At 40.7% G+C, this 576716-nt stretch overlaps 2 protein-coding genes, 1 long non-coding RNA gene, 1 other non-coding gene and 2 pseudogenes across 6 annotated transcripts; 1 reads left to right on the forward strand and 5 right to left on the reverse strand.

Annotated features, from left to right (window-relative positions):
• Window positions 1-3295: 3295 nt before the first annotated feature.
• Window positions 3296-465020, reverse strand: KCNAB1 (potassium voltage-gated channel subfamily A regulatory beta subunit 1). 3 transcript variants are annotated; one of them, XM_025289395.3, is made up of 14 exons: window positions 464731-465020; window positions 133133-133176; window positions 95298-95335; window positions 90265-90344; window positions 88018-88062; window positions 84269-84313; window positions 82414-82457; window positions 69867-69953; window positions 26920-27005; window positions 26126-26246; window positions 24939-25033; window positions 15459-15579; window positions 10684-10772; window positions 3296-5010 (listed from the first exon to the last, which is right to left on the reverse strand). In XM_025289395.3, the coding sequence occupies exons 1-14, from the start codon at window positions 465003-465005 to the stop codon at window positions 4921-4923; spliced, it is 1260 nt and encodes a 419-aa protein (XP_025145180.1). In that variant the 5' UTR covers window positions 465006-465020; the 3' UTR covers window positions 3296-4920. The 3 variants fall into 3 exon arrangements, with proteins under 3 accessions (XP_025145180.1, XP_025145185.1, XP_025145191.1); XM_025289400.3 differs by lacking the exon at window positions 464731-465020 and adding an exon at window positions 439838-440289; XM_025289406.3 differs by lacking the exon at window positions 464731-465020 and adding an exon at window positions 291529-295036.
• On the reverse strand, window positions 21777-22878 carry LOC112585802 (annotated as a pseudogene).
• On the reverse strand, window positions 47127-47199 carry TRNAE-UUC. Its single transcript has one exon. It is a non-coding gene; the product is annotated as a tRNA-Glu (tRNA).
• LOC123334371 lies at window positions 341646-348349 on the reverse strand. The gene is made up of 2 exons (XR_006552111.2): window positions 346756-348349; window positions 341646-341831 (listed from the first exon to the last, which is right to left on the reverse strand). It is a non-coding gene; the product is annotated as an uncharacterized LOC123334371 (long non-coding RNA).
• On the forward strand, window positions 401415-401541 carry LOC112587435 (annotated as a pseudogene).
• Window positions 465021-522259: 57239 nt separating the features above from the next.
• LOC112580255 (vomeronasal type-2 receptor 1-like) lies at window positions 522260-523489 on the reverse strand. Its single transcript, XM_025268931.3, is given in 3 exon segments — window positions 522260-522429; window positions 522432-522508; window positions 522511-523489. Coding segments are annotated over 3 exon segments (1071 nt in total). The 5' UTR covers window positions 523451-523489; the 3' UTR covers window positions 522260-522375.
• Between the last annotated feature and the right edge of the window lie 53227 nt (window positions 523490-576716).

The following is a 576716-nucleotide window of genomic DNA, read 5'->3' on the forward strand; positions in this document are numbered from 1 at the left end:
TCAGCATTTTTCCATGAGGACTTTCATAAATTTGACCTTTAGTCCACAAGTTCCCATGAGTTGTAAAACAAAATACCTCTCTCTTCAGTCCTGGTGAAGAGCAGTCGCCCATTTTTTAACCAAGGTGTTTATAGCTAATTGTTTTTGTGTGATTTGAAAAAGTTTGAGCTTTTCTTGAACTTTCATCACTTAAAAGGTCATGGACTCACAGGTGGTACTAGCTTTTGACCACATTCAGTAGCTTTTGACCACATTCAGTACCTTTCTGTAAGCAGTTTGTTCTTATTGTTGTTCAGTCGCTAAATTGTATCCAACTCTTTGTGACCCTATGGACTGTAGCTCACCAGGCTCCTCTGTCCATGGATTTTCCAGGCAAGAATACTAGAGTGGGTTGCTGTTTCCTTCTCCAGGGGATCTTCCCGACTCAGGGATCGAACTTTACCATTTGGGTATCCCATTCTCCAAGCAATACCCCAAAGGAAATATGTTCCCAGTTTGTAATCTTAACTTTAATATTTGTTTGCCACTTCTAAATTTAAGGTAAATGTTGCATTCACTGTTTATAGAAAGATATTCACCAGGAGTTCATCTTCAGTTTCCATCTGTTGGAAGTTTTGGGAGGTCACCTAAGAACCTGGAAGGAAAATGAGCTAGGAGGACATTTGCCTAGTGACCCAGATCATCATTGTTTTCGGTTGAGGATTATAGTTCATCATGACTTCTAGAAGTTTGCAGATCTTTACTTTGCTCTGGTATCTTGTTACCCGTGCCATCACTGAATAATATGGAGTGAATGGGGGAAAAGTCAGAAGTACCCTGCAAAAGTGTTAGTATAGCACATAGAATTAATTATGTTTTAACTTTTTTTCCCTGTTGATTAATGAGTCAGTAGTTTGACTGGTGGCCTGCTGTTTATACCAAATGTGTCTGCTTATTTGACAAAATGACTGTTTAACAAGCCACCAATATTTACTATTTGTTATCAAAGTTGGGCCAATTTTTTACCTGTTATTTTTAACGTGCAGGTAAAAAATTGCCACTAGATGGCAGTGCCTGTACAAATGGGAAAAAATTAGTGTTATAATACAGTATACCTGAGATGGGGTGTCGAAGTAGGGGCATCAGTGTTACATTCTTAGTAAAGTGTCTCTTGAATTAATAAACTGAATAATTTGTAGGAAAGTGAGGAAGCAAAATTTGATTTTGTTCCTGAATTGTTCCTATGGCACTGTTTGTTTTTAATCATAGTAATAGTTTCTATACTGTTAGATAAATTCCTGTGTATCAGTTTCTGATGGTTCCACAGTTTCTATTAAGGACTTAACCATGCAGTGCTTTCCTGTTGGGAGCTGCAAAACCTTTCCCCCAGTCCTCTCCGCGTCATCTGGAAAGACTAGTGCACAGAATTACGATGTACTGGATCTGGCTTAGTAAAAATCAGCTGTAGAATTTTTATCTTAAAAATACCCCATGTCCAACACCAGGGGAATTAAAGAGGTTTTACTCTAATTGGGATTCAGAGTGATTTAATTCCAGTTTTGACACCCCTTGTGATAAGTGCTGGAACATTTTACATTTCCCTGTTTTTAGTTTATTCATTTATTATAACCTAATACAAACTTGGGTTGAAATAATTTTTAGCCAGTAAAAATTTACTGCCTGACCTGTTTGGTATATTATTTTAACTTGGCTAGAATAATTTGAAACAATTTTGAAGTTAACAAATACGGAGGTTGGATTTATACTCAAAATTCTTGTGAAAGGTCTTGCTCTTTCTTCTTTTTTTTTTGGCTGCACCGCAAGCCTTGAAGGATCTTAGTTCACCAACCACGGATCAAACCCAAGCCCTCTACATTGTAAGCGAGGAGTTTCAGCCACTGGACCGCCAGGGAAGTCCCCATAGCCAAGCTTTTTTAACTTAAAAAGTCACACACTGTTAGTTTAAAGCTAAAAAAAAAAATCACCCCTGAAAGACCTCTAGATGGGAGCACAACATACTGGATTCTAGGCCTGGTTCTGCCATCAGCTTGCGTATGAGTTGGGGCGAGTCCTTTAATGTCATCAGGTTTGGGTTCCTCATTTGCAAGGAGAGGGATGGGCCCAAGGATGGCGAAGGCCGGTCAAAGCCCTGACATCTCTCCGGTGACCCCTGGTGCACACTATGGATGAAGATGAAGTGGCAGTTCTTAAAGTGGGAAGCCAGACACAGGGCTTCTAGTTTTTATTTCCCTTGGCTGAAGTTTCGGTATGTGGCTGGCTGCCACCCAGGTTACCCTTTGGAATGGTATGTTCTCTGCCAAGGAAGTCTTTCCAGAAAACAGCAGAAAATGAGAGTGCATGTGGAAATTTTTCTTAAGGATAAAATTGTGAAATGTATTTATCTAGTATATTCACCAGAGAAGGCAATGGCACCCCACTCCAGTACTCTTGCCTAGAAAATCCCATGGATGGAGGAGCCTGGAAGGCTGCAGTCCATGGGGTCGCTAAGAGTTGGACACGACTGAGCGACTTCACTTTCACTTTTCACTTTCATGCATTGGAGAAGGAAATGGCAACCCACTCCAGTGTTCTTGCCTGGAGTATCCCAGGGACTGGAGGGAGCCTAGTGGGCTGCTGTCTGTGGGGTTGCACAGAGTAGGACACGACTGAAGCAACTTAGCAGCAGCAGCAGTATATTCACCATGGCAGATGATTTGAATAAAAAATGAGATGTTCCCATGTTCAAGCAGTAATGTTTGTTTGATTTAATTTGCAGTTTGTTTTTTTTTGTTTTTTAATAATTACATCTCTTTATTTTTGGCTGTGCTGGGTCTGCATTGCTGCATGCAGGCTTTCTCCAGTTGCAGAGAGCAGTGGCTTCTCATTGTGGAGCATGGGCTGTAGAGCGCGAGGCCTCAGCCGTGGTGCAGGGGCTTAGCTGCTCCGCGTCATGGGGGATCTTAGTTCCTGGACCAGGGATTGAATCCATGTTCACTGCATTGGCAGGCAGATTCTTAATCACTGGACCACCAGGGACGTTCCTACAGGTTCTTTTAAATGAGTTTGAGAACCTTTAACCTTAGTACTAAATATTTCTAAAATCCAAGGAGAAATATCTTTAGTAGCTAATCACTTTCTACATTAAGAGAAGAAAAGTTTGGGTTACAATTTAAATCTTTTTGTAAAGCTATTTCTGTTAGGTATCATTCAGTGAGGCTTACCTGCCAGCATTATTTTTATTTAGATTCTTACTGCCTGTTTTATAAATATGGAGCTATATATATAGCCTTCTAGTGATAGACCAGATAAAAACTAATTGTGAGATTAAATGCATGTATGCTTTTATTACTCAAAGCAAATAAACTGCAATTCTAATTAGATGACTTCAGCTCATTTATGCATATAGTAGTTCTCTGGATTGATTGAACACACAATGAACAACTGAAAAATGATCCATTTCCATTATTAATCTGATACTTTTGGACAGAAAACCCCAAAATTGGTTGGTATTTCATACTAACATTTAAGATTTAGAAAACCATGAAGTACATATTTGGAAATGATGGCAGAAAATAGCATTTTAAGTTGATAGTATACTTCTTCTGTAAGTCTCAATGATTTCTCCTTGGGTGGACCTGTTGGCCAGTAAATTAAATTAGAATTTTGTACATGCTCAGGTGTCCAAATAGAGATATAATGGACCTTCCCCCTTGACATACACCTTCAAACTGGAAAAAAAGTTTTCTCCTCACAGGTACACACACAGTATACTTAGGTTTTCTCGTGGTATATGCAGGCAGCCAATAGTGGCAGGGCTGGGTATACCTCAACTGAGTGCCACAAGGCTAGGCCCCATTAATCCATGCAAAGAGGTTTCATGCATATAGTTTAATGCACATAGTGTGATTATGGAGTCGGGAAGTTCTTTAACAGTTGCTTTTCTTTGGGTGTGTTACTTTACCCAGCATATGTTGAGTAGTGACAGCATTTTCACCAAGCCCATGATTTACTTTCATGTCAAAAACACCAAGCATTATGCTGTAAAATCCCAGTGCTAATTAAACAGCAAACATTTGCCCTGCTGGGTGTTTTTACAGGTTTACTTACAAAAGTGAGCATGTGTATATTTATTTTTAAAGCTCAAATATTTAAACTTGCAGAAGCTGTGCCTACAAGCAGTCAGAAAGTATAAAGCGGGTTTTAGTAAAATGTAGAAAAAAATGAATACTTCATTGCAGGTACATTTTATTCAAAGCAAGGCTTCTGTAGCAGTATAATTCTCGCTTTCGTAAATTAACCAAACTGTCTGTAGTTAAAGATGGGGGTCTTCATCCTCTTATCATCTCTCCATGTAAATGAACATATTATTATTAGAATCCTAACAGACACTTTGGAGAAACTGCTATACAGGGCCATTTTTGAGACCAAGCAACGCTAAAAGATAATGAAAGCAGATAGTAATTTATGAAACGTGAATGTGAAAATAGAAAAAAAAAAATTCAGTAAAATTGTTTGATTCTCTCAAGCAAGACTTCTGAGTGAACATAGCCTCCTCTTTCTGATGCAATCCATGCTGAATCTGTGGATTTTGTAATATATTCGTCCAACCTTTTTTAAGTTACTAAGTGCCTGAAGGTAATATGTCTTTTCCCTGCCATATACTTAACTTTGCCTAAACATGAGGTGTACAGAGCAATGTAAGAATAGGTGACTCCAGTCCAAGGTAAGAAAATAGAATGGATTTTCCTGTTTGTGAGTTTTTAGGTATGTTCATAATTTCAGGTGCACAGTGGTAGCGATAGCAGACACCTCAGAATCCAGGGACACTAGAGGTTGAGCAGTGGGCTGCTAAGTGATTCAAAACACTGGCTAGTAACACCATCCTGTACCTGTATAGACCGCTGTTTTACCCATGCAGCTCCTTGTGGCCCATGCATTGCCTTAAGATCTATAGTCCTTTTTGCTGTAGGGCTTGTTGCGCAATATGTTATCAATCTCGTTTACCACGTGTGATGTCATCTTTGGGAGAACCTGAGAGCCCAAGAAGAACAAAGGACGTAGTCAGTACTTGATTTTTGTACTAAATGTTACGTGACGTCATCTAGATTTGGATATGTTTACAAATCACCACTAAATGCTGCCTCCCCAGCAGACAGGAAGCTCCGTAAGGCCAGGGGCCTTGTCTGTTCACACTGCAGCTCTAGAGCCTGTGAGGGTGCTTGGCCCTTAGCAGGTGCTCATAATTATTGGTTGTCATAGAAATATAGAATACCTAGAGCAGCTCTGTCCAATAGAAATGAGAGTCATATGTGTAATTTTAGATTTTCTAGTGGTCACAGTCATAAAAGTGGAAAGAAGGTGAAATTAATACACATTTTACTCCATTAGAGTTGAAATACCATTTGAACTTGTAGTCAGTATAGAATGTAATTAAGATGTTTTGCATGTTTTTAAGTCTCTCAGACCCAGGGTACGTTTTACACTTTTAATTCCATTTGGATTAGCTGCCTTACACACTCAGTAGCCACGTGTGGCTGGAGGCTACAGTAGTGGACAGCATGGGTCTAGAAACTGAGGTTCTAGCTGGTGGGCAGAACCCTGGTGAAGGATAGCCGCAGGTTATCGAACTGGCATCCTAGGTTGATGGAAGAGCATGAAGGGAGAAGTCTGTGAATGGGCTGATACAAGTCGGGGGAGAGTATGGGAGGTGTGGAGATGATGGGAAGAGGGAAGTTGTAAAGAATGGAAGGCCCTGAATGCCGTTTTTTGGAGTTGGAACTTTATGCTGTAGGTGGTGGGGAACATCTCAGGACTTCTTAGCTGTGAAAGACCCCATCAGACACTGGACATATTCTGAAGGATGATTTGGAAGGAGATTGAAAGGGGATACAGATGTTAGAAATACTCCAATCAGAGCCAGACACTAAGAGCCTTAACTAGACCGTAGTGTGTGCGTACTCAGTCATGTTCGACTCTGTGACCCCCGGGACTGTAGCCTACCAGGCTCCTCCGTGAGATTTCCCAGGTGAGTTTCCCATGTGGGTTGCCATTTCCTACTCAATGGGAGTTTCCCCACCCAGAGATGGAACCCGCGTGTCTTGCATCTCCTGCACCGGCAGGCAGATTCTTTACCGTGGCATCACCTGGCAAGACAGTGGTGGGGGAGGAGAAAAGGAGTGACTCAGATTTTGGAGGCTGATGGTAATCTCAAGACTGGGTGACTAGGAAGATACTGGTGTAGCTAGCTGTAGAGAGACCACAGGAGGAGAAGTTAGGAGCATAAGAAGTTGGGGGTGGGGGGGTGGATATGCTGAGGTGAAGGTGCCTGCAGGATCCCATGGAGAAGAGACTTGCGGGCAACCAGAAGTGCAGCTGTGGAGCTTCGTGGTAGTGGGAGGACTGGAGTTGAGCATTTGCGAGTTATTTGCACAGTCATGCTCACTGAAGCCCTGGGAAAGGATGAGCTCATCTAGGGCCGGCTAGTGTTTATTGCACGAAGTGGGCCAAGGGCATGCATTACACCACAAGACGAGACAAAGGCAGACTTTCTTGCAAGAATAGTCTGACCCTGTGTGGAGGCCGTGGTGAAATACATTCACAATGACCGACTGTGCGGTTTCAGCCTCGCCCTTCCTGCACTGCAGTCATGTTGGCCAGGGTGACCTTGTCTCCACTCGGTGCTCGCCTCAGCACCCTCAGGGCTTGGTTGGATGGCAGAGCTCTTTCCTCACTGGTCTGTAACATTTTCCTCTCTGAAGCTAAAGGAGTTTGGTTTCCCACCAGCTCTGAAGCCTCAGAGAATCTAAACTATTGTGCTGTTTAGAGTGAGACACAACAGTGAAACTCAGATCTAGAAACTGGACTTGTCAGAAGTTTTGTGTCTAAAATATAGTGGGTTAGCCATATGCGGAAAAGGATTCTTCATTCATTATACCAGTAAGAGATCTAAACATTAGAAAAGTGAAATCATAAGTACTTGAATAAAACATGAAATATATATATATGTATACATATGTATGTATGTGTGTATATATGCTTGTGTGTATGTGTATATATACGTGTGTGTGTGTATACATATACACACAAGACCTAAATATTCAAGAGAAGTCACACATTCAGCATTTTATGTCAAGTTGCCCCATTTTTTAATGTTGGCAACTATTTGAAAACATTTTCATCTACAGATCACACAATCATCCCACGAGCTAGCAGTTTTGCAGGCATAGTGTTGTGACTGCAGCTATTAGGCAGTGAGGAAGGGTCTGGGTGGCACTGCGGGGCTGGCAGGTATTAGGGAAGTCCTCCCGGAACTGGGTCACTGTCGAGCTGGACCTGGGGGATGGAGCAGGATTTGGCAGTCTGGGGTGGTGGACACTAGGTGGAGGACCACTATTCTGGGATTAGGATATCCTGGGGGAGGTAAGCGAGGGGGTGGGGGTCGGGCCTGAAGGGGAAGGCCCGACTGCTGAGAAGCCTGGACTTCTCTGAGTAGGCGGTGGGGAACCTCAGAGGGGCTTTAAGGCTGGAGGATGGGGACCTGTGCAGGAGGGCTGCCTGCAGCTGCAGCTTCTCTCCAGTCTGATCTGTTGAGGCTCTGATTGATAAATGCCCCTCCAGTTTATGCTCACCTTAGGCACATTCATTCCTTGGAGCAGCTGCCTTCCTTTGCCCATTACAAACTTCCTTCTTTATAGCCCCGGACACTGCACTCTTTTATTCAATCTCACCTACTGCTGCTGGGAGCCCCCAGCCACCCAATCTACTCTCACTGTATGGAGGGGCCCAGTCACAGCTTGCCAAGGGCGGAATCTCTGGTGCTGGGCTCACAGGAGGTGGGGTAGGAAGGGAGAGGGGACAGTAAGCCCTCCAGGTAACAGCTTCCTGCTTGACAACACCCCCTTTCTCTTACCCTTAGAGCACAGAAACCCCATCCCGCTACCAGCCAGAGTTAGGGAGGAAATGCTTTGGGAAGATTACGGACTCAGTTCTCTGAAATATATCTTTGGCTATCTGGAGAACTCCCACAGCGAGGAGTTACCTCTTTATTTTTTCGTAGGTACCATCTCAAGCAGTACTAGCCTCCCCTTGGAATGGCAGTGATCACTCCATTAGCATGATAGGAATCTTCAACTCCTTCCTCTTCTTGCCAAGCCATCCACAAGCCATGTCTCACCAAAACCTTGCTAGTCCAAGCTACCATCACCTGTCACCTGGATAACCCATCCTTGCCTTTCTTCATTTTGCATTTCACACAGCAGCCAAAGCAATCTTTAAAAATTCAAATAACAGTGTATCCCTTCTTTGAAAACCCTCCAAAGGGTTTGCTATGAGGAGTACAAAACTCTGACTGCTCTAGTGTTCTGTTTTGTGTGACCTGTCCCCTGCCTGTGCTCACCACCCTTTACGCTCACTGCATGTTGACCACATAAGCCTCAGCCTTGTGCTCCCTGGAGAAAAGCCAAGTGCCTTTCCATCCCAGGTTTCCCAGATGGCCTAGTGGCAAAGAACCCGCCTGCCACTGCAGGAGATGCAGGCGACACGAGTTCAATCCCTGGTTTAGGAAGATCCCCCAGAGAAGGGCATGGCAACCCACTCCAGTATTCTTACCTGGAGAATCCCATGGACAGAAGAGCCTGGTGGGCCACAGTCCCAGGCGTCACAGTCAGAAGCGACTGAGCACATGTGCGCGCGCACGCACACACACACACACACACACTCCCCATCTCAGGGCCTCTGCACTCCTCTTCCCTGTGTCTGCTTTTTGCAGGGCTTTTCACATGCTGTGTCCTCCACTTCCAGGTTTCAGAATATACATATTCCAGAGGGGCCTTTGGCAAGGACATTATCTATAAAGTGGGCTCACTTGTTTCCCAGTTGGTCTCTATTAAAACACCATCTTTATTTATTTATCCCTTCTCACTTGAAATTATACATCTATTATGTGCCTCTTCCACTGGAATGTCAGCTCCTTGAAGGTTGGGTGATACACGTCTGCTTTCCTGTGGTGTACCCAGTGCCGGCTACAGAGCAAGCTTGCTTAATTCACTGTTTCTCAGGCAGCCCATGAACTCTTGAGGGCAGTGACCTGTACTTAGATCGCTCTCTGCCTAACATGGTGCCAGACACAGAATAAGCACTCAATATGTATTGTTGATCAGTTGCTCCATCGTGTCTGACTCTGCAACCCCATGAACTGCAGCACGCCAGGCCTCCCAGTCCTTCACTATGTCTCAGAGTTTGCTCAATATATATTAGTGGAATTGAAATCACTGGATTGTATTTCAATTCCTTTGTGTATAGACTGTTCCTGTTTCCTTCTCCTCATTGTGTAGCCTTTATCTGTTCCCAAAGCATAAGTGAAAATAAGAAGATGGAGGTGGCTTTCATAAGAGGAGCATTCCCCAGGCAGAGATGGGGAACCCCACAATCCAGGAAGGGTTGTGGGGCTGGGGGTTTCTCAGAACCAGAGAGGCAGAGGTGTATCCAGCTGCACAGCCCTAAGAAAGGGGATGACGGGTAGGAGGTCTGCACCTTTATGTCCAGCATATTCAGGGCTGTTTTTCAAAAGAATTTGAAAACATTTTACGTTTAGTTTGTCCGCATCTCCATCTCCTTCCCTCTGAGAGAGGTAACAGGGCTAAGTGCTGGTTTCAGGGGAAGATGGACAGATGAGAAGCTGTTAAGACAGTTCTGTTACCCAATGAGCAGACTACCCTAGCTGTTAGGGCAGGTGACAGCTGTGGGAAGAGTTGTGGGTGTGCTCGCTCCTGTGGCCCCGGCTGGGCTGAGCAGGAGGCAGGCTCAGGACTGAAATGTGGCCATTAGGGATGGGATGGTCACCACAGCCACCAACCCCACCCCTCTCCAGGACTCCCAGAACTTCACTCTCTTCCCCTCCTGCTGCCCTTACAGGCTTCCTGGGTACTTTAGGCACCATCCAGGCCTGGCAATCCCTGCAGGGGAGGAAGTAGGGGTGGATGCTCCTGAAACTGCTATTAGGGAGAGGTGATCCTGGAATTCTGAGCCTATTTGTCTTCAGTGTGGCAAACATTCATTCATTCAATAGGCATTTCTTGAGTTGAGTTGACTAAGGGCCGTGGAGTCCTAGGATCTGGAAAATCAATGGAGAAGCAAGAAAGACACAGGTCTTTGACCTCAGGGGAGACAAGCAATTATACTACAGAAGTGCTGTGATGGAGAGAGGAATATAGGATACTAGGAGAGCAGAAAGGAGGGGCTTGGCATACTGCAGACTGATAATAAATATTTGTAGGGAAAAAATGTGAATACATGATTAATCATATTGTCCTATGGCTGCTCCATTTCAAGCCAGTTATAGGGAAGGCTTTCATGCTTAGACCTGGGAACCCAGTTGCCAAGTGTAAGTAACACTGCTTGGGTCTTAAAACACACTGTCCACAGACACAAACTGTCCATGAAATAAGCCTGGAGGAGACTGACTGTTAGTAAGAAGAGGACATCCCTGGATCCACGTACTGTGAAAGTTCTGTGGCTTCTTTTGCCTTTGTCCCCATTTCTCCTCTCCTCCCTTACCTGTATCGGGGCTGTCATGCAACTCAGCCGTGAGGTGATGAAGGACAGAGGTGGGGGAGGAGGGGGCGGGTAGCCAGGACACTGCCTGGGGCATCCTCAAAGGCACCAGGAGACTACCTGGAGTTGGGTGGCAGGGGCTGCAGTACTTGCCTGAATGGCACCGAGGTTTTCAATGAGCTGCTCAGGAGTGGATGATCCCAGGAGAACGGAACTCACACCCTCGTTTCTCAGGCACCACGCTGGAAGAGAGAGCACCGGGTCAGGAAGCCAAAGCACTTCTGACTGTTGATGAGTTTGCAAACACCATCTGCAGTTCCTCTGTCTCAACCAAAACGTGTTAACTTTGTGGGAGGATGGAGGTGCACTCCGGGATTAAGAGCCTCAGCAGCGCCCCTGTCATGTGGAGGACTTGGAAGAATCCGTGCATGTGAACTGTGGCCTTAGGCCTCCTCTGCCCCACAAGTGGGGCATCCAGTCTAGGAACACAGCCTTGTTCCTGAAGACACCTGACACAGCTCATGGATGGACATCTGGATTCCTGTTTCCATCTGTCTTTCCATCATTCATGCTCTCACTTTCTCCTCATCTGTTATGTGGAGTCCTTGTAGACTCTGGGTATCTGATCTGGATCCTTTGTTTCCACTGACCTGTCAGCCCTGTCTGGACTCCCTCTCTTCCTGACATGAGATTCATGGAGATCATCTCTCTTGCTAACCGTCTAACCCCTCACTCCACCTTTACCTGTAGCAGCCTCTACCCTTAAACCCCTATTCAGTCTTGGCCCTGTTGCCGTCAGCAGATGACCCGGCCTCCTACTTAGTGCAGAAACTTGAATCCCTCAGGTAGGATATCCCTTAATTCCCCATTCGCCTACAGACCCAAGTATACACACACACACACACACACACACACACACACACATCCTCCAGTTTCAGAGGCTATGGGGTCATGTCTGTTCAAAGCCAAACTCTGTGCTGATCCCACTCCTTTTGCCTTTCCTTGGACTTGATTAGAGTCACTATTCTCTTCCTCTCTTGTTCTCCTGAATTTTTTATTTCTTACTGTTCTCTTTATCAGAAAACATAATCAAATTTCTCTCATTCTAAAATAAGCCTCTGGACTTGCCTGGTGGTCCAGTGGTTAAGAATCTGCCTGCCAACACAGGGGACATGGGTTCGATCCCTGGTCTAGCTTCCTGTCTCCTCACTCTCTGCCTTGACATTTGTGTGTCAGCTGCAGTGTTTGTGAATCCTCTCCATCCCCAAATATCATGCTCTGTTTCTCCTCCTCCAGCCCTTGGCTTAAGTGGTCCCCTTGGTCTGGAATGGGCCTTTGCCTCATTAATATCTACTCATCATTTGGAATTCCTCATGGGCACAGCCTTCTCCCAAAGTCCTTCCCTGAGTCCCAGGCTGGGTTTGGCACTCCTACGTGTTACTTCCCTCCTCCCACCTCCACAATGCCCTTCTCAATTGGGCTTCTCAGGTAGCTCAAATGGTAAAGAATACGCCTGCAATGCAGGAGACATGGGTTCAATCCCTGGGTTGGGAAGATCCCCTGGAGAAGGGAATGGCAACCCACTCCAGTATTCTTGCCTGGAGAATTCCGTAGACAGAGGAGACTGGCGGGCTACACAGTCCATGGGGTCACAGAGTCAGATAGAACTGAGTGACTAACACATTTTATCATCACACTGTATTAAAATTATCCATTAATTTCTTGACTTGTCCACCAGAGTGTGAGATGTGTGTTATTTGCAGTTGGATGCTCAGCACCCAGCCCAGCACCTGCACACAGTAGGTGCTTATTAGATGTTGGTTGAGTAAATGGGGGTGTGAATAATTGATGGGCATCCCTTAAGACCTCTCCTGCCCCTATTTGCTCAGGCTGTGCTACCAACTGATGCTGTCAAGCTGTTACCGTGCTCAGACCTTTTAAGGCAATCATAAATCCTTCCACATGAGCAAAATAATGTCTGATGAAAGCAACAAGCCAAGTGATCCCAGGCTTTTTTTTGGCTGCTTTATTTCCTGCTTTGCACTTAGAACTCTTTTCTGGCACTTGTAGAAGTTCTGAGCAGGGCACTGGGAAAATTATTGCCCATAAACTACTTGATGTCAGCAACAGCTGATTCCCCCATGGGCAGCCAGGCGTAGGAGAACTCACTGGGCAGGGCTGGCCAACATCAGGGGAAACATGATTCTGGATAATCAGCATCTAATCAGGGGTCACCTACAGGCAGATCCAGAGTGCCTCTTTATGAACAAGGTGTGTGTGCTGGCTCCTGTGCAGATGGGAGACGTGGGAACCAGCCCACAGTTGGGCTCAAGTAGCTTGTTTTCTCGGAGAAGGCAATGGCACCCCACTCCAGTACTCTTGCCTGGAAAATCCCATGGACAGAGGAGCCTGGTAGGCTGCAGTCCATGGGGTCGCTAAGAGTCGGACACAACTGAGCAACTTCACTTTGACTTTTCACTTTCGTGCATTGGAGGAGGAAATGGCAACCCACTCCAGTGTTCTTGCCTGGAGAATCCCATGGACAGAGGAGCCTGGTGGGCTGCCGTCTCTGGGGTCGCACAGAGTCGGACACGACTGAAGCGACTTAGCAGTAGCAGCAGCAGCTTGTTTTCTGCCAGAGTTTCTCCCCTTCCCCCATACTTCTACTAGATCAAAAGTAATATGTCTGGAAATAATTTCCATCTCAGTTTGAGAGTTCTGTGGTTAAAAACAAAACTACTTGTTTACAAAGAAAAGAAAAAAAATGACAGGCAAGAAAGACACCTGGGGACACAGAGGGAGGAAAAGGAAAAAAAAGTTTGTTTTAACTTAAACTTGGACTCTATAAAGAGTCATGTACATCTGACATTTAGTGAAAGTCTAAATGTTGTAAAGATTTTCTCTTTAGAAAGACAGTATTCTTCTGTCTCTTTCAGAGCTGTATTCAATACTCACTTTCATGTTACCACCTAACAATCATATTTATGGCTATGGTTTAAGAACAGATGTTTTTCTTTGTGCCTATACCTCTGACCATATATGATGGCTAGGAGTGGACAGAGTTTCAGCACAGGATGTCTGATTCTTTGCAAAACCATCATCATCTTCACTCTCATCTTCACTAGTTACTTACTGAGCCTACTCTGCTTTACATATATAATTTCCTTTTACTCAACACATTTGCAAGATATATACTATTATACCCATTTTGCAGATGATAAAACTGATAGCAAGTTAAATAACTTGCTGATGTCAATAGCTAATACGTTTTACTGCATTCATTAAAGCTCTAGGGATGCTACTGCTACTGCTAAGTCACTTCAGTCGTGTCCGACTTGGTGCGACCCCAGAGACAGCAGCCCACCAGGCTCCCCCATCCCTGGGATTCTCCAGGCAAGAACACTGGAGTGGGTTGCCATTTCCTTCTCCAATGCATGAAAGTGAAAAGTGAAAGGGGAAGTCACTCAGTAGTGTCCGACTCCTAGCGAGCCCATGGACTGCAGCCTACCAGGCTCCTGTCCATGGGATTTTCCAGGCAAGAGTACTGGAGTGGGTTGCCATTGCCTTATCACATTCAATATAATCTTTGTTTTTTAGAAGAGAGGGTTAAAGCAATAGTCAAACATATACTTAGGTAAATGGTATTCCCTCCCTACAGCCTCCTTCCATTTCCATCTTTTTGCGACTATTTACTGCCAACTATGATCTTCCTGTCTTCTAACATCAGAAGGGTCAAGCATGTAACAAATATTCTGTTATTTTATTTGCACAAAACTAACCTTGAGCTTTTTATCTCATTGGTTCACTGTATATGATTTATCCCAATTCCTGCTATTTCTTAGTCCTTGGGAATTTTGTCTAGAATCTATACCCATTTTATTCTCTTCTCACAGCTACCGCATGAATTCTTTTCAGCCTCTTCTCCATTTGTAAAGTGGTGATAACAGTAGGGAAACTCCATTAACGTCTGTGATGGAGGACTAGGTCTAAGACCAGTATATACTTTGTGGGATTGTTCTGACAATTACAGAGAGATGATGATGAGCATAAAGAGCTTATCACAGAGCCTGGCAGATACTCCTCAGCAAGGGAACTGAAAATCTAGCTTTTCTGTTTAATCCCCAGTCTCTCACCACTTGTGGCTATTGAACATCAGAAATGTGTTTAGCCTGAATTGACATGTGCTATAGGTACAAAATGCACTCTGGATTTTATAGGAAAGTGTGTGAAATATTATTATATAAAAATATAATAAGCTTTTTATATTTATTACAGGTTAAAAATGACAGTATTTTGGCCATATTGGATTAAATGTGGTCCATTTAAAAATTAATTTCATCTATTTCTCTTTTACTTTTTTAACATGGCTCCTGGAAATTTAAAAGTTAAACAAATGATGTACATTGTATTTCTCTGGGACTGTTCTGATGCAATGTGGTCTTCAATTGTCACCAGTGACCGTGACCTTTCATTGACTCCACAGTGTCAGAAGAATCATCTTCATGGCACTCAGAAGTTTGAGACGCTGCTCCCCTAAGATAGGCTTTCCATGTGGCAGTGGCTTGGCCTCAGTCACAGCCCTGCGCCTCAGCCTCTCACCAGCCCTGCCTTAGCTTCAATAGGGAAGGAAACTTGAGCCAGAAGCAGTGGATGTCTCCACAGAGTTCAGGGACACTCACCCTTGACACTGTGAGGGTGTGTGCGTTTTCACTGACATGTTGTTTAAACTGTATAAGGCAAAGGAGAGGAAGTGAGAACAGTGTTTCAGCATGTGGAACACTCTGAGGAACTCTAAACAAAACCTCATTTTCAATAGGATTAACCGGGAGTGTTTGCTTCAGAGATTGTCTGCCCCTACACCAGGTAGTTTATCAGGTGAGAGATGTGAATCAATAATAGAGAGGGCCTCCCTCCCCAGTGACTCTCACCCACGGCTAGCTGAGGTAGCGTGCATCCCAGACGCTCCGCGATCGGGGAAAGATCTTTGAGCTTGTTTTGCTGTTTTCTCCCTTCTTCACTCACAATTCTTTCCTTCAACCACTGGTAGCACTAGAGATAAGAAGAACATTTCAGTGTTAATGTCTGGTAAGGGTTTGATGCAAAGACTGTTAACTCTATTAAATATAAGAGCCTTGTGGTGAATTCCTGAGTCTTCTTGGCCCTGACCTTTCTGTTTGCAAACAAGGATGCTTATGTCTTCATGCAAAGAAATGTTCCCCGTGGTCTCGCACCTTATTTATTGGTTCAAGACAGATTGATTTTGTCTAAAGCTCACCATTCAAATCCATCGACATGTACAAAAGTTGTTAAAATCCTGACATATAATCAATTACATACCGTCTGGAAAAGATGATGCTTATTGCGAGAGCCCTTAGAATGTAGGTGGGTGGGGGAGGGGGAGGCTATTTACATTTCACCAAGGGCTGTTCTGTTTCTTTTTTTGTGCAGAAAATTGGGTGCCAAGCTTTCTGCTCAAAGGAAGTCATTATGTTACATTCTTGCTGTAGCTGTCTTTCTCCCTCTTGCCTTCAATTTACCCCTAGTCTCTCCTGTATTCTTTTAATGTGGTTTTATCATAAGCTTTCTCTGCTCTTTCTAGAAGATGTGGATAGGTACCAGTACATTTTTAAAGTGGATAAAGACTTTCCCAAATGTGTATTACATGTTTGTATAGTGTTTGAAACTTAAAAAGGCAAGGATGCTTATAAAGGTAAATGGGAAACTAATCTTTAAAACCTATAAGACGAGGCTGACTCGGATGTAGCCTATAAAGTGTGCCTAATTTCCTAAATGTAAGGAAAGAAATCTTTTACCCTATTTTTTAGAAGGTTGTGCTCTTACTATGAAACAAGGAGCAACAGACTCTTATGTACAAAACTAGCAGGGTACAGCAACACCCAAAGGAAAAGAATATTTGTAAGAATGTTAGTCTGTTTCAGTGGCAATAATAAGCACCGTTCTGTGTGGCGAAGTTGACTTCCTCCACTGTGTGTGTGTTGTGACACGGTTGCCAGCACAGACCTTTTCCGTCTCAAAGGCAGCAGAAAGCTGGGCAGTCATCACCAAATCTCCACCCACGTGATTTCAGTAGGCTGCTGGCTTTCAAGTATTTTTTTCATCATTACAAGACAGTATTTCCAAAGAAAAAGGCAACCACATTGTTTTGTTATGATTTCTGGAATGATTTTGCAGATATGAAAAGAAGAAAGAATAAGCACACCCAGTTTTGTTCTCCTCCTAGATCTCAGGGGCTTATGGTCTGGCTCCTTTCGTGAAGTTTACTTAGCAAAATGGCCAAGAGTTTTCCCAGTCTCAGCTCCAGAGACCTCAGCTTCTTCCAGGAGGAAGCACAGCCTGGGGCATCTCTCTGGAGGTGATGGCTGGTGCCAGCAGTGATGAGGTGGACAGTTAAGGGCAATCAACACTTCCCGGGCAGCATGCTGGGTACATCAGAAAGTCCCTGAACTTACTTTTACAGTCCTCAAGGGGAAAAATATCACCCATCCTCATTTCAATCTATTAACATCTTTCAAGGGACCAGTATGTCTGTTATTCAAATGAAAAGAAAAAAAAAGCTTGAAAACCAATAGCCAAAACTCTCTTGAGTTACTGCTTTTTACTACTAGGAGAGTTCCTCGGGTTTCAGTATATACCACACACATAAAGAATAATTGACTTATCAATCTTATGAAATGCCAGTTTTTGAAATCTTATTATCTGCAACACATTTTTATTCTTAAGATTGAGTTACAAGTTGGATATGTGTGTTGAGTGTGTGTGCATGTGTGAATGTAATGTCTGCATTACATACACACTCCATAATGAGAGGAAGATTTCTTTTTTAATTTCTTTCTTTTATTTTTGGCTGTGCTAGGTCTTCGTTGCTGTGTGCAGGCTTCTCATTGTGGTGGCTTCTCTTATCGCGAAGCACGGGCTCTAGGATGTGGGACGTCAGTAGCTGTGGCATGTGGACTCAGTAATTTCAGCTCCTGGGCTCTGGAGCACAGGTTCAGTAGTTACGGCCCATGGGCTTAGTTGCCATGTGGCATGTAGGATCTTCCTGGACCAGGGATCGAACCTGTGTCTCCTGCAATGGCAGGCAGATTCTTTGCCACTGAGCCACCATGGAAGCTCTGAGAGGAAGATTTCTAAAAATAACAAATACCAAACATCCATTTATTGAGTACTTTTCTCTCTACCCTCAACAAAAATCTTGCTCTAATCACTGGGAAACATAAGCAGGTTAGGGTTTTGTAAAAGTAGATGCATAGTATTTACACTGCTTTCTGCAAACCAAAGGAAACAAATGTGTTTTGGAAATAAATAGCTTTAATGGTTTTAGAAATGGGAAAATGTTTGCATAGGGAGGAGATGAAGCTTAACTAAAATTTCAATTAAATATGAAAGTGAACCAGTGTTCTTGGTAAGAAGATTGACCATAGGTGTGGTTGTATGCAATAATAAACCCAGCTTGTGGACTGCAGGCAGTAGTCCATGAATCAAAAGATGAAATTTCGTCTTCCACTCCTATTGTATTGCTTAATCGTATTCCTCCAGTGATTTGATGACATGCTGATTGTTCTTTCTAACCAAGTGGAAGGCAGGGATGGCTTCTTGTTCGTGTCAGCATCTCCAGTCTTGACACAGTGGTTGACACAGAGGAGGGGCTCAGCCAATATGGCGATGAGGAAAGGATCTGAGAAACCAGGATTCCACACAGTAAAGATAGTTGTCTTCAGTTTTTCAGATTGAACGCAGACACTTCCTCCTTAATGCAGTATGACTCGACTGGCAGCCCCATGTGTGTCACATAGGGCTTGTGGATTCCACATAGTTTCATAATTCACCCCTTCTCATGTCTGTCTCCAGCAAGTCCCTGAGTTACTCCTTAGGGTTGAGACTGTCTCATTCATCTGTCTCCTCAGTCCTCAGCACAGGGCTCAGCACTGACTAGACACTCAGTAAATATTTGCCAAAGGAACAACTGAATGAACCGCCTTCTCAATAGATTACTGAGCTATTATTACTTTTATACATAAGTCGCAAAATTCTTTAAAATTTCCTAAAGCCTGTTTCTTTGCCATCTTCTAATGCTGTGGCCATTACCTCTGTGACTGCCATTTTATAGGTCACCGTAACAGGATGGGACAGTCTGTGATGCGCCCCAAATGCCTCGGTTGGCTGTCAGTTAATCCCAGCCTGGAACTTGGGCAGCAACTGTAAAGTCATGGACAGAATCAGTCACATTTCATTAGTGGGCCTAATTTAGCATTCAAGATCATTGACTGTTTCTAGCTGAACAATTGAAGTCTTTGGCTCAAAAGAGCAGCAAAGTCTTCATTATTGAAGTAAAAATCTCTAGATAAAATGCTGGCGCTAAAATGTTTCCTTCTGAAATTGTACCGTAATGTGGAAATATCCTTAGTTTCTTAATGTGAACACCTGGAGTTCTTGGACTGTCCCTCTCCCCATTCCTTTGCTCCACCTATGTTTGCATGTTTCTTCTTTCCCTTTGACAAAAAGGTATATATTTTTCTGTTTTTCTTCTATAATGTATTTTCCTAATAATAGGGAAGAACTGTCCATAAATCTTATTGCACTTTTCATTTATATTTAAACTTTTTATTTAAAAGCTGCTCACTTGGTCTCTGATAGTTCAGTAGGTAAAGAATCCGCCTGCAATGCAGGAGTCCCTGGTTCCATTCCTGGGTTGGGAAGATCCACTGGAGAAGGGACAGGCTACCCACTCCAGTATTCTTGGGCTTCCCTTGTGGCTCAGCTGGTAAAGAATCCGCCTGCAATGAGGGAGACCTGGGTTTGATCCCTGGGTTGGGAAGATCTCCTGGAGAAGGGAAAGGCTACCCACTCCAGTATTCTGGCCTGGAGAATTCCATGGACTATACAGTCCATGGAGTTGCAGAGAGTCGGACACGACTGAGTGACTTTCACTTCACTTCACTTCACTTCACCTGGTCTCTTGATCAGACATTGTTGATCCTTGGTTATGGCTTATTGTATTCATTTAGGAAACAATTGTTGAGTACCTATCATGTGCCAGGCTCTGTGGTGAGTTATGTGAGTAAGTTTCAGTTTCTATCCCAAAGGTATTCATGAATCATTGTCTGATAACTGGAGAAGTGTTTTGTAATTGGGGTGCCCCCTCAGTGATTTCCTCAGAAGCTATGTTTGCACTGCTTCTTTATGGGAAATACCCCACCATCAGTGCAAGACACGAACTAGGCACAGCACCTTCTCCTTTGCCCCTGTCATTGGTCTACTAGCTTGGCATATGACCCAAGCTTGGCCAGTCTTCTCTGTACCGAAGCTGTTAAAGAAAATTCTCTTTTCTCTCAGGTTATATGCCTTTAAGGATGTAAGCCTGGCAGTCGCTAGCATTCTTGTTCCTGGGCTTGTGAGGAAGACCCATTTGTAGTCGCAGAAATTGACACGTGTGGAGAGAAACAGAGGAGATGGAGAGTCCTGAAAATGGGTAGATCTATGGATAGAGTCACCCCTGAGGCCATCCCACTCCATCTTTCCCAGGGAGTGTCTGTCTATGTGCTCCCTTCTTTGATTAAATAAAGTTGAATTGCATTTTGTTGCTTGCAATCTGAGGATTCTAAGACTGTAAGAAGTGTTTGTGGAATGTTAGAGGAAGGTACCAATAACTGAAGTTTTGCAAAGTAAAGACAGGCTTCACAGAGTGAAGACAACCAAGCTTTGTCTTTAGAGATGGCTTTCCACAGCCAGCGAAAAGAAGGGCGTTTCTGGGAGGCAAAAACAAGTATACTGCATTTGGGTGAAAAAATGAACTAATACGATTTGGGGAGAGGTAAGAATGGAAAAATGGGCTCAATTAAGACCCCAAGAGTATTTCCTTGAACACTCTTCTGTGGGTTTTTAGGTTTTATCACATAATCAATATTGGGAAGTCATTAAGGATTTAGGGCAGGGTTATGATATAGTCAGATTAATCTTTTAGAAAGATATTTGGTCACATAATTAATATGGATAGTAGATAATTGGTGGGCAGTTGAAAAAGAGGGGTGATTCAGAGAGTCTAGATGGGAGGTTATTGTGGCAAACCAGGAAAGAAATGATGATGATCTAAACAAGGGCGGTGCAAGGGAAGGACCACTGAGGTCAGGATGTGGACTGGAGGAGTTGGTGTCCTGCTGGATAAGACTTAGGGAGGAGGAGAGGCAGACTGAGATAAGCCTTGGCTTCAGGCTGGGGTAACCAAGGGACGGGTGGAGGCACTGTTAACTGAGGATTCTGGGCAGGTTTTGGGGAGTGTGGATAGATTCCATTAGGCATGTCAGATGCCCGTAGGATAGCCATGTGGAGGTGTCTAATAGACACGAAGAAGTAGTGGTGTTCAGCGCAGCAGTCAAGTCAGTGCCGATGACACTGATTTAGAAGTCTTTGTAACAGTGGTGGGCCACATGCAGCCCCCCAGAAAGCCACATGGGTAGTATTACTTTCTAAGAGATAGGATAAATAAACTGAGTATTAAATACCTAACAGTTCAGTGTTTACAACCGAAATAAAATATTAGCGTCTTTACTTTATTGGTGTAACTTAAAATGGCCATTGTGAAATACCAACCATTCTATTTTGGGGGAAGGTCAAAGTTGCCATTTTATTTATCTATTTGCCTAGCTCTTCTTTTTTTTTTTTAAGATAATCATACTATATTTGTGAACTGCAAATAACAAAACAAAACAGAGGTCCAAGGGGGCTAAAGTCCAAGCTGTAATTTACACACAAAGTGTACGGTGAAAGCAGTTACAATGTACAAAAATGTAACAAGTTATCCAGATGTATTAAACAAACAGAGCCTGTCCAAAGAACATCCAGTCTTATCCTGTAGGTTTCTGAGGAGCCTGTTACATAAGGTGAATTCCCCTCCTGCTGCTAAGAAGCAACTTGCCTACGACACCCATATATTATATTTCTTACCGGGAGAGTCTACTTTGCATTACCGATAATCCAAGAGCTCCCTATTACATTCACTGGTCTGAAAACAACTCATAACCCAACTGTTCTTCCAAGTCCTTTACCAGTTTTTCAAGCTTTCTATCAAAGGAAAGTTGGAATATATTGCTTCTTGTCATCAACAGAAATTTCAAAAGGAGGGTAATTAACCAAAATCAAGAGTTCTTTGGTGGAGTTAGTAACAGGCTTCTCCTTTGTTGTAAATCCCTTCATAATCCCTTTTCCCCCCAATTTTTCCAGTATGGCCTGGATTTTACAAACCACCTCTTTAGTGGCCTGCCGGACGGAGTCCTGGCCCCAAGTTTCAACTGAATCCAGTTCCAGAAGTTCCTTGATTAGCATCTCTTCCAGAAGCCAATAGGCTTTGTCTGTCTTTTTTCCTATGAACTCTTATACTTACCTCTTGCTCAAGATACTGGACCTTCTCCAGCGCATGTATGATTTTTTTAATGCTTGGGGGAGTCCCTTCATCTGAAGATAAAAACTCTTCAGCAAGATGATTACCCTCGTCTTGAGTGCTGGGATGTTCGTGGGTGGCATTACCGTACAGATGAGGCTCAGCACTATACTGGACCTGGGAATCCAAAAGCTCCGAACTGTCGTTGTTCACTGATCCCGAGGACTGCCGTACTGATGGACACTGCAAGGAGAGTTGCGCTGGCTCATGTCTTGATCTGGTTGGCTGTAGGTGTAGGAGGAGTCCTTAGGCTGTGGGGATGGCGGTCCTGCTGGGGGTACATCCAACCGGAGACTGGGGTTGGGCTGTTGCCAGGTGAACGGTAAGTGCTCCGAACCTCTGTGGAGTAATTGGTCTGAGCATACCCAGGTGTGTAACAGGCTCCAGGGTATGAGGCAGTATTTGTCCCGGGGCCAGTGGGGTATGGTGGGCCATATCCCCTATTTGTATAAGAATTCAAACTCTGGCTTTGCATTTCCGATCTTCCAGGGTATGTACTTGGGTAAGGAGCCTGAGGTCGGGCAGCAGCATTCCAATAGTTAGAATTGTAACTAGGATATGGTGGCTACTCCTGGTGGCCTCCGCCAGCAGGACCGGGCTCTGACCAGGCGCCTCCAGACGCTTAGTAGCCATCGCCTCCTCCGCCTTCCCCCGGCCAGGTGGTCTCCGCCGGGCCGCCCCGGCGCCCCCGCCAGGAAATGGGAGGCTGGGGAGGCTCGGGGCACGGGGAGTAGATGAGCGGAAGCGGGGGGCACCGGCACATCTCCACCCCCAGGCCCGTAGTAGCGGCCATAAGATGCGCCGTCACTGGGGCAGTAGCCTGAGTGCCTCAAGGCCGACATGCTTCATTTTTTTAAAAAATGTTTTTACTATTAGAATTCTTGCTCACTCTTAAGGTTGATATATATATATATATACACACACACACACATATATATACACACATATATGTATATACACACACATACATATACACACACATATAACATTATTAGTGGCATTAATTTTTGCTTTACTCAAGTGGCTTTTCTAAGTGTACATATATTTGTCAAGAAAGCACTTAGGCTGATTTATTAAGAAGTGTGCTTTGGGACTGGCTTCCTTTTACCTTTGGAGACTCTTTAATGCTTATTGTTAAGGATGCTTCAATAAATGCTGAAAAGTCAACAACAAGAAGTATTTTTTGAGTTGCTTTTGGGCTTAGCTACCTTCAAATATTCTGCATCTCCCTCCCCCCCCTTTAGTTCGTGCATTTTAAGCAAGTTTTCAGCTATTTGTAGGCTTTTCTTAAACAGTGATGGGGATCAGTCAATCATATACTCAAAATACAGCGCTGCTACTTCTTCCTCATTTAAAAACATTAATTTGAAGGGAAACAAAAATGCCTTTAGGGAGAAGAACTGAGAGCCAGGAGACCTGGGTTCTACTGCTAACTTTATTATGAGTTTATGCCCTTGGATTGTTATCTAATATCTTTGTTCTCAGTTTCTGCATCTGGAAAAGGTTTACCCTCTTATAAGGATAGTCTGAGAACAAACACCCCTCGTATATGGAAACACTTTGAGTTTTTCAGATAGTCTCTGAAACAATGTAAGAAACTTACATCCTTAGCTACAACTGACTAAAAGCCATCTGTATCCATTTATCTTTGTAAGGATAAAAGGAGGTAAAAAACAAACACACACTTATCCCAGTGCTTGGAAAGCAGTAGGTGCTCAGCTAAAATCACAATTTCAGTGCTTTTCTTGCCATCCTCCTTTTATCCCTTCTTTCCTAAAATGCTTTTTGTTTTTCTTTGCTAACTTATTCAAAACTTTTGACTTTTTCAGACACAAGACCATATTTAATATTCTAGGATAATCAGTGTAATAATACAAAGCTAGAAGCAGGACCATGTCACCATGTTTTAGGAAATATATATATATATATTATCTTAGAGAACAAACACACTAATAGGTCAACTGTTAGAGCAGAAAGAAAAGTGATAGACCTAGAGCCTGGAGAAGGTCCTCATTGGGGAAGCACACAGTGGTTCCAGCCACACTGATTAAAGGGTTGGTAGTTCAGGCTTAACTTGAGTTGTCCTTGTGCTGACTTTGTGCTGATGGAAGCAAGAGGCTGTGTCAGATTTCTGCTTCCTTTTGGGGGCGTTTGGCAAGTGTGAATTTAAAAAATGCCAATATTCTCTCTCCCTTGACATTACAGAGTAATTTGTGATTCTAATGTTATTACACATTCTCTCAAGTTTTTAAAAACAGACATGTTGTTATTAACAAGGAGAGATGTTTGGAGTACTCTCCAATAAATTAATCATCAAGATGTTCTGAATGGAGGTTAATTTTATGTCAGTGATCTTGAATATCTTTATTCTTCAGAGAATTTAAGCAGCAAGACTCAGCAGCTGGAGTTGATTTCTGCGAACGCCAGCCCTGAGCCTCAGTGAGGGATGCTTGGCTCTGTATCTGCCCCAAACCTTCCCTCCTTAACCCCCACCTTCACATATTAAGAAGTGTCAACCAACCTCAAACCTACTCAGTACAACCAGTTTGCCCCATATGGATTAAACCTCCAGGCCTTAAATTTTGTTAAGAAAAGTAAAATGAGATCCTCTTATATAGAAGATGGATTTTACATTTCCGTCTGTGTCAAAGGAGGAATGAAATGCCTTCTTTAATATAAGAATAAATAAGTGTAGGAAATTGAGTCCTACGAATCCAACCAGGTCACTGGGCATCTCTCCTGGTCCGCAGAGGAGGGGAGCTTTCTGCATTGATGCCTGACCAGAAGCAGGGCCCTCCAGAGGGCTGGGGGACTGCCAGGGGATGCCTGCCAGGCTGAGGCCACACTCGGCCTGAGCCAGGAAGCCTCAGGCTGCTGCTGGGCTCTTCTGTTCAGTTTCCTTTTCTCCCTCATTCCCATGCCCAGACTCTTTCCTAGAGGTGGAGGAAAATACCTTCAGCGAAGCCCTAGAACTTTCAGGCACCCCGTTTCCATATTTTCCTGAGATGATGCCACAAGCCAGTGGAGACCATGTCATTGCTCCAACTCCTATAGAAGAAAAAAAACCTTAAAAAGTTACTTCTGCACACTGGGATCAAAAGTGAGTGGGTATTCAGAAAGAACCTGGTTAATTATGGGGAAAAGCTGGCCAGATATATGAGTTAATATCAGCATAAATCATTCCATTAAAGTTTAGGCATTTTCAAACTGTGTGCTTCATTTTTATTAATACAAGCCCATCAACTGTGCACTGTTGGTGATGGGGAGCAGGGCATATAATCAAGCCTGAAAATGTGGCTTATCCAGAGTTTCCTGATGCCCCAAATTTACATTTCTTTTTACACTCAGCGATAAGCACTTTTGCTTGCACAAAAATTCAGTGCTTCTCTTGTTCACGCAGTGCCTCAAAAGTGCCTGGTCGAAGGAGGAGCACAGTGCCTGGTGCACAGAGAACACACAATGAGCACACAGTGATAGCCATAACAACCACTGTTCTGTTGTCGAACTTTTCTTATCCTTTTTTTCTTACCCAGCACTATCCCCACTCACGTAAACCCCCATTTCTTATGAAAAAGTTTCTCTGGAACCTGTTTCGATAAATATGCCTGAAAATGTGGCTTAAGTTTTCTGATATCTGAAATTCTTGTGTACATGTTGTATATATATATTTTCCCTCCCTTTGGCATCATGTGTACCTACACAAACATGTGTCCCTGGCTTGTCTGCCATTCTTGAGTTCCCCTTCTGACTCAGTTCCAGGCAGAGTAGGAGATACAGATAGATGTATAAATCCATAATTTTGGGGAAACCCACTCACAGATACATTCTTGGCTAGAGCAACTACCCTATGAAAAACAGGTTTATTCATTATTTCTTCCTTTCATTCTACATGCATTTTTTTTGAACACCTACTGAGAACAGCTTGTCTGCCAGCTCGGCTTGGCTTTCATGAGTGATACTCCAGAGATTGCATACAAGTCCTTTTGATTTCTTCTAGTTTCTGGAATGCATAGTGCTGACGATCCGTACATTAATTAGGAACATTTAGGAAAGCATTTCAGTCACACCTTTTTTTTTTTTTTTCCTGGATCCCTGATCCTCTTATTAAAGATAATGAGTCAATTTGACTGTGAAGATTACCTATTTTATGGTAGAGCTCTGGTAGCTGAACCTCTACTTTCTCTCTCTGGAAAAGGTGGTATTCAGCTTGTTCACAGACTGGTGGGATCATGTTGAATTGTCTTGCTACAGAGTAGGCTTCCTAAGGGGAAATACAATTGCAACTGAATTTATTTCTGATGAGAAATAAGTCTGTATGCATGAAAAAAATTCATTTTAGTGAAATCAATACAAACCAAGAAAATCTAGATTGTCAAATAATAAGCAAAGTTATGACCATCAATTTCACTAATACCAAATCAGGAAATTATTTTTTGGGAGGTTTTGGAATGAGTAAAGTCCAGGGAAAATTAGTCAAAGTGTGAATTATGAACTATTACAAAGAAAACATAGTTTAACTATTTCTAGGTTCCTAAAGAAATAAAACTTAACTAATATATAATATAAAAATGATCTATAATTAGCATGTTATGAACAGTACCATTATTTAATACGTCAAAAAAAAAAAAAACCTGGAATATTGTGTCATATGTCTCATTAGCTGAGAATTGTACTCTCTTACTACCAAACTACTACCAAAGAACATGCTAAAACATGATTCCTGTTAGAGACCTGCACCCTCCATGTTGTATTCTGAGCTGATAAGATCCACCGCCCGCCCCCATATACATCTCTACAATGATGAAATTGATCATAGAATTCTGGTGCCATTGTGATTGTGAAGAAAGTTCGCAAAAGGTCTTACAACTTATACATGATGTCTGACAAATAAAAATAGGTACTCAATGGTCATTTAAAAATGGAAATGGAATTACCATGATCTCCATGGCACTCCAGCGAGAAGTTCCCCAGTACATGGCCATTCCTTGGTTTATCACATGTGTCATGGCACGAACAATTTCTATGGAAAGCCAAAGAGATAGCATTACACATATTTTTCAAAGTTATATAGTATTTTTTTTCTTTTCCTGCCCAAAGCTTAGATGTTTAATGCAATTATTTGTTGGATTAGTATAATTACCTTGACACTGGTGATAGCATAATAGTCTAACATAAAATATTGATGGTTTGGAGGTGGATGGTACTTTTGGGTAAATTGACTTTCCATTTTCAGTTTGCAGCAACAATATGAAATGATATTAAAAAAAGAGTGACCACCTTAAGTTCTTCCTTTACTTTTATTGCTTCAAAAATAAAAAAAATTTTATCGGTTCCTGGCCAGATAAAAGAACACATGATTCACCTCTTTCAGAACCTGGGTACCTTGCTCACTAAAGTGAGAAGTAAGAGAAAGCATTTGTTCTGACTTTGTAGAATGGAAGGTCATTGAGGATAGAAGTCCTGCCTTTGTATGTTGGATTTACAGAGCTAAGCCTCACGCAGGGTTGTTGTTTAATAGAGATGACTCAATAACAATGTGTTTAGCAGAAATATAAACATACTAAATGCTGAACAAACAGCTGAAGCCCCAACAGCTCCCAGCCCACACTGGCACACCCTGTCCTTGACTACTTTGGACCAAACTTCATTCTAAGACACCCATGTCATGCATTTCACCTGGACCTCCATGTGGCCCCACCCTGCTTGCTCATCAGCCTCTTTCAGCTTGACATCACATTTCCTAAACAGGAAAATGAATCTCTTCCCAGAGGGGTGGAGTTGAGCTAATCCTCTTGGAACCAGCCAATATTTTACAGAACCAGAGAGCATGGAGAGCCTCAAGTTCAATTGAGTGAAAAGTCACAGACATGGTTGGGTTTCTTCTACAAACCAGGTCAGCCAAACACCCAGGATGCCAGGTCATTTCACATTTTCAAGGGGTTGCAGGTCATGGGCTTTTCTTACCCTACTGATAATACCTGGTAGGTTACATGTCCTTCAGCAGAATCAAATCCTTGTCTCAAACTTTAATTGAGTAGATGTGTTATTTTATTTCTCACCAGCAAGCACTGTCTTAATTGATCAGGGACAGGATTTGGAATGAGACAGTGAGGGTTAGGGTCCTAGCTTCCTTGCTTGTTTGACTTACATAAAGCATTTTAAATTGCCCTTGGTCTTTGTTTGGAAGATCGGAATGCTTTTACTCACCAGAGTCTACCCAACAGAGGTAGAATTCGGCATGTAAAGAAAATATTTTTCCTTCTTGGAGAAAGACTCCTAAATATCAATTTATTACTCAACAACCAAATCTATGAAGATAGTTCTTCCTTTACAAGCAAACAAGACACAAAAAGTTACATGAAACATTTTTCTTGTCTTTAAATAGAAATGAATACGTGTGCTAACATTTCTGGAAATTCAAAGCCATTCCTTAAATATCTGCCCCTAAGTATGCTCTCTTTGGAACTCTCCATCGTTGTACTACTTCCCTTTCCTTTCACATCCCGTTTCATTCAGAGCTGAGATATTCATTCAACCAACAGGATTTATGAGGAGTCTGCTGTACTGGGTGCTGGAGATATTGTGGCGAATCAAACATGTTGGTAAACACTGACAGGTTAACAGGGAATAAATGAACCCAAGATGCTCCCCTGTCTCTACTCCATAATCAAGTAAGATGAGCACAGGACGTGGTCCAGTGGCTTGGCCATGTGGGAGTCACCGAGGTCTTGACAACAGCAGGTAGGGTGCAGTGGAGGTTGTGACGCTTCCCATTCCTTCATTCCCTTATTTCCTGTAATGTACTAACAGCCTAATATTTGCCAGGCACTAGGTTCATTTGTGAGTAAGACAGATACAAAGCTCCTGGACTCAGGGAGTTTAGAGTTGAGTGGGGAAGATGGAGATGTAAACAAGTAGATAACCACAAAATGTAATGTGTTATGAAGAAAGCAAATAGGGGGCTGAGATCAGGAATGAGAAGGAAGACATATATAGTTGGTCAAGGAAGAAGTAATGTCTAGGCATACAAAATAAAAAGGCACCAGTCAGGTGACGAACAAGGGAAGAACATTCTAGGCAGCATGTGTCAAGGCCCTGGGGCCGGACAGATCTTGGTGAACCTCACAGTCAGTAAGCCATGGTGGAGAAAGCTGAGTCAGGAAGGAAGGCAGGGCTACATGATGAAGCTGGCAGAGGGCAAACAGTGTTTGTTATTCAGGGCTTGATGGGAAGTCACTAATATGTCTAAGTAAGGGAATGATGATGCAGTATATATTTCAGAACACCATCTGACCATGTTGTGAGGTGAGGGCTGGAGGAAGCAGGAAGATCATTAGGAGGTTTACTGTAGCATTCCTGGAAGGAGATAAGGGGCTTGAAATCGGGAGGTGGTAGCAAAGACAGACATTGAACGGATCAAAATCTGTTTTGTGGATAGAATCCCCAAGGACTGTATATGGCAAGTGAGGCAAAGGAGGAATCAAGGAAACTTGAGGGAAGAACAGGTTTGGGAGGAAGAGTCAGGGTCCTTCATCAGTTCAGTTCAGTTCAGTCGCTCAGTCGTGTCCTACTCTTTGAGACCCCATGAATCGCAGCACGCCAGGCCTCCCTGTCCGTCACCAACTCCTGGAGTTTACCCAAACTCATATCCATCGAGTCAGTGATGCCATCCAGTCATCTAGGACATGCCAAAAATAGAGATGCCTGTGAGAGACAGAGGGGTGATGTCAAGTAGCGATAACTGGATAATAATAAGTGCACAACCTGGGCTGAAGGTGAGCTATTTGTTCATCAACAGTCTATTAATTGTATTTAAATCCATGAGTGAATGAGACTATGTAAGGCAAGTCTGCCCAGAGAAAACAAAAAGAGTTTCGAAGAGCCAGAGCAGGAGTTGGGAAGAGTACACTGTGGGGTTCTGGGTCACTGGCAGCCAGAGGAGTAGGAAGGAAGCCAGAGTGGGGACGTTTGGAATCAAGAATGGAGAGGGCTTGCAGGAGGACCTGTGCCCAAAGATTGGAACGTGAGCATTTGAATCAGAAAGGCACAGAACGCTGGAGGTCAATGAAGACCCTGAAAAGAGTGTTGTCAGTGTCCTTGGTGCGTTTGGACCAAGGCCAGGCTGGAGCTGACTGAAGATTGGGCATGAGGAAGGAAAGGTATTAGAGACAACCTGGGTGCACTCAAGTTAGGAAATGAATGGAGCAGAGAAAGAGGGCAGCAGCTAAAGTGGGTATTTAGGATAAAGGAGATTTTTATTTTAAAACTGAAAGATGCAAGAGAAAGCCTATATGCCATTGAGAGTAATCTAGATGGAGGATTTAACTGAGGATGTGGGCTAGGAGATTGGGGAGAATGGAGAGGGAGAGACTGGACAGAGTAAGACGGAGGACAAAACCCCTGGAGTGGAAAGGATGCTTCAAGCAAGATGGCGCGACCCTGGGAGGTTTGGAGAAGTCATCATAGGAAGACAGGGGAGACCCTGTTTGATGACTGGTGGTGCTGGTGGTAAAGAAGCTGCCTGTCAATGCAGGAAATGTAAGAGACATGGGTTTGATCTCTGGATCAAGAAGAGCCTCTGAAGGAGGGCATGGCAACCCACTCCAGTATTCTTGCCTGGAGAATCTCATGGACAGAGGAGCCTGGCAGGCTACAGTCCATAGTGTTGCAAAGAGCTGGACACGACTGAGCAACTAAGCACAGCACAGCATAGCACTCAATAAACTCTCAATCAAGTGAAAACAAGGTACGAAGTGAGGAAAAGGCGAGAAAGAACAGTTCTGAGTGTGGAAGAGCCTATGCAAGATGCCCCCATGCCCCAGGCATTTTAGTTGAGGGCGATTTCTTTGCTCCCTGATAAGTCTGGCTGCTGACTCTGCAGGGAAGGGCTGGTGGAATGCAGAGAACTCTGGGAGGAGGAGGCTGCTGCACAGAATCCAGGGAGGAATGCAGAGAATGGAGAGCCAGCAGATGGAGATCCATGTGGCCACAAAGTAAAATTTAGTTTAATGCATATTAAATTTGTTCAATTTTTTTTAAAGTTAGAGAAAAATCCCCCAAGTTATTTAGCTCTCTAACAGAAAGTCACTGTACTGATAGATGAGGTGGGTTTTTAACACGAGTCTACTAAAGGACACTAGAGGGCAGCATTGTTAAGAAAAAAAATCAATGGGTGTCTAGAAGCTTTTACTTGATAACCAGGGAAATGCATTTTTAAAGCATCCCAGTCAGAGCACCAATTCTGAGTGGGGAAAATGACGTTAGGAAGCTCATCTAGTGCATTGCTTCCACCCGCCTCTGGGAAAGGACATGCAGACAAACAAACGGATTCAGTCTGGCAGTTCGGGACTGAATGTGGCTCCCTCTGCCCTGACTCCCCGCTTTTCCAGGAAGCTTCAGCACGAGTGGCTCTCAACTCTGACTGCACACGAAAGGACCTGGGGAGCTTGGAAAATGACACTACCCGGGCTCCACAGAAGGTCTATTGTATCAGAATCTCTGGGGGTGAAGCCAGGCATCAAGATTTTAAAAACTCAACCCAGGTGATTGCATGCGCAGCCTGGGTTTAGGGTCGCTGTGCTTGTCTACACTGCTAGTGCTCAAGTGTGGCCTCTGGACCACTAGCAGCAGCCCCTGGGAACCTGTTAGAAATGCAGGTCCTAGGGCCTCACCCCAGATGCTGTGCTGTGCTGTGCTGTGCTGTGTGCTGAGTCGCTCAGTCCTGTCCGACTCTTAGCGACCCCATGGACTGCAGCCTACCAGGCTCATCCGTTCATGGGATTTTCCAGGCAAGAGTGCTGGAAAATGATGGTTTCCATGTTGAAACCATCATTATTATTTAGCCCACAGTACACAGACAGCTCTCTCTCTCTTATTTCCTGGATCCTTGGCACAGAACTGACTATGAAAGTTACAGGTCGAGTTTGTTTCCCTGAATATCCCATTCTCTATCTGTGAAGTGAGGATGTATTGATCCTGTGGAATTCTTCCAAAGCTTGACATGAGATAATGTATGTAGGCCAACTGGTGGGTGACTCTAAAAGAATAACACAAACTGAGTAACAGGTAAGCAGGATGTGGTCCTGGTTGTTTCTTCTCAAATAAGCTCAGATTTTAACATTTTATTTTTTAAAGTTGTTATTCTTCATTCAGTAACATAGGTCATCTCTGTTTAAAAATATGTATTTTATGTGAAATGACTAAGTGAAACTACTTATTTTGAGTGAAAGAAATTTGCTGATAAATATATTTACTTTTCTAATTGGCCCCCATGACTGAGTAACTGAAACATGCAGAAAATAGCTGTTCACGTTAAACCTTTTTCATGTGAAATTTTCCCTAGAACTTTGAAAGTTTTATGCAAGTTGTTATACTGCATAAACAATAAACCGTAGGGACTAAAGATACAAATAGGCACAAATTAGTTTTTTGATTAAATAAAATGTACTAAATCTGGCCATACAGACACATAATGATAAAAACAATAGAAACCTTAGAGATAATCCAGGGCAGCTTCTTCTTACTCTAGATGAGGAAACAGGCTAGGAGTTCATTGTTTTAAGGCATAATTGAAAGCTCAAATGTTATTAACAATTATAAATAGTTCAGTTATGCTTAGAAAATGCTGAGAGTAAATACACAAAATAATAATGGTAACATATAGAGGAACTATATGTAACTTTTTTATTTCCAAGTCGCCTGTAAATGTGTTATCATAATTTAATGATTTAAAAAATAGAAAAGAAAGAAGAGTCCCTAATAAGCAAAGCACCACTTTAAAATACTAACATGCTATAGGTTAATTCACAAATATTAGGTTTAACCAAACACAATTTCCATTTTTAGAGGCCAAAAATGGTTGCGCTCTTTCAAGGGGAGTGGACTGCAGTGGAGGCTGGGGCACTGGTAGAATGTAGGGGCTTGGTTTCATCAGAGGAGAAAAAATAGTTTTTACTCCAGACTAGCTATTTGTTTGTTGTTTACCTAACTTCAGTTGTTTATTTACTTATTTAACTTCAAAAGCTTGTGGTGGTGGTTTATATTCATGGTCTGTGACTTCGAGGTTTCCTCCTGGATCTCTGTCAGTCATTTACCATCTTGGCTATGGAGAAACCTCTCCCAGTGCTCAGCTGAGCATCAGCACATAGAGGACCATCTTTCATCACTGGAATGGAAACCTGTATCCATAAATGGAGTGATGCCATGTTTAGCCTTAAAGGTTTGCCTACTGTCTGAGGACAGGCCTGGCTCCATCTGCCTTCCAGAGCACACAGGAGACTCTGGGTTCTGGGTTTTGTCTCATCACTGTCACGAAGTTGGACATGTTCTCCAACCTTGCTGAATCTCAGTTTCTTCAACACAAATGACCAGACTGATATTAACTGAGCATATAATAACTTATATTAACTTATGTCCTTATAATAACTGTTTAGGTGGGTAATGTTTTCATCTTTATTTTATTGATGACAAATCTGAGACTCAGAAAGGTAATTGCTTGGGCAGGTTCTCAGTAGGTAGTATGTAAGGCCACTTTTAGCTTTAAAGTTCTGTGATTAGTTATCCTGCAAGGCTTTGTGCATAGTACATTGTGGGAGAAGGTAGGCTGGGGACAAAAAAATAACAGGGCATTCACTTAATTGACTGCCTTGTATGTTTGTGAATGTATGATGCCATGTGTGTGGGTCTGTTCATACCTTTGCATTTAATACATTGATGACTATAATTTATGATGTGTATGAATGACTTGACTATATAGAGCTTCTCCATCTTTGGCTGCAAAGAAGATAATCAATCTGATTTTGGTATTGACCATCTGGTGATGTTCATGTGTATAGTCTTCTCTTGTATTATTGGAAGAGGGTGTTTGCTATGACCAGTGTGTTCTCTTGGCAAAACTCTGTTAGCCTTTTCCCTGCTTCATTTTGTTCACCAAGACTAAATTTGCCTGTTACTCCAGGTATCTCTTGACTTTCTACTTTTGCATTCAATCCCCTATGATGAAAAGGACATCTTTTTTGGGAGTTAGTGCTAGAAGGTCTTGTATCAGCTTTTTGAGCATTACTAGTTGGGGCATAGAGTTGGATTATTGTGATATTGAATGGTTTGCCTTGGAAACGAACAGAGATCTATACAGTCAGCAAAAAACAAGACAGGGAGCTGACTGTGTCTCAGATCATGAACTTCTTACTGCCAAATTCAGATTTAAACTGAAAAAAGTAGGGAAAACCACTAGACCATTCAGGTATGACCTAAATCAAATCCCTTATGATTATATAGTAGAAATGACAAAAGATTCAAGGGATTAGATCTGATAGACAGAGTGCCTAAAGAACTATGGATGGAAGTTTGTGACCTTGTACTGGAGGCAATGATCAAGACCATCCCCAAGAAAAAGAATTGCAAAAAGGCAAAATGGTTCTCTGAGGAGGCCTTACAAATGGCTGAGAAAAGAAGAGAAGCTAAAGGCAAACAAGCAAAGGAAAGATACCCATTTGAATGCTTAATTCTAAAGATCAGCAAGGAAAGATAAGAAAGCCTTCCTCAGTGATCAATGCAAAGAAATAGAGGAAAACAATAGAATAGGAAAGACTAGAAATCTCTTCAAGACAATTAGAGATACCAAGAGGACATTTCATGCAAAAATGGGCACAATAAAGGATAGAAATGGTATGGACCTAACAGATGCATAAGATATTAAGAAGAGGTGGCAAGAATACACAGAAGAACTGTACAAAAAGGGTCTTCATGACCCAGATAATCACAATGAAGTGATTACTTACCTAGAGCCAGACATGCTGGAGTGCAAAGTCAAGTGGGCCTTAGGAAACATCACTATGAACAAAACTAGTGGAGGTGATGGAATTCCAGTTGAGTTATTTCAAATCCTGAAAGATGATGCTGTCAAAGTGCTGCACTCAATATGCCAGCAAATCTGGAAAACTCAGCAGTGGCCACGGGACTGGAAAGGGTCAGTTTTCATTCCAATCCCAAAGAAGGGCAATGCCAAAGAATGTTCAAACTACTGCACAACTGCACTCATCTCACACAATTGCAAAGTAATGCTCAAAATTCTCCAAGCCAGGCTTCAGCAATATGGGAACCGTGAACTTCCAGATGTTCAAGCTGGATTTAGAAAAGGCAGAGGAATCAGAGATCAAATTATCAACATCTGCAAAATCATAGAAAAAGCAAGAGAATTTCAGAAAAACATCTACTTCTGCCTTATTGGCGACACAAAAACTTTTGACTGTGTAGATCACAGCAAACTGGAAAATTCTTAAAGAGAAGGGAATACCAGACCACCTGACCTGCTTCTTGAGAAATCTGTATGCAGGTCAGGAAACAACAGTTAGAACTGGACATGGCACAACAGACTGGTTCCAAATGGGAAAAGGAGTACGTCAAGGCTGTATACTGTCACTCTGCTTATTTAACTTATATGCAGAGTATATCATGAGAAATGCTGGGCTGGATGAAGCACAAGCTGGAATCAAGATCGCCAGGAAAAATATCAATAACCTCAGATATGCAGATGACACCAACATTATGGCCAAAAGCGAAGAACTAAAGAGCCCCTTGATGAAAGTGAAAGAGAAGAGTAAAAAAGTTGGCTTAAAGCTCAACATTCAGAAAACTAAGATCATGGCATCTGATCCCATCACTTCATGGCAAATAGATGGGAAAATGGTGGAAACAGTGGCAGACTTTATTTTGGGGGGCTCCAAAATCACTGCAGGTGGTGACTGCAGCCATGAAATTAAAGACGCTTGCTCCTTAGAAGAAAAACTTATGACCAACCTAGACAGAATATTAAAAAGCAGAGACATTACTTTGCCGACAAAGATCTGTCTAGTCACATCTATGGTTTTTCAAGTAGTCATGTATGGATGTGAGAGTTGGACTGTGAAGAAAGCTGAGCGCTGAAGAATTGATGCTTTTGAACTGTGGTGTTGGAGAAGACTCTTGAGAGTCCCTTGGACTGCAAGGAGATCCAACCAGTCCATCCTAAAGGAGATCAGTCCTGGGTGTTCACTGGAAGGACTGATGCTGAAGCTGAAACTCCAATACTTTGGCCACCTGATGGGAAGAACTGACTCCTTGGAAAAGACACTGATGCTGGGAAAGACTGAAGGCGGGAGAAGAAGGGGATGACAGAGGATGAGATGGTTGGATGGCATCAATGACTCGATGGACATGAGTTTGGGCAAGATTCGGGAGTTGGTTATGGACAGGGAAGCCTGGCGTGCTGCAGTCCATGAGGTTGCAAAGTGTCTGACATGACTGAATAACTGAACTGAACTGAAGTACCCCTAAGTTCCGAAGTGAGGTACTAGGTTACTTTTGTAGGACTAGTTAAAAAAAAGGTGTGGCCATCCTTAGGTCAATCCCTACCTTAAAAGAATCAGTGGGTGGAGGCGGGGGTTGAGAGACACTTTATTTGGACTTATTTGAGTTCTGTGGCATTTTCCGACCTTCCTCTGTGATGCCACTCCCCTCGTCCATCTTTTGCCTTGTCTCAAACTGAATAAGCTCCAAAACCACAAAATCCTATTTGCAGAACTTGCAAATTAAGACAGCTTCCTGCTGTAAGGATTGAATGCTGTGATTTTGTCCCCAACAGGCACTCCTGGAGATTCTGCTCATTCCTTGTTCAGCTCCCTGATACAGAGGAGGAGACTGCCTGGTGCTGAGTACTTCTAATATTATTTCTTCCTGCATCAGACATGTGCTCTTTAATCCTGGCAAAAAAGCAAATGTTCATTTTATATTTAGATAAGGATGGCCAAGTGACTTGCTTAAGGCAATGACTTAGCTTTCTTATCTTTCAATATGTCTCTATCCTCATTATTTCTCTGCAATCCTCTTATCACTATGTCCAGTCTTTCCAGCTTCTCACCTGGAATCGCTCCTGCCTGCTGACATGCCAAGAAATAATGGAGAGTATGGATCATAAAATTACACCTCTTCCTTCAACATAATCTAGCATGGTGCCTACTATTTCCTATTAAAACTAGGTGTTTTCAAACTTTTGGAATCCTTCTGTTTGGGTAATAACTAACTGGTGGTAATTTAAGAGGTGATTTCTGTCCTGATGAAAGGGAGGCAGCATTCACAAGGAGTAGAGAGTACAGTGCTTTCTTGCACAGATCAAATTGTATAGGATTTGTGAACAGTGGAATGCATTCTAATTCATTTAAAAACATTTGAGAACTTCCCTGGTGATACAGTGGGTAAGAATCTGCCTGTCAATGCAGGGGACATGGGTTCAGTCCCTGGTCCAGGAAGATTCCAAATGCCTCAGAGCAATTAAGACTGCACCACAACTACTGAGCCTGTGTGCCCTAGAGCCTGAACTCTGCAACAAGAGAAGCGACCGCAAGAGAAGCCCTCATTCCACGACGAAGAGTAGCCCCGACTCGCTGCAACTAGAGAAAGCCCACAAGCAGCAAGCCAGACTCAGTGCAGCCAAAAATTAAATAAATAAATAAAATTATTAAAAAAAATGAAAACATTTGAAAGGAGAACAATTAAACTCATTGCCTTAAAGTTTGTCTAGAGTAAGGCAACAAATAAACAGATTTAAAGAAACAAACAAAAAAACTAAGTGAACTGAAACTTTGGGGTTAAATTTATTTCCTAGATACCTGACTTGTATCTTCATCTGTGAAGCTAAAAGTTATATGCATTAGTGGATTATTTCCTGAGATTTCTTTTGACAGTGTTACTAGTCAATCTTTAAAAAAGCATGTTTAATAGTTTGAATATGTATATTCTCCTCATGTGGAGATCTCTCTGATAAATTTAAAAAATTAAAATTTGGGAAAAGATCTCTTTTCTTCTAAAATATTAAAAGTTTTGCTCTCATCAATTAAGCCCCACAAATTTTATCATAGAATTCAGCTGTCTTGGTCCATTTGGGCTGCTATAACATATATGTGTTGTTGTGTTCAGCTGTTCAGCTGTGTTTGACTCTTTGCAACCCCATGGACTATAGCCACCAGGCTCCTCTGTCCATGGCATTTTCCGGGCAAGAATACTGGAACAGGTTGCCATTTCCTATTCCAGGGAATCTTCCTCACCCAGGGATCTAGCCTGAGTCTCTTATGTCTCCCACCATGACAGGCAGATTCTTTATCACTGAGCCACCTGGGAACCCCTATAACAAATATACTATACATACATGCATACACACACACACACACACACACACACACATATATATACACATATGACAAAATATCACAGATGGCTTAAACAGCAAACATTCATTTCTCACAGTCTGGAGCATGGGAAGTCTAAGGTCAAGGCACTGGCAGATTTGTTATCTGGTGAGAGTTGTCTTCCTGGTTCATAGACAGCCACCTTCTCACTGTATTGTCACATGTGGAAGGGGTAAGGCAGCTCTATGTGGTCTCTTTTATAAGGGCACTAATCACTTTCATGAGGGCTGCACCCTCCTGGGCTAGTCACTTACTAAGGCCCTCTTACTAGCATCACTTTGGCGGTTAGGTTTCAACATATGGATTATGCAGGGACACAAACACTCTGGCTATAGCAACAGCCTAGAAAATTCTCAAAGCAAGGGTTACCAGCTGCTTATCTCTTCTACAGATGACATTCCCATGAACACCTGATTGTGAATAACCAGATTTTTTTTCTAGTGAATGTACCAGGATGAATGATCTACAAAATGTATGCAGAAATAAATAAGGAAATTAATCTGCCATGTACATGTATTTGATAGAACCAATTCTAATTTTAGAATAGCTAGGTAAAACAGTCCTTATATACTAGGAACAGTTACAGTAGAAATTTCTGATATATGACTATAACATGTATCAGCAACAAATAGAAAGACATGATAGAAGTTATAGATACTTTCAATCAGCTATAATGCATAAAATATCTGAAAATTTGAGAATTATTAGCTTTTTACTTTGTGATCCTCTTGAGTTGTGGGTTGTAGTTCTTCTCACTGAGAAATGAGGATGTTTCAAACTTCCTGGTTTGAAACAATTAGGTTTCAGGGCTTTTTTTTTTTTAATGGGAGAAGTTATTGAAAACTCAATAGAAAGTTTTTAAATTGTAAAAGAAATTTATTGGCTCTTGTCACTGGAAATACAGAGGTCAAACAAAGTTCAGAATTGGTAGTTGCAACAACCAAGTTGTTGAGAATCAACTTTTCTAACTCTCTGCTATCCTCGGGTTGGTTTCCCTCATGACATTAGGGTGGCTCTTGGTAGTATTTACGGCATTGTGGGTTTTTTTATCCATACTCAGCAGGGCCCTTTTGCCTCAGTATTCCAACATTCCTGAGATTCATTCTAATTAGGTTGCTTCAGTCACATGAGCCAGTGACTCTAGTCGGGCTGATTGTGTTAACACAATCCAGAGCTCACCTCAGAACTGAGGTCTGGCCAAAAGAAAGGAAGCAGCCTTCCTCCGGGTCAACTGGCAGTCTGGGAAGGGTCATCGCCCACGTGAAAATGTGGATACCTGAGGAGTAATGTCTACTGGGCAGACAATTAACTATTTTCACCATGCTCAGAAAGGGTCTTTCTGGGCACACCACCAAGAAAGGGCCCAGGGATAGTGCAAGTCTGTTGAGTGCCTACTATGTGCTGGGCACATTACCAGCATTATTGCATTTGAATTTTACTATAGCCCTGTGAGGTGGTGTCATTACACTTCCATTTCACATTTGAAGCAATTGAAGCTCAAAGAGAGATGAAAAAGTTGATGAAGCCAGATTTGTACATTTCCTCTAAAACTAGCCCCCTGCTCAAACCAAATGAAGCAGAATATGTTTTCCCCTTCCTTTTCGTCTATATTTGTATGTTTTAAAACATGTGTTACAGTTCAAGAAACTTTTGTTTTTTATTATTTATTTATTTTGACCACACCGCATGGCATGTGGGATCTTAGTTCCCAGACCAGGAATTGAACCTGTGCCCCTGCACTGGAAGCAGAGTCTTAACCACTAGACCACATGGGAAGTCCCCTATATTTGTATATTTTATTCCCACTCTTTTGATTATGCTATTTGAAACATGTAGAGGCTTAAAGTATCTCTGTCAACTGAGGAAAAAGCCTTTAGGCATATCAAAAGGAAATGCAAAACAAATAAAGAATAGTTTTCTAAATGTTCACTGAGATACTAAAAAATAAATTTAACAAAAATCCACCCATTCTACATGGTGCCTAATATTTCTGTATCCATTATCAGTGGTTATTTTTATACTTGGGAGTACCTGTCATTGCCTTGTAGATTACCTGACTCAAGTCTCAAATTCCTGATCTTTTAAATTGTGTGACTGTCAACCTCATCAGTCAGACAGTCAGATGTGGGAAGCTGACATTAGCTTCTTATTCTATTATCCTGTCTGGAGCTTTTATTTATACAACTGTCTGTGTATCAGCTTCTTGGGACAGGCTTTAAACTTTACTTTAAAAGGAATTTTATCTTCTGGAGGAAAGAATAAAGCAAGCCAACTTGGCAGAGGATTGATAAGAGTAAAAAATGTTTACCCTAATGAGATTTTCTACTGGCAAATCCAGTTTCATGCTGTAACAGGAGGCAATCTTTATTGCTTCTTTAAAAGCGTAGAGCTGGATTTACTTCCTGATTCTACCATGGGAGACGTCTGGAAGGAGATGCTGTCTTAATGATATTAAAACCTCTATGCCTACAGCAGATGCAACTCCCTGGCAGCCCCAAATCCATTTTGGCTCTGTAGTGCTTATCTATATTTGTCAGGTATCTGGTAATTAAACAAAAGGCGACTTTTAAACTTGACATGGAGCGGAATGATTTTCTCAGCTTTTCGGTGAACTACCTGGTAAAAAGAGGAGCTACTCACTCTGTGAATATTTCCAAATGAGGCACCTGCTGTTCTCTATGTTCGAATGTAAGCCAGGCCCAGAAGGAGCTGGGCAACATTCACCGCAAGGGCCATTGCAGAGGAGGCTGGCTTGTCCCCAGGCACGCCCACTTCTCTTCCTTGTACCTACTTCACTTTTCTACATTTGTTTGCTTGTCTAGGACCCTTAATCTCTCTTTTTAGGTGGCCTTTCTTTCCCATTTCTGAGTTTTTCCACCTCCCACTCAAAGATGGCTGTTTCCCCTTATTTTCTTCACTAGAACTATTTCATAGATGGTGCTTCTTAAATATTCTGACCACATGACCCACTAAGGTGGGCACAGAAGCAAACACTATTAGAAGGCCTTGGCTTTAGCACAGAAATTTATGCAAATCTCTCTTCTATACCATAGTAAAACATTCACTTTAAAGCAATATGTTCTTATTTCTAAATCTTTGACTTTATAAAACTTTATCACGGAAGGAAAAGGTCTCAAGTCTACTCTGGCTTTTGTCCAGCTCCTCTCAGCCACCCAAAGCCACCTCATCCATGTCCAGCATACTTCCTGTGCCTCAGGGGAAAGGCATGCCTGCCTGTGAGGCAAAGAGCAATGAGAGGGAGTCAGTGACTGAAAAGGTAGAATGAATTGTCCCTCTTGGGGGACTGGTCTTTAGACACATAGCCCTAGTTTGACCTAATCCTTTATGCCCTGAACTTTTATATATTTCTATGCCATGTTTTATGAGGCTCCCTCACATAGATATACAGATCTTCAGTCTTCTGGAGTAATAATGATAATTGTTTACACTAATTTAGCACATATAATGTACTTGGCTTATTCTAAACACTTTATGTATATTAACTCATTTTATTGGCACTACAGTCTTAGAGAGTAGGTCTGTTGTTCTTATTATCTTGTTTTGCATGTGAAGAAACTGAGGCACAATAAGGGGAGTAAGTCACTCAAAATCACCCAGCTAATCTGTGTATTGGGGCCAGGATTTGAAAGTAAGCAGTCTGGCTCCTGTCTGCTTTTAACCACAAATAACACTTCAGCAAGTTAGAAATGACAGACTTGTGTCCAGCAAAGAGAACCCAGAGGCCCTGATAGAGCATTATGGTTACATTTAAGGAGTGAAATGTTGATTGCAGAGCTCTTTTGGGAACCACAAGAATCTTTCTCTGTTTCCCGAGAGCAGCATGTTATATAGGGGCTGCCCAGTGTGCGTGTGACCACATAGTGCTTCTCTGGGACATGGCAACACTCCCTGTTTGGCCTTCACTGCCATGCAGCGTGTATACATGAACCTCTTTCAATGCAGGAAAAGTTGAAGGACAGACAGACTTGACAGAGAGAATTTCTGTCTATGACATACGGCAGGAAAAGGTAAGTGCCAGAGAAAGGGGCATCATGCTGTACAAGTGAGCAAGAGCTATTAATCCCATCATGGCTTCCATGGCTTCTGTTTTTTAAACAAAGATCAATGTTTTGCAAAAAATAATTTATTGTGCTTCTCAATCAATTAAAAATACATGGTTAATATATGAAATAAGTACCTGTACTACCAAGCTCATATATTATAAAATATATATAATGGTATCCACATCTTGGCTTCAATATACTATTCTCCATTGAAAGAAACCAAGACTCCTTAGAGAAATGGCTGATTACAGGGCTGGGGAAAGCACAGGTGAGCTTGGAACACTTTGTGCTGGGAAGCCAAAAAAGTCCTTAAAAAAAGATGCAGACATGTCAAAAAAACACAAAAGACGTGTCAAAGATCCTTCAAATGGCCATATCTGGGATAATTGCAGCAACAAATTAATGATGGTAATGAATCATAAATTAAGGAAAAAATCGTCCATGAGTTCATACTGATAAAAATAACTGAATAAAACTATTCAATAATTGAATAATGGAGGAGAAGGGGAAGCTCTTCCTTGCAGTAGAATGCCAACTAAAAAATTTAGAACGTATGATGGAAATAGAAAAATCACCCTTTAGCCAACACCACAGTACTAGTTCAGACATCAGTGAAGAGTACTAAAATCAAGTAGGCAAAATTGTAATGAGAAACAAGATATTTGAATAGCTTCAAAGTGTCTCTCTCAAAAATACTCATTGGGGATATAAATATAAACACACACACACACACACAAACACAAACACATACACCTAATATATACTAAAGGAAAAGGTACAAACTAGGAGAAACCTGGTAAGCATCACCTTAACCAAGAGAGTAAAGCATCATCAGGAATGGGAAAATGTGACAGTATGTACCCCCTGCTATATTACACAGCATCATTTCTGTGGTACTCTTGCCAAAAATGCCTAACCTGAATTTAATCACTAATGGACAAACTCCAGTCATGGGACATTCTGAAAAATAACTGGCTAATAGTCTTCTAAAGTGTCAAAATTACAAAAGACAGAGTTGAGGAACTGATGCAGCTTAAAGGAGACCAAAGACACATTACAATGAACAGCAACATGTAAATTTTGAGTTGATTTGGACCAGAAAAGAATATTAGTGGGGCAGTTAGAGAAATATGAATATGATCCATAGATTAAACAGTATTATTGTATCAATGTTAATTTCCAGATTTTGATACTTACACAATGGTTATATAGAGCTTCCCTGGTGGCTCAGATGGTAAAGAATCTGCCTGCAATGCAGAAGACCTGGATTCAATCCCTGGGTTGGGAAGAGCTCCCTGAGAAGGAAATAGCAACCCACTCCAGTATTCTTGCCTGGGAAATCCCATGGACACAGAAGCCTCTTGGGCTACAGTCCATGAGATCACAAAGAGGCAGGCATGACTAAGTTATTAACACAGCGGTTATATAAAATGCTAACACTTAAAGACAGTTAGAACTGGACATGGAACAACAGACTGGTTCCAAATAGGAAAAGGGGTACGTCAAGGCTGTATATTGTCATCCTGCTTATTTAACTTCTGTACAGAGTACATCATGAGAAATGCTGGGCTAGATGAAGCACAAGCTGGAGTCAAGATTTCTGGGAGAAATATCAATAACCTCGGATATGCAGATGATACCACCCTTATGGCAGAAAGCAAAGAAGAACTAAAGAGCCTCTTGATAAAAGTGAAAGAGGAGAGTGAAAAAGTTGGCTTAAAGCTCAACATTCAGAAAACTAAGATCATGGCATCGGGTCCCATCGCTTCATGGCAAATAGATGGGGAAACAGTGGTAACAGTGGCTAACTTTATTTTTTTGGGCTCCAAAATCACTGCAGATGGTGACTGCAGCCATGAAATTAAAAGACGCTTGCTCCTTCAAAGAATACTTATGACCAACCTGCTGCTGCTGCTAAGTCACTTCAGTCGTATCCGACTCTGTGTGATCCCATAGACGGCAGCCCACTAGGCTCCCCCGTCCCTGGGATTCTCCAGGAAAGAACAACCGAGTGGGTTGCCATTTCCTTCTCCAATGCAGGAAAGTGAAAAGTGAAAGTGAAGTCACTCAGTTGTGTCCGACTCTTAGCGACCCCCTGGACTGCAGCCTGCCAGGATCCTCCGTCCATGGGATTTTCCAGGCACCACCACTGGAGTGGGGTGCCATTGCCTTCTCCGACCTAGACAGCATATTAAAAAGCAGAGACATTACTTTGCCAATAAAGGTCAGTCTAGTCAAGGCTATGGTTTTCCCAGTAGTCATGTATGGATGTGAGAGTTGGACTATAAAGAAAGCTGAGCGCTGAAGACTTGATGCTTTTGAACTGTGGTGTTAAAGACTCTTGAGAGTCCAACCAGTCCATCCTAAAGGAGATCAGTCCCGAGTGTTCATTGGAAGGACTGACGTTGAAGCTGAAACTCCATTACTTTGGCCACCTGATGCGAAGAGCTGACTCATTGAAAAAGACCCTGATGCTGGGAAAGATTGAGGGCAGGAGGAGAAGGGGATGACAGAGGAGGAGAAGGGGATGACAGAGGATGAGATGGTTGGATGGCATCACCGACTCGATGGACATGAGTTTGGGTAAACTCCAGGAGTTGGTGATGGACAGGGAGGCCTAGCATGCTACAGTCCATGGGGTTACACAGAGTTGGACAGAACTGAGCAACTGAACTGAAACTGAAAACACTTAAGGAATCTGAGTATGGGGTAGATAGGAATCTTCTATATATTTTTACTGCTTTTTAATGTCTGAAATTAAACCAGTGGATAGCTTAAAAACAGAAAAAATAAAATATACACAATAAATAGAAACTTTAAAAATAATGATATATAAAATAAATGGAAATTATGTTTTCTTTTCATCTTACAATTGGTTATCTGGCACAGCCTGCTTTGGAGGCCACCAAGGGAAGGAGTCTGGCATGGCTCGTTTAGGAAGTGGTGGGTGGGTCTCTGGTGCTGGCATATTTCTGGAGGGATGTGATGAGAAATGGGTTGGCTTCTCATCATGGAATCTGGGTAGGAAAATTGGCACTGAATGTGTATTTCTAACCTCCCAGCACTGTGCCTGGACTTGACAGCCACAGTATCATAATTAATATTGACAACTCAATACCACTGGCATTTTTATCTCACTTCTGTGTATGTGTGTGGGTATTGTTTTAATCTCGAGCTTTATCAAAGTAACACACACAGAATGTTTAAAGAGTCGATGCCAAAAGGCTCGTAAACAAAGCAGCATTCTTTCAACTGTGCCTGCACCCCAGAGGAGAAAACCACGTCCAGCATATATGTAGCTGTTTATTCTGATATTAATCTCTATGTTTCTCAACAATATCTACACAGTATTCTCTTGGCCCAGCTTTTTAAAGACATTATCCACTGACTTCTTGTGGAGGTGAGCTCCTACCATACACCTGTCTATCCTATCTTCCCAATATATTCACATCTCAGTTTAGGGTTCACGTCATGGATTCTGTGTTCATTTCAATGCCTGATGCTTAATGTCCACTGCTGAGCAGAGTAGTTTACAATGATTACATTTCCTGTCTTCTATACCTTTTCATTTTCCTTTAGTTGACAATTACTTCATTATACTTCCCATAGTTTGTGCAAGTATCATGGCAACCCACTCCAGTATTCTTGCCTGGAGAATTTCGTAGACAGAGGAGCCTGGTGGGCTATGGTCCATGGGATTGCAAAGAGTTAGACATCACTGAGCAACTAACACTTTCTCTAAAGATACAGCTTTCTGTTTTGGTTAAGTCTGTGGGAAATTCAGTTTCCCGTTTTTCCTGGCAACATCCCATCTAAGGCCCCCATCCTTCCACTACAGCCTGCGCTCGTGCGCTCTGTGCCTGCCGCACATCACCTTTAGCTATGTTTCATATGTTTCATCCTGAAAATTCCCTTTTTCTCTTGAATGAGTTGGATCCACGGCTTCCTCTTCGTTGCTCTCTTTCTCCTCTTTTTTTTTTTTTTTTTAATGGTGGAGCCCATTTTCCAGTAGCTTTTGAGGAATTATATTTGGGAGATAACAAAGTCAAAAAGCTATTTTTTTCCTCACTCCTGGTTGACAGTTTGCCTTCCATTTTTTTTGCTTAGAACTTTGAAACCTTGTTGCATGATGTTTTGGATCTCAATTTTGCTGTTGAGAACCCCTGCTGCTGCTGCTAAGTCGCTTCAGTCGTGTCCAACTCTGTGCGACCCCATAGACAGCAGCCCAACAGGCGCCTCCATCCCTGGGATTCTCCAGGCAAGAGTACTGGAGTGAGAACCCCTAGACAATCCTTATTCTCAATCCTTTCTGTGTACATGCTATGAATGCTATGGACTATTTTAGGATGCTTTTCCTTATCTTTTCACTTGTGAAATTTCATTATAACATTACTTTGTGTGGGACTTGATCTATTTATTATCCTGGGTACTTGGTGGGCACTATTGATCTAGAAATTCATGTTCTTTAAATTTGGAAGTTTTCTTTTTTTTTTTCCTTTTGATAACTACCTTACTTCCGTTTAGGGATTCCCTGGTGGCTCAGACGGTAAAGAGTCTGCCTGCAAGGAGGGAGACCCGAGTTTGATTCCTGAGTCGGGAAGATCCCCTGGAGAAGGAAAGGGCAACCCACTCCAGTATTCTTGCCTGGAAAACTCCATGGCCAGAGAAGCCTTGCGGCCTACAGTCCATGGGGTAGCAAAGAGTCAGACATGACTGAGCAACTTCACTTTCACTTTCTCTTCCATTTTATCTATTTTCTCTCTAAAGATCTTTTAGTTAAATAAATGTTGGACTTCCTGGATATAATAATAATAATATTATTATTATTATTTGGCTACATAGCTTGTGGGATCTTACTTCCCCAATCAGGGATTGAACCTGGGCCCTCTGCAGTGAAAGCCCAGAATCCTAACCACTGGACCACCAGGGAATTCCCAAGAATCTTAATTTTCTTATCTTTTCACTTCTATTATCCATTTTTTCCCCTACTGTCTGGAGTATTTCCTCAAATTTAATGTCCACATCTTTACCTAAGATGTTTCCTACTTCTGTTGTTTTTGTTCTCTTTGATCCTGTTCTTGTTTAATTGATATAATACCTTCTCTTGTCTCACCAAGTATATTAATTATAGTTTCTTTGAACATTTATATATCTCTCTGCATTACTCTGTTTTCTTTTCTTCTATTTACTTGAGCTCTTTTTTTTTTTTTTTTCTCCTTCACATCAGCAGCTTTCTTTGAATGTCAGGTGATTCTTGGACTTCTGTTCACATTTAAGAATAAAGCACTAAAATTGTGTGTGGATAGCATTTGTCACTGTGGGAGCAATTAAGGCACCTGCCACTTTTTCCCAATGGGATTTTCTTCCACAAAAATGTCAAGATCTTTAAGATATTTTTTCTGGGGTAGTTAATTTTCTCCAGAGTAATATTCCATTATTTTCTGTTTGGGAAAGTGTATCTTGGTTGTTAGCGACCTGGAGGTAAATGAGAAGAGAGGTCTAGGAATCTCATAATTTATAATTTTTTTTCAGCTTGGCTTCACCTTCCTCTGTGTCTGGTACCCCTCAGACTACAGCATCTCAACTCAGTTTCTTGATGTAATGTATCTCTTGCCTCCTTCATTGGAGGGGAAAGGCAGGACCCTGCCTCCAGACCTGGGGACCTAGAGCTCTAATGGTTCTATACGGTTTTTTGAACAACTGCCTTGTTTCTAGTTCACACCTAACTTTCATCTTCAGTGGCATTTGTGCCTCTAATGCTTTAACCATTCTGAGGTTTTCTGAGGTTGCACCATACAAATTAACTTGCTTCTTACCTATAGGTACACTTTGAATAAATATTTCCTCAGTTTTACTAAGTCATTTACAATTCCTCCATCCCTATTCCATTTTCATAAATATTGGTCCAGGTTTCCAGTTGTCTGCTACTTTCATCATAAAGAAAATTTTTGCTCCTTGTATGTTATTTCAGTTCAGTTCAGTAGTTCAGTTGTGTCCGACTCTTTGCAAACCTATGGACTGCAGCAAGCCAGGCCTCCCTGTCCATCACCAGCTCCTGGAGTTTACTCAAACTCATGTCCATTGAATCAGTGATGCTATCCAACCATGTCATCCTCTGTCAACCCCTTCTCTACCCACCTTCAATCTTTCCCAGCATCAGGGTCTTTTCCAGTGCATCGGTTCTTCCCATCAGGTGGTCAAAGTATCAGAGTTTCAGCTTCAGCATCAGTCCTTCTAATGAACATTCAGGACTGATTTCCTTTAGGATTGACTGGTTTATCTCCTTGCAGTCCAAGGGACTCTCAAGAGTCTTCTCCAACACCACAGTTCAAAAGCATCAATTCTTTAGCACTCAGCTTTCTTTATACTGCAACTCTCAAATCCATACACGACTACTGAAAAAACTATAGCTTTGACTAGACGGACCTTTGTTGATAAAATAATGTCTCTGCTTTTAAATGTGCTGTGTAGGTTGGTCATAGCTTTTCTTTGAAGGAGCAAGCGTCTTTAATTTCATGGCTGCAGTCACCATCTGCAGTGATTTTGGAGCCCCCCAAATTAAGTCTTTCACTGATTCCATTGTTTCCCCATCTATTTGCCATGAAGTGATGGAACCGGATGCCATGATCTTAGTTTTCTGAATGCTGAGCTTTAAGCCAACTTTTTCACTCTCCTCTTTCACTTTCATCAAGGGGTTCTTTAGTTTTTCCTTGCTTACTGCCATAAGGGTGGTGTCATCTGCATATCTGACATTATTGATTTTTCTCCCAGAAATCTTGATTTCAGCTTATGCTTCATCCAGCCCGGCATTTCTCATGATGTCCTCTGCATATATGTTAAATTAGCAGGGTAACAGTATATAGCCTTGAGGTACTCCTTTCCCAATTTGGAACCAGCCTAATGTTCTATGCCTGGTTCTAACTGTAGCTTCCTGACCTGCATTCGGATCTCTCAGGAAGCAGGTCAGATGGTCTGGTATTCCCATCTCTTGAAGAATTTTCCACAGTTTGTTGTGATCCACACAGTCAAAGGCTTTGGCATAGTCAATAAAGCAGAAGTAGATGTTTTTCTGGAATTCTCTGGCTTTTTTGATGATCCAACAGATGTTGGCAATTTGATCTCTGATTCCTCTGCCTTTTCTAAATCTAGCTGGAACATCTGGAAGTTCACAGTTAATGTACTGTTGAAGCCTGGCTTGGAGAATTTTGAGCATTACTTTGCTAACGTACGAGATGAGTGCAACTGTGTGGTAGTCTGAACATTCTTTGGCATTGCCCTTCTTTGGTATTGGAATGAAAACTGACCTTTTCTAGTCCTGTGGCCACTGCTGTTTTCCAGATTTTCTGGCATATTGAGTCAGCACTTTCACAGCATCATCTTTACGATTTGAAATAGCTCAACTGGAATTCCATCTCCTCCACTAGCTTTGTTCATAGTGTTGCTTCTTAAGGCCCACTTGACTTTGTACTCCAGCAGGTTTGGCTCTAGGCAAGTGATCACACCATTGTGATTATCTGGGTCATGAAGATCTTTTTTGTACAGTTCTTGTGTGTATTCTTGCCACCTCTTCTTAATATCTTCTGCTTCTGTTAGGTCCATACCATTTCTGTCCTTTATTGTGCCCATCTTTGCATGAAATGTTCCCTTGGTATCTCTAATTTTCTTGAAGAGATCTCTAGTCTTTCCCATTCTATTGTTTTCCTCTGTTTCTTTGGACTGATCACTGAGGAAGGCATTCTTATCTTTCCTTGCTGATCTTTGGATCTCTGCATTCAAATGGGTACATCTTTCCTTTTCTCCTTTGCCTTTTGCTTCTCTTCCTTTCTCAGTTATTTGTAAGGCCTCCTCAGACAACCATTTTGCCTTTTGACTTCTTTTTCTTGGGGATGGTCTTGATCACTGCCTCCTGTACAATGTCATGAACCTTCGTCCATAGTTCTTTAGGCACTCTGTCTATCAGATCTAATCCCTTGAATCTGTTTGTCATTTCCACTGTATAATCATAAAGGATTTGATTTAGGTCATACCTGAATGGTCTAGTGGTTTTCCCTACTTTCTTCAATTTAAGTTTCAATTTGGCAATAAAGAGTTCATGATCTGAGCCACAGTCAGCCCCTGGTCTTGTTTTTGCTGACTGTATGGAGCCTCTCCATCTTTGGCTGCAAAGAATATAATCAATCTGATTTTGGTATTGACTATCTGGTGATGTCCATGTGTAGAGTCTTCTCTTGTGTTGTTGGAAGACCACTTGTTGTGTTTGTTGTGACCAGTACAGTCTCTTGGCAAAACTTTGTTAGCCTTTGCTCTGCTTCATTTTGTACTCCAAGGCCAAATTTACCTGTTACTTCCTACTTTTGCATTCCAGTCCCCTATAATGAAGAGGACATCTTTTTTGGGTATTAGTGCTATTTATTGGGTGGTTTTTTGCAAAGAGGCTTTTTTTTTTTTTTTTTGTAAAGAGGGCAGAAATATTACTTGGTCTTCCTAAATCAAGAGGTTTCCTCACAGTTTTCCAGGTGAGGAAACCGAGACTCAGAGATCAGATGGCTTTCACTTCCTCATCCACTCCCTATTTCACCCAAACTGATCTTTGTCAAAGTTATTGGTGATCTCCACACTATAGACACCAATGAACAATTTTCAGTTCTCACCTTACTTGACCTATCAGTAGCATCTGATACAGTTGATTACTTCCTCCCTCTTGATGTATTTTCTTTACCTTCTCCTTGAGCAGCACACTCTTCTCCCCATGCCCACAACTTCCTAATACTGGAATCTCCAGGTCTTAGTCCTTTGTCCTTTCTTTCTATATTCTTTTTCATATTTTTAAAATCTTTCTATTTTTACTCCCTGTGTGATTTTATCAATTCTCAAAGCTTTAATACCATTTACATGCAGACAACCTCCAAATCTGCATCTCCATGCCAAGGCTATCTCCTGAGTTTCAGATTCAGTGTCCAACAGCCTACTCAACATCTTCACTTGGATGTCTCATGAACATCTCAACCTCAAGATGACTAAGCCCAGACTCCTGATCTTCCCCAACAAGTCTCCATCACCTGTGGTATTCCCCATATCAGTTGATGGCAACTCCATTCTTCTGCTTACTCAGGTCAAAAACCTTGGCATCATTCTTCACTCCTTTCTTTCTGTTACACCCATATCTAGTTCACCAGGAACTTCTGACTCTACATTCAATACTTCTTAAAATTAGACCACTTTACACTTCCACAGTGAGCACCTTCTTCTGAGCCACCATCGTCTCTCACCTGTGTGCCTGTGTGCTTAGGTGCTTAGTTGCATCTCTTGGCGACCTCATGGACTGTAGCCCACCAGACTCCTCTGTCCATGGGATTTTCTAGACAAAAATCCTGGAGTGGGTTGCCATTTCCTACTCCAAAGAATCTTCCCTACCCAGGGATCAAACCTATGTCTCCTGCCCTGGATCTCCTGCACTGGCAGATGGATTCTTTACCACTATGCCATGGGAAGCCCCATCTCTCTTCTAGATTGTTAAAATTATTTCTGAACATATCTCCTTGCTCCTACATTGCTCCTGTATAACTTATTTTAATTCCAGGCCAAAGAGATTCTTTAGAAACGTAAGTCAAATCACATCACTTCTTTGTCCAAACTTCAGTGAGTTCCCAAAGATCTGGGCCCTGTAATCTCTCTAAACTCAACTTTTCCTGTACTCCTTCCTCACTCTGAAGCCACATTGGTATGCTTGATGTTCCCCAAACACAGTGGGCTTCTCCTATCTTAGTGTCTCTGTACTCTTTCTCTAGCCAGAAACACTGTCCTTACCTACCTTCCAATTACTCATGTTACTCCTTCAAGTCTCTTCTCAGTGACTCCTGACTCCAAACATCCCCATTCATGCTACCCTGTTCTACTTTTTCTTTATTCCATAACACTTAGCACTTTCTAATATTATATATGGGGTTCCCTGGTGGCTCAGATGGTAAAGAATCTGCCTGCAATGCAGGAGACCCAGCTTCAAACCCTGGTTTGGGAAGATCCCCTGGAGAAGGAAATGGCAACCCACTTCAGTATTCTTACCTGGAGGATTCCATGGATAGAGGAGCCTGGCTGGCTAAAGTCCAGGGGGTAGCAGAGTTGGACACAACTGAGCAACTAACACATACACACACACACATACACACACATACACACAATAGTCTATGTAAGTTCATTTTTATTGTTTTCCAGTTTATTTCCTGTCTCTCCTGCTAGAATGAATGTGTCCCTCAAGGATGGCTATCTTTGTCTATTTTTTTGTCTTGTCTGTCCCATGCATCAAGGACAATGTCCAGTGCAGCAAGCACTCAAAAATATTAGCTGAATATGAATAAAGGAATGAGACATGTTTTAGACCTGAGTATTTTTTTTTATTGTATCAAGCTCTTCTCTGGGCCATCCTGAATATGGCACAATGACATTAAAATGTATTCTGTAGGTGTTCTGAGGAAGGAGTTTGCAAGATTGACACTGTGCCTGAGAAGGGAGTAGGAGAAATGGATGGGAGAAATAAAATTTCATCCTTTTTCCTTCCCAGTTTTTCTTTTCGTTCCCCATGTCTCCATTTTTTGCTTCCTGTTAAGTTTTGTGTGAATTCTCATGTCATTTTGTCTTTTTCTTCTTGTTTTACTAGATAAAAACACTCATTTCTAGGGATAATTAGGTTCATTCTATCACCAAACATACTTCTAGTTTTCATGTTAGTGATACATTTTCCTTTTTTTGTCCAAGTGAAAGAGAATATTGATAATTCTAAACTTTCCTTTCCTTTCTATTGTTTCCCTGTACCCACACAGTCTTATCTACTGGCCCTTAAAAAAAAAACAACAAAAATGAATTTTATTGTATAAGTAAATTCTGAGTTGACTCTACTAGGATTTTAGAAAATTGTCTAAAGGGATCTCAGTTAGTTATTAGTATGGTAAAATTGGTTTCACTGAAGTTAGTCACACTGGTCATCTTTCAGAATTAAAAAAAAATAAAATCTAATATAAAAATTTCCAGTTTATTGTGATCCACACAGTCAAAGGCTTTGGCATAGTCAATAAAGCAGAAATAGATGTTTTTTTTGGACTCTCTTGCTTTTTCCATGATCCAGTGGATGTTGGCAATTTGATCTCTGGTTCCTCTGCCTTTTCTAAAACCAGCTTGAACATCAGGAAGTTCATGGTTCACGTATTGCTGAAGCCTGGCTTGGGGAATTTTGAGCATGACTTTACTAGCGTGTGAGATGAGTGCAATTGTGCGGTAGTTTGAGCATTCTTTGGCATTGCCTTTCTTTGGGATTGGAATGAAAACTGACCTTTTCCAGTCCTGTGGCCACTGCTGAGTTTTCCAAATTTGCTGGCATATTGAGTGCAGCACTTTCACAGCATCATCTTTCAGGATTTGGAATAGCTCAACTGGAATTCCATCACCTCCACTAGCTTTGTTCGTAGTGATGCTTTCTAAGGCCCACTTGACCTCACATTCCAGGATGTCTGGCTCTAGGTCAGTGATCACACCATCGTGATTATCTGGATCATGAAGATCGTTTTTGTACAGTTCTTCTGTGTATTCTTGCCACCTCTTCTTAATATCTTCTGCTTCTGTTAGGTCCATACCATTTCTGTCCTTTATCGAGCCCATCTTGGCATGAAATGTTCCCTTGGTATCTCTAATTTTCTTGAGGAGATCTCTAGTCTTTCCCATTCTGTTGTTTTCCTCTATTTCTTTGCATTGATCGCTGAGGAAGGCTTTCTTATCTCTTCTTGCTATTCTTTGGAACTCTGCATTCAGATGCTTATATCTTTCCTTTTCTCCTTTGCTTTTCACTTCTCTTCTTTTCACAGCTATTTGTAAGGCCTCCCCAGACAGCCATTTTGCTTTTTTGCATTTCTTTTCTATGGGGATGGTCTTGATCCCTGTCTCCTGTACAATGTCACGCACCTCATTCCATAGTTCATCAGGCGCTCTATCTATCAGATCCAGGCTCTTAAATCTATTTCTCACTTCCACTGTATAATCATAAGGGATTTGATTTAGGTCATACCTGAATGGTCTAGTGGTTTTCCCTACTTTCTTCAATTTAAGTCTGAATTTGGTAATAAGGAGTTCATGATCTGAGCCACAGTCAGCTCCTGGTCTTGTTTTTGCTGACTGTATAGAGCTTCTCCATCTTTGGCTGCAAAGAATATAATCAATCTGATTTCAGTGTTGACCATCTGGTGATGTCCATGTGTAGAGTCTTCTCTTGTGCTGTTGGAAGAGGGTGTTTGCTATGACCAGTGCATTCTCTTGGCAAAACTCTATTAGCCTTTGCCCTGCTTCATTCCATATTCCAAGGCCAAATTGCCTGTTACTCAAGGTGTTTCTTGACTTCCTACTTTTGCATTCCAGTCCCCTATGATGAAAAGGACATCTTTTTTGGGTGTTAGTTCTAAAAGGTCTTGTAGGTCTTCATAGAACTGTTCAACTTCAGCTTCTTCAGCGTTACTGGTTGGGGCATAGACTTGGATTTCTGTGATATTGAATGGTTTGCCTTGGAAACGAACAGAGATCATTCTGTCGTTTTTGTGATTGCATCCAAGTACTGCATTTCGGACTCTTTTGTTGACCATGATGGCCACTCCATTTTTTCTGAGGGATTCCTGCCTGCAGTAGTAGCTATAATGTTCATCTGAGTTAAATTCACCCATTCCAGTCCATTTCAGTTCTCTGATTCCTAGAATGTCCACATTCACTCTTGCCATCTCTTGTTTGACCACTTCCAATTTGCCTTGATTCATGGACCTGACATTCCAGGTTCCTATGCAATATTGCTCTTTACAGCATCAGACCTTGCTTCTATCACCAGTCACATCCACAGCTGGGTATTCTTTTTGCTTTGGCTCCAAGCAAAAGAGTTCCAGAAAAACATCTATTTCTGCTTTATTGACTATGCCAAAGCCTTTGACTGTGTGGATCTCAAGAAACTGTGGAAAATTCTGAAAGAGATGGGAATACCAGACCACCTGACCTGCCTATTGAGAAATCTGTATTCAGGTCAGGAAGCAATAGTTAGAACTGGACATGGAACAACAGACTGGTTCCAAATAGGAAAAGGAGTACGTCAAGGCTGTATATTGTCATCCTACTTTTTTAACTTATATGCAGAGTACATCATGAGAAACACTGGACTGGAAGAAGCACAAGCTGGAATCAAGATTGCTGGGAGAAATATTAATAACCTCAGATATGCAGATGACACCACCCTTATGGAAGAAAGTGAAGAGGAACTAAAAAGCGTCTTGATGAAAGTGAAAGAGGAGAGTGAAAATGTTGGCTTAAAGCTCAACATTCAGAAAACAAAGATCATGGCATCTGGTCCCATCATTTCATGGGAAATAGATGGGGAAACGGTGGAAACAGTGTCAGACTTTATTTTTTTGGGCTCCAAAATCACTGCAGATGGTGACTGCAGCCATGAAATTAAAAGATTCTTACTCCTTGGAACGAAAGTTATGACCAACCTAGATAGCATATTCAAAAGCAGAGACATTACTTTGCCAACAAAGGTCAGTCTAGTCAAGGCTATGGTTTTTCCTGTGGTCATGTATGGATGTGAGAGTTGGACTGTGAAGAAGGCTGAGCACTGAAGAATTGATGTTTTTGAACTGTGGAGTTGGAGAAGACTCTTGAGAGTCCCTTGGACTGCAAGGAAATCCAACCAGTCCATTCTGAAGGAGATCAGCCCTGGGTGTTCTTTGGAGGGGATGATGCTGAAGCTGAAACTCCAGTACTTTGGCCACCTCATGCGAAGAATTGACTCATTGGAAAAGACTCTGATGCTGGGAGGGATTGGGGGCAGGAAGAGAAGGGGACGACAGAGGATGAGATGGCTGGATGGCATCAGTGACTCGATGAACGTGAGTCTGAGTGAACTCCGGGAGTTGGTGATGCACAGGGAGACCTGGCGTGCTGTGATTCATGGGGTCACGAAGAGTCGGACATCACTGAACGACTGAACTGAACTGAATATAAAAATGGATGGATCAAGTTCAAACTGCAGAAGCTGAGGTTTTGTGGGCTTATAATCTTTTTTAGTATTTGAATACTGACAAACACTCCCCAAAATAGTGACACTTTCAAAAGTCCTCAGATGCCTGGGCAGTGTTCATGAGGTACAAGGATATCTGTGTTCAATGTACACATTTTAAACAAGTGGTCAAGGGCCTTATTTTATAATTTGTGGGGACTTAAATCTTTAGCACAGAAGATTTTCCTGAATTTCCAATTATATTGGACATGATATTTTCTGATAAAGCAAACAAATTTGTTTTCTGAAACTAATAGAATAAGTTAATTTTTTAATGTGTAATTTAAGTCATATCAATTTAAAATTAGGTATTTAAACATATATAACTAGTATGTAGAATGAGCATGACTCGTGATAAGTAATTATGACTCTGTTTTATTCTTTAATCTCCCACTGCCCCTTTACATTCAGTGGGAACAATGAAACCTTGACCCTGATGAAAACTCAGGCTGTCTCACAGTTTTTCTGCCTACTCTTGGGTAATGAACAGTCCTGACATCCTTTTAGATCATAAACACAGCCTTTGCAGATATCAATCAAAACTACAAACTCAAATCCTTTCCCTGTCCCAACTGGGACCTGCTTAGACCAACGCCTGCAGCAGAGGGTAATGAGAGGCGGCATGGCTGGCTTCGCTATTTCTCTACTTTCTGCCTCTCCCGTGAACCCTTCTCCTACTGGCTCTGGGTGTCCAGCTCCAGCCCCCACTATCCTCCTGGAGGACAGACCCAAGATGACCCCACACAGGAAATATTCAAAGTTGCCCTCCTGGACACCTCCAGGGAGGGTACACTCTCCGGCTGTACCATAAAGTAGAGACTCAGCCCGCTTCTCCATCTCTAGATTTGCCAGGCATGAGTCAGCTCCCAAGCCTCTTTTCTCCCTGACCATGATGGTCACGCTCTCCAGCCCCAACTAGGTATCACAGTGTAGTTTTTCCAGCTATACCCTTCTCACTAGATCCTCTCTTTCAACCTTTATTTTCCTGAAGCAAGTTGAGGGGAGAGGCACAGAACTCGGAGTGAGGGAAAATTTCCTCTTTGTGGCAGGATGCCTCAGTCGTGTCTGACTCTTTGTGAACCTTTGGACTGTAGCCTGCCAGGCTCCTCTGTCCATGGGATTTCCCAGGCAAGAATACTCTAGTGGGTTGCCATTTTCCTCCTCCAGGCGATCTTCCTGACCAAGGGATCAAACCTGCATCTCCTGTGTCTCCTGCAATGCAGGCAGATTCTTTACCAGCTGGGTCATCAGGGAAGCCCATAAATGGGGAAGGGTAATTGTAATAACTTTCTACTGTTAATAACTGCTGCAGGCAGAGATCGGCAGTGGATGCCAACTTCAGGTGGTGAGGAACCAGGCTATTCACACAGTCTCAAAGAATCACACCCCAACTTATTTATTCATTACCAAGTCTTAAAAGTACCATCATGGTGGAGAAAACTGAGACATCATCTTAACCAAGTGATCAACTTTAACATGGCCAATAATGGAAAGTGACCCTCCAAGTCCCCCTGAGAAACACACTGAGATGGACCCAACATGATCTGTGTAATCTTCTTGCCAAAGATGCTTGATCTTAATCTAATCATGGTAAAACAATCAGACAAATCCAGACTGAAGAGACATTCTCGAAAACAACTGGCTTACATTTTTCTTAAAAAGGTCATTGTCATCAAAGAGAAAACAAGGTGGAGGAAACATTTTAGACGAAAAAAGATTAAAAAGCCATGACAACTTAATGTAATGTGGGATTCTTAATCAAATCACAGCCTCACCTCCCTCTCAAACAACAACAACAAAATCCTTAAAGGAAAGTTTAGGAAATTTGAGTATGGTTTGTATAGGTAACAGCAGTGTACTAGTGTTAACGTTCTTGAGTGTGATGAGTGCATGATGCTTGTGTGGAAGAATGCCAAGTCTCAGGAGAGAGAAGAAAGTATTTATGGGTGGAAGGTCATACTGCAAGAGCACAGAGAGAGCAAAATAGAGGCAAAATATAGCACAGTTAGTAAATCGAGGTGAAGACTTGGCTGTTTATTTTTTCAACCTTTCTGTAGGTTTCTAATTTCTTAAAACATCAGGGAAAGAAAAAGTTGTGGAGTCAGCTCTTGTCTTTTTCCTTTGCAAGTACAGAAATGGAGATTTGAATCTCTCTTTGAAATTTTGTTGTGTCTCCATGTCTGGTTGAAACTTCAGGTATGACATCTTACTACGTGTGTACACACACATGTAACAGTGATAATCTCAAAATATTTGTACAGATGTTACAAATTACAATTGATCAAACATTTCCACTTATATTATCATCACAACAAACTTGGAAATAGCTAGACAAGGTACTGTTTTTATTCTTCCCATTTTCCAAATGAAAAACTGAGCAACAGAAACTCTGAGCAGCTCAAGCAAGTTCACACACCTAAGACTAGTATCCTCATCCTCTGATTGCAGATCCCGTATGTTTTCGCTACACGTATTCAACACCCAGGAGGGCTTTAAAAAAAGCCATTGAGTCTCTCGTTACTTCATTTTTACGGAAAGTAAGAGAGAGACTTAAGGGGATTTGTTTATCCCCATTGTCTGAGAATTCCAGATGAGCAATGACACAGGAGCTCATTCAGCTCACTGAATCCGCATGCTAGTAAACCCTGATCAAGACTCTGTTTTGACAGGAAGCTTAAACCCACAGCCCCACCTATCTGGGCTGAAGAGTTGGACAATGCTAGCCTCAGAGTCCTATACCCATGTGACTGCAGATCAGCTCCAGCACCATGAGGAGCTTGTAGAGATGAATGCCCCTGAGACTGAGGCCACATCCCCTCAGAATGTGGAGGTGACTCTTGTCACAACTCCAGCAACTTTCAGGGAGATGACAGCTCACACAGAAGGAAGCTCACATGAGTCACAAACCCACAGCCCCAGCATACTAAGCAGTTCTCTTTCCACCTGACAGCTGGGGTGAGCAGAAGCTGTCTCCACTCTCTATTTTTTCTTAACTAAAAACAACTTAAGGGGGAAAACAAAAACCAAAAGATCACCCTTTCTGAGCTTGGTGGAGACCACATATTTGTGGTGAGGAGGTAGAATGGGCCTCCAGACACCTGGCCCACACTGTTTCTCCTTTGTGTCTTACTAATGAGAGCAGTTGTATCTGCCTTCACTGTCGACTGAAGATGTGAGGAAAGGGGGAAAAGGGAAAGAGAATAGAGGAAGTAGGTAAACTGCATAGAATATCACCAGGATCCTCCTTTGCAACAGGACTTTATTAAATGTGGTTGGGAGTATCTGGCTTCCCAAGAAAGCACAAGATAACACCCTTCAGTTCAGTTCGGTTCAGTCACTCAGTCGTGTCCGACTCTTTGCGACCCCATGAACGGCAGCACGCCAGGCCTCCCTGTCCATCACCGACTCCAGGAGTTCACTCAAACTCACGTCCATCGAGTCGGTGATGCTATCCAGCCATCTCATCCTCTGTTGTCCCCTTTTCCTCCTGCCCCCCAATCCCTCCCGGCATCAGAGTCTTTTCCAATGAGTCAACTCTTCGCATGAGGTGGCCAAAGTACTGGAGTTTCAGCTTTAGCATCATTCCTTCCAAAGAACACCCAGGGCTGATCTCCTTCAGAATGGACTGGTTGGATCTCCTTGCAGTCCAAGGGACTCTCAAGAGTCTTCTCCAACACCACAGTTCAAAAGCATCAATTCTTCAGTGCTCAGCTTTCTTCACATTCCAACTCTCACATCCATACATGGACTGGAATGGGTGAATTTAACTCAGATGACCATTGTATCTACTACTGTGGGCAGGAATCCCTCAGAAGAAATGGAGTAGCCATCATGGTCAACAAAAGAGTCTGAAATGCAGTACTTGGATGCAATCTCAAAAACGACAGAATGATCTCTGTTCATTTCCAAGGCAAACCATTCAGTATCACAGTAATCCAAGTCTATGCCCCAACCAGTAATGCTGAAGAAGCTGAAGTTGAATGGTTCTATGAAGACCTACAAGAACCTTTTAGAACTAACACCCAAAAAAGATGTCCTTTTCATTATAGGGGACTGGAATGCAAAAGTAGGAAGTCAAGAAACACCTGGAGTAACAGGCAAATTTGGCCTTGGAATATGGAATGAAGCAGGGCAAAGGCTAATAGAGTTTTGTCAAGAGAATGCACTGGTCATAGCAAACACCCTCTTCCAACAACACAAGAGAAGACTCTACACATGGACATCACCAGATGGTCAACACTGAAATTAGATTGATTATATTCTTTGCAGCCAAAGATGGAGAAGCTCTATAGAGTCAGCAAAAATAAGACCGGGAGCTGACTGTGGCTCCAATCATGAGTTCCTTATTGCCAAATTCAGACTTAAATTGAAGAAAGTAGGGAAAACCACTAGACCATTCAGGTATGACCTAAATCAAATCCCTTATGATTATACAGTGAAAGTGAGAAATAGATTTAAGGGCCTGGATCTGATAGATAGAGTGCCTGATGAACTATGGACGGAGGTTCATGACATTGTGCAGGAGACAGGGATCAAGACCATCCCCATGGGAAAAGATACACCCTTAAATGATTACAAATTATTATTGGGAATACAGTTTCCTTTAAAGCCAGCTTGTCACGTCTTTTCTGCAGCCTTGGCAATCTTAACTTCTCATTATCAGTATGTTCTATAACTCCTGCTCTCTCTATGGGATCTATTTGGAAAATGAAAACTTGTTAACCAGGGCTCTGCTCTTGATAGATGGATACCACAGTGATCCATGGTCCAAACTCTGGAAATTTTTCCAGTTGCCCTAGAAATTTGCTCTGCAAATCTGAGACATCATGCCAACAACTAAGGGTGGTGAACTCTATCATGTCTGTAATGTGCCTTTTCTGTGTTACTTAAGATTATTCAGTTCTGCTCAAGAAAGTAAGAAATGTAAAGAAGATAAATGATACTGGGTAGAGAAACAAGGAGCTTGTGAGACAGGCAGAATTAACATCATGTTTATAGTAAGACGAAGTGGATTAATAATCTCTGAGTCATGAGGGCCATGGACATAGGGGGCAATGTGTGTACTGAGCATTGAGGAAAGGATTATATTCACAATACATCCATTTGCCTATGGCATGAAACGGTCAAGATACACTAAATATACGTGAACCGTATGAGGACTTAAAAGTATTTTTTGGTATGATTTTTATTGTTAAATGTATTCTCAAATCAGTCACTCACTGGTGATCCCATTCTGGCCTCAAATATCCTCAAAAATGCAGAGTCCACAGCTGCACATCAAGCTAACTAGTGAGCTTCAGTTCATGGTCAGGCAGATTTGTGCTTGAGTCTTCCCAATAGAGCAAGTGTGATATTGACCCAGGCACCTTCTGTCTGCTAGTGCAGATATTCAAAAACTGTCAACTGAACAAATGAGTGGATCCTATTATTGAGTTTTTTTCTAGATACACTTTTGAAAATAAAACCACAGGCTCAAGATGACCTTTGGACTGAATAAATTAACCCTGGAAAATCTATAATTGAATAATTTTAAAGGGCCTGGAGGATCTCAGAACAAAATTTCAAGGAGAAAAAATGAGCTAGAAGAAGATTCCATTGCTAACCGTGTACCTTGTTTCTACATGGCCTCACCACAGACCCTGGTTGATGTTGCATCGTGGCCATCTTCATTGGATTTTCATCACATTGTAATTTTAGGGTCTTAGTCGTCTCCTATGCTCACCTCTGAGAGAGATCCAGAGAAAGGGGAGTTTTATATGTATGTGTGTTGTATGGGGCATTCTAGAAATGGGGCTTATGTTTCTTTCCCCTACTGTTGAGTGAGGTGCTGTATCCACGCTGTTAACTCCTTCAGAAATCACTGTATGTGTTACCTGCATTTTCAGATGAAGAGACTGAGCTTCAGTGAGGGTAGTAACTTGTCCTAGGTATACATAAGTAGCAAAGCCAGAATTTAATGCTGTGTCCATCTGATGTCCCCCAGATCATTTTACAGAAATATTGTCCTAATGAGAAGGAAGCTTACAATGGTAGAAACATGAGATTTTTCTAAAACAACAACAACAAAAAAAAAAACACAGGCAAACACCAGACACTGGAAGAACATTGCAACCATTTCTGAATGTTATTTCTTAGAATGACTGAAAATAATTTCTTTTTTAATGACATGACTTGGTATTCTGTAAAGGATAAAACATCAGATGAATATGTCTAAAGTAGCAGTAAAATGTTTGGTGAATTCACAGTTAAAATGGAAATAAAACTGATTTAGTAAACTTGGAACACTTTTTTTTTTTTAAATCATGGGCTTGGTAGGGTTTGGCTCATCTTCTTGGATAGGAAAATCATTTTATCCAAATTAATTTCTTGAAAATTCAGCTGCCCCAGCCTTTCAAGCCACGAGGTTATATTGATCTGATCAACACCAGAGGCCTCAGAGTATCCTGGCCAGGGTCATAAATGAAATGGGTTAGATAATTTTCATATCTGATATAGTAATCCTCAGGGGCAACTGAACTGCCCAAGATTCATCCCTCCATTCATTTCTGCTCATTTAGGCATCAAGCAGATTTCTGGAGAGAGATCTGGCATCTGGATGCTGCCGTTAAGGCAGATGAGGAGAAATGGAATGTAACAGCGTCCTGGGACTCTCTGCCAGCAATCTATCCTTAATATCACTCTGAAATATGCTGAACCAGATCAAGTACCAGAATATTCACAGATGTTAGGAAACCAAAATAGGTTTTCAAGCAGAAAAATGAAAATGTATCTATTTAACTTTAGTTTCATTCTGCTTCATTCATTCACTAAAATGACTTGTTCACTCATCCATCTAATTGTCCATCCATGCACCCATCCATACAACAAATATTTATTGAACACTTATTATGTGTCTGGTGTTCTGCTAGACTTGAACTAGAGTTTAAAGACCTGTGTGGTGAAATAGTAGCCACTAGCCACACGTGGTTATTGAGTACTTGAAATGTGGCTGGCCCAAATTAAGATGTGCTATAAGCGGGCATGGAACAATGGACTGATTCAAAATCCAGAAAGGAGTATTTCAAGGCTGTATATTGTCACCCTGCTTATTTAACTTAAATGCAGAACACATCATGTGAAATGCTGGGCTGGATGAAGCACAAGCTGGATTCAAGTTTGCCGGGAGAAATATCAATAACCTCAGATATGCAGATGATACCACTCTAATGGAAGAAAGCAAAGATGAATTAAAGAGCCTCTTGATGAAGGTGAGAGAGTAGAAAAGTTGGCTTAAAACTCAACATTCAAAAAACGAAGATCATGGCATCTGGTCCCATCACTTCATGGCAAACAGATGGGGAAAAAATGGAAACAGTGACAGACTTTATTTTCTTGGGCTCCAAAATCAGTGCAGATGGTGACTGCAGCCATGAAATTAAAAGATGTTTGCTCCTTGAAAGAAAAGCTATGACCAACCTAGACGGCGTATTCAAAAGCGGAGACATTTCTTTGCTGACAAAGGTCTGTCTAGTCAAAGCTATGGTTTTTCCAATAGTCATGTATGAATGTGAGAGTTGGACCATAAAGAAGGCTCAGCACTGAAGAATTGATGCTTTGAACTGTGGTGTTGGAGAAGATTCTTGAGAGTCCCTTGGACAGCAAGGAAATCAAACCAGTTAATCTTAAAGGAAATCAACCCTAAACATTCACTGGAAGGACTGATGCTGAAGCTCTAATACTTTGACCACCTGATGTGAAGAGCCAACTCATTGGAAAAGACCCTGATGCTGGGAAAGACTGAGGGCAGGAGGAGAAGGGGGTGACAGAGGATGAGATGGTTGGATGGAATCACTGACTCAGTGGACATGAGTTTGAGCAAACTCTAGGAGACAGTGGAGGATAGGGAAGCCTGGCATGCTGCAGTCCATGGGGCTTTGAAGAGTCAGGCATGACTTAGTGACTGAACAACAAAATAAATATGAAGTACATAACAGATTTCAAAGACTTATTATGAAAAAAAAGGAAAATATCCCCTCAAAAATTTTATATTGATTATATGTTAAAAAACTTTAATATATTGGCTTAAATTAAAATATATTTTATAATTAATCTCATCTGTTTCTTTTTACCTTTAAAATGTAAGTAATAGAAAATTGAAAGTACATATATGGCTTTCAAAATATGTCTATGGAACAGCAGTCTTATAGAATATTTGCAGAAGATTTCTTCCTGCTATTATGCTTTTGGGGGGACACATATAGGGTGTTTTTCAGGGAAGACAGTAAAATATAAAGGCAGAAGGTATGATCCATGGTGGTTAGATAATGCTTATAGGTCTGTATGTGTGTGCTCAGTTGCTCAGTCATGTCTGACTCTTCGAGACCCCATAGACGGTAGCCCACCAGACTCCTCTGTCTATGTAATTTTCCAGGCAAGAATCCTAGAGTGGGTTGCCATCTCCTACCTTAGGGGATCTTCCCAACCCAGGGATCAAACCCGCATCTCTTGTGTCTCCTTCATTGGCAGGCAAAATCTTTACCACTGTGCCACTTGAGAAGCCCCATTTCTAGGCTTGGTGAGGGGAGTTATTAAATTTTTGTTCTGAAAACTTTACTTTGGATGCTAAAAATCCAGGTCCAGTGTTCTGGAACTGAAAAAGTATAGACAATTTGGGGTGCTGAAATGTTTGCAGCTCTGGTATTTCCTGTGCTGTCATTGGATGGATGTCCTAGTTCCCTGAATAGCAATAGATTCCTGCTGGCACATGGGGACGGTAAAAAAGATGGTATTGAAAGAAGCAAATTCTTATGGGATAGATTGTTTGACATGATGATGTTATGGGAAATTTAGCAATGCTAACTTTGATCTTGTCCCTCTTTTTTGAAACAAGACATCTGGGTTGTTTTATGTCTACGTTGACCTACTAGCAGGAAGACAAATAAATAACTTGAACTGTAATTAGGTTGGGAATAACATCTAATGACTTAGGGAGTTTGTAAGATTAACTAGTTTTGGCAAAAAATTCTAAATAAATAAAAGTTAGAGGGCTCAATTCCAAGCATTTTTAAAAATAAAAATTTAATTAAAATGTAATTTAATTTAAAACATCATAATAGTCTCAGACCAATGAATTTAGTGGCTTTTCTTCTTTCAAAAAGCTATGTAAACTAAAATGGGTCCCTTCTTTTTTCTATTATTCACAAGTGGTACATGGTTTATAAGTTCCTTTCATGACCACAATCATGCTCAGTCACCTCATCCCTAGAGCAATAGGAAGAGTATGGATGAGTAGTCTGGCTGTTAGGAATGACTGAAAACCACACTGAAAAACTCCTCGTGCAGGTCCTCAGGCACACAAGTGCTCTGTGTCCATCCATGTCCAACATGATTCATGATGGAATTAACTTTCTCTTGCCTAATGAGCTTAAGAGAAGATTTTGAAATATACTTGGGGGATTTACAGAAGTGAGAGACTTAAAAATATGAATATCATGACACTCAATGACCTGTCAGTGACTACTGGGAAGAACACAGCAGTAAAAGAAAGAAGAAATGGGACATGGGGGTGATTTTTTCTGGTATTGGAAAATATGCTATCAACACCAGATATTATAAGAGACAGATGGCATGGCAGATGCTCTGGAAAAAAAAAATGACTTACTACTAGGTGAACCAGAAAAAAATAAACAAGAAGGACAGAGGGAAAAGTACACAAGTTCCCCTCTGTTGTCAAGAACATCTTCCCATAGTTGTAAAATGTTTAATTGCATTCCACAGGGTTGCACATTACAAAGGCAATCTCACCCCCTATCTCCTCTGATTGCACTTTTGGAGTTTATGGCCATTCTTTTGAGAGGACTCATTTTTGTCTACTGGATTTCTAAGGAAGAAAGGGAGGCAACATCTAATTTGATCCATAATGCTAAAATATTATGAGAATGCTACTGCTAATTTTTCTCTGGCTCAGTTGCTTGCATCTGATATGCAGAACCTAGATGAAACTCACATAGGTTTATTCTAGAAATGTTCCCACTTAATATCCTTTCATAGTTGCAAGCCAGGTGAATGGGGTTGGCACTTTAATAAATTTAAATCAAAGTTGTTTAAAATGAGTCTTAGAAAGCTGGTATGTGTTCTCTTGTTGGTTCCCCAGAATTTAATATAGGTTCCTTGGCAAAATGATAAGTTAGGGTGTGTTATGGGTCTATGAAATTGACAAGGAATGGTTGAAACCAATAAAGATTATCTACAAATGCTAAGGGTTTACTGTGAAGCACACATATAGAGAATAGTGCCAACATATATAGATTTAATATACAAAAATTCAGCAATATGCACTTGGAAACCACTGTTCTGTCACTTATATTAGACAGAAATGGATGCAACTGAGCCTAAAATTGCCAATGTGAGTTGCTAAAATAAGAAAAGTATGTGTATAATATTAAAGCCATTGCCAAAAGGAAAAAAAAATGTCTGGGAAAGTATCTAGTGATGATTTTGTCACTATATTTGGAGATGAAACTGAATAACTAAAGGCTATCGAGTAACACTGACTAACAAATAACTACTATAGCTACTATAGGGTTTTCAAGGGTAATTTTGATTATGTGTAACATTTACTTTTCTGTATTGTTTTCAGAAACCCTAATAGGCTTCCTTAGGTAGACTGCATTGTACACATACAATTTTCACTAATACACATACACTTATGATTTACAAAATCATTGCAAAAATGAAACTTAATAACAACATGGAGTTCAGACATAGCTTAGACATCTTTTTTTTTTTTTTCCATTTTAGAGGAGAAAATGCACCCAAGATCACCTGGCAATCCCTGTCTCTTCTATTCCTTATTTTCTTCTTTTTATTCTATTTCTTCTCTCAGTTGCCCAGATCAGTCCTTTCCTCTGTTACAGTTAAGTAGGAAAGGTTAAATGTGGAGAATGAGTTTCTAGAGACTAATATCAAACTAGCCCTTCCATCTGGCTCACCTTGGAACAAATAAGTATACTGTTTAAGGATACACACTTTCTACAAAGCTAGGGAGACATCACAGGGAAGCTATTTCAATCTGGAACGAGTCCTACGTGGAGACTTGCCCACAGCGTGTCCCTGCTAAGTCCTCCCAGAGGAATAAGCCCTGGGTCTGATGCACCAGCCAGGAGTGGATCTCCCTTTGGTGGGGGTGGGGAGAGCAGGCTATATTCCAGCATAAAGTGGCTGGTTGCCACAGAGCTATGAAATGCCATGTTCCTTGACCCTATCAACAAGCGCAAAACTCTATTTGACGCCCTTTGTTAGACTTCCAAACTTGGACAATAACTCATGATAAAACAGCTTCCTATTCTGCTGTGTGGAATTTTCTGTAAGAAACTCAGAGAAAATATAAATATTTCCTGATTCCAGCAGAGGCTGGATAATGCTGCAGTTATACATTCTATCAGGCAGCAATCTGTTTTTGTTTTTTTTTTAATGTTTTGAAGCTCCCTTCTAATAATGTCAACACATAATCTGTGTTTATACAAGAGACACCGTTATCTTATTAGTATCACATAGTTTGTCTCCTAATTGAGAATATCCTCCTTCTGTAGGTATATAATGCAGATTATAATGTTTTCTGTTTCAGAGACTTGTACTTTATATCCCTCAGATTAAAGATTTATACTTTATATCCCTCATTTGGCAGTACTAATACAATTATGTAAAGTTTAAAAATAAAATAAAATTAAAAAAAATTAAGTTCTGTTTAGTAAAATAAAAAAAAAAAAAATAAAGATAATGGTAGAATGGGCAGAATGAGCCAAAAAAATAAATGCTAAAAAAATCCCAGATGTTCCTCTATCCTGTACATAGCATAATTGCAAAGGACATTTTTCCTAAGAAGAAAATAGTTCACTAGGCACTTAAAATGGGAAGTAACTTCAGTCTTTAAGAGCTGCCACTAAATGGCATCTTACTTGACAATTGTGCTCGCACAATAGCATCAGTGCTGTGTTTTAATGTAGCATTAAGAATACTGTGACATCATACTATCCTTGCAATACCTACTTCTTACATAAATAAAATGCTTATGATTCACTTTATCAAACACCTATTCTTGGCTTTGACAAAAATATGCATTTTATGTCATTTCCATGGATAATTTCTCATTATGAATTTCCAACACTGATCTTGCTTTATATAAAACTTCTAATTTACTCAAATCACAAGAGCAGAAAACTCTAGCAAAAAATAAGATATATAAATATATATTTTAACCATTTACCTGTGGTTGAGAAAGAGATAAATGATAAGGAAAAAAAGTTTCCATAACTTTTTTTTTTCATAAATTCAACCTATAGAAACATTTATATATACTTCAATCATTTACAGCTTCCATAACTTCTATGATCCTCTAGCAAGAACAAACTTTTACAGAACCTGACTTATTATAAGATCCAGAACTACTTTTTGAATCATCAAAATTAAATTTACCTTTAATGTAATTTTACGTTATGTTCTAATTCATTAAAAATGTATAAATCCATGTCATATAGTAAGCCTTGAATAATCAAAGTATTATTTTTCCCCTTCTTTTCCCCAAATATCTTCATTCTCATTTACCTCAGGTATGTGAAAATTCATGTGAGCATAAATCTCAATTAACTAGAACCGTCTTTTAAATTTTTCCTTCCAAACTCTCTTCTTTTCTCAATTGGTTCCATAAATAAACACAAATTGAAGAAAACCTGGTTTTAGGAACATTCTGAAAGCGTTCACAGGGAGATGCTTAAATTGTCTTCAAACAGTTGTAACAGAAAGGGGATAAAATACTGCAGCTCCTTGAGACTCAAAAACCAGATTGCAACGAAGAGTCTCATTTTGAAATAGTCACTCCTATAAAGTCTCTGCTCACAGTAGCACTTAGCACTTATCATCACAGATTGGAAACTAATCAGACCTAGAGTCATTATAAAATAAGAAGAGCCTCAGAGAACTCCAAAATAATGATGGCTGGGTTATAAACTCCCCTTCCAATTATGTTTATTGTTTTAGTTGATAGAATCACACAAGTGAAACAAACCTGGAGAAAATGAGCACCATAATGGCAGGAGCCACACTCCAGGGAGGGCTTCCCTGGTGGCTCAGATGGTAAAGAGTCTGCCTGCAATGCAGGAGACCTGGGTTCTATCCCTGGGTTAGAAAGATCCCCTGGATAAGGGAATGGCAACCACTCCAGTATTCTTGCCTAGAGAGTTTCACGGAGAGAAGAGCCTGGTGAGCTACAGTCCGTGGGGGTCACAAACAGTCAGACATAACTCAGCTACTAACACACACACACGCTCCCAGTGTCTGCAGATGCTTAAAAATTAATCAAGACACAGGATACAGAGCACTAACTTTGCGGGTAAATATGAAACTGAAAGATCGACTGGAAAGGTTTTTATTTTTCACATTCGATCAAATAAGTCTGAATATATTTCATTTCCTACCGTGAGTGGAATAAGTCATCAAGCTAGAATCAATAGCTCTAGGGTCTTTTATTAAATTTCTTTACTCACCTTCCATGGGGGTGTTACTGTCTGGTCGATTTGCAAAAACTACATCCACATACTCGAGCTGCAGCCTCTGGAGAGAGCCCTTAAGTCCTGGGAACAGAAGCAGGAAAAATCTCAGAAAGTCTAAACATGAGCACTATTACAAATTGCTGAAGTTTTTGCTTTCCTTCAATAATTTACTTTAAAAAAAGCATTGGATTAGTTTCAAAAAGACATTGAATACAGTGATGTGTTCATTGGGCCCTAGAACTCTTTAAAAATATATCAAGGATTGACATTGTCCCCAGCAAAGAAAAGCCTTAGAACTTTCTCAGCAGTACTAGTGCTCACTGGAAACCCACACTTGGTAATGACCTTTCACAGTGGCTCTTGTGTGGCTGAACCTAGAAGCAAAGTTTAGGACAAAAAGCAGCCTAAAAGTTTAACTTCTTTCTTTTTTTTTTTTTTTTTTTTTTTTTATCTTCTTTTTTTTTTATGCTTTTATTTTTTTTTTTTAATTTTATTTTATTTTTAAACTTTACATAACTGTATTAGATTTGCCAAATATCAAAATGAATCCGCCACAGGTATACATGTGTTCCCCATCCTGAACCCTCCTCCCTCCTCCCTCCCCATTCCATCCCTCTGGGTCGTCCCAGTGCACCAGCCCCAAGCATCCAGTATCGTGCATCGAACCTGGACTGGCATCTCATTTCATACATGATATTTTACATGTTTCAATGCCATTCTCCCAAATCTTCCCACCCTCTCCCTCTCCCACAGAGTCCATAAGGCTGTTCTATACATCAGTGTCTCTTTTGCTGTCTCGTACACAGGGTTATTGTTACCATCTTTCTAAATTCCATATATATGCGTTAGTATACTGTATTGGTGTTTTTCTTTCTGGCTTACTTCACTCTGTATAATAGGCTCCAGTTTCATCCACCTCATTAGAACTGATTCAAATGTATTCTTTTTAATGGCTGAATAATACTCCATTGTGTATATGTACCACAGCTTTCTTATCCATTCATCTGCTGATGGACATCTAGGTTGCTTCCAGGTCCTGGCTATTATAAACAGTGCTGCGATGAACATTGGGGTACTCGTGTCTCTTTCCCTTCTGGTTTTCTCAGTGTGTATGCCCAGCAGTGGGATTGCTGGATCATAAGGCATGTCTATTTCCAGTTTTTTAAGGAATCTCCACACTGTTCTCCATAGTGGCTGTACTAGTTTGCATTCCCACCAACAGTGTAAGAGGGTTCCCTTTTCTCCACACCCTCTCCAGCATTTATTACTTGTAGACTTTTGGATCGCAGCCATTCTGACTGGTGTGAAATGGTACCTCATAGTGGTTTTGATTTGCATTTCTCTGATAATGAGTGATGTTGAGCATCTTTTCATGTGTTTGTTAGCCATCTGTATGTCTTCTTTGGAGAAATGTCTATTTAGTTCTTTGGCCCATTTTTTGATTGGGTCATTTATTTTTCTGGAGTTGAGCTGTAGGAGTTGCTTGTATATTCTCGAGATTAGTTGTTTGTCAGTTGCTTCATTTGCTATTATCTTCTCCCATTCTGAAGGCTGTCTTTTCACCTTGCTAATAGTTTCCTTTGATGTGCAGAAGCTTTTAAGGTTAATTAGGTCCCATTTGTTTATTTTTGCTTTTATTTCCAATATTCTGGGAGGTGGGTCATAGAGGATCCTGCTGTGATGTATGTCAGAGAGTGTTTTGCCTATGTTCTCCTCTAGGAGTTTTATAGTTTCTGGTCTTACATTTAGATCTTTAATCCATTTTGAGTTTATTTTTGTGTATGGTGTTAGAAAGTGTTCTAGTTTCATTCTTTTACACGTGGTTGACCAGAGTTCCCAGCACCACTTGTTAAAGAGATTGTCTTTAATCCATTGTATATTCTTGCCTCCTTTGTCGAAGATAAGGTGTCCATATGTGCGTGGATTTATCTCTGGGCTTTCTATTTTGTTCCATTGATCTATATTTCTGTCTTTGTGCCAGTACCATACTGTCTTGATAACTGCGGCTTTGTAGTAGAGCCTGAAGTCAGGTAGGTTGATTCCTCCAGTTCCATTCTTCTTTCTCAAGATCGCTTTGGCTATTCGAGGTTTTTTGTTTTTCCATACAAATTGTGAAATTATTTGTTCTAGCTCTGTGAAGAATGCTGTTGGTAGCTTGATAGGGATTGCATTGAATCTATAGATTGCTTTGGGTAGTATACTCATTTTCACTATATTGATTCTTCCAATCCATGAACATGGTATATTTCTCCATCTGTTAGTGTCCTCTTTGATTTCTTTCACCAGTGTTTTATAGTTTTCTATATATAGGTCTTTAGATTCTTTAGGTAGATATATTCCTAAGTATTTTATTCTTTCCGTTGCAATGGTGAATGGAATTGTTTCCTTAATTTCTCTTTCTGTTTTCTCATTATTAGTGTATAGGAATGCACGGGATTTCTGTGTGTTGATTTTATATCCTGCAACTTTACTATAGTCATTGATTAGTTCTAGTAATTTTCTGGTGGAGTCTTTAGGGTTTTCTATGTAGAGGATCATGTCATCTGCAAACAGTGAGAGCTTTACTTCTTCTTTTCCAATTTGGATTCCTTTTATTTCTTTTTCTGCTCTGATTGCTGTGGCCAAAACTTCCAAAACTATGTTGAATAGTAATGGTGAAAGTGGGCACCCTTGTCTTGTTCCTGACTTTAGAGGAAATGCTTTCAATTTTTCACCATTGAGGATAATGTTTGCTGTGGGTTTGTCATATATAGCTTTGATTATGTTGAGGTATGTTCCTTCTATTCCTGCTTTCTGGAGAGTTTTGATCATAAATGGATGTTGAATTTTGTCAAAGGCTTTCTCTGCATCTATTGAGATAATCATATGGTTTTTATTTTTCAATTTGTTGATGTGGTGTATTACATTGATTGATTTGCGGATATTGAAGAATCCTTGCATCCCTGGGATAAAGCCCACTTGGTCATGGTGTATGATCTTTTTAATGTGTTGTTGGATTCTGATTGCTAGAATTTTGTTAAGGATTTTTGCATCTATGTTCATCAGTGATATTGGCCTGTAGTTTTCTTTTTTTGTGGGATCTTTGTCAGGTTTTGGTATTAGGGTGATGGTGGCCTCATAGAATGAGTTTGGAAGTTTACCATCCTCTGCAATTTTCTGGAAGAGTTTGAGCAGGATAGGTGTTAGCTCTTCTCTAAATTTTTGGTAGAATTCAGGTGTGAAGCCGTCTGGACCTGGGCTTTTGTTTGCTGGAAGATTTTGATTACAGTTTCAATTTCCGTGCTTGTGATGGGTCTGTTAAGATTTTCTATTTCTTCCTGATCGAGTTTTGGAAAGTTGTACTTTTCTAAGAATTTGTCCATTTCTTCCTCGTTGTCCATTTTATTGGCATATAATTGTTGATAGTAGTCTCTTATGATCCTTTGTATTTCTGTGTTGTCTGTTGTGATCTCTCCATTTTCATTTCTAATTTTATTGATTTGATTTTTCTCCCTTTGTTTCTTGATGAGTCTGGCTAATAGTTTGTCAATTTTATTTATCCTTTCAAAGAACCAGCTTTTGGTTTTGTTGATTTTTGCTATGGTCTCTTTTGTTTCTTTTGCATTTATTTCTGCTCTAATTTTTAAGATTTCTTTCCTTCTACTAACCCTGGGGTTCTTCATTTCTTCCTTTTCTAGTTGCTTTAGGTGTAGAGTTAGGTTATTTATTTGACTTTTTTCTTGTTTCTTGAGGTGTGCCTGTATTGCTATGAACTTTCCCCTTAGGACTGCTTTTACCGTGTCCCACAGGTTTTGGGTTGTTGTGTTTTCATTTTCATTCATTTCTATGCAAATTTTGATTTCTTTTTTGATTTCTTCTGTGATTTGTTGGTTATTCAGCAGTGTGTTGTTCAGCCTCCATATGTTGGATTTTTTAATAGTTTTTCTCCTGTAATTGAGATCTAATCTTACTGCATTGTGGTCAGAAAGATGCTTGGAATGATTTCTTCTTTCTTTTTGAAAAATGCAAGTTAATGTCACATTTTGAATTACTTAATGGGCTTATAGTGTGATGGAGATATATTTATTGCACATCCAAAACATAAAAATTGTGTAAATCACAAATAAATGATTGACAGTCTCATCTTAATGTACACATGGGTTTTAACAGGATTAAAAGGGTTGGCAAATGAAGGTTTCACTCAACATTTTACTAATTGAAACAAAGTTTGGAGACCCTTAAATATAGCTGAGTCCTACCATTTCTATTTTGAGAAGGAACAAAACCACTGGAAGCTCTAAAGATTTAAGGGGTAATATAAAGGAAAGAGAGAGAATTTTAAAACAAGTCAAACCAATAATCTATGTCTCAACTCTAACCACTGAGTCACATTACTATGATTACTCAGAAAAAAAAATTAATTTCAGTAAAATTAATACTTCCCTGAAATAGGATGTATTGTATACAATATTATGCAACCAAAAGGATGACAGTGTTCAAGAATTACTTTATCTCATTACTAAGGCACAGCACTTCCTTATCAGCCTATTTAATTCCACAGGAAGACTGGAGGTTTTTCTCTTTTTATTATAGGCATAAAATTAATTGCATGTTAAATGAGGCTCTTATAAATTTAAATCTGGTTCATTTAAATTTGATTTTTCAAACTGGTTTATTGGCCAGCCACAATTACTTTTCTGACAAGAAAATGGAGTGCTTGAATCCAGTTCCGGAAATATTTTTTCATTCATTGAGAAAGGATTGATTGTCTGTGATGGTAGCTTGTTAAGAGAAGCACTGATGAAGAGATAGGGACAGACAGGTATTGTAAGGTAAGGTCTAATGCCTATCCTTAAAAACTATGGTGACCTTCATGCTCGGGGTATTACCAGCTATCTCAATGGGTATCTTGAATTAAATTTACCTTAAAAAGCATTATGATATGAACCCCCTCTGGAACCAGTTGTACGTATGGAGGAAGTAAGGAAAGGAAAAGATAACCAAGCAAACAACCCACCAAGCAAACAACCCACCATGTTCCTCTGTCCATGAGATTCTCCAAGCAAAAATACTGGAGTGGGTTGCCATGCCCTCCTCCAGGGGATCTTCCAACCCAGGGATCGAACCCAGGTCTCTTACGTTTCCTGCATTGGCAGGCAGGTTCTTTACCACTAGTGCCACCTGGGAAGCCCAAGTAACAGGGTATCCCAAGGTCTGAAAGGTTGGAAATCTGTACTCTAGCATGTGATCCCACTTGCCATCCCACAGAGTTATTTGGCTTTTTTGGTGTGACTCGGTTCTCTAATCTGTAGTGGAGATAACAATGCTTATAACTTTCAGAATCACCGCTCCAGAGAGCAAATAAAATCAGTTGGCAAGCACTTGGTAGGTGTAACAGTCTATAGAAGTGAGGTAAGTATAACAGCGGTGCTCACATCTGGAAAGGTTCAGGATAAGCAGTGCCAAAGACTAAATGCCAATTTTCACTGGACCTCCTTGTTTGAAAAGGAAGTCATTAGTGACAGTTCTGGTCCATGCCTGGCACTGGAAACAAAGTTCTCCTTTAAGATGATGGTCTTCTACCTCTGTGTCTCTTCTTAATAGCTTGGCCAGGACTAAGAGTAACTAGGAGAAAAAGCTATGACTAACTTGACCCTGTTGAAATGAGGTGTGATCAGTGATGATGTAAGTTTTTTTCTTCAGTGTCCTAAACATGTACTGAGTTTCAATTTGATTCTGAAACTGTGACAGGTTTTGGGTGTTTAAAGATGCATGGATGTAGTATTTATACTTACGGAGCAAACAGTACATATTGAAAGCATTTGTTGGTATAGGTTCATTGTTCGAGGTAATAATGTGTATCCATAAATAATGATATGAAACTTGATATAATGACAATATTCTCTGTATTCAGTCTTTCCTCATTTCTCAGTTCTTTCTCTGGAAAGCCTTTTTTTCTTATTTTTTTTAATATTTAGGCCAAGAGTCAAGAGTATTCATCTAAGAATATGAGAAATGATGGGTTGCATCCTATCAGTGATCCACCTAGTCCCTACTCTGACCTTGAATTGAAGTAAAAAGAGGTTGTGTTCCTAAGAGGCACTGTCCACTCACTTTGAAAATCTTAACCACATAAAGCCTTGTAATCCATGGTATGAATTTCGGATTTTACTCCACGTGAGATAGCAGAGTCGGACACGACTGAGCAACTTCACTTTCATGCATTGGAGAAAGAAATGGCAACCCATTCCAGTGTTCTTGCCTGGAGAATCCCAGGGATGGGGGAGCCTGGAGGGCTGGCGTCTGTGGAGTTGCACAGAGTCGGACACAACTGAAGCGACTTGGCAGCAGCAGTAGCAGAGATAGCAGAATGTTGGTGAGGGGTAAGGAAATGAGAGTTAAGCCAGGAAAAGGATGTTATCATATTTGTGTTCTAAGCTGATACCCAGCTGCTCAGAGTGACCTGTGAGGGGCCAGAGAGAAAGCAGGGAAGGAGACCAGAAGGAGGTCACTGCAGCAGACCACGCATGGACCAAGTTGGTGAGAAGTGTTCATGTTCAGGATAAGTTGTATTGGTAGAAATAAGAAGACTCTAGGTGTGCTGAATACGGAGTGTGGAGCTGGAGGTATCAAGGACTCTTAGATTTTTGGCCTGGGAATGATGTGACTGTTAGTAAATGAAGTCACAGGAGAAACAGATGGGTGGTGGGAGCCATGTTGGGTCTGAGTAGCGCATCAGTCAACCCCACGGCGCTCTTGGCAGGTGGAAGGGCCAGTGTGGCATTCAGAGGAGAGGTGCGCGTGCAGGTGAGACACAGAGCTCGGGACCCAGCTCTGGATGGGTCTGAATGACCCTGCCAATGTCTTTTAGCCCCTTTGGGCTTTAGTATTCTCATCTTTCCAAACACAAAATAGAGCTAGATGATCTTTCTGTTTTGAGCCTTCATGTGACTGCAAAACAAATCAGATAGTCCTGCCTTTTTCTATTTGGATGCTTTAATCTTGTAGCTAAATTGTAGCAACATAAAGGCTTGCTAACAAGTGTCTTCTTGAGAGCCATTTAGAGTTTATCTCCAATAAACAAATAGTCATGTTCTATTTCCACTGAGCAAAAGTTTGTTGAGCTCTGACTTGGGGCCAAGTATTATTTTAAGTAGGTGTGTGAAGATGCATTAACCTTGGCTCCAGAGGGGCATCCAAACGGCTAATCATAACATAAGGACATAAGTGCGCTCATGCACTGAATGTACTTGCTGAGGTGCAATTTTGTTTTCGTTTTTAAATTTTTATTTGTTTATTTCTTTTTGGCCATTCTGGGTCTTCATTGCTTCAGCCTTTCTCTGGTTGTGGCAAGCAGGTGTTACTCTCTAGTACAGGCTTCTCTTTGCAGTGGTTTCGCTTGTTGAGTACGGGCTTCAGAGCATGGGCTGAGTAATTGTGGTACATGGCCCAGTTGTCCCATGGCATGTGGAATCTTCCCAGACCAGGGATCAAACCCATGTTCCCCAAATTGGCAGGTGGATCCTTAGCCACTAGGCGAGCAGGGAAGTCTGAGAAGGCACTTTTGACATTAGCCTGTCTCTTGGCACTAACACAGTGTCTGTGGGAGTGAAAATAGGAGGAACAGGAAAAACGCTTCCTGCTCTCAGGGAAATGTCTAGAAGTTAACTGGAAATTCCTCAAAAGTCCACAGGAGGATAAATTATGTTATGTAAAGAAAATAGCTTTCAAGTGACTATAGTAAAAAGAAATCGAAGTTAATCTCCCTTTTAGGTTCTGAAGTTTAATAGGAACTGCATTGTTCATAAGGTGAAACAATTCAATTAAACCTATTTCACAGGCATCTATAGAAATATGCTCATTTCAGACATTAAGCAGGTTGTCAGGGTTAGAAGTGGGTCATGTGTTCACTGTGGCAAGTTTAACTTTGTAGAAATAAGGCCGTGAGTGGTTTGGAAATTCTGCAAGGCTTCTATTCAAATATGCTGCGTCATCATCTTCTACGCCTCTGGCATATTTGTTTTCCTGTCAGGCTTGAAAAAAGATGTTGCCTTAAATAATGTACACTGCTTCTCCATTTAATTTTCCAGCTTCTTCTCATCAGACCTTCGGTCATGATTTGAGACATGCTTCTTAAAGAGGACTGTCCTGTACTAGAATAAGTGGCTACACCTCCCATTATGAAACATGATTATTTGGGGTGGGTGATTTCAATTTACCATGAACATGGCACATCAGAAAGGAATCCTGTAGTGAATCCATTTGTTAAGAAATTTATTCTTTAATTGAAAATTATCAATCGTCTCTTTCTTAAAAAGTTCAGATTGTAGGGTTTGACATTTGCCCTTCATTAAAAAGTCTTAAGCGGAGCTTTTTAAAATATTTTTCCCCTCCTACTCCTAAAATAGTGCCAATGGGTTTGTGTTTTGAATCACATAACAAAACTCTTGCTTACCTTAAAGGCAAATACAGACAGACACAGCTTTTGCTTATAAAAGCAAATAAACACTTTACTTATGATTACAATTTGACTTACCAAATTATTTCCATTTTTTCATGTTAGACACTATAGAGCTTTGATCTGCTAAATTTTAACACTGGCACAAATTTGAGTTTAATGAATGTTTGTGGAACAACTAAATTAATAAATAGACTTTCAGAGCCTGAGTGGATCTTGTGATTCCAAATGAATATAGTATAGAATATTCCAAATGAATATAGAAGTATAGAATACATTCACTCCTTCCTTGTGAATCTAAGGAGAATGTTGTTTCTAACTGTATCTAAGTCAAGGACTTAGGGCTTGTTGAAAAGGTCTTTCATAGATTTTTTTAAAAAACTGCATTATACCCAAATTAAGCTAATTTTATACTCTAAAAAATAACTTAGGTAGCCGAGGTCATCCAGCACACAGGTGGCCTGAGCTCTACAAGAATTGGACTTCTGTCTCATTCTTCAAAAGTACTTCTCAAATTTAATGTGCATATGAAACTCCCATCTTGAATAAGGTCACCTCCATCACAGGACAAGTCTCAGTGAATCCCGAGGATAACAATTTGTAAACCTCTTCAAAATTTATTTTGGGTCTAGAAATCTCATGTCTCTTCTTTTTTTTCTTGTAAAATTCACTCAATTCCCTAATTTCAGTCTGCCTAGAAATATCCTTTGAGCTGACTCTCCTGCACTCAAGAGTATTTTCGTCTTTGGCTGACACTGTAAACTGCAAAATAAAACCAACAGTAAGAACATTATAATGCTGCTACTGCTAAGTCACTTCAGTCGTGTCCGACTCTGTGCAACCCCATAGACAGCAGCCCACCAGACTCCCCCGTCCCTGGGATTCTCCAGGCAAGAACACTGGAGTGGGTTGCCATTTCTTTCTCCAATGCATGAAAGTGAAGTCTATTCATCATCAACCCTATTGGACTCTCTGAGCTCAGTCTCCATAGTCTCATTTGTCATTGTGCAGTCACTCAGTCATGCCTAGCTCTTTGGGATCCCATGAACTGCAGCACACCAGGCTTCCCTGTCCTTCACTATCTCTTGGAGTTTGCTTACTCATGGCCATTGAGTCAGTGATACCAACCAACCATCTCATCCTCTGTCACCCCCTTCTCCTCCTGCCCTCAACCTTTCCCAGCATCAGGGTCTTTTCCAATGAGTCAGCTCTTCACATCAAGTGGCCAAAGTACTGGGGCTTCAGCTTCAGCATCAGTTATTCCAATAGATATTCAGGGTTGATTTCCCTATTCTAACAGGGACCAGAAAGCCAGCCTGATGGATGATACATAACCAATGCTCTTAATCATGAAATCACCCCTCCAGCTTCTAGTTAGAATAGTACCAACAGGATTTACCTATCTCAGAATTAGATAAAAGAGGACTGTATTTCTCCATATAGGGTGAGCTTATACCTTAGGGTGAGCTCAGAAATCTTCCTTAATGGTTCTCCTTCATCCCTGCATGAACGGACCAGAAGTGAAGAACTATATGACCTTCTTCTCCCTTCTCTGTGAAGGATGGACCTTGGTCCTCATCTATACTCCTGAGCAAATAGAACCTTTCATTTTCTTCTCATAAATTTCTTTATCAACTTTCTCTTCCCTCATTTGAACATTATAATAATTAATCCCAATTGTTCTTCAATCTGAAAATTTGAAATTTTTTTATTATTTTGAATCTGGGTCAGCTTGAATTTCAGTTGAACTGGTTTATCCATCTTGAGAGATTAGTTCTTTAAGAGAATTCCCAATGTATTTAAAGGGGGAGAAATTTTAAGGTATTTCTGTTAAATTGTATGAGGCTTGAAGAAATCTGACTTAAAAAGGAGAGAAAAAGAGTTCTGAAATTATTCATACACACTGGTACATATTAAAGCAATGGAGATTGAGTGAAAAGACAGTAGCACAACTTCTCTATTCTTTTTCTCATCGATTTTCTATTTCTTTGTTGATTGCTATTGTAAACCACTTTCTGAATCTCTTTTGGAATCAATTAGATCAGAAAGAAAAGAAAAACAAGAACTTTCTAGGCAGCACACTGCCACCATATCTGTTCAGCTTGGTACACAAGCTGAAGACTTGGATTTTTTCTTGTTGACAATCTTTGTGGTAGATGACATACATCATTGGGGCAAATACTAGAGCAGGAATGGTGACAGTTTGGGGTGGAAGGCTGGGTTTGACTGTATAATGTCAAACTGGACATGTGACCTGAGAAGGGATTTTGTTTGGGTGAGGAATTTGGAAGCTTTCTCAAGAGCTAGAAAGTGGTCATTCATTGTGGCAGTTTCAGAATATTACTTACTGAGTGTCCTTATCCATAGAAGGAACACTAGTAGGTGCATTATTAAGAATGATGGTGATGATGATGACAAAAATAACATTTCCTAAGTGCATATTATACGACAGACACTGTGTGTGCTCTATGTGAATAATCTAAGTTCAATCCCTAAATAGTAACCTTGTGAAGCAGGATATTTATAGCCCATTTTATAGTCCAAGAGATGAGCCTAAGTGAGATTTTGTAACTTGTACAAAGTACCCCAGCTCATAAATGACAAGAGTTGGAACTTGAACCAATGTTCATCTGATTTCAAAACCCAGATGCCTACAAATATACTAAAACCAGTTAGTGATCGATACATATATTTTTGTGCTTATAAGTAAGTGTGTACAGGTAGACAGAGAAGTCAGTATAACTACACGGAAAAGTAAGGAAGGATATGCACTGGATTGTCAAACTATGGAATGGGATGAGGTGAGCAAAGGGAGGAATTTATTTATTTATTTTTTATTTTTAAAGTAGTGGGATTAGAGTACATCTTATGTTTTTTGGGGTGATTTTAGTATTTCATAAGTGAGATTAGTTTTAAAAAGGAGAAAAATCATTTGTCTCAATGATTAATTATGAATATAAAGGTATAAAAATCTTGAATTTTTATGAAATAGTTCATGAACTAGTGTAAAGATATTAGAAACATATGGCAGCCCCTTTGAACATTTTTTTCATTTATACTGATACATACCACAACTTGATGAACTTTATGCTAAGTGAAAGAGGCCAGTCACAAAATATTATATATTATATGACCTCATTTATATGAAATGTCCAGAATTGATAAATTCATGGAGACAAGAGTAGTTTGGTGGCTGCCTGGCCTGTGGGAGAGCGTAAGGAGGGGATAAGAAGTGACTGTAAGTAGGTATCAGGTTTCTTTGGGGGGATATGAAGGTGTTTTAAAATGGAAGTGTCAGGGGAGTGTAATCTCCTCGGTTTTGTCTCCTCTCAACAAAAATTTGAAGCAACGGACAGTAAAGTCCTTGGCGCATCACAGCTCTCGGACAGTGTTATAGCTCCCTCAGTTTTATTTAGAAAATAAAGGAAAATACATCCTCGAGGTGTGGGGGCGTGCCAACCCAAAAGATGCGAAGAGAGAGAAAGAGAGAGAATGTGCACGAGCGCGGGAGAGAGAGAGACCCCCGGCCCTTTGGCTCCTCTTTTTATATGTTTCTTCCTCCCCTCTGGGCCTGCCCTGTGTAATTGGGCTAGCCAGGAGTGCTGTTTGTCCCGCCTGAGGTCCTCACTCTGGTCCTCGACCTTCCTTTGTTCTATTTTCGCGGGCTTTTCCCTTCCTTGTCTTTTAGCCACCGCCATTCTGGACTCCTGTTTCCTATTCTAACTACCTACCAGAAGCATGGTGATGACCGCATGCTCTGTAAATATTCTCAGAGCCAATGAATTGTACGTTTGAAATGGGTAAACTTTTATGGTATATAAATTATAGCTCAATAAAGCACCGTAAGAAACCTCATGGAAGTGCTTTATTAATGTTAGCATAGTTGTAAAGAAGAATGCCAGAACATCCCGTCATTTGCTTTTGCGTTTTCACTCTCCCCTGTACATTATTACTTCACCTCTCAGGAAGAAACATATGGTTGATTGTTGTTCTTCTCATAGAGAAACTTTTTCCCCTTCCAATGTGTTTTGAACTTATTTGGTTGATACCTTTCTTGAATTGGCAACCCACAAATGAAAATAAAATGGAAGCAGCAGTACTCACCTTCAATAATATGTTTTCTTGACAACCCTCTTTCTGTTTCAGCTCTGAGAAGAAAAAGAAGCAAATGACTTTGAGTGGGGTGTGCTTTTTTAAAAAATGCTCTTTCAAAAGTGCAAAAGAAGAATCATTCTTGACTGAATTGTTAATGCTATTCCCTTTTCTTGGCAAGTCTGTACCACGGCAGGCTGGGGAGAGAAGACTGGTGGGCAGTACATCAAGAGGCTTTTCTTTGGAGACCTCCAGAGATGAATTAACCATCACTGTCGTCATACCATGTAAAAATAACAAGTCAGCCATGTATGCCTGTCCATATATAATTTGATACTTGACAAATGGCTCAACCTTCCCACTGTGTTCTTAACCAATCCTAAACCAAACAAAAACAAAAAATATGACATCAATTTGTGAGCTTACTATAAGACTCTTAGGTTACTCATAGTACTGACTTTTCTGAAAAGGGAAGTAAATTTGAAAGTGCCTTTTGCCTTTCAAAAGAAAACGAACAGCTATTTTCTTTTAAAATGTGATGTACCAAGTCTTCTTTAAATTAGTTTCCTAACAAGAAAAAAACCTTTAAGACTTTTTCCTGCCAAGACCATGTTCAAACTCTAGACAATTAGAAAGAAATGTGATCCTTGAGTTTTAAAGTATTGATGAATTATTTCTTTAACATCAATACCTTTGGCAACCCCTTTTTAAAACACAGTGGTCTATCATTCACTTTTGGTGATTGTATATCTTTTAAGTATATTAGATAATATTGCATGTAGTACTCCACTACATACTGGTTCTTGCAGATTGTCATATTTCCTGTTTATTTCTAAATTATAGGCAAGGTTTTCAGTTCCACTGCAAAAGCACCAAGCAATGGCATCATGAATCAGAGTACGCACAATGCAAACCTACATTTCTTATAGGTACCGTTGGTTTTATTTTTTAATAGACTACAATAGGAATAAAAATCTAAAATCCATGTTTCTATCTTCATATTCATCATACACAAGCTCAAAAACAACAATAAAATATGAGTGTGTGTTTTCATTAGAAGATTCCCCCTCAATTTTATCTTTAACTGTTCCTTATGAATTATAGGGAAGTAAATAAGGTTTTCTTTGTTTGTACTTGTCTTCTTCTTTTGCTGAGACCCCATGAAAATCTTAGGGATTTCCATGAAAAGTATATGAAATAGCCTGCTATTTTCTCACGTTTGTCAAAGAGGCCAGTCTTCTAAGACCTGCTGAATAATGTAAGCACCAGTTCAAACACCGGTAGGCCCATCAGAAGCCAATTCAACTTGTGAAATTTGTTCTGTATCCCACAACAGGGAGAGGACCACTCTTTCATTTAACCTGACAGAAAGTGATACAGGCAGCTTCCTGTTATTCTTCGATGAGATAGTCCTTTTGATCAGCATTTTCAGAGCCCTCTGCAGAAATGATCAGAGACTTACACGTGGGGCCAGGAAAGATATTTTTATCACTGCTTTCTGTAGAAGTCTGAGTTTTGGCAGATTTAAGTAGCTTTTCTTCTGTGATGCTATGTGCTTATTTTCTTTGCCTGAAATTTGAACTCTATTTTGGAAATGGTTCTAAGTATGAGGTTGGTATTTGAAAATCTCCATGAATCACTTAGTAACAAGTGACCACATGCTTTGCACTAAACTACTTTGAGGGTATCTTGCTAAAAATTGAATCCTAGGCTAATTGCAATTTCCTTCAAGTAAGACAAAAAAAAATCTTTCTTTCTAAACCAATTAATTTTAGTATGTTAGATGTAAAATGGTTGCCTAAAATAATCAGAGCATGAACTACTAGTTGTTCCCTGTTGAGTAGAGAAGGAAAGACATTTGACTTACTTTCCACCCCAGTAGAGTTTGGTTGTTATGACCAGGCTGGACCTCCTATATGTTGAACAAACACAGAAAGAAATATTTAAAAAATTGCTGGTTATACCATTGAGTCATATTATTATTATAGCAGTAGACATAATTTAGTTTGCCTCACATTTTAAAACTGGTGAAAGGATAAATTTGTTCATTCATGTCATTGAAATGTAAGGGCAAAGGGAAGCTGATGACTGGGGACTTGAAGTCAGATCCTAGAGAAAGAGGTCTGAAGGGAAGGAAGCTTTATCTGGAAGACCTGGGAGAGGAAAGACTATGACAACACACAGGTGACTGGGTGGTGGCAAAGCAAAGGTGAGTGGTAGGCATGGAGAGTCAGGATGGAAAGTGAGAGAGTAAGTAAAAAAAGCCTAAAGGATGGACTGCTTTCAGAACTCAAATAGACAGTCACTAATACGCAGCCCTGGGATTTCTTTGGAAGGAATGATGCTAAAACTGAAACTCCAGTACTTTGGCCACCTCATGCGAAGAGTTGACTCATTGGAAAAGACTCTGATGGTGGGAGGGATTGGGGGCAGGAGAAGGGGATGAAAGAGGATGAGATGGCTGGATGGCATCACTGACTCGATGGACGTGAGTCTCAGTGAACTCCAGGAGTTGGTGTTGGACAGGGAGGCCTGGCATGCTGCGATTCATGGGGTCGCAAAGAGTCGGACACGACTGAGCGCCTGATCTGATCTGAATACTCACCAAGCATCTGACATAGTGTTGATTGATCATGAACTTTCCATATACCCCCTGCCAAAGACCATGGACCCTAGTGTCTCTGAATTATGACTCTTTCCAACCAATTGGAAAGAGTCATACAACCAATTGCCTTCACAGGAAAGTACCAACTACATGGAAATAGAATACATTTAATCAATAAATATGAGTAAATTTTCTTCCCATTCAACTTCTTATTAATTGAAAATGTTATTTTAGGAAAACAACCCTAAAATCCTTAACTCAAACTTCCACCACTTTATTCCTAAGGGAATGAGATGTGGAAATCTTGTCAGCAAATTCATTACCTCCTCAAAACCACACCCAAGGGCAGGAAATGAAATTGCACTATTGTGATTGTGGAATATGAAATATGTCTTAAGAACTATAGTTATATAAATTAAAATTTGGAGGTAGAGCTCAATACAATTTAATTTCTCCAGGTATATAATTCAACTGAACTGGCTGAGGGAAAAAAAGGCATTTGAGATTCAAAGGTTAAGACCAAACTTCGAGAGTATTTGAAATAAGGCGTTTATTAATTCCGTCAGCTGTAGAGTCAATGCCTGAAGCCCTGACACATAAAAGACTAGTATGATTAATGATAAGCAATGGGGAATGATGGTGACAACTCAGATAACTTGGCTGCAACAAGAAAAATGTGTCGAAAATGTCAGTAACCCCGTCCTACTGAAGTCAATTCCCTGAAAAGTAATTCGAATCACTAACAGAAGGTCTACAGAGATATACATCTGGAAATTACATACCCCAAAAGGGCTGATGCACTTTCCAAGTTAATCCATCAACCTCGTAATACCTAGTATAATAGCAATCTGCCACAGGGAAGTTGGGTCTCCTTCAGCAAGTGTTCTCAGAATTTCAACAAAAAGCTCTGGATGGAATCTTATTAAAAAATGAGTGCAGCCTTCTGGATTATTCAGAGCAGTTGGCCCTGCCAAAGCCATGCATTCTACCCTTAGACCACCATAGACTTATTTTTCCCAAATTAGGCTTTCTGTAAAATGTTTGGCCTCCATGGGTGTGCATACCAATATTTATGTTCAAATACAAGAGTAGACAACAACCTGATGAATTACCATGGACTTCAGGGGGGCATCTAGAGCAGCTGTTCTGAGTAGGTGAAGAATGATATTATGAGGATTTCACATTGATAAAGCACAGCTTTCAAAATTCTTTTGTTCACCTTATCTCACTTTATCAGCACAATGCTCCGTGAACAGTTATGCCATCCATTTTACAGGTGGGTAAATTGAGGCGCAGCAAAGAGAAGTAACTTGCCCTGGACAAAACAGCTAGCAAGTGGTGGTCTTGGGACAAAAAGCGAAGGATGCTAGTTGAAACCTGCTTTTGTAGCCTTCATGCTATGATGTTATGGTCTATCTTTTCAACAGCCTCAGGTGGGTGGCTGTGAATTTTTATGACCTGATATCAATATCTATATCTTGGGGATAGCCTGAGTGTTTATTGGCAAGATTGAAAAGCATTTTGCGAAAGATGCATGTTAATCTATTTTCTACAAAAGGTATGTAAGAAATTTTGCAAAGTATGATGAGTGATGACCAAGTGTTCTGTGGATGCAGAGGGGAAGAGAGTTACTGCACCAAAGCTTCCCCTTCATCCTCAGGAGTACTCTGGCAGCCTGCACCTTGCTGTTGATTTCACTGGACATTATTGGACTCATCTCCAAAGTGTTTGTTATAGGTTGAATTTTGTTCTCCACAAAAGATATGCTAAAGCCCTGTCCCCCGGTACCTCAGAATGTGAGCTTATTTGGAAACAAGGCTACTGCAAATGTAATTAGTTAAATTAAGATGAGGTCATGCTGGAGTAAAGTGGGCCCTTTATCCAATATGACGAATGTTTTTATAAGACACACAAACACACAAAGGGAGAATATCATATAATGACAGAGGCAGCATTAAACAGTTGCAGCTATAATTCACAAAGGGATACAGTCCTATTTGGGCAGTGATGGATGGGTCGACATTCTGAGTGAAATGGTAACTCAGGCAAGGTGGAGGACTGGGTGGGGATGTGAATCTTTTTCCGTATTTAAGGTTGAATATAATTTTCTCTTCACACTCTTACAGTCCCTGGAGTGGGTAAAGAGAGGAAGGGAAAGGGAGCAAGTAGGTCACCAAAGTTCATTTGTTCATATTTCCAGGAACTTCCGAGTTTCCATTTCCACTTGTATTATAGAACTGTTATCTGTCATTTATTTGGCCATCGGCAGATCTTATACAAGAGCAAAAGTGAATTCCAACTCAACCAGTGGTCTTTGTTGGTCTTTGCCTGAGTCTGTACTCATGCTGGGAAAGAAGTGGCTACTGGGGCTGACATGTGCAGTGAAACAGAGGGGGTTTGCTGCTCCCCCCAACAGTATAGCATCCCTCATTACTACTAGCTCTGCCTCTACAAAGTGATAGGATGCACTGTAACCCCTCAAGCACAGCAGAGGAAGCACTTTCTTGAATGTCCAGGTAATATGGCTCCCGGCACACAGGAGAGATGCTGGCTAATTGTGCTCAAACAAGAAAGCTTTGGGATATTTATCCCAAGGGTTTCTTGGGTCATCATTTCTTTGCATCCAGAGTTGTTAATAAAATGAACAATGCACATAAATACATGTATGGATATAATTAGCATTCTGTGGCTCCCTTCCTTCACCAGATCACCACACAGGGCAGTCAAAAACCATGAAATGCCACTTTATTTTATGCACAATTATCTCATGAACATCCTCTGCTCAACCCATGGTAATTCATTGTGATCGACGACAAGTTAATTTTTGAAGTGCAAGTAGTGAGCTCGCTAATAATTACTTTCAAAGCACTGTAAATTATTTCTTTACTAAGAATTGGATTTTCTGACAGTCTTTCTGGTCACTTGTAATGCAACTTTATTTTCTCTTCTCTGGTACAAAATAGTAACAGTCTTTTTAAAAGGCTATTAAATGACTATGGTGAACACTTTACCTCCAGCCTTTCTTCTTGATGATGCTCCCCAGAATCACTTCAGCCCTGGAGGGGAAACAGATAATGTCTCAGGATACAGTATCCTGGAAACGCAAGAGTCAATCCAAACCACCAGATCCCTTCCTTGTTTGAACTGTCAGTGCCTACATGTCCCCAAAATAGAAGCCACTCTCGGCTGGTAGCACAGTTTCTGCTGTTTCTGCTTGTGCCTGCAGAATCCTGCTCCCGGAGCATTCCAGAAGCACCTGCCAAATCCTGACACTCTGGCAGGAGACTGCCTGTGGTCCTGATACTAGGAAGCAGTGGAGTCATTTGGCAGTTTGGCGTTTTTGAACCACTGATACTATATATAACTGTCTAGCTTGGTGGTATTCAAAGGGAGTCAAGGGTTTCTTTCTAATGGCCCTATCTCCGATTGTGACCAGAGAAGACAGTGAGACCTCATGCTTTTCAGACAGAAAATACTGACTCCCAGGCGATCCTGCAGGGTTAAAGAACCCATGTGTGGCTTTAGATGTCCCAAAGCCAGGGCTGCAGGTACAGTGGCCTACAGAGAGAATGTCCTGGGTTCCAGTGACAAGCGTTGTCAGAAGAGCAGGATATACGAAGTCATAGGGGCGTGTCCTTCCTGCCACTGACGCTGGTCGTGGAGTGTTATAATCAAGACTCTCCATCCTCTCCCCCTCCACCTACCCCAGCTGGGACCCAAGCTTAAGGATACTAAAACTTTCTTCTAGGTTCCTCCCAGTCAGACCAACACTGTGAGAAGCAGGTGGGCTCTCAGAGGCTTTGTGAATGGAGACCTCAATGTAATCAGTGTATTGTCCATTAGCATTCTATAGAGCAAGTCATCTCTAATTGTGATTTGCCTTAGCTGAAAAGTCCTGTCTTTGTTGGAGTGTAGAGCCTGGCAATAAACCCCGAGGTGAGTTAGCCAGGGTGCATGAACCAAGGAGACACACACTGACTGTTAGCTCAGGGCTCTTTCCCCCTGTCTCTCCTGCAACCTTGCATCTCACAGTGGGAACCTATTTCATTACACACTGACAAACAATCAATAATTAATCAGGACCGATTATCCTTCACAACAGGAATACAAACAGAACTCTAACAGACTTGTTAATCACTCCCTCTTTTTCAGCTTTAGCAATAAGCAGGATTCAACAGAAGAAGAAAACGCTGAGATAAAGTAGGATGTGGAAAGAAACAAATCCTCATCAGTTGTATTTTCTCTCCTTGGACACAACAGAAAACATCAAGGATGTGGGCTCTGAACCTGCCTGATAGTCCTTGAACATAGCCCTGCCCTTGAAAAGGAGGAAACCCAGGCTAGGAAAATGCACTTTTATCAGGCAGTGATGAACTTGATTCAGCAGTTTGTTAGTCTCACCCAGAAGGGGAGAAATTAAGCCTGCAGGTGATTATGTTCCTCAGCCCTGTTAGAGAATTGCAGAGCTGCTCCAGTAGCAGTTTGGATGTTTAGTTTCTTTTCTGCATCCGTGTTCAGGATGGCCAAGGAGGCCAAGGCGGCCACTTCTGTTGAATGTGCTTATTGTGTGGGACCAGAGGGGTGGACACTGAAGACATAGTACCCATGTGCTTTGACTTATCACTGAGCCCTGTCCTGGAGCTCCAAACCTGCTCTAGGGTCCAGAAGAAGGTTGTAGCCAGCTGTGACTTCTCCAGAAAAAGAAGTGAGGCCTCTTTGCAGCCCTGTCTGTCCTCAGTGTAGAGCCTGAAATGCCCTCTTATAAAAGATATTCGGTTTCTTGGCATCTTTGGGAATCCCTCCTTTAATCTCTACTTCCCTGCAGAGAGGATGTGCCTGTTCTCCTCAAGGTTGAGGAACTACGTGGGGTGGTTATAAAATGAAAGACTAGCTTTGGAGAAACCACGCTGGAATCTGCTCACTTATATTAATTACATTCAGCTAATATTTATGCATCTCCACTGTCATCACTCTGGTCACAACCACTTCCGCCCCTCAAGTATTGACAGACTTTGGCAATCGCTTCCAGTCCTTTCTTCATACAGGGACCAGGGGTGGGAAGATCTGGGTGGGCAGAGGGGTTCAGAGATGGTCAATAGCCCCAGTTCTGGTGGAGGTAGCTAAAGGAAGGAAGAAAAGCAAGGGCATCAGCATGCGTGGGAAAGACAGACCCTTCTCACCGATGTGTCAGCAATGGTCTGGGGGAGTCTCTTGGGCCCAGAACTGAGACATGAGAGACGCATCAGGCACTGACTTACTTTCCAGCGGCATAGACCTCGGCTGTATCAAAGAGATTCACTCCGCTCTCATATGCGATTGTCATCAGCCGTTCAGCAACCTGCAAGAGGATGTGAAGGTCAGTCGGAAAAGCCAAATGCTTTACAAGCCTGGGAAGCAACTTGGAATCCTCTGGTGGTCTTTAAGAACATGGAAGTCTCACCGACCAGTCTTATTTTTCTCAGTTGTATTAAAGAAAGAAAGAAAAAAAGAAGATTCAACCAGCCTGAAGATGGTACAATTACCCCTTCCCTCAGACCTATACTGGGCACTCAGGGATTTCCTTCAGTGCTGAGAATACCCAGCCACCAGGAGCACAGTGAGGTGGAGGGACTTGGGTTTCTCACTCTGCTTGGAACACCTGGTTTGACGACATTCTCTGTGGCACTGGAAGCTCTCTGACCAAGACGGTCGTTTGTACCCCTGGTGACTTCATTTCTCGTCTTTCTCTTTTTCCCAAGCTGATAGGTTCTGGCAGTTGGGTAACTCTTGACCTAAAAGCTTGTGCCTTTTTTTCCCCTGGAGGCTTAGCAGACTGTGCTGATGAACCAAAAGTTAGACAGAGCTGGGACTGCTGGAAGTTCCTGTCAGCTCAGCACAGCCCCAGGCACGGTCACAGAGTGACCACCAGCCACACTGACACTACATGGAGAGGAAAGAGTGAGCGCACCAGCTCCTCACAGGTCAGCCTGAGACTGCCAAGCTCCTCACTCCTTCCTTTGTGCTGCTCAACATGAGTGGCAAGTGTGACAAAAGAGCATGGGGAGCAGCTATTAACTACACCTTGAGGGATGGTTCTGGAGGGACAGCAATAAACAGTGCTGGAGAAAGGACATTTTTTCATTTTGTTGATAGACTTATTAGTCAACTGAAAAATTACACACCTCACAAATAGTTGAAATTGATTTTTACATTATGTTTTTCATTGTGGGCTAAGGGTACTTCATCAGTATTTCCAAGATACTCTCTTTTCCTATTTTTTTTTTAAAGTGATATACCAAGAAAACTGTCAGGCTAGCACAATGCAAATCCTTTAGAATAGCAGCTAAAATGATATCGTGTGTGTACTTAATCTTGTCCAAATCTTTGTGACCCCATGGACTGTAGCCCACCAGGCTCCTCTGTCCATGGAATTTCCCAGGCAAGAATACTGGAGTGGCTTGCCATTTTTTCCTCCAGGGGATCTACCTGGAGACCCAGAATTGAACCCGTGTCTCTTGCATCTCCTGCTCTGGCAGGCAGATTCTTTACCACTGAGCCACCTGGGAAGCCTATTATTACTGCTTCTAATTTGGCACCATTATGACATTTCTCCTAAGTATAAATTAAAATTTAAGACAGTATAGCTTTTCATACCATAATTGCCATATATATATATACACAAAATACGTAATATTGTGTGTGTATATATATATACACACACACACACACACACACACACATTTCTTTTTTTCCCAGCTGGATAGTACAGGATGCAGGATGCTAGTTCCCCAACTAGGGATCAAACCCAAGCCCCTGCAGTTGAAGCATGGAATCTTAACCACTGGACCGCCAGGGAAGTCTCATGCCCTATACTTTAGAGATTATTACGGGTGTATTGTATATCATCCCTGTGTTATGTCATATGTCATACTAATGGATTACTATTAGGAAATGTGCATAATAAATCTCATCTAGTGAGAAATTTTAATATGTAGGATCCTGGATGGAGAGCTGAACTAAATGATAAGACATTTCCCAATCATGAGATCTGAAGATCTGAACATGGACTAAAGGAAATCACAGGACTAAGTCAGAGGACCAGTGTCTGAGGTCGACGGTACCACTTACTAGATAAATGCATGCATGCTCAGTAGCTTCAGTCATGGCCAACTCTTTGTGACCCCAAGGACTGTAGCCCACCAAGCCGTCCATGGGATTTCCCAGGCAAGAATACTGGAGTGGGTTGCTATGCTCTCCTCCAGGGAATCTTCCTAACCCAGGGATCAAACCTGCATCTCCTTCATCTCCTGCATTGCAGGAGGATTCTTTATCATTGAGCCATCAGGGAAGCCCCTATTAGATAAATACATGTTGGCAAATCATTTGACCTCTCTATGTTTCAGTTTCATCATCTGCAAAATGCGGATGCTTCTGTCCTGCCCCCTAGGGAAGCTGCAGCTCTCAGAGGAAGCTGACCTTACCTCCCTCCAAGAAGGGCCTGGTGGGCCTAACGTGGTTCAGGGAAGGTCATGTGACACATTTGGGCCAATAAAATGTGAGAGGAGATTGATTGAGGACGTATGGGGACATTTTTCCTTGTTCTTCTTGCAGTGTTTCTATAAGCAACACTTTCCCTGGAGTTACTTTTCTAACTGAGATCTAGAATGCCTGCTGCTACCTTACTATTTTGTATGGACAAAATTGACATACAAAGGAACAGAGGGTCAGGAGAATCACTAGGAAATCCAACGGAGGCTCTGATTGAGTCAACCTGGAAGCTTGCTCTAACTCTGCATTTCTAATTTGAAAGTAAAAATAGTTTTTTCCCTTATTTGTTTAGCCAGTTTGAATTGGATTTACTGTTACCTGCAACTGAAAGAAGGCTAAAAGCATTCCTGCCAAGTGGCTATTCAATAAATGGCTGAACTCACACAGTAATGGGGACATCACCACCTCCCAAGGTGGCAGTGATAATTATGTCACTCAGCATATTAGGGTTAGTATCGGCTTGGTGCCTCCACTGCCACATGGAAATAGTTTAACTTGACCAGTTCAGCCATGGGTGTGACTGTGGTCTGGCTGTGTCTCCTATCTTCCTTGCTGGCAATCTCTCTGTTGCGCCCTGGGGAAGAGCCACAGCTGCTTTCCAGAAGGACAATAGCTATTTGTCTGGTCTGCATTGAGGTGAAAGTCTCTCCAGTCATTCACAACAGCTTTATTGTAGAATTTTTAGAATCATAATTTTAAAATGATTTGTTTCAGAGGCTGGCCCTGCATACTCTGACCTGGGCAAGCTGGGCTCATTGCAGCAGAGAGAAGACACTGTTAAGGGCAGAGCAAAGATGAAGAGGAGAATAATATGCTTACAGTTGACTCCTCTGCTCTGAAAGGGAAGGTGTATTTGTTTTTTTCCGTTCCAAGTACCATACCAGCCAGTAAGAGGTTATGCACATGCTAGATACAGTGGATTATTAACTTTAGACCTCTCTCCTTCCTTATCACTTATTTTGCATCTGATTGAAGTCTGCATCCATTGCTTTGATATCTGTGCACTTGTCTCTGTGCTGCCTCAATTCTCCTTTCCTGAAAGGGCCCTGGCGTGGACCTGGTGATGACCACCCTGGTCCTCCTTTAGAACTCAAGGAATTATTTCCCCAGCTCTTAGGAACGCTGTCATCAGAAAGCGCTTGGCTAAAGTGAGTCACCTAGCCCAGGGACAGACCTGCCTCCCAGGGCAGCCTCCGTCCAATGACTGGTCACACAAGGGATATAAATACTCCTCTTGCCCCAACTTGGGACAACTCTGCAGGGCCATCTGAGCTTCAGAGATCTCCATGGGGTCAGCTGAGTTCACTGCTGAGACTGCATCACAGCCCAGCTTCCTAATAACTGTTCTGCAGGCGAATTTCCACCTCAGGTCTGCTTCCCAAGTACTCTCCACTGTAACAAGCCCTTTGTGATGACCTGCTGCTGCTAAGTCGCTTCAGTCGTGTCCGATTCTGTGCGACCCCATAGATGGCAGCCCACCAGGCCCCCCCACCCAGTCTCTGGGATTCTCCAGGCAAGAACACTGGAGTGGGTTGCTATTTCCTTCTCCAATGCATGAAAGTGAAAGTGAAGTTGCTCAGTCGTGTCCGACTCTTACCGACCCAATGGACTGCAGCCCACCAGGCTCCTCCGTCCATGGGATTTTCCAGGCAAGAGCACTGGAGTGGGGTGCCATGCTACCTATGCCCAATACTGGGAACATGCATTCAGATAGATAAAAATAAGAAGATAAGACCCCTCCCTATGGATCTATTAAATAACAGTGTGACTTTGTGAGCTGTGGAAAAGACCCTTTATCACCCTAAGTGTCTCCTTAGGAATGGTAGTAAGAACTACCTTTAAAAGAGCTTGTCTTGTGTCAGGCACCGGGCTGAGCCCTTCATTAATCTTAGGGGCCATCATCTGCATTTTACTGATGTGGCAACTGTTGGTGAAAGTAAATGTTAACAAATCCAGTTAATGCAGAGTGAGTTGAAGCCCAGTGAGTATATCCACTTAGGTGCACTATCCCTGACTCCTCAGTGGTATCAAGGAAGTGAAGGAAGGCTTGGAGGGACCTGAGGGGTTTCTTCAGGGAAGCTGTTGGTACTCAATGCCTCCATAGCTCTTTTATGCCGGGAAAGTAATCGTTAAAGGCAATGGTCAGAATTATCATTTTGATAAGCACCATTCTGAATGTGTAAATGAAGGTGTAAAGGAGTTCTGTAGTAAATACGATTGTTAGAGGTCCCATTTATCTGTAACTTACTAGTCAGAGGGCTATATAAATGTCTGACATGCATAGCATGGTTAATATTTTCAACAGAACTTCCCGTTTTGCATATGAAAAAATGAGGAACAGAGGTTGAATTAACTTGCCCAAGTCTGGGTGACCCAGTTTTCCTAAGACTGAGAAATACTAAAATGGGAACAGTGCAAACTGGGACCAGTTGGTCTAGGTGAAGCTAAAACACATACGTATACACATGCCAGCAATAACATCTCTTCGTAAAGTTACTAAATACTAATTCCAAAATTGATTGTCCTCTAATTATTGAGCCTGCTCATTTAGTAGATTGACAGCTTCAAGAGCTATTAATAGTCTAAATGTGAAAAATACAGGAAGCAAGATAAAGTGGAAAATAATCTCTGAGTCAATCTTAGCCATTTCCGGTGATTAAAATATTATCCTTTTAAAATACTAGAATCCCAGAAACTGTATTGTAAAATACAGTTTGCTCTGCATTTTCTATGATCAGCATAATTGGAGACAAAAGTAACTCACCTCATCTGAAATTTGACCTCCAAATGTCACCCATGTTCCTGGAAAAGAATAAATATTTGCATGTTATTCATAATCCGTTTTCTAATGTTGTGCACTAAGGAAAACACTTTTCTTACATCAGGGCTACTTCAGTAGGTTGCTCATGAAGGTACCTGGACAGGAAGTCTGCCCATCCTCCTTCTATCACTAAGTTCCCCAGCAGGGATCTGCATCCCTTTGCTTGTCTTTTCTTCATTTAAAGGCCCAGTATATGCTAGTATTAGCCCTGTCTACTGATACTATTATTAGTATTATGTCTAAAAAGTATTAGCTTTTTCTTCTGACTTAGGACCGTATATGCTGCTGTGTAAGAAGGCAGTGCCCCAAGCCTGCATCCACTGCACACTCATTTTCATTCCACTTGGCTAAGAAGTTAGTTCTGAAAGGGAAGGGAAGACCTTTGGTCAAATTTTCCCTTCCTTTGTCTCCAGTGAGGGACCCTATTTTGTGTTCTCTATTCCCTTTCAAAAGGAACCCTCTCAGAGGTTCTTCCAGTCCCCACTTCCAAGCTGCAAGGGGGGACAGTTAAGCTTTTTCCTCTCTTATGACCTGCCACTCCAGAATGGAAATTGCCATTCGGTTTTGGGGTGGGATAGAGGCAGTAGCTGCTGAGTGAGGTTCGGGAAGGCAAGCAGGAGAGGCATAACCAGTTGCCAAAGATCTGCATGTGTAAAGCAAGAGAGAATCAGGCACTGAGTGGGCTATTGCCTCTCAGGTCTATAGTCAACTCACTCATTCATAATTCTCCCCTTGATCCTTTTTTTTTTTTTTTTTTGAGCTCTAACTACCTGCCAGGCAAAGGCATTGGACCCACGTGCTCAGCATAGTGAGGTGATTGCCCTAGCTCCTCTGTTCCAAGAGCTCACTATTGACAACTGCTGTTATTTAGTCGCTAAGTCGTTGTCTGACTCTTTGTGACCCTGTGGACTGCAGCCCACTAGGCTCCTCTGTCCATGGGGTTTTCCAGGCAAGAATACTGGAGTGGGTTACCCTTTCCTTCTCCAGGGGATCTTCCTGACTCAGGGATCAAACTCACATCTCCTGCATTGGCAGGAGGATTCTTTACCACTGAGTCACCTGGGAGGCCCTCACAGTTGACAATACTAGTTGACAAATGATATGATGAAGGCAAATACGAGGCAGGAGGGGAAGGAGTGCTCTACTCTGACTGGAGGGAGGTGGCCCTCAAGAAAGACTTCTGAGAAGAGGTTAAGTCTCAAAGGAAGTAGATGAACGAAGAAGGGAGGAACAGGCATTCCAGGTACAGGTAAGAGTGCAGGCAAGGCAGGTGAGTAAAACACTTGAGTGGGCTGAGGAGCTGTGGCATGGGCTTCTGCGCCAGGTGAGGGAACACGACGTGGAGAGGGAGGGGTGACAGGAGGTGACTGGGCGCAGCTCATATTTGTGGGGGCAACAAAGAAATGTGGTTGGAAACTTACGTTTTGCAATAACAGGATAGCTACCATTTATGAGACATCTTCCAAATGCCAGTAGTACACTGAGAAACATGTATACGTTCATCACTATGAATTTTAACAAACTTACAAGGTAATTTTATTATCCCAATTTCCAGATGACGACTCTGGCATCAACCAAACTAATACGTGATACACTCAGGATTCCCCACACGTGCTGGGCTTCGAGGAGGATATCTTTCTCACTGCATTTTGCCACCTCATCAGTAAATTTCCAAAATTAATTGTGGTCTTTGGATTCATACCCCCATAGAAGCATGTTGATGTGACTGTACCTTTTTTCTTCTTAAATCTCAGGGACTACACAAAGGGAGGATATATATTATTTTACTGGTACTCTCTCCATCCCCAGAGGTTGTAAATGGGAGGTTTACAGATTGCACTCGGTTTGCAAACTTGTTGTGCCTGGCAAGAACAATGTCCCACTTGGAATTTTAATAAAAGTTACCAACATTTTGATAATTTAGGAGATTAATCTGCTTAATCTTGGGAGATTTTTCTCTTAAATATCTGATTTCTAGCTTCTCTTAATGACAGAGGGTCAGTGTCCCCACATAGCCAACATGCCCTGAATCTGAGGGGCGATGTCCTCCCTGTTTATTCGAAGGTCATACACCTTTCTTTGTATTTTCAACACTGAGATCAAATGGCAGTTGTTATTTACTCCCACGTGTTTACTGCTATTTTTTAATTGTAAAATTTAGAGAAAAAGAGACTTGTGCATCTCCTAAAAAACAGAGTTCAGTATTTCAAGAAAAAATAAGGGTCACTTTTTTGGTAGATGTGAAGAATTTCCAAGAAAATTCTTTGTTGTAAACAAAAAAATGTTTACAACAGAAAAATTACAACTTAAGGCACCATAATAAAATAAGCCATGACTGGTATTATACAGAAAAGATGGGAAGTTGGAAACTTGATGGACTGAAGAAATGGCAGTGTTTGTTTTGAATGAGAATAAAATAAAAGATCTGCTGTGAAGTGCAGTTCTCTATTAAGTGGAAAAATTGCCTGAGCAACGAAACCTTTTTACAGACAACACTTTTACAAAAGAGTTTCTTTTGAATGTAGCAGAAATTATGTGTCCAGAGCATAAACAAGCACTTGCAAATGTTCCTATAATCAGAAACATTTCTGCTCAGCATGTTGAAAATCTGGCTGAGAACTTTCAGGATAAGTTAAATTATTGGTGGCATTTTCTATTGCAGTAAATGAGCTCATATGTATAAATAATAGCACACTATTAGCTATATTTATTTTGTGATGCTCTGAGAATTTTGGAAGGGTTAAAGAATTTTTGAACAAGGAGGCTCTGCAGGGCAAAACATCAGAATTACTTGGTGATGAGAAGGGTCTCAGACCATTGGATATAGAAGGCAGTGTTCCAAATTGTGTTACTACAGATCGGGTTCTCACAGAGGGCAGGGCTAAGCTTGGACTCGTCAAGCAACAGATCTGAGGTGGCAGTATTTCGAAGGGGCACTAAGCATAAGTCCATTAATTTCCTCATTTATCATGAATGGCTTTGGGCTAAAAAGCTAAAAGGAAATAAGCCATGGATTTGGTAATTAATATCATGAATCAGCTATTCTTCTATATCTTGGAGAAAAATCAGGTCAGTGTTTGCTTAATGAATTTGCTGGCTTGTGCTATGATCTTGGAGAGCATTTATTTTTTAACTGTTCATATCATCAAAGGAAGTAGTCCCATATCCATTTAGCAGCAAAGATTGGCTCAAAGTTCCAAGCTTCTTGCTGACATTACATGTCTTCGACACCTTGTGGATAGTTTTCTATTGGGACATTCAGAATAATTTACACGAATACCTCATTTGCTTTTCTCAGTCCTGACAACATAGTCTTTGGAAAATTCATTTGTTAAAGAATAATTTGGTTTACTCTTTCAACATTGCAGTCAGTTCCCAGGTATGAAAATGGTGACCTGAAATTTAATTTCCAAAATGGGACCTTTGAATACTGGATTTCATGCTTTAAGAAAACAAACCAGCATTATTTAGCTTGTTGTTGCTCAGTTGCTGTGTTGTGTCCAACTTTTTGTGACCCTGTAGGACTGCAGCATGCCGGGCTTCCTGGTCCTTCACTACCTCCTGGAGTTTGCTCAGATTCATGTGCATTGAGTCCACAATGCCATCCAACCATCTCATCCTCGGTCGCCCCCTTCTCCTTTGCCTTCAATCTTTCCCAGCATCAGGGTCTTTTCCAATGAGTCGGCTCTTTGCATCAGGTGGCCAAAGTATTAGAGCTTCAGCTTTAGCATGAGTCCTTCCAATTCAAGGTTGATTTCCTTTATTATCAACAGATTTGACCTCCCTGCAGTCCAACGGACTCTCAAGAGTCTTCTCCAGGACCAGAATTCGAAAGCATCAATTCTTCAGCTTATTCAGCTTCTATCAGTTCAGTTCAGTCACTCAGTCATGTCTGACTCTTTGCGACCCCATGAATTGCAGCATGCCAGGCCTCCCTGTCCATCACCAACTCCCGGAGTTCACCCAAACTCTTGTGCATTGAGTCAGTGATGCCATCCAGCCATCTCATCCTCTGTCGTCCCCTTCTCCTCCTGCCCCCAATCCCTCCCAGCATAAGGGTCTTTTCCAATGAGTCAACTCTTGTCATCAGGTGGCCAAAATATTGGAGTTTCAGCCTCAGCATCAGTCCTTCCAATGAGCACCCAGGACTGGTCTCCTTTAGGATAGATTGGTTGGATCTCCTTGCTGTCCAAGAGACTCTCAAGAGTCTTCTCCAGCACCACAGTTCAAAAGCATCAATTCTTCGGCGCTCAGTTTTCTTCACAGTCCAACTCTCACATCCATACATGACCACTGGAAAAACCATAGCCTTGACTAGATGGACCTTTGGTGGCAAAGTAATATCTCTTCTTTTTAATATGCTATCTAGGTTGGACATAACTTTCCTTCCAAGGAGTAAGTGTCTTTTAATTTCATGGCTGCAATCACAATCTGCAGTGATTTTGGAGCCCCCAAAAATAAAGTCTGACACTGTTTCCACTGTTTCCCCATCTATTTCCCATGAAGTGATGGGACCAGATGCCATGATTGTAGTTTTTTGAATGTTGAACTTTAAGTCAACTTTTTCACTCTCCACTTTCACTTTCATCAAGAGGCTTTTGAGTTCCTCTTCACTTTCTGCCATACCTTTCTTAATTTTTGATAGTATAAATGAAGGGCTATGAAGTTACCAAACTGTACTACAAAATGGCATTGAATACTATGGCAACATTGAAAGCTAGAATAGTATTTCCATCTTGGAGGATATAACCCTCCTTATAAGAACCTAGCCATGTTAGGAAAAGCTTATGTTTGCTGCTGCTAAGTCACTTCAGTCGTGTCTGACCCTGTGTGATCCCATAGACGGCAGCCCACCAGGCTCCCCCGTCCCTGGGATTCTCCAGGCAAGAACACTGGAGTGGGTTGCCATTTCCTTCTCCAATGCATGAATGTGAAAAGTGAAAGTGAAGTCGCTCAGTCATGTCCAACCCTCAGGGACCCCCTTGGACTGCAGCCTTCCAGGCTCCTCCATCCATGGGATTTTCCAGGCAAGAGTACTGGAGTGGGGTGCCATAGCAGTTTTATTCCAAAATTAATCTGAAAAAAATTACCAACCCTAGTTTACATATTTAAGGCTTTGTACCATACATTACAGTAAATAGACCTGGCTGACATTTTAGTACAGAAGAAAAGGCATCTGAATCCAAGACAGAGCAGTAATGAATTATAAGATAACAATAATAATAAATGTTTTTTCTTTTTCAGTTTTAGTTTAAATTTTTAAATATAAAATAAAATATAGATATTATACACACACACACACACACACACACACACACACACATATAGCCACACCATAATGTAGTAAAAATGAAGAATCTGGTTCCATTTTGGGGATTCTGTCGTTCCTCCATTCAGCTTATTTGATTTAGGTAGGCTACCTCCCTGATCTTTTAGACATTTGCTATTTATTTCTTTTATAGTTATTTGTTTACAAACTTTAAATCTCTTACTAGAGAGTAAGCTATTTGAGGTATAGGGCTTTATTTTATTTATCTTCTTATCTCTACAGTCCTGGAATAAAACAGTCCTTGGAAAATGGTTGATAATTATCTGGTTAAATTGAATTGAATTGGCTTTTTGGCTATCATCAATGTACAAAGTACTGGGATAGTTTCCCACCAAATAAACATGTATATTTTGATTTATAGAAACATGAAAAATGCTCATCAACAGTCTTCAGTTCTTTTTTTTTTTTTTTTCAAGATAAATTTTTTTTTTTTTTTACTTTACTTTACAATATTGTATTGGTTTTGCCATACATCAACATGAATCCGCCATGGGTTCATGTTGTTCCCCATCCTGAACCCCCCTCCCACCTCCCTCCCGTACTATCCTTCTGGGTCATCCCAGTGCACCAGCCCCAAGCATCCTGTGTCATGCATCAAACCTGGACTGGCGATTCGTTTCATATATGATATTATACATGTTTCAATGCCATTCTCCCAAATCATCACACCCTCTCCCTCTCCCACAGAGTCCAAAAGACTGTTCTATACATCTGTGTCTCTTTTGCTATCTCGCATACAGGGTTATCATTACCATCTTTCTAAATTCCATATATATGCATTAGTATACTGTATTGGTGTTTTTCTTTCTGGCTTACTTCACTCTGTATAATAGGCTCCAGTTTCATCCACCTCATTAGAACTGATTCAAATGTATTCTTTTTAATGACTGAGTAATACCCCATTGTGTGTATGTACCACAGCTTTCTTATCCATTCATCTGCTGATGGACATCTAGGTTGCTTCCATGTCCTGGCTATTATAAACAGTGCTGCGATGAACATTGGGGTACACGTGTCTCTTTCAATTCTGGTTTCCTTGGTGTGTCAGTCTTCAGTTCTAACCCCTGTGTGACTGATGTGTTTCTCCTCACCCCTGAACCTACACAGCTGTGCCCTCTCCTGGAGAAGGGCAAGGGAAAGTCCTTGTTCCTGGCTGCAAGGCTTCCTGTGGATTGGAGGGGCACAGTATAGTCAGGGTCCACCACCAACCACGAGGAAGAGCTGACACTTACAAATAGGATGTATTCCCCCAAGATGGAGAAGGACTGAGTGGCAGTTTTTCAGACAGGAAAACTCTACTTGTGTGATTTTATTTCTACTACCCCTCTTCACAAGATCTAAGGTGGTTTATTACTTAATGCTAAGTCACTTCAGTCGTTTCTGACTCTGTGCGACCCCATAGATGGCAGCCCACCAGGCTCCCCCGTCCCTGGGATTCTCCAGTCAAGAACACTGGAGTGGGTTGCCATTTCCTTCTCCAATAAATGAAAGTGAAAAGTGAAAGTGGAGTCGCTCAGTCATGTCCGACTCTTAGCAACCCCATGGATTGCAGCCTAACAGGCTCCCCCATCCATGGGATTTTCCAAGCAAGAGGTACTGGAGTGGGGTGCCATTGCCTTCTCCGTTATTACTTAATACAATTCTCAAAAAACTTCTGTGGCAGTTTCCTTGATCATTTTTATGCCTCTAATGAAAACATGCCTTCTTGAGACCTAGGATGGCATATGATTATTTCACTGTGATGTTTCAAATTAGTGAGATGCTATTTAGATCATTTTACTTAACTGACACTTGTTGTTTCTAACTTTCTTAAAGCAGAGGGAGTATAAAGAGAACTTTGAACTGTTATTGTGTCTTCAGATGAAATTCCTTCGTGTACAAAGGAATATATGCTTTGAAAACCTCTATTTGAGGCCCTTGGCATATACCTACCAGAGCATAGAAAATGATCAGTGAAATGTAAAAGACAATGAAAACTGGCTTTATACACACATGCAGGCACACACACACACACCCCTCTATCTTTGGTTACTTAATTACCTTGTTGGTGGTTTACTGGGTAATTGCTAAGCATAAGGAAACATGCTTATCATTTAAATGATCTCCTTGCTTATATGAAGAAATATTTATTCAGAAGTAGTAACATTTGGGTCTTTTTTCAAAAGCCACTTTCTTTGTGAACCTTATCTGGTCATCCATGTAGAATCTCAACACCCACCCCCTGACAGTTTAACTGCCATATCCCTACAGGTAGGCTACCTCCTTGGCCCTTTAACATCTCACATCACTTGGGTGCAATTATCATAACTGGCAAACTAACACTGGTACAGTACTAGTAACTAAACTACAGACCTTTGAATTTAATTGTCCTTTCTGTTCCAGGATCCTATACAGGACACAACATTGCATTAAGTTTTCATGTCTTCTTAGTGTCCTCTGTTGTGTCTTTCCTTGTCTGTCTTTCATAATCCTGACATTGATCAAGTATTTGATAGAATGTCCCTCAATTTGGGTTTAGATCATCCATTGGATCATAGAAAAAGCAAGAGAATTCCAGAAAAACATCTACTTCTGCTTCATTGACTACACTAAAGCCTTTGACTGTGTGGATCACAACAAACTGTGGAAAACTCTTAAAGAGAAGGGAATACCAGACCACCTGACCTGCCTCCTGAGAAATCTGTATGTAGGTCAAGAAGCAACAGTTAGAACCGGGAATGGAACAACTGACTGGTTCCAAATTGGGAAAGGAGAACATTAAAGCTGTATATTGTCACCCTGCTTATGTAACTTATATGCAGAGTAAATCATGCAAAATTCCAGGCTAGAGGAAGGACAAGCTGGAGTCAAGACAGCCAGGAAAAATATCAATAACCTCAGATATGCAGATGACACCATCCTTATGGCAGAAAGCGAAGAGGAGCTAAAGAGCCTCCTGATGAAAGTGAAAGAGTAGAGTGAAAAAAGCTGGCTTTAAGATCAACATTAAAAAAAAATGGAGATCATGGCATCCAGTCCCATCACTGCATGCCAAATAGAGGGGGAAGCAGTGGAAACAGTAAGAGACTTTATTTTCTTGGGCTCCAAAATCACTGCAGATGGTTACTGCAGCCATGAGATTAAAAGATGCTTACTCCTTGGAAGAAAAGCTATGACCAACCTAGACAGCATATTAAAAAGCAGAGACATTACTTTGCTGACAAAGGTCCATATAGTCAAAGCTATGGTTTTTCTAGTAGTCATGTATGGATGTGAGAGTTGAGCTGTGAAGAAAGCTGAGTGCCGAGGAATTGATGCTTTTGAACTGTGGTGTTGGAGAAGAGCCTTGAGAGTCCCTTGGACTGCAAGGAGATTCAACCTGTCCATCCTAAAGGAAGTCAACCCTGAATATTCATTGGAAGGACTGATGCTGAAGCTGAAGCGCCAATACTTTGGCCACCTGCTGTGAAGAACTGACTCATTGGAAAACTCCCTGATGCTGGGAAAGATTGATGGTGGGAGGGGAAGGGGACGACAGAGGATGAGATGGTTGGATTGCATCACTGACTTGATGGACATGAGTTTAAGCAGGCTCCGGGAGTTGGTGATGGACAGGGAAGCCTGGCATGCTGCATTCCATGGGGTCACAAAGAGTCAGACATGACTGAGCGACTGAACTGAACTGAACTGAGGGTTATAGATTTGGTGGCTTCTATTTCTATACTGCAGTTTGACTTGCTTATGTTTTGGATATATTCAAGAAGGCAATATAAAAATGCAATTATAATATTTATTATATCACAACTAACTTTTCTTCATTCTTTTATTCAACAAGTCCACTATTTGAGTCTACTCTGTGCCAGGCATTGTACTTAAATTATAAGGATACAGCAGTGAGAATATTATTTCTCCCATAATGGAGCAGCAGATTTAAGAGGCAAGACAAAATAATGAGAAAAACAAGCTAAATATATGGTGTTTATTTATGAATGTTAATTTCATAAATAAAATATGAAATGTGTAAGTTGACTGATGAGTGTTAAAGACAGTCATGTTTATAAGGTGGGATTTGGTAGCTAAAATGTCAGGGGGTGGGTGTTGAGATTCTACATGGGGTGACCAGATAATGCTCACAAAGACAGTGGCTTTTGAAAAAAGACCCAAAGAAAGTTAAGGAGCTAGTTAGGAAGCTACCCTGAGGAAGAACATTCCAGCAGTGGGGAACAATGTGGAGGGGGCTTACTTGGCATGTTCAAGGTCAATGAGGAGACCAATGGCCAGAAAAGAGAAGATGAGGTCTGTGGGGTCATGGGGAACAGATTGCATGGAGTGATCTTAATCATAAGAAGGACTTTGGAGAGGAGTTTTGAATAGAGAAGTGACACAGTCTGATTCTATGAAAAGGAACCTGTGCTGTGGTGTTGAGAGCTCACCTCTGAGGTTGAGACACCAGCACCAGTGAGGAGGCTATCATGATCAATCTAGGTGAGACGTGAAGGTGGTTTGGTCTGAGTGCTGGAAATGAGGATGGTCAGAAGTGCTTGAGTTTTTGATAGATTTTGAAGGAGAGGTGATAGGACTTGCTGATTAAAGGGATGTAGTGTGAGAGAAGGTGAGACTTCAAGGACAACATCAAGGTCAGAACCAGGGGAGAATGCAGAGCCAATTCAATGCACTGCATTCTGGATTTAACAGTTTTTAAGTCTGGCAAATACAGCGCACATTGATTCCAGGTTAATGCAGTGAAAGCTGACCAAATGGTTGCCAGGTATTTAATCTGGAGGTGTTTAGAGTTATTCGTCTGTTACATCACTGAAGGATTCATGGTTGGCAATGCAAACTGCAGCTGTCACTGAACTTAGACTTACATGCTGCACAAAATTAATGTGTTCACTGTCTCATTCGAATAGAATTATTTCCAGAGAGAGGTAGAACTGGGGGTGGGAGTGTCCCCCAAATTTCATGGAAAGCAGGAAGCAGAATCTAAGTCCAAGCCAGGGCTGATTTGGAGGATGAGATGACAAGCTGTCGGCCTCCTATACCAGGGCCAGGGCATTTCCTGTGTGCATTTCCCCTCTGAGCGATGGGCAGAGTCTTCTGAGAATGGAACCCTTCCCCATGTCTTTAGATCCAAATTCTATTTATTCTTCAGGACCCAGAATTTCAGCTTCAGAGTCCAGTGCTGCTAGACTTCCTTAACACCTCCTCTCCTCTAGATCTCTGTTGCATTAACTCCGTGACCCCAGGAAAGTCCCAACCTCTGGATTTCAAGTTTCATCACACACAAAATTTGGGGCCTTAACCTTTCTTCATTACTATTATTTCGTGATTCTGTGTCTGGGCTTTGAAGGGAGAAGAACTCATCCCATTCAACTACTCTGAACAAAGTATTATTACCACACCAACCATATCACATTGTAACTACATGTTTTTTTTTGTTTTTTTTTTTTTCACATATGACACCCCCACCAGATTGCAGCTGTCCTGAGGGCAGTGACCAAGTTTAATCTAAGTGTTTAATTCTAGCCACTAAAGTGAAGACTGACACATAGTAGGTACTTAATAATCATTCACTGAATCAGTAAACAAATACTTTAAAAACTCAGGCATCCAGCCCTGAAAGAAATGTCTCGAACACGAGAACATGTGCAGCATGTTGGTTCTTTCCCTGATTCACCATCTTGGATCAGAGGTTTTCAAGCCTGGCTGCATATTTGAACATCCTGGGGGAGCTTTCAGTGGTTCTACTGACCTAGTCCCTCGACAGACCAGTTCATCAGAATCTCTGGGAACAGGACCCCAGCATCAGAATTTTTAAAAGATCCTCAGATAATCCTAATTGCATCCAGGGTTGAAGACCATCATTTAATTTTTTTAAAATTTATTCATGTATAGTTAACTTACAATGCTGTGTTAATTTCTGCTGTACAGCAAGGTGACTCAGTTATATACAGAAATATTTTTTCATATTCTTTTCCATTATGGTTTATCATAGGATATTGAATGTAGTTCCCTGTGCTATTTGGTAGGATCTTGTTACTTATCCATCCCATATATAATGGTTTGTATCTGCTAATCCCAAACTCCCAAACCTTCTCTCCCCAACCCTCACTCCAAACTGGCAGCCACAAATCTGGTCTCTATGTTTCTGAGTCTGTTTCTGTTTTATAGATATGTTCATTTGTGTCATATTTCAGATTCCACATATAAGTGAAATCATACAGTATTTGTCTTTCTCTTTTTAACTTACTTTGCTTAGTATGATCATCTCTAGGTTTATCAATGTTGCTGTAAATGGTGTTATTTATTATTTTAAATGGCTGCATAATATTCCATTCCAGTCCATTCCATTCCACACACACACACACACACACGTGCACATGTGCGCATATATATATTATACCACACTTTCTTTATCCATTCATCTGTTGATGGACATTTAGTTTGTTTTAATGTCTTGGTTATTGTAAATAGTACTGCTATGAACATAAGGGTGCATGTATCTTTTTGAATTATAGTTTTGTCTGGATATATGTCCAGGAGTGGGATTGCTGGATCATTTGGCAGCTCTATTTTTAGTTTTTTGATGAACCTCCATACTGTTTTCCATAGTGGCTGCACCAACTTACATTCCCACCAACAGTATAAGAGGGTTCCCTTTTCTCCACACCCTCTCCAGCATTTACTATTTGTAGATTTTTAAATGATAGCCATTCAGACCAGTGTGAGGTGGTAACTCATTGTAGATTTGATTTGCATTTCTCTGATAATTAGTGATGATGAGAATCTTTTCACATGCTTATTGGCCATCTGTATGTCTTTGAAGAAATATCTATTTAGGTCTTCAACTCATTTTTCAATTGGATTTTTTTTTATTGAATTATAGGTGTTGTTTATATGTTTTGGAAATTAAGCCCTTGTTGGTCGTTTCATTTGCAAATATTTTCTCCCAGTCCAAAATGAAAATGTCTTTTCATTTTGTTTATGGTTTCCTTTGCTGTGCAAAAACTTTGCACAAAACCTAACTTTGATTAGGTCCCATTTGTTTATTTTTGCCTTTATTTCTATTGCCTTGGGTGACTGACCTAAGGAAACACTGGTGCAATTTAAGTCAGAGAATGTCTTGCCTATGGTCTCTTCTAGGTTAAGTTACTTGCCCAAAGTCCATAAATCAGTAATTGGTGGAGTTGGAGCCAGGATTTAACCAACTTCCCACTGTTAATCACAATACGGTATGGAAAGAGTGCTGCTCTTTTAATAAGCTGGGTGAAGTGAGTTCATATTGATGGAGGATCAAAACAAACAGAAAGCAGATACCCTAGAAATCTGGCCTGAGAGAAAGTCTCAGAAAATGGGCCTGAGATGTACAGAGAGGTAACAGAGGTGAAGAATTGGCTTTTGCCTTTGGTGTCCTCTTAAAGGGCATGGAATACAGCTGTCTTCCTACTGGTGAGGCAGCAGAGTGAATGGCTAAGTAGCAAAGCAATGTTCTGAGCAGCCCCGTTGTGGTCATGGTAGATAAACTGGATGAAGACCTATGTCTGGGCATGTGGAACACAGCTCAAGGCCCTATCTTTTTCAAATGGTACAGACAAAGCATTCTTTGTTGTTCTGGTTTGCATCTGCAGATGTTCTCTACCAAGCCTGGCCTTTATTTTTGGATCCAAGCTGCAGCCTGGTCTCTCATTTTTGGCCTTCAGTGTATTGCTAATGAGCCTCTGGCCTGAGATAACAGAAGTGATGACAGCCTAGCCTTTACATTTTTACTCTGGTTACCTTTTCTTGCAAGAGCCAATAATACTATTTAAGGTCTGAGCAGGGAGGGGGGAGATGAAGGGCTGCTTTCACATCTGTACTTTATAAAAAAGCTTGAAATAGCAAGGCAACTAGGCAAGGAAGTGGTAATGTCCACACAGAACAAAAGTGGGCTCTCAAGGCAGGGGACACGTACTTTAAGAAGTATTCTCATTCACAGGCAGCTCTGCAAGATCTGAAGAACTCCACATATAGACAGATGAGGAAGTCAAGTGGTAGAAAAATGACTTTCCACGGTTGGTTAGTGGTGGGGTATCCAAGGGCATGGTTTTTCCCCAGCCTCATGCTATCTTCTGGTGATGACTTCCCCATTTCCCCCGTGTGTCCTGTTCCAGCCAAATGGTATGGTCTAGTGTTTGCTCCGAATGTTCTAAAACCAAACTATGTCTTGCTTTCATGAATCTTCCAACATTCCTCTCTCTGCCAAATGCTTCCTTACTGAACCTTTCTTATGGTAAGCTTTACATCTATTTCTGCCCCCAAACTTCCTCTAATGGATGAAGAACAGGCCACTCCCTTGGGCCATCTCCCTGCTCCCAGATTCTCCCAACTCCATCTGAGGACAGTTTTAATCTTGTCTACCCATGAGACCTCATGCATAGAGCCATTCTGGACTTTAAGCTCTCAAACACTTAAGAACTTCAGAGCCAGGGCTGAGAGCTGAACCATAAGGAGCTGTAGTTGTCAATGAAGGAATTCTTGGGTGTATCCTTGGGAGTATGAGTGTACCATACAGAGTACACAGGGGCAGAATGTACCAGTGGACAAGGCAGAGGGGAGCCTAATCTTAGCTTAGGCATGGTTGGGATAAGGCTGGGTCTTCTAGAAAGGTCTGTGGACCTTCTAATATGTGTCTGAAGGCTGGAGGTTTTGAGGGTTAAATGGCTAGGATTGACATTACATCCTTCATGATCCTTATAGAGAATGTACAAATATTTGATGTTTTCCTTCTTTCTTTGATTTGAAGTACTTTTAAGTGCCAAGGGATGCTGCTAGCTCCATTTTAAGATTTGTTTCAGAGCAAATCTGCCTGGAACCATTTTGGGCAGTTTCTCCATTAATCTGACCAGTAAAGTTTAAAGACAAGGCAGTAGCGACGGGAGTAGGATGAAGGATGGTGGCGCAAGAAGTTTAGAAGAGGCGGTTTTGTTCTATAAAGCAGGAGCTGCTGTGCACACAGCATAGGAACGAAATTTCAGTGCCTTAAACTTTCCCCCAGAAAACAGTGACCCACTCCCCGCATTAAGATGTTAGAATTAATGATACATAATAATGTAAATCCATGGCTAAAGCTCCTTACATTTTCTCATGTGGGTGTGACTCCCGAATGAATTGATTTAGCACCTTGAGCCTGTTAGGAAATTCTTAAATAAAATAAAACCAAAAGTTCTTTGATGAGTTTTTCTTCCTAGGGAGTTTTACTCTTCTGTCCACACTATTGAAATGAATATTATTACTTTTATAATAAGAAGCAAAAGTTTTTAAAAAAAACCTCATTGCTTTATTGGGAAATCTATTCATAAAGATTCTAACAAATTATAGCTCTTCCTATTTCCTGAACATGGAAAAGAGGCAGTGTTTATATTTTGTTAGTATATTGCCCAGGGTTCCTTGGTCAATTTCTCATATCTTTTTGTTCTAATATTTACATGTTGAAAATTATTTCTTACAACAAAGTTTCCAGGGTACTTATAACCAGCACACATCATTAATGTGCCTTGTTCATTCTGTTCTTTTGGAAGCACTTGTATAAGAAACGAGTGGTGCTGGGAAAACTGGACAGCTGGACATGTAAAAGAACAAAATTAGAACATATTCTCACACCATATACAAAAATAAACTCGAAATGGGCGAAGGACCTAAATGTAAGACCAGAAACCATAAAACTCCTAGAGGAAAACATAGGCAGAACACTCTTTGACATAAGTTGTAGCAATATTTTTTTGGATCTGTCTCTTCAGGCAAAGAAAGGAAACAAAAGCAAAAATAAACAAGGGAACCTAACTAAACTTAAAAGCATTTGCACAGCAAAGGGAACCATCAACAAAATGAAAAGACAATACACAGAATGGGAGAAAATATCTGCAAATGATATGACAGATAAGGGGTTAATATCCAAAATATAGAAACAGTTTATACAACTCAATAAAAAAAAAAAAACACACAAAAAAACAAATAACCTGACTAAAAAATGGGCAGAAAACCCAAACAGATATTTTCCCAAATAAGACATACAGATGACCAATAGGCACGTGAAAAGATGCTCAGCATCACTAATCATCAGGGAAATACAAATTGAAACCACAATGAGATATCACTTCATACCTTTCAGAAAGACTGTGTCTGTATACCTAGTCACTCTACTGAGTCTGACTCTTTGTGACCCCATGGACTGTAACCCGCCAGGCTCCTCTGTCCATGGGGATTCTCCAGGCAAGAATATTGGAGTGGGGTACCATATTCTTCTCCGGGGGATCTTCCCAACCCAGGATCAAACCCAGGTATCGCAAATTGTAGGCAGATTCTTTATCAGCTGGGCTACCAGAGAAGCCCCCCTCAGAATGACATCACCAAATAAATAATAAATGTTGGCAAGGGTGTGGAAAAAAGAGAACCCTAGTACATGGTTGGTGAAAATGTAAATTGGTATATCCACTGTGGAAAACAGAACATAGGTTCCTCAAAAACCTAAAAATAGAACTAGCATATTATCCGGCAATTCCACTCCTGAGTATATATCCAGAGTAAATGAAAACAATAATTCAGAAAGATATATGCACCCCAATGTTATGAGCAGCATTATTTATAAGAGCCAAGATATGGAAGCAAAGTAAGTGTTCATCAACAAATGAATGGACAAAGATGTAGTATATATACGTGTGTATACACACACACACACATACACACACACTGGAATACTATTCAGCCATAAAAAAGAATGAAATTTTGCCATTTGCAGCAACACAGATAGACTTGGAGGGCATTATGCTGAGTTGAATAAGTTAGACAGAGAAAGACAAATACTGTATGCTATCACTTATATGTGGAACCTAAAAAATAAGATAAACAAATGAATATAACAAAACAGAAACAGACTTACAGATACAGAGAATGAACTAGTGGTTACCAGTGGGGAGGGAGAAAAAGAGAGGAGAGCAAGATAGGGGTAGGGGATCAAAGTACAAACCATTATGTGTAAAATAAATAAGCTAAAGGATATATTTTATACAGCAGGGAATATAGTCAATATTTTATAATGATTTTAAATGGAGTATAGTCTAGAAAAATATTGAATCACTATGCTATATACCTGAAACCAATATAATATAATAAATCAAATATAATTAAAGAAAGAAATGTACAGAATAACACAGGTGAAATAACACAGTGTTGAAATAAAATTAGACACTACAGGACACTAGGGCTAAATGGTAATTTCTGTTTTTTTAAACAAATTGAAATAGTTTCAATGTTTTATTCTGAAGTGGGATCTATCATTAAGGTTGAAAGCATATATATACATTTATATATTTTTCTTTTTCTGTGAACTCCTAGCATGGGACCTGGAATACAGCAATGCATATTTTTATTCTTGGCTTTATACCTTGCCTTTCCATAGTAAGTTACTATGAATAAGAACTCTCTGGAAAAATGCTGCTGTCAAGGTTTGAAAGTCAAGGTGACCTCCTTTACACTTACTTTTATCTCTAAAAAGTTCATGGCAAATTTTTATCTTTGTGCAGGGACACATTTCTTTGATAGTTCAGTGAGTTATTCTCCCCCAAACAGTAATAATTTTGAGTTACTCTGGTGTTCATTAAAAAATGTGTGTTCATAGGACTATCAGGATATGTTAGGAAATACATTTTAATTCCATAGCGAGGCAAAGAAACTCTCTTAGTGAAAACAAGATAGGGATAATATACTGTGAAACAGAATGAAAAATTTTTTTATAACAGTCCTTTCAAATTCTCCCTCTTGTGTTGTAAGTTTCATGATGTTCACAGTATTAAGTATCACTAACAAAAACTCCAAGTTGGACTATAATACAAAGTGTTCATAAACTTTTTGACTAAGAAGTTTTTGAAATGTAGAGAAATTAAAACTGAGGAAATAAATAAGGGATAATTTAGCAAAATCCTAAAGATTTTTCAAAAAGTTCTCAAACCTATTACATTCAAATTAACCCAGTTCCCATGCTTCCCTGTAGGTTTATGAATTTACATATAAAGATTAGCTTATTTTATGCATACTTGATGGTTTCCAGTTGTTCATTAACAACCTCTTCGTTTAAATTTCAGCTTCTTCGTTTAAATCTATAATGTCATTTTCCTAATGAAAAATGTATAGCCGTATCAAGCAGATGAAGTATTTTAGCATTTTCCATGGAACTATGCATGAAAATTTTTATGCAGTGACTCTCTATTTCTAACTAAGCTACAGAGATCTTCCTTTTTCAGTAATTGTATGTAGAAATTTATCACGTTAAATAAGAAAATGGACAAGCAATACTAAATCATGAAACCATGTTGGTATATCTTAAGTTTTAGGAGACCCCATTTAATCCAAACTCTACATAGAGTCGCTTACCTTTGAAAGGATATTCTGCACTATACTGAGAGTATAATAGTATACTGAGGGTATACTACTGACGGTATAGTACCATCCTGAGAGTATACGATCCTGTGGTACGGAAGAAGCCCAGAAGAGCTCCTGGCAGTATCCCCTGGACACTGGTGCTCCCATCCAGGCTCTGGCATTGAGGAAATGGCAGTATTATAACCACACAGTCCCAACTTTACAGGTATGGAATGAAATTTCCTAATGTACTGTACAGAAAGCTATCTAGAGATTTAGGTAATCAGAAGCATCAAGGAATATAAAAATTACATTTCTGCATCAACAATACTTAATGAGAACAATCTAGTTCTCAAACACAGAGGACAAGCTACCCTGAGACATTTTCAAAACAATTAACATCTTAGGATAATCTTTGTATCCTTAGAAACTACATCAAGCCTGGTACATGAGAGGGGTTTATTAAGTATTTCATGAATGAATGAATTCAAGAACAGCAGAGAAGTGATCATACTAGTAGTAATGTTTGATGAACTCTTTTACTGCCTGATGATTTTCTTTACATTTATTCATTGCTTGGAAATGAGTAAATCTGAATAAATTTATGTGTGGTCCTTACATGAGTGTGTGGCTTGGGTATCCATCAGCTACCACATGGGTATACACAATGACAGAATATTCTGAAGGGTGACTGGCACATTAGCCTGGGTCTCAGGAGTCATTAGGGTAGAAGACCACTTGCATTTTCCATCTTAAAGAAGTGCTGGTATTTATTTCTCCTTCTGCCAGCACCAGGAGTCCTGGTTTTAGGAAGCTAGGGTGGCTGTGTCCAGAAGAAACTCCTGGGGCAGCAAAGATAACCTCCTGAAGACTCTCCATCTTCGACCATTTTGTGATTAGTCAAGAACTTTAGGGATCACCCACCACGAAGAATTAGAACTCTCTATTAACTAGGTAAGAAAAAGAGTACCTAACTGAGGAGAAGAATGTGGTACCCAGTGGTCTGGTGTGTCCAACCCCTCATGATTTATGAAGGCTGGGTAGAGAGCTCAGCCTGCCTTCCACAAGCACAGGGTGTTTCTCTGTCCAGCTCATCACAGCCTCTCCAACACCTCAGACAGGTTTGAGTTGTGCAGATCAACTCTCTCGCATGTCTTACTCACTGCCTTCTAAAATTATTTCTCTTTTTTAAAAAAAAAATCATAAAGGATAGGCATTTTCATTTTCTTTCAGATACACATGAGGTTGAATATGTCTGTGGCTAAATAGATTTGCCTTTGAGACTTGACTCATCTCTAAAATAGATACTGATACCTACTCCAGTGTTGTTGTGAGAACAAAATAAGATGATGATGGAATACTTTTTATATAACTTACATTGTTCCAGGCACTGTGCTACATACTTTATAGACACAATCTCATTTGGAACTCACAACCATTCTGATTTGAGTTTATTTACTGGTGGTGGGGGTACGAGGGAGGTGACAGCTGAGATATAAGCCCAGGCAGACAAACTTCACAGTCCATGCTCGTAATGATTTCAATAGCATATACCAAGTGTCTAGAACAGTACTGCACATACAATAGGTGCTCACTAAATGTTACTTTCCTTCTTATCTTCTAAAGAGATACTATTTGAAGCAAAAGAAGTTCCATAGGAAAATAAATGACCTTTCCAGAGGTGGTAGTGAAAGCCAAAGTCAACATTGGAATGTATGAATTCTTAGTCTACCCATCTCAACAAATCTCAAAAACTTTACTATTTATTATATTATGGATCATTTGAAATGATACCTGGAGAGTGATGAGTAGCCTAAAACATTGAAAATGCTGTGAAATTCTGAATTTTAATAGACTAAAGCTAAATGAAACATAAACACCTTTCTGGTTGTGCGTCCTGCATGCTGCCTGGGAATCAAAATCTCTTAGGTGCTCAAAGTTTCCAAGGTGGACTTGGCCATCTGATGAGCAAGTAACTTGGGTGGGGAGCCAGGAAGCAGAGTCTGTCGATGCCAGCTATCCTCAACTCTGGCCCAGTTAGTAGGACCACCTGGGAGCTGATGCCATGCTCCCCCTGAAGATTCTAGTCTGGTTGATCGGAGGAAGGGCCCAGACAAGTATTTTTAAAAGCTCCCAGCTGACTTTATAATGATGGCCAGAGTTGTGACCTGGTCATTGAAATGGACTCAATCCCTCTGCAAGCTCCCAGTTCGATGCGAAACCGAGTGGTAGGAAAAGAGACATTAAGACTGACCCTGCAGAGGGTAAAAAAGAATTTAGTAAAGGAGGTGGAAGTTGGTCTTGACCTCAAACTGGAGATGGTAATGCCTTGCAGAGTCTTCAGCCTTGACCACACAAATGATTACAGACTTTCAAGATGCGCTCTTGGTGCTTTGCCTTTTTTTTTTTATTAGCACTATTAACCTTCTGCAAAAATCCCAGTGGAAGTAAATGACTGCAACAAAAATAGCTTAGTGGCAACAAAAAAGAGCATCAGCAGTCTTGTTTTCTGGGACAAGATTACAAGGGCCACCAATCCTGAAAGAATAAGGTGCCAGTGAGACACATCGGTTTGGTGGGGTCAGGGCAGAATTTCTCCCACTAGTGCTATATAGAATGATTAATTCATTATAGAAAGTCAAAAGCTTAACTAAAGCCTAGTCAGAGATGGGCTATGAGATCATTATACTGTTCCTTCAAATTTTATTACCTCTAGACAACTCTTGATTTTTCAAGACTATGGCACCCATATCCAAAAGAAATACAAAGCTCATTCCAAAGAAAAACATAAATGCATTTCCAGTGTCCCTGTTCCCCTCTTTTATCAGAGTGAGTTGAGAGTCCACTGTCTTTTCCCTGTGTCTCCAGTAGGTCAATTGGAAGATCAACACAGAAGCCACCAAGTGCCTGAATAGAGTGCCCAGACTTCTTAAAATCACACTGGTATAGAAATTACAGACATTTAGCACACCCTGGATATTGTAAGCTCTCAAGTATAAAACTCAGAAAATGTAGGCAATGACTATTAGAAGAAATGGTATATGGTTGATGAAGTGGAAATAGAAGACCACAAAGGTGCCATGAAATACAGAACTGAAACTCGCACACAAGAGAACTTGGGTAGAAGTGTGCCTCATTTGTATTCCAAATATATGCATTAAAAGCCAGGTCACAAGTCCTCACATGCTACAAGCTCTCACTCTTGCAGATTTTGTTTAGTGACATCCTTACACATTCTGTCCTCAGACTCTACGTTCTTCCAGTCCATCTATTCTATCTTCAATTTCATCCTTAACCAGGGAGATTAGGATGGCTACCTGACATGTTTCATCATTTAGAAGATTCTTTTGCCCTATTCTCAGCTCCATTACTTCACTATTCCTTTATTTCACCTGCCTGGCAAAAATTTACATTAGATGAATCTGACTGTCCAGCTACTCATCACCTATAACCGAGATGCTAAGCTGTGCTGAAGAACATCACAAACTGCAGCCATGCATTGTAAACTCTTGGTCTACAGTAACTATACATACAGTCCACCAATCCTCTGGCTCTTAACTCTGCCCATTTAGTTTTCAAACCTGCCCTGTTTGTCTCAACCTCAGTCCTACCTCCTCTTCCCTTAATGTCACCAGATAAACCTACCTCCTGCTTCACAGAGAACATAAAAGAACTGAACTGTAAACCCCTCCACTTCCTGCTACCAAATTTGCCAAACTACCCATAGCAGATGGGACTGGGGTCTCGCCCATTTTCCTGTGGGCTTCCAGCTGCTTCTGGTATTTGAATGGCCTACCTTCCTCACCCTCAGGTGGGTGTGCACTCCACACTGGTACCAAGTTAAGGGAACATAAACTAAGACAACACCCGTCCTTTCCTCCCTCTTCCTGTCCCTGTGGAAGAGGGTCCCTTCATCTTCCCAAGCCTGTTTCTTGCAGGCCCATCCCTGGCTCCTTCTCAGGGCCCCCACGCCACTGATTACATCTCTCATTGCTGCGTCTTATCTTTGCTTGAATTCTACTTTGTTTCATTAATTTACACCCACATTTCACTTCTTTTTTCTTCATATCTGTCTGATTTTTATTTTCCCATTTAAAAATTTCCATGTATCTCTGTTATTTTCCTTAAAGAAGGTATCTAGGAAAATTTTTTACCCAATCTTTGAAACTTACTACCCCTACACCTATGTTAGTTCTTTTCTTCAGATACTTTATTTTATACTTAAAAAAAAAAACACTTCCTTATACATTTTCTTTACCAGTTTTTGCTAATTTGGTCAAGCCTCATCTACTTCACAGCCCCCCTAGGTGTTCTGCACAGGCTCTGTAGAAGCCCACAGTGATGAACTGGGCTCACAGTTAGTGGGCAATTAACTGACTGTTACAGTTAATCTTCTGTAAAAGTGAGAATATCTGAGTCATTTGCAGCTTGCCTCCTTGCCTCTATTCCCAGGCCTCTCTAAATCCCTGTCTGCAGTGTAACCACAGCAACTAGAATGGGCTTCTTACGATGCATCTGGCCAAACAACACCTTGAAATATTTCAGTGACTTCTCAACACAAAACAAATAAATTCCAAGCTTCATGGCATGGTTTCCAATATTATTCATAATCTTCCCAAAGTCATCTCTCATCACTTTCTCTCCCATGTAGTTCTTTCTCCAGGCCATGCTGGTTTAGACTCCAAGGCTTCTCTTCCTGAAATTTATCAATTCATGTAGAAAATACTTGTTTTTCAGTCGCTAAGTTGTGTGCTACTCTTTGCAACCCCATGGACTGCAGCAAGCCAGGCTTCCCTATTCTTCACTATCTCCCAGACTTGTACTCTGTAATTTTTCAGATGGTGGGGTCAAAGAGGCAAATACGTAATAATAATGGTTTCTCTTTCCTGGAGCTCTCAGTCAGTGGGGAAGACAGAAAAATACCACATTCTGGTAAGAGAGGTTCTGGTGAGAACTAACAGGAAGCCTCTAGCTAGATATGGATGGTCAGGAAAGCAATCATCAAGTCTAGGTCTGAGAGAAGGGTCAAGTGGATATTTTTTTTTTTTAAGGAATGCCGGTGGCTTTTTTTCCTCTTATTCACCTGACAGGATCCTATTCATCCTTCAACATCCAACTACCCCTATCCGCACCTTCTCCATTCCCCAGAAGATGTCACTTCATCATAGGTGTCATTTCAGTGTCTTCTACCACAGAGTGTAAGAGAGAGTCTTATACCTCTTTCTCTTTCTACCTTTGTCATCGCTAGACTGCTTTTTCCCTTATTTTCTCTTTGACCTGGCTCTATTCTACCCTAACTCATCCTCTCATAGGCTCAGATATCTCTTTCTCCAGGGAGCCTTCCATGATCTCCTCTTAGGCAGCCCTCATATGAGTTAACACAGACCTTCATATTTCTCTCAGAGCACTGGTCACACTATGATTCATTCATTCATTCCATAAGTAAGTATATATGAGCATCATAAATGAGTACTTTCTCTGATCTAAGCATGTATTCTGAACTGATAATCCAGCAGGAAATAAGTCAGACTAAAAAAAGCTATCACCAGCAAGTATAAATTCACGGTGTCCTCTGGGGACACAGCCCAAGGAGCTCATCCTGCCTGGGAATCAGGTCGTCACTCCTCCCTCACTCCCTGCAGTGTGAGGGCAGCCATTGGTGCTCTGGTGTATTTCTTGTTTCCCCAGCATGGTGTCTGGCACCTCTCATGCAGTCCTTGGACACACAAATGAAGGACAGGAGCGCAGATCCCATGCTTTCCAGGGATGATGGAATCAGCTGCAGTTTCTGCCCTCTAAGAGCTCAAGCTGAGACACTGGTGACATCTGAGGCAGCCCATCCATCAGCAGGACCCAGGCAGCCAGCCAGCCCTCCCAGAAAGGTGCTGGAAGGGAAGGCGACTGGAATGGTGTGACAGGTAACAAAGTCGGGCAGAGGATCACTTCCAAAAATGAGTCTCAGGGTCAGTCTTGCCTCCTCTCTTCAGCCAGCAGCACTTCAAGTATCACTGCTGAGTGATACTTGAAGCAGGTCGGCTGAGTTGGGCTAGTTTCTGCTCAGAATGGAGCAAAGGAAAGGGTGGCTAGAGCAGAGGGCAGAGAAATGGGAAGTGAGACAGAGTCAGAGACTAAGAAGAAACTTGTTTCCAGTAAAAATTGCAAGTAGACCCAAGCCAGGACTTTTCATCTCCGGTTTCCTTCTCTTCAACCTGAAGAAACCCCCATGGTTAGACTGTCAGCTCTACTGCAGCTACTGCTCATTACTTCAGGCATTTTCTGTAATTGAATGCTGGGAAGCCTCTTCCTCCTCTCATTTTAATTAGTTGTCAGATGTAAAGTGAGCGTTGATGGCATTTTCTGTTGCGCCCTCCCGGAGGTCCTCCTTTGCATAGTGTCATCACTCAGGTATTAGGATGAAGTTTTTATTTGTAAATGAGGTCTCACTGATCCTTCAACACGATAGGGGAGGTATTAAAAAGGCCAAGCTAGGTATTGTATTTACCCTGCCGAGAAAAGTTTTGTCCATTAGGCAAACAGAGGTGGCGGACCAGCAGAGCTGACCCAGCAGACTGAGCATACCTCAAGTTGCTGGGAGAATTCTGATTTCCAACCTTGGCTACCAACAACATAGAAGAAGCTCAGATAAGCTAAAATAAGTGCGGGGAGGAATTTTAGGATCCAAAGGTCTCTTTTCTTAACTCAAGAGCAGAGGAACTCAGAGCACTTTAAGCAAGAGCCCATTAGATTTCCTTTAGGAATCTCAGTCTGTGGTTGGGGGTGGATTTAAACTCTTCCCGTGCTTCAGGGGTGATTCTTGATTGCCGGCAGTTCTTCAATGACTGATTCAGAAATAGATACATAAGCTGGTCAGAGCCAGTGGGATATGACACTTGGAGTGTGTGCAGCCATCTTGTCACTCTGAGGGCAGTCTGAGAATGGAACCCACCTTCAGCTTGCAGAGCTCACAATCTGATCCCTGGATCAAGTCATTTGGGCTCACTGTCCCTATGAGCCTAAAAATTTCTGGTTTTGGCTAAGCTGACGGTTTTGCTTTGCTTTGAGCTGGATTTTCTGTTCACTTACTCAAGAAGGCTCCTGACTAATTTACATGCAATAGTTCTAAAAAGAACTGAGATTTTATTCCTAACTTCATCCAGTTGAGGCCTCTGAGGCCTCTGAGGTCTATATACAAATCTCCACGCATTTCCCCTCAGTGTGCTGACCCACAGCAGCCCACACCTCAGGCGTTAATGCTGCCGTACCCGTGGTCCTGCCTTGATGAATCCAAGCACACCAGAAGCACAGCCCCACCTGCACAAGAGGACAGCACCCCAACTGATTCCCTCATTTTTTAGCCTCATATTAGAGTAGCTCAGTTGCATGTTTGACTGAAATTGAAACTTTCATTTGTGTTCTTACATTGCAAAGAGTATAGGAGGGACTTCCCTTGCGGTCCAGTGGTTAAGACTTTGTCCTACCAGTACAGGGGGTGTGGGTTCTATCCCTAGTTAGAGAACCAAGATCCCATATGCTGTGCAGCACTGCCAGAAAAAAATTTTTTTAAAAAGAGTATAGGTTCCATGTATATGGCTTAATATATGATAATTGTCTTTCTTTTTCTGATTTACTTCACTTTGTATAATAGGCTGTAGGTTCATCCTCCTCATTAGAACTGACTCAAATGTGTTCCTTTTTATAGCTGAGCAATATTCCATTGTGTATATGTACCACAACTTCCTTATCTGTTCATAAGGAAGGAGGGGACACATGTATGCCTATGGCTGATTCATGTTGATGTACAGCAAAAACCACCACAATATTGTAAAGTAATTATCCTCCAATTAAAATTTTTAAAAAGTATAGGAAAATAATCTTACAAATGTACTCTTTATAAATGTAGACTGTACGGGGAAAACTCTGGGTGAATAATATGAACAGATGGGCATGTACACAACTGTGTTTCTTGAAGACAGGAGCTGTGGCAGGACTTCATTAGGTCTCTAGGGCTGCATGTATGGGAGGGAAAGTCATTCAGGGCATCCACACAAAAACAAAATGTTTGCACTCAGCTGCCTTCTCACTTTGAAGTCTTTTGATCACCTGGTCACGGACCACGGATTCTGACCCCCATTCTGACTGTGGAGCTTTGACGCAACTCTGTCTGCCTACTCGGCAGAGTGATGCGAGGAGTTGTTTAGGCTCTGAAATTTTCTAGTTCCAAAGTAGAGTAAACGCACTATCCCCCAGCTGCCACCCTGGAGTCACAGCGAACTTGATTGTTGCTCATATCACGACTGTTAGAGCTGGCAGGGGCCTTACATGCCTGGCTCAGCTGCTCTCTTTTCAAGGAAGAGAGATGTGGAGATGGCACTCACTATAAGCATGTGGAGATTGGAGGCAGGTGAAGTGATGGCTGGTGGAGGGGCCAGGGGCAGGAAATGAGGGCTCTGTCATCTCTATTACTGACCTTGAACAGGACATTTCCCCTCTTCCTGATTCTTTCTCATCTGTAAAGTGGGTGATGACTGCAAAAACTAATTCTCCCTCTCACAGCTGTGAGGCCATGTTTACAAATTGTTATCAGTTTCAACAAAGCCCATATCTGAGTCTGGAGAAAACGTAGCCTCTCCTAGTATCTGATGGCTTTGCAATTACTTGTTTCATTTTTGGATCATAGGTTAACAAATGAGGGCTACTCATCCTTTTACAACTGCACTGAGGGAGATGAGGGTGTGTGTGTGTGCGCGTGCGTGTGTGCATGTATGTGAACTTAGGGTTCTGTCGACTCTTCTCCTTTTTCTTCTCCAGTTCCTCCCGGAACCTAACGCTGACAGTGTGTGGAGCATCAGGCTGCCCATCTGTCACCCAGCTGGGTCTCAGCTTCTGACACCCTCTATGAGGGAAGCAATACCACATGAATGGCAGCCCCTGGTAATTCAGAAGGCGACCAACTTGTCAACAATTCTGAAGAAGGATTTTATCTATCAAAGTATAAAACCTAAAAGAAATATTCTAAAACACTTTTTAAAAAAATATAAATGCCTCTTCATTTTTAATGTGTATACACCATGGCATTTATTCAAGGTAGACATTCCCGGAGAAGTGACAAGCCTAAAATTCACTTGTTTTATGTTTAATATTCATGCATCATTTAAATTCTGTGGGTATCATGGTCTTAAGATAGTTTACTCTGTGCTATGCAGAAAAATTGGTAAACTCTCTGACAGAAGAAATTGCCCTTTAAATTGGCTTCTCGTTTCTTGGAGGCACTTTATAAATACTTAATGTTGTTGCTGTTATGTTATTATAATATGAGAAGTGGCTAGTTTATATTGGCCTTAACAGCAAGAATGAAAATCATGAAGGGTGTCACAAAAATTAAATCACCCATGTTAAACATTTCATCTCATGTTTTCCTAGTGGTCAAAATACTTAGTGCACTGAGAGCATCCCTAAGGCAGAGGGAGACAGCTAGGAGCACATTCTGCACATAGCGACACATTAAGAAGAAGCCCACATGGCTTGGGCTTAATATTCACTGCTTTGGCTCTGGAAGGTTCCCTTAGTTGGGGCAGGGCACAAAGTAGATGGGCCCAGGTGTCAGGTGCTAAGTGGAAGGGGAGGTGAGCTCGACCTGCCTACTCCAGGAGCCTCCCCAGGACACAGGCTCCAGAGAACCCCAAGGCCAGCCCTGGGCTGGGCAGGTTTTCCTCTTGGCGACTGCAGTTCAGGTGGAGAGGCCTCAGCCAGCTCCAAGGCCTGGGCCTGAGTACAGCAGCCAGCTAGGCAGATAGAAAGTGTAGCCACCGCCTGGTCAACAGCCACCAGTCCATGCATGTCACTATCGCCTTCTATCTGGTGAGGACAATGAGTTCCGATCCTACCACTGCCTCAGAATCGTCGGAACAGTCTTTTAAAAACACCTGTGCCTTGGGAGACTCTTAATCAAAAGGTCTGGGTGGAGATTGGTTATCTGCATTGTAAAAAGCACCACAGGTAACTCTGCTGTGCAGCCAGAGTTGAGAAGACACACCTCCTGAGAGACTCAGTGTCTCCAAGATGTCAAATATTTTACTTTATGACTCTGTCCCTTCAAGGATGAAGCGTGAAAGGGCTCATGGAGTCAGTTTGCGCTGCCTGGGAATTAACGGCCTTGAGGTTTGTAGAAATCAGGGCCCTGAAGGCATAGGTGTTCCTTCTTTTCTTCACTGTTTAGATCCAGGCCCAGCTCAGTCTGGCAAGAATGCATAAAATGCCTCCTGACCAGGGAACAGCCCAGGAGGACTCCTTAGAGGATAATGGTATCCTGCATGAAGTTCCAAATGTGCTCAGCTGAAAACTGAGCAAGTGATCACATACCCACCATCTGTGCTCTTCCCACCTTCCCATAACCTTGATCACTTCCTAGAAATACCTGACTATTTGCCTTGCCACAAGCACCTGGGTGATATTTTTACAAAACTAGCAAAATGCTTTTATTAGTTAGAGTTCTCCAGAGAAATAGAATCTTAGAATTTCTTATAAAATTCCTTGCTATATATCTTTTTATATGTAATATTTGTATATTTTATATATAATTATAATATATAATGGGTTTTCTTGGTGGCTCAGATGGTAAAGAATCTGTCTGCAATGCAGGACATCCAGGTTTGATCCCTGGGTTGGGAAGATTCCCCTGGAGAAAGGAATGGCTACCCACTCCAGTATTCTTGCCTGGTGAATTCCATGGACAGAGGATCCTGGTGAACTATAGTCCAGGGGGTCACAAAGATTTGAACAAGACTAAGTGAGACCAGTTCTAGGTGTTCATTGGAAGGACTGATGTTGAGGCTGAAACTCCAGTACTTTGGCCACCTTGTGCGAAGAGTTGACTCATTGGAAAAGACCCTGATGCTGGGAGGGGTTGGGGGCAGGAGGAGAAGGGGATGACAGAGGATGAGATGGCTGGATGGCATCACCGACTCGATGCACATGAGTTTGGGTGAACTCCAGGAGTTGGTGATAGACAGGGAGGCTTGGTGTATTGCGGTTCATGGGGTGGCAAAGAGTTGGACACAACTGAGTGACTGAACTGAACTGAAGTGACTAGCACACATAATATATAATAAAATATAGAAATATATTTTTATATATAGAAATTATATATGCACACACACACCCATATATGTATATACACACACATATATATATATATATATATATATATATATACATGTACACATAGAGAGAGATTGATTTCTTATAAGGAATTGGGTCCTAGTTGCGAAGGCTGGGAAGTCCCAAGATCTATCATCTGCAGCTCAAGACCCATGATAACCCATGTATAGGTTCAGGACAAGTCTGAAGGCCTGAGGATTAAAAGAGCTGATGGTGTAAATTCTAGTCCAAAAGCTTCAGGACCCAAGAGAAGACAATGTTTCATTTTGAATTCAAAGGCCAGAAAAATCTGATGTTCCAGCTTGAAGCAGTCAGGCTGGAGGAGTCCCCTCTTGTTCGAGGGGGCTCAGCCTTTTTGTTGTATTTAAGCCTTCAGCTAACTGAAGGAGGGGCATCCATCTACATTAGGGAGGCAATCTGCTTTATGTAGTCTACAAATTCAAATATTCATCACATCCAAAATCACCCTCATGACACACCCAGAATAATGTTTGACCAATCCAGGTACCCTGTGGCCCAGGTAAGTTGACAAATAAAATTAACCATCACATGCCTTTTCTCTTGCCAGCCTCTCAAGTGGATAGAGGCATGTATATCTCAGAATGAGTGGCACAGGATGAAGTCTACCCCTTTCCAGCACCTGTAGGAACAGCTGCCCACTGTGGGGTATGACCTCCTGTGGCATGAATCAGAAGGACTTCCTGCTCCTAATGTGTGTGGGCAGATGCCCTTTCTATCTGCAGGAGTGAGGGCTCTGAGCCCCAACCCAATCTGGACTCGTGTTCACTATGCATACACTAGATCCCCTGATCCCTGGCATGTGTTGGGTTTCTCTCTATGCCCTCTCCCCACCTCCCAGCTCCACTTGGCCTTCTTTGTTTCTGTGTTGATACGCTGCTGGAGAGAGCCGAAGAACTGGGCTGGCTGGACCCCGACAATTCATCATTTCTGACTTTCTCTGGATCTTCACTATTACCCACTGTGCCTTTTGTCATTCCTTAGCAATTGACCCACTTACCCAGTCTTCTATTCAATAACTATTTTTGAGCATCTACTACTTGCCAGATACCATGATCTGTTAACAGGGATGTAGAAAAAACAAAACAAAACAGAGGTGATCTCTGCTCTCAGGGAGCATACAGCCTGAGAGACTCCAAGAGGCAGGTGTCCTAAACCTGCCTAAATACCTCAGTCCTCTGTATTTGCAGGTGACTTCAGTGACAACCATGGGTTCACCCCGTTAGAAGCTCCTGGGTCTTTACTGTTGGTTGGCACTCTCTCCAGCATTCCCTGTGCCCCCTGGATAGCTGAAGCTGATGCTGGCAGGCTCTTGGGTCTCCTCTAGCCAATGGTGCTCCTGCTTCTCCTCTTCCTTTTTCTTACTGCTCCCTCCTACATTTCCTCCTGCTGAGATTTCAGCCTGTCCTCCCACATGTCCAATCTGGAACTCTGTTCATGGAGACCTCTCATTCTGAACCCCAAGGTCACTAAGTCCTGTTTATTCTTCCTCCTAAAAAAAAAAAATCACCTTCTTTCTGTCCATCTTTATTAGCACTGCCTCATCATCTGCCCCCAGGCTCAACTCTTTCCCCCTCTAATCTAGCTTTCACATCATTTCCAGAAAACAATTCAAATACATCTTATCATGTCCTACTCCTGATTCAAGTTTTTCAATGGCTTTTCACAAGCTGGAGCAGGGCTTTAGCACACTTTTTTTTTTTTTGGAAGAAGCATGCTGTTTTTCCTTCAAAATGTAATATGAAGCACTAAAAAGAAATGAGCTATCAAACCATAAAAAAACATGGAAGAAACTTAAATGCATATTACTAAGTAAAAGAAGCCAATATGAAAAGACTGCATACTATAGGATGTGCATACTACATGAAACTCTGGAAAATGCAAAGCTATGGAAAAAGTAAAAGGGTCAGTGGATGCCAGGGGTTAGAGGTCAGGAAGAAATAGGCAGAGCACAGAGGATTTTAAGGGCAGTGAACTACTCTGTATAATACTATGATGGCGAATATCTATTATGACATTTGTCCAAACCCACAGAATGTAAAACACCAAAGTTATACATACAAGTGTAATCTTTGGGAGATAACAGTAGGTCAATGTAATAATACATTTACGATATATATGAATAATACAGTCGGTATGTAATAATAATACATTCATTACAGTAAGACTGTAATGAATGTACTACTTTGATGTGGGATGTGGATAGTGGGGGAAGCTGTGTGTATATGATGTAAGGGGAAATTTCTGTACTTTCTGCTCAGTTTTGCTGTGAACCTACTCCTGTTCCAAAAAACAAAGTCATTTACGACATACTTAAAAATTTTTAATTTAAAGTACTATATTTAAATTTACCTTTAAAATCTTATATTCATATTCACATTTAGAAAAGTAGAGCTACTTAGCTGAAGTGGTGGCAATGGAAGGAGGAGGGCTGGGAAATGTGTCTCCTGTCTGTACTTCATCTCTCAGTTGTTCCCCGAGACCTTGGGGCTGTAGGACTTGGAGGAACCCCAGAGACCTGGAGGACTAGAGCTCAATGCCTTAATGAGGCAAATGATGGCCTTCCTAATCAGGCCTAGCTTTCTTTCCAGGCTCAGCCCTTGTGGTTCCCAATACCCCGCCTTCCCAATGTTCTATACAGACACTAGTATTCCCTCTAGTATCTCCCACTCCATGGGTCTCCCTCCAGGCCATTGCTTACATTGCTCCTTCTGTCTTTCATCCTTCCCCCTTTTTCTCTACTTGATGACCCCCTTCAAGTCTCAGCTCGAACAGCACCTCCCCTGTGGAGCTGCTCCAGATTCCCCAGGAGACCTTCTTTATGCTTGGTTCATCCTGTACCCTCCATTATGGCATCCGTCCAATGCACTGTCTGTTTTTGCATGCCTGACTCCAATTACACTATGAGCAATTTGAGAGCAGTTTTCATCTTGATAACCTCTGTAGCTAGCATGATACCTGGTTTCCTGAATGTTTGCTGAAAATGAACGAGTGGAAGAATGAATGAATACATAAATTCTCCTCTTTCTCTCTCAGAAGATGATCCCACTTCCCACTAGACTGAGATGATGCTCAGTCACTCTTTGGTGGCTTTCCTACATTCCCATCAATTTCTTTGATTTTGGGTCAGTGTATTTACAAACCAATCTAGCCACAGCAGCTCACAGCTGGGTCTCCACTTGACTCCCACCCCCCATTCTTTTGTTGACAGAGCTGTGTTCCTTTAGATGTATCTTCAGTTCATCCTTGAGTTATTTCACCTTTCTGCTTCCATTTGCATATGCTCTTGGTTTAGCAAAAGGAATCTTGGCAGGAAGAGAAATTCCCAGCCTATCCTTCTCCAAAGTACTTCAGTAAAAGACATCTGTAATCCTATGATTGCTTGGAATATTTAATACTTAATTTTCAAAGCCTCAGTTCAACACATGTTATAACTGAGCTGATACCCCAAGTCCACAACAGTAAATCCAGCTGCACCTGGATTTGACAGCTGAGGTATGCAGAGCCTGAAAAATTATCTAAAGTTGGTGCGTTATTCCTTCCTATGAATTTTTTTGTCTCCTATGTTTTACAGAAGTAGGTAGCTCAGAAAAGTTCTTAAAGAATATTTATTCAAGCCTTGTTTACCTGTTTTTAATGAAGCCAGTCAATCCCATGAACTTTCTTGTTTCCTTCTATTTTTTCATGCCATGTCTTATCATAAGCGTTCAAGCTCTTAGAAAAAACCCTAAAGCTCAAATCTGGACTTGCTCCTGAATCAGGTCTGTTTCAAAATTCACCAAAATACCTACAGCTCATATACAGTTTTAAAAAACTAGTCTGCCCCCTGGAGACTCACTTATATGTGGCACTTTATAGGCACCTGAAATTTTTATAGTCTTAAGGGCTTTTGGTTGAGTTTTCTAGGTACTTTTGATGAAATATTTTCCATTATAGATATTGATTCTATGAGACAATTGTCTAAGACTGTTCACTATATTTCTTTTTTTTTAAACTTTTTTGTGTTGGGGTATAGCTGATTAACAATGTTGGGATCATTTCAGGTGAACAGCGAAGGGACTCAGGTATACATATACATGTATCCAATCTCCCCTAAACGCCCCTCTCATGCAGGCTGCCACATAACATGGAACAGAGTTCCATGTGCTGTACGGTTATCCATTTTAAATATAGTAGTATGTGCATGTCCATCCCAAACTCGCTAACTATCCCTTCCCCCTCATCCTTCCTGCCTCTGGCAACCATAAATTCATTCTCTAAGTCTGGATTGTTCACTACATTTCTTAATCCATATTTTCTTAAATTGCTATAGTCCTTAACTTCTTTCAGTAATAAGTAGTGAATAGCTCTTTATCATTTGTTGCTGTTGTTGCTGTTATTGTTTAGTTGCTAAGTCATGTCCATTAACCAGTCTCAAAAAAAGGTTAGAATATCCCTGGTAATGAATCTACAGGGTCTTTCTAATACAAGTAAACATTAACAAAATAAGAGCCATTAACTGAGCAAAAGTCAAATTGCGTTAGTCTTATGGTGAACAAAGACCACCTTCACTTCCCAAACCATATTATAATAATTTAAGGAGAATCAGAAAAATTCAGGCATCATTAGCCTTCAATATTTTTGCTATACTGTGAAAGGGGGCAGGATCAGTTGCCACTATCTTTTATTCATTCACTATCATCGCTTCATCCAGCCTCCACACTCACAAAGTTCAAGAAACCTTCCTCCCAATTCCTCCTCCCAACCCGCATTGCCTTTTTCATACTGTTCATGGGGTTCTCAAGGCAAGAATACTGAAGTGGTTTGCCATTCCCTTCTTCAGTGGACCACGTTTTGTCAGAACTCTCTGCCATGACCCGTCCATCTTGGGTGGCCCTACATGGCATGCATGGCTCATAGTTTCATTGAGCTAAACAAAGCTATGGTCCATGTGATCAGTTTGGTTAGTTTACTGTCATTGTGGTTTTCATTCTGTCTGGATAAGGATAAGAGGCTTATGGAAGCTTCCTGTTGGGAGAGACTGATTGAGGGGGAAACCGGGTCTTGTTCTGATGGGCAGGGCCATGTTCATTAAATCTATAATCCAATTTTCTCTTGATGGGTGGGGCTGTGTTCCCCTCCTGTTGCTTGACCTGAGGTCAAACTATGGTGGAGGCAATGAAGATAATCTCCTTAGAAAAAAAGTTATGACCAACCTAGACAGCATATTAAAAAGCCGAGACATTGCTTTGCCAACAAAGGTCCATCTAGTCAAAGCTATGGTTTTTCCAGTAGTCATGTATGGATGTGAGAGGTGGACTATAAAGAAAGCTAAGCGCTGAAGAATTGATGCTTTTGAACTGTGGTGTTGGACAAAACTCTTGAGAGTCTCTTGGACTGCAAGGAGACCCAACCAGTCCATCCTAAAGAAAATCAGTCCTGAATGTTCATTGGAAGGACTAATGCTGAAGCTGAAACTCCAATATTTTGGCCACCTGATATGAACAATCGACTCATTGGAAAAGACCCCGATGCTGGGAAGGATTGAAGGCAGGAGGAGAAGGAGACAATAGAGGATGAGATGGTTGGATGGCATCACCAATGCAATGGACATGAGTTTGAGTAGGCTCCGGGAGTTGGTGATGGACAGGGAAGCCTGGCGTGCTGCAGTCCATGGGGTCGCAAAGAGCTGGACATGACTGTGCTTCTGAACTGAACTGAACTGAATGAAACCCATTTTGAATCTCACATCATCAGTCCCCCCATGTTACTTACTCATTCCTAGTCAGTCCTTCTCATAGGAAAATTTTAGCTCTGGTTCACCGTCACTCTCTCCCATATTAGTTTTGCCATACATTTCAGTGATTTCAGTGACCCCAAAGGTAATCAATCCTTCCCTACACCTTTATCTTTCAGCTTCTTGACCTCTTCTGGTCTACTTATCTTCCATTCAGCACAACCTCAGTCACTCTTTCCCAAGGGCCATGCTTTAGACTTTAACAAGGGCAGAAACCCCATAATCTCAATTTCAAGAATCTTTCTTTCCAACTACCACTTTCTTTTTTTTTTTTCACTAAGAGATTTAGTTGTATTTTTATTACTCTTTATTTATTTAATTTAATTAATTTATTATTATTATTTTACTTTACAGTATTGTATTGGTTTTGCCATACAGTGACATGAATCTGCCACAGGTGTACATCTGTTCCCCATCCTGAACCCCGCTCCCACCTCCCTCCCCATACCACCTTCTATTCTTCTCTTCTACTGTCTCTACGGATCTTACTCCAACAATCCCTTGGTCCTCTGGATGTACAATTCACTGATCCTTCCCACTTTTCACTGTCCTTCTGCCTCCTCCTTTTCCTGGCTTTAGTCCTCAATTTCCTACCTGCTCAGCTTCAACCCCAAAGTCCACCATTACAATCACCCCTTTGCATAAACCCTCAGCATTATTGCCTCTCTTTTTTATCTTATGCCCTTGTAAAACCCCACCTGGACTTGCATGGCTGAACACGACTGGAAGAAAAACACCCAATCATAGAGATGGTCTCTTCAAATTTATTAGCACAAATCTCAAGCAGATCCTTAATGCTGTCTAGCCACTCTGATGCAGTCCCTTGGTCCATTCACTCTTCTTTTTCTGCTGCTGCTGCTAAGTCACTTCAGTTGTGTCCGACTCTGTGCAATCCCATAGATGGCTGCCCACCAGGCTCCCCCGTCCCTGGGATTCTCCAGGCAAGAACACTGGAGTGGGTTGCCATTTCCTTTTCCAATGCATGAAAGTGAAAATTGAAAGTGAAGTTGCTCAGATGTGTCCGACTTTGTGCGACCCCATGGACTGCAGCCCACCAGGGTCCTCTGTCCATGGGATTTTCCAGGCAAGAGTACTGGAGTGGGTTGCCATTGCCTTCTCTGATTCACTCTTCTACTCTCCTAGAAATTCTCTCTCTCTTCAAACTTTCAACACCACTCTTCCATCCTCGCTAATAGCTGATATGACCTTGCTTCTGATTTCACTGAGAATACAGAAGCAGTAGAAAACAACTTCTACAAGATACTGCTTCTGTCACCCTGTCAACCCACCTACCAGCCTCAAAGCCCATGTACTCTGCCTTCTTTCATGTTACTCTCCTCTTGTGTCTTCCAGAAGCCATTCCAGGTATTTTTTTCTCTAGTTATCTTAACCATTGTTTTCCCTTCTCAAATGAATTTCTCCATCGGCATATGCATGTGCTGTCATTTCTTCCATGTGTTAGGGCACCCCCTCTGACCACACCTACCTGTCCAGCTTCCATTCCATTTCTCTGCTTCTCTTTATAGAAATAGTCATCAAAAGAGCAGCTGCCAGTCCTTTATAAGCTCTCTTGAACATATTCCAATCATGTGTCAGTGAACCCCTCACTCCTTCAAAATGGATCTTTTCAAAGTCATTAGTGACTTGCATGTAGCTAAACTGAATGATCAATTCTTGACCCTCATCTTGCTTGACTCATGAGCAGCATTGACAGAGTTTGTCTCTATCCCCCTTGAAATGTTGGATTCTAGGATTCCCTATTCTCCTGGTTTTCCTCATCTGTTTTTTTTGAAAAAAACAAAAACAAAAACAAAAACAAAAGCCCACTGCTTGTTTTCAATGTTCTTTGTTGGTTCTTCCTCATTTTCTCAACTTAATGGACTTCCCAGGTCACAGACCATGTTCTTCTGTTTTCCGTACTATTTATGCTCACTCCTTTAATGTTCTTATCCAGTTTCATGGCTTATACAATAGTTACATGTTGATGACTCCTACAGCATTCTACATCCAGCTCAGATCTCACTTCTAGACTCAAGATTTGTATATCCTTTTGCCTATATACATATATGTCTTTTCTTGGATGTCTAATAGGTATCTCAAACTTAATACGTCCCAAATCAATCAGCTCTCTTCTCTCCTAAGTCTCTCTTCTTTCATTCTTCCACATCTCACTTACTGGCAATTCCATCTTTTTCTGCTGCTCAGGCAAAAAACCTTAGAGTCATCTTTGACTCTTCTCTTGCAACTGAAATAGAATCCAACAGAAGATCTGCCAGGCTCAACCTTCAGAACACAGCTATAATCTGACCACCTCTCACTATGTCCTCAGCTACCATCCTGGTCTAGACTCTCTTAGGTTACAGAAACAGTTCTGATGATGTTGAATTGCCTCAACAGCAAAGTGGCCTTTCCCTTATCTGGGGAATGTCTAAAAGCTGTATGACGACCCAAGCCTCTCATTCAGATTTTATAATTTCAGATTTATTCTTATGATGTTAAAATCGCCATCTCTTCTTAGTTGTCTTTAAATATTTATCTTGTCCCTAAAGCATTTAAGGTACATTAGAAAAGTATATGTGTGAATGTGTGTGTGTGTTAGTTGCTCAGTTGTGTCCGACTCTTTGTGACCCCATGGGCTGTAGCCCACCAAGCTCCTCAGTCCATGGAATTCGCCAGGCAAGAATAGTGGAGTATATAAAGACATTAAAATAGAAAAATATGAGAAAATTAGGGAAAGGGAAGATAAGGATAGAAAAAAATTCATATGATGTCACAGGTGAATTGTGCATACACCCACATGCCATGAGGTTTTGTACCCTTGCTAGAAAGGGAATAATAACAGAGGAGTCTCTTCCTCTAAGGTGTGCTTTAATATCAGATCTCTTTTTGCTTAACAGGCCCCCAGAAGACATCATGATCACAGTGGCCCCTTGGGCCTGAGTGGCAGAGGGCTGTGTGGGGCAGGAAAGGAGAAGGGTTGTATGCTCAGAAGAAGTGAGGCAACGTTGGTCAGGAGGACCCTTCTCTCCCAAGACTGGGTCCTGACCTACACCTCAATCATTCCCTGGTATTCCCTCCAATCTCCCACCTCCCAGCTCACCCCTATGTGTTACCCTGAGTACTTACCAAGACCCAAGCAAGAAACTCTGAGTCCTGATTTTCCAAGATTCCTAAAATAAAAATAAAGCAACACATGGTCATCGTTTCCTCAGGTAGAATTTTATCTGTGAGTATTAAATCTCACTTAAAAAATTTTTAATTGAAATATAGTTGATTAACAGCATTGTGTTAGTTGCAGGTATATAAACTTAACTTTTTATGACACTGTTCTTGACTAGAGCCGTGGTGGGGGCAGAGCTCCAGATGCAGGCCTGTGGTTTGGGGAAGAGTCTCTTTCATCCCTATTTGGGTGCTTTAAAGTCCAAAATGTCCTTAGGCTCAGCACAACAACAAAGGGTGCCCACAAAACACAGCTTTTCAGCCCTATTGGTCTTCTTTATCAGTTTTCTTACAAATGTAATATCTCTCTTCTTGAGGGCAAGATTTGTAGATTATTTACCCATCAGTCATTCTTCATTGATCAATCGATTCTGACCCATAGTGGACCCTTAATAAGCATTTGTTGGCTGAGTAACAGATGAACTGACCTTTAAAACAAAGTATTACTACAGATGGATAGGGAATATTTAAAGAACAAATACAAAATAATCCTTTAGGCTATTTAAACTAAATTAGATTACTTTTATTAAAAAACTACACAAAATTCCTACAAAAAGGTCAGACAGTCCTTAAATGATTCTTCCTTTCCTCAACATTTTTGCTTTTCATCCTTAAAAGTTGATCCAGGGAGAGGAAATATATTTTCATTCTTTAAGTAGAAAAAGAACTAGGTGCTCTAATCTTAACTGTAAGGTATTTGTGGAGACCCAGACCCAACCCATCTTCCTGTCATCTGCCTAATGCCATCAGAGAGGAAATCGAATTCTCAGAGAAAGGATATCTCATAGAATTTTGTAGGGATCCACTGTGAAGAGATGAAGCTGACGTTATTGAAACACGGTAGAAAAGTGTATTCCTTACTTTCTGATCAGATGCTTTTATGAAAATATAGCTTTTCTCCCTGCTTCTATCCAAACAAAACAGAACCAACTTTTCTAAAAAGTTTTCTACAGCTCAGTTCTTCCGGATTCTCTCTTGATTATCCCACAGTTTGATTTCTTTAGAGCTAGTACTCAGTGCTCTTATTTTTGCATCTATTTCTTTTCCTTGCTTGCTACTGTCTATAAAATTCCACCTAAGCAACACAGTTCCTTTCCTAGCCTGGTTCAAAGGATATTACACTGAGAAGAGTTGAAAGATCCAGATTTTTGTGACTTTGTTGCAACCAGCTAGGTGACCTTGGAGATATCACTTCCTTCCTTGGACTTCCTTGGAGATATCACTTCCTTCCTAACCCTAATTTCTTCATTGTAAAATGGGGTAGCAATGTCTATGCCATTCTTCCAGCATCGCTGTTGTGGGACTGGAACATGATAATGTATGCTAATGTGTTCACAGTAAACAAATGCAAAAGCATAATTATTTTTGGTGCTTCCTGACTCTTCTTATGCTGTCACAGACATAGTGCTAAATTTCCCATATGAATTGGATATGTCTACCTGGCAGGAAACTATTGCATAAAGGTGTGTGTGAAAAATATTTTGAACTGCTAAGTAGGAGAAAAATACTTGGACCTCTCCCATGAAATTAATTTGCATAAGGAATTGTTCTTTTAGTAGTTTCTCAGAAAACCACAGGCTGTACAGCCAGAAGATTTGCTTTGTGGTCTAAAAGTCTACTGATTTTGAAGGGTAGGAATCTAGAGTGAAAGCTATATGGTGGGGAGTATAAAAAAGACTTACACCAGAGCAAAAAAATCAAAGAAAATATATAAGTGAATAACAGTCTTCCAGGTAGAGATATTTGACATTGATGAATTACTGATTTATTGACAGATTACCATGTTCAAAGCAATGTGTTAGGTCATGAAGATACAGAGAGGAACAAGGCACAGTTCTCTACCCTTAAGGAGTTCTCTATCCTTTTCTGAGGGATGCAGAAGAGCAACTGTGCAATCATGATACAGTGGGGGATGTCCTCCCGTGGAGGCTCTTGACAGCACATGGAGGAGCTGTCTCAGGTTTGCACTTGCATAACTATGTGGGTGTCATGGGGGAAAAGATCCAGGTAAGAAATTTCATGTAATTTTAATATCTTTCAGTGACTTAGAGCACAATAGGGAACAGGAACTTGGTACAGAAAATTATGCAGAGGAAGAAATTTTTCTAACAAACTCAAATAGGGCGAGATTATGACACTGGGCACTTACTGAGCAGCATCTCAGCACCCAAGGTAGGGAGACCTGCTCTAAGTTCCCTTATGCCAGTGATTTAGGGAGACAGTGATCACTCTGATACGGGTATGTAGGGCCAAACTTGAGAAACTTGGGAACTGCCAGCCAATACAAACTGCAAAGTAGCAAGTACTCAACCTGGCCCATGTTATTGCCACTGGTGTTTGAACACCCAGGACAGCTTTTCTGGAATGAAAGCCTTAGAAGATTCTGCACTATAAGAAAAGGTCAATTACAGACAAATATTTATACAGTGGTGATAGGTCTCACATTGAGCCTTGGTGTTTTTATTTTATTTAACTTTTTCACAGATTATTATTTTTTTCTCTGTAAGTGGAAGGATTGGGCTTCGCTGTTGGCTCAGTGGTAAAGAATCTGCCCACCAATGCAGGAGACACAGGTTTGATCCCAGGGTTGGAAAGATCCCTGGAGAAGGAAATGGCAACCCACTCCTGTATTCTTGCCTGGGAAATCCCATAGTCAGAGGAGTCTGGCAGGCTACAGTTCATGGAATCACAAAAAAGTCAGACACAACAACTAAACAACAACAAGAACAAATGGAATGATTACCAAATTCAGTTAGCTGTTTTTTTAAAGTGAGAGGTATTTTCTGTGCATAAGCCCTACCTGGTCTCTAAGTCCATTGCCCTTACTTTTTGCAGGGATAAGTTTCATTGTGAGACTCCTACCCAGTAAAGCACTCTTGCCGCTCACTTAGCAGATGGAGAAGACAGGAGGAAATAACTTCCTCCAGTTCATGTGGATTTCCAACACAATTTCCGTGATTCCAAATGGCATATCTCCATCCAGCCCACGTTCCTGTCTGCACAATACTAAGCGGAGGTGGGGTGATTATTTAGCCACTTTGATCCATTTAAGCTCTGCTGGGTAATGGAAGCCCAAATACTTGACACATTTGATCTAATGAGTCCAAAATACATCATCCAAAAGCTTGTTTGCATGGCTAGAGCACCAAATAATGGCCAACTTTACACATCACACTGGGCTGTGACAGGTGTCCTGGAACCTCCTCTATCCAACTCAATGGGATTTTCATGCTCACTTCATGACCTTGTGTGACATTGTGCATTGAAACAACTTAATGTGATGGCATTTTATCTCTTAATTCCTCAGCATTAGCACAGGTGAGGCTACCAAAAATTCTGGAAGCACATCAAATGTCCAAATAGATAGAATTTCTTTTCCATTTAATTCAAAGCAGTTGCACTGCACCAGTTTCCCTATTTTATCTGTGTCAGACATACCAGAAGAAAGTCTCACTGTGTTCATTTTTAGTATGTGCTCCCGTTCAACTCAAAATAAAAGCTCCTCTTTCCCAAGTGAACCTGGGCTGCTCAGCTGCTAATATTAGAAATGAATGACATCAATATGGGGGCACGGTACACTTAGCTTTGTCAGTCAAATTTTGGAAATCCTAAACCTTAAGTCAAAGCTTTGGGAAAGTTACTGGAGAAAGGATATAGCTTCTTGAGAAGCCAAAGGTTGCATTTCTTCTTTCTAAAGACAGAATTGTCCTCTCGGTGGCGGAACTTGTTTTAAGACAATGGTTAGTCCCATGACAGATACATTAAATATAATTTCTAGTGTTGTTTTCTGGAGCATCCATCATGCACTTTTTATTTTAAGACAATAATAGAATTGTAAGAACTGAAATCAAGTGTCACTTAGGCACAGTATCAAATGCCATTTGATGTTTACAGGTCCTTTACAAATCAAAGATGCTAAAAGCAGAAGATTAGCAGCCTAAATGTGTTGTTTTAAATTGCTTGCTTCCTCATATGTGTATCTTAGACACTGTTTACAGTAAACTGCTTGGAAGAAAGGAACAGTTGGCTAAAATAGGTACCTTGCATTTGACCAAGAAAGATGCATGTTGCACAGGAGAAAAATCCCTTATTTAGAGGCTGACACAACAGAGACAAATTGAAGGCACATGTAAAGGGCTCCAGTGGCCTTGTCAAACTGGCAGAAACAAATTTGGTTTGACCTGGTTTTCACGGGCTCAGATCATTACATCATCTGCTGTTTTAGTCTAGCTGAACATCTTTCTGATCCTTCTAAACCACATTCTGCTGTGTGGGGAGCCTTACCTGGAAGCTACTAGTCAAACGTGGGGTGTGAAATGGAAAAAAAAAGAAATGTACAGTTAACCTGTTTTGAAAAATACAGAGCAGAAGGTATGTTCATTTGTCAGCCAGCTTGTTTTTATAGTTGTATGAGAACATACATTTTTACAGCCATGAAGGTGACTACAAATGGTGATAATGTTTTCTTCTGAGGGTACCGTTTATCACTGTTGACGGTGATTAATGATTCATTTGGAAACCAGCAGGCATATAAATGATTTAGCCACGCATTTTGATGACAGACATTGATAAGTAGCACAAGGAAACTTTGTTTCATTCCTTCCTTTATCTAAGTAGCAGCAAAGTAGAATGGGATTCTTTCAAATTCTTTGATTTAAAGGTTCAAGCTATTTATCTGTTGTAAATTCCAACTAGATTCTTATTCATTTTCTTTGGACATATAAAAAATCACCTGTTGATCTGTGCACTCTAAAAAAGTCTGCAGAAGTATAGCAAAAAGAGATTTCCCTATAGTTAATTAATCAGTTCAATAGAACTGTGTATGACATTGGGCAGGTTACTTAAACTTTTCAAGCTTCTTTCCTCATTCATAAATGGGGATATTAATAGCTCCCTGATTTTTCTTTCTTTAGGAGATTGAGAAAATATAAATGCAGCACCATTCACAGGAAACTTAAGTGTTCAAAAAATGATATTTACTTTCTTTCTTTCTTATTTTCTAGGAAAAGTGGCATCTTAAACACTGACGCTGGTGGGGTTCCGATTCGGGACTAAAGCTGTTAGAAGGTTGCTTCTGTGGCTTTCAAGACCTATTTCTGTGACCATATCCTCTTACTTCATGGATTTGTGCTTAGACATTGCAAACATCCTAAATCTATTATATGTGAATTGTGAGTCATTTTGCTAGGACCATTAAGACAGTGGGAAACAGGGGCTAAAGATAGATAATGGAGGTGAAGGAGAAGGTGGTATTCTGTTGGGAAAGGCAGTTTGGAGAATTCATGTGGGTCTGAGAAATTTAGAACCTTTCTTCTGTGACCGCCAGGAGGAGGGACATGGAGTTGGAACACAAGGTTGTGCATAAGAGCAGAACTTGGATGATCTGCACGGTGGAGATGGTGATATGGGTTGTGAAATTCTCATCAAAGTCTACTTATCACTTAAATAAAAGTTACTCACTGCTTTTTCTGTCCCAAGGATCTAAGGCATCAGAATAGCTGGAAATAATTCAGTCTGAAGTCAAGAGAATCTAGAACCTTTTTATCTAAGGGCATATCATTTGGGGTTCATGAACATGCATGAGAAAAATACATTTTTATTTTTCACCAACTTCTAACTGAAATTTAGCTCCTCCTTCAAGTATAAATGTTGGCAAGAAACCACAGAAGTACCCACATTAACTGTTATTTTGCCATCAAAAGAAATTACAGGTATTTTTCTACCACATCACAGTTACCTCAGAGATTTAAAAAAATAATTTGCACTGGCTATTTATACCTATCACCTTTTGGAAATTTGGCACTCAGCCTACTCCTAGAGCTTGTTATTTAATATATTGAGAAAGAAGTGCATGTCTTATTAGGTCACAAATTTGGATTTTAAATATTTTGAACTGTTTATCTAGTTAATCAGATTCTTGTATATTTTATGTTATGTGTTTAAAAGCACTTTTTCTAAGGAGTCCGTAAACTTCACCAGACTGCCAGAGGGGTCCATACATCAAGCATCTTGAATGTAGCTAAAAGAAATATGTCGTTTTAAAAATGCCTCTTCGTGCATCCATCTGCCACACACTAACATGGGTTTACAAGCATCTTTTTCAAACTATGAGGGTAGGCAATCCTGAAAAGTTTTGAAAGTGAAATATGCCATACCCTATAGCTACTCTTTAAAATGTGTATAATAAAGTTGATAGTGTTGGTGTTTAGTATACCTTTGTTTAATTTTAGTAAGTTACAAAAAATTTTTAGGCCCTTGCTGAATTTACTTCCAATTCAGGCTTGCTGCTTGAATTACCTCTACTGCTGCTGCTACTGTTAAGTCGCTTCAGTCGTGTCCGACTCTGTGTGACCCCACAGACAGCAGCCCACCAGGCTCCCCTGTCCCTGGGATTCTCCAGGCAAGAACACTGGAGTGGGTTGCCATTTCCTTCTCCAATGCATGAAAGTGAAAAGTGAAAGTGAAGTCGCTCACTCGTGTCCGACTCCTAGCGACCCCATGGACCACAGCCTACCAGGCTCCTCCATCCATGGGATTTTCCAGGCAGGAGTACTGGAGTGGAGTCTTGACCCTAAGGTCTCCCATTACGGGGCTCTTCAAGAGCCTCATCCATCCGTCTATAGCTGGAGTCTGCTGGGCTTACCCACTAGGGCAGAGGAGACAGAAGAGGATTTGCCATCCCCAGGGCTCTGGGGTTTCAGCCTCATGCATGGTATTTTGTAACAATTTACTTTAGTGTGATTCATTCATTCAATCATTTCGCATGTCATTCCATATTATATTTGTGTTTGTTTTAACATAAAATAATGTTTCCTTACTAATTCTTCAAGTAAGTTTGTTGTCTCAGAGATGTGCCATGTTGGTTCCAAAGCTTTACCAGGTGCCCCTTGGCACCTTCTGCTGCCCCAGTTTGAGAGACTTGGTTATAAACTATTATCAGCCATTTATACCTTAGTGTGAAGAAGTTTCAGACTTTTTCTTATGTCAGCTTGGAGGGATTAGATGAAACAGTCAAGAAATAAAGCACTCAAGTTCTGAAAGAATTGGAAGAGGGAATAAAAGTAGGGTGGCAGGACTTCTCAGGTTGTTCTAGTGGTAAAGAACCTGTCTGCCAATGCAGAAGACTTAAGTGCCGCAGGTTCAATCCTTGTGTTGGGAAGATCCCCTGGAGCGGGGCATGGCAACCCACTCCAGTATTCTCTCCTGGAGAATCCCATGGACAGGGGAGCCTGAAGGGCTATGTCCATAGGGTTGCAAAGAATCAGACATGACTGAAATGACTTAGCACGCACACATGGCAGGAAGATGAAAGAACTGGCCCCACAGGGGAAAATAAACTTTGCCGCCTTCTAAATTTTGTCCAATATCACATCTCTCTTAACAACCAAATGATCACACTTTCTTGTGTGAATATCACACATATACTTGCATTTTCAACACTAAGAAGAAAGAATCAAAAGCTTTCAAAGTTTTCTTCACCCTGGGGTGATGATTTGTTTTCAAAGAAGTTCCACAAGATGAAGCAAAGGTAAAGCCTTCTGTATCATCCACTTTGTAATGAGATTTGTGTTAGTTTCCACTGTAATGAGATGTGTAGTTTTCAAAGGCAAAATAAACAAAAAAGCATCTAAGACAGATTTCATGCTCCAAATCTTCCCAATTCCATTTCTTACTTTCCCTTTAGAAAGTAAAAGCAGCCACGTGACGGAGACTGAGGCATGAGCTTGACTGAGGGGTGGGGTGATATTTAAATATGCACTTAATCAAAAGCAAATGCTTCCAGTCATCATGTATTCGTTTGCCATTCACTTTCTTTGACAGAGGAAGGTAAAACTAATGCCTGTTTTCTCTGTGGGCTCAGTCCTCTACATCTGCTTTCAGAGTGCCATACATCATGGTGCATGTTGTTTTTGGGTTTTAGTTGCTCAGTCGTGTCTGACTCTTTGCAACCCCATGGACTGTAGCCCACCAGGATCCTCTGTCCATGGGATTTTCCAGGCAAGAATACTAGAGTGGGTTGGCATTCCCTTCTCCAGGGGCTCTTCCAGATCCAGAGATTGAACCCAGTTTTCCTGCGCTGCAGGCAGATTCTTTACTGCCTGAGCCACCAGGAAAGTCCATATTATATGTAATATGAGTTTCTCCTTCCAGACTGAGATCTGTGAGGGCAGGAACTGTGTCTAAAGTACCTGCTTATTCCCAACATAGAGCAAAGTCCTGGGCACGTAGCAGTTGTTTGATGATGCTGACAGGGATGCTTTTATATTATTCTTTTGCTGTGGATAAAGACTGTTGTCACTCACTTGTTTCACTCCTGTTGGCTAGGGAGACTCTGTGGTTTACTGCCAACTCATGCCTCTGCTGAAGACTCCTGGACAAAAGAGTCCAAAATGCAGTACTTGGGTACAATCTCAAAAACAATGGAATGATCTCTGTTCATTTCCAAGGCAAACCATTCAATATCACAGTAATCCAAGTCTATGCCCTGACCAGTAATGCTGAAGAAGCTGAAGTTGAATGGTTCTATGAAGACCTACAAGACCTTCTAGAATTAACACTCAAAAAAAAATAAAAAACGAACAAAAAAAAAGATATCCTTTTCATTATAGGGGACTTGAATGTAAAAATAGTAAGTCAAGAAATACCTGGAATAACAGGCAAATTTGGCCTTTGAGTACAAAACAAAGCAGGTCAAAGGATAACAGAGCTTTGCCAAGAGAATGCACTGGTCATAGCAAACACCTTCTTCCAACAACACAAGAGAAGACTATACGGGGACATTACCAGATGGTCAACACCGAAATCAGATTGATTATATTCTTTGCAGTCAAAGATGGAGAAGCTCTATATAGTCACCAAAAACAAGACCAGGAACTGACTGTGGCTCAGATCATGAACTCCTTATTGCCAAATTCAGACTTAAAGAAAGTAGGGAAAACCACTAGATCATTCAAGTATGACCTAAATCAAATACCTTATGATTATACAGTGGAAATGACAAATAGATTCAAAGGATTAGATCTGATAGACAGAGTGCCTGAAGAACTATGCACAGAGGTTCGTGACACTGTACAGGAGACAGTGATCAAGACCATCCCCAAGAAAAAGAAAAGCAAAAAGGCAAAATGGTTGTCCGAGGAGGCTTTAAAAATAGCTGAGAAAAGAAGAGAAGCTAAAGGCATAGGAGAAAAGGAAAGATATACATCCATTTGAATGCAGAGTTCCAAAGAATAGCAAGGAGAGATAAGAAAGCCTTCTTCAGCGATCAATGCAAAGAAATAGAGGAAAACAACAGAATGGGAAAGACTAGAGATCTCTTCAAGAAAATTAGAGATACTAAGGGAACATTTCATGCAAAGATGGGCACAATAAAGGACAGAAATGGTAGGGACCTAACAGGAACAGAAGATATTAAGAAGAGGTAGCAAGAATACACTGAAGAACTATACAAAAAAGATCTTCACACCCCAGATAATCATGATAGTGTGCTCACTGACCTAGAGCCAGACATCCTGGAATGTGAAGTCAAGTGGGCCTTAGGAAGCATCACTGTGAACAAAGCTAGTGGAGGTGATGGAATTCGAATTGAGCTATTTCAAATAGTAAAAGATGATGCTGTGAAAGTGCTGCACTCAATATGCCAGAAAATCTGGAAAACTCAGCAGTGACCACAGGACTGGAAAGGTCAGTTTTCATTCCAATCCCAAAGAAGGGCAATGCCAAAGAATGTTCAGACTACCACACAGTTGCACTCATCTCACACGTTAGCAAAGTAATGCTCAAAATTCTCCAAGCCAGGCTTCAACAGTACATTAACTGTGAACTTCCAGATGTTCAAGCTGGATTTAGAAAAGGCAGAGGAACCAGAGATCAAATTGCAAACATCCATTGGATCATTAAAAAAGCAAGAGAGTTCCAGAAAAATATCTACTTCTGCTTTATTGACTATACCAAAGCCTTCGACTGTATGGATCACAACAAACTGTGGAAAATTCTTCAAGAGATGGGAATACCAGACCACCTGACCTGCCTCCTGAGAAACCTGCATGCAGGTCAGGAAGCAACAGTTAGAACTGGATGTGGTAACAACAGACTGGTGCCAAATCAGGAAAGGAGTACATCAAGGCTGTATATTGTCACCCTGCTTATTTAACTTAGATGCAGAGTACATCATGCAAAATGCTGGGCTGGATAAAGCACAAGCTGGAATCAAGATTGCTGGGAGAAATATCAGTAACCTCACATACACAGATGACACCACCCTTATGGCAGAAAGCAAAGAACTAAAGAGCCTCTTGATGAAAGTGAAAGAGGAGAGTGAAAAAGTTGGCTTAAAACTCAACATTCAGAAAACTAAGATCATGGCATCCGATCCCATCACTTCATGGCAAATAGATGGGGAAACAGTGGAAACAGTGATGACTTTATTTTTTGGGGCTCCAAAATCACTGTAGATGGTGACTGCAGCCATGAAATTAAAGACACTTGCTCCTTGGAAAAAAAAAGCTGTGACTAACCTAGACAGCGTATTAAAAAGCAGAGACATTACTTTGCCAAAACATGTCCATCTAGTCAAAGCTATGATTTTTCCAGTAGTCATGTATGGATGTGAGAGTTGGACTATAAAGAAAGCTGAGCATTGAAGAATTGATGCTGTTGAATTGTGGTGTTGGAGAAGACTCTTGAGAGTCCCTTGGACTGCAAGGAGATCCAACCAGTCCATTCTAAAGGAAATCAGTCCTGAGTGTTCACTGGAAGGACTGATGCTGAAGCTGAAACTCCAATACTTTGGCCACCTGATTGGAAGAACCAAATCATTTGGAAAGACCCTGATTCTGGGAAAGATTGAAGGCATGAGGAGAAGGCAACAACAGAGGATGAGATTGTTGGATGGCATCACTGACGCAATGGACATGAGTTTGAGTAGGCTCCGGGAGTTGGTGAGGGACAGGGAAGCATGCCGTGCTGCAGCCCTTGGGGTCACAAAGAGTCGGACATTCTGAGCAACTGAACTGAACTGAACTTAAATAACTCTGGAAAAGAATCTTTTGACTGGATATTGTAAGGCTAAGAACAAAAAGAACTGAACAAAAACACTATTATCTAGTTGCCAAATTTTTTTCTTACAGGGGTATGAGTTAGTAATTTTGAAACTAAGGTTGAATACTAATGTTGACAAATAAGAAATGCAGTGAGTGAACACTAGACCCAGAAATTAATCAAAAACAGAACAAAATTGAGGGCCCCTTGAAGCCAACATCCCTTTATCATTTCATTTCATTTTTTATATAAACAGTCTCACATTGACAGAACATTGTGTTTGTTTCTTCTTTCCTTTTTGTTTTTCTAATCTGGCAGATGTTTACTCAGCAGCTACTAAGATGCATCCAGAGCTTGTAACTGATTTTGAGGTTAATGAACGCTCCTTCTCTCCAGCAGAATAATACATCAAACTGATCTGTGAGATCAGTGAGATCTGAATGCAGTGAGAACTGAATGCCATTGGCCTGTGACTTTATTTGGAGCCCTATTATAAATGACTAATGATTGGTCAGGTTAGAGTGCTGAATTTAGTTTATTTTCATTCTTCAGCCTCTACATCGGTCTTTTTAATTGGTCTTTACATTGGTCTTTTTACCTGATATCTTAGTTTGCAATGTCTCAAAAGTAGGGAAATTGCATCTTGTTCTGTGGTGACGATGAAGTGGCGCTCGCTGGAGGGCATAAAACCGCATCTTCTCATGGTGACTAGGAGAATACACACCCACAGCCATAAGAACAGCTCTCCTAGATACAGAGCTCTCTCTATGCCAATCCTTTCTGATTGTATTTGACACAAAAGTAAAGCTCTTCTGATAGACTCATGAAAGGGAGGAAGGGAGAGAAGACCACCCCTTTTATGAAACAGCAAGGCATTGGAGGCATTGGAAGAATATATTCTTCAGGACCCTAAGATCTTTTGAAATTCTTTTGAAGTTTGAAAATGAAATCAAATTTCTCTCTTTAGGCTTGGGTAAATTTTTATTAAAATATACAATTAAAAAAATGGACTCTAAGCATTTTAAGATAATTACCACAGGGCAACTATAAAATCCTGTGAAATAACCTGGCTTTATGCTTTTGTGAATCAGTCCATTGTAAGAAATTAGTTAATTTCAGTTGGTTAAAATCAGTAGCAGTACTTCATTCAAGTTGACTGACTTCACTAGTTCTAAGCAAGATTTAGATGGCAAGAATTCGTGGGATAGGGCCCAATGTTGATGGCAGAATAGCGGGGGACCTGACAGTTCTTGGATGTGGCCCCAAAGAAGTCAATTTCCAACTCTGGTGTCATCATTATATGATGAGAAAGAAGACCCTGGCAGGAAATCCATACTTTCCATACAGTGGCAGCCGAATAGCTGGTTATTTTAGTAAAAACTCTGATGAAGCCTAATTTTTGACAGTATGATGCCAAAGTGGATGATTCAGTAAAAGTTTTGAATCCATTTTGAATCTACTAGGCTGTTTAACATCTGTAACATATCTTTGACTTTTAAAATGGAGAAGCAGGCAATCATAAACCTATTTTTTGTTTGTTCCTCACTAACTGAGTAAACATAAGCACACTTTATTTTCCCTGTGGCTGAACTCAGCTTTTTGATAATAGCAACAATTTATAGAGCACCTACCACATGCCAGCATCATTCTAGGTGCTTTTACACACAATTCATGCATATAAAGGTATGCAGTCTTTCCAAGTAAACACTCCTGTGCCCATTTTATCCATGAGGAAGTGGAAGCTGAGAGAGCTTAAGGGTCACACACACGTAGCACGCATAACAGAGTCAGGAGCAGAGCTCGGCTGTTGGTCTGTGTTGCTTCCCCTGTTCCACTCTGCCTTCAGGGGGCCTGCCCATCTGAAATGACCCAACTGTTAGCAATTCCCTAGAGAGACAGGCAGTGATGGGGTCCCTGCCTGGGGCAGGCCATTTTGGGAGGCCTAGAGAAAAAAGAAAATGAGTTTCTGCAACTCTTTTGCTAGGCATCCACACCCCCTCCTGGCACCTCCTCATCTGCTTTAGGCCCCCCAACCTCCCACCCCTGACTGAAGCTTTCCACAGTTTCTGTGATTGATGCCACAGCGGTGGTGGGAGTTGGTGAACTGCCACTCATCTCACTCCTCTGCCGATCAGCCTTCAGACTGAAACAACAGGAGAGGAAAATAGGCAAAAAAAAAAAAAAAAGTGTACCACTCCTACTGGTTCAAAATTCAACAGAACTGATTTCATCCTGTTCTTCACTTTTTTGAAAAGAGAAAAAAATGAAGTCACTAGCATGCTTTGCTGATTGGAGATGGGATGACCAATGGGACCGAAACAGACCACTTCTCAACTTGTGGGGTGTGGAATTAAGGGCATGGAAAGGGGAATGAGAAGGAAAGTTGTGAAAGGCTGAGTTAGCCTTGCCTGAAAAAGAAAGTTGGATAAAGAATGATTTTTAGTACAAGGCATCCAATGAACACTTTGGAGCTACCGTGGGATCTAAGGCCATCAGTTCAGTACAGTTCAGTTCAGTTGCTCAGTCATGTCCAACTCTTTGCAACCCATAATTCACACTTTAAAGCTGATGTTATTCATACACTCAGGATGTGTTTATTGAGCACCTACTGTTAAGGCAGGTTCCAGGTTCCAGGGCTGTGACAGTGAACAAAACAAATAAAATTCCTGACCTCATGAGGCTTACATTTTAGTGGAGTGGCCAAATAAACAAGTAGGCACAGTAATAAGTTCAGTGACTGAGAGGTGCTCTGCAAACATAGACGCTGGCTGATGGCGAAGGCAAGGTGGTCAGGGGCAGCCCCTCGGAGGAGGTGACACCCGAGCAGGGGCACACAAGATAAAAATGAGTTATGTCAGCCCCCAAGAAGGCCTTGGGGAAGAGAGTAGCCAGACAGAGAGATAAGCAAGGCCCCGAGGTGGGACAAGCCTGAGGAGCAGAAGGAGGTGGATGTGGCGGAGGTCAGTGTGTGAGGTGGGAGCAGTTCAAGATGAGGTTAGAGAAAGAGTCGGGAGCCAGGACTTAATAAGGCTGCTGGCAACCAGCTTAACTCTCTATCCAGGCAGAGAAGACAGAAAAGGTCCCCAGGTTGCTATGGACTGTATACTAAGAACTAATTTATTTAAACAGAACTGTAAACAGAGAGGAGATGAATCTTTGCTGGAGAAGTTTTAGAAGAGAACTAAGACTTTGTGGATCAGATTAAGGGAGCTTCCTTTGGGGCCAGGTCCTGCCTTCCTAGATGGGTTACGGTTGTGGTATTGGGACCTAGGGTTACACAACTCTGGGGCCCCATTGTATTCTTACGTGCATAACCTCCCTTTCCCAACTGTATGGCTCAGGGGTCCTGTCTCAGGCTGATTCCCCTTTCTGTACCTTTTCTTTATTCTCTCTTGCCCCTTCTGGTCTCAAGTATCACCAGTTCCCAGGCTCTGTCTCTCTTCTCTTTATGAATTTCTCTCTCAGGAAAGGCAGAACAACTTATTCTCACTAAGGTGTAAATGACTGATATGAACAAAGTACTGCCTGGAGGGGCAAGAGGAAATTAGCACCCTATGATTCTCAGGGATCAGGAAGAAGGGCTCTTTGCACATGCATTTGTTTGGAATGCTTTTCTCACATATTCTCACTCAAGACTCAGCCCCAGTGTCCCCTTCCCAAGGCTTCTTGACGAGGTGCTATTCTTCCACTGAGTTGGCCTCTCACTTCTGCCCGTCTTTGTTACTTTGTGCATGGTCTGGTTGATCTGTCCCTCCACAAGCTCATAGGCTTCTTGAGGACAGGTATCATGTCTCATTTACCTGTTTCTCAGGCCCTGACACAATGCCAGGCTCATGTTGATCATCTGAGCAAGGAGCTGGGCAGAGTCATAAGAGCTGTGTTTACTTTGATCATAGTAAGCTATGGTCTTCATGGGCCCGAGTTTAATTAATGACAGTTCTACATTCATTACAATTTTGATTTCCTCAACATTACAAATATTGCTGCCTAAATTCCTACCAATTTAAGATGCACTAATTGACAAGTTTCCTCTTTTAACATGCAAATACTCATAAAGGGGTTAAGTCCTTTCATTCACACAAAAGACATTTATTGTGTCTCTGCTCTGTGCAACACATTATCCCGTCACTCACACCAAAATGCTAAGGAGTTTACAAGGAATTGCTTTTTTCCCCTGATGCAGTGTATCAAGAGTCCCAAGTCACAGCCTGCTAATTCTACTTTTAAGAATCTACCTAAAAGAAAAATTTAAGGATTTGCAATTAGTTTAATGCACAAAAAATAAGGATTGTAGTCATTTATAATGATTAAAGGAAGAAAAACATCCAATAATGGGAGGAGAATCAAATTAAGTTTCATCAGTATTATGGATTATTATGTAACTATTTAAAATTTATTAAATAGAATGCTTTACTTACAAAAGAAAATGCCTGGATTACCATGGTAAGTGAGAAAAGCAGGACATAAAGTTTGTTGCAGTATGATCTATTATAATGCACAGCAGAAATCCTGTGAGGAAATTCACTAAAAATGTAAATCTTGGTAGTTCTTCTAAGTGGTAAGATATGGTTGACTTTTAGTTTCCATATATTTATATTTTATAAACCTTTTGTATTTAGTAGGTATTGCTCTTGGAGAAAAGAACATTTACTGCATTGGAAAACCAGAACCACATCCCTCTCGTTGCTAAGATCAATTGCAGAAAAGGGCTGGGATGGAGGGGATGGGGACAACCTTCTGGGCAAGATGAGCCTGCACCTGAGTGAGAGCAGCATGGAGGGCCCAGCTGACAGTCGGGGTGCTGCCCCCTGCAGGTGGAATTGGGAAGAGCACATACCAGGAGACGGGAAGGCACAGATGCCTTCTGGGGTAGCTCCACCTTGCCTAGCCTTAGCCTGGGATGGAACTGGGACTCCTCCAGGTTTGAACAAGAGGAACAAAGGCTCTGGCTCCAGACTAGCTGCACAGCTGAACAAGAACCATCTTTCTGGGTATGTTTTCCCATAGCTATAATGAGCTTATCATCTCAGCCAGGATCACTTTCTTTTGGCATTTTGCAGCTTAAGTTGGTGTAGTTTATCACCATCTAGCAATGTTAACTAACTGTTAGCAGGAGCTGGACTTCTAGGTTGAACCCACAGGAACAAAACACCCACATACAGCTCCAGACCCCAGTGAGCTCTCTTAAGTTTTGCCTCTGAATCTTAAGCTCATCTCTCTAATGGCTAATACCTTCTTTTTCTCCTTCTCCCCAAATAGACACATTCAGCAGCAATCCATCAAATTGTTTTGCAGAAGTCATCTCTGACTACTCTTCCCATAATACCTGTAGCCCCCTAAAAAAAAAAAAAAAAAAAGACTTCAAGTGAAACTGGAGACAAGGAGGTATAGTGTTGAGAAGCAGGAATCAGCAGCAAAGACATTTGATTTTAAAGCTTAGTTCCATTCATCACTCACACCAGGATTATGGGCTAGTCACTTAACCTCCCCAAGTTTCAGTATCTCCGCCGGTGAAATATTCATAAACACAGTGCCCACCTAACCTGCTCACAGGTGGTTCTGAGAGTCAAATGCGATAAAGCATGTGAAAGGGCTAGAGAGTTTTAGAGTTCTTTACAAATGTTAGGTATTGTCCTGATAATAACTAATGGGATTGATCATTTCAGGAGCTGTTGCATAAGGTGAAGTGGTGGTGAAAAGGCAATCTATCATTTGTGTGCTTTCACAGGGAACAATAATAACCTTATTAGACTGGTGGACAGACTTGGTAGTGAATCAAATCATTCACACTGTTAAGAACCTCACTGAAATGTTCTGTGTAGCCAGTTATGCAGCAAAAAGAAAAATAATGATCAATAACTATTCTGAATAGAAGTGAAGACAAATATTTTGTGAAAAAGAAAGTTTGAATTCCCTCTTTGCTCATCAAGACCTGCACTCAAATTCAGGGCAAGGAAAGAAATTAGGAAGTGAATTGACTTAAATTATCAAGGTAATAAGTACTGTGTGTGTGTGTGTGTGTGTGTATGTATGTGTGCATGTGTGTGTGTGTGTGTGCTTGTATGTGTGCATGCACACGTGCTTTGGGGTTGGAAAGGAATAGAAACATAATTGAGGGGAAAAATAGGAAGAAAAAATAAAATATCATGTTCTGACTAAACTGAGGTTCATTTGTGGAATTTCAAAATTATTTTATAAATAGTTCTCAGTCTCCTATTTCATTCATTTATTCAAGAAATATGTGTTAAGTATCCACTGTATGCAAGAGCTGACAAGGCAGTAAAAAATATAAACACACCTTGCCCTCATGGCCTGTAAAGTCTAGTTGGGGAAATAAACATTACAAAAATAATTATGTTATTGCATTATCTGGTAGCTCAGTTGGTAAAGAATCCGCCTGCCAGTGCAGGAGATCCAGCTTCGATCGCTGGGTGGGGAAGATCTCCTGGAGAAGGAAATGGCAACACACTCCAGGTTTCTTGCCTGGAAAATCCCATGGACAGAGGAGCCTGGCAGGCTTCAGTCCATGGGTCGCAGAGAATTGGACACGGCTTAGTGACTAAACTACCATTACATTATTTTAGTGTTACAAAGGAGAAGCATCGGGTACAATGAGTATGTCTCCCATATCATCAAAGGCTTAGGAAATCGCAGCCTAAGGCATCTTTATTGTAAACCATCCCCAAGAAGCAGTGGTTATTGTGAAATCTAGAACCAAAAAGGAGTGAATTTTTTTTTTTTAACATTTAAGGTAGAGAACAAAGTCTCTCAAGGTCAGTTCCTCCATCTGATTCTGGCTATTTTACCTATTCTCTTTAAGACTTTATTTCCACATCTATAAAATGGATATTTCTTAGTTTTTATCTCTTAGGAATACTGCAGGGACTTAAAAAATTATTCATGTGCACAGCCTAGCTCAGTACCCACCATACAGAATGAACTCAGTAAGTGCTAACTGTTCTAGTTATTGTTACCTTATTAGCTACTATGCAGAATACATCATGAGAAACACTGGGCTGGAAGAAGCACAAGCTGGAATCAAGATTGCCAGGAGAAATATCAATAACCTCAGATATGCAGATGACACCACCCTTATGGCAGAAAGTGAAGAGGAACTAAAAAGCCTCTTGATGAAAGTGAAAGAGGAGAGTGAAAAAATTGGCTTAAAGCTCAACATTTAGAAAACTAAGATCATGGCATCTGGTCCCATCACTTCATGGCAAATAGATGGGGAAACAGTGGAAATAGTGTCAGACTTTATTTTGGGGGGGCTCCAAAATCACTGCAGATGGTGATTGCAGCCATGAAATTAAAAGACGCTTACTCCTTGGAAGGAAAGTTATGACCAACCTAGATAGCATATTCAAAAGCAGAGACATTACTTTGCCAACAAAGGTCCATCTAGTCAAGGTTATGGTTTTTCCAGTAGTCATGTATGGATCTGAGAGTTGGACTATGAAGAAAGCTGAGAGCTGAAGAATTGATGCTTTTGAACTGTGGCATTGGAGAAGACTCTTGAGAGTCCCTTGGACTGCAAGGAGCTCCAACCAGTCCATTCTAAAGGAGATCAGTCTTGGGTGTTCTTTGGAAGCAATGATGCTAAAGCTGCAATCCCAGTACTTTGGCCACCTCATGCAAAGTGTTGTCTCATTGGAAACGACTCTGATGCTGGGAGGGATTGGGGGCAGGAGGAAAAGGGGACGACAGAGGATGAGATGGCTGGATGGCATCACCAAATCGATAGACGTGAGTCTGAGTGAACTCTGGGAGTTGGTGATGGACAGGGAGGCCTGGGGTGCTTCAATTCATGGGGTCACAAAGAGTCGGACACGACTGAGCAACTGAACTGGACTGAACTGAACTGAGTGGACATTAAGTTGTGAAACTTGCAAGAGATTTTTGATTGGCTTCTAGAAAGCTTAGAATGAAATTTGTGAACCACAGGACATCAGTTTTAAATTGTTAGAATTTGCATATTTAATCTCATTGGCTCCATTTTTGGCTCCACTTTGTTTTTCTTCACTAGACCAATACACAGTATGAACGAATGGATGGATGGAAGGACAGCATGATGGATGGATACATGAATAACCTCTCAACTAAATCAGGAATAGTTCTTTCAGAGAGACAAATAGTGCTCAGGAGTTGGACATTCTCTCTACAATGTCACAGAAGAGAACTCTGACTCATAGTAACTCATTCCTTGACTTTTATATCTATTCAGACATGAGTGAATATATTGCTTCCTGGAGTTAACACTGAATGTATCTAAATGCTACAAAACAACCACCACAAGAATCAATTGAGTAACCAATTCATAAGGTATACTTAGAAAATGTTTTACAGGTCAAAATTCATCTGCTACTTGCTAATGTTCATGTCTTTCTTTCTGTGGTTATAATACAAAAGAAGCTGTCAAGATGATTCTATTACTGGATTCAGCCAATGGCCACTTATGTTTCCAGACTCTTGGATACACACATACACAGGTAAACTTTCCTTTCAGAACTCCAGTACATACAAAGATTTTACTGGAGGACTTCTTGCTATATCACTATGCACTGTTATTTAGGAAGAATAATAGAAACAAGAGGCAAAGAATCCTAAATCTGAAAGTGGGATATATGAATTTAAAATGGCAATCCACTCCCCATATTCCTGCCTGGAAAATCCCATGGACTGAGGAGCCTGGTAGGCTACAGTCCATGGGGTCGCAAAGAGTCGGACACGGCTGAGCGACTTCACTTCATTTTAACTAGAGAACATACATCTTGGTTAACCCAGGCCAGCCTCTGATTACACCTGTTTCTTGGTGCACAATTATTCTTGGGACAACCCATCCTGTTACTTTCCAAAGCATACTACTTTGAATAATAAATTACATGTTCACCTACTCTAATCTAGTTGCTAACTCTGACCTTGAGTCTCAGACTGGAAGGAAAATAGAGCCTCCTTCTGCTAGAGAGGGGAAGAGAGGAAAACAAATATCAGAAGTGAGTGATGACTAGGTTCACGCCTTCTCACTAACCCCCCACCCCCCCACCCCAATCTAGCTACTATGATTAAGGCTCTCCAGAGTAAGAAGGGATTAGAAATAGCCAGAGAGGTTCATGGGAATCTCTGACCAAGTACATGCTCCTTGGGCCCCAGGGTGCCCAGGAGAATTCTGAGTCATAGCAGGAAGCTTCACACTAATCTCAGGTGACCGACAGATCAGGACAGCATGGTGGCCTGGAAGCTTCCTATGCTTTCTCCTACTCATTGACACCATTTGGAGAAGAAGGAAGGAGAAGGGAAGAGAGATTCCTAATGGAGAGTTTAACCCTTGAAATCAGAAGAGACAGAATTATCTTTAAATGGAATATTTTAAATGCCCTCTTGTCTGCCTTAGCAAGAATGGGAACATTAGAGAAAAATAAGACCAGTTGTAAGAATCAAAGAAATGTCTTTCTTCCTTCACATGTAAGTAGTTAGGGGAAAATATCATCCAGTCTACACTTACGTCCTCAGATCTCAGCTCAGGGCCAGGGGCAGGGCAGACACTCAACAAATGTTCATTGAATGGAGATTCTAACTTCAAATCATGTCAAAAAAGACAAAACAGCTCTGGACTATTCAAGTATAATCCTGCAGAAATATTAAAGTGCTTCCTTGAACTAATATTCATGACTGTAGTTACCATAATAGGGAAAGAAAAAAACAACCAAGGAATTTAGAGGATCATCTTTGTGAACTGCTGAGCCTTAAACTGAGCTATGTCTCCCCATGGTACCATATTACAAGCTAGTCAAATATTACAAGGATTTAACCTTCCTTTATGGCATTTCCTTTATAGTCTCTGCCAGAGGCAAGCTAGTAGATTATAGTCTCTATTGATCTTACTTAGATAAGGAAATCCCAGTATCCCAATTTCTACCAGTTAGACAAAATACATTTTGAATAATTACATATCATTGCCTCTTCGGTTCTGCAAAGGGAGAAAAAATATATATATACTCGAGATTTATCATTAAAGTAGCAGGTACTGGAGGAATGTGGATTAAATTATTGAGAATTTATTTATATGACTCTGGGCTGTTTGATAACAGAATTATTTCTTTCAGTGAACAAAAAGAATGTATCTCTTAGATTAACTGGTAAATATAACTATATTTAGGCATATTAGATCCCAGTAGTACTTATTATTGGTCTCAAGGGTTATAGAACACTATGATTATTGCAAATCTTAACATGTTCCCACCCACAACACTTTTTTCTTTTCTTTAAGTCAAATTGCAATTTTCTTTTCCAGTTTTCTAACTAGGGTAAAAAAATAAAGTTGAAAAATCTTTGGGAGACTCTGCCCTTTTCTCTTATTAGAGCCTTGCTAAGCAGTCATTCTTTTATAAATGTAGAGAGAAGCATGTTCTGGAATGAGCTTTAAGTTTAATTTGGCTCACTTTGGGAAATTGGCTGTAAGCCTTTGTTGCTGTTCTGTAAAATATTAAGATTCCACTGGGGGGATGGAGCCTTGGTGTGGTAAATTGTTAGCTGAAAGGAAAGTGGGTTCTAATCCTTAGACCAAGAGAAAGGAAATCTGGACTCAGACCTTCCTGGCATCTTTTCTATGGATTAAATGAATGAACTTGGTCATTGATGGGTCAAAGCAGCCTCATTTCATTGCCAAGATGCATCGACTAGCCAGCACCATAACTTGGAATTCACTGCTTCTCTATAAAATTGGCAGGAAAAAAGACAATCAAGATCCAATTCAGTGACTCATTAAGTACATCTTCAATGTCGAGGGCTAGTCCAATCACAGAACATCAGATGCAGAGCTGCTGATGAAATCCAATATGCAGCTGGCTCACCCCAGGATTCATGCAGTTTGCCCATACATGTATGCATAAAGCAGCACTAACATCTAAAAAGTGGCCAATATCTGTGGGAGGAAGAATTATCATTGAAGGACACTTTCTGAATAATGTGGCTGTTTATAGTCTATTTCAGTTTGAGGTTTTACAGAAAACCCTATAATTTGATTCAAGGTGTTTATAGAGAAGTGGTGGCTGAGTCTGAATTCCTGCATGTCCAGACCTGGGGACTGGGCCATCTACAAACAATGATTATATAAACCCCCAGGAAGGAAATGTCCTTACGGGGAAACCTTAAAATCATTAAGTACCTTTACTGTAGTCACTCATGGAGGATTTATTGAGTAGCCACTGTGCCAGGTTCTGGGGGTATAGAGGCAAAAATGATGATATGTAGGCCAGCATTAGTATATGCCAATGGTAAGCTGCACAGCGGGGCTAACTGGGAGGTGGGGTAGGAGCAGAAAAGTGGGTGAGGACGACCAGCTTGGTGGTATTTGGATGAGGTTTCGGGAAGGAAGACTCTGAGTTAAGAATTGAGGAGAGAGGAGGTGTTCACAGGTAGAGAAGTGGAAGAAGGTGCCCAACGCAGAGGAGCCAGTTTGAGTAGAGAGATGCACCTAAACAAGATGGGATGTTTGATGGATAAACAGTGGGGGTCTTGAAACAGAGCTAAACAGGTCAATGGCAACTAGAGTAAGAAGGGCTTGAATGCCACGCTTAGCTAGTTTGAAATGTAACCTGTAGGTGCTATACAGCTATCAGAGTATTTAAGCAAAGATAAAATATCATCCAATTTACACTGCAAAAAGATACTGACGGCAGTGTGGAGGATGGCTTGGAGGCGGCAGTGATTGGCGGGAGGGAGATCAATTAGGAGGTGATTTTGGTAGTCTACAGAAGAAAGTCTTAGAATATAAACAAGGCAGCTGCCTCTGATTGACAAGAGGTCTGTAAGGGATCTAGGGTACAGCAGCTGTTGTCTTTGCAGACTGAAGAGTTTTACAGGCTCTAAAAACATTGCATGTGTGTGCCTGATGAATGAAGGGAGACCAACTGAGGAATCATCCTCAGGAAATGTAGACATCTTTTTTTGCAATAACCTCAGACCTTTGCAATCTTTTCTCCTCCACTCTACGTCAGTGATGGATAACTTCTTTTCTTCCCTAGGAATCATGGAAAGCAAATGGAAAACTCACACAGGGAAATCCTGCAAAGAATTAATTATAGATTTGTCTTGATTCTCAGGTGCTTAGAACCACAGAGGGGGTCCCCCTTCTGAAGTAGGTGAATGAGGAGCACAGTGTTACCTCTCTGGGATGTGGAGAAGAACAGACAGTGCTGGGATCTGAGGGCTTCCCAGGTGGCTCAATGGTAAAGATTCACCTGCCAAGCAGGAGATGCGGGTTTTATCCCTGAGTTAGGAAGATCCCCTGGAGAAGGAAATAACAACCTGCTCTAGTATTCTTGCCTGGAAAATCCCATGGACAGAGGAGCCTGGAGGGCTATGGTCTATAGGGTTGCAAAGAGTCAGATGTGACTTAGCGACTGGACAACAGTTGGGATCTGAGCTGGAGAAATGGATGCCAAAAACCAGAGGGAAGAATGATGGTTGAAAAGGTGAGGCAGTGATGTGAGATTGCTTCTGAAGTGGATGACTGCAGACTGTTTCACGATTGAATGAATTTTATTTTTCTGCTTTTAGTGATGGAAAATTTTCCCGGCAACGAGACTTGCCTACCTCTTAAATTTTGCTTTCAGGTCTGCTTCTTCAAGGCTGATCCTACTCATCAAGAATGGCTTCTGGAACCACTGCAATGGCTATGGTCAGGACCCTGTTCAGTATGACTTTCCATCTCTGGCCAATTTGGGCATCTCTTTGGGAAGTCATGGTCTCACAAGCTGTGTTGGCGGGACTCAAATAGGACATCAACATCTTCCCCTGGATGAGTCTGCCACATCCTGTCAATACCAGCTGCTTGGCGTGTGACTTACTTTCTCCAGTCCCCACTTTGTCTTCACAGGAAGACTGAAAACTCCCTGAAAGGAACAACCCTGTCTTGGAGTTCTCAGCCTGTAATAGGACCTCAGTACATGTTTGGTGAGAGAGCTATTGTGTGGGCTTCCTAAAAACCTACAAGATGGCCCAGGTTCTACTGTCACACATGCCCCAGCCAACCCCACCACCTCTTTACCACACCATCATTTGCACCCTGGAATGAAAAGCCAGATTGTTTCTGCAAAGAACTTTCCCCACAATTTTTGTGGGCGGTCATTCCATACAGCACACTTAACGTGACTGAATAACTGGGCAGACTGTGGGATCCTCCAGTCTGAACCGTAGCCTCCAGGGGCTTCTTGTATTTATTAGAAGGAAGGGGAAATGCAGGCTGCTGGTGCACCTTTTACATCCATTGTGAAAAGCATGAGTGTAAGTTAAGTAAGAAATTAGTCACCTAGATGTTCCCCTAAATCCCTGAGAGTCAGTGTGTATGCAGGAGGGAGATGCTGAAGAAAGAGAGCATGGTGGGCAGGGAAAAGCTACTAGGAGTCGAGTCTGGGTCCTGGGTGGCCGGTGTGACTACTCAGTCCTAAAATAAACTGGACCCATTCCTCAGTGCTGGGGGCAGAGTCTCCAAATGTGCCCTGCAAGACAGCTCACTGTGGAGTGGGGAGAAACGTTACAAGTGCTCGTGTTTGCTGTAATCCCTTCTTTTTACAATGCCTACTTTAAAATATACTTTATAATTACTATAATATTGGCATAGTAATACATGAACATATTTTAAAAATAAATATTTGTTTATTGGAAGTGCTCAGTTTTCCCAATTAAGACACACAATGAAGGCAGCGTGGAGATAAATGATATGATACAAATAAGCCATCCATCAAAAGCCCTGTTTTCTAAGAGTTTACATTCTAGTTAGGGAGCTGAAAATACACATACACATCACGTACGCTCAGTAGCTGTTGTTTCCCCAGACACACAAACACAGTGAGTGCAGTAATGATTCTCGAAGATCAGGACAGACATAACAAAAAGACTGAGCAGAATGGAGATGAAGAACAAAGAGCATACATTTTACCAGTAATAGGATGGGTCCCTGGGGGTTGATGTTATTATTGTTGTGTGTATGGGATTCTTAATACACCAAAGGAAAAGAGTTTTTAATGCCCTATAAAAGAAAATAGAAAGGAAGCAAAGACATCTTCACATAGGCTGTTGGGAGCCAAGCCATTCCAGTTCCCCAGGAGGCTGCGCACGTCATTACAAAGCAGAAGAGAAAGGCACGGAAAATTTTGATAATTCCATTCTTCACAAATGCAGCTTGACTTCCCATGTGAACTGTTCTAGAGATCTTTCTTCAAGTTAGTGTAAACTAAAAACATACAGGAAATTCAGAAGTTTTCAAAGAGATTCAGGTCTGCAGTAGGTCCCCAGTATTGGTAGTAATGTTCTCTTTACAGAGAATTTGTGCCCCGCTCTTTACATATGTTTCGTCATCTATGCCTTATTAATAACAACTGAGAGTTGATAGCTCTCCCATTTTTCAGAGGAGAACACTGAATCACAGAGAATTTTAGTGACTGATACAAGTGTTATGCTAGCAAGTGTTATGAGAATTCCACTCAACGTGCCTGACTCTGCCATGTCACATAACTCTTGAATGCTTTGTAAAAGGATTCCTGGCTTCTGATGACCTGGTAAGGTTTCCGGTAGCCAGAGTGTGTTGTTTCTCTTGCATAAGGCACAGTGGCGATACCTACTCCTTGGCCCAATATTTTTACATGTACACATCAATGTATTCTAGTAAATACCACCGGATCAGCAGCCAGCAGTCTTCCCAAATGTTTTATAATTCTACCATATGTGTTTGATTGTGTCATTACGTCGCTTGTCCTAATTAAGATGAAAGGAATCTGAATTGGAATAACTGGTTCTGTGAATGCCAGAGCCACCCAAATAAAATCCCTTGAACCTCAGGCTTTCCAGCCCCAGTGCTGCTTGTGTAGACTTTCTGAGTGATTACACATCTGCTGTCCACCCCCGTTTTTAGGATAATTAATTATCACTGAAAGTGTTGGGAAAAAATTAATGTTTCTGTCACATTCATACCCAGACAGATAAGGCTTACTCAGAAAACTTAGGGTGGTGAAAATCATATGTTTTATTAAATTGTGTGTTTTCCAGGAAGCTTTAGACTCCTATACAATGTTCTTTTGGTCCTAAAATTGGTGGGAGGGCTTAGAGTCACAGGAGGCAGAGAGGAACAAGTTGAAATATTGAGGATTCTATTTGGTTGATTGGTTCTGTGTTGTGATTGAACTCTTTGGTAAATGACGCTAATCTAAGCAAAACTTGGTGAGAATTCTTTGCCTCATTGTGGTAGAAAAGCTGCATTTTAAGTGTAGGAGAATGAAAGTAGCTGCCATGTTCAATAATTATATTTTTAATTTTAATTTTACAGTTTTGGTGGTTAAAATTCAAACAATTAAAAAATTATACAAAAGACAGTTTCTGACTTATTTTTAGAATTTGCATAATTTAACAGGTTGAAATAGGTCCTTCTGAGTCAGCTTTACCTACCTGCAAACAGCAAAGTTAGTGCTTGAAAAACCAGCAAGGGCCAATAAATGCGTTGGAATGACTAGAGCTCACTTTTGAGAAGAAAACAAACAAGCCCTTTCCAAATGGCGATGTCTTTAGTCTTTCAAAGTCATCTAAAAACAAAGCTTACATAGCCAGATTGTTCCGCCAGAAACTTCAGAGTTCACAGTACTATTTAAATTTTTTTTTGCTAGTCCCTGACACATGGTCCCTAACCTTCAGAATAATTATCATCTAGTTAGTCTGACTGTCCTTTGAAACTACCAAACCTGGGCAGGGCTGAGGAGGTATTTCCCACACTGGCTGTAAGGTGTGAAGGAGGAGAGAAGGCGGCTGCTTTTCCTGAGTTTTTGAGGCTTTTTATGGTCCTGAGTAAAGGCCCAAACCCCCGTACCCCCTGCTCTCGTAGGGGTTCGTGCACACTATTAACAGTGTACATATTCAAACCTGGAACGAGAATGCCTCCTCAAATGGAACATTCTGTTTTGGGGATGTTTACCTTAAATCCACAATCTATTGTTCGGAGAAAAAGAAAACAATAAAAATGTTAACACCAGCTTCCTTTTGAAAACAGTCTGCTGGGACTGATAATGACCTTTATAAACCAAAACTCCTGGTGTTGAGGCTGCAAGTACTACGTGGCTGAAAGTTTATTGATTAAGTACACACAGCATTTGTCTTGATAAATGAAAATTGGACCATGCATGGTAAGCAATTATACTGGAAAGAGTGATGACAGCATTCTTAGGATTAAAGAGCACAAGTTTGTTACTTCAATATTGTGAACAAAGAAGGACAAGAAAACTAATTTAGAGAAGTTCTACTTTATATCTGAAACTTACATGAAATAGAATGGCAAAATAGGAACAAGAGCTTGCATTTAAAATAATCCAGAAATTTCTGTCTTTGATTGTAAGAATATGTCCATTTTTGCAATGAACAGCTTTCAGTAACCCTGGATGGCTGACATAGAATTATTATGTTCATTTATATCCTGAGACATTTCCAAGTTTCATAGAATGGAAAATAGGAAACTCCTACCAAATTCTTTCTTAGACTTGAGGTGAATAGAATAAAGCTCGTAAACAAAACCACGCAAAACTTGGAAATTAATTGGTAGTTACAAATATTAGTATGGTAACTGTGTTTGGGGTGCTGGGTTTGGGGGTGACACGGGGGCTAAACAGCCTGACATTATCGACCTGAGGCAAACATGTTGAATTCCTCTAAGAGATTTGGCCTCAAACATTCTTTCTTTCTGGCCTCACCATGTTCAGTAGCGGGAAGAAGCTAACTAACATGTGGGGGCACCTCTTCCCTTGCAAAGTGAGCTGAGGAGGAAGTTACTCTTCCCCTCTCCTTTGCCCAGAATCAGCACTGTGTGACATCCCCGAGGGCTAAAACACCTCTGAAGCTTTTCGTTCTTATCTTAGCCTAACTTCCCCCAACACTTCTGTTCCCTACCTTTGAAAATAGGCTTCACTCCTGCAGGCTCAGTTTTAAAATATGGCAGAATCAGCACTGTCTTATTCCAGGTCCTGAACTACTGCTGAGCCCCACTCTACAGGGGATTCCAGTAGAGGTGGTGAGGCTAATAAAGACAGAGTGTTTATTACCAGGGTTTTTTGTTTTATTTTTTTCTTCTGAAAGTGAAGTCGCTCAGTCGTGTCCGACTCTGCGACCCGTGGACTGTAGCCCACCAAGCTCCTCTGTCCATGGGATTCTCCAGGCAAGAATACTGGAGTGGGTTGCCATTTTTTCCCTGAGCATGAGCCAAATCCTGCCTCTGTGAAAGAGCCACTGTGTATCCATGTAGAGCTTTCTCTTTGAACCCACTAGACTCATTATTCTGATTCAAAGTGGGCAGGGTAGGTCCTGCTCTTGCCTCATGGATGTCTAATGGATACTCCACGGGTTAACTGACTTTGCAGAGAAGACATGGCAGGATAGAGGCTGACCTCAAACCCAAGTCATCTGATTTCTTGGCTGGTGTTCTTTCCTTAAGCCACTGTGCTGCTCTCATCAGGTGAAGAGAAGGTTTTAAAGATAAGAAAAAGTCTTTCTCCTTAGCATCTTCTTCCTGGCACTGCTGCACTAACCATTTTCAGCTTGGCAACTTAACACAAGTTCCAATTTGCGCAAATGAATAGATTAATCACGTATTTCTTAACTAGATCAAGCTATTTTCTTTAGAACATCCTGTCTTCAACCCTCCCCAGAATGACTGTATGGAGGGAGAAATAAGACCTCACTACTTATTCTGTCACTCACTGGCTGTTATTTTTTAATTCAAGAGCATTTATAGAGAAGGGGGTATGTATCCTCTGCTGTACCACGTGAGGTGGAGAGGCTTGATCCATTCACTGAAGCAGGCTGCCATAGGGGTTGACAGACATGAATGGTGACTTGGAAGAATAATTACAGAAAAGCAAAGTGGGAAGGAGCAAAATGCTTAGGTGTGCAGTGCGGTTGCTGGGGCTGTGAGAAGATAGTGGAGCCTGGATAAGTAAAAGGAGGGGCCACAGAAGAGGTGGGGCCTGGCAATAAGGTGGGATTTGAACGGCCACGGGCTGGGGGCCAGGGGAGACATTCCACCAGGGGTGGAAGTGGAGAGGAACACACTCTCCACTGGGGCTGCTGAGGAAAGGGATGTGCCTAGAGGACAAACACATCAGAGAGACGACCTACTCTGAAGTAACTGTAGAGCTCCGGTGGGAACCACCACTGACCATCTCCAAGCTAGCAATGGTAACACTGGCAGAAAGATGCTATAAAGTTGTTCTACAGAATATTATTCACAGCACAAGCTTACACTTGCACCATCATTCTAGCTTAAAAATAAGGCAACAGCATGGCTTTAAATCAGTTAATTGGAAAACAGGTGATAAGAAGCCTAGATATCATCAAGACCTGTGAAATCCAATATGATACAAACCAGCCATGTGTGGCTATTGACCTCTTGAAATATGACTACTCCAAAATGATAAATATATATCAAATTGCAAAGAGTATAAAAGGTATACACAGTATGCCCTTAATAATGTATATATTATTTACATGTTAAAATAATACTTTTGATATATTGAGTTACATAAAATATTCAGTACAAATGTATAAATAAATAAATTTAGCCTCATTCACCCAGATAAATGCCATCTTCATCAGAGAGTGTCCTTGGGAATCTAAACACTAATTCCTATAATCCTGCCTCCAGCAAGCTGGTCCTTGAGCTCTTTGTGGGGGATCCTCTAACTCCTTTCCATGTTTTCCCAGCCTTAATATAAGACTAAATATTCCCAGTAGTGTTTTCTTGTCTTTAATAGCTGCTGAAATTAATGAGAATAAAGTCTGTTTTTCCTGTCTCTTACCATTTAGTTCTCCTATATCATATGCTATAATAATCAACGAATGTTTGTTAAGTACTAAGTATTGTTTTCTGCCTTTTATAAGTGACAGCTCATTTAATTAAGCTGTAAAGGTAGAAACAATCATTGTCCCTATTTTACAGTGAGGCCTAGAAGCTCAAGTAGCATGACCAGGGAAGTGCTATCAGAGCCAGCCTTCTCATACAGGGTGTCACTCTCTTCACGGGGGTGCCTGATGGCCTCTCAGCTTGCTCCTGCTTCCTCTTTGCACTCTTTGTCCTCTCCCTGGAGTGACAATTCCTCCTCTTGTCTGCTGTTAAACTTCTGCTCCTCCTTTAAAGCTTAGACTAGAATATAACCTATTAACTAGCTCCTCAGGCAGAATCAGTACGCTGTCTGTCCTCTCTATGTAGATAACCTCACTTTCTGTCTGTGTAATGGAGCCTGCATTTTACTCAGTTTCTGTCCTGATGCTTGTCTCTGCAGTAGACTGTGACTCTTGTTATTCAATTCTGTATTCTTAGTATCTTACACAGGGCATCCAGTACCAGTAGGAATTCAGGAATACTTTTTGAATTGATTTTCACAACACAGCATGGATCAAGCCTGATTCTGAAGATGATGCTAATAAGGATAGCCAAAGAGTTTTTTGACAAACGTATTTGAAACAGGTATGTGGACCACCAGGACCACCACAAGTTATTACTTCGGAAGACTTCACTTAAAGACTTCACTTAGGTGTCCAGATTCTAGTTTGCTTTTTCATTTGAGGAAGGAAAAACCAAACTATCTGGTAATAGTGGACTAAGTAGTTCAGAAAAGCTATCCAATTGAAGAAAATAAGAAAGCTGGTCAGAATAAAAACATGTAGCTTTGAAGACATCAGAACAGTCATAGGTCGAGTGGAGCATCACTGGACCAAGATCTAGAAGAAGCTGGAAACCCAGAGCATTAATCTTGGCTTCAGGGGCTGCCTTGCCCCCAGTTTCTTCTGCTGGTTACCAAAGGAAAAGGCTGATGAGCTGAACAGCACTTTGGACATCCTTCCTGGGCCAGGATGGTGATAGGGGGCTTGGTAAACTCCCTAGGCTTTAGTCTGGGACCCTGAACAGCTAAACTCCCAGAAGTTAGAGTGAATTGGAAGTAGTCTTTGAAAGGATTACAGTCCAGCTTTGCATCCTCTCAAGCTCTAAAACTGGATTAATAAGATCTACTGCTTTCCTGACACCTGAGAAGCACAGGAAAATTCAAGGCCTAGATGACTTTACTAGTGAATTCTATCAAATGATGCAGAGAGAAATAACATGCACTCTACACAAACTTCCAGAAATTAGAAAAAGAAGGAATAGTCTTACTTTATCTATGCAGCCAACATAACCTTGATATCCATACTGGCTAAGGACATTATGAGAAAGAAAAATTACTGGTCAATCCCACTCACAGATGCCAAGACACTAAGCAAAATATTAGCAAATTAATCCTAGCAAAATATGGAAAAGATAATATATCATGACCCAGTTGAATTCATATCAGAAAGGTAAGGATGGCTTAACATTTGATAATATAAGAGAAAAATCCTATAATCATTCTAATAGGTACAGGAAAAATATTTGTTTATTATCTATACATAATTTAAAAATAACTTAGCAAACTAGGAATAGAAGAGAATTTTCCAAATTTGACAAAGAGAATCCTATAGCAAATATCATACTTACTGGGAAATATTGAAAGCTTTCCAGTTGAGATCAGAAATAAGAAAAAGATGCCTATTACTAAGATTATATTCAATATTGTGCTGACTGAACCAGTACAGTAAGCCTAGAAATAAAAGGCATAAGGATTAGAAATGAGTGAATGAATGATGACCACCAACCCAACAATAGAAGAAATTCTTTCTAAAAGGAGAGACTACATCATTTAGGTTTTAAAGTTCCCTTTTTACAGTGGAACTCAAATTCTAACCAGATTTTTTTTTCTCTAACCAGAGTTTTAAAAATCATTTTGGGAGGAAATCAAGTCTCTCATCAAATACTTGCTTATTGAGTACAACTCTGAGTCGTGAAGATTCTACAATGAATAAGGCCAAGGAGTTTTTCATTCTGGTTGGAGAGACCAAAAAGAAAGAATCAGATAAATAAATGATATCATTGCAAGTAATGATACAGTAATGTGACTGGGGTAAGAGCATGATGGTTGGAGAGAGGTTACTTCAGACTGGTAAATGGGAAGTCCTCTTGGAAGTGAATGTGAGCTTTGCCTGAATGAGAATTCATGTTGAATAGCAAGAATGCAGCAGTTCTTTTCTCTAAACTAATTAACCTATTAAATTAATGTGTGCTTAGTCACTCAGTCGTATCTGACTCTGCATCTCCATGGACTGTAGCCCGTCTGGCTCCTCTGTCCATGGGGATTCTCCAGGCAAGAATATTGGAGTGGGTTGCCATGCCCCCCTCCAGGGGATGTTCCCAATCTAGGGATCGAACTCAGGTCTCGTGCATTGCAGGTGGATTCTTTACCATCTGAGCCACCAGGAATTTAATGAATTTAGCTTAATAACTCACAGAGCCTTTAATAACCAAGCACCTACCGACAAGGTATTTTTATTTCTGGCGATCACAAAGATTCTCCTCTTTAATGGATGGGTATCAGAAAACTACAGAGGCTGAGATATTAGTTAATAATTATTACCTTTATGGAGCTGTTAGATCTTATCTTTGATAATTCTGTTAGAATCATCTCTACATGTAGTCCCCCACACCCACACACAGGTGTTAGGATGTGCCTTGAATCCTTGCCTTCAGCCAGGAATTTCTCCTTTAGCATCTTATAAGGATGTTTAATATAGGACCAAGCAATTTCAAAGGCAGCCACCCAGGAGAAGTTAATAAAGGGCTCATTTCCCTCATACTAGGAACGTTCTTTCAGCTCTCCTGAAGCAGCACAATTTGTTCCCAAAGAACCACACCTTTCTTTTCTCAGTTCTAAATTTTCTGAAATTACAAAACAAAGAAATCCTAAAACAGAAAAGGAAGAAGTTCTATCAACAGATCAGAGGAACAAATGAAGATAACATTTATTGAGTGTCCCCATACCACATTAGGGCTTCCCTTGTGGCTCAAGATTAAGAATCCGCCTGCAATGCGGGAGACCTGGGTTTGATCCCTGGGTTGGGAAGATCCCCTGGAGAAGGGAAATGCTACCCACTCCAGTATTCTGGCCCAGAGAATTCCATGGACTGTATAGTCCATGTGGTCACAAAGATGTGGACACAACTAAGTGATTTTCACTTCCCTAATGCCACATTAAGTTTATCTTTGATTTAGATATGATTATCCTTATTTTATGGATAAGGAGAAGACGATGGCACCCCACTCCAGTACTCTTGCCTGGAAACTCCCATGGATGGAGGAGCCTGGAAGGCTGCAGTCCATGGGGTCGCTAGGAGTCGGACACGACTGAGCAACTTCACTTTCACTTTTCACTTTCATGCATTGGAGAAGGAAATGGCAACCCACTCCAGTGTTCTTGCCTGGAGAATCCCAGGGATGGGGGGCCTCGTGGGCTGCCATCAATGGGGTCGCACAGAGTCGGACACGACTGATATGACTTAGCGGTAGCAGCATCCTTATTTTATAGATGAGGAAACAGGTTCAGAGAGGCAATAAGCAACTTGTCCAAAGTCACAGCAGTAGAAAAATACAGGACTGAGATTTCAATCTGGGTATTCAAAAATTCTAGCCAAATTCCAGCAGCTATTTCTTGCTACTCTACCAGATTGCCTTCTTGACCTTCAGAGTTTGCTGTCTCAGAATGGCTATTCCCATTTCCTGTATTTCTTAAGGTAAAATGAAAATATCCCTGTTCAAGGCATATCCTCCCTCTCCATGAATTTCAGGGACAGAAGCACACATCTAAACTGGAAGCCTGACCTAATGATACTCTGCAGCTTTAGACATTTACAGACTGCTCTTGTTCTAGACAAGCTTGCAACTAGGATGTATGGGAAAGCATTTTTAATCCCTGTAGACAGAGTCAACAGAGAAAAAAATGGGATTTCTTAGTTGCTAAAGGGAAAGAATTCAATTATCCCTCTTAAAAAAGAGTCCAAACTAATCAAATATGCTTTTACTTTAAATTCTTTTGTTTTTTGGACATGTTGATCTGAAAGAGCAATGCATATGCTGCCTTAAAAAATCTGTAGAGTTGCTTTTTTTTTTTAAGTCAAGAAATGCTTATACCACTAAAAATTAGCCTCTTCTGTACATAACTGACAACCCAGCATTTCTGATTATCCATTTTTGTGCACCTGCAAATTCTGCCACCAGGCTAGGCCCCAGTGCTGGGGTAGCCCTAGCCACACAGCCAGTGATAGCCTCTACCAGAGACTTCTGGTCTCAGCTAGAGCTGCACTCATGGTTTGAAGAAAGCCCTTTCAATTCTGGACAGAAGCAATAAGCGAGTGTCCAGTTCTCCACTGTGTTATTATTGTTATTGTCTTTGTCTAAACTCCCATTTGGCAAGGGGCCACATAGTCTGTGCCAGAGGATATGTCTGCATAGAGCAGGGGTCAACCACATTTATCTATAAATATTTTCAGCTTTTCAGGCTGTATCATCTTTGTTGTAACTATTCAACTCTGCCACTGTAGTATGAGAACATCTATAGTCAATATGTAAATCAATGGGTGTGGCCACATTCCAATAAAACTTTATTTACAAACAGTGGGCCAGATTCGGAGCACAGCTGTCCTTTGGCAAACCCTGGTAGAAAATCATAAACAGTGGTGCTCAGGGTGGCCTTCAAATCAGCAGCATCAGCACTACCTGGAAAATTGTTAGAAATGCAAAATTTCAAATTTTGACCTATATCAAAGTCATCTGGTAGTCTTGCTAGATATAGAATGCTGGGCTCCAATCCCAGTATTTCTCATTTGGGAGGTCTGGCTTGGAGAATTTATTTTTCTCAGAAGTTCCCAGATGATACAGATGTTACAGGCGAGAGACTACACTTTGAGAACCACTGCAACAGATGTCTTCCTGTACATAGGATCTGGGGAGAGGGGCATGCAGTCATAAGATGGTCATGGTAGCAGGGGCTGTAAGGGAAGGAATGGCTAGGAGATTCAGAACTTGCCTGTTACTATAATGGACTCTTTGGTGAGTGAGGGTAGGATGGCCAAGGAGCCAAGGTCACGGCAAGATGATGAGCTTCTAATTGTGGTGTATATATAACGGAATATTACTCTGCTATTAAAAAACACATTTGAGTCAGTCCTAATAAGGTGGATGAACCTAGAGCCTATTATACAAAGTGAAGTAAGAAAGAGAAAGACAAATATTGTATATTAACGTATGCATATGGAATCTCGAAAGATGGTACTGATGAACCTATTCACAGGGCAGCAACAGAGACGCAGATATAGAGAACAGACTTGTGGGTACAGTGGAGGAAGGAGAGATTGGGACAGATTGAGAGAATAGCATGGAAACATACTCATTACCATATGTAAAATAGATAGTGAGTGAGAATTTTCTGTGTGACACAGGAGCTCAGCCCAGTGCTCTGTGACAACCTAGAAGGGTGGGATGGGACAGGAGATGGGAGGAGGAGGGTTCAGGAGGAAGGGGACATGTGTATACCTATGGCTGATTCATGTTGATGTGTGGCAGAGGCCAACACAATATTGTAGAGCACCTGTCCCCCAATAGTTGTATTTTGTTCAATGCTTCTCAAAAAAAAAAAAAAAAAAAAAAAAAAAGAGGAGCTTCCGGAGCTAGTGCAACCAGCAAGCTCTGCAGAAAGAAAAGCTTTGAGAGGGTTGAACTGTCCCCTCTCCAGACTAGCTTGCCTGACTGTAGATGCTTGTGTCTGGGTGCAGGAGAGAACACGGGAACTTTCTGAGCCAACTGAATGGTGCTCAGGGGGAATTCACAAGGACCTAGCTCACTCCGAGTGGGCTGCAGCACAATCAGGCCCCTGGTACTTTGCTGCAGTATCAGTTCACATACCTTCAGATGTGATTTACTAGAATTGTCATTGTTGAACTGCAGGCTGCAGTGAAACATCTAGGGGGCCAGCAGAGGGACCCTGCCAGAATACCCAGATAATTCCCAGTCTCTCTCACCTGCCAAGTAGAGTGAAGATTCTTTGATCATCATATGCCCCTGATGTGAGAGGACAGACTTGTCAAAGCGAGAGGCTGGTGTACAATGACCTTGGATACTAAGCCCTAGATACTTGTGAACTTGTCAAGGGATTTGCAGGCCAGCTGGTGAGCAGATGTTGCAGATGATGGGAGCAGCAAGAGGAGCTGCCCACAGGATTCCAGATATTCCAGCATGTCCTAGGCTTCTACTGGGAAGAATGTGAATGATATCTTGATTAGGGGCCCTACAAGGGCCACCTAAGAGGGCAGACTAAAGAGAATCAGCTCAAAGCCACACAGCACTGGAAACCATAGAGTTGGACTATTATTAGGATGTCTAAGGCATGATATCAGAACCAGACTGGGAGAAGCAGGATGTCATGGCCATGCTGCTCTTCACCCTGTGAAAGGGTTCTCACAGCCCCAGTACTGAACTTCTCTGCATCCTCCCAAACTTCTAGGATCTCTGAACCAGTTCCCCTCCTGGTTTTTGTTAAAGACCTTGTTCAAGTATTACTTCAGAAGCAAAAATATTTTTAGGTGCGACTGACTCCAGGTACAAGGTCCATCTTCTTGCCTTTTACTGGCTTGCAGGGAGGGTCCTAGCCCTGGTTACCATATCTGCCTTTCAATCAGCATTTACCAGGTGATGGGTGATGCTGCCTTGGGCTTCATGACCGAATTGATTGGCCTTCCCGATGGACAGACAGCAGAGAGTATTCCTGTGGCCATAAATCACATATTCCTTGTCTACAAGACAAAAACTCAGTACAAATAGCCTCAAAGGTTTTTAAAATTAACAAATGGCCCTTGAATTTAGAGCAAGTTTTTTAAAAATACGATAACAATCTGAGGTGAATCTTCTTCACCATCTAATTTAGCCCTGACTTTATTTATTTCTCATTAAAAAATAAAATCTCGAACTTCTTTCCATCTACAACGTTTTGTATTAAGAAAAAAGTACATATCTTGCATATGTCTCCAAGATGTTGCCTATTCATTCACTACTTTTTTCAGGATTCAGAGTTACTTGGTGCCTAAAACACTGATCACCCTTATGGCTTTCAGATTTCCCCTACCTTTTAAATGTATTTATATTGTTAATGGTGATCATCTATATTTTTCTTCCTAAATTGGCAAATTTAGATCTATTTAGCAATATTCCTTTTTAAATGAATGAAAAATAAGAATCGATCTTAAAAACCACTGTAATCTCATGATAGGAAAATGACCGAGGGTCTTATACTACAGCCGTATGATGGAATATACAGTCATCAAGAATCCTTCAAGATACTGGATCATGTAAACACACCATGGACTGGATCAAAAGGCAGGAGTCTAAATTTTCAACTAAGAACATGGAGTCCTCTTGAATCCCCTGCCTTTCTCACTGCTTGGTCTTCATTCCATCTCCAGTCTATCTGTTTTCTAACTTTTAGGCTTGTCTCTTATCCTAGCTCTGTGCTCATTTCCTACGATTTGATCCCAGCGTTCATCTTTCCCAGCCTGGCCTTGGGCAATCCCTAGATTTTTACCCCTGGCTTTTCCTGCCCTGGGCTACTGCAATATTCACTCAGCTTCATCAGCTTCGGTCACAGGGGACCTCAGCCCTGCACCAATCACCCACATGCCCAGTACCCTGACCACATTAGAGGATTTCAATTTTAGGAAGACTTTGTAATTTCATGGAAATTGTAGAGCAGCATGCTGACTCTCTTAAAAAACAACAAAAAAAGTCAGGCTCCTCAGATCCTCCAAGATCAGCAAAATGTGGAAACTTGATATGGAGGGGAAGCAGAGCTTTTGTGCCCTGCTTCTTGCTCACCAAGGTTCATCCTTTCTTTGGGATCTCTCTCATTTGCTCTAAGTATGATGGTGGCCACTATACTTTAAGAGACTCTTAAAGGAACTTGGCTCAATTTGGTAAAGGAGTTAGACTTTCTCACAGAATTGAGACGACTTTAACCAATACTTGGTGTCTAATGCATACATTGAGTCCAAATTGACATTGATATCAACAATGATAGTTGAATCATTTGAACTACCCACTGCTTGAAAGCTTGGAGGCAGTAAAAAGGATCATATCATCTCTTTAGATTCCTTCTTAGAGGCCTAAAGAGGTGATGAAATCTTTAATAATTTTACAACCAGAAAAACTACCTAAAAAAATTCAAATCCAATTTGCAGAATGAAACAAATACACAAAAGTGCTCCCTTTTATATATCCCTAGATATACTTATTTGGCTAGTCATTATATGGAAATCTGGAGAAGGAAATGGCAACCCACTCCAGTACTCTTGCTTGGAGAATTCCATGGACAGAGGAGCGGGATAGGCTGCAGTCCATGGAATCGTAGAGTAAGACATTATTGTGCGACTAACTTTCACTTTGAAGCTTCCCTCGTAGCTCAGTTGGTAAAGAATCTGCCTGCAATGCAGGAGACCTGGGTTCCATTCCTGGGTTGGGAAGATCCACTGGAGAAGGGATAGGCTACCCACTCCAGTATTCTTGCACTTCCCTTGTGACTCAGCTGGTAAAGAATCCGCCCGCAATATGGGAGATCTGGGATCGATCCCTGGATTGGGAAGATCCCCTGGAAAAGGGAAAGGCTACCCACTCCAGTATTCTGGCCTGAAGAATTCCACAGACTGTATAGTCCATGGAGTCACAAAGAGTCAGATACGACTGAGTGACTTTCACTTCACTTCACTATATGGAAATCATTATTTATGAGAATGAATACACTTCTGAAAGATTCTAATATTCTGAAAAACTTCAGTTATTAACTCTGCTACTAAAATTCTTATATAAATTAAATTTGATTTGCTTGTCTTATTTGAAGTAATAGTCTGTAAAAATTTCCTTTACCATAATCTGTTTTGCCTTTGTTTATCTTACATTAGGTAGTTGTTCCATATCTGACTTTTTAATCTAACTTTGAATCAATATTTAAAACATGTTCTTTTGAGGACTTCCCTGTTGGTGCAATGGCTATGAATCCGACTGCCAATGCAGAGGACACAAGTTCAATCCCTAGTCTGGGAAGATTCCACATGCCTTGGAGCAACTAAGCCTGTGTGTCACAACTACTGAGCCCTGTGCCACAACTACTGAAGACCATACGCTTAAGAGCCCATGCTCTGCAAGAAGAAAAGCCACCGGAATGAGAAGTCCCCACACCACAAGGAAGAGAAGCCCCCACTTGCCACAACTAGAGAAAGCCTGCACACAGCAATGAAGAGACAGTGCAGACAAAAAAAAAGAAAGAAAGAAAAAATAAAAATTGATTAATTTTTAAAAATATGCTCTTTTGAAAAATGCATTAAAATAATCAATATTTATTTTAGGCAATATCTACATCTTCAATTTAAAAGTTTTTCTTTTTCCTCCATTCAATGAGATCTTTATTTTTTCTAAAGGAAAATGCAAACTTGTTCTTTTTCTGATAAGCTCCTCTTTCTAGAACCACAGACTTAAGGATCTCAAAGATGTTGGAATCCTAGTGTTCTGAGTGAATGATGTGGCCTGTCAGAGACAGATGAGATTCCCAGGATAGCTTCCTCTAAGAATTCCTCAAACATTGGTGTCTCCCTCAAAGCCCATGACTTAGAAAGCTATGAAGGAGACTGACTGGCTCCTTGGAGTTTAAAGGAAGGTGAGATCTGCTTCCACAAATCCTACCAAGGTTAAGTTCACCAGGAGGCTGGTGAGGAAAAAGCCCAGTCCAAACAATTTTTGGCTATTGGAGAAGTGTTGAAGCAGGGCAAGTACTGTTTGTTGCATTTCACAACATTTGTTCCTATACCTTTTGGCCTTCTGGTTTCCCTGCCCCTCACAGGCCATGCTCAACTGCCAGCAGAATAAAACCTATGTGATCAATCCACTCATATACACACGTTATCCTACTCCAAGGGACAGTTGAATATAATACAAGTGCTCCGAGGAGGACTGAACTTAATCTAAAAGAATAAAGGGTAGAATTTTTCCAGAGTGAATGTCTGAAACAAGAAGCCTGTTTTAACATTTCACAAATTGCGTTTCCTAGGAACCCAGTGCCTCTGCCTCCCAGTGACTCTGGGTCTTCCCTGACTCGAGAATGCCCTCACTTTTCCTCCTTATCTTTCCATCGTTGTGACTGACATCTCACGCTCTCACATTTCTTCCTAATTTTGTCTCCCTGGAAGCAGATAATTCCTTTGGCACTCTATTTCCCTTTGTGCATCATTCCAGGGGCAAACTGTGTCTACAACAACCTCTAGTCTGGGACTCAATACCTCTGAGAATTAAAAGGAGGAGAAGGGTAATAAAACTAGAGACAATCTGGCCTGTCCTCGCATCCCTCTCTTTTCTATCAGGCTGCAGAGTTGAAGGATGTCTGGGCAAATAGTTCACTTCTGAGTTATCTTCTTAAAGCTCAGTACAAGAAGCTTATATAAGCCAGAGGTGAAACATACGGTGTATCAGCTTTAATCATTCAGGGTTTCAGTCATTTCCCACAACTCTCCTTCAGTTCTTCAAAACCATGTTCAGCAAAAGGTCGGTGCATTGATTTAATTGCAGAATGAAAAGTATTTAACCATGTAACTAACTATTTAAGCAGACTCTTTAAGTAGTATACAGACCAGTCTCCAACATTTAATATTTTCTGAAGCAACTCTACTTTGGGGCTCATTTATCTTGAAAACAAACCATCCAAGCACTAAACACCCTTCAAAAGACATCTTGTCTAGTTGTCAGATGAGGAAAATTCATAGCAGCCCTCATGGTGACAGACTGTGGCATCCCATGCCAGCGTCTGGAAACCTGGATGCCGTCAAGTGGCAGAGCCGTGAGGTTCAAAACCAGATCAGGGCAAAAATCTCCCACTGGAAACCACCCATCACTGCCGTTGCCTATTAGGCTGGCACAAGACTCAAGCTGAGAATATTTTCTTCTTTTTGGCTGGCATATTGAAATCTGTAAACCTCTTTCTGTAGAACAGAAGCTGTTGAGGGTTTATTTTTCCTGACTTGAGCTAGAGCACATGGAAAGATCTTGAAATCTAACTTAGCCAGCAACCAGAGATCAGAGTGGGTTGGAGGGGGGGTGGTGGGAGTTCACCTTTATAGTGATGTAACTGGAAAGAAACAATGAAGCCTGTATAGTGACCAGCAGTCCCAGTTTGCCCAGAAGTGAGGATTTCTCTGGACACAGGACTTCCAGTGCTAAAACCAGGACAGTTTTGAGAACACCAGGATGATGGTTCACCCTAAAAGTGGGTTGTTAGCTGCTCAGTCATGTCCGACTCTTTGCAACTCCATGGACTGTAGCCCACCAGGCTCCTCTCTCTGTCCATGGAATTCTCTAGACAAGAATACTGGAGTGGGTTGCCATTCCCTTCCCCAGGGAATCTTTCCAACCCAAGAATCGAACCCAGATCTCTTGCATATAGGCAGATTCTCTACCATCTGAGCCACCAGGGCAGCCCAAAAGTGGGTTGAGGTGACCTGAATTCTGATACTAAGGAGATTAGTCCTCACACTCACAAAAGAGTTTCTGGGCAAGTGAATGTCAGAGGACTGTCTTTACTCATGATGAATCTCTAACCCCCTCTCCCTATCCCAAGGCAGATCTATCCACCCATTCTAAAATTTCTAGCGCCAGGAAATGTTGAAATGGTAAATGCAGGAATTCTGGCTGCCCAGTTGGCGTTTGGCCCAGTAGTGATCTGAGTCTTGGGAATGTGTCTCCTTGCTCCTAGAGTTGCTCTCTGAGAGTTCTGCTCTGCTCTAGATATCCCCCTTCATCAGCCATTATGCAGCAGAAATACCTCAGAAGGGCTTCACCAATCTGATGGCCAGTTAGCATCTTATCAGCAGTTAATACCTGCTTCCAGAACCAAAAACGTTTAGATGTGGAAGGCACCTGAAGGTCACCTAGCCAGAGGTTCTTAGCCAGCATCAGGTTAACTGTATAAGAATCACTGCAAGATAAGTATCAGTTGATCTGAACCAGGCTATGCTGTGCTAAGCAGCAAGCTCCCCATCCAAGTAGCTTATCTTGACAAGAGTTACTTTTCCCTCAGGCTCTGTATCTATTGCAGGTAGACAGTGTGCTCTGCTCCTTGTGTTAACTCAGAAACCCCCAAGTGGCTGATCCCAGTGCCAGAGGGAGAAGGCAATGGAGGACTCTGTCCATCCAGTGCTCAGCCAGGAGCAGACACTGGCCCTTTCCACTCACAACTCAGTGGCCAGAATCAGTCACACAGCCCCACACAACCACAGGAGGGCTAAGGAATGCAAACTCCTCCTGGTTCCCAGAAGTGAGCCGGACAAGAAATAGCCAGTGAATAGCATCGAGTACCACAAAAAGCCTGTACAATGCAGGTAGTGAATTCAGCTTCTGGAGCTTCTGATTCAGTGAGTCTGAGTAGAACCTGGAAACCAAGGTAGATTTAAAGACTCTCTAGGGTTTTGGAAGGGGGCAGTCTGTTGAGAAACTACAGATGAGGTGATCTGCTTCGGTTAAGAGTCAAATGAGGTCAGGCTTTTGGACTCTTGATCCAGTGTTCTTTCAAGCTACCCTGCTTCCTCAAAAGAGTTTGCATTTTATCTTTTTTTTTTTTCCAGCCAAAAGATTAAGCTTTTCATGAAATATTGAGTATCTGTGTGAGACTAATGGGGCAGTTTTGGAAATCTTGGGGACTTCCTCACCTGTCAGATGAGTGGATGGGCCTTCTCAGTTTTACCCAGGCCCCACCTTTTCCAGAGGCAAGAGGAAATTGGGGTGAGCAGGGAGGAACGAGGTAGAAGAGTCTGTTCGGTCCACTTCTCTGTGTGTGTCCGGCTGAAGCTGCTCCCCTTCCCCAAACCAGCTTCTTTCTTTACTTTGTGTTTCCGGCCTAGCTCGTAATTGCCTTCTCTCTCTATGAGCACTGACTTTCCATACGTTTCCCTGAAAAGCCCAGGAAGGAGCCCTGCCACGAGCCTCTCCCTGCTCGTGTGTCTCTTAGGAGGGCACCACGTAAGAAAGCCACCTGTAAGAACTGCACCCTCCCTACCCCCCAACACACACACACACATTTTTAGCAGTGAGTGAATATGCTTGCTCTCTCCACAGGGATGTTTCACTCCCTTTTCTGACCCATCTTGTTATCTCCTCCAGGGCTGTTCTCTAAAACTGCCATATGCTTTCCATTCTTTAACTAACCACCCTAATACTGCCCCCTCTCTGCAAAGTACCCTAGTCCCCAAACTCAGTATTAAATACTCATTTCTCAAGATAAATGCACCCAGTGTTCATAGCAACATTATTTACAGCAGCCAAGACATGGAAGCTACCCAAGTACCCATCAATAGATGAATGGTAAAGAAGATGTGGTATACATAATGGAATACTATTCAGCCATAAAAAAGAATAATATGCTGCCATTTTCAGCAACATGGATGGATCTAGAGGATATCATAGTGAAGTGAGTCACATAGAAAAAGTCAAATACTGTATGATATCACTTATATGTGAAAAATAATACAAATGAATCTATATACAAAACAGAAATAGACTCAGAGACACAGAAAACTTACAGTTACCAAAGGGGAGATGGGCGGTGGGGGAGGGACAGATCAGGAGTATGGCATTATCAGATACACAATATTATACATGAAACAGATAAGCGACAAGGATTTACTGTATAGCATAGGGAATTATACCCAGTATCTTGCAATAACCTATAATAAAATACAATTTGCAAAAAATCAAATCATTATGCTATATACCTGAAACTAACACAATGTATTGTGTTGTAAATCAATAAAAATACTCCTTGTTTCTAGAGTCTAATGGCTCTTTGTTTATGGTTTTCTTCTAAAGCTGACTTTTTTCCATTCCCTTTTGTAAGTTCACCTGAAGGCCAATGTCTCCCTCAGCAGAGTGCCCTTCAAGAGCAGGGACTAGCTCTGTTTTTTGTGCTTGTATTAATATCTCTGGCATCTTGCATGATTCCTGTAATGTTTGACATTGAATACATCTTTCTGGAAGGAAGGAAGAAAGAAAAAGAGGAAGGTTATTCCAACTTTCTCCCTAGATTCCAATCTAAGGTTGTATGTTATTCATCTTTGAATATATATCTCATCATCAATCAATCAATTTAGCAATGATTTCATATGGGAAATTTCTTAGGACTTTTTTTTTTTAAATTTGGAGACTGGGATCTAATCCTGCTTTTCTATTAACTAACTGTGTTGTTTTGAGAGCTCAGACCTTAGTTTTCTCAAATCTAAATCAAAAGGATTCAAAATACCCTCCATGGCTTCTCAGATGAATCCTCAGTATCAAAAAGGAATGCATATTACTTCCAAAAATAAATAATGGCCAAGAACAGAATACACAGTTCACAAGCCAAGTCAAGTCACTCTGAAGGAGAATGTTGGTGAGTATTTCTCTATAATCCAAGGCAGCCAAGAAAACAAAGTTGCTCCATATTGGTCACCTTGGCTTTTGTTCTCTTCCCTGGCAACGAAGGGTAGAGAGGAAGGTGCTGGAGGAGGACCAGTTGTGGTTAGAGACCTCAGCTGATGGGAAGGTGTCAGGAAGCAGAAAGTCACCTATCCAGTGACTGACATGCTTTCAAAGGCAATTCCCATATCTAGAAACAAAAGCTATAGAAAGTGGAACTTGCTGGAAAGATTTGGAGCAACCGTATCTTCTAGTCTCTCAGGCTAAAACCTTAGCATGTCATGATCTGAATGTTTTTGCCCCACTCAAACTCCAACCCCCAAATTCATATTTTGAAATCCTAATGCCCAAAGTGATGGTGTTTGGAGGTGGGGCCTTTGGGAGGTCATTAGGTCATGAAGGCTGTCATGACCTAATAAGACTCATATCCTTATTTAAAAAACAAAAAGAACTCTAGAGAGTTTCCTTGCCCCCTTCCACCATGTGAGGACACATGAACAGTCTGTGACTCAAAAGGGAACCATCACCTGATTATGCAGGCTGAGGATTTTAGACTTCAGCCTCCAGAACTAAGAGAAATAAATTCTGTTTATAAGTCACCCAGGCTGTGGCATTTTGTTATAGCAGCTTGAATAGACTAAGACGGCATCAGTCCTCATTCCTCTCTTCATCTCACACCCACACCCAACCCGTTGGGAATTAAATTCTGCCTTTTCTTCCTTCAAAATATGTCTGTGCCTGAGTCATTTCTCACCACCTCCATTGACACCATCTCTCTTCTAGATCTTTGCGATTGCCTCACAATAGTCTCCTTGCCTCTAACCTTTCTCTTACTCGGTGGCCAGAAGAATATTGTTAAAACACAAGTCAGAACTCACTGCTGCTGTGCTCAGAAACTTCTGGGGAATTCACATCTCCCACCATGGAAAATAGAGCTCTCCAGGACCTGGCCTCTTAGCTGCCTCTCTGATCTCCTCAGTAATCTCCCCAGGTCCCTCTGTGGTCTACACCCTAACCCCTCATCATTTTCCAGGACACATTCCTGCTCTGGACATTTGTCCAGACTATCACAGGGCTGACTTCCCCACCTCAGCTCAATGTCACTTTCCCATGGATGACTTCCCCAACCACTTTGTTAAAAAAAAAATACAGTTCTCACACGAATGCTCTCATCTACCTTCCTTCCTTTTATTTTTATGCACTTTACCTGTATCTAATAATACACATTTCTCATCTTCTTTATAATCTTTTTCTTTCAACTAAAATGTAAACCATTCAAGGGCAAGGAGTTTTGCTGGATTTTGCTTTTGCTCTATCCCCAGTGTCCAGAACAGATGTAACAGGGGCCCAGGAAATATTTGTCAAACGAATGAATGACTGGCTGGAGGTAGCTCATAGAACTGATGAGGGGAACTCTAGAACCCAGCTCAGAAGTAAACAAGAACCTGGACTCTGCCAGAAAGGAGTGTCACCTGCCTTCACAGTGCTGCCATGAAATCCTCACACATAATAATTTTCAGAGGGGTTAAAGCAAATGAATCAGTAAGCCCTGCCCTGCTCACTGCCCCAAGCCTTCCTAGCAGGTGGTTGGCTGGAAATCCCACAGGAAGCATGATTCCTGCAGTCAAGGACCTCCCACAGGTCTAGAGAGTTTCTGGGATGGCTCCACAGAAGCTGCTGTGGGTATTTCTCTCTCCTACGTCCTCCTCCTCTTGTCCTTGGTCAAGACTCCTGGCTTCATTTGGGGCTGGTTTGGCTTTGGGTCCTCCTGGTTCCTGAGCTCAGAGCCACCTTAAAGCAAGGGAGCATCCAACCAATAAACATGTTCTGAGCATCAGCTACCTGCCAGGCACTGTGCTAGGCTCTAGGGACCCCAAAAGAACCAGTCAAGGACCCTGCCCTCTAGGATTCTGCAGCCCTGCTGGGGAGATGAGGCAAATGCCCATAGAAGGGAAAGCAGTGAAGAAGGACTCAATTTAAGTGTTAAATGAAGGATCCACCGTTGGAATTCTGAGAAGGGACAAGGGAGCCCTGGAACATGGATGCCCAGAGAAGGGTCCAGAGTCAGGGGAGAGGGAGGGTTGAAATTGGCTTAGAAGGGCGGAGAAGAGACAGGCCAATGGAAGGATCAGGTTTACTGAAGACATTTAAACATCCATAGTTCAGTGCCCAAAATCTAGGGGCAAAATTCTGGGGTGAGGAAGGTCAGGGGCCCACCTCCAATTCAGGTCTGGAGGCACCCGTCTGCCTTCTTTCTGTGTGGACTCGAAGGGTGGGGCAGCTCCTTGGAACAATGGCTTCTGTTATTACTTCCTCCCAATTTGTTCCAGGACCATGGAGGTGCCCTGGTTGACAGACCCAAACACGCACCATCTCCACTTCTGAGCTCTGCAGCATTCAGATTCTGGAGAGCTTGTAACCTTTATTTCTGCCCCTGGGTCTGTTCCTACAATTTGGTCCTGGCAGATCCATTTTCCTCATAATCAGCTTTGTTTGCTTTTCCATTCCTGAAATATGTTCTGAAGATAATGCCTCTCTGCATGTCCACAGGCACATTAATGCTCCTTGTTCAGAAAACCAGGCTGGCTAATTATCCACATTTACCAGCACCTTCCATAGGTCCTCCCTGAAGGCTTTCTTGTAAATATTTACACTGACAATGTCCCTCGCCACCCAGCATTACTGAGAAAGAGGAACAGTTGAGGTAAGTTATAAAAATAGGGAGACACACTGAGAATAAACCAGCTATTCTCAGCACCTTCCATGAGCTTAGCTTGTTCTTCTGGAATTTTTACTAGGCTTCCCCCCCCCCACCCCCACCCCATAGGTAGTGAACTTGAAAAGCTATTTCCCCTGATTGGTATGGCTTGCTTTTCTTTGTACCTCCCTAACCCACTCCCATCCCACTCACAGGCATTCCCACCTCTGTATGAGACTTTTTTTCCATCTTACAGTAGGCATTTCTTTCATTCAGAGTCAATTCATCTTGTCAACTTTTGTTCCCCCTCACTCCTGAGGAAAGGGGGTGAGGGAGCTCTGGGTGGGAGGATGGAATCTGTGGAGGTTGCTGCAAAGCTTGCACAGCACTATGAGTCAGGTATCCCACTTCACACACAAAACAGAGGCCATTAGCCCAGACCTCCTTAGTGTCCTCTCCTCCAAAGTATCCTCATCTCCTGGTCACAAGTGGTAGCAGACACCTACTTTCTTGGGCTTTTGGTTTTTTACAAATATTTATTTATTTTTCTGACCCGACAGCACCCTGGTTTTCCTCAAGAACTTCACCCTCAGATCATGTGTCTTAGGAGGGGCTCCACTCACTTCTAACTCAAGACACAAGCACAGGACCCCTGCCCAGCCCACTCAGCTCTTCCATCCCCCTAACTGGGATCATTGCTCAGAAACAGGCATGTGATCCAAATTGAACTGAATCCAAATAATTGGTTCTGATAATGTTATTTAGATGGAAGAGAAGGCCTCTTGACAGCTTCCATGCCTGAGAATGAAGACAAACATTGAAATACAGAGTTAAGAAACAAAGGGAGATTAAGTCCTAATCCCCTTGATCCAGTTGCTCTTAAAACTAGATCCAACTTTGGACTTTTCAGTTATAGAGCCTATTAATTTCTTTTGTTTTGTTTAAGCAGGTGGCTTCATTCGGCACAGCAGTGATTAATTTCTGTTTTTGTTGTTATTTGCAACAAAACAAGAGATCTACCCCTATCTTGGGAGAAAGTTTCCTTACTTCTATCCACCAACGTGCTTGATCATATCTCCTGCTATCTCCTTGGATCCTTATTCTATCGTTATCTCCTCTCTCATCTTCAATGCCTTATGTTTTCTTCAAGCCTCTTACACGCTTATAAAATACAAAAATCTAAAAAAAACCTTCCCTCGGTTGTGTCCTGAGCTCTCCCATTCCATTGACTACCTTAGAGCTTCCCCTTTCTTCCCAGCTAGCTTACTGAAGTCATCTACCCCTCAATACTCATCAGCCAATAACTGTTCTAGGTTCTTCCCAGTATATCATTAAAACTGTGCTCATTAAAACCAGAGACGAGCTCCCAACAGTCCTTTCCTGTGATCGCCTTTCAGTCCTCACCTTCTTTAACTCCTCTAGAGGATGTTGTAGTGTCGACTTCATCTGCACTTTTCATCCTGTCCTTCCTGATTGTCCTCTGCAGTCTTTGACCTTTGTTTTCGAATCTTTGCTACCTTTCATCTTCTGCCCCCTGCTTCATGTTGGACTCTAGGGCTGGTCCTTATCCCTCCCCGATTCTCTCACTGCTCTCTCCTCTTGGGTGTGATTTCATCCACTCCAGTGTTTTCTGCTAGTGCTCACATGATGCCTGAGTTTCATGTAGACATTTCCAATTGCCTGTGGATACCCTGCTAAACAGGTTACAGGTACCTCAAGCTTACAGAGCCCCACACATAATAGATGCTCAATAAAGAACTGTTAAAAGCATAAATGAAAGCATCCTCAATGTGTAAGATACTGAACACAGGGCAAAAAAAATTTCTTGCCATTATGGCAAAATTAGTTTGAACTTAAGTCCCTTTGCATGTGGTTTTCCCACTACTTCCTTTTCCTTCAAGTGCCTACTTTGTTGCCTATTCTTCCTTCAAATATCAATCCAAGCACTACTTCTTCTGGGAATCCTTTCTTGGATGACACATACCTGCACATGTACTGCACATATAATTATTTTCTTTTGCCTCTGGGATCCCATAATGCCTTATAATTCACTTAAATAAGAGTTATAACACAGTAAATTGTCTTGAGTTGCTTATTTATGTTTCAATTTATGTCACTAGACAATGATCAAGTTCTGGTCTTATCTCTACCTCTCACTAGCCATGGGACATTCACAAAGTCATTGAATGTGAATGTCAATGCACTCACCTAACAAACAGAGGGAAAAACACAGCCCAGCTTCCATCACAGAGTGGCTGGGAATGAGAGGCTGCATGTGGTAGGCCTTGTAAGCTCAACAAAAGAGACCTGTGGCTTCTGCAAGTAACAGAGAGCTAGGCAAACAGCATTTTATTTCCCATTCTGCCATTCATCAGCCTTATGAAGCTAGAGTTAATTTTCATGTTTGAAGAAATCTGGGTTGTGGAATATGGCGGATAATGCATGTAATATTGCTTGGTAAAACATGTCCAATGCAAGACATTGTTGGGGGAAAAAAAAGGGAAAGTGATGGTCACTCAGTTGTGTCCGACTCTTTGCAACCCCATGGACTGTAGACCGCCAGGTTCCTCTGTCCATGGAATTCTCCAGGTAAGAATACTAGAATGGGGTGCCATTCCCTTCTCCAGGGGATCTTCCCAACCCAGAGATCGAACAGGAGTCTCTTGCATTGCAGGCAGATTCTTTATGACTGAGCCACCAGGGACAAGACATTGTTACTTTACTATTTTATCTTAACCTATTCTAAACACAAAAGTAAATTAAACTGTATCAGTGCAACCCAATAAACAAAGGAAGAAGCAAGGGAGACTTACATGTTGAATATGCCCTTGTATATTTATATCACAGGAATGACATTGGTTTAACATTTTAAATTTACATTGCCTATTGTGAGAGCTCACTTTTATTGAGCACTCACTTTGAACATCATGCTAAGCACTTAACCTACATTAAAAAAAATCTAACTTTTACAACAACTTTTTGAAGTAGGCATTGTTAATACTCCCACTTTGTATACAAGGAAAGTGAAGTGTAGGAAAGCTGAGTAACTTGGCCAAGGCCAAACAGGTGTTAGTCGCCAAGCCGAGTGTGGCCCCCACATCTGTCTCAGTGTGGCTGAAGTCTGTGCCACTCTCCACTGCATTCTGCCCCTCATCTCTCGTGGGAAAGGCAGAGGGATTGGTTTCCAGGACTCAAGAGATGCCAAAAGCTTGCAGCCAGTGGAGTCCTGCTCTAAGTTCTCTACCCAGTGGACCATAAAGGCTGACGTTTCTGCTGTAATTTTCCCACATAAAGCTTTTTGGACTGGAACTCTCTAGTGCTGGAACTAAACCTCCTTATTAGTCTATCTTCTAAAAAATGATGTTTGACAAATAAATACTTGCTGTTTACAAACTTTCATGAATAAATCAAGCTTCCAGAGACAAGTAAAATGTCCTCAGAATGATATTCAAACGCTGAAGTAACTCAGGAGTTCGTGCCAACATAAGTGAGAACAGAAAACAGAAGTTAGCCTTTCACTCCTCTCCACCCCTTTATTTCTCTTTCTACTTTAAGAACAGGAAGGTTCTCGGAGATAGACTCTTCCAACTGCCTTCTTTGAGAAACTGAAGCCCAAAGAGGTTAAGTGAGTTTCCTAAGGCCACACCGCTTGTAGGCATCTGGTTTCTGCCTATTGTTGAGTAATATTTAAGACTTAAGTCATTCAGTGTTCACACAGCTCAATAAGGAAGGTACCTCACCCTCATTTTATAGATGAAGATGCTGAAGTATAGAGAGGTTGGGTGACTTGCCCAGTGAAGGCAGAGCCGTCTACCCAAAGGTTGCTTCTTTCTCCTGGATCTTCAGTGACACGCCCTTTTTCATATAGGAGAGATACAGCTGGGGAGCCTGTTCCTTGTCTAGCCTGTACAGATCAGACAGAAACCTTTAAGAGCCCTCCCTGATCAATATATGAGGTAAGGTCAATCTCTTTTGTTTCTTGCTTACCAAGGCCTATCCCAGTGGAGGCAAGAAAGGCCATTTGCTCCAGGCCTGCTGACCATGAAGGGCCTCATATTGAGCTCTTTAACATCCCTCTTACTGTGGCCATACCCACAGTCTCAGAGAGATACAAACAAGGTGGAAATAGATTATCTCTATCACACAGTCCAACAAGAGGGCTTGTCTGTAACACAGAGTGTTTCTTTTGGTAGACAGAATTTTTTTGTTGTTATTCTGTAACTGACAACTACATTTCATGTTAAAAGGGTGGATTTATAAGATGTAAAGATTTAAAAGCACTTCAGCTTTTGTAACCTTCATTTTCCATTTCTTCTTTCTTTCACCCTTGAACTGCCAAGGTCTCCCTTAAACTGGAAAGGGTTTGCCTCTTACTGCCGGAAGCCTCTCTAAGTTATTCTTCATGAAAAATAAAAATGAGATTAAGTCCTCTGTTTAAGGATGGGTTGCAACAGGGTGATTAAATCTGCCTAGGTTTCATATACCCTGGCTCTCAGGAAATTTCCAAGGCTTTTGTGACACTCTTCCCTTACCCAGATGTAATTGTTTTTCAGTAGATAAAGTTGCTTTGTAGATTTGCCTTGTTCTGTTGGGCTGAAATAACAAAAAGAGGCAGTTTCAGCTACCCACTTGCCCTGAAATCTTGTGTTTAGTCTAGAAGTTCAGAGCTGCCTGTATTTTTCAAATTAGGAATTTGCTAATTGGTCAGCTGCAGCCTTTTATAATTTTTATAATAAAAAATGTGTTACCCTTTCTAAGCTAATATGCAGTCAGCCACAAGCATTTATTAAACACTTATGATGTATCTGGCATGTGCTGCCCTCCGGTAGCTGAAGACTTGCAAGGGAGGTAAAACTTGAGAGAGATACAACATACAATTGTATGGTGTATCCAATCCATAATCTCTCTTTTCATATTTTATTATTATAATAAATAACTGTAAGTCTCTTGTTTTCCAGAGACAAATGAAGTCCTCCAGGACAGAGACACTGCAAGTAATTCAACTTAAACCCTGCTTCTCATCTGCCATAGACAGTCGATGAACATTTGATTAATGAATGAAAAAATGAAACAATCACAGGGTTTTATCAACACTTTGCTGCAAAAAAAAATCAGTTTGAAACCATTTTGAGTATTCTCTAAGAGGCAAAGATTTAAAAATTCACCATTCTTTTGTTTGCTTCATTGCCTTTTGGTTATTAAGAATAGTTTTTGTAAGGAAAATGGGTCTGGGCTCTGCTTTTGTTGCATACAGAGTTAGAATGATGGTTATAATTTGTTTCAACACCTATTGGTTATACTGAGTATTTATCATAGGCAAAATACTGTGAAAACTGAAGGGCAGATTTAATTGGGTTTTACTAACATTGATTAACATAGCAATTAATTTAAATGCTAGTTCCCCTGGTTTCTTTTTCTCATGGGAAAAATCTATCCTGAATACCCTGTTTCAAATTGCATTTCTGTAATTTTCCAAAGTTATTGTAGACTCTAGTCTGAAGTATCCTATTTTTCTCTAAATAGAATCACGTCTTAGGAAGTGAAACAACAGTGTCCGCAGGCAAGATGATCACCAGTGAAAGAAAGGGAGTACTGACCTGCTCAGGGTATTTGAGCAGAGAAACGGAATGGGGAAGGGGAGGAGGGAGGGAGAAGGAACTAACATTGGCTGAATGAACTTCTCTATTGGACTTAATGCTCTCGGTTATCCTATGGTGGCCACTGTGGACCCCACCTTTATTTCAGATGAGGAAACTGGAGCTCAACAGGTTAATCTTTGCAAAGTCATAGACTGGTAAGGGGCAAAGCTGACATTTGAACCTGGTCTGCTACTTCCCAGGGCCATGATGACTTTAACCAATTTCCTTAACTCCTTGAGGAAGACCGTGGGAGAGGCACATTCAGGGAGGGCTTTAATTCCTCAATCCTGGAGGTCAGAGACCAATTCTCAGCTTTTCTTGTCTCTGGTCTTCCTCCCTGTCCACTGGCCTGGTTTAGTCCTGTACACCAGTTCCTGTTAGATGGGTTTTGAAAGAACAGATATCATGCCAGAACCCTCATCCCTCTTAGTGTCCTGGGACATTAAAACATGTCCTTGGAGTGCTTAATCTTATAATCCTGGCACTGGGTTTTTGGTATTACTGATTATTTCTGTGTTAAAAAAAAATGAGAGAGACAAATATTGTATGGTAGCACTTATATGTAGAATTGGAAAAATAGTACAAAGGAACTTATTTACAAAACAGAAACAGACTCCCATACATAGGAAACAAACTTATGGTTACCAAAGGGGAAAGGGAGGGAGGGATAAATAAGGAATATGGGCTTAACAGATACACACGATCATATATAAAATAGATAAACAACAAGGTTTTACTATAAAGCACAGGGAACTATAGTCAGTATCTTGTAATAACCTACAAGGGAAAAGAATCTGAAAAAGAATAAATAAATATATTTTTATATACATTTTACATGTATCCTATGTATATACGGAGAAGGCAATGGCACCCCACTCCAGTACTCCTGCCTGGAAAATCCCATGGACGGAGGAGCCTGGAAGGCTGCAGTCCATGGGGTCGCTAAGGGTCGGAGATGACTGAGTGACTTCACTTTCACTTTTCACTTTCATGCATTGGAGAAGGAAATGGCAACCCACTCCAGTGTTCTTGCCTGGAGAATCCCAGGGATGGGGGAGCCTGGTGGGCTGCTGTCTATGGGGTCACACAGAGTCGGACGCGACTTAAGTGACTTAGCAGCAACAGCAGCAGCTATGTATACAACTGAATCACTCTGTTGCATACCTGAAACTAACACAATATTATAAATCAATATACTTCAAAAATAAATTGAAAACCATAAATCTAAAGAGATATTTTTTAAGCAGAATAATACATTTCACAATAGTTTATAAATTATTTAACTTTACAACTCCATTCTTAACTTTTTAGAGTTTTATTGGCAAGACCTCTTCTTTTGGTCTTTGCTTCTCCCTGAGCTTGTTCTACAAGCCTCCCTCCCTGAATAGCTCCCACAGCCCAGTCCTGTGTGGATTAGTACTGGTCTCAGAAGAGGATGAGTGTAGGCAGTGGTTCAGCTCAAAGTCAACTCCTCCTCCCTCCTAGTGCCCAAATGCAGCACTCACTATCCTAACAGGAGGGAGAATTTTACCCCTAAACCGAGAAATTATAGTAAGAGGCACAAACTGCCCGAGGAAATTCAAAGTGAACTCATTCTCCTGTCTCTGTTTGTGAAAACTTTGTTTTGCACGAAATTCAGTATATTTTATTTCTTTCCAAAGTGGAAACAAAGAGTATCTTTGACCTTTAAAGCCTTGTCTGTAAAATGACTAAGTGTATAAGGCCAAAGACTCTCTGTGGATTCTATTTTCTGAACTGTGTCAAAGAAATTCTCCCTGTAAATCCAGGGGCTTCTCCTACAATGAAATGTGAGTTTAAAGCATGCACCTTCATATGGAGAGGTCTGATGAAGGAGCTAAGTTAACATTTCCTTCCGTTTTTCCTTATTTAATTCTTCCCTACCTCCATCTCTTTTTAAAAAGACATTTGAAACTTCACAGGGCAAGCTGTGCACGTCTGTTCCACCTGGATTTGGAAGGAGTGAGCACATAGATATGCCCCAGCTATTCCACTCCTTTGCATCTTAGAGAAATGAATGCATTTGCCCAAAAAATACATGAACGAGAATGTTCAGGCAGGTGGATTTATTAATAATAACTCAATGGGAATAACCCTAATGCCCATCAACAATAAAATGGATATGTAAACCGTGGTATATTCAAATAATGGAATGCCACTCTGAAATGAAAAAGATGAAGTCACTGATAAACACAAGAGCATGGATGAATCTCAGACATGTAATATTATGAGAAAGAAGCCAGATCCAGAAGGAATACATTCTGTTTGATTTCATTTACTGTAAACTTTCAGAACAGGGGAAACTAATCTATGGTAGAAGTCAGAATAGAAGTCCCCTCTGGGGAGGTGGTATTGACTGGGAAGAGGTATTAGGGAAGCTTCTGGGGAGATAGAAATATTGTTAGATCTTGATCTGCCCGCACTCCAGGAAAAAATCTATCAAGTTGTGCATTGAATACTTGTGCACTTTACCACATATAAATTATACAGCAATAGAAATATTAAAGAAAGAAACAAAGAAAGAGCTGTAGCAGGAAAAAGCTACCCATCAATGCTTTACCAAGAAGTTTGGAGATGTAATAATTCCTACATTTTCTTTGCTAAAGGGCAGATCGTGAATCGTTTTGAATACTAAGCATTGTCTCAGTAACTTTATTTTCCCTTTGAATTCTCAGTCCCACCTGGGAGGTGTGCAGAACAGGTATTTATCATCCCTAGGTTAATTAGTTTGAGGTGCAAATAGATGTCAGAGTGGGAACTATATCTAGAACATGTTGTTGCCAAGATGAGTGCCCTTCCATTCTATTGAGCTGCTTTCTAAGGCAAACTTTATTTGCAAATAAAGATAAAAAAGCAAAGGATGATGCTCTCTTCAAACAACAAAGAGTAGTAGAAGGCAATTCATCGGAAGATACTCTGGCCCTTCAAGGGTGGTTGACCAGGTCTGTTTATGTTCAGATGGACTTTGAGATTTCAGAGGTACAGGCACTGCTACGCCCAGGGGTTGCCAGATAAAATAGATGATGCCTGGTTACATTTTAATTTCAGATAAATGATGGATAATTTTTTTTATAAGTACGTCCAAAGTATTACATGTAGAATACTTATACTGAAAAATTATTAATGACTTATCTCAGACCCAAAATTAACTAGGCAATTATGTTTTCATCTGCTAAATTTGGCAACTTACCTTGCTCCCATCCATCTTTTTTCAGGATACCCATAAGTCTGAGAGCCTTTCATTTCATGGTTAGAGCTTAGGTGCAACTAACCAATCACATATACAAAAAAAAAAAATTTTTTTTTTTAACTTTTGGTGAGGAAAGACTTGTTGAGCTCTGGGGTTCAGCGTAGGGAAAGGGCAATTTTACCACCAAAATTTTTGTCTTGTTCATACTTTGCTAAAAGATCTTTAGACTTCAGAAAAAGGAGTGGGAGATCTCCTAGCTTTGTAGATGAATTATGACAGAGTTCCTTCACATTTCTGGTTTATTTGTCCATGGTGCTGGAAGCTGGGAGGTGGAGGGGTTAAACACTGGGCTTCTCTTATGCCTTCATGGTGCTGTGCTATAGCAATTTCCATTTGGCAATTTGTTAAGGAAAATGAAATGTCTCCTCAAAATCACCAACTAAAACAGCACCTGCTTTCATTTTAAAATTATTGATTTTTTGAGGGGGGATTGATTTTTCATATTCTCCAAAGAGCTTCTTTTATAAATAGCTGATTTTCGTTAAGGTGGTCAGATGCCTCTGAGATGCTACTTACTAGGGAGGGGAACTGTTAAGGGTACTAACCATTCATGCAAAGGACTTTTGTGAACTACAGAAATCTTGGGAAATTTTCCATTTAAATTCAAGAATCTAATCAACCTGCCCAGATATCAAATTAGCCTGAATGACACAACTATGACTTTCTGCTTCTCTTGCAGGTTTCTCGAAATACTCCAGGGACCAGGTCCTTTTCTTCTGCTAACTGTATGCTTATTCTCAGTAGTTAAATAATATTATTCTTGAGAGTCACGTGGTTTAAATGTAAATGCAGCTAAGACTTTAAAAGGAGGCACACACAACCTACATGCTGCCTGAGAGGTCACAGTGAGCAAAGTGGTTTTCTATTTGAATGTTAATAAAACAAAATTAAGATGCAGAGATACCAGATCCTCCTCCTAACTAGGCAATGATTCCAAATAATAGTGCTAAGTGTGGGCTCAGATGGCAGTGCAACATTCTTTGCTGCTGACTCTGGAGTGTACCTCCTGTTAATTTAAGGAACAAGAGACTGGGAATTCTCAAATCCTGATTTGGAGTTCTCCCTCAAATATTTTCAAAGAGAAAATATTACGGCAGCTGAAAGCCACATGTTCCATTGCTATACATTCCATTCCAGTGGGAGGGGCTATTATGCCCAACTTCATCAAAGCCACAATCTCAGGAAGTCAAAATTCTGCTGTCCATTTTCTTATTCTTTAATAGCTGTCTATTGAGCACCTACTATGGGCCAGCCCTCTTCGAGGTGGAGGGAACTTGAACGTGGTTGCCAGTATCCTTACTGTTAAGGAGTTCCTATTTCAGCAGAGGAGACAAACCACAAACCAGTGACTAATCATGATCCCACATTTTATCTCTCTACCATCCTCTAGCATTGTCCTTCTACACTTTCCATTTCTGCTCAGTTATTCAAAATCCACCCTCTTCTCATCCTGTCATTTATTTTAAAGATGATAGGAGAAAAGGAGGGAACATACATTCTCAAAAGAGAAACTGTATAATATGAATGTTTGCTATTTTCCATCCTCAGTATTCATGAAAATGCCATATTGCATACATGTTCTTGAGGGCCAAGAACTTCTTTCATTAACTTTTATTTCAGAGGCCAAGTATAGAACAAAATACAAAATGCTAAGTGTTCAACAGAGAGAAAGAAAAAAGCTTGGAAGAGGAGCATTTTGCCCTCCTGCCCCGGCCTTTCTGAACAGTGAGTGCACTCTGCCGAGCTGGAATTGTGTTCACCCTTTGTGCTTTCTCAGTCTGCACACACAATTTAATTTCTGCAATTTTTCAAAACTTGTTTGTCTGGGTCATGTCTGATCTGCATCCATTTGGATTGTACAAGATTGTAAACTCTTGGAGGTTGGGACCTTGTCTATTTTAATTCACTCTGCGAATGGTAAGGCTTGGGCTAAATGTTTTGCAAGATCATGAGCAATCAGGAACTGAAATTCAAGATGAAAAGGCTGAAGCTCTTCCTGACTAAATAGCTTGCTTTGTCCTGGGCCACCAGCCATTCCCCAAATCACTGCAAACAAAAGTGCACACACCATGGCCCAGCAGGAGCCTAGACTCAAAGAAAAATAAAAAGGAAATACTCAATACAAAAGTCACTATGACAATAATTATGAAAAAATATGGATGCATAATAGCAAACAGTGGGAAAGGGTACAAAGGGAGAAGTTTTAAAGTGACTTAATAATGATGCTGACATTCTGTGGAGCTAAGGGAAGTTTAATGGAAATTACCACCTTCCTGAGGTCAGGAGAAAGTTGAGCCTCTTACACTCATTTGTCTCCTATTCTACTCTATACAGAGAAGAGAAACCAATGGTTATTGATACTATTTATATACTAGGCATCTTATACATTTTCTATCATTAAGCACCCCAGCCACCTATGAAGTACTTACCCTTGTTACCACTAATTCCATTTTTCCCATTTAATAAATGGGAAACCAAGAGCTTTGACAAACTGACTGGGGCCACCTGGTAATAACTTTAGAGGCAGAGTATGAACACAGGCCCTATTAGTCCACAGCTCTGCTTTTAACTCTTTCCCAGCCTACACTGGGAAAGAAGTACATCAAAGCTGTATATTGTCACCCTGCTTATTTAACTTATGCAGAATACATGAGAAATGCTGGGCTAGACGAAGAACAAACTGGAATCAAGATTTCTGGGAGAAATATCAATAACCTGATACACAGATGACACCACCCTTATGGCAGAAAGCGAAGAAGAACTAAAGAGCCTCTTGATGAAAGTGAAAGAGGAGAGTGAAAAAGTTGGCTTAAAACTCAACATTCAGAAAACTAAGATCATGGCATCTGTTCCCATCACTTCATGGCAAATAGATGGGGAAACAGTGGAAATGGTGGCTAACTTAATTTTGGGGGGCTCAAAAATCACTGCAGATGGTGACTGCAGCTTTGAAATTAAAAGACACTTGCTCCTTAGAAGAAAGGTTATGACCAACCTAGACAGTATATTAAAAAGCAGAGACATTACTTTACCAACAAAAGTCCATCTAGTCAAAGCTATGGTTTTTCCAGTAGTCATGTATGGATGTAAGTGTTGGACTATAAAGAAAGCTGAGCACCAAAGAAGTGATGCCATTGAACTGTGGTGTTGGAGAAGACTCTTGAGAGTCTCTTGGACTGTAAGGAGATCCAATCAGTCAATCCTAAAGGAAATCTGTCCTGAATATTCACTGGAAGGACTGATGCTGAAGCTTAAACTCCAATACTTTGACCATATGATGCAAAGAACTGACTCATTGGAAAAGACCCTGATGCTGGGGAAGATCGAAGGCAGGAGAAGGGGACGACAGATGAGATGGTTGGATGGCATCGCTGATGTGATGGACATGAGTTTGAGTAGGCTCTGGGAGTTGGTAATGGTCATGGAAGCCTGGGGTGCTGCAGTCCATGTGGTCACAAAGAATCAGACATGACTGAGCAACTGAACTGAACTGAACTATATTTGGGCAAGTTTTTGATTTCTGGAACAACAAACACTAGAAAAAACCTAAACTTCCTCTTCCTTTCCCAGCTCAGGTCTAAGTAACTATTATATTTCATTTCAGGAGAAGATAATCCACATCCTTACCAGCAACATATTGTGTTTGATATTTAGCTTTGATTCTATTAATACCTCCTTCTTGGATGTCATGTTTCTCATGATCTCTCCTTGGACACCCCGTCTCTGATAGTTAAGCACAAAGGTACTTTTAATGAAACAGACTTTTGAACAATGCTACTTTTCCCCACTCAGATGGCTATGTTTATTTGTGTCACAGCTTTAAACCCCTAGATGCATCCTCGATTCTGTGCTAAGAGGAGCCTGCTGCAGCTGCTAAGTCGCTTCAGTCGTGTTCGACTCTGTGCGACCCCATAGACGGCAGCCCACCAGGCTCCCCTGTCCCTGGGATTCTCCAGGCAAGAATACTGGAGTGGGTTGCCATTTCCTTCTCCAATGCATGAAAGTGAAAAGTGAAAGTCAAGTCGCTCAGTTGTGCCCAACTCTAGGTTAATTCCTAATACATGCTGTCTTGAGCTGATGATCATTTGATATTCATCAAAGGATTTGGTTTCATGCTCAGCTGAGGTCTGAGGGGAGAACTGCTGACATGAAAAATGGACTGAGCTTAACTAGAACTAAGCATTCTACCCAGGTGTTCAAATACACCTCATTTATCACACAAACATCTCAATTGCTTGGAAGAGGATAAAAGACTATGCAAGACTCTTAATTGTCCAACCCAGCCTGAGGCCAGAGGAATGGAACAGATTGCCTCTGATACTTCCTTCAGATTGATAATTCTGTACCCTTTATGACATACTACCCTGGCATTGCTCTTAAAATTACAAGAATTGAGCAGGTAGTGACAGAGAGTTCTAAGTATTGTGTGGAACAAAGAAAAAAATAGCATTCAAATGTCAAGTATATAAGCAAAGCACCTAGGCTATTGAAATGGGCTTACAGCTTGTTTAATGACTGAAATGGAAATGGAGTTGCAGGCTCTTGCTTTGGAGCATCCTAGTCTTGGGGCACATGGGTTAATGTGGTACCATGCTATGTGGTTGCCTTGCAAAGGGGAGCAGCATATGCCATCCCTAAATGTGGCTCTTTGGCATATGGATTATTTTGAGCTGAAGGTAATCAAGACCCGGCAGACACGGAAAAACTCTTCTCTCTTACCTATCTAAAAAAACTTAGATGGGGGCCTGGCCCAGAAAAAGAGTTAGTACCAGAGATATTTTTTTACCTGGAAGACTTACCTGCATGACAGGACAAACATTTGCTTTTCTTATCTTCCTTTGAATTACTCTCCTCCCTCTTGAAGCCCAAGCCCCTATCTATACCTTTCCTTAGTTCAGGATGGTGTATAAGCCTTAATTGCTGAATTGTCCTTAGTCTCATATTTTTATAGGCTCCTTTAAATACCAAACTAAGTTTATTTTTCTCCTGTGGTCCATCTTAAGTCAATTTTTATTGTTAGAACAGTCACAGAACCTAAAAGGGTAGGAGAAAAAATTTTTCCTCCCCTATACTTGTAAACACCCCTAACTGTAATAAAAATGACTGCTGAAGTATAGAATTCACTGATGTCTTTACACTTATTCCTGTAATAAGCACTATGCTTGATCAGATTTAATTGGATTATTTGTAAATGAGTATAACAAAATGCTAAATGAAAACATTTTCAAGTAATAATGTAATTGGTTTGGGGTAGACATACAATCAAAGAGGCAAAAACAAATGAACAAATAAATGATTACCAAAGTACTAAAACCTTCAAGGTTGAACTTGATAAGGTATAACCACTTGTCAAACTATGGGGCATTTGAATGAGTTTCTCAAAGAGTTACCTATATTTACCTGATTCACAGTAATGTTGTAAATTGTACATGTGCTGCTGCTGCTGCTGCTGCTAAGTCGCTTCAGTCGTGTTCGACTCTGCGACCCCATAGACGGCAGCCCATTAGGCTCCTCTGTCCCTGGGATTCTCCAGGCAAGAATACTGGAGTGGGTTGCCATTTCCTTCTCCAATGCATGAAAGTTTTACATGTGATCTGGGGTTAAATATTTTTTCTGAGATGACATAATGATTTCTCTAGTTAATACAACTACCTTCCTATCAGGCATCCAGGCATTCACACTGAAGTACCAGTGACACAAATTCATTGTCACTGCTCCTTCTACGGCAGCTCAGGAAGCAATATCCTGACTCCCTACTCATGACCAGAGAATTGTCTTATGAGAACTGAACTGGACTTCTCAAGGTGGACTGTGCCTATTCTAAGAGCTGTTCTTTGATGAATTCACCATCAGAAGACATTACTATGAAGAAGTTGTTCAGATTTTTGAGTGAGAATAAAATTCTAAACAGTATTTTTTCTAGTAACCAATGGATTCATAATTAAATGGAATGGTCTGGAGAATAAATATCCCCCCCTTTATTCAATAATAATAAAGATAACTATAATGCCTACAAAAACAATTACAGTGTGTACCACTGATTGAGTATTAGTTCTGTGCCCTGTACTTTTCTAAATACATGTATTACCTCAATCCTCATATCAACCTATGAAGTAGATACTATTATTATTTCTAATTTCAGATGAGGAAACTGAAGTACAGACAGCATTTAATTAAGGTCATATAACTAGTAAGCACTAAAACCCACACAATTTGTCCCCAGCAATCTTGCTCTTAATTTCAACACCACAACTGCTTCAAAAATAACAGGAGGAAGTTCCCTGGTGATCTAGTGGTTAGGATTCTGGGCTTTCACTGCTGCACCCTGGGTTCAAACCCTGGTCGGGGAACTGAAATCCTGCAAGCTGTGCAGCCAAAAAAAAAAAAAAAAACCAAACCAAAAGAAACAAAAAACAGGAATAGGAAGGCTTGATACTTCATCAGATGTTTGAAGAGCACAGGATAGATGTTAAGAGTTTTCTTCTGCATTGAACTGTTCCTTCACGCCTCTTTCCTATCTACACAGTTGTTTCTGATTACAACAGCAACCACCCAACAATTGAGAACACTAAGAAAGTACAGAAGAGCACAAATATGGAAAATCACCCATAATCCCATCACTATACACTTTCCAATGTTTGATAAGTAGACAGATATATGTAAATATAGATTTACATACAAATGTAGATATATAAACACAAGTACAGGTAGAGATAAATGATAGAAAGATAGATTGACAGTCTCCAGAAGAACAGTATCTTTATCCATTTTATGTACTGTTATATTTGAACCTCCTGAACAATGCATGGCACAGGGTGGGGGTTCAAAGGCATTTCTTTAATGAATATAGATAAGTAATTAACTTATTTTAAAAAATTCATTCAGAGCCTTTTCTATGCCAGACACCATTCTGAGTAGTGTGGCTACAGCAGTAATAAATGGAGATCCCTGCCCTCATGGAGCTTATATGCTAGTGGAGACGGGCGGACAATGAACAAGTAGACAAATTACATATATGCTTGTGTGTGTGTATGTATACATATATGCACATACATAGACACATATACACACACCAAGTGTTAGTAATGTCAAATGGTGGTAAATTTCATGAAGAAAATGAAGCAGGGAGGGGGCATGAGGAGTATAGGGTAGGGGTGGGATGGCTATATGAAATAGGGAGCTGTGAAGACCTCACTGAGAGGATGACCTTTGAGAGACGAGATCTGAAAGTGGTGAGGGGGTAGCCACGTGATCGGCTGAGGAAAAGCAGGCAGGTACACAGGTAGAAGGCTCTGGAGCATGAGTGGACTTGTCTGTGTCAGGAACAGCTAGGAAACCCATGTGGCAGGAGCATAGTGAGCAGAGGCAGGAAGAATGAAGAGGGCCAGGAAGCACTGAGGAGTTCGGAATGTCAGATCAAGTCGGGCTTTGGTAGACCACTGTAAGGGCTTTGCTGTTAACTCTGAGTAGATGAAGAGGCACTGAAGGATTCTACACAGAACAGTGACATGAAATGTCTTGGCGTTTAAAAGCGTCCTTCTGACTTGTGGGTTACAAGTAGGTTGTGTAAGGGCAGCAGCATTAGGACCAGTTAGGAAGCCATGGCTGTAACCCAGGGGAGGGATGGGAGCTTGAGTCAAATGGTAGCAGTGGAGAAACTGAGGAATGGCTGGGATTTGGATGTAGTTTGAAAGAAGAGTATGTGAGATTTGCTGACAGATTAGATATAGGGCAAAATAGCAAAAGAAGAGCCAAGAATGAGTCTCAAGTTTTGGCTTCTGCAACTGGAAGGATGGAGGTAGAAGGATAGAGGAAATAAATTGTCATTAATTGAGATGGAGAATGTTGGAGGAAAGGCAGATTGGATGGGGGCTGGGGAGATCAGGAGTTTGGGTTTGGACACGGAAAGTCTAAGATCCAAGCAGAGATGTCAAGTGGGCAGTTGCAGGTACAAATACAGAGCCTGAGGGAGAAATTCAAGCTAATTACCATGATGTGAATATCTAATTACAAAATTTGAATTATCTTATGAATAATATGGTAATCTACTATTTTCATTTAACAATATACTATGACATTTTCTCACGTGGTTAAATAAAACCATATATGTTTAAAATGAATATCAACCAAACACTTGAGGTTAAGAATAGCCCTGAAAAACCTCCTCATTTGTTATCTTGTTTAATCCTTACACAAACCCCACAGTGTAGTTACTTTGACGCTCATTTACAGATGAGAAAACTGAAGCTTCAATGAAGTAAAATGACTTGCTTAAGGTCACCACTGGTACATGCGGATATAGGATACAAACTTATATTTTCCAAGGCTTTTTCTACACCACATTTGCCTAAGGTAACAATCCTAGATTCACTTTTCTCAAACTATGACAAATCTATAGAATGTTTTGGGCTTCCCTTGTGGCTCAGTTGGTAAAGAATCCACCTGCAATGCGGGAGACCTGAGTTCGATCCCTGTGTTGGGAAGATTCCCTGGAGAAGGGAACAGCTGCCCACTCCAGTATTCTGGCCTGGAGTATTCCATGGACTGTATAGTCTATGGGGTCACAAAGAGTCGGACACAACTGAGTGACTTTCACTTTCACTTTCATAGAATGCTTATTGCAGCTAAATATCTGTTAAGCGTCTCAGGATGTTGCTCAAAAATAGATTCTATAATGACACACTTTATGTATTGCATAAGATGGTGATGTGCAATTTTAATCTGATTATTTGCAGATGGCATAAATTTGCAAAGTGGTACACACACACCAGGGCCATCATTTCCTCAATGTTACATAAGCAAATCATTTGTTGCTTTCTTAGTGTTCTTGTTCATTTTTGTCCTTCCTGATCTTGGTTGAAGGTCACTGACCTTTCTAATCTCAAGGCAGTAAGAGCCCATTGATCCGAGCTTATAAATTAGAGGAAATCATTGCTTATTCACAGGGTCTCTCCTTTTGAAGTCCCTTTAAAAACCAGTGCCACTGTGTTATGGGAGAGGAGGGACAAGGTGTAAGGTCATCACAAATTCTCTAAGAGACACAGAAGCTTGGCCTCTTATGTCTCTTCTGAGACAGACCTAAAGCCTGTGATACTGAAGGGTGCTGACAAGGAAGCTTAGGAGAGGAGAAATTAACAAAAAAAGGAAAAAGTCATGAGTTCATATAGAAAAGCAGATGAGTGACCACTGACAGAATTTTTATTTTCCTGCAGTATACGGAGTTGCATTCATTTTTAATGCACACCAACAGAACAACTCAATCCAATTTGAAAGAAGGTCTGTAGGTAATATACAGTCTTCAGAATGGAATTGGAATGGTGTTACTGCTAGGTACATTCACATGAAATAAGCCCAAGATCTATTTTTTGTCTTTGCCACATCATACAAGACATTTTCTCTTTTGACTACTATAGGATGTACTGCCCTTACTCATATTTTGTGCATCAGTTCAGTTCAGTTCAGTCGTACAGTTGTGTCCGACTCTTTGCGACCCCATGAATCACAGCAGGCCAGGCCTCCCTGTCCATCAACAACTCCCGGAGTTCACCCAGACTCACGTCCATCGAGTCAGTGATGCCATCCAGCCATCTCATCCTCTGTCGTCCCCTTCTCCTCCTGCCTTCAATTTTTCCCAGTATCAGGGTCTTTTCCAATGAGTCAACTCTTCGCATGAGGTGGCCAAAGTACTGGGGTTTCAGCTTTAGCATCATTCCTTCCAAAGAAATCCCAGGGCTGATCTCCTTCAGAATGGACTAGTTGGATCTCCTTGCAGTCCAAGGGACTCTCAAGAGTCTTCTCCAACACCACAGTTCAAAAGCATCAGTTCTTCGGCACTCAGCCTTCTTCACAGTCCAACTCTCACATCCATACATGACCACAGGAAAAACCATAGCCTTGACTAGACAGAGCTTTTTTGGCAAAGTAATGTCTTTGCTTTTGAATATGCTATCTAGGTTGGTCATAACTTTCCTTCCAAGGAGGAAGTGTCTTTTAATTTCATGGCTGCAGTCACCATCTGCAGTGATTTTGGAGCCCCCAAAAATAAAGTCTGACACTGTTTCTGCTGTTTCCCCATCTATTTCCCATGAAGTGATGGAACCGGATGTCATGATCTTCGTTTTCTGAATGTTGAGCTTTAAGCCAACTTTTTAAGTCTCCACTTTCATTTTCATCAAGAGGCTTTTGTGTTCCTCTTCACTTTCTGCCATAAGGGTGGTTTCATCTGCATATCTGAGGTTATTGACATTTCTCCCGGCAATCTTGATTCCAGCTTGTGCTTCTTCCAGCCCAGCGTTTCTCATGATGTACTCTGCATAGAAGTTAAATAAGCAGGGTGACAATATACAGCCTTGACGTACTCCTTTTCCTATTTGGAACCAGTCTGTTGTTCCATGTCCAGTTCTAACTGTTGCTTCCTGACCTGCATACAAATTTCTCAAGAGGCAGATCAGGTGGTCTGGTATTCCCATCTCTTTCAGAATTTCCCACAGTTTATTGTGATCCACACAGTCAAAGGCTTTGGCATAGTCAATAAAGCAGAAATAGATGTTTTTCTGGAACTCTCTTGCTTTTTCCATGATCCAGCGGATGTTGGCAATTTGATCTCTGGTTCCTCTGCCTTCTCTAAAACCAGCTTGAACATGAGGAAGTTCACGGTTCACATATTGCTGAAGCCTGGCTTGGAGAATTTTGAGCATTACTTTACTAGCGTGTGAGATGAGCGCAATTGTGTGGTGGTTTGAGCATTCTTTGGCATTGCCTTTCTTTGGGATTGGAATGAAAACTGACCTTTTCCAGTCCTGTGGCCACTGCTGAGTTTTCCAAATTTGCTGGCATATTGAGTGCAGCACTTTCACAACATCATCTTTCAGGATTTGGAATAGCTCAACTGGAATTCCATCACCTCCACTACCTTTGTTCACAGTGATGCTTTCTAAGGCCCACTTGACTTCACATTCCAGGATGTCTGGCTCTAGGTCAGTGATCACACCATCGTGATTACCTGGGTCATGAAGATCTTTTTTGTACAGTTCTTCTGTGTATTCTTGCCATCTCTTCTTAATATCTTCTGCTTCTGTTAGGTCCCTACCATTTCTGTCCTTTATCGAGCCCATCTTTGCATGAAATGTCCCCTTGGTATCTCTAATTTTCTTGAAGAGATCTCTAGTCTTTCCCATTCTATTGTTTTCCTCTATTTCTTTGCATTGATCGCTGAAGAAGGCTTTCTTATCTCTTCTTGCTATTCTTTGGAACTCTGCATTCAGATGCTTATATCTTTCCTTTCCTCCTTTGCTTTTTTTTTCCTCCTTCTTTTCTTTTCACAGCTATTTTGTGCATAGTGTTTATATATTTCTTTTCTGACAAACTTTGTAAGCATCTGTAGTCTGTAGTCTACAGCAATAATGATAAGCTCTCTTGTTTCTTAAGGACTTTCCCATCCATCAGATCTCCTGAGAAGTGCTTTAAATATCGACTCACTTTATTCTCATCGAAACCACGTTTTACTGATGGGAAAACTGAGCCATCTTTTCTCATGGGAGGCCACATAAGTGGAATGAGGTGGGGTGGAAGTCTGACCCAAAGTCTGGCTCAGGCTCTTTCTCCAAAAAAAGCAGAGGGGAATGAGGATAATCAATTGTAGTCATTTCTACTGGTATATGCAGTAGTGTGAAAACCTTCTCATTTGTGTGAAAACCTCTAGCCCTTCCCAAGGGACTTCCAAGAAAATTTCAGAGACCCAAGTTTTTATTATCTGGTTTGCAGTGACAGACAGGTGATGAGAAGGAAGGAAACGGCAGAAGGTGAGAACACAGTGTGGTGGGTAGGGCCTCGGCTTCCTCTGTGCTCCTTCTCTGGCTTTTCTGCTATCCTGGGCAGGGCCCAGAGCATGGTTGCCTTTCTCCCTATTGCTTTCCCTCCCCTAACATGCAGATCTCATAGGAGAAATGGAGTTTATCTGACTCTGGAGACCTGTTAACTGCTAGAGAGACAGAAATGACCAATCAAAATTATGTCATGACCTTTGGTTTGGGGTTTTTTATTTATCATTGGTATTGATTTGATTTAAGTGAAGGGATAATATGGAATAATCAGGAAAAATTCTTAAGCCTCATTTTGCTGAAAGTTCTAATCCTTTAAAATAAATCCATTCACTGGGAAATTCATGACTGCTCAAAGGATGAAAAGATTCTTTGTTCTAAACCTGTGCTGTTTAATAGCGTGGCTTCCAGCCACATGTGGCTATTATTCGCTTGAAATGTAACTAATGCAACTGAGAAATTAAATTTTTATAATACTTAATTTTCCAATCCTTATTAAAATGCAAGTGGTATTTTTCACAGAACTAGAGCAAATAATTTTAAAATATGTATTGAAACACAAAAGAACCAGAATAGCCAAAACAGTCTTAAGAAAAAAGAACAAGTTGGAGGTATTGATAACCCTGGTTTCAAACAGTACTACAAAGTTACAGTCATAAAAACAGGATGGTACTGGCCCCAAAACACACACATAGATCAATGGAACAGAATAGACAGCCCAGAAATAAACTCACACTTACATGGGCAATTAATCTACAACAAAGGAGGCAAGAATATACAATGGAGAGAAGAGAGCCTCTTCAATAAATACTGTTGGGAAAATCGGACAGCTACCCACAAAGGAATGAGATTGGACTACTTTTGCACACCATGCACAGAAATAAATTAAAAATAGATTAAAGACCTGAAGCCATAAAACTCCTGGAAGAAAACATAGGCAGTATGCTCTCTGACATTGGTCCTAGCAATATATACATTTTTTTTATCTGCCTCCTCAGGCAAGGGAAACAAAAGCAAAAATAAACAAATGGGGCTATATCCAATTAAGAAGTCTTTGTACAGCAAAGGAAACTACCCACAAAATTAAAAGGCTGTCTACTGAATGAGAGAAGATATTTGCAAAGAACTCATACACGTCAACATCAGAAAAACCATAATTTTAATTAAAAAATGGGCAGAGGATCTGAAAAGACATTTTTTTCAAAGAAGACAAACTGATGGCCAATGGGCACATGAAAATATGCTCAACATCACTAATCATAAGAGAAGTGCAAATCAAAACCTCACACCTATCAGAACAGCTATCATCAAAAAGAGAACAAATAACAAGTATCGGCAAGGATATGGAGAAAAAGGAGCCCTCATGAACTGTTGGTAGGAATGTAAGTTGGTGCAGATGCTATAGAAAATAGTGCGGAGATTCTTCCAAAAGTAAAAATAGAACTACCATATGATCCAGCATAGGTATTTATCAAAAAAAGAAAAGGAAAATACTAATTAGAAAAGATATACATACTCTCAGAACTTTCCTGGTGGGTCCAATGGCTAAGACTTTATGCTCCCAATGTAGGGAGCCCAGGTTTGAACTCGGGTCAAAGAACTAGATCCCACTTACCACAACTAAGAGTTCACCTGCCTCAACTAAAATAGTCCATACGCCACAATGAAGATCAAAACTTGTAAAATATCATGTATGAAACGAGTTGCCAGTCCAGGTTCGATGCACGATACTGGATGCTTGGGGCTGGTGCACTGGGACGACCCAGAGGGATGGAATGGGGAGGGAGGAGGGAGGAGGGTTCAGGATGGGGAACACATGTATACCTGTGGTGGATTCATTTTGATATTTGGCAAAACTAATACAATTATGTAAAGTTTAAAAATAAAATAAAATTAAAAAAAAAAAAGATCCCATGTGTCAAAATTAAGACCCAGTACAGCAAACCAAATAAATAAATATTAAAAAAGAAAAGATATATATACTCATATTCATTATTGCACTATTTACAATAGCCAAGATATGGAAGCACTCTAAATGCTCATCAATAGATGAATGGATAAAAAAGATATACATATAGCATATCTTTTTTATGGCTGAGATATGGGTATATATATACATGTATGTGTATATATATATATGTACATACACACACATATATACATCAGTCGTTCACTCAGTCATGTCCAACTCTTTGCAACCCCATGAACTGTAGCCTGCCAGGTTCCTCTGTCCATGGAATTTTCCAGGCAGGAATACTGGAATGGGTTGCCATTTCCTTCTCCAGGGGATCTTCCCAACCCAGGGATCAAATCTGTGTCTCTTGTGTCTCCTGCATTGGCAGACAAGTTCTTTACCACTGAGCCATCTGTATATACATACACAAACACACACATGTTGTTGTTTAGTCACTAAATAATGTTTGACTCTTGTGACCCCATGGACTGTAACCCACCAGGCTTCTCTGTCTATGGGATTTCCCTGGCAAGAATACTGAAGTGAGTTTTCATTTCCTTCTCTAGGGATCTATACATCTCTCTCTCTATATATATATATAGAGAGAGAGAGAGAGAGCTTCCCTGGTGGCTCAATGGTAAAGAACCCACTTGCCAATGCAGAAGACACGGGTTCAATCCCTGAGCTGGGAAGATCCCCTGGAGAAGGAAATGGCAACCCACTCCAGTATTCTTCCCTGGAAAATCCCATGGACAGAGGAGCTTAGTGGGTTACAATCCATGGGGTCAAAAAAGAGTCAGACATGACTTAGCAACTAAACAACAACATATGTGTGTGTGTCTCTGTGTGTGTGTGTGTATGTGTATGCATATATATTCAGTTCAGTTCAGTCCCTCAGTCGTGTCCGACTCTTTGAGACCCCATGAATCACAGCACGCCAGGCCTCCCTGTCCATCACCAACTCCCGGAGTTCACTCAGACTCACGTCCATCAAGTCAGTGATGCCATCCAACCATCTCATCCTCTGTCGTCCCCTTCTCCTCCTGCCCCCAATCCCTCCCAGCATCAGAGTCTTTTCCAATGAGTCAACTCTTCGCATGAGGTGGCCAAAGTACTGGAGTTTCAGCTTCAGCATCATTCCTTGCAAAGAAATCCCAGGGCTGATCTCCCTCAGAATGGGGATCTCCTTGCAGTCCAAGGGACTCTCAAGAGTCTTCTCCAACACCACAGTTCAAAAGCATCAACTCAGCCATAAAAAATAATCAAATTTTGCCATTAGCAACAACATGGATGAACGTAGAGGATATTAAGCCAAATGAAACAGATTTGAGTAAGATAAATCTCACTTATATGTGAAATCTAAAAAAAAAAAAACTAAGAAATAAAAACAACAGAGCAGAAACACAGTCATAGATCAGAGAATAATCAGGTGGCTGTCAGAGGGGAGGAGGGTAGGGGGAGGGAGTAAGAGAGGAGGGATATTAAAAGGCACAAACTTCCAGTTACAAAATAAATGAGTCACAGTTATGAAATGTACAGTGTGGGGAATATAGTTAATAATTGTGTAATATCTTTGTGTGATATGGGCTTCCCTGATAGCTCAGTTGGTAAAGAATCCACCTGCAATGAAGGAGATCCCAGTTCCATTCCTGGATTGGAAAGATCCGCTGGAGAAGGGATAGGCTATGCACTCCAGTATTCTTGGACTTCCCTTGTGGCTTAGCTGGTAAAGAATCTGCCTGTAATGAGGGAGATCTGGGTTCAATCCCTGGATTGGGAAGATCCCCTAGAGAAAGGAAAAGCTGCCCACTCCAGTATTCTGGCCTGGAGAATACCATGGACTGTATAGTCATGAGGTTGCAAAGAGTGTGATAACAGATGGTGGCCAAACTTATTGTGGTGATTATTTTGAGATGTATAGAAATATCAAATAATTATGTTGTGTAAGAGGAACTACCATAGAGTTGTAAGCCAATTATACTAAACAAACAAACCATAGAAAAAGAGATGAGATTTGTGGTTACCAGAAGCTGCGGGGGAAGGGGAGGTTGGGTGAAAATACTCAAAAGCTACCAGTTTGCAGTTGTAAGATAAATAAGTACTAGGGATGTGATGTACAACATGATAAATATAATTAACATTGCTATATGTTATATCGGAGAAGGTGATGGCACCCCACTCCAGTACTCTTGCCTGGAAAATTCCATGGATGGGGGAGCCTGGTGCGCTGCAGTCCATGGGGTCTCGAAGTCGGACACGACTGAGCGACTTCACTTTCACTTTTCACTTTCATGCATTGGAGATGGAAATGTCAACCCCCTCCAGTGGTCTTGCCTGGAGAATCCCAGGGACGGGCAAGACTGGTGGGCTTCTGTCTATGGGGTCCCACAGAGTCAGACACGACTGAAGCAACTTAGCAGCAGCAGCAGCATATAAGAAAGTGGTTGAGAAAGTAAATCCTAAGAGTTCTCATCACAAGGGAAAAAAATAAAAGCATGAAACAGAATTCTAAGCATTAAATAGGCTTTGGCGATTTTTTAAGTAGTGAAGTAGCCTAGAAGAAAATACAGTATGAATCTTGTACTATACACAATGCACAGTCGTTAGGTTTAGGAAACATTACACCATCACTCAAGAAGCAAGAAATGGAATTCTTGAGGGGCTCATAAAAAAGAATTAATATTTCTCCCTATAGCTCAAATATTATGATTTTCTTTTCAACCTGTGTCTCCACTTGAAAGCTCCCACTCTTTGCACCATGAGCCTCTTTTTGGACCAGCCAAAGGATTGAGGATTTTCACCATTCTTTTTAAGCAGCATGCATCTATTCAAGCTTAGTTAACAGAATCCAGAGTCTTCAGAACAACGGTGTATGTGTGAGCGTGTGTGTGAGAGAGAGGGAGAGAGAGAGGAGGTGAAAGAAGTAGGGAGTGGTAATACATGCTCATGAAAACATTCATATTTGATGACTTTGGCCATAGGCATTTTCATTACTTCCACTTCAGCATTTCAAATAAAACACCCACCATATCACAACACACCAGAGACATTCTACTGAGTAGGCAGTTCAAGAAACTCCCCATTACTGTAAACTGGGAAAGCAGAGCCAATAAGATAAAAATTCATCTTGGGAGCTACTTCTGACACCACAAAACCTCTCCTCTGACATGGTCCTGTCTCCGTGGGGTTTCATCATGGCTGGAAAATCCAGAGAAATGTTGCTCTTTGAGACCTTCTTTTTCTACAACAGTAAAAGACATTTCTGCAGAAATTTGTGCAGCCAGTAAAGGAATTTACTGAGAACCCCAGTGTGTATTTTGTGGGGTCAGTGATTATAAATCCCCATGTTAATTACAGATTTAACTTGTGCTTCTTTTTATTGTATTACTTGCATGGAAAGCTCAGGGAAAGGAAGCTTGGAGAGTTGCTTACTTTCTAAATTTCAAAAATAAGAGCTTCCTGGGTTTATAAAAGGCAGTGAATGAAGATCAGAAATCTTGGGTTTAATTAGTGCCTGATTGTGATGCCAGCCCCTTTGTGACTCTCCTGTACCATCAGAAACTTGGCCAGGAGATACCTGCTGTGGTCAAAGAAACAACGTAAACAACCTTAAGTGAGTTCTGGAAGCAAACATCATATTTGAAAAATGAAGGCAGAATTTAAATTATTTTTTGTGGTTACTACCTTAGCTTTACTTAACATGTCTCTTGTGAAAATTTGTTTTGCAAAATGAAAAGTTTTCATGCTCATGTTTGCCCTCTCTAGAAGTGATACATTAAGACAGTTTTCCATGTTTTTCTTCTTCAGTGATCTCTAACTTTGGTCATTTTCTGTATTGTGAAACCCCAAGCAGTTTAGAATAATGAAATAATATCTGAGGTTCTGAGGGGTCAAAATCAAACCCCCTAAAGGTGAATGGAGATGAATATCACAAAACTTGTACATTATATGTAATGCTCCAAAACTGAATTTTCACCATAGAGACAAATTTACTCCTTGATGAAATCAACAAGATTCTAAGTTTTGAATTATAGAATAAGTATGTTTTTATTCTATTTTTGTTCTAAAAAAGCCCTCCTCTATGAATTTACTACAGTACTTCAAATAACAAGAACCTTTACCGTTGATCAACATATGTAGAGCTAATTATTTTGTATGAAGGCAAGTGGAGCACTGACCATGAGTGAGGATGCCAGCCACTGTGGGACATCTCCTTTACCTCCTTGCCTCTTAGAGAGCTTTCCAGGGCCACTGCATTCATGCTTGTGAATCTGAGTTAGACTCTAAGGACATGGGTCTCATTTCAATGTTGCTGCTGCTGCTGCTAAGTTGCTTCAGTCGTGTCCGACTCTGTGCGACCCCATAGACGGCAGCCCACCAGGCTCCCCCGTCCATGGGATTCTCCAGGCAAGAACACTGGAGTGGGTTGCCATTTCCTTCTCCAATGCATGAAAGTGAAAAGTGAAAGTGAAGTCACTCAGTCGTGTCCGACTCTTAGCGACCCCATGGACTACAGCCCACTAGGCTCCTCCATCCATGGGATTTTCCAGGCAAGAGTACTGGAGTGGGGTGCCATTGCCTTCTTCAATTTCAATGCTGGCAACATATAAATTAAAAATAGTAGATTCTTTGGTGATGTGTCATGCATTCTGTAGAAAATATTTGTTTTTTTTCCAATCTGCATTTGTTTCTTTAAAAATGATAGCCCAAATGTGAACATACTCTTAAAAATCTTAAACAAATTGCTCCACAGACTCCATTTGTATGATACATATTAATGTTTTAGAATGAAACATGTGTCCCTATAAATCAGGTCTAACAGATGCTGAAATATCAATCTATTCCATTTCAAGTACCTTATTCCAAGGCAGCCAATTAGGAATACCTTCAATCTTTCATTTTACACTGTAAACGAATAACAGCTGGGTTTGTAGGCTAGATTCTTGAATGGAACTCTTTCATTTGGGTATTCTGTGTGAGCTAGTCTTCTTAAGGTAGCAGGTTTTGCTGGTTGGCAGTCTGAATACAAAATATATTAAGTCAAAATAGGTCACAAACTATAGAGACTTAGTTTTTCTGGAACTAAATAAGGACAACTATTGAACTGAACATTTAATATTCAGTTGACCATCCTCTTCTTGCCACACTGGCACTGGTTTTTTGGGGGGAATGGGTGGAGGAATATGCTTAGTCAAACAGGATTGGTGAGGTTATCTCAACTCTCCGCAAGAAACAGAGACTGAGATGTAAATTTTGGCAAGGCTGGGAAACAGGAAAAATAAAACATCTTCATTCTACCTTTGGGGCTTTATTTTAATGCTCCTTAAGTTTCCTCATTTAAGCCTTTTTCACTGCATCTTAAGAAAAGGGTAATTACTGTTTTTAACTAACTGTGTTTGGGTCAGGTGATTTGAGGCTCAAATGTTTTTAAAGACATTATGGCAACACCTTCACGGTAGATAGCCTCCAACATCCCCCAACAACCCCTTCCCTCCAGTATTCACACCCTCCGGTAATCCCCTCCCTTAGAGTGTGGGCTGGACTCAGTGACTAGCTTCTAACAAATAGAATATAATGAGTGATGGAATGCCATCTTCAAGACTGGCTTGCCCAAAGACCCTGGCTTCCTTCTACTGTCTCTTGCTTGCTCTCTCTTGCTCTCTTACTTGCTGTCTCTGAGGGAAGCCAGCCTCTATGTCATGAGCTATTCCACAGAGAGGACCGCATGGCAAGGAACTGAGAGAGAAAGGCCTCCAACCAACAGCCAGCAAGGAGCTGTCCTAGGAAGGAGCTTGTGAGTGAGTTCAGAAGTGGATCTTTCCCCAGCTAAGCCTTGAGATGACCGCTGCCCAGGCCAACCCCTGTCAGCTGGTGACAGGCCTGGAGCCAGAGGACCCAGCTAAGTCACACCTGGATTCCTGAGAAACTGTGAGATAATGTGTGGTTTTTTTAAGCCACTATATTTTGGAGTAATTTGTTACACAGCAAAAAACAACTAATACAACCTCCAACACTTATAATACTACATTCACTTGTCTGTGAGCTCCTTGAGACCAGAGTCTGGGTCTGATTTACCCTTGTATGTCTGGTTACCAGCACACTGCCCGGCACATAACAGAAGCTCAATAAATGTGTGAGACATGAAAACAGAAAAAGAGGAAGAAAATGACAGGGAGAGGGAGAGAGGACGGGGGAAAGGTAGGTATCTGTGAAAGAATGGAAACTCAAGCTGACAGGAAGCTGAGAATTAATAGCTCACTGCCTGTGACAGATTTTACCTCCACTTCTAATTAATTTTATATTTGGTAAATGGCTTAACAATTGCTCCTAGCAGAGCTTTCCCCTTGGGCGTGTGCTGAAATCATGTCAGGAGCTTTTGTCAAACATATGAGCTCAGAATGCCAGACCCATTGTTCTAGACTGGCCACCACTCCTGGTGAGAGGCCGTCAGCAACAGGGAGTCCACAGTCAGGCTTGATACCATGTAGCCTATCCCACCCCAGAGTGGTCAGGAACTGGTAGGGAACCCCTGAGGGGAAGCTTGTCAGAGAACAGGACAGACAGCAGGAAGGGGCCAGCTGGCTTCTGGGGGGCACTGCAGCCTTACCCTTCCCAGGATCAGCCAAAGCCTTTCTCCTTAGGCCAGGGGGAGGGCGGAGGGGGGATTCCTTTTCAGGCTGCTCACCTGCAGCCTGGGAAGCCAGGAACATCAGGAAACAGTGAAGAGATGCAGTGAGCGGGACCCCAGGGCAGAATCCGATTGCAAGGCTTTGGTTAAGAGGAGACTGCCAGCCACTAAAAGGATTATCCTACCATCTAGTGAGGTACCTGCCATTAAAGGATTAGACATATAGAAAGGGCCAAACCGGGTGAGGAATAGGGGTAGGTAAACTCTGAGGTCTTTTTCAACAGTGTAAACAGTGTGTTGACAATGATATTGTGACATATTCACTGACGTGTCGTTCCCTTACGTTTCTGCAATCTCGACCACCTCTCCCCTCCTTGACATTCCATTTAAGAAGGTGGAGTAGTAATTTTCATCGTCTCTGAGTGATTGTGACGCCACAGAACAAGGATGTTCGCTCCCAGAGGAGAAGAGAAAGAACTCTGGGTATAAATAACAGCTTTGGAAGGGTCTGATCCTCCCACCCTGTGGATAAGTCTCTGAAGAGGGAAGAAAGAGAACTAGAGGTTGATGTCAATCCTGGAGAGGAAATCTCAGGAGAGGCACAGAGATACTCTATATAGATTGGGGGATTCTGAGTCTGTGGGCAGAAGTATGGCCAGGGGAGGCAGCAACGTCCCCAGCTCAAGCCCTGGGTCTCACTGTGGACTCTAACTGAAACTGATGGGAGGCCTGGGCAGATGAGCATGGGCCAGCCTTCTCAGGGCTCCTCTAGTTGTGAGGAGGGGAGCTGCAGAACGTGCCCTGGGCCTTGGTGAGTAGCCCAGGCCAGAGCATCCTCTCTGGTGGGACCTATCAGGATGGAGACTCAAGGCTGAATGGGACACTCTGGCACCAGGAGTGTCCCCTGAAACAGAGGCACAGACTCAGAGGAAGGTCAGGAAGAGACCCTGAATTACCTGAGATTGTTTCACACACCCACCGGGATGAGGGACAAAACACATAAAAATTAATCCCAGGTGTTAGTGGTAAAGTACCGGCCTGCCAATGCAGGAGATGTGAGAGACCAGGATTCGATCCCTGGGTCGAGAAGATCCCCCGGAGGAGGGCATGGCAACCCACTCCAGTATTCTTGTCTGGAGAATCCCATGGACAGAGGAGCCTGGCGGGCTACTGTCCATGCGGTCGCAGAGTTGGATACGACTGAGAGACTGAGCACGTGTGCACAGAGCTGTGAAGAATGTTACAGGTTTCCACAGCTCACCTGGTGAGTGAGACTCTTATCCATGTTGGCAGCTTCTACTTGTCAGGAGGGCAGATAAGAGGGTTTATGGAGCAAGGAAAGCTTCTGCCATAACCCATTTACCCCAGGCCCCTCCATCTGTACACAGGTTGGGAGGAATTCTTGATGTGAGACCAGAAGTTTGTACTACCAGTTAAACCTAAATGAGGATTAAAAAGTAAAAGGAAACTAGGGGTCAGTGAACAATAGTGCTAAATTAGAGATAAACTGGGGTTTCATTAACATGGGGGACAGGGACCCTGGAAGATGGTGGGACAGAGAGCCTGCATCTGTTCCTACCTCTTCCCAGGAAGCCCACACTCTCTGTGATGTAGGACTCTCCTTTGTTATCCCATAGCTGTCTGCTTAGCCCTGACTCTTCTGTTCAGGAGAATTCTATTTGCTCTCTTCCTTCCCTTCCCCAACGCATACGGCACAAGATCCGCTCAGCATTGCCAACTTGGAGAATATAACAAAAGCATTGCTGCGTCTGCTGAGATTTCTCAAAAAATTTCAGAGACTTTTCTTATGAGAACTTCCAGACTAGTTCAGGTTTTCATTTCCTTTCCATACTGGATGAATTTTTAAAAATATGTTGCTCCCCACCCCACCATCTTTTAGTCTGTTTGTCTGATTCTGTTCACGCACCATGCCTCCTTGGCACCCTGTGCATACCTCTTGGAGAGTCTTTAACACCTGGTATTCCAACTGCTGTGTCCTTGCTCTCCTGCTCCTCCGGGGGCAGAGGGCAGAGGCTGTACCTGGCAACACCTCCCCCAGCACCTAGCCCCACGTCAGAGACATGGGGGCAGGGTACTGGGAATTCTCAACCAGATTTTATTGAATACTGAAGTTGAACTTGTGATACAGGGTCTCTTGTACTACATATACAATGCTTTCCTGGAAATTTGAGGGAATCAAAACATGTATCTTCATGGACTTCTGTTTTAACTTCTAAAATGCTTTGTTTTTATTTATTGCTCATCTTTAGGGGGCAATGGCTATGAGACAAGGCAGACTTCTAGTTTTCCTCATTCAACCACTCTGTCAAGTAAAATGTTCTATGAATAAAAATTTTAAGGTATTAAGATCATACTAATAAAGACCTACTTATAGCACAGGGGACTCTACTCAATACTCTGTAATGGCCTATATGGGAAAAGAACCTAAAAAAGAGTAGATATATGGATAGGTATAACTGATTCACTTTGTTGTATGCCTGAAACTAACACAACACTGCAAATAAAAGTTTTTTTTTTTTTTAAAAGAACATTTTTGTCCTGAGAATCATTTTTCCTCATGAAGAAAATCACCTCCTTTAACTAATCTGTTTGATCAATCAGCTTATCTAATTTATTTAAAACAAAAAAAATACACTTGTACTCATATGTGTTCAGCACTGAGGTGAAGTTTAATTACCTTGGTACAATTACTGTCCATATTTGTTGGATCATGGAGAAAACAATGGAATTCCAGAAAAACATCTACTTCTGCTTCATTGACTAACCTAAAACCTTTGATTGTGTGTATCACAACAAATTGTAGAAAATTCTTAAAGAGATAGGGGTACCAAACCACCTTACCCGTCTCCTGAGAAATTGGTATGCAGGACAAGAAGCAACAGTTAGAACCTGACATAGTACAATGAATTGGCTCCAAATTGGGAAAGGAGTACAACAGGCTGTATATTAACACCCTATTTATTTAATTAATATGCATAGTTCATGGTGCAAAATGCTGGGCTGGATGAATCACAAGCTGCAGTCAAGATTGCCAGGAGAAATAACAACCTCAGATACGCAGATGATATTACTTTAGTGGTGGAAAATGAGGAGGAACTAAAGAGTCTCTTGATGAGAGTGAAAGAGGAAAGTGAAAAAAGCTGGCTTGAAACTTTGAAAATATTCATAAAACTAAGATCATGGCATCCGGTCCCATCACTTAATGGCAAATAGATAAGGGAAAAGTGGAAACAGTGGCAGATTTTATTTTCTTGGGCTCCAAAATCATTGCAGATGGTGACTGCAGCCATGAAATTAAAACAGTTGCTTCTTTGAAGGAAAGCTATAGCAAACCTCAACAGCATATTAAAAAGCAGAGACATTACTTTACCGACAAAGGTCCGTATGGTCAAAGCAATGGTATTTCCAGTAGTTATGTACGGGTGTGAAGGTTGGGCCATAAGGAAGGCTAAGCAGGGTAAAACTGGTGCTTTACAACTGGGATGCTGGAGAAGACACTTGAGAATCCTTTGGACTGCAAGGAGATCAAACCAGTCAATCCTAAAGGAAGTCAACCCTGAATATTCATTGGAAGAACTGATGCTGAAGCTGAAGCTCCAATACTTTAGCCACCTGATGTGAAGAGCCAACTCACTGGAAAAGACCCTGATGCTGGGCAAGATTGAAGGCAAAAGGAAAAGGGAGTGGCAGATGATGAAATGGTTAGATAGCATTACTAGCTCAACTGATAAAAATTTGAGCAAACTCTGGGAGATAGGGATGGACAGAGGAGCCTGACGTGCTGCAGTTCATGAGACTGTAGAGTCAGACACGACTTAGCGCCTGAGCAACAAGGGTTTCCAAAATAAAATGACAGAAGACAGATAATAAGGTAAAAATAATAAAATTACAAATGTTGTGCATGTAAAATAGAACATTTAGCTCTGCATTTTGTAAGTAGTTTGAAAAAAAGATGAACAAAACTCCAAATGCTCCCTGTCTTAACAAAATAAGAAAATTCAGAAGTTGACTTATCCAACAGCAATAGGGCTAAGCATGTGTAAAAAATAACAGGGAAACAAGGAAGTTAGAGAGAGGAGACAAGAACTCAGTAGGAAATAAAAACTGAGGAAGAAATACAAAGCAAGAAGTTGGAGAATTTGAGGTAGTTGGTTGAAGGTCACCAACAATTGCCTCAATGCTACTGGTTATCTTTTCTTCATTAGGAGGTACTTGTGAAACAAAGTAACAAACAAACAGGGAACTTTGACCTCTTGTGGAATTTTAATGGGAATATTAGTGGGTTGGTGGTCCAATATGGTGCTGGGCTAGAGACAGGAATAATGGTTTCTGTTGTGGTCCCACCACTGGTTGGAACATGACAGAAAGGTACTGCCTTGAAATTTCTCTACTTTTGCTTTTCTTCCACTTTTGCTTTTCTTCCACTTTCCCCAAATAAACTCGATAAGGACAAATAAAACAGTGCTTCTGGAACTGAATACCATTTCTATTAGTCAGTGTGGTAAAATGAAGAGTTTTAAGAGTTCGAGAACCGCAAAACCAAGCACAACTTGCTTAACCTCCCTGTGTCTCAGTTTTATCATCTGAGTCAGAGGCCTGACTTGGTCCAGAAGAGAGTTTTGGAAGATCCAGCGGGTATGGAAGGACTCTGTAAAAGCCAATTTTTAAGCTAAGATTTTGAAAATGAAGGGACTCATTAAGAATAAGTCCCATGAAAGGAAGTTTTCTCCCTTCACACACAAGAAACCCCATCCAAGGTGCATGCCTTTGAGGGAATCATATCAATTCCCATGGGTTCAATAGCAATACTGAATTTGTGCTGAGGACTCCCAAAGTTATTTCTTCAGATCAAAGCATTTCTCTGAGTTCAGACACAAGTGGTTAACTATCTTAAAGCTTCACATATTATGCAGATGCCTCAAACTTACATGTCCAAAATGGAAGTCTTAATTTTTTTCCCCAAACCTATTCCTCAACACAGTAAATAACACCACCATTCTCCCATGACTTAGATCAGAAAGCAGGAAGAAGTCTTGTTTCTTAATCTCTCATGCCAGCTCACAGCAAGAAATGTTAGGTCTGTCCTCAACATATGTCTCAACTCTAACCTCTGCCCTAAATCTCTGCTGCGACCACTCTGATCTAATCACTGGTATCTCTTGCCTGAACTGCTACACAGCTCTTTGTTCCTTCTCCCACACCCCTGCAAGCCATTCTCCCAAGCCAAGTTCTTTCCCAGCTTATGGCCTTTGCATATGCTATTCCCACTCTCAGGATGTTCTTCCACCCACTCTTGCCTGTCTCCTCATTTTTAGACTTCAGTCTAAATGTCACAGCTTCAAAGAGCCCATCCTGATCACTCTATCTAAAATAAGTCTCCCATCATGTTTCATATCTCAACTCCTGGTTTGTTTTCTTTTATAGCCCTTACTATCCCCTGGGTTCCTTTATTCATGTATTTGTTTTTGTTTCTTGTGACTTGAGGACAGGGGCCCTGTGTGTCTTGTTCTTTTTTTCTCCCCAGTGACTAGAACAATGTCTGGTCCTTGGTAGATAGATGGCCCATACATATTTCCTAAATAAAAATGAATGAAGAATGGGTCAGAATCCTCCTAATTGATCCCTCCCTCTGTTCCTGGTTTCATTGACTCTGCCCTGTCAGATTTACACTGCACTTATTTTGAGAAATTCCAGTGGAAATTTCACAGAAGCACCAACTTACTTTAAAGTATACAAAGATGTGAATCTTGAGAAAATTTAAAGGTCACAACTTTAAAGAGCTAAAGAAAATAACGTTTAAAAGGAAAATACCACTCAGAAATGATGGACAAGCTCTCTCAATTACCTATTATATGAGTCTATGCAAGAATTTGAAGGCTGGACGTTTCCAGATTCTTAAGTGCTATTTTGACTAATCTCCTCACAGAGGCAATAAAGTACTATAATAGATGCATTTCTGTGGATGTGGACATAATGTGATAACTGACAGATGAGTTTCTTATGATGTGAAATCAAGCAAGCCCAAGTCTATTGATTCTCTAGCTCCTTCTGGTGAATCAGGTTCTCATTGATGACAAATCCATGAAAGACAAAAGTTTGCAGAGGGCTCAGGCCCAGAGAGATGACCTTCACCTCCAACAGCATGTGCCACTGGCCCAACCCACCTGTCAGGGCTGACTCCTAGAGACTGAAAACTGCATTTTCAGCTGAGTTAGATGTGACCAGTGATCTCCTTCCTCCTGGGATTATTTCAGCTCTGTGTGCCCTGTTTTTCTTAATTCTAGAGTTTCCTTTGTCACATTTCAAATTTTGGATCACACTTTTCACCTGGTACTTGAGGGTAAACTTCTTTTACTTCTTCTCAGTCTTTTTTAACTTATTAAAATTTGTGTTACTACTTTTTTAACCTTACAGATGTGTGCACGCATGCTAAGTCACTTCAGTCATGTCCAACTCTTTGCAACCCTGTGGACTGAAGCTTGCCAGGCTCCTCTATCCATGAACTTTCCCAGGCAAGAATACTGGAGTGAGCTGCCATGCCCTCCTCCAGGGGATCTTCTCAACCCATGTATTAAACCCACATCTCTTACGTCTCCTGCATTGGCAGGGGGGTTCTTTACCATTAGTGCCACCTGAGAAGCCCTACCTTATGGATAAAATATTAATAAAAACATGTTTCCTATTTCAGGATTGTTTTTCATCTCTATGTACTTATGTTACAGAGACTCTTAAAAAATAATATCATTAAATTCTTCTCTCTCTTGCTTTTTTAAAAATATCTCAGTAAGAGGGTTGGGCTTCCCTGATGGCTCAATGACAAAGAATCTGCCTCCAATATGAGACCCCGGTTCGATCCCTGGGTCAGGAAGATCCCCTGGAGAAGGAAACGGCAAGCCACTCCAATATTCTTGCCTGGAAAATCCCATGGACAGAGGAGCCTGGTGGGCTATAGTCCATGGGGTCACAAAGAGTGGAACACGACTAAGTGGCTAACACACACACACACACAGTAAAAGGGTTGGGTTTATTCTAGCACTCTGATCACTCTATTCATAAGTTTTAAAATAGTAGCAACTGGCAAGAAAATAATCAGGTGGGCAAGATGTCTGAAAAACATCTGCTGAAGAAAATTCATCTGCTGAATTAATGTAAGGGCTAAAATTAAAAAAAAAACATGTTTTCATAATATTACTAAACTTCATTTTTCCTAGAGTCCTTCATATTTGCTACTTAATTTTTGATGATTATCATAGCTAGCACTGGAAAGTCATTTATTATGAATAAGATAATTTACATATGTTAACTTTATTTAATCATTACACAAACCCTGAGGCTTACTATACTGTTTTTTAGAAAAGAAAACTGATACTAGTAAGATTTCTCCTGATTATATAGCATTTTAGAGACAGGATCATGTTTCGAACTGAAATCATGGTCAACTACAAATTTTGAGCCTTTTGCCACCAGGCGATGGCACCCCGCTCCACTACTCTTGCCTGGAAAATCCCATGGACGGGGGAGCCTGGTGGGCTGCAGTCCATGGGGTCGCTAAGAGTCGGGCACGACTGAGGGACTTCATTTTCACTTTTCACTTTCCTGCGTTGGAGAAGGAAATGGCAACCCACTCCAGTGTTCTTGCCTGGAGAATCCCAGGGACAGGGGGAGCCTGGTGGGCTGCCATCTATGGGGTCGCACAGAGTCGGACACGGCTGAAGCGACTTAGCAGCAGCAGCAGCCACCGGGTAACAAACTCCTTGGGGCTTCCCAGGTGGCTCAGTGGTAAAGAATCCACCTGCTAATGCAGGAGACATAAGAGACATGGGTTCGATCCCTGGGTCAGGAAGATATCCTGGAGTAGAAATGGCAACCTACTCTAGTATTCTTGCCTGAGAAAGCCCCTGAACAGAGGAGCTTGGAGGGCTACAGTCCATGGGGTCACAAAGAGTTGGACACGACTGAGATAGACTTAACATGAGCACCACACTCCTTAGAAATTCTTCCTTACTTGCTTCAAGATGATGTTCCTGCTGATCTATTTTTTAATGGACTTTATACTGTGACCATAATGTGTTATGGACTGCATGTACGTCAGTACTTCATACAGGACAAGTTACATGATTTCCTCTGAGCTTCTTTCCTACCAGTTCAAAAATAATGAAACGTAGAGCTTAAACTGCAGTTGACTTGCTTTATTTCCCTTCAGGTGTCTGCTATAAGAGCTTTTTGCTAATAACTACTCTAGACCATATAATTAGCTATATGAACATGGAAAATTTATGTATCAGACCATGACAGACACAAATACCTGCTGTTATTTCAAGTAGTGTAAATGCTTAATGCTCATTTAATTCAAGCTTGCTCTTGTTCCTTCAGAACAATGAGATGGCTCCAAAAATTAGGCTTAGCAAAATTGGATTTGTTTTAAATCAGTTAGGCTATGGTGGGACACTATTCAGGAGCACAGCATGAGACATCCTCCTTGATTTATTTCCCTTTCTCTTTTCTTTTTCCTTCCCCTTTCCCTTTACTTCTTTCATATAGAGGCTAGAATTGATCGTTATTCTTCTCTCTGTGTCTAGTTCAAATTAGGGTTGGTTAAGACTATTCTAAAATAGAATTTTCACATCAGTTAAAAAAGAATTCCTGCCTCAAGTTTTCCCCAAGTGTCCCAACCACCACAGTTACCGTCTTGTCCCACATCTGCACCCACCATCCAGCAACTTGATGGCTAAAGCCTGTTCCAGCACCAGGGCCAGTTTATCAACTCTGCTTCTAATAGAGTTTGTTGCAGCAAAATATAATAATTCAAACAATTTTTCACATTAGCATTACCTTGAGACTAGGAATCTCAAGTGGTCCATTCTTGAGCTAAAATATTTTTATTTTGTAGGCTACAATATAATGTGTTAGCTATGGAGATACAAATCCATAAATCTTTTGAAATTAAAGTTTCATAATCTCAAATTCCAGGGTTCTTGAACTTCAGTGAACTTGTTTTCTTTGTGTTAACACTACACTTGAACAAATAGGTTATTTCTTTATTTTCAATTATATGATAAAGTTAGAAAAATAAGGACCAAAACTTTAAAAAGTAACCAAATTAAAATGCAACTTTAAAACTGGTACATTTATTTTTAAAACATCAATCCATTTCTTTTGCCCCTGAACAAACATTATTAATGTAATGATTTGTTTGTCCCCTTCATCACTAGGAAAAGGAGAATTACACAGCCTCCTGAATCTTATCCACTGCTTGCTGAACACAGCATGCAATTAAAGTACAAATGGATAAAAACAAATTATGCTACTTATTTGTTTATACTTCTCATTCCAGACAAGATTTTAGACAGCTTGTTGTTTGTTATGATGGAGAACGCCTAGGAACAATTTGATTTTAGTTTCTTCAGCCTGTTTAGAATGTGTGCTCTGGGAAGAAGGGCCCATCTTCCTAGTTACCATGCATATGCTAGCAGGTACCCAAGACGAAGATTGTCATCAGAGAGGATGGAGAATGTTTGAAGATGACCAGAAACAAAAATTTAGAATAAAAATAATTCATTTTGTTTAATATTAGCTGTGTGAACTTTTAAATTTATTCTTTAATGACCCATGGCACATTCCCACCCTCCACTAACTGACACTGTTTCTGCTTCCTTTCTGGGCAGGTATTAGACATGTTATATTGGGTTCAGATATGGTTGTCTCCTTTTGACTCCGTGGCATAATCACCTACCCTTCTGGTGGAGAGTGAGGCCCTCTTTAAAAATAGAGAGTTTTATTATCAATCATTAAAGAAAGAGGCCAGGCCTCAAAACCTGCATAACTAACCTTGATGGGAGGGATCAGGGACACCCCTCTGTTCTGGATCATCCCCTCGGGGCCTAGACTGACAGGAGAGTAGAGGGCTAGATGGGACAGAGGGCTCTTGGAACCTCAGATCATAAACTTACAAACAGCTCCTACTTACTTGTATGCTATTCTCTCAGTTTATTTCTTCTTTATATTTAATCTCTTAGCTACTATTTCTCAAAGTATGATCCATAGACCAGATCAGAATCATCCAGAATCATTCGAGAAGCTACCAGTGCAGAATCTTTGGGATCAGAACTTAATGACCTGATGTTTAAAGGGCCATCCAATTTGGCATTCACTGTCCTGGTCTTCTGTGGAGCTTCCTGGGTAGCTCAAACAGTAAAGAATCTGCCCATTATGTGGGAGACCTGGATTCCATCCCTAGGTAGGAAAGATCCCCTGGAGGAGGGCATGGCAATCCACTCCAGTATTCTTGCCTGGAGAATTCCATGGACAGAGGAGCCTTGGCAGGCTACCGTCCATGAGGCTGCAAAGTGTCAGACACGACTGAGCAAGTCTTTTGCTGCTACTGCTGCTGCTGCTAAGTCACTTCAGTCGTGTCTGACTCTGTGCGACCCCATAGACAGCAGCCCACCAGGCTCCCCTGTCCCTGGGATTCTCCAGGCAAGAACACTGGAGTGGGTTGCCATTTCCTTCTCCAATGCATGAAAGGGAAAAGTGAAAGTGAAGTCGCTCAGTCATGTCCGACTCTTCGCAACCCCATGGACTACAGCCTACCAGGCTCCTCCATCCATGGGATTTTCCAGGCAAGAGTACTGGAGTGGGATGTCATTGCCTTCTCTGAGCAAGTCTTTTAGGCTGGTTTAAATATTCTCATTTTCTCAGCTGTGCCTCTGAGTCAATTGTAGGTATACCTGTGGTTACATATGTGGCAAGAATGTTTCGAGGGAACACCTAGCATCTAAGACCCACAGGCAAGGGATGGATGGTTGATGGCAGCTGATGATAGTTTCTAGAAGGAGAAAGTGGCTCTTGGCAAGAGAGGATAAAACAGAGCAGAGGAGAATTAGGGCTGGGAAGCAGAGCAATCATTTTCTAAAAGGCAAACTTCCCTCCCTTACAACCTTAGAAGACTGAACTTGATTTTTTTTTTTTTTTAAGGAAAATGGTCATTTTCTTTACAATCCTAATATTGCTTGTGGTTCAAATAAATTACCCCTTTGAGAAGCTAACCAGAAAGAGATAAACTCAAGTTGCAATGATATAGATCTCTCTAATAAAAAGAAGCTTTGGGTGGGTTTCTCTGGCCAAGATGAGCTTCAGTGAAAGAACCATAGGATGAAGTGGCTTTGTTCCAAAGCCAGGGTTTGTTCAGGCCATTCTGGGAAGAGGAGTCTGACTCACTGACTATCAAGATCAGATGGATTCAAGACACTGCTGCAATGTTAGCAAAGTATCTAGTAGGAAAGTAATAGGGTAGTATTAATATCTCAGCCAGGGCATTAAGTGCTTAAAAAAAAAAAAAAACTTCAAGAAGAAGCTGAACATGTGAAAGCAAATCTTCACACTCCAAGAAGAGGCAGTATACATTTTCCACTTGGAAGTTTCTTGTTTTCCTTGACTTCTTGGTATTTCTGAATTTATATATTTAAGTAAATTAGCCATTATGGAGTTACTATAAATAAGTAGCCTTTTTGTATAGGCTTATTAAATTTTCTAATTCTAAAGATGCTGGCACCTAAACCATGTTGCTTTGATATGGTCAGAACCAGCTTTGAAGTTAATCAGCCAAGGGGAGACAAGGAGGGAATTTCTCAGTAGAGAGAGAACCAGGTAGGGCCTTTCCAGCAAGCCCCATGCCCTCCCACAAGCCGAGAACACTGAGAGGGCCCTGATCTGGGAGGTCAGTTCATTGAACGAAGCTTCTCCGCACCTCTCCATTGACCCCAGGTGTCTGGCGCTGACTTCATGAGATCATCAAACTCCCAAATGGCTTCTTGCCTGCTTACAGCCGTCATGTAGGGAATCCCTGGCCAGAAACCGATCTGCTCTAAGACCCACACTCAGAGTGGAACAGCAGCATCAGCATCACATGAGAGCTGAATGCAGAACCTGGGGCCCCACATCAGACCTACTGAATCAGAACCTGCACCTTAACAGGAATCCTTGGGTGAGTCCTGGGCATGTTAAAATTTAAGAAACATTGTCCAAAGGCACAGAGAAGATGTTTCAAAGCTGTGGCAGTTAGAGAGCTCGTATTTAAAGCCCTAAAATCTAAGGTCACAGGCTGGAAGGTAGAGATTGAAGAAGGGGGTGGGCAGAGGGGGGCTGACACAATTCTTTGTAATAATGAGGGGGTCTGTGCAGATTATGTTGCCTGTAAGAGAGTTTTTTTTTTCCCCCTAAACATGCATGTAAACTGCACCAATTCTAATAATTGATGATTTGTCTGGGAGAAGTCTCTGTGTCTGATTCCATCGCTCCCATCTGTGTGATCAAGAGCTCTCCTTGTACACCTCCAGGTGGTCAGAACATCTTAAGGAGAACTGAGCCTGGAAACTGAGACCCCTGGACTTCATTCCTGAAGTTCCCCCCACGCCCCAGTGTCAGCCAATCCCAGTGTTGCTCCACCCTGGTTGTTCCTCAGAAACCCCAGGGAGCTCTCAAAAACTCCAATGCCCATACCCCACTTCAGGCCACTTAAATGGGAACTGCTGGGAATGAGGCTCTGGGCAGAGGTATTTTAAAAAAGCTCTTGTGTGTGCAGGTCAGGCTAACTCCTTTCAGAACTGAAAAGTGAACAGTGTCACAGACACCACGAAGGTGAGGGAGGTGGTATTCAGACACACTCCTTGGCCATCTTCAGGGGATGGAGGTTCACAGCATCAGCAGAATACTGCAGAGCTAGGGAATTGGGAGACAGGGGAGGACAGGTAGACTGGGGCCCGTCCATAAGGAGAGCCCGTGTGAAGAGATGCACTTCTTCCAGTGCTTCCCTTTCAATTAAGAGGACAGGTGATGCAGCTTAAGTCAACTTTTCAAACTGAACATTTTCATTCCTTTGAAGTCTCCTCAAACCAGCAATGTAGTCTCCCTTTAGCATCACCTGTCATACTGGTGATGTAGAAGGAAAAAGAAATAAAGACATAAACGGAAGTTTGGCTTCCTCCACAGTCACACCTTATTAGAGATTCATGTATTTGCTGGGAATAGGGTATTACTGAAGGGACCTCACCAGGCATTTGGGTGGTGCCCCTGGAGGAGCTGAGGTTGGCCCAAGCTCAACTGGGATCATAGGCTATGTGGGGAGCAAGAAGTAGCTGCCGGGGTGGCTCTGATATAGTATAAGCCTTTCCTGATATACACTAGGTAGTGTTTTTCAAGTTGACAGCTGTGACCCATTAGTTTGCCATAAAATCTATTTTAAAGGTCACACACAGTATTTTTAAGATGGATAAAATGGCATGGAGTGGAATAGAATAGAAAATGTCAAAGCTCAGATATCCTTACATACCTTCTCATATGTAAGGATAATTATTGTTTTGTGAATCTTTGGTTTATGTTCATGTATATGTATGTGTGCATTGGTTTACAACAGAGACCGTATTTCTTTCCATGGTAACAGTCAAAGAATTTGAATGCCACTGGATCAAATTTCTTTTCAACAAAATAAAATACAAATTTTATTGGACACAGTGGGAAGATAAGCTTCAGTCTGACAAAGCTTAACGACTGATTGGGCTGGGAGAGCAACAGGCGTAAGAGGAGTAGAAGGTATGACAATGTATTCTGATGCTCAGTGGCAGGCGTCAGGCTTTAATTACCGTATGAATTCAGAGTAAGACAATTCAGATGCTGAGAGCTGAGTCTACCACCTCACCTTAGCTTTTTCTTGGTACTCACCACAAACTTGGTATGAATCTGAAGGGTTTATGGGATTGAAAAGAACCCCACCCATGGTCTAGATCTTTTTTATTTTATAAGGTTCCTTCATTGAGAATCAACAATTTTCTACCAGATTTCAACCCTACAAATTATCCATAAATATAGGTATGTTCGGAGAAGGCAATGGCACCCCACTCCAGTACTTTTGCCTGGAAAATCCCATGGATGGAGGAGCCTGGTAGGCTGCAGTCCATGGGGTCGCTAAGATTCAGACACAACTGAGCGACTTCACTTTCACTTTTCCCTTTCATGCATTGGAGAAGGAAATGGCAACCCACTCCATTGTTCTTGCCTGGAGAATCCCAGGGACGGGGGAGCCTGGTGGGCTGCCATCTATGGGGTCGCACAAAGTCAGACACGACTGAAACGACTTAGCAGCAGCAGCAACAATGTCTATTAATCTCCAGAAACCTCTAAAAATAACTGCCACTCTTTTCATTTACTACTTACAGCTACCATACTAACAAAATATATATTCTGAAAACCATGGTTCTACTCCAACCAGAGAAGGCAACGGCACCCCACTCCAGTACTCTTGCCTGGAGAATCCCATGGATGGAGGAGCCTGGTAGGCTGCAGCCCATGGGGTCGCTAAAAGTCGGACATGACTGAGCGACTTCACTTTCACTTTTCACTTTCATGCATTGGAGAAGGAAATGGCAACCCACTCCAGTGTTTTTGCCTGGAGAATCCCAGGGACGGGGGAGCCTGGTGGGCTACCGTCTACGGGGCCACACAGAGTCGGACACGACTGAAGTGACTTAGCAGTAGCAGCATAAGTATGTTACCCTAAGAAAAACTAACAGGTATATGTTAATATATGTCTATAGAGAGAGTGATTTTACATTACAAAAGAAGTTTTTATATTCCTTGTACAGTCTAGGTTATAAGTGCATTTCAAATGATTAAATTTACAATAAAAATATGCTTACACGTAAAACTATCCTACAATCTCCAGATGCATGTTGTATAAAGAGAGGAAGATCTCTTTTCATTGATAATTATTTGATAAGATTTCTCTACTACTCACCTTAATTTTGGGCAGTGGGTAGCAGTGAGGAAGGGTGTTAGGAGAGTCTAATACTCTCAGTAAAAAACGACAACCATAAGGAAAGTGAGATTCTGCTATTACATGTCAGGAAGAAGCAACGGTATCTTGGCAGCAAGACGATCAATAGAAAATAGCAATAAAGGTCTGGGCAGGCACACAAATTATAAAACCTATTTCCTCTCCTCACACTCACTGACTTGGTCTAACAGTTGAGATCATCGCAGGCCCATTGAAGATGCAGCTGGTGACTCTGCCTGCGAGACTCCTGCATTGGCTATTTCCTATAGCCTTGTCTGAGGGGGTGGGGTGGGTGTTCCGGCTGGAAGCCCGAGGGAGGCACCTGGAACACTCGGGAAAGGAGCTGCCCATGGGGGATGGTGGGTGATTGTGGTGGTTCTCAAAGCCCCCCTTGCTCTGAAAGAGATGTCATGGGGGGTTGGTGATACAGTTTTTCCTCCCTTTCAGAAGAAATCCTAAGTCACTGCTACCAGCTCTAGGGATTTTAATTTTTTAGCTTATCCAGAGTCAGTTTCCATTGGATTTTTTCTTTTACTTAAGCTGAATATTAGTCAAGATAGACTTTTTCCACTGGGCCCTAGTGAAGGATATTTCAGAGCCGCACTGATACCCAGGCAACAATATATGTAGGATTCTTCTGTGGATCCCTCAGAAATGCTTCTGTTCTAAAATTAAGAAATATTGCCTCCCCCCCAATTACCTTTGATACAAACCTTGGTAACATACAGTATTTAACTTCAGAAATTGTTTATACATTCACAGTCATACTTGATGTTAATGATAAGCTTGAGAGAAGCTGAGCAGATGTTGTTATCCACCGTCACAGATGAGAGAATGGAGACACAGAAGCCTGAGAGGAGATTCCCTCATCTGACTAGGCAGCAGAAAGACAGAGCATCCCCTCTCCCTAGGACCCACACAGAGGGAGGACAAGTAGCCACATGACCAGAGTCAGGCTCGTTATCCCGATGCCTGTGAGCTCTCTACCCTCCACTGGGTCCTGTAGGTCCCAAGGGCAAGAGGGCAAGAGAAGGCACCCAGCCTGGGGCAAGTCTGCAGCTGCTACCGGGACACTCCACAGCATACACCTGCTGCCCGCCTGGGAAAAGGTCAGTAGGTGGACACGGGTGTTACTGTAACTGGAATGGGCTGGTATCTTGGCGAATTGAAGCAGGCAGAGCTGTGAGCAGGTGCCACAGGAACTCATGCACTGTGGTCACAGAGCTAAAGTTCCAGTCATGGCCCTGCCACTTATTACCTGTGAGACTTTGGGCAGCTCATTTCACCTCTCTAAGCCCCAACTCTTATTTTATAAAATCAGGAATTTGCACATGGTAGTCACTTAAATAATTGGGAGGAGAGTGTTGTTACCATTTTCTTGGGTCCTAACTGGGGCATACCACATTTGGAATAAATGCTGTTGCTCTAAATTTTATTATGAGAAGTAAAGAAGGTAGTCTTTATGTTCAAGAATGTCAAAAGAGAATGATTATGGAACAAAAACATTATTAAATACTTGCTAAAATAGACATACCATGCTTCTTCTGGAATATATCGAGGCCCACATCCTAGGGTAAAACATCACAATCATTTAGTATGGACTAGCCCCTCTGGTCATGCATATCCCTGTCCCTCAAGCCTAGGTCAGGTTTCTGTCTTCCTCTTCCAACCTGAGCTGCCTCCCCACCCCATGCTACACCCCCTCCTAGAGATAATTTTCCCATTCTTGGAATTTCTCTATCTATATTTGATTATGTCTTCTCAAAGGTGTGTGTTAGAAGTATTGGTGTGTTTTGTTGGTGGTGTGGTGGTATCATGGTTCGGAGTGCTTGGAGTGCCTGATCCTGCCCTATGGCATACTGCCTGCCCATCCCCACGACCCCATGAGGGACCAAGGGAGATGCAAGCACAGGACAAGGATACATTTAAGATGAGCAATGAGCAAAGTGTCCACTCTGCCACCACCAGCTGGGGATCCGCTGTCAATCCCAGAGCAGAATCATGGGAAGATGATAGAGATCTAAAGGGCCTGTTTTTCCCTCCTTAAGTTTAAACCTGAAGTTTGCCACATGCTGAAAAGCTTAATGAAGTGAAAGGAAGTGGAAATGTCCATGAAAGTATAAAATGACTGCCTTCTCAAAAGTGAAAGTGGGCCATCGCTTTCTAACCTAAAAGGGAAAAGAGAGTTCCACGCTCCTATGCAAAACCTTTGAACAAGCAGAATCCTGCCCACCAGCAACCCAGCAGACTTGACCTAATTCGTGTGTCCTGGAACTTGATCAATCAGATTTGTGACTCCCTCCCTTAGGGCAGGCAGTGAGGGAGGGGCACAGAGAGGGCTCTCCCGTCATCTGTGGAGGCCAGCGGCAGTGTCATGCACGCCTGGCACCTCAGTGCTGGTGTATACTTCTCTTCCTAGCCAGATGATGGGCTTCCTAAGGATGAGGTCTGCTGTTAGCTCATACTGCATGTTTGGAACAGAAAAATAGGCAATAAAACTGGTATTTATCAAAACACAGGTAGTTATGCCAGGCTCTGAACTCTCACTGTATTTAACTCTCACAACCATCCTTGAGATAGGTGTTGCCCTTGCCGTTCCACACACGAGATTGGATTATCTCTAAGGTTACTCGTGACAAATGCCAAGTGGAGAGGGCAGGGCTTAAGTCCACATTTGTCTAACTCCAAGTCTGTGCTCTTTATGTTCACCATGCTGTCCTGGAAGCTCCCAGAATAGAGGACATGTACCGATGCCCATGCGTGCCCCACATGTGCATGTCATGGGACGTGGTACAATGGCCAGAGGGCATCACACATCACTGAATGTGCTATGGCTCCATGCAGTGGAGAAAGCAGTGTCTACTGGTGCTGCTGCTAGGCTCCTTCGGGAGGATGAAGGAGAGAAAGAAGGAAAAGGAAACAGAAGGAAGGATGAAGGAATAAGAAAAAAGAAGGACTGAGGGGATAAAACACAAAGACAGGAAAAAAAGAAGAAAGTGGGGCCAAAAAAAAAAAAAAAAAAAGATGAAAGCAAGTCAAATGAATTACTCAGCTCTCTGACTCCAATAATAAATGCTCTCACTTCTCTTGGTATATAGCTCTTAAACAATCCATCCCCTACTCTTCAAAACAGCAAATTCCTTTCCCCACAGTCTCCCAACTTCAGGGTCCCCAGATGATGATTTATTTCCAACTTATCTCACTTGTATATAACAAAACTTTATTTCTAGAGGAGCAGTTGTGATGTCTTCAGGAAGAAGTAAAGAATTTGAATAATTTCTGTGCATCTAAATGCTATGTGAATCATGTTAAAATTAGTGAGATTGGAAGCAAAGGCAAAAAAGTGAGACAATAATGGTGAGGGTAATAGTAGTAACTGAAGACACTCTGGTTTGTACTTGTCTTCCAGTTCTGTTACACTGCAGTAGCATTCTCACTGGCACGTGCACCCCATCGTTATACAATCAGTGGCTTTAAACATACACTCTAGTCTAATCTGCATTTATCATGAAAGCTTTTAGTTTTGAAGTTGTGGCCCTTGGATATCTCATATGAAACTTGCTTACAGCCCTGAGTGTGAGCGACTTGTGCTGTATCCACTCACTGAACGCCACGGCTGTTCCCACAGCCTGGGCGGCCCAGTGGGCATCCTCCTGTCCTGCCCAGTCCTTGTTTTCCCTTCTCATGGTTAAGACTTGTTCAAAGGAGAGAAAAATCTCCAAGAGAAAATGGCTGACAAGCTCTCTTATAATGTCCATAAATCATGCCCTGGTTTATCTCTGGAAATTTACCAGGGTCACATACATACAAATAAAGTATTCTAATTTTTCATCATAATAAACATCAGCAACCAAATTTTAATCTGTGCCATCCTGAACATGTAAAATCGACAGGTCATCAGAATTAAGCTCCAAATTCTCTTCAAGTTGCTGCCCAGAGTTTTAGTCTGTAGATGAGCTTAAAAGAAACCTGGTTGTTGCTCCCCATCAATCATGAAACTAATACAATAACAGGATTTTAGCACTGTGGTTAGCTGTTTCGTTACCCTTAAATATATTCTCAGTTACAAAAATTAAATTAGACATATAATTATAGTTTCTTTGGTTGTAACCAACGTTTCTGGTATTTTATTTCCAAGTAGATAACCACAATTCAATTTCATAAAAATGATATCTCACAGTAAAATGTAAGATATACAATGTTAACCAAAGGGATTAAAGCTATTATTTTCAGATACATTGTGAAGCACACACACACAAAAAAACCCAAAAAACTTCAAAATGGCTTTATAGCATTCCACCTAAAAAAGGCCTTTGTGCTCTTTTTGTATCTAAGCAAAATTCTGATTCATTAGCTAATGCTTTATAACAGGTTCACATTATAAAATACCAAACAACAGATGAAGTGCTGACAGAGAAAATAAAAATGGAAGCTCTTCCTTGAGGTATCCTGGCATCAGTTGAAAATCATGTTTGAAAATCCTAACTCAATCATTCTTTACCTGGAGACCCAGAAAATGTCTGGATATTGACAGGTTAGTGTTTTATTTTTAATAAACAATTTGGAGGATGTACTATGTACTAGGAAGTGTGCTGGTGTTAAATAGAGCTGTAGCTTCAAATGTAAATAGTTTAAGGGAAAATCCGACATGAATATGAGTAATTGAGTCCCATGCAGGGACAATTGAGATGTCATGTGGTAAGTATTGTAACCTATGCATGTATGAAGTAAAATGGGGACTCAAAGCCACCCTCCTTGGGTCAAGGTGGGAACAAAAGCAAAGTGATGAAGGGTGGTAAGGAGGAGAGGAGTGCGAATTCGCAGAGAGAAGGAAGAGAAGGCGGGAACAAGGCCTATAGGAATAAGGCAGAGTTTTCCAGGAGAAAGAAGAATAAGGGAAAGAGCATTCTGGGATGGAGGAATAGCAAGGGACAAGTCAGGAGGTATGGAAGGGAGGAACAGAAAAGAATGGAGTGCTGGGGAATCTAGAAGCACCTAGAGGGAAGTGCCCGACAGCCGAAGTGAGTGTATGGAGAGCTATGTCTGTCCAGAGTCACCGGGGTTTCAGCCTTCACGCAGGGAAATAATGAGAGATGTTTTGTTCTGAGAGGTAGAATCTAGCAATTTAGCAGCAGGTTCTAGCAAAAATTTGGAGGGCGGGGCAAAGCTGGAGTCAGGGAAATAATCACGAGTAAAGTGTCTGATCTGAGCGCTGAGATAGTCTGGTAGTTGAGGGGATCCAGGTGGAATTCCAGGTTCAGGCTTAGACTTCCACAATAAGGTGCACATTTTCCACAGCAAGTACTGATGGGTGTGGTGGGGAGGGTCCCAGATTCTAAGAAAGTGTAGGTGCAGAGGTTGAGATGTGAAGGAGGCCAATATGGCAATCCAGGGATCATGATTTCTGACTAGGCTTGACTCCAACTTATACAAGAGAAAAGACAAAGCTAAATGAAAAAGAAAAATTAAAGTTTAAACTAACATTTATTAAACAGATTTTAGAGGCTTGGAACAGTGCCAGCCAACATCATACACCTTTTCTCTCTTAACCCTCATAGTAGCTACCGTGTATAGGAACTGATATCCACACTTTCACAGATGCAGAAACAGATTCAAATAAAATCACTTGCACAAAGCTTCACAATTCACAAGAGAAAGCAGACATTTGCTCCCGGGTCTGTATGCTTCTGAATCTATGCTGCAAGCAGGAGGCAAAGGAAAGAGAAGGCTTGTTCATGGCCATTGGTGTTGAGGAGCCCACAGTATCATTCTGTCAACACATCATTCGTTTGTAAAATGCTTGGAGCCAGGAAGATGTATCCTCCAGTCATGGAAGGCTACTTATTGATGGTGTAGCTAGACTCCACATCTCTATTTCCCTGACTCTGTGCTGCCACAACTGGGGGTGTTCATTTCTTTCAAAACAGAGGAAAATACTCGCTACACCAAAATTAATTTCAGAGAAATAAAAGACTTAAATGTAAGAAAAAAAAAGAAAGTTTAGAGGAAAATTTGGGACTTAAGACTGTCCCGACAAAATTGGGAAAGGAGTATGTCAAGGCTGTATATTGTCATCCTGCTTATTTAACTTATATGCAGAGTATATCGTGCAAAATGCCAACCTGAATGAATCACAAGGTGGAATCAAGACTGCCAGGAGAAATATCAACAACCTCAGATGTGCATTGATGGCAGAAAGTGAAGGGGAACTAAAGAGCTTCTTGATGAAAGTGAAAGAGGAGAGTGAAAAAGCTGGCTTAAAACTCAACATTCAAAAAACCAAGATTATGGCATCTGGTCCTATAACTTCGTGGCAAATAGATGGGGAAAAAGCGGAAACAGTGGCAGATTTTATTTTCTTGGGCCAAAATCACTGAAGACATTGTCACTTCAGTGACAAAATTAAGATGCTTGCTCCTTGGAAGAAAAGCTACAATAAACCTAGACAGCGTATTAAAAGGCAGAGACATCACTTTGCTGACAAAAGGTCCATATAGTCAAAGCTATGATTTTTCCAATAGTCATTTACAGATGTGAGAATTGGACCATAAAGAAGGCTGAGCATAGAAGAATTGATGCTTTTAAACTGTGGTGTTGGAGAGGACTCTTGAGAGTCCCTTGGACTGCAAGGAGATCCAGCCAGTCCATCCTAAAGGAGATAAGTCCTGATATTCATTGGAAAGACTGATGCTGTAGCTGAAAATCCGATACTTTGGCCACCTGATGCAAAGAACTGACTAATTTGAAAAGACCCTGATGCTGGGAAAGACTGAAGGTGGGGGGAGAAGGGGACAACAGAGGAGGACATGGTTGGATGGCATCACTGACTCTACGGACATGAGTTTGAGCAAGCTCTGGGAGTTGGTGATGAACAGGGAGGCCTGGCATGCTGCAGTCCATGGGGTTGCAAAGAGTTGGACATGACTGAGCAATTGATCAAATACCAAAAGATAATTTTCTTAATAAATAATAAGAGCTCTAACACACTAATATGAAAAGACCAACAACCAACTGAAAAATGAACACTCTCACAGAAAGTTAGAGAAAATGGAAACACAAGTGAATTTAGATATCAAAAGACAAAAATTTAAACTTCATTGAGACACTACTTTTACCTATCATTAATAGAGATCAAAAAGTTTGATACTATTTTTCATTATGAGAAACAGACATTCTCAAACATAATCAATAGGAGGATATTATGAACCTATTTTATTCCAGACTGATTTGGTAATACACACAGAAAATGTAAATAGACTTTCTATTTGACCATGAAATTCTACTTCTAGAAATTTCTCCTATGATTATTCTTACACCTCTACATAAAAATGCTTGTGTCATGCTGATCAGTGCAGTGATTATGCTTGTATGCAGAAAAGAACTAGGGACAATTTAAATATTTATTGATAGGAACCCTGCTAAGTCAGTTATAATATAGCTACACAAAGAATACTCTATTAATACTAACATGAATGAGGAAGATACATATTGATGCAACCTGATTTCCAAGATATATTGGTAAAGGAAAAAAGAAAGATGAACAATGTATATAATATAATCATCATATTTTAAGGACAAAGGTATACATATATATGTGTGCATATTCATAAACTATTAAAATGCATGGAAAACAGGTAAGAGTTGAAGGTAGAGGAACTAAGGACAGATAAGGCAGGGAGATTTACTTATCACTCTGTACCCTTTTTAAATATTTGAAAATTTTTTACAATGTGCATTTATTTCCTCTTTCAAAATAAAAGGATGAGGGCAATAAAGAAGGTCAAAGGGAATGAGCAATGATGCACAAGGATAGGAGTGCAGCAACCTTACACAACCAGATTTTAGTCCTGCTCCCTGGTGAGCTTCAAGGCTCTTTATGGCTTCACACAGTAAGATGGCTGGATGGCATCACTGACTCGATGGATGTGAGTCTGAGTGAACTCCGGGAGTTGGTGATGGACAGGGAGGCCTGGCGTGCTGCGATTCATGGGGTCGAAAAGAGTCGGACACGACTGAGTGACTGAACTGACTGACTGAAGAATCTCTAAGAAACCAGACATACAAAGCCAAGAAATAACCTTTTTAAAAACAACTTATTGTAATTAAAAAATTCATATTATTCATGGTTTATTATTTTAAATAAAATTTGTTAAGAGATGTAATTGATTAAGATTAGGCTGAGTTAGAGTAATGTTTACATGTGGCCACTTAGATTAAGGCTGTAGGGAAGTCATACTGTGTCCAAGCCTTAGATCTCTGAGCTCAGCAACATTTTGACAGGAGCATGGAGAATTTCCAGATCCTTGCTCACCTCTACCTAGGTGTAGACTACACCCCTCCTTTTTTGGGCCGCACAGCAAGGTTTGTGAGATCTTTCTCTGACCAGGGATCAAGCCCAGGCCCACAGCAATAAAGATTAAGTGGGGTTAAGTGTTGAGAATACACTTTCAGGTTTTAAGAATTGGTTAAAAAATATTTGTTTGCCAAGCCAACTCAGTTAGTTCAAGGCTTCAAGGAAGAGATTTCCAGTGCCCAGGTGTTGATCCTGGATGAGAACTCCATCTCCATCAGTGCGCTGAGGCTAAAGCCACATCCATGCCTGAAAGAATCTCCTCCTGGACTGCAGTGATGGCTATGCTCACAGTTAGGGAGAGGTTTAGTCTCCTTGCCTTTTTCTTTAAAAACAGCTTTAATAAGAGATGAGGGGCACACTCTAAAATAGGAGACCCAAACAAGAACCTGGAAGCAGGAATACCAGGCATTTTGCCACAAAGTCTGGAAGACCTCAAAGCCTGCTATGTGTCTTGAGAGATGTTAGTGAGCTGCTGCTGCTGCTAAGTTGCTTCAGTCGTGTCCAACTCTGTGCAACCCCATAGATGGCAGCCCACCAGGCTCCCCCGTCCCTGGGATTCTCCAGGCAAGAACACTGGAGTAGGCTGCCATTTCCTTCTCCAATGCATGAAAGGGAAAAGTGAAAGTGAAGTCGCTCAGTCGTGTCCGACTCTTTGCGACCCCATGGACTGCAGCCTACCAGGCTCTTCCATCCATGGGATTTTCCAGGCAAGAGTACTGGAGTGGGGTGCCATTGCCTTCTCCAGTTAGTGAGTTGAGGTTTACCAAAAGCCTGAAGGACCACTAAAAAGCTCAAGGGCCATAGGAACACTCATTCACTCCACAGAATTTTCTTGTGTTGGGCATTGTCTTCAGGAGTCATGAAAATCTGGTTACTCCTTGGGGTAGCTAATGCCCCATGGCTGGTGACAACTAGAGGAAAACTCCTCAGCTCTCCTTTTGAGCCCATCTTTCTCCTTAAAGGACAGTGTTCTCAAGGTGAAAATGTCAAAAGAAATGGCTCAAAGGAGAACTGAGACCCAGCACTGGGGACAAGAATAAAACAGCCCTGGGGCCCTATAAATGCTCTATTTGGAAGACTTCCAGGTCATCATCAATGAGCTTAGAGATCGAGACTCCAGAACCAGTCAAGAGTCTAAGAGAAATCATGGTGAGCAGAAAAAGTACCTGAAGAACAGAGGTAGGCAAATTCTGCCCTGATTTTTTAAAATGAAAAACTTTTAAAAGGAAAAAGTGGGCCCTGGAAGTGTTAAATTGGTAAGTCAAATGCTGATTCCTGGACCAGTGATGTGTACCTAGCAGAGAAAAAGGTGATAACTCATAATTAGCCACCAGCGTGGATAAGCTATACAAAGCTAGTCTTATTTTCTCACTTTTCATTGTTTTACTATGAAAATGTGGCAGATGGGATATAGTTTGCAAGAAAGCAAGTTTTAAAATTTTTATGTAACTATCTCAGGGTCTCATTTTCTGAAAACTTAACCTAACTATATTGGGGGAAAGTCAATGAAATGTTATGACTTCAAAGTCATTTTGCAATTAAAACCCAGTCTTATTCAAGATTCTTCTCGCTATTCACCTCCTTTCCTCTGGGATAATTTATAAGCTCTGGCTTTATGCAAATGCCTGTGTTGAATGAGGAAAAGCATTTACTTCTACATCTTAACCTAGCCTGGTCTGGACTCCTTTGAAATGAGAATTGACTGAAGGTAATCAAAAGACAGTTGCCTCCACATCCACATTTGCTAAGGGTCTCTGATCTGGTGCTCCTACTGCTGTCTGCTGGATGATCCACGCCACTCTCTTCTCTGTTGTTCCCTCTCTGCAAAAGCGGAATGACTTTCTCCTCCCACCCCCTAGTGTTTCTCAGTTTTACCTGGGGCACTGGGAGAGTTTAGCTACTCTTCCATTCTCCCCTGGGACTACAGAAGGCTCTGTGTGGTTGCATTAGAATCCCCCGTCCGAGAGACCCCTCCTAGCCCTGTCTACTCAACTACCCACACCATCCCTATCTCATGCTTCTGGTACATAAGGCCAGTCTGCAGGGCAGCTCCCTCCCAAAGCCCCAGCTCAGCAGTAGGTCCCAGGTTCCCTCTACTCTTGGATCCCTAAAGGTGGAGTTCCCTGATCTCCATCCTCTTTTTGATCTATGGCTGGCTGTAGGAGGGGCCCTGCTCTCCCCACCACAGCACCAGCAGCTGACTCTCTTGCTTGCTTTCCACTTTCGCTTTCCTCTTTCCAGCTCAAAGTATCCTGATTTCGCATCCATATAAGAGGGATAGAGGGAAGAAAATGTAGTAGGATGGGGGCTACTACAATCTGAAGGCATTTTAAATCTTTCCCCCTGCCTTTTGGCTTTTTGATCTTTAAAGTTAAGAGTTTCATGGTTTTTGTTCCTGGTTCCACAACTCCCTGCAGGTATTGACAAGTTTACATTGGCTGGCTGCGAGCAAGGTACACACCACCAAATAGAAAGTGCAGCAAAAGTAAATTTGTAAAACTTCATCATAACTTTGCACCTAGAAAACAAGTCACTAAAGAATATTTAGATAAAGGTAAATTCGTTTCCCATTTAGATACTAGGTGCTTAGATAAACCAGATTTGGAGATTATAAACATGATATAAATATCAAATACCTTGATTTTGATAAGACAAAAACTCACCAGATAGACTGTGGAGTCAAGTGGTTTTATAGCTGACTAAACAATTTGCTTGACGCTTATTGAATTATAGATCAATTTCTCCCTGGGAGAAAATCTTTAATGCTGTGCAACACTGTTTTCTATTGTACTGCCTTCTGTTCAACAACTCTATTAATGATTTTGCTGAGAACAGAAGATGTGATTATCAAATTTGTAGATGGCCCTCAGCTAGGAAGGACAGACAGACTGACTGCACCAATGGACTGAGACTAATTTAATGAAACAACTCAATAATAATTGTATCTCGAAGTCATATTTAATACAATAACGTCATAACTACAGGAGAGCGGTGACCCAGTTAAATAACAAAGGAGCACCAAGTTCATATCCTAGAAGACTTTATCATCATAGTAATATGTGCCAGGAATAAGGCACAACAGTGGGGAAATCTAATGGGCTGGGGGCTGTGATAACAAGATCCGCTTCCATAAGAAGTGTATATTTCATTAGCGCCTATTCTAGAAAACTACAACTTCCCTCAATCCAACCTCCAAGTGTAATGGTTTCCCCTCAAAAACATTCCATAGCTCCTCACTGCCTCCAGAAAAAAGCTCAAGCTCTCTTTATTGTATACCATACCTTCATGACCTATTTCAGCTATCCAGTTTCATTCCCCATTGTTCTGGTTTCCTACCTGCTTCCCGTTCCAAACATGCAAGTCCCTCCTTATGCTTTTTTTGTGCCTTTGTTTCTTTTGTGCCTTGTTTAAAATTTCACCCTGACTATGAGGTATGGGAAAGTGTGGATGGGAAGGGATGTTTCTTTTGGGTCAGAATTAGTGGTAGTGGGGAGGTGCAGGGAACAGAATCCCATGGAGTGAGCAACTAGACAGCCTGAGAGCACAGATGAAAAGTAGCAAAGATGGGGGCTGTGCACATTTGGGAACTCCCAAATGCTGGGAGGGTGCCAAAGGGAAACATGAAAGCTACGGTGCAGAGTCAAGGAGCTGAAGCTAAAGAGGTAAGTAAGAATGAGGGGAGCCAGCTCCCTGTGATGTTTGCCTTCTCTGTTACCTTAATCATTTCCCAAAACTTTCAAAATCTTTATCTCTTTCGTCTCTTTTGACTTCAAGACAGAGATGACTACTCTCTTCCTTGTGGTAATTCTGTACCCCAAATATTTCTCTATTAGATTGCATATGGCCCAGGTTTTCAATTATTTGTTACATTTCCAACTCTCACATTAGACTGAACACTTGCTTGATGGTGGGGCTGTGATTTACCTATGTAATCCCAGGGTCCAGCCCATAGTACTGTATCAGTAACATAGTATCTAACACATAGTATGCACTATATAAACATATACACACACCTGTGTATTTATCTGTATGTATGTACACACACACACATATATATGTACATAATATATATTTAATAAATTAATGGTGACTCTACCTTGTTAAACCATTTTTATCAAGTATAATGCCAATATTAGCATGAAGAAATCAGGGCATCCTGATCTATCTCATTATGAGAGAATTATCCTTTTAAAAAATTCATTATTTTGTAGAAAATGCTTTCCAATTCATGTTCTAAATTAGTCGTACCTATTCAAAGGCAAGGCATTTGGATCATATGGCTTCACCATGTGTGTTCCTGACTGCTTAGGGCCTCTTTAGATGAACTGTAAGTGTTCTGCTTAGAAGAAAATAAAATACCTGATATTAACATAAAACCCTTCCACTATCCTTCAAATCTTGCATATGTGAGTGGGCTAAATCCCTACCATAGAAACATGCTATTTTATTATTGTTCTTACATTTGACTTTAGCAGATTTTTTAATATGCTTAAGTAGGTGAGTAAGCTTTGAAAAGAATGATGCCTTACTTAGACAGATCAGTAGAGAAATAACTCCAGAAAGAATGAAGGGATGGAGCCAAAGTAAAAACAATACCCAGTTGTGGATGTGACTGGTGATAGAAGCAAGGTCCAATGCTGTAAAGAGCAATATTGCATAGGAACCTGGAATGTTAGGTCCATGAATCAAGGCAAATTGGAAGTGGTCAAACAGGAGATGGCAAGAGTGAACATTGACATTCGAGGAATCAGCGAACTAAAATGGACTGGAATGGGTGAATTTAACTCAAATGACCATTATATCTACTACTGCAGGCAGGAATCCCTCAGAAGAAATGAAGCAGCCATCATGGTCAACAAAAGAGTCCGAAAGGCAGTACTTGGATGCAATTTCAAAAACGACAGAATGCAATCTCTATCAAGCTACCAACAGCATTCTTCACAGAGCTAGAACAAATAATTTCACAATTTGTATGGAAATACAAAAAACCTCGAATAGCCAAAGCGATCTTGAGAAAGAAGAATGGAACTGGAGGAATCAACCTACCTGACTTCAGGCTCTACTACAAAGCCACAGTTATCAAGACAGTGTGGTACTGGCACAAAGACAGAAATATAGATCAATGGAACAAAATAGAAAGCCCAGAGATAAATCCACGCACATATGGACACCTTATCTTTGACACAGGAGGCAAGAATATACAATGGATTAAAGACAATCTCTTTAACAAGTGGTGCTGGGAAATCTGGTCAACCACTTGTAACAGAATGAAACTAGAACACTTTCTAACACCATACACAAAAATAAACTCAAAATGGATTAAAGATCTAAACGTAAGACCAGAAACTATAAAACTCCTAGAGGAGAACATAGGCAAAACACTCTCTGACATACATCACAGCAGGATCCTCTATGACCCACCTCCCAGAATATTGGAAATAAAAGCAAAAATAAACAAATGGGACCTAATTAACCTTAAAAGCTTCTGCACATCAAAGGAAACTATTAGCAAGGTGAAAAGACAGCCTTCAGAATGGGAGAAGATAATAGCAAATGAAGCAACTGACAAACAACTAATCTCGAGAATATACAAGCAACTCCTACAGCTCAACTCCAGAAAAATACATGACCCAATCAAAAAATGGGCCAAAGAACTAAATAGACATTTCTCCAAAGAAGACATACAGATGGCTAACAAACACATGAAAAGATGCTCAACATCACTCAGTATCAGAGAAATGCAAATCAAAACCACTATGAGGTACCATTTCACACCAGTCAGAATGGCTGTGATCCAAAAGTCTACAAGTAATAAATGCTGGAGAGGGTGTGGAGAAAAGGGAACCCTCTTACACTGTTGGTGGGAATGCAAACTAGTACAGCCACTATGGAGAACAGTGTGGAGATTCCTTAAAAAACTGGAAATAGAACCACCTTATGATCCAGCAATCCCACTGCTGGGCATACACACTGAGGAAACCAGAAGGGAAAGAGACACGTGTACCCCAATGTTCATTGCAGCACTGTTTATAATAGCCAGGACATTGAAGCAACCTAGATGTCCATCAGCAGATGAATGGATAAGAAAGCTATGGTACATATACACAATGGAGTATTACTCAGCCATTAAAAAGAATACATTTGAATCCGTTCTAATGAGGTGGATGAAACTGGAGCCTATTATACAGAGTGAAGGAAGCCAGAAAGAAAAACACCAATACAGTATACTAACGCATATATATGGAATTTAGAAAGATGGTAACAATAACCCTGTGTACGAGACAGCAAAAGAGACACTGATGTATAGAACAGTCTTATGGATTCTGTGAGAGAGGGAGAGGGTGGGAAGATTTGGGAGAATGGCATTGAAACATGTAAAATATCATGTATGACACGAGTCGCCAGTCCAGGTTCGATGCACGATGCTGGATGCTTGGGGCTGGTACACTGGGACGACCCAGAGGGATGGAATGGGGAGGGAGGAGGGAGGAGGGTTCGGGATGGGGAACACATGTATACCTGTGGTGGATTCATTTTGATATTTGGCAAAACTAATACAATTATGTAAAGTTTAAAAATAAAATTAAATTTAAAAAAATAATAAAAAAAAAGAAAGAAAAACAAAAAAGACAGAATGATCTCTGTTCATTTCCAAGGCAGACCATTCAATATCACAGTAATCCAAGTCTATGCCCCAACCAGTAATGCTGAAGAAGCTGAAGTTGAATGGTTCTATGAAGACCTACAAGACCTTTTAGAACTAACACCCAAAAAAGATGTCCTTTTCATTATATGGGACTGGAATGCAAAAGTAGGAAGTCAAGAAACACCTGGAGTAACAGGCAAATTTGGCCTTGGAATACGGAATGAAGCAAGGCAAAGACTAATAGAGTTTTGCCAAGAGAACGAACTGGCCATAGCAAACATCCTCTTCCAACAACACAAGAGAAGACTCTACATATGGACATCACCAGATGGTCAACATCAAAATCAGATTGATGATATTCTTTGCAGCCAAAGATGGAGAAGCTCTATACAGTCAGCAAAAACAAGACCAGGAGCTGACTGTGGCTCAGATCATGAATTCCTTATTACCAAATTCATACTGAAATTGAAGAAAGTAGGGAAAACCACTAGACCATTAGGGTATGACCTAAATCAAATCCCTTATGATTATACAGTGGAAGTGAGAAATAGATTTAAGGGCCTAGATCTGATAGATAGAGTGCCTGATGAACTATGGAATGAGGTTTGTGACATTGTACAGGAGACAGGGATCAAGATCATCCCCATGGAAAAGAAATGCAAAAAAGCAAAATGGCTGTCTGGGGAGGCCTTACAAATAGCTGTGAAAAGAAGAGAAGTGAAAAGCAAAGGAGCAAAGGAAAGATATAAGCATCTGAATGCAGAGTTCCAAAGAATAGCAAGAAGAGATAAGAAAGCCTTCCTCAGTGATCAATGCAAAGAAATAGAGGAAAACAACAGAATGGGAAAGACTAGAGATTTCTTCAAGAAAATTAGAGATATCAAGGGAACATTTCATGCAAAGATGAGCTCGATAAAGGACAGAAATGGTATGGAATTAACAGAAGCAGAAGATATTAAGAAGAGGTGGCAATTATACACAGAAGAACTGTACAAAAAAGATCTTTATGACCAAGATAATCACGATGGTATGATTACTCACCTAGAGCCAGACATCCTGGAATGTGAGGTCAAGTGGGCCTTAGAAAGCATCACTATGAACAAAGCTAGTGGAGGTGATGGAATTCCAGTTGAGCTATTTCAAATCCTGAAAGATGATGCTGTGAAAGTGCTGCATTCCATATGCCAGCAAATTTGGAAACCTCAGCAGTGGCCACAGGACTGGAAAAAGTTTTCATTCCAATCCCAAAGAAAGGCAATGCCAAAGAATGCTAAAACTACCAAGCAATTGCACTCATCTCACATGGAGAAGGAAATGGCAACCCACTCCAGTGTTCTTGCCTGGAGAATCCCAGGGACGGGGCAGCCTGGTGGGCTTCCATCTATGGGGTCGCACAGAGTCGGACACAACTGAAGTGACTTAGCAGCAGCAGCAGCAGCACATGCTAGTAAAGTAATGCTCAAAATTCTCCAAGCCAGGCTTTAGCAATATGTGAACCGTGAACTTCCAGATGTTCAAGCTGGTTGTAGAAAAGGCAGAGGAACCAGAGATCAAATTGCCAACATCCACTGGATCATTGAAAAAGCAAGAGAGTTCCAGAAAAACATCTATTTCTGCTTTATTGGCTATGCCAAAGCCTTTGACTGTGTGGATCACAATAAACTGTGGAAAATTCTGAAAGAGATGGGAATACCAGACCACCTGATCTGCCTCTTGAGAAATTTGTATGCAGGTCAGGAAGCAACAGTTAGAATTGGACATGGAACAACAGACTGGTTCCAAATAGGAAAAGGAGTATGTCAAGGCTGTATATTGTCACCCTGCTTATTTAACTTATATGCAGAGTACATCATGAGAAACGCTGGGCTGGAAGAAGCATAAGCTGGAATCAAGATTGCCGGGAGAAATATCAATAACCTCAGATATGCAGATGACACCACCCTTATAGCAGAAAGTGAAGAGGAACTATAAAGCCTCTTGATGAAAGTGAAAGTGGAGAGTGAAAAAGTTGGCTTAAAGCTCAACATTCAGAAAACGAAGATCATGGCATCTGGTCCCATCACTTCATGGGAAATAGATGGGGAAACAGTGGAAATAGTGTCAGACTTTATTTTTCTGGGCTCCAAAATCACTGCAGATGGTGACTGCAGCCATGAAACTAAAAGACGCTTACTCCTTGGAAGGAAAGTTATGACCAACCTAGATAGCACATTCAAAAGCAGAGACATTACTTTGCCAACAAAGGTTCATCTAGTCAAGGCTATGGTTTCTCCAGTGGTTGTGTATGGATGTGAGAGTTGGACTGTGAAGAAAGCTGAGCACCGAAGAATTGATGCTTTTGAACTGTGGTGTTGGAGAAGACTCTTGAGAGTCCCTTGGACTGCAAGGAGATCCAACTAGTCCATTCTGAAGGAGATCAGCCCTGAGATTTCTTTGGAAGGAATGATGCTAAAGCTGAAACTCCAGTACTTTGGCTACCTCATGTGAAGAGTTGACTCATTGGGAAAGACTCTGATGCTGGGAGGGATTGGGGGCAGGAGGAGAAGGGGAGACAGAGGATAAGATGGCTGGATGGCGTCACTGACTCAATGGACATAGTCTGGGTAAACTCCGGGAGTTGGTGATGGACAGGGATGTCTGGCGTGCTGTGATTCATGGGGTTGCAAAGAGTCGGACATGACTGAGAGACTGAACTGAACTGAACTGAAGACTATGACAGGATTGTGAATGGGGAAATCAGTGATAAAAGCTGAGTTGGAAAAGATGCCAGAAGCCAGACCTTGTGAAGTCAGAGCATAAATTTGGATTTTATTATCAGTGTGATGGGAAGTCATTAGAGAGTTGAGGAGCCTTGTAACATGATGTGATTTGTATTTTAAAAGGGTCACCCTAGCTGCAGCAGAAGGGAGTACAGTGTAAAGTCAGATGCTTGTAAATGATAAGGAACGTAGTAGGACTGATGGGCCCAACAGGCACCAGCTTCTTTACTTCACATTGTTTATAGTAGAAAGAACCTCTGTCAGCAAGTCTTCCTTCCCAAGTTTCTGCCCTCTGGGAGGACTGCTCCGTGAGCAGCCCCATGATGATGGCCAGTCCTCATCTGCTGGTGTCAGCAAATAAGGCAAGTCCATCATCCTTTGCATCTTGGTCTGGGATTTCCTTGAGGGGCTGACACTTCTGTTATATTGGCTTGAGTCAACAGAAACCCCTATTTTTCAAGCACAGAGCTTTTCTGTTGATACAATTTATGAGAACCTTAGTTGCCTGACATTTTCTTATCTAGCAACTCAGTTTATTAAACCCAACCCCAAGATGACATATGTCAGATCTGCTGGCTCACTGCACTGTGAAAGAAGAGGGGTAGAAAGGCTATGCCTGCAGACCCCAGGGCCTTGTCTTCCAGCTGCTCTTTCACACACGACCAGCTTTATGATGTCTCAATAACATCCACCTACTATACGGTTAGGGTGCAGGGACTCTGGGCCACAGATCAGTACTTGGTGGGGCTCTTCCCAATCCATTCTCAATGTGGTTTACAATGGTGAAACAACCAATTCCACTTCAATAATGGACAAATAAGTTCCTATCAGAATGATCCTCCTGAAGATAACAATAATAAATTCTGGTTGTTATTGTTGTTCAGTCACCCAGTCATGTCCGACTCTGCAACCCCATGGACTGCAGCACACCGGGCCTCTCTGTCCCTCACCATCTCCTGAAGTTTGTCCAAGTTCATGTCCATTGCGTCAGTGATGCCATCCAGCCATCTCATCCTCTGACGCCCTCTTCTCCTGCCCTCAACCTTTCCTAGCATCAAGGACTTTTCCAAAGAGTCAGCTGTTTGCATCAGATGACCAAAATACTGGTCATCTGGATAAGTATTAAAAAAGCCCAACTACCTTAAGGCATCGAGGAACAATCAAGAGAAGGTACACTATGGAGCGTGTTGGGAGAAATAACCTGCCATAAACCCGGAATGCCCCTGCATGTTCTTAATCTGTCTGCAATGCAGGAGACCCAGGTTCAATCCCTGGGTTGGGAAGATCCCCTGGAGGAGGGCATGGCAACCCACTCTAGTATTCTTGCCTAGAGAATCCCATGGACAGGGGAGCCTGCAGGGCTACAGTCCATGGGGTCACACAGAGTGGGACACGACTGAAGCGACTAAGCAGCAGCAGCAGCTAAGAGGGAAGGCCCAGACTGCTCATAACCCGGGCCATTACTCAGGGATGAATTTTCAGTGAGAAATCTTGAAGGACTATATATGGTCTCCCTGAGGGACAAAGAGTGGGTGTGTTAACTGATGAATGTAGAAGAGGTAGATTCTTCAATCTCAGTATTACATCCCTATAATGCAACCCACTGTGTATGCAGGCCTCCATCTGGGCCCATGAAGCCATTCATGTAGGACTTGAGAGCAAGAGAAATCAATGCCAACATGCTGATACTCATGATGCTTGCTGTGCCCTTGTCCCTGACCCTTGAAATACTCACGGGCTTATTTACTGGCTTATATGAACATAAAATCAAATCACACTTTGACAGAGGGAAGTAGACACTTGAAAGGAAGGAATGACAGCCAATCAATTTCTCATTTTCATGACTTCTGGTCTGAAAGCAGGTCTCAGTCTATGTTATATGGAGTAGCTAAGACTCTGATAGAAATCCTGCAGTTTTTCTGGCTTAAACAATCAAAGGGTGGAGTTTGGGAAAATTAGAGCCACTGGAAATTGAAAGGGGAATCACAGAAATCAGAGAGTCAGATGGAGAAATTATAAATTCTGTGTATTAATTCTGCCCAAATGTCTGCTGACTCTGAACCATGCATTTGCAAAGCAGATTCCAAATGGCCCAGGAGAGACTGTAATTTCAGAAATAAGATTGCAGCAGCTGCCCAACAGCAGAGTTTGCACTTCAATCAAGTTAACCTACTGCTCTAAAACCATAACAAAATTCTTTGGAGAAATCTAATAACATTCAGTCTTTACAACACATTTACAATGTCCAGAACATAATAAAAAATTATTAACATACAAAGAAACAAAAAAATATAAACCATTTTCAAGAGAAAAACAACCAACAGAGAAAGACCCTAAGATAACCTAGATGTTGGAATTAGCAGACAAAAAATTTAAAGCAGCAATTATAACTCTGCTCAAGGATGGAAAGGGAAATATTGTCATAATGAGAAGAAACAATTCATTTCAGATGATAAATAGAAGCTACATGATTTTAAAAGATACAAATTTCAGAATTAAATAATACAATGAGATATGTATTGTATTCCATACAATATGAGAGATATGTATCACATACAATATGTGAGAAAACAATTATTAGAATGGCTTAACGTAAGAATGGAAATGACAGAGGAAAAATTCAATAAACTAAACTCAATAACTGGAGCTAGATGAATAAAAGATATACAATTAAAATAAGAGAAAAAAAGGTTTTAAGAAATAATCAGACCTTCAAAGACTTGGGAGATAATATTCAAAAGTCTAACAATATGTTAATTGAATGTGAAAGAGCATATACTTTAAAAAGTAATGACTAAAAATTTCCTCAATTTGATGAAGACATTAGCTTACTGACTCAGCAAACCCTACATAGGATAAATACAAGGAAAATGATCTCTAAAAACCGAAGATATAGAAAAAACTTGAATTCAACCAAAGACACATGACACATAATTGACAGTAACAATGATCCCAGTCAACTAATTTCTCAGTAGAAAATATGAAAGCCAGAAATCAACAGAGCAACATCTTCAAATTACTAGGGACATTTTCAACTCAGAATTCTACAGTATATGCTACAAAACAAACACAGAAATATTTTTCAGATAAAATAAAACCAAAAAAATATATCACCAGCAGACCTTTACTATCAGAAATGCTAAAGGAGTTATTTAAAGTAGCAAAAAAAAAAAATACCACACAGAAAATCTTTAGGAAGGAATGAAGCATGTTGGAAATAATAAATATGCAGGTAAGTACAAAAGATGACTTTCTCTCAGTTTCTTTAAAGTACACTTAACTCTATAAATTAAAAATTATAACACTACCTTGAGAGTTTAAAAAGTACATAATCTAAAGGGTATGCAGTAGCTGCAAATGGGTCTATATGCTTGCAGTTTCTATATTCTAAATACAGTTTTAAAACATTAACTAAGTAAATTGTAAAAAGTTAAGGGTGTATATTATACTCCTTAGAGCAAACACTTAAAATAATGCAAGGTGGTAGAGCCAAAAAGATAATAAGCAAACTAAAATGCAATTTTTTTTAACAAATGCAACTTTTAAAATGCCATAAAATGGTATAAAAAGATCAAAACATCAAAAAAAGAGAAGACAAACAGAAAACATAAATCCAACAGTATCAATAATTACATTAAATGCTAATAGACCAGAAACTCCGACTAAAAGGCAGAGGTTGTTAGAATAGATAAAAAAGCAAGTTCCAAATATATGTTCTCTTCAAGAGATGCACTTTATATATAAAGGTAAACTGAAAGTAAGTAGATGGATAAACTTATACCATGCCAACAATAAGAAAAAGAATGTTGGGGTGGCTACATTAATGTATATTAATAGATAAAAATAAACATTAAGATAAAGCATATTATCAGAAATAAAGGGACACATTTTATAATGATAAAAATGTTAATTAATCAGAAAAACATAACAACTATATACATTATAACAATAAGGTTCCAAAATATATGAAACAACAATTGAAAATTAAAGAGAGAAATAATTCCACTTTCAGCAACTTGATAGAACAACTAAGCCAAAAAAAAAAACATTAAATACATCATAGTCTACATTGAAAGCCACCAACTAGAAAGCCCAACCTCCACAGTTGTCACTGGCAGTGTTCTGGGAGCAATTTTGAAATTTCACATATGGAAATAAGACTTCAGAATAAATTAGACATGTCCAACATGGCACCAATTATACCTCTAGTTCCCCTTAATGGAAAACATCCCACTCCTGACCTTGCTCTAGAAGCACTGAGGAAGTACTGTTTTCAACATCAAGGGAATCCTTCTTCCTGCTATTATCATCCTTGTACACTGAGAGCTGCTGGGACTAGAACTGGTGAGTGCCTTCCTACAGGCGCTGAGATGTCTATTATATACTTGCCAGTGTTCTGACATATGGTATCAAGGATTCCTCCTGAACGGAGATGATGACCATAAACTGGACCTAGCTGATGCTCTCTTGCAGAATTTCTAGCTAGGAGATACTGAGAAAATGAAGTTATTAGCAAGTAGCATGAAAAGATGCACAGAAATGTCATGGCAGAGAAAGTTATGAGTTATATGCAGATCCAGTGTGATAGATGAAAAAACACAGGAAAGAAGAAATGAACAAGCAAGTCAGAGATGTAGAAGGCAGCAGACAGCAGAGAGTAGCTGAATGTGACTGAGGAAGAACACTCACTCTCCATAGGTGGATGATGCAATAACTCCTGCTTCAGGGGTTTCTAGAGCTGCCTGGCACCAACTTCAAGGGAGAGTTGGCTGTTCTATGGTTATTTTCTGAGAAGTCCATGAGACTCTTATCATTCAAGGTCCATTACATTGTGAGAATACTAAAAGTAAACCCTATTTTCTTTAAGGCAAAGCAAAGGGGCCTTCGTGCAATTAAAACATCTAATTAGGCCGAAGTTATTAGCAAAATCCAGGCTCTACTCAGTGCTTACCAACTTTAGTAGCTGGTACCAGAATTTCGATTTAGTGATGACACCAATTTACAGATTCAAGAAGGTCAGCAAACCTCAAGCAAGATAAAAAAAAACAAACCCACAGCCATGCCTAATCACATCAAAGTCAAACTGCTAAAAACCAAAGACAGAGAAAAACTTGAAAGCAACCAATGACCTGTGACACATTTTAGGCTTTCATGTCATTCTGAAACTTTGTTTTCTTAATGCAGAAACATCACTATTTAAAAAACATAAAATATGCATTTCTTAACATATAAAGTTCATTTTTTTAAAAGTGGAACACATATTCAAAGGAAAGCAAGAAAAGCTATTTTATTTAATTTCTAAATCTTTCTGAAATGCATTAAATAATAGTACCTACTTCTTCCTGGCTCTGAGTCACATTTATTTGGAAAGAGACTGTAAGAGACATATGTTTCTCAATAAAGTATAACAATAAAAATAGTGGCATGAATATCATGGTTTATAAATGGCAATGGACACTAACTAGAATTAGACCCATGACTTGCAAGAGAGGAATTCTGGCTGCACTGAAGAGTTTAACAGCTTGGGCGACGGAGTCAGACAAAACTGAACTCGGCTCTCAGCTTTTCTACTTCTTTACCTAAGAGATATCAGAACAGTTTCTCTGAGCCTGTTTCCTCATTTGTAAGGCAGGGATAATAGTAGTCTCTATCTCGTATGATTTTTGTGAGAACTAAATGAGACAATGTGTGTAAAGTGCTTCACACCACACGCAGCACATAATGGATCCTCAATAAATGAACATTGTTCTTTGTACTATTAGGCACACCTAGCAAAGGAAAATCAGGGCCATGATTTTAGGAACTGCAACCTGATAAGCCCTTGCTTGGAGGAAGAAAGAGAGGGGAGAAATGAAGACACTGGAAGAGTGTGAAGAAAGCTTAAGTATGGCTGCAGAGAAGTCAATATGAAAACAAGCTTCTCTGGGTTCACACTCTCAAAGGCAGGATTTCAGAAGGGTGTTAGGGATTCCTAAGCCTCTTGGGGCAAGGACTACACTTGTCTTTATATGCTTGGAATATGGTAGAGAGCCTGGCCCAATAAATGCTGGTTGAATGAATGAATGATGTGATGATTAAGAGCCATTGCAAAAATGGCAATACTGTGAGGGTCTGGAAGAAAGTCCCAAAGACACCAAAGCCCCAGGAAGCACGAGTGACTTCTGACCACTGGCCCCCACTTGGCACCAGTTCTTGAACTTGAGAACTTCAGCTGCCAGGTGAGTGCACGGCATCACATTATCATCGTTGGCACAAAGTAGGTATTCAGTAATATCTACTGAATGCATGACTACGTGAATAAAAAATTACATCCTCTGAAAAACCTGTTCATCAAAATCACTAAAATGTCACTGATTCATGGGAAACATATGGGCAACATTTTGCTGGGGATGGATGGAAATTATAGAACAAGGTCTTAACGAAATCACTCTGTACTTACCTATTATGCTTCCTAATTAAAGTGCATTGCAATATAGGCCAATTTATAAAATACAGCTTGGCCCACGAAAGACATAAGAGAGCCAAACTGTTGCCAAGGACAGGATGAACTTGAATTATTTAAATGAAAATACTTGTCTATCCATTCACCTCAAAAAAGCGCTGACATAGCAGCATCTAGATTATGGTTTCTGTTTTTCTATTAATTCTGACTCATATTTATGATCAGACCCTGAAAGTACACCCGATTCCTCATGCATTTTCATAAAACATACATGTTTTGCAGGAAAAGAATTGAGAGTGAAAGTAAAAAAAAGTGCAAAAAATTGTTCCAGTCCTTGACAATTATTCTATGTGACGTTCCTTGACTTTAAGAAGTAGTAACAGTGCATAAGAGAAGGAATTAAAAAGAAAGCACTGTGAATGTTTGAAATGCTGTAAAGTCATGAAAATTTTGTTTCTCTGTAATACCTAATATGAAGCCATTTACATATTCTTTTTTTTTTTTTTTTTTACATGTTCTAAAAGCAGCGCGTGGTAGGAAAAAGGCAGCCTTGGGCTAGAAATGCAAATTCCTGTTATTATTAAGTGTGGAAAGATTGGAACCAAGAAAAGTCAAGTTCTGCCCAGGCTATAATAACAGGAACCCTATATGGAGTTGCCACATGCAATGTTTCTAATGCACTTCTCCCAGTATTTCACAATAAGCCATTACCATGGCAACTTAACCTCCACCACACAAAAGAAACACCTCAAATTCTTTCTTCAGAATGACACAGATCTCATACAGAATCAAAGAATTTGTTTGAAAAATACCTCTCTAATGCTATTTTTAATAGCCAAAAGATAAGATTTTAGGAAGCAGGTGGTCAATGTATACTATAAGCAAAAGGAAGAATCAAGTACATGAATGATTATTATACATTTTTGCAGGTTTAAGTGGCTTGATGGACATGAATTTGAGCAAACTCCGGGAGACAGTGGAGGACAGGATCCTGGCATACTGAAGTACAGGGGGTCGTAAAGAGTTGGACATAACTTAACAACTGCACAACAAACAAAGCGGCTTCAAGTTCTACTGTAATGATGTAAATTAACACAAATCTGTGTACACTGATTACAGGGACAACTTAATGAAGGTGATTGCCATTCCTTCCCCCACCCCTCTCCCAAATACCAATGGAATAGAAGTGTTTCAGTTTTATGCTGCTTTCCAAGGCACATGCAACCCACTCCAGTCACTGGTCCTTAATATCAACCATCTTATCCAGACTCTTTCTGGCAACCAGTCATTTATATACACACAGCAATGTGGATGGAAAAAAAGAACTCATTTCCTGTGTGAGTTTCAAATGATGAAAAATTGAGACAAATTTAGGAGTCAAACAATGGAGGGTAAATCCCTCAGAGGGTTGTCTTGATTAGGACATTAAGCAGAGATCAAAGAGAAGGTGGGACTGGTTGGTGTGGATCCACCCTGTTGGAAAAATCATTTAAAATGTGGGCCACCTCTTGGCACATCCATAGCATCATCTTTTAGAAAAAAGGAAGGCTTCTATCTCATAATCCAAGTAGCTTCCTTTCTAGCATAACATGTCCTCAGACATGTCAACTTAAAAGACCTGAGGCCTGGCATGAGCTAAAAAAGCAGGCTTAGTAAGTGAGAGATGGGAACTCAGAGGCCCTTTGAGCACTCTGGTAATTCCTCTGTTCCTTGATGTGTTTCTAGTAGAAATTCTCTTGAAAACCTGCTAAATATTAAAGTGCTCTTCAGAGATGAATGAAGATGTAAGAATGAGAGCTTGTGTGAAGCTTTTAAGATAATTCTGAGGCCCTAAATTTTTCAGCATCCTGTTTACTCTGTACATATTTCAAGTTCAGTCACATCAAACGTCCATTTAACATACTCAAATTCAACAAAAGGCACTGGATCAGAAAAGGGAGAGGAGGAAAAACAATTCAAGCCATTCTGCCAGTGATTTCCTTCCTCTAAGGACTGTTCTGGAATGGGCAGAAGGTGGGAGGGTCTGGGTTTCCTCAACTGAACCCATTTCTCCTGGCTGACACAGAGTGACCACCTCACGGGCTTAAGCCATCCTGAAGTTCACAGCCCTAAACACAAGCTGACCACTTCACCTGGGATTCAACAGCACTGGAGGAAAAAGGAGGCTGAGAAGTGGTATGTTGGCTTCCAACGTGAAGGGTTCCTAAAGGATTTAAAGGGTAGCTTTAACTATACCTTGTTTTTTTCTTACCCTTTGACTTTGGAACATACCTGGCATGTAAAATGCATCTCCACTATTTTTAATTCTAGGATATGTCAGAGGACCTTGACTTTCTGGAACCAGATTTTCTGGTTCCTTTCAAATGCAGATATTACTACCTGAGATTTGAAATGAACTTCAAAAAATATCCAGCTTATAAATAGATCGAATCTCAAAAGTTTGTTTGCAAGCTGGCTGTTTGGAACTCAGAATGCATTCTGCTATAAAAACAATGTTATAAATGGTGCATAAGGTATGTGGGTTCCAAGAATAGACCGCATACATCTTTGTACTGAGATTCATGTATTTGCCAAAGAAAAATAGAAGGAAAAGGAGTATGGGGAAGGAAATATAATCCAGTGGCTAAAAGTGCTCGAACCAGGCTGTATGAGTTCAACCTAACATTTGGTCTTAACCAACTGCCTCAGTTTGCTCACCTATAAAATGGGACTAAATAGAATATTTCTCTCAGAGGCATGAGTGAGGCTACAGTCAGGCAAATAATGCACATCACACATTAAAAAGCTCTGTGTTTGCTCCTACAATCATTTCTCTGGGTATGAACTGCTTGCCCACTGCAACATTTCTACTACTGGCGTTTCTTTAAAACCAGCCATTCTTGAAAAAGGGAAACTCAGGAACCTTAACCAAACCGATATTTGATTGAATTTGAAAGGTGGAAAGGAGAAGGGAAGGGAGCTGGGGAGAAGTTCTGCTCACCATGTTCCTACACCTGCTTCTTTCCTTCACCGATCACTGTGCTGCCCCTGTTCTGCTCCCCTCCAATCTGGGGTGTCTGCAAAGAGGGGGCAGACAAGGATGTGAGGTGAAGAAGGGGAGGAGAATTCCTCCAGGCTTCCCAAAGTCCCCTGGACAGTCCTCCTTGGATGTATCTTAATAGAACAAACCCAGAGAAGTGAGGACAAGGGAGAGCTTTCCCAGCGGCCTCCTGGGGCTTCTCCTGGGCCCTGCCTCCTTGGGTCCTCACTCCTCTTCACCACACTGGCCCACTGCCTGGCCTCCCACTTCTATATCTTCTCATGGTTTCCCAAAGGTCCTCCATGGAAAATAGCAGAAGATTGTGGATTATACACAAGAGAAAACACCCAGAATCTTGTGTGGACCCTCATCACTTTCTCAATCTCAGCAAACATATCCTCAAATAAAAACATATTTGGGGAAACAAAATTATATTTCCCTCCCCTTCACAGTACATTTAAGTACATCCCAATTGCTAGCCCTGTTCATCCATTTATTCCCTTAACTCAGTAAATCTTTCGTGTTTAGCTTCTGAGAATACCTTCCGGAACTTCAATAGTGTGTTATCTGTAATATGATATTTAAACTTTTAAAAAGTTCAGCTCAAGTAGAATTGAATTCTAACTTTGTATGTGAAGTCAAATCATAATAAAACTGTTGCTATAAAGTTTTTAACATTAAAAAGTTTATCTCCACACCCTATGGAAACATATATACTACCATATATAAACTGCATAGCCATTGGGAATTTGCTGGATAACTTAGGAAACTCAAACGGGTGCTCTGTGACAACCTAGAGGGGTGGGATGGGGAAGGAGGTGGAAGGGAGGCTCAAGGTGGAGGGGACATATATATACTTATGGCTGATTCATGTTGATGTATGGCAGAAACCAACACAATATTGTAAAGCAATTATACTTCAATTAAAAATAAATAAAACATTTAAAAGTTTTTAACATTTACTTGTTTCTGTTTAAGGAAAATTTCCTACCCTCAAAGAGCTCACAGTTTAGATCAGGGAGAACATCAACTTTGATTAGTGGCAGCCTTATGTATCTTCAGCTGGGACACAGCAATTCAGCTGATGGTTTCCAGAGTATGGATTCCTGGTCCTGTCTGGGCACAGCCCTGCTGATGGCCTGGGGGTTAATCAGAATCTGAAGAAAGGGCAGATGGTGTCTCTGAATACAATTTTTCATTTTCTGGAGTGAAGTAGCTCAACTCTTGCCCAGAATGAGTATACTGGTCATGTGTATGTTTAATGGTGCTCGTGGAGTTGTGGGGGGAGGCTCTATAATCAGCATTAAAACTGGACTTCATCAAAGCAGACTGCATACTTACTTATTTATTTATTTGGAAATCCAGAGCATTAACAATTAACCCAGATTTCTAAGCTTTTTTTTTTTCCTTCCATCTGCCCAAAGGACTGGAGCCACCAATACACTCCCCAAGGAGATCCTAACCAGTCAGTCCTAAAGGAAATCAATGCTGAATGTTAGAAGGATTAGATGATGATGAATTATTAGAAGGATTAGAAGGACTGATGATGAAGCTGAAGCTCCAAATGCCAGGATATTTGGAATTACTTGCAGAAGAATAAAAAAGCATGAGAGAGAATATACAATAGGAAATGACAACAAGTTGAAGATTTTCCTTTTACTAAGAAATAAATTTAGGTGTGTCAGTGCTTTTCAAGGGGTGCCCTTTTCCCATGGTTCTTGAGCTGTGTTAAACAATGTCTTTTAACAGTGGCTCTGCCCCATGCATTCCTAACATGTGGTAAAATTGTTGCTTTTTGCCCTTTTTAATTTAGGTGTGGGCATGTGACTTGCAAGGTCAATGTCATGTGAGCAGAGATGCCAGGAATCACCTCTGGGCAGAAGCTTTAAAAGCCAGTGAGCCAGTGTACCATTCGCCATACTCTCTTTATGAGTCTGCCAGAGCAATGGGCAATGTCCCAGAGGTGGCTGCTTGTTGATGTGGGTCACAGAGAAGGGACAATGGAGAGCGGCCCCAGCTATGGGGGCGAGGGAGCAAGAAATGAACCTTGGGCTTGAAGCCACTGAGATTTGGGGGGTGGGTGCTCCAGCAGCAAAACCTGGACTTTAGGTTCTCATAGATAAAGAGTAGGAGAGGAAAGTCTTTTTTGCTGCTGGGCTGGCTGTGCAGGAATCCCTGGAGGGGCCCCTCTTGGGTCTTTCTATATAACTTCATTGACCTCCTTGCAATTATCTTTTAATTTCAAAGCTCTCATCTATATAATTTAACATCTTATAAAGGCATATAACTTTATTTTTTGATCTTTCATTGGTACTGTTGCTTTGAAGCAGTATTGAGGTAAGATATAAATCCTAAAAGATGATGCTGTGAAATTGCTGCACTCAGTAAGCCAGCAAATTTGGAAAACTCAGCAGTGGCTACAGGACTGGAAAAGGTCAGTTTTCATTCCAATCCCAAAGAAAGGCAATGCCAAAGAATGTGCTAACTACCTCACAATTGCATTCATTTCACGCGCTAGCAAAGTAATGTTCAAAATTCTCCAAGCCAGGCTTCAACAGTATGTGAACTGAGAACTTCTAGATGTTCAAGCTGGTTTTAGAAAAGACAGAGGAATCAGAGATCAAATTGCCAACACCCGTTGGATAATGGAAAAAGCAAGAGAATTCCAGAAAAACATCTACTTCTGCTTCATTGACTACACCAAAGGCTTTGACTGTGTGTATCACAACAAACTGTGGAAAATTCTTAAGGAGATGGAAATACCAGACCACCTCAGCTACCTCCTGAGAAACTCTATGCAGGTCAAGAAGCTACAGTTAGAACCTCACATGGAACAATGGACTGGTTCCAAATTGAGAAAGGAGTATATCAAGGCTGTGTATTGTCATCTCGCTTATTTAATTTATATGCAGAGTACATCATGCAAAATGCCCCACTGGATGAAGCACAAGCCAGAATCAAGATTTCAGGGAGAAATATCAATAACCTCAGATATGCCCATGACACCACCCTTATGGCAGAAAGTGAAGAGGAACTAAAGAGCCTCTTGATGAAGGTGATAGAAAAGAGTGGAAAAGCTGGGTTAAAACTCAACATTGGATCCAGTCCCATCACTTCATGGCAAATAGATAGGGAAACAATGGAAACAGTGACAGACTTTATTTTCGTGGGGCTCCAAAATCACTGCAGATGGTGACTGCAGCCATGAAATTAAAAGACGCTTGCTCCTTGGGAGAAAAGCTACAACAAACCTAGACAGAGTATTAAAAAGTACGGACATTACTTTGTCAACAAAAATCCATCTAGTCAAAGCTATGATTTTTCCAGTAGTCATGTATGGATGTGAGAGTTCGACCATAAAGAAGGTGCCAAAGAATTGATGCTTTTAAAATCTGGTGTTGGAGAAGACTCTTGAGAGTCCCTTGGACAGCAAGGAGATCCAACCAATCCATCCTAAAGGAAATCAGTCCTGAATATTCATTGGAAGGACTGATACTGAATCTCAAGCTCCAATACTTTGGCCACCTGATGCGAAGAGCCGACTCCTAAGAAAAGACCCTGATGCTGGGAAAGATTGAAGGCAGGAGGAGAAGGGGATGATAGAGGATGAGATGGTTGGATAACATCACCGACTCAATGGATATCAATTTGAGCAAGCTCTGAGAGATGGTGAAGGACAGGAAAGCCTGGCATGCTGCCGACCATGGGGTCACAAAGAGTCGGACATAACTTAGCGACTGAAGAACAAATTGAGATGTGAAGGAGGAAAAAGGCTCTAGATGGGGAATGAGAAGGTGAAGGCTGTTTTGCTGGTTTACTGGCTCTACCATTAACCATCTGTGTGACCCCTGAACAAAGAATTAATGTTTTGAGGCTTCAGTTTCCTTGTCTATGGAATAAGGATATTGAATCAGGCCCCAGGTAGCAAAGTAGCATCCAGTGATGATTTTTACATAGCCCTGAGATAGGTTTTGTTCACTCCACATAGGCATGGCTCTTCTCCATCTTAATCAGACAAGCACAACAGTAAAAATCTATTTGTTAATATTATAATTCAAAATAATTCACATAAAATCCAGCTTGCTGATTGTTTGCTTGCTTTTCTATGTGCATCATATTAAACAGATATTTACTGAGTGCTTGCTGAATGCCATACATTTTTCTAAGCACTGGATATACAGTTACACACAGTACAAGCAAAAAATCCACGCCCTCCTAGGGTTGACATTCTACAGGATTTCCAGTTTATCCTGAAAATTTGGAAGATCTTGGAACGTGGGGCCCATATTTCAACATAGTAAGAATTCTTGAGAAGCTGGGTAGTAACTGTACCTTTAGACTAGGCATTGAGTCCCACCTCTGTGAGTATGGGAATGCCCAGCCAGGCTCTCCCTTTAACTTCTGGCCCCTGTAGGCTTCTGTGTTTGTGATGCTTGGACTAAGTGATGTCTAATGGTCCTTTATCCCTAACAGACATGATTCTAAAAGTACACACAACATAAAATGACAACTAAGTATATTCAAGTGTATTATGGAGCATCTTCATCTTAATACTGTTACTAATTTTAATACTGAGATGTGGATATATGTTTAAAAAAAAAAGATATGGCCTCTGTTGTCTCTCCCTCCTAGCCCCACTATCTTTCACTTGATTGTCCAAAATTCTACCAAGACAGAAATATACCCTGCACATGCCAAGTCTCCTTGGCTTCAGTCTTGTTCCTTTTCTCTCTGCTGCTGCCGCCCTCCTGGAAAGCTTTTCATTCTGGAAATGCAAGTTAGCTTTGTAAATAACCAGGGGTACACATACCTTAGGTATCTTAAATATTTAACTACCTGTCTAAAATTTTAGTTCAGTAGTTAGATGGAAATTAACATACGTCTTTAACAGGATTCTGGAACATCCTCTGTTTGCTCTACAATGTTATTTACTAACTGCATCACTGTTCTCCTTCATAGCAAATGCAAGAACACATGTGGATGCTGAGGAATGGTTTGTGTTTCAGCCTCACTGGGAATGGGCTTTGCAAAAAAAAAAATATGGAGGCTGGTTGATCCTAGAAAATTATTTGCAAGGTTATTATAAGTCATCTATCCTATAGCTTTTCTTTTTATTTCTTTCTTGTTCTTTTGCTCTTTCTTTTTTCTCTCTTCCTGAGGGGTTGTAGATGAGTCATCTTTTTGAGTCATTTCCTTATTAAGTAGCAGGGTTAATGGTATCAGGAATAGGGAAGAAGTAAGTCAGAACACCAAAGCTATTACCACACATATTAAGGGATATATACACACATATATACAACCACAGCACACACACACATACATTCCATTGCTCAAGTGAAAGACAATTAAAATATCATTTTTCTCTGCAAAAATTTTCATCTAATAGCTGAGACATAGTAAGCCAAGTTTCTACCAGAGCAAAATTTTATAACCAAGTTACAAAAGCTTGAAAATAGCAAGACACAATGGAAACCTTGACACATTCTTAATTATACTGTCACCAGACACAATGTTAAAATGTACATATAAATATTCCTTTTTAATCCTATGAATTAGTCCTGTAGATGTGTCTAGAATTACATTTCTAATGTCTGACATACCTATCCCACCTCTAAGCAGAATAATTATTCTAAGTTCCAGATTAAAGTGAGTTCCTTTCAGTTAAGTTTCTATAAATATCTCCCTGAAGCCGAAAAACACTACCAAATATTAATGGTAATAAAAAAAATAATTTCAACAACTAACATTTACTGAGAACTTGTTAAGGTCTAGGCCCTGTGCTAAACGTGGTTCCTGCCTTATGTTATATAATCATCACAACTACCCTGAGACATGGTTCGCCCGCAGTTTGTTCTCCACTTGCCCCTTGGGTCCGTTTTCCACCTTGTATTGTCCCACTCTGTGCCCTGGGTGCCAACCTCTACAGGTGTCATCAAGTGCCCGTGCCTTCTGGCTTACGTCAGGTTCCCAGAGTAGGATGAAAGTGCAGTCTGGGTATTTATTCTCCCATCTCTGTCTCTTGGGGTCCTGAGCTACCTTTCTCTCCGTCAACCCAGCTCCTGGTCAGAGCCCCTTTCTGAAAGCCACCACACCCTCTTAAGCTTCCGGTAATTGTGCCCGTCCTTGTCACTTCGGACATGGGAGTTACTTTACCCACGATGTTTTACCTTCCTTTGTTGAGTGCTCTTACTTTTGCCTACACTCTTGTCATTAGTCCCTCACTAAACTCTGTCAGTTACTTTGAGTATGCTGTTAATTTCCTGGATTCTGAACAATACTGGACTACCATTTCCCTTTTTTAGGTTGAAAAAAAATTTGAGGCTTTGACATGTTACGTGATTTGTACAAGATTGCTCAGGTGGTGAATGCTAGAGTCAAGATCTGAACCGAGGTGTCAGCCTGAGCTCTTACCCAACACTGTACAAGGTCTGTAACAGGATGCCTATTATGTTGGTTTTCTGCAAAGTGTTAAGAAAGGCATCTAGACTGCCAGTCCAGGAAGAGGAGCTGAATTTAGTTTACTACTATTGAGCTGGGCCATGTTGGTTTTCTAAAGCCACCTTGATTTTATCATCTATAAAATGGGGGAAATGATAAATAGACTTACTGTGGTGATCATTTGCTACAGATACAAATAGCAAAATCATTACGTTGTACACCTGAAATCTACATACAGACAGTGCAATGGTTCAACCTGAAATTTTTTGACAATCTTTCTGTCATGCAGTAGAAACTGTATTTCAAATTTTGAATGTTGGTCTTTTCCTGAGCTAGTGATACGTGGTACAATACTCTCTCTCAGGATGCTAAGTGGCAGCAGTGAGCCACAGCTCCCAGGCAGCTATGATATCACGGGGTAAACAACTGATACACTTACAACCATTCTGTAACCAGACAACCGTTCCGTTTTTTACTTTCAGTGAATTACATGAAATATTCAAGACTTTACTATAAAATGGTCTTTGTGTTAGGTGACTTTTGTCCTACTGTAGATTCATATAAGTGTTCTGAGCATGTTTAAGGTAAGCAAGGTTGAGCTATGATGTTCAGTAGATTATGTGTATTAAAGGCAGTTTTGAGTTACTTATAATGAGTTTATCAGGATATGTGTTTATTGCAAGTTGAGGAAAATCTGTAATGTTATACATCAATTGTACCTCAGAAAAATTAATACATAAATAAATTAAAATGGAGGAAATAGACTTATTCCAATTATTGCTCAGGATTCTTTTAAGAATAAAAGTAAGGTAATACAGTCCCTTGAACTGCAAGGAGATCCAACCAGTCCATTCTGAAGGAGATCAGCCCTGGGATTTCTTTGGAAGGAATGATGCTGAAGCTGAAACTCCAGTACTTTGGCCACCTCATGAGAAGAGTTGACTCATTGGAAAAGACTCTGATGCTGGGAGGGATTGGGGGCAAGAGGAGAAGGGGACGACAGAGGATGAGATGGCTGGATGGCATCCCCAACTCGATGGACGTGAGTCTGGGTGAACTCCGGGAGTTGGTGATGGACAGGGAGGCCTGGCATGCTGCGATTCATGAGGTCACAAAGAGTCGGACACGACTGAGCGACTAAACTGAACTGAACTGAATAGATGTGAAAAGTCATTAAAAGGATGTGAGTGCTATGTAAATGCTAAGTTATTTTCCCTTGGGTAAAACAATTTGTATGGGCTTCCCTGGTGGTTCGGTGGTATAGAATCTGCCCACCAATGCAAGTGATGTGAGTTTGATTCCTGGGTCAGGAAGATCCCCTGGAAAAGGAAATGGCAACCTACTCCAGTATTCTTGCCTGGGAAATCCCATGGACAGAGAGGGCCAGCGGGCTACATTCTATGGGGTTGGACACAACTTAGTGACTAAATAACAATAAGAAAACAATTTGTAACAGTATTAAATGTAGCTTTCTCTTAAATACTTAAGTATATGTATGTATGCATGCTCACATATGTGGAATGTGTCATATTCATTCTGTGGGTTAAAACATCGCTGTTCTTCCATAACACAAACCCTTTGTTAGGGCATCTACTACCATCTGTCGACAGTTCAAACTTGTATAAGTCCTTTCTATTAGGATCCCACGTTTATATTCAATCATTTTAAAAAGTAAGAAAATTTCACTTACCATTGATAATTCTCTGTGTAACAAGATATATCTATAACTTTAGGGAATATGATGATATACACAGGAAGATACATTTCATAAAGTGGCTCTACCCCCACATGAACAGTAATGAGGAACTTTTTTCTTAAATTGGGCCCATTTATGCTATAGTTGAGATACAAAATCCATAATAATCATGGTTGAGATAAAAAATAAACATAGGCTTCTGTAAGGAATAGTGAAAAGATGGATTCTACTCCTTTACATATGCTGGGAAGTGGATAGATATTTAACAATATTCTGGGACACTGGCTTGGGATGAATCATTGTTCAATCTATAAAGCCTCAGATCATGAGGAATTCCAGGACACCTCAGTGAACAGGGTGCTCCCTACTGTGGAAGTGGTGACCAGGCGGGATCCCAGAGAACTCAGCAATTTGCCTGATGTTCATTGTCAAGTAGAGGCAAAGTCAGAGCTCCTGTGTGTATCCTGGTCACCGGCCTACTTTGCTTACAAATCCATTGACAGTGACCTCCTCCCCCACTGTTGGCTGGTCACAGCGTCAGGAGGTAAAAATGGGCACTCTGTACCACAGAGATAAGCCCCACCTTCTTTGACCTCTTTCTGGCTCATTCTCTGATAATGGGAATACCACTTAAGTGTTTGATGACTCAACTTTCTTATCAACAAATTATGTACCAGCTTTCAGCCTCTTGCTCACAAGATTACTAAAAAATATTTTAGAGGCCTAAGAAAATGTTGCCTCAGAAAGATGAAGGACAATTAATTCTTTGTTTCTTGAGCTGGAGTTATCTATGCACTTGTCACAGGCTTCTAGTCCATGACCAACTTTTAATTAGACAACTTATCCCGGAAGCTCTTGCTCACACAGCTTTCTAGCTGGGCAAACATGTTGAAGCAGTAAAGCAAAATAGTTACGAGGCTGACCTCTGGAGTCAGGCAGGTGGAATGACCTTGGACTGATTTCTTCTCTAGGCTTCAGTTTACTCACCTATCAAATGAAGATAAAAGCACCAGCCTCACAAAGTTTTAGAGAGACTTCCCTGGTGGCTCAGATGGTAAAGCATCTGCCTACAATGCGGGAGACCCGGGTTCAATCCCTGGGTCAGGAAGATCCTCTGGAGAAGGAAATGGCAGCCCACTCCAGTACTCTTGCCTGGAAAATCCCATGGACGGAGAAGCCTGGTAGGCTACAGTCCATGGGGTCACAAAGAGTCGGACACGACTGAGCAACTTCACTTTCACTTTCACAGAGTTTTAAATAGAAGAAAGGTAAGAACTTAGCAATGTGTCTACACACAAGAATGCAATGAGTGGTAACTCCCACCTGTACATTTTTGACATAACAATGCATTATATAAATTTACTTAATTTTTGCCTTTTCACACCCACTCTGTTCCTCCAGTGCTTTGAACTGTGCCTAGTATACAGCAGGTATTCAGTAAATATTGGATGAGTGAATCAAGGAAAAGTGTAAGACAGGGTTTCTGCTCTTCAGGAATTTACCATCAAGTTGACAGATAAGACATTTACTACACTTGGCAGAAAAGTAAGTGGCATGTGAGTTATATAGACAGAGGCAAAAGAGAGAACTCCCTTCTGAGCAGATAGGAAAGAAAGGATAAGTGGAGAAGCGGGGCTTGGAGCTTAAATTATTCCTCTCCCCCAGTGCTCAAAAAGAATGTCACTCCACACTCTGGTCACTCAAACACTGACTATTATTCCCCTCCATTTTCCTGGGTTTAGCTTGATGCTATGCTATGCTAAGTCACTTCAGTTGTGTCCGACTCTGTGCGACCCCATAGACGGCAGCCCACCAGGCTCCCCCATCCCTGGGATTCTCCAGGCAAGAACACTGGAGTGGGTTGCCATTTCCTTCTCCAATGCATGAAAGTGAAAAGTGAAAGTGAAGTCGCTCAGTCGTGTCCGACCCTCAGCAACCCCATGGACTGCAGCCTTCCAGGCTCCTCCGTCCATGGCATTTTCCAGGCAAGAGCACTGGAGTGGGGTGCCATTGCTATATTAGTTTCCTATTGCTGCTATAACAAATTATACCACAAATGTGTTTTCCAACACACATTATTCCCCTGCAGTTCTGGAGGTCAGTCCCAAGTCAGTTTTACTGAGTCTAAGTTCGGATGCAGACAGGGCTGATTCTTTCAGAGACCCTAGGAGAGAATATATTTCTTTGCCTTTTCCAGCTTCTATAGCTTTTTCATTCCTTGGCTCTTGGCCCTGTCTTTTATCTCCAAAGCCAGTGGCATAACATCCTCAAATCTCTCATTGCTTCTGTCATCACACCACCGCCTGCCTGACTCTTCTGTAGTCAAACTCCCCTCTGCTGCCCTCTTGTAAGGATACTTGTGATTACATTTAAGACTCATTTGGATAATCCAGGATAATCTTCCCATCTCAAGATCTTCAACTTAATCACATTTGCAAGTTCTTTTTGCCACAGAAGGTGACATTCACAGATTCCAGGGATTAGGACTTTAATATCTTTGAAGGCCTTCCACCATAGCCAATAAAATAAGGAGGAAGGAAGTTCCTATCAAACAAGTGTGGGTGGGTCCCAGTCCATCTTAATAATGAATCCAGCAAATGCCAGTGAGTCAATAAGACGCATACCCAAGTCACACTGTGTCTCCTGTTATTTAGAATTCATTTAAATTCTTCCACTGAATTTCATTTGAATGTATGGATTTAAGCTAATGTTGTTTGCTACTGGTGCCATGGAAGCGTAAGACAGACAATATTTCCTAAGAAACAGAAACATGAAGCAAAAAAAGATTCAATTAGAGATACTGGGTGAGAGGTTAAGGAGACTCAGGAGTAGAATGTTCAAAAAGTGAGAGAAGGCTTCAGGGCTCATTCTGGCTGAACCCAGGCTTGTGGTCATTTCCGACAATAAAAAAGGCAGCTGCTGACATTCCTCCTTCCTTGAGAGGAATTTCCATCAACATGGGAAGAGGGCCAAATGAGCAGTCAACTGGCACCCACTGAGCTTGCAATAATAATTCCATTACTTCACAGAGTATGGGCCATTCAAATACACATAGAACTATGCTCATTATACCCTGGAGGAGGAAGTGGCAACCCACTCCAGTATTCTTGCCTGGAAAATTCCATGGACAGAAGAGTCCAGCAGACTACAGTTCATAAGGTCACAAAGAGTCAAACACAACTGAGCAACTAAGCATGCATGCTCATTATAGTGAGATATTTGACATTTTCACAACTGGTTTTTGCACCCATATGTTGGGAAATTTTGATTGGTTTTAGCATATTAAAAGTCTCCCTCTTTGTAGTACTCTCAATACTTTATTCAATATTGTATAAAACCCCTGGAACTGGTCTTCTTCAGGGTAAAGATGTAGCCCCATTTTCTTTTTAAGTTCCATAGCCATAGCTCCTACCAGAGGTGATAGTCTACATAAATGTGGTCACAATACCTGCAACCTACTTGATTCAGAGAAGTTATTTACCTTGCCAGCTGTTGTATAAAACCAGCTTAACACTGTTCCCCTGGAGAAGGAAATGGCAACCCACTCCAGTATTCTTGCCTGAAAAATTCCATGGACAGAGGAGCCTGGTGGACTAGTCCATAGAGTCACAAAGAGTCAGATACAACTGAGCGACTGAGCACACATGCGCACACACACCCCTTATTCCTGCTTATCACACTGTGCATGTCACTAGGCTCTGCCGGCTCATAGCATCATGTTTCCATGGAGACTAATATATAGAGCAGCATAAAATTATAGATAACAGGAGAAAAGTAAGTAGCATAAATCAAATGCATGCTGCACATCTGGGGTGATCCAAAGCTGATCACTGCACATGTGAGGACAGGAAGTCTTGATTTCCGTATGGATACCTATCAACAGTCTACAGAGCTCCAAGCCCCCACCTCTCTAACCAATTAGCTGTTTACCTCCTAAAAGCAGGGACTCATACACAACTGCAATATTTGTAGTCAACAAAGGGGGTTAGACAAAGGTTCAGTGTAACAAGGCAGAGTCACGCTTCTGAGTCCCTCTGCCCCACACACAGTGGGTGGAATAGCTTCCTAAGAGCACCTTTCCCTCTTCTCTCTTTCACAGACGAGTCATCTTCCTTAGGCACTCTTCCTATTACATCACTCAGTGATAAAGGACATGCAATGAGTACCTGCCAGCTTTCTGGTTGAGCCCCAATTCCTCACCTGGGAACTTGAGGTACCTCTGGTCCAGGTGTGTAGCCTTGTTCTGAGGTTGAACTCCATCCAGGCTGGGCTCCTCACTCACCCCACATGGTTCACTTGTTCTCCCAGCTTCACTCATCAACTACTCACCCTTCAATAGAGGACTCAAGCCTCACCATCTTGAAGCCTTCTTGCTATCTCTCTGGTCAAAATGACCTCTCCCTTCCCTGCCCTCCCACCACAGACTCTTACTTCATTGGATTATAAATAATTTCCCCAGTCACTGCTTCCAACTCTACTCCTTGACCTGCTCTACCTCCTTCACCCGGTGATGTTTTTCATGAGGCTGTGTTGGCTCAGTTCCATACCTTTCTAGGCAATTTTCTTAAAGCACTTCCTAGACTCAGCCCTGCTCCTTTTAAAATGCCTACCTCATATTTAATTCATATTTCTCTTCCCTTCTCATCCCTGACTCTACCCTAGTCAAAATACTGTGGGCACACGAGAGGGGAGGATGACGGGGGCCTTCTGCCCCTTGGATACATCTCCCCTCCCCTTCCTGCATGTTTCTCCTGGTGCTAGTCTAGGAGAACAAGGGAAAAGAGAGAGAGATGTCTCCCTGCTTCTCTGCTTGTGGAGAATTCCTGTCCTCTCCACATCCAAGGCCTAATTGTGCCCCACACACTCTTATGCCCCTTCATGCCCTTGCCCCAGGTTGCACCAGCCAGCTCTCCCCTGATGTTTCCTCCACACCTTGGCAGTTGCCAGTGGCTTGATAACTATCAGAATAGCATCTCTCACTGTCCCTGATTTTGAGGATGGTAGATGGTTTGGCAGGTTGGTAAGTGATTCTCCTGGAGTGTGTCCCTCTTGGCTTTGGGATGGAAGGCAAAATACCCCCTTCCCTTGCAGGCAGTTAGTGGAAGGAGGAAGATGACTGTACTACTTCACCAAGAGACCTCTCATTCTTTCCCTAGTCAGCCTCTCTATGTTAGTTTGGCTGAGTGAGTGGGAGAGATGGTCCCAGGGCTGGTTTTGCTGGAATCCCACTCCTCAGCAAGCATAACAGGACATGGTAGACCACTAGTACTCAGCAGCTGTCTGTACGGGACTGATCTCAAACCCTGAGCAATGGGAAACTGCACTTGGCACCTAGATTTCTCTCTAGTTTCTAGAATTGTGAAGCCCCAGTCTACTGCCCCTTCATCATCTGGCATGTGACACTAGATAGATCGGGTTGGTCACAAGATGGCAAGAAGATTGGGGGCATCCAGCCTTTTCAAGGCTCCTCCTCTTGTGAGGTCAACTAACTCCTTTCTTTGATACTGACCATAGAAACTGGGTGAGCTGGAATCTGTGGTTAATAACATTCAACTTGATTTACTATTATAATTATACTGAGTAATCCATTTTATATTAATGCTAGTCTCAATTCATTTAAGCAGGTAAGTCTTGTCTTCCCAATACAGTGAAAGCTCAGTCATGTTTGACTCTTTGTAACCCCATGGACTGTAGACCATGGAATTCTCCAGGCCAGAACACTGGAGTGGGTAGGCATTCCCTTCTCCAGGGGATCTTCCCAACCCAGGTATCAAACCGAGGTCTCCCCTATTGCAGGCAGATTCTTTACCAGCTGAGCCACCTGAGGTGATCCTTAAAGAACAAGCAGTGTTCTGTATTTCCTTTGCTTTATGCACAGATCCTACCAGGTGGGAACTGGATATAAAGATGTATTGACTTGAATGAGAAACAACTGGAGCTATGTCCCCAGCAGGCTGTGCTGTGGCAATCTGTAATGGCTATCGACTGCCATGTAGAGTCAGAGAGAGCTGCTGCCTCATGCTGACCTCTCAGGCGTTGTACACGTGACATTCAAGATTAATTCTGGTCATCCAAAACTCAAACTATCCAGAATAGAAGTCCAGATTTCTGGCATCAGGGAAATAAAATATATGTATGATTGGATGCTTTCCTTTTATTTTTTTATAAAAATATTTTATTGTTTGCAACTCCATGGAGTACCAGAAACAGGCAAGGTCAGAAAAAAATGCTCACTAGCATTCTTAGAGAAATACTGGTTTTCCAGTTTTGAAATTTGAGGAAAGGGGGTGGTTTTCTTTCCTCTTTGGAAGGGGAAAAATAAGGAATGGATCCCTAACTAAAAGGGAAAAATAACTTCAGTGCAAATCTGAAAGCTAGTATTAATGAATCCTCAAGATATATGTATGTTCCAACTGTTTATGTTGATACCCTGTATTTCTTAAATTCAAACATTATTTCAATTGAAAATGTATGGACCATTTGATAATAGCTATTCAGAATAAATAAATATAAACATAACAAGCCTTGTTTTGGTTCCAAGAGGCTTCTTTACACTGACAAGATGGAGTTAAAACGAAATGTTAAGATCAGTGCTGTGCTATGCTCTTGATCTAACCCTCTTAACAACAAACTGTGGAAAATTCTTAAAGAGATGGGAATATAAGACCACCTGACCTGCCTCCTGAGAAATCTGTATGTAGGTCAAGAAGCAACAGTTAGAACTGGACATGGAACAACAGACTGGTTCCATCCGAATCGGGAAAGGAGTACGTCAAGGGCTGTATGTTGTCATCCTGCTTATTTAACTTACATGCAGAGTACATCATGAGAAGTGCCAGACTGAATGAAGCACAAGCTGGAATCAAGATTGCCGAGAGAAATATCAATAACCTCAGGTATGCAGATGACACCACCCTTATGGCAGAAAACAAAGAAGAACTAAAGAGCCTCTTGATGAAAGTGAAAGAGGACAGTAAAAAAGTTGGCTTAAAGCTCAACATTCAGAAAACTAAGATCATGGCATCTGGTCCCATCACTTCATGGCAAACAGATGGAGAAACAGTGGAAACAGTGACAGACTTTATTTTGGGGGGGGCTCCAAAATCACTGCAGATGGTGACTGCAGCCATGAAATTAAAAGACACTTGCTCCTTGGAAGAAAAGTTATGACCAACCTAGACAGCATGTTCAAAAGCAGAGACATTACTTTGCTGACACATGTCCGTCTAGTCAGAGCTATTTTCCAGTAGTCATGTACGGATGTGAGAGTTGGACTATAAAGAAAGATGAGCACCAAAGAATTGATGCTTTTGAACTATGGTGTTGGAGAAGACTCTTGAGACTGCCTTGGACAACAAGGAGTTCCAACCAGTCCATCCTAAAGGAAATCAGTCCTGAATATTCATTGGAAGGACTGATGCTAAAGATGAAACTCCAGTACTTTGGCCACCTGATGTGAAGAGCTGACTCATTTGAAAAGACCCTGATGCTGGGAAAGGTTGAAGGCAGGAGGAGAAGAGGATGACAGAGGATGAGATGGCTGGATGGCATCACCGACTCAATGGACATGAGTTTGAGTGAACTCTGGGAGTTGGTGATGGACAGGGAGGCCTGGCGTGCTGCAGTCCATGGGGTTGCAGAGAGTCGGACACGACTGAATCAATGAACCGAACTGTACTGAACAACCTATAAAATAGGTACTGTCATCCTCCAGACTGATAAAAAGCTAATCCAGCATCAAAGACAGTGTAAGTGGCACAGCTGAATTTAAACTCGAGTCTAAGTGTTACAGTGAACAGACGTCCTTGTAAGAGGATGTCCCCATTTATCACCACAGGCTTGCCTACCTGAGATCTGACTACTTCCATCCCTTTCTCCCCAGTTCAGGCCACCTTCATCCTCCTGAAGATGACTGCAGCATCCTCCTTAGTGGTCTTTTGACTTACACTTGTACCATACAGTCTATTAGCCACCAAGATACCCAAGCAATCCTTACAAAGCCTATAACAAATTTGTCACAATTCTGCTCAAAATCTTGCAATGGCTCCATCTCACCCAGAATTAAAACCAAGATTCTAACCATGGCCCACGAGACCCTCCAGATTTGTCTCCTGGCTGCTCCTCTCTTTCCCTGGCCCATTCCAACCTCACTGGACTCTCAGCTGTTCCCAGACGCAGCAAGGGCTCAAGGCCTTTGCACTTGTTATTTCCTCTGTCTGCATTAGTCTTCCCATAGATACTTAAAAGGCTTGTTTTCCCACCTTCTTCCAGTTCATGATCAAAAGTCATCAAAATACATTCCTATCCACCTTCTTTATTTTTTAATACAACTTTTAAAGGTTATTTTCCATTTACAGTTATTACAAAATATTGGTTATAACCCTTATGTTGACAATACACCCTTGAGCCTACCTTACACCCAATAGTTTGTACCACCCAATTCCCACTCCTATATTATCCCTCCCCAACCTCCCCACTGGTAACCACAAGCTCATTCTCTGTATCTGTGAGTCTGCTTCTGTTTTATTACATTCACTAGTTTTATGTATTTTTAAGATTTCATATATGTGATAGCATACAGTATTTGTCTTTCTTTAACTTATTTCACTTAGCATAATGCCCTTTAAGTCCATCTACATTGCTACAAATGGCAAAATTTCACTCTTTTTGACACCAAGTAGTAGTATATTGTATGTACATATCACATCTTCTTTATCCCGTCTTCTGTTAGTGGACACTTAGTTTGTTTCCATGTCTTGGCTATTACGGAATAGCGGTACTATGAACATAGGGGTACATGTATCTTTTCAAATTAGTGTTTTTGGTTTTTTCAAATATATACACAGGTGTGGAATTTCTGGGTCATACAGTAATTCTATTTTTAGTTTTTTGAGAAAAATCCATCCTGTTTTCCATAGTGGCTATATCAATTTATATAGCCACCAACAGTGCACAAGAGTTCTGTTTTCTCCACATCCTCACCAACATTTGTTATTTGCAGATCTTTTGATTATCTGTCCACCCTCTTTAAATAGCACCCTCCAGGAGCCTGGAAAATCCCATGGATGGAGGAGCCTGGTAGCCTGTGGTCCATGGGATCGCGAAGAGTCGAAAACGACTCAGTGAATTCACTTTCAGTTTTCAGTTTCATGCATTGGAGAAGGAAATGGCAACCCACTCCAGTGTTCTTGCCTGGAGAATCTCAGGGACGGCGGAGCCTGGTGGGCTGCCGTCTATGGGGTCGCACGGAGTCGGGTACGACTGATGTGACTTAGCAGCAGCAGCAGCAGGAGCCTCTGCCTCTTGCCATGCTTATCTTCAAATAGCAGGTCTTACCTCCTGATATGCTAAATATTTACTTTGTTTCTTTTTCTCCTTGTTTTAAAATTTAAGCTTTTAAAAGACAAAGACTCCATTTTGCTTACCCGCTTATCCTCAACACCCAGAGCACAGAGCAGGTGTTCAGGGAGTTTTTGTTGAATGAATCCTTTCTTTTGAAATCCTATTGACCTTAATAGTTAAGGATCCATGTATACAGGCATGATGCTCTTCTAGGAACTATTTATTCTGCATAATACTTACTCCTTTCTGTGCTTGGTCGTGTCCAACTTTGTGAACTATAGCCCATCAGGCTCCTCTGTCCATGGGATTTTTCAGGCAAGAATACTGGAATGGGTTGCCGTTTCCTCCTCCAGGGGATCTTCCCAGTCCAGGGACTGAGCCTGCCTTCTCTGTATCTCCTGCATTACAGGAGGATTCTTTACCCGTTGAGCCATCAGGAAAGCCCCACTTACTCTTTTGTGGATAATCACAATTACATATGCAAAAGCTTTCATGTCAACAGTTTAATACCGAGATTTGCCCTCTAACTCCTACTATTTCATGGTTAGAACACTGCATGGTATTTTAATAATAATGTGGTCAGCCACAGCCTCCCTTAGATAGTATCACTCTGCCTTATCTATACATCTGCCCTTTTCTGGGCCTGAGTTCTCCTCCCTCAGAGTGGTGGTAATAGCACCAGGACAACTTCAGAGCCCTTAATTTTCTCTTTCTACTTGGCCCTGCACCATCAAACTCAACTTTCAATTTAATAAAATTCTCTCTTGTCCTAAGCAGAAGCAGAAACCACTTAATCATTCTTTTGAGAAATAAGTGTGCTGGTAGGAGGAACTTTTTAACTATATAAATAATTTCTACTCTTGAGAAGGTAGAACAGAAAGAAATAATGAAAACATCTCCAAACAAAAAATTTCCATATTTCCATAAAAATAACTTCCGCCATTCTTAAAACAAATCTGTATATACTTGGCCCTTCGTATCTGTAGGTTCCACATCTACACATTTAACCAACCACAGGTCAAAAATATTCTTTAAAAAGTTCCAGAAAGGTCCAAAAGGCTTAACTTAATTTGCCATATGCTGGGAACTGTTTTCATAGCATTTACATTGTATTAGGTATTATATGTAATCTAGAGATGGAGAAGGCAATGGCACCCCACTCCAGTACTCTTGCCTGGAAAAGCCCATGGATGGAGGAGCCTGGAATGCTGCAGTCCATGGGGTCGTGAAGAGTCGGACCGACTGAGCAACTTCACTTTCACTTTTCACTTTCATGCATTGGAGAAGGAAATGGCAACCCACTCCAGTGTTCTTGCCTGGAGAATCCCAGGGACGGGGGAGCCTGGTGGGCTGCCGTCTACGGGGTCGCACAGAGTCGAACACGACTGAAGTGACTTAGCAGCTTAGCAGAGATGATTAAAGTATATCGGAAGCAGTGTAAGGTTACATGCACGCATGTACTAGGCCATTTTATATAAGGGACTTGAGCATCTTGGGATTTTGTTATCCATGGGGTTACTGGACCTCATCTTCTGTAGATACTAAGTGACACTGTAGTCTCTGTAGGGTGAAGCATGGACATTAATGTCTCTAGCAGGAAGCATGTGTCCTCTTCCTTGTCCTTCTTACTTTGGTTGGCTGGTTTCCCACCTTGAAATGATGCCTGGATTGTCTTCCTGTACAACTTGTCTACTTTTCAAAATGTACACAAAGCAACTAAGAGTCTCAGGCCACAAATGTAGATGTTCAAGAAATAGAGTGTGTTAAAATTTTTCTATAATTTCACTTAATTTCAACTCAGGGAGCTTCTCCAGCCAAGCTGACAGAAAATTTAACTTTTAGACAACACTAGCTCTCTTTTTGCTCCCTCTATGCTACTGAGGTCAGGTCAATGTCCCAATCTTACCCTCTCAAGGTATTAAGGAATCCCTCCCATTATTGGTCATCTGTCCATTGTTATCCTAGAGACAGCCTTTGTCCCAGAACACATGGTCCTTGGCTCTGCTACCCTCAAGCCACACAGGTAACTTCATAGATGTGGGGAGAAGCTGAGCCCCTGCCTGGGGACCTGGTCTCTCTGATACCATAGGGCCCTTTCCTCTGAGATCCTATCATGTTCTTCAGATGCTATCAGGGAGGAAGACTCATGGGGCCAAAGACCTTCCACTGAACCTCTCATCCATCAGAATCTCAGCTTAATCTGGCAAGTGCCTTTGCTCTAAAACCTGAGTCTCTTCAACAGGCTTAGATTTTGGGAAACAAAATCACACTTTCTGCAAATAAGAAAGCATAAACTACTTATTTGAATGGAGAAAAGAAAGTAGAAAGATGCAGGGAGAAGCCACATATGTTAATATCTTTCAGTAGATAATGAAATCCCCCCACTGCCACCAAGCCAGATGATCCCTTCTCTGTTCCTGCATCTCAGAAGACAACATTGTGGCTCACTGTGGCTGGAATGAGTGGACCTGGACTCAGGGTTTCAAGAGGACCTGTTACCTGAACCCCTGAGGAATTCAGGCTCTCCAGCTGCTGTATCCCTTGATAAAAGGCCAGAGTGACTGGATGTGTCATGGCAAGATTCAACCAGCTCAAAATGCACATCATGATGTGTTCAAAATCCAACTCATTGAAGGGGCTTTGAAACAGTTATCATAATTGATCAGTATGAACCTGTGAATATCAATATAAATAATTTGCCTACAAAGTCTGGTATTTTGCATTTAGGTATTCTTATTATGCTTTAATCTATTTACTATCATAAAGATTATAGTATTATAAAATATCTTGCTTTCATTATCCCCTTCTTTGTAAAGGATCAAGTGATAACTTGGGAATCACCATTTTACGCAGACCCACATTCGTAGCAGAAATCCAACAAAAGCAAAGACTCAAATGATCTCCTCCCAGCCCTCCTCCCAGGATCCCGCATATGGATGCACTTTTTTCTTTTGGAGCAACGCAGTGCACGGCCAGTAGATCTTTCTCAAGGAATGTACATGTTTTAGAACAAATGATTACAAGTCCCCTTAATCCCTGTCTTTACTCTGTCATTTTAATTTTCTTTTTTCATGTTTTAATCCGTGCCATTTGGGAACTACCTTACATTCCTTTCTGGTACAAGGCTGGTTATAAGTAGCTATAATAAAAACAGTGGGGGACAGCAAGGATAGGTCAGGCTCTTCAGTAGCTAAGGTCAAAAACAAACAGGATTCCTGCCTTCAAAGGAGAGAAGAACTCATTATGGATGTGAAAAGGACAAGTCTGATAAAGAATAAAGCCTGCACAGGAAGCCAAGAGTTTTACATTGCAATACAATCCCACAGAAACCTTAGAAACTGATGAAAACTGGCTCATTAATGCATCCAATTATCCATCCAACGAACTTTATTGATTGCCTACAAAATGCCAGATACTGTGCTAAGACTGGGGCTGATTAAAATATGAATATTTCAAAGCAAAAAAAAAAAGATTAAAGAAAGATCTATTGTGATGATATTAACATGTGCTCATAGAGCCTCATTCTTTCTTGTCAAGTTTCTTTTTGATATTATTGAGAATTTTAACAGATAACAGTTGGTACTTTACAATCACATGTAATCTTAGAAAGCAAACCCATAAAGGATTACCAGGTCCATTTTACAGATACTGGAGCACAGAGAAATTAAGAAATTTGCTAGTAAAGACAAAGCTAGGTACAATTCCACTCCTGGCATATATCTGGACAAAACTATAATTCGAAAGGATACATGTACCAATGTTCACAGCAGCACCATTTACAATAGCTAAGACATGGAGTGGCATCGCTCAGTTGTGTCCAACTCTTTGCAACCCCATGGACTGTAGCCTACCATGCTCCTCTGCCCATGGGATTTTCCAGGCAAGAGTACTGGAGTGGGTTGCCATTTCCTTCTCCAGAGGATCTTCCCAACCCAGGGACATGGAAACAACCTAAATGTCCATCAAAAGATGAAGGAATAAAGAAGATGTGGTGCGCACACACATATAATGGTATACTGCTGTTGTTTACTTGCTAAGTCATATCCAACTTTTTTGTGATCCCATAAACTGTACCCCATAAGGCTTCTCTGTCCATGGGATTTCCCAAGCAAGAATACTGGAGTGGGTTGACATTGCCTTTTCCAGGGGATCTTCCTGACCCAGGGATCGAACTCGTTGTCTCCTGCATGGCAGGTGGGTTCTTTACCACTGAACCACCAAGTAAGTAAGCCCATAATGGAATATTACTCAGCCATAAAAAGAATGAAATACTGTCATTTGCAGCTACATGGATGGACCTACAGATTATCATACTAAGCAAAGTAAGTAAGAAAAATAAATGCAAAGATCACATGATATCACTTATATGTGGAATCTAATGACACAAATGAATAGATCTATGAAACAAAAGCACATTCACAGACACAGAGAACAGACTTGTGATTGCCAAGGAGAAGGAGGGCAGGGAAAGGTTGGTTTGGGAGTTTGGGGCCAGCAGATGCAAGCTATTATATATAGAATGAATAAACAAAAGGTCCTATTGTATTGCACAGAGAACTATATTCTATATAGTTGAATATACATCAGCCAACTGAATATATAAACACCTGTCATAAATCAGTGGAAAAGAATATATATATATATAACTTAATGTGTGTGTGTGTGTGTGTGTGTGTGTGTGTGTATATATATATAAAACTGAATCTCTTTGCTGTACACCAGAATCTAATATAACATTGAAAATCATCTATACTTCAATTAAAAAAAAAAAAGACAAAGCTGGGTAAATGAGTGTTGCAGTACTGGGAGCTATTGGGCATGCTCCTGCAGAGCCTGTTTACTGCTAGTACTCCACGTTTTGTGTTTGCACCTTAAATACACACACACACACACACCTTGCTGAACTAAATATGTATAATGCTGCTGCTGCTGCTAAGTCACTTCAGTTGTGTCCAACTCTGTGAGACCCCATAGACAGCAGCCCACCAGGCTCCGCCGTCTCTGGGATTCTCCAGGCAAGAACGCTGGAGTGGGTTGCCATTTCCTTCTCCAATGCATGAAAATGAAAAGTGAAAGGGAAGTCGCTCAGTCATGTCTGACTCTTCGCGACCCCATGGACTGCAGCCCACCAGGCTCCTCTGTCCATGGGATTTTCCAGGCAACAGTACTGGAGAGGGTGATGAACACTTGCCAAAAATTCACCTTTAAAATACTTGTTACTTTCTTGAGCTATATATAAATGTACCTACTAAGATCTGAAGATATCCTTATTCCCCACTCTAGGAAAACTTCTCATAGTTTGAACTACCAAAAATAAATATAATGGCTGCTAAACTTTCCATCAGCCTATAGATTCTGAACCAGCCCTGAGCTCCTGCATATACGTTCTTTGTACCACTATGCTGCTCCACTTCAACCTCTGCCCTGATTTTCTGGTCAGAGTAATAATGAAGGATACCATGTACTGACCATTCAGTGGCTCATGCCAACGAGGGAAAATAGAACCTCTCCCAGAAATGCCACTTGCACATGTTGGATCCTTTCAGTCCTGAGTCACAACTGGCATAAACAAACTCTGGGCCACCATAAGAAAAAGCTGGCCAGAAACTGTCTGAACTTAGAATTGAAATGGAAAGCTCAATATTTGGGATTGTACAAGATGTCATTAGGTTCTGTTTTTATGCCTCAGTTTCTATAACTGAAAATGGACATAACACTACTTGCTAACCCCTTGAGAATTTTGCTCAAGGATAAAAATAGCACTAATTAAGCTCTTTCAACTCCTTGGTTTAAATGTTTACGTGAGGCAATCACATAAAGTCAGATTTTAATGGAACAGAATGTTACTCAGACATTTTGATAATTAGTATTTGTCTTTTGTCAAACCCTGCCCCTAAGGTATTTCCATCTCAAAGTAGGTATACATCAGGCTAATATCCTAAGCAAGAGTAACAATCAAGAAAAATCACAAACTAACATTTTGTGAATGTTTTTATTTCTAAAACCAATCATTGTTAAAAGTCAAAATACTTTGATCAATGACATTGTCATATGATACCACTTTCCTGCTAAGTAATAAAATTGAAGTACACATTAAATTCATCACATTTGCATCATTAGTAGCCATCAATGACCTATAATCAAACAGGTTTATTAGCTGAATAGACTTGCAGACTTCAACCTGTTAATTTTTTTTCTGTTGTTGACATTAACTGATGTTGTTATTGTTGTGTTTACATTAGGAAAATATTTTCTCTAAGTTAGAAGATAGACCTTGTTGGCAATAATTCTGGGGGAATCAAGGATAGGTCTGGTTCTTCCCCATCCTGCCCTCAATGTATTATTAGAGGGGGTTGGTGTTCACTGGTGGCTGTAAATACACTGTCACATTCATGCAAAGATGGTCAGTTCAGTTCAGTAACTCAGTCGTGTCCTACTCTTTGCGACCCCATGAATCGAAGCATGCCAGGCCTCCCTGTCCATCACCAACTCCCGGAGTTCACTCAGACTCACGTCCATCGAGTCAGTGATGCCATCCAGCCATCTCATCCTCTGTCGTCCCCTTCTCCTCCTGCCCCCAATCCCTCCCAGCATCAGAGTCTTTTCCAATGAGTCAACTCTTCGCATGAGGTGGCCAAAGTACTGGAGTTTCAGCTTTAGCATCATTCTTTCCAAAGAAATCCCAGGGCTGATCTCCTTCAGAATGGACTGGTTGGATCTCCTTGCAGTCCAAGGGACTCTCAAGAGTCTTCTCCAACACCACTCAAAAGCACCAATTCTTCGGCGCTCAGCCTTCTTCACAGTCCAACTCTCACAACCATACGTGACCGCTGGAAAAACCATAGCCTTGACTAGAAGGACCTTTGTTGGCAAAGTAATGTCTCTGCTTTTGAATATGCTATCTAGGGTGGTCATAACTTTCCTTCCAAGGAGTAAGCGTCTTTTAATTTCATGGCTGCAGTCACCATCTGCAGTGATTTTGGAGCCCAGAAAAATAAAGTCTGACACTGTTTCCACTGTTTCCCCATCTATTTCCCATGAAGTGATGGGACTGGATGCCATGATCTTCGTTTTCTGAATGTTGAGCTTTAAGCCAACTTTCTCACTCTCCTCTTTCACTTTCATCAAGAGGCTTTTGAGTTCCTCTTCACTTTCTGCTATAAGGGTGGTGTCATCTGCATATCTGAGGTTATTGATATTTCTCCCGGCAATCTTGAGTCCAGCTTGTGCTTCTTCCAGCCCAGCGTTTCTCATGATGTACTCTGCATAGAAGTTAAATAAGCAGGGTGACAATATACAACCTTGACGTACTCCTTTTCCTATTTGGAACCAGTCTGTTGTTCCATGTCCAGTTCTAACTGTTGCTTCCTGACCTGCATACAGATTTCTCAAGAGGCAGGTCAGGTGATCTGGTATTCCCATCTCTTTCAGAATTTTCCACAGTTGATTGTTATCCACACAGTCAAAGGCTTAGGTATAGTCAATAAATCAAAAATAGATGTTTTTCTGGAACTCTCTTGCTTTTTCGATGATCCAGCACATGTTGGCAATTTGACCTCTGGTTCCTCTGCCTTTTCTAAAACCAGGTTGAACAAACATCAGGAAGTTCACAGTTCACGTATTGCTGAAGCTTGGCTTTCAGCAGGTGTTGTTACATAGCCCTGTAAGTGTTCTACAACAACACTTTCCTATTCCTATTGTAGAATTACTTCCTCCACCATTGCATTCTAACCCATTCTTTGCAACTCAGCTCTATAGTTCAGAGTGGTAGCACAGTCTGCAATCAGCAAGGTCCCAAAGGGCTCATTTCTTTACTTCCCTCTCAGTCAAGTATTGTGTCCCTTAAAGGCTCCATGAAACAAAAGCTGGTCATGAGTGAGGTAATTATAACCCAAGGGTGAGTTTTAACTCTTGACTCTTCTGATTTCTGAATTCCAAACGAATCTTTTCTAACTCACGTTGATCTACAGCCACTAACATACATTACATACATTAAGTCGCTCAGTTCAGTTCAGTTCAGTCGTTCAACGTGTCCGACTCTTTGCGACCCCATGAATCGCAGCACGCCAGGCCTCCCTGTCCATCACCAGCTCCCGGGTTCACCCAGACTCACATCCATCAAGTCAGTGATGCCATCCAGTCATCTCATCCTCTGTTGTCCCCTTCTCCTCCTGCCCCCAATCCCTCCCAGCATCAGAGTCTTTTCCAATGAGTAGCCATGAGGTGGCCAAAGTACTGGAGTTTCAGTCTTTTCCATGAGGTGGCCAAAGTACTGGAGTTTCAGCTTCAGCATTATTCCTTCCAAAGTAATCCCAGGGCTAAACTCCTTCAGAATGGACTGGTTGGATCTCCTTGCAGTCCAAGGGACTCTCAAGAGTCTTCTCCAACACCACAGTTCAAAAGCATCAATTCTTCGGCACTCAGCCTTCTTCACAGTCCAACTCTCACATCCATACATGACCACTGGAAAAACCATAGCCTTGACTAGAAGGACCTTTGTTGGCAAAGTAATGTCTCTGCTTTTTAACATGCTATCTAGGTTGGTCATAACTTTCCTTCCAAGGAGGAAGCGTCTTTTAATTTCATGGCTTCAGTCACCATCTGCAGTGATTTTGGAGCCCAAAAAAATAAAGTCTGACACTGTTTCCACTGTTTCCCCATCTATTTCCCTATGTTGAGTTTTAAGCCAACTTTTTCACTCTCCACTTTCACTTTCATCAAGAGGCTTTTGAGTTCCTCTTCACTTTCTGCTATAAGGGTGGTGTCATCTGCATATCTGAGGTTATTGGTATTTCTCCCGGCAATCTTGATTCCAGCTTGTGTTTCTTCCAGCCCAGCGTTTCTCATGATGTACTCTGCATAGAAGTTAAATAAGCAGGGTGACAATATACAGCCTTGATGAACTCCTTTTCCTATTTGGAACCAGTCTGTTGTTCCATGTCCAGTTATAACTGTTTCTTCCTGACCTGCATAGAGATTTCTCAAGAGGCAGGTCAGGTGGTCTGGTATTCCCATCTCTTTCAGAATTTTCCACAGTTGATTGTGATCTATGTACTGAGCCTCACAGATATATCATATCAGGATGAAAGATGCGCTGCCATGGCTCCCACACCCCAGGTACTCGGAAGAAGTGAGACTCCTGAGCTGACAGACTGCAGTCATGAAATTTGGAAGCAGTTATATATATTTCTGGAGTCATGAGAATTTTAATTACAGCTTGATCTTTACGGCTATCCATTGACTTTTCTATTACTGTCCACTTACCAATTTTTACTTAGGTCTTGGAATTAAAAACAACAACAACAACAGAATATTTCTAGCAGATGTTGCATTAAGGGGCCTAAGAAACAGAACAGATTTCAAGCAATAGCTGCCATTATGGTAATTACCGAGGTCAAGATAAAACTGTTTAAACTTTTTCACACTGAAGCTACACACTGTAAATATGCATTTTTATTCTGGTTCAAACCTAAGCTATAGCCTTAGACAGAGAAAAATCCACATCGCTCTGCATATTCCATGACCTAATTATTCCTTTTGCTCTCTTGCTTCACCTGACTGAGTCTCAGATGCTAGAGAAAGTAATGAGGATGTAATGCTTGATACTTTGGTTTCCTTTACTTGGCCCTCTTCTGCATAACATATTTGCATGATACATGTGGTATAACTGTATAATGGCCACTAAAAGATGTTCACAGCCTAATCACTGGGAACTTGTGAATAATGTTAACTTATGCGATAAAGTTCATGGTTCACATTTGCTGAAGCCTGGCTTGGAGAATTTTGAGCATTACTTGACTAGCATGTGAGATGAGTGCAATTGTGCGGTAGTTTGAGCATTCTTTGGCATTGCCTTTCTTTGGGATTGGAATGAAAACTGACCTTTTCCTGTCCTGTGGCCACTGCTGAGTTTTCCAAATTTGCTGGCATATTGAGGGCAGCACTTTCACAGCATCATCTTTCAGGATTTGGAATAGCTCAACTGGAATTCCATCACCTCCACTAGCTTTGTTCGTAGTGATGCTTTCTAAGGCCCACTTGACTTCACATTCCAGGATGTCGGGCTCTAGGTGAGTGATCACACCATTGTGATTATCTGGGTCGTGAAGATCTTTTTTATACAGTTCTTCTGTGTATTCTTGCCATCTCTTCTTAATATCTTCTGCTTCTCTTAGGTCCATACTATTTCTGTCCTTTATCGAGCTCGTCTTTGCACGAAATGTTCCTTTGGTATCTCTGATTTTCTTGAAGAGATCCCTAGTCTTTCCCATTCTGTTGTTTTCCTCTATTTCTTTGCATTGATCGCTGAAGAAGGCTTTCTTATCTTTTCTTGCTATTCTTTGGAACTCTGCATTCAGATGCTTATATCTTTCTTTTTCTCCTTTGCTTTTCACTTCTCTTCTTTTCACAGCTATTTGTAAGGCCTCCCCAGACAACCATTTTGCTTTTTTGCATTTCTTTTCTATGGGAATGGTCTTGATCCCTGTCTCCTGTATGCCTTTGACTGTGTGGATCACAATAAACTGTGGAAAATTCTTCAAGAGATGGGAATACCAGACCACCTGATCTGCTTCTTGAGAAATTTGTATGCAGGTCAGGAAGCAACAGTTAGAACTGGACATGGAACAACAGACTGGTTCCAAATAGGAAAAGGAGTTCATCAAGGCTGTATATTGTCACCCTGCTCATTTAACTTATATGCAGAGTACATCATGAGAAATGCTAGACTGGAAGAAGCACAAGCTGGACTCAAGATTGCCGGGAGAAATATCAATAACCTCAGATATGCAGATGACACCACCCTTATGGCAGAAAGTGAAGAGGAACTCAAAAGCCTCTTGATGAAAGTGAAAGTGGAGAGTGAAAAAGTTGGCTTAAAGCTCAACATTCAGAAAATGAAGATCATGGCATCCAGTCCCATCACTTCATGGGAAATAGATGGGGAAACAGTGGAAACAGTGTCAGACTTTATTTTTCTGGGCTCCAAAATCACTGCAGATGGTGACTGCAGCCATGAAATTAAAAGACGCTTACTCCTTGGGAGGAAAGTTATGACCAACCTAGATAGCATATTCAAAAGCAGAGACATTACTTTGCCAACAAAGGTTCATCTAGTCAAGGCTATGGTTTTTCCAGTGGTCATGTATGGATGTGAGAGTTGGACTGCGAAGAAGGCTGAGCGCTGAAGAATTGATGCTTTTGAACTGTGGTGTTGGAGAAGACTCTTGAGAGTCCCTTGGACTGCAAGGAGATCCAACCAGTCCATTCTGAAGGAGATCAGCCCTGGGATTTCTTTGGAAGGAATGATGCTAAAGCTGAAACTCCAATACTTTGGCCACCTGATGCGAAGAGTTGACTCATTGGAAAAGACTGATGCTGGGAGGGATTGGGGGCAGGAGGAGAAGGGGACGACAGAAGATGAGATGGCTGGATGGCATTATTGACTCAATGGACCTGAGTCTGAGTGAACTCCGGGAGTTGATGAGGGACAGGGAGGCCTGGCGTACTGCAATTCATGGGGTTGCAAAGAGTCGGACACGACTGAGTGACTGATCTGATCTGATCTGATGCAGTAAAGGGGACTTTGCATGTGTGATTAAAGATTATGAGATGGGGTGATTATACTGGATTATCTCGCTGGAACCAATGTTGTCTCAGCAGTGCTTATAAGAGGGAAGCAGGAGGATCAAAGTGAGAAAGAAGAGATGTGCAATCTCTCCAGAAGTTGGAGAGAGCTGCTTAGAAGACAGAGGAAGGTGCCATGAGCTAAGAAATGCAAGTGGCCTCTGGAAGCTGGAAAAGTTGAGGAAATAATTTCTACCCTGCAGCCTCCAGAAGGAACAGAACCCTGCTGACAACTTGGTTTTAGACTTCTGGCTTCCAGAACTGTGAAAGAACGCATTTGTGTTGTTTTAAGGCACTAACTTCATGGCAGTTTATTGCAGGAGCAGTAGGAAATTACTACAGTATAAAATACCCAGCTTTGCCACGTCTCCTTCTAAATTACTTCCTGTTTTGAAATAGGACTGCAGAAAGTCCTGATGAAGACCTTAGGAAACATCTGGTGGACTCTGGAGCCCTCAGGCAAACATACACTTGCTTCTCTGGTTAAGGAATGATTCTGTGTTTTTATGGACTAAGATACCCAAGCCTCCTGATTTCTAAAAGATTGCTTTTGGAAAAACTGTATTTGAGTGTAATTGAAATCTTGAACTTCTTTAGAAATGAAAGATAAGCCATTATTGAGTGAGAAGTTGTATGCTAGACCATGAATTTCCCAACTCCCACTTTCTATCTGAGCCTCCTTGAACAGTTTGCTTATTTTCTCTTTATCATAATGGAACAACTATGTTTTCCATTAAGATGAAAACCCTCTGTGATCAGATGAAGATATCTTCTGAGCATTTCCATTCTTTTCAGTAAGTGCAAAAACTCCGTAATGCAGAAGTGCTTATTCATATAGATGTAGAAAATGGAGAAGGAGTGAGTCAAACGGTCTATTTTCATCAAATGCCTCAGAGGAATTTTTGCTGGTTTTTGTTGAGAGAGAAGAGCATTCATTAAAGCCATGTTATTTACGCAGTTGATTTTTATAACAAGCTTGTTGCTGTGGTCTCAGGCCAAAGACACTATCAACAAAACCCCGTAACACAAAAACCAAGTTTAATGTGGAAATTAATTTCAAAGAAATGGAAAAGAGGGTGCCTTAATAGCATATGTTCTTCAGGGAAAAGCTCACTTTTCTTATATAAGAGCTCTGTCAAAGCAGATGGGCCTTCCAATAGATAACAAACTCATCATGGAGAACACTGCTTGGAATTTCCTGCGGTTAAGTCCCTTCAGGGACACTGTCTTGGAGGATGTTAATTACCAATACAGTAAACTTTTTCTGCTAATAAAACTAGTCACGCACAGTTGCTTTTACATTAAAACCTGCTAGATTAAAAGAATCTCTATAAGAACATATCAAAAGGCAAATAAATGATATTGCAAGCTGTTTTTCTATCTAGATACTCAAATGCTATTGAAACTTACATGTCAGAATTAACCTTTTTCATATTTCTTTAACCCAAAAGATTTCAACTGTCACCATTAAAACCTTTAGAGCATATTATCTCATAAGAGTTGCTACATATCAGCAGATGTATCCTCCATTATTCAAATAAATGGATCAGAACATTTAAAAATGTTTCAGAGCAATTTTTTCAAAGATTGGCTCAAAATTTTAAAATGTATTGTTTTCTTCTAAAACAGTAAGCATAACAATGGAATGCAGACAAGGGGACAGAGCATGTTTCTGTTATTAGGTAATCTTATGATTCTGTACTAAAAAGTCTAGAGCTACACTTGGAATTGTATCCAGCTCTGGATGGATAGAGGCTTTAGGTGAGAGTCATAATTGCAGCTGGGAATCAGAAAATGAAGTATAGGAGGAGGAACCATCCTAGAAATTAGAAGGCTGAGTTCTAGTAATGGTTTTCAAGTACCAGAGGACTTATGAAGCAGATACTTATAGCTATCTCAAGACCCGGGTTCAATCCCTGGATTGGGAAGATGCCCTGGAGAAGGGAATGGCTACCCACTCCAGAATTCTTCCCTGGAGAATTTCATAGACAGAGAAGCCTGGTAGGCTACAGTCCACGGGGTTGCAAAGAGTCAGACACGACTGAATAACTAACACTTTCATTTTCCTTTCAATTGAGGACAAACCAAGAAGCTTCCAATGCAGCTTGAAAGGAGGTGAATTGATCACAAGGAGGAATTTTCTCATGGTGAAGTATCTTTTTGACTTGGATCATTTAGCAGAAGAACAGTCAGGCCAGGAGAGCAGGTGCTGGGACCAGAATGGGAAAGACTCTCCTCCCCAGATATCAACAGGAGGTTGGGAGCCTCCGGCACGATATGGTGCTCCCCATCTTGCCTCACTGCTGTGCCCCTGCTTTCTTGCCTCTCAATTTTCTATTATCATTTTCAGCCTGACTTTTAGGGTCCAGACGACAGACAAGAATTCTAAGAGCCTTCACTTTATTGCTTCCTCAAGGATTTCAGAGCTTACTGAATGATTCTAATTCATAGAAAAATGAGCCAAAATTTTTTTTTTCTTGACTGCTGTGAAAGGAGATTACACAATATTTCTTCAGGGGCCTTTACAAGTAGTTGCTGCACAGTGCAAATTGGAAAAACAGGACAGATTTCTCATGAGAGCTGGACCAGATGGCCTGTGTGAGGACTCACAGAGTCCTCCCTAGTTGTCGATTCCAAGAAAAAAAAAATCACTGCTGGGCTTCTGTTTTGGTTTCCAATCTGAGTAACTGAAAATCAACCTGCAAGGAGGGTTTTTTTTTTTAATGTATTTTGATTCTGAGTCTCAGGAGCAAGTTTTCAAAGTAATCTCAAAGCATGGAGGAGAGTGAAGTATGTTCAGTGCTGAATGCCCTAAGGAGCATTTCATATCCAGGATTGACAAGTATTCCTGTCCTATCACCTGCGCCCAAGGGTTTGTAGATTTCTTTCTGAGACACCAGTTATTTAGAAACTGTGATAGCAAGCACACTGTCATCTGAAAGTTAATTTATGTTCAGCTTCAGAATTAGTATAAGTAGAGAGCTGCCGCGGGGGCATTCTGGGGTCCTCACAACTCTGCAGGAGACGAAGGAAGCTGGTCTGGCTCTTCGAATGCACAGCAGGGCTTTCCTTCTTCTAGAGACAAAAGCTTGAACTGCAGACTATGCACCCGTATAGAAAGGAATTGTCCCTTCTAGAAGTGTTTCATGCTCTGTGCTTCTTTCCTGTGTTAAAAAATGGGGCATGATCAAGGAGCTACCGTGTAGAAGCTAACAGAGCATAAGGAATCCTGCTCTTGGAGCCAGGACCTGAGTTTGACCTTGACCCTTTCATCAGCTCCTTGAGTAACTGTGATCAAGGAACTGGTCATTCTGCATAAAATGATGTGACTGAACTAGATGGAGTCTGAAGTTTCCTCAGTGACAACAACCACTGCTAATTCATTTATTTCTGTGATTATATAGGATTAAAAATTCTCAGTATTGAAGTTGAAATTTGAAAGACTTTTTTTGGCCTTAATCCTTCAGTCTCTATCACGCTTAGCTTCTAATTCTGAAAAGAGTGGAAAACTGGTCATAGAAATATTTTTAAGCACACAACATGATTAAAATTGCAGCATCAAATTATTTTTTATTATTTCTGATGACTCCCAAAATGGCTTTGAAATTCTTATAAGGAAATGGATGAATCAATACATGTGAATTCAGTTCTTCTCATAAAATGGTATTCTCTTTTTTTCAAAACAAAAGTTGTGAAACCTACTCAAAGAAACCAGGAGTCCTATACTTTGATCGATTCACTGGACCCAAGTCTCATCTGTTCATGAATTCATATAGTAATGACAAACTATGCATTTGATGAAATGAATTTAAAAAATCAAAGTGAAACTTATGAATCTGATTTCCCTTTTCAATGTAATGGAATTTTTTCTCCTCCTTCTCTCAGAACATTTCTCAAATTACCACAAGTGCAAATGTTTACAGAAATTTTTTAAAAAAAGAATTTCTATAATGAGTGCACGTCCAAAGAGGGTCATTGAATGGATTTAGGATTAAGGGCTCCAAATGTAGTAAGCCAACTGAAGATCTCAGCTAGAAGACAAGTTCTTTCTGGAAATACCTTGGGTAGATTCCTTTACTTGTGCATGTGTGTACACACATACACACACAGATCGTGCGTACATACATTTCCAGAGCTGCAGACCTGGAACTACGTTTGCCTACCAGTTGCAGGAGGCTCCCTCCCCTCCTACCATTTTCTCACCATCCCATGGATGCCAGACTTCTGGCTGATGCCTTGCAGAGGTGGAATAAACTCTATGAGACTGAATCAGCAACCAACTTTTAGGAAGGTTTCTCCACCTCCCCCATTTTCATCATTTTGCTTTGAGGAAGAGAGGAAAGCCCACACCCATGGGTATAAGTGAAAATGACAATGGCATCCTTTACCCGCTCCCCCAAAACGGCATTTTAAATATCCAAGCTGCTCTCTTCTCTGGACTAAAATCAAATATCTCTATTTGAAACAGCCACAGAGCTGGCACTTCTCCCCTTCCTCCTCTTCAGCCCACCTATTTCCTCCCACTTTTCCCCATACGGAAGCTCACAAGCATACACACACACTCACACACACTCAGTGCTTTTTACGTAATCAGCTGACAAGATTGATCTTTCACTTCAATTGCTTTGATTCAAAATCTGCCCACCATTCGTGGGAGGTAAAGAACTGTGGATGAGATGTGTGCTTTAATAAAGAGGCTAGAGGAGGAAGGGCCTGAGAAAGGCATCTGGTCCGAGCCTTTTTTATGTAGTCTTATTTTTATAGGAAAATAGAAAGTGCCTTGAAATTCAACATAAATTCTCTTGTTTCAAACTTACAACTCTTAGATTTTTTTTTTTTTTTTGGAACAGCTGCCAGATTAATTTCTTCTTAATAGAACTTTGTAACCAGACACCTTGTTCAAAAATCTGAAATGATTCTTCATTGCTGATGTTCCCCTTACATCCAACTCCTCTTTGCCTCTACAGGATGCCCTCTCACCACTTCCCTGTATGAACTCTCTGCCCTACTCCATTATTTCTCAGGACTCCACGCACAGCCTTTGGGACAGGCTGCTCCTCTGCTGCAGTCTATAAGATCTCATCCTCCTTTCTGCTCATCTTGGTATTTCTCCTTTCTCAACATCAAGCTTCCCTGATCTTTCTCATGAAACCTCTCCCTAACTCCTACAGCCTCTAATGAATGATGGCTCCTCAAACTATAGCAACAATTATTCTTTGTATCACTTAACATATGCAGCCTTTTCATGCAGGTATCTAGCCACATTGGGCCTCCCAGGTGATGTAGTGGTAAAGAATCTGTCTGCCAATGCAGGAGACACAGGTCCAATCCCTGGGTTGGGAAGATCCCCTGGAGGAGGAAATGCAACCCACCCCAGTATTCTTGCCTGGGAAATCCCAAAGACAGAGGAGCCTGGCAGGCTACAATCAATGGGGTCACAGAGAATTGGACATGACTGAGTACACACACCACACCACCATACTAAACTGGAAATACTCAAGAGAGGACCCTCACTCTGTATCCCCAGCATTTTACACAGTATCCTGCATGTGTGGTCATTCATTTTCAAAGTATTTATTGAGCAGTTATTATGTGCCAGGTGCCAGGTTAGACTCTGGGGTTATAGAGATGAGCCAGAGTCAAACCTCAAGCTGTTTACAGACTAATGGGGAAGATACAGATGCAAATGGATAATAACAACACTACATGATCAATAATTTCCATAACAGAAATAAGAATCAGATGCAGTGGACGCACTAAAGAACAAGTATTTAGTGCTGTACGGGGTGCAGCCAGGCAAGGTTTCACAAAGAAGGTTAGGCTAGAGCTGGGTCTTAGAGGATGCATGGTAGCTTGCCTAACTGTTCAAAGGAGGTAGGAGAATTCCAGGGGTAGAAGGACCAGCATGGAAAATGATACAGAGGCATAAAAAACCAAGAAGGTCCAGGGTACTATAAGGAATTGCTGTCTCGAGTAGGTACTTCTGATAAAAACAAGTTGTCAGAGATAAGAACAGAGTAGTGACTGTAAAGCATGCTGAATGCCAGACCATGAAGGATCTCAGGTACCATGCTAGGTAGCTGGGATTTTATCCCTTGAGCTACAGAATGGCAATGAAGAAATTTGGGAATAATTCTCTAATCTGAAGTTATCTATGATGACAACAACCCAATTGTCCTTCACTCAATGAATGGTTAAAAAAATTGTGAAACATCCTTACCATCAGCTACTACTCAGTAAGAAGGAATGAACTATTGATACACACAATCTGGATGAGTCTCAAGAGAGTTATGCAGAATGGAAAAAGCCAATGCCAAAATATTACAAACTGTATGATCCCATTTATATAATGTTCTTGAAACAACAAATTATAGAGGATCAGCGACTAGTGGATGCTAAGGATTAAGGACTGCAAAAGGGGATGGATGTGACTGTAAAGGGGTAGTATGAGGGAGCCTTGTGGTGATGAAGCAATTTTAATGCTTCATTGTGGTGGCAGTTACACAGACTTCTACATGTGGTTAATTGCACAGACATAGAAATACACACACATGAATACCTGATAACCAGTAAAATCTGAACAAATTCTGTGGATTGCAGTAATGTCAATCTACTAGTTTTGATGCTGTGCTACAGTTATACAAGATATTCTCAATGGAGAAAAATCATTTAGTTACATAAAAATTCCCTGTATTTTTTTTTGTGAATTTCTGTGATCTATAATTATTTGAATTAAAAAATTTAATAATGACCAAAAAAAAAAAAAGGTAAAATGGATTGACTCCAAAAAAGGAGAAGTTTTATAGTGGAATTAAAGATTATTGCTCAGACAATTTCCTTCTTGTAAATAATTCTCTTAAGAATTTCAAAGCATGTTTTATGCAACTATATAACACAAAGTTATATTGGTACAAATGTATATGTTACAAATAATACTTTTTTCATGAAATTGGGTTCATGGACATTCAACTTGTTCTGGAACTAAAGTAAAAATTTTGGAATAGAGGAGTAGCTTATCAGCACAAATGTGCTTAAATATGAATAACAAAAGCTCTGAGATCACGTCCATCACTAGTAGCTGAATCATTCTAAAAAAAAAAAAAAAATCTTAAAAAAAACACCCAATAAATCAATTAAACAAAAGCAACCAAAAAAAGCTGGCTTAATTCCTTTTCTGAGTGATTTGCCTTTCTTAGGATAAAAGGTTGATGTATGTATCTACCTCTATGTGATACCCATCACATGTATATATATCATGTAAACATCTATCATGTATACCTGCAGAGTGTATATCAAACTCTAACAGTGTGATGAACTCTAATATTAAAAATATATGCAAAACTAAGATAAAGGACCTCTTATGTATTAATAAGGCACAAGTATAAAAACGATAAGAAACACAATAGTCCTGTATTATCTACACACAAGATAGTTCCCAAGATAAATGTTAGATGGAATTTTGTTCTCTTGAACTTACAGTGACATTTGAATAGCAGATTGCTCTGGTGGATTTTTTTTCTCACCATCAGCCTTGAAACAATAGTTAATTTTATGCAAGATTCTTGCACAATGCTGATGTGAAGGTAAAAGTGGCTTTGAGTATTCTTGCAAAATTCAGATGCTTCATACAAGTGTATATTAATTCTTTCTAAAATCCCAAGTTCATGAGTTCCCGATTAACGTCAGGTTGGCAATGTCGGGATGGAAATTATAAGTTATGAGTTTTGCTTTAAAAGTCATAAGGTATTAAATGAGTAGAAATCTTCTACTCAGGGTTGTAAGTAGGTCCTCAATGGCCAGGTAGCCCCCTACAGCAAGGTTGGAACCTGAAAGAAGTCCCTGGGATGGCAAATAGATGGCAGATATGGGCACAGTGACTTGTGCCCCAAGATGCAACCATAACTGAGACAGTAACCTCAAAATGGACAAATAGGTTGGTTGAGGTCTGACTATGAACCCCCAAAATATGGCCTTCATAAAAACATCTTTTAGTAGAAAATTATTATGTATTTGTGAGTTTGCTTATTCATGGTCTGTTTTCGTAAGAATGCGAACCCCAAACCTTATCTGGTTTCTATACATTTGCGTACCCATTTCTAATAGGGTTCTTGCCACAGAACAGGTGCTCAGTAAATATTTGTTGATTAAATGGATATCTCTTCATTCCATAACATTTTTTTGACAATTACTGAGTGGTAGACACTTTAAAAATTCTGACCAATGCTATGAACCCTCTCCTCAAAAATATACACAAAGACAATATTTTTACTTTCTATAGGATTCATGGATCCCAGTTAAGTTGTGCCAATGGAAATCATTTTCAAGGATGAGAATATTATTATAAACACAATTAGCCACTGATTTTCCATTCTAGATCCTTCAGGCATTCTCCTGATTGTTTACCCAAGCCAATTACCTCCCCAAGTCTATGGCATTATTTTTTAAATTTTTTGCTACATTATTAGTAATAAATACTTTCTGCATGCACAATATATTTTAGTGACATCAATGCCAAAAAATATACCTAATAAAATATTTCTATCATTTTTATAAAGTATATTATAGTCTCTTTTCCTCCTGCTTCTGTCTTTCTATTCTTTCTTTCTCCAACCCTAAGGAAGTCTTAGTGTACATTTGGCATAATCTCCTGATCTCTTTCCTGAAAGGTCACTCTAAGTAGAATTTGAAAGACAAAGGAGTTAAGTCACACTCACACACACACAAAACCACCTGCCTGTCATAGATGGAACAATTCAGAATAAGAGGGGGAGTGGAAACCAGGTAATGTCTAGTCACCATAAACAGCAAATACTTCAAGTTGTCCTGAAGACTGCAGATGGCTAGCTTTTTGTCAGGAAAGAGCTGTCCCTAGTTGCTAGTAATGAAAGATGCCCAAGTGAATCTTATACACTGAGCTTCTGGTGTGTATTATCATTCAAACTGAGCTGAGCTATATTACCAGAAAAACCATAATGGAAATCTCCTGCTTTCGTAAGAGGAAACTCTTCCAATACACTAATTCACAAGCAACTACGAAACTCTGCCACAAGAAATGAAGGGTGTTACTATATATCCCTTCTGGCTTACAAAAAGAGAGCTCAAGGTGCTGCTGAAGGCCACGGTTCAAATTACCTCTGCAGTCTGCTTTAACCCTGAGTGTACTGTTCCCAGGGGCCCTGCCCAAGAAGGCAGCAACTCATCTCCATCTCCATCAGAGCAGCTGAAGTGCACCCGGAGCAGCATCGTGGCCACGGGGCAGAGGTTGGGTGTGTGCCACAGAAGCAGCAATAGAAAATGCCAGTGCACTCAAGACTGCAGTCCTAGTTACCAACCTGTCATGGGGCCCCATTCTCCACCCTGGAAATATCAAAAAAAGCAGAGGTCCTCACACCAGTGATACTTCAAGAAGTTGTCTGGAGTTAGGCTACTTGCATTGTACCACAGTTGGGGCAAAGCGCTTTAGCAATAAATTTTTAGTCAGTCTACCCCATGAAATTCAAGGCTTTATTTCTTAATGGCTCAAAAATATACCAAAACAACAAGGCTTGCTGTTTTTTCAATGAGATTCCCTGTTAACTCTGCAAAGAAACTTTTTTCAAGGACAACTTTTATAGAAATTGGTTTGAATGCTTATTTCAGAATCCCCACAAGGAAAACCTAGTCTTAAGTGTTCACGGAAGTTATTTTAATTGCATTAAGTTCCTTTCATCCTAAAACCTGGTTCTTAACAAAGATGAAGGAAAGTTAAATATAAATAATGGACAAAGTCGTATCAGCAAACTAGAATCACCAAAGCCTTTGGAAAACACATCATAAGCTCTTCTCTACATCTGCAAAGACTTTCAGAGACAAAAACCACAGGAGTTTTAAAGAAAGAAAGTCAGAAAGATTCGGCACAAAACAAATACAATGAGGAGGCAAGAGTCACAGAATTGAATAATGAAATTTTCTACTTTTCAAATTTCAGTCATTCCCTATTAAAGAGAGCATCAACTATTACCAGGAAGATTTCCAGCTCTGGAAAGCAGCATAGAGGGAAGGGGAGATTAAAAATTTATGAAGAAATCAGTAATATTACAACAATTGACTTTTTCTCTATATTTCATAAGGTCTGCACTGTATTTCAAGAATAATTTGGGTTTAAGTATGTCAGTGTTCAAACTAACTTACCAGTATAGGTGTTTCTTCCCTGTAACAGAACTTCCTTAAAAGACTGCCCAGCATTTGTCAACTTGAGCTTTCAAAAGATAAATAAGAATACAGTACTAGATGGAAAACTATTTTTAATAGTATAATCACCGAAACTACAGTCTGTACCATAAAATAGGACAGGCACATTTGCTCTTGAAAAGCTACTCTAATCTCAATACCAGTTTTCAGCTGCTGTGTTATTCTCTGAAGACGAAATTCATACAGCTCCTAAGGTGTTCATAACACTTTAGACTATACAAAATGGGCCACAGTTTTTAAGTCCTATACATAATACAACACCACACAACCACCTTGGGTTTTCCACTTTCCTAAGGAAAGGCATGTTTCCTATTTTAAAGACACCTGAAAATTCTAAATTAAGCAGCCCACCAATAAGTAAGTCACTTTTCAAAACCGCTGAATTGTCTCCACTACACCTGTAATACAACACAGAAACCGGGGGCAGAGGGAATCTTATCAATACGTCCATACCTATATTTCATGCCAGTCTGCTTTGCAGTGGACTCTTTGAGAGAGATGTGATGCTGAGGGGTGAAGGTCCCTAGGCTGCGAGCGATGATAGCAACCGTGCGGAATTTGGCCCGGGCTGCGTTCACCACATTGGGGGCGGTGGAGCTCTGCTTGCTCAGAAGTCTGTCCTCACCATTCCGACTCTTCAAATTATGCTCGGTGCAGGCTATGGAGACTTGCATTGCTTCCCCGGGCACCGCACGGTCCCTCTCAGAACCCCAGAACACAGGCAGTCAGGAGAAATCGAGCAGTTGGGAGGGTCTGCTCGTCTTTTAACCCCTCCTTGCTCCCTCTTCCTCGGAATGCCGGCAGAGGAGTCCTCGCGGCTGACTTCCGAGTCCGGGAAAGTGGCAGGAGTGGCTGCGGTGCAGGACAGAGTCCCAGACACCAACAGAAGTAAACAGCCAGCCCTTAAGTTGTCACAGCAGCTGGAGCGCGGATCAGGCTCGCAAATCTTCCCAGGCAGTAATCTCGCTTGATTAAACAGCCAAATCCATGTAGTCGGGAGGCTTGGGCAGACGCCTGGAGCTAAGCATTCGTGCTGACTGCACGCAGCCCTGGCAGAGGCCCGTCCGCCGTGTCTGAATGCGGGTTCGCCTCTGGGCGATGGCTCAAATCCACGCAGGCATACCGCAAGATGCGCCGCTAGCACCCTCTGGACCAAAGGCAGGATGCTCTACTGGCGCGTGGAGCATCCCAAGAAGCAGCTAATGGCAAGCCGCTCCCCAGGGACCGGTGCTCTCCATCCACTCAGGCTGTCAGCTCCCTCCCTGGCCCACTCCGGGAGGTCCTAGGAGCTCCTCAAGACCCCTCCCCATTCATTTTCAGGCAAAAGCCTGGGTCATTGAATCCCTACCCACACGGTTTGCGGCTGCATGGAGGAGCAGGAAGGTCCCTTTAAAGAGCTCCTTGCCTTTGTGTGCGAGGGGAAAGCAAGAATCACTTTCACCAGACTCTTGCTGTAATAGAAGCTGGAGGGCTGCTTTTCAAGAGGGACTCTGCCCAGACTCAGACCAAATTCTGCTGCAGCACAACAGTTGGAATGGGGGAAGGAAAGATGGGGGTGCTTATGCCAGAGAACATGCCAGTGAATTAACACGTGAATGCTCTGTGACTGGTTTGTTACAACACAGCTTGAAATCCCTGTTATTAGCCTTACCAGCATTTATTTCACATTTGCATATTATTTACTTCTTAAGCAAATTAGTTTGAAGCTTACTGAAAAGACAGTACAGACTTTTCAGTCAAGTAACCTAACTTGCTGCAAAATCTATTCTGGCTCACAAAGGAGGGTGAAGGATGGGAGAGGAGGCAGCAATTTAGTGCACCTAGAAGGGGGCTGCACTAGCTAAGCAGAAGGTCCAAGTCACCATCCAGAAAGGTCCAGGGCATGTGACTGGGACTATGACCAGCTGGTGAGGACAAGCATTATCTCCAGGTCAAGGGTAGGCAGCAAGGCATCTCCTGTCTTCTCTGAATGTTCCTATGAGGCAGAAATATTGCCTGGTTCAATATCAGATTCAAAGCAACTCCTCAGTAAATGTGATTGAACCAAACCAAGCAGCAGGGGGCTAATAATTTATCTGTTTGAAATGCATGGCAGTCAGAGCTTTTTTTTAGATAGATATGCTTACAATAAAACTGTGGGGCTTCCCTGGTGGTCCAGTGGTTAAGAACCCGCCTACCAATGCAGGGGACAAGGGTTAGATCTCTGATTCTGGAAGATCCCACATGCAGGGGAGCAAAAAGTCCTTGCACCAGAACTACTGAGCTCGCGTGCTGTGTAACACACCTGAAGTCCAAGTGCTCTAAAGCTGGTGTCTGCAACGAGAAGACTTGCAATGAGAAGCCCGTGTACTGCAACAAAGACCCAGTGCAACCAAAAATAAAATTTTTTTAAATTAAAAATTTTAAAGTTTTAAAATTAAAACTGCACCTTCTGCAAAATCAGCTCTCTAAAGGTGGTTCCCAACAGAAACTGCTGTCAAGAAAAAAGGAAGTGTTTAAATCAATGATATTTGTAAACACCATCTCCATATTAGGCATTAGAAAGAAATGTGGAGAAAAAAATGAAGCACTATCCTTCTCAAGGAACTGGGCAACCTGGATGGGAAGAATAAGGCAATAACCCTTAAAGAGATTAATTTAAAAAGTTTGAAAGAGTGGTACGGACAGCAAGTACACTAGAGTTAAGCAGGAGAGTGATTATAGGAGGCTAGAGAAAGTTTTTCATTTTGATTTATCCTGTACATTTGTAGTGAATCCCTATTATGCACCTGATTGTTTGTTGCTGGGATACAAAGATAGCCTAGATGCAGACTAGACCTCCAGAAGCCCAGGCAGCCCTCAAAGACTACAGAACTTTGCCTAGGACATGAATTTGATTAGCTGGAGAGGAATAAGTCTATCTTCCCAGAGACTGGCTGGGGTGAGGAGAACATACACTCTGGCTGTGTCAATGTGACATATATATATATATATATGTATGTATATATATAGCAATTCTGACTACTTCTTCCCAAATTAAGTTGTATGAATGAAATTTTCAAATAGAATACATACCTATTTTGAATTTCATTCCAGAGATGAATCATAATGAATCAAATCATAACATTTTATAACCTGCATATAAGGTTTAAATGACAATGTGGAATCTCATCCTCTACCCTTCATGCTCTTCCCCCTCCTTATTTAACAAAATAAATATAGTGCCTACCGTTTAGTGGTTGGGAAGTGACTTTAGGAAGAGGTAAGTATTGTGGAAAGGGACAAATGAACCTAGGCTGCCTTCTTTTTACCCTCAGCTGCAGGGAAGTAGCTCCTGAAGCAAAATTTTGTTCCCTGGAATAAATAACAATGGGCAGAGAGGAAGCAGATCATTAGAACTTTTCTTTTTTTCACAGTAAGCTGGCTCATCGGGAATAACCAATGTGAATCAGGAAAAGAGTCAAAGTGAGAAGAGGAAGTAGTAGGAGGAATCAGAAAGAACAGCTCAGAAAAGGAGGGAGAGGCAGAATAAAGCAGCCTGGGAAGCAAGACAGAGGAACATGGTGATCACCACAGAGGGATCAGGAGCCAGTGGCTCCAGCTTGGGCACAGGCTGAGGGGGAAAAGGTATGGGAAGGCAGCTCAGGACTGAGGTAAGAGAGCTGCCCGTTCTTAGGGAGGAGGAACAGTGTGTTAGGGTGTGTGAGGTCTGGACACTGTTAACTGAGTGGCTTTCAGGTTTGCCAAGAACTAGCAGAGCAACGCCTGAAAGCATAACCAAAACCAGAACAGGGACTAGGTTATCAGAATAAAACATGCAAGGCAGAGAGAGCGCTTATGAGTCACTTATTTATCCCCCAGAGGACAAAGCAAGGTGCCTTGTTCAGAGCAGGCCTTCCATAAATATTAATAATCGAGAGAAGATGATAAGGAAGCTAAGTGAGAAAGAAGGGAAGAAAGGAGAAAGAGAGGGGTATGGGGAAAATGCCAAAATTTTCTATAAACTTGAATCCTTAAAAAAAAAAGAGAGAAAGCCCTGCATATTCTAGTTTTACACAGCCTGCTCACTTGAAAGGCACCAATAACTGCCCCACATTCATGTCTGTGCCTCTTGTGTGTTGACAACTGTCCGCCTTTAGTACCTGCCTCAAAGAGAATCAGAGGACCAAGGCCAGAGGGATGCTCACAGTGCTAGCCTCTTTCTGGTTGCCTGCAGTGAGCCTTTCCAGATCTAATGCTACATGGGCTTTCTGGCAGCCAGCCAGCAGCCTGGTGACATACCCCTGGCTGTGCTCACCCTTCCCAGCATTAGTGGGGCAGTTGGTCTCAGAGGCCCGGAAATTAGATAATGGTTGCTGGGAGAATGCTCTTTCCTCATAAGTCGGTGCTAATGGGTCACATGCTAATTGAGCTGGGAAAATTAGATTTCAAATGTGTACCTTTCCATGTCACACAATCAGATCACAGGATTCTCACTATTATTATTTCAGGTTCAAATAAGACACACAAATGGTGATGTAGATATATATGTAGCTATAGATGTATCTACTGCTATTGGGTCCCCCCACCCAAACTCATATGTTAAAGTCCTAACCCCAAATAAGTACCTCAGAATGTGACTATGTTAGAGATTAGTTCTTTAGAGAAGCAACTGAGGTAAAATGAGGTCATGAGGGTGGGCCCTAATCCAATCTGACTGGTGTTCTTATAAGAAAAGGAGATCAAGACACACACAGAGAGAAGATCATGTGAAGACCTAGAGAAAGAATCCACCTGCAAGTCAAATAGAGAGGCCTCAGAAACCTGCCCTGCTGATACTTTGATCTTGGACTTCTAGCCTCTAGAATTGTGAAAAAATAGATTTCTGTTGTTTCAGTCACCCAATCTATGGTATTTTGTTATGGCAGTCCTAACAAACTAATACAGCTGTTAATATTGTTTTTATTTTAATTTTTATATTATTGGTCAAGAGAAACTATTGGAATTCTCTGAAGAAATGCTCCTAAAAGTCATTAAAAGACCATGATGGATATCATTATCATGCCACTCCACAATTCTAAGCAAATATACAAATGTACTCCAAGGAAGAGCTCCAAATACAATCCATTTATTCCTTTCCACCAAGTCATGAAGCCTCTGCATGGTGCTCTTGATACAAAGAGGTAGTGGTCTTCAAGACACTTTTAGTACTTGTTCTTAATGATCTCCTTATTTGGTGAACTCACCCTATTAAGACTTTGCTTTATTCTGGGCATCTGTAATCCATAACCTCAGAAATGTCATGAGGCAATGGAGAGAAGCCTGCACTGGTAGGCCTAGCCCTGGTTGCAAACCCAGCTCTGTCACTTTGCCTGTGACTTTGGATGTCTTTATCCCTTTCTATGCCTCTGTTCTTTCACCTGAAATAGAAGAGGGATATGCATCTACTTCCAAGACCCTCTCTTGTGCTATAAGATTCCATGAGGTTCTTTTACAGAGAGATGTGAAGGTTGCAAAATTACATAGAGTCAAATTATCACTTATTCAGCAACTCTGCCTGGGTCTTAGCTGGTCTGTATTCATTACCTGATATTTGGGATTCTATACTGTTTATGTCAAAGAGTCACTGGGTCATGGTGAGAGAACTGGTTGGGAAGAGACCACAGGCTGTTTAACTCGCATCCTATCTTCTCATGCTCATGCATAGCGTCTTTCTGGTAACATGGAAGGACTCTAGGATATGGGATCAGTGGGAGCTGGGTGTGAATCCCAGCTCCGCTGTGCCCCTTCCTTCTCATATGTCACTGAGTGGGACTTTTAACCTCCCCGTGTCTCTATCCTTATAGAAAACTAGGTGCCCAAACATGCCTCTTAAAATGACTGTGGGAATGGCATGAAACAGTGCTTGAACCACAGCAGACACTTGATATCTCAGTATCCATCTCCATTTATTAATAGCAAGGTTATTGGGAAGTCATTAATCTCCTCACAAACAAGCTTACCCAGAGACCCCAGCAATCACCAATATCAGTGACACTCACACAGCACTTCCTATGTCCCAGGAACTCTTAGGAACACTTCAGATATATTAGTTTACTCAATCCTCACATAATCCCAAAGGGAGATGCCATGTCATCAACTCCAATCTACAGGGGACAAAATGGAAGACACAGAGAAGTTAAACAACTTGCCTAAGGTGACACAAGCTAAAAACTGAGATCTGGGATTTACCTCGGGGTACCTGCCTCCAGAGACTTGGCTCTTAACCACTGTGCATACTACTCCTCACTGCAAGGACTTCCTGTGAGAAAGGATTGAAATAGTGCCATTTTATGACTATAATTTGAAGGAAGTCCTAGTCTTATTATGAGTGAGGGAAAGAAATTCAATAGCGAAAGTCTAAAAATTTCAGAACAGTTAAATAAGCCATGCCTGGTAGCTTTTGAGTATACTGTTTAATCAACCTTTCCAAATACTTCATAATACATTATTCTTATTATGCAAGCAAAAAACTTTTTCCCAATTACCTGGCAAATTTTTGATTGATTCGATTTCCCACAGATAAAGTCAGAGCCAAATGCCTTGTGCTCAGTCTGCTTAGAACTTATGCTTTATATTCCATTGGAAACCACAGCCCACAGGAGCCAGGAAACATTTGAGTATGCAGCCAGGCAAAACTGGATTCATTCAAAACAGAAAAGAATCTGCTAATATGTGAAGAATCTTAAACATGCAAATGTACAGATGGCAAGCCACTTTATGTGCCTATTATTTGTGATTAAAAGAGGAATTGTTAGGATGTAAGTTTCCTATTTATCGGAAATACTTAACACGTGGGTTTAAAGAACAAATTATTACATTCTGACAAGTTGAACCAACCATGAAAATTAGCATGGGCCCACATTTGCATAGGCACAGGTTTTAGAATAATAAGTAAAACTGAAAGGACAAACTGAAAACACTCAAGGCTATGCTAAATAGAAGAAACTTCCAGATGTCTACCCTTCTGCTTCCCTGGAAGAAAAGTTTCAACAGAGAACCCCTACTAGGACCCCTATAAGCGTTCTCAAACCCCCAGCCACAAGTTCAAAACCAAATATAAGTAAAGGATAGTTAAGGTTTTCAGTGAACACAAACTATACCTTCAGCCACTGATAAATATTTCCTTAATCTGAAACTTCTGACACAACAGATGTATCAGCAATATCTTTCATATTTATCACTTTATTTGAGGCAAGATGCATAGTGTTATAGAAAGCAGGTGTGGAAGAAATTCACAATTCAGATTATTTTGCTCAGCCTTCTTCATGGAAAGTAATTTTTTATAAGCTTTGTCTGGAACATGGATATAGATCTGGGAGGAAATAGGGACAGAGGTCTGTTTTTTTTTTTTTAACAAATGTCATTAATTCTTCCTAAATTATAGCCATTAGTATAATTTCTCCCACTGCCTTCTAATACAACAAACTGGTCGGAAATATTTGCCATGTCTTTAGATAAAAGATTTTCCTAAAGAGCTTAACACAGAGAGAATTTGTTTTCAAAGATAATTAGAATTATTATACTTCATCCAATTTAAGATACCATTAACCACAAGATACATCATTACCTTGTACACCACTAAAATAGAAATTGTGGTCAATTAATTATAACACAATGCTTTTTCATCCCTCAGATTTTACATTTTAAATTTATCAAAAGAGTCTTTTTACACTTAGACTTTTCTGCCCAAAATTTCATTCTTGTACATACATACCTATAAAAAAAATGTAAAGGGAATAAACTATTTAATGTATTCCCAAAATGTGTTCACATTCAGAGTTTGATGCTTCTGAATGTTTAACTCAGAGTCATCAACGTCCACATCGCCCCATACAGTCATCCTTTGTGTAGGTAATGCAGGAACTTAAAAAAGAAAAAACAACATTCTCAACTATAGTCTCCGGGAGTTTATTCTGAGCTGTTGACATCTACTCTGAAAGTTGCAGCGCACATTTATAGGTATGGACAGCCACATCGTGATGGTCACGTGAAAGTGAAAGTCGCTCAGTCATGTCCAACTCTTTGCAACTCCATGGACTATACAGTCCAATGAATCCTCCAGGCCAGAATACTGGAGTTGGGGAGGCTTTCTCGTCTCCAGGGGAACTTCTCAATCCAGGGATCAAACCCCAAACCCCAGTCACCCACATTGCAGGTGGATTCTTTACCAGCTGAGCCATGAGGGAAACTCAAGAATATGGGAGTGGGTAGCCTATCCCTTCTCCAGTGGATCTTCCTGACCCAAGAATCAAACTGCATTGCAGGCAGATTCTTTACCAACTGAGCTAACACATAGCCAGGAACAAGTAGAGACCAAATCACTATTTCAGCAAAAGAAAACTATGTGCTTCAAAGAACTGGTGATTTCTAAGATAGTATATTAGAATATATATAGATAGTATATAAATGGATAGTATATTAGAAAATACTATAGTTCTATACAGTCAGCAAAAACAAGACTGGGAGCTGACTGTGGCTCAAATCATGAACTCCTTATTGCCAAAATCAGACTTAAATTGAAGAAAGTAGGGAAAACCACTAGACCATTCAGGTATGACCTAAATCAAATCCCTTATGATTATACAGTGGAAGTGAGAAATAGATTTAAGGGACTAGATCTGATAGATAGAGTGCCTGATGAACTATGGATGGAGGTTCGTGACATTGTACAGGAGACAGGGATCAAGACCATTCCCATGGAAAAGAAATGCAAAAAAGCAAAATGGCTGTCTGGGGAGGCCTTACAAATAGCTGTGAAAAGAAGAGAAGTGAAAAGCAAAGGAGAAAAGGAAAGATATAAGCATCTGAAGGCAGAATTCCAAAGAATAGCAAGAAGAGATAAGAAAGCCTTCCTCAGCAATCAATGCAAAGAAATAGAGGAAAACGACAGAATGGGAAAGACTAGAGATCTCTTCAAGAAAATTAGAGGTACCAAGGAAACATTTCAGGCAAAGATGGGCACAATAAAGGACAGAAATGGTATGGACCTAACAGAAGCAGAAGATATTAAGAAGAGATGGCAAGAATACACAAAAACTGTACAAAAAAGATCTTCACGACCCAGATAATCACGATGGTGTGATCACTCACCTAGAGCCAGACATCCTGGAATGTGAAGTCAAGTGGGCCTTAGAAAGCATCACTATGAACAAAACTAGTGGAGGTGATGGATTTCCAGTTGAGCTATTCCAAATCCTGAAAGATGATGCTGTGAAAGTGCTGCACTCAATATGCCAGCAAATTTGGAAAACTCAGCAGTGGCCACAGGACTGGAAAAGGTCACTTTTCATTCCAATCCCAAAGAAAGGCAATGCCAAAGAATGCTCAAACTACTGCGCAATTGCACTCATCTCACATGCTAGTAAAGTTCAAAATTCTCCAAGCCAGGCTTCAGCAATATGTGAACCGTGAACTTCCATATGGTCAAGCTGGTTTTAGAAAAAGCAGAGGAACCAGAGACCAAATTGCCAACATCTGCTGGATCATGGAAAAAGCAAGAGAGTTCCAGAAAAACATCTATTTCTGCTTTATTGACTATGCCAAAGCCTTTGACTATGTGGATCACAATAAACTGTGGAAAATTCTGAAAAAGATGGGAATACCAGACCACCTAACCTGCCTCTTGAGAAACCTATATGCAGGTCAGGAAGCAACAGTTAGAACTGGACATGGAACAACAGACTGGTTCCAAATAGGAAAAGGAGTATGTCAAGGCTGTATATTGTCACCCTGCTTATTTAACTTGTATGCAGAGTACATCATGAGAAACACTGGGCTGGAAGAAGCACAAGCTGGACTCAAGATTGCCAGGAGAAATATCAATAACCTCAGATATGCAGATGACACCACCCTTATGGCAGAAAGTGAAGAGGAACTCAAAAGCCTCTTGATGAAAGTGAAAGTGGAGAGTGAAAAAGGTGGCTTAAAGCTTAACATTCAGAAAACGAAGAACATGGCATCCGGTCCCACCACTTCATGGGAAATAGATGGGGAAACAGTGGAAACAGTGTCAGACTTTATTTTTCTGGGCTCCAAAATCACTGCAGATAGTGATTTCAGCCATGAAATTAAAAGACGCTTGCTCCTTGGAAGGAAAATTATGACCAACCTAGATAGCATATTCAAAAGCAGAGACATTACTTTGCCAACAAAGGTCTGTCTAGTCAAGGCTATGGTTTTTCCAGTGGTCATGTATGGATGTGAGAGTTGGACTGTGAAGAAGGCTGAGCATTGAAGAATTGATGCTTTTGAACTGTGGTGTTGGAGAAGACTCTTGAGAGTCCCTTGGACTGCAAGGAGATCCAACCAGTCCATTCTAAAGGAGATGGGTCCTGGGTGTTCTTTGGAAGGAATGATGCTAAAGCTGAAACTCCAGTACTTTGGCCACCGCATGTGAAGAGTTGAATCATTGGAAAAGACTCTGATGCTGGGAGGGATTGGGGGCAGGAGGAGAAGGGGACGACAGAGGATGAAATGGCTGGATGACATCACCGACTCGACGGATGTGAGTTTGAGTGAACTCCGGGAGTTAGTGATGGACAGGGAGGCCTGGCATTCTGCAATTCATGGGTTCACAAAGAGTCGGACATGACTAAGCGACTGAACTGAACTGAACCGAAGATAGTATACTATAAACTTCTACTTCGTGGCAACTTAAATCTAAAATACTGTAGAAGGAAGGGAGAGAAAACTTTTTGAGCACCCACTATGTGCCAGGTATTGTGCCAAAGCCTTCTACAGCCATTATCTCATTCCAGAAGAAAGAAAGAAAAAAAGCTAGCCTTTATTAAAAGTTAATTGAGTTCGCAACTAATTATTCTATAGGTGGATTTACAAAAGCATTCATCATCAGTCTTGCAAAACTGAGAAGTGAGTCAAACTCCAAAAGGGCTTACCATATAAATCACCCATGCCCAATGGGGCTGAAAAAATAACCAACCTAAAGGTCCTTCCAAAAATATGTAATGGGTAAAAATCCCCTTGCTTCAGTTCAAATTTGTTGTTCTTCTTTGGGTGAGAAAAGCCATTATTACACAAGTCACTCTACAGCATAGTATCTAATACATTTTTATAAAAAGATGTATTTCCTCACTTCTCTAGTCAGTTCATTTTCAAAGGGAAGGTGTTGTAAAAGAGCAGATCTAAGATCCTATGGGATTCTTTCTCATTTAAATCTTTCCCTGTGGCAGATCACAGGAAGTTCTTGTAGGAGACACTTCAGGCTTTCCTCACATTTAAATGAAACTCATTTTGGACTAAATAAACATCAAGTTCTCACCTTATGCGTCAACAAGGGCTGTACTGTCTGAAGTTTTTATAATTTACATGCATTACTCTTGTAAGCAAAATAAAATTTAAAGTTTAATCTATTTTATCTATTATAAGCTTATTGCAAATTCAACTAAGAGGAAACAGGGAGACATGGAGACAAGAAGGGAAAAAAAATGTCATGCATTTATCCAGACTTCCAGATTTTAACATTTTGTCAATATCTCCTTGGTTATCGGGTTTTTTCTTTTCCATGCATAGTTTTGTGATGGTTGTTACTGATGTTGCTGTCCTTGTTGTATAAAGTTAAATACTGTTCAAGGTATGTATCACTTACTTAATACTATCTCTTGGCATTTGTTGTTCGTTTGGGGTTTTTCCCCCATTTTTGGACATTATCTATCCTTAAGTGGCTTATTTGTCATCACCATGCATTGACCACCACATCAACATACATTTTCCATTGTTTAGTTGACAAGTTCTATGAGGCAAAGAAGCAGAGGACTCAGCCCCTCCCCTCAGGGCTCCTCTTCCTGGCTGGGGCATGTGCAGACATTCAGTGATAATTACTGTCTATTGTATACGTCAGGACAAGTGGTATAGTCATAACACACTCTCTAGAGGAAGAGGGAAAGATCATTGGGAGTTGCAGTTACAGTTGCAGTTACAAAAATCATGGTGTATATTAAGTACAGAGAAGCTCCCAGGCAAGGAAGGAGAGTAGGGGAGAGAGGAAGTAGCCTTAGCAAAGATGAGGAGGTGGAGAAGCTTATCAGGAAATAACAAGTAATAATGTTAGATAGAATCTTGTTGAAAAAGGGATTTACAGAAGAAATTATATAAAACAAATGTACATAAATCAGTTGGAGTCTGTTGAGAAAAGCCTGGAATAAAAGTCTGGGTGAAGACTCCACCCTCAGGGCAGTTGGGAGAGGTTGAAGGTAGAAAGTTCATCAGGGATTCTGATCCAGGGTGTAAAGAGTATTTTTGGAAGACCCATCTGGAAGCCAATAGAATGGCCTGGAATTGTAAAAGACTCAGTACAGGAAGACCAGTAGGAGACCGCTGAATCAGCCAGCCATGAGGTAAAACTTGCTGATGGAAGAATGATACTTCCCACTGTTTGTTCTAATAGATGGGAAAATGTTCACAATGCACTGTGAGCTGAAAAAAACAGTTTACAAAATCATATGCACAGTATGAGCCTATTTTGACAGAAGCAAAAATTATCTATCTCTGCAGAGAAATAAAAATATATGCCCAAATATATTTCTTATATTGGATATATTTGATATACCCAAATATTATCGGTAGTTGCCTACTGATAATAGGTAGGGATAATGATAATGGGTGGTGGAACTATGGGTGATTTTTATTTTCTTTATTTTAATAGTATATTATTTTCTGCTATGAGTACATATTACTTTTGTATTATGGATCAAAAATGTGGTACCCAGAGAAAAGAAATGATGCTTGAAGCATGAGGAGCCCATAGGCATAGTTATCAGGAAGAAAAGACCAATGACTTTTTAATATTTTATTTCACAGCCCCCAGTACTGTGGGATTGGAGAAGGAAATGGCAACCCACTCCAGTTTTCTTGCCTGGAGAATCCCCATGGACAGCGGAGCTGACGGGCTAAAGTCCATGGGGTCACAAAGAGTCAGACACGACTGAGTGACTTAAGCACAGTACTGTCGGATAAATGTCACTAAGCCAAGTCAGCTTAATTTTTAACACACAAGAATCTGGGAGCAGATTATCTTGGATGTGACCATTAAGCTTTGCTGACTGTTTGTTTCTCTGTAGACCTGATATGGATTCCTGCTGGGAAGGCAGGCAAGAAGTGGTCTGATCCACTAAGGACAGCAATAGTTAAACATGGACTATTACAGGGGCTTTTGGTAAGACTGACTACAAATTTTCCCAAATAAGCCTGGCTGATCCTCCTGGGAACTGGGCTCTACTAAAGGGAAGGAACCCTATGCAAAAATTATGGGCTTCCCTTGTGGCTCAGCTGGTAAAGAATCAGCCTGCAATGTGGGAGACCTGGGTTTGATCCCTGGGTTGGGAAGATCCTCTGGAGAAGGGAAAGGCTACCCACTCCAGTATTCTGGCCTGGAGAAGTCCATGGACTGTATAGTCCATGGGGTCGCAAAGAGTCAGACACGACTGATTCAAGTCCACAGTTAATCAAATTAAGGCAAACTGAGCTCCTTAGGAGAAAAGGACATGTCTCAATCATCCTATCATACAGCTATGCAGAGAGGTGCTTTACTAATTTCCCCTGACTGAATAGATGGACTTATACCAACCCCTGAAGTAGTGCCAGACCAGGTGGAAATCTGCTATATAGAAATCAAACCTCTATGTTGAAACTTCTAAGACATCTTTAATAACTGTGGTTTGTCCCCAGTATTCTGTATTCACCCTTCTCCATACATTTTACTTATTTTTTTACATACTTCCTTTGTGATGGAATGAAATAGGGGAGGAATGTAACATGGTATTTCTGTGGAGATGTTAGAAATATTGACAAATTAGTCAAAATGAGGGGACAGAGAAAGAAAAAAAAAGTAGCTAAAAATCAAATGTAGAGATTGATTTGGAAAAGAGACACAAAACTTGAGTATAATCTGTTGACTGAATCCATAGGGAGGTGGTTGGTCAGGTTTGGGAAAAGGTTACTACATTAGTTTCCTAGGACTGCCATCAAAAATTATTACAAACTTGATGGCTTAAGACAACAAATATTTATTCACTTACAATTCTGGAGGCCAGAAGTCTGAAATCAAGGTGTCAGTAGGGCTACACTCTAGGGGACAATTCAGTCTTTGCATCTTCCAGCATCCCTTGTGACTACATCCCTCCAGTCTCTGAATCCACTTTCAAATGGCCTTCTCCATGTGTCTGTGTCTTTTCCTCTTCTGTCTCTCATAAGGACACTTGGCACTGAGTCTAGAGTCCATCTAGGTAATACAGGGTGATCTAACTCCAAGATCTTTAACTTCATTACATCTATAAAGTTTTTTTTTTTTTCCAAATAAGGTCATATTCATAGGTCTCAGGGATTAGGACATGGACATATCTTTTGGGGGCTTCCCATTAAACTGACTGTGGTCAGCTTGGGAAAGGCATGGGTTAAATGGGAGGAAGATAGGAAAAAGATGGGGAGAGAAGAAGGCAGTGGACTTGCTTTCCAATCTGACAAGAGGGCAAAACTGAAAATACAACAAAACAGTCCAAGACTGTATGGGGATATAAACCCATTCAGAATATGGGTTTGAGCAGCTCTTATCTGAGAGTGGTTTATATAATAAGAGAGAAGCAAGAAAGTTTTCCTGGATCAAAGAAGGAAGGTTGGTCTGCCCAGGCCCCACACAGAAGCTCTTTGCCCAGGAAGAACAGAACCAGCTTAGGCATAGAGATCACACATAAAGAATCCATATGAAAAGGCCATCAGTCATCACATTCATGTTGAGAATAGAATGGCCCACTAAACAGAAGCCCTCTCTGGAAGAGGAACTGGCCTGAGAAAGGGGCAGGAGTGAAATAATGGTGCATGGACTACTTGGGAGGTATAAGCAGCAATAACACTAGAAGCAGCAATAACACAAATCAGACGGGAATGAAAAAGTGAGATGGAAGCTGTGAGGCATACAAGCTATGGAGGAACTAGCAGTGAGTATGTCAGTCACTCAGTCATGTCTGACTCTTTGCGACCTGATGGTTGGGACCCACCAGGCTCCTCCATCTATGGGACTCTCCAGACAAGAATACTGGGGTGGGTTGTCATTCCCTTCTCCAGGGCATCTTCCCAACCCAGGGATCGAATCTGGATCTCCCACATTGCCGGGAAGACTCTTTACCATCTGAGTCACTAGAGAAGACTGTGATAAAACCCCAAGAAATGGTTGGCTTGTTGATATCATTATTACCATATTCCTGATCAAGAGTAACCCCAAGGTTTATTGTTCATCTTTCTTTTGGGTAAAAATTTGAACTATCATGTTAGCAGAGATGTTAGAATCTAGTAGTCATATAGCATTATGTGATCCAGGACTAGAGAATATCAAATTTAACTGGAACTTGAATTCCAGACTCAGTTATAAGAAAAGAGACTTTCAGTCATATGACTCAGTATGAGACCAACTATCCAGGAATGACATTAAATCCATAAGGACTGAACACTCCTCATTAAAAATGAAGCTGTGGAAACTCAACAATTTAAGACAGATACTAAGGAGACTGATTCATCAGAATGGTTACTGAGGCCAAAGTAGACCAGTCTCTAAAATGGAAGGATAGTTCTGAAATATTAAACCATAATTTATTTACAGGGAATGAAAGGAATTTGGACATAATATTAAAAGATATAATATTGTATAAACCAATAATTTTAACACCACTTTGTTGTGATTATAAACTATACATGTATATAATGTACTAGATATTTTATACAATTAGTAGTATAATGTATATGTAACAGTACAAAAGGTGGGGAATGAATGGAACATGAATCTCTACTGAAGCAAAATTTCTATGTTTTAACAGAACGAAGTTAATTTTACTCTGGAGTAGATTGTGAAAAGTTAAAGTACATATTTTAATCATTATAGCAATCAGTAAGAAATAACTAAAAAAAATCATTTTAAAAAATCAACAAAGGAATTGAAACATCTGTTTAACAGAAAGGAAGGCAAAAAACAAAAAAGTAAGCACTTGAAGTACAAAATGAATTTAATGAGGTCACAGAATGTAAGATCAATATACCAGAATCTATTATATATTTACATACTAGCAATGAACAATTTAAGAAAACAAATTTATTTGCCAGATCAAAGAGAATAAAAAACTTAGAAATAAATTTAGCAAAATAAATTCAAGTCATATACTGAATACTACAAATATTGCTGAGAAATTAAACATTTAACTAATGTTCATGTTCACACATTGAAATAGTCAATACTAAGGACAAGTTGTCAAGATGGCAACTCTCCCCAAACTGAAATTCAATACAATCCCTATCAAGCTCAGCAGATCTTTATAAAAAAATGACAAGCTTATTCTAAAATTTATGTGGAAATGCAGAACTCTTAAATAGCCAAAATATTTTGAGTAAGAAGAACCAGAGGACTTACACTCTCTGATTTCAAAACTTACTATAAAGCTATAGTAATCAAGAGAGTGGTGTTGGTGAAGGATATGCATATAGATTAATGGAAAAGACTCAGAGTTCACAAATAAGTTTTTACATTTATGGCCAATTGGTTTTTAGCAATTGTGTCCATACAATTCAACTGGGAAAGTATAGTCTTTTTCAAAGAATGGTGCTAGTACAATTGGATATTCACATGCAAAAAACAAAAAAGAACTCAGACACTTGCCTCACATCCTATACAAAACTCAACTGCAAATGGATCATAGACCTAAATTTGAGAGGTAAATTATCTGTACTAAATTATCCTTACTAATTATCCTAGTTAGTAAATTATCCTAATTACTAAATTATCCTTACTAAATTATCTGTAAGGAAACAGGAGAAATCTCTGTGAACTTGGGTTTGACAAGGATATGATGCCAAAGGCACAGTTCATGAAAAGGAAAAAATATAAATAGGATTTCCTAAAATTGAGAATCATTTTACTTAAGAACATATCATTAAGTAATGTAAAAACAAGCCATAGACTGGTTTAAGATTTTGCAAATCAAATATTTGGTAAAGGATTTGTATCTAGAAAAATAACACAAATAACTATTTAAAAAGATTTACAACCCAATCTTTTTAAATGAGTGAAAGATCTTAATAAACATGGTACCAAATGAAATACAGTAGGCATATGAATGGCTAACAAGCACATGAAAAGAAGTCAACCTCATTAGTAACTAAGGAAATGCACACACACACACACACACACACACAACTCAACATACTCCTACACGACAACTAAAACGGCTATATTTTTTAAGCCATATAATACCAAGAGTTAGTGATTATGTGGATAAACTAGAATGCTCTAGTAAGAATGTCAAATAGTACAGCCACTATGAAAAACAGTTTGGTAGTCTCCTAAAAAGTTAAGCACAAATTTACCATATAACCAAGGAATTCTACTTCCAGGTATGAAAACATATGGCCTTATAAAGATGTGTCCATGAATGTTCATAACAGCACTATTCATAATAATTAAAATTAGAAATTATTCAAATGTCCATCAAACAGTAAGTGGATAAACAAAATGTGGCATTTTAATGTAATTCTAAAGTGAAGTGAAGTAAAAGTCATTCAGTCGTGTCCAACTTTTTGAGACCCCATGGACAGTAGCCTGCCAAGCTTCTCTGTCCATGGAATTCTCCAGGCAAGAATACTGAAGTAGTTGCCATTCCCTTTTCCAGGGGATCTTCCTAACCCAGGGATTCAACCTGGGTCTCCTGCATTGCAGGCAGATTCTTTACCAATTGAGTCACCAGGGAAGCCCTAATGTAATTCTAATCAGCAGTTAAAAGAATGGACTACTGATACATGCAACAATCTGAATCATCCTCAAAAACATTAAGCTAAGTGAAAGAAGCTAGACAAAAAGTCTACATATTATATAATCTTATTTTTATGATAGGCCTAGAAAGTCACGTTTACAGACAAAACAGATCAGTGGTTGCCTGGGACTGGGAACAGAGACAGGAATTAACTATAAATAGGCATAAGACGCTTACTCCTTGGAAGGAAAGTTATGACCAACCTAGACAGCATGTTAAAAAGCAGAGACATTACTTTGCCAACAAAGGTCCATCTAGTCAAAGCTATGGTTTTTCCAGTAGTCATGTATGGATGTGAGAGTTGGACCATAAAAAAAGCTGAGCGCTGAAGAATTGGTGCTTTTGAACTGTGGTGTTGGGAGAAGACTCTTGAGAGTCCCTTGAACTGCAAGGAGATCCAACCAGTCCATCCAAAAGGAAATCAGTCCTGAGTGTTCATTGGGAGGACTGATGTCCAAGCTGAACCTCCAATACTTTGGCCACCTGATACGAAGAGCTGACTCATTTGAAAAGACCCTGATGCTGGGAAAGATTGAGGGCGGGAGGAGAAGGGGACGACAGAGGATGAGATGGTTGGATGGCATCACCGACTCAATGGGTAAACTCCTGGAGTTGGTGATGGACAGGGAGGCCTGGCATGCTGTGGTCCACAGGGTTGCAAAGAGTCAGACATGACTGACATGAACTGAACTGAACTGACTGAGGCACAAAAACTTTTTTCAGGTTATAGGAATATTCCAAAGCTGAAATTTGATTATGAATTTTATACACTCACTGAAATTATTGGATAAAGCTTATTAGGGTGAATTTTATGGTATAGAAATTATATATCAATTAAGCTGGGTTATTTTTTAACAAAAAACAAAGCATGACTTTGTTGAGAGAGAAAATGTCTTTTTTAAAGCCCCAGACTTCCCTTTCTATATTAGAAAACTGGAGAAAAATTGGAAGTTATAACATAGAATTTATCATAAACTCCCAGGGTTCTGGGAAGCCTCTGAGAAGTTTCCAACAGGATCAGGAAGAACAGTAAGTTTAACTGTTGTGGGGTCCCCAGAAGAGTCTGTGCTTCCTGCATCATAGGGCTGAGACATTAGAAGCCCCACCAAGGTTGAGGGCATCTCAACCTTGGATCAGATGCCTGATCCATGGAATCTCAAAGTTCCTTACTGAGCATGACCCTGGGTTTGGTATGGTTTGCAGGAATACAAGAGCAGCAATGGGGGAGGGTAGCCCCAGAGGCAGCTTCACAATCACCCATATTATCAATGGCAACAAAGCAGCCAAGGATCCTCAGGGCCTTTGGTGCACACAGAAGATCACAGAGCACAGAACTGGAAACTGAGGCAGTGCGAGGTTTGCAGTCAAAGATACAAGACTGAGCGAGAACTCTGGAACACATAGGCATCAGGTGAGCAAGGGACAACTCAGAAGAGAGCAGCCAGAACCTGGAGAATGGCATCAAGACCAGCTCTGATGGGGTACTGGAACTCTGAACTAGCTAAATGTTTAACCAAAGCTTTTATTTAAATCGGAAGTGGATGGATTGCCTTAATTTTACAGGGTTCTTCTGCCCTTAGCAGAATGAGGGGCTTTAGAACAAGCAGAGAGCAGTCAGTAAAAAAAACTCCTCTTTCTGACCATGGATGGACATTTGCAGGATGTGAAAGGTTCCCAGTTAGCTGTTAACTTGAGCCTTGAGCCTTGTAGGCTGTCCTGCCAGGAAAAGAACATTTCATGTACCACAGTGGCTGACTCTTCTGGATTTAAAGGGACCTTACTTTATCAGATTAGGAAGTCTCCTTGCCTATCTTGAGCGCCACTGGCATCTTCTAAAGCAGAGTTTGAGCAGACAGACAAGGTGCCCAGCAATAAATGGCTGGGGCACTAGCTTCTTGTCACTGAAATCTTCCCACTTTGAGCCTCAGGCAAACCCCCTAGCTGCAGGAGGCTCTGCCACGGTTTGCTTCGGCAACAAGCACACTGAATCACTAGATCCCAAGAGTGTTCTTTGGTTTATACCCCAGGTGTTTTAGATTCATTTACAGATCAATTAAGCCATTTGGAACTCTTTAAGTGACATTTTGAAGTGAGGTATCATTAAACAAAAACCAATCGGAAGCAGAGTCATTCCATTTCCTTGCTAGTCAGATTAGATTGTCTATATAAACGGCTATTGTGCTCCACATCCAGAGGGGGATTTGCCATTCCACAGCTAACACCATTATTCAGGCCCAGTATCACTCACTCAAGAGCACAGCACATTATTTATAGCAATATGATTGTTTGTTAGCAAAGTTTTCATGTGGGGGAAGGGAAGAGAAGATATTTGGATTCCTCATGTTTTTGGCTTGGGTTTTTTTTTTTTTAATTGAGTAGGAGTGAGTTATTTAATGTTACTTGTAGGTAAATGAGAAAATACACTCCTTCCAGCAAATGATTGCTTGATTTTAATATCCTTGTAATCATTGTTAATTGTTAAACTGTCTTCTGAATTCAAAAGGCTGTCATGTGGAGGAGGAAGGACATTTGGTAACGTTGCTATGCAGGACAGAAACAGGACAAGCAGAACTGGCAACTGGCAGGCTGGGGCACAGGGTAAAGGTCTGATAATGTGGGTTGTTCAACAGCACATCAGGCTGCCCACCTGGAGATCTGGTAGGCTTGATGTTACTGCAAGCACTTCAGTTGTGGCCACAAGACCAGTTGTCAGTACATGATAGAGAAAAAAAAGAGGATCTACTTCTCAGAATGGTAGCTGTGTTCCATGGGTTAGTTCAGGCAGTAAGAAACTGAAAACAGCTTTGATGACCTCAGTTTTTAGGTTTAGCAAGTCCAACATCCCTCTTCTTTTCTTTTGATAATAGCATCCTATATGTCAAGTGGGACAGACTCCACTCCCAGGCTCCTGGTGTGGTCATGGGATCCAGCCCAGATAGTGAAAGAGCATCATCACCCACATTACACTGATTAACTCAAGATAACCATGTGACCCTGCAGTTCAGTAATGCTCAAATCTTGGACTTTTATTGGAAAAGAGAAACCCTATTTCTTTTGGACGTGTAGCTATTCAAGCCTAAAGTCATCTAGGGCTGTTCCAAGGAAAGGACTGCTGGAGCATGAACTGGAAGGTCAGTAGGGAGACCACATTCTCTAGAGGCCCATCTCCTGGTGGCCTTCTTCAGGAGATGGTGTCTGCTCTTTTCTACTCTGGTGCTTTATCTACTGTGTTATGGTGACTTTGCTACTTGGTCTCTGCTCCCACAGCTGCTAGGACTACAGACTGACTAATTGTAAACCTCCTATTCAAATTCCCCAAGAAAAAGAACCGACTGCACCAGCTAGTCATCATCCATGTGATGCGCCAGCCACCATGGAATGCTGTCTTCATGTCAGGCACTGTTATGGACTGAATATTTGTGCCCCTACCTCCAAGTTCATATGCTGAAACTCTTAACCACCAAGGTGATGGTATTTGAAGGTGGAGCCTTTGGGAGGTAATTAGGTTCAGAGGAGATCATGAGGGTGCCCATGATAGGATTAGTGTCCTTATGTTAGGTAGTAAGATGATGCTAAAGCTGAAACTCCAGTACTTTGGCCACCTCATGCGAAGAGTTGACTCATTGGAAAAGACTCTGATGCTGGGAGGGATTGGGGGCAAGAGGAGAAGGGGACGACAGAGGATGAGATGGCTGGATGGCATCACTGACTCGATGGACGTGAGTCTCAGTGAACTCTGGGAGTTGGTGATGGACCAGGGAGGCCTGGCGTGCTGCGATTCATGGGGTCGCAAAGAGTCGGACATGACTGAGTGACTGATCTGATCTGATCTGAAGAATAATAAACAGAAATCCAGAATGGCTGTGGCTAAAAGACAAGGAAGAGAAAAGCCCGCGAAAATAGAACAAAGGAAGGTCCGAGGACCTGAGTGAGGACCTCAGGTAGAACAAACAGCACTCCTGGTTAGCCCAATTTACATAGGGCAGGCCGGGGGGGAGGAAAGTACATATAAAAAGAGGAGCCAAAGAGCCGAGGCTCCCCTCTCTTTTCTTTGTGTCTTTGGGTCAGCATGCCCTCACGCTTCGAGGATGTATTTTCCTGCTACTTTCTAAATAAAATTGAGCTGTAACATGGAGCTGTAACACTGATCTGTCTAAGAGCTATAACACGGTCTGTCCAAGACTTGAGAGCTATAACACAGTCTGAGAGCTATGACATGCTGAGGGCTCTAACGTCCATCGCTTCAAATTTTTGTTGAGACGAGACAAACCAAGGAGAATACACTCGCCTGACACTTATAAGAGGAAGACACTAGAGCTTCAAACTTCTTTTTTTATGTAATATTGTAGATGCGGAAGCATTATAGCTTTAGGCTCCCTCCTTAGATAATTAGATAATTACCAATGTTCCTTCCAATTTTAGGTTTCTACAATTCCTTTTTAATCCTCTTCTAGTTGTTCTGTTTGGGTTTTTGAAGGAAGTTGCCAAACAGAGAATCTCATGCATTCTGCTCCTTCTGTCATCTACTACCCAATACCTGTCCCACTGAAGGCTTAGGCATCAGCTTTTAACAAGAGGAAGGAGATTCAAAAACAAAACCAAATCTGGAATAGCCAGGCTTGTCTAATATGACATGGCGATTCAGTCAGATCTTAGCAGGAAAAGGATGGTACTCCACAGGTCATCTGAAGAGAGTACTTCAAAGATTATTGACAAGATGTAAAGGGAGTGGCCCTCAAAGGGAGTATATCTGTAAACCATAGTGCTCCAGGCTTAGTAGCAGCTGAGTCTATTACCACCCCTAGGGCGGAAGGGATGATTGAAATGAATGGTTACCAGAATCTAGAAAAGAAGCGGGCTGAGTGACGGCTACCTGGCAGAATTTGTGACCCTTACTTAGGATAGAGAAATACAGCTGGCCCACTGGGAAGCTTAAGGAATAAATATCCCTTGCTCCCAATCTCCTGCCAACTGGCTGAACCCAGCTGGAAGCCAGTGGCCACAAGAGCATGAAGCAGCTTTTTTGGAGTACAAAGCAGAGTAGAAAAGAGTAGGGCATGGCTCTGGAGCAGTAAACACATGGAGGGAAATGTATTTCAGCTACATTTTCCTTCAAGTAGGCAAAAATATCTCAACACATCATAGCCCACTGATAAGTCTTCACTGCCAAAGGCCAATCCAGTCCTGACAGGCACTTCTGTTGGTGGAGCCAGTTTGCCCTGCCTGAGGGTACCATGAAGTGAGAATCTGCCCTGTCCACTAAGTGAACATTGACCCTGGACAGGGAGGACAGTCTTGAGTGATCTGTTTAAAGTGGCTAGAAAGGCTTGGTTCCTGATCCTTCAGGCAATTCCCAAGAGACAGTTGAATAGAATACTTCTCTTCCTTCAGTCAAATGCCTAATTTTAATCAAAATGTGGAGAAATATTACATTTGAAAAGTAGGAAGTGAAAAATATTATAGAAAATAAAGGTCAGGTTCCTGGGAGCATTGCTTTGCACTTAAGATTAAAATAGGAATACAATGAGGGCTGAATACATAATGCTTTCCATTTTTTTTTTAATTAATCCCTTAAAACCTAAAGACACAAAAAATTCACTGAAATTATTCAAACTCAACAGTCAAACTAAGGCTGCTTTTTGTCTGCCCTTTTCTAGGGAGAATCTAACATGGGAGAGAAGTCTCCCATCACTCTACTATTTAAATATTTGCCAAACATCAACTACATGCTGAGCACTGTTCTAGGTGGTAGGAACAGAAGGAATATTCTGATAAAAACAAGATCCTTCTTTCCTTTAAGCAGTTTAAATTCTAACAAGATAGACATGAAAACAGCTAACCACAATACAGGGCACAATGGAATACATGCTAGATGACGCTCAGGTAATTTGGGGGCAGGGTGCCAAGAAGAGATTTCATTCTGACTGTGGGAAATCAGAGATGAAGGCAGTAATGCTAGATTTGGACTTTGAAAAATGAGCAGGATATCGTTAGAGGACATTGCTACTGCTAAGTCACTTCAGTCATGTCCGACTCTGTGCGAACCCATAGATGGCAGCCCACCAGGATTCCCCGTCCCTGGGATTCTCTAGGCAAGAACACTGGAGTGGGCTGCCATTTCCTTCTCCAATGCATGAAAGTGAAAAGTGAAAGTGAAGTCGCTCAGTCGTGTCTGACTCTTAGCAACCCCATGGACTGCAGGCCACCAGGCTCCTCCATCCATGGGATTTTCCAGGCAAGAGTACTGGAGTGGGGTGCCATTGCCTTCTCCAGTTAGAGGACACAGGAGCCCACTATTAGATAAAATAACGGCACCTCAAGTCAAGGTCAAGTGTGTGCAAAGACATGGAAGCATGAGGTAGTCCAGAGGGGGCAAGGCTGCACAGGTAGATGGGATGATGAAAAAGGATGTTAGCGGGAGATGGAGTGGGATAGAGATTTGGGGTCAAATTATAGAGAATCTTAAATACCAGCTCACTTAGCTCTATTTATGAGGTAATACGGACTCCTATAGTGCCATGTCTGGTCAAGATGAATGTTACATGTGTTTTTTGTGGTTTTATTTTGAGCATCACTGTCAATAGCTGCTGTATCTTACTGCCTTGTGTCTATGCCCGATTTGTTTCTGTGAGGGTAAAATCTATAGTGCATTCATACCTAATGTCCCACATTAAATCCCTTCAACCAATGATATTAATGGCTTTAAACTGTAAATAAAATTTGGCTCACAGCACCCTCATGGATAATGGAAATAGTTCAATACCAACCAGGCAAAGGAGCTAGAATGAAAGTGGTTTGCTGCAACAAAGTAAGCTATAAATAGTCATACTGGGGCGGATAGGCCACCGTTGCTAAAAGCCCTTCCAACTAATCGGCTGAATGTTCCATAATTCAATGTGCATACAGAGAGGGGGCCCACACAGTCAACTCGGCAAGGGAAGGAGAGGGAGCCTACTAATTAATCTCCAAGTTCTGCCATTGTAACTCACAGCAGTTTCCTTTCTACCAGGGCAATTGGTATTAAAAATGAAAAGAAAAAAAATCAGTCTGCTTCCTTTATAGGCTGTATTACTTAACCCCAAAGGCCAAATCAGGAAATGCTACAGATTTTGATGTTCCAGAAGACTGGAGGATAGAAAGAAGCTTGAGTGAAATCAGAATGACCATTGCAAAGTTACCTCTCTCACTGAGATGGAAAGGAAGCCAAAGACCCAGTTCAGCTCTTAGCAATAATGCTTCATCTGCTTTAAGGCCATTAGGAAAACAGAGCCAACTGAAAGGTCACATTTTCAGCAGTGAGCCTTTGTAACTAAATATCAAATACTGGGACGCCCTTGTGAGGAGTCCACACTGAGACTTCATATAAGCCTGGGAAGAACAGCAAACAGTCCTTGATGAGAAATGGTTGAGCTCTGCAAACACTGGTCTTGGCCTGAGCAATGGCCACTGAGCAGCTTTGAAGACAACTCTGGGGACCCTCTTTGCCTTAGCATGGGAGAGCAAAGTGATGTCCAAATAACCATTTTCCACCACCCCCAGCAAAGCACACTTGGGAGACAGAGCATTTAGCAAGGAATCTATATGGAGTGAATAGCCCCATCCCTGTAGTCAGTGACTGACCCTGAGGTGATATCAGTGTGCCCAGTTCTGGGTTGACAAGGTATGAACTTGCTACAAATAGGCAGCAGCATAAGGTCTATTGGGTCAGAATATTCCAAATAAATTTTTCACAGAAACTACATTTAGTCCCTCCTTCTTTTTATTTGTAACATTTTATGTTTTTCAAAGTAGTAATGACAAATATTTGTCAAAACTCTTTATAAACAACTCTTGATACATAAAAACCTTAAGTTTAACTGGCTGGACATGTGAATGTCCAGAAGCAGAGAAAAGGGGGAAATATATCTTCCCTTACTGAGGAAGCCCCAGTTTCCCCTTCCATCTCATTTACTGGGACTGCATCACAGACCTCCACCCAAACTAATCACACAGCCAGGGACACAAGCTGCCATATTTGGCTTAGATCAGTGGTTCTCAAACTTGAGTGGTGTTTGAATCATCTAGAAGGCTTGTGGAAACCCATTGCTGGTCTCCTTCCCCAGAATTTCTGATTTAGTAGATTTGGAGTAGGCCCTAAGAACTTGCATTTAACTTTTAATTTTATTTTGGAGTACAGTTGATTAACAATACTGTATTAGTTTCAGTTGTACAACAAAGTGATTCAGTTATGTATATACATGCATCTATTCTTTTTCAAATTCATTTCTCAATTAAATTGTTACATAATATTGAGCAGAGTTCCCTGTGCTATACAGTAGGTCCTTGTTAGTTATCCATTTTATTTTTTCTTTATTTTTAATTGGAGGATAATTTCTTTATAATGTGCATTGTTTTCTGCCATTCAACAACATGAATCAGCAATAAGTATACATATATCCCCTAGAACTTCAAAGTTCTAACAAGTTCTCAGATCAATGTTGATGCTGCAGGTCCACATGTGGAGAACACAGCTTAGACAAACCAAGGTTCTTCCTTAAGCTTCTCCTTAAACATATTGCTGCTTGGAGGAAAAGGAACAAAATCAGGGTTCCCTTAGCAAGGAAAAGAGAGGGTGTGCAGCTGTTAAATGGAAACCATCTTGAGCCTCCTAGGTTGGAAGCCACTAAAACCTAAACTTTTTTTTTTTCAGTTTATGATATTTTATTATAGCAGAGTGAGCTTAGACAGCATATATATTTGCTTATACATATATTCACATAAATATACATTTAGATCTCTGCTTATTTCTGTATCTCTCTGTATGTTGAAAAGGCTTCCCAGGTGGCTCAGTGGTAAAAAATCTGCCTGCCAATACAAGAGACACAGGGATGTGTGTTTGATCCCTGAGATGGGAAGATTCCCTGGAGTAGGAAATGGCAACCCACTCCAGCATTCCTGCCTGGAAACTCCATGGATAGAGGAGCCTGGTGGGCTACAGTCCATGGGGTCACAAAGAGGTAGAAGCGACTGATCACACACATACACACACACAGATGCTATATGTTGAAAACCATGAGTGCACATCAACACTTCTGAACCCAGTCCAAAACCTAAACTTTTTCACGAAGAGCCAATCTTTCGTGGTTGAGGTTGAGTCTGGCTTCTTGCTCTCCTGATTAATAACACCCAACTTGGCTGCTCCCAACAGGCTCAAGGCTAGAACTTAAGCACAGCTGACTGATGCCAAAGATGGCCAATGGCCCATCAGCACAAGATGCAGCCCAGAGGACCCCACGGGAAGTAACACATTTAATGATGCACAGCTACAAGTAGCACCAGCTCTGCATCTCATTCTGGTTCAATGTCTTGGGGGAACAACTTCCATTTTCTGAGATAATGTCACAAAAAAGCAAAACAGTCAATTCATGATCTTGAAACTCTTTAAACTGAAATAAGACAGATTCTACAAATACAAGCCTGGCACGGCAACCCGCATTCTATGTGCCTTCTCTGTATATACAATAATACCCAAGTAGTTAATTATGGCTATGCTGTGATCTGGGCCAAATACTATGCTCCATCGGTGCTCTGAGAACACAAACCATTCAGTAATCTGTTAATTTGGTCTTTTCTTGACTGTTCCTCACAAGATAAGCTTTGCTCCCTGCACAATTTTGATTCTCATTAGTCTAGGGTTTACACTGTTTTAAGAAGGATTGTCATTTAACCAAATTCAAACATGGAGTCACTGGTGGGTGCTCTTTCTTGTTCAGAAAACCTAGTAGACAGGACAAGAAAGATTACAAAACAATGTGTGTTGGGAAACTGTTGACCCTCTTCTGCCATAAATTGCCATCCAAGCTCCCACACTAAGACAGGAGTCTCCCCTGAGTACTCTTGGGATTACAAGGGAAAGCTCTACAAGCAATGCATCGTGGGCACTTAGCTTTTCACAGGCACCCTATCACCAGGGCCCTGGGTATTTTCCCCATATATTTGAAGTGAGCCAAGAGGCACTTCTAATCTATTTGCCGATTCTGGAGAATGGTTGTTTTAAAGACAGCCTCAGCAAAATACTGAAGAAATTGAAAATATATTGTATACTACACTAATACTGTCTTTCAACCAAAGGATATCAGCTTCTTGAACAGAGTGCTGTCAAAGACAAATCCATTAGCTGTACCTTTCTCATGTAGATTTAAGCAAAATTTGAAATATCAGAAGAATAAACAATGAAAGAATAAAAGTTGGCTTATCAACTGTACACAGTATTGCTCTACTTCCTGCCCAGCAGGAAAACAGGAAGAAAAATATACTGATGAGAGGTAAAAGAAAAGACACCACTTTCAGTCCAGTGATTTAGTTTTGGTATGAATAACATTAAGCATTGTGCCAGGGGACAGATCCACATCATATCGTTCTCTGCCTGGGCACATGACTCCAGCATAGATGATGCTGAGACAACACCCCAGGCAAGCTCAATGATGCTCTCCATTAGAGGGAGCCTGGTGCTTCTCATCTGTCATGCTCAGCATGTAAGACCTGTCCATTTCCTGGGAGTCATCAGAGCCCCCCAAAAAAGACCCAACTCACTCGCAATGTGGAAACTAGAATTGTCACTGGAGGAGACCAGGGAAGACATACTTGGACAGTCAAGATCAAAAGTCACACTTCCTTCCAAAGAAGGCTAGGTGAAAAATATAAGTTCTTGGTCTCCAACGCAGATTTGACTAAGAAGGATTTTGACAGACTCTCAGCAGGGTTTTTTATCTACAATATAATTAGATCTGCCAAACTTTATAAATCTTTACAGACAGGTTTGAAATATAGTTAGAAGCCTAAATTTTAATTTCATCAGGTATCTACTCTCCAGGAGCACATCTATGGAAATTTTAGGCTCATTCTTGTTGTTTAACTATACATTTAAATTTTAAAACACAGACTAGATATTTTTCATCAGTATAAATCCACCCACCAAGTGGGTGGGAATTCTCTACTGCATCATCCTCTGAGGCCACCCACTAACAGAAAAGGATACCCCTCCCAGACCCAGAACCAGGAATGTGGCAAGATGGGCAAAAGCAATCAGCTCTCCTGCAAATGCTGACAGCTACTCCATCTGGGGCAAACACATTTCTATATTTCTGCCAATATGATAACATATACCCAAATATTCAATGCAATTGCTGTACTTTTAGAACAGACTTCGTTCCTTCCTTCCTTTCTTCCCTCCACCGCCTTCCTTCCATGCCTCCTACCTTCCTCCCTCTTCCAAGGCACATAAGGGTACAGCAGAACATATCACAACCTTAATTCAGATACGACAAATCATAAATTCAAATTAGAGGGCTTGCCACCACCCTGCCCACTCCCTTCTATGAACTTTATCATTTTATAGCACCTAAATTTGATCACTCATAGCTGGAAGGAAGAAATTACCAACATAAACAAATACAATCAGAGAAAATATTCAAACATGTATCACATTTCATTAAGCATAACTTATTCAGATACATCCATAAGGAAAAGGCTGAGTAATATTTATTTCGAGCAACCTCATTTTAGAGCAGACAACTGTTCCTTTGTGTACACCTGTCCAAGTAGGAGGTTTGAGCTTAAGAAGTGGGACCGGGTTTGAAGTGAGCGACAAGCCTCAGCTTTGAGCAGGTCAGAAGCCTGAATGATGCTGACAGAGTTCGAACAAGGCAGTGGGTATAAGTGGGTTCTGAAAAGAGAGCTCAGAACCAGGTAGACTCTAGCCGAGAGTCAGCCACTGTACCAACAAAAAAAGAGTACAGAGTGCCAGGAAACCAAACAGGTCACACCAAGAGAGAACAGAGAAAGGTGAGCCAGAAAACAGGGAGGCATAGACAGGGTCCAGAGTGGCCTCCACAGTCTGTATGGATTATGTTGTTTTTCCCCCAAGGCTGCTCCCACCTGTCTGTTTCAAGAGCAGAAGTTCTACCAGTTTAACATCTCTAATTTACAAATGGACTGCACCTTGTGGACCCTATGACTCTTGGAATTAATTAAGTTTCCCATTTTCTTCTGGTCACCAAGAAGCTTAAAGCTTAGTTTGTTGCCTGCTTGCAAGTATAGATAACTTTTTGTCATACGTTTCTCTGTACTAACTTTAGCCCTGATATTACTCTGGTGTTAACATGACTATCCTTTCACCTCACCCAGAATCTTTCATATATTTCTGCTAATTACCTTAAATATTAGCAATAAGGACCATTAGGCAATTAAGCATACTTCCTCTTATATGAGTGATCTGTATAGCAAGACTTTGGCTTCAGTCCATTCTTTGAAGCTCAGAACACATTTTGTCATAGAAATTATTTAGAGAGCCTATCTCACACAAGCCTATTTAAACTTATGCTGTAAGCATACTCAAGCATTCTCTTTGTTGGCTGTGTTTCCAAGCATCAGTTTTTCACCTGGTGCATAGTAAGTTATTTATTAGTAATCCAAACTCTTCAGTGAGCTGGATATCTAATTTGAGATTCTAGTTTTCATAAAGATCCCTTTCTGGATACCTTCCAACTTCTAAGTTATGCATCAAAGAATGATGCGAGATAAAGTAGACTCAAGAAAAAACTGTGCAGGTTAAAGAAAACATTAAAATAAACAGAACTCTCTTATACATTCACAAAACCACTTTTATCAATTACTAGCAAGATAACTAGTCCTTAATGGAACATTCTAGTTAAGTTACAGAGGCACTGTCTTGAATATGGTTCAGGTATTGAGAGAGGTCTGACTGTGACATTTGTCACCCATTCATCCTCAGAGTGTTTTGGCTAACTAGCTGACAGGGCAGAAATTCTCTTCTTATATCATACCCTGACGCCACCCATTCATGGGAGACAGTCCTCCTCCAGGTACAGACCCAAGAATGTGTCCAGATAGTCGAAACCATCAGCTCTCCTGGGAATGCTGACAGATACTCTATCCAGGGGTGAAAAAGACAACGGCTTCTCACCGATGGGTAAGCACCCTTCAACCACATGCCAAATCACACACTTGGGAATACTTTGCAGAGTGGGTGCATGAAAACTTTGTTGAATGAATAAATGATATTAGCTGGAACTACAGGATCTGGGAACAAAGGACAACAGGAGGAGGAGGAAAAGAAAGAGGAGAAGAAAAATAATGAAATTATTTTCCTGAACAAAAGCTGGCTTTGGACAAATTATAGGATTTGAGACAAAAACTGATTTGGATCATGATTTCAGCACTTGTAAACTCTTAAAACTTGCTTTCCTTCCTGTTAAAAAGGAGAGTTATCCCTGATGCTATCTAGGGCCAACCACTCCCTGGTACACAAATCCTTCCATTCCTTCCTTCTCAAAGTTTTTGATCTTGCCTCTCTCCTAAAATTGTCCGTTTCTTCCTCCAAACCAGATCGCTCCTGATACCATTCACAGATGCTATAAAAACTCCAATTAAAAAAAAAAAGATCTCCCTGACCCAAAATCCCTCCAGCCACCATGCTATTACCTCACACACAATAGAAATCCTCTAAAAGGTACTAATTGCTTGGATCAAATCTTCCTCTGGCTGCCTAAATATAGCTTTTGTCAAGGCCATGGGTTTCATCTTACTAAATCCAGTGGTCAGTTTTCAGCTTACCTTGCTGAAGCTAATTCCCCCAAAGGTGTGTGCTCCCCATTCCACCGCATGGAGCTGTGATGAGAGATGCCTGATGAACTAGAAATTACCTTTCTAAGCAACTCTTACCAGCCCCACAGCCATGTGTGGCCATTAAACTAGTTTTTGACGATGGACAGAGATTAGATCATAAAAGATCTTACAGAGCATGGTAAAGAGTTTGGATTTTATTCTGCAGTTGGTAGGCAATCATTGGATTGTTTTAAGCAAGGCCTTCCTTCTCCTTGAACCTGAAAAGCTCATTCCTGGGAGAGTCCTCAGTGTTTACTTTTACTTATTCCCTCTTGCCATTGATCTTTGCATAGCCAGCTACTTCTAACCTTTACAGGTCTCTGGTCAAAGCCATCCCCACTAACTTACCTATTCAAAAAGAGGGTGCCTTACACCCTCCTCACTCTAACATATGTTTCCCCATAGCACTTATCATTGCTGACATTACACATTCCATTCACTTATTCTGAGACTTCAAAGTACATCAGAATCATCTGGGCACTTGCTAAAAATGCATATTTACGTCCCAAATCCCCAGAAATTGGGAGATTTGAAAGGTGCCCAGAAATCTGCATGTAACCAGAGGACTCTGAGCCACAGATAGGCACCTCAGATAGGTACATGGACTCCTGGTCCAGTCAAAGAAGTACTGCCCTCCATACTTGGCCCCTGGCATGAAAATGATACATTTTCAAAGAGAATGAATTTCTGCTAAGGGAGAACTTTTATTATATGGGACTATACCTGGCTTAACTAGAAGAAAAGAACCATCTGGCTGGGCAGCTGGTTTCTCTAGAACATTTCTGAATTATACCAAATGCACAAACCCTGTTCCTAAAGCCCTAAAGTCATTGTATAACTTTGAGTATATTACTTTACCCCTGTGGCTCTCCACTGTCACTTCTATAAAATAAGATTATATTGAACTAGGTGTTATCTCTGATCCTCTCAACCAACCCCAGGAGTCTTAAACCACAGGTACTCATTTTACAGTGCCTATACCCTTAAGCAATAATCTGCAATAAGAGATCAACACTGAGCAACAGAGAGGTTTGTTACAAAGGGGAAATGTCATTATAGACCCCCAGAACTATACAACAACTTCCCATGGCACTAAATAGCTAGTTGAAGTACTTTTGTTAGCTGAGTCTTGCACAACTGCTAAGGAGTTCTGAACATTTGATCATAAACATTTCTGTGTGGAAATGCTAAGAACCAGGACAGGCACAACTGCACCAAAAAGGATAAAGAAGGGAGCCCCTCCCCAAGCAAGAAAATAATTAAAATAGAGATGCTACATTGCAATTAGTAAACTCCACAAACTCTAACTGCAAGACACAGAGGATTAGAGTGTTATTATTCCATTGATTACAACCTGTCAAATAGTACAATTTTGTTAAGGCATTCAAGGGAGAGACATGAAGAGGGGAAAAAAGAGTTTCCCCAAGATGGCAGCATCAAGACAATATGGAGAGGGGATGTAAAAGAACTGAGAAATGGCAGTAATGACCAAATTACTTGCTGGGCCAAGTACTGAGCTGGGCATCGAAGATACAAAGATGGTTAGAAAATAGTGTCTGTCCTCAAGGCACTGAAACCACAAGCAGACAATAGCAATATAGTTCAGCAGGAACACAGAGGAGGCTGCACTCCACTCTGCTGGGGAAGGGCCAGAGGAGGCTTCCCTCAGGAGATGATGCTTGAACTCAGACTTGAAGGATGAATAAGGAGTTTGCCTAGAGGTAGAAGGAAAAAATGCCTACCTGGTACAGAAATAATACAGGAAGATACGAATTGTGTTATTGTGTTAGTACTTTTCTCTTTGCCATAGAATTCAGCCTGAATATGAATTGGCTTTGTGAGTTAACTTTGACCAATAGAATGCCACAGAAGTGACAGTGTGTCAGCTCCAAGCCTAGCTCTCATGAGGCTTTGCACACTTTCATCACCAGCTCAGACCCTTGCGATCACCATGTGAACAAGCCTGAGCTAACTTTCAGGAAGATGAGCAGCCACATGGACGAGAGCTCTCCTAGATCAGCCAGTCCCAGCCAGTCTGCCAACTCACCACAGATGCATGTCCAAGTGAAGCCAAGATCTTGAACACAAGATCGCTAGTTTTTCTCCTGGTCAACCATAGACTCATGAACAATAATAAATGATTGTTGTTTAAAGCTAGTGAATTCTGAAATGGTTTCTCATGCATCTGTAGTTAATTGAAAAATCTCCTTGCAACTTGAGTTTACAATTTCATTAGACAAGGCTAAGAAAAAGAATAATAATATGAGTCCTAACAATGCATTGGAGAAAGAAATGGCAACCCACTCCAGTGTTCTTGCCTAGAGAATCCTAGGGACAGAAGACCCTGGTGGGCTGCCATCTATGGGGTCGCACAGAGTCGGACACGACTGAAGCGACTTAGCAGCAGCAGCAACAGTGTAGTAATCAGTCTCTTGGAGTTTCCATTAATTCTTTTAAACTATCATGGTTTCAAGCCCTTCAATAAGGCAATGCTCATCCCCTAGATCAGCATCACAGACAAGCTGAAACAAAAGACTATAGGGTAGAAAGGAAAAATCTTTTCTTGTTATCATTCTGTTAACCAATGCCCACCATGTTCCTCACCTCCCCTGCTTGTTTCTGATCAAACTCAGTAAATGAAACCACAGAAGCAACCTCCTAGAAGAGGTCAATAAGAAAATAGGAAAAGTACAATAGTATTCCCCTTTCTTACCAAATACATTCAGATGCAATATACACAAATAATTAAACATAAAATGTTGAGTTTCTTTTACTGCCTATGTTAACTTTTAGTTTAGAAGTTGCCTGGTTTTGATGGTCTCAAGTAGACTCAACTCCTACTTCCTGACTTTGAGTATTAGTACACACTGGAAGTTTTCCATGATTATATCAAATTGAGTCCAAGTGGCCCACTGAGACAATTTAATCATCTGAGTGCCCAACTACGAAGACTGACTTTAGGAGATTCAGGTAGAACTACATGTCCAAGGATAAATCCCCAACACCTCTCTGTTCCTACATCCTCTGCATTCTTTCTCCATGCAAAAATCAGAAAATATTTTTTTTTCCTCTAGAAGAAAACATGAAATTAAAAAATTACTATAAGCTCCTTCTTATCCAAGCTTAATTAATATAACTCATCATTTATGATGCAGCATCGGACAAGACACCTACCCCAGAGAAAACACATCATGATCCTAAAAAGTCTGTTTATTCAGTTTTGGGTTACAAAAATTTTCTCTGAGTAGATGAAAAATGGCAGTATATGTACAACCCAGTAAGCTAAACAAAGAGCTTTGCTAGCTGACATGTCAGTCTATGGGCAAGGTTGTAAAGAAGATAAAATTTGTTCACAATTTCAGAATACTCCATTGCTTCCTGTCATTCAGTTCAGTTCAGGTCAGTTCAGTCCCTCAGTCATGTCAGACTCTTTGCAACCCCATGGACTGCAGCATGCCACACCTCCCTGTCCATCACCAACTCCAGGAATTTACTCAAACTCATATCCATTGAGTTGGTGATGCCATCCAACCATCTCATCCTCAGGTGTCCCCTTCTCCTCCTGCCTTCAATCTTTCCCAGCATCAGGATTTTTTCCAGTAAGTCAATTCTGTGCATCAGGAGGCCAAAGTATTGGAGTTTCAGCTTAGCATCAGTCCTTCCAATGAATATTCAGGACTGATTTCCTTCAGGATGGACTGATTGGATCTCCTTGCAGTCCAAGGGACTCTCAAGAGTCTTCTCCAACACCACGGTTCAAAAGCATCAGTTCTTCGGCACTCAGCTTTCTTTATAGTCCAACTCTCACATCAAGACATGACTACTGGAAAAACCATACCCTTGACTAGAAGGACCTTTGTTGGCAAAGTAATGTCTCTGCTTTTTAACATGCTGTCTAGGTTGGTCATAACTTTTCTTCCAAGGAGTAAGCGTCTTTTAATTTCATGGCTGCAGTCACCATCCACAGTGATTTTGGAGCCCCCAAAAATAAAGTCTGACACTGTTTCCACTGTTTCCCCATCTATTTCCCATGAAGTGGTGGGACCGGATGCCATGATCTTCGTTTTCTGAATGTTGAGCTTTAAGCCACCTTTTTCACTCTCCACTTTCACTTTCATCAAGAGGCTTTTGAGTTCCTCTTCACTTCTGCCATAAGGGTGGCGTCATCTGCATATCTGAGGTTATTGATATTTCTTCCGGCAATCTTGATTCCAGCTTGTGCTTCTTCCAGTCCAGCGTTTCTCATGATGTACTCTGCATACAAGTTAAATAAGCAGGGTGACAATATACAGCCTTGACGAACTCCTTTTCCTATTTGGAACCAGTCTGTTGTTCCATGTCCAGTTCTAACTGTTGCTTCCTGACCTGCATACAAATTTCTCAAGAAGCAGATCAGGTGGTCTGGTATTCCCATCTTTTTCAGAATTTTCCACAGTTTATTGTGATCCACACAGTCAAAGGCTTTGGCATAGTCAATAAAGCAGAAATAGATGTTTTTCTGGAACTCTCTTGCTTTTCCGATGATCCATCGGATGTTGACAATTTGATCTCTGGTTCCTCTGCCTTTTCTAAAACCAGCTTGAACATCAGGAAGTTCATGGTTCACATATTGCTGAAGACTGGCTTGGAGAATTTTGAGCATTACTTTACTAGCGTGTGAGATGAGTGCAATTGTGCGGTAGTTTGAGCATTCTTTGGCATTGCCTTTCTTTGGGATTGGAATGAAAACTACCTTTTCCAGTCCTGTGGCCACTGCTGAGTTTTCCAAATTTGCTGGCATATGGAATGCAGCACTTTCACAGCATCATCTTTCAGGATTTGGAATAGCTCAACTGGAATTCCATCACCTCCACTAGCTTTGTTTGTAGTGATGCTTTCTAAGGCCCGCTTGACTTCACATTCCAGGATGTCTGGCTCTAGGTCAGTGATCACACCATTGTGATTACCTGGGTGGTGAAGCTCTTTTTTGTACAGTTCTTCTTTGTATTCTTGCCATCTCTTCTTAATATCTTCTGCTTCTGTTAGGTCCATACCATTTCTGTCCTTTATCGAGCCCATCTTTGCATGAAATGTTCCCTTGGTATCTCTAATTTTCTTGAAGAGATCCCTAGTCTTTCCCATTCTGTTGTTTTCCTCTATTTCTTTGCATTGATCGCTGAAGAAGGCTTTCTTATCTCTTTTTGCTATTCTTTGGAACTCTGCATTCAGATGTTTATATCTTTCCTTTTCTTCTTTGCTTTTGGCTTCTCTTCTTTTCACAGCTATTTGTAAGGCATCCCCAGACAGCCATTTTGCTTTTTTGCATTTCTTTTCTATGGGAATGGTCTTGATCCCTGTCTCCTGTACAATGTCACCTACCTCATTCCATAGTTCATCAGGCACTCTATCTATCAGATCTAGGCCCTTAAATCTATTTCTCACTTCCATTGTATAATCATAAGGGATTTGATTTAGGTCATACCTGAATGGTCTAGTGGTTTTCCCTACTTCCTTCAATTTAAGTCTGAATTTGGCAATAAGGAGTTCATGGTCTGAGCCACAGTCAGCTCCTGGTCTTGTTTTTGCTGACTGTATAGAGCTTCTCCATCTTTGGCTGCAAAGAATATAATCAGTCTGATTTCGGTGTTGACCATCTGGTGATGTCCATGTGTAGAGTCTTCTCTTGTGTTGTTGGAAGAGGGTATTTGCTATGACCAGTGTATTTTCTTGGCAAAACTCTATTAGTCTTTGCCCTGCTTCATTCTGTATTCCAAGGCCAAATTTGCCTGCTACTCCAGGTGTTTCTTGACTTCCTACTTTTGCATTCCAGTCCCCTATAATGAAAAGGACATCTTTTTTGGGTGTTAGTTCTAAAAGGTCTTGTAGGTCTTCATAGAACCGTTCAACTTCAGCTTCTTCAGTGTTACTGGTTGGGGCATAGACTTGGATTACTGTGACATTGAATGGTTTGCCTTGGAAATGAACAGAGATCATTCTGTCATTTTTGAGATTGCATCCAAGTACTGCATTTCAGACTCTTTTGTTGACCATGATGGCCACTCCATTTCTTCTGAGGGATTCCTGCCTGCAGTAGTAGATATAGTGGTCATCTGAGTTAAATTCACCCATTCCAGTCCATTTCAGTTCGCTGATTCCTAGAATGTAGACATTCACTCTTGCCATCTCCTGTTTGACCACTTCCAATTTGCCTTGATTCGTGGACCTGACATTCCAGGTTCCTATGCAATATTGCTCTTTACAGCATCGGACCTTGCTTCTATCACCAGTTACATCCACAGCTGGGTATTGTTTTTGCTTTGGCTCCATCCCTTCATTCTTTCTGGAGTTATTTCTCCACTATTCTCCGGTAGCATATTGGGCACCTACTGACCTGGGGAGTTTCTCTTTCAGTATCCTATCATTTTGCCTTTTCATACTGTTCATGGGGTTCTCAAGACAAGAATACTGAAGTGGTTTGCCATTCCCTCCTCCAGTGGGCCACATTCTGTCAAATCTCTCCACCATGACCCGCCCGTCTTGGGTTGCCCCACGGGCATGGCTTAGTTTCATTGAGTTAGACAAGGCTGTAGTCCTAGTGTGATTAGATTGACTAGTTTTCTGTGAGTATGGTTTCAGTGTGTTTGCCCTCTGATGCCCTCTTGCAACACCTACCGTCTTACTTGGGTTTCTCTTACCTTGGGCGTGGGGTATCTCTTCACGGCTGCTCCAGCAAAGCACAGCCATTGCTTCTTACCTTGGACGAGGGGTATCTCCTCACCGCCACCCTTCCTGACCTTCAATGTGGGATAGCTCCTCTAGGCCCTCCTGTGCCCACGCAATATGGCACATGGAACACAGCATCTTATTTTGTTCCTTCTAAAATCCCACTGAACGATAGTCAGGAGGCTTTTTTCCCTCAAAAAAAAAAAAAAATATATATATATATATATATAAAACACATATTATAAAATTGCCTAGAACTAAACACATACACTGCTGCAGTCCATGGGGTCCATGGGGTTGCAAAGAGTCGGACATAACTGAGCGATTGAACTGAACTAATGGAAACACACACACAAGGAGGACATAGTGACCCACTCCAGCATTCTTGCCTGGAGAATCCTAATGAACAGGGGAACCTGGTGGGCGACAGTCCATGGGGTCACAAAGAGTCAGACACGACTGAGCGACTAAGCACAGCACACAGCACAGCAAACACACACACACACACACACACAAGTACATGTAAAACTGATGAAATCCGAATAAGATCAGTGGATTATGTCAATTTCCTGATTCTGATATTATATTAGGCAAGATATTTTAATTAGGAAAGCTCAGTGAAGGATATATGGAATTTCTCAGAAGTCTTCTTTTATTTCTCAAATTGACATATAATTTGATGCACAACATTGAATTATTTTTTATAATTACACATAAATCTAGAATTATCTCAAAATAATAAATCTAATCAAAAAAATAAACCTGCAAAATTAGGAAGAAAAAGAATGGGTAACATCAGTAAAATTTTGGAAGCAGTCAAGTAGATAGATATGAGATAACTGTCTCTGCTGACTCCTGAAACCAATTCCAAGACAGCAGTAGGAAAGTTGAGAAGCAACCTTATTTAACCACAGAATCTTCAAAAGGTTTGGGAACTGGTAACAAAAAGCCCCCTGGTAATGCAGCCCCTTGAAGAGGGAGTGAAGGCTAATGAAAGCAGGATCTGATAGACTTTTGTAGAAGCAGTTAGGTCCCTAGAACCCCTCCCTCTTTGCTGCCCCCCTTCCCCATTCTTCCTCCTACACACTGCCAGAGACTGTTCTGGAGAGAGTAAGGCAAAAAACCTCTGTACTGGGGACTCTGGTAGCAGACGAGTGAGGTAAACAGAGAAGCAAAGTCAATGAATGGATACGACCAATGAAAACCCCTCTACCATTTTTACCTTCTTGACTCCTTGACCCTTGACAGCCAAGAATTTACTCTCCAGGCTGGAAACTAAAAGAATAATTTGAGTGGAATCTGACTAGCCCAAGAGAAAACACATGGAGATATTGAATATGGAAGTATACCAATCACGATTCAGTCCGGAAATCAGAGCCACTGTAAGTATTAAGGGACCAAGGATTTTTTTCTTAGGAATTAGAGTTTGCACAAATATGGGAGGAGCTGGGGAAATGCAAGTCTGGAGGAGGGGAATCAGAAGATCAGGGAAAATGCTGTGGTAGAATAAAATAGTAATTACCAAAGACATCCACAGCCTACCCCCTGCCCCTTCCCCAGAACATGTTCCCTTACATGGCAATAGAAACTTTGTAGGTGTGATTAATCTAGGGATTCTGAGTTGGGAGATTATCCTGGATTATCCAGATGGGCCCAGTATTATCACAGAAATCCTTATAAGAGGGAGGCAGGAGGATCAAAATGAGAAAAAGGAGATTTGAAGACAGACCAGAAGTTGTAGTGATGGGTTTTGAAGATGAAGGAGTCAGGAGCCAAGGAATGTATTAATAGTTGGCCTCTAGAAGCTGAAAAAGGCAAGGAAATGGATTTCTCCCCTGAAGCCTTCAGAAGAAACACCTTAATTTTAGAATTCTGACTCTAGAATTATGAGAATAAATTTTTGTTTTTTTAAACCAGTATTTTTGATATAATTTGTTACAGCAGACATAGACAAGAAATACACTCACAACATCTTGAAGCAAGGGTGTAGATGAAACTTATAGGAAATTTTGAGAAAGAGTATATGTTTGATCATCCAAGTGGAATGGTGCATGTATGACCCATGGCAGGTCTGTAGAAGCTATGGCCTCTATGAGCACTGTGGTCAAGAGCTTGATGGATTAAGGTTACTCTCAGTTAGCAGGTTCAGTAGGCAAGAGGAGAGACTGGAGACCATGCATTATACCTATATGTCATTGTTTCTGATCACTGTGACATCTGAGAGTAACAGCTTCTATTTCATCTCCACTTTCCCAATCTTACCCAAGTTTGCCTCTTTGCTCAAGCTAATCACACAGGAAAAGGGGATCTGGAAAAGGTAATTCCCAATCTTAAATAGGAGCAGTAATGCCAACATGACAAAATACAGTCAAGCTCTGAGATTTCCTTAAAAAGGGCTCAGATAGCTCAACCCTCAGCAAAGCTCAAAGTCAACAAGCCCCACCCCTATGCTCAGAGCTCTCAATCACAATTTTAGTTTCTCACTTTCCTGGTGGCTCAGACGGTAAAGAATCTGCCTACAATCCACGGTTTGAATATTCCCTGGAGAAGTGAATGGCAACTCACTACAGTATTCTTGCCTGGAGAATTCCATGGACAGAGGAGTCTGGTGGGCTACAGTCCATAGGGTTCCAAAGAATCAGACATGACTGAGCAGCTAAAAATTTCACTTTCTTTTTATATATAAGCAAACAATCTAAGATTATCAAACTGGGAAATGACAGAATGATCTCTGTTCATTTCCAAGGCAAACCATTCATTATCACAGTAATCTAAGTCTATACCCCAACCAGTAAAGCTGAAGAAGCTGAAATTGAATGGTTCCATAAAGACCTGTAAGACCTTCTAGAACTAACAGCAAAAAAAAATATCCTTTTCATCATACGGGACTGGAATGCAAAAGTAAGAAGTCAAGAGATACCTGGAGTAACAGGCAAATTTGGCCTTAGAGTATAAAATGAAGCAGGGTCAAGACTTACAGAGTTTTCTGAAGAGAATGCACTGGTCAAAGCAGCCTCTTCCAACAACACAAGAGAAGACTCTACACATGGATATCACCAGATGCTTAATACTGAAATCAGATTGATTATATTCTTTGCAGCCAAAGATGGAGAAGCTCTATACAGTCAGCAAAAATAAGACTGGGAGCTGACTGTGGCCCAGATCAAAAACTCCTTATTGCCAAATTCAGACTTAAATTGAAGAAAGTAGGGAAAACCACTAGATCATTCAGGTATGACCTAAATCAAATCCCTTATGATTGATTATACTGTGTAAGTAACAAAGAGATTCAAGGGATTAGATCTGATAGAATGCCTGAAGAACTATGGACAGAGATTTGTGACATTGCACAGGAGGCAGTGATCAAGACCATCCCCAAGAAAAAGAACTACAAAAAAGCAAAATGGCTGTCTGAGGAGGCCTTACAAATAGCTGTGAAAAGAAGAGAAGCCAAAAGCAAAGGAGAAAAGGAAAAATATACCCATTTGAATATAAAGTTCCAAAGAATAGCAAGGAGAGATACAAAAGCCTTCCTCAGCAATCAATGCAAAGAAATAGAGGAAAACAATAGAATGGGAAAGACTAGAGATCTCTTCAAAAAAATTAAAGATAGCATTTTGCATTTCATGCAAAGATGGGCTCAATAAAGGACAGAAATGGTAGGGACCTAACAGAAGCAGAAGATATTAAGAAGAGATGGCAAGAATACACAGAAGAACTGTACAAAAAAGAGCTTCACCACCCAGGTAATCACGATGGTGTGATCACTCACCTAGAGCCAGACATCCTGGAATGAGAAGTCAAGTGGGCCTTAGAAAGCATCACTACGAACAAAGCTAGTGGAGGTGATGAAATTCCAGTGGTCCTATTTCAAATCCTAAAAGATTATGCTTGAAAGGCTGCACTCCATATGCCAGCAAATTTGGAAAACTCAGCTGTGGCCACAGGACTGGAAAAGGTCAGTTTTCATTCCAATCCCAAAGAAAGGCAATGCCAAAGAATGCTCAAACTACCGCACAATTGCACTCATCTCACACGCTAGTAAAGTAATGCTCAAAATTCTCCAAGCCAGGCTTCAACAGTACATGAACCATGAACTTCCAGATGTTCAAGCTGGATTTAGTAAAGGCCGAGGATCCAGAGAGCTAATTGCCGATATCTGTTGGATCACAGAAGAAGCAAAAGGGATCCAGAAAACCATATACTTCTGCTTTATTGACAATGCTAAAGCCTTCCACAACAAACTGTGGAAAATTCTTCAAGAGATGGGACTACCAGACCACGTTAACCGCCTCCTGAGAAACCTGTATGCATGTGAAGATGCAACAGTTAGAACTGGACATGGACAACAGACTGGTTCCATATTGAGAAAGGAGTACATCAAGGCTGTATATTGTCACCCTGCTTATTTAACTTCTATGCAGAGTACATCAAGAGAAATACCAGGCTGGAGGAAGCACAAGCTGGAATCAAGATTGCCGGGAGAAATATCAATAACCTCAGATATGCAGATGACACCACCCTTATGGCAGAAAGTGAAGAGGAACTAAAGAGCCTCTTGATGAAAGTGAAAGAGGAGAGTGAAAAAGTTGGCTTAAAACTCAACATTCAAAAAGCAAAGATCATGGCATTTCGTCCCATCACTTAATTGCAAATAGATGGGGAAACAATGGAAACAGTGACAGACTTTATTTTTGGGGGGCTCCAAAATCACTGCAGATGGTGACTGCAGCCATGAAATTAAGACACTTGCTCCTTGGAAGAAAAGCTGTGACCAACCTAGATAGAATATTAAAAAACAGACTTTACTTTGCCGACAAAGGTCTGTCTAATCAAAGCTATGGTTTTTCCAGTAGTTGTGTAAGGAATTGGACTATAAAGAAACCTGAGCATCAAAGAATTGATACTTTTGTGCTCTGGTGTTGGAGAAGACTCTTGATAGTCCCTTGGACTGCAAGTAGATCTAATTAGTCAATCTTCAAGGAAATCAGTCCTGAATATTCATTCAAAGGACTGATGCTGAAGCTGGAACTCCAATACCTTGGCCACCTGATTCAAAGAACTGATTCATTGGAAAAGACCCTGATGCTGGGAAAGATTGAAGGCAGGAGGAGAAGGGGATGACAGAGGATGCGATGGCTGGATGGCATCGCTGACTTGATGGCCATGAGTTTGAGCAAGATCTGGGAAGTTGGTGATGGACAGGGAGGCCTGGCAGTACTGCAGTCCGTGGGGTCGAAAAGAGTTGGACACGACTGAGCAACTGAACTGAACTGAATGTGCTCTACCAAGAAGTAAACCAAGAAAGGGAAATACACTTTGACCAGTAAAAAGAAGGAATCAAATTGGCACCACTATCAGGTCACATAATTATCATTTGTTTTTAGTGGTTGGAATAATTAGAACTAGTCTCGTGGCAAGCTTGATGATTATAATACAATATTGTTGTCTATACTCACTAAAAAAAAATTAAACAAAGAAATAGTGCTATCATGAATCTCCGATAAATGTCTTTGGTACATATATGTAGGCCCACAGACATGGCCAAACTATCGATGTATGCATGCATGCATGCTAAGTCGCTTCAGCAGTGTCTGACTCTTTGTGACTTCATAGACAGCAGGCCACCAGGCCCCTATTCACAGGAGTCTCTAGGCAAGAATACTGGAGTGGGTTGCCATTTCTTTCTCCACAAACTATTGATAGTGGCATAAAAATAGATAAAGCTAATCCATGATAATAAAAGCCTAAGTAGTAACTGCCTGTCTAGATGTGTGGGTAATGACTAAGAGGGAGCAAAAGATGAAATTCTGGGGTATTGGTGATCTTTTCTATCTTAACTGGGTGATAGTTACATGGTATATAAAGATTTGTCATCTGGAACTTAAAATGTGTACACTTTACAATTGTCAAAGTAAAATAATAAAAATATCTAAAAATGAATTTTAAAAAGAAAGAAAGAAAGGAGTCCAGGTCAGAAGATAAACCCCATTCATGGAATGAGCATACAGACAACAACAGGATGTCAACTGTGCAAAAGACTCTAAGAGCATGCAATCCACTGGGGACATTTGAAGCCACCAGGAGTGTCTCGAAAAAAACTGGAGTTGACAGATTACTTGATGTGATTAAGTTTGTAAAATCTCATGTTGAGAAACTGTTGGAAGTCATGGTGAAAATTTGTAATAGGTATCAAGAAAATTAAGCAAATTTTAAAGAGCAATTCTTAATTTCAGGGTAAAAATATAAAGATATAATCATAGTGGACTACATGGTTGGTGTCCTTAGCCAACTTTTAACTACCAGCATTTGCACACAGCAGACTGGAAGTGTTGAGGAACTAACGATCCTTGGGAACAGCCCTCCACAGACCTCTGACAGGAGTTACTTTATCAACAGCCCAGCTTCCTCACCCTCCAGGTGGGATGCCGTGAATGGTGTGTTCCACACCATTTCCCAGTATGTCCCTCCCTGGGGCTGAAGTTCCTATTACCCACAGTGGTGACCACTTGACAACACACACTTTATGACTGTCTCTACTTCCTCTGATCACTTTCCTGCTTCCCTTTTGGTGCTTCCTGTGCCTCTCAAATAATCTTTTACTGGAATCCTTGCCCCCAGGGTCTGCTCTGGGAAACCCAAGATACTACAAATTTCAGGGAATAAAACTTGCAGGTATACTAATGTTAACACAATATATATTTAGCCAAAATTTATAGTATAATTATATGAGGAGAATAGGGGAGAAGAAGAGGGCATGGTAATATAAGAGAGTTAAATCCTCACCTAACGTATTAGAAGGTCAATAGATTGCTTCTAATTGATGAATCAAAAGAGAGCAATATTCACATATTATTTAAGAGCATGGAAATCTATAAATGCCAGAAGGAACAACTTAAAGAGTCAAAAGTGGGTGTTTTTTGGAAGAGGGAGTCAGGAGACTAGAGAGGTTGAGACAAGAAATTGCCATATTTTGATACATAAACCCTTTATTATCATTTGACTTTTAATAGTACTATTATTTTAATAGCAATACTACTAGCATGTACTATTTTGATATCATTTAGTTGTGAGAAAAAAAAAGAAGGGATGGGAGGAAAAAAGAGAGAAGAGAAATGGAGTTCAAAAATGAGAAGGATAAAGGAGGCTGGCTCTCTTAGAAACATCAAAGTGTTTTATGACTGAAGCTGCCTTTCCCCAGCTGGACAGTTACTCCTTAACCCCAGGGCTTATGTTAAATCCAAAGTCAGGCAAATATATTTTAGAGAACCATGAAGTCATAAAACATGTCTATTGCAGGAAATATTTTAGACAAATACATCTGCTATTACTCACTCAAGTTACAAATGACCCCATTAATGTATGTATGTTTCTCATTCTCTTCTCCACGCTTTTTTGTCTGCAGCTCCTGGAGCCTAAAAAGTATCTCTGGCTCATGAAGCTTTGTTTTTTCCCCATCCCGTCAAAGGCATTTTTATTCCTTTTCTAAATAAATGCCCAAAATGAGGGGACAGACCTAAGTCCTTGTTGGTTTGGAGGGCAGAGGATACACAGATGATGGAGGCAGAGTCTTTGTTTTTATGGAAATTATGTCCCATGGGGGAGGCTGAATAAATGAGCAAATGAAAAAACAAGATACTTACTGATTATGATGTATGCTATAAAAGAAAATAACAGAGAGATGTGATTGAGAATAAGTGCAGAAAAGACTCACTTAGACCAGGTGCTGAGCAAGCTTTCTTTGAGAATGGTGAATGCCTAAAGACGGAGAAGGCAATGGCACCCCACTCCAGTACTCTTGCCTGGAAAATCCCATGGACGGAGGAGCCTGGTAGGCTGCAGTCCATGGGGTTGCTAAGAGTCAGACATGACTGAGCGACTTCCCTTTCACTTTTCACTTTCATGCATTGGAGAAGGAAATGGCAACCCACTCCAGTGTTCTTGCCTGGAGGATCCCAGGGACGGGGGAGCCTGGTGGGCTGCCGTCTATGGGGTCTCACAGAGTCGGACACGACTGAAGTGACTTAGTAGCAGCAGCAGCAGCAGCAATGCCTAAAGAAGAACATTCCAAAGGTCCACCAGAGAGCCAGGGTTAGAACAGGCCTTTCAACAAGTATAAGGTCTCCACCACCTCAGAGGAGCAGTGGTTAGGGAAGGAAACCTAGGTGAGTGGAGTGGAAAGCAGCTTGGGATGAAAGACAGGGACAAGGCTAACCCACTTTACAGTTTCACTGAGGGCTGATTGCTAAGCAGCTCCTGATTGTAACAGCAACAAGATGCATTTCCTTAATAGTCACTTAGAAGTATAAACTACTACCTTTGAGTTGATCTTTTCATTTTTATATTACACTTGAAAGGAAAGGCAATAAAAAGCAGCTTTTTCCCAACAACCACAAAATACCCAGGAAAGAAGGAGAATGGCCACCTATTTGTGTATAAATCCCTTAGGTATTTCACATGCAATCCAGTGTGTACCCTGACTACTAGAGAAACTGAATAACAGATAAAATCTTCCAAGTTAATTACACTTCTCACACAAAAATTCAATTAAAATACTTTCTTCTCAATTATTTTATCTCTGAAATGGGAGTAATGACCCTGTTCTCCCCGTCCCCCCCCACAAAGTATTAAAATTAAGGGACCTATAATTAAATTTTCTATCTGCCTCAAATCAAGGTCTTATGTGATGTGAAAGGAAAGTATTACTGTAGACATTTTTCACAGTAACTTTATTGTCAGCTAGCTAGTTTATAGCCTGGGCATTCATGCATAATTTTATATCTCAACATATTGTTCATTTTTCATAATTTTAAATCACAGACAAGGAGGTGCCAGTGAGCCGAAGTGAAGACACAAAAAGCAATACTATTTGGAAAAATTACCCATGTTTTTCTGGAGTCAACTACTGGAAATTGATGAGTAACCATAAATTTTCAGTCTAAACAATTAATCTGAAAGAGACAAAACTATAACTAAAAATGAGGTTATGAATCTAAATTTCTAAGGTAATTTTAGAGGCATTTGAATTGTACGAAACCCTCAATCAGTGTCTGAGACAAACTTTTCTAAGTTTTGTTATTTGCCATTTGTTAGGGCCCAAGAATGGAGAAGGCAATGGCACCCCACTCCAGTACTCTTGCCTGGAAAATCCCATGGATGGAGAAGCCTGGTAGGCTGCAGTCCATGGGGTCGCTAAGAGTCGGACACGACTGAGCGACTTCACTTTCACTTTTCACTTTCATGCATTGGAGAAGGAAATGCAGCCCACTCCAGTGTTCTTGCCTGGAGAACCCCAGGGACGGGAGAGCCTGGTGGGCTGCCATCTATGGGGTGGCACAGAGTCGGACATGACTGAAGCAACTTAGCAGCAGCAAGGCCCAAAAAAATTCCATGAATAGAGGAACCAGATGGGCTATACAGTCCATGGGGTCGCAAAGAGTCAACCACAACTGAGCCACCAAGCATGCATGTGCGTGCACACACACACACACACACACACACACACACACACCAGCAGTGCTTTTAAGATCCCTCTGGGTCTATTACAAGTGATAGATTTTCCTCAGTCATTTCCTCACTTACTCTACAAACACCTATTAAACCCCTACTCTGGATTTGCACCAGGAAATCGGGATATGGTGAACCACAGGACAGAATGATGGTACTCACACTGTAGTGAGGAAGACAGGAAACAAGTGTAAACTATGGAGACAGTGATGTAGGAGGTAATGTGATAGAATGACTGGAAAATGGGGTGCAGCCTTAGACTGGGTAGTCAGAAGGGCCTCTCAGAAGTGACATTTGATCTGAGACACTGAATGATGAGAAAAAAACTTACGAAAGGGTAGTGAAGTATTGCAGGCAGAGCTAGGTGCAAGAAATCCCAGTCTCTAAAATCATTGTTTTTACATGTTCCATAACAATATGTAGTTTGTGGTGTGTGTGTGTGTTTGTTTATGTATTAAATGTCTGAAAGGCTTTTCTTTAAAATATTAATAGTTGTTTTTTTTGGTAGAGAACTTTTATTCTCTTCTTCACATTGCTTATAATTTCTAACTATCTACAATTCACATTAATTACTTATGTAATAAAAAGCAACTATTTTGGAAAGTTTCATTTTTCTACTTAAAAACAATAAAATGTAAATTTAGAGAGAAAATGACCATTTTATCAATTTAATAAACTTTACTTTGACTTTTAAAATTCAAAATCTGGGATAATTCTGGCCACAATGAACTGAACTTTCCTTTGCTATTATACGTGAAACTAAATGACTGGAAATAATCCAAAGACAGTGATTAGTCCAATGTAGAGCTAAAACTAATAGCCTGTTTCAAGCTGCTCTTTTCTAAGCTTTTCTTCCAAACACCATTTGCTATTGCTGCTGTGCTTAGTCGCTCAATCGTGTCCGACTCTTTGAGACCCCATGGACTGTAGCTCACCAGGTTCCTCTGTCCATGGACTACTTCCTCTGTCCAGGCAAGAATACTGGAGTGGGTCCCCTCCCTCCAGGGGATCATCCCAGCCCAGGGATTAAACCTAGGGCTCCTACTTTGCAGGTTGATTCTTTACCGTCTGAACCACCAGGGAAGCCCAGGGAAGCTCTTTTCTAGGCTGTCCATTCAAACACCATTTGTAGTGACAACAAATGGTTGTCTACATGCCTTCCTTACAAAAAGCCCAGCCCAGCCTCTGTGCCAGGTTGTCACTTACACTTACGAACAATGCCACTGCCGTTTCTAAAGAATGTTCTTTTAGCTCAACCTTTTACCAGGTCCTGATTCCATCTTTGCCCCAGTTAGGGAACTGGCCAGAAGTTTTGCTGTGCTTAGTAAATATATCATGTTGAGAACAGCTAAGATGTCATATACATCTTATTATAGAAGCTAGAATCTATAATCATAGACACATATAACTCTGGGAAATAAACAATTCCAGTTTCAGTGACCAGATACAGTAGTGACAGGGCTCTGGAGTGGCCACATAGGGGGGCAGGTGGTAGCAGCAGTGAGGTGGTAGCAGCATCCTTGAACAAACAAGGATGCTGGGAGCTGAGGTAAGATCATAGGAAGTCTTAAATTACTTCCATGGACAAGGATCTTAGTTAGGTAAGAGGCAGCACAAAGTGTCGGGTGTGATGTGATCAGGAAATGTATCATTTGCAGGCTCATTTGCATTTTGATCAACCTGGCGGTTCCCAGGTCACCACGAAAGGGCTGTTATGGCCCCTCCACACACTGGAAGGCTGGAAGGTGGCACCATTGGGCACAGACTGGTGATCCCCAAACCTGCCTTAGACTTATAGTAATCTGAGGTGTTCCTGAAAAGATGGGATTTCTGGACTCAACTCCCAGAGACCACAGTTTAGTGGGTCTGGGTTGGAGTTTCCAAGTCTATGTTCTTCCAAATCTCCTGCAGGTGACACAACTGGGTTTGGGAGACTGAGCTTTAAGCGCAAAGCTGGCAGGCCCTCAGTTAGCAATGTAAGTTTGAGATGCATCTTGAGGTAAAACTTCGCAGGAGTGGAACAGCAACCAGCGCCCTAAGTTGCTGCTCTCTTACTGTGTAAGACAGTTTTCTAGCACAAAGCATCTTTTTCATATGAACTGGAAAAGGGCTTGGCATAAGGAACACTTGACATTTCCAGCCTGGATAATCATCAGAATCACTTGAGAAGTGCTGTTGATTTCGTTACTGGTATTGTTCTGAAATGGGTATTATTGTTTTAACACAGTCTCAGGCCCCACCCCATAGTCTGATGCAGTTTGTCTGGGATGAAGTTCACAAATCTGCACTGTAACCACCTGAGAGAGTGGCTTAGGAACCACTGTTCTAGACTAGCAGTCCTGAAACTTTAGCGTGTCTACCTCACTGCTGCTGCTGCTAAGTCACTTCAGTCGTGTCCGACTCTGTGTGATCCCACAGACGGCAGCCACCAGGCTCCCCCGTCCCTGGGATTCTCCAGGCAAGAACACTGGCGTGGGTTGCCATTTCCTTCTCCAATGCATGAAAGTGAAAAGTGAAAGTGAAGTCGCTCAGTCGTGTCCGACTCTTAGCAACCTCATGGACTGCAGCCTACCAGGCTCCTCCATCCATGGGATTTTCCAGGCAAAGTACTGGAGTGGGGTGCCATTGCCTTCTCCGGTCTACCTCACTGGCCCTAATCAAATAAGCAACACTAAAGATTCTGGCCCCACCTCCAAAGATTCTGATTCAGTAGATAGGATCCAGAAATTTCTATTTTTGACAAACAATTATCTGGCAGAGAATCCAAATACCACCTTTTCAGAAACCCTGATTCTGAACAACTACCCTTCCAATCTCCTCTGCCTCACCCAGCCAGGCTAACAGTGATCTGTACTTTGCAGAAATCTGTCATTCAAAAGCAGAGAAGTAAAAGACTTCACATTATTCACATTATTCTTTAGACACCTACACACAGCAGATATCTCATTGCTTTCCACAGGCTCCAGGCAGGCTTGTCATGCATAACAAACACAGGGGCCAGCTTTATAGGCCACCAGCCACAAGGATAGGCCTATGCTGGGTAAGGCTGCTGTCCAGGGCAGTTGCCTGTGGAGTGAGCTGAAAGGGAAAGAGCAGTTAATAAATGGAAAGGAAGGCTGAAGCAAGGCCACCTTGTCAGGTAGCACTTTTAGAGCAACATGAGACAATAGACAGGATATGAAGATTAAGCTGAGGATTTGCGAACAGGACAAGGCAGGACACAAAATATAAGCTGGGATAAAGAGCTATAGTTGTGAACTGGATGCGAACATAGCAAGCCTGCGAGGCATTCAGTGTGCTGATGTGAGGGCTAAGTGACATGCCAGCAGAGCAGCCTGAGTAAAAGAAGCTGTATGGAAACATGAACTCGATTAGACACTGCTGGGGTCTATGAGTTCAGCAGCTGTGCTTTCCCAGCAAACGGGACTTTCAAGAGTCATGACTTGAATCCTGCACCCATGGCTACTGGGTCAGAGGGAAGCCCTTGGCCAGCAAGCCTAGTTATCTGAGGACAGACATATCAGAACATAAGGTGGAAGTTCTGACTCTTTGCTGACATGGTAATATTCACAGGAAGAAAAAGATCAGAGACCGTAATAGCTTTGAGAAGCTATTTTCCATTATATTTTAGCCAACAACTCTGGTACATATTGGCAGCTCTTAAGAGTTTGGATGTCATGAGTCTTCTTTCTGGGAGAAACACTGACTCTGTTTAAATCTAACTCCTCCTTCTCCACACTTACACCCAGTTAGCTAAATGTGATTGAAACAAAACCCACAGCCATATTGACTAGTCCTGCTGTAACTTCATGACTCAGACCTGAAGGGGCCTTTTGTGTGCCCAGAGACAATGCTCTGCTTCCCTAGTCTTTCCACTCTTGCCACCTGGTCTTCCCTCTTCAAACCTTTAGGGCACCCCCAACCCATCCCCGGTCTCAGCCACAGGCTTCACTTCTATTTCATGGAAAAACAGAAGGTGTGAAATACTCCCATCACCAGTCTCCTTATTCCCTACATAGGTGTTTCCTCCTTGTTACCGCAGATGAACTGTTCTCTCCTAATTAACCATTCCTCCCCCACTTATATTCTGTACCCCGTCTCCTTGGGTTCTGATGGAAATCACTCCAGCAGTCATCCCTTCTTTCTCCTACAGGGCCAACTTTCCCTTCTCTACTGGCTCTTTCCCATAAGTAGACACACATATTTTGCCAGGCCCAATCATGCTCTCCTCCTTCTAATATACTCCTCATCTGACTTTGAGAGCACCTTGCACTCCTGGTTTTCCTCTGGCCTCACTAGCTATTCCTTCTTACTCATCTTTGCTGCTTCTTGCCCTCTTCCAATCTCAGGCCCCATGCTTGGAATAATTCCCTTCTCTGTCCACATTATCAGTCTCAGAATTATCAATATCATCTATGAGTTGACACCTCCCTAATTTCTATCTCTAGGCCAGTTTTCTCCCCTAAACTCAAAAATTAATACCCAACAGCACACTTGACATCTCTGTGTGGATGTCTAATGGTCATTTCTGATATTACAAGTCCAAACTGAACTCTTTCTCTTCCCCTCAGCTTCACTTCCCCCAGTCTTCCTTTCTCAGGAAGACACATATGTCCCTTCTAGCATCTCAGACTTGAAATCCTAGCGTCATCTTCAAGGCCTCTCCTTTGTTTATTCCTCACATCCATTCAATCACAAATCCTCCCAACTCTCTTTCTTCAAAAGAGATCCAGAGTCTGGGCACCCCTTGCCACCTCTACTGTGCTTCACCAGCCCAAGCCACCTCGTTCTTCATCTGGATTAAGAAGGAGCTTCCCAACTGTGGTCCCTGCTTTTGCCATCACCATTCCTGACTTGATTCTCAGCCCTGTATCCTAGACACTCCTCAACATGTGCCTTCCCATCTCCCATGAGAGAAAGCAAAAGTGCTTATGATGGCCTTCAAGGTTCTACACAACTTCACCTCTATCACCCCTCTGTTGCTTCTTACCACCTACCTCCTGCCAGCCTCACCTTCCTCCTTCTGGCCCTTCTGTTTACCAGTCACACCTCTGCTTAGGGCTCTGGACTCGCTAGCCTGTCTGCTCAGATCTCTGTGTGGCTCCCTCCTTGTCTCCTTCAGGCCTTTATTCCAGTGGCATCTTCTCAAACAGACTTTCCCTGACAGCCCCGTTTACAACTGCAGCCCCTCCATCTTCTGTATCCTCTCCTGTTTCATTTTCCTCCTTAGCGCTTATTACTATCTAAGGTGTTCTATGTTTAAATTAATAGTACTGTTTTCTGTACTGTTTGCCACTCATGTAAGTTCCATGGGGCAAAAATACTTATGTGTTTTGTTCACTCCTGTCCATGTTCTAAATTGTGCCTAAAAAAGTGCCTGACAGGCTTAGTGCAGAACTATTATTTTCTGAAATGAATATAGCAGTTGAACATTGAGATTTCAGTCTCTTAAAGAGATGGCCCTCCAAGGTGTAATAACTCATGAGACTCATGTAATAGCTCAAGGAAGGAAGGTCAGAAAGGAAATAAGCCAGAAAAAAAGGAAAAATCAAATGAAAACTTTTTCTCTGCAGTCTTTGTGTTTTTCTGAAAATCAAATACTTTTATAGTGTGATTTTATTTTTAGAATAGTGACTAAAGGTATTTCAATATTTATGTATTACTACCTGTCCTTCATTCTCCCCAAATGGTCTATAAAACTCTGGAAATCGCTAGAGTTTATTTTAAAAATTCACAGCTCTTGATTAGAATTCTTGTACATTTGGGAAAAACGTTACAGTCTCACTTTGAAATGCAAAATCAACCTTGCATTTCTGACTCCTGGGGCATTCACAAAGGCAGAAAAAATAATTCTATGCCTCCTTCCCATGTGGGCTTCTTTGTTGTTCTGTTTATACAATGTCTTGGCCATGACCTTGCTCTCTTAGCCTAGCTTGAGGTATAAGAGTAGTGTGGGCACTGTTTAGAAATGTGTTTATTCTTGTAGACTAAGAAACAAAGAACTCACTAGCCTCCTTACACAAAAGCATCTGGATAAGAGAGGAAGAAAGAGCCAGTCTGAAGTATAACTTCCTTGGACTTTGAGATCCAAAACAGAAGTGCCAATAAGTATTTCTATGTTGAAAAGTAAAATAATATTTACCAGAATTCAGAATAGTTTTCAGAGAAGACAATGGCACCCCACTCCAGTACTCTTGCCTGGAAAATCCCATGGACAGAGAAGCCTGGTAGGCTGCAGTCCATGGGGTCGCTAAGAGTTGGGCACGACTGAGCGACTTCCCTTTCACTTTTCACTTTGATGCATTGGAGAAGGAAATGGCAACCCACTCCAGTATTCTTGCCTGGAGAATCCCAGGGACAGAGGAGCCTAGTGGGCTGCTGTCTGTGGGGTTGCACAGAGTCGGACACGACTGAAGCGACTTAGCAGAATAGTTTTATCTATTTTTAGGTTTGTTTGCATATGTTCATCACCCATGTAAATCAAATCTACATTTCCATTTAACCACTAGGATGGGGCCGGGCAGTGGCAGTGAGAATTTGAATGAAAGGAGAGTCTAGGAAACAAGTTATCTATCTAATTGCATAGTTACAGGTAACTCTTATTTACTATTAACTTCTAAGTAAGATTATTGATAGGTTTCTACATGCTATAATCTAGAATTTATAACAAACTATAAACTATAAATCATTTCCTTTCTTCCTTACCTTCTTTATTTTTATATTGGTAGGTAGCATTACTAAATAGTTATAATCCAATATTGGGATATCTAGCACTTTCTTCCTTTCCTTTTTTCCCCCTTCTTCAGCAAGTGGCTTTTCATTCACACATTCATCTTCCATCCTAGGGACAAGTTCTTCTCTAAGAGTTAATAGCTGGGTGGGGCAGGGGGTGGGGGTGGGGAACCATTTTCCTCAGTAAGGAATATATCATTTGTAGGTATGAGCATTTTATTCATAAGTTTCCCAGACTTCAGCAGGAGATTTACTCCTGATATCCTTAGAACAGAATTTTTAATATGTAATTTCTTTATAAGTATGTAATTCTATAAAACAGTCAATGAAACCACAGTGAACAGTATCTTAAGTGATTTGCTGAACTGAACTTAAAAGAGTTTATGAGGATTGTCATGGTAATAAGACAAAGTGGTATAGAAAATAGTTTTGAGTGATGAAGGGAAGTGTGGTGGTTGTTGTTTTTAAAGTGTTGGTCTGTAAAATTGTCTCTATATCACTATCTGTGTCCATAAAATAAGTCAATTAAGGGATTACATAATTATTGCCAAATTACCTACTTTGAATGTCAAATGAATGCAGCAACTTCAGTTCATTTTTTAATAATGTTGGTTATTTGTTGGGCTAAATTAACAAGTTCTTTTGCTTTTAAATAAATAAAACAAATAAAGTCAAATCAAATGATATTAAAAATTGCTGTGAGAATGAGAAAAGCATATTTAAGAATTTTAAGACTCATATGGGTGATTCTTAAGTTAGAAAAAAATGCCTTTAGATTGTGTGACTTGTTCGATTCATTCCTAGATTAAAACCCATACCTTACTGTAATGCACAGCATTACCTGAGAGGAAAACAACAAAAAGGAACATTTACTTAGAGCAGCATTTGGGAATATGTCAACACCACATTTAGCACTTTTACTCTTCTGCCACTTAAGTACTGATAAGCTACCATCATGAAAACAAACAGCCCAGAGATAAAACCATATAAAAATTGCTTTCTCACTGCACACTAATCTTTGGAGCCCAGGTCTACAGAAACCTCTGAGCAGCACTGAAATTACTATTTGTCTCTATTATGAAGTGCCTTTATCTCCCAGTTTTCTCCATCTTGGTAGGTAACACCTTCATGATTCAGTTTTTCGAGCCACAGTTGTAGCTGGCCCATGTTACTCCCTCTCCCTCATTTTTCACCACCAGCAAGTCCTTTGTTTGTACACAGTACGCATGCTTTAGAGCCATGCATTTCTTTCTGTCTCTCCCGCCCTTACCTGGCCCCATTTTTGACTCTTCTTGTACAGAGTGCAGCAATCTTGCTTGTTCTTCTCCAATCCATTCTCCAATAAATCAAGAGAAATAATATTTTAAAACATAAGTCAGCTCATGTCACATCCATGCCTTGAAGGCTTCACATAGGAGCATACAGATAAAAATGGGGGCTTAAACATACATATTGACTTTTATTCCCTTCTGAAACCTCACTAAATCTATAGCAAAGTGATTTTTTCAAAAAGCCATAAACCTATAAGGATAGGGAAAAGAGAAAAGGAAATCCCAGTAATAAAATTTTGGAGGCTGAAAGCAATGGAAAGTGTAAGAACTGACTGCAGTTCTGAGAAAGATGCCTCCTGAGTGGCCCTCCTATGTGGGCCAAGACACACCTTCTTTACACTGCAGATTTCCAAATGGTTCCTAAAATGGTGACCCCAGGCACCTCAGGGAGTGGGATGAATGGGGGCATAAAACAGGGAACATAATTCAAAACTGTGTAAAAAGTCCCTCCCGGACTCTGCAACTGGGCGGCTGTTCTCTCTCCTGCCTGATCCTAGCAGGAGACCAGAAGTTTATCTACAGAAAAGATGAAATATGAGACTCCTGGACAGGGAGCATCCTGCTCCCTTGAGGGCAATGAAAGTAGTGAGAAGGCCTGTGTAGTTTATGCTTAGACATTCTAGACTACTTTCCCCCACCCTCACTCTCCACAAATTGATGGAAAAACTTACCGGAAAACCGTAAACAACAACAACTTACTGGAAAACTGGAAAACTGAATCTGGAAAAACTTCAACCAAAATGATGAACATCCAGGATTCTCCTACAAAAAAATCTCAGCCAGATCACCCTTGGAGTGATCTGCTTATAGTTAATAAGCTCCACCCACATGTTCACATAATCAGCTTTTAGGCCATCACTCTTCAGTGTGAGCAGACAATACAAGCTTACCATCTACTTAGTGAGAGACTCTAATAAGACAGACAGAGACAAATTTTTAAAGAGTAGGGCTGCAGGGAGACTATTTGTGAGAAACAGAGAACTACACAGAGAGAAAAAGAAAACTTACAAAAAAAACACAACACTAACAGCTCTAGAGATTTAAGAGAAAATGACGAGAAAGAAGGATAGAATGCTTTATTTTTTAAGGACACTCAAACAACAAAAAATGGGCTCTCGAAATGAAAAATAGGATAGGAGAAAAGTAAAACTGAATAGAAAATCTTGAAGATAAGATTGAGATTAACTCGCAATTTCTTCTAGAAAGATAAAAACACAAATAGATGCTAAATAGGAAAAAAATAAAATAAAAACGTTAGACAAACAGTCCAGGAGGCCTCACATTTCAATTACAGTACTTCTAAACAGAAAAGAAAAGGGAAAACTAACAGGAGGAAATAAACAATGAAATAATCAAGAAAATTTTCCAGGAAAAAAAGATATGAGTGCTCAGATTCAAAGGTCCCACAAAGTGACTGACATCATGTACAAAAACAGATTGATGCTGCTACCACTAAGCCGAGTCAGTCGTATCCGACTCTGTGCGACCCCATAGACGGCAGCCCACCAGGCTCCCCCATCCCTGGGATTCTCCAGGCAAGAACACTGGAGTGGGTTGCCATTTCCTTCTCCAACGCATGAAAGTGAAAAGTGAAAGTGAAGTCACTCAGTCGTGTCTGACTCGTAGTGACCCCATGGGCTGCAGCCTACCAGGTTCCTCCGTCCATGGGATTTTCCAGGCAAAAGTACTGGAGTGGGTTGCCATTGCCTTTTCTGAACATATCTATCTAAGAGGAAAAAAAAGTTTTTCCCCAAGGGAAGGGGAAACATAGGACAAAGAGAGAAGTAGAGACTGCTCTTTCTTCCAGTAGACCCACAGAGCCAGTTGAATTTCTAAAGCATGTGCATACAGTTTTAACCGGCCTTTTTGTTAAAGCCAGTAAATCTTTTTTTTTTTCCCCCTGAAATATACATCCTGAAGATTGCCCAGTTATGAAATTCTCACAAACAAACATATACTGTGTCTACTATCTAGATCAAGAAAGGACTTCCTTGGCTTCCTTTTCTGAAGGGCCACTCCCCACAATTATTGTTTATCTCATCATCCCACCTATTTACTTTTTAGCCCAAATCATGCTGATCTATCTATCTATTTAATATTTGGATGCTGACTTATCTGTTGGCTGTCTCTCCCTCTCATATGTAAACTCCACAAGTCAAGCTCTTTGTCTTTATCAATATTTACCCAATGCCGCTGTGTATGACATGTACAGTGCATAGACACATACCAATCTCTTAGTAAATGTTGTTAAATGAAGGAATAAATGAACACAAGGTTCTAAATATGACTAAATCTTAAACTAGAAAGGACCCCTTGTAGCTTGTGCCTAATTTCAAATTTAGTAGATGAGGAAACTAGGTATGAGAGGAATGAATACCATCGATGACTTGCTCAAGAGAACACACCCAGAGAGTGGCAGAGTGAGAACTTAGACACAGGCCTGTTGATTGTCAGGCCAGTGCTTTTCCATGACACGAGCCCTACTAAAGAGTGCCCACTCTCAGACAGATTAACTTGCAATTATTATAATATTCTGCAAGGTCTGCCAAGACAAAATGAAGTGCCCACACTCAGATTTTGATAAATTATAAAAACCTTTCATCCCCTTTCCCTCAGTCTAGGTTCCTTTTTCTATGTCTACTAACATTGGCAAAAAAATTGTTATGAATTCCATGTTAGTGTGCAAAGCCTGCTAGTGCCTTCTAGGAATTGTTCTGGCTTATGGAGAAGGCAATGGCACCCCACTCCAGCACTCTCGCCTGGAAAATCCCATGGACGGAGGAGCCTGGTAGGCTGCAGTCCATGGGGTCGCGAAGAGTTGGACACGACTGAGAGACTTCCCTTTCACTTTTCACTTTCATGCATTGGAGAAGGAAATGGCAACCCACTCCAGTGTTCTTGCCTGGAGAATACCAGGGACGGGGGAGCCTGTTGGGCTGCCGTCTATGGGGTCACACAGAGTTGGACACGACTGAAGTGACTTAGCAGTCCATGGGATTTTCCAGGTGAGAGTGCTGGAGTGGGGTGCCATTGCAGTATGCCATATAAACCCAGCCTGTGTTCAAGACAATGCCTGAAACATATGTCCTCAATAAATATGCAGCAAATGTTGAATGAAATGTTTTCCTAGATCACACCAACTATCATATTTTTGGACATAGGAGGTAATCTGTGCTTTTAAGAAAAAATTCCCTTTTAAAATCATAAATTGCAGGGTTGGCACTACCTGCCTCCCAAAGAAGGACCTCTGGGCACAGCCAATATGAAGCCACACCCAACTGAAGAGAGAGCTTTAGCACCATCAAAACGGGATGGTCTTCGCTACATTTCTGCTTGCATCCATTTTCTGTTTTCTGTACTCTCTCTGCTGCTGCTGCTGCTAAGTCGCTTCAGTCGCATCCTACTCTGTGCGACCCCATAGACGGCCCACCAGGCTCCCCCATCCCTGGAATTCTCCCTACTCACCCCTTTATGTCAGATCTTTAATGCCTTCCTGCTTTCTTCACCTCATTGTCCTGTCAAATTAACAAATGATCTTACATCATTTTATTCTTCCACTGATTATACTTCAGGATGAGTAAGAGCTGTCCTTTCCATTCATGCAGCCAACATAATCATGACACGTCTTTTATTTCCAACCATAGAAAGAAAAATTGTCTTGCTCCTTGTTAAATAGGGTTTCAAACCTGTCAAAGAGACTGCGTCCAGGACTGAGCCTCCCAAGCCTTCCTTCCACAGAAGAGTGGGCGAGTGCTGTGGGGTACAGCCAGGGCCCTCTCCCTGAACTCCCTGCTAATGTAGCACCATCTCAGCATAGTCTCAACTGCCTGCAGGGGTTCAAGCACGCAGCAGAATTCATGAGTGGACTTCCCAAGAAGCCTGACATAAGGAATTGACTGGCCTATAAGGGGGACTGTGGGCACAGATAGAAAACTCACTCTATTGAAAAGAGACATGGTGGTAGTCAGAAGTGGAGGGAAATTCTGATGACCACACAGTGGCTGTCACTGAGGTTTGTCTCTGGCCCAAAGACATTTCACATCAACTCCGCTTGGGTCTAGGGAAAGAAAGCTGGGAATTCAACCTGAAAGAGCTATTTCCCTAAAAACTCTGTAAGCCATTGGAGGCCCTCCAGCAGAGGGTGACTCAAAGAAGGCCCTCATACCTCCTGGCTTATCACATAAGCACTGGTTTCTAGTGGGACACATCAAAATCCAGAATAGGCAGGCTGGAGAGGAGAAGGAAGAAACAGCAGATGCTACGTGAAAGCCAATCAGGCTTGATTATGACCACAGAGGAGACACATTCCAGGGGCTTCCAGAAACACTTGAGGAGAACATCACAGTCAGGAGGAGGCAAAACCATCCAATGCTGCTGTCCTGTTCAAAGAGCATGATGGGGTTGGGGACAAGAGATATGACTTTCTGGGACTCGCAGGGTTTTAGCTGCACTGGTTTCTTCTCTCCCATCCGTGTCCCCCGAAGACTGTGCACATCCTGAGGGCAGGCTCAGAGTCTGGCCTCCATCAAGACGTGAGGAGTAAGCAAAGGAAGGAATAGAGTAGTGGGACCAAACCTCTTTGATTCAGGAAACTGTTGAGAAGAACCTTATGGGAGAGGTATTTCTGAGTCTAGTTTCATTTTATACAATAAGAAGGTAAGGTTAAAACTGTGTCCTACCAGTTCCCTGCCCCTCTTCCATGTCTCCAGGAGGCCACTTCCAAATGTGCGGCTGCTTCCCACACCAGTTGTTGACATGGTGTCTCTTTTAGACTTCGAACTATTGATATGACAGAAGGGCTGGGGGAGGGTTGGGGGAGCCACATCAAGGCAGAAAAGTTCTGTTCAAGGACATCCCTCCTTAAGCACAGCTTGCTGGAAAAGCTCTGAATGGGGATGGAACCCTGGAAGCATGGTGCTGGTACTTGGGGTGAGAACCAACCACTGTGCCTGTAATGGGGGTCCTGGGCCCTTTACATACAGAGAAGAATCATTTGTATCAGAATGACCAAGGTTCATGCTCAAGGATTTCTTTTTTTTTAACTGCATGACCAGGAGCAAATCTTTTAACTTCTCTGATTTCCATTTTCCTCTCTTCCTAAAACTGGTTGATAATGCCCATCTTACCTATTGTCACATCCAACATGAATCATATGCTAGGTTGCATGTAAAAAAACATATATAGATACTTCCCACCCTGGGCAAGAACATCATGAGAAAAGACAATTCTGACTGAAATCAGAGAGGGAGTTTTTTCTATCCTTTCAGAAATGTCACACTTTACTGGATCCTCATAAGGATGTATTCTGAGCATTTTTTTTTTTCTCTAAGTCAAACTTTTAAAGCCAATTAAATGCCTTTGAGAACAATGTCCTTTGCCATTTTCCTTGAAATTAGTTACATTCTTACAAATGACCAGTCATTTCAGCACTAAATCAAAAGAGGTTCATGTTTAAAAGAATAAAAAGACCTTTCTCCTTGCATAAGCTACTCATCAGTGGATTAATGGCCTAATACTATTCACAGAAAGACCTAATGGAAAAATTTTTTTAACACTGTAACCAAGCAATACTCAGATTTTGAAAACCATTAAAAATTATAGAATAGAATAACCCAAAAGTACTTGATCATCCTTATGGCATTTTTTATCTATAGCTGGAATTCATTGTTTATGTACTTTTATTTCTATGCAGTCCTTGCCAGCTTCAGGCTCTGGGCTTTTCTCTTTTAATAAATGTTTATCCCTTATGTCTGTGTTACGTAGTCCACCATGGTTTGACTTGCCCCAAAGTCAAAATATTCTTTTGATCATTGTGCACAGAATTAATCAAGACTGACAGGACCATTAATGGTGCTTACGTAAGAGACAGGAAGAACCCCAAGTAGTTAGGGCTTGGCTGCGGGTGTTTTCTGAATCTGGGAGGAAAGGATCACCCCCAAAACATGGAAGGCTGATCACAAGCTTTTGGAGATTAAACCATTCCGCCACTGAGCCCCCAGAGACCCTATTCCAGGCCAGTGGAGGTAAATAACTCCCTGACAATTGAGTATCTGATGGAACATTAGTACAAGTCTGTTTCAGAGCCACAATAACAGGGACCTGTCATCCCCTTGAGGGAGGAACAGGTGTCTTAAATGATGAACTCCCTTTTCATATCAATAGTAAATATCAAAGTAGCTCCATGATTTGTGCAGTTTTTAAATGATAAGAAAATCAGTTCTACTTATTACATCCCTGGCACCCAACTAAAAGAACGGTTGCTGGTTTTTTTTGTTCACATCAAGCTATGGTGGAAATTCAATGACTTTTAAAAAGAAAATATCTTTTCAAGATGAATGGACTCATCAGTACAAGTCTTTTTTACTCAAGTCTGCAGAAAGTCATCTTTAAAATGAAGAAAATGGAATTCTTTGCATATTTTGCTCTAGCTCCTGATTATGTATCGCAAAACATAACGTGATAGGCAGCTTTAAACCAAACAAACTTTTGTAGTTCTTTTTTTTGTTTTTAATACATTTGGGATAGAGGAGCCAAGGTAATTTACGTCATTCAAATCAACAGCATGACCTCTGGGTTACAACTTGTACAAATTCATCAAAACAAGGACTAAATTCTCATTATGCTTGCTGACTCTGAGCATTATCTTTGTACTTTCTCTTAACATAGTAATCCTTGTGGAATCTGTTTGGCTCCCAGGAATGCTGCTGCCTCAACCTTGGGTTTGAATTGCTTTTTTCATGCCTTTGGCAGATGTCATTGGCCTTGACAGTGTAATTCTATCTCTACAGCTTGTGTTGCTATTGTCAACAAAATGGTTATGATTATACTCTTCTAGTTCCATTCTGGATGAAAAGAAAATAAGCCCCTGGACAAATAAACATTTGATTCCCCAGGTTTGTCATGCAAAACCTAAAATCACTTCATGTTAGGGAAGTTGATGAAAGAACTAAGGCTTTGAAAACAGGTCCAGGCTTAAACCCCTGCTCCATTACCTTCCAGCTGGGTGATCCCCAGCAATTTTCTCAATTTCTCTGAAAGACAGTTTCCACATCTGTTAAATGGGGCTAACAACACCTAATTAGCTCAGAGGTTGTTGTTGTTGTTGTTGTTTAGTTGCTCAGTCATGTCCAACACTTTGCGACCCCATAGACTGCAGCCCACCAGGCTCCTCCGTCCATGGGATCCTCCAGGCAAGAATACTAGAGTGGGTTGCCATTTCCTTCTTCAAGCTCAGAGGTGGAGAAGATTAAAAGAAGTCTGGGGACTTTCCTAGTGATCTTGTGGTTAAGAATCCACCTTGCAATGCATGGGCCCTGTGGGTTTGATACCTGGTCAGAGAACTAAGATCCCACATGCCTTTAAGCAACTAAGCCCACGGGCTACAACTGGAGAGTTCTTGCACTCAACGAAAGACCTGAACAATCAAATAAATAGATAAATAATTTTTTTTAAGCCTGGCACCATGTTGGCCTTTTCAAATGATTTTTTCTCCCATTCCACTCTTTCTCCACATGGAGAGATTATTCTGCCACATTGATGAACAGGATTATTAGCAGATAATCTTCCTGGACAACAGTTTAACCATCTGTTAATGATTCTACTTTTCCCTACAAAACTCAAGAACTAGATACACAAAAATACATAATTTAAATCCACCATATCACCAGTGCCTAGAACTGTTCATGAAACATTTAGATACTTAGAAAGCAGTTTGTGGATGAAGAAATGCAGGCATAAGCCCCAGGACACCCAAGGCTGCTTTGAAACATGGTGTGTCTATGCCATGCTGCCTCTCCATGGCAGTCCACATCAGCCAGCAATTCTTACCATCAGCCCCTTCTTTAATCTCCATTCCTTATTAACCTCCTTTCCAGTAGATATCAGAAATTTATGATTTCATCAACAACTAATCAGTACCCTTGATCTCCATGAAGTGGCTGGCGTTGGCATCCTGAGTTAATCTAGTTCTAGTCTAAAATAAATAAAATTTTACTTCATTGCCTGATTGGCTAAACTAAGATATTAAAAATATTCACTGAATACCAACAATATTCTGAGGGCCTCTGAAGGCCAGGAAATCCTGTTTAGGCAACGACTTTTCCAGATTCAGAAACAAAAGGCCAAAATGTATAACATTGAACTATACAAAACTGATATCTTTGCAGGTCAAAATGGTGAAATGTCAGCGATTTAACAGAGCTCAATCTAGTACCTCACAAAGCACCAGCAGCAACCCCTGAGAGCTTTGCTGTCCCATGGAAGGAGCGTGATCACATCACTTTTCACCTTGACAGTTCTCACATGGCCACCCTTCCTGTATAAACCCCTCCGCCAGCACCTAAGGTCGTTTTCATGCAGCAGCCCAGCCTCTCTCTGAAACCCCTTCTTCCCTCCTCCCTGGAAACCTGTGCAGCTGGTCCTGGAGTGTCAGCCCTCAGGCACCCTCTTACCACAGGGCCTTCGATCAGCTGTCGCGTGGATGTGGAGCGTCTCGTGCGCTCACTAACTTCTCCCTGAAGCGGCTGAAGAAAGGGGCAGCTGCTCCAGATTGCCAGGTGGCAATTCTAATGAGCCAGGAAACTAAAGTCTGAGGTTTATCTTGGGTGCTGCAAGATAGGCAGGTCTCCACACTCGCCCACCAGAATCTTATAGAAGTTCATACAGTGGTCCTCAGGGAGTTCAGTCCCATACACAGTCCATGTAGTCTCAAGGAGAAGTACTCCCTCAAGGCTGCACGGTTGAAATGACTCCCACTGTGGAAATGGCAGGCAGAATGTACATTGCACGGACACGGGTAGGGTTAGGAGCCTCTGCTTGCAGGGGTGCAGCTTCTGGGTCAAATCGGAGGTCTTCCTCCAGCCATCTCCACTACCTGCCAGATGCTTGCTCATCTTTCAAAATTCAACAGGAAAGATAGCACCTCTCCGAAACTTTACCGGGTGCTTTCCGCCACACACCAACTCCTGTCAGAATTTACTTCTGTCATCCAGTGCTCCCATAACCTCTGCAGTAGCATTTAATATAAAAAGGTCTTGTGTCATGTGGCTGGCTAGGTTTTGAGCTGGTAGGGAAAGGGGCAAGGCACAACCACCCTTAAAGAATAACACAGCTCTAGAGGAAAACTGGGTATGAGGGAAATCTGGTTAGAACCTGTTAGATCCAAGATGGCGGCAGGCTCAACTTCTGGCAGACCTTGGGCCTCATTATGCACTCCTAATATATTAGTATCTGCAAAAGGCCACATCCACAAGGCCTGTGACTGTTCCCAGGACCACCATGAAAGGCCAAAAAGTGAACCGTGCCCCAATTCCTGGAAATTGCTGCTCCTTTTCCAGAATAGGTGGACTATTCCTCCCACTCATTAGCCTATAAAATTACCCAATCCATAAAAACTAACCATCCTGTATTTCGGGCACTCTCACCTAATGAGAGGGCCCACATTCTGTCTATGGAATGTGTATCCCCCCTGCCAGCCCCTCTACTAAGCGACTTTCACACACACACAGGGCTCCTCTCTCTGAGAAGAATAGCATTCTGTTTATAGAATGTTCATCTCTCTAAGTAAACTTGCTTTTACTGTACTGTCGCTCACTCGACTTATTTCCTGTTCCAAATTAATGACCCTCACTTGGTGGCTGGTTCCATGGACTTGCCTGAGACCTGGGGCATGACCATCCTCTCACATCTCAATTTCTGCCACAGCTTAACTTTCTTTAAGTCCCATCAGTGAAGAAACTCAATTTATTCACCTTGTGTTCCTTATATGGAGCACAGTACTTGGCACATAGCAGGTGGTCATTTAATGTTGATTGAATTGGGTACTGACTGGGCCTCAGACCAACTTGCCACGACTGGTGACTTATGCAATATCAAGACAAGGGCATAGGTTTTGTTTAACCCCACTTCTGCCATTTGGTATCTGAGCTACATTCTGTTAGTTACCCAATTTCTGTTCCTTTCTCAAACACAGGCTAACTGCCCTTACTTTTGTGTTGTTATAAAGATTAAAGGAGATAGTGTCGGAGGCATGGTTAGTATACTACTTGTCATAGAGTAAGAACTCAGAAATGAGAACAAGTATGATTTTATTACTCTTAGAATAATTATGGTTGCCTCTTAAATAATTAGCTGATGGGTAATAGGTTTAAAAAAGGAGTAATAGCAGACAGAGGCAGATAGAGGAACAGACATTTCCAGAACAGCCTACCTTCTTTGAAAGACTGGAGTTTTGAGAACCTGCTAATGGTGCATGACAGCCTAATGTGCTTGCACCAAACACACAGATCCCGCTGTACCCGGTGACAAGAATGAATGTTTCAACCTTTATTTCTCACATCCACTGGGAAGATATGCCTGAATCTGAACTTTTGAGAAATTAGAGTTTGGCTTGAATCAAGCTGTGAGTGCTTGTTAAATCATTCCATCCAGCTGCCATTCAAGAATAAGACAGGGCTATTTACTGAGTCAATACAGTCTGTGGTTGGGCCAAAATCATTTACCTGGATTGGATGCCCTGCCTTGAGGTCACTTGAGCAGGTAACCTCTTGCTTTGAGCTGACAAAATCTCTCCTTCCAATGACAGGGACAATAATAGGATGTTTGGGAACTTTGATCTTTAATGAAGCTGCATTTTTTATTTTGGGTAGGGACATACCAGGAACGTGGCTTACTGTATGTTATCAGATTTCTCAAAACAAAGGCAAATCATATGAGTGGCAAGAGTTTCCCTAAGTAGTGCCAGCCTGCAGAGAGGAAAGTGGGACATGACCCATGTCCCCCAGAGGCTGTGAAGATGTATGGGTATGTAGCAGCCTTGGTGGGATCTTCCAACTGATTAGACTGATAAGACTCTCAGTACTTTATTTGGGTAACTAAGAGAAAACAGGCATAGGACTGCAGAAGGACAGCTCCCAATCCTTCACCCCATACTTGTGCATGTGTGCTAAGTTGCTTCAATTTTGTCCCACTCTTTGCAACCCTAAGGACCATAGCCTGACAGTTTCCTCTGTCCATGAGTTCTCCCGGCAAGAATACTGGAGCAGGTTGCCAAACCCTCCTCCAAGGGATTTCCCTGACCCAGGGACCAAAACTGAGCCTCTTATGTCTCCTGCATTAGCAGGCAAGTTCTTTACCACTAGCGCCACTATGCCATACTCAGCGCATCATAAATCCAACTGGTTTTAGTTGCCAAGTAGCTTTGAAATCTGGCCCTGAGCTCCCTTCTTTTCCTCTTGCCCCACTAAATCCATTCTCAAAACAGTAATTGGAGTGTTTTCATTTTGAAGCATCCCTCTCCATTTCTTCAGAGCCTTCCATGGCTCCCCACTGCCCTGCGGATACAGTCACAACCCTACATTGTCCAGAATACCCTGGATCTGGCCCTTGTCTGCCTCTGCAGTGACACTTCTTATGTTCTTCCCTCTGGCCCTCTCCTTGTGACTCACACTTTCAGAGCCTTGCCCTCCCCAGACTCCCTCCATCCCAGGCCTGAGCCCTTGCTGGTCCTTCTTCTTGGAGTGTTCACCTCCCCTCTATGCTTTCCTTGCAAATCTCGGCCAAATTTGGTCAAACCACTTTGCAATGCACTCTGTGAGTAACAAGATTGTATCACCCCCTTTGCCACCTAGCAGAGGGTGCACATTTACAATCACTTTTCTTACTCTGCATCCCACTGCATCCACCAACTAAATGGTCACTTCCATGAGTGCCCCATTGGTTTGTGGCTCTCTCTAAAGCCTGGGCTAGTGCCAGTGCTTAGCAGTGTGTGCATCCTCAGTCGCTCAGTGTCCAACTCTTTGTGATCCTATGAACTATAGCCCACCAGGCTTCTCTGTTCATGGAACTTTCCAGGCAAGAATACCAGAGTCGGTTGCCATTTCCTACTTTAGGGGATCTTCTCGACTGAGGGATGGGCAGGTGAATTCTTGACCACAGCGCCACCTGGTGCATAGTGGACATCATAATTAGCTGTTGATTGTCAAATGATTGAGAATTATTTTATTTTTTATTCATAAAAAATATCTTTTTTAATATCTTTTTCAAGTCTCCTAAGGAGTTCAATAGAATGAAATGATCCCTGGGAAAGATTAGAAAATTTTTCTCTGCTCATTCGAGTGGTCCAGATGAAGAATTTACTGCCTCTTCCATGGCACTGTGGCAGCCTCTATTCTCTGCATCACTCCCTCTTTTATATCCACATCTGTGGGTAAATAACCACCATTATTTGGAGCCAGAAAGATACTTGACTCTCTTGAAAAACTAACATGGTTGGGGATAAAGCGTGGGTACAGTGGGGATGGCAACCGCCTTCCTCACAGGTTCTGAGTCATAAAGTTCTCTCACACTGTGTGCTTTCGCCCTGGCAGGGTGGGGAAGCCCTTCCCATGGATCCCTGGAACCTTGGGGACAAAGGTCTCTGTGCAGCTACATTTATCAGTATTACCGTCTCCAGCCTGATTTCCCTTCCTGTTTTTGTTTTTCCTGATTCCGCACAGCATGAGGAATCTTCTTTCCCCATCCAAGGATCAAACCCAGGCCTCCTACAGTGGAGGCTCAGAGTCTAGCCACCGGACCATTAGGGAAGTCCTAGAGTTCATTATCTTTTTAAATTTTCATTTCATTTATTAATTTATGGCTGTGCTGGGTCTTGGTTGCTGCGCAGGCTTTTCTCTAGTTGTGCAGAGCAGGGGCTACTCTGTAGCTGTGGTGTGCATGCTTATTGTGGTGGCTTCTCTAGTTGCAGAGTGGTCTCTAGGGTGCACTGGGCTTCAGCAGTTGCAGTTCCCGGGCTCCAAAGTGCAGACTCAATAGTTGTGGTGCATAGGCTTTGTTGCTCCATGGCATGTGGGATCTTCCCAGATCAGGGATGGAACCTACATTTTCTGCATTGGCAGGCGGATTCCTCACTACTGAGCCACAGGGAAGCCCTCTCTCCCTATTTTGATCTGAGAGCACAGCCTCTTCCTCTGATTCTAGCCCCAGCCACTCATCTTCCTGTACCCATCTCTTGCCAAACCTGCTGCATCTCCACTGCTGCTCCATGGGCAGCCTGCCGCATGCTTGGACACCATCTGGGACTGTCACATGGATACAAATGTATTCCTGAGTTTCCTGGAGTCATTCATTTCCTTTGAGTAATTACCATAGAATTATGAGAAGCATCAAAGCAAGCAAGTCTGTCAGCCGTGGGTTAAATAAACTAATACTTTTCCATTACTGCATCACCTCTTTCCATCTTCACTGGAGCAGAGCGTAACATGATAGCAATGAGCAAACTCTCCCTTTGAACATCTTTTCCACAATAGTGCTTAACTGATCACCCTGTATGTGTACATTAGCATAGCACCTGAAGTTATGAAGTTGAGGGAGTTATTTCAGGACTGAGTCCATTCCATTAGTCCTGAAGGGCATCTTTCTGCACCTTCTGATGATATCTAGAAGAACTAACCATTGATTGTCCAGACATCCAACTCATTGGCAGTGACCGTATGTCTAAATGCAATGCATCCCTGCAAATTCCAAGTATTAATCACTGCAGATAATTACCCAACAAATCAGAAAATACTACTTTGCTGGAAAGCATCAGGCAGTAAGCAAGTCTTGAAGACAGTTTCCCATCAGTAATTCATTTTGTGACTCTTTCCCTCATTCTCCCCTGTAATTTGTAGTCCTCTACAAATAAAAATTAAGGAGTTAAACAGCACAGCTTCAGGTGCTATAATTTGATTGCTGTCCCTGACTCTTCTACACTTTCGTCCTCAGGACCCTGCTGCAACCCTTTCTTCACTGTCCACGCTCACACTGAGGACCATCTCAGATCTTCCCTCGTAGGACATCAAATATAGCCTGACAGCTCAGATTTCATTATCTCTCACAAAGGAATTTTTCTTTTCTTTTTCCTTAATCTTTGAAATCTCTACTTTGCATTTGTTCAACCCTGCTTCCTGGACCAAACCGCATGGAAAATCATACTTGGAGGCACCCTCCCACTCGTTTCTCCACCCCATGTCCTCTTTGAACAGGTAAAAAATAAAGGGAACTTGAAAACGGAAGGGAAGTTTCCAGAAGGGCAGCATGTAGCCAAGGGAGAATGAAAAGTAGTTCCAGATGCAGGCACCTGCTGAGGCCAGTCCAGAGCATACTGAAAAGGACACTGTGGGGAGTAGAGAAAGCAGAGGTTCTGGGATCAGAAGACAGGACTTTCAGTCTCAGCACTGCTGCTTATTTCTGCAATTTTAGGATCGTCTCTGAATTCGGTTTAGTGATGGGTAGAGTGCCATTTTAGTTAGCATGGCTGCTCCTAGCATGATGCTTGCCACATAATGTGATCAGTAAGTGTCTTTTGAATGAGTGGATAAATAAATGATATGAATGTTTTGCAAATGATGGGCAGTAGAGCCTCCTGTTTCCTTAATGCAGGCTGGACAAATAACATCCATCTCCTCTAGCCCTCCAACCTCCAGAAATAACAGACAGAACCTAGGGGGAATTGCTTAAATTTTCTGTACTGCACATGCAACCCTGCTCCCTGCATAGAAGAGGGAGTAGAGGGAGGATCATAATCAAGGACAGTATGAAAACCAAGGATGAAATAAATCTCTGCACATTCAAATCTGGCCTGAATTCTGTTTTTGATCCAAACGTCCAGAAAAAGTGAAATGCATACAAAGTTAAGTGGAGGGGCAACTGGCTTCCTCGAGCAGGACCATGATCTAAAACAAAGCAAGAGAAAGTAGAGGCATTCCTGGTCAGTGGGCCGCCCTCCTGAGCAGCCCTCTGCTTGCCGTTGAGGGCTCAGCCCGTGCCTCATTGTCTCCCAAGTCCATAATCCAATACGATTTGACAGTTGCTCAGTGAGTGCCTGTAATGAGTCCAGACCATTGTGGATGCCCTGTGGGGGGAAAGGGGAAATCAGCAGTCTACTGATGACTTAGTAGTTTTAAAGAAATAACAGCAAAGTAATGTGTTTAACATTCTTCAAGAAATTTTCTCTAACATAGAAAAAACAGTTGATTTGTGGGAAATTAGCTGATTTGGATTTCCATCACCTACTCTAAGCCACAACTTCTCTCTTTCTTTCTGCCACTCTTGAAGAAGTTTTATTATGCAATGAACAGCATGAACAAGATGCTGGGGGTGTTTCACCTTGACAAGAGAATAAATTCTTTGAAACTAATTTCACAGGCTTGCTCACACACCAATATTAGCACCCATGTCAGCCCCCAACACATCTCATTATGGAAATTTCCAGACATTTTGTGATTTGGTATGTAATGTTTATATACTCATATTTCAGAAAGCCTCTGTGTCAGCATGAACAGACTTGTATGCAGTCTGTATTTTGTCTAAAATATCAAAACCGTAACATCTATCAGGAAATATTTGCACAACTTGTTTTGTCCTCAAAAGGTCTGCTCTTATATTAAGGTTTATTGACATGGGTGGTGGTTTATTAATATAAATATTTATATATGAAGTAGCCTTCAGGAATATTCCCCCAAAAGAAAGCATTTGCCACCTTTCTGAATAAATCCTAAACAAGACACCCATTAACAGAAGCGCAATCTACTTCCCTGTTACAGTACCTATGCACATGTATATCACAATCCAACTCCAATTCAACTTTCACATTCCTTCCAGAAGGCTTCCTTGGCTCTTGCCTGTCTTTCCATAAAGTGAAATTGTGTCTCCTCTGTGGACTATTAATACTGTGCATGCTCTGATTAGGACACATCAGCTCTAAATGTCACTGTATATAAATTTACTTCTCCATTAACTTTCTCTTTTTTTTTTAAGCTTTTACAAATAAATAAATACATTTTAAAAACACAGAAACTATTCCTCTTTTAGTACTGAATACATGAATAGGAGTGGATAGTTATCCACAGGTAAGACATGGCTGGGAGAATATCTGCCTATTATGCATTACTGTTATTGTGTATTCTTGAAAACTATACATCTGAAAAAATATTCCAGAGCTTATATTTCTTGTTAGGTCTCATTAGTTGTCACATTCAATTGGAATGAGTGAATTTAAGTTCAGTTCAGTCCAGTCTCTTCACTGTGTCCAACTCTTTGCGACCCCATGGACTACAGCACACCAGGCTTCCCTGTCCATTGCCAACTCCCAGAGCTTGCTCAAACTTATGGCCATTGAGACAGTGATGTCATCCAACCATGTCATCCTCTGTTGTTCCCTTCTCCTGCTACCTTCAATATTTCCCAGCATCAAGGTCTTTTCCAATGAGTCAGTTCTTCGCATCAGGTGGCCAAAGTATTGGAGCTTCAGCTTCAGTATCAGTCTCTCTAAAGATTATTCAGGATTGATTTCCTTAAGGATTGACTGGATTGATCTCTTTGCAATCCAAGGGACTATCAACTGTGTTCTCCAATACCACAGTTCAAAAGCATCAATTCTTTTGCATTCACCTTCCTTTATATTTCAACTCTCACATTCATACATGACTACTGGAAAAACCTACTATAGCTTTGACTAGATGGACATTTGTTGGCAAAGTAATATCTCTGCTTTTTAATACATTCTCTAGGTTTATCATAGCTTTTCTTCCAAGGAGCAAGTGTCTTTTAATTTCATGGCTGCAGTCATGCTCTGCAGAGATTTTGGAGCCCAGGAAAATAAAGTCTGTCACTGTTTCCATTGTTTCACCATCTATTTGCCAGGAAGTGATGGGACCAGATGCCATGACCTTCATTTTTTGAATGCTGAGTTTTAAGCCAGCTTTTTCACTTTCCTCTATCACCTTCATCAAGAGGCTCTTTGATTCCTCTTCACTTTCTGCCATAAGGGTGGTATCATCTGCATATCTGAGGTTATTGATATTTCTACAGTAATCTTGATTGCAGTTTGTGCTTCATCCAGTCCAGTATTTCTCATGATACTCTGTATATAAGTTAAATAAACAGGGTGACAATATACAGCCTTAATGTCCTTCTCTCCTAGTTTGGAACCAGTCCATTGTTCCATGTCCAGTTCTAACTGTTGCTTCTTGACCTGCATACAGATTTCTCAGGAGGCAGGCCAGGTGGTTTGGTATTCCCATCTCTTTAAGAATATTCCACCATTTGTTGTGATCCGCACAGTCAAAAGCTTTGGCATAGTCAATAAAGCAGATGTTTTCCTGGAACTCTCTTGCTTTCTCGATGATCCAACGGACGTTGGCAATTTGATCTCTGGTTCCTCTGCCTTTTCTAAATCCATCTTGCACTTCTGGAAGTTCATGATTCATCGACTGTTGAAGCCTGGCTTGGAGAATTTTGAGCATTGCTTTGCTAGCATGTGAGATGAGTGCAATTGTGAGGTAGTTTGAGCATTCTTTGGCACTGCCCTTCTTTGGGATTGGAATGAAAACTGACCTTTTCCAGTCCTGTGGCCACTGCTGAGTTTTCCAAATTTGCTGGCATGTTGAGTGCAGCACTTTCACAGCATCATCTTTTAGGATTTGAAATAGCTCAACTGGAATTCCATCACCTCCACTAGCTTTGTTTGTAGTGATGCTTTCTAAGGCCCACTTGACTTCACATTCCAGGATGTTTGGATCTAGGTGAGTGATCACACCATCGTGCTTATCTGGGTCATTAAGATCTTGCTTGTATAGTTCTTCTGTGTATTCTTGCCATCGCCTCTTAATATCTTTTGCTTCTGTTAGGTCCATACCATTTCTGTCCTTCATTGTGCCCATCTTTGCATGAAATGTTTCCTTGGTATGTCTAATTTTCTTGAAGGGATCTCTAGTCTTTCCCATTCTATTGTTTTCCTCTATTTCTTTGCATTGATCACTGAGGAAGGCTTTCTTGTCTCTCTTTGCTATTCTTTGAAACTCTACATTCAGATGAGTATATCTTTCCTTTTCTCCTTTGCCTTTAGCTTCCCTTCTTTTCTCAGCTAATTGTGAAACCTCCTCAGGCAATCATTTTGCCTTTTTGCTTTTCTTTTTCTTGGGGATGGTCTTGATCACCACCTCCTATACAATGTCACCAACCTCTGTCCATAGTTCTCCAGGCACTCTGTCTATCAGATCCAATCCCTTGAATCTGTTTGTCACTTCCACTGTATAATCTTAAGGGATTTGATTTAGGTCATACCTAAATGCTTTAGTGGTTTTCCATGCTTTCTTCAGTTTCAGTATGAATTTGGCAATAAGGAGTTCATGATCTGAGCCACACTCAGATCCCAGTCTAGTTTTTGCTGACTCTATAGAGTTTCTCCATCATCACCTACAAAGAATATAATCAATCTGTTTTCAGTATTGACCATCTGGTGATGTCCATATGTAGAGTCATCTCCTGTGTTATTGGAAGAGGGTGTTTGCTATGACCAGTGTGTTCTCTTGGCAAAACTCTGTTAGCCTTTGCCCTTCTTCATTATGTACTCAAAGGCCAAACTTGTGTGTTACTCCTGGTATCTCTTGACTTCCTACTTTTGCACTCCAGTATCCTATGATGAAAAGGACATCTGTTTTGGGTGTTAGTTCTAGGTCTTATAGGTCATCATAGAATCGTTCAACTTCACTACTTCTGCATTACTGGTTGGGGCATAGACCTGGATTACTGTAATATTGAATGGTTTGCCTTGGAAGCAAACAGAGATCATTCTGTCATTTTTGAGATTTCATCCAAGGACTGCATTTTGGACTCTTTTGTTGACCATGAGGGTTACTCCCGTTTCTTCTAAGGGATTCTTGCTCACAGTAGTAAATATAGTGGTTCAATTCAGTTCAGTTCAGTTCAGTCGCTCAGTCATGTCCGACTCTTTGCGACCCCATGAATCGCAGCACGCCAGGCTTCCCTGTCCATCACCAACTCCCGGAGTTCACTCAAACTCGAGTCCATCGAGTCGGTGATGCCATCCAGCTATCTCATCCTCTGTTGTCCCCTTCTCCTCCTGCCCCCAATCCCTCCCAGCATCAGAGTCTTTTCTAATGAGTCAACTCTTCGCATGAGGTGGCCAAAGTATTGGAGTTTCAGCTTTAGCATCAGTCCTTCCAATGAACACCCAGGACTGATCTCCTTTAGAATGGACTGGTTGGGTCTCCTTGCAGTCCAAGGGACTCTCAAGAGCCTTCTCCAACACCACAGTTCAAATGCATCAATTCTTCGGCACTCAGCTTTCTTCACAGTCCAACTCTCACATCCATACACGACCACTGGAAAAACCATAGCCTTGAGTAGACAGAGATTTGTTGGCAAAGTAATGTTTTTGCTTTTTAATATGCTATCTAGGTTGGTCATAGCTTTCCTTCCAAGGAGTAAGCGTCTTTTAGTTTCATGGCTGCAGTCACCATCTGCAGTGATTTTGGAGCCCCCAAAAATAAAGTCTGACACTGTTTCCACTGTTTCCCCGTCTATTTGCCATGAGGTGATGGGACCAGATGCCATCATCTTAGTTTTCTGAATGTTGAGCTTTAATGGCAATCTAAATTAAATTCACCCATTCTGCTCCATTTTAGCTCACTGATTCCTATGTCCATATTCACTCTTGCCTTCTCCTGTGACCACTTCTAATTTACCTTGATTCATGGACCTAACATTCCAGGTTCCTTTGCAGTATTGTTCTTACATCATTGGACTTTACTTCCATCACCAGACATATCCACAACTAGGCATTGTTTTTGGTTTGTCTCTGTCTCTTTATTCCTTCTGGAGTTATTACTCCACCCAAATAGCATATTGGGTACCTATTGACCTGAGGAGTTCATCTTTCAGTGTCCTATCTTTTTGCCTTTTCATACTGTTCATGGGGTTCTCAAGGCAAGAATACTGAAGTGGTTTGCCGTTTCCTTCTCCTGTGGACCACATTTTGTGAGAATTCTCCACCATGACCTGTCCGTCTTGGGTGGCCCTACACAGCATGGGTCATAGTTTCACTGAATTAGACAAGATTGTGATCCATGTGATCAGTTTCATTAGCTTGCTGTGATTGCTGTTTTCTTTCTGTTTGCCCTCTGATGGCTAAGGGTATGTGGAAAGATGGCAGAGTAGAAGGATGTGCACTCATCTTCTCCTGCGAGAACTTCAAAATTGCAACTCACTGCAGAACTCCCATAGACAGGAGAATGTTGGATCTCACCAGAAAAAGATGCCCCAGGTCCAAGGGCAAAGGACAAGCCCCCCCAAAACGGTAGGAGGGACAAAATTACTTTTAGAAACAAACCCCATACCCGCCAGAGATCCTGGGAGGGCTTAAACAAAACCTTGTGTGCACCAGGACCCAGAGACCCCACAGAGACTGAGCCAGACCTGCCTTTAAGTGTTTTCATGTCTCCTGGGGAGGCACAGGTCCGCAGTGTCCTGCCAGGGGTATAGGGTCTCTGGCTGCAGCAGACCTGGAACACTGGGCATGTGACTTAAGCCTTCTTGGAGGAGGTCACCATTAGCCCCACCATAGAGCTGCCAAGGAGACAACCCATAAACTACAGAACAATTATACCAAAGAAATTCTCACACTGTAAAGGAAGTTCTAGGACACACAACAGATTTCCCAACCTGGAGATCCGGCAAAGGGACTGAGAATCCCCAGGGAATTTGACTTTGGAGGCCAAAGAGATTTGATTATAGAACTTCCACAGGACTGGGGAAACAGACTTTGGAGGGCCCAAACAAAACCTTGTGTGCACCAGGACCCAGGAGAAAGGAGCAGTGTGCCCACAAGAGACTGAGCCAGACTTGCCTGTGAGTGTCCAGGAGTCTCCAGTGGAGGTGGGGGGTCAACAGTGGACTGCTGCAGGGCATTGAATGCAACCATGCAGATGTAAGCCCTTTTGAAGGAGGTCGCCATTACTGCCATTACCCCTCTGCCATTACCCCAACATAGTTTGTTCTCAGACCAAACAACCAGAAGGGAACACAGACATGCCCATCAACAGAAAATTGGATTAAAGATTTACTGAGCATGGATTGAGTGAATAAGGTTTCAATATAGAACTTTTGGCTTGCCTTGAGTATATAGCATGTCCCTAAATAGTAAGAGTGCTGGCTAATTAGTGCCCATTGTGGGAACAGGGCAGGTGGTCAGGATGCAGGCTCCTCGGACAGCTGACTTACCCAGAATTAACATTTTGTTCTATTTGTGCTCACAGCATAGAATACAGCTCATTGTCAGCATTGGCAAGTGCTTTTCCCCTTCCTTAGGGACATAAATAATCATAACACACTCAGAGTACAACACGGGAACACCTCTCTCCTTCTCTGAGTTGTCAGAGATGTTCTTGGCCAAGCATATTAATGACTCAGAAGGGTCATTTGGCAACCTAAAAGCTCTTAATGAAACATGCTTTCTGGTCTCTCCAATCCATCCCCCTCCTGGTCTCTAAAGATGTCTTTAATTCGACACTGCTACAGCTGTACTTCAGAGAAAGCCAAGCTGAGAGAGATTCAGCCCTGTTCACAGGATGGGAAGCAAGTCCTGGGAAGCATGGCTGTGAAAAAGTGAGGATGTCAGCAAGGGTTGGCATCTAGAGAGGAGCTCTAAATACTTCTCAGAGAACAAAACTGTTTCAAAGGTAAAGTCCAACCAGAAGCCACTCTAAGAAATAGGAAATCATGATAATCAATCCTCTTTCCAAAGGGGAGTGTAGGATGGGACCATCTCAGTTCTGATCAAAGAACTGAACAAGAATTCAGGGACTTCCTTCATGGTCCAGTGGCTCAGACTTTACACTCCAATGCAGGGGGCATGGGTTCGATCCTTGGTTGGGGAACTAGGATTCCACAAGTTGCACTCAGAGCAGCAAAAAGAGAATTCAGTATGGCAGGTCTAAGGAAACTGCTAGCTTTCCCAACTGATATTAGATAAAAATCACTATATAATCAAACCTGTACCAAAACCTATACTACACCTATATCAAGCCATCCTTTCTCTGATATATAACTTTGGAGCTAAAGGAGCAAATTCTAAGGTCAAAAGAAGCTAACTAGTTTGGGAATTTCTTTTTCTGTTTGTGGCTCTTTTTTTTTTAATTGGTGGAAATTGTTTTAAAGTTTTGTGTTGGTTTCTGCCATACAACAATGTGAATCAGTCATATTATACATGTATCCCTTCCCTCTTCAGCCTCCCTGCCCTCCCTGTGCCCCACCCCTCTAGGTCATCGCCCATTTTAATTTCACTTCACTCAAACAAAATTGCTTGATCTGCTCTCATTCTCTTCTTGATAAGCAGAAATGGTTCTGGTTGACAAACCTTCCTAAAGTTAGCCTGAAGCCTGAAGTGAATGGGACCCCTGGGGGTGTGCAATGGGAAGACTTGCTTGAATAAAACCACTTTTTAGTCATTTTCATATAAGCACAGCTAACATAGACTCTGTTCTTCTACCAGTTTTAAAAGATAGGGTTTCATGTAGCTGTATCAGAGTACATTAGACTTGTTTCATGTTTAATTTTTAAATTTCTGAAATAAATATGTATCACTTGGGGTCCCAACAGAAAACAGATGGCACACTCAAATTAGTCAATTCAAACCAGGTTTATTTGCACAGGTGTAGAAGAATTATAAGAGACATTGTAGTAACCCAGGGTAAACAGCAGCAGAGAGGAGGGAGGAACTGCCACGATTGCAACCAACCAATTCTCACCAGTTGGGTTGGAGAGTCTTATACAGAAGGCTGTCATGAATTCATTGCCAAAGACTTACAACTTTGGCAATGGTCAAGGGATACAGTCAGCCTAAGGTGGTCCCCTGCAGGGAAAGAGTCAATACCCAACCTCACTTCCTCCCCCACAGCTGGGGTTTCCCATTGGCTAAAGCAGATGGCAAGGGCTCCCATGGAAGCCATAGAGGTCTGCCTCCTGGGGTGGAGAGTGAGCTGGAGAAACCGAGAGAATGAATGTGGAGAAGCAAACAAAAAATAACTGGCACAAATAGAAGTTTTATTTTTAAAAATTAAAATTTTAATATTTTCTTTTACCTAAAACAGCTGTAGGTTCACAGTTTAAATTTCTTAATTTCCATTCCCTCTAGGGACAGACAATATCAGGTTCCACAAACTTTTAAAAATAAGCTTCTTGAAAAATCATGAAAAATAGAAATTCCAGAGGATTTTCCTTGTGTGAGTCTTTTGTTTTTATGGACACATTTTCCATTCTTTGGCCAAGAATAATATATAAAAGGATTGACATCTAAAAATATCAGAGTGAAACTTTGCTGTTCACATAGCCAAGCATAAAATGCTTAGATTAATTTACAATTCTCCTTCTTTCACATTTCTTTTAACATTTGTTAAGCAACTACTATGCCCCAAGTGCACTGAGACAAAGATAAAAGTAAACAAATAAGCCTTACCTATGTTGTCTAAACCAAAAAAGATGGCAGGTAGGTACTTTTTTTTGGCTCACAAACAGGGGTAGTTCAGAAGGTAGGTCTGGCTTTTGACCTCACATCTGAACTCAACATTATATGTACCCTGACAACTTGGTTTCTGCCCTTTTTCCTTTCACCTTTGCCCAGACCTGAAAGCTTGGAAAAGGATCCAATAAATTCAGTATAGACTTATCTAAAATTCTATCAAGGAGGGAAAATATCCTCTTGAAATCATGAACAGAAAACATCATGGAATATCTGTAGAACCACAGAAATCTAAAAGTAGACAATCTGAAGAACCAAAGAATTAAAGAAAATATTTTTCTATGAAAGAGACTTGCTAAAAAGATGTAAACCTTAGAAATCTTTTTTTTTAATTTTATTTTTTAACTTTACAATATTGAATTGGTTTTGCCATATATCAACATGAATCTTTAATTTACAATTTCAGTAATATTTTAAAAGACATTGTACTTAATAAAAAAGAATCTGGATTAGAAAAATACTTTCAGATAAAACCTAAAATTACTGAATTTAAGAACACCTTGTTGGACTTCCCTTGTGGCTCCGTGGTAAAGAATCTGCCTGCTAATGCAGGAGACATAGATTTGATTCCTGATCTGAAAAGATCCCACATGCTGCAGAGCAACGAAGCAAGTGCACCACAACTACTGAGCCTGTGCTCTAGAGCCCAGGAGCCGCAACTACTGAGCCCGAAAGCTGCAGCTACCGAAGCCTGCGCACCCTAGCGCCCATGCTCCACACCAAGAGAAGCCCACACACCGCAGAGAGTTGCACCATTTGCCACAACCAGAGAAAAACCTATGCAGCAATGAAGACCCAGCAGTCTAAACAAATAAATAAATAAAATTATTTTTTAAAACAAAGAATATATCTTTGGCACCAACTAGGCTACTGAGTACTGCAGAAAATAAAGCATAATTTGAAGGCAGTGTCAGAAAACTCTCCCAAGAAAAAAGTTGCATTTGTTAAGAATTCATGGGTTCTTAGCATTCTGCTAAGTATTATGAACATGCACTGACATATTTCATCCTCATAGCATTATTTTAAACAAGTACCATTATTATCCACATTTTATAGTTGAGAGAAATGATCCATAGGAAGGTGAAATGGTCCAACAGCAAGCACACCATTAGTAATGCAGACTGGTTATGGATATTAAACTCAGTGCTATTTTAATCTATAGCCCATGCTCTGGTTTCAGAAGTGAGCTTCTCTAGACCATCAAGAAATGGATAGCATTTCTATACTACCTAAGTTGCTCTAGACCTGAGTCAGCAAACCTTTTCTATAAAGATCCAAAGAACAAATATTTTCAATTCTGTTGGCCATACAGTCTCTGTCACAACTACTCAACTGTGCCACTCCAGTGGGAAAGCAGCCACGGATAGTACCTTGGATTGTCATTTACATGAATATTCATAAATATCTCCCAAAAAAGCAACCTAGATTTGGCCTGTGGGCCATAGTTTGCCAATAACCTATTCTAGAGCATATAAAGGGGCTGAAAAGATTAATTTTTTATGAAACTATCACAACACTAATCCCAAAATGAAAGAAAATGCAAAGAATCAAAATCATCTCATTTATGAATACAGAGACACAAAGTATACAGAGATAAACAAAATCTTTGCAAATTGAAATGTAGCAAGTGAAAAATCATTACATAGTGGTCAAGTAGAATTTATTTCAGCAGTATAAGGAGATTCAACTTTTAAAAAACCTACTATTGTAATTAATAGTACAAATTAACAAAATAAATGAAACCTATGATTAGTTCTTCAGAAACATTTTTCAGAATTCAACATCCAGGACCTCCAATGGTTAAGAATTCTCCTGCCAGTGCAGGGGACACAGGTTCAGTCCCTGCTCTAGGAAGATTCCACACGCCACGATGCAGCTAAGCCCATGCACCACAACTGTTGAAGCGCGTGTGTTCTAGAGCCTATCTGTGCTCTGCAACAAGAGAAGCCACTCCAGGGGGAAGCCTGCACACCACAACTAGAAGATACCTCTGCTCTCTGCAACTAGAGAAAGACCACATGCAGCAATAAAGACCCTGCGCAACCAAATAAACAAATAAAAACTTTTAAAAATTCAACATTCATTTCTCATTTAAAAAATCTTGGTAGAGAAGGAATAACAGTATTATCTAAATATGCTAAATAACATTTATGCAAAAAACTTGGCTTTGTAAAAAAGTCTTTCATACTAAAGACATGTGTATGAAAATCAAAAATAAGATAGCCTTCCCCAATACTTGTTTAACATTATTCTGAGAGTTCAAGCCAACGTAATGTGATTAGGAAAAAAAAAATATGTAAGGGACAAAATGACAATAATTTGTAGATGATATAATTGTTATAAGAATAAAGTGAAAAAACAAGTTAGAGGTTTCATTTTCTGATTTGGCACATAAGGAGCATGGACGTCATCACTCAGACCTAAGTAAAAGTAAAATGCTGAACAACTGAAAATCAACAACTCTTCTTACAGGTCAGAGAATTGAGATCCCAGGGCAAACCATTGTCCCCAAATTGGAGAGACAAACTGGCGAATTCAAAGAATCACATGTACTGGAGCACAAATCCAGGAGCAGAAACCTCCATGGGAACCAGTGTCAGGATAGAAAACCAAAATTACACTTAATGAAGTGCTGGCAGCTCGGTGTAGAAAACTCTGAGAATTCAAAACTCGGGGAGGGGATACTCTTATGGGGACATCCATGCTTTTGTTATTTTACCTCCAGGAGTCCTACCAAATTCTCACAGTGAAGATCAGAGAAAAATTCCTTCCTGCTTCTATCAAGGGAAGGAAAGTAACCTTTCTGACATATGCCAGAGCATTCTGTTCAACAAGATCTGTTCTCAAAAGAAACTATTTTACCAGAGACTAACCTATATGTGGTTTTATTAGAGCATAACTGATTGAGAGGAAGAAAGATACACAACTCCAGCTTCTTCCAGGCACATAGGGTAAAGAAAGTCATTCAGCAGAAAAAAACAACAAAGGCACCCGAGTTCCACATGAAGGAATGACAAGCATCAGAAGTGATAACTACACATGCAATTTACAGGTAAACATAAATATTTTTATAACTATTTAAATCTTTTTAAAAGACAACTGACTGGTTAAAATAAAATAATAGTAATGTGTTGTGAGTTTTATAGCATAAGTTAAAGTGTGTGAGAACAATTTATCAATGCAGGGAGCTGAGTAACAAAAGTATGCTTTGTAAGGTTTTTGTACTAAACATGAAGTGGTATATTATCACATGAAGGTTTGACTGCAATAAATGAAAGATATATACTAAAAACCCTAAAGCAGCCACTAAAATAACAAAACAGAGTTATAGCTAATAAACCAAAAAAGAAAGAAAAATGGAGTCATAAAAAATACTCAATCCAAAAAGAATTAAAAGGGAACATAGAACAGAGGAGACAAATAGAAAACAAATACAGTGGTAATAGATGTAAATCTAACCATATTGATAATTCTGCTTAATACAGATAGTCTAAGCAATTCAATTTAAAAGGGCAGAGATTGTCATATTGGATTTAAATAAAAAGCAAGAGCCAGCTAGCTGTATTCTGCCTACAAGAGTCTTCCTTTAAAATTTAAACACAAAAATAAGTCAAATTTAAAAGAATTGAAAAAAATATCCCATCATAATACTAATCTAAAGAAAGCTGGACTGGCCACCTTAATAACTAAGTAGATTTTAAAGCAAAGAATATTACTAAGGTCATAGAAGCTCATTTCAAATTGATAAAAGTGTCAATTAATCATGAGACATAACAAAACTAGATGAGAGGCTTTAAGAGCTTCCAGTAAGGCTGTTGGGTATTGAGGTGTGAGGATGGTGCAACGTGGGAAGCAAGCACTGAGTGGTGAGAAACATCTCACAATTATGGAGTGTGCATGAGGACCATGCCCTGTGCAAAATGCCTATGTGTGCGTTTGCTCAGTCATTTAGTTGTGTCCGACTCTTTGTGACCCCATAAACTATAGCCTGCCAGGCGCCTCGCACCATGGGATTTCCCAGGCAAGAATACTGGAGCGGGTTGCCGTTTCCTGCTCCAGGGGATCTTCCGGACTCAGGAATCGAACCTGTGTCTCTTGTGTCTCCTGCATTGGCAGAGCGGGTTCTTTACCACTGCACCATCTGGGAAGCCCATATATAGACTTAATAACAGAGCTTCATGCATGAAATGCATGAAACAAAAATTGATAAAATTGTTTAAAAAAAAAAGACACATATCTGGAGAACTTGATACCTCCCTCTAATAATCAATAAAACAAAGAGAAAATCTGTAATGATATAAAAGATTTGAATGGCATTAACAACCAACTGAGGGGAGCTTCCCAACGGCTCAGCAGTAAAGAATCCTCCTGCAATTCAGATGACATAGGAGACGCCTGTTCAATCCCTGAGTCAGGAAAATCCCCTAGAGGAGGAAACGGCAACCCACTCCAGTATTCTTGCCTGGAGAATCGCATGGACAGAGAAGCCTGGAAGGCTAAACAATCAACTTGTCATAATTGACATCTATAGAAAATTCTACCTAAGAACAACAGAACATACATTCTTTTCAAGTGCTTAGGGGAACATTTACCAAGACAGATCATACTCTGGACTATTAAAAAAAATCGCAATAAACTTTTAAACATTCAAATTATATAAAATATGTTCTTTAATCCTCTTGGAATTATAAATTAATAACAGGAAGATCTCTGGAAAATCCTCAAAGATGCGTACAAGAACACAAACAACAACTTAAAATTACCAAATACCCATCCAAAGGTGACTAAATAAACAAATAACAATGCATCCATACAATGGAGTACTTGTCAGCAATGCGAAGAATGACTTTGTGCTACACACAACATAGATGAATCTCAGAACAATATTTTTAAGTCAAAGAAGTCAGACTATTAAAAAAGTACATATTGTTATGATTCTACTTATAAAAACTTTTTGAAAATGCAAACTAATCTAAAGTGACAGAAGGCAGATTAATGACTGCCTGGTAATGAAAAAAGGGGACATGCCAAAGGAATTAAATTCTAACTGTAAAACTTCAGATAGTAGCCAGCTGGAGAGGAAGATATTTGGAGAATCAGTTTCTCTTCCTTCATATCAACTTCAGTCCCTTGTCTGGGAGGCTTGCCTCAGTCAGTATATGGGGTTGTGACTTCAACTCTCCTTGGTCATGGAAATAGCATTAAATGAAGCAAGGAAGCACAGGTAATTCAGAGAAAATAAAAGTGAAACAAAAGCAAATGTTATGAACAGCCAGTAGCTCTTTATGTAGGTTTCTATCAGTGGAACAAAAGATTTTTGAAAGTGATTTTTAATCCATTTCTCTTAATCCACAATAATTTAAGAGTCTGGGCACATTTCATCAATCTCTGCCTGAGACCTTTTCTGACTGATAATAATTGTATTATCTGTCTCTAAACTGGATTCAGGGGAAAAAAAAAAAAAAAAAGCATGGAAGTTTCAGATAGGTTTTACAGACAGAAGCAACCAGTGTGAAGAACAAAGGTGAGAGAGGATTTAATAACACAAGAAACATTCCCATGAAATCCTCTTCAAGTGAGACTCAGATCCAGTGCAGCAACAGTGTTGTTGGTCTGCATGTCATTGAGATGGGAATGCAGTTTCCTGGCAAGGATGAGGGACAAGGGTCCTTGATTACAGAGCACAATCATAAGGTGCTGACCTTTGAAAACCATGGAACACTTATAAGCCTGCTACCAGGACAGGGCGCAAACCATCACTGGACCAGCTGTTGCAATGAGATCTTTCCTGCATGTTCTCAATCTGATGCTCTGAGTTTCCCTCCTCTGTGATCTAACCATTTGGTATTTGCTTATTTCTACAGGTGAATTACAAGTGAACTCATCTCTTCTTCAAATCTCTAGCAAGTATAGAAATCCTCAAGTTTTGAGACTCTGCTCCTGCATTCTGGAAGAGGCATGTCTTTGCATAATGTCTCTTCCATGTGTTTACATTTTTAAACACATTTTCAAAGTGCTTTTCTACCTCCTAGGCATCACCGTAGTCGACCTTCACACAGCCCTGTGATGTAAGCAAGGCCAGTGTTACTGTTCCCATTTGGTGATGAGGAATCAGGCTCAGGGAGGGTTAATGGTTTGCCTTTGGTCACAAAGGGAGCTGGCAGACACCCAATTGTTGGACAAATAACAGCCATTTACTCCCTTTAATTCGTGTTTGTACTTTCTAACTGACTGATGTATTTAGTAATGACCTAAATGATTCCTTTTTTCTGCTTTTTGAAGCTGATATTTTTGTGCTGTCATGAGAAACACATTAACTTCTTTTTTTTTATTTTATTTTTTTTACATTAACTTCTATAAATGAATAATATTAAATGTAAGGCTAAGCTTTTTATGTTTAACAAAGAATAAGGGAAAACAACCACAATCCATTGGTCCTAGCGATAAAGAAGGGCCAGGATGGCAACTGGTAACAGTTTGCAGCTACACTGGGGATGGATAAGCACTGGGAGAAGAAGTTGCAGGAAGAGGGACTTTCAGATACTCTAGGAAGTTGCCTGGGGAAACATGCAAAAGCAAAACAGGGGAGGCGAAGCTGTAATCTTTACAGAACTCCCCAGGACTAAAGCTTTTGAATGATAAGTCAGTACAACTCAGATACTAATTATGTTTGAACTTTTGTAGTATATTTGTACATATTTTCCTGAAATAAATAAGATTTTTAAATTATTATTATTTGGGGGTATATAATATTTTTACTTTTTCTTTTATTTAATTTCTATTGGAGTATGGTTGCTTTACAATGTATTGTGTTAGTTTCTACTGTACAGCAAAGTGAATCAATGATATGAATATGTGTGTGTGTGTGAGTGTGTGTGTGTGCACGCAGATGTGCATGCTCAGTCATGTCCAACTCTTCATGACCCTGGACTATAGCTCACTAAGCTCCTCTGTCCATGGGATTTTCCAGGCAAGAATACTGGAGTGGGATGCCATTTGCTTCTCCAGGGGATATTCCCAACGCAGGGATCAAACTCTCATCTCTTGTGTTTTCTGCATCGGCAGGTGGACTATTCACCATTGGCGCCACACGGGAAGCCCTATGAATACATATAGTATGTATTCGTCCATCTTTTTTTGAATTTCCTTCCCATTTAGGTCACCACAGAGCATTAAGTAAAGTTCCCTGAGCTATTTACTAGGTTCTCATTTTATCTATTTTATACACAGTACATAGTATCAGTAGTGTATATATTTCAATTCCAATTTCTCAACTCATCCCACTCCTCATTCCCCCTTGGTGTCCATACATTTGTTCTCTACATCTGTGTCTCTATTTCTGTTTTGCAAATAAGGTCACCTATACATTTTTCTAGATTCCATATATATGCATTAATATATGATATTTGTTTTTCTTTCTGACTTACTTCACTTTGTATGACAGTCTCTAGGTTCATCTAAATTATTTTTAATAATTCCTTTAAAGGTTTAACAGGCTTCCCAGGTGATGCTAATGGTAAAGAACCTGCCTGCCAAAGCAAGAGACACAGAAGATGTGGGTTCGATCCCTGGGTTGGGAAGATCCCCTGGAGAAGGGCATGGCAACCCACTCCAGTATTTCTGCCTGGAGAATCCCATGGACAGAGGATCCTGGTAGGCTTGCAATCCATGGGGTTGCAAAGAGTCAGACATGACTGAAGCAACTTAGCATATTACTTGATCAACTCTGTATCTGTCAAAAAGGCTCCTTCAATCCAGTATTACTATCAGAATCTGGAACAGATTTGGTTGGGGTTTTATTTTGTAAGAAACTTGACAGGGCCCCACTGCTACCTATCCCAAGAAAGTGACCTTAACTACTAAGGATGCCCTCCGTCCAAAAAGCTTCCTATATGGCCTGCACATTTTAGAGACAGATGTTTTCTGACCTGTCCCTGGAAACTATAAAGCACGTGCCATTGTGAATTTTAACAATTACTAGCAAAGTAAGTTTTTCTTCCCCTGCATTTGATAACCCCAACCATTTAGCCACAGCTTCATTTTATGGGTGTACCAGATATTTAATTGGTGAGAGAAAGGGGGGAGATGAAGAAGATCAGAAGAGAAAGAAGAAGATTAGAAGGGAAGTTTCACAACTTATCAATACATGAGCACCAACCCCAGTGTCGCCACCCCTCAACATCCTTTTAATAAAACACTGGGCTTGGTGATGTGCAGTCTGTACCGACCACAACAGCAGTGTTCTGTCCTGTGTGGAGGGGCACAGAGCTCCTGACCCACCATCTGCTTTTCCTTCCAGCAGTGCCAGTGGATCACGGCTCACTCACACACCCTCTCTGGGATGAAGAAAAGAGATGTTGCCTGGATTTCAGGAGGGTGGTTCTCTTGGTGGAACAGGTTAACTGGACCACACAGAAATCCAGACAGCTCTTGACTCAGCCCCATGATCCTATCAGTGAGCTCCAGTGACCCCAGCCAGGCCACAGTTCCTAGTCAGAAACTGAGGCTAAGAATGTCAGGGAAAGGCAAAAGGTGATCATTCAGTGGGCACAAAAGTACTACCAACACTTCTGTAGACAAGAAAAGTGCATCCTGGGATTTGGGCTGGGAGGGACCTGTCCTGGGGGAGGGCAAGTTCCAGAGGCAAGGGCTCACTCAGCCAACTCCAGCCACACCTGGTAGAGGCCTTCATCTGCCAGGGCCTGGCCACTTCCTGATGTTCATGAGGACTCATCCTCCCCTTGTGGATTGCAAGTTCTTTGAAAAGAAGTGGCCATAACTGTCTCTCTGATATTCTCCCAAATCACTCTGAAAATAATAAAATAAGCCCACCTACAGTAAAACAGCCTGTCTTCCAGGGCCTCAGAGTGTAGTAGAAGACAAAAAATGCAAAATGATCATGCAATTAAGGCACAATTAATAATTAATAATTGTTTTTTTGTTAAATATATTATTAAAAAAGAAATTTCCAGAACAGTGTGAAGCATCTTATTCCATGAATACAAAAATTTTAATGTTTATTTAACTTAGTAGAAGCATAAGGAAAGTCTGAAAGAATATGCAAAAATTATTTAAAAATTTATAACCAGATTATGAACTATTCTAAATTCTATGTTTCAGTATTATTTTCAATTTTATTTACCATGAGCATATATTTTTTAACAATGTAATATAAGAATGATTCTTTTAAATAAATTCAAGCCTTTAAGAATATTCAATAGAATGGAGAATTTTCTTGAAAAAACAAATAATAGAATAATATATACAGTATAATATTGAGTTTTTAATATTTTTAAATGGTTATAATAAAAAAATACTGAAAGGAAATCCACTGACATTCTAACAGTAACCAGTTTGGGGATTAATGAATTGTAAATAATTATCATTTTTTATTTTTCCACATTTTCTAGAATTACGGCACTTATTTTTAAAAACAGTGAGATAAGCCCTAAAAAGTGGATTCAATAAGAGGAATCAGGAAAAGACTTATTCAAGGAGGTAATCCCCATGAGGAGACTGAAGCATTCATAGAAATTTAGCCAGGACTGGGAGCAGCTCTCTCAAAGGAAACAGTGTGTGAAAAGACATGGAACAAGAAAGAGAATGAATGGTGCACACGGGAAATGTCATATGGTTCAGCATGAGCTTGCGAAGTGGGAAAGAGTGAAACTGATGAGAAATTAAGTCATAAGGTGGGGCCAAATGAAAGGGAATCTGTGCTGTGCTAAAGAGTCTAGACTTGAGAGGGAGGGATAGTTGGAGGAAAGTGGTCAAAAAGTTAAAACTCCACATTATAAGATAGACAAGTACCAGGGATGTAAATTCAATATGATGACTATAGTTAACACTGTTGTATGATATATTTGATAGTTGCTAGAGAGAGTGGATAAGAGTTCTCATTACAAAAAGAAGATTTTTTGTTGTCTTTTATCAATATGAGATGACCAGTTCAGTCCAGTTCAGTTCAGTCGCTCAGTCGTGTCTGACTCTGAGCCACCCCATGGATTGCAGCACACCAGGCCTCCCTGACCATCACCAACTCCAGGAGTTTACTCAAACTCATGTCCATTGAGTCGGTGATGCCATCCAACTATCTCATCCTCTGTCATCCCCTTCTCCTCCCACCTTCAATCTTTCCCAGCATCAGGGTGTTTTCCAATGAGTCAGTTCTTCGCATCAGGTGGCCAAAGTATTGGAGTTTCAGCTTCAGCATCAGTCCTTCCTGAATGAACAGTCAGGACTGATCTCCTTTAGGATGGACTGGTTGGATCTCCTTGAAGTCCAAGGGACTCTCAAGAGTCTTCTCCAACACCACAGTTCAAAAGCATCAATTCTTCTGCACTCAGCTTTCTTCACAGTCCAACTCTCACATCCATACATGACCACTGGAAAAACCATAGCCTTCACTAGATGGACCTTTGTTGACAAAGTAATGTCTCTGCTTTTTAATATGCTGTCTAGATTGGCCATAACTTTCCTTCCAAGGAGTAAGCATCTTTTAATTTCATGGCTGCAATCACCATCTGTAGTGATTTTGGAGCCCCAAAAAATAAAGTCTGACACTGTTTCCATTGTTTCCCCATCTATTTGCCATGAAGTGATGGGACCAGATGCCATGATCTTAGTTTTTTGAATGTTGAGCTTTAAGGCAACTTTTTCACTTTCCTCTTTCACTTTCATCAAGAGGCTCTTTAGTTCCTCTTCACTTTCTGCCACAAGGGTGGTGTCATCTGCATATCTGAGGTTATTGATATTTCTCCCAGCAATCTTGATTCCAGCTTCTGCTCCATCAAGTCCGGCATTTCTCATGATGTACTCTGCATATAAGTTAAATAAGCAGGATGACAATATTCAGCTTTGACGTACTCCTTTCCTGATTTGGAACCAGTCTGTTGTTCCATGTCTAGTTCTAACTGTTGCTTCTTGACCTGCATACAGATTTCTAATGAGGCAGGTCAGGTGGTCTGGTATTCCCACCTCTTGAAGAATTTTCCACAGTTTGCTGTGATCCACCCAGCAGGCGGTGGCCTGCTGCAGGGTTGGGGGCACTGAGTGTAGCAGTGTGTACATGGGACTTTTTGAAGGAGGTTGCCATTATCTTCATTACCTCCACCATAGTTTGGCCTCAGGTCAAATGACAGGGAGGGAACACAGTCTTCAACAGAAAATTGGATTAAAGATTTACTGAGCATGGCCCCACCCATCAGAACAAGACCATTTCCCCCTCAGTCAATCTCTCCCATCAGGAAGCTTTCATAAGCCTCTTATGAGATGATGGGTATTCACTAAACTTATGGTAATGATCATTACCATACGCTATAATTATATGCTATAATTATAAAAATAATAGATGAAAAAATAAAAAAGAATTCATTATGCTATACACTTTAAACATATATAGTGCTTTATGTCCATTGATATACTGTTTATCTCAATAAAAGTGGGGGTTGGGGGGAGAATCTAGACTTGAATCTAGAAGCCAAGGAAGCCACTGATGGATTTTAAGTAGGGGATTTGACATGATTTGATTATTGTTTGAAATCATTGGCTTCACTATGGATGATGGAGTAAAATGAGAGTAGACCAGATTTTGCAGTGTTTAGAAGCAATGAGGATGAATCTGGATGTGCAAGATCATTAGGAAATAGAATAGATGGGACTCAATAACTTGTTGAAGGCTTCACTGGCAGTCCAGTGGTTAAGAATCTACCTTGCCTTTCAGGGGACACTGGTTTGAACCATGGTCTGGGAGGATCCCATGTGCCGTAGAGCAACCAAGCAAGTGTGCCACAAGTACTGAGGCTGCACGCTGCAGCAACCAAAGCCAGCACGCACAGTTATAACATTAATAACGTTGCTCACGGTAGACAATTTGAAAAAACCAAAAAAGTAAAAAGAAAGACTACAAATTAGCAATAATTCTCCCCGTAATCATTACTAACACTTTAGTGTCTAGCTCTCTAATCTCTTTGCTAGTAAAATTTTTCATGCAGTTTAATGACCTTTTATACTCCTATCTTCCCCTCAAACTCTAGATCCAGGTTTCCAAATTCCTTTCCTCTGAAATTCCTTTCCACACTTACATTCTAGATTTAGTTCCACATCTTTGGTCCCAAATAGAATTCCCCCACTTCTCCTCACTCCCCACCTTTCCTCTTGTCAGAGACAAGACCACTCCTTGACTCATCAAGACTTGGAGCCACCTTTGACTCCTCCTTCCATGTCAAGTCCCACAGCCAGTTAAGCAACAAGCTCAGTGAGTTAAACCTTTGTGGTATTTCTCTGACTCAATTGTTCTTTGTGTACTCACTGCATGCACAAGAGACCTCACTCATACACTCAATTCTCCACAACTAGACTTCTGGATAAGCCTCCTAAGTGACCTTCTTGCTTCCTATCACTATTTTTTTCTTACTGCTTGATTGATAGTCCCCAAGTACCACAATTCCTCTCCTGATAGAGACTTTCAGTGGCTCATCATTTCCCACCAAAGTAAGCACGAACTTCCCACCCTGGCATTCAGGCCTTCCCCTAAATGTAATTTATTCTTCATCTAAATACTCTCACAAACATATTTCATATTTTTCCCTTCTAACTCTGACTCTCCTTCTTTCAATAGTTTACCTACCCATCTGTTATAGGTTGAATTGTATCATCCCCAAATTCTTGTGTTGAAGTCCTAGCACTAAGAACTTTAGAATGTAGCCATACTTGAAGATGGGGCCTTTAAAAAGGTAATAAAGGTAAATGAGGTTATATGAGTGGGCCCTAGTCCAATATTATTAATGTCAGAAGAAGAGGAGATCTTGGTGCAGACCTAGGAATGACCCTGTGAGGACACAGTAAGACGATGGTCTCTAAGCCAAGGAAGTGACGTGAATTGAGTCAGTCGTGTCTGACTCTTTGCAACCCCATGGACAATACAGTCCATGGAATTCTCCAGGCCAGACCCGAGTGTGATCCCTGGGTCGGGAAGAAGGAAACAACAACTCACCCCAGTAATCATGCCTGGAGAATCCCATGGACACAGGAGCCTGGAGGGCTACAGTCCATGGGGTTGCAGAGTCAGACACAACTGAGCGACTCAGCACACACATTATTATCATCGTCCTCCTTTTATAGTTGAGAAAATTTAGGCTTCGAGTGATTGATTAATCTGTCAGAGGTCACTTAGCTAATAAATGGTGGAAATCTGGGGTTCCAACCAGGTTTTCTAATCTTTTATTTCTGATTCAGGCAGTCCTCACAGTAACCCTATAAAGCAGTAGTTGACATTTCCATCCTACAGGGGAGGAAACAGAGTTGGAGAGTGAGCTACTCTGATAATGGTCACATAGCTAGTAAATAGTAAATGGCCAGATGTGTAACCAGGTTACTCTGACTCATAAACCAGTGCTTGTTTTACTCTGCTACACTGACCAGCTATGCACTTACAGCATGTTACAGTGTAAAAAGGGAAGCACTTACCTATCTACACTTTTAAAATAATAGACATTTATTTTGGTTTGCCTGATAACTTTCTTTCCTTGAATATTCAATGTCAGAGGAAATGCTCAGTAGCTGCAGAGTTTCCAGAAACTGTATGCTATTTTTGTTATTGCTTACATGATTCACCCCGTTCATTTTTGGGGGCGGGGGAGATACAGAAATGTTTTAACTAAATTATTCTGCAATAAAATTCCCTTTAATACAATCCAGTAAGTGCTTTTTGAATAGTTACCACTTGCAAGACCTTGCATTAGGCATGATGATGCCCTAGAGAAGAATAACACATAGTCTGCTGTGGGGAACAAGGTCTCAGATGCCATACAGAAGGACAAGTAAGCAAATAAGCAGTAACAGAAGGTCATGCGGGCTCCAAGGAGAGAGAGCAGAAAATGCCACATTGGAGAATTTGAAAACAGATATGGACCTTGAAGGGTGGAATGTTAGTTTGTTGGGGCAGCCACAATAAAGCACCAAAAACATAAAATAACAGCAAAGTTTATTTTCTCACAGTCCTGGAGGCTAGAAGTCCAAGAGCAAGGAACTGGCATGTTTGAATTCTTTGGAGTCCCCTTTCCTTGGCTTCCTACTCACTCCAGTATTCTTGGGCTTCCCTTGTGGCTCAGCTGGTAAAGAATCCGCCTGCAATGTGGGAGACCTGGGTTCGATCCCTGGGTTTGGAAGATCCCCTGGAGAAGGGAAAGACTACCCGCTCCAGTATTTTGGCCTGGAGAATGCATGGACTGTATTACAGGTGGATTCTTTACCATCTGAGCCACCAAGGAAGCCCTGATGATAACAGTTCCATGCTTATAAGGCTGATGACTTACTTGGCTGCCTGAAACATTCTATGTTCAGTCAAGTAATATATTAAGTCAACCTTAAAGTATCTAATGCAGAGTCTATCATATAGAGAATATCCAATAAATAGTATTTTTATTACTTTTACTGAGGATTTACATCAAAAATACAATCATTATCATGAAGGGAAAGTAAGTCTTCTATTATATGCAATTATAGTTTCTAAGGGAGAATTCTAGTATTTGAAACAATTTAATCTTCTCCCAAATGAAACTGGTTTTGAGCTAGAGCACTGACAAAGCAATATGTGATCTCATCACTTTTAATCTTTCCCACTGAGAGCTTTGATGCCTATGGTTACCACCTCTTTTCACAGTCTTTTAACTCTGTTTGATAGAGTTATTTCATGTAATGGTAGACAGAGAGATAATGCTTTTGGTGAACTGGCTCAATTATATGACAAAATGTGCTGTTCCATTGGCCTAAAACACACATATATGACTGGCTCCTCAGCAAGAAGCCACAAGAACATTCAGCTGTAAAAACTCCAGAACAGTCTAAACCAGTGAATGGCAAAGAATTTAAATATATACATACATATCTTTTAAAGTATTTCTTCTCTAAACCATGACTTTTCCAGAATGTGGCTTATACATTTATTTACTGGCCATGCCACATGGCATGTGGGATCTTAGTTCCCTGACTAGGGATTGAATCTGTGCTCCCTGTAGTGGAAGTATGGAGTCTTAACCACTGGACCTCCAGGGAAGTCCTTTGGTAGGGTTCATATACCCTTTTCTGGAGTATGGAGGGAAAGCATAAATGGACAATATATTTTTTCAATAGTTAGTACTTACAGATGGGTTTTGGTATTAGCATAGGACTATAAACTCTCTTCTCAAATCTCTACTACATTGAAAACTCTGTGTCAAGCATGTAATAAGAGCTTAGTAAATAGTCCTTGAATTTCAACTAATTACTAAATTAATATATATTTCAACGATTTCAGTAAAATAAAACCTTAGACAATATTGATGACTCTCAACCAGAATGGGACAGCGGGAATTCATCACATTATCTACTTTAAAAAGAAATTAATGAGAAATAAATTTCTTTCGTCCAAAAACATTTATTCTGTATCTATAATATGCCAAGTACACTGGCTTTCAAAAAATAAAGATATCTTAGATTCTCCATCCTCTCAAGATTAAACAGATAAATCCTCAGTTCAATGGGCTCTCAAGGAAAAGAGAATTTAGAAGGGTTCTGCTCCTTTCCCACCATTTACCTTCATTGAACAATGGGACAAGTTGTAAGAAAGGGAAAGCCCTGCTTCTGGTCTTCTCTGTCCTGCCACCCCTTTTCTTGTCCCCTAGTTCTTGGCAGAGCAGCCTCTCCACCTTATGGAGTGAAATTTCCGAGCAAAACCTCAGAGATGTAGAACACTGGAGCCAGAAATCATCTGAGAGGTCTTCTTGCCCTGTGGTTCTCAAACTTTTGGGGCATATCAGCTCACTTGGGGATGTCTTTCAAAACATCATTTTCCTGTCCCCCAGGCTCAGATATGTTCTGGATAGTGTGAGGGGTAAAATAGGCCTGCAGTATTGTTCCTAGTTGAGAACCACTGGTAAAGTCCAAGATTTGAAATAGTCCTCAGGAACAGAAGGATTTTGGCCAAGATTCCACAGTGGAACCTCAAATCCAGGTCTGTTTACTACAAATACCAATCTTTCTCTAACCCTGGAATCCCAAGTTGAGCTCTGGAAAATCTGGTGACCCCCTAAAACTGTGGATATGTGTGAATATGTACATTTAACTGGAGATAGGGTCCATGGCACTTAACAAATTCTTAAAAAGATCCATCACCCCAAAATTTAAGAAACATAAGTTCGAATTTTCATTGGCTATTTCTCAGGCAATTCTATAAAATGTCTGGGTTGAGTAATGCAGGCTCAGCCATGTTTGACTGGGGTTAAAACCCTCACATCATGTAATTTGAAGAATGCTGTATGAGCCCACTCTATAAGAACTCCTCAGTGTACCCCTGGACGTTTGCCTGAATTCTCCTTTTTTATATAGAAATATATGTAAGTATTTTGCCCTATTTGAATACAGATGCCCCTGCAGAAATAAAACAGTCATTATCACACACAGTTGAGATGGAGTCATCATACTGCTTCCAAAGTGCACCTGGAGGAGCTGCAAGCAGTTGTGGAGGGTGGGAGGGAGGAGGCAGTGGGACCACAGAGAGGCCATGCCCAGAGGAACAGGAACAGCCTGACACAGAAAGGGGCATGAGAGTAAGAGACAAGTGCCCTCAAAAGCTCAAAGCATCCCTGTTTTCCTTTAATGACAGCCCTGCAGGATATAAATCTAAACCCACCACAAAAGATCAGAAACCTCATGAGCAAAGTGATCACTTATTTTTTATTTATTTGGCTGCATTGTGTTTTAGTTGCAGCACACAGCATCTCCCTGCGGCGTGTGGAATCTTTCTAGGTTGCAGCAAACTGATCATTTGATTGAGACCACTCTAAGCCCTGTGGCATCCTCCATCAAACAAATAAATAGGTAAGTGAAAAAATAAATAAATCACATGACAGCCAGAGAAACATCATGTTGCCCGGAAGGATTCCACTAGCATCTGGCAGAATTAGCTAGCAGCCGGCACATCTTCTAGAAATGAGAGTTCACTAAGGATACGCCCTCACCAGCACCCTAAGCCACATGACTTCACACTGACTCTTTACATGCCTGCATCTGTGGCTCCATGCCTTCTGCCCTCACTGGGCTTTGTGACCAAGAAAGCCAGTGGGAGCAACCACATTTGCTAAATAATTTGCATTTATTCCATTTGCATTTATTTCCATTTCTTACATTTGCTAATACTCCAGTCCTTTGGACCTTACTCACACCTGACACTTAAAAAGAGTTAGCCTTCTATACGGGCTTCCCTAGTAGCTCAGTTGGTAAAGAATCTGCCTGCAATGCCAGAGACGTGGGTTTGTTCCCTGGGTTGGGAAGATACCCTGGAGAAGGAAATGGCAACACACTCCAATATTCTTGCCTGGAGAATCCTATGGACAGAGGAGCCTGGCAGGCTACAGTCCATGGGATCTCAAGAGTCAGACATGACTTAGCAACTAAACCACCACCGACCACCTGTACACAACCTACAGAGGGATTTGACAGGTGGGTTCCTGATTCCCTTGACTGTATGTTGATCTTGTATGTTTAAACTACGACTGTATGCTGAAACAATCAGGCTATCAGAGAAGGGTCCATCCATTCTTATGAGGCATGTCACTGAAGGGAAAATTTTATTTTCTTGAGTGCCACAGAGCCTGCTGATGAGCTACCCCGCTAATAGCTGTTCTCACAGCTGAAGAGCTCCTCCTGCTGAATTCTCATCAAGGAACTAGCTGCAAAATGTAGCTGCACCTTATAAGCCCTGAATGTAGTGCATTGTCAGAGACATAATGTTTCTAATTCTTACTTGGGAACAATTAAAATCATTTATTAAATGATTTTAATTAAATTAATGGATTAATTAAAATCCATTAAAAATCAATTATTACTTGAAGAGGGCAAAGATTAAAAATATCAAATGTTTAGTCCCTAAAATTATTTTCAGTGAGACAAGAACACTCAGGTAATATCTATTTCCCAAATGAATAAGGTGTTCAGTTCTGTAGAAAAACCAGACCGATAGGAGATGTGTGTGTGTGTGTGTGTGTGTGTGTGTGTATCAAGGAGGGGAGAGAAAGAGAGAGAAAGGGAGAATATATACATATATGTGTGTGTGTATATGTATATGTGTGTGTATATATATATATATGAAGAGATTTATTATAAAGAAATTAGTTCATGTGATTCAGATGCTAAGAAGTTCCACAATCATCTGAAAGCTGGGGCTTCAGGAGAACTGGTGCTAGAGATCTAGTCCAAGTCCAAAGGCCCAATGACCAGGAAAACCCAAGGTGTAAGTCCTACTCTGAAGACAGGAGAAGACCAATGTCTCAGTTCAAGTGACCAAGCAGAAAGCAAATTCTCCCTTTCTCTGCCATTTGAATGTATTCAAGCCCTCAACTGTCTGAATGCTGCCCATTCACTTCAGGGAGGGCAATCTGCTTTACTGGGTCTACTGATTCAAATGCTTCTCTCTCCTGGAAACGCACTCACAGACAAACCCAGAAACAACGATTAACCAAATATGTGGGCATTCTTTGGCCCCATCAGGATGACACATAGAATTAACCATCACTAACACTTTGTTGCACTTCTGTCAGTTACATAGACTGTTAAAGCTGGAACAGACTTTAGACTTCAGAGTTAATGCTCTCATTTAGAGGTGGAGAAACTGAGGTGCCTCAACCAGTCCATTCTGAAGGAGATCAGCCCTGGGATTTCTTTGGAAGGAATGATGCTAAAGCTGAAACTCCAGTACTTTGGCCACCTCATGCGAAGAGTTGACTCATTGGAAAAGACTCTGATTCTGGGAGGGATTGGGGGCAGGAGGAGAAGGGGACAACGGAGGATGAGATGGCTGGATGGCATCACTGACTCGATGGACGTGAGTCTGAGTGAACTCCGGGAGTTGGTGATGGACAGGGAGGCCTGGCATGCTGGGATTCATGGGGTCGCAAAGAGTCGGACACGACTGAGTGACCGAACTGAACTGAACTGAGAGGAGTTAAGAGACTTAAGAGTCTCACAGACAGATGATGATCACGCTGGAAATAAACCCAGATTGACTATTCCATCTTTTTTCTTAGCACCACAGGATGATAATTGTTATTACCCATATAGTTCTTCACCCATTTTTGGTGCAGTAACATTTTAGATTAAATTGTCTAAAACTAGGAAGAGTCCTCCTTCCAGAGGATACATTTTTCTTCCATTTTTCTACTCCTCTTCCCATTGCCTTACCATGTCCCTCATCATTCTTTTACCTCAGAGACACTTTGGCCAACCCATCAGCCATCTTGATAACAGTTCTATTGCCTCCCACAGTGAAACCAGGGGTACACTTCTTAAGACATCATAGATATGCTGTGAGAAAAGTGATGAGTCCAATTCCACTGGACAGATTTCATGGCAGGGTCTTGTAATGAAGTTCCCTCTCAGAAGTTGATGGCAGTGGGTTGAGACCTCCAACATTCAGACCTTCTTCCAGGTTTTTGTTTCTCCTCAGAGAAGGTCTAGCTATTTGCTAGACAGCTCTTGCCGGGTGTTTTTGTAAGACCTACATGTCTTTTCCCAGCCCAAAACTTTACATCTAGAAGTGTTGGTGAAGTCATGTGGGGCTACAGAGACAGGTTGGAACCACTCTATCCTGAAAGGTACCAGATGCCCTTAGCTCTTTCTATGGGTGGTATAAGCCAGGCTCAGAGAGTCCTCTAGCCTCTGATATCACCCAGAGGACATTCCAGATCTTCCTTCAGTCCTTTAGCCAGAGAGTCATCTCCTAGGTTTTGTGTGTGTGTGTGTTTTACTTTTGTTTGTTTGTATTTGTTTTCTTTTCTTTTGGCTGCACTGTATGGCATGTGAGCTCTTTTTCCCCAACAGGGGAGCAAACCCATGCCCCCTGCAGTGGAAGGATGATGTCTTAACCACTGGGCTACCAGGGAAGTCCCTTATCTCCTAGTCTTGTCTTCCTGTGTGACTTCACAATGACTGCATCAGTCTACCTAGAAAAGCCTCTATCTTCCCTCAGTAATCACTTGCCACTGACCACTGGCCTAGATATCTGACCAACCACATCACCATTCTTAATTCTCTTCTAAAGAATGTCATTTGAAATATACACTAGGGCAATGCTCTAAAATTCTATTATAAAACTTCACAGTCCCTCTGCCTGTCACATCCCACCAGAGGGAACCAGACTGTGTTTGCTTGCAGCATCTAGTTTAATAGCTTCTGAGGAATGCAGATACCAGAAAAATCACCAGGTTTATGTGTGAATCTTCTGGGCATCAAATGCTCATCTTTTTCCAAGTTTGAGGATTTTTCTAAAAATATCTTTGAATCCCGTGTGTGTGTGTATATATATGTATATATGTGTTTTTTTTTTTTTTACTTCTATGTATCAGGCATATTGCCAAGAAATACAAAGCCCTGTCTACTGTGTCCAGGTTCAGCTGAAATGCATTTTTAAAGTGTTCTGATAACATTTCAGATTCAAGAACCTCCTTGCCTGGCACACACTCACATTCTCAAATACATTCTACTCCCCCAAATCTCCTGCAACTTGGCCCAACTAAATAAATACAAAGCTTAGGGTCTCTGGTTTGTGAGGGAAGCGTTGAATATGGAATCCACCAATAGGTTGGGCTTTCCTGTCATCGATTCTAAAGGGAACTTTCAGAAACAGACTGTCCAGAAAGGACAGTTACTTATGTACTTAAAGACTGTAGGCTCTGCACAGTTTAGCCCTCTGCACAGTTTAGCCCTAGGGAGTATGGGGGAAATGGAGAGCCCTTGAAATAAACAGAGCACTGGAGTACATACATATTGGACTCTTCCTTATGGTTGATTTACTCAGAATGGAAAGCTTCATGCAAACGCAAAGAACTGTCTTCAGGGAAGAGATATTTCACATTCTTGTCCTTTAATGGGTCTAATGATATAAAATTGCATAAAGTAAGTATTGCCACTAAATGAAAAGTATAAATCTCTTTCCCTCTTGCTTTTCCTCAAGGAAACTCTTTCAAGCACTCTGCTTTATAGTCGTGCTAATTTCTCCATAGCCAAAAGACTACTGGGGAGAAATTTATATCTAAAATATAGTCATATGGATTAGGATTCCTCAGGAAAACTACTATTCAATGACAATTATAGGGGAGAAAAGCCAATATAGATCATTCTTACTCTTACAATGATGTTTGGAAAGGGCATCATATGTCAAAATGATGTAAGTGGAAATTGATTCAAGTGTTTGTATCTGATGCTCAGATTTAATAGAAATGGCCCTAAGCAACATATTTAACCAGCGATCAATTTTTATCCTTATGTAGATCACACAAAGGTAAGGACAACATAATTGGGTAAGTATAGAAACTGAACTAACTGATAGCCTGAAACAATCTTTGAATCATGACTCAGGAAGGGTCCTCACAGGCATGTTTTGTTCAGTTCAATGTGGAATTCCTCTCTTTATCCCAATTTGGGAAAGAGACTTAGCTGATCAGCAAACATAGTGTGCTCTGATCCAAGAGAACCAGGAAGCTGGGCCCTTGTGAACCCAGAGAGAAGCTACTCTCAGGATGAGCAACTTTGAGCAGTGGAGGGAAAAGGGTCCTCTTCGGAAATGAGGTTGATTAGGATACTATGCTTAAAACAAACTTTGAACAGACACTGAAAGCAAAGGTCAATTTTTGTTGCTGTCCAGTGATTCAGTATCTCACTCTTTGCGACCCTATGGACTGCAGCATGACAGGCCAATAAGAAATAATCATACATCTCATTTGGCAAGAGCAGCTCAAGAAGGGAAATTCAAAAGAACAAGAACAGGAAGTGCACTTTGACTAAGGAGTTTTGCCAGTTCCTTCCTGAAAAGAGACAAAGCATCATTGTCTGCTGTATATAATGAGGCTTAAAATCACTGCATATGGCTTCTATTATACAAAGTTGGTCCAACCATTTTTTAGCTAATTCTTTTTCCATCTCCCTAAGGTCCCAGTGCAACCTCTCTAGATGAAGACATGGGGGCTGAATGAACCTTATTTGTCACTTGTCTGGTGCACTTGAAGAGATCTCTAGTCTTTCCCATTCTATCGTTTTCCTCTATTTCTTTGCATTGATCACTGAGGAAGGCTTTCTTATCTTTCCTTGCTCTTCTTTAGAACCCTGCATTCAAATGGGTGTATCTTTCTTTTTCTGCTTTACCTTTAGCTTCTCTTCTTTTCTCAGTTATTTGTAAGGCCTCCTAAGACAACCATTTTGCCTTTTTGCATTTCTTTTTCTTGGGGATGGTCTTAATCACTACCCCTGTACAATGTCATGAACATCCGTCAATAGTTCTTCAGACACTCTAGCAGATCTAATCCTTTGAATCTATTTGTCACTTCTATTGTATAATTATAAGGGATTTGATTTAGGTCATGCCTGAATGCTCTAGTGGTTTTCCATGCTTTCTTCAATTTAAGTCTGAATTTTGCAATAAGGAGTTCATGACCTGAGCCACAGTCAGCTCCAGGTCTTGTTTTTGCTGACTGCATAGAGCTTCTCCATCTTTGGCTGCAAAGAATATAATCAATCTGATTTCGGTGTTGACCATCTGGTGATGTCCATGTGTAGAGTCGTCTCTTGTGTTGTTGGAAGAGGGTGTTTGTTATGACCAGGGCATTCTCTTGGCATAACTCTGTTAGCTTTTCCCCTGCTTCATTTTGTCCTCCAAGCTAAATTTGCCTGTTGCTCCAGGTTATCTCTTGACTTCTGACTTTTGCATTTCAGTCCCGTATGATGAAAAGGACATCTTTTTTTGGTGTTAGTTCTAAAAGGTCTTGTAGGTCATCATAGAACCATTCACTTTTAGCTCCTTTGGCATTAGTGGTTGGTGCATAGACCTGGATAACTGTGATATTGATGGTTTGCCTTGGAAGTGAACAGAGATCATTTTGTTATTTTTGAGATTGCAAACAAAGACTGCATTTCAGGCTCTTTTGTTGACTATGAGTGCTACTCCATTTCTTCAAAGGGATTCTTGCCCACAGTAGTAGATATAATGATCATCTGAATTAAATTCTCCCATTCCAGTCCATGTTAGTGCACTGATTCCTAAAATGTCCATATTCAGTCTTGCCACCTCATGTTTGACCACTTCCATTTTACCTTGATTCATCGACCTAATTTTAGTCGATCCTAAAGGAAATCAGTCCTGAGTATTCATTGGGTAGACTGATGCTGAAGCTGCAACTCCAATACTTTGGCCACCTGATGTGAAGAACTGACTCATTGGAAAAGACCCTGATTCTGGAAAAGATTGAAGGCAGGGGGAGAAGGGGATGACAGAGGATGAGATGGTTGGATGGCATCATTGACTCTATGGATGTGAGTTTAGGTGAGCTCCAGGGGTTGGTGATGGACAGGGAAGCCTGGCATGCTGCAGTCCATGGGGTCGCAAAGAGTCAGACACAACTGAACAACTGAACTGAACTGAACTGATGGACCTAACATTCCAGGTTCCTATGAAATATTGTTCTTTACAGCATTGTTCTTTACACCATCACCAGTCACATCCACAACTGGGCGTTATTTTCGCTTTGGCTCCATCTCTTCATTCTTTCCAGAGTTATTTCTCTACTCTTCTCCAGTAGCATTTTTGGCACCTACTGACCTGGGGAGTTCATCTTTCAAAGTCATATCTTTTCTCCTTTTCATACAGTTTATGGGGTTCTCAAGGCAAGAATACTGAAGTAATTTGCCATTCCCTTCTCCAGTGGACCATGTTTTGTCAGAACTCTCCACCATGACCCATCCATCTTGGGTGGCCCTACACAGCATGGGTCATAGTTTCATTGAGTTAGACAAAGTTGTGGTCCATGTGATCAGTTTGGTTAGCTTTCTGTGACTGTGGTTTTCATTCTGTCTGCCCTCTGATGAATAAGGATAAGAGGCTTATGAAAGCTTCCTGATGAGAGAGACTGACTGTGGGGGAAACTGGGTCTTGTTCTGATGGGCAGGGCCATGCTCAGTAAATCTTTAATCCAATTTGCTATTGATAAGTGGGGCTGTGTTCCCTCCCTGTTGTTTGATCTGAGGCAAAACTGTTGACCCACCCCTCCACTGGAGACTCCTGGACACTCACAGGCAATTCTGACTCAGGCAAGTCTGACTCAAACAATAGAATGGGAAAAACTAGAGATCCCTTCAAGAAAATTGGAGACACCAAGGGAACATTTCATGCAAAGATGGGCACAATAAAGGACAGAAATGGTATGGACCTAACAGAAGCAGAAGATATTAAGAAAAGGTGGAAATAATACACAGAAGAACTATACAAAAAAATCTTCATGACTCAGCTAACTACGATGGTGTGATCACTCACCTAGAGCCAGACATCCTGTAGTTAGAGGTCAAGGGGGCCTTAGAAAGCACCATTACAAACAAAGCTAGTGGAGGAGATAGAATTCCAGCTGAGCTATTTCAGGTCCTAAAAGATGAAAATGTGAAAGTGCTGCACTCAATATGCCAGCAAATTTGGAAAACTCACAGTAGTCACAGACCTAGAAAAGGTCAGTTTTCATTCCAATCCCAATGAAAGGCAATGCCAAAAAATGTTCAAACTACCACACAATTGCCCTCATCTCACATGCTAGCAAAGTAATGCTCAAAATTCTCCAAGATAGTCTTCAACAGTATGTGAACCAAGAACTTCCCAATGTTCAAGCTGGTTTTAGAAAAGGCAGAGGAACCAGAGATCAAATTGCCAACATCTGTTAGATCATAGAAAATGCAAGAGAGTTCCAGAAAAACATCTACTTCTGCTTTATTGACTATGCCAAAGCCTTTGACTGTGTGGCTCACAACAAACTAAGGAAAATTCTTCAAGAGAGGGGAATACCAGACCACCTGACATGCCTCATTAGAAATCTGTATGCAGGTCAAGAAGCAACAGTTAGAACTGGACATGGAACAATGGCCTGGTTCCAAATTGCGAAAGGAGTACGTCAAGGCTGTATATTGTCACCCTGCTTATTGAACTTCTATGCAGAGTACATCATGTGAAATGCTGAGCTTGATGAAGCACAAGCTGGAATCAAGACTGCTGAGAGAAATATCAATAACCTCAGATATGCAGATGACACCACCCTTATGGCAGAAAGTGAAGAGGAACTAAAGAGCCTCTTGATGAAAGTAAAAGAGCAGAGTGAAAAAGTTAGCTTAAAGCTCAACATTCAGAAAACGAAGATCATGGCACCCAGTCCCATCACTTCATGGGAAATAGATGGGGAAACAGTGGAAACAGTGTCAGACTTTATTTTTGGGGGCTCCAAAATCACTTCAGATGGTGACTGCAGCCATGAAATTAAAAGACGCTTACTCCTTGGAAGGAAAGTTATGACCAACCTAGATAGCATGTTCAAAAGCAGAGACATTACTTTGCCAACAAAGGTCCATCTAGTCAAGGCTATGGCTTTTCCAGTGGTCATGTATGGATGTGAGAGTTGGACTGTGAAGAAGGCTGAGCATTGAAGAATTGATGCTTTTGAAGTGTGGTGTTGGAGAAGACTCTTGAGAGTCCCTTGGACTGCAAGGAGATCCAACCAGTCCATTCTGAAGGAGATCAGCCCTGGGATTTCTTTGGAAGGAATGATGCTGAAGCTGAAACTCCAGTACTTTGGCCACCTCATGCGAAGAGTTGACTCATTGGAAAAGACTCTGATGCTGGGAGGGATTGGGGGCAGGAGGAGAAGGGGACGACAGGATGAAATGGCTGGATGGCATCACTGACCTGATGGATGTGAGTCTGGGTGAACTCCGGGAGTTGGTGATGGACAGGGAGGCCTGGTGTGCTGCGATTCTTGGGGTGGCAAAGAGTCAGACACGACTGAGCCACTGAACTGGACTGAACTGAATATACATGTTTCAATGCTATTCTCTCAAATCATCCCACCCTCACCTTCTCCCACAGAGTCCAAAAGTCTGTTCTTTACATCTGTATCTCTTTTGCTGTCTCGCATATAGGGTCATTGTTACCATCTTTCTAAATTCCATATATATACGTTATTATACTATATTGGTGTTTTTCTTTCTGACTTATTTCATTCTGTATAATAGGCTCCAGTTTCATCCACCTCATTAGAAGTGATTCAAATGTATTCTTTTTAATGGCTGAGTAATACTCCATTGTGTATATGTACCATAGCTTTCTTATCCATTCATCTCCTGATAGACATCTAGGTTGCTTCCATGTACTGGCTATTGTAAACAGTGCTACAATGAACACTGGGGTACACGTGTCTCTTTCGATTCTGGTTTCCTTGGTGTGTATGCCCAGCAGTGGGATTGCTGGGTCGTATGGCAGGTCTATTTCCAATTTTTTAAGGAATCTCCATACTGTTCTCCACAGTGGCTGTACTAGTTTGCATTCCCACCAACAGTGTAAGAGTTTCTTTTTCTCTACACCCTCTACAGCATTTATTGTTTGTAGACTTTTTGATAGCAGCCATTCTGACTGGCATGAGATGATACCTCATTGTGGTTCTGATTTGCATTTCTCTGATAATGAGTTATGTTGAGCATCTTTTCATGTGTTTGTTAGCCATCTGTATGTCTTCTTTGGAGAAATGTCTGTTTAGTTCTTTGGCCCATTTTTGGTTGGGTCACTTATTTTTCTGGAATTGAGCTGCAGGAGTTGCTTGTATATTTTTGAGGTTAATTCTTTGTCAGTTGCTTCATTTGCTATTATTTTCTCCCATTCTGAAGGCTGTCTTTCACCTTGCTTATAGTTTCCTTCATTGTGCAAAAGCTTTTAATTTTAATTATGTCCCATATGTTTATTTTTGCTTTTATTTTCATTACTCTGGGAGATGGGTCATAGAGGATCCTGCTGTGGTTTATGTCAGAGTGTGTTTTGCCTATGTTTTCCTCTAGGAGTTTTATAGTTTCTGGTCTTACATTTAGATCTTAAATCCATTTTGAGTTTATTTTTGTGTATGGTGTTAGAAAGTGTCCTAGTTTCATTCTTTTACAAGTGGTTGACCAGTTTTCCCAGCACCACTTGTTAAAGAGATTGTCTTTTCTCCATTGTATATTCTTGCCTCCTTTGTCAAAGATAAGGTGTCCATAGATGCATGGATTCATCTCTGGGCTTTCTATTTTGTTCCACTGATCTATGTTTCTGTCCTTGTGCCAGTACCGTACTGTCTTGATGACTGTGGCTTTGTAGTATAGTCTGAAGTCAGGCAGGTTGATTCCTCCAGTTCCATTCTTCTTTCTCAAGATTGCTTTGGCTATTTGAAGATTTTTGTATTTCCATACAAATTGTGAAGTTGTTTGTTCTAGTTCTGTGAAAAATACTGTTGGTAGCTTGATAGGGAGTGTATTGAGTCTGTAGATTGCTTTGGGTAGTATATTCTTTTTCACTATATTGATTCTTCTGATCCATCAACATTGTATATTTCCCCATCTATTTGGGTCATCTTTGATTTCTTTCATCAGTGTTTTATAGTTTTCTGTATATAGGTCTTTTGTTTCTTTAGGTAGATTTATTCCTATGTATTTTATTCCTTTTGTTGCAATGGTGAATGGGATTGTTTCCTTAATTTCTCTTTCTGTTTTCTCATTGTTAGTATATAGGAATGGAAGGGATTTCTGTGTATTAATTTCATATCCTGAAACTTTACTATATTCATTGATTAGCTCTAGTAATTTTCTGGTGAAGTCTTTAGGGTTTTCTATGTAGAGGATCATGTCATCTGCAAACAGTGAGAGTTTTACTTCTTCTTTTCCAATCTGGATTCCTTTCATTTCTTTTTATTCTCTAATTGCTGTGGCTAAAACTTCCAAAACTATGTTGAATAGTAGTGGTGAGAGTGGGCATCCTTGTCTTATTCCTGACTTTAGGAGAAACCCTTTCAATTTTTGCCATTGAGGACAATGTTTGCTGTGGGTTTATTATATATAGCTTTTATTATGTTGAGGTATGTTCCTTCTATGCCTGCTTTCTGGAGGGTTTTTTTTTTTTAATCATAAATGGATGTTGAATTTTGTCAAAGGCTTTCTCTGCATCTATTGAGATAATCATATGGTTTTTACTTTTCAATTCATTAATGTGGTGTATCACATTGATTGATTTGCAAATATTGAAGAATCCTTGCATCCCTTGGATAAAGCCCACTTGGTTATGATGTATGATCTTTCTAATATGTTGTTGGATTCTGTTTGCTAGAATTTTGTTAAGGATTTTCGCATCCATGTTCATCAGTGATATTGGCCTGTAGTAATGTCTCTCTCTTAATGATACATAAATTAATGATACAACTTACAATTGATGCTCTTTGATTTGATGATTTTTTGGTCACATATCTGAGAGAACATGGCTTGTACAAAAATCTTGGACTTGTAAATATAAAAGAAAGCTTAGAGGGCATCTTGTTCAACCTCTCTTGTTTAATAGACATCAAAACTGAAACCCTAGGAGATCAAGGCCAAATAATTCAGCTATTTCATAGAAATGCTGAAACTAAAATACAGTTTTCCTGACTCTTGACTGAATATATCATACCACATTACTTGACATGATAAAAATTTCATAAATAATCCCAATCTGCACTGACATTTTTTTCTTTTGGTTAAAAAACTATTTGGTTTTTAAAAGCCTGTTGTTTTTTATCAAAGGTATCAGAACTTACACATTTCAATGAGTTTTTCTTCAAAGTAAGCACCTTTGAAAATTAGACGCTTTTATTCTATTGATATCATAGCACAAAACATCTCTGGGATTTGTTTGATGTCATCTTCAGAGAAAGTTTATCTATTAGAAAAGAAATCAGCCTTCTTACTTAGAACAGTAGTACTGTTACTTCCTAGGGGGCATTTCAGAAATTTGCAGAAGATTGTAACAACAGTGACGTTGCCACTGCCTTTTAGTGGATATAAATCAGGGACAAGCTTGTGCCTAATTTTTATTGAAAGCTCCCTACTTTTCCATGCCCTACTCCTTTAGTGTCTGTAAAAAGCCTTACATGCCACCAGCTGCAGACATCCCAGCCCAGGTTGACATCCCAGCTTGTACTTCCACACCCTACAGGGAATATATCCACAGAAGAGTCTGTGCATGCCCTCCAGGCAGGGAATTCTAGAATTCTGGGTATGCAGGGAAGATGGTCCAGAAAAGAGGGGGCAGCTGGATGGTTGTATCCTTTGGATTCCAAGGACTCTTTGCTCTCTTGGGGTCAGAGTAGGGTCCTGGGCTGCCTAAGGCAGTGCTGGTCATGCTTCCCTGCAGGCACATTCCAGCACAACCAAGCAGGGCCTGTGTCCTGACAACTCCCAAATGTTCTGCCAACTAAATCACTACAAATATAAACTGGTTCATAAAAATCCTAAAAAATCTTTATAAGATGTTAGTCAAGAAGCCCAGTCTTGTAGAAGGACTTTATTTGGGATAAAGAAGCTTATTTGGAATAAAGGGTTTGTCATAAAACTTATTGACCAGTTTATTTACAGTACACACTCTGCCAATTTCAACCATTCAGTTGTCTGTACAATAGTGCAGTTAGCAAGAAGCAAACAAACTATTTGCAAACAGTTAATAGATGAAGACTTGAAAGCCTTTTAACAGATTTAAAACCACATAAGTAGTACTGGGATCTCATTGAATTTCATTAATTAGGGTTGTTTCAAAATATCCCATTATATTGCCTAGTTATATACACATACTTTATATTTTTTCTAGTGCAATGATAAAAATAACATATCAACATTATTTATTTTGGGATTACCTACTACTTTGCAAACTTACTCTGTTACTGCCCCTCTAATTCTACTACATGATTTCTTTTGAGGTCTTTATATCACATTCCTATTTGTTTTCAAATGTATCATCTGCTCCCCTTACCTATGGAAAGCTAAAACCTCCAGGGCCTTTGTCTGTACTGGAGCCTGATGTGGCCTCCACAGACCACAGCACTTTCACAGCATCATCTTTCAGGATTGAAATAGCTCAACTGGAATTCCATCACCTCCACGAGCTTTGTTCATAGTGATGCTTTCTAAGGCCCACTTGACTTCACATTCCAAGATGTCTGGCTCTAAGTCAGTGATCACACCATCGTGATCATCTGGGTCGTGAAGATCTTTTTTGTACAGTTCTTCTGTGTATTCTTGCCACCTCTTCTTAATATCTTCTGCTTCTGTTAGGTCCATACCATTTCTGTCCTTTATTGAGCCCATCTTTGCATGAATTGTTCCCTTGGTATCTCTAATTTTCTTGAAGAGATCTCTAGTCTTCCCCATTCTGTCGTTTTCCTCTATTTCTTTGCATTGATTGCTGAGGAAGGCTTTCTTATCTCTCCTTGCTATTCTTTGGAACTCTGCATTCAGATGCTATATCTTTCCTTTCCTCCTTTGCTTTTCACTTCTCTTCTTTTCACAGCTATTTGTAAGGCCTCCTCAGACAGCCATTTTGCTTTTTTGCATTTCTTTTCCATGGGGATGGTCTTGATCCCTGTCTCCTGTACAATGACACGAACCTCATTCCATAGTTCATCCAGCACTCTATCAGATCTAGTCCCTTAAATCTATTTCTCACTTCCACTGTATAATCATAAGGGATTTTATTTAGGTCATGCCTGAATGGTCTAGTGGTTTTCCCTACTTTCTTCAATTTAAGTCTGAATTTGGCAATAAGGAGTTCATGATCTGAGCCACAGTCAGCTCCTGGTCTTGTTTTTGCTGACTGTATAGAGCTTCTCCATCTTTGGCTGCAAAGAATATAATCAATCTGATTTCGGTGTTGACCATCTGGTGATGTCCATGTGTAGAGTCTTCTCTTGTGTTGTTGGAAGAGGGTGCTTGCTATGACCAGTGAGTTCTCTTGGCAAAACTCTATTAGCCTTTGCCCTGCTTCATTCCATATTCCAAGGCCAAATTTGCCTGTTACTCCAGGTGTTTCTTGACTTCCTACTTTTGCATTCCATTCCCCTATAATGAAAAGAACATCTTTTTTGGATGTTAGTTCTAAAAGGTCTTGTAGGTCTTCATAGAACTGTTCAACTTCAGCTTCTTCAGCGTTACTGGTTGGGGCATAGGCTTGGATTACCGTGATATTGAATGGTTTGCCTTGGAAACGAACAGAGTTCATTCTGTCATTTTTGAGATTGCATTCAAGTACTGCATTTGGAAAGGGTATTCAAAAGCGGGAACTGATCATCTGTGTTTGAAAACTAAAACAAGTATAGATCAGAAGTACAAAGGGAAGCAAAGCATAAATACAAAAGTGATGTTACTCTGTAGCCAACTAAGCCAACAGTGCTCTTTTCCCCATGGGAGCCCAGGGTGCAGTGGCCTCAAGCAGCAGCCTCCCCAGTGGTGCTTGCTGCCGGTATAACCTTCCTAAGTGACCTGAGAGACAAGCTTCTTGAGTGAACATGCATGTCTGATCTTGTGCTGTCCCAAATCTAGGCTTCAGACATGTATGTGGGGTACCTTTGGAAAGCCCTAGGCACAGTGGCCAAGGTCTACTTTGGCCAAGTCATCATGTCCATCCACACCAAGCTGAAGAACAAGGAGCATGTGATTGAGACCCTGCTCAAGACCAAGTTCAAGTTTCCTGGCTGCCAGAGGATCTACATCTCCAACAAGTGAGGATTTACTAAGTTTAATGCAAAAGAATTGAGGACATAGTGGCAGAAAAAGGGCTTATCCCAGATGGCTGAGGAGTCAAATACATTCTTTTTTTTTTAATCTTTTTTTTAAATTTTATTTTATTTTTAAACTTTACATAATTTTATTAGTTTTGCCAAATATCAAAATGAATCCACCACAGGTATACATGTGTTCCCCATCCTGAACCCTCCTCCCTCCCCATACCATCCCTCTGGGTCGTCCCAGTGCACAAGCCCCAAGCATCCAGTATCGTGCATCGAACCTGGACTGGCAACTCGTTTCATACATGATATTTTACATGTTTCAATGCCATTCTCCCAAATCTTCCCACCCTCTCCCTCTCCCACAGAGTCCATAAGACTGTTCTATACATCAGTGTCTCTTTTGCTGTCTCGTACACAGGGTTATTGTTACCATCTTTCTAAATTCCATATATATGCGTTAGTATACTGTATTGGTGTTTTTCTTTCTGGCTTACTTCACTCTGTATAATAGGCCCCAGTTTCATCCACCTCATTAGAAGTGATTCAAATGTATTCTTTTTAATGGCTGAGTAATACTCCATTGTTTATATGTACCACTGCTTTCTTATCCATTCATCTGCTGATGGACATCTAGGTTGCTTCCATGTCCTGGCTATTATAAACAGTGCTGCGATGAACATTGGGGTACACGTGTCTCTTTCCCTTCTGGTTTCCTCAGTGTGTATGCCCAGCAGTGGGATTGCTGGATCATAAGGCGGTTCTATTTCCAGTTTTTTAAGGAATCTCCACATTGTTCTCCATAGTGGCTGTACTAGTTTGCATTCCCACCAACAGTGTAAGAGGGTTCCCTTTTCTCCACACCCTCTCCAGCATTTATTACTTGTAGACTTTTGTATCGCAGCCATTCTGACTGGTGTGAAATGGTACCTTATAGTGGTTTTGATTTGCATTTCTCTGATAATGAGTGATGTGGAGCATCTTTTCATGTGTTTGTTAACCATCTGTATGATAGTGGCTCCTGGACAAATGGTGGGCCCCACACTCATAAGAAACTTGGTGCTATTCCCTTCTTACTCACACCCAACATTTAAGTCATACTTTCCTGTCCAAAAAACAAGTAATGTTAAAGACAAACATTGAGCATACTCCAGGAGATAGTGAAGGACAGGGAAGCCTGGCATGCTGTAGTTCATGGGGTTGCAGAGAGTCGGACTTGACTTAGTGACTGAAAAACAACAAAGATAAACATAAGTGAAAACATGAAATATGTTAAACATATTCCAAAGCAATTGCTCAGAAGAGGAAAGCTGGATGCAACATAGAAGATCTGTAGAGAAGTTCTGATGTTTTTAATAGAGTCAACTTCATGCTAGATTTTGTTAGTTAGGAGCATGAATTCACGAGAAACACAAAGTCCTCCTGATTGTGGGAATTTCTCCCACCTCAGTCCCCTCTATTCTGTTCACCTAAGCTCCAGCTCCCCTTTCTCTTGACTGTCCAAGCTGAGACCTTTGGTGCACTGACCACACACAGTATCACATGTGTGTGTCCACCAGTGACCAGCTAAATGATCAATCTGTCTGTACTCACAGCTCAGCTTACAGTATGATACTCCAGTCACCAGTCTGCTCTCCTCAGGATCTCCTTTCACATCAAAAGGGTTTTAGACTACATCAGGTCAGTTCAGTCGATCAGCCATGTCCGACTCTTTGTGACCCCACAGACTGCAGCACACCAGGCTTCCCTGTCTATTACCAACTCCCAGAGCTTGCCCAAACTCATGTCCATCAAGTCAGTGATGCCTTCCAAAAGTATAAACAGCAGCACAACTTTTCAATTCTTCCTATTTAAGCATTTGTAATCTATTTCTATTTCATATATGGGTATAGTTCACTCTCCCTTTTGTTGGACTAGGTACATAAAGAAATGGAATTGTCTTAAAGAATCAGTGGCATAAAAAATAGGAAGTTTTAGTAGGAAAAGTCCTATGAAAGGAGGCCTGAGTCCTAGATCCAGCTCCCTTGCTAAATACCTACTATATGACTCAGATCATGCTAAACAGCATCTTCCTGGACTTGGGTAGAACAAACACCCTAAGCAACAAAACCCAGCAGAAATATTTTTCTCCCTTAAAAACACTCTAACTCCTTTATAGATCTTTTGTGTTACATTCACCTTTCTTCTTCTGGGCAAATGAACAACTCACATACTAGGTATCATGCTAGAGGCCAGGAAAGCAAGGTGGTTATGAACATGGCCCCATCCCATATATACTTTCAAATCTAGTGAGAGAGATGGCCATGTGTGCCAATAGTTACACACAGAAGCAAGTGGAGAGGAACACAGGTGGAAAATGATCAATTATTTTCAAGAGAGTGGCCTCATTTGAAGCAGCAAAACCTTCCCTGCTCATGTACAGAATGATGTGAGGCTCAAATGGGACACTGTATGTGAATGAACTTTGAAAGTTGTAACTCTCTCTCTTCTTCTGAGGCACTCATTTTTCGTTTCCTGTCTTTCTTATCTGGTCACATCTAAACTGTAGTGTTGGGTAAACTGTCAACAGACAAAGGGGAGGTAGGGTAAGCCATATTTCATATTCCACTACTTTTCCAGATTAATTCACCATATTTAGGTAATAGATTCTGAAAAGCAATCCTCCCCGCAGCCAATGGGTTAAGAACCAGTTCAATCCGAGAGCAATAATATGCAGAATGTTGCAGGCTAGATGCTCAGCATTGACTTTTGTACATTAGTATGCATCAAGCAACCCCTCAGTGGGAAGACAGGGTAACAAGTGATGAATCACCTTATAGATCATAAGGTTGTATGCACACTAAATGAATCTTTGTACTGTGGCATCTATGCAACGTTTGGCCTTGATTTATAATTCAGTACAAAGTTTGTCATTGCTGCAAAAGGGTAATGAAATAACAAGATAAAGTTGAGTTAAAAGTGCTTTCTCATCTAAATGTCTACACCCAGCAAGAAGTTATGGCTGGATTTGAACTGACAAGAATAAAGGAAAAAAATCATATTTCTCGTTCCCTAATTTTAGGGTTCAGCTGGTGCCAGAAATCTGTTCACTGTGGTGATTTAATCACCAGGTTCAAATAATACTTCTCACTGGCTTGAAAAATAGCTGGACACAGGGAGTAGCATAAAGCAAAATGCTTTTGGTGAGGCACATTCTGACATCTTCTCCATAACAGAGTTTTATTTTCAAATTACTGAATCAACCTCAGTGACAGGTAGTAATTTGATACTTAATGATCATTATTCTTATACTTTCGCCACAAGGTTGACATAATGGCTAACCAGAGTCCCCATGACTTGGCTTGGCTCAAAATAGGGGGCTATATAAAAAAAATTTTAATGACATAGTTCATTTGAAAATCTGAAAGAAATCCATAAAAGCAAAGACAACCTTAAGAAGTTTAAGTCTGAGAGTCTTGTCTTGAGTTGCTATTTTAATGCAGAGCTATTCCATTGTATGATGGAAATGTTCTGTATCTTCACTGTCCAACACAGTAGCCATTATCCTCATATGGGTATAAGCACTTAAATTTGGCTAATGCTACTTGAGGAACTGAATTTTAATTTAATGTTAAATTAACTATAACTTATTTGGAGAAGGAAATGGCAACCCACTCCAGTGTTCTTGCCTTGAGAATCCCAGGGACGGGGAAGCCTGGTTGGGCTGCTGTCTATGGGGTCGCACAGAGTCGGACATGGCTGAAGCAACTTAGCAGCAGCAGCAGCAACTATAACTTATACAGCCACAGGTGACTGAAAATGAAAGTGTTAGTCACTCAGTCGTGTCCAACTCTTTGCAACCCCATGGACTGTAGACCACCAGGCTCCTCTGTCTATGAGATTCTCCAGGCAAGAATGCTCCAGTGGATAACCATTCCTTTCTTCCTGACCCAGGGATCAAACCCAGGTCTCCCACATTGGGGGCAGATTCTTGACCATCTGAGCCACCAGGGAAGCCACAGGTGACTGGTGGCTACCATGTTGGATAGCATGTGCATTCTGTTCTTAAACACTATTTAATAACCTACATTTAAACTCAAGTATTAAAAGCAGTTTTCTAAACTACCTAATTTTTCTGCAATGAGTTACTAACTTCAGAGTGCCTAAGTTTTGTGAATCCCATAATTGACTTTGTAGAATGCTTTTCCTTATTTTTCTGATCTTATTTCTTAAAGCAGTGTCAACAGGGATTCTAGTTTCCTTTGGTTTAAGTCTGAAGCAGCTAATCATATAAAAGAGATGAAGAGTTGTTTAACTTACTGGGAGCTAGCAGAGTAGGCAGACTCCCTGGCTGTTTCAAGGTCAAGCCATGTGTGTGTGTGTTTTTTTTTTTTTTTTAACCAAAGGATGCCATGATGCTGCCTGGCAAACAGCTTCACGTTGAGTCACCAACCTGAATGATCTGAAGGAATTTCACAGATACCACATATCTACGAGGGATGTTAGCAGCCACCCTATCAAGTAAAAGACTCCATGCCTTAATAACAGCTATGATTCTCTCCAATTTGACTCTGAATTGCTGCAGACTCAGCTGAACATACAATGAAAATAAGGCAACAGTCCTCACAAGATGGTCAGGAGAGAGATGATTGAAAGCAGCTGATGGGATGTTTTGAGAGCTAGTTAGCCTTATTAGTGTCTAGCATAATAGTTTGCATGTAGCAGGTGGTCAAAATTATTAACTGTTTCATAATTGATAGACCTAAAATTGGAAGAAATGCCAGATTTACATATTACACAAAAATAAACAGATATAGCATTATTGCTACTATATGCTCTTTTTTGCTTAAAAGCATCCAGTATAAATATATCCTAAATACACAATCCTTTCAGTTCGGCTTCAAATAATGTTTAAAAAATCATGTGATGAGTTCAAGTGATGAAAGCACTTCAGATGCGAGCTTTCCAAAGGCTTCTTTTATGTGCCCAATGCTGAAAATCAGGTATCCCAAGCACACTGTTCTAATGTTTGTTCTAAGGTTAGTGAGTTCTTAGAATGCTTTCAAATCTAAATCAAAAACTCATGTGTCACTGTAAGTAAATTGTTAGTAGTGTCTTTATAATACAAGTAGTCAAAGCACAATGATTTTTAGAGATAAAAGTAGACATACCTTGCCGATAATTCTTCACTCATTTTTATCTGGTCTCACATATATTTCATAGGTATTTAATTCAAAGATCAATCATTTTATGAAAAGTGTGAAGCTACAATGTTTTGTTTCTGTGGACTAGCCTTCAGAGATTATGCAAAGAAATCCTTTTGTGAGAAGCATTAAAACATTTTTCAAAATGTATAGATGGCTAGTTTCAAAAAGAACAAAAGTGAAATACTAGTTAGATCTAAAAACAACATGAAATGAAGGGGATAAAACCTCCCTCTAACTGGCACATCCGTGTTAGGAGTTTGGCAGTCAGATAACATTCTTTTTCTTGCTATCAGAAATCTGGGGAGGGTGGGGCAGGGGTGAGGGGTATCCTGTGTGTGTGTGCGCACGAGACTAATGACTCCATATTTCAGTTTGATTATCAATAAGAGAGTTGTTAACAGTACTATGAGACAAAATAGACAAACAGGCAGTAAAAGGCCACAGGTTTGATTTGGTCTGGCTTTTTACAGGAAATAGAAGGTTGCAATTGGAGGTGACAGAGGTAGTAACAGCTGATTCCAGAGCTTTGATGTGAGCTCCCCAGCGCCAGACTGCACTCACCAAGCCCTCGATTCCTGTTAAAGAAGAGCCATGGGCCAACCTTAGAGGGGAGTCTTGAGCTTCTTAAAAGTAATGTATTGAGGTTTATTCTCAGTTAACAAATAGTGGTGAAGAGATAATTGCCTGAAGAATGCAGTGGTTTAAGGAGCTGCTTTAAAGTCAGACAAGGGAGAAAAGATCTGCTGGTGCAGTGGTGCTCTGTGGTGCTTCTTATCCTGTGAATGAGGATGTAGATGAGTTAAGCGATTCTGTGGAAGCACTTTAGAGACAAGAGAGCCATGAGCAGTAGCTGCCGCTGTGAGCACTCCCTGTCTGCCTCCTTCCTGAGGCGGAGCGCGATGCCTCCTTGGGGGCCTAATTAGATCCGTGAGTGTTTTCCCTTCCAGACACGTGGAAATGAAAACCAGGATGCAGAGAATTAAACTATACCAGAATAGATCCCGCTCACGGCACCTCCCAAATCATTCAGTCCCTGCTTTCTTCATTCCTTTCCATGCCCTTCCTTATGTCTTCAAGCCCTCTCACCTAGATTATTAAAATAAATTTGTATCAGTTTCTTGTACACAGTTCTTCCAAAAATGCCTTTTAAGGATGTCAAATTGATCTTGTTATTTCTTACCTAGGAATGCCTCAATAGTTTTTCATGGCCAGCTCCTCCAATGACCTATTTCTTTCCTGCCTCTTACACTCTTCTTTGAGCTCTCTCTCCTTACCCAGAAGGTTTGCTGGGGCAAGGAGGGAGAGGAGAAGAAGCAAGATAGAGAAGAATAGGTGCCTGCTCCTGAGTTCCTCCTATGGTATATGTTTAATAGTTGTAACATTATTTCATTTTCTCCATAACCCTATGGAATAGGTATCACTATCTCCATTTTACTGATGAGAAAAGCGAATGGGAAGAAGGGATAAAATAGTGTAAGTCATCTACTTTGTAAGACTTAAGAGTCAGTAATCAATCCAGAGCCGTCTCCAGAACTTGTTTTACAACCATCACTTCTGGTTCTTCAAATATACTGTTCCCTCTGTATCACATGTTCCCTCAACCTTCATCTTGAACCAGATATTATACTCTTACTCATCCTACAAAATCCTGTGCATGAAACAACTCTAGTTATTCTTGACTCTCAAGAGATCATTCATCATTTGTTCTACTCTAATCTAATACATTATAACTGTGTTTTAAACCACAACATTGCATTTGTCATGCCAGAGTCTGATTGTCTGGTTGACGTGACTGTTTCCCCTACTAGACTGCTCTCAGAGTTGCTTGAAGCCAGGAATCATGTTTCTCCCTTACTGTGTGCTCAGCGACTGGCGTACTGCATACAGCACCAGTATGGTGCTCAGTCAATCTTTGTTGATTTGAACAACTGTGTTGTGCAAAGAGTAAACTAGTAGATAGAAAGCCTTTGGTTAAATTCTTAACTAGAACCTAACAAACCATCTATGTGAGTATTAGCAGATTATTTAACTTCTTCATGCCTCAGAAAACTTATTTGTAAGATTACTGAAGGAATTTGGGGTGAGATACTAAGTTATCTACAACATCTCCTCAGATTCTAAAATCTGTGCACTTACTCTTTACATACAGAGTGTGTGGAAGGAAAACTACTGCAATCAGACACAAGATGAAACACAGCATTTGTAGAATTGCACTTGCTGAACAGTTGATGGAACTTAACTGTATTTATGAGGCAATTGGTGGGTGGGGTGGCTAACCATCTTATAAATAAACCACTTTATGAGTTTTTAATGTGTTCCTTATTAAAAATGCATTACTTTCCATATTAAATTAAATAGCATTTGAAGCCAATGTTTCTTTTTTTACCTTTATTTAAATGAGATTTCTGCTTGCTTTAGTTATATGATTAAATAGCAAAAGCTACTTGAGATGCAGACTAATAGAGGAAAATATCCCTTTAAAGATAAAAAAAGGATTTTAGAGCAAGAGAAGAACTAAGAAATAGATCCAAATTCAGGGAATGGAGACAGCTCACAGGTGGTTAAAAGTGGAGCAGCCTCATCCCCAATTTCCAGATACTTGACTAACTGGAAACTTACTGCTATGATCTCTTTGCCATTCCAGCTTAGGATTCATTGGTTCCCTCTAAATATGATCAGTAGAGAATATGGTCAACACACACAATCGATACTGCCTCACTATAATGGACTTCCCTTTTCTCACATTAAGAGTAGTCTGCCTTTCCATCCTCCATAAGGGGTTGAGCATGAAGCTACAGAAGTCAGGTAGCTTCTTCCATCACCCAGATCTGGGAAGTGGTCCAGAGAGGACAGGTCATCCACTCAAAACCAAGGTTAATGAAAAAATGGAACTACTAGGAAAAGAAAGCTACTTTTTCCTTCTTTCCTTCTAGAAGTGAATGAGAGCTTTGTCATCCATCTTGAAGAGGAGAGAAGAACTTGAGGCTGCCACAGACCATCATATGGAGCTGATGTGGAGCCATAGCGAAAAAGAAAAACACGAATGCGAAGGAAGAGAAACTAGATCCTGTCCACAGTGTTTGTACCTTAAATCTACCCTTCCCTGAAGTTTTCCCTATCTCTGGACTTTTTAATTTTGTGTGGCAGTTAGTTTTCTTTATTACTTAAGCCAGCTTGAGATATATGTGTGTGTGTGTGTGTGTGTGTACATATATATATCACAAGTAACAGAAAAACTGATAGAAATGGTCTATGCTGTTCAAGGTTATCTACAGAATGGGGGAATTTTGTAGAATGTATTTCAATGTCTTAACTACATAAAAGGCCTAAATTTTTTTCCAGGTTAAATTCAGAACAAGAATCTTTATCTGTAAACCTCACTACATATTAGACTACTGAATCTCAATATTTGTTTTAGATCCAAGGTAGCTCAAAAAAGAAATTCAAAAGCATATATCTTAAATTCTTAAAACCTAATTTTAATTTTAATTTTCCTTCCTTTTATAATAGTAATGCAAAAATTTAGAAATGAAAAATAGAGGAAGGAGGGAAAATCATATACATTCTTATCACCTAAAATTTACAACTCCTAACAGTTGGTTGTTTTTCCTTCGAATATTTTTGCTATGATTTTTTCCTTGATTGAGCCCATTCAGGTTGGTAAATGTAATACCAACTTGTCTTGATTTAAAAAGTGAATCAGTCAGTCAGTTCAGTTGTAGCTGACTCTTTGCAACCCCGTGGACTGCAGCACGCCAAGCTTCTCTGTCACCAACTTCCGGAGCTTGCTTAAACTCATGTCTATTGAGTCAGTGATGCCGTCCAACAATATCATCCTCTTTCATCCCCTTCTCCTCCTGCCTTCAATCTTTCCCAGCATTAGGGTGTTTTCCAGTGAGTCAGTTCTTCACATCAGGTGGCCAGAGTATTGGAGTTTCAGCTTCAACATCAATCCTTCCAATGAACACTTAGGACTAATCTTCTTTAGGATGAACTGGTTTGATCTCCTTGCAGTCCAAGGGACTCTCAAGAGTCTTCTCTAACACCACAGTTCAAAAGCATCAATTCTTTGATGCTCAGCTTTCTTTATAGTCCAACTCTCACATCCATACATGACTACTGGAAAAACCATAGCTTTAACTAGACAGACCTTTGTTGGCAAAGTAATGTCTCTACTTTTTAACATTCTGTCTAGGTTGGTCATAGATTTTCTTTTAAAAAGCAAATGTCTTTTAATTTCATGGCTGCGGTCACCATCTGCAGTGATTTTGGAGCCCTAAAAAATAAAGTCTCTCACTGTTTCCATTATTTCCCCATCTATTTGCCATGAAGTGATGGCACAGAATGTCATGATCTTTGTTTTTGAATGTTGAGTTTTAAGCCAGGTTTTTCACTCTCCTCTTTCACTTTCATCAAGAGACCCTTTAGTTCCTCTTTGCTTTCTGCCATAACGGTGGTATCATCTGCATATCTGAGGTTATTGATATTTCTCCTGGTAATCTTGATTCTGGCTTGTGCTTCATCCAGCCAGGTGTTTTGCATGATGTACTCTGCATATAAGTTAAATAAGCAGGGTGACAATACACAGCCTTGACGTACTCCTTTCCCAGTTTGGAACCAATCCATTGTTCCATGTCTGGTTCTAATTGTTACTTCTTGACCCGTATACAGGTTTCTCAGAAGGCAGGTAAGGTGGTCTGGTATTCCCATCTCTTGAAGAATTTTCCAGAGTTTGTTGTGATCCACATAGTCAAAGGCTTTGGCATAGTCAATAAAGCAGAAGTAAATGGTTTTCTGGAACTCGCTTGCTTTTCCTATGATCCAACAGATGTTGGAGATTTGATATCTGGTTCTTCTGCCTTTTCTAAATCTTGTTTGAACATTGGGAAGCTCTTGATCTACATGCTGTTGAAGACTGGCTTGGAGAATTTTGAGCATTAGTTTGCTGACATGTGAGATGAGTGTAATTGTGCAGTAGTTTGAACTTTCTTTGGCATTGCCTTTCTTTGGGATTGGACTGAAAATTGACCTTTCCAGTCCTGTGGCCACTACTGAATTTTCCAAATTTTCTGGCATATTGTTAATAAGTGAACTTCTGGTCAATATGAAACAGTTAATTGATGTGGAATATCCCCTCACACACACATACACACACACACACACACACACACACTCCAGGAAAAAGTATTTGCTGAATAGTGTAACAAAATAGGAGAGAACAAGATGACAGAGCGGTAGGTAGATGTGGAGTACATCTCTCTCCACAGATACATCAGGAATACACCTTCAGACACAGAAGTGCATGCAGAATACCAGCTGAGAGCAGACAGGAGTACCTGACCAGCAGAAAAGAATACACAGACCCACACAAAACTCGGTAGGATGAAGGAACTAGGGGGAAAGACAAGAGTGTTAGTAGGGCTGGACTTGCCCTCGGTGTGTGGGGGACTGAAGCAGGGGTCTGATCCCCACACTGGGGCAAATGTCTGAGTCAAAGGAGAAACATTTAAGGCTGAGCAGCCTAAATGGAATAAGAATCAGACAGTCCTTGCTGCAGCCATACATACCCCAGATGCAGACCCCTGGAAGGTGCAGCAGCTGGGAGCTGGAGTTTAGGGTTTATGGAGCAATCCCAGGGAGAGGGGCTGCTGTTAACTGCTGAGAGATGGATCAAGGGGATGTGAGGGAGGAGACTGGTGGGAAATGCCTGTGGAAGAAAGCCAGGCAACCATGGAAGCAAGGAGATACTGCTGAGTCACGCGTAGAGGATGGAGCCATCACCATAGCCTCTCTCCCCCAAGAAGCCAGCACTGGCAGCTGAACAACAGAGAGGCTGGCCCATCAAAAGCCTGATGCACTGAACTACAGACTAGGACCCCACCCAGGGCACTCCTTTAAGTGCCTGATGTGCCAGGCACATCAGGACCCCAGTCAGGGGAGCCCCTCTATGTACCTGATGCCTGAACAACAGAGAAGGACCCTAGGCAAGGGAGCCCTCTAAATGCCTCAATGGGTGGAGCTACGAAGAAAGACTGGCCAAAGAGGCCTTCTGATCACCAGCTATAAGAGGCTCAAGAAAAGACTTTGATAGGGCCATAACTCCTGTGGTGGAGGCAGTCTGTGTCCCTGCACACTTGGCGCCCCCAGGGTCCCCGCAAGCCAAGCAACTGCACCACCTTCACGCTCAACTCTCACTGAGGCAGAGCTGCCACAGGCAAGAAAAGTCTTGTGTCTATGCACACAGGGTCGCTTCAGTCGTGTCCAACTCTTTGTGACCCTGTAGACTGTGGCCTGCCAGGCTTCTCTGTCAGGGACGGGGTGTCTTCAGGCAAGAATACTAGGGTGTATTGGCCAATACTGGTTGTCATACCCTTCTGCTGCTGCTGCTGCTGCTAAGTCGCTTCAGTCATGTCCGACTCTGTGCGACCCCAGAGACGGCAACCCACCAGGCTCCCCCGTCCCTGGGATTCTCCAGGCAAGAACACTGGAGTGGGTTGCCATTTCCTTCTCCAATGCATGAAAGTGAAAAGTGAAAGTGAAGTCGCTCAGTCGTGTCCGACTCCTAGCGACCCCATGGACTGTAGCCCACCAGGCTCCTCCATCCATGGGATTTTCCAGGCAAGAGTACTGGAGTGGGGTGCCATTGCCTTCTCTGCCATACCCTTCTAGAGCACTATATTTCCTGCTGTCCTAGCCACCAACTCCCCTGAGTACCTGGTGCTGCCAGACCCCCTGCGACCCAAGCAGCTGTACCACCTCCACACATGGCCCTCACAGGGGCAAACCCAAGTCCTCCAGGGCAGCTTCAGGAGCAAACCCCAGTGGACGACCCACATGCAGAGGTGGAAATAAAACCACAACTGAAATCCGGGGGCAGTATGGCTAAGAAAGAAGACCCAAAACCTTCCTACCAGCTGTACAAGTTGCAGATTAAATCCACACGATCAACTAGGCAGACTGTGTCTGTGGAGTACATTGATAGCTCCCACAAAAAAAACGCACTAGTTCTGATAGCCGTGGACATTGGAGGCAAGAACACAGAGGAATAGGACCAGATTAGAATCTGAGCTCCCCCACTGCAGGTCCAGAGAGCTGCAGTGTTGGAGGGCATCCTAAGGAGGTGAGGTGGACTGTGACTCCCAGTGAGAGAAAGGACTCTGACAGCAGTGACTCAAGAAAAACATTCATTATTCTTATGTTTTGGTTTGTTCTGTAGATCCTTTTGGATTTTTTCCTTTTTCCCCTCTTCTTCCCCACCCGTGCCCCGCCGTTGTAGTTGTCAATTTTATTGGCACTATGAAACCTAATTAAGCTTTTGAGTTTTTTTTTTTCTTTTTTTTTCTCAGTCACATTTTTTTATTATTGTTACAAACCTCTGCCTTTACATTGGGCTTTTGCAGTTTTGAGGAGTTTCCCTTTTTTTTTTTTCTTTTGTCTTTTTCTAATTTTAATTTTTAAAATTTTAAACCTATTATTATTTTTTCTACATTTATTCCTTTGTTTGCTTTTCCTACTGTTTCCCCCTTGCTTTAATGTATATAAATCTCCTTTATCTACCTCTATTTAACTTAGTATATCTATTCGTTCTTTTGTTTCTTCCCCTTTCAACATATTTGTTAGTTTCATTTTCATTGCTTTATTCCCCAATCGGCACCTTGTTTTAATTTTGCTTTCCAGTTTCTGCTTTAGTTAGTTTTGTTCTGGTAGACATAATTTTTGGTTTCCTTTGTTCATTGGGTCAATTTATTGTACTTTATTTTTGTTGGACTGTTTTGATTTTGCTTATGGGTGTATATGTATAAGTGTATATTCAGTCACACTTTATTGTTGTTATAAACCTCTGCCTCTACATTGGGCTTTTGCAGTTCTGTGGAGTTTTCCTTTTTTTCTTTCTTCTTCCATTTTTTTTTCTTTTCTCTTTTTTATAAATTTAATCTTTAATTTTTTTAAACCTATTGTATTTTTTCTACATTTATTCTTTTGGTTACCTTTCCTACCATTCTTTTCCCCTTGCGGTTAATCTTTGATGTATATAAATCTTCTTCATTTACCTCTCCTTAACTTTGCATATCTATTCTTTCTTTCCTTTCCTCTCAACATATTAGTTTTATTTTCATTGCCTTTATTCCCCAATTGGCACCTTGCTCTAGCTTTGTTTTCCAGTTTGTGGTTTAGTTAGTGTTGTTCTGGTAGATGTCGTTTTTGGTTTCCTTTGTCTGCTGGGTCAATCTACTGTACTTTATATTTGCTGGACTGTTTTGACTTTGCTCATGGGTGTATATGTATATGTGTATATTCATTATTTTAACTATTATTTGCCTGATTTTGTAACTCCCATTTGTGTGGGATTCATCTTTGGTTTCTTGATTAGGATATTTGTTTTAATCTCACTTAATGCCATAATGAATCACTTGTGGAATCTTCATTCCTGACCAGAGTTCAAACCCTGAGCCTTCAGAGTGGGAGCACTGACTCCAAGACCCTATACTACCAGGGAATTAACCCTAGAGAATATCAAATAGTGAGAACTCACACAAAGGAAACCACTTAAATACAAGACCCAGCATCACCCAGCCACCAGTAGCACCCTATGCAGGATGCCTCATCTAAACAACAAACAAAACAAAAATGCAAACCCAATCATCAGCAGACAGGATTACCACTTCACTCGGCCTTGCCCATCCAGGAAAAACAAACAAACAAACAAAAACTTAGCACAAGTCTCACCCTATACAGGGCTTACACAAACCACTGGACCAAAGGAGAGAAGAAACCAAAAGGAAGAAAGAATTCAACCTTAAAGCCTGGGAAAAGGAGACCTCAAACACAGTAAGTTTTAAAAAAAAATGAAAAGGCAGAGAAATACTACACAAATGAAGGAAAAAACTAGAAACACAGAAGTCCAAATAAATGAGGAAATAGGCAAACTACCTGAAAAAGAATTCAGAATAATGATAGTAAAGATGGCCAAAAACCTTGAAAACAAAATGGAGAAAATGCAAGAATCAATTAACAAAGACCTAGAAGAATTAAAGAATAAACATACAGAAATAAACAACACAATTACTGAAATTAACAATACTCTAGAAGGAATCAATAGCAGAATATCTGAATCAGAGAATGAATCAGTGAGCTGGAAGTAAAATGGTGGAAATAACTTCTAAAGGGCAGAATAAAGTAAAAAGAAAGAAAAGAACTGAGGATAGTCTCAGAGACCTCTAGGACAATATCAAATGCACCAACATTCGAATTATAGGGGTCCCAGAAGAAGAGAAAAAGAAAGGGTATGAGAAAAATTTTGAAGAGACTATAGTTGAAAATTTCCCCAACATGGAAAAGGAAATAGTCAATCAAGTCCAAGAGGCACAAAGAGTCCCATACAGGATAAACCCAAGGAGAAACATGCCAAGACACATACTAATCAAATTAACAAAGACTAAACACAAAGAAAGAAGATTAAAAGCAGCAAGGGAGAAGCAACAAGTAACATACAAGGGAAACCCCATACGCTTAATAGCTGATCTTTCAGCAGAAACTGCAGGACAGAAGGGACTGGCAGGACATATTTAAAGTACTGAAAAGGAAAAATCTACAGCCAAGATTACTACATCTGGCAAGGATCCCATTCAAAATTGATGGAGAAATAAAAAACTTTTCAGAAAAGCAAAAGTTAAGAGAATTCAGCACCACCAAACCAGCTTTACAACAAATGTTAAAGGGACTTATACAGTCAAGAAATGTGAAAAGAAAAAAGATCTACAAAATCCACCCCAAACAATTAAGAAAAATGGCAATAGGAACATATATCAATAATTACTTTAAATGTAAATGGATTAAATGCTCCAACCAAAAGACACAGATTAGCTGAATGGATACAAAAACAAGACCCATATATATGTTGTCTACAAGAAACCCACTTCAGACCTAAAGCCACATATAGACTGAAAGTGAGAGGATGGAAAAATATATTCCATGCCAATGGGAAGCAAAAGAAAGCTGGAGTAGCAATCCTCATATCAGACAAAATGGACCTTAAAATAAAGAAGATTACAAGAGATAAGGAAGGACACTACATAATGATCAAGGGATCAATCCAAGAGGAAGACATAACAATTGTAAATATCTATGTATCCAACATAGGAGCACATCAATACATAAGACAAACACTAACAGACATAAAAGGAGAAATTGACAGTAACACAATAATAGTAGGAGACTTTAACACCCCACTCACACCAATGGATAGATCATCAAAACAGAAAATTAATAAGGAAACACAAGTCCTAAATGATACATTAGATGAGATGGATCTCATTGATATCATTAAGAGATTCCATCCAAATGCAGAAGAATATACCTTCTTCTCAAGTGCACATGGAACATTCTCTAGGATAGACCACATCGTAGGTCACAAATCAAACCTCAGTAAATTTAAGAAAATTGAAATCATATCAAGCATCTTCTCTGACCACAACGCTATGAGACTAGATATCAATTACAAGAAAAAAAAAACCATAAGAAACACAAACACATGGAGATTAAACAACACGTTTCTAAATAACCAACAGGTTACTGAAATCAAAAGGGAAATAAAAAAATTTCTAGAAACAAATGACAATGAAAACATGACAATTCAAAACCTATGGGATGCAGCAAAAGCAGTTCTAAGAGGGAAGTTTGTAGCAATACAATCCTACCACAATAAACAAGAAAAAAATTGAAGTGACAATCTGACTTCACACCTAAAGCAACTAGAAAAAAGAACAAAATAAACAAATTAGTAGAAGGAAAGAAATCATAAAGATCTGAGCAGAAATAAATGAAAAAGAAATGAAAGAAACAATAGTAAAGATGAATAAAACTAAAAGCAGGTTCTTTAAGAAAATAAGCAAAATTGACAAACCTTTAGCCAGACTCATCAAGGAAAAAAGAGAGAAGAATCAAATCAACAAAATTACAAATGAAAAAGGAGAGGTTACAACAGACAATGCAGAAATACAAAGGATTATCAGAGACTATTATGAACAACTATATGGCAATAAAATGAATAACCTGCAAGAAATAGACAGATTCTTTAAAAAGTTCAATCTTCCAAGACTGAACCAGCAAAAAAATAGAAATTATAAACAGCCCAAATACAAGCACTTAAATTGAAGCTGTAGTCAAAAATCTCCCAGAAAACAAAAGCCCAGGACCAGATGGCTTCACAGGAGAATTCTATCAAACACTAGAAAAGAGCTAATGCCTATCCTTCTAAAACTCTTTCAAAAAATTGCAGAGGAAGAAACACTTCCAAACTCATTCTACGAGGCCACCATCACCCTGATACCAAAACCAGACAAAGACAACACAAGAAAAGAAAACTACAGGCCAATATCACTGATGAACATAGATACAAAAATCCTCAACAAAATTTTAGCAAACAGAATTCAGCAACACATCAAAAAGCTCATACACCATGACCAAGTTGGGTTTATTCCAGGAATGCAAGGATTCTTCAATATACACAAATCAATAAATGTGACACACCATATTAACAAATTGAAAGATAAAAACCATATGCTCCTCTCAATAGATTCAGGAAAAGCCTTTGACAAAATTCAGCACCTATTTATGATTAAAACTCTTCAAAAAATGGACATAGAAGGAACCTACCTCAACACGTTAAAGCCCATATATGATAAACCTACAGCAAACATTATTCTCAATGGTGAAAAACTGAAAGCATTCCCCCTAAGATCAGGACCAAGACAAGGGTGTCCACTTTCACCCCTATTATTCAACATAGTTTTGGAGGTCCTAGCTAGAGCAATCAGAGAAGAAAAAGAAATAAAAGGAATCCATATCGGGAAAGAAGTAAAACTCCCACTCTCTGCAGATGACATGATACTGTATGTAGAAAACCCTAAAGATAGTATCAGAAAATTACTGGAGCTAATCAGAGAATTTAGCAAAGTTGCAAGATACAAAATCAATACACAGAAATCACTTGCGTTTCTATATACTAACAATGAAAAATCAGAAAGAGAAATTAAGAAATCAATCCCATTCACCACTGCAACAAAAAGAATTAAATATCTAGGAATAAACTTACTTTCCTGGTGGCTCAGATGGTAAAGTGTCTGTCTACAATGCGAGAGACCTGGGTTTGATCCCTAGGTCAGGAAGATCCTCTGGAGAAGGAAATGGCAATCCACTCCAGTACTATTGCCTGGAAAATCCCATGGACAGAAGAGCTTGGTAGGCTATGGTCCATGGGGTCGCAAAGAGTCGGACACGACTGAGTGACTTCACTTCACTTCACTTCTTCAAGGAGACAAAAGAACTGTACACAGAAAATTATAAGACACAGATAACAGAAATCAAAGATGACATAAACAGATGGAGAGATATTCCATGTTCCTGGGTAGGAAGAACCGATATTGTGAAAATGAAGATACTATCAAATGCAGTCTACAGATTCAGTGTGATTCAGACTTTCAAATGACCAATGGCATTTTTCGCAGTACTGGAACAAAAAATTTCACAATTCATAAAGTGAAGTCACTCAGTCGTGTCCGACTCTTTGCGACTCCATGGACTGTAGCCTACCAGGCTCCTCTGTCCATGGGATTTTCCAGGCAATAGTCCTGGAGTGGATTGCCATTTCCTTCTCCAGGGGATCTTCCCAACCCAGGGATAAAACCCGGATCTCCCGCATTGTAGACAGATGCTGTACTGTCTAAGCCACCAGGGAAGTCCATGGAAACACAAAAGACCCTGAATAGCCAAAGCAGTCTTGAGAAAGAAGAATGGAGCTGGAGGAATCAACATTCCTGAATTCAGATTATAGTACAAAGCTACAGTCATCAAGGCAGTATGGCACAAAAACAGAAATACAGACCAATGGAACAGGATAGAAAGCCCAGAAATAAACCCATGCACCTATGGGTACCTTATTTTTGATAAAGTAGGCAAGAATATACTTTGGGGAAAAGACAGCCTCTTCAATAAATGGTTCTGGGAAAACTTGACAGCTACATGTAAAGGAATGAAATTAGAACACTTCCTAACACCATACACAAAGATAAACTCAAGATTAAAGACCTAAATGTGAGACTAGAAACTATAAAACTCTTGGAGGAAAACATAGGCAGAATACTCGATGACATAAATCAAAGCAAGATCACCTCCTAGAGAATAAAAGTAAACAAGTGGGACCTGATTAAACTTAAAAGCTTTTGCACAGCAAAGGAAACTATAAGTAAGGTGAAAAGACAACCCTCAGAATGGGAGAAAATAATAGCAAATGAAACAAATGACAAAGGATTAATTTCCAAAATATACAAGCAGTTCATACAACTCAATGCCAGAAAAACAAACAACCCAATCAAAAAGTGGGAAAAAGACCTAAACAGACATTTCTCCAAAGAAGACATACAGATGGCTAACAAACACATGAAAAGATGCTAAACATTGCTCATTATTAGAGAAATGCAAATCAAAACCAGAATGAGATATCACCTCACACTGGTCAGAATGGCCATCATCAAAAAGTCTACAAACAATGAATGCTGGAGAGGGTGTGGAGAAAAGGGAATGCTCTTGCCCTGTTGTTAAGAATGTAAATTGATACAACCACTATGGAAGATGGTATGGCGATTCCTTAAAAAACTAGGAATAAAACCACCATATGACCCAGCAGTCTGACTCCTAGGCATATATCCTGAGGAAACCAGGGTTGAAAAAGACACATGTATCCCATTGTTAATTGCAGCACTATTTACAATAGCTAGAACATGGAAGCAACCTAGATGTCCACTGACAGATTAATGGATAAAGAAGTCGTGGTATATATACACAATGGAATATTACTCAGCCATAAAAAGGAATGCATTTGAGTCAGTTCTGATGAGGTGGATGAACCCAGCACCTATTATACAGAGTGAAGAGAGAAAGTAAAGATAAATATTGTGTTCTAATGCAGATATACAGAATCTAGAAAAATGGTACTGAAGAATTTATTTTGGGGGCAGCAATGGAGAAACAGACATAGAGAACAGACTTTTACGGACACGGGGAGAGGGGAGAAGGTGTGATGTATGGCAAGAGTAATGTGGAAACTTACATTACCATATGTAAAATAGATAGCCAACAGGAATTTGCTGTACAGCTCAGGAAACTCAAACAGGGGATCTGTATCAACCTAGAGGGGTGAGATGGGGAGGGATATGGGAGGGAGGTTCAAAAGTGAGGGGATATATGTATACCTATGGCTGAGTCATGTTGAGATTTGACAGAAAACAACAAAATTCTACAAAGCAATTATCCTTCTTAAAAAATTTTTTTTAATGTAACAAAAAAAATTTAATGCAAGCTTAAGGCCTAGAAATGGAAATCTCTAGATGTTAAAACAAAGGGAGCATCAAAATCAGAAAAGCAAACAACAGGTATGGGTACCATGTCTTTCTACCCTCATTTAGGAAGCAGAAAAGCTCTGTTTCATGAGGCAGACATAGATAACCCCATGAGTATTATCTTTAACAATCCAGCTTTATAAACATAATAATTATTGGAAAATCCTTCTATGTTGTGGTTATAGGTTTAAGTTTTCAGCTATGATTTTGTATATTTTTCTCAGTGTTCATAGGTAGAAGGAAATTCAGCGATGCTGTTCAGTGGATGGGAATCAGGGTGGTGAATTAACTTTCTAATTTATCCTAAATACATACATTGGTCTTTGTTTTCTTCTATCAAGCCTATCTCTGGGTATAAAGCAAAATAAATGCCTCTCTCTGCTCTTGAGAAGGTTAACAGTGGCCTCGTACTTGCACTCAGTCATATTTGACTCTTTGCAACCCTTTGGAATTTTGCCAGGTTCCTCTGTCCATAGGACTTTTCAGGCAAGAATACTGGAGTGAGTTGCCATTCCCTCCTCCAGGGATCTTCCCAAACCAGGGATCGAAACCACATCTCCTGCATTGCGGGTGGATTCTTTACCACTGAGTCTTCAGGGAACCCCTAACAGTGGCCTCCATGTTTCTAAATCCGATGGTCTCTTCTTCGTTCTCATCTCACCTGACCTCTCACCAGTATTTAACACGGTTCATCTCTCCAGCTTCTTTCATTTGGCTCCTGATCCTCTCTCTCATTTTTCTCCTACTTTTCTGAGTGTTTACCCTCAGTGTCTTCCACTGATTCCTCTTCATCTCTCCAGCCTCTAACACTGGGGAGCAGGAGGCACAGTCTGAGTTTTTCTTTTTTTCTGTTAACACTTACTGACTAGTCTCATGGCTTGCCATTCTCATGATAGACTGATGACTTCATGATGTATATCTTTATATCTTGAACATAAGTTTCCAGGCCAGACCTCTCCTGTGAACCACAGGATCTTATCTACTTGACATTTTATTTCTTGTAGTCTAATAGGCATTTCAACCTCCCGTGTCCAAAAATCAAGCTCCAACTTTTTCTCCCACCACATCTTTTCTTGCAGTCTTAACTCATCCCATTTAAGGGTCATTTGGCTATCCCAATAGCTCAGGTCAAGTAATTTAAGATCATCTTTTATTACTCCTTTTATAATATCTTACATCCCATTTATTTGCAAATGCTCTTTACTCTTAAAGTCTACCCAAAACCAGATTACTTCTCACAATTTTTACCCTCATTCAAGCTATCATTACATCTTACCTAGACCATGATAGTAACTTCTTAACCAGTAGCCTTGTTTCTATATTTCAGTCTATTTTCCAATTCAGCTATTGGAATGATACTGTTATTTATTCCATCATGGTTCTGTTTAAACAAAGAAAGTGAAAGTCACTCAGTTGTGTCCAGCTCTTTGCAACCCCATGGACTGTATGGAAAGGCCAGAATACTGGAGTGGGTAGCCTTTCCCCTCTCCAGGGGATCTTCCCAACCCAGGGCTCGAACCCAGGTCTCTTTACCAGCTGAGCCACAAGGGAAGCCCTAAAAACAAAGAAACTCTAGACAATTCCCTGGTGATCTAGTGGATAAGTATCCACCTGCCAATGCAGTAGATACAGGTTCAATCCCTGGTCCAGGAAGGTTCCACATGCCACGGAGCAACTAAGCCCATGTGCCACGACTATTGAGTCCAAACTCTAGAGTCCTTGAGCAGCAACTACCGAGCCTACATGCTGCAACTACTGAAGCCCAAGAGCCTTGAGCCTGTGTTTCACAACAAGAGAAGTGATCACACTGAGAAACCCGCACACCACAATGAGGAGTAGGATAGCCGCAACTACAAAAAGCCTGTACAAAGCAACAAAAACCCAGCACAGCCAAAGATAAAATAAATGAATAAAAAGAAACCCTGTGTTAAAATAAATCAAATCATATCACTCTCCTGATCAATACTCTTCTCACTCAGACTAGAAGTCAACATCTTGTAAATGGTATACAAGGACCTGCGTGATTTGACTTCTGTGCTGTAAAGTATTAACCTGGACCAAAAAAAGGTTTGCCCCTTTGCCCTCAGCTCCTGAGTGGTAATCTCTAAGCCTTTGTAATGCTCTACTCACCAGGAGTGTGTTCATCTACCCAGAGGACTTGAGCCATGCCTGATAGTCTAAACTAAATGTGTTTTATAGCAACTCTGTGTGTCTGAAAACCCAGTAGATTATCTGCCAGTGAAAAATGAGGGTTTATACCTTATACTCCTGCTTAATCATTCATTTATTCAGCATTATTTACCCTAGATACACTAGATGAGCTCTACACTAGATACCAAGTGGCTCAGTGGTAAAGAGTCTGCCTGCCAATGCAGGAGACATGGGTTTGATTCCTGGGTCAGGAAGATTCCCTGGAGAAGGGAATGGCTATGCACTCCAGTATCCTTACCTGGGAAATCTCATGGACAGAGGATCCTGGCGGGCTATAGTCCATGGGGTCGCAATAAGTTGAGCTGGACACAACTTAGTAACTAAATAATAACAACAACACTAGAACCCAGATTCTGGGGATCCTGCAATCAACTCTATATATGGCATACCTGTCCCCCTGGAGTTCACACTCGAGTGTGAGAGAAAATCAATACAGAAACAAACAAGTAAGAGTGGTAAGAGGGGAAAAAAATGAAGAAAAAGAAAACTATATACAGTTTTATTTCAAACAAAAACTGAGATCATTCCATTTAAACCCAAGGTAACTAGATGAACAGACACTTCCACAAGAACATCCAGAGAGTAGAAGGAATTCTGTGTTTCCAGTTCAGGACCATTTCATTTGATGCTCAAAAGACAAGCTGATCTTTTTTGATAACTGGTCTATATATGTTGTAATTTCAAATCAGTGGGGAAAATTTAGGCTATCAAAAATGACTTTGGGGATTTAAAAAATGTAAATTTAAGTTGCTATCTCATATGCTCAGTCAGTAAAGAATCTGCCTGCAGTACTGGATACCCAGGTTCGATCCCTGGGTTGGGAAGATTCCCCTGGAGAAGGAAATGGCAACCTACTCCAGTATTCTTGCCTGGAAAATCCTATGGACAGAGGAGACTGCCAGACTACAGTTCATGGGGTCTCAAGAGGCTTCCCTGATGCTGCAGAAGATTGAAGGCAGGAGAAGAAGGGGACGACAGAGAATGAGATGGTTGGATGGCATCACCAATGCGATGGACATGAGTTTGAGTAGGCTCCAGGAGTTGGTGATGGACAGGGAAGCCTGGTGTGCTGCAGTCCATGGGGTTGCAAAGCGTAGGACACAACTGAGCAACCAAACTGAACTGAACTGAATGTCTTATTTTAAAAGGTCTTCCCCAAATGAGATCATATGTTTTCACACAATGCATTCTAGCATATTTATGATTTCATTTTTCATATGTAAGTCTCAGGGATCGAACCTGGGTATCCTGTACTGCAGGCAGATTCTTTACTGACTGAGCATATGAGATAGCAACTTAAATTTACATTTTTTAAATCCCCAAAGTCATTTTTGATAGCCTAAATTTTCCCCACTGATTTGAAATATAAATTACAACATATATAGACCAGTTATCAAAAAAGATCAGCTTGTCTTTTGAGCATCCCAGGTAAGGATACTGGAGTGCAAAGCCATTCCCTTCTCCAGGGAATCTTCCTGACCCAGGAATCAAACCCATGTCTCCTGCATTGGCAGGCAGACTCTTTACCACTGAGCCATTTGGTATCTAGTGTAGAACTCATCTAGTGTATCTAGGGTAAATAATGCTGAATAAATGAATGATTAAGCAGGAGTATAAGGTATAAACCCTCATTTTTCACTGGCAGATAATCTACTGGGTTTTCAGACACACAGAGTTGCTATAAAACACATTTAGTTTAGACTATCAGGCATGGCTCAAGTCCTCTGGGTAGATGAACACACTCCTGGTGGGTAGAGCATTACAAAGGCTTAGAGATTACCTCTCAGGGGCTGAGGGCAAAGGGGCAAACCTTTTTTTGGTCCAGGTTAATACTTTACAGCACAGAAGTCAAATCACGCAGGTCCTTGTAGGCCATTTACAATATGAAGGCCCAGGAGTCTTCTTCAACACCATAGTTCAAAAGCATCAATCCTTCAGAGCTCAGCTTTCCTTATGGTCGAACTCTCACATTCATACATGACTACTGGAAAAAACTTAGCTTTGGCTAGACAGGCCTTTGTCAGCAAAATAATGTCTCTGCTTTTTAATATGCTGTCTAGGTTGGTCATAACTTTTCTTCCAACATCTTCCAAGGAACACGCGCCTTTTAATTTTATGGCTGCCGTCACCATCTGCAGCAATTTTGGAGCCTCCAAAAATAAAGTCTGTCACCGTTCCCATTGTTTCCCCCTCTATTTGCCATGAAGTGATGGGACCGAATGCTATGATCCTTGTTTTTTGAATGTTGAGTTTTAAACCAGATTTTTCACTCTCCTCTTTCATTTTCCTCAAGATTAAAGCCAAAAATCATAATGGGGGTAAAAAAGAGTGGTAAGAGGGAAAATCGGGGTAAAGGAAGAAGATGGCTGATTTGATTAATTTTATTAAGAAGTTACAATGAGGATTAACCTTTTGGGAAATTATTCATAGAGATTCTGGTCTTTTCCAGTGATCATCTCAAGAAGCAATCATGGTTCCTTTTAAGGCATAACCAAGACTTTCCTGGTGGTCCAGTGGTTAAGAATTCACCTGCCAATGCAAGGGATATGAGTTTGATCCCTAATCCAGGAAGATTCCACATGCCACAGGGTAGCTAAGCCCGTGAGTTGCAACTACTGAAGTCCTCACATTATAGAGCCTGAGTTTTGCAACAAGAGAGGACACCACAATGAGGAGCCTATGCACTACAGCCAGAGAGTTGCCCCAGCTTGCTGTAACCAGAGAAAGCCTGCATGCAGCAACAAAGTCCCAGTTGGGCCAAAAGTAAACAAACAAATAAATATTTTAAAAAATAAAAGCCATAACCAGCTTCTAAATGCATGTGTTGTCACTATATGCTGAGTTACAGAATGCTGTAAAATTTCAAAAGCAGGGTGAATCAGTGACCTCTTACAGACCCTCCAAATGCTAAAGCACGAGCTTAGATACTTAATGAGCTGCACATTCTACACCCACACTCTATAATTGTCAGAGCTTCTATCTCATTCTGCCTTAACAAATTAAAAGAGAAATCATGGAGGGAAAAATAGACTAAAGACAATTGGGTCAAAACTCCCTTAACTAAAAATATTCTACATGACCCCCTGAGAAACTGTTTCCCTGGGGCCTCGCAGCTCCTCCCACCTCTCCCAGTGGGCTTACCAGGACTTGCGGCCAGAATCCACACTCTCCTGCTCAACAGTTAGTTTGGAGGAGACCTCTTCCTTTGTTTGCTGCTTTAGTCTCTTGGGGTGGTTCCCTGACCAAGCTTTATGGGTACCTGATTTTGGAGGTTCCAGAGAACCACATACTTGGCCTTCCCTGCCCTTGCACTCTGCCTGTCAGTGCTCAAAGGGCCCTCACTCAGGTCCTGGTAATTCTCAATATCCCCCCACAATGCACACCCCCCAGTGGACATGCTAAGCAGATAAACACAGGTGACTAAATTTATGGAAGTCAATTAGGTCAGTATGTCTTCGAAATCCATCTCAGCTTTGAACCTAAATTTCGAGATGAAAATGTGGTGGCCTTGTTGGGGAGCCGTGGAAGTTGTAGTCCTTGATGCAGAATTGGTAACAGTAGCCCGGAGGCCTTTAAGATAAGTTTAGCAACAGTGTTAGCACCACAGCGCCACCTCCCAATCCGAAACAAACATTGCAATTAGTCACCACCCTCTTTCCCACTAACATCCTCCCTGTGCTAAAAGCTAATTCCAGTTTGAACTATTCCAGATTGAAGGAAATGAATAAGCCATGACAACAAAATATAATATGTGATCCTGAACTAGATCCAGTACTGGTGGAATAAAAAAATGCTATAAAGGGCACTATTGTGTTGGCTGGCAAAATTGGAATACAGACAGTAGATCAGAAAAAACTACTTAATATGACTGAAGTTGGTAATTGTACTTGGAGGGTATATGAAAAAATATCCTTACTCTTAGGAGGTACTAAGGGATAAAAGGTCCATGTATGTAACTTACTCTCAAAGGCTTGCAAAAATAAATTGGAGGTGGAGGGGATGCAGAAAGCAAGCTGTAAGAATATGAGCAAAGGAGCAAAATGTTAACAATATATTAAAGTGCCTACAGATATTCTATATATTATTCTTGCAATTTTTCTGTATGTTTTAAATTTTTTTCAAATAAAATGGGATGTTTTTTCATAATCTGATTTTAAGACTAGATAGCTTGGCTAAAATTAGCTCCTCTACTACTTGAACTTCCACCATTAGAGGTCTGTTTCTTTGGATATGACATGTTTTACAGATACTCCAGGACTCCATCTTCAACTGGGACTGCTTTGCTTTCTCATGTTCTTCCCTATCACGATTGTTTGAAACACACTGTCCTGGAATGTATCTTCATCTAAACATTGGCACACATCACAAAATATGTAACTGAAATTTTGAGGAGCATCAGTTGACAACTAGCTAAGGGCATTCAGAGGAATCACTGATAAGAGGCTAAAGTGTTAGGCATGAAGAGGTGTCCCATGATAAGGAAAAATGAGCCCTGGATATAGAGGAGGAAGGGCATCATCATTCAACCACATTCTAATTTGGTGTTGAGCCAGAACTGCAAGGTCATGGTTCTAAGAACATCGTGGGTTCTAAGCCAGAGTTCTCCCAGGCAATCCTGACAACACTCTCCTTCCAGTTTCACTACATCTGCTCCATCTTAACTGAGCAACAAGTTGTCTGCACCTGAGATGGGTCAAAAGACAGCAATAGAACATTCTCTGAAGGAAAGCCAATGGGGTGATATGTCTGCCTTTCTTTTTTCCACACCACCTGCAGAGATCTGTGGGTGGTTCAGAATCCCATTCTTGGAAACTCCCAGATGTAGAAAATTTGCTCTATCAATTATCTAATAGATATTTGCTCTGTCAAATATCTAATGGGGTTAGGTTATGATAACATATTACTGCTACAACATCAGGGCTTCTCAGAATCCCAAGAATACATTGGTCATAACTTCTTACTGTTTTCCACTTATAGCAGATTTCCCATTGTGGTATCAAAGGAGATGCTTCTAAATTTTCACAGTCAAGGGGACTATGCAGATTCAACTTTAAGCTCTGGCCTAGGATGGTTTGGGAAAAGTTTAAAGATTTCTGCTTTTTGTGGTTCAGGGAACTGAATGAAGAGCTTCATTTTTTAATGAAATAGCACATCTTAGTGGCACTTGCAGGCACTGCAGAGAAATTTAGGAAGAGATTTTGTTGTTTGGTTTCTGTTTTTTCCCTTGAGTAAAAACATATTATAGTCATTCCTTGGACAGGAAAACCAGCTCTCAAAATGATTGCTTTTGATATAAAACAGTTATAAATAATTTCTATATGAAATTATTCATATAACCCAGTCTTGTTCTTGAGCCCTGAATTTTCAGTGTTTCATTATGCATAAAGCAACTATCCCTCTGGGAAACCACAAGTGGAAATTTCAAAACAGAATGAAAATAATATTACAAATCCAAGGGGCACTCATCTCTCACCCTTGCTTAAATTTTAAAGCATTTTCTATTTAAACTGACACTTAAAACATACTTGTTTTAGAACTTCTGTTCCATTCAATAGGAAATAAACATTTGGCTGCATTTTGAAGAGACCCCCTTCACTAAGCCTTCTAAGTCTTTCATCAGCAGGCTCTTTGGGTTTCAGATAATCACATAGGCTCTGAACCTGGACCATCTCAGTGTCAGCATCATTCCTCCAGCAATGTCGATGCCAGGAGAGCTGCAGTCAGAGGACCCAAAGCAAATTAGCACAGGCCCCGAGACTGACCAAAATGAGGCCAGTCTAAAATAAATCATGTAGGCTTTTTTTTAACATGGAAAATACAGCCCCCTGCTCAGCTAGCATTTTTTTTCCTAAGCTTTTGATTTTCAAAATCTTGGCCATATATACTTTTCAAGCAGATCTGAGTGTGCCAAGCGTTCCATGAAAAATGTAGGTCAGGGGAGTATGTGGTGAAGGGGTGTTTGGAGGGTTGGGAGAGGCTAGGAGGAAGACAGTGAGTTCAGCTGAGTAACAAAAATAATTTTTGACTTCCACAGTGGAATGGAAATCATGAAAACCAGAAAAGGCAAGAAGCGGGTGTATTTTCATTTCATAGACAAGGAATCAGAGGATCAGAGAAAAGAGTAGGGTGGAGGAGCTGGTCTGCAAATCCTCCAGCCAGGATACTACATTCCCATTATGACAGAATCCAGGGAAAGAGTTTACAGAGCAAAAACTAGTTCTGACTTATCTTTAGAATCTTCATTTAGAGATCAGTGAAAGCTATCAGTTAACTAATATTTCCAAACGCTTCACCCAACATTTTTGAGACAAGTCAGTAGATGAGTGAGGTTTCACTCTAGTTTTCTTGCCTCTTCTTCAGGCCTTCTCCCTTGCATCCCTTCACAGTTCCTGTAGCACTGTGCTGTGCCCCGACAACCAAGCTTGCCCCCAGTTCCAGTCTAGAACCTTCCTTCCTGTCTTCTTTGCTTTCAGGTCAGCCTAGCCAATGTCCTGTTTCCTTCTTGATCTGCTGCCTATTAGCTTATATTACCCACCTCCCTTTTAACAGGAGAAACAGAGCCTCTAGTTGAAGAAATTCTCAGGCAATGTGGCAGGTAAATGGGAGAGGTACTGGAAGGTACCAATGGGAGTTCTAGCCCTATTAATTCCATTCTGTCTCAAATTATTTCTATTCCAGACGCAAGGCTAGGCACTGGAAATATACTGACTGATGAAAAATTATTTTTATCTTTATATTACACCATTTGGAGAGTAATTTATTCCAATATTTCATGAGGCTGTTTTCATTAAATAGGAGACAATGTGTGAAGTAAACAACAACAACAACGCTTTCTCAATAGATCCTAACAATATGTTCCAATAGGAGAAGCAAAAAAAAAAAAAAATGCTTATAAGCAAATGAGGAAAACAGAGTAATGTGCTCAGAACTGTGTAAGATTTAATTACAGGTGGTTATTTTATGCTCCTCTCTCTTTTCTAAATACCTCACCATACACTTTTTCTTTCAGCCTCTGAAAGATGACTAAATGATGGATTCCTAGGAGTGTTTAAGAAGGAGGTGAAGCAAGGGAATTCTGTTTGTTAGGCTCCCACTTGGGCAGACAGTGAGCTAAGGACTGTCATGAATGTGAGTTCATTTAATTTTTACAACAGTGTCATGAGGTAAGTTGAATTAGGCTCATTTTACAGATAAGGAAACTGAGACCCATCAAGGTTAAGTAACATTTTATCTAAGATACAGGAGAAAATATGGGGCTAGAGCACTATTAAAGGGGAAAAGGGTGTTCCTACTTGTCTTTGGGGTCTTTCTGTTTCCTAATTTCTGAATGCATATACCCCAAGAAGCAATACACCCAAGCACAAAGCATGGAAGATTACAAAATAGTATAAGTTCTAGTCGTTCCCCTCAAGATGACAACAGCATACTTTTGAGACACACGCCACACACACACACAATCCAGACTATATGAATCAAAGACAAGTCATGCTGTCAGAGACAAGGGAGAGTCTGTGGGTTGGATTTACATTGGCAAAGGGGACATGTAAGAACATTCTAGGTGGGAAAAGTTATGATGAGTAAGATGAAAGTAATGATGAGTAAGACTCAATGTTTCATTACTTACAGTGAGTAAGATGAAATTAACGATGAGTGCGACTCAACATCTCAGGACAGGGATAGAGGGTCGGTGTGCAAAGAAGTAGGACTGAAGGAGATTACAGAGCAGAGCAAGAAAAGTAGTGCTTGGAAAGCTGGACTAAAGTGGGATGGTGAATGTGACTGAACTGCAGCATCCCCGGGAGAAAGGGTGTATGGTGTGTGCGATGTATGTAGTGTGTGTGTAGGGGGTGGGGGGTAAGAAATGTGTGGGGAATATAGGGAAGGGATGAAGTGTGTGGATGTGTGTAGGGGTGTGGGATGTGTGTGTACAATGTGTGTGGAATATGCGGTGTATGTATGATATGTGGGTGTGTATATTTGTGTATGTGATGTGTGTGGTGTGTGTGTGGTGTGTATATGGTGTGTGGGGGATTGTTTTGGGTATGTGTGCGATATGTGGGGGTTTTGAAATATGTGTGTCAGGGTGGTATAGGGAAGGGTTTGGGGTGTGTAGTGTGTGGGAGGTGTGTGGGGGTATGGGGGGGTGTGTTATGGTGTGTGTATGTGGGCTGTGTGAGGTATGTATGTATAGTGTGTGGAATATGGGGGGTGTATGTGTGTGATATGGGGGCATATGTATGGTGGGAGTGTGTTTTTGTTTGTGTGTATGTAGGAGAGTATGGGGGTATGTGTGGGGTGTGCATGGCGTGTGGAATATGAGGGTATATGGGTGTGTATGTGGAGGCTATGAGTGGGGTATGTGTGTATGGTGTGGGCGGTGTGTGTGGGGGTGTGTGTTGGCTTGGGGTGGGATGAGGGTTGGAGGGGTGGCAATAAATATGGATTGTGGAAAAATCAATGGACTGGGACCAAAGGGCAAAGGTTGTAGTCCCGGCTTTGTTGTTGACTGGAAATGCAACACCTTTGAGCCTCAGTTTTCTTCAGCTATAAGACCAGAAATTGGGGCAAATTATCTCCAAGGTCTGTCCCACATCAGCAATTCCAAAACACCCCTGCCCCACCTATCATTTTGCCCTTTCCCACCTTCAACTCAAGGTTGTAGAAAATTTTGTCTTTGGTTGGCAAAAAGCATTCTTTTTTAATATGAGAAAAAATTGTTCCATTCCATGAACCTGTTGTTATAAAACAGAAAAATCTGTTTTATTATTAGTGAGGAACCTTTAGGTATAAAAAATTCCAGGCTAATTGGAATGCTGTTAAACCAAGGCCATTTCTTCTACTGCACCCACTTGCTTTGGCGGAATTATTATTTGATATGATGCCCCTTATAAATATTAGGGGCCCCATGAGAAAGAGCCTGAGGAATTTCAATGCTGTGTTTACTATAAGGATTTTTTAAAAGATGTTATTAATTACACCAAGGAGAAGAACTTTCTCTCTAATTTCCAGAAATGTTCCATCCCTGAACAGCTGGCTCCTATCCATCTCAAGGACTCCACGATTGCTGTAAAGAGCGCTGTAGCCCTCTTACCAGGGTGGTACTGCTGGAGAGTACAGAGCCAAATCCAGGTCCAAGTCCATAAGTAAAGTGTAATTGGGACACAGCCATGCCCACCACTCCTGTGCTTATTGTTGATGGCTTCTTCCCTGGTGGCTCAGATGGTTAAGAATCTGCCTGCAATGCGGGAGACCAGAGTTCGATCAGGAAGATCCCCTGGAGAAGGGAATGGAAACCCACTCCAGTATTCTTGACTGTAGCCTGCCAGGCTCCTCTATCCATGGGGTTGCAAAGGGTTGGACACCACTGAGGAACTAACACCTTAACTCTTCACTTCCACCTACAAGGGCAGAGCTCAGTAGGTAGAACAAAGGTAGACGTGGCCCATGAGCTTAAAATATTTACTGTCTGGCCTTCTACAGGAAAAGTTTGTTGACCTCTGCATTAGACCTTCAGTTTACATCTGCTTGAGTCCCTCTTGGCTTATGTATTATAAAATTGCTTGAAACCTGGGTGCTTATAGCATATTTATTCAGTCTAGATTTTGTGTGTGTGCTTTGTCCATAAAACTACTTCTCTATGTTCTTTTACCTTGACCCAAAGTGGGTAAAACCACTAGACCTCCATCAGCAGATGAATGGATAAGAAAGCTATGGTACATATACACAATGGAGCATTACTCAGCCATTAAAAAGAATACATTTGAATCAGTTCTAATGAGGTGGATGAAACTGGAGCCTATTATACAGAGTGAAGTAAGCCAGAAAGAAAAACACCAATACAGTATACTAATGCATATATATGGAATTTAGAAAGATGGTAACAACAACCCTGTATGCGAGACAGCAAAAGAGACACAGATGTATAGAACAGTCTTTTGGACTCTGTGTGGGGGAGGATGATTTGGGAGAATGGCATTAAAACATGCATAATATCATATAAGAAATGAATCGCCAGTCCAGGTTCAATGCAGGATACAGGAAGCTTGGGGCTGGTGCACTGGGATGACCCAGAGGGGTGGTATGGGGAGGGAGGTGGGAGGGATTTCAGGATGGGGAACATGTGTACACCTGTGGCGGATGTATGTTGATGTATGGCAAAACCAATACAATATTGTAAAGTAAAAAATAAATAAATAAAAAATAAAACCACCAGACCATTCAGGTATGACCTAAATCAAATCCCTTATGATTATACAGTGGAAGTGAGAAATAGATTTAAGGGACTAGATCTGATAGACAGAGTGCCTGATGAACTATGGATGGAGGTTCGTGACATTGTATAGGAGATAGGATTCAAGACCATCATAAAGAAAAAGAAATGCAAAAAAGAAAAATGGCTATCTGAGGGGGCCTTACAAATAGCTGTGAAAAGAAGAGAAGTGAAAGGCAAAAGAGAAAAGGAAAGATATACCCATTTGAGTACAGAGTTCCAAAGAACAGCAAGGAGAGATAAGAAAGCCTTCCTCAACAATCAATGCAAAGAAATAGAGGAAAGACTAGAGATGGGAAAGACTCTAGTGGAAAGAGACTTTCGTTTCACTAGAAAGAGAAATGGGAAATGACTAGAGATCTCTCCAAGAAAATTAGAGATACCAATGGGACATTTCATGCAAAGATGGGCTCAATAAAGGACAGAAAGGGTATGGACCTAATAGAACCAGAAGATATTAAGAAGAGGTGGCAAGAATACACAGAAGAACTGTACAAAAAAGAGCTTCATGACCCAGATAATCACGATGGTGTGATCACTCACCTAGAGCCAGACATCCTAGAATATGAAGTCAAATGGGCCTTAGGAAGCATCACTACAAACAAAGCTAGTGGAGGTGCTGGAATTCCAGTTGAGCTATTTCAAATCCTGAAAGATGATGCTGTGAAAGTGCTGCACTCAATATGTCAGCAAAGTTGGAGAACTCAGCAGTGGCTACAGAACTGGAAAATGTCAGGTTTCATTCCAATCCCAAAGAAAGGCAATGCCAAAGAATGCTCAGACTACCACACAATTGCACTCGTCTCACACATTAGTAAAGTAATGCTCAAAATTCTCCAAGTCAGGCTTCAGCAACATGTGAACTGTGAACCAGCAGATGTTCAAACTGGTTTTAGAAAAGGCAGAGAAACCAGAGATCAAATTGCCAACATCCGCTGGGATCATGGACAAAGCAAGAGAGTTCCAGAAAAACATCTATTTCAGCTTTATTGACTATGCCAAAGCCTTTGACTGTGTGGATCACAATAAGCTGTGGAAAATTCTGAAAGAGATAAGAATACCAGACCACCTGACCTGCCTCTTGAGAAACCTATATGCAGATCAGGAAGCAACAGTTAGAACTGGACATGGAACAACACAATGGTTCCAAATTGGAAAGGAATACATCAAGGCTGTATATTGTCACCCTGCTTAATTAACTTATATGCAGAGTACATCATGAGAAACACTGGGCTGGAAGAAGCACAAGCTGGAATCAAGATTTCTGGGAGAAATATCAATAACCTCAGATATGCAGATGACACCACCCTTATGACAGAAAGTGAAGAGGAACTAAAGAGCCTCTTGATGAAAGTGAAAGACGAGAGTGAAAAAGTTGGCTTAAAGTTCAACATTCAGAAAATGAAGATCATGGCATCTGGCCCATCACTTCATGGAAAAGAGATGGGGAAACAGTGGCTGACTTTATTTTCTTGGGCTCCAAAATCACTGCAGATGGTGATTGCAGTCATGAAATTAAAAGACACTTACTCCTTGGAAGGAAAGTTATGACCATCCTAGACAGCATATTAAAAAGCAGAGACATTACATTGTCAGCAAAGGTCTGTCTAGTCAAAGCTATGGTTTTTCCAGTAGCCATGTATGGATGTGAGAGTTGGACTATAAAGAAAGCTGAGTGCTGAAGAATTGACACTTTTGAACTGTGATGTTGGAGAAGACTCTTGAGAGTCCCTTGGACTGCAAGGAGATCCAACCAGTCCATCCTAAAGGAAATCAGTCCTGAATATTCATTGGAAGGACTGATGCTGAAGCTGAAACTCCAATACTTTGGCTACCTGATATGAAGAACTGACTCATTTGAAAAGATCCTGATGCTGGGAAAGATTGAGGGCAGAAGGAGAAGGGGACAACAGAGGATGAGATGGTTGGATGGCTTCACCGACTCAATGGACATGAGTTTGGGTAAACTCTGGGAGTTGGTGATGGACAGGGAGGCCTGGTGTGCTGCAGTTCATTTGGTTGCAAAGAGTCGGACACAACTGAGCGACTAAACTGAACTGAACTGAAGCTCAGGTTCACTGTCTGGCTCAGAGGTCAATGCTTTGTATTAATACTAGAGATGGCCTCTTAGAAATGACTGAAGGACCCTCTTCAGTGACTCTTTTACAGACCTTAATAAAATGAATTCACAAAAACTTCTATTTTTGCTGAAAAATTCTAAGCCAACAGAAGGATCAGCAGAGCAACTTGGCACTTTTTACCCCACATTCAAACAATTCCTCCCATTTCTTTTCGGTTGATACATGTGTTTGCATATTTACTGATTTTTTTTCCTCCCCTGGTCACCCTTAGTTAGAAATATAACCAAGTCTCCATGGAAACACAACATAATGCTCTCTCACAGATGATCGAGGGACCTGAGCAGCTGGTATTGGGCTGAAGGCTGCAATGGCATCTGACCAAATTAGGAAGAGAAAACAGCTTACCCAGCTCTTCCAGACCTTTCAGAATTCTAAGCTCAGCATGGAAACCTACACAGATTGTGAATTACTGCAGATTTTTTAAACTTCTCTTATTTTTAACAATTTTACTGATATATAATTTACATACATACAATTCACCCATTTGAAATGTACAACATAATGACTTCTAGCATATTCATAGAGCTGTTACTGCAGATCTTCTAATTCTTTCTCTTTTTTTTTTCTGAGAATACTCTATCTTATCCATCGTATGTTTCAGCTATACAGTACTTTCATCTCCTGACATGAGAATGACTGACAGGAGTCTACAGAATAAGCAGGAAGGGAAGCTACTTTCAGTGAACACCTACTGTGTGTTAAGCACTATGTGTCACAGCTGGCCCCTTGTCACACAGTTTGTAAAGCAGAAGCATTGGGATTTGAACTCTGGTCTGATCAGCTCCAAAGCCTATTATCTTTGCACTACACAGGAAACAATGCCCTTCAAAAAGAAGAAAATAGAAAAGACAGGTGGAATGAGGTATTTTAATATAGCCATGGTCTTGGAGGGAGATAGAAAACAAGGTAAAGAAGAATATAAACATCTCCTCTCCTAACCCCAACTACACCTACAAGAAGTTAAGGTCAAAAGCCAGGTTGGGAAGGAACCAAGAGATTCCGAATTCTCTTCCACTAAAATCTGTCCCTCATGCTTAAAGGAGAATGTTTGAAATAAGAACAGTTAGTGTGCCCTGAAAAAAGGACAAAGTACTATGGTAATTTGGAGAAAGACAGAGGAGGAGGATGATATGTATCAGGAAGATGTGGCAGAAAACAGCAAGTTCATAATTCAAAGCCTTGGCTATTTTCTGGGGCCAATTATCTACTTAACTGTACTTTTTTATCCTCATATTCTGATCTAGGAAGAGCAATCTCCTAAGTCCCATTCCTTCCCTGAGTGTGGGCTAGTGGCACATAGGCTTGCCTAAGAGCCTGCCTCTGTGAGCAGGACCTGCCAGTCCTGCTCTCCAAGGCACCTTGAAGATTCATCTCAGAACTGTACTCTTGAGTCGTGCAGAAGACAGGATCTGCAGGCGTGCCTGGGGACCTGAGCTGGTGTGACTGCTCCCCTCAAGCAGGTGGGCTCTAAGCCCCCAATTTCAACTAAGACACTTTTGCTCTTATCTATTTGAAGAAGGCATTCCTCTACTCCATAACTGCTTGAAAAAACACTGTCCTGAAACATATGTTCATCTGAACATGGACACACATCACAAAATATGTAACTGGTATTCAAACTGGGACTCTGAGCATACCCCCTGAAGATTTACACAAGAGTTCATGGTTGGAACTTCCCTGGTGGCTCAGACGGTAAAGCGTCTGCCTGCAAGGCGGAAGACCTGGGTTCAATCCCTGGGTCAGGAAGATCCCCTGGAGAAGGAAATGGCAACCCACTGCAATACTCTTGCCTGGAAAATCCCATGGACAGAGGAGCCTGGTAGGCTACAGTCCATGGGGTTGCAAAGAGTCAGACACGACTGAGCAACTTCACTTTCACTTCCATGGTGATACCACCCATCCTGGGACAAAGATGCAAAGACAGATTATTTTTTAAGCAATGAAACAGTCCATCCTTCCCAGATCTATACTCCACCACTGTTACCACTGAGGGTCAAGGAAAGAATGGAGAAGAGACTGAGAGAATGAGGAGAGACAGAGAGAAGGCAGCTCCTTCCAGTATAGATAGATTCAGGGAAGATGGTGAGGAATGACAGCATCTCTTCGATCCTAGGCTCTGGGACCACAGATTCTTTTGGAAAGGCTTTTGGTTCTTAGGCTCTACTTTGAAAGCGTGATGGGATGAGTTGTCCTATGTTAATATGCCCTATAAAACTCGAAGAGTTCATTCCTCTTCTGCAGGAGCCCTTTATTGCCTAAAGAGTCTGTGTGAAATACTTTGCTCTCCAGAGAGGAGCCATCTCAATGCAAATTGCTTTTTTAATCAAATTAGCTGATAACTAGAGCAGTAGTTACTGCATTAAAATAGACCTTTAGATTATAGAAAAATAAAATCACCTAGGGACATCTTGTCTATACAAAAGCAATCTTATTCTATGAACTAGAAATTTTTACTTGAACTAAGACAACTGTTCTTTATAAATGGTAAGGGATTTGGTTTGGGGGTTTTTTTGGAGCGGGGAGGGGAAGTTGTTTTCAGTATCCTTGTCCTTCTGAACAGCTTTTGCTCAGCTTCCTGGGTGTTTAAAACTTTAGGCATTTGTCAAGCAAGTACTGATGCGGGTATAGCTGGGTTATTTAGCTAAGCACAGACGTACTTATAGAGGTTTGAACAATAAGTGCTCTGAAAAAGAATGATACTTTCTATTTAGAATGGGAGAAAATAATAGCAAATGAAGCAACTGACAAACAACTAATCTCAAAAATATACAAGCAACTCCTGCAGCTCAATTCTAGAAAAATAAACAACCCAATCAAAAAATGGGCGAAAGAACTAAATAGACATTTCTCCAAAGAAGACATACAGATGGCTAACAAACACATGAAAAGATGCTCAACATCACTCATTATCAGAGAAATGCAAATCAAAACCACTATGAGGTACCATTTCACGCCAGTCAGAATGGCTGCGAACAAAAAGTCTACAAGCAATAAATGCTGGAGAGGATGTGGAGAAAAGGAAACCCTCTTACACTGTTGGTGGGAATGTAAACTCGTACAGCCACTATGGAGAACAGTGTGGAGATTCCTTAAAAAACTGGAAATAGAACTGCCATATGACCCAGCAATCCCACTGCTGGGCATACACACTGAGGAAACCAGAATTGAAAGAGACATGTGTACCCCAATGTTCATCGCAGCACTGTTTATAATAGCCAGGACATGGAAGCAATCTATTTCAGAGCAATTTTAAAAGATTATACATCCAACCACATAGTAGGAAAAAATTTCTCCCTTTCGTTAATCTTCCACAGAATAAATGGATGGTACTAGAGGGTTAGAGGACAACCAGTAATTTACGCTGGGCTACACTGATCAAAAGTGCTGTCATTTTAAGAATTTGTTCAGTCTCGTGAGCTACTTTATTAGTTACTAGCATGACCATATGATTCAGGCTTAAAAGAAAATAACAGCCTTGAAGACAAGGCAGCATTAAAAAAAATTCTATTCTTAATTTATAAATTTCCTTAAGAAGAAGAGAGCTCCCATTCATCATTATGACCTGCAAAAACACATACTCTGGCTTCAGTATCAAGGCAAAGACATTTCTAATGGCACAAGGATGGGAACTTCCACAGGTGAGCCTGACTATATGTAATCTTTGAAGCAAAGAGATAGTGGACAATTTAAAGCTTGAAAAAATAAGGCAGCCCAAGAAGAAGGCTCACTGCATTCATTTTTCTTTTCCTTTTTCTACATAAATTTTTTTTTTTTTGCTGTTTCAACCCTTGTTTCTTTAATAACAACAAACTTTGATTTCAATGCAGTGCCCTGGCTGGATAACATTAACCAACAAGTACCTGTAAGTCATGCCCGTCTCTGCCCTGGTGGTTTCCTGAAGTGAAATTCCATGGACACGTAAAAACTTCTCCAGGTATTTCCGTTCCACTGCTCCACTGGGCCTAACAGGCCAACAGGCTGCCTGAGGCGGAGGCTTGGTCACTGCTAGGTGCCGTCTGCATTTCAGAGCCGATTCACTGGATTTGGGCAGACCCAGCTTGGGGCTGGGGATGTCTGCACAAGCAGGTTTATACAGATGCATGCTTCATAAACTCAAGGAGGCAAAGCTAATTTCACAGTACTTCACTCTAAGACTGGCTGTATCTTGCTAGGATTCTCTTGGGTTATCTGGCTTTGATGTGTCCCTAAAAGGGATCGGTTTGTTTTCCTTAGATGTCCCTTATCGTTCATGTATGCGAGCAGGCTCCTGGCAGAACTGTGAGTTAAGTCCCTGCTGAAGCCTGTGCAAAAAGAAGCCTGACCAAAACCAATCACATTTCTCGTCCCTGTAAAGTTTGCAAAGTCGAACTTAAGCAACCGCTTATTGGCCCTGGGGAAAAAAAAATATGGGCACCCTTCCCCATGTCTTTCTATTTAGGTAAAAGGAAATATTTTGGTGGGATAGGGGCCAAATGTTCTGTTCTCATAAGGATCATAAGGCCTTGGGGATGATTCATGAGTATGCAATGAGACCTCTCTAAGTCATCAAACATACCATAGTCAAGTAATTTATTAGACTATTCATTTGGGTGAAAGGCCCATTAACCTTTTTTTCAGATGTTGCAGTCAAATGATAGGAGATATCAATAAGGTGACTGTAACAAGCAAGGGACCCACACAAATACACCCAACCGATTTTTGACAAAGATGCAAGAGTAATGCAATTGAAGGGTAGACTTTCTGACAAACAGTGCTAGAGAAATGGGACATTTATAAACAAAAACAAACTAAATGAACCCTTGACTTAAACACCTCACATTTTTATAAAAATTAACTCAAAATGGATCACAGACTTAAATGTAAAATGTAAAACTATAAAACCTCTAGGTAAAAACTTGGAAGAAAATCTTCAGAAACTAGGGCTAAGAGAAGAATTCTTTAGACTTGATATCAAAAACACAATCAATAAAGGGAAAAAATTATAAATTGGATCTCATCAACTTTCTGTAAATGAAAAAAACAAATTACAGTTTGAGAGGAAGTATTTGCAAACCATATATCCAACAAAGAACTTACATCTGAATATATAATGAAATAAAAACTCCCATTCACTGGATAAGAGGTATATGAGATCTTTCTGGGTTGTTTCTTACAATTGCATGTGAATCCATAATTATTTCAAAATAAAGTTTTTTAAAAAAAGCAAAGAAGTTTCTTTGTGAAAGAAAGGTCTTTCTACTTTGTGATTCCAGCTCTGACTCTCCTCCAACCATGACCTCTGGGCGTGATGGTTCATCCAGTTCACCACGCTTCCTGTTCCTAACCATACCCTTGCTCACTTGGCTTCTCCCTAAACCTTTCAAATGTTCTCTTAAAGCTCATCTCCTCGAGGAATTCTTCCCCAAGCTCCTAACCCCTAGTACACAATCATTTCTTGAAATTCCTCTTGCAATTCACTTCAAAAGCACTCCCTTGACAGCTCTAAACAGTTTCCTAAACATTTGCACGCCCCTGATGATTTCTGCCATATTTTTGTACCACCTATACCAATATTTATTTAGTGTTTGGGATTATTGATAACTTTTAGCTAAACAAATTTACTTAGTGTTATGAATTAAATGTTTGTTTCCTTCCAAAAATTCCTATATTGAAATTAATCTCCATTGTGATTGAGGTGAGGCCTTTGAGAGATGATGATATCATGAGTGGAGCCCTCATAATTAGGATTAGTGCCCTTATAAAAAGAGGCCAGAGAGTTGGCTTGCTCTCTTTCTGCCATGTGAAGATGCAGCAAAAGATGATTGTCTGTAAAACAGGAAGAGGGCTTTCACCAGAACCTGACCATGCTGACACCCTGATCTTGGACTTTCCAACTTCCATAACCAGGCGAAATTAATATTTGTGGCTTAAACCATAAAGTCTGTAGTAATTTCTTACAGCAGCCCTGAGAGATTTAATAAGGCAATATTGTATTACTAGCATCAGAAATAGAAAACCTTTATCACTTGCAATAAAATAGAGTCAACCTGGAAAAAATAAATACAATAAAAATGAAGAATAGTATTAAACTATAACTAGACATTATTGGTGTCCAAAGGCTTTCAATCAGATGGAGACTTATGTTTTTGGTTTTTACTGAGAAGATTGATAGGTATTAAAGAGGTGTTTTAGGTATTTTAGCACAGATCTGAGAGTTTTTTTTTTTTTTTCCTTTAATCTCCCTTTTTTTAAGGTAATCAGAAGAGGTGGAAGAAATTGAAATAGGAATATACCACTTTTACAGTGTGAATCAAGCTTATTTAATGTTCCTTCTGTGTACCAACTAAAATCATCTTTGTCCACCAATGGCAACTTGTACCTACTCTGGGAACACAGACTCATAATATATTGTCCCAGGACTTCCCCAATGGTGCAGTGGGTAAGAATCCATCTGCTAATGCAGGGGACACAGGTTCAGTCTCTGGTCTGGGAAGGTTCCACATGCTGTAGAGCAACTAAGCCCCTGTGCCACAACCACCGAGCTCATGCTCTAGAGCCTGAGAGCTGCAAATACTGAGCCTGTGTGCTGCGACTACTGAAGCGCACGCACCTAGCGCCTGCGCTCTGCAGCAAGAGAAGCCAGCACAGTGAGAAGCCCAAGCACCACAGTGGGAAGCAGCCCTCACTCTCTGAAAGTAGTGAAAGGCTACAAAGCAATGAAGATCCAGTGCAGCCAAAAATAAATAAATGACTATATACAGTCCCAGAGTAGTAGATACCTCCTCCTGCAGGTGCACATCTAACTCCCCTCTAGACCACCAGCTCTTTGAAAGGAGGGGTGGACTGTATCTGGCATAAGTATCATAATAATCAGCAAGGTATTTTGAGAATGATCAACGCTTCAGAGATATTACTGGTTTGCTTGCTTGAATTTTAAGTTGCTCAAAGCTACCTTTCCTCCTTATCAATCTGTTGCTAATTTCACCCCAGCTGCCAAAGTTCTGAACGTCAAAAGAGAAATAAAAGCTTACAAAGAGAAAGCCAGAAAAGCTAGAAGAGCAATCCAGCAGTGGTATGGAGTTAAAGAGAAACTCGAATTCCCAAGTAAAGTTTGTATCTATTATTCAGTCACCTACACTAGCCACTGTTTAAATCAGCCACGGAGGTGGTTCTTCCAGTGGAGTTCCACCAAGGAAGAAACAGAGTGAACCGGAAGAGCAGTCATGAACAGTGAAACATGAGCCCGCCTCATTGTTTTCTTCTGCCCTCTGAATATGGATCCAGGCACAAGAAGGAAGAGAAGGATAAGAAAGCCAATATTTACCAGAAGCTGAAATTTCCTTTTACTAAGTTCTAAAAGTTGATCATTGTCATAAAAGGTCCCAGTTTGAAGACAGGGATTAGAAACTATATTTATAAAGGAATTGTGTGTCCTTTGGCCGTCTCTCAAATTCAAATAAATTTTAAATGATGTGTATACGACTATAGGAAATGGCTCTGAGCAGCTAGGGTGGGAGCGAGGGTAAGGGAAGCGGGGGTGGGGGAAGTTAATATCTGTCTCTCTTTCCATGGGATGATAATTATTATACATTGTTCAGAATCTTTAAGCATTATACAAACCCAGGGTCAGCAGAGTGTGGGAAAAATGACATGGCTATCTGATGAGAGAGGTGCTTCTGGGCCATGTTCTGCTAATGGAATGCAAGAGGCCCTGGGGCTTATAAGTCACAAATAGAAGTTCATATAGCCCTGGATGGTGAGCAGGCTTAATCCACACCTGCTCAGCATTCGTAAATAACCATGTGACTTTGGGCAGGTCTTGACTTCTCTGTCCCCTTAGTTTTTATGGCTTCAGACTTAAGTAATCTCTAAGATTCTTCTAGATCTAATGTCTTGTGAGTCTTAAAAGCTACTTGGGCTAGACATTCTATAGAAATGAGGGCCTTCCCTGTGTTGACTCAGTGAATTATTAGCTAGTTCTCTAAGATACCAGGCCTATGAGATTGCTGTCATTATTCTTAGAATATGCCAATCATATTTATAGCCTAATTTTAATTTTTTCTTGGATAAAGAGGAAACTTGTTAAACACAATATACTAGATTTGTGGATATCTCACAGTCATCTAAAAATTGTCTTGGCCTACAATTGAAAGCTGAGACAGGAACTGGAGGGACCAGAAGAACGAAACTGTTTGAACAGCCAGGATGAAGAGTAGCTGTCCAAATGAATTTGGACAAGGGACACCAAACCACAGATGCAAGCAAGCCTGCCTTCCTATTCCAATTACTTTTGGGAACTCTGTCCTTTTGCTCTGCAGGTGATGCTGTGACAGAGCAGTCACATGCCTGAGATGTCTGCCTCCAGCCCTCTGGGAACCATCTGACTAGTTTCTCTTGTCGATGCCATCGTCTCTTTTCACCTTTCCCAGAGCTACCTGGGGTCTAGTTGCATGTTGCATGTGATGAGACTACAACTAAATATGTTTGGGTTGTATAAACTTAACACAGTGAAGAAAATATTGCCTTTGCCCTTTACTATAAGGAGCTTACAGTAAAGGAGAGGAGAAAGACCCGTACAGGCTACAAAGCTCACTAGGAGCTACAATACAGGCAAGCAGTGAGGAGAAATGAAAACCCAGTCTTGGGGGTGGAGTAGAGGAAGTAACAGCAGCAGGAAAGGGAAGGGTGGGAGGGGTGGAAGGAGTTCCTTCAGAAGTTTGCAATCGAGCATGAAGCCTAACCTTTTTTTTTTAATATAACATATATATACTTTTTTTTTTCGGCTGCACTGAGTCTTCATTGCTGCGAATGGGCTTTCTCTAGTTTCAGAGGGCGAGGGCTAATCTCCAGTTGTGCTGAATGGGCTTCTCTTGTTGCAGAGCATGGGCCCCAGTGTGTGGGCTCAGTAATTGTGGCACACACAGTATGTGCAATCTTCCCAGAGCAGGGATCGAACCATGTCTGCTGCACTGGCAGGCATTCTTAACCACTAGACCACCAAGGAAGTCCGAGGAAGCCTAATCTAGAAAGTCTCTTTATCATTGATTGGACCTCTCCTAGACAATACATCTCACCTCCTTTTAGGCCAAAATTTCTTTAGGAATAGAATAAAACAATCCCAGCAGCACTGGGGAGGGGACACATGTTCAGCACATGAGGTTACACCATGGAAGTAATGGAGAGCCCCAGTTAAGGCAACCTTAGGTCCCGAAGACAAGGCCTCTACCTCAGTCTCAGTCGGTTTTCTCTTGTCCTTATCTCTGCTGCTTGAATATTATATTATACACTCTTGTGCTACGACATAAAAGCAACTCCTCCCCAATGTGTAATTATCATATTGCTAATCTATACATAGATATATACATTATAGCCTTGTTTTAGGAAAAACAGAAGCATGCATAAGAGTGATCAGGTCTATGGTCTCTTTCTCAGCTGTAAAAGGCTGTGGCCGGGCTGGCCCTTGGGATTTCACTGACACCTGTATTTTATCCCACACTGACCCACATCTACAATAAGAAAGCATCTTTGAGTTTTGGCATTTGCAGCAAAAGTTCCCCTCACTACTTTGGGTGTGTCTGTCTTGCCCATTCTGCAAAAGGTCTCAAAAAATGACAAAACATGGTTTTATTCTAAGGTAATGCAAAGAAAATGGCCAATGGGACTGCGATGTGAAAAGTATATTCTGTGGCCAGAAATGCCTTGAAAGATGGCCACAGGGAACACAGAATGTACTGGAGAAGAGGTAGGTGATGAGGAAGGTAGGTAGGTGGTGAGGTCTTAGTCCTTTTATAGGCGCTTTGCAGACTCGTTTTAAGTATTGTTGAGAGACAGAAAATTTGAAATCAGGTTGATCCTGTGGTCACATGCTCTACTCCTCCCACCCCCGCCTTATCCCATTCTGCATTGACCTGACTTGGGGAACTTCCATGGAGTGGAGGTGGAGTATGGCAGAAAGAGCATTGTCTGTGAAAGCAGGAAGACTTGAGTTGGATCCCTGCCCCTACAGGACACTACTGTATTGACCGTGGGCACTTTCTGAGTCCCATTTCTTCCTCTGAAAAATGCACTTCACCATATTATAACGTAGGGTTGTTGTGAAGATTAAAGGAAATATGGTATTTGATGTCGCTGACACAGAATGAATGGTTATTTTTACAGCACCTGCTGCATTGCACAACTCCAGGGACTGGCCATTGACACTGCAGTCTGTGTGGACACTGTGCCTGGTGTTGCATATATGCCACTGACCTGGACAGACAGAGCAAGCAACAATTTTCAGGAGACTTCAGTGCTATGGGTTACATGACTGCAAAATGGAAAGGATGACTTTAAACATGACTTTCTCCTTCCTAAGGAAAAGTGAAAGATTATCTGGATAAAGTGCATTTGCTCTGCATCTGGTGAGAAATCCCTCCATCACTCCTTAAGCATCTCCTCAGAAAGCATATTTGAAAGCTGCAAAGAACCCTTCACCTCTACAGCCACTGCCCCAATGTGTTCTGCCAAGGGGTTCATCTATCTTCTTCTACACATTATTCTTTCAGGGTCTTAAACTTGTCAAAGGCAAGGCTGGGAGGCTGGGACACAGAGTAGCATCCTAAGAGGTAAATCTCAGCTACAAAGCAAGGCCTAAAAATGTATAGTTTCAGTGTTGTGATAACAATGTACTAGTAAAAGGTTTTATTGCAACCATTCCATCTGAACCAATCTACCTTTTCATTGTCTTCTTCTAGGCACTTGTGCATGAGTGCTCAGTCACTAAATCATGTCCAACTCTGTGACTCCATGGATTGTAGCCTGCCAGGCTCCTCTGTCCATGGAATTTTCCAGGTAAAAATACTGGAGTAGGTTGCCATTTCCTCCTCCAGGAGATCTTCCCAACCCAGGGATCAAATCCACGTCTCCTGCATTGGCAGGTAGATTCTTAGCACCACCTGGGAAGCCCCTCCAGGCACTTACATGTGTGCTAACTCGCTTCAGTCCTGTCTGACTCTCTGTGACCCTATGGACCCGTAGCCCTCCAGGCTCCTCTGTCCTTGGGATTCTCCAGGCAAGAATACTGGAGTGGGTTGCCATTTCCTCCTCCAGGGGATCTTTCTGACCCAGGGATCGAACCTTCATCTCTTCTGTCTCCTGCAAAGGCAGGCAGGTTCTTTACCAGTAGCACCACCTGGGAAGCCCTAAGATTATTCAGGCACTTATCTTATCTAAGATTATCTGGAAAAAAAAAATCTATGATTCTGTTGAAACTGTAAGAAATCTTAGAAATCAGCTGGTTCGATTCTCTTGTCTTACCAATAAGAAAAGAAACATCTAGGTAAATTGGCAACATTAAGAGTCAGTTACTGTAAGGACTGGAGTAAAGGATAAGTTTCCAGGAGCTTAGAGGTCAGAGGGACAGGAGTCTAAAGCCTTGCCCAACAAGAGGCTGCTCTGAGATATGAGCGCTGAGTTTTTAGTTTCTTCCTCGGAAAAATGGGGAAAATAATACTACCTTCTCAGAGTTAAAAACACTAAACTAGTTTATGTATTACATTGCTTCTTGAAATATCATATACTATGTATTATATACCCCACATATACTGCATTGCTTCTTGAAATATCATTTCAAGGTTTCATAATTGTAAATGTTTATCACTGACCAAAGTTCCAAGGCAATCCTGTTGAAAAACAATCCACTGAAAAAACCCTCTGTGTGCTTCTGCTGTGGAAGACAAATGAAGCGCTTCACTTTGCTTACTTTATGATAGAATGTTCTTTCCAGCTGGGAAATTTATCAAATTGGGAGTACAAGTATCCTGTCAACATTCTGAAAAATTGTGTCCTACGTGGTTTTGCTTTTCTAAAGTCTCTAAGGGTTATTCCAAGATAAACTTCAATGAGAGGCCCTTCCAGCACTTGGCATTTTCCCAAACACAGTTGGTTCAGTGTTAACTCAAATAAAGCCACAACTGATTTTTTTAGAGGTCACCTTTTCAGAAAACTTGCTAGATAAGAACATCACCAAGAATCTACAAATGAACACACAATATATCACAAAGCCCACATTTCAAACCTCCTAGGAGAGTACCTCAATTCATAAACCTACTCCTTCTTGATCATTATTCAAGAAAGACAGATTTTGTTATTTCCCATTCCTCAGCAGAGTAAAGATAGCAAATTAGATGAAAAAGGTTATTAGAGGCAGGGATCCTGACAGGAGCAAAGAAAATCTACAACAAGGTAAATATACAGAAAGAACAATGGAGGGGGAAATACAGAAGCCAACATTTAAAAGCAAAATAGCAAAATGAGGCCTCTAATTTTCAAGGCAAATAGATCTATTGGCCTTAATAGTCCCCGAGGACATTTTAACATAGCACAATAGTTGACATTTATCAAGATAAACTAGAGCTGTCAAATTGCTTCTTCAGGTTTAAAAAGTTAAAACCTTGACAGTTAAATTAGAAAGCTTTCAGGTACTGGGGAAAACAACTTGAGTCAAAATTTTCATTCTCTTGCAATGTTAAATGAGTAAGTCCTAACTGTGAATTATTCTCTGCATTTAGAATATTATCTTGTCCATTCTCACAAACTTTTCCCGCATTACTAGTAACTTAGTGGCTTAGTTGGTTCCTAGCCTAGGAAAAAGTCAACTTTGTTTTTGAGCCATAGACTACACACTTCTTTCCCCTGCCCCTTTCCTACCTGCCCCTTTGCTGGTTCACATCCCCACAAAATCCTGCACATTCTTGTAAGAGTCCAGTTGAATTGATGTATTATTCCCTGGCATTTCTCTTTCCTATCTCCTCACCTCCTGGTAGAACTATTTCTTTATTTCCATAGCACTTAATTCACACTTCAAACATCATACCAGTAAAAATGTACAGTGGACCTGTCTTCTTCCCTGAGAAGACTTCAAGATTATTCACAGAAAGAAGCCTGCCTCACATATCTCCATATCCCCAGAACTGAACATAATAAATAATCAAAACTCTTGAATGCATTTATATTTAATTTTCTAGTTTGATTCTATCAATATTACATATATGGTAATAGAAGAGTGTCTTGAATTCTGAGTACTGACTTCATTGGAAATTCATTCAACTGAAAATACTTTTAAAACACATTTACACTTAATATTTCTTGGCCATTTTTTAGATAAATGATCATCTGGAACTTAAAAATATTTCAAACAGACTCAAGCATTTAATATTTTGTTCAATAAGCAACTGCTCCTTGGATAGTCACATCATCCGAATTACTAAGCCTGGAGACAGAAAGAGCTGATTTTTCTAACACACTGCACTTGTGGAATTGTTTATGCTGACTGTTACCTCCTGAATCCCAAAGGTTATTAAATAATTCAACAGCCCTTTTGGACAGCCTGTTTCATACCTAATGTTCATTGCTGTAATCAAGTTAAATATGAGGATTAAGCTACAAAATGCACTTTGGGCTTTAATTTTTTTAAGTGAAATATTTCAAATTTGTAATAAAAAAAGAGGCTCTTAAAAACAACCCAAATTTTCTTAACTAATTTTTCCTCAAATTGCTCACCCTTCCACACAAAACTGTGCACGTATCTTGTGAGAGGATATTGAGACAGAGAATGAATGCCATTTTAAACGATATGCAGTTTTACTTAATGATATTACATTCAAAACCATGGTGCACCCTGCTGTCGGGAACAGAGTGACTGGCTTATCTGCAAGAAACTTGCAAGTGCATTACAGAAAAACATATGTAATGATTACATTGCTTGAATGAACATACTCTCCTAGATGCTCCTTTTAAAAACACACACCTGGCCAGTCTGAAATAACAGACTGAATAAGTGAGCTCTCTTGGCTCTCAACAGGGCTCCCTGGCCTCTGGGCCTGATTGTGCCCCATGAGCTGTCAGCCAGAGCCCTTGGCTGCTACCATGGGAAGGGATGACCTGCTGTACTGCAGCAACCCCACCTCACAACCCCACAGCAGAGGAGCTGTAGGGAGGCTCCTGGCTTATTCAGCCATACATGATTCTTAGGGTAATTAAAAAAAAAAAAAAAAAAACTCAGGTTCAAAATGGGAGCTAAGCACTCATGAGTTGACATTTGCAAGGCTGTGTTCCAAGCGCCTGCCAAGCTGATATCACATCACCATCTACTGGTTTCTGAAGGGCCATCGACCTTCTCAGTAAAACAAGAAAGTGAGGTCCAAGCAGAGAAACCAAAAGAGATTTACCCACTATATGACAAAGGCCAGGTCAGTGAGTCAGGCTCTGAATGAGAGGGAAAATGTTGAAAGGAAAGGAGTGCCTTAGCCCCTTGCTGTTACAGGAAGCAGCCAGACTCTACCTCAACACCTCCTTTACTCTGCACTGACCATGGCTCGGTGGCAGGGACTGGCCAGCTGTTCACCTTGCCTGTTTTTCTCTCTTCCTAGCCATACATTTGTTCTATGATTCCCAGCCTCCCTTGCAATGAGTTAGATATAATCATGTGACTGAATTCCAGTCAATGTCACTTTTACCTACAGCTGCCACTTAAAGTGATTCTACACATGATCCTCCATACTCTACTGTACTCTGGACCGATGTCAACACTCAGCTACCAGTCAGCTTAGTAAACAAAAGCTGAAGATGGCGAACTTTCATCAGCCTGGGCCTGGATCTGACCTAACTGAAACTTCCTATTCTTGATAACACATGAGAAGGAAATAAAACTTTCTTATATCAGGTCAGTGAACCTTCAGGATTTATTTAATAGCGGCTAGGTTTAACCACCTGAATGCAGAGTTCCAAAGATTAGCAAGGACAGATAAGAAAGCCTTTCTCATGATCAATGCAAAGAAATCAGTTCAGTTCTTCAGTTCAGTCCCTCAGTTGTGTCTGACTCTTGGTGACCCCATGGACTGCAGCATACCAGGCTTCTCTGTCCATCACCAACTCCCGGAGCTTACTCAAATTCACATCCATTGAGTCAATGATGCCATACACCCATCTCATCCTCTGTCATCCCCTTCTTCTTCTGCTTTCAATCTTTCTCAGCATCAGGGTCTTTTCAAATGAGTCAGTTCTTCACATCAGGTTTCAGCTTCAATATCAGTCCTTCCAATGAACACCCAGGACTGATCACATTTAGGATGGACTGGTTTGATCTCTATGCAGTCCAAGGGACTCTCAAGAGTCTTCTCCAACTCCACAGTTCAAAAACATCAATTCTTCGGCACTCAGCTTTCTTTATAGTCCAACTCTCACATCCATACATGACTAATGGAAAAACCATAGCCTTGACTAGATGGACCTTTGTTGGCAAAGTAATGTCTCTGCTTTTGAATATGCTGTCTAGGGTGGTCATAACTATTCTTCCAAGGAGCAAGCGTCTTTTAATTTCATGGCTGCAGTCACCATCTGCAGTGATTTTGGAGCCCCAAAAATAAAGTCTGTTACTGTTTCCTCTGTTTCTCCATTTATTTGCCATGAAGTGATGGGGCCGGATGCCATGATCTTAGTTTTATGAATGTTGAGCTTTAAGCCAACTTTTTCACTCTCCTCTTTCACTTTCATCAAGAGGCTTTTGAGTTCTTCTTCACTTTCTGCCATAAGGGTGGTGTCATCTGCATATCTGAGGTTATTGATTTTTCTCCCAGCAATATTGCTTCCAGCATGTACTTTATCCAGTCCTGCATTTCTCATGATGTACTCTGCATATATGTTAAATAAGCAGGGTGATAATATATAGCCTTGACATACTCCTTTTCCTATTTGGAACCAGTCTGTTGTTCCATGTCCAGTTCTAACTGTTACTTCTTGACCTGCATACAGGTTTCTCAAGAGGCAGGTCAGGTGATCTGGTATTCCCATCTTTTTCAGAATTTTCCAGTTTGTTGTGATCCACATAGTCAAAGGCTTTGGCATAGACAATAAAGCAGAAATACATGTTTTTCTGGAATTTACTTGCTTTTTCAATGATCCAGCAGATGTTGGCAATTTAATCTCTGGTTCCTCTGCCTTTTCTAAAACCAGCTTGAACATCTGCTGGTTTACCATTCACATATTGTTGAAGCCTGACTTGGAGAATTTTGAGCATTACTTTGCTAGCGTGTGAGATGAGTGCAATTGTGTGGTTGTTTGAGCATTCTTTGACATTGTCTTTCTTTGGGATTGGAATGAAAACTGACCTTTTCCAGTCCTATGGCCACTGCTGAGTTTTTCAAATTTGCTGGCATATTGAGTGCAGCACTTTCACGGCATCATCTTTCAGGATTTGAAGTAGCTCAACTGGAATTCTACCACCTCTACTAGCTTAGTTCGTACTGATGCTTCCTAAAGCCCATTTGATTTCACATTCCAGGATGTCTGGCTGTAGCTGAGTGATCACACCATCGTGATTATCTGGATCATGAAGATCTTTTTTGCATAGTTTGGTGTATTCTTTGTGTGCAAAGAAATAGAGGAAAGCAATCGAATGGGAAAGACTAAGGATCTCTTCAAGAAAATTAGAGATACCAAGGGAACATTTCAAACAAAGACAAGCACAATAAAGGATACAAATGGTATGGACCTAACAGAAGCAGAAGATATTAAGAAGAGGTGACAAGAATACAAAGAACTATGCAAAAAATATCTTCACAACCCAGATAGTCACAATGGTGTGATCACTCACCTAGAGTCCTGGAATGTGAATTCACATCCTGGAATGTGAAGTCAAGTGGGCTTTAGGAAGCATCACTATAAACAAAGCTAGTGGAGGTGATGGAATTCCTGTTGAGCTATTTCAAATCCTAAAAGATGATGCTGTGAAAGTGTTGCACTCAATATGCCAGCAAATTTGGAAAACTCAGCAGTGGCCACAGGACTGGAAAAGGTCAATTTTCAGTCCAATCCCAAAGAAAGGCAATGCCAAAGAATGCTCAAACTACTGCACAATTGTACTCATCTCACACACTAGCAAAGTAATTCTCAAAATTCTCCAAACTAGGCTTCAATAGTATGTGAACCATGAACTTCCAGACGTTCAAACTGCATTAGAAAAGGCAGAGGAATCAGAGATCAAATTGTCAACATCCATTGGATCATTGGAAAAGCAAGAGAGTTTCAGAAAAGTATCTACTTCTGCATTATTGACTATGCCAAAGCCTTTGACTATGTGAACCACAACAAACTGTGGAAAATTCTTAAAGAGATGGGAATACCAGACCACCTTAACTGCCTCCTGAGAAACCTGTATGCAGGTCAAGAAGCAACAGTTAGATCTGGAACAACAGACTGGTTCCAAATTGGGAAAGGAGTACGTCAAGGCTGTATATTGTCACCCTGTTTATTTAACTTATATGCCAAGTACATCAAGAGAAGTGCCAGGCTGTATAAAGCACAAACTGAAATCAATATTGCTGGGAGAAATATCAATAACCTCAGATATGCAGATGACACCACCCTTATGGCAGAAAGCAAAGAACTAAAGAGCCTCTTGATGAAAGTGAAAGAGGAAAGTGAAAAAGTTGGCTTAAGACTCAACATTCAGAAAACTAAAATTATGGCATCCAGTCCCATCACTTCGTGGCAAATAGATGGGGAAACAGTGGAAACAGTGACAGACTTTATTTTTTGGGGCTCCAAAATCACTGCAGATGGTGACTGCAGCCATGAAATTAAAAGACACTTACTCCTTGGAAGGAAAGTTATGACCAACCAAGACAGCATATTAAAAAGCAGAGACATTACTTTGCCAACAAAGGTCCGTCTAGTCAAAGCTATGGTTTTTCCATTAGTCATGTATGGATGTGAGTGTTGGACTATAAAAAAATCTGAGTGCGAAGAATTGATGGTTTTGAACTGTGGTGTTGAAGAAGACTCTTGAGAGTCCCTTGGACTGCAAGGAGATCCAACCAGTCCATCCTAAAGGAAATCAGTCCTGGGTGTTCATTGGAAGGACTGATGCTGAAGCTGAAACTCCAATACTTTGGCCACCTGATGCGAAGAGCTGACTCATTTGAAAAGACCCTGATACTGGGAAAGATTGAAGGGAGGAGGAGAAGGGACGACAGAGGATAAGATGGTTGGATGGCTTCACCGACTCAATGGACATGAGTTTGGGTACTGGGAGTTGGCAATGGACAGGGTGGCCTGGTGTGCTGCAGTCCATGGGGTCGCAAAGAGTCGGACATGATTGAGCAACTTAACTGAACTGATAGCATTTCACATAGGTAGGGAGGCTGTTGATGAAAGGAGATATTGTTTCAACTGTCATCTCCAAAGAAGTGTTAGCGAGGGCTCCTTAAAACTATGCCATTTCCTCCACCCACAGAGCAAAAGCACTTAATACAACAGTGAAAATCTTGTAGAACTTTAACACACGCCATTTAGTGACAACCATAATCTAAAACTGGAAGGACTTTGATAGCTGTTGCTGCATAACCTCTGCATCCTCTTAGAGTTGGTGTGAGATGGAGCTGGCAAAGACTCTTGACTCAAACCTAAAATCTGAAATTAAGCTAAATTCATCTAATAGAGGATGACGCTTGAGCACCTCCAGGGTCTCTGTTCTTACATAGCTCTTTTGATGGAGAAAAGCTTGAAGAAATACTGAAATCTATAGTCCACTCTATTGTTCAGCCCTTTGGTCTCAACCAGAGTGACTTCCTCCCCATCTGAGCTGCTCCCTGACATCTCCCAGTCCTTCTCAGGGCAACGGCAAGGACTTTACGTAGGGAGGGCATGCTGTGATTCCCACATCTCACTTTAAGCGAAAAGGTGAATTTACTAATGTGACATCTCAGAACCATCTAAAATCAATCCAAATTCAGGGAGGAAATATTCAGGGGTTAAGAGGTGTCATCTGTAGCCCACTATCCAGGTTCACGTGCTGTTTCTATTGCTTAGTTGAATCTATCCATGGGGAGGGTCTTTGTTAAGTTTCAGTTTTCTCCCATAAAATGGAGATGATTAAAAAAAAAATGGTCACACCACAAATTATTAGAAAAGATTAAATTGAATAATATAAGGAAAGTGCTGGGTATATAATAGATATTCAGCAAGCAGTTGCTGATATTAGGAGAGGAAGGCAGATGTTACAGTGTTTGCAATGTACACAAGAAATCCTGGCCAGGGTCTGGGAGAGAAGTATGGCTGTATCTATCCCTGTGTTTACTAGAAAGCAGATTAGGGGTAACCACACTCTCAAGCCATTTCTAGACTGGATTAGAGCCACTGTCTCAGGACATAAGATAATAAAAATAGTAAAAAAGCAAACATAGAGTAGTTATAGTTCATATGTAAATAATCTGTATATCATTTACATATAGATAGTGGTTTAAAGCATATCAAGGATTTTTACACATACTATTAGATCTAACCTTTAAAATTCTAGAACATAGAAAATGCAGATGTTTTTATTTCCACCATACAGATGAAAAAATTGAGGCTCAGAGATTGGACATAATTTGCTGAAATTCACACAGTCAGCAATAGAGCCAGACTTTAAGCCCCAGGCCTCTCTGTTCCAAAGACAACGGATTCATCCTCTCTGTGTGGAGAGAGGATTTGTCAGACAGACATTTGATCCTTGCTAATCAGAAAGGATTTTAAATGAGGACATAAAAGAAAATCTTAGAAGAATGGGGTTCTCAGTGAAGCAGGGAGGGAAGCAGCATGTTAAGTTCTTTCTCCTAGAGATGAGGAATTTTCCCAGGCTCAGAGAACACATGGAAGGAAGCCAGAGAAAGGAAGACTGTGGAGGTAAAGTCATGGATGAAAGCTGATGGGACTCCAGAGGGGAATGGTGATAATAGAATTTGTTGAAGAGCTCTTTCTTTGCACTTAACACCATGCTAAAACTTTGGTAGATATCCAATTTTTTATTTTATTTTATTTTTTTATTTTTTTTAATTTTATTTTTAAACTTTACATAATTGTATTAGTTTTGCCAAATATCAAAATGAATCCGCCACAGGTATACATGTGTTCCCCATCCTGAACCCTCCTCCCCCCTCCCTCCCCATTCCATCCCTCTGGGTCGTCCCAGTGCACCAGCCCCAAGCATCCAGTATCGTGCATCGAACCTGGACTGGCAACTCGTTTCATACATGATATTTTACATGTTTCACTGCCATTCTCCCAAATCTTCCCACCCTCTCCCTCTCTCACAGAGTCCATAAGACTGTTCTATACATCAGTGTCTCTTTTGCTGTCTCGTACACAAGGTTATTGTTACCATCTTTCTAAATTCCATATATATGCGTTAGTATACTGTATTGGTGTTTTTCTTTCTGGCTTACTTCACTCTGTATAATAGGCTCCAGTTTCATCCACCTCATTAGAACTGATTCCAATGTATTCTTTTTAATGGCTGAGTAATACTCCATTGTGTATATGTACCACAGCTTTCTTATCCATTCATCTGCTGAGGGACATCTAGGTTGCGGTAGATATCCAATTTAATCCTCCCGGTTCTATGAATGTGTAATATTGTTATTCCCATTTTACAGGTAAGGAGACTAAGTGAAAGTGAAGTCGCTCAGTCGTGTCCGAATCTTTGCAACCCCATGGACTGTAGTCTCCCAGGCTCTTCGGTCCATGAAATTTTCCAGGCAAGAGTACAGGAGTGGGTTGCCATTTCCTTCTCCAGGGGATCTTCCCAACCCAGGGATTGAACCTGGGTCTCCCACATTGCAGGCAGACACTTTACCACCCTAGCCACCAGGGAAGCCCAAAGAGACTAAGATCCAAGGTCATATAGCTAGTGACTGGTAGGTAGCGCACAGTGGAATCAAGGTTCAGATCTGGGTTGGTCTGACATCAGAGCTCATGTTGATCTGTCCCCAGTTTATGTAGCCCTAGAGGCTTGTAGATAAAGCAAGATGTACAGTGTCTCTCATTGGCTAATCCCAGGAGTGCACAAGAAGCTGAAGGGTGAAAGTAAAAAATTAATAAACCAAGCTATATAAAATACACCTAAGCTGTATAAAATGAAACTAAGCTAAATTTTAAAATCATAGCATGATGTCATCTCACCCCAGAAGAAGTCGAATATTCAATATGGAGAGACAGAACTATAAAGACTAACCTTGGACATGGAGTAAAAAAGCAATGGCTTAGAGAGGTAACCTGACATTCAAAACAACAGGACAATGAGCTTGGAAGCAATCTTTCTGCATGCTCAGTCTCTCAGTTGTGTCCAAAACTCTTCTGTAATCCAATGGACTATAGCCCACCAGGTTCCTCTGTCTATGGGATTCTCCAGGCAAGAATACTGGAGTGGGGTGCCATTTCTTCCTGCAGGGGGATCTTCCCAACCAAGGGATCAAACTCATGTCTCTAGTGGCTGGGAAGCTCCCAGGTGGCGCTGGTGGCAAAAGAATCTGCCGCCAGTGCAGGAGACACAAGAGACGTGGGTTTGATCCCTGGGTCAGGAAGAACTTACTGGAGGAGGAAATAGCAACCCATTCACAGCTTAAGGGAGATGTATTACACTCCAGTGTTCTTGACAGGAGAATCCCATGGACAGAGGAGCCTGGCTGGCTACAGTCTATGGGGTTGCAAAGGAGTCAGACATGACTGAAGCAACTGAGCACACAATCTTTCTAGCATGTGTCCAAAATCACAGTAAACTACCCAACAATGTCCTCATATTTTAATATCTCTGGAAAGATACTTCTATGTAATTCCTCATAGAGATATTCTAAGAGTTAGAGACTTAAGTGTGCCTGCTCTAACAAATATATATATCATTTAAAAAAAAAAAAAAAAAAAGAGCTTTCTCTTTAACAAAAAAATCTAATCAAGAATGTTTCTTAAAGAAGAAAAAATTGGTTTAAAAATTTAGAGTTATTCCATTGTAGGCTATTTCTATCCCTCTATCATCCTTGATATCATTTTACTGGTGCTGTTCACTATGTTCTAGGTTGACAGAGGAGGAGGGAGGAAGGAACAGAGGGACCAAAACTGATCACATGTCCAATCTACAGCACATGTCTTATATAATTTATCGTAGTCTCCTGAACTAGGTATTCTAATGCCCACTTGCAGACCCAGAGTACAGTCAGACTCCATAAAGGGGTTGTTGTTTGCCTTGTAAATACAAACTGCTCTCCATTTCTATTCCATACATTCTTATATCTGTGTCTTTGCTCACACTCTTTACTCCACATGGGTTGTCTTTACTCCACGTGGGTTGCATCCCTGGCCTCCATCTCTTCTTGTTCAAGTCCTGCACATCCTGCAGTTCCAGATCTAATCACTGCAGCTGGGAGCTCTCCTTCCTCTGCGCTTTGTTATGACCTTCATTTATGTAGTACTTCTTATTTACATACATGGCTCATCTCCCCAAAGCTGTACCTAACTTGAGGGCAAGATTCTTAACTAATCCACCCTTGTGTCACCTACAGGGCTTTGCACAGAGAGGATGCTCAATCAGTAGCTGTTCAGTGTTTGTTCCCTGACTGCAGACTTGATTCTCAACAACCAGATCTTCCTACGTAAGCCCAAACCATAGGGATCACCTGCTGCCAGGAACTGAATCCACCAAAACTCACCTGGGAGCTCTGTCCTTCCATAGGACCACATCTGATCCTCTGAAAATACATAGAAGTAAATAACTTCTAAGAAGGCAGGAAGTTTTGGCAGCAGAGACAAAATATTAGAAATGTAACTACTCGTCAGGTGATAAACAGTTATTAAGATGGTAGAAATCACTATTGAAATGCCATAGCTCAACAATCATTCATATGTTGTCTTGTCCTACTAAATGTCCAGGCAGTTCAAATGAATAGGTCAGCCCTGGTTTGGAATGTTAATTCTGATAGTATATAAAAGCTCTTTCTATTCTGTCTCTAAGTCACTTTTCCCTAGGAGGGTGGTGATCATATGAATCCCTAGAAAGTCTCTGTAAGCACACACAATGGGCTCTCATAAATATTAATTGAGCACAACGGGATCCTCAGCTGTCAGGTGCTAGATGAAGTGCACATTTTTGCTAGATATTTTGAGTCACCCTAACTTTACTTATCTTCATAAGCCTAAATATACCAAGGACAACATGGGGCCTTGTCTTAACCCAAATACATTAGTTTTCAAGTCATTTCTACATTATCTCAAGAGTACTTTATAATGCTATTAGTCCTCTTTGCAGTTGAAGAAACTGAAATTCAGGAAAGTTAATTAACCCACCAACTCTTTGTTAAACTTTAAAACTCAAGCTTTATAAACACTATGTAGTATAGAAAAAGCAATGAGATAACCATTCTAGAATATTACCAGAGAGAATGTACACTGAGAAAATATTTTCAGAAAGCAAGTACATTAAGAATAGATTACTAGAACTAATCAATGACTATAGTAAAGTTGCAGGATATAAAATCAACACCCAGAAATCCCTTGCATTCCTATACACTAATAATGAGAAAACAGAAAGAGAAATTAAGGAAACAATTCCATTCACCATTGCAATGGAAAGAATAAAATACTTAGGAATATATCTACCTAAAGAAACTAAAGACCTATATATAGAAAACTATAAAACACTGGTGAAAGAAATCAAAGAGGACACTAATAGATGGAGAAATATACCATGTTCATGGATTGGAAGAATCAATATAGTGAAAATGAGTATACTACCCAAAGCAATTTATAGATTCAATGCAATCCCTATCAAGCTACCAACAGGATTCTTCACAGAGCTAGAACAAATAATTTCTCAATTTGTATGGAAATACAAAAAAACCTCGAATAGCCAAAGCGATCTTGCGAAAGAAGAATGGAACTGGAGGAATCAACCTACCTGACTTCAGGCTCTACTACAAAGCCACAGTTATCAAGACAGTATGGTACTGGCACAAAGACAGAAATATAGATCAATGGAACAAAATAGAAAGCCCGGAGATAAATCCACACACATATGGACGCCTTATCTTTGACAAAGGAGGCAAGAATATGCAATGGATTAAAGACAATCTCTTTAACAAGTGGTGCTGGGAAATCTGGCCAACCACTTCTAAAAGAATGAAACTAGAACACTTTCTAACACCATACACAAAAATAAACTCAAAATGGATTAAAGATCTAAACATAAGACCAGAAACTATAAAACTCCTAGAGGAGAACATAGGCAAAACACTCTCTGACATACATCACAGCAGGATCCTCTATGACCCACCTCCCAGAATATTGGAAATAAAAGCAAAAATAAACAAATGGGACCTAATTAACCTTAAAAGCTTCTGCACATCAAAGGAAACTATTAGCAAGGTGAAAAGACAGCCTTCAGAATGGGAGAAAATAATAGCAAATGAAGCAACTGACAAACAACTAATCTCGAGAGTATACAAGCAACTCCTACAGCTCAACTCCAGAAAAATAAATGACCCAATCAAAAAATGGGCCAAAGAACTAAATAGACATTTCTCCAAAGAAGACATCCAGATGGCTAACAAACACATGAAAAGATGCTCAACATCACTCATTATCAGAGAAATGCAAATCAAAACCACTATGAGGTACGATTTCACACCAGTCAGAATGGCTGCGATCCAAAAGTCTACAAGTAATAAATGCTGGAGAGGGTGTGGAGAAAAGGGAACCCTCTTACACTGTTGGTGGGAATGCAAACTAGTACAGCCACTATGGAGAACAGTGTGGAGATTCCTTAAAAAACTGTAAATAGAACTGCCTTATGATCCAGCAATCCCACTGCTGGGCATACACACTGAGGAAACCAGAAGGGAAAGAGACACGTGTACCCCAATGTTCATCGCAGCACTGTTTATAATAGCCAGGACATGGAAGCAACCTAGATGTCCATCAGCAGATGAATGGATAAGAAAGCTGTGGTACATATACACAATGGAGTATTACTCAGCCATTAAAAAGAATACATTTGAATCAGTTCTAATGAGGTGGATGAAACTGGAGCCTATTATACAGAGTGAAGTAAGCCAGAAAGAAAAACACCAATACAGTATACTAATGCATATATATGGACTTTAGAAAGATGGTAACAATAACCCTGTGTACGAGACAGCAAAAGAGACACTGATGTATAGAACAGTCTTATGGACTCTGTGGGAGAGGGAGAGGGTGGGAAGATTTGAGAGAATGGCATTGAAACATGTAAAATATCATGTATGAAACGAGTTGCCAGTCCAGGTTCGATGCACGATACTGGATGCTTGGGGCTAGTGCACTGGGATGACCCAGAGGGATGGTATGGGGAGAGAGGAGGGAGGAGGGTTCAGGGTGGGGAACACATGTATACCTGTGGCGGATTCATTTTGATATTTGGCAAAACTAATACAATTATTTAAAGTTTAAAAATAAAATAAAATTAAAAAAAAAAGAATAAATATATATGTATGTATGTATAAATACTATTGTATATGTAATATTTACCCATTAATTCCACTTCTAGAAATAGAGCCTAAGAAATAATCAGAGATATGATTTTTTAATCTCACATAATAATAAACATAAAGATGTTTATTATAATATTACTTATGATAATGATAAATAGTAAAATAAGAATAGCTAAGCAATAATATAGCTATAATATGTAGTCTTTGGAAATTTTTAAGTGGTTTTTAAGGTAATAAAATAATCTGACATACTATTAAGTGAAAAAATATAGTATGATTCCAATTCAAAAGGCTAGGGTAAAGCACAGCAAAATATTAGCAGCGATTGTCCTTTCATTTTTATGTTTCTGTTTTCAAAATTTTCTACCAAGTTCAGTTGTTACTTTTGTAATCTGAAAAAAAAGTTATTTAAAAACAACAAATACATTAAAAATCACATCCACAGTTACACAAGAAATGAAAGTCAGCCCTTTATCTTCAACTCCAGAGCTCTGGTCCCTGAACCATCCTCTCTCGTTCTGCAGAGTAATGAGCCATCGTGTAAAATACATCAGCATCACTGAGTCATCAGACAATTATGCAAAATAGCCAATCATAATGAAGTAAATTATATTAGATTGTTTCATATGTAATCTTATGCAGGCATAGCCCCAGAAAGGGATTCAGTACCACTTAACTCCAGACTAATGTGCATTGTCTGCCATGACTCCTACAATTTTATTTCTTAAATATACCAAAACTACTGGGCCCTCCTCTATCTATAACACTTTCTTCCAATCATCTAATAATACCCTTTGTTTCAAATTAAGGTTACCACCAAATCTGAGCATAAGACAGTCTTCAAATTCCTCATGAACTACAATTAACCTGCTATAAAATATTCTCATTCCATCTTTTCAGAAAAGAAATTGGAGTGAGAAACCACTAGCAATTCCTTGTTGATGGCCATTAACCAATGACACAAAGAATTACTACCCATGGCAAACATTTAGTCTTCAAGGACTAAAGTATTTCGTATTTTGTCCTGTAAGTAAAACTTTACAGTGGATACATTTGTTTATATTCTGTATTAATCATGTTTATATTCTACACACAGGTCTCTAATAGAGAGATCATTCTTGGGCCATACTGTTGGAAGAAAGGACAATTGGAAGTCCATAAAAATTCCTGTAAGTTCTTTACTGGCAACATCTATAAATGACAGAAAACCAGGTGACCTGAAGAACTACATGTCCTATTGCTTACATTACAATTTGAAAGGATTGTACATTAAAATTGATCATTGTCATCACTCCACTAATCTCAAGAACTCAACTGAAATAGTAGTTCTAACATTGGGGTGTAAAATGGAAAGGAACTGGCAATGAGAAAAATTGTCTTTTTTGAGTTATATACACATTGAGATCTGCAATAAATCTAATTTATAAACGGGCTCAGTGCTACCTGCACACACTAGTTTTCACTTGGAAACATCATGCTGTAAAACTAAAGGAGGAGGAGACATTTTTCATTTTTGATGATGTACGAGAGATAGGACTTTCGCTGTTCTTTAACACAGTCAGTAAGCAAGGGACTCCGGCTATTGTGAATCAATGATTAATAATGTGTCCATTGTTACTATGGAAACCATACTTCTGGATCATCTCTCCTGAATACGGGACAAACTGTTATTGTTTGAGTAAAGCAGGAAAGAGTAGAGCTTGTTTTTCTTTTCCCAAGTTGCTGGCTCAAACTGATTGCTTTTAGTTGCTAAGTCATGTCTGACTCTTTTTTGACCCCATGGAATATAACCCACCAGGCTCCTCTGTCCATGGACTTCTCCAGGCAAGAATACTGGAGTGGGTTGCCATTTCCTTCTCCAGGTCAAACTGATTACCTTAATTGATATTCCCCTCTGACCTGATAAACATTATTCCAATATCAGGTAATACTGTAGGAATTGCATAGTCCTGTGTTAGACTCCTTTAAGGAAAGTTTCTGGTCTACAGTAAGTAAAAGAATATGTTAAGAAAGGAAAACATTATCGAGCTTTTCATTTGCCATCTAAGTCTTTTTCCAGAAGTCCTTTAATAATGGCTTTAAAATTTAAGATTTATAGATATGAGATACACTGCCAACAATGACAAACTCTTTCATGCTTCCTTTGAGATCATTCTTCTTGGTCCTTTCTCTATTTGTTATCTCTATTGGGCTATTACTATATCCAAAATGTAAGTACACAAGCTTACAGGAGCTTCAGACAAATCACTTCAGTCATAAATAGTAAATGTGTTTCATAAAACACACTTTATCTTGTTCTAATTTTTAAATGCTGATTTTTTAATTGTGGCTTAGATTTGGAAGTAACTTTTATTCTTGCCTTGGAAAGGTTTGAAAAATGGAAGTTCAGGCATTTTGTAGTCCAACAGATTTTTAATCTATATGCATCAGTTAATTCAAGTACTAAATATTTTCTAATAATGTCTTTTTAGAATTAGAAATATAAAAATGGGGCATCTCAGAGCACACTGGGATGCTTTGATGCACATAATACATTCTGGAATTTCTATGTTACCACAGTCTCTGCAAAAAGTTTTCCCTGCTTTGACAATTTCACTGAAACTGTTTTTCATTTCTAGTGAATTTTTATTGCCACTTAATAAAAAGTTATCTTGGTCTTTATTTTCAGGATCATTTTCCTTGCAAAATTATCTTTAATTCCTAAGAGATTTTTTTTGTAGCAGTTGCGGTGAATAAGCATTCTTAAATTTCAGGATTCCAGACACTTTTACTCCACACATTTTGCCTTATAACATTGGGATTTGTGAAATTATTCCTCCCCTGCATTATTTGAAGCTGAGGCTGAGAAAAGGACAGAGAGAAAATCTACAGGGATCTGTCTTACACTGACCTCCTTTTCTAAAAAGTACCTTTTTCTCCTGATGATGTCTGTCTTAGACAGGGGGCCCAGACCCCCAGGCTGGTGGTCAGTGTGTTCTAGTCTATACTCCCATTGCATGCTGAGCTCTCATTCAACAAGTTCACACTATTCAACTATACACTTTTCCAACAAGCAAAACGTATTTCCTTCCCTCATCCCCAAATTCTCAAAGTGAGGGAAGTGGAGAAAGATTGTGAAGTTTTTGTTATTGTTTTGGAAGGAGGCATTTTAATGCAACTTTTGAACTCCTCTGAATGTCATTTAAGACCAATCTTAATGCCACACTCCTCCCTTTCAGCTTTTGAGTGCTTACTGCCTCCTTACAAGGGGTGTTTTCTGAATAACAATCCAGGGAGCATTATTTGCCATTTTCACCAAGTTCCTGCTCTTTACAGTTACACATTTCGAAATGTCAATCATCTGTACAAGACAGTTAGAGCTGTTACATCTCCAGCAGCATGGGAAAAGAAATCCAAGCATTCACTCTGGAGAGCACTTTCAAACAGGGTCTCATACAGCCGGTGCGGGGAGTGGGGAGTCTTACCTGTGAGGCATGCCGGTGGTGTAGACAGTGGTGTGCTCGGTGGACAGCTCCCAGAGTTTTAGGTACCAGTTCATCTCCACTTCTCGCACCAGAGCCAGTTGCCGTGCCCTGAGTTGAGTTTGCCCCAAGGGGCTGAGGCTGCTATCTTTCCCATTTTCTGCAGCTTTCTTGGGAGATTTGTCTTTGCTTCCTACAGAAAACCCAGATAGTTTCCTTAACTTGGAATTCTCTTCTGAGATCTGACCCCCTGCTGCCCCGGTCCGGGCTGCCAGCATCCTGGAAGTCTGAGTCTGTCTTTCAGAGAAAACTTGAAGTCACTGTCATCAAAGTAATTTGAATTGATTTTTCTGTTTCTGCCTCCCTCTTCTCTCCTGTCCTCCCCCATCCCCTTAACCTTATCTTGCCGCAAAGCTGTAATTGAGCCGAGTCTGCAGCAAGGGATGAAAAGGTATCTCTAACTTTCCTGAGGAAGAGCTAAGGCGGCCACTATCTGTGAGATCCTGGAACATGGAAATTTTCAAAACAACCCCCAGTGACTTTGTAATACTGAAGATTTATGGTGCTGTTTCTTATGCAAAGTTTGGAGTTCTTCTTCACTTAACAATGATAACTTTGAACCTTAGATCATTAGAGTTTTGTAAATTATATTTGATCATCATATGAGAGTTATAAAAATATGAGGCTAATGGAGGCTTATTAGGCATTCTTAATTAGAGTCCCTTTAGAGTTTTTAAAGTTTTAATGTGAATTTCCTCAAATAGGTTTAACAATATCAAGGCAAGGGCAGGATTATCCCTTTTGTAATAATTAGCCTTAAAATAATATTTTCAATCTATCTTATAATCTTTAGGGAAAAGGAAGCTTTTGAATATCAATGAGCCACTTAACATATGTCAAATATTCTTTCATTTCTGCAGCCTATCATAACGGATCCAGTCATTAATCCTCTCAGTACTTGTGATGGGTAGAAGCATAAGAATCACCTTACAATTGAGGAGACTGAGATAAAGTTGGAATAAAAAAAAAATAGTAGATAGGAGGTGGTGAGAGCCTATGTGTGCGTGGGTGTGGATGTGGCAGTGAATGCGCCCATTACACATGAAAACTAACTCTGAAGATGAAAAGAAAATTCAGTTAATGGCCCTTGTGCTTAAGATGCATGAGATTGACCCACATGCCAGCCAATAAATCTGACCTCTGTCATAGCTCAGGGGACAATGATATCAGTGTCCACTTAGGTGTCTGAAGTGAAGTGAAAGTTGTTCAGTTGTATCTGACTCTTTGCAACACCACAGACTATACAGTCCATGGAATTCTCCAGGCCAGAATACTGGAATGGGTAGCCATTCCCTTCTCCAGGGGACCTTCCCAACCCAGGGATTGAACCCAGGTCTCCCACATTGTGGGTGGATTCTTTACCAGCTGAGCCACCAGAAAAGCCCAAGAATACTGAAGAGGGTAGCTTATCCCTTCTCCAGAGGATCTTCCTGACCCAGGAATCAAAACGGGTCGCATGCAATTGCAGGTGGATTCTTTATCAACTGAGCTATTGGAAGTCCACTTAGGTGTCTACCACAAAATTGTTTGATGATACCCAAGTCCCAAGCTTCCCTGGTAGCTCAGCTGGTAAAGAATCCACCTGCAATGTAGGAGACCCCGGGTTGATTCCTGAGTCAGGAAGATCCCCTGGAGAAGGGATAAGCTACCTGCTCCAATATTCTTGGGTTTCCCTGGTGGCTCAGATGGTAAAGAATCTGTCTGCAATGCAGGAGACCTGGGTTGGATCCCTGGGTTGGGAAGATCCCTGGAGGAGAGCATGGCAATCCACTCCAGTGTTCTTGTCTAGAGAATCCCCATGGACAGAAGAGCCTGGCAGGCTAAAGTCCATTGGATCACAAAGAGTTGAACATGGCTGAGTGACTAAGCACAGAACACATACACAAGTCCCAAGCATCCAGACCTAGTCAGCCTCAGGGTCTCATGTATCAACTGCCTCAGTGTCAGTTACATGTAAAAAACTCAGGAAAGTTAGTGAATTTCTCTGTCTATTGAAGACCATAAATTATAAATCATGGAGGTATATTTAGGTCTTATAGCCTCTGAGACTGGCAGCAGAGGAAGAAGGAGGCTCTTTTTAAAGAGTTAGCTCTCCTGGAATGCTTGTTTGTGTCTCTGAGGATCTTGGCAGTCAGTCAATCAAAGCCAAGAATGAGAGAACAGCAAATCACACCATGTGCACTGTCCCATATTCAGGTGAAAGCAGTTTAGTATTAGTATCCAGGTAGTCTAGGATTCGGAGAAGGCAATGGCACCCCACTCCAGTACTCTTGCCTGGAAAATCCCATGGACGCAGGAGCCTGGTAGGCTGTAGTCCATGGGGTCGCTAAGAGTCGGACAGGACTGAGCAACTTCCCTTTCACTTTTCACTTTCATGCATTGGAGAAGGAAATGGCAACCCACTCCAGTGTTCTTGCCTGGAGAATCCCAGGGACGGGGGAACCTTGTGGGCTGCCCTTTGTGGGGTCGCACAGAGTCGGACATGACTGAAGCGACTTAGCAGGAGCAGCAGGAGAAGCGACTTAGCACAGCATAGCACAAGTAAGAATAGTACACACAAGCCCTCACTGTGAGCTAAATAAAATCATTGCTTTATTGCCACTAATAAATTTTAGATTAATTATCCAGCAGAAATAGTAAACATCATTAAAGGTTTATATCCTTATTATAAACCTTTAACAAAATATAAACTACTTAGAACAGGGTTTAGCATATATTAGCATTTAATAAGCATTAATATTTATTCTCCAGGTTAGATACTATTGCAGCACTAAGTTTCAAACTTCTGCTTATGGTTCCCTTTTAAATTTTTGAAAAACTAAGCATCAACTTAAATATTTTAAATATGCAACCTTCATCATCTTAAATTTAAATAGTCACAAAAGATGCCACATCCAGCATATTATAAGTATTGTTGTTTTTAAAATAACATTGTTACATCACTATCTTAAATGTACCCAGTGGAACTTATATCCCACAGCTATTTGATATCTATCATCATCCATTTAAAAAATTCATGAGCATGCTCTTCTTTAGCAGTTGGAAATTTTACATTCTCCCTTTTTCTCTCTGAACTTGTTTTTCCAGTCTTTTCCTCAGCCAGAATTTTAGCCTGATGTAAAATACCTGTATGCTGGAAAATATTTTACAGATGTCCCTATCAAATAACTCTCTGCAACAAAAATATGGGCATAAAAGGATAAATTTTTGTTTTCTATGTCCACAAGACTCTATTATAAAATGTCTTAGAGATTGAGTTATTGCAACATTATTGGATATAATTGGTTAAAACTAGATTTTCTAAATTTTTATAAGTTACTGTTTAACATAAAAAATAAAATTTTATTGAAAAAGTGTCCTTTAATGACAAGGATAGTGTTGGGATTTTTTTCTGAATTAGCCCATACTTCTTCACAAATTGCCAATTTAAGGACCACCACCCAGAGATATGGAGAACAGTCCTTTCCAGCACCAATAATCTGGATTCTATCTAGAAGCAAACACTCTATGCACTGAATATTTCTTAAGAGGTCAGTTCCTGTCACTCTCACTTTATGATACTAATAAACAGCACATGGGCTCTTTGCTCCACTAAAGCCTTGGATTTTTTTTTTTTCTTTACCTTCCTGTTGCAAGGGTAGTTTCTTCTGTTAATTAGCTAACCATTTTATTACCTTTTAAATACTTAGCCCTGTGTAGTGAGTCACTTTGTATTCCTACAGCATTTCTGCTGCTTTAACAGGCTACACATTTCTTTGGAATGCCATTGTTGAAGGAAAATGCAGTTTCTCTTGATAGATTTTAGAACATTGCTACTTTTAAAGCACGCAGCAAACCTCCCTGAAAATGTTTAAGTGTTCGGCAAACAAACAAAACATATTAAAACCTTTAGTGCAATGTGTGCTAAAAGCTAGGCAATCTCTGCAATCACTAAGGAAATATCAGGAAAGAAAACACCCTTACTGTGGAGAAAAGGGAACCCTCTTACACTATTGGTAGGAATGTAAACTTGTGCAGTCACTATGGAAGACAGCAGGGAGATTCCCTAAAAAACTAAAAATAGAGCTACCATATGATCCAGTAATGCCGCTCCTGGACATATATCTGGAGAAAACTATAATTCAAAAAGATACATGCATCCCAGTGTTCACAGCAGCACAATTTACAATAGCCAAGACATGGAAACAACCTAAATGTCCATCAGCAGACTGGACAAAGATGCAATACATATATCCAGTGGACTTCTACTCAGCATAAAGAAGAACAAAACAATGCCATTTGCAGCAACATGGATAGACCTAGAGGTTATCATACTGAGTGAGCTAAGTCAGAAAGAAGAAGACAAATTACCATATGACATCACTCATACATGGAATCTAAAATATGACACAAATGAATTTATTCATAAAACAGACTCACAGACTTAGAAAACAAACTTATGGTTACCAAAGGGGAAAGGGGTAGGGAGGCATAAATTAGGAGTTTGAGATCAGCAGACACAAACTACTGTGTATAAAATAGATAAACAATAAGGTCCTACTGTATAGCAAAGGGAACTATATTCAATACCTTCTAATAAAGTAATAGAATATGAAAAAGAATATATATGTACACACACAGAGATAAAACAGAATCACTTTGCTATACACCAGAAACTAAACACATTGAAAATCAACTGCTTAATTTTTTTTTAAATGCTTAACAGAAAAAAAGGAAAGAAAATACTTTCCTCTATGAGCATTTATAGTCTTTTACAGAATATGCCAGTAAATTTGGAAAACTCAGCAGTGGCCACAGGACTGGAAAAGGTCACTTTTCATTCCAATCCCAAAGAAAGGCAATGACAAAGAATGCTCAAACTACCACACAATTGCACTCATCTCACACACAAGTAAAGTAATGCTCAAAATTCTCCAAGCCAGGCTTCAGCAATATGTGAACCGTGAACTTCCTGATGTTCAAGCTGGTTTTAGAAAAGGCAGAGGAACCAGAGATCAAATTGCCAACATCCACTGGATCATCGAAAAAAGCAAGAGAGTTCCAGAAAAACATCTATTTCTGCTTTATTGAATATGCCAAAGCCTTTGACTGTGTGGATCACAATAAACTGTGGAAAATTCTGAAAGAGATGGGAATACCAGACCACCTGACCTGCCTCTTGAGAAATTTGTATGCAGGTAAGGAAGCAACAGTTAGAACTGGACATGGAACAACAGACTGGTTCCAAATAGGAAAAGGAGTACGTCAAGGCTGTATGTTGTCACCCTGTTTATTTAACTTTATGCAGAGTACATCATGAGAAACACTGGACTGGAAGAAACACAAGCTGGAATCAAGATTGCCGGGAGAAATATCAATAACCTCAGATATGCAGATGACATCACCCTTATGGCAGAAAGTGAAGAGGAACTCAAAAGCCTCTTGATCAAAGGGAAAGTGGAGAGTGAAAAAGTTGGCTTAAAGCTCAACATTCAGAAAACGAAGATCATGGCATCCGGTCCCATCACTTCATGGCAAATAGATGGGGAAACAGTGGAAACAGTGTCAGACTTTATTTTTCTGGGCTCCAAAATCACTGCAGACGGTGACTGCAGCCATGAAATTAAAAGACGCTTACTCCTTGGAAGGAAAGTTATGACCAACCTAGATAGCACATTCAAAAGCAGAGACATTACTTTGCCAACAAAGGTTCATCTAGTCAAGGCTATGGTTTTTCCAGTGGTCATGTATGAATGTGAGAGTTGGACTGTGAAGAAGGCTGAGCGCCAAAGAATTGATGCTTTTGAACTGTGGTGTTGGAGAAGACTCTTGAGAGTCCCTTGGACTGTAAGGAGATCCAACCAGTCCATTCTGAAGGAGATCAGCCCTGGGATTTCTTTGGAAGGAATGATGCTAAAGCCGAAACTCCAGTACTTTGGCCACTTCATGCGAAGAGTTGACTCAGTGGAAAAGACTCTGATGCTGGGAGGGATTGGGGGCAGGAGGAGAAGGGGACGACAGAGGATGAGATGGCTGGATGGCATCACTGACTTGATGGACGTGAGTCTGAGTGAACTCCGGGAGTTGGTGATAGACAGGGAGGCCTGACGTGCTGAGATTCATGGGGTCGCAAAGAGTCGGACATGACTGAGCGATTGATCTGATCTGATCTGATCTGAGAGAATTAAAAATCATCTACACTTTCTCTATCTCTTCCCCTTTAAAGGAGAATAATGGTTTTAAAAAGGAAAAATAGACAGTGTGCAAAAGAGGAGGTAATTATTTTCTTATTTTTTAAGGTAGACAAGATCTGATGGTAAGTGCTTCTTAAATTGATGGTCTCCAACCTGAGGCAGGCCCTATTCCTAGGCAACAACTAGGATCAATGATATTTTGTGATTTTATAGAAAACATTTGGGATCTCAGACCAACAATAATCCTATTCTCACCATTGCCCTTTATTGCCATAATTTACTCAAATTTCCATCTTTAAAACTTCAAAGACCACTTGTTAATAGACTTAGAAAGCACTTCCAGTTCATAAACGCTATTCTGGGGTCCAATATATAAATCTACTCCTCACTTGTTGGAGTTCTGAAAATGGTGATGATTTTGGTCAAGTTCTTGTTTAGGTCCATTGCTTTGGTTCCCATCCTAGGGGCTGACCCTAATTCATTCACTCACAATAAAAGTAACACACCTGGACTCTAAGCATGTGGTCCAGTGTGAGCTCAAATATTTCTTCAGCTCCACATTGAAAAAGTGACTAATAGCACACATTTCTGATGTATCATCTCCATCCTTTGTAGGCTGTTACTGCCCTGTTACCTGGTAGGAAAAAATGACTCCATTTGCCATCCACTCCTGATCCTCAGGAGTACCATTCTGTGTAAGAGTAAACTCAACTAAAATATTTTGTAGAAGCCACTCACTGATATTTTCCAATGCAATGATCACACTGCCTCAAGTTAATGGGAGCCTCAATAATAAAATCCACATGTATTATGAATGAGAACATGATTGACAAAAGGAAAACAAGACATGTATTTAAGAAAGTGGTTGTCTATTAAAAAGAGAGCCTGAGAGGTCACTTAAATTTGGAGAAGCAGAAATAGTTTAACGGGATTTCACATCAGACAGAGGTTGGTGGCCCAAGCTCTGCTGCAGATGAGCTGTGTGACCTGGGAAAGTTGATTAACCTCTCTGAGTACCAGCGTCCCCACTGGCACAATGAGGCAGTACAGATTAAAATATTTCTATGAGGATTATAGATAATGAGTATAAAGTGTAGTGCTCAAAAAACTATAGATCTTATTATGACAACATCTTGTCATTTATTGTTACATTATTTACATCTTAGCACCTAGTGAAAAATGAAAGTGTTAATCGCTCAGTTGTGTAGGACAATTTTGGGACCTTATGGACTGCATAGCCTGCCAGGCTCCTCTGTCCATGGGATTTCCCAGGCAAGAATACTGGAGTGGGTTGCCATTTACTCCTCCAGGGGATCTTCCCTACACAGGATAGAACCGGGGTCCTTTGAAATGCAGGCTGCATTGCAGGCAGATTCGTTACTATCTGAGCTACCAAGGAAGCCCTTTAACACCTAGAGTGTTTTGTTGTTTTCTTAACATGTCAAGGGATTCATACATGCTTTGACTGTAACAACGCATATGGAAGAGTTCGGACCGATATTGTTTGGCCCAATATTTTTGGAGTCTAAAAGCTGGTTTATATGTAATTGCCCAGTACTAGTGAAGTTTAAGGCATAACAGTATAACAGATATTATTCCATGATATCTGGACCTAATTTAAGACAGTCCGCATAGGCTGGTTAATGGTTGGGGGGTGGGGAGACTAGAAACAGGTAACTTAAAATATCCAAGGTAACTTAAAAGGGCTCCAGTGCTGTGACTGGTGAGGACATGAATAGGAAAATGCAGAAGACCAGTAGGGACAGCAGACTGAACACACCAGCAGTGAGGTGGTAGGAAGGGACCCGCCCATCCACAGGGCTGCAGACACTCCAGTGCTGCTCTCTCCTTCTATCGTTCTATAAAGGACCCTAGAAAAGGCTCAGGGACACTGGAATTCTCAGGTGCTATAAGGGATGGGGACTCATTGTCTTTGTTCATACTCATGTTATCAGTACACAGACAGGTTTTTAATACTCAAAGTGTGGTCCAAAGGCAAGAGTGTGGCAGCACCTGAGAACTTACTAAAAATGCAGGATTACCCCAGACCTATGAATCAGGACCTGCATTTTAATAAAATCCCCCAGGTGATTCATATGTGCATTGAGGTTTGTAAAGCAATAGCTCCCAAACGTTGGGAGATTGTGTATGTGGAGGGCTGAGCATGTGGAGAATGTATAATTTTTGAGCTGTATAGAAGAAACTGAGATGTAGTAAGCAAGATTTAGTAATTTTCTAAATTCACCGAAGCCTGTCTGATTCCCAAATCCCTGCTCTTTCATTATTGAGTAGGTGTTCTTTAAACATGAGTTGGATGCCTGGCAAAGAATATGAAAATAAAAGTGTCAGTTGCTCAGTCGTGTCTGACTCTTTGCAACCCCATGGACTATAGCCTGCCAGGCTCCTCAGTTCATGGAATTCTTCAAGCAAGAATACTAGAGTGGGTAGCCATTGCCTTCTCCAGGGTATCTTCCCAACCCAGGGATCAAACCCAGGTCTCTAGCATTTCAGGCAGATTCTTGACCATCTGAGCCACCAGGGAAGCCCATTAAAGAATATAATTTCTATACAAAATTTCCTTCTGATAAATGGGGGTTAGAAGAGTTAGATGGATTTACAGATTTTTCCCAGCTGGCTAGAGATAGAGGAGGGATATAGAACTCAAGCCAAGGCAAGTGATCTCCCATAAAGCACCACAGGATTCTCTATGTCTTGAGCCCTAGGCCCACTCCTGGCCTTGATCGCCTCACTGGCCGCAGACGCTGCTTTCTGCTTCACAGAACCTGAGACAGCCCTCCCCTTGTCCTGACACCAAGTGCTGACTGCCACATCCTCTATGAAGCTCTGATGTGCCACGTTTACATTTTCCCATGGATTTCTTTTGTGAGTTGTAACTGAAGAGTAAGTGTGGAATTCTGGCATTAACAATGTTCAACAAGGGCTTCCCTGGTGGCTCACTGGTTAAGAATTTGCCTGCCAATGGAGGAGATGTGGGCTTCATCCCTGGTCTGGGAAGACTCCACATGCCAGGTAGTAACTAAGCCCATGTGGCACAACTACTAAACCTGTGCTCCAGAGCCCAGGAGCCACAACTACTGAAGCCCACACACCTTAGCGCCTGTGCTCTGCAACAAGAGAAGCCGCTGCAATGAGAAGCCCAAGCACTGCAAATAGAGAGTAGTCCCCACTCTCCACTCACCACAACTAGAGAAAAGCCTGCGGCCATGAAGACTTAACACAGTCAAAAACAAATAAAAATAATAAATCCTATTTTTTTTTTAGAAAAAAGAGTATGAAAGTTATTTTCTAACACAGTAAAAAAAAACAACGTTTGACAAACTTTTTAGACTCATAATCCATTTTCTTTCTCAAACATAATTTTCTAAAACATAAAAGGAATAATGAAATCCCTACTAAAGATAAAAAGCTTGATTCAGTAAAGGATGGTATGATCCTCTAAACAGATATGCTGCCCATCTGGGGCTAGAGAAGTTCTGTGTCATCCCATGAAACAGGAGATATGGATGTGAAGATTATAGACAAACTTCTTCAGAAGATGGCTGTGATGTGGAAGGAAGAATATGATGGTGGCTAAGAAGTTGGTGTTGAGAGGGAGTTTTAAAGATGGGACAGGTTTGAACAATCTGGTTTGCCAGAAGGAAGGGAGAATCCAGTGTGAGGGACAGGCTAAAGATCCTAGAAAGAATAGACAACCAACAGAACAAGGTCCCCAGGTAGATGGGTCATGGAATACAGAGCACCAGTAGACATAGTGGCCTCAGGCAGGGGCTGGACCATCTGTTGATACAACAGGAGAAAAGGCGGGAGGAAGATGGATGCAGATGCAGGAGGCTTTCAGCATAATGGAAGGAAGTTGAGGAGGTTGCCTTCTGGTAGTCTGTTCTCTCTGCAATGTAAGAATGAAGGGATCACTTCCTTCCTGGGGATGAAGGAGTCATTGGCGTGGCCATGTGTTTGAGGAGAGGATATGCTTGGGCATCTTCCAGCAGGTAACAGATGGCACACTCCAAAGAGTTTAAGTAAAAAAAATTACTGAAGGGGAGAATCACATATATTGGGCTGGGTTAAGGGAACAAATAAGGGAGGATGACATCCAGAAGAACTAGCAACACTTGGCAGGGAGAAGGAAAGGAGCCTGTGAATGCTGGAGCCACAAACAGGTAATTACCCGACAGAGACAATGATCTGAGGGACTCGGCCCTTGCCAGGCCAATGGTGAGATAGAGACAAAGCAGGGAAATAGAAAACCCAACCTCTTTGTCCTCATGCCCTCCAATTTTTCTGCCAGTGCCTCCTTGACCAATCTCAACAGGAGGCTAGAGGGCAAGCAGCCAGATGGTGTCATCTGTGCAGATCAGAGAGTCAGGGCACAGAAAGACATGGTGGAGAATGGGTCCACAAGAGAAGCAGCAAGTAAGCAGCCAGTGGAGAATGTTTGAAATGACTACTATGAAGAATGGACAGATGCTGCCTGGGTATGGGGCTGCCCGAGGTTGATGGCCATGAATTTCAGTGGCATCTGTCAGTGCAGGCTTAGGATTGTCCCTGGAGTGGTCCTCAGTCCAGGTGTAAGCATGGAGAGACAACTTTATAGATGTGTAAACTGATACCAAGGGGCCAGAGTTGTGTTTTGTTTTGTTTTTTTCTTCCAGGCAGGTCAGATGGAAGTACAATGAGAGGTCATGGAAATTGCCACTGGAAAGACATGTGATGGATAATGAAGTGTGCATGCATGCTCAGCCACTCACTTGTGTCCAGCTCTTTGCAACCCCATGGACTGTAGCCCACCAGGCTCCTCTGTCCATCAGATTCTCTAGGCAAGAATACTGGAGTGGGTTTCCATGCCCTCCTTCAGGGGATCTTCCCAACCCAGGGATCAAACCCAAGTCTCTTGCATTGGCAAGCAGGTTCTTTACCATCAGTGCCAGCTGGGAAGCCCAATGAAGCATAAGATCTATGAAAAAGACACTGAAAAGAAGCTGCTGATGGGGAAAACAGGTTAAGTTCTTTAAGGCAAGACCCAGGGGTTCACTGCTGTTTCTCAGAGGTCTCTGAAGGGTCAGTGTTGAGTGGACAGGGGGCTGAGATCAACATAGGATTTAGTTCTGCTCACTTAAGTTCTGGACCTCCTGTCATGGGTATCTCTTTGGGTTGTGACTGTTAGTTTTTGCCTGTCATATCTTTTTTTGTTGGTAAAGTGAAAGTGAAAGTCACTCAATGAAAATGTCCAACTCTTTGCAATCTCATGGACTATAGTCCATGGAATTCTCCAGGCCAGAATACTGGAGTGGGTAGCCTTTCCCTTCTCCAGGTGATCTTCCCAACCCAGGGATCGAACCAGGGTCTCCCACTTTGCAGGCAGATTCTTTACCAGCTGAGCCACAGGGGAAGCCCACGAATACTGGAGTGGGTAACCTATCCCTTCTCCAGCAGATCTTCCTGACCCAGGAATTGAACCAGGGTCTCCTACATTGCAGGCGGATTCTTTACCAACTGAGCTATGAGGGAAGCCCCTCATAGCCCCTCAAAGGAGTTGGTAAACAACTCCTCTATTCCATCTTAATAAAGCAACTCCTCTATTCCATGTAGATATCATTGGACTGTAAGTCACAAGGCCCACATCATATAGGTGGCCACGTCATCCATGCCTTTGTATTTTGAGCACTGTGGTATGCCACTTACAAGCTACAATGAACAAAATCCAATCAGAACCCTTCCACAGGATTTAATATGTGGACACAGTAGGAAAGAGGGTCTGTTCTGTTGGATTATAAACCTAAGTCTACTAGGGTCCACCTTGGCTCTCAGGTAGATAAAGTCTATCAGAAGGAGGAGGAAAACTAAAAGGCCATTTTTCAAAGGGACAGATAAAAAGAGCTGATGATGCAGAGAGGAAAAGCGCTGACAGCATTATTTGAACTCCTCATCAGTCATGTATGGATCTATCCCTTGGACTTCCCACTTTCATGAGACAATAAATACCATTTTGTGCTTTAACTGGTTTTTACTGGATTTCAGCTGATTTATATTGGGGTTTTACTGCTTTTCAACAAAAAGGTGCAGAGGAATATAACAGTCTAGACATGTTGGAAATGCCTAGCTTGGCTCTGGGGTTGGTTGATCATTCAGAAAACCAAGCAGAGTTTGGATTCTTCTCGCCCCCAGAAGGGTTCAGGCTGGTACCCACCCAGAGGCCCCTCTGTTCTGATTTCCTCAAGCCCAGCTCAAGGGTCATTCTGCAAAAAGGCCACACAGGCCATCTAGCCACCGATGGTCATCCCACCTTTCACCTTGGGGCTGATTCAGTGAATGAGAATGATAACAACATCAAAAATGACAGAATCATGGACTTTTCTGGTCCTATACAATATTAGTATGTGATCAGCTGGCCATGTTCCTTAACTTTATAGATGTGTAAACTGATACCAAGGGGCCTAAGAGACTGAACTATGATTACCTAATTATACAGCAGTAGAGGAGGTGAGGGAAAGAACCCCAAATTTACTGAGATGTACTGAGTACTTACCACATGTCACACTGTGGGTTTTATATACATTTCTTTTTCCTTCAAACCATCCTGCAACCTGGGTTTATCACCACTATTTTCTAGATGGAGACACTGAGGGTTACAGGTTTTAAGTAACTTGTCAATGGCAAGGCTGGAATCCATGCCTCAGTCTCTCTGCCCCAAAGCTTCCTAGTCTTTTTAAACTCCGTAGTGCCAGCTCCCTATTGCAAAGATAGTATGCAAACTTGAAGAGGAGCTATAATATAGCTTAAATTTGAAAACTTCTCAAGTTGCTAACACTGGCTGGAATATACAGGAAGCTAGTCTCTCCCATTATCTCTCCACCATGAAATATTTCTACTTGTGACCTTTGGGAAAAATCTTAGCATACATTGTGCTCTTAAACAGTGAAATGTGCTACAAAAACACCAGGCTTCAAAATAGCTTCTTCTGTTATTATGATGGGATAGGAGGAAAGGAGAAAATAGAAGACTCCTTCACTGTCAAAATAAAATGTAGTTGACTACTGCCAAGGCAGTTATTCCTGGAATGTCTAATTATTAAACCAGAAGCTGTTATCGAAAAGTCAAGCATTTCATTCTCTTCATTCCAGCAAGAAGCCTTTAGGAAGCTCAGTTCAGCAACAGAGGGGAAAAAATCCTTCTTCTGAGAACTGTGAAAATTCCAATTTTATTTGAAAGAAAATTGTGCCATCTCCTTGGCAAGAGCTGCATAACATGCACAGTAAATAAAATAGGCTGACTCAAAAGCCCTCACTTTCCTCCTGGAGCCTGTAGGCCCCTCCTGGGCCTGGACCTGGGCCTGAGCCTGCCGCAACTCAGCACTGAAGGACGCGCCAGGCACTGGACACAAACCCGCAGGCTCCGACAACCCTCAATTCTTAACCGTTGCCATTTCTATCATTCCTATATGCAGTTAACATTTCCTAATTACTAATCACATGCTGTGCATTATGCTAAGTCCTTGACACGGAGTCTCTCTCTCTCTCTCTTTGGCAGCACTGTGCAGTATTCAGGATCTTAGTTCCTCAACTAGGGATTGAACCTGTATACCCTGCAGTGGAAGTACAGAGTCTTCACCACTTGACCACCAGGGAAGTCTCCCAGCATTTTCTCATTTAAATGCCTCAACAACTCTATAAGTAGGAAGCACTAATATTTCCATTTTGTAAATGAGGAAGTTGAGGCTTGAAAAGGTTAAGTAACTTGCTTGAGAGAAACCCTGTGCTATGTGTCTCGTGGTGAATCAGTATGAAGCCACGTCTTCAGGCTCCTAAGGACAGAAGGGAAGGGAAGGAAAGGAAGCCACTCTTTCTAGCATTGACTTTGTGTCCAACACCAGGCTGGGGTACTTTACATTTCTTGTCTCCCTCTTACTCTTGATAAGCCTGGTTTATGTAAACAACCCTATTTTCTTTTTTCTGTTTTTAATTAATTAGTTTATTTTAATTGGAGGCTAATTACTTTACAATATTGTGGTAGTTTTTGCCATACATCAACAGGAATCAGCCACGGGTGCACATGTATCCCCCCTATCCTGAACCCCCCTCCCATCTCCCTCCCTACCCCATCCCTCTGGGTTGGCCAGAGCACCAGCTTGGAGTGCCCTGCTTCATGCATTGAACTTGCACTGGTCCTCTATTTTACATATGGTCATATACAGGTTTCAATGCTATTCTTTCAAGTCATCCCACCCTCGCCTTCTCCCACATAGTTCAAAAGTCTGTTCTTTACATCTGTGTCTCTTTTGCTATCTTGCATATAGTGTCATCATTACTATCTTTCTAAATTCCATATATATATGTTAAATTTCCGTACTAGTGTTTCTCTGACTTACTTCACTCTGTATAATAGGCTCCAGTTTCATCCACCTCATTAGAACTAACTCAAATGTGTTCTTTTTTATAGCTGAGTAATATTCCACTGTGTATATGTACCACAACTTCCTTATCCATTCATCTGCCAATGAACATCTAGGTTGCTTCCATGCCCTAGCTATTGTAAACAGTGCTTCAATGAACATTGGGGTACATGTGTCTCTTTCAATTCTCGTTTCCTTGGTGTATATGCCCAGCAGTGGGGTTGCTGGGTCATATGGCAGTTGTATTTCCAGTTTTTTTAAGGAATTTCCACACTGTTCTCCATAATGGCTGTACTAGTTTGCAGTCCCACCAACAGTTCAAGAGGGATCCCTTTTCTCCACACTCTCTCCAGCATTTACTATCTGTAGACATTTTGATGGCAGCCATTCTTAACAGTGTGAAATGGTACCTCATTGTGGTTTTGATTTGCATTTCTCTGATAATCAGTGATGTTGAGCATCTTTTCATGTGCTTATTAGCCATCTGTATGTCTTCTTTGGGGAAATGTCTGTTTAGTTCTTTGGCTCACTTTTTGACTGGGTCATTCATTTTTTCTGGTATTGAGCTGCTTGTATATTTTGCAGACGAATTCTTTGTCAGTTGTTTCATTTTCTATTATTTTCTCCCATTCTGAAGGCTGCCTTTTCACCTTGCTTATAGTTTCCTTTGAACAATCCTAATTTCTATATGAGCTAACTAGTTAGTGGATGACTGAGTGATGATTTGACACAGATCACCCATTTTAGAGACCCCTTTCTACATATTCCTTGTATGTGTAGATGACTGAAGTCCTGACTCTCTGATACTTTAGCTGGAGGATCTTAAGCAAATCCCTGAACCCAAGTTTCCCACTTTCAAAAAAGGACTAATAATCTCTCCTTAAGTAAATAGAATGTCCACTAAGATAGTGTGTGGGAATCCTTACTCATTCTACTTTTACACATACACACACACCTCTCTCCCCTATTTTCTGCAGCACCACCTGGTTGACACCTCTCAGAGACCTCCCCACTCAGCAACACTCCTCAGTGGCTACAATGTGTGAGGCTTGTACATGAACTCCAGGAGACCTCCATATCATCAGAACCCACATCTTGGTGGACCTGTCCCTCACCTGTTATTGGGTTAGCCAAAAAGATCATTCAGGTTTTTCCATAGTATCTTACAGAAGTAGCATCTAATTTAGTAAATGTTAACTGTTAAAGATATCCTGCTGTTTTCAGTCATGAGGACTAGAGATGTCTTTGCAAAGTCCTAAATCCCTTAAGGGATCCTTTGGCCTGGGGTCACCTTTGGGTGACTTTGGTCTCTTTTACTTCAGAAACCTTGACCACAAACTCAAGGTTTTTGTGTTCTTTTGTTTAAAGAATTCCCTTCTTTAAAATCCAAACTCCCAAAGCAATGCCACCTTTCAAATATCCATTATCATTTTCCTTTGAAGAGCTACCTCCTCCAGCAAACACTGACTAGATTTTTTGAACCCCTATTTTTAACAAAAATTGGAGAAAATATATAAAAGAAGGCACATTCATACCAACCCCCCATAGTATTAAGCCACAGTAAGAATCAGTCCTAGAGCCACAGAGTCGCCCTTCTGGTCCTTAAGTCAAGCGGCCTGTCATGTACTACATTCATGTGAGCCACACAGATGGGAAACCCATTGCTCTGGCTGAGCAGTGGCCAATGGTGCAGGTCTGTCAGGCAGGTCAGTCAGGTCATTTTACAAGGTGATACCTGAGTCAGTATCATTGAGTGTATCTAGTATTTGGATGAGGAAATTTAGACCTGCATTTCTCTTGAGCTAGGCATTTTACCAATACCACAGAACATGAGTCAAAGTTCTCAAAAGATTAAAAGGAACGAACACAGTTCACTCACAACACATAGTTTCTTGCTAGTTCGGTGATTTCTGACCAGAAGTATCAACATCATCTGGAAACTTGTTAGAAATTCACTTTCTCAGGCCTCAGAACCAGCATGTCAGCACCATTCTGACAAGTCACCTCAAGAGAAATGTTCTGCTAGCCAAGAGAAGCCATCTGCTCACTGGGATGCTTTTCCAGAACCAGGACCCTGCCACGGAACTCTGGAACAACCCTGCAGTTATGAGTCCTGAAGCTCCTGGACATCTGGTCAACCCTACACACAGGACTGTAGAGTCAGAGCGCGCCCTGAAGGAGAGAGAAATGGAGACCAGGGCCTACACTGGATCCAGCCAGGCTTGAGCACCCCTGCTCAGATGGCACTAAGGGCCTTGGCTAGAACTAAGCCCTGGAGAGGCACTCAGAAAAATGTGAGGAAGATATTTCAAAGCACAGGAGCTCTGGAGTCTATGGGGGCCAGGGAGAGGAGCAGTGGGCAGCATGGGGAGCCTCACTTGCCAGGGTCTAAGGACAATAATGCTGTTGGCTTCTGTCTGCACAGCTTGTCCCAACTGTTGATTAGAACTGGCTACTACTGCTCCTGGGCCAGTCTTTGGTGCTTCCACAGGGCCCAGCATAGCATCTTTCACGTAAGAAGAGCTCGGGAAAATTTGCTAATTGCTCTATATGTAAATCTTACAGTTGCTTTTAACTAAGGAAAAAGCATGCTATTTGCAGTTTAAGCCAACATCCCCAGTCACTGTGGGAAGATTGTCTAAGTCACACAGCAATCACAGCAAGTCAGGAGCACACCTGAGACCAGGAGATTACTAGTCAGGTCTTTATGACTCTAAATATCTGCTCTTTCCACTGTTCCATGTTGCTTTGGGGCCATCAGAAGTTTCAGAACCCAGAAGGTGAGAAGGTTATGTTAGGTGGAACCCAAATAAGGTTTGGGAAGAATCAAAAAGGTCTCTGTGAGAATCTCTAAAATAAAGGGCCCACAACCAAACTATGGCTACAATGGTAGGGCTCCTCTCTCCTCCTCTAAACTATCCCTCATTTAGACTGCATTGGTTTAAAACAAATTATTTGACACTTCTACAGAAAGTGGACTCTAATTCCCCTCCCCTGTATATGGGCTGGCATTCGTGACTCATTTCTAATAACTTTAATGTAGCAAAAGAGATGCCTGCTGTCTTCCAAGGGAGGTTAGAAAAGACTGACTTGCTTCTAGCTTTGGCTCTCATGTCCTCTTTCTCTCTCCATACCTCGGGAGTCCTCTACCAACATACAAAGAACGTCTAGGCCACCTTACTGGAGAGATCACCCCAAAATAGTGAGAGATGGCCATGGAGCTCCAGATGTTCCAGACCCCATCTGTTTTCATGTGTCTTCCACCAGATGTGCCAGTGGTGAGTTTTCAGATAATTTTATGCCTCTGCCAAAGTTGACATCAAATGGATCAGAGACAAGCTGCCCCGCCAAGACCTGGCTAGGTTATAGATTCAAAGGCAAAATGTTGTTGTTTTAAGCCACGAAGTTTTAAACTGGTTTGTTTACATAGCATTACATAACTAGAACAGAACCCAAATCAAAGGAAGTGAATAACACCCTTGGAAAAGTAGAGGGAAACTGCAAATGTTAGCACTCACAGGAGTGGTTTTCAGCATCTATAAATGACATATTTTTGCCTCTTTATCCAGTAAAGGATATGGACAAGTGTACAAAGAAGTCAGTAAAATAAGGGAAGTATTCAGTGCCTATTACAGTTGCCCAGGAAATCTGAATATTTTATTCTAAATAAGATTTCCACATCCAGATCAAAATTATTGTGAAATCAATTCATCATTTGTTTTGCAAGGACTTCTCTTTTGCTGGTATTTTATAGATTTTCAGGTTGGAGGAAAAATTTTATTTTGTAGTCTATTTATGGCCATCCATATTGCTGCTTTTTGCTTGTTCTACTTAGAAAATTCATTGATTTTACACTCTAGGGTATTCTCTGGCATTCCCAGGGCCCAATCTGTTCTCTCTTATGTGGCTTCTGCTCTCTACTCTACCTTGTCCTGCTGACAACTCTTTTTGAGTCACTGGCTCTCAATTTTGGTCTACCTCACCATGCTCCCGAATCATTCAACCACTCTGCCCTGTGTTTTTCAAGTCCTGTCACAGTCTTGTACCCATTCAAGCCTTCTGGCCCCTGCCCTGGTTCAGTGCCCTGGGCATCTGTATTTTCTACTATCATCTTCCTCCTCTCCCCAACTCACTTCATTTCTTTCGTAGGTGGTGGTGTGGTGGTTTAGTCGCTAAGTCATGTCCTGCTCTTGCAACTCCATGGACTGTAGCCTGCCAGGTTCTTCTGTCCATGGGCTTCTCCAGGCAAGAATACTGAAGTGAGTTGCCATTTCCTTCTTCAGGGAATCTTCTTGACCCAGGGACTGAACCCGGGTCTTCTGCATTGCAGGCAGATTCTTTACTAGCTGAGCTATGAGCGAAGCCCTCTTTTGTAGGTAATTATTGTTACTCCTAACTAGTCTTCTTGTTTCCAATACCTCTTATCTGAAATCCTGGCAGTGTGTTGCTATCTGATATATCTTACTAAAACAACAATCTCATCAAGTTACCAGTGCCTCCTGAGTCAAGCCCAAGCACATGATAACACAACGCCTTCCATGATCTGGCTACTGATCTCCTCCAAACCTCATTACACACTCTTTCATCTCTCCACAGCATTTTTCCCAACAATACAGCCTGCGTATGGCAACCCACTCCAGTATTCTTGCCTGGAAAATCCCATGGAAGGAGGGGCCTGGTGGGCTGCTGTCCATGGGATCGCTAGGAGTCAGTCACGACTGAGCGACTTCACTTTCACTTTTCACTTTCATGCATTGGAGAAGGAAATGGCAACCCACTCCAGTATTCTTGCCTGGAGAATCCCAGGGATGGGGGAGCCTGGTGGGCTGCTGTCTATGGAGTCGCACAGAGTCGGACACGACTGAAGCAACTTAGCAGCAGCAGCAGCAGCATGGTTTCCTAAGTACACCACTTTGCTTTAGGTTTCTTTGTGTTTAAAAATACTGCTCTCTCTCCTCTCTTCCCTACTCTTCTCACTACACAACCAGAAAAGGAATTTCTGTTTATCTTTAAAGACACATCTCAGCTCTTCCCTCTTCTAGGCTGCCTTCCCTGAATCCCCACTAAAGAGTTACTATCTCTGCTCCCTTGAATGTGCTTCTATGGCTGCACATAACATGTGAAGGAATCTAGGTATTTGCACATCAGCATCCCCTAAAGACCTTAGGCATCTTGAGAGCTCCTGTCCTGTTTGTCACTGAGCCCCAGAGCCTAGCACAGAGCCATCTGCAAAATAGAGTTCAATAAATGCTTTTTCAATTAAGTAAAAGAGAATAAAATGAACAACCATTCAGTGGTAGATTACCTAAATAATAGACCAAGTGTTCTTAAATTAAAAAAAAAAGCTTCTAGAAGCTAGCCCGGCAACCTAAATATACAAAGTTTATACCACAGTAAAGAAGCTGAAGCTGGATCAGCAGTACTGGGGGAAGTGACTGAGCTGATTCAGTCAGGGATTAGGAGATGGGGGCCAACTGAACATAAGCCATTCTGTTATGTTAACAGCTCATGCAAATTCTGGTTGGAGTTAAGCCTTACAAACTATAAGAGCCAGAACGGCTTTTCTACCTTGTCCTTACCTCTGGTCTGATCTTTTCTTAGATTAATAGCTGAGTTTAGTCTTCAAACGTTAATAAAAATAGAAAGAAGTTGAATTGGATCCAAAGAAGAAAAATAAAAATTACTACAGGTTAGTAAATGAAGGATAAGAAAACATTAAAGATGTTCAAGAACCAATTTTACTTGTAGGAATTAACCCTAAGAAATTAACTAAGAATTTTTACAGAATGTTTGCTATAATAAAGTCCATAAGAAAAAAAAAAATTTAATGGTGAAAAAAATTGAAAACAACCTAAGTGATGAAAATAGGAGATCAGATATTTAAACATCCATATGTTTTATAGCCAGGATATGGAGTATAAACATGGAATTATGTTCAGAACTGATTATTGAAACAATTACATTATAGTATATATAAAATTCAGTTTTATACATTTACATATGTATAAAATATGTATGGAAAGAAGTCTGAAAGAAAATACAGCAAGATGTTGGCAGTAATTATCTCTGAGTTTGAATTATAGATTTTATAAATTTTGCTCATTTGTATTTTCTGTGGTTTCTAAAATCACCATATATTACTATATAATTTTTTAGTTAATATAAAATAATGGTAGAAATTGGTATGATTTATAACCAGCTATAATCAGGAAACCTTTATAAAATTTACTTCCCAGAAGCATAAAATAAACATATGGGCAAATTAGACAAGGCCAAAGGTAACTCGATGGATGTGAATTTGAGTGAACTCTGGGAGATGGTGATGGACAGGGAGGCGTGGCGTGCTGCGATTCATGGGGTCACAAAGAGTTGGACAGGACTGAGTGACTGAACTGAACTGAAAGGTAACTCTGCAGATGGCGACTGCAGCCATGAAATTAAAAGACAATTGCTCCTTGGAAGAAAGGCTATGGCCAACCTAGACATATATTAAAAAGCAGAGACATTACCTTGCTGACCAAAGTCCAGCTAGTCAAAGCTATGGTTTTTCCAGTAGTCATGTATGGATGTGAGTTGGACCATGAAAAAAGCTGAGTGCTGAAGAATTGATGCTTTTGAACTGTGGTGTTGGAGAAGACTCTTGGGAGCCCCTTGGACTGCAAGGTGATCAAACTAATCAATCCTAAAGGAAATCAGTCCTGAATATTCATTGGAAGGACTGATGCTAAAGCTGAAGCTCCAATACTTTGGCCACCTGATACAAAGAACTGACTCCTTGGAAAAGACCCTGATGCTGGGAAAGATTGAAGGTAGGAGGAGAAGGGGATGACAGAGGATAAGATGGCAAGGATAAGAGGATAAGGTTGGATGGCATCACCGGGTCAATGGACATGAGTTTGAGTAAGTTCCAGGAGTTGATGATGGACAGGGAAACCTGGTGTGCTGCAGTCCTTGGGGTCTCAAAGAGTTGGACACGACTGAGCAACTGAACTGAAAGATGAGTTGGGATGAAGACATGAAGATTCTACAGTGTGAGGTTGAAGAGCTTGATCTTTATTCTAAAAACAGTATGAAGCACTGAATCTGTTTTTTTCAGAAGAGTGACCTGAACACAGTTGTTTAGAAAAATATTTCATGAGTAGAGTTAGGCTTGGTGGCTAATTGGATTAGATGGAAAGAGGGGAAAGCAGAATCCAGTATTTCCAGCTATAAGGTTTGAAGTTTAAACACGGGGCAGACAGTGATGGCTTTCACAAGTGTAGAGAAAGAGAAAGAGGAATTTGGAAATGCAGAAAGAAGGTCATGAATGAGTGGGACTTGAGTTGTGCTCTATCAGTCAAGAAACTGCCACTCTTCACTCTTAGAAACTTGATGTGGATTCTTGTCAGAGGAAAGACTTTTTTAAAAAAGAAAGAAAGAAGGTTCATTCGCATAACAGAAAGAGACTCACAGACTTAGATGATGAACTTACTGTTGAGGGGAGTGGGAGGAATGAGGGGAAGGGAGTTTGGAATGGACATGTACAAATGGCTATGTTTAAAATAGGTAAACAGGTCTACTGTATAGCACATGGAACTCTGCTCAGTGTTATGTGCCAGTCTGAATGGGAGTGCAGTTTGGGGGAGAATGGATACACGAATTATATGACTGAATCCCTTGCTGTTCACCTGAAACTATTGCAACATTATTAATTGGCTATCCCCCAATATAAAATAAAAAGTTTAAAAGTAAATAAATAAGAGAAAAGAGTGTTTTTTTAAAGTGTTTGTGCATGTAAACTTGACACAGTTCTTCAGATTTCCTAGATCAGTATTAGATTTCAGAGGTCAGATTTAACAGAAAGCTAAGTTTGGAGAATGACTAAACTGAGTGTTGGAAGACATAGCTACCAAGGAATCAGCAGAAACTATGTAGAAAGTAATTCTTTTCATCCTGAGTATCTAAAACTGAAAAGACATTAAAAGATCACAAAACCTGGGGAAAAAAGAGCAAAGGAAAAGAGAAGTATAATATTTTAAAAATCTATTCATTGATGTTATCATTCTTGACTAATTTATTCTTTGCTCTTTTCCTAAAAGCTGTCTTGCTTTATCCCTTTAATGTATTCATAGTCATTTATAATTTCAGATAAGTTCTTTTGGTTCATTCCAAACTGGATTTTAGTGAAAAAGAATGAAATGAATGCTGATGTGACTTCTCATTGATGCCATGATCTCCACTCCAGCCTGGAAACTTGGTACAATGAAACATCAATTTGTGCAATCACAAACCTCAAAGGGCATATCATTAATCAAAGGATGTAACACCAGCCTGGATCCTGAGTATTTATAAGAGAGACAGATGTATGACTAGAAGAGCACATCCAAATATAAGGACTACGGGAAAGTTTTCTCTACACAGAAGTAATGGCTTGGTGTTCTGTTGGAAAGCCAATTTACATGGATACCCTGTGAGCAAATGACTTAGCCCACACTATAATGAGGACTGGCCAATTTAAAACTTATTTAACTGAATTCATCTCCTCTTTAACTTTTCTGCAAAGAGAGAAGCCTACAGACAGACCCATACAGACATTTAAGCTTGGATTGTAAACAGCATCCAGGTCCCCTGAAATAAGCCAAGCAGATGTTTGGGGAAAAAGGATATAGTCATCTGGATTCAAATAGAGACATTTTCTTAAATGACAGCAGTAAGTCTTCCCAACATATGCCATCAAAGTGTCAGTCTGCAACTGAGATGTCAGAAAGAAGATCTGACAAGCATTACCCTCAAATGATGCAGAGAACTGTCTTAAGGGTCATTATGAAATACATTCTAGAAAGTCTGCAGTGCTGAGCATATGATTCAGAAGCTGCCCTTTTTTTTGGAAGCTACTTCTTCTTTTTCATTTTTAAAACCTTTTAATTTTGTAGGGTATAGCTGATAAAAAAAAATGCTGTGATTGTTTCAGATGGACAGCAAAGGGACTTAGTCACATGTATACATGTATCCATTCTCCCCTAAACTCTAGAAGCTAATTCTTAACTGACACAACCACAGGAGGACAAAAGGGTGGTACCTCACTGTGGGGTGAGATGCCAATGTTCTTCTGTGCTTCTCTTTTAAAAGTTATTTCCAGCTCTATGGAGGTTTAATTGACAAATTAATTTTATAGGTTTATTTATTGTGTTTAATTGCATTAATTGTATATGATTAATTATTATTTATGTTTATTAATTGTATATATTTAATTTATTTAATTGACAAAAAAAATTGTATATCTTTAAGGTGTACAATGTGTGTTTTGATATACATATACACTGTGAAATGATTGCCACAAACAAGCTAAATAACAAATCTATCACCTCACATAGTTACCATGTATGTGCACATGTGTGTTGACAACAATTTAAGATCTACTCTCATAGCACATTTCAAGTATACAGTAGGATGCTGTTAACTGTAGTCACCGTTCCATACATGAGATTCCAGGAACTTATTCACCCTGCATGACTGAAACTTTATACCTTTTAACCAACATTTCCCTATGCCACCCACTCATCCCCTGGCAACTACTATTCTAATTTCTGCTCCTGTGAGTTGGATTTCTTTAGATTTCTCATATAAGTGATCTCATGCAGTACTTGCCTTTCTGGGTGCCAAAGCTTCTTAGCTAAATCAGATCTCTCTAAGTTTCTGAACAAAACTTCTCTCATTCTTATACTACATTTATTATTCTTCTCTATGGGTATAAAGAAGACTTTCTATTGTGCCTGAGGGCACTAATGTCATAAAATGATATATCAACACATGTAAATGCTTATCATTTACAAAACACTTTCACAAAAACTCTGTGGTTAAGTAGGGTACAGATTATATTATCACTATTTTACAAATGAAGAAATTAAAGCTCAGAGCCCATTAGCCTAAAATCCCATTCAGCCAGGACTGGAATCCAAATCCTTTGATTTCAAATTCTCAGCTCTTTGCAATGTGCCAGACTGTCCACCTTGCTGAGCAAGATCCTATCATAATATTGGACCTCTCAGTTATGTCCAACACCAGCTACCAGGATGTTCATGGCATAGACTGATGGCAAAAAGGCCTTAGACAGCTTATATGTCAGCTGGGACAGCATCATGCATTTAAAACCTCTCTCCCTAAACACAGCTGCTGCAGTGTGAGAATTTACCATTTGCATCTTTGGAGCTCACCTACAGACTGACATTCAAAGACAGGTGTCCTCCTTTGCTATATCCTAGGCTTTGGAGAGGACTTGACCTCCATTTTCATCTCCTGAGGGGGAGTCTTAATATAGCACATTACAGTAGATCTATTCTTGCACAGGCTAGATCTACTCTAGTCACAGGCTAACATAGGTAACAACTCGCATAATAATAATTATTGTTCTAAATATTGCTATAAGCAATATAAAAATTATTGTTAGGCATGCAGTGAGCACTCAATAAAAATTAGCAATGTTTACTGAGTGCTTACCATGTGCCAAGCATGTGTACGTGCTTGGCATGGTAAGTCGCTTCCTTCATGTCCAACCCTAGGGACTACAGCCTACCAGGCTCCTCTGTCCATGGGATTCTCCAGGCAAGAATACTGAAGTGGGTTGCTATGCCCTCCTCCAGGAGATCTTCCCAACTCAGGGATCAAAACTGTGTCTCTTACGTTTACCTGCATTGGCAGGTGAGTTCTTTACCAGCAGCACCACCTGAGAAGCCCGTGCCAACCACAGAGAAAAACATTTTACATGCAACATCTCAACAATCATGAGATATTGCAATTATCCTCATTTTATAGATGAGAGACTGAGTCTGTAGGAGACTAGATAACTTTGTCGAGGTCACTGAGCCAGTAAACAGTAGAGTCAAAATTCAAAATTCTCCCCTCCTGTTTCACTCCAGGCCATGAGACACTATTATGGCATTTGTAATAGACTCTTTCGATCATGAATTTATGATAGAGTAATCCTCCTTTAAGACACCTCAAAAGGCACAGAGTACAGTAACCCTACCCAGTGCTGCTCTGCTTTCTACAAACTGTATCTCTTTTCCACAAGCTGCATCCCTCACTGCTGCTAGAAGTTTTCAATTTCAGTTTGCCTTCCATTCCACAGGCCCAGGGAAATCACTGAAGTTAATCCATTCCTCAGGCCCATCCCACTGAGCCTCTGTTGGCTACAGCATTTCAGAGGGCCTCTCTGATGCACATGCTAGCTCACAGATTCCATATGCAGAATGGAGCTACTGAGATTGATCCTCCTTAGGACACAAACTTAGGCCACACCACGTACTTCTATGCTTACCACCTTGGCTGGGTTTAAGATGCCACAGATTCCCACAACATACTTTAGGCATTCAAGGTCCAGGGATGCTTAGAGTACAGAAGCTAACTATAAGGTCTTGTAAGAGTTTATGCATAGACTCAGTTCAGTTTAGTTGCTCAGTCATGTCCGACTTTTTTGGACCCCATGGACTCCAGAATGCCAGGCTTCCCTCTCCATCACAAACTCCTGGAACTTACTCAAACTCATGTCCATCGAGCCGGTGATGCCATCCAACCATCTTATCCTCTGTAATTCCCTTCTCCTCCTGCCTTCAATGTTCCCCAGCATCAGGGTCTTTTCCAATGAGTCAGTTCTTTGCATCAGGTGGCCAAAGTATTGGCGTTTCAGCTTCAACATCAGTCCTTCCAATGAATATTCAGGACTGATTTCCTTTACGATTGATTGGTTTGATCTCCCTGCATTCCAAGGGGCTCTCAAGAGTCTTCTCCAACACCACAGTTCAAAAGCATACATTCTTTGGTGCTCAGCTTTCATTGTGGTCCAACTCTCCCATCCATACATGGCCACTGGAAAAACCATAGGTTTGATTAGATGGATCTTTGTCAGCAAAGTAATGTCTTTGCTTTTTAATATGCTGTCTAGGTTGATCATAGCTGTTCTTCCAAGGAGCAAGCATCTTTTAATTGCATGGCTCTAGTTACCATCTGCAGTGATTTTGGAGCCCAAGAAAATAAAGTCTGTCACTGTTTCCATTGTTTCCCCATCTATTGGCCATGAAGTGATGGGACTGGATGCCATGATCTTTGTTTTTTGACTGTTGAATTTTAAACCAGCTTTTTCACTCTCCTCTTTTACTTTCATCAAGAGGCTCTTTAGTTCCACTTCTCTCTCTGCTGTAAAGGTGGTGTCATCTGCATATCTGAGGTTATTGATATTTCTCCCAGCAATCTTGATTCCAGCTTGCGCTTCATCCAGCCCAGCGTTTCTCATGATGTACTCTGCATGTAAGTTAAATAAGCATGGTGACAATAACAGCTACTTCACTATTCTTGCCTTGAGAACCCCATGAATAGTATGAAAAGGAAAAAAGATATGACATTGAAAGATGGACTCTCCAGGCCAGTAGGTGCCCAATATGCTACTGGAGAAGAGTGAAGAAATAACTCCAGAAAGATGATGAGACAGAGGCAAAGTGAAAACAACGCCCAGTTGTAGATGTGACTGGTGATGGAAGTAAAATCCTATGCTGTAAAGAGCAATATTGCATAGGAACCTGGAATGTTAGGTCCATGAATCAAGATAAATTAGAAGTGATCAAACAGGAGATGGCAAGCATGAACATCAACATTTTCAGAATCAGTGAACTAAAATGGACTGGAATGGGAGAATTTAATTCAGATGACTATTATATCTACTACTGTGGGCAAGAATCCCTTAGAAGAAATATAGCCATCATAGTCAACAAAAGAGTCCAAAATGCAGTACTTAGGTGCAATCTCAAAAATGACAGAATGATCTCTGTTCATTTCCAAGGCAAACCATTCAATATTACAGTAATCCAAGTCTATGTCCCAACAACTAATGCCAAAGAAGCTGAAGTTGAATGGTTCTATGAAGACCTACAAGATCTTCTAGAACTAACACCCCAAAAAGAAACACTCCTTTTCATCAAAGGGGACTGGAATGCAAAAGTAGGAAGTCAAGAGATACTTGGAGTAACAGGCAAATTTGGCCTTGGAGTACAAAATGAAGCAGAGTAAAGGCTAAGACGGTTTTGCCAAGACAACACACTGGTCATAGCAAACACCTTCTTCCAACAACATAAGAGAAGACTCTACACATGGACATCACCAGATGGTCAACACCAAAATCAGATTGATTATATTCTTTGCAGCCAAAGATGGAGAAGCTCTATATAGTCAGCAAAAACAAGACCAGCAGCTGACTGTGGCTCAGATCATGAACTCCTGCTTGCAAAATTCAGACTTAAATTGAAGAAAGTAGGGAAAACCACTAGACCATTCAGGTATGACCTAAATCAAGTCCCTTACAATTATACAGTGGAAGTGACAAATAGATTCAAGGGATTAAATCTGATAGACAGAGTGCCTGAAGAACTATGGATGGAGGTTTGTGACATTGTACAGAAAGACTATCCCCAGGAAAAAGGAATGCAAAAAGGCAAAATGGTTGTCTGAGGAGGACTTATAAATAGCTGAGAAAAGAAAAGAAGCAAAAGGCAAAGGAGAAAAGGAAAGATACACCTATTTGAAAGCAGAGTTCCAAAGAAAAACAAAGAGAGATAAGAAAGCCTTCCTCAGTGATGAATGCAAAGAAATAAAAGAAAACAATAGAATGGGAAGGACTAGAGATCTCATCAAGAAAATTAGAGATACCAAGGGAACATTTCATGCAAAGACGGGCACAATAAAGGACAGAAACTGTATGGACCCAAAAAAAGCAGAAGATATTAAGAAGAGGTGGCAAGAATACACAGAAGAACTGTACAAGAAAGATCTTCATGACCAAGATAATCACAATGGTGTGATCACTCACCTAGAGCCAGACATCCTGGAATGGGAAGTCAAATGGGCCTTAGGAAGCATCACTATGAACAAAGCTAGTGGATGGAGGTGATGGAATTCCAGATGAGCTATTTCAAATCCTAAAAGATGATGCTGTGAAAGTGCTGCACTCAATATGCCAGAAAATTTGGAAAACTCAGCACTGGCCACAGGACTGGAAAATGTCAGTTTTCATTCCAATCCCAAAGAAAGGCAATGCCAAAGAATGTTCAAACGTCCGCACAATTGCACTCATCTCACACACTAATGAAGAAATGCTCAAAATTCTCCAAACCAGGCTTCAACAGTACACGAACTTTCAGATGTTCAAGCTGCATTTAGAAAAAGCAAAGGAACCAGAGATCAAATTTCCAACATTTGTTGGATCATAGAAAAAGCAAGAAAATTACAGAAAAACATCTAGTTTTGCTTTATTGATTACACTAAAGCCTTTGACTATGAAAGTGAAAGTGAAGTCGCTCAGTCGTGTCCTACTCTTCGTGACCCCATGGACTGTAGTCCACCAGGCTCCTCCGTCCATGGGATTTTCCAGGCAAGAATACTGGAGTAGGGTGCCATTGCCTTCTCCAGGGGGTCTTCCCCACCCAGGGATTGAAACCAGATCTCCCTCACTGTAGGCAGATGCTTTACTGTCTGAGCCACAAGCTCAAGTCTAGATGCATCCTGTGCGTTCTTCTTGTAGGGGGAAGACATTTTCCCCTCCATACTCCTAGATTCAGTGGCTGAGGACCCTGCTAGCTAAACCAGTAAAAGACAGATTAACAAGATAAAAAGGAATTTATTAATATGTGCAGTATACAGTGCACATATATGAGTAACTCAAAGAGATGGTTAGAACTTGGACTTACAAAGTATCTCAACAAAGAACAACAAATTTAACAAGACAAAAGAAAAGTAGTTTAGGCTTTTAGGGCTAGCAAACTGTGGGAAAGTAGTATGCAGAGAAAAACTAATGAAAGATAAGGGTTACTTTAATAAAATTTGTTAGATAGATTCCTTCCAGTGGCTGTTAAGAATCTAAAGTCTTCAGCGACTAAAAGTTTATGCCTTAGGAATAGAAATAAAAGCAAAAATAAGCTAATGGGACCTAATCAAACTTGTAAGCTTTTGCACATCAAAGGGAATCATAAACAAAATTTTAAGAAAACCTATGGATTTGGAGAAAATATTTGCAAACAATGAGATTGACAAAGGCTTAATTTCCAAAATATACAAAGAGCTCATACAACTCAATAGCAAATAACCAAACAACCCAATCAAAAAATAGGCAGAAGATATTTCTCCAAAGAAGACATATGGATGACCAATAGGCATATGAAAAGATGTTCAACATTGCTAATTACTCAGTTCAGTTCAGTCACTCAGTTGTGTCTGACTCTTTGCGACCCCATGAATTGCAGCACGCCAGGCCTCCCTATCCATCACCAACTCCCAGAGTTCACTCAGACTCATGTCCATTGAGTCAGTGATGCCATCCAGCCATCTCATCCTCTGCCATCCCCTTCTCCTCCTGCCCCCAATCCCTCCCAGCATCAGAGTCTTTTCCAATGAGTCAACTCTTCGCATGAGGTGGCCAAAGTACTGGAGTTTCAGCTTTAGCATCATTCCCTCCAAAGAAATCCCAGGGCTGATCTCCTTCAGAATGGACTGGTTGCATCTCCTTGCAGTCCAAGGGACTCTCAAGAGTCTTCTCCAATACCACAGTTCAAAAGCATCAATTCTTCGGCTTCTAATTATTAGAGAAATGCAAATCAAAATTATTAATACAATGAGGTAGGTATCACTTCACACTGGTCAGAATGGCCATCATCAAAAAGTCTACAAATAATAAATGCTGGAGAGAGTATGGAGAAAAGGGAACACTCCTACACTGTTGGTAGAAATGTAAATTGGTACAGCCACTATCAAAAATAGTACAGAGGTTCTTTAAAGACTGAAAATAGAATTACCACATGATTCACCAATCCCACTGCCAAGCATATAGTCAGAGAAAACTCTTGTTCTAAAAGATATATGCACCCCAATATTTACTGAAGCACTATTCACAATATCCAGGACATGAAAGCAATCTGTGTCTATCAACAGATAAATGGATAAAGATGTGGTATGTATGTGTATATATATATATATATATATATACACAAGAGACTACTACTGAACCATCCTCAGGATGAACACAATCTGAACTGAGTACCATAGTGAAAAGCAAGATTCATCCCTGTGTCACCAAAGGCATGTATAGCTACATGGGCTGGACACTGCACAGTTCCAGAAGATGCCATTCACATAGTTTACGATGAATTGTATTCACTGGAGTTGTACTATGCAGCAGCCCTATATGTCCCAGCCATCTAGCTCCTGTCTGGTAGAGAGAATCTTGGGAAGAAGAGAGAAGAAAATTAGTGGCTTCCCTTGTAGCTCAGTTGGTAAAGAATCTGGCTGCAATGCAGGAGACCTGGGTTCGATTCCTGGGTCGGGAAGATCCCCTGGAGACGGAAATGGCAACCCACTCCAGTATTTTTGCCTGGAGAATCCCATGGACAGAGGAACCTGGCAGGCTACAGTCCATGGGGTCACAAGAGTCAGACATGACTGAAAGACTAGAGAGAGATGGGTCAGAAAACATTACTCATTCTCAGCTAAATGGGATAGCAATTCCAGATGGCACGATGGTCTCCAAAATTAAAATAGAGCTTCAGAACTAAAAAATCTTATAACAAAAATTTATTTTACATTTCTGGTTTTGTTGTCAGGATCCTATTGGACTACTTGAAAACTCTAGAGAAACTATATAGTACAGTGGAATGTGCTTGGAATTTCTCATGAGAAGATCCAGATTTGAGTCATAAGTCCTGAATCAGGTTTCCAGTGGCAAATTGGAGATGATAGTAATTATTCCTGCCTCGAAGAGTTGTGAAGTTTAACAAAGTGATGCAATGAACATACATGCATGGAAAAGGGTAAAGCACAATACAAATGCTGCTCAATCTGACAAACAGCTGATGTCGCTTGACAGTGTACTAAAGATTTGAGATTTTTTTTCAAAATGTCAAAGACATCTGTCTTCTAAAAGATATCCATTTTAACACTTGTGGAAATCCTCTCATCCATGTAATTTTAATTACTGTTGTCCATATTTTATATTATTTTATGCTTATAGGTTATAAGTCTTCTCTTATAAAAATCTGATGGCTGGGATGTTAAGGAAAATGGCACTTTATAGAAGCCTTTTCAAAGTTTACCCCAAAGAAATACAATTCTGCCTTTATCCAAAGAGTATTTTTTCCCTAATGATAAAAGCAACATGTAACCATTTTGAAAGTTTTTTTTAAAGATAATAATTGTCATAATGCCACCATGCTAAAATAACCGTTGTTAGCATATTTCACCCATTCTTTTCTCTGTTGGAAGTGTGAAAGTGAAACTGTTAGTCGTTCAGTTCTGTCTGACTCTTTTTGACCTCATGGACTGTAGCCCACTAGGCTCCTCTGTCCATGGAATTCTCCAGGCAAGAATACTGGAGTGGGTTGCCACTCCCTTCTTTAGGGGATCTTCCTGACCCAGGGATCAAACCTGGGTCTTCTGCATTGCAGGCAGATTCTCTACCGTCTGAGCCACCAGAGAAGCCCGTTCTCTGTTATACACTATATTTTGTAGTGCTGAGATTATACTATATACCCAGCTCTAGATTTTTTGCTATATTACACAGCAAAGTCATTAAAAATCTTAGAAATATTTTAATGGTTATATAATATTCCTGAAAAGGAATGTTTCATAATTTATGAACTATTATCTCACCAGCTATTTTAATGTTTCCTTTGTATTCACTTTTTTTAGCTTCTAAATTCCTAGAAGTAGAATTATGAAATTGAAGTATCAAATTTCAATTTTGAAATTTCAGTTTGCTGCCAGAAAGGACCTGATTTCAGTTTGCTACCAGAAAAAAATTTTTTAATCAATTTTCATATCTTTTAGCAATATGAGAATGCATTTCTTGGAAAACCCTAACCTGAATTGGGTATGCTAATTTTTAACATGTTTACTGTTTTAATTTGCATATATTTGCTATCTGGTTTTATTAGTCATTAGTATCTCATTGTCTAAGCTCTGCTTATTTATGTTTATCATACCAGTATTTTCAATTGATTTGTATGAATTATTACATAGAAAGGTTATAAATAATTTCTTTCTCATATTTAGATAGAAAGCTTCCTAGCCTATTAGTTTTTCCATTAATATGTGTGCTTTTTTTTACATTAAGAAGTTTTATGTAATTGAAACTATTGGCATTTTCCATGCAATTTCTTCTATTACTTTCTTTTTTCCTTTTTAAAATTACTTTTAAGTTTAGGAAAAAGCTATTTTTTTTATCTCAAGCTCTGACATTTATATTCATCTGTATGTTTCAATTTCATTTTTTCAATAATCACCTAAAATTCACCTTGGCTCACTGCACCTCTCAGAAGCTGTCCAGTCCTTCAATCGTATTGGTCCTTTAGATATCCTTCATTAGTAAACTGTATCATCTCCACATCCCTTATAATATCTACTCACTAAGGCTGTTCAGGGATGTGCTGAAGCTGACTCTCATCAGATGACCAGAGCCAGTTTGTGCATCTCCCAACTCCAGATTCAGTGACATCACATTGATACCTTGAAATTGGCCATTGTGAGAATATTTGTATCTTGTGCGTACTTGCTAAGTCCCTTCAGTCGTATTTGACTCCTTGCGACCCAGTGGACTGTAGCTCACCAGGCTTCTCTGTCCATGGGATTCTCTAAGCAAGAATATTGGAGTGGGCTGCTGCGCCATCCTCCAGGAGATCTTCCTGACCCGGGGATCGAATCCACATCTTTTACATCTCCTGCATTGGCAAGGGGGTTCTTTGCCACTAGCACCACCTGGGAAGCCCAATTACATCACAGAAATCAGCAAATTCTACAAATCTGGACCTTTGTTTTCAGAGAGCCAGTTTACCAGCACACCGCAGACTAGATCTTCTCTAAAAGGTCCCTCCAGGCCTGGGACTCTTTGTTGTGACTAACTACAACAACTAGATTAAAAATCTAAAATGAATGAGACCATTATCTGGACACTAGTTTTACTGCATCAACACCCAAATAAATTGTAATTTATAGAACAGTCTTATGGACTCTGTGGGAGAGGGAGAGGGTGGGAAGATTTGGGAGAATGGCATTGAAACATGTAAAATATCATGTATGAAATGAGTTGCCAGTCCAGGTTCGATGCACGATACTGGATGCTTGGGGCTGGTGCACTGGGACGACCCAGAGGGTTGGAATGGGGAGGGAGGAGGGAGGAGGGTTCAGGATGGGGAACACATGTATACCTGTGGGGGATTCATTTTGATATTTGGCAAAACTAATACAGTTATGTAAAGTTTAAAAATAAAATAAAATTAAAAAAAAATCCAAAAAAAAAAAATTTAACCTAAGGAATCTTTTTCTATGGTCCTTTTTTCTCTTTCTCTCCTTAATAGATAGGATTCTTGGAGGTTGCTAAAATAGAAATTATCTGCATTAAATCAGGTGGAAAAGAAAGATACAGTTTTGACCTAGAAGAATGTGACACTTTGGATTGTGAAGGGAGAATAAATAACATTTCCTCGTATCAGTCTCTGTCCCAGGAGGTCTTGGGTTATTAAATATAACCACTTGAACAAATGGTACGTCACCCTCTGGGAGAACTGGTTCTTGTTCTGCTACTCCCAGGACCCAACTGCACAAGGACAATTAGCCAAGTAGCCTGCACCAGATTAAAGCTCTCTCCTGACTCCTCTGGAAAAGCCTAGTTAGGCCTCCATTAGCCTCATCCAGACAGCCTTACTCATCTGAACAGGACTCCAGCCAAAGGCAATCCTTTGGGCTGCTTGTCTGTGTGTGGGGATCCAGTCACAGCCATTGGAAGGCCTCTGTTGTGGGCTCTCCACCTTTTCAGTTTCAAATATTCCTTACTCATAACAGCCTTCTCCATTCCCAATTTCTTCAATCAGCTCCCCTTCATCCAGTCTCCTCTAGACTATGGATGTTTGCAAAATTCAGCTGTAAAAGCACAGATTAGCAGAACCAGAAAGGATTTCAGGGATATTTTCCTCCAATGTTCCCTTTACAGGTGGGACCCAGAGAAAGATGGGCACTTGGCCCAGATGACAAAAATCCCTGGCCAGTGAAGAACTATAACTCAGGAACTGCCAAGTCCCAGTCTGGGGTGTTTTCTACTGAAATTCTACCCTTCCCTCTTTCACTGTCTCCCTTGGAAGTGACAGAGTGGCACCTTTGGGGGAAAGGAAATGGCATCTTTATTACCTATATACTATAGTGGTAACAAGTTTTAGGGGTTTCTCAGGAGGCACTAGTGGTAAAGAACCCTCCTGCCAATGCAGGAGATATAAGAGATACAGCTTCAATCCCTGGGTCAGGAAGATCCCCTGGAGAAGGAAATGGCAACCCACTTCAGTATGCTTGCCTAAAGAATCCCATGGACAGAGCAGTCTGGATGGCTACAATCCATAGGATTGCAAAAAGTAACAAGTTTTGGAGATCATTAAATCCATGAGAATGTTGGTTATCCCTCAGGTGCTCAACTAATGGACAGACATATCACTGAATTTAGTTTGTGATGCAACTATTCTTCATAACTGATTGAGTCATTAAAAAAAAATCTTTCCAATACATCCCTCCCCCACAAAAACTGAATTTTAAAACCACAAAGAGAAGAAAATTTAACCAAGATATTTTAGTGCTTCCTTTTAGAAATAACTCTAAATAACTTTAGAAAGGACAAATAAATAGAAAGCCTTATTTCATTCACCTAATGGGATAAGCCTCCCAATATACCCTTCCATGATGCCAGTAAAAAGAAAACAGAATCCTCCATTTAATTTTTCAATGTGAAAAATAAAGCTTCTAAACAACACAGACCTTCGGAAATCATCTTAGTTTCAAGGTAGCTAACTTAATCTTTAAAAGGACAAAGTATTACTTAATGTTTTTGCAAAATCTTCCTAGAGCAAAAACCATAAATTATAAGAATGGATATTCGTGGGTGGCAGTACAAATATTTCAGTGGAAGACCAGTGGCTCTATCCTATTGATTATTTAGTACCTGAGTTATATTTAGATGATTCCCACTGTCTGCATTGGGCAAGCTAGTTCACTTTTATATCACATATGCATGCATGTTTAGTCATTCAGTCATGTCAAACTCTTTGTGACCCTTTGGACAGGGTCAACAGCCTGACCCTGTCAGGCTCTTAAGTCCAAGGGATTCTTCAGGCAAGATTACTGGAGTGGGTTGCCATGCCCTCCTCCAGGGGGTCTTCCTGACCCAGGGATTGAACCCGAGTCTCTTGTGTCTGCTGCATTGCAGGCAGATTCTTTACCCACTGAGTCATTGGGGAAACCTGTATCATATATAGGACTCCCAATTACAGAACTAGATGGTAAGTGCATCACAAATCCCAGCAACTGGCGCCCTCCCCTGCAGATGAAAGAAGCGAAAAACACGGAGATCCTGGGGCTACCCAAGGTCACAAAGCTAATTAGCCTCAGAGCCAGAAATAGAACCCACGTCTCCTGATTCTCTGAAATGTATGCTGCTGATCACTCTCAGAGTTTATAAAGCATCATTTATCACAAATTTCCATGAGTTTTCACTAGACACATGGAAATCATAACAGTACTATTTCTAAAATCTTTGTTCCTTATGCATACACACCCTTAACATATACATACATAACATCAGAACACATATACTTTGCCAATGAATCTCACCACTGGTCTGTAAAAATGTCAAAACTGTTATAGGGAAGAGGGAAAAGAGCTCAGGTATAAGACTCAGAAGGGACCAGAGTTCGAAGTTCAGTTCTGTTATTTATAAGATTTGTAAAGTTGGATGAGTTATTTGATTTACTTATGTCTTTGAGCCTCAATTTCCTTTTCTAAAAATGAAACAATTATTGTCTACATTAGTAAAAAGTAATGCAAAGTCCCTAAGATAGTATCTGAATTTGGAGGGGTGGAAAAGAGACTCTCTTTTGACATTTTAAATCTATCATATTTCCAGCCTGTCTAAAATTTTAAATTTATTCATTCATAAAATATTTATTAGTTTCCTTCTATCAAACACTGCTCCAGATACTGGAGATACAAACAGTGAGCCAGATGAACAATCCCTTTTGTGGCAAAACCAGAAGGTACTGCTGTCTCTGAAAGGACACACAACGACCCTAGTTTTTCTTGTTTTAGAAAACCTGCAACTGGACTCTGCTGCTACTGTGGAAATGACCTGCTGCCATGACGGTAAAGAAGCATCGCTGGAATGACACAAAATCAGGTGAGCAGAGGCAGCAAGTCCTTCCCCCTTCTGCCAACCTCCATGTTCCCTCTAGTGCCCCCTAATGACAGAGTCTAACAGAGCCAGCTAGCAACACAGAAATGCAGTTTGTATTCCCATGCCCATGTCACAAAGCAAAACCTCAAGGGTGAGTTCGAATCTTAAAGGCAATATTTTAATAACTAAAATGAATAGGTCCTGAGAAAGCTAATTATTTGGCTTTCTCTAATCATCAGGCAGCTTCCTGGATGGCTCAGACAGTGAAGGATCTGCTTGCAATGCAGAAGACATAACAGACATGGGTTCAATCCCTGAATCAGAAAGATCCCCTGGAGAAGGAAATGGACACCCACTCCAGTATTCTTACCTGGAGAATTCCATGGACAGAGGAGCCTGGTGGGCTACAGTCCATAGGGTCACAGAGAATAGGACATCACTGAGCAACTAACACACACACACAATATCAGGGCAAGATTAATGAGTCTCAGTCTCTTTATGCAAATTTGGGAAGAACAATGCTTTCTAACCACTGCTTTGAATTGTATACCTTTAAATGGGAAACACCTGTATGGTTTCTTTTATTTTTATTTCCCAGGAAACATTTCACTATGAATTTATTCTTAAGTATTTTAATACTACAATATTGTCATGATGTGTGGGGAGAGGGGAGGAAAGTGAGGATTCAGATAGTAAAAGAGGCCTGTGGGAAAAGAATTGGGAAAGAAATTCAGGAAATGACAGCTGAGAAGAACTTTGGGAGGAGAACCGAAGTCTGTATGGAGGGTTTTTCTTAGTTTTATCAGGAGATATGCAGAGACTAGCCCAAACCATCTCGCTACAAAATTTACAATAAAATTTTGCATCATTTAAAAATGTTTTGTGGACTTGGGTTTTGTTACTATTATTATTAGAATAGGTAAAGTAAACATTAGTATAGAAGCAAAAAGGACAAAAGAACCCATTATAAGAATTAAATCTTTCTATCTCCCAACTGATAAAAAATAAATATGATGGCAGATGTATCATGTCAGGGCTCATCTTTAGAAAATAAAATTCATCTAATTGCTCAAAATTCTCCAAGCCAGGCTTCAGCAATACGTGAACCGTGAACTTCCAGATGTTCAAGCTGGTTTTAGAAAAGGCAGAGGAACCAGAGATCAAATTGCCAACATCCGCTGGATCATGGAAAAAGCAAGAGAGTTCCAGAAAAACATCTATTTCTGCTTTATTGACTATGCCAAAGCCTTTGACTGTGTGGATCACAATAAACTGTGGACAATTGTGAAAGAGATGGGAATACCAGACCACCTGACCTGCCTCTTGAGAAATTTATATGCAGGTCAGGAAGCAACAGTTAGAACTGGACATGGAATGACAGACTGGTTCCAAATAGGAAAAGGAGTACGTCAAGGCTGTATATTGTCACCCTGCTTATTTAACTTATATGCAGAGTACATCATGAGAAACGCTGGGCTGGAAGAAGCACAAGCTGGAATCAAGATTGCCAGGAGAAATATCAATAACCTCAGATATGCAGATGACACCACCCTTATGGCAGAAAGTGAAGAGGAACTAAAAAGCCTCTTGATGAAAGTGAAAGAGGAAATGAAAAAGTTGGCTTAAAGCTCAACATTCAGAAAACGAAGATCATGGCATCTGATCCCATCACCTCATGGCAAATAGATGGGGAAACAGTGGAAAGAGTGACTGACTTTATTTTCTGGGGCTCCAAAATCCCTGCAGATGGTGATTGCAGCCATGAAATTGGAAGACACTTACTCCTTGGAAGGAAAGTTATGACCAACCTAGACAGCATATTAAAAAGCAGAGACATTACTTTGCCGACAAAGGTCCGTCTAGTCAAGGCTATGGTTTTTTCCAGTGGTCATGTATGGATGTGAGAGTTGGACAATAAAGAAAGCAGAGTGCCGAAGAATTGATGCTTTTGAACTGTGGTGTTGGAGAAGACTCTTGAGAGTCCCTTGAACTGCAAGGAGTTCCAACCAGTCCATCCTAAAGGAGATCAGTCCTGGGTGTTCATTAGAGGGTCTGATGTTGAAGCTGAAACTCCAATTCTTTGGCCACCTGATGCAAAGAGTTGACTCATTTGAAAAGACCCTGATACTGGGAGGGATAGGGGGCAGGAGGAGAAGGGGACGACAGAGGATGAGATGGCTGGATGGCATCACCAACTCGATGCACATGAGTTTGGGTGAACTGTGGGAGTTGGTGATGGACAGGGAGGCCTGGTGTGCTGCGATTCATGGGGTCGCGAAGAGCTGGACACGACTGAGCGACTGAACTGAACTGAACTGAATTAGCACAAAGGAGAATCATTCTAGATATTAAATACTGTACCAGAACCATCACGAAGCTGAACAAAACAAACCTGGTCTGAGTGTCCAGGACCATCCCCCAAAACCTTATTGCAGAATTAGGCCTCCAACAGAGCAGCTGCTTCTCACACGGTCAGGAAGTTACTGACTTCATCATGCCCCATATTTGCCACAGTTTGCACCAAAGCAGGACTTTAGAATGGCATCTCTGCTACATTTGCTGAAACAAAACCAAACGTACTCTCTCCTATGCTCACTAGCAGAGTGGCCAAGAGCAGCCTCCAAAACATTGCAGTCCACTTTGCCTTCTAAATATTAAAGCTCAAACAGAACTGCAGCTGCAAGAAAATCTATGCAGTGTAGTCTTGAGCCTTCTTGCTTTTGAAAGGGATTGGAATGGGCTTTGATTAAGCCTCTCCACAGGATCTGCCATGTAGAATTCCTGTACAAGAGCAAAACATGAAAGTCTCTAGAAATAAAAATCATATGGTACTAGCAAAACTCCAGAAAAATAAGGTAAAGGGACAAAAATCAGAATCCAGAAAGACACACATTGACATATGAACATTTCATAAAATGTAAATAAGGCATTTCAAAGCAATGCAAGAACTATAAGATATTCAATTAAATAAATATTGAAACAATTGGTTAACCATTTATACAACTACCTCAACCATTTATAAAACTACCTCTTTCACACACTGCACAGAAATGCCAGATAGATTAAAGAGCTAAATCTTATAAAGCAAAACTGTAAAAGTAGATTAATAAATTATAAGACAATATCTATATTTTCTTAGAGTGAAAAAGCCTTCTTAAGAAAGCTACAAACTCAAAAATCATAAAAGAAAAAAGCCTGATATATTTGACTCATAACATTTAAAACTTCTATATTCCAAACCCATTTTATTAAATTGAGATGAGCAATATCCTGGGAGAAAATAGTTGCAACATACACAAGAATAATAACCAGAATACACAGAAGTACACAAATCAAAGACGCTAAACAAGTGAAGGGAAATTTTACAAAGGATATATGGAGGCAATTATCATAGGAAACACAGTCAGTAAATATATTAGAAGATATTCAATTTCACTAGTAAGCAGGGAAATACAAATTTTTAAAATGATATACCATTTCCATTCACTAAGCTGACAATAATTTATAAGATTGAAAAGATCTATATCAAGGATGTCTGCTCTTAAAACTTATTGAACACTGTACTGCAGGGCTTAGCCAGAGTGAAACAGCCTAGAATAATAATAATAATAGTAATAACAGAAGATTGGAAATGAAGAAATAAAACTGTTTATAAAGAAAGTCCAAAGAACTTACAAAAATTCTAATTAAGTTCTAAATGGATTTAGCAAAGCTGTAAAATACAAAGTCAGAACACAAAAGTCAATTGTGTTTTTATAAATTACCAATGAAAAATCAAAATTTTAACTACAGTTATCATTTCTAATACCATCCAAAATCACAAATACTTGGGGATAAATATAGCAAAACATGTGCACAATTTGCATGCTAAAAGCCATTAAACAGTGATGAAACAAATCACAAAAGACCTTAGTAAATGAGTAGATGCACCGTGTTCACAGATGGGAAATTCAATGTGTTAAATATATTGATTCTGCCCAATATGATCTATCAATTTAATACAATTTCAACACAAATTCCAACTTTTTACAGAAACTGAGCACCTGACTATTAAATTTATATAGAAAAGAAAGGATAGAATATACACACTAATTTTGGAGAAACAAAGTTGGAGAATTCACACTACCTGATTTCAAGATGTTCTATAAAACAATAATCAAAAGAATGTGGTATTGGCACAAGAAAAGACATAGCTTAACAGAATAGGATTTAAAAGTCTAGAAATAAACTTTTACATGTATGGTCAGTTGGTTTTTTACAAAGGAGCAAAGTAATACAATGAAGAAAAGATAATCTTTTTAATAAATGGTACTAGAATTATTGGTTCTCCACTTGCAAAAATAAGAACTGCAAACCTTACCATTCACTGCAAACAAAAATTAACACAAACAGATCATACATCTAAATGTGAAACCTAAAACTAAAGAACTTCTAGAAGAAAATGTAGAAAAAATTACTTTCTTAGATATTACACAAAAAGTACAAGCTATTAAAAAAAACAATAAACTGGACTTCGTTAAAACTAAACTATTGCTCTTTGAAAGCCACTACTAAGAAGATGAAACGACAACCCACAGATTGGAAGAAAATATTGACAAAATACGTAAGTGATAAAAGACTTGTAGACAAAATATATAAAATTTTCTTTCAGTTCAAAGTGAGAAACAAATTTTTAAGTAGACACTTCACCAAAGAAGAGATACCAATGGCAGATAAGTACATAAAAACATATTCAATATCATTTAGAATTAGAGAAATATAAATTTAAAAAAGTGAAACCCCACTACACACCTACTAGAAAAGCTAAGATTTAAAAAGAGAGAGAGAATAAATAAAAAGAGAGAGAATCTGCTAATAACAAATGCCATATCAGGTGTGGAGTAATTAGAACTCGCATACATTGCTGGTGGTAAGGCTAAATGGTATAGCCACTTTGGAAAACATTTTAATATTTCTTTCAAAGTTAACCATATACTTATAGTACCCAGCAATCTACCCCCTAGGTATTTACTTAAGAAAAATGAAAATGTACGTCCACAGAAAGAACTATACATAAATGTTTATAGTAAGTTTGTTCATAATTGCCAAAAAAACTAGAAGCAACCTAAATGTCTATGAGCTGGTAAATAAACAAATTATTACATATTCATAATTCAAGACTGAATTAGTACTAATACAAAACATGAATGAATCTCAAAAGCACTATATTAAGTGAAAGAAGCCAGGTTGTTAAAATTACATACTGTAATTTATATCACATTCTAGGAAAGGCAAAACAATAGCTGCAAGAGCCTGAGAGTTGGGGGAAGAGACTGACTAAAAAGAGGCTTGAAAGAACTGTTTGGAGTGATGGAAAGTTCTACATCTTGATTGTGCTCTTGGTTACATGGCTGTATGACTTTGGCAAAGCTCATCCACAGTAGACATGAAAATGTGTGAGTTTTACTGTGTATAAGTTAGATCTATAAACTTGACCTTTAAAAATTTGTATATACAGTATAACCTTTTAACTTTATACTTTGATAAGAATTTTTTTGAACTATATCATTGTGTTCTTTTTTGAATTTCTCCCAATTTAGCTAGAGGCTAAGGATTATCTGAGCAGAAATACAAAATGAAAGGAGTCAGTGTTAGGTAGAGGACTTATAAATAAGATGTTTTAGTCTATATCAGACAGAAAGGGAAAAAGGAAGGAGGGAGGAGAGTAAGGGGAGAAGGATAAATGGAAGAAGGGATGGATCAGAGGAACAGGGAGAAGAGAAAGAGATTTCTGAAAGCTAAGATTTATTGAGAATGAATTCCATTATCCTAAAGATTCCCTTAAGCTTCCCAGGTGGTGCAGAGGTAAACAATCCGCCTGCCAATGCAGGAGACACAAGAGACACAGGTTCCATCCCTCAGTCGGGAAGATCCTCTGAAGTAGGAAATGGCAACCCACGCCAGTATTCTTGCCTGGAAAATTCTATGGACAGAAGAGCCTGATGGGCTACAGTCCGTGGGGTCGCAGAGTCGGACATGACTGAGCACACACACACAGCACGTATAGATTCCCTTATGAACCACTGAGCAATTTTCAAAATTCAAAGGCAAAAAAAGTTCAGGAGTTAATACTCACCTAAAGAGGAAGTAGAAATGTGTCTGAGAGAAGAAGAGCGGGAGAAGGAGAGAAGAAAAGGACCTGATATTAGATGCTCTCAGGTCAACAGCGTGGAGGACAGGGGTCAGAGGAACCCCCAGGGAGATCTTGTTCCCTTGACAGATTCAGGAGCCCTGAGAGGGTCTCAGAGGAGCCCACATTCGGCAGAGCACAGCATCCAGAAGAGCCCAGGGAAGATGGCTGAAAGCAGCCAGTCTGTGACCAGCAAACTAAAATGATGCAGAGAGGGTGGTAGGGAGTTCCTGAACCCCCAGAAAGTGTTCTGTGAAGGCATAAAACCCCTAACTAATGAGCATCAGCACTGGGATGCTTGAGGCAAATGCAATGAAAAGTGGACTTTAACTTTGTACCTTATACTTCTGTATTGTTTGAATATTTTATTACAGTGAATATTTGTGTATTATTACTTGAATAATTAAAACTAAATTTTTAAAGTCAATAAATAAAGAAAACACAAATGATGAAATTAAAATCATACAAAGTCCTGGCTTCCAGAAATAATCATTATTTTTATTTTGATGTGTGGAGTTCCAATATCATTTACAAATATACTTTTATATAAAACTACAATTATACTATAATATTGTTTTCTAATCTATTTTTTCTTAACTGCATGATATGAACATTTCCCCACATAATTGGAAAATAGTCATTATGAATGTCATTTTTCAGTACCAATGTTTAATAAAATCTTGAATACTCTGTACTTTCTTCATATAAGGTACATCAATAAAGCAATCTTCCATTAAATAGCCCCCAAAATTAAATACTTGTATAGTATTTCACTGTATTTCCATAAATAATTTATGTAACTAAACTTCCTATTGTTGTAACTTAATGATGTGCAAGGGAGTTTGGTTACAGCAAATAAAAGCAATGCTGAAGATAAATCCTTTCATATATCCATGACTATTTCCCAGGGATATATTTCAATAACTGGAATTATTTGGTTGAAACTAGGAAAACTCTTAGACTTTTTAATACTGTCAAGTTTCTTTCCAGAAAATTTGAACCAGTTTTCACCTATTCATGTATGAAAAAGCCCATTTCTTCATTTTATACTAGAATTAACATTTTAATCTTCACAAAGGGATTCAACAAAATAATTTCTCATTGATGTTCCAACTTTCATTTATTTATTAATAAAGTTAAGCATCTTCAGTCCAGTTCAGTTCAGTAGCTCAGTTGTGTCCAACTCTTTGTGACCCCATGAACTACAGCACACCAGGCCTCCCTGTCCATCACCAACTCCCGGATCCCACCCAGACTCATGTCCATTGAGCTGGTGAAGCCATCCAACCATTTCATCCTCTGTCATCCCCTTCTCCTCCTGCCCTCTATCCCTCCCAGCATCAGGGTCTTTTCAAATGAGTCAGCTCTTTGCATTAAGTGGCCAAAGAATTGGAGTTTCAGCTTCAACATCAGACCCTCTAATGAACACCCAGGACTGATCTCCTTTAGGATGGACTGGTTGGATCTCTTTGCAATCCAAGGGACTCTCAAGAGTCTTCTCCAACACCACAGTTCAAAAGCATCAATTCTTTGGCACTCTGCTTTCTTTATTGTCCAACTCTCACATCCATATATGACCACTGGAAAAACCATAGCCTTGACTAGACGGACCTTTGTCATCAAAGTAATGTCTCTGCTTTTTAATATGCTGTCTAGGTTGGTCATAACTTTCCTTCCAAGGAGTAAGCATCTTCTAACTTCATGGCTGCAATCACCATCTGCAGTGATTTTGGAACCCCAAAAAATAAAGTCCACTGTTTCCCCATTTATTTGCCATGAGGTGATGGGACCAGACGCCATGATCTTAGTTTTCTGAATGTTAAGCTTTAAGCCAACTTTTTCACTCTCCTCTTTCACTTTCATCAAGAGGCTCTTTAGTTCCTCTTCACTTTCTGCCATAAGGGTGGTGTCATCTGCATATCTGAGGTTATTGATATTTCTCCCGGCAATCTTGATTCCAGCTTGTGCTTCTTCCAGCCCAGCATTTCTCATGATGTACTCTGCATATAAGTTAAATAAGCAGGGTGACAATATATAGCCTTGACGTACTCCTTTTCCTATTTGGAACCAGTCTGTGTTCCATGTTCAGATCTAAATGTTGCTTCCTGACCTGCATACAGGTTTTTCAAGAGGCACGTGGTTTTCTGATATTTACTAGTTCTCTATATTTCTTTTCTGGTGAATTTCCCTTCCATATCCTCTTCTTATTTCACTTTTGGAGTTGGAAGGATTTATCTTTCAGGTGTACACAGAAGAGTTATATAATGAACAATGTAAAACTCTGGTTTTATGTATATTATCATATGTGAAATAGATCGCCAGTCCAGGTTCCATGCATGACACAGAATGCTCAGGACTGGTGCACTGGGATGACCCTGAGGGATGAGATGGGGAGGGAGGTGGGAGGGGAGGGTCAGGATGGGGAATACATGTACACCCATGCCTGATTCATGTGAATATATGGCAGAAAACATCACAATATTTTAAAGTAATTAGCCTCCAATTAAAAAAAAAAACAAACCTCTGGTTTTGAGGAAAGTAAATGTTTTTTGTGTCAACCCGGTACAAAACATATTATTAACATTCAGTTCAGTTCAGTTGCTCAGTCATGTCAGACTCTTTGCGACCCTATGGAATGTAGCCCATCAGTCTCCTCTGTCCATGGGATTTCCCATGAAAGAATACTGGAGTGGGTTGCCATTTCCTTCTCCAGAGGATCTCCCAGACCCAGGGATCTAACTTGCTTCTCCTGCATTGGCAGGTAGATTCTTTACCAACTGAACCACCAGGGAAGCCCCTTAACACTGCTAGATACACACTCTTGGGACAGCGTTATAACAGATGAGGAAATTTAGACAGAAAGGATGTAAGTCTCAGGGGTGCTAAGTGACATGACCAAGATATTTTTAATGTCCTTAAACTATCTATTTTACTGACCAAACTTTTGGCATTCTTCAAATGACTGTGTGCATCCACTGTTTCCCTGGCTAGAATGCAGATCCCCAACATGAGGGCCGTGTCTTCATTCTCTCACAGCCTCTCCTCCTGTCTTCATTTTCCTTCCCCTCATTGGCAAACAGACTTCACTGCTGGGGCCACAGCAAGAAATGAGCAAGTGATTTTCCAAACCAACCAATGGAATCCTAACTCTTGTCAATAACTTCCCCAAAGGGCCTTATTAGTTACCTAATCCAACCCTAGACTTTATATCCCTCTCTGCCAAGGAAATGCCATTGCCGTGAATGGACAAAGAGAGGCACAGTACTTCTCTTTCGCTAGCCCTTGTACTTCCTTTGTGAGCCCCAATAAGCCTGCTTGTTAGGACATTTTTACATCAGAAATCCTAAGGCATCCTGAAGGATCAGCTATGCTCACCACTTTCCTCTGTATCTTGGTTACACTGACCCAAAACATTAGTCTCCAGTTCAGCAGGCATCTGATATGGTACAATGATAGGAACAGTGACATTATTAAGGGATCAGGCTTCTAAATCTGAGAAATACACCATGGCCCCATATTAGCCTGCTTTAAAAATGCAACATTAATGTGTTAAGGTCAAAGCTATGTATCCGTTACTGGCCTTTTAATTACAAGAGGTTGTGGTTTGAAAACAAATTGATCTAACTTGTTCTTGTGGATATTTCACCACTCTTGAAATCGAAAATAAAGAATGAAAAAAATCATGAAGATATACACTATTTTTATGTTTTTCACTCTTTAAGGCTTAGAAACTTTTTCAGTTTGTGTTGTGATGAGTAGCATCAAAACACAGGCAGGAAAAAGGGCTGACATTTTATGTAACCACCATTACAGTTCACGGTAAGCCATCCATAAATGATTCATCCTGCATTCTCTTGACTGCTGCAAAATTACCGTATGTTTACCCATTAGTCCAGGAGAGCAGGCAACTACAGAAACTAAAAAGAACAAAATACTGATATGGAACAATAGCTCCTCCTATATATACATTTTTATTGATAAACCATGAAAGTTATTTGATTGAGCCCCTTATCATGAGCCAGAGTTAGGTAGGAACTCTCTTCCTTCCTGTATTGAGGAAGCTCAACTAGTCTAATCATCCCCCCTGCTTACTCAACCTGAGGGGAAGTCGAGTGACACAGTTGAGCTCAGATGCTGTATCTGTCATTTTCTTTGGGTATGAGATGCTCACAGGATGTGGGAGTTTTTCCTTGCTTTCCCACAATCCAAGCTTTACCTGGCAAGTTTCTCACTGTGGGGAGGCCTGTCCCAATCCCAGTTGCTTGTGACTAGAAGGGTAAGTTGACTTAATTCTTGGAATCAGATTTAGGAAACCCACTTGACTCTCACAGTAAGTTACATCCTCAACTTGGTGTTTATCCTAATAAGTAAATTTTGGTCTCAAATTTGCTATTGTTTGACATATTTTAATTTGTTCTAAACCCAAAAGGAAGAGGAGAGTTTTTTGGCGCCTTTCCAATGCAACATATCATAATGTGGGAATTGAAAACTGAGAGGCCACAATACTCTTGCAGGTAAGCTTCTGGTAGGGCCAGGACATGTGGTGGTGAGCCTTGAACTTCAGTGAGTAGGCACGGCACTTTGAACTTAGTGGTTTGTAGAGGTTTATATTAAACCAGTGTAACTGCCCCTGGGCCACTGGATGGAAAACCCCAAGTCAGCAAATTGTTATATTGACCTTGATGGGTGACTGTGGCTTGTGGTTGTTTATCCATAGGCTAAAGACTGTTTCTCCAGAGGCAAGTGATCTCAGATTCCGTTATGATGTTTTACGTACCTGGTAGTATGGCATTTATACAGAGCAGGGCCGTGTTTGAGGAACATCCAATATAACCACGTGCTAAGTTGCTTCAGTCATGTCCAACTATTTGCGATCCCATGGACTGTAGTCCATCAGGCTCCTCTGTCCATGGGATTCTCCAGGCAAGAATACTGGAGTGGGTTGCCATTTCCTCTTCCAGGGGATCTTCCCAACCCAGGGACTGAACTCGCGTCTCTTCTGTCTCCTGCACTGGCAGGCAGGTTCTTTACCACTAGCACCACCCACAATCGTGGACTAAAATACAAACTGATGTCAGTGCCACTTAGAAACTTTAAAAATGAACAAAAACTTATTAAGCGCAGTTCCTTCTGTATTTTGATTGTGGTGGTGGTGGTTTAGTCACTAAGTCATATCTGACTCTTACAACCTGTTGGATTATAGCCCGCCAGGCTCCTCTGTCCATGGTGTTTCTCAGGCAAGAATACTGGAATGGGTTGCCACTTCCTTCTCCAGGGTATTTTCCTGACCCAGGGATTGAACCCAGGTTTCGTGCACTACATTCCTCCTTAGTCTTTACCAACTGAGCTACCAAGGAAGCCCATATTTTGACCTCACTTACCTAAACACCATCCTCCCAGTATAGCAGCCACCTGGTATTGATTGGTGGATATTCAGAGTGCATTTATCAAGCACCTATCAGGTGTCAGGCTCTCTCCCAGGCACAAGAAATATGAAGGTGAACACACAGAGCTCCCTGAGCCTATGGTGCTCCCTTTCAAAGGCCATCACAAAACAGGATGATAAGTGGTACAATCAAATTAGGCATTAAGTGCTACAAAGCATTGAGAAGATGCCTAATGTGAACTTAGTGGAGAAAGGCTGCTCAGAAAGCTTCCATGGAGAAACAATATATTACCTGAGTCTCCAAAGATCGGAGGAAGAGAGTTGACAACAGAGGAATGGAGAAGGAAGGAACATTCAGGAAGAAGCAGCCACCTTTTCTCAGAGGAGATGAATTCAGGGAATTGTAAATAATCTAGCCAGAGGAAAAGGAGACCACAAAGGGTCAGGAAGAAAGAGTGTCCAGAGAGAAAGGTAAATGAGAAACAAGAACATCATGGTGAAGGATTTTAGCCAGGAAGTGACAAAATTAGACATACATCTTAGAGAGAGGACTCCTGCTGAAGAGAGAAGCAGGGTAAAGGGACAGAGTACTGGGGCAAAGGGTGTCTGATGGATTGGGTGAATAAAGAAGAAAGAACTGATCTGAGAACCCTACTAAGGATGGAATTGACAGGAGTTAGTGGATAATTGTGATGTATGTGGGGCTTGGAAGGAGGATGGAGGTGACAGCTGAAGGAAAAGGAAATTTGTATCATGATTCCCATGTTTCCGAACTCGGAAACTATGTGACTGCAAAGTGCCACTGACTAGAGTTTTAAATGCTTGGTCCATGGAGCTAGGATTACATAGACAAGGGGGTAAACTAGCTAATAATTATACCAATAGCTAACAGTTCAATTCTCTGTGTTAAAAATAGGGTTGAGGTTAGGTTAGGGTTAGTTACTGATATAACTAGAGGGTATGGTCTGAATGTTTGTGCCCCCCCCCACCAAATTAAGATGATGAAATTCTAACCCCTACTGCTGCTGCTGCTGCTGCTGCTAAGTCGCTTCAGTCGTGTCCGACTCTGTGCGACCCCATAGACGGCAGCCCACCAGGCTCCCCGTCCCTGGGATTCTCCAGGCAAGAACACTGGAGTGGGTTGCCATTTCCTTCTCCAATGCATATAAGTGAAAAGTGAAAGTGAAGTCGCTCAGTCGTGTCCGACTCTTAGCGACCCCATGGACTGCAGCCCACCAGGCTCCTCCGTCCAGGCAAGAGTACTGGAGTGCGGTGCCATTGCCTTCTCTGTTTAACCCCTAAGGTGATGGTATAAAGAAGTGGGGTCTTTGGCAGGTGACAGGTCATTAGGGTAGAGCCCTCATGAATGGGATTAGTGCCCTTATAAACGAGCCCCAGAGAGATCCCGCCCATCAGGCAGAGCAGGCCCTTACCATACACCAAGTCTATCACTGCCGAGACCTTGGATTCCCCAGGTTCCAGAACCGTAACATACATGGTTCGTGTTTATAAGTCATCCAACCTATGGTGTTTTGCTATCATAGCCTAAACAAACTTAGACACCAGCTAACAGTCACTGAATGTTCACTATGTGCCAAGACTTGTGCTTAGAGAAGAAAGGCAACTTACCTAGGTTTAAACAGCAGGAATGGTACTACTGATTGCAAGGCATGTTATTCTAAACTCTCTGTGTTTACTCAGTTTGCTCTGCTGTTTCCACCCAGTTTTGAGAGACTAAGGAGCCAGAGTAAGTCCTGCTGTCTTTATCTCTGTAACCGAAGGTCTACCTAAGCATGTTAGCACTCTGTCAGTCTGCTTAGCACTGTGGGAAGACTGACATTTAAACTGAAATTGATAAAGCAAGGCTATAAAACCCCACCAGTAAGAATGTCATAAATAATTTGTGCTTGGCCTTAGAAACCCTTATGCTTTACCTATAAATCAATATATACAGCCCCTGTAAAAAGCAGGGCATTATGAAGAGAAGCTTCAAAGAGAAGGGTAGAATTTAACTTTGATGTCTTTGTGAGGAGGAAAACAGGCATTTTCTGGTTAGGCTGTAACTAAATTCTTTGCAGGTCATCAGATTTATAAGTGACTCAGAGAGATTTTCTTTTTGTTTCATACATCATTTGCACCAGGTGTTGGTTTCTGTATTGCGGTTGTTGGTCCCTAAAGTGAAAGTCGCTCAGTCATGTCCAACTCTGCAATCCCATGCACTATACAGTCCATGGAATTCTCCAGGCCAGAATATTGGAGTGGGTAGCCTTTCCCTTCTCGAGGGGATCTTCCCAATCCAGGGATCAAACCCAGGTCTCCTGCTTGCAAGCTGATTCTTTACCAGCTGAACCACAAGGAAAGTCCCTAAGTCATGCCCAATTCTTTCATGACCCCGTGGGCTGTAGCCTACTAGGCTCCTCTGTCCATGGAATTTCCCAGGCAAGAATACTGGTGTGGGTTTCAATTTCCTTCTTCATGGGATCTTCCCAACCCAGGGATTAAATCTGCATCTCCTGCATTAGCAGGGGGATTCTTTACCACTAAGCCACCATGGAAGCCTAGGTTTCTCTGTTGGCCCACCATTTTTCAGAGAACAGAAACAGTATCTGCATCCCACATCCATTTTCATTCTCTTGGCACCACCCAGAACATGTGCTCTTCTCTAGCAGCACTTGTAAAAGTACTACTATACATAATAAAGATAGAAAGGAGAAAAGGTCTGTGTTTATCTGCAAATATTTAAACTTTAACATGGGAAAGAAGCAGGAAATCTTTCATTCAATGTTTTAATTACTAAAGAGCTCTGGCAACCACTCCAAAAAGTCATTTTCTACCCAGGTGGCTTTATCAGCTTAAATGAGTCCCTTATTAAACAGAATTTCAAAAGGCAGTAAAAGCCACAAAATAATGGGACTACTTTGGGAAGTGATGCTAGGTGTTTAAATGGTAGCTTTCTAATGTGTCTCCTTTTCTTTTGAACACACACTTCAAATGTCTAAATTATACCAGGAAATCTGATGTGACAGTGTCTGATTAGCCACAAACTGCTGAGAGCCCTGCTCTTGGTCCAAGCCATCATGATCTCTCGCCTAGATGACAGTAATCACTTCTAAAATGGTCTCCCAGCTCTCAAGCTTATCCCCCTGCAGTCTTTTTCCCACAAAGTAGTCCATTTATTCTCATTGCTGTACAGTATTTCCTGTGTTATGTCAGTACATCTCAATTTATTTATCCATTCTACTGTTGATGGGCATTTGGGTAGTTTCTTGCTTGAGTAGTCAAAATTACCCACTTCATCTTTTTGGTGAGAGTAAAGATATACCTTGGGTAGTATATTCCTGGGAGTAAATTTTCTGGATCTTAGGGTAGTTATATGTTCAGCTTTAGTAGATAGTGCAAATTGTTTTCCAAAGTAGTAATTAACATTGCATTTTCATTTTGCTTTGCCCCATTTCTTAGTTCATTCAGTCTTACACATACCTTCTGCCTTTCTCTTATATTTTTCTTTCAGTGTTTAATAATAAATATGTAAAAAATCTAGTCTACTACTTTTGAAAAAGTAGATTCTTCAGGATTAAGGATATTCAAAATAATGTGTTCCAAACTTCGAAAGCATATCCTTGAGGCACTCCAAGGTTCTGAGTGATGGTGCATTGATGGGAATATGGGCAGTCACATCACACACCATTTTTCAACAAACACACTAAATAGTCCTGGAACATTTAGTGATATGATTAGCCATATGACAGTAATAGCTAATGAATCATTTGAGATTATCTTTGACATTGCTTCACTTGTTAGCAAAAATAACTGACTATAATCATTATCCCAAAGCATGTAAAACCTTTAGACCTAAGAGCAGCTCTATCATATGTCTCAATATGACAAAGTTCTAAATCAGTAAGGTTCTCTTTGACCAATTGGACTGAACCCTCTATTGCTTTGCCCCTCTTGCCCTTGTTCTGACCAGTCTGGACCCTTTTCCTAGTGTTTTCTCCCCAGTGGAAGCTTTGTCCTTGAGTTGTACTCCTGTTTAATATTTCAAGTGTTCACAAGGCCTGCACACCAGACTAGGCACCATCAGACCTTCCCACGGCCTATTTACATTCCTCCATGATTTGGAGCCTGCACTGAAGATAGCAGCATAAGATGAAAGAAATATGGGTCCCTGTATGCGTCAGGATCCCAGCAGGAAGCAGCTGATACATTCAGAAGGAGCAGAGTTTAAAGAAAGACTATTGATATGAGTGGGCAAACCAAGGGTGACGAAGCACCCGAGACTGGGAACAATGGGGCGTTGTTCTCACGCTCAGGTCAAAAAGAGGGACACACAGCATCTCATGCTAGCTGTAGTCATGGGAGAGGATGAGCTGTGGTTGAAACGACAAAGACCCTGACTCTCCTTTCATTCTGCAGTCTCCCACTGGGGCTTCTCATCGGCGAAATCTACTTGGAAGCCATAGGGTGAGGGCATTGGTGTGATCCAGTCTATAAGGGCACAGAGCCGAGAGGGGAAGACAGAGAATATATCTGGTTATCCAGCAGCATCCCTGAGACATTGTCTGGAAGGTGGCCATCAAGGAGAGAAGTCTGACTAATAATCCATACATTAGGCTTAATGTATATTAAGTGTTCAGAGAAGGCAATGGCACCCCACTCCAGTACTCTTGCCTGGAAAATCCCATGGACGGAGGAGCCTGGTAGGCTGTAGTCTATGGGGTCACGAAGAGTCGGACACTTACTGAGCGACTTCACTTTCACTTTCATGCATTGGAGAAGGAAATGGCAACCCACTCCAGTGTTCTTGCCTGGAGAATCCCAGGGACGGCGGAGCCTGCTGGGCTGTCATCTGTGGGGTCGCACAGAGTCGGACACGACTGAAGCAACTTAGCAGCAGTAGCAGCAGCATATTAAGTGTTAATCTGCTAAACCTCTAAGATTTAGGGGTTGTTTGTTCCAGTAGTTAACCTACCCTAACTAATATGGATGAGCTATTTTTATTCACACATTATGTCTTTTGTATCTGAATTGTTTTCCAAAACTATCAGGCAAAATGTATAACAATCTTCTAAAACTATAAGTGAGTCTTAACATAGATTTTTTTTACATAAATTGTAAGCAATTCTACCTTGAGATTACAAATAATTACTATCTTTAGATGTTCCAAACTACTGCTTTTTACAATGACAGCTCAAAAGGGAAGCAATTGTGAGGGAGGATAAAATACTGGATTTATTCTTCAAAAATGAGACTAAAAGAAGGAGAAAATAGCATGGGACAATTGTCAAATGAATACTATAGAAAAATTCTTTTCAAGACTCCCCACTCCCATTTAAACTCACCTCCTTCCTTTCAGTCCTCTGTTTCCTCTCCCTTCCCAAATCCAAGTGCCTCTTGCTCTCCAAATGGCCCCTGCTATCTTTGAAACACACTGTGTTACCCCCAACAGGCCCTTTCTGCCTCCGCCACCTCTCTGTGCTCAAGGCCTTAACTTACACTGAAACACTGCCCCTGGACCTTGCAAGGTGAGTGGTTACCTGTCTTGACAATTTCATTCATTCATACACTCATTTTTTAAAAAATAAAATCATTGGATACCAGTTAAGTAAAAGGTATATTCAAAAGATGTTAAGTCTACAAAGGGAGATGGATATACGGCATATATATATATATATGCTAAATCCCTTAATTTGAGATATCTGGTTTCCTTAATTAACAACAATCTTTCGACATTCAGACTACCTGCCCCTTGTTGCAAATTTCTATATAACCTGACTCCTCCCCCCAGCCTCTTTGGCACAGTTTCTCGGGGTTGCTTGAGATGTTGAAGTACTAAAAAAATTCCACCAAATAAAACACAACTCTCCACTTTTAGGTTGTGAATATTTTCTTTAGTTGACAGTTGCAATAGAGATACAACGGAGAAGCAGATAACCATAGAGTAAGGCAGAAAGGGCCAGTGACATAGAAGAGCCACAGATGAAGTCCTACAGGACTTGAGAGAAAAGGAAAGTTGGTATGTATCCTGCATGCTCCAAGCACTAGGCTAAGTAGAATGCGTATGTTAGTTCATCTTTCTTTCATATGGCTAATTTCTTCTTGTCCTTCAGGAATTTTTTTTTTAGGAATTTTTAAAAATGTCACCTTACCCAGGAAGCCTTTCTTGATCCTGACTCACGCACTGTTTCTGTTTATGCTCCCACAATCAAAGCTTTAACAAATGATTTGATAATTGTTAATTTATAATCTATCATCTCAAATGATGGTAAGTACTTGTACAATGCTTTGTCTTTGTACATTTTCAATGTCTAACTCTGAATCTGGTGCACACTAAGCCTTCAGGGATGGACGGATGAATGGATGGATGGATGGATGACTGAAGTACCATTAGAGCATTAGAGGAAAAGGGGAATTATATAAGCAACATGAAATCAGAAAACTAGAAAGTAGGTTGTTCTAGGGATTGTAGGAGTCCAGTTGGATTGTGCTATAAGGATGTGGGCAGGAAGGTGGCAGGTGACAAAGATAGAAGAAGATAGAAAGAGAGAAAACAGAAGATAGAAAACAGTTTGTAGGATCTTGAATGCCAGGCTAAGGCAGTTGGACTCATGCAATAGAGAGGAGAGCCACTGGGAGCTGATAAGTTGGGAAATAATGAGATCAGAGCCATGTTATAAAGTGACTAATCCAGTTGTAATATCTTTCCTTTTTCAATAACATGTTCACTTTTCATCAAGAATTTTCTTTGCCTTAACCCAAAAGAGTTAATCTTATACTGTGGATTTGAGCGGCTCTGACATTTTTTTTTTCTCCAAAGACTTCAAACCTGCACATGTCTAGGTCAGCCTTGAGTAGTGTTGGTTCGCAATTTTTTTTTCAAGCAATTAGTCTTTATGCTATTCCCTAAGCTAGAAACCACAATGTTTTGATGCAACTCTCTGAAATTAATTCTGAGCTGCTCCCTAAGGCCCAGAATGTGGTTGCCAGCAAATGCTCACCCACAGCAGGGTGCATCGCTGGCGACTTCTATATGAGATTCTCTTACAAGGCAACATGTGGTGATACAGAATCTGGTCATTCTTTTCATAAGAGATAATTTAAATGATACATTCATTCAGAGATATTATCTTGGAATGTTATGAGAAATTTTTTAATACTTGATAGCAATTACAAAAAATAAATCAATAATTATAATTAGATCATCCTTTGACAATCACATTATTCAATTTATCTGCCTTAAACCAGTTTCTATAACAACACATGTGTACCAAAGCAACAAGTGATGACTTCAGACCTTTTAGACCTTTTAGATAAAAGTTTCATCTTAAAATTGTAAGGTTGTAAGAGTAAACACTAAATAGGCAAGTTCAGTTGTTATTTTGTTTCTAATAATATTTATTTTCTCTAGTTTTCCAAACTCACTGCTGATCAGAAAAAAATAAATAATTGCAAAGAACACAAGTTCAATAAGACAGTACTGCTGAGCTGTGTGATATTAAAGGAGATAATGGAGACTTCGATATTATCCAGATGGACTTCTGGAATCTTCTTTTTAGATTCGGTATGTTCAATAAACAATATCTCAGAAAAATACATTACTCTAAGATTGACATATATTTTTATACAAAAAGTCACTAGACTTGAGACACTTTTCAGCTTTTTTTCAGTCCTTTAGAATGAATCATTTAGAATACCCATTATATGTATAACTGAAAAAAAAATCTGACTCATATTCTCATTTTCCTGTTGTTTGATACCTTGACAAACTATCCTCCCTTTTTCAAAGTCCACCCTTGGGTTGTGTGACCAGGCAAAGAAAGCAACTTCTCCACTCTTCATGCTGTAATATAGCCTCTTCTCTAAGAATCCTAGAGCTGTGATGCAAAAAAGCACTGTAAAAGTTTTGATAGATGGATGGGTAAATAGATGCTATACCAGAAAGTTTAGGATACCATTAGCCCTTCAACAAATGATCTCATTTTGATGAGCCTTACAGTAAACTTTCTGTTTAAAATACAAGAAGTTCAACCCCCTTCATCTGGTCCACTCTTTAAGAATCAATAAATTAATTCCTGACATTTATTCTGCTAAACTAGTCATCATGGTTTCATTTTCTGCTCCCACAAGCCTTCATAAATCTCTGCCCACTTTGGTTGACTGATATTCACAAGTATTTTTAACTTCTCTTGAAAAGAGAGCTCTCTCTGATCTTCTTGGTTACCTAGAGTCAAGGATGCACATGGATATTTGGTATATCAGCATTTCTACAAATTCTGTTTTTCTATACACAATTCGTATGCACATAAACATATATATAAGTCATTATAAAAGTTCATATCTGAAAGAAGGCTGAAAATATTTTTATATTTTTATAACATTCCAGTTAATTCCAGATAATCAGAGGGCAAATATCTATCACTTAATTTATCCTAAAAAATCTTTCATTCTAATACCTGCTCTAGGTAAACATTTGCTTTTCTGCCATCCAGGTATTCATTACATAATCAACTTATTGATTGCTTTGCTGACACTTAATTCCCTTCATTTTTATTTTTTAAGAAGAGTGTTTTGAAACTCTAATACTTTACTACTTATTATCCAGAAAAGTCTAGAGTAGGTTGCCTTCCCTCTGGGAGAAATTTGTCGATTCCAATTATGAATTCAAGAAGGAGCTGAGTTTTGTTCACATCTCAATTCCTTCTATATTCTCTGTATGCCACAGAATCCTTTGAAACATAAATTCTCTTACCAAATGCTCTGCTCCAAGGGAAAGTTTATGAGCTATATGTAGTTCTTACGTCAGTCAGTGCAAAGCTATCTATTCCATAGAGGCATTAACAGGATGTAGAACAAGATGTCTCTTTGGGTCCCCACATGGTGATTTAGTCTAATGTAAATTTCTAGATCAGAAGTCCATGATGAAAAAAACATATTCAAGTCCCAAATATTTCCTTCTACCATGTTAGGTTACTTGTGCCTATTATATTCTCTACATATACTCCTTATGCCAAAGTATTATGAAATATTTTAATGAAGTGGTTACATTTCCATAATAACAGTTATTCTAATTCATGTCAAATGGTATGAGATTTCATAAGCCATGCTTTGATTACACTACCAGAACCCAAATCCTTAGAGTTACCCCAGAGCATTAGGTGGCTGCTAGGGGAGCCACCTGAAAAGGGAATGTTGAACCACGTCACCATTGCCACTCTGAGCAACACATGCATGACTCTAGTCGTCCAGAACAGCTGACACCGTGGTACTGTTGACTTGCTTCTCACAGAGGAGGCTGAAGTCAGCTGGATGCTCTTATGGAGAGAAGGGACTCTTCCACCAACAATTTCATCCATGTTCCTCTTTGGCTCAGCAAAATAATGAAGCACTTGGGAGCAAATGTACAACCCAATAAACCATAGCTGGATGCCAAGATTGCAAATGTTTCCACAGCTACTTTAAACTTGCCTTTGGTGCTCAAGTAAGCAGGGACAACAGAGATCCAGATGATAAAAACGACCAGCATTCCAAAGGTGATGCGTTTTCCTTCATAGTAATTATCCTGTGGCAACTGGCGTGCCACAAAAGTTGTGAGAAAGCCCGGTAAGGCCAAGAAGACATCCATCCCAAACATAGAGCACAAAAGTTCTATAGAACCTTCATTACATTCCAGAATAATCTTTATATTTTGAGATTCCATGTTCTTGTACACCCTTGGGGGGTTCAATACTAAATAGGCTATGCATATGCCGATTTCAACTAGAACAGAGGTTAGCACAATGATTTTCCAATAAAGAGGGTGGATGGATATAAGTCGAGTTTTGGATTTGGAAATTCTGTAGGCTGAAAACAGTGAAATAGTCTTACCAGGAATGCAAGACAGGCAGAGAGAAAACCCCAGTACCAGAGTGATCTGACAGGCCGTGCAAGACCAGTTGTAGGGCTTGCCAATAAAAAGCATGGAAGACAGCAGTGTGATGACAAGAGAAACCTGAATAAGAAAGCTCAACTCCCGGCCATTACCCATCACCAGCGGAGTATATCTGTGTATCACATACACAGTTGTGACGGCCAAGACTACAAGTGCCCCAAAGATGGAAAGAATGACAAGCCTGAATCCCAGGGCCTCATCATAAGCAAGGAATTCCACTTCTTTCAGCACACACTCACTCTTTTGTGGATTGGACCAGTAGTCTTCACCACATTGATCACACTCCCTTTGACCTAATGGACAAAGAACAGAGGACTGACTGCAAAGAAATCCAGTTGTCCCCATCAGCTGTGAATTGCCCAGAAGAACCAAAGGCCTCATACAGGACTCAATGAGATTTTTTATAGAGAATATATATATCTTTAAAAATAAAATCAGTGATAAAATGGTCTTAGAGTGTGCAGCTAACAGTAAAGATTGAGAATTCATTTCAATTTTGGAAATTCAGTCTTCCTCCTTGATTTCAGCTGTTTCTGCATGAATCTTTTTAAGTAAGATGCCTCTTTCTTTCTCCTCTAATTATCTAATTGAGAAGGGTGGTGTATCCCCTCACAAACCTAAGAACAGTCCACAAATATGTGAGAACATTAAAGCTATTAAGGTAAAACAAGGTTTGTGACAAGGATACAGCGGATTATTATAAAACACGAGTGTTTTCAGCCTTTTATTCAACATCTTCCTCACCTACTGAAGACAATTTGTCTTTGCCCACTCAGCCTTCCCCTCCTCACCCTCCAGATGCAGATTTGAGACAATAGTTGGAGAAAGGTTGAGAACTAAAAGAAAGGAAATAAAAATAGCAACAATACTAAGGTTGAAAACACTTGGGGGGCATTTAGCTGAGCAGAGGCTCTAAAGAATATTGTTTAGTCATTTTAGTTGTGTCTAACTCTTTTTGTAACCCCATGGACTGTAGGCTGCCAGCCTCCTCTGTCCATGGGATTTCCCAGGCAAGAATACTGAAATTGGTTGCCATTTCCTTCTCCAGGGGATCTTCCCAACCTGGGGATTGAACCCATGTCTCCTGCATTGACAGATGAGTTCTTTACCACTGAGCCACCTGGGAAGCCAAAGGAGAATATTGCTACATAAGAAAAATTTGAGGTGAATCTGTGGTAGATTATGAAATGTATCTCTTCACCATTCTCTGAAAGATGCAGGTAAAGACTGGAATTTCCTCTCAATCACTTCTGACTGCTAGACTGGATTTCTCTTGATGCAACTCTTCAGAGTCTGGGGTACATGGAATCCCTGGAGTTGTTTAGATAATCTGTTTTCTTTTCCATTTGGGGAAAATTTTCCATTTTTAAAATTCTCTTTTAAATAAATTGCTATTGAACTTTTGGCAAAAGATAAGTACAATTTGTGTTATTTTTAACAGAAGGTAGCAATAAAAATAAACCTGCTGCAACATGCTTCATAAGGCTAAGCCTACCAAGCCCAACTAAAATTCTGGCCAAGAACAGAAATTCAGCAGGTTGTAGTGAATAATTCATAGAGCAATAGATACAGAATTCACCTGCCCTACAAACTTTGAGTAATTATGGTCTTGAGCCAATTGCCTTTAGGGATGTACTTTTAGATCTCTTATTTCTAAATTAGAGAAATAGTCTAATAAAAGTCTGTAAAACATAGAAAGTCTATGTAAAAGTCTAAAAGTCTGTAAAACATAGAACTATAATTTACTTATTACTACTTATTAACTATTTTTCTATAACTAATGTTTAATCTACTTCAAAAATTAAAATAATTTAAAGTATTCATGAATGAATTAAAATTATTATAAAATTATTATAAGGATTCATGAATGCATGAATCCATGCATTCATATTTAACATCTCATTTTAAAAACTTTCCTCTCTGAAATTCATGGATTCAGGTCTTCTTTCTAAATGCAGCAGCTTTAGAACTAAAACCCAATGTTGTATTTTTTTTCACACTGCACAGAACATCCAATAGTTTGATGGATCATAATTTTTGTGATAAGTTGTTCACATCTCTTTATAAAGAAGGCTCCCAAGGCCCTCTTTGCCAAAATATATTTAATCTACTTGCATTTTAATGTCAGTGAAAAATGATCATCTCTACCTGGTTACCGTGACACGTATCCATCAGCATATGGGATGCAGTCAAAGCAGCATATAGGTTCCCCGTGACGAATCCCCTTCCGGGTCCCAGGCTGACACACATCAGTACACATTGAATGGGGAAGCTAGCAAAGACAAATACCACACATTAACAAAGCCCTTTGTCTCTACCGCTTGCCAAGCTATGGAAGTTTCCACCTGGATTTCTGTGGACATTTTGTGATTTCTTGGAAAACCTAGGATAACTGGGCAAGAAAAACAGACAGGACTTCCCTAGTGACACAGTGGATAAGAATCCACTTGCCGGTGTAGGAAACAGGGGTTCGATCTCTGGTCTGGGAGGATTCCACATGCCACAGAGCAACTAAGCCCATGCACAACTACTGAACCTGAGCTCCAGAGTCCGTGAGCTGAAACTACCAAAGCCTGCACGCCGGAGGCCTGTGCTCTGCTACAAGAGGAGCCGCCACAACGAGAAGCCTACGCACTGCAACAAAGAGTAGCCCCTGCGCGCTGCAACTAGAGAAAGTCTGCACAAAGCAACAGATAAAAATGAATAAACAAATAATTTAAAAATGAATAAAGTGTTTTAAAAAAGAATAACAAAGAGAATAATGATCTGGAAAGCCTAGAGGAATTTTGCTAATAGTCCTGAAGTTGATTCTAGAATTAGGCTTCTAGAAAAGTCCAGTGGTTGCTTCTAGAAATTAGCAAAGCTAAACCTAACTCTTTCTAACTTTGAAGACTCAGACCAGGCTCCATGTCCATGGGGTTCTGAGGAGAGGACAATTTGTCAAGCCTCTTTCTGCTTGAGGGGAGACGCCAAGAATCATCCTGAGTGCCTGAGAAAGACTTCTCAGCAAGGTCATCCCAACACAGCCTGCGTATCATTCAGTCAGTACAAAATAAAAATGAAAGATCTACTCCATGAGGAAAATTCCACGGCAAAAAGGAAAAATGGACAAGGCACAGCACTGGGATATTTTCTCGTAAAAAGTTTAGAAAATTTGGTGATAAACATAGTACATTGTACATGGTTGTGTACATTGAAGTCCATTATAAATGCAATGTTTGTAAATTTATATCTTAATGTAAATGAGGAGCTTCCCATTTAAAAAGGAGATAAGATGTATTTTTCCATTAAGCAAAGATTCATTTTGGAAAGTGAAAAGATTCATTTTGGAAATCAGAATTTTCCTATGTTGAGTTTTGCAAGATAAATCTGAGTTAGATAACAATGGAAAATATCAGAAATCTCTGAGCTCAGTTACAGTATATAAGATTATTTAAATATGTATTTTTAAACATAATAGATTGGCTTCTTATAAGTTGTATGTGTGTGTGTGTGTGTGTGCGTGATCACAGAATGACTTTATTTCTTCTCTCCTGATCCAATGTTCTAAAAAGTGCTAGTATTAGTCTCTCAGTTGTGTCCGACTCTTTGTGACCCCATGGACCATACCCCACCAGGCTCCTCCATCCATGGAATTCTCCAGGCAAGAACACTGGAGTGGGTTGCCATTTCCTTCTCCAGGGCACCTTCCCAACCCAGGGATCGAATCTGGGGCTCCCACCTTGCAGGCAGGCTCTTTACAGTCTGAGTCACCAAAAAGAGCTCTTTATATATATACCTTTCTTTGAAAATCATCACAATAAGTTGATGCCTTTTTGTTCTCTTTCTGAGTATCGCTTCCCTTCTCAACCTCATGATCTCACTTCCAACCCACTCACCTCACTAAAATGTTTCTTGTCATGTCTGACACATTCTCCTTTCTCTCTCTTAGATATCTGACACTCTTGATCAACTCCTCCCTGAAATGCAGGCTCCTTTGGCTTCCATTGGGTCCTCTTTATTTATTTTGTTGGTTCTACTTCCTCTACCTACCTCATCACTGTTGGCATTCTTTTGGCTTTTGTTCTTGCTCTTCTTATCTTTCAGTATAAAACAGCTCATTCATTCTCTTCTGTTCAACCAGCATCTCTGCACATGAACTCCCAAATCTTGACTCTAGCACCAGCCTTTCCCACCTAACCTCTAATTCCACATCTTAAACTTCCAACATGTCCCTACTCTGAAATTCCATCCTTATCTCAAATTCAACATGTCCAAAACTATCCCCATTTACCCAATTCCTCCTTCCCAATTCCCCATTTCTGTCATTGACACCACCAGTCTCAACCATCATCTCCAACCATATTTTCTACTACTTGCCCACATGAACCTTCACTCAGGCCCACTTGCTCATCAACTTCCAGACTCAGTTTATTATCATGAGTTAAATCATGCCTACACCATCTACTAATTGTTGATGCAGGGGACTTTCAAGGTCATTTCATCAGCAAATCCAGTGGATCCTACTCTTGTCCACTCTGGTTTAATTGAAACATGGCAGATAGAATAATTCTTTAAATTCTAAGTGGGATCATAACTCTCCTCTGTCAAAACTTTCCATGGCTCACCATTTCACTCAGAGTAAAAGCCAAAGTCCTTCAACAGCCCCCAAGGCTCTATGTGACCTGACACTCTTCCACCCCTCTCACCTCCTCTTCCACCCCTCTCACCTCCTCTTCCACCCCCTCACCTCCTCTTCCACCCCTCTCACCTCCTCTTCCACCCCTCTCACCTCCTCTTCCACCCCTCTCACCTCCTCTTCCACCCCTCTCACCTCTTCCACCCCCTCACCTCCTCTTTCACCCCCTCACCTCCTCTTTCACCCCTCTCACCTCCTCTTTCACCCACTCACCTCCTCTTTCACCCCCTCACCTCCTCTTCCACCCCTCTCATCTCCTCTTCCACCCCTCTCACCTCATCTTCCACCCCTCTCACCTCCTCTTCCACCCCTCACCTCTTCCACCCCCACCTCCTCTTTCACCCACTCACCTCCTCTTTCACCCCCTCACCTCCTCTTTCACCCCCCTCACCTCCTCTTCCACCCCTCTCACCTCTTCCACCCCCTCACCTCCTCTTCCACCCCCTCACCTCCTCTTTCACCCCTCTCACCTCCTCTTCCACCCCTCTCACCTCCTCTTCCACCCCTCTCACCTTCTCTTCCACCCCCCCACCTCCTCTTTTACCCCTCTCACCTCTTCCACTCCTCTCTCTCTTTCCAGCCACACTGAACCCTTTCCTATTCTCCTAAAATGCCAAAGACACCCCTGCCTCAGGGTTTAGAAGTTACTGTCTCTTCTGTATGGAATGCTTTTCCCGTAGATTTAATGCACTGATTCACTTTCTTCTCAGTCTTTGTTCAAATGTCACTCCAGTGAGGGCTTCCCTGATCACACTATGTGAAATTACACCCCCTCCCCAGCACTTTACCATAATCCCTACTATTTTTCTCTCCTTAACATTATCACCCGTTAAAATACTATATCACTTACTTATCTTATATGTTGCTTCTTTCTTCCCACTGAAATGTTAGTCTTACCATTAAGTAGGAATTTGTTCTGTTTTGTACACTGGCACATCCCCAGCTCTTAAAATAGTGTGTAGCACATATAATATTGTGCTCAATAAATATCTGTTCAGTTAATTAATGATTTGATTGTAAGTGTTGTGAGGGCAGTAGTCTTTTGGTCCTTTTGCAGTGCTTAACACAGAGGCAGACACATAGTAGATGCTTAGTGAATTTGGATTGAATTACATTTGAACCAATTTCATTATACAAGTATAACCTTGGGAATTTCCTAACGGCCTAGTGGTTAGGACTTTGTGCTTTCACTGCAGATGGTGCAGGTTCAGTCCCTGGTCAGGGAAGTAAAATCCCACAAGCTGCATCGTGCAGCCAGGGAGAAGAAATAAATAAAATGTATTAATATATATAACTCTAAATTTTAATAAAGATAAGAAAAATAAAATTACTATGCTCTAATGAAATGTTGTTAAAATAGAAATCTACGAGTACATTTTACTCCTTTTCCATCAGTTTTTAGTAGAACAAACATTCTATGAACTTTGTATATACAAGCAGCAACATCTCTTTTTTCATGCAAAACATTATATTGAGCACCTGCTCTACAACTAGCACCAGGAATACAAAAGGGAACAGTCTCAGGCCCCATTCAGGGAGACAGTTCTGGGCCACAGAAGGTGGTTTATACTCTAGACCTAGAGCAACTCTGTCTTTCTGCAATGATGGAATGTTATATATTGTATTGTCCAATATAGTAGCTTGTAGCCACACATGGAGGTTGAGCACTTGGAATGTAGTTAATGTGCTAAGAAACTAAAATTTTGATTTTATTTAATTGCAGTTAATTTTAATTTTAAAAGTCACATGTGGCTAGGGATACCTGTATTGGACAGAGAAGCTCTAATTCAAAGAAATAAAATGCAGAAGAGAGTTATGGCCCCTACAGTGGCAAACACTAAGTTTTTACTTTTCTCCTGCCATAATGTATTCAAGGGCTTCACTGGTGGCTCAGACACAAGAGTCTGCCTGCAATGCAGGAAACTTAGGCTGGATCCCTGGATTGCGAAGATCCCCTGGAGAAGGGAATGGCTACCCACTCCAGTATTCTTGCTGGAGAATTCCATGGACACAGGAGCCTGGCAGGCTATGGTCCATGGGGTGGCAGAGTCAGACACGACTGAGTGACTAACACTAACCATGTATTCAAGAGCTGCTTAAGGCCAGGCTAAGTAAGGGGGGAAGTAGTATGTATGTATGTATGACTATATATGAGTCTGTGTATGTTTACTGATACTCATGGAAAACCAAGGACCAAAAAAATAAGAGAGAGAAAGAGGGATAAAAAGATGCCCTCGATATCTGGCACAGCACAGGAGATCGGAAATCTTAATTTTCTTGTCACATATTTCTATATCCTTTCCCAGTATGATTCAGAAAACTATTTAGGGACCTCAGATCTCAGGCCAAAAGGGCCATACAAGAAGAGAGGACATACATGAACAAGAAATAAGATGTAGAAAGACAACTTACCCCCCAAATAGTCTTGCAGCCACAAATAAAAAAATGCTGGCTGTCCTGACACCCACTTACAACTCTCTCTCACTCCTGCTGGTTCCTCCGGCAGATTCACATGGAAGATTAAATTGCCAGTGCCCTTCTGCCACCCTATTGTTTTACTGTAACACTACAGATAAACAGTAAACCAGAATATCAAAAGACCTACAGTCCTACAACTAATATTTCACTCAGGGTAAAAAGTTCAGCTGTTTGGTAAGTGATGAGTTTTCTGGTGAACTTCCCCTAGGGCTTCTCCAGGTATTATCTTTACATTGTCTAACCAGGGGACCCAGTCTCTCTTTTAAAATGTTCAGAGCTGCAGTTCTGCATATCAAAGCCCTCCTGTTGCTATAGGAGGTGGAGGGATTAAAAATTTTATAATTGTTGATGTGTTAGTCACTCAGTCATGTACAACCCTTTGCAACCCCCTGGACTGGAGCCTGCCAGGCTCCTCTGTCAGCCTACCATTAGGGTAATGGTAACTGCTAAATTATGAATCTCCCCACAGTCTCTGCAAAAGACCATACAGATTTTTTTTAATGTAAATAAAACCACACATGACCCACAACTTCAGCCTCATAAAGAGCCTAAAAACGCTACGAATTTCAAAGTAATTAAATTCTAGCAAGCATACCTCTAGAGCACCCTCTTCATCCCTAGATGTATGGAAAATGAGGGAATTCTGGGAAAACTGTGCAGAAAAAAGTAAGAGGGAGAAGACAAACTAAGGTTAATAGAGAGTAGACAAAATCATTCCTAGAAATAAAATGTCAGGTTATAGGGCAAGGTCTTGAAGGTGCGACTCAGAAGGATGGTTTCACCACTGTGGTGGGACCAGAAAGGATACAGAGGGAGAAGTACATTTTCTGTGATGTGACTGAAAGAGTAAAAAGTTAGAAAGGAAAACTAAGAACTCTGTAGAAACAAAAGTGAACCATAAAATCAAAAGACACATTAAGCCTTCCCTTTCCACAAAAAATGTAATTCCTTAAATAAACTGCTCTTCACTCTACCAACGAAAGAAGACAGTCTTGAAATAGAGATTTGTGAGCCACCCAAACCCATCATCCTTATCCAAAAAATCAACCAAAAATGTAACTGTGACTCCATATTCATTTACTCTAGGAAGAAAGCAGAAAATGAAAACCAAAACATTATAGCAGAAGAAGATGTGGAGAGAAGGGAACCCTCCTACACTGTTGGTGGGAATGTAAATTGCAGCCACTAATGGAGAACAGTGCGGAGATTCCTAAAGAACTAAAAAATAGAGCTACCATATGACCTAGCAATCCCACTCCTGGGTATATATCCAGAGAAAACCATAATTTGAAGAGATACATGCACCCCAGTGTTCACTGAAGCACTATTTAAAATAGCCAGGACATAGAAGCAACATAAATGTCCATGAACAGAGGAATGGTTAAAGAAAATATGGTGTGTATGTGTAGATACTCACAATGGAATATTATTCAGTCATTAAAAAAGAACAAAATAATGTCATTTGTAGCAATATGAATGGACCTAGAGATTGTCATACTGAGTGAAGTAAGTCAGACACAGAAAGATAAATATCATATTATATTGCTTACATATCGAATTTTTTTTAAAAAGGTACAAATGAACTTATTTACAAAATAGAAGTAGAGTCACCAATGTAAAAAACAAATTTCTGATTACCAGTGGGGGTAAGGGGAGGGTGGAATAAATTGGGAGATTGGGATAGACATGTACACACTACGATATATAAAACAGACAACTAATAAGGACCTCCTGTATAGCACAAATAACTCTACTCAGTACTCTATAATGACCTATATGGGAAAAGAATCTAAAAGAGAGAGAGTTGTATAACTGATTCACTTTGTTATATGCCTGAAACTAACAGAACATTGTAAATCAACTATACTCCAATAAAAACTTTAAGAAAGCTAAAAATGGAGCTACCATATGATCCTGCAATCCCAGTCCTGGGCATATACCTGGTGAAAATCATAATTCAATAAGATACATTCATCTCAATGTTCATTGCAGAAAGAGAAAGACAAATACCATATGATCTCACTTACATGTGGAATCTAAAATATGACACAGATGAACATATCTATGAAACAGACAGATATAGAGAACAGATTTGTGACTGCCAAGGGTGGAAGAGGAGGGAAAGATTGGGAGTTTGGGATTAGCAGATGCAAACTATTATATATAGAATGGATAAAAACAGGGTTCTACTTTATAGCACAGGAACTATATTCAGTATCCTGTGAGAAACAATAATGGAAAAGAAAAGTATATATAATATGTAAAACTGAGTCACTTTATTGTACAGTAGAAATTAACACAACATTGTAAATCAACTATCCTTCAATAAAATAAAATAAATATTCCAGCAAATTAAAATTCCCCTCTAAAACACAGATACAACCATTAAGCAGAAGAATACTGTAATAGTTTAAATAAATACCCTAGCACTTCAATTAAATATTCTCAGAAAAGCACTTGGAGTTGTGTAAAAAATATATCAAATCAGATATTTTAAAATTTAAAACATAAATGGATTTGAGAATGGAAGAAATGAAAAAGATTCACTTACCTCAGAAAAGAAACTAAAGAAAAGCCAAAACTATTTCAGACATTAAGATGAAAGTCACAAGGTGTTCAAAAAATATTTGAATAAAAGGTTAATAAGGAGCACTGAATAAAGGCAGGAAAATAATAAAGAGAATAAGGATGAGGTAAAGAAAAAAAAATTATCAGAGACAAAATGAATGAAAGCAAGAGAGACAAAGGAGGTCAAATATTTTGGAGTACTTGAGGAAAAAGAACAAAATCATAGAACTAATATTTAAAACTATAATCCAAAAAAGTTTTTCAAAATATCTGAATCTATACAGAAAAGATATGCCTTATATTTGGAAAAATTAGAATAGTCAATTCTAGGTTTCTGATATTCCATAGCATCTGAAATAACACAGAAATGCAATTCTCTCTATATGTAAACAAAATAAAATATCAGAATAACTAACCTCTGATGATTCAGTGTTCCAAAATATTGTTGCATTCTTAATCATCACAAGTTCAAATTTAGAGTCTGTGAATATATATTCTCCAGCCTCTACAAAGGTGACCTCTCCATTATCATCTAATTGCCAATTAAGAATATCATAGTATCCAGTCACATCTCCATTATCATCAATTTCTATTGTCATTCCATTATGGGTTGTAAACTGAAGTGTCTTCATATAGTACATTAGCTAGAAAAACAGGGAAAGGAACAACAGAGGGAAAAAAAAAAACAATTTGTGACACTTTTATTGCTTAGAAAACAAGCTTTATAAAGAAAACAATCTCAAAACTCATATCTAATTCATGGGACTGAATTTTTTCCTTCTCTATACCTTTGCTGTCTAATACCACAGCTTCTAGCCACATGTGACAATTGAAACCTGAAAAGAGGCTGGCCAAATCAGGATGGGCTGTAAGTCTAAAATACAAACTGGGCTGCAAAAAGTTAGGTCAAAGAAATGTAACTTCTCTCATTACGAATTTCAAGAAATTATTTTTGTATTATGTTACCATGATCATGACCACAGGTTAAAATATTATTTGGGATTAAATAAGATATATTATGTTTAATTTCATCTGTTCCTTTTTATTTTTTAATTTGGTTATTAAAAATTTTAAATTACCTGTGTGGGTTTTAAATTTCTATTGGCCAGTACTGATCTATACCAAGGTAAAGTGATGTCTCATTTTCCTAATACCTACATACCTAGGGAAGAGAGACTATCCCCTCTTAGATTTTTTGACTGATAGGTACCAGTCTGCCCTGCTACCACCATTCCCTTCCCTGTATATCAGGGCATAGATGAGGGAGTGGCTAACTAATTGCCTTAGAAAAATTCAAGGTGGTTTCCCAGGAAGTGGCCCTCTGATTTGGGTTTTAAAAAATTAGTAGCAATTTGCCTGACAAACATTGGGATCAAGGAGACAAGGCTGTGCCAAAGAGGCCACTGGGGAGAGTACAAAAGTAGATGGAGCTGAGTGCACACCTACAGAATGATTTCATAGACATGAACAGGAGCCCCTAACAAAATAATACCTCTAGTACTCTTGCTTCCTGCCAGCAACCTTAGCTGGGGTAAGAGCATGTGTCCTGTAGTATGAAGGTAACCAGTCTGAGTTGAGATACATCCTGTGCCCGTGGTTTTTGTCAGCACCACATGCTGGACTTAGGTTTTCCAACCAGAGGGCTTAGTCCAATCCCTACTCTCCACAAACCAGAAAGACACTCAATATAGCTGAAAGAGCCTGAATTATGGTATATGATAATTTGGAGTCATTTTCTGGCTCTGTCAAGTGACATAAGCTTGGATAAGTCGTATATCCTAACTAAGCATTAGTTTCCAGTCCATAAAAGAAGGGAAATCATTCCTGTCCTACCTCTGTCATAGGCATTAAGGTAATATAGCTGAAAGGTTTTAGTAAGTCAGTACACCAAGGGAGCGTAGTGAAAGTCACTCAGTCATGTCCGACTCTTTGCAACCCCATGAACTATACAGTCCATGGAATTCTCCAGACCAGAATACTGGAGTGGGTAGCCGTTCCCTTCTCCAGGGGATCTTCCCAACCCAGGGATCAAACCCAGGTCTCCTGCATTGCAGGCGGATTCTTTATCAGCTGAGCCACCATAGAAGCCCATAGCAAGGGAAGTATTATAACAGTCAGCATACACGGGCCCTTTTAGCTCTCCCTCTTTTACTATATGCTGTTTTCAATCATCATGACAACTACATCAGTGCTCGCAACAGGGTGATGTTTTTGCCTGGTCCATTGAGGAGAGACTCGTTTTTCTTTTCCAATCTTCAGAAGAGTTAAGCAAGGAAATTTTCAAAGGCTGCCACCTTACAATCTTTCCATAATTCTGCCTGTTTATCCTCATTGGATGGCAGGACAGAGTTCCCTACCATCAGGCATGCAAAAGAATTTAGAAATGTCAAATAAACTACAAGAGTAAAAGGTATCATTTTGGTTTTAAATCAATCACAATTTTTTACTTTGTGATGCATTTATAAAACTTTCTTAAATGTGCCCATTAACTTTCTCTAACGTGAGGTCTTGCTTTTCAGATTTAACTTACATTATTCAGGGAATGTGTTCATGGACTAAACCATCAACATTAACCCTGACACTATGAGGTCCTTTGACCCTTCCTAAAAGCTTTTTTCTCTGCAATCCTAACACATATTTGTTGCTTTTTGAGAAAATTTAAATTGTAATATTGAAATCATCAAATAATGAAGAGTTGTTGTTTACCATATAAAAGGATCCATTTTATTTTAAAAAAGAAGCACTCAGAGAATTTAAGATGAAAAATAGCATAACATATAGCATAACTTAATTTCTATAACTTAACCTTTAGCATAAGTTAATTTCTCATTTTGAATTTACCACAGTTTCCCCAGTACTATGAACAACTTAGTTCTTACTCAGATCTTGATTCTAATTCCATTCTAAATGTAAATAGGACTCAGGAGAAATGGCTACTACAAGACCGGATAGAGAAATACAAGATGAACCTGCAATATCTTAGTGTTCCAGAAAGTAAATTAATCAGAAATTACGGTGATTTGCTCCAAAGAAATAGGAGCCAACTCAAAGTGACTCCCAATTGTCAAACCTGGGAAATTTTGAGCAACAGAATATATAATAATATTAATGTGTCATTAATGAGACACAGTAGCATCCTATAAGAGACATAAAAAAGGATATGTATCACTTTTGCAGTAGTCTTGCCAAAAATGCATAAACTAAATGTAATCATGAGGAAAAGTGAAAGTGAAGTTGCTCAATCCTGTCCGACTCTTCGCGATCCCATGGACTGTAACCTATCAGGCTCCTCCATCCATGCGATTTTCCAGGCAAGAGTGCTGGAGTGGATTGCCATTTCCTTCTCCAGGGGATCTTCCCGACTCAGAAATCGAACCCGGGTCTCCCGCATTGCAGGCAGATGCTTTACCATCTGAGCCACCAGGGAAGAGAAATTAGACAAATGTAAATTTAAAAACATTTTATGACCAGTATTTATGAAAACTATTCTGTTCATTAAAACAAACAAGGAAGAATGGACTTTGGGAATGGTTTCGAAAAATGCAACACAGAGGTTGACACTCTCCATTTGTTCCTTAAAAATTTTTATTCCATATTTTTCGTAATCATCATCAGCTGTTATGGTGCCTATCCAGACCCAACCAAAATGTTGGATAAGTTGTACCATGGCCTCCGACTGGATCTTATCACTGGCCACTGTGCGAAGATAAGATGGAAACTGGTATTTGTCACTAAGAAGTGAGCTGGTAGAAGCATAGCCCACCTAGGATTGAAAGTATTCATGCAGTTATTAGAAAGTAATAGCCGAACCTCAAATTACACCATCTCTTAGTATTTGTATTGGAGAAGGAGGGAACTTAACAGTTCTCTCTTTATTCTCACACCCTTCCAAAGATAAAAGGACTTCTGCTCCTCTCCCTGTTCCAAGTGGGGTGGAGACTGTTAGAGGGAGCACTTTGGGCCCCTTTTCCCACCTTGCCCCAAGAAAGTTGGGGGACTAATTATTAAGGTGATGACATCCAATGGGCCACTTTTCCTACTCAGGGTCACACCACTGAAAGGAAGGTCTTGAGCCCTTTCATCTATGTTTTCTTGAGACTAGGTGTGTGATTCAAGTCATCCAGGCTCTGTCTCTGATCTAACTCCTCATCCGTACAGATGATGGAATGAGCAGGCTCACAGTCTGTTTGGCAGGTGCATTTCCCTCTCCCTCCCTCCTTCCCTCCATCCCTCTCCCTCCCTTTGTTCTTTCTCTCTCTCTGTCCATCATCACTGGTTTCCCTCTTTTTCTCTTCTTCTCTTTCCTTCTTTCTCTCTGCCAAAATTTCTGGGTATGTAAGTCCCAAGACTTAGATTGAGAAAAATGGTAGGAAGCTTCACTTCAACCTCAAGTTTAAGTCTTATTGTCCAACAAACTTACTAGAAGCCCTCATTTTATAGCCACTTGCCTAGATAAATGAGGTATCTTTCTATTTTTTGCCAGGGGTCCTTGTGTGACTTTTCCATCAGTGAGAATTTAAGAATGAAAGTAGAGTAGCCAGTGCCATGAATTTCTGACACTCGTATGTACATTTCATACATACATACCTTCCCCTCAACCTCAGCAACTATGCAGTTAAGAAGATATGTCACATTCTCCCCATCCCATCCCATTGCCATCCCATGTTATTGCATCACCTCCAATAAGACCTCCTAAAATCACATAGCTCCATGATGACCACTTTTTTCATAAGTGACAAATTATTCCTATTTTTCTGTTTATGCTTTGTCCTAATCTTAGGGAAAACCACTAGACCATTCAGGTATGACCTAAATCAAATCCCCTACGATTATACAAAGGAAGTGACAAATAGATTCAAGGGATGAGATCTGATAGAGTGTCTGAAGAACTATGGACAGAGGTTCGTGACATTATCCAGGAGGCAGGGATCAATATCTCTCCCAAGGAAAAAAATTGCAAAAAGGCAAAATGGTTGTCTGAGGAGGCCTTACAAATAGCAATGAAAAGAAGAGAAGCAAAAGGCAAAGGAGAAAATGAAAGATACACCCATTTGAATGCAGAGTTCCACAGAATAGCAAGGAGAGATAAGTAAGCCTTCCTCAGTGATCAATGCAAAGAAATGGAGGAAAACAATAGAATGGGAAAGACTAGAGATCTCTTCAAGAAAATTAAAGATACCAAGGGAACATTTCATGCAAAGATGGGCTTGATAAAGGACAGAAATGGTATGGACCTAACAGAAGCAGAAGATATTAAGAAGAGATGGCAAGAATACACAGAACTATGCAAAAAAGATCTTCATGACCCAGATAACCACGATGGTGTGATTGCTCACCTAGAGCCAGACATCCTGGAATGCGAAGTCAGGTGGGCCTTAGGAAGCATCACTACGAACAAAGCTAGTGGAAGTGACAGAATTCCAGTTGAGCTATTTCAAATCCTAAAAGATGATGCTGTGAAAGTGCTGCACTCAATATGCCAGCAAATTTGGAAAACTCAGCAGTGGCCACAGGACTGGAAAAGGTCAGGTCTCGTTCCAATCCCAAAGAAAGACAATGCCAAAGAATGTTCAAACTACTGCACAATTGCACTCATCTCACACACTAGTAACAGAGAAGGCAATGGCAACCCACTCCAGTACTCTTGCCTGGAAAATCCCATGGATAGAGGAGCCTGGTAGGCTGCAGTCCATGGGGTCACGAAGAGTTGAACATGACTGAGCGACTTCACTTTCACTTTTCACTTTCATGCATTGGAGAAGGAAATGGCAACCCACTCCAGTGTTCTTGCCTGGAGAATCCCAGGGACGGGGGAGCCTGGTGGGCTGCCGTCTATGGGGTCACACAGGGTCGGACACGACTGAAGCGACTTAGCAGCAGCAGCACACACTAGTAAAGTAATGCTCAAAAATTCTCCAAGCCAGGCTTAAACATTATGTGAAACTTGATCTTCCAGATGTTCAAGCTGAATTTAGAAAAGGCAGAAGAACCAGAGATCAAATTGCCAACATCCGTTGGATCATCGAAAAAGCAAGAGAGTTCCAGAGAAACATCTACCTCTGCCTTATTGACTATGCCAAAGCCTTTGACTGTGTGGATCACAAGAAACTGTGGAAAATTCTTCAAGAGATGGGAATACCAGACCACCTGACCTGCCTCCTGAGAAATCTGTATGCAGGTCAAGAAGCAACAGTTAGAACTGGACATGGAACAACAGACTGGTTCCAAATTGGGAAAGGAGTACATCAAGGTTGTATATTGTCACCTGCTTATTTAACTTATATGCAGAGTACATCATGAGAAATACTGGACTGGATGAAGCATAAACTAGAATCAAGATTGCTGGGAGAAATATCAATAACTTCAGATGTGCAGATGACATCACACTTACGGCAGAAAGTGAAGAACTAAAGAGCCTCTTGATGAAAGTGAAAGAGGAGAGTGATAAAGTTGGCTTAAAGCTCAACATTCAGAAAACTAAGATCACTTCATGGCAAACAGATGGGGAAACAGTGGAAATAGTGGCTGACTTTATTTTCGGGGGCTCCAAAATCACTGCAGATGGTGACTGCAGCCATGATATTAAAAGATGCTTGCTCCTTGGAAGAAAAATATGCTGTCTAGTTGGTCTATGACCAACTAGACAGCATATTAAAAAGCAGAGACATTACTTTGCCAACAAAGGTCCATCTTAGTTTTTCCAGTAGTCATGTATGGATGTGAGAGTTGGACTATAAAGAAAGCTGAGTGCTAAAGAATTGATGCTTTTGAACTGTGGTGTTGAAGAAGACTCTTGAGAGTCCCTTGGACTGTAAGGAGATCCAACCAGTCCATCCTAAAGGAAATCAGCCCTGAATATTCATTGGAAGGACTGATGCTGAAGCTGAAACTCCAATACTTTGGGCACCTGATGTGAAGAGCTGACTCATTTGAAAAGATCCCGATGCTGGGAAAGATGAAGGCGGGAGGAGAAGGGGATAACAGCAGATGAGATGGTTGGATGGTATCACGGACTCAATGGACATGAGTTTGAGCAAACTCCGGGAGTTGGTGAATGACAGGGAAACCAGGCATGCTGCAGTCCATGGGGTTGCAAAGAGTTGGACATGACTGTCTGAACTGACCGAGCCTTATTCCATTTTGGCTAAAGTTTACACTCTTCTTTGCAACCTCACAAACACCGATATCATGGAAGCCATATGTAGGGAAGAATCTCATTTTGGAAGCAGAGACACCTGATTTCAAATTCCAGCTACATAATCAAGTTACTAAAACCTTCTGAACCTATGTTTCCCCATGAGTGAAATCAGGGTTATGACATCTATATCCTAAGGTTACTCAGTACATTAAATGAGAATACATGTGAAAGTGTTTATTGTGTACAAGACTTCTTTTACCTTCTTTGCAGATTTACTACAAGATTTAAAGGAGAAGCTCTCTCTAGAGGTTCCTAGAAGGGGCATGGACCACAGTCAGGACTTGTGGGAGGCAGAGCTCACAGCAGCACAGTCTGTCTGAGCTGCATGAAGCCCACATTGAAGATGTCACCTCTGTCACCTGACCTCTCTTCTTGGTTCTGTTTCTCACTCTCATCCTGTTCCTCCCACATCTATATATGCAGCTTTATTAGACACACTATGTAAATGCTACTTTTAAAAATTATTTTAACTTCTCCCATTACTTCAGTAACACAAATAAGCCTAATCAGCCTTCACATTACTAAGTCTTGACTTGACACTTTGGTGAACCATCCCTGGAAATAAACACAGAGCTTTACTTATATTTTCTTAATTATCCATTCTTCCTAATATTAATAGCATCTATTCTTAGGCTGAAATATGTCACTAGCCCCTGAATTAAAAATAATCTATAACTTAGAATACCAACACTCTCTTTTGTGAAATTCCCAAGTGCTTTTCAGTGTTAGTGTTTGAACAAAAAATGTCATGATTAATAAGTATTAATATGATTGATAAGTATTAAAACAGGCCAGAACCAAAATGAGTTTCTTATACCATCTATCAGTCAACCAAGTATTTCTCCATCAGCTACTCTACTTCACCTAGTGCTTCAGAGAGTACTGCTTAGTGAGATGTCAACATAAAACTCACTGGGTCACAATCTCAAGCTCAAAACTAAGGCAGGATCCTAAGGGATGTAGAAGATTCTGGGGTCACCAGTCATAGTTGCTGAGGGCAGACTGAATATCAGCATCACCACAGCCTCTTTGTCTGCAACTTATCCCAGCCTCACCTGATCACCTTACTTACTCTTTGCTGCAGTTTCACATAGCTTGTTTCTTTATAAATTTGTACCCAGCACAATATTCTGAAATACTTCAGGTAAGTAATACAACCCTAGAACTCTTGAAGCAACAACCGACAAGGATGATCCACCTGCTCCACGAATTCCTGCCAGCATTGCCCCAGTGCTGTTTCTAAAATTGGGTTTGTTTTCTTCCTGCCCTGTAAGGAATATCAATGCTGCTTCCATGGATTTGGAGATAGTGTAGCAGGTATCAAAGATCTGATAGCCCAAAGTGACGTTGGGCAAAATATCTTTCCTTTCGTTAATCTCCTTGATGGTGTGGATCATGGTTTTCATCCAGCAGAATCCCTGGAAGTTGATCCTGAAAAGGAAACATCTTTTGTTAGGCTCAGTCAATGAGTAGATCTGTGGAGGGGAAAGCAGCTTTTAGCTGGGATTGGTGCTGGAGCTTTTTGCCAAAACATCAATGGGCACCTGCCTTGTCTGTGCATGGTAATATTTCATGAAAAGATATTCCAAATGTAAAGGGTTCAAGTATGAATCATATTCATCATTGATTGGCTTGAGCTGGGAAGCATCTTTTTGGACATGTGGTTATCTCTTTTCACAAAAATATTCTTCTATTTTCAATTCCCACCACCACACAGAACACTCAGTAATTCCTCAATACATTTTTCCCCATTTATTGGAAGACCCTGCTACCATATGAGTCTACTTCCCTCCTCCTTATCTCCCTATAAGTTTTTCTGGTTTTCTTCTGGATATTAATTATAATAACAAAATTTTTGTAAATACATGAAAATACTTATGATAGACCTGCTGCTGCTGCTGCTAAGTCGCTTCAGTCGTGTTCAACTCTGTGCGACCCAATAGACAGCAGCCCACCAGGCTCCCCCATCCCTGGGATTCTCCAGGCAAGAATACTGGAGTGGGTTGCCATTTCCTTCTCCAATGCATGAAAGTGAAAAGTGAAAGTGAAGTCGCTCAGTCATGTCCGACTCTCAGCGACCCCATGGACTGCAGCCTACCAGGCTCCTCCATCCATGGGATTTTCTAGGCAAGAGTACTGGAGTGGGGTGCCATTGCCTTCTCCGTATGATAGACCTACATATAAGCAATACATAAAATTTATATATACTATATATGACTCCAATAGATCACTTTTCCTGTCATGATTTGATTGTTGACGTCTAGATTGTCTAACTGAGGATGTCTCTTTTCTATCATTCTCACATTTAACCATGAATGAAATGCCTCCTCCTTTCCATTCCCTAGCCATAAAAAGGAAAATTATTTCTCTGGTAATCTATCACACCATTGTCTCCATTAAAAATAACTATTCTATTTCCAACTCTTCCTTTTTTCTAAGTTTTAACCAAACTTTAACCTATCTGAAAGCAAGGACCTCCAGAATGGTTTCTCTTAATGTCCTCTGTAGCTATAGTACCTAACTCCATATTTTCTACTCAATAAATATTTTTAATTAAATATCTAATAGCAAATAGCCCTGTTGGCAAATTAGATTTTTCCTCCATATCTCTTTAACTGAACTTTCTAGTTTAGTTTAGCTTTGCCTTTCATTCAATACATAGTTACTGAGTTCCATTGGTGCTAGTTACTATAAATGTAACAGTGACAAAGATAGACACTTCAGTGTCTAGGCAAAGAAACAGGAAATAGCCAATCAATGCACAAAATGATAAACATACCAACTGGGACAGACATAGGGACCAGGAGGTAAAGAGGTGTGGGCACCTAACTGGAGAACTTAACAGCCAAGCTGATGCTTGAAGGATGATATAAAAGCAGGGGATGGATGCTGCAAGCAGAGGGAACAGTAAATGTGAAGGCATGGTAACAAGAGGACATGACATTTTAGGAATGGGAAGATCAGGACACTTGGCAGACAGGGTAGGAATAGGTATGGCATAGGAAGAGGAGACTGGAGAACCAGGAGACTAAACATGTAGGGCTTTATCATCCTAAGACAACTGGCTTCTAAATTTACACAGATGGCTATATAAATTGGCATACACATTTTTGAAATAAATATAGCAATATCTTTTTTAAGGTGAGAGAGTAAGACATTTCAAGAGCTAGAAAAATGTTCACCTGCTTTGAATAAAAAATTCTACCCCAGAGAATTTATCTAAAGAGATTGTTCTTCCCAAAGGAAAAAACTAGATATGTTCCAAATTGTTAATTTTAGAATTATTTATGATATTTAAAAATTGGAAAGAATTAACGTGCCCAGCGATAATAAATTATGGTACATTGACTTGAAGGGAACATTTTCCATCATTAAAAAACTATAATTAGAGAAATGACACTGCAGCATGCATGTAACATTAGGTGAAACAATCTGTGTGCAAAGTTGTTTCTATACTATAATTAAAACTATACATAAATTATGTGAATGTTTGGATAACTATCAATAGGAAAAAATTTAAATGAGTGCAGGGTAATTAATGAAAGGGTGGGATTTGGGGTAATTTTTCTTTCATTGGTGATTTCCATTATGATACTCACAGTACCATTATACAATGTATACCTTTTGTTCCCCAGAAAATTTCTCTAAATCCTAGCTTTGTTTAGATGAACCAAAACAAGAATTAAAATACTCCTTTCTTCCTTCCATTTCATTGTCTTTATCTTCTCTGAACATTTCCAAAATAACAGGAAAGCCTTCCTCTTCTATGCAGTTTAACTGATGGCCAACCAAAACTAGCATCCTGTTAAAATTGTGGGTTTCAGAGTAAGAATTCTCCAAACTCCAACTAGCATATCTAGATCAGCTATAGGTAAACATTAATGATGCCAAAATGAAATTATTATCTGATTAGGCCCAGCCTGGCTCCTGAATACCACCTATTCAGGCCTCCCATGAGGGCTTTCTCATTGGGAGGGAAAGTTGCATCTCATGGAGGAATATTAAAAGGCTTGGAGAATACTGGAATTGGGTACAGATATATAGAAACTGTTACTGATTATCAGTGAAAATTATATAGCTCTAATTTTTAAGAAAGTATATCTAAAAATGTAAATATGGAATGTAAATAGAATATTTTATAATATCCAATAATATTTTTTATAATATCCAATATATAGGTATGTTATGGCATAAAGATGAGCAATTTGGGTTTCAATCAACAGGCTGAGAGACAAGCAGAATCCCCACAATGAAGCCTTATATTTCTGATCTAATTCAGGACAAAGAACTAACTTTTTAGATACCCAAACCATGTGAAACAAGGTTCATACTACATATGAAGAATCAGAATGTCATCAGACTTCTTAGCAGCAACACTGAAAGTCAGAAGATTCTGAAGTAACCGTTTCAAGAATCCTTAGGCTTTGAGTTAAAGTCAAGATGGAATAAGCACACACAACCTCTCTCCCACTGATTTCAACTAAAATCCCTGAACTGAGGATATAAAGCAGCAATCAGACTACTCTGAAAATTGAATAAGAACAGGTGGACTAGAGAGGGAAATCAAGATATCCTTGATACAGTGAATTATTTTTTAAATGGGACATACTTTCTTCTTACCATTGTATCAATCACAGTGGAAATCTCAAATTATTTTTTAATGAGGGAGTAGATTTTTACTAAAAATATGTGTATTGGCTTTTCTATTTTATCTTGCTAGGAAAATAATCTTCAGAAGCTCCAAAGAAGGGTGAAGAGCAAGTTAAGTGACTGCACTGATGAAATAACATGTCCTCTACTACGACAAACTCTGGTTTTCAGTTTATGCTAGTAAAGATTGAATCAGTGAAAAACTCTTTGAAAAATAATGAACTGACTATAAACAATGTAGCCATGAGCAGAAGCACTTCTTTCCCACTTAAACATTTGCTTCCCTGTAAGAATGGAAAAGAATTAGAAGACCCAGGAAAGAGTTAAGTAGGGGCTGATTACAATCCTTTCCTTTTGCCAACAACAGTTTATCTATCCCTCTAGTGATATTTTAAACGTGTAGCATGAACTGTGACCAAAGGGAAGGAGTTATGATCAGTCAATATTGAATTGTATAAGAAGTTGCCAAGGGACTTCCCTGGTGGTCCAGTGGCTAAGATGCCATGCTCCCAATGCAGGGGGCCAGAGTTCAATCCCTGGTCAGGGGACTACATCCCACATGCCACAACTAGGATCTAGCACAGCCAAACAAATAAATCAATATTTTTTAAAAAAGAAGTTGCCGAAATTTTTACAAAATGCATTTATAATTATAATTACCATGCAGCATCATGGAAGTGATTAAGATATGAGGTAAAATGCTCCCAAATAAAACCGTGTGCGAACTATGAGCACAACTATGCAAAAATTATGTTTGCATTTATATAAAATGTTGAGAAAGAATACAAGGAAATGAAAAAGAAAGAGCTGCTTTGTTATGGCAGTAAAACAGTGTGAATAGTTCATTTCCTTTCATCTCTGGCATTCTTTTCACATCAAAACTATGTGTGTTTCACACCCAGAAATATAACCCATGTTTGCCTTTCTTACAACGGGTTCTTAGCAAATTCAGATCATCAGTCATGGATCCCATTTGTTGACATGACAATTCTGGGATGAGGGGAACAGGCCAGCAGCCTTCCAGCCGGAGGACTCTTGCTATGAACACTAGCTCATAAATAAATCAGCATTCTGGCACTGTGTATTCTCACTTCAGGAGCCTTTAGTCTAGTAACAATTCAAAGTAAAGCTGCAACACTGCACAATTGTACACCAGTGCTTCTCAGACTCAATGTGTGCATGAATCATCAAGAGGTCTTGTCAAAATGTGGAATCTGATTCAGCAGATGTGGGATGCAGCTTGAGATGCTACATTTCTAACAAGCTCTTAGGTGATGCTGATGCTCCACAGACCATCCTCTCAGGAGCAGTGTTCTATATCATGCAAAATCTGTCTATTTTCTTTCTTGTTTCTAAGCAATCATGGTAAGTCTACCTTGGAGAAATGGAGGCAGAGAAACAGTAAGTACCTATCTTGAGTCAAATAAATAGTGTCAAAAGCCAGGGTTGGCATCATGGCTCCAGTTCTAGACTCTCACACTCCCACCACTGCTTCACCCCACTTCCTACATCTGATGTAAAAAGAATACAAAAACAATGGCTTACTCTTCACATTTTGCTGATACTGGCTCCAAAATAGACTTATTTGCTGGGATGGTCCTGGAACAAATAGGAAACAGTCCTCTGATAACAGGTGCATGGTTTTTGGCATCTACATATCCATTCAAATCAAACTTGCCCAGCAGTCGACAGGTCTGTTCTTCTTCCTCCTCTTCTTTGCCTTCGATGCCCAATTTAGCCCATAAAAAAGCAAGCAATCATAGAACCAGACATTTCTTCGCACTAACCATTTTTAATACAATAAGTTTGGGAGAAATAACCACTGTTAAAAGTTTTAAGGAGGTGCCTTGCTAGAGTGTTCCAGTGAGTGTGTGCGGGCCCCTCCCGAGTGGACTGTTTGCCACTGCTTGCTACTTAATTGTCATGCCTCAATCAATCACAGAGCCTCACACTCACCTGAAATTTGTGGACCTGCACTAGGAGCTGAGTAATCCTCTTGAAAGGAGCCTCATAAAAATCTCTTTTATGCTTAGCAATAATATATGATGGCATAATAGTGGCTTTTGAGATTCAAATAGAATCATTTTGTAGAAATTGTCCCTTTCTTGTTTCTCAGCCTCATTCATTCTCACTTCAGCCAGGTTTCTGAGAGCTGCCCTTGCCCCCAAAGTAAAAAAAGGCATTCTGCTTCATTATGAAGTGAAAAAAAAAAAAAACAGGAGCCATCAGGCCACACTCTATCCTTAAGGGTATAGAAAAAAATGAATGGAAAACCATGGAAGCATTGGACTAGAAGACATCACTTTGAGTCTGTGTTCTGCCACTTGTGTTAGTGTGATGGTGGGAAAGTCACTTCACTTCTATGCCTCAAGTGCCTTATGAGTCACGAGGATGATAATAAGTTACCCTAGATAAATTCTGTAAAGCCTATTAAGAGTTCAAGGAATATTTTTCATGTACATCATTTTCTTTAATCTTCTCTTCAAGGTGAAGTGTTGCCCTCAGCTCACTTTGCTGACTTTGTCACTGGTTCAGGGACAAATCCTTGAGAATTTCTGGGTTCTTGCCTGAGAATCCTCTCTCGTGACTTCTTGCTTGGCCCCTCTCAGAGACATCTTCCAATCTCTTTCTCTAGGTCAGTTCACCATAGATCTCCAGTCTGCTTCTTTGTCCCTTCTCAAATATCTCCCCTGGGAGTATAAAGAGTATTTTCAGGATTCAGTCCAGTAATATGTATCAGGAACATGAAAAATAACTATATCCTTTGATCATGTGATTTTACTTTAAAGTATTTATTCCAAGGAAACAATGCTACTGCTGCTGCTAAGTCGCTTCAGTTGTGTCCGACTCTGTGCGACCCCATAGACGGCAGCCCACCAGGCTGCCCCGCCCCTGGGATTCTCCAGGCAAGAACACTGGAGTGGGTTGCCATTTCCTTCTCCAGTGAATGAAAGTGAAAAGTGAAAGTGAAGTCGCTCAGTCGTGTCCGACTCTTTGCATTCCCATGGACTGCACCCTACCAGGCTCCTCTGTCCATGGGACTTTCCAGGTAAGAGTACTGGAGTGGGGTGCCATTGCCTTCTCCAAGGAAGCAATAGAGATGCACATAAACATGATATATAAGAATATAAAGAACAAGGACTTCCCTGGTGGTCCAGTGGTTAGGAATCTGCTTCCACTGAAGGGAAGTTCAATCCCTAGTTGGGGAACTAAGATACCACGAGCTGTATGGTACAACAACAACAAAAAAGAATACTGAATACAGTTTATTTATGACAGTAAAAAAAAATAAAAAAGAACAAATCAAATGTATACAATAAAGAATTTCTAAAATAAATTATAATCAATTCATATGATGGAAAACAAAGGAGTGATTCAAGTCATATTTTAGAAATATATTTACTCACAACAGAAAATCTCAATATGCTTACCATGAAGGTAACAGATAACAAAGTACCGTATACAGTCGTACTCTAAATTTCTGAAATTTACCAATATATTACTGCTCTTTCATACACATATCTCCATTAAAAGCACTAGAAGAAACCACTGCAAACTAAGAGAAAAAGAAAAAAGTAGGAAAAAAAATCCCTTTTGCTATTATTTTAATGATCCAAGGATTTTTATATTTCCATGTTCATTTCTGGCCCAGATTGACACTCATCCAGTGCTTTCAATTAGTTTTTGGTGGTAGGTTGCAGCTGATTTTAATTTTCTTTATATTTTTCTATATTTTCCCACATGTTCTACAAAATTCTTATATTTCAGTTATAAATAGAAAAAATATTACTGTAAGAAACTCCCCCTTTTTACAACTCCTCCACACATGCACATTCCACTACAATACCTTCTACACACACATGCACGTGTGCACACACACACACATGTGCACACACACACACTTACTCCCCTAATATCATCATCACTATCACTCACCTGGGTCCCACCAACCCATCCACACAGAAGTCATCTCCTAAAGGATTTCCAGTACTCATCTGTTGGTTAAGTGTAATCTCTACCTGACCCTGAGGAACCCCTCAAGAGAGTCCCCATTACCACTTCACCTGTGAAACTGCAGGCCCACGCCACAGTACCCCATAGCCAACTAGACCCTCACAAGCAAGCTAGTGGATGGCATGCCTTTGGCTCCTGACTGACATCTGTCTGTGAAATATATAACTAGTCTTAGTTTTCTAAAATGTTCATGGGCCATACGTTCCACCCTCAGACTTAAAAATGATGTTGAAATGAAAGAACTTAAAGAAAAGATGGATTCCCTGAAAAATCTTTTCCAGGACAGACTTCAGAGTCTGGCTTCATCTAAACACAGGGGCACTCTGGGTGACAAACTGCTCCTCACCAACAGCCTGAGAATCCTCTCATGAGCTGCAAAGGTTTAGTCTAGGCCTTTCGCAAAACCGTTTGGAACTATTCCTCACTCATCTTTGCTCTTCCTTTTTACCAGAAGACAGCTGTTTCTAAGCAATTATCCCTCTTGTTGCCAAGGGCTACCCTTGTGCAAAGATATGTTTATTACCAAATCTGTGCCATCTTCATCCTCTGGGCTAAAGCTGCACTAGTTAAAATCATTAAAATTGATTAAGTTATATTAACAATAACAAAATTAGCATTTTATAGCACTTTATATTGTACAAATTGCTTCCACATGCAATTCTTCCTCTAGATCAGGAACTAGATTCAGTGATGATGAGGCTTCTGATTTGTGTAGCAGCATCTGGTGGCCAGTGTTTTATAGTTCCCAGAATGCTAGTATATTTTGCTGGGGCCACATGACTACATTCTCCAAATGTAGCAGAATTCATCAAAGATGATACAGAGAATAGAAAAAAAAACCTGTGCTCTTAGAGCGGTTTTATTAACTGCACAGGGACGGATGTCCAACGCCTCACCTTGCCCTCATAACACCCCACGTGACTGGTTTTCTTTTGTTCACTTTACAAATGAGTTCACATGGCTAATACATGCTAACATGCAGATACCAAAGCCTGTGTCCTTTCTGAGGATTTGTAGTAGAGAGAGAGGACACAGACCAAGTCTGGGAGGGTGGGTACTAGATCCAGCTCTTTCGCTGTCCAGACCTTTCTCCATCTCTTTGGACTAACCAGCCTTTTTCAGAGTCTGTGGTCCTAAAGGAATCAGCTCTGTTCTGGTGTGGGATGAGAATTTTAAGCTTCGATGCAATGATAGCCTAATACATGCTGTCAGCAATAGCAAGCTGTTTTGTTAACTATCAAGGTGAAATTGTTTATTCAATAATACTTTGAACGTAATTATCATTTCCACAGGACTCTGACTTCAAGAGCCCCTGATCAAGGCAGAAGACATCAGAATGTTGATGCAAATGGCCACAGGTATTTAGTCCCAGGTGTCACACCCAGGTTCTTAGATCCTAGTCTGTTCTCTGTGTATTTACACAGCCCTCTCCCAGACTTGTTTGAGCCTGGCTCTTCTTCCAGGGCCCTGGCAAAGGTCAGGCTCCCTTCCAAGAACAATAACACATCCTGCCCAGACTTGTCTCTGCCTTCAAGCAAAGGAAAACACCTGAGCCCCTAAAGATTATGAGAACTGTCTTAATAACAAAGGCTAAAAGAGTATTTAAAGGCTGTTTACAAGGCTTCCAGGAAAGGCTCAAATTCTATATTAACTGCAGATAAACATTGATGCAAGCCTCTGCAAAGCCCCAGCTTGATAGCCACAGCAGTGAACTCACAGTAGATTTCAGTCTCGTGGTCAGACTCAGCTTGTTAGATATTGCTCGGCTTTTGTATTCCTGTCATTCTCTTACTTTAATAATCATTTCAAATCCTCATGCCATAGCATCAGATGAATGGATACACTAATCTATTCCATTTTCTTATTTCCCATGTGGAGCTGTCCTTCTAAACAGTCAAGAAATGAACCACAGGTAGTTGCATATGTTTAAATTGCTGTCTTTACAATATACACTAGGGTATTTTTTTTAATGAATGTCTCCAACAGTTAAAAAATATTACCTGTATTGAATTTTGTGATATTATGACATTATAGCTTACCTGAAAGAAGCCTAAAAATAAATCAGTTTTCATAGGTGTATTGTTATATGAGGTGCAAGTTATTGATCAGAGGCCATGAGGTGCATAAGAAGCAGGCTTTTGCTTTTTTTTAACAAGTCAATACCCACCACTTGTTACAGAAGTGTCTCCCGTGTGTCTAAATAGAGAAAACCCTCAATTATAGCCAAGGAGAGAGACACTCAGACACTGCACGCATACAAAGTTTTAAATGGCTGCCTTGCTGAATGAAGAAAGCCTCATGTTATTATTTCTTTTGCTCCTTTTATTTTCAAGGAAATAATCTGACAGTCTGATTAATCCTCTGCCTCTAAATCAGCTGATTCTTAACATACAGAAACAAAAGCATCCTTTTGTCCTTGGCTGCATCACCTGTTACATAGCTATAATGAGTTGTGGCTGTTAAAAAATGGTGAAGATGGTAAGCAACTGACTGGAGCTAGGAAACCATTATCATCACAGTTGTCTAGAGAATAAGCACCTATTTTTAGTTAAATGTGAAACTGAAAAAACCTGACCGGCTTTTAACTCTTACCTGAAAAATTTAGCATGCCTTCCTGCCCTCCCCATTGGTGCCTTTCTAATCCACCCCTACACTGAAGGAAGTTACCCATGTCAACCCTCAGGCCACTAAAAAATTTTTTACAGGTTTATTGAGATTTATACACCATAAGACATTGAGATTTATTTATACATCATAAAATTCATCTATGTAGAACACACAATTCAATAGTTTTTGCTCTTGTTACAGACTTGAGCAGCCATCATCACAATGCAATTTTAGAACATTTCCATTATCCCAAAAGGAAACCTGATTTCCCACTCTTCCCTCACCCCAAGCTCTAGGCAACCACATAAATCTACTTCTTGGCTCTATAGATTTGCCTATTCTGAACATTCTGTTTAAATGAAATCTCAAATACGTGGTCTTTTCTGTCTGGCTTCTTTGACAAAACATAATGCCTGCCATTGCCTTCTCCATGTATTAGATTTCATTTTTTAAATATCATTATTAAGACATAATTTATACACATAAAATTCACCCATTTATAAAGTACATTCAATAGATTTTACTATCCTTACAGAGTTGTGTGATCTTTAGCACAATTGAACTTTAGTACATTTTTATCACCCCAAAAAGAAACACATAGCTATTAGCAGTCACTCCCCATTCTCCCCCACCATCACCCCTGTCCCCAGAAAACCATTAATTTTACTTTTCTGCTGCTAAAAATGTCCTTATTCTGTACACCTATATAAATTGGATCATATACTATGTGATCATTTTACTAACTTTTTTCAGTTGGCACAATGTTTTCAAGGTTCATCCATGTTTTAGCACGCATCAGTATTTTATTCCTTTTTGTTGTTTACTTTTTATTGTCATATGAAGTTCCCTTTTATGGATATATCATATTTGTCCATTCATGAGCTGATGGAAATTTGGGTTGTTTCCATTCCTTTGGCTGTTATGAGCAGTACTGCTATAAACATTATCATACAAGTCTTTGTGTGGACATGTGTTTATAATTCTCTTGGGTAAATATCTAGAAGTGGAATTGCTGATATGCGAACTATATGCTTAACATTTTGAGAAAGTACCAAACTCTTTTCTAAAGTGGTTGCATCATTTATATTCCTTCTGCTGCTGCTAAGTCGCTTCAGTCGTGTCCGACTCTGTGCGACCCCAGAGATGGCACCCACCAGGCTCCCCTGTCCCTGGGAATAATTCAGATATCTCCACATCCTTGCCACTATTTGTTATTACCAGTCCCTTTTGTTATAGCCATTCTAGGGGAAATAAAGTGGTATCTCATTGTAGTTTTGATCTGCATGTCCCTAGTAGTTAACGACTCAAAGAAAGCTGTGTGTTCTTCTAGATACTTTCAAATTTTAACTCTTACATGTAGGCTTATGATCCATTTTCAGCTGATTTTTCTGTATAAGATAAGGCCTAAGTTCATGTTACTTTTTTTAAACTGTAAATAACTTTCTGCACCATTTGTTGGAAAGACTATTGTTTCCCCATTTAATTATCATGATCTCATGTCAAAACTCAATTGACTGTAAATGTGAGGATTTTTATCCCATTGGTCTATATGTCTATCTTTATGTCAAGGTTGTTTTATCTTCACTATTCTAGTATCTTCACTATTGCAGTAAGAAATCAGGAAATGTAAGCCCTCTGACTTTTTATTTTTCAAGATTTTTTTTTAACAATTCTGGGGTCCTTTCCATATAAATTTTAGGGTCAGCTCATAAATTTCTGTGGGGGTGGGAGGGGCGCTGAAATTTTGATAAGGATTGTGTTAAATCTACATATCAGTCGGGGAATGTTTCCATATTATCAATGTTAAGTTCATGTATCTGAGAACTCAAGTCATCTTTCCAGGGCCCTGTATCTGCTATAAGATAAAAATCCATAAACAATAGGCTTCATCCAGCCCCTAGCTGACGAACCAGATCCCTCTTTTGCAGCAACCACCTCAACTGCCAACTCAAAATATACCACCAGCCACATAAACAGGCCTTCAGTTCCTTAAACAGATAATGTTCTCTTTTACCCACAGGTCCTTCCTCACTCTCAGGTACACCACCTTCTCTGTGTTGTTAGGTGCTTTCTCCCATTTGTCCCATCTTCTGATTCCCGTCTTTTCCTGCACATCTCCGCTTACTTTTCACTTCCTCCGAGGCTTGTATCCTGAGATACACAGCCCTACCCCTACAGTCTACTCTCTCACTTTTCCTTATACTTACATGATGGACTTGAGACTACTTCAGGGAAAGCAGGTTGATCAAAAAACATCTTGGTTGAAATGGACACCAATGGACACTGATCCCTATTTTAGGCAGTACCAGAAATTTTGGCAGTTTTATAACTGTTCATATGTTTTTAAATATTTTTATAACTTTTCATAAAATTTTCAGGATTTTTTTCCTAGTATTTTTTCCCAGACTACTCTACCAGCTTATACATTTTATACATTTTGAATGATTGCCCCTCAAGATGTACATGTCTCAATTTCTAGAACCTGGAAATAGGTTGTATTACATAGCAAGAGAGACTTTGCAGAAGTAATTAAGTTAATGTTTGCATTATCCATACAGGTCCAATAATGTAATTTTAAGTGTCTTCATATGGGGGAAATACAGGGAGGTATATGCCAAAGAGAAGGCAAAGTGACAAAAGCAGAGATTGGAATGCTGGCAGTCTCTAGAAACTGGTAAATGCAAAGAAATAGATTCTCCATTCAGAGCCTCTAAAAAGAACCAGCCCCGTTGACATATTGACTTTAGCCCAGTGAGACTGATTTGAGATTTCCAATCTCCAGAACTGTAAGAGAATAACAGTGCTGTTTATTAAATGTGTGGTAATCTGTTATAGCAGCAGTAGGTTACAGTAATGAGTTGGAAATAACCTAATATCCAACAGAAAGGACTGTTAGGAAACAACCTGAATGTCCACAGGATGGAACTGGTTATGTATCTTCTGATAATTTTCAAAAGATTAGGTATGATTCAATCATTTTTAAAAGATATTAAAAATGCTCTAGAAGGCTATTCATCAAGCTATTAAAGTGTATAGAATAATGAGTATTTTTTTTGGTCTTGTTTTTTGTTTTGAGGTTTTTGTGGGGGTTGGGGGTTTTGTTTTGTTTTTTTTTTTTGGTGTCTTTGGATGGATACAAACAAATAATGGGCACCTTTTATGCTAATTTTTTAAACTGCAAAGAGCCTAAGGCTGTATTATTTTTGTAATAATAAGGAAGAAAAGCAGTAAAATAAACTTCAGCAGTGAATGAAAAAAGAAAATAAAGGAAAGGATTTGGAAATTTTAAGAGTTTTACTGGATTTGATTTCTTAATTTTTAATTTATATGCATATAGCTTTCCCATATTATTTGTTCAGCATTGTTTTCAAGAACTTTTCTATCTCATAAATTGGTTGAAAATGAATACTTCTACTCTCCAGTTCATATTTTTTATAGCTTTTGTATGTACCAGACATATCATATTAGAACCTCTGCTGCAGAAATGGGTATTTGTGCTATAAGATACATTGCCTGTATAAATGTTCATTTAGATGATAAGAACCAACTAAACTAAATAATTTTAAAATGAAATAATATGCAATAAAATATTGAATTATACAGCCTTGGCTCTTAGGAGAATAATGAGGTAGTATTTGATAAAACCATACACACAGTTTTACACATGCCTATTTACCCACATCAGGATCTCCCAACTATTAGTTCAAAATGCACCCAAGTAATAACAACAGTAATAGCAATGGTAATAATGTTAACAAGAACAATAATAGTTTTATATTCCACAGTATGTTTGCCTCATTGCTTACCAATTATTGCAAAAGCTGAGTGAGTGAGTGAGTGAAGTCGCTCAGTCGTGTCCAACTCTTTGCGACCCCATGGACTGTAGCCTAACCAGGTTCCTCCATCCATGGGATTTTCCAGGTAAGAATATTGGAGTGGGTTACCATTTCCTTCTCCAGGAGATCTTCCCAACTCAGGGATTGAGTCCAGGTCTCCCGCAATGTAGGCAGACGCTTTACTGTCTGAGCCACCAGGGGAAGATGATTGCAAAAACTATATGCAACAAATACTATTTTTCAATTATTTCCATTTTGTAAATAAGAACCTGGAGCTCGGAAAAGCTAAGCAATATTCCCAGGATCACAAAGGTCCTTGGTGGTGTCAATGAATTTTCTAGTCAGTGACCTGTGCAGGAGGACACATAGCCCAGCTGCCTATCTGTCTTTAAAAACAAAAAGTGGGAGGCATTACCAGTCATTCCCCCACTCTACTGGGGATTTCCAATGAGAATGAAAATGTGCCCAGAAATTGCTCACTGACATCTGCTCAAGGCTCAAGAAATTTCTAATACCTAAAGGGTCAGGCCAGTCAGTTTATTTTTAAGAGAAATAGGTTACTGCTTAACTTGCCAGTGAAAGTGAAAGTGAAGTCACTCAGTTGTGTCCAACTCTATGCGACCCTATGGACTGTAGCCTGCCGGGCTTCTCCAGCTATGGGATTTTCCAGGCAAGAATACTGGAGTGGGTTGCCATTTCCGTCTCCAGGGGAATCTTCCCAACTCAGGGATTGAACTTGGGTCTTCTGCATTGCAGGCAGACTCCTTACTGTCTGAGCCACCAGGGAATCCCCCAACTTGCCAGAGTGACTTCTAGTATTTATGCCATACATCAATATGACACAGCAGAATCAGAATTTATAATGATTAAAAGGTGCACTATTTTCCACAACTGTCCTCATCCTGCTCCAGCTTGCTCTGGCTCCATTTCTGCTGATGGTCTTGAGGTGGAGTTGGGATAATGCTGAGGAGGAACACTTGATTCTACCAAATAAAGGTAATAATAGCATTTCTTTGCATTTTAAATGCTCTCTTAAGGTAAAGACCTAGTGTATTTCAGATTTAGACTCTTCAGTATGATGGTTTCTTTCCTTTTAAGGGATTCCCCTAACCAATTTTCCTTCCCTCTTAGTTCAAGAGAAGTTGATGACAAGGTGGGGAAGAACCTCTGGTCCATGTGCCACCTTCTGGGTCTTTGCAGGCCTTACCCCATTTGGTCATTGCTGTGGCTTTCATATTGGTATCCACCAACAAGGCTGCAGACCTCTAGTCATGCCTCCATTCACAAGGCCCTGCACTTGATGACCTCTTTTTCCATGACTCCAGGTTGCTTGTAACCTATCAGTGCTCTCAGCTTCCAAATTCCTTTCCACTTCATACAGTCTTCCATTACTTGTGACTTTCCAGTGTGTGATGGCCACAGGGAAAAGAGGCAATGTGTTAGGCCCATCCATGGAAACACCTCTCCCTAACATTCACTTCTGAATCAAGCCCATGCAATGGTGCCACACTGAACAAGGTGCCATCACAAACCCAGGGCTTCCCTCCACAGCTTACAGTCCTCCATGCAGACACTCTCTGACAGCCCCAAACCTGTTTAGATGTTTAGCCACACCCAATCCATGCTCAACCCTGATAACATGAAGACCAAGAAACAGTTATCTGGCCCTCCTCTTTTTTTCAGCCCCATTATTCCTCTAGTACCAGAAGGACTTTCCAATTACTTTCCCTTTTAGAAACAACTCTCCTTATGTCATAACCTCTTTCTTACCAATCACATGAGCTTCTTTCTACAGGTGGATATCTTTTCCCTTTCGTGTCATAAAAAGCCTCATGATCTGTCCCTGATAGTGTAAGGAAGACAAAAAAATTTTTAATTACCAAGAGGCAAGAACATGAGGAATCTTTTCCCCATCATTTCACCCAGAAAGCTGCGTGGTCCCCTTGGAGGATCCTTCTCTTACTGTTCATTGAACTGTGTCCTCTTCAAATTCACATGAAGCCCTAATGCTCAATGTGATGCTATTTGAAGACGGGGCCTTTGCGAGGTAATTAGGGATAGATGAGGTCATGAGGGTGGGGCCTCCATAAAAGAATGAGTGGCTTTTAAAGAAGAGACACCAGAGAACACACTCTCTTATCTTTTCCACCACGTGAGGACACAGAGAAGAGGGCCTTCACCAGATCTGAATCACACCAGCACCTAGAACAGAGAGAGACAAAAAAAAAAAATTTGATTCTTTTACAATAGTGCTGATTAAGTATGAGGCCCTGTCTCCAGGATTTAGAAGCCCGGCTCTATTAGTTCCTAAATGTATAGTCTTTGGCAAGTTACTTAACTATTCTATAATTGTTTTGTCATATATGAAAAAAACAGAGACAATACTCAGCTTGTTATGAGGATGAAGCATGACTGTGGCTCAACATAGGCATTGTCACACAAGGAAATGCCTAGCTAACATTAGAAATTAACAGTGTGTCTTTGTCCCTTAGGTGTTAAAGTGGTCTTCACTCAGGTTATTAAGTTTCATATAAGAAATTCAACATAAAACACTATTCACATGTGAATAGCAGAAAAAGGACACTAAACAAACAAAGGACAATCATTGTTTTCATTTCCTACAACAACCATAAAATTCTGCCTTCAGTGTATTAGATCTCCTGGTAGGAGGTGATTGCTGAGATGCCTGACTAACCCTAGATGGCAATGTTGGATTGGGTAGAATTCATTAAGACCTTGGAAAGTGGATTCTGGCTTTCTGAGAAAGGACGTAATTTAAATCAACCTGACAGAATCTTAGGTGAAGATGTTGGTTGTGTCACATACATACACATTAAAACCAACCAGAAGATATATCTAAAAAAGATATTTACACATTTTAAATCATCTATTTAATACTATATGTTTTATTAGCATTGAAAATGTTTCTTTTTATATTTTAATAAATGCTATTATCGGTACATAGTTTTCTAGGTACAACTGTTAAGTATTCGGTAATATCTGATTATTGTAGTTTAATTGTCTAAGTCATTTTGGAATGGACCAGAAACACTTTGAAACCTGGCTAAAATAATTTATCTGGTTGTTCAAATGCAGTTCAGCTAAATAAGCTAAAACATTTTCTTGGATCATAGTCATGCTCCCTAATTAAAGTTTATCTAATAACAAAATATTGTCACATAACTGTCTTGAACCAAATGCAGTTCTTTAGAAACTACCATTATGGAGAGATCTGGGGCAGAAATTTTATTTAATTTAGTGACATACATATAATAACTTATATTGGTCTATGATAGTCCTTTGTTCATTAGTTTATTCATTCAAAATGTAGTTGAAAGAGGTCTTCAAAATAAGCCAGATTTGTAATTCCAATAACCCAGAGCAGAAAGCATAATTTTTCCATTTTCCTCTAAACCTAGCAGTCTAAATAATAAATATGTGTTTAACTTAACTAAATATCCAAATGATATTTCTACAATGCCAGGAATATATTTTCTCTTAAGAACAAAAATTATTACCACCCTCGACACTAACAGAGTCTTATTTATAGTATTAATTTTCACCATCTATGAAGAAAGGGCTTGGTTAGCAAACTTCAGACTAGTCCCTATAGAATTAAGAATGTGTGGAGGCTTAAGCAAGAAGACACTATAGCATTTAGAACCAGAGGCAGAGCTGTTCCCCTGGAGGGTACCTTGGTAATTAACATAGTCTGCTACTTTGGTTTTGCAGAGTATCAGTTCAGTTCAGTTGCTCAGTTGTGTCTGATTCTTTGTGACCCCATCGACTGCAGCACGCCAGGCTTCCCTGTCCTTCACCAACTCACGGAGCTTGCTCAAACTCATGTCCATCGAGCTGGTGATGCCATCCAACCATTTTATCCTCTGTTGTCCCCTTTTCCTCCTGCCTTCAATCTTTTCCAGCATCAGGGTCTTTTCAAATGAGTCCGTTCTTTGCATCAGGTGGCCAAAGTATTGGAGCCACAACTTCAGCATCAGTCCTTTCAAAGAATATTCAGGACTAATTTCCTTTAGGATTGACTGGTTTGATCTCCTTGCAGTCTAAGGGACTCTCAAGAGTCTTCTTCAACACCACAGTTCAAAAGCATCAATTCTTTGGTGTTCAGCTTTCTTTATAGCCCAACTCTCACATCCATACATGACTACTGGAAAAACCACAGCTTTGAATAGAAGGACCTTTGTTGGCAGAGTAATGTCTCTGCTTTTTAATATGCTATCTAGGTTGGTCATAGCTTTTCTTCCAAGGAGCAAGTGTCTTTTAATTTCATGGTTGTAGTCACATCTGAAATGATTTTGGAGCCCATAAATATAAAGTCTACAAAGTATACATTTGAGGAAATGCAGACAATATTCTAAGATAAAAAATCTTTTTTAATTTTGGGGGTAATTCTTTCAAAACAAAGGAGGGACTTGAAAAATCTTTACTGCCATTCCTTGAGTTCTAGCAAATTCCTTTCCCCACTACTGGGACATGAGGACACTGTTCAACGTGCTCAGTTGCTCAGTCGTGTCCAGCTCTTTGCGACCCTGATGGACTGTAGCCCATCAGGCTGCTCTGTCCATGGATTCTCCAGGCAAGAATACTGGAAAGATTAGCTAAATAAACTACTCCTATTTCCTCCATGCCCAAACATCATTTCATTAGGGACAGTCAGACTAGGGAGACGATCAGGACTGGAGGCCGAACAAGACCTTGCATTCAAGTCTCAGCTCTGCTACTAATTAATTACTTCTCCAAGGGGAGAAGTGACTAAGAGCTCTCAGCTCCAGACTCCTTTAAGCACTCCATCAGTCCCCTTCTCTGACTGTCACCACATCTGGAGTTACCTTACTCCCTACCTGCCACTCTTCAACTTCACTAATGAAATGGAAGCTCACAAGCACCACCTTGAGGCTTCCGATTAGCACAACCACCTCCAGAAGCTGATCGCTGAGGAACCTGCAGCTACAACTGCCCCTGCTTGCGACACCAGAAACTCTGTGAGATGTAAAGTCAGCAGACATGCAGCAGGTTATTAAGAGTTCAAGTGTTGCTAAGCTCACTACCAAAGAGTAAGCATTTAAGTTCCAACTTTAGACACAAACTACATCCAGAAACATCTCCTTCCCCAGGATAACGGAGACAATGGCATGGGACTGGGCTTCATTTTCCTAGTAAGCATCCCTTGGGGAGATTCTGTGTGGTCTTTCTTATTCTGCTTACCACTTTGGACAGTCCTAATCATCAGAGATATTTTAATTGCAGCCAATGTGAAAAGGGAAAAGCATCAATCCTTGATTCCAGAAGGTTCCACATCCTCTACACAAATGTGATTATCACCATCTCTGCATGTTCTGAACACCTCATTCCAAAGGGTATGAAATAGAACCTAAGTCTTATTAGCTTCAAGGCCCTTGCTTTTTCCATGAAACCTGCTGATGTAAGACCACTGGAGGTTTTAAATACTAACCTCTTCAAAAAGAGGCTCTTGATAGAGATCATACCTGCACGGACCTAGCACACATTCAAATTCAAACTCTACAGCCATGACCTGCACTTCAAACAGCATGAGGACATGTAAATGTAAGGAAGGTTTTCAATTCCTTTAATACATAAAATGGCCAAGGAAATTACTTTTCAGAGTATACACATTAAACGGAATCTTTTCAAGCAGATTTCTATTTAGATAATTATTTGCAAACACTAGAAATAACATGTTCTATGAGCGGTCACCAGATGGATCCTACATTTGCACAACTTTCAGATGAAAGTCCTGATGAATACTAAGTCACTATAATGTTCATGAGTGTGTGTGTTTGAGCCTAATTTAAAACTCAAATACTCCACTTCCTCCAAGAAGAAGGGTTGTTAGTTAATAGAAAGCTTTCTGGATATTAAGTATAAACGTGAGTATAAACATGCTTCAATGAGAAAAATCTGTCTTTCATTTCCAGAATTGGTGGTAATGAGAGGGACAGAGTTAGTTAACATACTATTTAGGTTTCTTCTCAGAGGCATTTTCCCTGGTGATTTTACAGAGTCTACATCTTGTCTTCCTGACCAGCCTCTTAGTTCCTGAAGACAAGGCCTTGGCTTTCTACCTCCTTTATGTTCCTCTTAGGTGGCTATAGGAGAGGCTGACACTTAATGAGCTTCTACTATGTGTTAAGAGCCTACCAGTTCCTCACCTAGTTGTTTTTCAATAACTCCAAGCACAAACACGTCTATGCTGCTGCTACTGCTAAGTCATTTCAGTCGTGTCTGACCCTGTGCGACCCCATAGACAGCAGCCCACCAGGCTCCACCATCCCTGGGATTCTCCAGGCAAGAACACTGGAGTGGGTTGCCATTTCCTTCTCCAATGCATGAAAGTGAAAAGTGAAAGTGAAGTCGGTCAGTCGTGTCCAACTCTTTGTGACCCCATGGACTGCAGCCTACCAGGCTCCTCTGTCCATGGGATTTCCCAGGCAAGAGTACTGGAGCAGCATAGAAGTGTTTGTGCTTGGAGTTATTGAAAAACACTTCTATAATTTTAAGTAAAATGAGACACAGAAAGTTAAGACACATACCCAAGATCACAAGGCTGGATGAGAGCAAATTTAATGCATGAGCTACTATGTGACTCTGAGGTCTACCCACTATATTGTAATACACTATACTATTATATGCTATACCACAACATGCTATGCCCCACTCCAGCACAGTGTGCAAAGTAGCTGATGTTTACTAAAACCTAACAGTAAAGATTGGGGCTTCCTAGGCGGCACAGTGGTAAAGAATCCACCTGCCAAGGCAGGAAACACCAGAGACGTGAGTTCAATCCCTAAGTCAAAAAGATCCCCTGGAATAGGAAATGGTAACCCACTTCAATTCTTTGCCTGGAAAACTCCATGGACAGAGGAGCCTGACAGGCTACAGTACATGGGATTACAAAAGAGTCAAACACAACTGAGCAACCTCGCATGCGCATGTGCGTGCACACACACACACACACCCCATTACTGCTGAGTGAGAATTTAAGTCAGAGATAAAAGGCATCCCATTTCTTTCTTCTGCTGCCAAGAACATCAACTCTATTCAACAATTTGAAAAGCCATGTAGCAAATTAACAAGGGAATGAAACTTAATTTCAGCATTTACTCATCTCATAGAGGTATGATCAGAGAAGTCCAAAAACACAATACCAGCGCTCATCACCAAAGGAAGAACACAACCTAACCATTTCCTGGTGAGGGCTAGAGCCACATACTTGACACATGTGCTCAGAAAATAGTTACTAAATGAATGAAGGACTCAAAACTAAGGCACAAATCTTGCCCTGGTAAGTACTGTGAAATCACTTCAAATACTCCTAAACTAGAAACATTAACTTGAAGCATAAGCTTCTGAAGAAACTGATGTGTAAGATTCCGTTTTTTAAGTCATAAATTCTGGCATGGTGAGTGTGACGTCTCTCTCTTTGGCTGGGGAAGCGCGCAGAGGAGACTTAAGCAGAAGTTGCTGTGCAGCCAAGCTCAGCAGTTTTCTTAGGCCCCAGGGGACTCAGGCTACAGTGTTTTGTTACAAGCTGGCTGAATTTCTCAACTTTAAAGACTGAACTAATAAAAAGTATTTAGAAATCCAAATGGCAAAAGAAAGTGAAAAAAATCCAGTAAACCCAGCCTGCTGGGAGGCCCTCTGCTGAGAAGACGGTATGCCCTCCATCCCTGTCTTGCGTGTGTGTTCTCTCAAAATATCACAGTGGTGCAGAACTTTAATGTGGCAAGGGCTAGAAGGGGCTTCCCAGACTTTGTGAATGAAAGGCAGAATGACTCTTTAGAGACCTAGAGGTGGGCTTATCATTAACACTGTTCCTCGGAGGGTGCTTCACACACTTAGCCAGATCTGCACAGAGAGGATTAATGTAAAAGCAGGCAGAAAATGAAGGCAGGGGGAAAAGGAGACTTGTAAAATCCAACCACCATCTGCCGTTTCAAATCCAGAAGCACTGAGGTAGTTTAATTTGCAGAAATTTTCCTTCCGGTTTCAAAACACTGCTTAGGCAAAGATGGAGTAGGTCACCTGGGAGTTATGCACAAGAGGGCTTTACTTAGTGGAGATAAATGAATGAACACACAGAAAACAACAAAAGAGGAAGATCACAAATGTGTGTCTTGATAACAAGATATTACAACAATTAGATTAGTGTTTGGCAGTGGAGCTGCTCAAGTCAGGCCAAACCATGGAATTTACTCCATCTGTACCAAAAAAAAAGTTTACAAGAGTTATCTTTGACCAAAACTTAAAGGAATAGTAACTCTTTTTTGTTGATGTCTTTTATAACTTTAGGTTTATAGAATTGAATGAATCACATTCCTCATTCACAGTATGCTGTCATCCACAAGGCTATTATATTCTATTTCAGTTTGTTTTATTTTACATCTCTTTATTCCCCATTCCCAGTCCCAATCTCTTCCCAGGTAGTATAGACACCAACTCTGGTACATTTAAAGTTTGATCTTTCATACATATTTACTTAGATATATGTATATCTATATTATGGTATGTAAATCTTGCTTATATCAAGATTTTTCCTGTTGCATAGCATTCCATTAAATGCATGTACCACATTTCATTTAGACATTCAGATGTAGATAGACACCTATGTTATTTCTGACCTTTGTTAGAACAAGTAATACTGCCATGAACATTCTCATAAATCTTTCTTAGGGCATCTTTTTGTAGAACCATGCAAGTGGTTTTCCAGATGTTGACATTCCTTTGGGCGTGGAATTTCTAAACATAATGTATGTATGTCCTTAATTTCACTCTGCAGTGCCAAGATGGCTCACTAGAATAGCTGTTTATATTTCTACCAGCACAGGAAAATTCTCATGTCCCGACGTCTTTGGTGAGTATTTGATGATACCTGATTGATCATTCTTGCCAACTGGACTGCTAGAAAATATGGTCATTTTACATTGCATTTTTCTGGTTATATTCACTTAAAGATATTTAATAATTATATGAGTTTCCTTCTCTATTACTTACTTATTAACAGTCTGTGTTTTCTGACTTTTTTTGCTATGAATTAAAACTATGTTCAAGAATCCCTTGAATATTCTAGATAATAATTTTTTGTTGGTATGACACATTGAAAATAGCTTTTCTAATCTCTTTTCCTATAGGTTGCTTGTCTATGATGGCCATTGTTGAATAGGGATCCTTGATTTTGGCAAAAAATAATTTTTAGGGTTGACTGTAGACTATCTGGAGTCTTATTTATGAAATCTCTTCTCAAAAAAATGACAAAAACACTCTTTTGTATTTTCTTTCATACATTTTATAGTGTTTTCTATATTAAGGTCTTTAATCCATCTAGATTCCATGTGGAGAATTGGAGATTCATGCTAACTCCCAAGGGGATGAAAGCCATGCAACTCCAGCCAACTTTACCAAATTCAGGAATGTCAGCAAAAAATGGAAAATTTTCTCATTTTTCAAGAGAAACCATAACCTATATTCTTTCTTTGTAACATTTCCTGATGTTTAAAACATATATATGAGCCCAGACTCATCCTTGTGAGCTGCCAACTGGTGACCTTTGAGTCACAGAATTTCTCTTTAATAATTTGACCTGACCTTTGGAGATCTGTACTCTAGTTATCACCAGAACAAGCAACTTTTCTCTATCCCTTTATTTAACTGAGTTTTCCTGCTCCTAACCTGTTCCTAATTCTCCCCATTTAGTAATTTTTATCCTCATCTTTGTATAGACAAAATAACGAACCATCCCTCGGTCAATTTATTTCCTTGTCATTACACATATACAATCTGATGGTAACAGGGATACTCACATGCTTCTCAAGAAACAACTCTGATGTGGCATAAAAGAGGAGTTATTTTTTCACCAGCTGTCTCACAATGCAGATTCCAGGAATGTATATGCCTACACCAAGGACTGACTGGAGGGAGCTGTTTTATAAATACCTTGAAAACAAGCGCTGTGTCTTCACTCCCACTCAGTGCCCAGGAGTTCCTCCCAAAAGCATTTAACGGAGGATTCCTTTGTCCCTGCATCCTCTAGCACGTGAATGCTTAAAAAAAAACGCTGACCCTCAAAGCAGGTATGGAGGTGGCCAACAGAAACTTTGCACAGTAGTAAGCACGTCCTGGAACAACTCGGATAAGAGAATTCTGGTTGGCCAACTTATAATAAACTAGAGAAGAACTTGGTAGAAACTTCGGTAAATTACATTAATATTCAAAATACCTGACACCCTTTCTGTAGGAAGATTACTTTCACTGTGTTGATGTCATATGTGGCCATGCGACCTGTAATATTCTTTCCTGGAGCCACCTTACTGAATTCGGGAGTAGTCACATGACTTGCTTTGGCAAAGACATGTGAACAGAAGTGCTGCTTTTGAACAAAACTTTCTCTCTTCCTTTGACTGACACATCACAGAAGAGCCCACTCCTTCAACCTGAGTCACAGAATAAAGATGACACGGAACAAAGCCTCGACTGACTTGCAGTGGAAACGCTGTATGACTGAGAGACAGGCCTCTGTGGTCATAAGCCACTGAGATTCTGGGGCTGTTTGCTGCCACAGCATAACTGAGCCTCAGCTGACACACAAAATTTACTACAAGTTCATGATACCTGCATTTTAGACATTTTCCTTCCATAATTAATAGTGATTTATGTTGTTTCAATGCAAGGAGATCCAACCAGTCCATTCTGAAGGAGATCAGCCCTGGGATTTCTTTGGAAGGAATGATGCTAAAGCTGAGACTCCAGTCTTTTGGCCACCTCATGCAAAGAGTTGACTCATTGGAAAAGACTCTGATGCTGGGAGGGATTGGGGGCAGGAGGAGAAGGGGACGACAGAGGATGAGATGGCTGGATGGCATCACTGACTCAATGGACATAGTCTCAGTGAACTCCGGGAGTTGGTGATGGACAGGGAGGCCTGGTGTGCTGCGATTCATGGGGTCGCAAAGAGTCGGACAAGACTGAGTGACTGAACTGAACTGAACTGAACTAATTCCCTTCTACTAAGCATACCACTTAATGTCCTTTAAAAGTGCTTTGAGAATTTAGGAGTAAGTTAAGCTTAAAAAGTGTTTAATTTTAAAGAGTTCTTTTATGTACCAACTTCTACTTTCCAGTGTAGCATGAAAAATATTTAGAAGTCACCACTCTGCTAACAAGTGAAAAACTAAACAAATGGAAAAATCAACAGTTCTTCTTTTTTTTATTTTATTTTATTTTTAAATTTTACAAATTGTATTAGTTTTGCCAAATATCAAAATGAATCCGCCACAGGTATACATGTGTTCCCCATCCTGAACCCTCCTCCCTCCTCCCAGAACCATCAGAAGAGAGAAGTCACAGGGCAAATTGCTACCCTAAAACTGTAGAGATAGACAGGTATATATGGAGAATCACAACTTACCAGAGCAGAAACAGGAGAGCTGACACCTCCCCAGAAGCCAGGTCCAGGGTCAGAAAACCTGGAATTGTAATTGATGAACGGCTGGAGGCTCAGTGTGGACAACTTTGAGAGTTAAAACTCCAGGTGGTGAGGGGACCCACGCACTTTTGCAAGTTTTATCTCCTGGAGCTGAACCAGGTTTTCACAGTGAGTATCAGAGGAAAATCCTCTAATGCTTCCAGCAAGGGGAAGAGAAATTGAACTATTTTGAAATACAGTAGAACATTTTTTTTTAACAAGGCCAGCCCCCGAGAGAAATTGTTTTACCTGAGCCCAACCTACTGGGGTTTTATCAGAGCCTAACTGATCTGGGTGAAGGGAAATGGCCAACTCCAGCTCACAGTGGCCATCCTGTCCCATCTAAGCGGGTGGGGAGTTGAAGGGGCAGGAAGATAAGCACTTGTAGGGTTCACAGCCCTGGCCACAGGCTCAGTAAAAGACTAGTGAACACTGCCCTTACTCCCACACCTTACTGCCATATCACTAAAGGTATATTTGTTGGAGTTCCTTTCATTCAGTGCATCATGACTGGCTTTCAACAAAATTACAAGGAAGGCATGCCAAAAGGCAAAGAACACAGTTTGAAGAGACATAGCAAGCAACAGAACCAGACTCAGTTATGGCAGAGATGTTAGAATCCCCAGACCATGAATTTGAAACATCCGTGATTAATATGCTATGAGCTCTAATGGAAAAAATAGACAACATGCAAGAACAGATGGGTAAAGGAAGCATCGAGACAGAAATTCTAACAGAGAACCAAAAAGAAATGCTAGAAGTCAAAAACACTGTAACAGAATAAAGAATTCCTCCAATGGGCTTATTAGTAGACTGAGCACAGCTAAGGAAAAAATCTCTGTGCTTGAAGATACAGCAAGAGTTCCATTACTAGGGGCTTTTAATATAAATAATGTGATTTTTAAAAACATAGAAACCTTGCCATTTGGAATCCTCGAGTTTCAGAATGTCATCTTCATTGGGCAACTTCCGTTTGAGCATCATTTAAAATTATGAGATGTGAGAATTTGAAAAAAAACCCGGCCAACTGCACCTCTGAACACTTCAACATCTGTTCCTGCCAGCCAAAAAGTGAGGTTTCCCCTTGCTGTCACATTTGTCACCTTCTGTGTAAAAACAGAAGACCAGCGGCATAGTAAAAATAAAGCACTAGAACACTAGTAAATTATCTTACAATATTCTTCCCAACATCCATTTGTCCTGAAGCTCTAAAGACAGTTTCGCCAACAAATAAAGATTTGGTTTCTCTTAGCTAGAGAAATACACACAAGTGAAATCTACATAAATATGTATAGGTTTTTTTTCTTTTATTTGTATTGCTGAAAATTCTTCTTTACATCCCATCTGGCTTCCTGGAAAGAGTCCCCTGTGGGCATCCAGTTGTCACACTAAGTACTTAAACATTCCATAGTCATTTTATAAGAATACTGAATCATGTTTAAAGTTTGACACTGACATTTATAAAGTTTATAATATTCTAAACTTATAATTAAAATGGAAACACTGAGAAAATTTAGGACTTTGGGATGATAGCCAGTGATATTCAACAGTGTGTGTGTGTGTGTGTGTGTGTGTGTGTGCGCGCTCAGTCATGTCCAACTCTTTGCAAGTCTATGTACGATAGCCTGGCAAGCTCCTCTGTCCATGGAGTTTCCCTGTCAAGAAGACTGGGGTGGATTACCATTTCCTATTTCAGGGGATCTTCCCAACCCAGTGATCAAACCTCTGTCTCTGGCATCTCCTGCACTGGCAGACAGATACTCTACCACTGTGCCACCTGGGAAGCCCTCAACAGTAAGTAGTACCTGCTTTTTTTTAAAAAAAGACTTATAAGCATATTATTTTTCCAGGCTTTTAACTTAATGGACCTTATCTCTTGGGGATTTCTGAAAAGGAATTTGAGTTTGGGTTTTACAGGCCCACCGGCCTCATCACCAAGTTATTCTCACAGTACCTGGGAATAACAGCTACGTAACTCATGAACACATAGGCTGGCTCCTTGGGAATCCATGTCCTTTGCACTATACTACAGTGTCTCTTTTAGAGAAAAGAAAAAGAGCATAGACTTCTCCAACCCACTCTATGAAGTAAGTGTAAACTCAAGATCAAATCAAACAAGTAGCATATATGAAAGGAATATTATCAACCAGTAAACATAAAGCCACTCAAGAACATAACTGCAAAAATTTCAAACAAAACATTAAGATAACAAACCCAGAAAAATGATAATATAGTTGACCTTTGAACAACTTGGGGGTTGGAACATCTCCCTCTCCCATAGAAATAAAAAATCTGCATATAAATTTATAGTCAGCCCTATGTATATACCATCACACATCCACGAATTCAAAGAACTTTGGATCATGTAGTACTGAAATGTATCTACTTTAAAAAAAATCTGCATAGAAGTGGATCTGTGCAGTTTAAACCCATGTTGTTTAAGAGTCAACTGTACATATTGACCAAGTTGGATTAACACCAGAAATGCAAGGACAGTTAAAGTCAATAAAATCCATAAATGTATTTATCATGTTAATAGACTGAAAAAGAAAAACCTTACATATAACTTCAATAGATGCATAAAAAGCATTTGATAAAATTTAATATACAATCACGATTTAACAACAACAAAACCCTCTTACCAAACTAGAAATCAAAGAAACTTTGCTGAGTTCCCTGACGGCCTAGTGGTTAGGATTCCAGACTTTCACTGCCGTGGCCTGGGTTCAATCACATTTCAGGGAACATCCCACAAGCAGTGGGAAAACAAAAACAAAAAACCTGTTTAAAAGAAAAAAAGGAAACTTGCTTACCTTGAAAAAAATATTTATAAAGACCAAAGACCATGAGGAAACATAATTCTTAATGATAAAAGTATTCCCTGGAAATCAAGAAAAAGATAAATACACCCTCTGTTATGAACTGCATCCCCTCAAAATTTGTATGCTGAAGTCCTAACTTCCAATGTTACTGCATTAGTGGTAAGGATGCAATAGAAGTTAAGTGATATTATAAGTGAAAAAGTGAAAGTGAAAGTCACTCAGTCATGTCCAACTCCTTGTGACCCCATGGACTATACAGTTCATGGAATTCTCCAGGCCAGAATCGTGGAATGGGTAGCCTTTCCCTTCTCCAGGGCATCTTCCCAACGCAGAGATCAAATCCAGGTCTCCCACATTGCAGGCGGATTCTTTATCAGCTTAGCCACAATGTAAGGCCAAGAATTCTGGAGTGGGTAGACTATCCCTTCCCCAGGGGATCTTCTTGGATCTTCCTGACCCAAGAATCGAACTGGGCTCTCCTGCATTGCAGGCACATTCTTTACCAGCTGAGCTACCTAGGCCCCTCATCTGACAGACCTAATGTTTTCATAAAAGAGGAAGAGACGCCAGCACTCACTCTCCCTTGTTATGCACAGAGCAGAGACCATGTGAGAACACAGCCAGAAGATGGCCTGAAAGCCAGGAAAGAGGCCTCACCAAAAGACAAGCCTGCTGGCACCTCTACCTGAGACTTCCAGCCTCCAAACCGGCAAGACAAATATTTCTGTTGTTTAAGCCACTCAGTCTGCAGTGTTTAGTTACGGCAGCCCCAGCAGACTAGGACACTCTCAATAGTTGTTTCAGTTTGACTCTAATTGCAGGCCTCAGCCAGATGGATTAACAGAACACTCTGTGACTTCAGGATATGGATGTGAGCAATATAAAACACTGCTATCCAGAAAACAAAACATCAATGACTTTGAAAAGCCAAGCCACAACCTGGGAGATGATATTAGCAACACATACATCTAACAAAGAATCAACACCAAGAATAAAGAACTCTTACAAATCAGTAAGAAAGGATACAATAGAAAAATGTGCAAAAGACATCAGCAGATGTTTCAAGGAAAAAAGAATGGTGAATATACAAAGATGATCTCAAAGAAATACAAATTAGACACCACTGTACACTCACTGCTGTTGCTGCTGCTGCTGCTGCTAAGTCACTTCAGTCATGTCCGGTGCAATTTATCTTTGGACTCAGTCTTTCCCTGTTTCCTGGATACAATACAGTTTTAAGACACGCATAAATGCATTTAGCTACTAGTTAATAAAGGCACTGGAGCAGTGGCTGCACAGTGCTGGAGTGACTGTGAGGAGATACCCCACATCCAAGGGCAGAGAAGCTCCAGCAAGATGGTAGGAGGGGTGAAATCGCCTTTAGAATCAAACCCCATACATACCAGAGATACTCAGAGAGCTCAAACAAACCTTGTGCACACCAGGACCCAGAAACCCCACAGAGACTGAGAAAAAACTGTGTCTGAGTGTCTTCTGTGGAGGTATGGGTCAGCAGTGGACTGCCACAGGGTCAGGGGCTCTGGGTACAGATTGGGTATGGCATAAGCCCTCTTGGAGGGGGTCGCCATTAACCCCACCATAGAGCTGCTAGAACTTACACATGACTGGGGAAAAAGACTCTTGGAGGGCACAAACAGAACCTTGTACACACCAGGACGCAGGAGAAAGGAGAAGTGACGCCACAAGAGACTGACCCAGACTTGCCTGTGAGTGTCCAGGAGTCTCTGGTGGAGGCGTGGGTTGGTGGTGGCCTGCTGCAGGATTGGGGGCACTGAGTGTAACAGTGATACATAGGACCTTTTGAAGGAGGTCGCCATTACCTTTATTATCTCCACCATAGTTTGGCCCCAGGTAAATATCAGTTCCAAAGAATAGCAAGGAGAGATAAGAAAGCCTTCCTCAATGATCAGTGCAAAGAAATAGAGGAAAACAATAGAATGGGAAAGACTAGAGATCTCTTCAAGAAAATCAGAGATACCAAGGAAACATTTCCTTGTTGCACTCATCTCACATGCTAGTAAAGTGATGCTTAAAATTCTCCAAGCCAGGCTTCAGCAATACATGAACCGTGAACTTCAGATGTTCAAGCTAGTTTTAGAAAAGGCCAAGGAACCAGAGATCAAATTGCCAACATCCTCTGGATCATTGAAAAAGCAAGAGAGTTCCAGAAAAAAAACATTTATTTCTGCTTTATTGACTATGCCAAAGCCATTGACTGTGTGGATCACAATAAACTGGAAAATTCTTAAAGAGATGGGAATACCAGACCACCTGACCTGCTTCTTGAGAAATCTGTATGCAGGTCAGGAAACAACAGTTAGAAATGGACATGGAACAATAGACTGGTTCCAAATAGGAAAAGGAATACGTCAAGGCTGAATATTGTCACCCTGCTTATTTAAGTTATATGCAGAGTACATCATGAGAAATGCTAGGCTGGAAGAAGCACAAGCTGGAATCAAGATTGCCAGGAGAAATATCAATAACCTCAGATATGCAGATGACACCACCCGTATGGTAGAAAGTGAAGAAGAACTAAAGAGCCTCTTGATGAAAGTGAAAGAGGAGAGTGAAAATGTTGGCTTAAAGCTCAACATTCAGAAAACTAAGATCATGGCATCTGGTCCCATCACTTCATGGCAAATAGATGGGGAAACAGTGTCAGACTTTATTTTTCTGGGCTCCAAAATCACTGCAGATAGTGATTGCAGCCATGAAATTAAAAGACGTTTACTCCTTGGAAGGAAAGTTATGACCAACCTAGACTGCATATTAAAAAGCAGAGACATTACTTTGCCAACAAAGGTCCATGTAGTCAAGGCTATGGTTTTTCCAGGGGTCATGTATGGATGTGAGAGTTGGACTATAAAGAAAGCTAAGTGCCAAAGAATTGATGCTTTTGAATGTGGTGTTGGAGAAGACTCTTGAGAGTCCCTTGGACTGCAAGGAGATCCAACCAGTCCATCCTAAAGGAAATCAGTCCTGAATGTTAATTGGAAGGGCTGATGTTGAACCTGAAGCTCCAACACTTTGGCCACCTGATGCGAAGAGCTGACTCATTGGAAAAGACCCTGATGCTGGGAAAGATTGAAGGCGATAGGAGAAGTGGATGACAGAGGATGAGAAGGTTGGATGGCTTCACCAACTCAATGGAGGTGAGTTTGAGTAACTCCGGGAGTTGGTGATGGGTAAGGGAGGCCTGGCGTGCTGCAGTCTATGGCGTTGCAAAGAGTCGGGCATGACTGAGCGATTGAAGTGAGTGAGTGAGTGAGTGAAATAACAGGCAGGGAACACAGCCCCGCCCTGTCAACATAAAATTGGATTAAATATTTACTGAGAATATCCCCGCCCATCAGAACAAGACCCACTTTCCCCCTTCAGTCAGTCTCTCCCATCAGGAAGCTCCCATAAGCCTCTTATCCTTCTCCATCAGAGGGCAGACAGACTGAAAACCACAATCACAGAAAACTAACCTATATGATTACATGGACCACAGCCTTGTCTAACTCAATGAAACTATGAGCCATGCCATGTAGGGCCACCCAAGATGGACGGGTCATGGTGGAGAGTTCTGAAAATATGTGGTCCACTGAAGAAGGGAATGGCAAACCACTTAAGTGTTCTTGCCTTGAGAACTCCATTAACAGTATGAAAAGGCAAAAATATAGGACACTGAAAGGTGAACTCCCCAGGCTGGTAGGGGGCCAATATGCTTCTGGAGATCAGTGGAGAAATAACTCCAGAAAGACTGAAGAGATGGAGTCGAAGCAAAAACACACTCAGTTGTGGATGTGACTGGTGATGGAAGTAAAGTCAAATGCTGTAAAGAGCAATATTGCATAGGAACCTGGAATGTTAGGACCATGAATCAAGACAAATTGGAAGTGGTCAAACAGCAGACGGCAAGAGTGAACGTCAACATTTTAGGAATTAGTGAACTAAAATGGACTGGAATGGGTGAATTTAATTCAACTGACCTTTATATCTACTACTGTGGGCAGGAATCCCTTAGAAGAAATGGACTAGCCATCATAGTCAACAAAAGAGTCCTAAATGCAGTCCTTCGGTGCAATCTCAAAAACGACAGAATGATCTCTGTTTGTTTCCAAGGCAATCCATTCAGTATGACAGTAATCAAAGACTATGACCCAACCAGTAATGCTGAAAAAGCTGAAGTTGAATGGTTCTATGAAGACCTACAAGACCTTCTAGAACTAACACCCCCAAAAAATATCCTTTTCATTATAGGGGACTGGAATAAAAAAGTAGGAAGTCAGGAAATACCTGGAGTAATAGGCAAATTTGGCCTAGGAATACAGAGTGAAGCAGGGCAAAGGCTAATAGAGTTTTGCCAAGAGAATGCACTGGTCATAGCAAACACCCTCTTCCAGCAACACAAGAGAAGACTCTACACACAGACATCACCAGATGGTCAATACTGTAATCAGACTGATTAAATTCTTTGCAGCTAAAGATGGAAAAACTCTATACAGTCAGCAAAACAAGACAAGGAGCTGACTGTGGCTCAGATCATGAACTCCTTATTGCCAAATTCAGACATAAATTGAAGAAAGTAGGGAAAACCACTAGACCATTCAGGTATGACTTAAATTAAATCCCCTATGATTATACAGTGGAAGTGAGAAATAGATTCAATGGACTGGATCTGATAGAGTGCCTGAAGAACTATGGATGGAGGTTCCTGACATTGCACAGGAGGCAGTGATCAAGACCAACTCGAAGAAAAAGAAATGCAAAAAGGTAAAATGGTTGTCTACGGAGGCCTTACAAATAGCTGTGAAAAGGAGAGAAGTGAAAGGCAAAGGAGAAAAGGAAAGATAAACTCATTTGAGTGCAGAGTTTCAAAGAACAGCAAGGAGCAATAAAAAAGCCTTCCTCAGTGATCAGTGCAAAGAAATAGAGGAAAGCAATAGAATGGGAAAGACTAGAGATCTCTTCAAGAAAATTAGATACCAAGGGAACATTTCATGCAAAGATGGGCTCGATAAAGGACAGAAATGGTACAGACCTAACAGAAGCAGAAGATATTAAGAAGGGTGGCAAGAATACACTGAGATCAGATCAGATCAGTCGCTCAGTCGTGTCCAACTCTTTGTGACCCCATGAATCGCAGCACGCCAGGCCTCCCTGTCCATCACCAACTCCCGGAGTTCACTCAGACTCACATCCATCGAGTCAGTGATGCCATCCAGCCATCTCATGCTCTGTCGTCCCCTTCTCCTCTTGCCCCACTCCCTCCAAGGATCAGAGTCTTTTCCAATGAGTCAACTCTTTGCATGAGGTGGCCAAAGTACTGGAGTTTCAGCTTTAGCATCATTCCTTCCAAAGAAATCCCAGGGCTGATGTCCTTCAGAATGGACTGGTTGGATCTCCTTGCAGTCCAAGGGAGTCTTCTCAACACCACAGTTCAAAAGCATCAATTCTTCGGCACTCAGCCTTCTTCACAGTCCAACTCTCACATCCATACATGACCACAGGAAAAACCATAGCCTTGACTAGACGAACCTTTGTTGGCAAAGTAATGTCTCTGCTTTTGAATATGCTATCTAGGTTGGTCATAACTTTCCTTCCAAGGAGTAAGTGTCTTTTAATTTCACGGCTGCATCTGTAGTGATTTCGGAGCCCAGAAAAATAAAGTCTGACACTGTTTCCACTGTTTACCCATCTATTTCCCATGAAGTGATGGGACAGGATGCCATGATCTTCGTTTTCTGAATGTTGAACTTTAAACCAACTTTTTCACTGTCCTCTTTCACTTTCATCAAGAGGCTTTTTAGTTCCTCTTCACTTTCTGCCATAAGGGTGATGTCATCTGCATATCTGAGGTTATTGATATTTCTCCTGGCAATTTTGATTCCAGCCTGTGTTTCTTCCAGTCCAGTGTTTCTCATGATGTACTCTGCATAGAAGTTAAATAAACAGGGTGACAATATACAGCCTTGACGAACTCCTTTTCCTATTTGGAACCAGTCTGTTGTTCCATGTCCAGCTCTAACTGTTGCTTCCTGACCTGCATACAGATTTCTCAAGAGGCAAGTCAGATGGTCTGGTATTCCCATCTCTTTCAGAATTTTCCACAGTTTATTGTGATCCACACAGTCAAAGGCTTTGGCATAATCAATAAAGCAGAAATAGATGCTTTTCTGGAACTCTCTTGCTTTTTCCATGATCCAGCGGATGTTGGCAATTTGATCTCTGGTTCCTCTGCCTTTTCTAAAACCAGCTTGAACATCAGGAAGTTCACGGTTCACATATTGCTGAAGCCTGGCTTGGAGAATTTTGAGCATTACTTTACTAGCGTGTGAGATGAGTGCAATTGTGCGGTAGTTTGAGCATTCTTTGGCATTGCCTTTCTTTGGGATCGGAATGAAAACTGACCTTCTCCAGTCCTGTGGCCACTGCTGAGTTTTCCAAATTTGCTGGCATATTGAGTGCAGCACTTTCACAGCATCATCTTTCAGGATTTGGAATAGCTCAACTGGAATTCCATCACCTCCACTAGCTTTGTTCGTAGTGATGCTTTCTAAGGCCCACTTGACTTCACATTCCAGGATGTCTGGCTCTAGGTCAGTGATCATACCATCGTGATTATCTGGGTTGTGAAGATCTTTTATGTACAGTTCTTCTGTGTATTCTTGCCATCTCTTCTTAATATCTTCTGCTTCTGTTAGGTCCATACCATTTCTGTCCTTTATCGAGCTCATCTTTGCATGAAATGTTCCTTTGGTATCTCTGATTTTCTTGAAGAGATCCCTAGTCTTTCCCATTCTGTTGTTTTCCTCTATTTCTTTGCATTGATCGCTGAAGAAGGCTTTCTTATCTCTTCTTGCTATTCTTTGGAACTCTGCATTCAGATGTTTATATCTTTCCTTTTCTCCTTTGCTTTTCACTTCTCTTTTTTTCTCAGCTATTTGTAAGGCCTCCCCAGACAGCCATTTTGCTATTTCGCATTTCTTTTCCATGGGGATGGTCTTGATCCCTGTCTCCTATACAATGTCAAGAACCTCATTCCATAGTTCATCAGGCACTCTATCTATCAGATCTAGGCCCTTAAATCTATTTCTCACTTCCACTGTATAATCATAAGGGATTTGATTTAGGTCATACCTGAATGGTCTAGTGGTTTTCCCTACTTTCTTCAATTTATGTCTGAATTTGGCAATAAGGAGTTCATGATCTGAGCCACAGTCAGCTCCTTGTCTTGTTTTGCTGACTGTATAAAGCTTCTCCATCTTAGCTGCAAAGAATATAATCAAT

Source organism: Bubalus bubalis, chromosome 1, assembly GCF_019923935.1.
Source record: "Bubalus bubalis isolate 160015118507 breed Murrah chromosome 1, NDDB_SH_1, whole genome shotgun sequence".
Taxonomy (NCBI): domain Eukaryota; kingdom Metazoa; phylum Chordata; class Mammalia; order Artiodactyla; family Bovidae; genus Bubalus; species Bubalus bubalis.

Coding starts and splice junctions, on each gene's coding strand:
- KCNAB1 (XM_025289395.3), bottom strand. CDS start 465,005: ATGCTGGCAGCCCGGACCGGGGCAGCAGGGGGTCAGATCTCAGAAGAG. Junction 95,336..133,132: donor AGTTTCTTGCTTGGGTCTTG/GTAAGTACTCAG, acceptor ATTCTTTTCCAG/GAACATGGGTGACATTTGGA. Junction 10,773..15,458: donor GCTACCTCAGCTAGCCGTGG/GTGAGAGTCACT, acceptor TCTCTCTTCCAG/CGTGGTGCCTGAGAAACGAG.